At 42.5% G+C, this 576,716-nt stretch overlaps 3 protein-coding genes across 10 annotated transcripts; all 3 read left to right on the top strand.

Annotated features, from left to right (window-relative positions):
• Positions 1–63,206: 63,206 nt before the first annotated feature.
• DGKH (diacylglycerol kinase eta) lies at positions 63,207–330,847 on the top strand. 4 transcript variants are annotated; one of them, XM_075918953.2, is made up of 31 exons: positions 63,207–63,498; positions 76,046–76,213; positions 192,438–192,548; positions 194,096–194,176; positions 223,773–223,877; positions 224,200–224,332; positions 237,785–237,891; positions 238,614–238,739; positions 239,645–239,747; positions 242,871–243,033; positions 246,430–246,538; positions 246,805–246,944; positions 250,180–250,267; positions 252,604–252,689; positions 255,101–255,200; positions 257,040–257,316; positions 258,843–258,971; positions 267,370–267,504; positions 269,981–270,098; positions 270,866–270,976; positions 271,115–271,211; positions 275,202–275,309; positions 280,654–280,767; positions 281,062–281,196; positions 282,124–282,290; positions 290,429–290,534; positions 291,569–291,661; positions 296,153–296,272; positions 296,399–296,507; positions 297,953–298,083; positions 314,699–330,846. In XM_075918953.2, exons 1-31 carry the CDS (start codon positions 63,442–63,444, stop codon positions 314,786–314,788), a joined length of 3,717 nt encoding a protein of 1,238 aa, XP_075775068.1. In that variant the 5' UTR covers positions 63,207–63,441; the 3' UTR covers positions 314,789–330,846. The 4 variants fall into 4 exon arrangements, with proteins under 4 accessions (XP_075775068.1, XP_075775069.1, XP_075775070.1 ...); XM_075918954.2 differs by lacking the exon at positions 63,207–63,498 and adding an exon at positions 63,535–63,973 and having other exon boundaries at positions 314,699–330,847; XM_075918955.2 differs by lacking the exon at positions 63,207–63,498 and having other exon boundaries at positions 75,985–76,213; positions 314,699–330,847.
• A 15,821-nt stretch (positions 330,848–346,668) lies between these two features.
• AKAP11 (A-kinase anchoring protein 11) lies at positions 346,669–421,744 on the top strand. Of its 5 annotated transcripts, none has more exons than XM_075918957.2 (12): positions 346,669–346,851; positions 353,708–353,815; positions 369,642–369,758; positions 376,088–376,135; positions 378,733–378,867; positions 382,807–383,071; positions 383,677–388,330; positions 396,134–396,289; positions 403,626–403,709; positions 404,412–404,458; positions 412,482–412,642; positions 418,600–421,744. In XM_075918957.2, exons 2-12 carry the CDS (start codon positions 353,756–353,758, stop codon positions 418,744–418,746), a joined length of 5,874 nt encoding a protein of 1,957 aa, XP_075775072.2. In that variant the 5' UTR covers positions 346,669–346,851; positions 353,708–353,755; the 3' UTR covers positions 418,747–421,744. The 5 variants fall into 5 exon arrangements, with proteins under 5 accessions (XP_075775072.2, XP_075775074.2, XP_089631588.1 ...); XM_075918958.2 differs by lacking the exon at positions 346,669–346,851 and adding an exon at positions 363,813–363,876; XM_075918959.2 differs by lacking the exon at positions 403,626–403,709.
• Positions 421,745–516,765: 95,021 nt separating this feature from the next.
• TNFSF11 (TNF superfamily member 11) lies at positions 516,766–540,303 on the top strand. Its single transcript, XM_006124392.5, has 5 exons — positions 516,766–517,409; positions 522,770–522,937; positions 534,970–535,018; positions 535,101–535,199; positions 537,718–540,303. The coding sequence occupies exons 1-5, from the start codon at positions 517,164–517,166 to the stop codon at positions 538,137–538,139; spliced, it is 984 nt and encodes a 327-aa protein (XP_006124454.2). The 5' UTR covers positions 516,766–517,163; the 3' UTR covers positions 538,140–540,303.
• The last annotated feature ends 36,413 nt before the right edge of the window (positions 540,304–576,716 follow it).

Consider the following 576,716-nt stretch of genomic DNA (forward strand, 5'->3'; position numbering starts at 1 on the left):
TACACTCTGGGGGTTATCATCGCACTGGAAGGGATCTCGAGAGGTCATCTAGTCCAGTCCCCTGCACTCACAGCAGGACTAAGACTGGTTTTGATAGGTGTCTGTATGGTGGGTAGAGTGACTCCAGTCTGCTTATCTAGGGGAGGGGGGGGGGGGAGAGAGAGAGAGTGTTTCTGTGTGTGTGTGTGTGTGTGTGTGTGTTGTGTGTTTGTGTGTGTGTGTTCTTGTTTTTAGTTACAGATTTTTATATCTCTTGGGCACTTGTGGCCCACCTGCTGGTTTCCAGCCACCTATTTTCTTTCCCCTTACTGGTATTAAGTGAGGTGCATGCTCCTTGCACACAACATTGACTGGGAGAGCCATGTGCTCCCTCAGCATTCAAACAAAGCAATAGAACAGTTCAGTCAGCACATCCCACACAGTCCATCCACATATGCAAGCACGGTTAGCAAAACTACCCTAACCCGGGAGACCAGCTTGGTTATGACAATCTTGCTGCCCACTGAGACGAAGGAAGGCCACTCATGCAGCCCTCTCGCAAACCTGGGTTATCCATTGTTGGTCTTTCTGATTTGCTTTTCTATATTATTAGGAGTGTATATGTACAGTGATATGTTTCCCATTCTACTGCTGTTCAAAGAGCATTCAGAAAGTTTTGGGTGAGATTCCACTAAGCAGAAAAACTGATGTAGTACTGGGATGGGAAGACAGCTAGGGAGAAAGAGGAAATTCTGGAGGAAGCATAGAGACAGCAGTGAATGTCTTTAAGGAGCCAATAGAGACAGGTACCAGCAAGTGAGGAAAGATAGGGACCACAGTAAAGTATGTGAGGGGACTTGTCAAAGAAGGAAAAGTAGGGAGAAAAACACTTCTGAGGGAATTCTGTGGCACAAAATATTCTGTACATATTTTAAATTTCTGCAAATTTTATTTGTAGAAGGTTCAAGCAAAAGAATGGGGAGTAAAAGGACATTGTCTGCGCAGAGGTAGGACTCTGGGAGATCATCCTGTAGCTCCTGGGACACAAACTCAGTGGTGAGGCTGCACCTGACACTACGTGAGGATCAGGCTTGCCCTCACAAATACCCTAGGGCCCTGCCCCTCCACTCCTGGCACACCAAGTGTGGGTAAGCAGGCTCAGCCTGACAGTATCCATGAGGGGGATTGGGAGCACAGAGGTTCGTTGGAGAGTTCCAGCTGCAGAGACAATGGTACCTTCCTGGGGGAGGGGGTTCAAGTGAAAGTGGTTGAAGTTTGGAGAAGGCTAGGTATGGGGCAGGCAGGGGTATGAGTGCTAGGGGAGTGGTGCTTGGTGAGGTAGGTTAGGGCTCAATGGAAAGGAGATTTAGGTGTAGGGAGGATCAAAATGCAAAGGTGCCCATTGGGGGTTCCAGGTGCAGGGGCCATGTATATTTTCAAGGGAATTCAGGGGAAGGTGGTTGGGGCTCACAAGGGTGTGGGGAGCTTAGAGGAGTTGTGCATGTGCAGGGAGTGAGGAGCTCATTGAGGTGAGAGTTTGAGTGTGGGAGGTTCAATAGTAGGTGGTCTGGGTGCAGAGGAAAGGATGTGGATGCAGGGAGGTGGGGCTCTGCAGGGGTGGGTCCAGAGATAGGGTGGGTCAGGATGCAGGAGGGTGAGACTCAGCAGTGTGCAGTTGGGATGAAAGTGACTCAGTGGAGGATTTCTGGGTACAGGAGTAAGGTCAGCAGAGGGATCTGGGTATGGGACATACATTCACAGTGGGGCTGGATACAATGACCCCTCCCTCTGTGGCTGAGGAATAATGGGGACAGGAAATGGATGGGAGGGGATATGGAGTTCCTGCAGCCAGAGCAGGTGTCTGCGGGGAGTGAGTCTAAACCAGCTGTTCCTTTCCAGGAGAAGAACAAGACCTAGTTTCCACCCAGGACTAGTAGTTGAATCTAGTGCAAGGTGCATCACTAGCCCATCCTCCTCCTTCCCCCCCCCCCCCCAGACAGAGTGATTTACCTCTCCACCAGCTAGTCCAAGAGCTGAAGATTATTCAAGTTTTTTGCTGGGGATGGGAGAGCTCATAACCACTCTTGTGGGTCCAAACAGGCTCTGCAAAATGCGGAGGCCCAAATGAATAAAGTCATAAATAAATGAATGACTTATTTATGAGGAAACAGATAAATAAATATCTACATGGGTTCTTACAATGCTCCCACTTCCACAGTATCTTAATTTGACTTAAGTGATAGCTAAATATCTGAAGGACATAAAGACCTGAATGTTAGTATTGGGTTGAAATTTGTAGAATAGCAGATTAAAGTTTAACAAATTACAAAGACTTTTGAGTGTGAATTGAGAGTGGACTAGCCTTCAAAAGGAAATGGTTGAACCTCCATTTGGTAGGATGTAGCCAACACTTGCTATTTTCTCCTGGAGGCCCTGCAAGCTGTCTATGTCAGAGAAAAACAGCTAGTTTATACTTCCAAGAACTGCCTAGAGAGGGCATCTTGGATCAGGTGTTGGCAGAAATAAAGAATTGATTCTTAGCTGCTAAAAGCAGACAGACATCAATCATAGCCCAGCAGGTAAGATGATTGACTTGTAGGGTCCAGTTCTGGGTGGGACTGGGATAAAGGAGGAAGCATGTCCCCTGTCTTAAACCACTAGGCCTGGATTCATAATTGATCAGTAGCATTACAGTATTGTGTAATCTATCATTTTCTGAATGGCTCTTGATATTCATTTTTGTCTGCAACTGCACCATGAGAATCTGATTTCAACGTGTCTCCAAGAACTCTTGACTGGTAACAGCTAATTTAGATTCCATTTTGCAAGTATAGTTGGAATTACATCTACTTTACACTTAACAAAATGGCAGATAAAATTCAATGTTATCTAGTCACCCAACTTTGTAGAGATCCTTTTGTAACTCTTTATAGTCAACTTTAGATTTATGAGTAATTTTGTGTGATCTGCAAATTTGTCACCTCACTCTTCAACCCCTTTTACGAATATGTAGGTCCCATTCCAGGTCCTGGGGAACCCCACTATTTACCCATTCTATAGCGAAAATTAACCTTTAATTCCTACCATTTGTTCCTGTCTTTGAACCAATTATTGATCCAAGAGAGGACCATCCCTCTTATCCCATTATGTCCAACTTTGCTTCTGCACCTTTGGTAAGAGACCTCTTCAAAGGCTTTCTGCAAGTTCAAGTACATTATATCTAGTGGAACACATTTGTCTACATGCTTATTGACTCTATCAAAGAATTCCAATGGATAGGTGAGGTATGATTTCCCTTTACAAAAGCCATGTTCACTCTTCACCAACGTATCATTTGTCTGTGTGTGATAATTCTTTACTACAGTTTCAATCTGTTTGCCTAGTATTGAGTTAGACTTATCGTCCTGTAACTGTCAGGATTCCCTCTAGAGCTTTTTATAAAGATAAGCATTACATTGGCTATTGTCCAGTCATATGCTTCTGAGAGTGATATTACATACCACAGTTAGTAGTTCCGCAGTGTCTGAAGAAATTTCTTCAGAACTGTTGCATTAATACCACCAGTTGCTGATGACTTATTACTGTTTATCTATTGACACCTCAGGACTTGCAGCTGGTCATCTAAAAAGAATGGTTTAGGTCTGACTATTTCCCCTCGTCCTCTGCAGTGAAGACCAATGAAAAGAATTTGTTTTTCTTCTCATTAATGCCTTTTCTTTGAGTGCTCCTTTAGTACTTCTCTCGACCAGTGGCCCTAGTGCCTAATTGGCAGGTTTCCTAAACGCTTCTGATGTACTTAAAAAAGTTGCTGTTTAATTTTTGAGTCCTTAGCTAGTTGCTCTTCAAATTCTCTCTTGATCAGCCTTATACTTTTATGCTTGACTTGCTACAATTTATGTTTCCTTCTATTTTCCTCAGTTGTATTTTATTTTGACTTTTTCAAGGATGTCTTTTGGCCTCTAAGCACCTGTTTTATTCTGTTATGTAGATATTGTGACATTTTTTAGTCCTTTTCTTTATGCAAGCTATACATTTACTTTGAATCTCTACTATCATGTTTTAGATAATCTCCACGCAATTTGCAGGCATTTCACCCACATGTCCATTCCTTTTACAGGCCCGTACACAGGAAGGGTGTGAAGGGTGCAAAAGCACCTCCAATGGTCCCCCAATGTAAGCATGTTCCAGCCGGCCAAGGGAAGGCAAGAGTGGCATGCAGCCCGAGCCTACTTCCCCCATGGTCTGGCCAGCCGGGGAAAGGCTCTGGCTGATATCTCTGCTTATTTGGGGGACCATAGGAGTGCATTCACACCCTTGTTGTCCACATTTACAAAAAAAAGCACACATATCCCAGAAATTCATTCATGTTTTAATTTGTGTTTAACTAGCTTCCTTGTTTTTGTGCAATTCCCCTTTTTTAATTTAAATGCTACTGTGTTTTTCTTGGATATTTTTTGCTCTACAAGAATGTTAACTTATTGTTGCTGTTACTTAACAGTTCAGCCACATACATCTCTTGGACCACATTCTATGTTCTACTTAAGAATAACTCAAGAATTTCCTCTCCATTTGCTGGTTCCAAAAAGCAGTCATTTATGTTGTATATCTGTATTTTATGAAATTATAGGTAAACTTAAACAAATTTCCCCTTGAAAATGTGATTTGATGTGATCTTACCCCAAACCCCAACTTTAAACGTGTCAGTGCTGGAATTCTTTCTCTTTCTACAGAGAAAGAATTTACCCAAAATTTTAGATGACTCATCTGAGACATTTTGCACATACAGCAAAACCTCAAAGATTGGACTGCCAGGTCAACCAGACATCACATAAAACCAGAAGTAACCAATCAGTCAATAGAAAGGGGGGGGGGAATCACAAATACTGTATTCCCCTTCTTACCACCACCACTCCCCACATCAGGAAGGGGGTGGTATGTTTTTATATGTTGTTGTTATTTTAATCTCACCACCCCAAGGAAAAGATCCACTGTCTTCTCTCACACACTTACATCACCCCACCAGGAGGGGAAATGAGCTTGCAAACGCATGCCAGCACTGAATAGGAAGTTCAGCTGCTGCTGAAAACTGGCCCAGAGTGTCAGCTGCTGGAACTAGAGATAAAACTGTGTTTTGTTCTAGGGAAATTAAATATCTGTTAATTGAATAATCGATTAACCTCATGAATTCTTATCAGTTAGTTGACTATTCTATAGTCCCTGGGCAACCTCTGTCTGGGAGGGAGGGGTCTGAGCTCCCGGACCCGGCACAAGCCAGAACTGAGCCAGGCTACCTGTCTGCCTGGTTCCTAATGCACTTTAAATGCAGAGCCACAGTGGGGTAAGTCCAGGACCTAGTGCAAGCCGGGACTGAGCTGGGCTGCTGGCCAGATAAAAAATTTACTGGCAAGAGTGGGGGTGAGAAATGCACGTAGTCTATAGCATTAACCTATAAGCTTTTATTTATCGGGTAATAAACTATACTATTACAAACCTAGTTTGTTCAGAGTTATTAATATTTTAGAATTAGGGACAACCTTCATTCCCAAGATGTCTAACTCTCAGGTTTTGCTGAACTGGCATTTGCATCCTGACAGGATTTACACTTTGAAAAGAGTCTTAGGTTCTTGGAATGTTATATTTCAGAACTGGCTTGGTATAGAAAGTGCAAGTTCTGTTCAGCTTGCCTAATTTAAAACTCAGATCTTCCAAGTGCATTTAAATATAAGAGTTAATTTTAGGGAAATATACGAACCTCAGAAACCATCATCATGTCCTATTAGCTTCCCCAGAACCTGATTTTTTCCTGAAGTAGAATGTGCCATTATATACACACAGTTCAACTAGGGAGTGGTTGTGCCTGTGCATATCCCACCTGCATAGGACAGGCAACAAGGCACAGGCTGTGAGTGTTAATAAGGATATGGAGATGACTGGAAGGCTTGGTAGAATATACTAAACAGCCAAGATCAAAAGATATAAACATGAGTAATCCCATTAAAGTTTATCACACGTAAAAAAACAACCACATGCAGTAACAGAGATGTGATGATCACAGCTTCTGATAAGAGGTGGTCTCTACCATTTGTAATTTTTCAACATCTACCCCAACAAGGACCTGATCTTGATGAGAGGGGTCTGGGCATAATACAAATAATCCATCCTGTAGAGCAGTAAAAAAAATATATAAAGAATGGCACAGTTTCATACTGTGAATTTACAAGACCCATCGTTAGTTGTGTACGTGTGACTGTAAAATTTGAAGTTTAAAGTTCAGTCATCTCTGAGTTGTGTATATAAAGTCTAAGCACTGCAGTCAGGGCCATAACAAGGGTGGGGCAAGCACAATCGGGCGAAAAGACACAATAAGAAAAATAATAAGCTGAAAAAGTATAGTGTGCGACGTGCTAACCTAAGGACAGGGGGCACATAATTAATACCTAATTATGATGCTGATTGCAGCATTTTTGTGGGTTTTTTGGATCTTCAAACTGCTCAAATTTTAAAAAGCCATCTTTGGTCTAAAGTCAAAATGTAGAAAAAGTCAATGAAAAATATATATGTAAAAGCTGAATGCAACTACCATGAATACTAAGATACCACACTACTGTACAATGACCTTTGAGCAGGGGATAGCTTTACATTCATAGCCACAGTCTGTGTGTGTAATTACGAAGATTTATTTCTTTTATTGCTGTAGTATTCCTTGTGTTTCTTGACTAATCACAACTGACTCAGAGCTCCACACATGTATGGCTTACTATACATTGCACTCAGTCATCCTCTTTGGTTAGAAGAATGACTTTCAGTAGTTCTCTCCTGTGATGGAGTGGAAGAATGGAGCAGATGCTCATTGTGGGTTTTCCACAAATAATTTAAAGCCAGGAACAAACGTATTTCATAGTTTCATTTCCTAGACTTAACAGACTCATATATTTCTGTTTGGAACTTGACATTTCTTTTTTTTTTTTTTTTAAGTAAAGCATTTTGTTAAACAGCGAAGAGATATTCCAGAGAGCGAGAGATCAAACAGCATTGCTCTAACAGTTTCCAGATTGTTCTCTCTAGTAGCTCTCAGCTATTTTGCTGCCCAACTGTATATCCAGACTAAACTAATTAGATACAGGTGCAAGTTGTAAAAAACAATATATCATCTTTATCCTGTTCCCAGTTAATTCTAGCACCCGATAAAGAAAGCAGACACCTGGGATGAAATATCCTGGCTGCACTGAAGTCAATGGCAAAACTTTAATTTACGTTGATAAAACCAGGATTTCATGCCTGCTGTTCTGATTGTATATGTTGTAGATAGGTCAAAGATAAATAATCCCTTATTTCCTAGTAATCTTTTGTATAGAGGATTTTCTAATGCCATAACCAAAAGATGGAAAAGGAAACCCATTGTTATGTTTTTAAAGAGTTCTTTTATTCCATCATCCCATAATGCTGGTGATATTTAGGGCTTCTGTTTAATTTTTTTTATTCCCTTTGTCTAAATTGAAGAGTTAAATAACTAAGAACATTATTGCTTGAAGTTTGATAATAATATCTAGGTAATGAGTTCATTGGCAATTGATGGCTGACTAGAAGAACTTAGGTTTCGGTAGCCAATATCTGGTGGCTTGGAAATGTTGCCTTTGAAGATATTTATTGCAGACATAATTTCTGAGATTTTTAAGTGCACAAAGTAATAATGTACTTGTCCTCCCCACTCCCCCTTGTCTGTTCTGCTAATTGCAGAATAATGCTTTTGAGTTTTGTTCAGTTGGAGAAGTTTGGGTCATTAAAAGACTATTGATATGACAAACTATGTGTACAACTGAGGCCACATTCTCAACTTTGGCTGGTAGCCAGTTATGTTGCAGGTTCTCAGCACTTTTGAAGTGGACTTGAAATGGAATGAGTCTGCTCTGTGCTACTGCTTCCAGTTCAGCTTGACTGGATGAGCTAGCACAGATAAGACTCCCAATCAGCCAAGATGCATTTCTTAACCCAGCATTAAAACTGATTGATTATCAGAAAAAAATACCAGGAAAAAAACCTTCTCTCAGCCATACCTGATCCCACAACCATGGTTCGCAGACCTCCAGTACTCTCCTCCATATACATGTCAAACCCCATGCAAGCTGGCATAGCCTGGGCTAGTCTCTCTGGTATCTGACACTGGGCCAACCTCCTTATTGAGGGATCAGTGCACTTCACCACTTCCTGTCCGGTAACAGGCCAGGTCTGCCTTTCAGTCAGGAAATAGAGGGGACTGGGCATAAAGTGTCTGCCATCTGAGTAGTCTGCTTTCAAATGCCATGCATGGGATACAATCATACCTCAGTTTTGCCAGCTTCTAAAGGCATTTCATCAAGAGGATTTTCCACCTAGTGGCTCCTTTTGAAAGGGCTACTGTGTAGTGTTGTCCAACAGGCTCACAGTTAGTCTCCTGGTTCTGGAGAGCTGTTCAGATTCTTGCAGCTAGAATGCCTTACTTCTTCCCTATATCAGCCACAAACTAACAAACAGCTAGAACAGGTGAACCAGATCCTCCAGCAATACCTTCAGTACTTCCTGAATTATTATCAGGATGACTGGGTCTCCCTGCTCCCATATGTCAAGTTTGCTTATAACATGGCTTTAGTCATCTCTCAGCAGAACCCATCCTCACTGCCACACAGTGCTGCCTATGAGCTCACTCTTGCACCTATGGATCTGGTCATCCATCTGTGTTACATACAAGAGCACCTAGAAGCAGCTAAAAAGCTCTAGAAGCAGTATGCTGATAAGGGCCATCAAGCCTCACCTAAACTAGCTATTGGAGACAAAATCTGGGTGTCCACTCAAGATCTCTGGTCCCCTCCCAGCCTGTGGCCAAGTTACATCACCAATACACAGGACCATTAGAGATCACTGAATGAACAGGTCAATCCAGTAAAAACTATAAAACAACAAACAGTCTTTCAGCATCATAGGGTACGTCTAGACTACATGCCTCTGTCGCCAGAGGCATGTAGATGAAGCTACCAGGCATAGGAAAATGAAGCAGCGATTTAAATAATCGCCGCTTCATTTAAATTTACATGGCTGTCGCGCTGAGGCATGGCTGTCCATGAGGCATACCTGGGTGGTCGACAAATGCCTTTGATGTCGACACCCGTGCGTCCAGACTATCGCACTGAGCCTACAAACAGCTGATCGGCTCAGCGCGGCAGCCATGTAAATTTAAATGAAGCGGCGATTATTTAAATCGCCGCTTCATTTTCCTATGCCTGGTAGCCTCATCTACATGCCTCTGGCGACAGAAGCATGTAGTCTAGACGTACCCTTAGAGACTAACAAAAAATATAGATAGTATCGCGAGCTTTCATGGGCACAACCCACTTCTTCAGATTAATGGAGTTTAAGGGGTCTGTCCAGTTTTCAAAAAAATAGCACTAAGAGGGGATTGGGGGGGAAGAGGAGGAAAAAGAAGAAAAAAGGGAAAAGAAATTGTCAATTAGAGTGTCCATGCTGAAGCTGATAAGAATATTTAGTACCCACTTTAAGTACCCTTTGATTTTTTTATGTCATTAGGATATGGAATGTAGCCAGGCATCCAGCCAATGTCTTTGTTTAGATGTCTGTTGTAGGAATCAAATTTGTAAATAAAATTAAGTTCTGTAGCTTCCCTGTTGAGCTGGCTTTTGAAATTGGTTTGAAATAATAGAGTGACTTTGAGATCCATTAATGAGTGCCCAAGCAAGTTAAAATGTTCCCCCAACAGAGTTTTGTGTGTTGTCTTTTTGAATATCTGATTTGTGTCCATTAACTCTTTCTTGTAGAGACTGTCCTGAGTGGCCAATATACGTGGCAGAGGGGCATTGCTGGCACTTGAAAGCATAGATCACACTAGTGGATGTGCAGTTAAATGAGCCTCTAGTGAGGTGGCTTTTGTGGGTATATCCTGTGATGATATCACTTGTCTAGATGTGTGGACAGAGTTGGCACTGTGGTTGATTGCAGGGGTGGGTGCTTGGATAAGTATGATGGAGGTGTGCTGCATGGTTAGTTAAAAGAATTTGAAATTAGGGGGTTGTCTATAGATGAGGATTGGTATGTTCCCTAAGGCTTGTGAGAGTGAGGGGTCATTTTCCAGGATAGGTTGTAAATTGTTGATAATACATTGGAGGGGTTTAAGTTGTGTCCCGTAGGTGATGACAAGTGGTGTCCTGTTGTTTTCTTTGTAGGGCCTATCTTGAAGTAGCTGATGTCTGAGTACCCATCTGGCTCTGTCAATCTGTTTTTTCACTTCTCCAAGTGGGAATTTCAGTTTTAAGAATGCCTTGTAGGTGTTAGTCTCTGTCTGTGGGATTGGAGCAAATCCGGTTGTATGTTAGGGCCTGGCTGTAAAAGATTGGGAAATGTGTCTTGGATGGAAGCTGGAGGCATATAGGTAAGTGTAACAGTCAGTAGGTTTCCGGTATAAGGTGGTGGAAATGCGTCTGTCATGTAATTGTACTGTAGTGTCAAGGAAGTGGATCGCTTGTGTGGACTGGTCCAGGCTAAGGTTGATGGTGAAGTGGAAGTTGTTGAAATCCCTGTGAAATTCTTCAAGGGTCTCCTTCCCATTGGTCCATCTGATGAAAATGTCATCAATGTAGTGTAAGTAGAGTAACGATCTTAAAGCGTGAGAGGTGAGGAAATGTTGTTCAAGGTCAGCCATAAAGATGTTGGCATGTTGTGGTGCCAAGCAGGTGCCCATAGCTGTGCCACTGACTTGAAGATATAAATAGTCTCCACATTGGAAATAGTTGTGGGTGAAGACAAAGTCACAGAGTATTGTAACCAGGTGTGCAGTGGCATCATCGGGGATAGTGTTCCTGAGAGCTAGTAATCCATCTTTGTGTGGAATGTTAGTAAAGAGCTTCTACATCCAGGGTGGCCAGGTTGGTGTTTTCAGGAAGATTACTGATGTTCTGTAGTTTCCTCAGGAAGTCAGTGGTGTCTCAAAAATAGCTAGGAGTGCTGGCAACATAGGGTCTGAGAAGAGAGTCAGTATAACCTAACCAGATCATCCTGCTGTATATGTGCCAATGCTTGAGATGATGGGTTGTCCAAAATTTCCAGGTTTGTGTATCTTGGGTAGCAGATAGAAAACTCCTGGTCGGGGATTTGCAGGGGTGTTTGTGTAGATCTGGTCCTGAGTTGTAGCAGGGAGTTTCTTGAACAGTTGGTTTAGGGTTGGTTTTTTTCTTGTTTCTTTTTGGTGGGTTTTTTTTGTTTGGTTGGGGGGTTTTTGTATTCTTTAGTGGAATCAGAGGAGAGAATCCTATAGAATATGGTGCTGGTGAGTTGTCTGACAGCCTCCTGTTCATAATCTGTTATGTTCATGATGACTACAGCACCCCCTCTGTCAGCCTCTTTGATTATGATGTTAGAATTGTTTTTGAGGCAGTGTACGGCATTACATTCTGCATGACTGAGATTGTATGTTACATGTTGTTTGCTGACAATGTCAGTCTGTACGGCTGTGTCTACATTGGCATCCCTTTCCAGAAAAGGGATGCTAATGAGACACTTCGGAATTGCAAATCCACGGGGGATTTAAATATCCCCCGCGGCATTTGCATTTACATGGCTGCTGCTTTTTTCCGGCTCGGGTTTTTTGCCGGAGAAAAGCGCCAGTGTAGACGCGATTCTCCGGAAAATAAGCCCTTTTCCGGAAGATCCGGAACTTTCAAGTAGGAATAAGGGATCTTCCGGAAAAGGGCTTATTTTCCGGAGAATCGCGTCTACACTGGCGCTTTTCTTCGGCAAAAACCCCGAGCCGGAAAAAAGCGGCAGCCATGTAAATGCAAATGCCGCGGGGGATATTTAAATCCCCCGCGGATTTGCAATTCCGAAGTGTCTCATTAGCATCCCTTTTCCGGAAAGGGATGCCAATGTAGAGACAGCCTACATGTTTGCGGAAGCAATCAATCCAGTGACATTCAGGCTTTGTCTGCCTGAGTCAGTGGAAATCCACCTGATGTTACATGTTTCCCTTCTAAATGCCTATCTAAAGAATGTTTTCTCAGGTTGATTCAGCCTGCCAGCAAACACCCATCATAGGCCAGGGACAAGACCTTGTCCAACAGATTTTTTTTTACTCTAAATGAGTTCAGGACAAGTGCCAATATTGGTGGACTGGGGGAGCTATGACTGATGACCAGCAGAAAACATCTGTGCCCCTAAACTCCTACAAACATTCCAATGCGTTTATCCAAAGAAGCTGGATCCAGGTTCCCCTGCAGGGGAGTGGGTACTGTCAGGAATAATGTCGTACACCTGTGCCTGCCCAGTCTCAGAGGTCAGTCTTACACCTCTGACTACAAGCATAGCTGAGCCACAAAGGTGCCTATAAAGCACATTTGTGTAACAGATGTGCACTAGCTAGCAAAAGATTAAACTACTGTACTTGCAGCAGGTGAGGAAAGGGATTTAACAGCTTTCCTACTGTGAAAGCTTCTTAAAATAGAATTAAAACCACAAGAAAGCTGTTACCAGTCACGGAAAACAGATGCAGACTGGAAAGATGCTTCAACACAATGTAGTCAGTGACTATGGCATTTTTTAATAGGAGCTTAATCCTGTTCCCTTTGATACAGGATGAGATCCCACATGTAGCATGTACTAATTTAATGTGTCACACAGGTAATTTAACATGTTAAAAAAAAGTAGTGGATGAGCTAATATAGAAAAGCAATGTACAAAAAAACCCTTAGTTTTGCTTTATTCTTAGAATTTGTAACAAGACAGAAGAGTCTAAGAGCAATATGGAGATTATGCAAATCCAGAGGAAGAAAATATGTATTGTATTCTTCCTGGACACTTGAAAATGTGCCTCACTACAGGCAAGAGTTTCATTAACATTGTCCCCCCTTCTTGCTGGCTACAGGGTTAATCTGCTGGTGACACCTGGTAAAATAATTTAACTCAGAATTGAGGGTTAGATTAACATCCAACTTCTAATTAGGCAATATAATATCCTAAGCTCTTGCTTTAGGGAGTAGCTGATAAGAATCTCTTTAATTCTTGGGCTTCATTACAAAGTATAAGGGCATTCATACTCTGCTGCCTAACACTTCGACCCTGTCATGCCAAACACAAGAACCAAACGTGTGCATTTTGCTCTGTCACCTACAAGAAGAGCCATAACAGCTTATGACATAGCTACATGATCTTGAAATTTAAAATGTTCTATTGGGCATGCACAAAAGGGTAGAGTTATATTTCCACTGCATTTCCTGGTGTTTGAAATACTAAACTGTGTTGTCTTAATGTATTCTTTTACACTGAATTACAAACCAACATAAGTAGGGTCACTTGAAGTGTGGATGTGTATTTTTTCCAGGTATTTAAACTGAAACTTGAACCTACATTTACAAAATAGACTACGTGAGTATGTTTACACTGCGGAACTATTTCAAGATACTGGAAGTATCCCAGAACAGCTGTTCCACGTCTATTGAAGGAACCCGTTATTCATTTTGAAATATTGGACAGCTTATTTCGACATCCTGGTAACCCTTGTTCCACGAGGGTTAAGGGGAATTTCAACATAATTAATTATTTCAAAATTTGGCATTGTATAGATAGCGCCTAATTACAAAATAAGCTATTTCAAAATAGCATCAAAATAAGCTATGCAATTTGCTAAGGGTGCTGTATAGTTAATTATCTTTGAAAAAAATCTATGATACCATGCTAGGATTTGCTTCTGTCGAGAGACCTTGAACATATTTGAAATTCAGCTCTTGTAAAGTCCATCTCTGGAGTCAAGTGCAATCTGCACTCTGTCTGGATAAAGAGTATTTAACACAGCTCCTCAAGGAAAACTGAGTTGATTAATATTCCCTCACTATGTTGATGAATACAGCACTCTTCCATTATCTAACACAAACCATACTCACTTGTATTATTACCATAGGGTATGTCTACATTGCATTCCTCCTTTGAGAGAGCAATGCAAATGCAGACAAATGAAATTGCAAATGAAGTGCGGATTTGAATTTCCCATGCTTCATTTGCATAATCATGTTATGGCGCTCTTTCGAAAGTGAAACCGTGGTAAATGAGTACAGGATCTTTCGAAAAAGCATGCCGTTTTCGAAATAACCACGTCTAGACCGCGGTTTCACTTTTGAAAGAGCGCCATAAGGTGATTATGCAAATGAAGCACAGGAAATTCAAATCTGCACTTTTGCAATTTTGTTTGTCTGCATTTGCATTCCTTTCTCGAAGGAGGAATGCAATGTACACATACCCAGATGGGCTAGATCTCCCTCCTCCAGCACCTTCAGGACCTGACTGGTCCCGAATGAGGGGATTTGCCAGACCAGGGAGGTCCCTCCCAATATGGCTCATGCTGTCCTGCTGCCCCCAGCTAGGGCTCCAACCTAGCCCCGCTGCTGCTGTGCTGCCCAGCAGTGGCTGCCGCCAGGGCCAGAGCTCCCTGGCCGAGGATAGAGCTCCATGGCTGCCACTGCCATCCCGAGCTGCCACAGCTGGGCTCTGCTACCGCCTGGCCGCAGGAGCCAGAACTCCCTGCTGCGCCACCCACTCCTCTGTGCCCTGGCCCCTGGCTGAATCTCTGTGCCCCCTCTTCCCCGCCACTCCTGGCCCAGAGCTGGACCTTCCTATAGCAGGGCTCTGTGGTCTGGGAACATCCGTGGTCCTGCTTGACCATGGATGTTGCCTAGGGTTGCCAGATGGTTTCAACAAAAATACCGGACACACTTGACATTACATCACAATCTACATTACATCTTATTTAGAAAATACCGGACATTTATATTTTCTCATTTATATTTTCTCAGTTTGTTTCCCAAACAGAAAGCTCAAATATTGGACTTTCTGTCCAGTTTAAAACTAGACACCTGGCAATCCTAATGTTGCCATACCAAGAGTCCTGGTTAAGGGAGGTACACCCTGTAGTTATTTCCTCATTATATTCAGATGAAACAATGTGAACTGAAAGTTGAAATGTTACCTTAACTAATGGAGGGGGGCTTCTAAAAGAAGGGACATGGAATATAAAAAAGAATCCAAACAAACCGCTTTTTTGGTTTAGTCTGAATTTCAGGATCTTTGAGCGTGCAGTTTCTTTTCACCTGCTTTCTTGACTGTACTAGAGCTTACTACATACATTTTAATCAGATAATCCATCAATGGTCAATTTTATGACATGGGGAAGAATGTGAAAGTTTCTCTTATAAAGAAGGTTTGACTAAGGCAGCACATAGAAGGGTCAGCACAGATTATCTCTTGCATTCAGGGTTGGATTGGTTGTTTTGTTTTAGAATATTTAAACCAGAATTGGCTTGGAATAGGCATGAAACTTAAGGATTTCCTCAAATCAAGATTCCCTCCTGTAACAAGCTGCCACTTACAGCTTGGTAGAGGGTGCATGCCTGCCTTTCCTCTCCCTGTAGCCCTCCTTAGGCTTAGGTCCTTAAGTAATCCTGCATTTTATCAACGGTCTTAACCCTGGCATCAAGTGGTACTCCAGGGCTTGTCCCTGGAGGCAATGTCCTCGCTCTATCTTGGCCTTTCAGGCACCATCTCTTCAGTGGAACCACAAAGAGAATTCAGTTTCCCTTCTGGGGTGTATCAAGGTCTAGGCCACTTCCCCAGTGGCTAGCTGGGAGGTGGACCCAGGCCTGCCTACTTCTCAAGGTCCCAGACCAGGGATCTTGAAGGTAACAGCCATTGCCACATCACTAAAATGCATTGCAACTACACTTCCCAACAGCCTCACACATTTTTTTCACCCTTGCCTCAGAGCCCTGTTCTGGTTGAGGCTAGGGATGTCAACATGTAGACTACTACAAGCATTCCCTCGCAGCCTCTGTATCAGCAATTAGGTAAAAAATTACTGCAATAAAGACCATGTACATGGTTAGAGTAATGATACGGCCCTGTTTGACTCCTTTTCTACTTTGAAAGGTTCACTCTGGGAGCCAGTGCTACTCAGAACATCACTTCCATGTTGTCATGAAGCAACTTTAGGGAACTGATGTATTTATCAGGACATCCAATCTTCAGAAATACAGTCCAAAGGGCACAGCAATTCACTGAGTCAAAAGGTTTTAGTTAGAACAATAAAAGCCATGTACAGTGGTCACTTTGCTTGCAGCTGCCGTGCGATGAAGATCATATCTGTAGTTCTGTGACATGGTCGGAAGCCACTCTATGACTCAGGTAAAATTTCTTCTGACAGAGGCAGAAGACGGGTTGCAAGGACCTTTGCCAGAACTTTTTCCTGCAACAGCAAGGAGAGAGATACCACGATAGTTTCCACAGTCCGCTTTATCTCCTTTCTTAAAGAGGGTAACAAGCAAGGCGTCACTTATTTCACTGGGGATCTCCTCCTTTATCCAGATTTTAAGGATAAGCAGGTAAGTTGCCAAATCAACTCTGGTCCACTGTCTTTAAGGATTTCAGCAGGGATCCCATCTGGACCTGCTGCCTTGATTTCTTCATCTGTTTGATGGCAGAATACCTCATGCAAATTGGCGGGTCTCCAGGCTCATCCCTAGAAAGTCGTTGGGAGATTTGCTCAAGAACTCATCTTCAACCATGCAATTATGATTAAGAAGATCTTCAAAATGTTCTTTTCAGTGATAAGTAATGGTTTTGTTGCCCTTCAAAAGTGTGATTCCATCCTTAGAGCAAAGGGGGTTCATGCCATGACAAGCTGGCCCATAAACAGCCTTACTGGCACTAAAGAAATCACGTGTATTATGGGTATCCATGAAATGTTGGCGTTTCTGCGCTTTCTCAGTCCATCATTTGTTCTTGAGTTCTCTGGTTTTATGTTGGACTTCCACCCTCACCTTAGCATTGGCTTCTTTCTTTGAATTGCAATTTATATCATTCTGCCAAGCACAAAATTCCATTCTCTTCTCATTGATGATGTTGATTTCAACATTACTCTCATCAAACTAGTCTTGATGTTTTCTGGTTTGGTAGCCTATGGTTTCCTTACAGGTGTTGATCATAGAATCATAGAATAATAGGACTGGAAGGGACCTCGAGAGGTCATCGAGTCCAGCCCCCCGCCCTCAAGGCAGGACCAAGCTCCGTCTACACCATCCCTGACAGATGTCTATCTAACCTGTTCTTAAATATCTCCAGAGAGGGAGATTCCACCACCTCCCTTGGCAATTCATTCCAATATTTGACCACCCTGACAGTTAGGAATTTTTTCCTAATGTCCAATCTAAACCTCCCCTGCTGCACTTTAAGCCCATTACTCCTTGTCCTGTCCTCAGAAACCAAGAGGAACAAATTTTCTCCTTCCTCCTTGTGACACCCTTTTAGATATTTGAAAACCGCTATCATGTCCCCCCTTAATCTTCTTTTTTCCAAACTAAACAAGCCCAGTTCATGAAGCCTGGCTTCATAGGTAATGTTCTCTAAACCTTTAATCATTCTTGTCGCTCTTCTCTGTACCCTTTCCAATTTCTCCACATCTTTCTTGAAATGTGGCACCCAGAACTGGACCCAATACTCCAGCTGAGGCCTAAATAGTGCAGAGTAGAGCGGCAGAATGACTTCACAAGTTTTGCTTACAACACACCTGTTGATACAACCTAGAATCATATTTGCTTTTTTTGCAACAGCATCACACTGTTGACTCATATTCAACTTGTGGTCCACTATGACCCCTAGATCCCTTTCCGCCATGCTCCTTCCTAGACAGTCGCTTCCCATCTTGTATGTATGGAACTGATTGTTCCTTCCTAAGTGGAGCACTTTGCATTTCTCTTTATTAAACCTCATCCTGTTTACCTCTGACCATTTCTCTAACTTGCTAAGGTCCTTTTGAATTATGTCCCTATCCTCCAAAGAAGTTGCAACCCCCCCCCCAGTTTGGTATCATCTGCAAACTTAATAATCGTACTCTCTATCCCAATATCTACATCATTGATGAAGATATTGAACAGTATGGGTCCCAAAACAGACCCTTGAGGAACTCCACTTGTTATCCCTTTCCAGCAGGATTTAGCACCGTTAACAACAACTCTCTGACTACGGTTATCCAGCCAATTATGCACCCACCTTATCGTGGCCCCATCTAAGTTAATGATGATAACTGATTTCAGCTGGCTCGAAAATTCCTCAGTTTCTTCCAGAAACTCTGATGGAAACTTTTCGTCTAAGACTGCTTGGAAGTGATCACACTTAATGGAGTCCTTCAGATCACCTTGCACTTGATCTGCTTCTTTTGTAGCCTCCATTTGGGATAAATCTTAATTTTCATTGTAGATTGAATGAATCAGTCCAGCAGTCATCAGCACTTGTCATTGCTCTTGTGATCTTGGGTATGAAAGGTGACATAGTTAAGAAAATACTAGTGTTTTGAACATGCGTGTCTCCAAGATGTTTTGAACTTGTCCTTTTGTCAAAAAAGGGTGTTCATGATAATAAGTTCCTGTTCAGTACACTTAGTCAGAAGCAGGATTCCATTTAATTGCTTTTGCTAACTCCTTCTTTCCCAATAGACCTGTGGAAAGGAATTGAAACACGTATTGAAATCCCCCAGAAGAATGATTGAATCTTCTTTAGGGGGGTCTCCAATAAAAATGGTTTCCAGCTGAGAGTAGAAATCCTTCTTAACATCCTCATTGATGTCCATTGTTGGTGCACAGGTGCTCACAATAATTGTCTGTTGTTTTTTGGTGAGCCTCAATTGGAGTGTCATAAGCCACTCATTGATGCCAACAGGCACCTCAGAAAGGCACATTATGAGCTTGTTCTTTCTAGCAAAGCCTACTCCATACTATCGAGGTTCATCTAAAGATTTTCCCTTCCAGAAGTAGGTGTATCCTCTTTCCTTCTCCCCACGTGTCCTTCATCAGCTCTTTTCTAATTTCAAACAAGGAAGCAATATTGATGTTAAAACGATTCAATTCATGAGCAATGATAGCTGTATGTCACTCTGGTCAATCACTGTTTGAATTGTCCATCAGGGTATGTAGGTTCCAGGTTCCAAAGTTGAAAGGTTTCTTACATTTTCAACCACTGCGTTGGTGATCCTGCTGGATGCAGCTCTCCAGCCAAGAGGAAAAGACGCAAGGCTATTTTTAAGGCTCTTTTTCTAGTCCCCTCCCCATATAGGGTGAGCAAAGTGGATCCTAAAGAGGACTGCTCAGTTGTGGGTACAGCTGCCGAGATGCTCGACCTGCATCAGTCCTTGAGCAAGATGACTGAATCTCACATCCACCATCTGTGTATCAGTCTGTGACTAAGAACTTCTGGATCTCACTGTCCTGTTCATGTTGCCACTCGGTGATCACAACCAGACTTTTGACTTGTGCAAAAACCCCTAGCACAAAAATGGAACGAAAGAGACTATGCAAATGAAGCACAGGAAAATGCTTCATTTGCATAGGTTCTTGCTGCAAAACTCATAGTGTAGCCATAGCCACAATGTTTTACACCCATAGCAGCTGCGTCACAGGAGTGCTCTTCTCCTAGCAGTTCAGTGTCGTATTGCAATCTTTTTCCACTCCTGGCACCCCGTCTAGGTTGCCAGTCTCACTCAGTGGGATTCAGTGGTTCAGCCTTTTAGCCAAGTCACAAAGTCAGAAATGAACCTCTTCTGCAGTAGCAAAGAATTAACCAGGTTGTCTGCCCTCCAACAGGATCACCAGCCCTATCTCCAGGACATTTAAATCCAACCCTTTGCTTGGGCCTTATCCCCTTCTCAAGTATTAGACCACTTCGCTAGCAACCAGTGGGAGAACCCGGGCCCACCTACTACAGTAAATTTCCGATAATCCGGCACCTTTAGGACCCAGAGGGTGCCAGATTATCAGATATGCTGGACTATCAGAAGGGGGGGCTATGAGGGGTCTGGAGAGGGGTGGGAGGGGATGCCACCCCAGAGCCCTCATAGCCCCCCTTACGATAGTCCGGCTCTGCCCCAGGCATCCCTGATTCAGCTGCTGCTGGTCAGTTTCAGCAGCAGCTGAATCGGGGATGCCTGCAATAGAGCAGCTGGGATGCTGCCGGGTTGGTCCCACAGCGCTGAGGGGCGGCGCTACGGCACCAACCCAGCAGCACTCCAGCTGCTCTTGGGGACGCCTGGGACAGAGCAGCTGGAGTGCTGCCGGGTTGGTCCCGTAGCGCCAAAGGACGGCGCTGCGGGACCAACCCAGCAGGACCCCAGCTGCTCTGCCCCAGGGGTCCCCGATTCAGCCACTGCTGAAACAGATCAGCGGCTGATTCCAGGAAGCCCGGGGCAGAGCTGCTCTGCCCGGAGCATCCTGGAATCAGCCGCTGATCTGTTTCAGCAGCGGCTGACTTGGGGACCCCTGGGGCAGAGCAGCTGGGGTCCTGCCGGGTTGGTCCCGCAGCACCGAGGGGCGGCGCTACGAGACCAACCTGGCAGCATCCCAGCTGCTCTGCTCCCGGCTTCCCAGATTCAGCTGCTGGTCAGTTTCAGCAGCAGCTGAATGGGGGAAGCCTATCCAGCTGCCCCAGCACTTCCGGGTTCCTGATGGTGCCGGACCATCAGGAGTCCCGGAGCATCGGATGCCGGACTAATGGAGTTTTACTGTACTTTGGGTTCCAATCCAGGAAGCATATGAACAGCAGCCCTATGCTGATCCCTTCAGTTAATTATTGCTGCATTCCCAGGGCCTTTACTCAGCTGATCCCTTTACCTGTCATCTTATGATTTAAAGGTCTCAGGTTCTTTTGCCCAGAGCCAGTACATATAATGCATGGAGCTGATTTCATGAGAGGGCTGTGCCCATCTTCACCTATGGCCCTGTAGCTCATTTTAGCTTAAGAGCCTGCTGCGGTCTGATTGGCTACTTTTGTATAGCTTTTCTAGGCAGGCCCATTGGGCCTACATTCATTGCTTCTCTCCCAGGGTAAGGGGTGATCAATAGGACCACGAAACCTCCAGCATTGGGAAAACCTGTAACAGGCAATCTAAGAAGGGGAGTGCCAGAGTGTACATGGCTGCATTTGAATCACAAAGAATGAGGGAAAAAGAGACAGAAGGTTGCATAGGGACCAGTTTCTAGCCAGAACAAAACCTTAACGTCAGAAATACTGTTCTATTTACTACCGTAGTTTGCTTAGCATCTTCCCTGCTTGTCACTATTAGAAAGAAATATGCATTTCATTATAGCAAGTTTCTTGCTAAATGCATTCGTTCAGGCAGAAATAATTCAGCTCATATTTCAAAAAGCTGTTTCTCAGCACCAGTACACTTTCTGGTGATTATTAAGAAGTCCATGGGAAAAAGTCGTCATTTCAGCTCCCAATGTAGTAAGTGTTTTACTATCAAGAGAAAAATGCTGTGCAAAACATTTTATATATAGAAGAAAGAACTGCAGATTGTTGTTATGCCTATATGGAATTCCAAACAACTGGTTAGCAATCTTTTAATTCACTGGATACAAGATTAACCAGGCCATTGTTTTTTCAAAGAGCAGTTTCTGGCTTGTCTAAGTATAGATCATATAGAGGAGATTTTATTTCAAAAGTTTCCCAAGGGGTTCTCTCTCTGTCATCTTTCTGTACGTCTCACCTTAACTACCACTTTTTACTAATGATATTTAGCTGCACACATATTTTGACACATGGTGGCTTCAGAACAAACTGAGTTTCAACCCCAGTGCCTTCATCACAGGACTGTGCTTCCCCCATGCTTATAACTAAAGCCCATCAACCTTCAGATCCAACCAATCAATATTCTTCTGTGTTTTGGTGTGATTTGTAGTGAGATGTGCTCCTTAGCTAACCACCAGGTATTAATCAGATTAAATGTACTGTTTTATGCAGCAGAGTCACACAGACTAAATAGTTTGAGCAAATAAAAAATCCCAAAGCCCTTCAGTCATCTCCTGAGGTAAATCTTTGCACTTTGTTGATCATTTTCCTCCTTCAAATTTCCATGGCCCCTCACACGTTTACCTCAAGGTATTTGTAACCCTCTCTTCCATCACAGTGAAATGGTCTTTTGTAGTGATGGAAAAAGAGGGAAAGGCAGCCTTTCCCCCCATTTCTGGGGGCCTAAATAATATATTCAGAGTATGGGTGGGTGCTCTCCTGCCCTGCTAGGTGGAGTGAGACCACACTGGGTATTTATAAGGATTTCTACAGCGCCTATCCCCTTGCTTCTAGGCCTTTATGGCAGTTAATGCTTCTATATAATGGAACAAGTACAAGTACGTGGCAAGACAGCAAGATTGACTACTCTTTCCTGAATTCTAGAATAATTTTTGCTATCTCTTATATTCTGCAACCGCATTTTGTAGAAGACAGCCTAACTTTCCACTCCTCCACTTTTCCTCACAGCATTTTCAGCTTCTTCTGCAGGTCTTATGGACTGTATTTTGAATGTATCTAGAAATTGTCTCATAATTATACCTTGTAATGCATTGTGCTTAAGAAACACTAATACTAAATCTTCTGCACTTTGTTTTGATTTTGAGCTGTATTTCTCTCACTTTCCCCCCAAACTTTGTTCAGTTATGGACTGATCTTTCCATTGACTTCAGTGTGCTTGAAGCAAGACCTTTTCCTGGAGAGACATACAAGAGAGTCATAATTGGTGCAGCCGAAATATTAACATGAAAAGCAGGATGTTATTGGAAAACAAGAGTTCAATTCAGTCCCTTGTGAATAACACCCACTTGAATGAAGTTGCCATCTGTTGTTTTCTTGGATTGTGTCAAATATATGAAACAGAAGAAGGGCAAGAAGCAAAACTGGAAAGAAAAGTGAGCAGAAAATAACATTTGGAAATTTACTATTAAAACTCAAATCTGAGGCTCAGTGTTGTGAAACATTTTACATTGGGTGTCTGAGCACCAGTGGCATAAGGGAACTAAAATGGACAGTACCCACCACTTATGCATAATTCAGGCATAAGAGAGTGTTCTGGGTTCTGGCAATGAATGGGGAGTGGAAAATAGGGGCAGCGTAAAGGTAGCTTAATGCCATGATCATCCCCAATAATGCACCAATCAGAGGACAGCAGCTGTTAACCAGAGGACAGCTGTTATATAGGATCCAGGCTACAGTCTCTGTGCTGAAAGAAGTTACAATGTAAACAGTGACACAACAGGAAAAGAGAAGACCAAAAAGAAAAATTGAAAGAAGCTGGGATGATGAGAGTTACAAGTACAAAATTGATTTAGCTTAGTGATAGTGTACACATGTTAGAATCATAGAATCCTAGGGCTGGAAGAGACCTCAGGAGGTCATCGAATCCAGCCCCCTGCACAAAGCAGGACCAATCCCAACTACATCATCCCAGCCAGGGCTTTGTTAAGCTGGGACTTAAAAACCTCTAGGGATGGAGATTCCACCACCTCCCTGGGGGTACGTCTAGACTGCAGGGTTTTTCCAGGATACTGGAAGTATCTTTGAAAAACTCCACTGCATCTAGGGAACACATTTGCTCTTCCATTTTTTTTTTTTTTTTTTTTTTGTGGAAAACCAATCGCGCTCTTTCAGGGAGCCCTATATACCACGTTCTACAAGGTATAAGGGCTCCTCCGAAAGAGGAGGCTTTTCCACCATTTGGACCCATCTAGAGGTAATTATACATTACCATGAGGTAATATATATATTATTTGCTTCTCACTAGGTGATTTTTCTGTTGGTCAGTGGCTCCAACCCATAAAATATGTCTTTTCTTTTCTTGTTATTAAAAGTTAAATAAATGTAGAGCCTGTGAAAGTATCCAGACTTACATCCCAGAGAACTGCAGTCTCCCTTTTTTATGCAAGCAGAGGAAAATCCTGGGCAATGGCAATGTCAGCTCATTCACACCACTCTACCAATGGGTCTTGACCATCTTCTTCATGGATCACTTACAGTGATGGAAAGGTAGTTTTCTGATAATTTATTCCTTCCCAGTTCAAGACCATAATCCTGTTTAAAGGCTACTACTTAAAGGAGTAGATGTTAAATTCCTGTGTACAGGGGGTGCCAGAATTGCCATACCTCTGGGCAAGATTGGGGGCAGCTCCGTGCTCCTGAAAGAGGTGGGACCTTGGGCAAAAGGAGTCAGCCAGCACTCAGTGCAGCCCAGAGCATGCTATGCTACACACCCTTGCCACCAGCACTCAGAGCCCTTTGGAGTACGCCGTTTGGCTCTCCAGTAGCAATTTAAGGGGCCTGAAGCTCCAGCTGCCACTGTGGATGCAGTAGCACCACCAGGAGCCCCAGGTCCTTTTGAATTGACAAGGCCCAGGACACCTTGCTCCTTTACCCACCCACCCTCGTTGGTGGGCCTGCCTCTGTCTTATACCATGAAAGGTTCCCCACCCCTGCTATGAAGGTTTGAGAGTTGTCTGAAAGCTGTATTTTGATATTATTGTGCTTTTAAGAATTTTTGAGCATCACTGGTATAAAAGAGATTCTCTGTTGACTAAATAAGATTTCTTTTATTGCTTTTTAAGGGCATCAACTTCAACAGTGAGACACTTATTTACAAGAAATGTTAGGCAGAGATTGAAATTCTACTCTTTTTACATCCCATACAGCCTCACTGATATAAAGAAATGTCTGAAAAATTAACCTAAACTAGGTAGTGGTGTTCTTATTTAAGTGATAAAATTAAGCAAAATAAATGAGGAAAAACAACATCTAAAATTGTACATAAGCTGAAACCAATTAAAATATGTTATATCCATGCTCTGATGCTTGCTAAACTTCAGATCTAAGTGACCACCTAGGGAAGCAAATTCCTCAGAGAAAGCTCCTCTGATGAGCAACTTGTGCCATCAACCCTGCAGTGTTTAACCACCAAAACAAAAAGGCAGCAAAAAAACTCCCAACCGATCTTCAATAAAGAGATAAGTCTGGGTATCACACCATTCAAGGCTTTAAAAATTAAGGTCAGTCTTGAAACTGCATCTTGGATAGAACACGAAGTCAGTTTAAAGGTGTGGGTCTTGATCCAGGAAAGATTTATCCATGCACTTACTTTTAATCTCTGTGAGCAACTGAACTGTAGCTATGGTGCATAATGTTTAAATACCTGCACAAACTTCACAGAATTGGGTCTTACCTCTGATCTTGCAAGTACTTTCACAGATATTTAACTTTCTTTCTGTGATGAGATGGATGGTCAGAAAAGAAAAGTCGTACTCAGTTTAATGGATTGCCCCATGGTTCAGTGCTGTCTAAGGATGTTAAATATCGGTTAATTGAATAATCGAATAACCTCATGAAATTTTATCAGTTAATCAACTTTTCTACAGTCCCCAAGGGTGGGGCCGGCAGCCACTGTATCAGAGGCAGCAGCGCAGGGTACCAGGTAGGAGCTGGTCTGCGAGGGGAGCCAGTTTAAAAAACAGCTTACCTCGCGTACTGGCTGCCTATCACCCTGTGCTACTGCTTCTGAGAAAGAGACAGCAGCACGGGGTGGCAGCAGTCCCTGTCTAGGGGGTGTCTGAGCTCCTGAACCCAACATGAGCCAGAACTGAGCTGGGCTGCCCGCCCACCCAACTCTTAATAAACTTGAAATGCAGAGCTGAAACGGATAGATCCCAGACCCAGCATGAGCCAGGACTGAGCCAGGCTCCCTGCCCGCCTGGCTCCTAATACTCTTTATTTGCAGAGCCACTTTAGGGGTAGGTCACAGACCCATCACAAGCCAGGACTGAGCCAGGCTGCTGGCCAGCCTGCTAATAAATTTACTGGCGAGGAGAGGGAAATGCATGTAGTCTATAGCATTAACCTATAAGCTTTTGCTTATCAGTTAATTGGTTAATCAACTATACTATTACATCCCTAGTGCTGTCACCCTTGCTTTACAGATGATCAACCACAATTATGATCAACCATAATTCCCTGATGTGCAAAGATTCATTTGTACATGGACCCTTCTCTCTGGTCCAGTCTCGTCAGGATATTCCACAGAATTAGGACAAAGAAAGTCTAGGATCCCAGAAAATGGTGGGAGTGCTAGCTACGATAGGAAGGCTTGTTCCATTAGCCTTACTAGCGAAGTGTGTGTGGGGCCAGGCTGGCAGTTTAGGAAGGCTGTCCCTTCCCCCATCTATTATACTGGATGCCCATGCTGTCAGGACTCAGCCAGCCCTTACTTAGTTTTGTAGGCAACACAAAGTACATATTTGTTTCTGAATCCCTTCAAGAGCTTTGCTTGTAATATCCAGCCCCTGTTACCTGACACTCACAAAAATTACTACGAATTTTTCAACACCATAATTCTTGATATAGTGTTAATACAAGCACTATTTAATTATGTTAATGCTTTAATGATATTAGTGTGAAATTTTAATGTGATACTTAGGTGACATTCTTTATAGACAAATGACAACAATGTAATAGGTGTAGAGAGCTTGTCAGACCTGATAGGAGTTGCTGCAATATGACAGTGAACTCTTTGGCAGTAGGTACTGAGAGGTACTGAGTCATTACAGAGCTGACTAATATTTGAGACAATTATACATATGATAGATTAATTTTTAAAACTTTTTTCAAGTGAAACAAATGTAATGGAGGCAGATTGTTTTACATTTGTGAATTTTACCAGCACCAATGATGCTTTTAAAAAGCTTGATGAAAAGAAAAGTGACAATGCAAAATGAAATGTAATTAGATTGTACTATCTAAATTAAATCTTAACATTCAAAAGCTATTTTTGTATCACGTTGGTGCCATAATGGGTGGCAGAAAAAGCAGACTTGCAGTTTTACATAAATCTGTCAAATCTTGCAGAAAAGATATTAACAAATGCTGCTCTCATGCAGAATAAATGTATTGAGGACTGGTTGTTCTTTTATACTTATTGGGTAAAGCATCTCACCTCTTGAAAAGTATTCTCTTCAAAAGGTTTTTCACCTTTTAAACATGTTTTCTTGTTAAGTAATTATTAGGGATGTACTGAACTATTTGATATACCAAGCAAATTGAACATAGTTCAAATGGTCAACAGTTTAGGAGTACAGCTTGGGAAACATCATGGATACTTCAGCAATGAAGCTATTCCTATCAAACCAATACCTGAAAGCAGCAATTTGATTTTCCTAAGGTCATGTGAATAGGTATGAAAAAAACTAGAGAACTTGCAGGAACAATGTGTATGTCCTCAGATTCTATTTTTCACCATGGCCAACGTGCGGCGGTCTGATTTGCTAGCTGATTAGAACTCTGTTTGTTTTTTAATGGACAGGTCAATTTTTGTAAGTGGTACAAATATTTGAAATGAAAAATAAAATCAGGTGTGAGAGTATTTAATGTTAAAACTTGCTCCATGCAAAAAGCTTTGCTCAGACTCTCTTAATGGAAAAAGTCAATTAACATCTTAAAAGTTCTTTTCAGAAGAAGGGCTTGCTCAGACAAAGCACTGGATAATATAAAATAGTCTGTGGTATTCGGCTTTGCTGTGTAGTAACACAGGATTTAATTATGTTAGAGGGAATGACATACTGTCCCTCATGTTAATGAGCTATTACAAATGATAGCGTTGACAATGCAGTATTGTTGTAGCCATGGTGGTAAATGATGCAATGTCTTTTATTGGATCAACTTCTGTTAATGAGAGAGAGAAGATTTTGCACTTACACAGAGCTCTTTCAGGTTTGGAAAACTTAGGCCATGTCTACACTACAAAGTTAAGCCAACATAAGGCAGCTTACATTATTTTAACTCACAGTGAGAGTAAACATGAGAATTTACCAGGGTGCCTGGCATCCTTCACAGGCAGAGGGGTAAGAGTGGTTGTGGCTTTGGACTCCTAGCAGGGCAGGGTCTTTGGCAGAAGGAGCAGGGCTGAAGATAAAATTCCCAAGTTAGCCTTCATGGCCACCTATCGTGGTGGCCAGGAGTCCAAGGGCTGCAGTGGGGAAGCCAGGAGCCCAGGTTCTCCAGCAACAATTTGAAGGGCCCAAAGTCTTGGACCCTTTTATATCACCAGCCCTTGGGGCAGCTGTCCCTTTTGCTCCCTGCCATCAGCATCCCTAGTGGCAAACCCCAGAAATCACTGTACCCCTAATACATCTTTCAGAGCCATCCAGTAAAAAATGTCAGTAACCTTGCACAGATCCACAATTAGACCCTCTGGGGAAAACAGTATATCCAAGGAACTGGATTATGTACTGATCCAAATGTATATTTCTTGAGTATTTCATTGAAGGGATTATGGTGGAGCTTCACCAAGACGTGGCACATGTTGGAGAGCAAGGTTCTCAGAAAAAAATGAAGATATTGTCATGATAAGACAAAGAACTGATCCTACATGTCCCTAAAGATATCATTAATAGTGTTAGAATGTCACAGGAGTATTGCACAACCCAAAACATCTATTTTAAGTGTTCATTGAGTGCAAACTGCAGTTTTCCACTCATTCCCTTCCTGAAGCTAGATCAAGTAATAGATCCCACAGAGCTCCAGTTGAATTAAGACTTTGGTAGACCTAAGTGTCCCAAAGAATTCACTGATGAGTAGTAGGGAGTACTTATTCCAGGTAGCTTCAGAGGGGGTAGCTGAGTTAGTCTGGAACTGGGAAAACTTAAAACATAACAAATAGTCTTGCAGCACCTTAAAGACTAACAAAAATGTTGATTGTATCCTGAGCTTCTGTGGGCACAACCCGCTTCTTCAGATCAATGGAGTTATTAAAGGTCCAGTTTCTAAATAAATAGGGATTGGATGGGGTGGAGGGAAAAGGATAAAAAGGGGGAAAGAAATAGCCACCTCGTGTCCATGCTACATGAAGATGATAGAGAAGGTGCAAATTGTTCTTAAGTACCCATTGTTTGGTTTTTATTATCATTAGGATGTGGAATGTAGTGGGCTATCCAGCCAATGTCTTTATTCATACCTTTGTGATAGGAATCAAACCTGTAAATGAAGTTAAGTTCTAAGGCTTCGTGTGTAGTTGGCTTGTGGAATTGGCCTGAAACAATATTGTGACCTTGAGATCAATTAATGAGTGCCCGGGCACGTTAAAAAGTTCCCCAACAGAGTTTTGTGTATTTCCTTTTGGGATATCTGCTTTGTGTCCATTAATTCTTTCCCGTGGAGACTGTTCAGTTTGGCCAATATACAGGGCAGAGGGGCATTGCTGGCATTTGATAGCATAGATCACATTAGTGAATGTGCAGTTAAATGAGCCTCTGATGTGGTGGCTGATGTGGTTAGGTCCTGTGATGATCAAGAAAAAGCAGAAAGCATATAAGGAGTGGAAGATGAGAGAGATCAGCAAAGAAAGCTACCTTATTGAGGTTTGAGCATGTAGGGACAAAGTGAGAAAGGCTAAAAGTCATGTTGAGTTGGACCTTGCAAAGGGAATTAAAATCAATAGTAAAAGGTTTTATAGCCATATAAATAGGAAGAAAACAAAAAAAGAGGAAGTGGGACCGCTAATCACTGAGGATGGAGTGGAGGTTAGATATTGGGCCATGCCTAGATTATCCTTAAACAAATACTTTGCTTCAGTATTTAATCAGGCTAATGAAGAGCTTAGGGATAATGGCAACATAACAAATGGGAATAAGGATATGGAGGTAGATATTACCAAATCCGAGGTAGAAGCCAAACTCGAACATCTTAATGGGAGTAAATCGGGGAGCCCAGATAATCTTCATCCAAGAATAGTAAAGGAACTGGCACATGAAATTGCAAGTCCATTAGCAAAAATTTTTAATGAATCTCTAAACTCAGGGGTTGTACCATTTGACTGGAGAATTGCTAATATAGTTCCTATTTTTAAGAAAGGGAAAAAAAGTGACCCGGGTAACTACAGGCCTGTTAGTTTGACATCTGTAGTATGCAAGGTCTTGGAAAAAATTTTGAAGGAGAAAGTAGTTAGGGACATTAAGGTTAATGGCAATTGGGACACATTACAACATGGATTTACAAAAGGTAGATCGTGCCAAACTAACCTGATCTCCTTCTTTGAGAAAGTAACAGATTTTTTAGAGAAAGGAAATGCAGTGGATCTAATCTACCTCGATTTCAGTAAGGCATTTGATACAGTACCACATGGGGAATTATTGGTTAAATTGGAAAAGATGGGGATCAATATGAAAATTGAGAGGTGGATAAGGAACTGGTTAAAGGGGACTACAGCGAGTCATACTGAAAGGTGAACTGTCAGGCTGGAGAGAGGTTACTAGCGGAGTTCCTCAGGGATCAGTTCTGGAACCATTATTATTTAATCTTTTTATTACTGACCTCGGCACTAAAAGTGGGAGTGTGCATGTAAAGTTTGTGGATGACACAAACTTGGGAGGTATTGCCAATTCAGAAAAAAATCAGGAAATCATACAGGAAGATCTGGATGATCTTGTAAATTGGAGTAATAGTAATAGGATGAAATTTAATAGTGAGAAGTGTAAGGTTATGCATTTAGGGATTAATAACAAGAATTTTAGTTATAAGCTGGGGACACATCAGTTGGAAGAAACGGAAGAGAAGGACCTCGGAGTCCTGGTTGATCACAGGATGACTATGAGCCACCATTGTGACATGGCTGTGAAAAAGGCTAATACGGTCTTGGGATGCATTAGGCGAGGTATTTCCAGTAGGGATAAGGAGGTATTAGTGCCATTATACAAGGCATTGGTGAGACCCCATTTGGAATACTGTGTGCAGTTCTGGTATCCCATGTTTAAGAAGGATGAATTCAAACTGGAACAGGTACAAAGAAGGGCCACTAGGATGATCCGAGGAATGGAAAACCTGTCTTATGAAAGGAGACTCAAGGAATTTGGCTTGTTTACCTTAACCAAAAGAAGGCTATGAAGAGATATGATTGCTCTCTTTAAATATATTAGAGGGATAAATGCCAGGGAGGGAGAGCAATTATTTAAGCTCAATACCAATGTGGACACAAGAACACATGGATATAAGCTGGCTATTAGGAAGTTTAGACTCGAAATTAGGCGAAGGTTTCTAACCACCAGAGGAGTGAAGTTCTGGAACAGCTTTCCAAGGAAAGTAGAGGGGGCAAAAGACCTATCTGGCTTCAAGATAAAGCTAAATGGGTTTATGAAGGGGATGGTTTGATGAGATAACATGATCTTGGCAATTAATTGACCTTTCACTATCAGTGGTAAATAGGCCAATGGTGGGAAGATAGGAGTTGCTATAGAGAACTTTTTCTTGGGTGTCTGGCTTGTGAGTCTTGCCCACATGCTCAGGGTTCAGCTGATCACCATATTTGGGGTCGGGAAGGAATTTTCCTCCAGGGTAGATTGGCAGAGGCCCTGGAGGTTTTTTGCCTTCCTCTGTAGCATGGGGCCCGGGTCACTAGTGGGAGGATTCTCTGCATCTTGAGGTCTTTGAACCATCATTTCAAGGACTTCAATATCTGAGATATAGGTGAGAGGATTATTCTAGCAGTGGGTGGGTGAGATTCTGTGGCCTGCATTGTGCAGGGGGTCAGACTAGATGATCAAAATGGTCCCTTCTGACCTTAAAGTCTGAGTCTTTATAGATTTGTGGACAGAGTTGGCACCGGGGTTAATTGCAGGGGTGGGTTGCTGATGATTATGATGGAGGTGTGTTGTGTGGTTACTGGAAAAAAATTTGAGGTTAGGGGACTGTCTGTAGGTGAGGATTAGGCTGTCCTCCAAGGCCTGAGAATGAGGGGTCATTCTCTAGGATAGGTTGTAGATTTTGATAATGAGTTGGAAGGGTTTAAGTCGTGGGCTGTAGGTGATGACAAGTGGTGTCCTATCATTTTCTTTTCTTCACCTGTCTTAAAGTAGTTCATGTCTGGGTACTCTTCTGGCTCTAATAATCTGTTTTTTCACTTCTCCAGGTGGGTATTTCAGTTTTAAGAATGCTCGCTTACAGACAATCCCACAAGTGGGCACACCCTCATGCTGGACCAGGTTCAGATGAAAATAAAGTAACTGAGGCAGATCTACATCAAAGCCCATGAACAAAGTTCCCTTCTGGAGCAGCACCCCAGACCTGCCGCTATTATGAGCGGCTGGATGGCATCCTGGGAGGGGAGCTGGTCACCCTCCCCCGTCATGGACTCTGGCTGGGACACGCCCATCATCAGCCTCCAGGAGGGCAGGACTGTGGACCAGGATAATGAGGATGAGGAGGAGAAATAGGTCAGCCTGGACACCATGTCCACCAGTCAGGTGTCTGAAACTCTCCCTCAGGGCCTCTGGATGATCACAGCCCCTGATGGGCTTGCCGGATGGCAGTGGTGCATGGCTCCTCAGAAGCCTGGATGAGCTGGTCAGCCTCTGCCCCCAACCCTGGCAGAAAAATCTCCCCCTTGTTCTCACAAGGGTTGGAGCTCACAACAGGCTGCCATCACCAGGGGATATTCTGGTTGCCGAGGTCTAGACAGGTCATAGAATCATAGGGCTGAAAGACACCTCAGGAGGTCATTGAGTCCAGCCCCTTACCCAAAGCAGGGCCAATCCCAACTAAATCAACCCAGCCAGGGCTTTGTCAAGCCAAGACTTAAAAACCTCTAGGGATGGAGATTCCACCACCTCCCTAGGCAACCCATTCCAGTGCTTCACCACCCTCCTAGTGGAATAGTTTTTCCTAATATCCAACCTAGACCTCTCCCACTAACTTGAGACCATTGTTCTTCGTTCTGCCATCCGTCTGTCATGAAGCCGACTCACCATCATGGCGCCTTCAGCTGTTGCCTTGGGGAATTAGCTTGTTGTTTCATTGGGTGCTTTCCTCCAGCTGGGGTCTCTCCATACTCTTCTGTAACCACGGCATCCTCTTCAGGACACTACCCTCTGGCAGTGCCCACTCCAGTCTCTCTGCGCCCCCTTCTGGGGGGGGGGAGTGTTGTTTACTCCACTGTACACTCCAGGGTCCTCCCTTCTCCCAGGGACCCCCAGTTCTTCTATCTGGGAACACCCAGATCCCTTGTACCCACCTTGCCTCAGTGACCCACTGCCAGTCTTCACTTAGCCCCTGCCTTCGGGGAAGACTGCAGTCTGTAACGGTCACTCATCACTGGCAAATGGGTGTTGACCTGCTGCCCCTGCCTACCATGACTGCCTCCCACAGCCCTGCCTATCATGGCTTCGCAGCCTGGGGGCTTAGTTGGCCAGAGCTTCCCCAGCCCTGCCTTTCTTCCCCAGCACTGCTCTACCTCCAGCAAGCCTCCCGGTTCCCTGACAGTCAGGTCCCTACTGCTCTCCAGCCAGAGCAGAAGTCAGTTCTCCCCTCCCTCCAGGAGTCCTTCTTTATATAGCCCCCATCTGGGCCCTCATTAGCAGAGCTGCCTCAGCTGGGGCTTCAGTCTTAGCCCTCACTCAGGGCTGGGGTTTTGCCCTTAAAGGGGCCAGTGCACAGTAAACGCCTTGTCACACCATCACTACTGTGAACAGCCTTTCTCCATCCTCTTTGGAACCTCCCTTCAGGAAGTTGAAGGCTGCTATCAAATCCCCTCACTCTTCTCTTCTGTAGACTAAACAAACCCAAATCCTTCAGTCATTCCTCATAGGTCATGCGCTCCAACCCCCTAATCATTTTGGTCATCCTCCGCTGGACACTCTCCAGTGCGTCCACATCCTTCCTATAGTGGGGGGGGGGGGGGGCAGAACTGGACACAATACTCCAGGTGAGGAGACTCTGGAACCTCCCCTTAAGTGGCCAAAGACACTCTCCATCATGATGTGGCACCTGCTAAGCCTGTTGTTGAAGGTCTCTTTTGTGGGATCCAGGTCTTTCATTCAGGGCTTCATTAGCCAGGGAAGCAAAGGCAGACTGCATCACCCATAATGCAGATGGGCATGTCTACTTCCCTGACCCTAATGGCGCAGTCGGGGGAAAATGTGCCAGCATGCATCCTCTGGAAATGGCTGGAGTTCCTGAATACACAGGCATCATGCACCTTCCCCGACCACCCAACATACACATCCGTGAACCATCCCTGGTGGTCCATGAGGATCTGTAGTACCATGGAAAAGTACCCTTTTCTATTGATGAAGTCTGAGGCCTGGTGGTTGAGGGTTAGGATGGAGATGTGGGTGCCATCAATGCCTGCTCTCACCTCGCAGTTGGGGAAGCCCATGGCCGTGAAGACAGTGATGATGGAATCCACGTCACCCAGGATGATAACCCTGCACAACTGGAAGGCATGGATGGCCTTCACCACCTGTAGAATCATGGAAACAAAGAATCATAGGGTTGCTAGAGCTCTTGGAAGTTCCCTGAGTCCAAGACCCATCCCACACCAGGAGCAACCCCAACTAAATCATCCCAAGAAGGACTTTGTGAAGCCAGTACTGAAAAACCTCTGGGGATGGATATACCACTCCCCACCCTAGGGAACCCATTCCAGTAGATCTCTGCCCTTCTAGGATAATAGCAAGAGAGTCAAACTCGCATGAGGATGGCCCTGATGGTCAATCTCCCCATGCTGAACTGGTTCCCCACAGAGTGATAGCTGTCCGGCATTGTGAGCTTCCTAAGTGCGATGGTGACGTGCCTCTGGAAAGGGATGGCATGCCTCATGAGGCTGTCCTGTTGCTTGAAGCCACTTGCAGAGCTCCAGGAAGGGGACCTTCTTCATGTGGAAGTTCTGGAGCCACTGCTGGCCAACCCACCACTCCATGACGATGTGGTCCCACCCATTGGGACTGCTGTCCTGGCACCAGAAACAGCAGTGCATGGTGTGCAGAGGAGGATAGAAGGGAATATGGTGCATGAGGAGTGCTCAGGCCTGGGTGAGGAGGCCCCCCATTCCAGGTTGGTCATGGTCCTCCTGTAACACCACGTGGGCAATCTACATAAACTGTGCCAGGAGGTGCAGCAGGAGATCAAAGAGCCTGGCACTGCTTTGCTGTGGTGTCTGCAAGGACAACCAGTGCTCTCAGTGTGAGTTTGCTGTCGCACAAGGAGGTAGGCAATGAAGAAGAGTCTGAGACGCAGCTGTAGAGGGGAGCTTGTTTAAGCACAAGCCTTAGCCTCAGGAAGCAGCTACAGGAAATGACTGCTGTCCTGATGCCCTGCCTGGAGTGCTTTAGATGCAATTCAGGCTCCAATCAGTGTGGATGTGCTATTTCGATGGGGATTTGTAGTGTGGTCACACTATTTCATAATAATAACTCCAGAAGTAACTATTTTGAAATAAGTGCATAGTGTAGGCATGGCCCAAGAGAATGAGTATAGATCAGTGTTTCTCAACCGGTGGTATGCATACCCTTAGGGGTACGCGAGAGAAGTCTGGTGGGTACATCAACACAAGTGAAATTTGGCAAAAAATGTCTGGGATTTTGCCCTGCAAAGAGGATTGGGGAGGAGGCAGCAACACGTGCCTGTCACATTTAAAGTTTGGAGCTGTGTGCCTGGATGTTAACAGCCACTCTGTGCATACGCCCTAGCGCCTGGTGGGAAAAGGGCATGGCTGCAACAGCAGTGGCTCTGGTGAGACCCAGGGCAGTTCCAAGTCGGGAAGGGGGTGAAAAAAAATCACTTCCATGGCCACCTCTCCTCATTTGTTTCCTCTCTGGCAGCTTCTCCGGGGTACTCCAGCGGGGAGGGCGGTGAACCTGGAGATGTGCATTACCCCCCACCCCCACCAGCAGCTCAGTTCAATGCATCCCCATCATCCCTTTCCCATGGTGCTGTGGAGAGAAGCTAAAAGGTGGTGAAGTGGCACAATAAGCTTTGCTTCCCCACATCAGTGGTGTAGAAAGCGGCGGGGCAGTTGCCCCCAGGCGCCACGCTAGGGGGGCACCGCACTGAGATGGGAATGCACAGTGCCATGCGGCGAGCCCAGCACTGGCAGGCCACTTGCTCCCTTCAGACAAGCTGCTGAGGTAGGGCCAGGTGGCAGGAGTAGGCTCTTCAAAGATAGGGTTACCATATGTCTAGTGCAATGTTTCTTAAACTGTGTTCCAGGGTACACTAGTGTGCAGCAAAATAGTCGGAGGTGTGCCACAGAGAACAACAGAATTCAAAATGGCCACCCTTAAAGGGACGACTTATTTTTTCTCAATAACTTTCCCTCGAGCCCCCCTTTTTTTCTCAACAAAAAATCCTTGGTGTTCCTCATTAAAAAAAATGATTGTTTGGTGTTCCTTGGTCTTAAAAAGTTTAAGAAATATTGGTCTAATGCCTGGCTCTGGGGGAGGGGAGAGGCATTGGGTTAGAGTGTAGAGGCTTGGGGTGCCTGGCTTTGTGGGAGAGGGAGGGCATTGGGTTAGAGCGGCGGCAGGGGGAGGGTGCTGGGGTACTTTATAAAAAATGGTTGAGAAACATTGATCTAGGTCAGCGGTTCTCAAACTTTTTGGGCTCTGGAGCCCTATACATGCGTAAAAATTTATGCGGAGCCCCAGCAGTCCACTGATTGTATGTGTTGTACCTATCGATGTTTCCAGTCTGTCAACCTCACGGAGCCCCTGGAGATGTCTCGCTGAGCACAGTTTGAGAAACACTGGTCTAGGTGATGCCAAAATACCTGGGAAATGCAGATCAAACTCAGCTGAAGGGCCTCAGGATGGCCCTGCGTGGGCATGATCTCCAAAAGCAGAGTCTCTTACATCATTGGGCCTGATGAGAAGAGTGAGCCATTAGTGGACTCCATTACATCAGAGAAAGCCTTGCACTGTGTTGAGATCATCTGCACTTCAGTGAATTCCAAACTGATAAAATGACTGGAAGTGCCGGAATCCACCAGTGCTTCAAATGAACTCTGACAGGGAAGGGTGCTACAGGCAAAGCAGAACATGGATGTGTGTCAGGTGCTAGTTAGATGCTGTCATACTACCAGTGGTTAGGTGAGGGTCTGTAGGTGACAGCTAGGGAAGAAATGCCAATCCAGTCCAGACCTCCCCCTATCAGGGCTGGGGGTCTGGTGTTTCCTGACCAAGACACGGCTCAAGCCTTGGCAGGAGAGTTCAAGACAAAATGTCCAGATTCCCCTACAGGACATTAACTTAGGTCTGCAAGGCATCCTGTAACTGTGTTCCCCAGCAGTAAAATGGTCTCAGGGGAAGAGAAAAGAATTATATCTGTAACCCCCAAGGAGATTGCTTGGATTCCCGGGGCTTTGTCTGCTGGCAGCTCAGGGAGAGGCACTCTGAGTTTGCCTTGGCTCCCCCTCCCTACCAGGGCCAGAGTCTGCCCGGCAACCCACAGGGAGTGAGATGCCCCTCCCAGGGGGAAGGAGAGACCATTGTTGAGGGGAGTCTGGAGCCAGCCAGGAAAAGGGGAGGACTGAGTGTGTGGGAGCTAGTAAGCCCCAGGCCTGCATGCAGGGTTCCCCCTGAGAGCTAGCCTCTAGGGACCTGAAGGCAGGATCCCTCAGCTGGGTTTATGTCTCCACTGTTGATTCCCAGTTGTGGAGTTTGCTGGGAGGCTTCCCCAGCCAGGCTGAGTAGGCTCCAGCTCCCTGGGTGAGAGGGTCACTGCATGGTCAGCTGGGCTCTAGCAGCAAGTTCAGGGCTGCTGCCTGCTGTGTGGGTCTGGAGGCTGGCCTGGGAGGCTGTAGTTTTGAATTTTGGTGCAGTTGTGTGGTCTGCATCTTGAGCCCTGCACCCCTTCACGGTGAGGGGAAATTCTGGGACCAAAGCAGCCTGGTTCCTGCTTGAAGAGGACCCCTGTGAGAAGAGAGCAGCCCCTTTGCAGAGACTGAGTCATCTCTCAACCTGAGGCTCATTCATGGAGTGTGTGAGTGCACCAATTTTTAGTTAGTAAGTCAGGGAATTTGTTTGGGGATTTTATTACCTGCAGCCTATTAAACTGTGGAGGGATTTGCTGCCTTCTCCCATTTGTGAGTCCTTTGGGCTGTACTGGACCTAGTCAGCCCCACTGCTAAACCTCTGCAGAGAAGGATTGTCTGGTCAACAGTCATCAAGGGCCCCAACAAAGTACGCGTACCAACGGGACACTAACTTCACAGTTGCAGGGCACCGGTGACCCTAAAAATAATGTTTTACCCTGTTCTGTTATAATTGTCTCCTGTTTAATATAATTGTGTTTATTATAGTGTATGTGTTTGTGTTATTTTCTGGGAGTCTCCAACTATCTGGTGAATACGTGGGGATTATCCTGGGCTAGAATTTTCCTCCCAAGCTGCCCTGGCAACCCTGCTAGGAAGGAGTGAGGGGGGTGGAGGCACCGCCAAGTACATCAATCAGAAAGAATAAAATTGAGTAGGTGGCAGGATCCAGAAGAACCCAGACCCATCCATCCGAACCTGAAAGGAGATTGGCTCTAAAAGAAGGTAACCAGGTGGAGAGGGGGCGCTACATTGGAGGCACCGCTGGGATCCCGTCTTTTAAACTCATACCTTATATACACTCCTGCTGTCTTCCTGGGATATTAAGTAAATTCCCAGTATGGATTATCAGAAGAGGCTTATAGCTTGGTGTGAGCTGGAGGGAGCTGACCCTGAACGCCACTTTCTGCTCACTAATGTACCCACTGAATGGGAAATTAGACAAATTGAAGATGAGATTGCTAATGTCAGAGAATGGGGAACCTGTGTGGTTCGGAGTCAGATGAAAGCACAAGGGGAAGCTACTGTATCTCTTCTTGTAGAGAGCAAGATTATACTGTCTACTGTAGTGACTCCCCATGTAATTCTGCCAGATGGAGAGAAGGACGGATGGAAGGTGACCATTCAAACACAATCACGTTTTCCCTCCCCATCTGCCCCACCATCTGAAACTAATGGTTTTCAGTCCAAATTGGGGAACTTCCTTATGCAGGAAGGGAAGACCATGACTGAATTAAGGACTCTTTTGGGAAGTAGTCCTGTGCCTCCTTCCAGTTCTACAGACCAAATAATTTTTGCTATGGGAAAAGCAATAGGGGAGTCCATAAAGACAGCATATGAATCAGGTCCTTACAGAAAACTGAAGTTCTTTTCAGGCATTAAACCTGTGCCTGTAGGGGAAGATGACTATGACACTTGGAGGCATCAACTAAATCAGGTGATGCAGGAATGGCAATGTAGTGAGGCTGAAAAGAGGAAACGTGTGGCAGAAAGCCTGCGAGGACCTGCAGGGAATGTAATCTGTGCATTAAAAGCCAGCAAGCCTGCTGCCACTGTTGATGACTATCTCTCGGCGATGGAGGATGCCTTTGGGAGCCTAGAGACTGGGGAAGACCTCTACTTTCAGTTTCGATCCTGTTACCAACATTCAGGTGAAAAACTATCTTCCTATCTTCACAGATTGGAACCATCCCTTCAACTGTGCATCCGCCGTAAAGGCACTGAAAGGAGCAAGGAACACCGAGTACGACTAGAACAGGTCATACGAGGTGCCATTTATGATGATTTTCTAATTATGAAATTGAAACTTGCAGACCGATTGGACAGTCCTCCAGAATTCCACCAACTGCTGCGAGAAGTCCGGGAGGAGGAGGAAAAGAGAACGGTTAGAGAGAGGAATAAGATCTCAGTGAGCCAGACCATTGGTCCTCAGAAACTGAAGGATGACCTTTGTCTGCCTACCACTGAGGACCTCCATCAACAGCTCAAAACCCTGACAGCACAGCTCACTGAATTTATGACGAGTAAGATGCCTCAGGGGTCACCTAGCGATATTCTTTCACCAACTTTGACAGAAAGGAAGTACCCTCCTTTTCACCCAGGGAGAAGGGACCCCAACAGAGAACCTGTAAAGAAAACCTTGGTGACCCTCCCAAGGAACAAGAGATTCTGCTACCGATGTGGCGAGGATGGGCACATTTCCACCCAGTGTGACAACCCAAGGAATGAAGAGAAGGTAGCGCAACGAAAAAAGAAGCTACAGGGAAACTCCCAAGGATCCCAGTAATGGAGCATACTGGGAGCCATTACAGTCAGAGCTCCACTAAGTTGTGTTATGAACAGCCTTCCTGGAGCCCATTCCCAGAAGGATTGATAGGCCCAGCAGCGGTAGTTAATGTGATGGTAGAAGGGATTCCCTGTAGGGCCCTGCTGGACAGTGGATCTCAGGTCACCATCATTACTAGAGAATTCCATCGGCAATTCCTCCCTCAAGTGAAGATCCATCCTCTAGAAGGATTGGCAATATGGGGCCTTAGCAATGCTAGTTACCCATACGATGGATATGTACTAGTGACTTTACGTTTTCCTGCAGAACTGGCTGGATGTCTCCAGGATTGTGATACTCTGGCTTTGATTTGTCCTGAGACACAAAATTCTGATGGCATTCCCATATTGATTGGAACCAACAGCAACATGTTCCAATCTTTGGCCACACTTTGTGGTCGTTTGGGCCAGAAGACCCCAGATGTGGTTCGCCCTCCATGGAGAGAACTGACCCTGGGCTCATCCACAATGCCTTCTGACCATGATAGCTCTGACGATGAATCTCTAGGGAAAGTAGTAAGAGTATCCAAAGCTGTTCTGTCCATACCCCCACATGGTGAGATTGACTTGAGGGGAAAACTTGAGAAGCACAGTAGCAGCCTTCCTCATACAGTAATGATGGAGTCCTCTGATGGAGATAACCTCCCTAGTGGTCTGATGGTTCTGAGAGGTTTATTGTCCTTACCACAGCTGGAAGAAGCTGGCATTATGGTCAGAATACGAAATGAAACCAACCATCCCATAGCCATCAGGAGAGGAATGGTATTGGCACGATTGTATAGAGTAGAGAGTGTTATGAGCCCTGCAGCTGCAGCCAGAAAGCCCTGTAAGGCATTGGATCCTGATCTTTTTAATTTTGGTGATTCTCCTGTATCTCCCAGTTGGAAAGACCGGTTAAAAAAGCAGTTAAGCGAGAGACCTAATGTGTTCTCCACTGAAGAATGGGATGTGGGGTGTGCCCTTAACGTGGAACACACCATTCGTTTGGCAGATGACAGGCCTTTCAGGGAGAGGTCCCGAAGACTGGCACCTGCAGACATTGAGGATGTGAGAAAGCATATCCAAGAACTATTGGAAGCAGGAATAATTTCTGAATCCCGTAGCCCCTATGCATCCCCCATTGTGGTGGTGCGGAAGAAAAATGGGACTGTGCGCATGTGTGTGGACTATCGCACACTGAATAAAAGGACCATCCCAGATCAATACACTGTACCTAGGGTAGATGATGCCTTAGCTTGCCTAGCAGGAAGCAGATGGTTCTCTGTCTTAGATTTACGAAGCGGCTACTACCAGATCCCGATGAGCTCTGAAGACAAAGAGAAAACAGCTTTCATTTGTCCCTTGGGATTCTACCAGTTTGAGAGGATGCCCCAAGGCATCTCAGGAGCTCCTGCTACATTCCAGCGTTTGATGGAGAAGACAGTGGGGGATATGAATTTGTTAGAAGTGCTGGTGTATTTGGATGACTTAATTGTTTTTGGGAAAACTCTGGAAGAGCATGAAGCTCGACTAATGAAAGTGTTAGACCGCCTGGACGCTAGTGGGTTGAAACTGTCACTTGATAAATGTCAATTTTGTCAGACCCGAGTAAAATATGTAGGCCATATTGTGTCAGCAGAAGGTGTGGCGACTGATCCCGAGAAGATTGAGGCATTAACCACCTGGCCTGTACCCAAAGACCTGAAAGCTTTACAATCTTTCCTAGGCTTCTGTGGATATTACCGCCGATTTGTAAAAAATTACTCCTCCATTGTGAGACCGCTCACCAATTTGACAAGGGGATACCCCCCAACGTGGAAGAGATCACCCCAACATAAGCTTGCAAGTCCTAATGAGAGGTATTTCAAGGTGAATGAACCATTTGGAGACCGTTGGACAGAGGAATGCAACAGCGCTTTCCATGCCCTTATTGAGAAACTCACCACTGCACCAGTGTTAACCTTTGCAGACCCTACCAAGCCCTATGAACTACACGTAGATGCCAGTCTTGATGGATTAGGAGCAGTTCTCTATCAGAATTATGAGAATAAATGGAAACCTGTGGCGTTTGTCAGTCGAGGGTTGACTGCCTCTGAAAGACACTATCCCGTGCACAAACTTGAGTTTTTAGCTCTCAAATGGGCTGTTGTGGACAAACTTCATGATTATCTATACGGAGCGACCTTTGTAGTAAAAACAGATAATAACCCACTTACTTATGTGCAGACCACGGCTAAACTAGATGCTACTGGTCAGCGATGGATGGCTGCCTTGGCTGCTTATGACTTTAAGCTGCAGTACCGTTCGGGTCAAACCAATGCAGACGCAGATGCATTGTCCCGTCGCCCTCATAACCCACTCGAGGAAGAGTCTGAGTGGATGGAGATACCATCTCCTGCTATTCGTGCCACCTGCAAGGCTGTAATAGGAAAAGTGCAGTCCCCTTATGTAAATGAGGAAAGATATGCTGACACACTGGGGTTGTCTGAGAAGGCTATACCTACCATTTATGCAAACCTCGTTGGGCTAAAGACTTTTGAATTGCCCCAGTTAACTCCGACTGAATTGAGAAGAGCTCAGTGGAAAGATTCAAATATTGGACCTGTGCTGGAAGCTGTAGAAAAGGGTGAAAAACCCGTCTCTAAGGCTAACTTTTCCCCCGGCACAATTCTTCTCTTAAAAGAGTGGGATCGTTTAGTGATTAACAAAGGTTTGTTATTCCGGACCACCCAGACTGTAAGGGGCCATGTGCGGAAACAACTGGTCTTACCCCAAGAATACCAGGAGATGGTGTTGAAGTCTCTGCACGATGATCATGGTCACTTGGGGGTAGATAAGACTTTGGAACTGGTCAGAGATCGGTTTTATTGGCCCAAAATGACAGCATCTGTGGAAGACCACTGCAAATGGTGCTCTCGGTGTGTTAAGCGGAAGACTCTGCCAAAAAAGGCAGCGACTATGGTGAACATCGCTACAGATGCACCCATGCAATTGGTGTGCATTGACTTTTTGTCATTGGAGCCTGATAGAAAGAACCACTCCAGTATACTTGTAGTTACTGACCATTTTACAAGGTATTCCCAAGCATATCCCACAAAAGACCAAAAAGCCAGTACAGTGGCCAAAATTTTATGGGACAAATTCTTTGTACATTATGGTTTCCCGGCCCGAATCCATTCTGACCAGGGAAGAGATTTTGAAAGCAGACTAATTCGTGAACTTACAAAAACCCTGGGAATAAGGAAGTCCAGAACCACTCCTTACCATCCCCAGGGAGATCCACAACCGGAGAGATTCAACCGGACTTTGCTAAACATGTTGGGAACACTACATCCATCCCAAAAGACCAGATGGAGTGAGCATGTCAGTTACCTTGTGCATGCTTATAACTGCACTAAAAATGAGTCCACTGGGTTTTCGCCTTATTATTTAATGTTTGGCAGAGAAGCCAGGCTACCAATTGACTTATGTTTTGGGATATCCTCTGATGAAGCTAGCGAAACAACTTATCTCCAGTACATTCAGAGTCTCAGGCGTGACTTGCGGGAAGCTTACAGACTGGCCTCCCAAGCAGCCACAAAAAGCAACCTTGCTAACAAGCAGAGATATGATAGTCGGGTCCGTGAACAGGATCTGCAGGTAGGAGACAGAGTGTTAATCCGAAATCTAGGTCTCACTGGAAAACATAAATTAGCTGACCGGTGGAATGCAGACACCTACATAGTGGTTGATAAGCTACCAGACTTGCCTGTATATCGCCTTAGGATGGAAAATGGAAAAAATGTTTGTAAGACTATTCACCGAAACCACCTCTTGCCAGTGGGGCAGTTAATAGGTGAAGAGAAAAATAGTGAATGTGGTTCCTCCCGGCGACCCATTACTCGTTCAAGACTAAGGAAGAAAGTTCCTGCAGAAAGAACCCTTACTGCACAACTTGAATCTGCTGAGGAGGCAGACAGTGAGTCTTTAACCTCCTCTGGAGAAAATGATCCTCATTCACAGAGTAGCAGTGAAGAGGAATTCTTCCCCTATTATCCAATACCTCCTATGCTTCATGAGCAGCTATGTGAGGTAGAAACTGTTAGAGAGGGAGAATCTGAGCCTCCTCTAGCTCAAATACTTAACCCTGAAGCTGCACCCTTTGTACCCCCTCAGTCAACAATACAGCATGAAGAGGCAAGTGGTTTACCAGCTAGGATGGTTCCACCTGTAGAGGATGTGGGAGAAGCCATGCAACCTGCAGAGAGGGAAATCATTGATTGTCCTGCAGTCATTACTGCTGAGAACCCTGAGAATGAAGAAGCTCCTGTACTTCGACGTTCAGAACGAGAGCGAAAACCTGTACAGAAACTCACCTATGATGTCCCAGGGTCCTCCACCTCTGTCCCTCTGCATTTAGTAAATAGATGGGTGCGGGTGGCCTATTATTGTTTGTGTCTGATAGTTAACAATGGAGACTCCAAGGTTAAGTCATTTATTTAAATATAGTAAGAATGTTATTAATGTAAATTGAATAACAATTTAATGTTTAAATTAATATTGTATGTGGACACAGCAATACTTACTTATTGGCTAATGATATTTATTGTCAACTAAACAATGTATACTATTACCTGATGGAAAGGACCTTGCATGTTTGTGTTGTGGTTAAATGACCCTTGCCGAGGACGGCAAGAACTTTCGCACAGGGAGAGTGTAACCCCCAAGGAGATTGCTTGGATTCCCGGGGCTTTGTCTGCTGGCAGCTCAGGGAGAGGCACTCTGAGTTTGCCTTGGCTCCCCCTCCCTACCAGGGCCAGAGTCTGCCCGGCAACCCACAGGGAGTGAGATGCCCCTCCCAGGGGGAAGGAGAGACCATTGTTGAGGGGAGTCTGGAGCCAGCCAGGAAAAGGGGAGGACTGAGTGTGTGGGAGCTAGTAAGCCCCAGGCCTGCATGCAGGGTTCCCCCTGAGAGCTAGCCTCTAGGGACCTGAAGGCAGGATCCCTCAGCTGGGTTTATGTCTCCACTGTTGATTCCCAGTTGTGGAGTTTGCTGGGAGGCTTCCCCAGCCAGGCTGAGTAGGCTCCAGCTCCCTGGGTGAGAGGGTCACTGCATGGTCAGCTGGGCTCTAGCAGCAAGTTCAGGGCTGCTGCCTGCTGTGTGGGTCTGGAGGCTGGCCTGGGAGGCTGTAGTTTTGAATTTTGGTGCAGTTGTGTGGTCTGCATCTTGAGCCCTGCACCCCTTCACGGTGAGGGGAAATTCTGGGACCAAAGCAGCCTGGTTCCTGCTTGAAGAGGACCCCTGTGAGGAGAGAGCAGCCCCTTTGCAGAGACTGAGTCATCTCTCAACCTGAGGCTCATTCATGGAGTGTGTGAGTGCACCAATTTTTAGTTAGTAAGTCAGGGAATTTGTTTGGGGATTTTATTACCTGCAGCCTATTAAACTGTGGAGGGATTTGCTGCCTTCTCCCATTTGTGAGTCCTTTGGGCTGTACTGGACCTAGTCAGCCCCACTGCTAAACCTCTGCAGAGAAGGATTGTCTGGTCAACAGTCATCAAGGGCCCCAACAAAGTACGCGTACCAACGGGACACTAACTTCACAGTTGCAGGGCACCGGTGACCCTAAAAATAATGTTTTACCCTGTTCTGTTATAATTGTCTCCTGTTTAATATAATTGTGTTTATTATAGTGTATGTGTTTGTGTTATTTTCTGGGAGTCTCCAACTATCTGGTGAATACGTGGGGATTATCCTGGGCTAGAATTTTCCTCCCAAGCTGCCCTGGCAACCCTGCTAGGAAGGAGTGAGGGGGGTGGAGGCACCGCCAAGTACATCAATCAGAAAGAATAAAATTGAGTAGGTGGCGGGATCCAGAAGAACCCAGACCCATCCATCCGAACCTGAAAGGAGATTGGCTCTAAAAGAAGGTAACCAGGTGGAGAGGGGGCGCTACATATCTATTTAAAGGTATGGCTGCTATGTGGAGCCTGGGTGTGGTTAGGATGAACTGGAGGCAAAAACTAAAGGAGCAGGCTACTAAGGCTGCTGATTCTTCATAAAGAAGCTTTAATTTTCCCATTATTTACCCATCAGACATGCAAGCCTATTATGTTCTGCACAACTCTTTAATCTCCTCCAGTCTTACAAAAACAAAGCATACAAAATAACTTGTCTTGTTTACTTATGGCTCTCAGGCTCATTCACTTCAGATGTTGTTGCAATATTCTCAGCCATCCTCCCAGCTTTCTCCAACTGTTCATGCATTTTGCTTTTATAGCTATTGAATTGCACCTCTTTTTTTTTAAGTGAGCTTTCAGTTTCACTTAGACATTTTAGTAGTTTCAAAAGGCATTTTTAAAAACAGCCCTAATTGTTGTTCCTTATCTAATTAACTTGCTTTTAAATATTCGCACAAATGCATAGCATAATACCATAGTGTATTAATTAGTATATAAAGGACTAATTTCAACTGTTGACCTAAATTGAGTGACATTAATATTACATGTAATCCAGAGATTATGGCTTGCATTTTTACTTTTTTTTTCTACTTTGTATTCATTTGTATATTTGGCATGTAAATCTTGCAGCTGAGTCAATTATGTAAAGGGACTGTACTGAAAAAAAACCAGTATTTTCTTTATGATGAAGTTAAGATAATACAAAAATCAGCATCTATCACAATATGATTAGGAAAATGATTGATAGTAAATATTGCTCACTCTTCTCTCTTTAGTGCAGTGATGTTGGTGGAGGGCTCTCTTAAAACTAGTTCATCAAATAGAAGTAAAGAAAGAAATTTGTCCAGCTGTCAGCAAGAAAAAGGACGTCCCTTTCGCTCTCTTCAAGGGGAGGGGCAAAAGGGGGAGAAATTACATCAGAGATGGACAGAAAAGACAAGATGACTTTGGAATCAAGTTTTTGTACTATAGTAATTACAATGCATATTTTAGATAGGGGTAATCTTTGGAATAATTGATTTAAAAAGCAGTGTGGCTGAAGAGCCAAGCATTTAAGGCTAAAAGTTGAATGTACATTTAAAAAAAAATCTGTGCAAGGATTTTTAAAAGATGTGATTTTATAATCTTCATCAATAACCTAATGAAATATTTAAAGCAAGTTTCAATATTCAAGTTTTACTGACAAACAGTTGTGCATTACTGTAATGTGTAGACACATTACAGTAATGCACAACTCTTTGTCAAAAAAGTGTGTGTGTGTATGTGTGTGTGTGTGTGTATATACACACACATACCCCTTTGGGTTCACGCGTGCCTGTTAAATGGCTTAATTACCACTTAATGGCTCTTTCAGAGGTTCAATGCTATTCTAATAGGTCTGGAAAGCTGGAAGCCTTTTCACTTTTCAGTTGCTAGATCCCCTCTGCAAAGCCTGCTGTGGGAGCCCTCAGGAACAGTTCGCATAGGAATAAAAAGAGGGAAATGGTTGAGCACTAAGACCCAAGGCATTATTTCCTCTTGTATTCACTGCCCATGGAACCCAGGGCCACAGGCAAGGGGAAAACACCCAACTGCACCTAGAAGGCCCAGGCAGATGGTAGATTTCCTCAAGGTCTAAAGGGGTGAAGTGTTAGGGGCATACCTAGATCCTTGGGTTGTCCTCCATCTCCCCTGCATACACTGCAAGTAGTAATCCCAGCAACACCTCAGCATTGGACATATCTGGTAGCTCAGGCAATTTGGATGAGTTGTCAGAGTGAGGAACTGAGCACAGTCTAGGGCTTCAGACAAGGGAAGTGCTCAGCTTCAGCTACAGAGCAGAAACATGTCTCACCCCAGCTGAGCTACAGGACCTATTCTTTATATTTCCTGTTTCTGTCCTGCCCTTTTGCTTCCAACATGGTGGGTGGCACCACCCACCAGAGGGTATCTGGCTTTTCCTCACTGTCACTCTCTGAGGGTATGTCTACACTACCACCCTAGTTCGAACTCCTTGAGGAGTAACGGTTGTTCGGAATAGGAAGCCTAGTCCAAACTACCTAGTCCGTGCCGCGTGTAGCCGCGCGGCATGGAGTCTGCACTAGCGGACATTTAAAAATGGCGGCACCCGGCAAGATGCAAATGAAGCCCGGGAAATTCAAATCCCGGAATTCATTTGCAACTCCGGTTGCCTACATTACCACCCTAGTTCGAACTAGGGTGGTAGTGTAGACATACCCTGAGGGAGGCCACATCTCTCTGCTACGTGCAGCTTTTCATTTTTCCTTCACTATAACTAGCCTCATAAACCCTGATTTGTATTTTACTGCTGTAAAATGCCATTTCTTTTCCTAGTCAGTTTCATCACTCCATCCATTCTCATTGATGTCACTTTCCAAACACCAAGTAACAGACGAATCCAGTTCAAGATTTTCATGCACCAACCCAGCATCCTCTCAGCTATTCAAACACAGACTTAGTTGCTCTTGTGAATCCGAAATGACAGTCTACATGGAGGAAAAAAGAAACACAAAAAAGGCTAAATAGTACCTGACTATTGGGCAGTTGCAAAGGGGGGTGATAAAGTTGCAAGAAGCCCTCTTACCCTGCTATGCACAGCAGCTGGGTAGTCTCTGTGGCTACATCTACACTTCCAGTTTTTGTGGCAAAAATATGCTAATGAGGGACTCATTTGCATGATTTGTGATCTCATTTGCATATTTTCTGCCGTTCTGTTTTTCGCTACTGGTTTTTGTATGGACATTTCCTTTCTGTGAAAAAACCCCTTTTCCCACAAGATTGGTATATAAGGATATTGTAGAAAAAGGGTTTTTTGCGCAAAAAGAAAACATCCACACTGCTTGTTTTTGCACAAAAGCCCCAGCGCAAAAATGGATCGGCAGAAAATATGCAAATAAGATCGTAACTCGTGCAAATGAGTCCCAAATTAGCATATTTTTTGCCGAGAAAACTCGTAGTGTAGATGTAGCCTTTGTGATTTAGTCCTCCAGCCAGAGGCACTAAGACCATTGACAGAGGGAAAATGAAGTCTGCTCTACAGCCTTAGCTGGGAAGCAGCCTTTTAGCTCATTTGGTAGAGGCACATGGCTTTAGCCTGTAAGATAGCAGGTTTGACACCTCCTGCTGACTACCTGGCTTTAAACATGTTTGGAGAGCTTGTATCAGATGAAATGTATACCCTCTCTGATTCAAGCCAAGGTTGACAAAACTTCCCCTGCCTGCTCTGAGGAAACTCCTTCTATCTACAGCTTTGGTTTTAGGAAAGCCTGCTAGGACTTGTCTCCTTCTTCTAGGGTGGAGAGAGATTACTAAGGGGTTCTGAACTCTTCCAAAGGCCAAACAGGTGAATCAGAAGAATTTCTATAATGCTGTAGAATGCCTAAGGGCTGCTCTAAGGCATGGAGCTTCATTTCTCAAGTGAGTATGGCAGTTTTTATCTTTCCTAAAGAAAAATATCCATATCTAAAAGGAGGAGTATTGCATATCCTTAACCTGTTTATTCCCAACACTTTTTAAATCTATACAAAACAGACTACATTAGCGACTCTGAGGAATAAGCAGAATCCCATGGGTGCATTAGAAGTTCTTTGTATTTCGTTTGCTAGCAAAATGGAAAACTTTCTCGCTGTGTTAAGACACAATGATTAGTGAGTCTGTATCTTAATTTTAGCAATCGTTCTTCTGACTCTTCTAAACTTTAGATTTTGTGGATTCATGAAAAAGAGGTTTTAAAGATGTGAGATTATGTGAGTCCCCCAGCAACCGATCCCCTACCCAGGGCACACACACACCCCGCCTTCCTGCCCAGGGTTTAAACTCACCTCACTTGATGGGGTGGCGGGGTGACGTTGCTGTGTCCCTGCCGCCTCTTTCCATGGGGTCCTAAGACCTTCCGGTTTTGGCCACACATGCACGGCAAACCCAGCGCAGCGTCCGTTCCCCTGGGCCAGCTGCGCTGCAACCGATCATCCCCTCTTTCTCCCAGCCCCCCACTTCCCCCTGGCCAGTCCCTGCCCCCTCCCCCCTGTCCATGATCAAGTGTGTCCGTTTTTTTGGGGAGGGTCTACCTGGCAACCCTACGAGTTGGACCCGGTGCAGGCACCAAGTGATGGGGACTGCTGGAACTTTGGGAACCAGAGACTGCAGGGTGTGGGTCTGTGGCCCAAAAGGAGACTGAGAAGCTTAAGAAAGACAGAGTAGGGGGAGCACCAGAAGGGTGACAGCCAGGGTGACCCCAGAACTCTGTTACAGACTAGCTGGCAGCTGCTGGAAGAGGAGGGAATAATAGGGGGTAAGGATCAGAGAGGAAGGGGCTTGTGCTGAGGGGAGCGGTGCAAGTCAGGAGAAGAAAGGGGAAGGCACCAAGGGACAGGGTGTAGGAGAGAGACAAATGCCAGGGGGCCAAGTGGAGACAATGAGGAAAAGGGCAGGAGAGGAGGTGTCAGTGAGAGGGGGGAACAGGATGATGCTAGGAGAGGAGAGGGGAAGGGCTTTGGGGGCTAAAGGGGAGAAGGGGAGGTGCTGGGAGAAGGCTTGAAAGAAGGGGTGGGCATGAGAAAGGCAGGCATGAAGCAAGGCACGTGTGAGGGCACAGGGGCATGAGGGGGATGGGGGCAGAGAGTGGTGAGGGGGTGGGCATCAGGGAAAAAGAAGGCAAAGGGTGCAGGGGCAGTGAGGGAAGGGGGAGGCACCAGGAGGGTGCAGGGGTAAGGAAAGGTGCAGGTGCCAGGGGATTCTGGGGTGAAGCAGAAGGGCAGACACCTGCACGGGAGGGACCAGCACCAGAGGAGAGAGGCGAGGGAGGTGTTAGGAGAGGGGATGAGGAGGGGTAGCTCACATGATCAGAGTGGGGCTACTGGAGGAGTGGGCATGGGGGGAGAGAAAGGCTGGTGGAGGGGGGCAGGTCTCAGGAAGGCTGAGGGCAGTGAGAAGGGCAAGAGTTAGGACAGCAGAGGTGGGTGAGGGGTTGGAGGGGGGCGTGGAGCAGGCACCAGGGGAGCTGATGGAGCAAGCAGAGAAGACCAAGCAGCAGAGGGGAAAGGTAGAGGTTCATAAGATATTTATTAATAACTTGGGTGCCACAGTGGCACATCCAAACAAGCCACAAACTCAGTACTGGTGCACAACACAAAATGTATTGTGCTCATGGGAGGAAATTCTTAGAGGGGTCAGAGGATGTGGCTAATGGGGGTTAAAGAGTACATTTTAAATAAATTATTTGGGTGCACATCTTAATGAAATGTGCTGCGCACGCCTATGGTGCTAGCCATGCTAGCCATGTCCCAGCCTCAAGGCCCCCCTGGCCCTTCTCGGAACAGAGAGGAGGACCCACCCAGGGGCACCAAAAGGTAGGCACGAGCCTGGTCAGGGCCAGAAATAGAAAACCTGCTGGAGCTCTGGTCCCAGGAAGAAGCCCTGCAGACACGCCACAGGAATGCAGACATATATGAGAGCCTGGCCCAGGGACTGACCACCAAAGGGAATCACCCCCGCACAATGGCTCAAGTGAGAGCCAAGGTCAAAGAGCTGCAGCAGGGATATGCCAAGGCCCAGGACCAGAGCTCCCGCTCTGGGGCAGCCCCAGAGAGCTGCCCTTACTGCCAGGAGTTGGAGCAGATCCTGGGCAGTGGGGAAGCCCAGACTCCACTGCGTGTGGTGGAGTCTGGGTTACCCTGCCACATCGTGGACCGATCCCTGAGGGAAGAAGACGAGGCAGGAGAGGTGGGGGAGCTGCACCAGGAAGAGGAGAAGGAGGAGGAAGAGAAGACAGCAGGGACCCTCTCCCACGAGCCAGTCCTCCAGACCCCAGAGGCCTCCCAGGAGTCCTTTGACGTCGGGGAGGGAACATCCCGTGAGTGCTTTGAGGGGTCACCACACATGAATGGGTTGCAAGTGTGGGGAGCCATCTAGTCCCATTGCCACTGGGACTGTGGGTCCCTGTGAAGCTTTCAGGCCACTGCCCAACTCACATGCGGTGTCATATGTAATACCCCTGTGTCTCCTGTCCAAAGGAGAGCCCCTGACAGTGATGACATGCCCTCGGGGACAATAGGGGTGCACACAGACACTGATTGTCTCCTCCTCTTTTCCTCCACAGCTGGACCCTCTACCCAACAGGGGAGCACCACACTCACCCCACCATCATCCCGGACCCGTGGCACCCGCAGGCACTGGCGGGTGTACACAGACCTGCTGAGGGAGCATGTAGTGACCCTGCAGGACCTGAACAGGACCCTCCAGCAGAGGACGGAGGCAGAGGCCGAGTGGCGCACCAGGCTGCTGGAGGAGCTGGTCCAGCAGCGCACTGCCATCTGTGCCACAATGCGGGAGGTCCTTGGCTTGCCTGCCCGTCACGAGTACCGCTCCTCCTGCACACCAGGCCCATGCCCCCCTATTCCTCAGCCCCCCCTGCTCCTCCAGCCCTCCTTTCCCCCAGCCTCTCCTGCTCCCGAGCCCTCACAGGCCCAACAGTTGCCTCCCCCTCCTGCCCAGGCCAGGACTGGCTCTCACTCCACCCGATCCCAAGGCTATGGCTAAGGCAGGACACAGGAAGGTGGCAGGACCCTGTGATCAGGGAAGCAGCAGCCAACTTGAACCCGCCTCCAGGTTTTCAGTCCCCTACAACCCCAGTTAACATTTCAGTTACATTTCAGTTATGTAACAAAATCTTTATTTTTGACTGACAGATTTACTTTGTTTATAAACAGTTGAACAGTAAGAAGAGAAAGGTGTTTTATACACAGTCCGCACCTGTTCTGTACTGCTAGTGTTTCTAATAAAAAAAAATTCTGTTTACAAAGGAAACGGGTCTATGTCTTCTTAATGGGAAGAGGGTGAGGGTAGTGGAGGGAAAGGTAGGGGTGGGCCAGGCCAAAATCCCATGGGGAAGGCCCTGGGGAGAGTCAGTGGGCTCCTTCTGAGAATCTCTCCCCCTCAGGGCCTCTCGGATTTGGACACCAGCCTGGCGGATGGCAGCCGTCTGGGACTGCTGAAATTGCCTCCCCTTGCCATCAGGACCTGTCCCCCACCTGGCAGGAAGGCCTCCCCTTTCCTCTCCACCAGATTATGGAGGGCGCAACATGCAGCCACCGCTTCTGGGATGTTGCGTTTGCCCATCTCCAGGCGCATGAGGAGGCAACGGAACCTCCCTTTCAGCCGCCGAAGGCGCATTCCACCTGGATGTGAGCCTGGCTAAGATGCATGTTGAAAAGTTACTTGCTTGCATCCAGGTGGCCGGCGTAGGGCTTCATGAGCCACGACATTAGGGGGTCGGCCACTATGCACACCGGCATCTGCACGTCCCCGAGCGCAATATGCTGCTGGGAAAAAATGTTCCTGCCTCCAACCTGCGGAACAGATAGGAGTTATGGAATATGCGGGCATCATGTGCCCGTCCCGACCACCCGACACAAATGTCCATAAAGTGTCCCTGGTGGTTGATGAGGGCCTGCAGCACCATGGAATAGTAGCCCTTCTGGTTTATAAACTGGGCTGCTCGATGGGGCGGTGTGCGGATTGTGATGTGTGTCCCATTGAGGGCTCCTCTGCAGTTCGGGAAGCCAAGAGAACCAGTCAGTGTGTTTTGGAAGGATGCCTGCTGGTATGGTGGTGAGCACACCACTACTGGCAGGGCTAGGACTTGAAGGAGCAGGGAGGGCCGTAAGTGCTGATTCTGGCCATTATGCCTCACTGCCCTGAGTGGAAAGACTCTGGCCACTAGTCTGTAATGCCGTATTTTGTAGTTGGGATCACACACACAGTATCTAACTTGCAGCTATACAGGTTCCCTCCCCTCTGCCCCCTTCTCTTCATATGTGACCTGGCGCATGGGACAGACTGTATCTGCCCCACGACAGGATAACATGGCCAAATCTGAAGACTCCTTGTTTGTCAATGAAGATAATAATCATCCCTACCATACACTATGTTCCCAAAGGTTTCCTACTGTTTTCAGTACACAGCGGTACGAGAATGGGTTTGACAGCATTGAGACTCGCAGATGGGGATTAAGCCATGGAAGATTACTTTAGGGTGTCACTATTCTGGTCCTTAATCTGCTTTACTGATGCAAAATTCTGTTTAATTGGTTAACCAATCGAAGTGGGGACACGCAAGCCTGCTGTGGGTCTGGAGCAGCCCACTGACTGTGGCAGGCAGGGAGCTGCTCCAGCCCCCAATGGTTAACCTTAACCAGTTAAGCATTCACATCCCTATTCTGCGTAGCTTCTCATTATCCTGACAGATCCACAGCCCCCCTGACTGGAAAATTCAACTCCTTCACTTTGGCATTTCTTCTACTTTTATTAAAAAAAAACATCCTTGCCAAATGGAGTAATAACAGTAGAAACATTCCAGTGAAGCTCTAGAATTAATGGGATTCCGTCACTGAGCAGTGACTAACCCAGGCCATCTTTAAAACAACTTGACAGCCTGCCACTGTCTTGTTCGGAGGGAAACATTCAATCACTGTTTATATAGTGTCATGCTGAAGAAATCAAAATAAGGTACCTTAGCATGGGGCCTTCTACTGCTGTCAGTTCTCTGCACTACTCTGTAGGTGCTGTGAATGATAACTGAAGATTAATTCCTTTTTTTGTTAATGTATATTTATATATTTTCTGTTTCTGAAATAAAATGGCATTTTGCCTTTACCAAAGAGTCTTCTCAATCACACTGATGGTGAAATACAGTCAAAGTTCTAGCGATGTAATTATAACTTTTTGCACTTGATCTCTGTTGACAATAGCCAAAGTTCAGTGCTTTTAGATTTATTTTTCAAAGTCCTTCACCAGATTATTCTGAGCTAACTGAAGGACAGTTTTTTTCTCATCGATCATGACCTCCTTCAACATCATCTTTCAGTGAAATTGTTAGTCTCGAGAATCATCATTGTGCTCACAGAAAAGATCATACTTCCTTGGCAATTAGCCCATATCCATGACTTTGCTAACAAATACCTGAGAATCCCTGCAAACTTCACCACTGTCAAAATAAAATTTAAGATCCATTTTGAACATAACATCCCACAATAACAAAGCAGCTGAGTTGGGCAAGATATGGAGGAGATGTGGAATGAAGAAGAAGTTAAAGAATGTGCATTATGTTTACTTTCAGAATTTGTAAGGTGCTCAGATAGCACAGAGATAATATAAATGCCCATATACTTCTATATAGCAGCGGTGGGAAACCTTCATCTCCCTAGCTGCATGAGGTTCATCAGGGCTAGCTGCTGGTGGACCTCCAGTTGGTTTGTTTACCAAAGTGTCTGTAGGCATGGCAGCTTGTAGCTCCCAGTGGCTGTGGTTTGCCACTCCCACTCACTGGAAGTTGTGAGAAGCAGTGGCCTAGCTTGGTGGCTTTCAAGTTATGGAACCACTAGTAGCAGATCAAGTCAGATCTACATAGATAACAAGAACAGAGAAGTGTAGCAGAGCATGCCCTTGGCTTCTGCCTCTGCTAGGTTCACAGGTCACTCAGAGACTCTGGATTTAGTAACCACTGGTGCACTTTATCTCAGGCTTGTTTCCACAACGATTTTGCCATGTATAAGTAATACTTCCTGTGAGGAAAGGAACGTTACTTCCTTGCTTCCTCCCCCTGGCTATGTCTACACAATAATGATAGTTTTTTCGGAAGATGCTTTTCTACATGGGGCCAAATTTCAGAAAAGCCTCCTCTTTTAGAAGATCCCTTTTTCCTTGTGGGAGGAGGAAGACAGGCTTCTGAAAGAGCACATCCTCTCTTCTGCAAAAAAAAAAAAAAGCGGAAGAGCAGACATGTTCCTTGGTATCCCAGAAAAATCCCATAGTGTAGACATAGCCAGGGCCTTTTCACTTGTTTCCCTTGAGGTTTTTCTGCAGCCACAGGCTAATTAGGTAGAAACTGTCTCCACTTAGGCCCAGGTTATCTCCATCTCACTCTTAATTTGTTCCTTTAACAAGGTGTGGCCATGACAGAGGGCTGAATCTGCAACCTTTTGCCCAGCACCCTGTCAGAAGAAGTATTCTGCATTTAAGAAATGCACTTCTTGTTTCAATCACAAGTCCTCTGTAGACTAATATGATCAGTCTTTAAGATGTCATGACCCAGCTCACTGCAGCACTTAAGTAACATGCACAACTTGAAATACAAGCGTGATCCCACAGATTTCAGTGGGACCAGCTGAGTTTAAAGCAGTGTACATGCTTAAAACCTATACTGGACTAGGGCTTTCTCTCCCCCATGATTTTTTATCAACAGTGATTCTCTCAGGCATGGCCTTACTGAAGTTCTCCATTAAAAAAGGCTAAAAATATCCTAAAATAAGCTAAAGCCACTGGCTTAGCTCCTCAATTCATAAAAAACAGGACTATGTAGCACTTTAAAGACTAACAAGATGGGTTATTAGGTGATGAGCTTTCATGGGCCACAAAACAGATATTAGACAGGATCACAAAGAAAAAACAGTTTCTTGCCATTTCAACCAGAAAGCACATTGTCTCAATGACTTGATTACCTGCATCCTGCTTCAAAGGCCTTTTAAGACTACACTTGAAAGAGAATCCTCTGAACTGTCATTCATGCTTAAATTCGACACTTTACACCTAAGTTTGAATAAAGATGCTAATTATCTTACCCATTACAAAGATAGCTTCCCCAATTATCACCTCTAATATCATTACCTCACAGAGATTTACCTCCCCCCTATCCCCCTTCTGTTCTGATATTTGATTTGTCCTTTTCATATGTGTGCATTTTTTAATTGTATCCTTTGGTATATATGGTTGTGACAATTTTCTTCCACTATTTGATCTGAGGAAGTGGGTCTGGCCCACGAAAGCTCATCACCTAATAAACCATCATGTTAGTCTTTAAAGTGCTACATAGTCCTGTTTTTTGTTTCAGCTACACCAGACTAACACGGCTACATTTCTATCTCAATTCATAAATTGCATCTACCCTCTCACTGCAGAACTGAAATCTCCAATGAAATGAGTAAGCCTTTCCTCTCTTCTATAGGTGCTCATTTATCCAGGAAACAATACCATACGACTGGCCATCATAGTCACCTAGGGATAGCAACAAATAGCAAATACACACAGGTTGTGTCTAGACTGCATCCCTTTTCCATAAAAGGGATGCAAATTAGACACATCGCAATTGCAAATGAAGCGGGGATTTAAATCCCCCCGCTTCATTGGCATAAACATGGCTGCCGCTTTTTCCCGGCTTGGGGCTTTGCTGGAAAAAAGCGCCAGTCTAGACGGGAATCTTTCGGAAAATAAAGCCTTTTCTGAAAGATCCCTTATTCGGAATAAGGGATCTTTCAGAAAAGGCTTTATTTTCCGAAAGATCCCCGTCTAGACTGGCGCTTTCTTCCGGCAAAGCCCCGAGCCGGAAAAAAGCGGCAGCCATGTTTATGCCAATGAAGCGGGGGGGATTTAAATCCCTGCTTCATTTGCAATTGCGATGTGTCTAATTTGCATCCCTTTTATGGAAAAGGGATGCAGTCTAGATACAGCCACAATGAAGGCCATTTGTGAACAAAATCTCTAGGGTAATACTTGTTCACGAGAACCATTTGCTGAACAACCATGAATAGGAAACAAAGCAATAAAATCTGTTCTTTTTGTGAACTGGAGAGATGCAAAACTTGTCAGAACTGTTTACTTCTGAGGAAATTTTTACAAATTATTTGTAGCAATGACTTGGGAATTTTGAGGTAGCTGCCAACATTATGTACTGTGTATAATGGGACAACATACAATGGTTGCAAATTCTTTAAATTGCTTTTTCTAATCCACAGGAATTACTTCAGTTTTATCAGAATGTTTGCCAGATTGACATGTAGGACCAGCTTGCTCTGTTATTAATATTTGTCACATTTTAATGACATAATGCAAACTGCAACTACAAATCTGTCTGACAGGAAAATGTTGATTAAGCCCTATTTCAAAATGTTATGTAGAATTATTAACACAAATGAAACGCCATCTGGCATACATATAAATGAGAGATGAGCAGTAATGCCTCCTTTAAGAGAAATCTGAATATAAAGAATATTTGAACGGGCATATGTTACTATGTGTCAGATATGGTACCAAAAAGAAGGAAAAATATACCAGCATAGATTGAGTATATTATAGTGTTGGTATGTACTACTTTTCTTCAAAGTGGCATAGATGTTCTTAACAGGGAGACCCAAACCAATATAAAAATAAATATGTTATTTGACTATGTAGTCATCTGCACATAGGGCAACATCATAGAATCATAGAAATGTAGTCTTGAAAGGGACATTAGAAGGTTAATTACTCCAGTCACCTGTATTGTAGTGGGACTAGGTATACCTAGATTATCCCTGACAAGATTTTGTCTAATATGTTTTTAGAAACCTCCAGTGATGGAGATACCAATTCCCCCTCCCCTCCCCTGTCCCCGGGAAGCCTATTCCCATGCTTAACTATCCTTATGGTTAAAAAGTTATTACTACTATCTAATCTAAATTTCCCTGACTGCAGATTAAAATGATTGCATCTTGTTCTACCTTCAGTGACTATGGAGGACAATTGAGAGGTCTTCACGTACTTGAAGTAGCCATTCACATATTTGAAGACTACTGTTACATACTTCCTCAGTCCTTTGTTTAAGACTAAACATGCCCAGGTTGTTTAATCTTTCCTCGTGGGTCAGGTATTCAAAACCATTTCTCATTTTTGTTGCATCCCTCTGGATTCTGTCCAATGTGTTCACATCATTCCTAAAATAGAGCGCCCAAAGCTGAACACAATACTACAGCTGAGGCTTCACCAGTGATAAGCAGAGTGGGACATTACCATCTTTGTCTCACATGTAACACTCCTGTCAATACAGTCTAGAATTATATCAGCCTCTTTTTAAAACTGCATCACATTGTTGACTCATATTCAATTTGTGGTCCACTAGACACTCCCCTCAGATCCTTGTCTGAAGTATTATCACTTAACTAGTTATTCCCCATTTTGTATTTGCGCTTTTGATTTTTTTCATGAACAGTGAACAAGAGGACAAACAAGAAAATGGTGGATAAACTGCATATGGGACAAAGAAGTGCATATGGAATGAGTATTGACCAGCAAGCCTGGAAAGGACTGAGTCAGTGACTGACCTCTGCTACTGGGGAAAAGAGATTTTTTCCCCTTTCTAAATGTGTGTTATAAAACAGGGCCTGCAGCAGATCCAGTCTCTGAGTAAATTAACAAACACAATTGGCCTATAGTTGCCTAGTTGGTTACACTGCCTGATGAGTTGGAAAGGGTCAGCAGACCAGCTGTTAAGCCCAGTAGCATCTCAGTGGCTGCCCAAAGCCTTCAACTCTCGCTCTGATAGCTCATTCACCTGCTTATTCTCAGTCTTACTCCTGCTTTGTTCCAACCCTGTTTCTACCTTGGACCAAACACTGCTCTCGCTTTGACTCCAGCTTTGCTTCTCCCTTATATCAGTTCAGATAACCCAGTTCTGATGGTTAGTTCCAATTCTTGATTTCTGACTTCAGTTCTGACCCTAAGCTATGATTCCTGGTTATCAACTGCTCTGACCAGTAGGCCCGACTCCTGCTCCAACCACTAGGAATCAATGACTGTATAATAATCACTGACAGTAACAGTCCCATCACAAACAATAAATGGACTAGAGATGATACAGCACACATTGATTCAGAAGGCCAGTTTCTTTCTGACAGAGATAGTGGGAGTTACTCTAAACATAATAGGACCAATCATCTACCAATCATCGACTAGACAGCTCCTGTGTTCCCTCTAATCTTTTCCCCCGTGTGCTGATTTTTCCATCTAGGTGCAGAATAAATTGTTGTATGTGCACTGAGTAACTTGCGCTAGCTGTGGGTGCTCTTCTAATCAGATGGGCAGTAGCTGAATCTCTCCTAAGTGGCCACACAAATGCACAGCTTATAGGGAATCTTGGACAGCTTCCTCAGCTGTTAGTTGTAGTAGAGTTTTATGCTGTTTTGTCAATATGGCACTAGAGGGCAACAAAGACAAATGCTGTCCTAGTGTTGGTTACATCAGCAAAAAATGTTTGCCAAAATGTTCCCACTTTTTTTTTTGCTACTGATTGTAGTAACAATAAGTGTGAGGGTAAGCAGGTTTCCAGAGGGCCCACTGTGTCAGTCTGATCAAAACAGGCCTCCAAACTGGCAACTGGCAGTTTTTCTACAATAGCATGCCTTTTGTATTACTATTGGTAGCAATGGTTGCTATTATTAGTAGTAGCAATGGTATGGTATTTTTCTCATAAAAGCCTAATGCAAACAAGGGCAAAGAAGACCAGATGAAAAAGAATACAAACCACAGTCATGCCAAAACCTACTGTAGATCACCAATAAAGGATATGAGCTGAGTAATATCCTTGTAATGGTAGTATCTTAGTAAAGACCTCCTTCATATGATCACATATTCTAGCAGCACCTTGTGTACATGAGCTACAGGAGGGCCAAGATGGAAACTCCTCTGCCCTCACACACAAGACTCTTGGGAAATGATGAGCAATCATCTTTTGAGACCTCCCCTCCAACAAGAGGAACTACTAAAGAACAGTTTGCTGACAGCAGGGGTTACAGCTATAGTCTTACCACCACCACCTATCTACCAATGGATGGCTCAACTATTATGAAGAAGAATACCTCCCTTTATCCATTGTTAGAAGGCCATCCATTACTTTGAGCAGATTTGTCTCTATGCCAGGAAACAGACTGAAACCATACTAAAAGATGGTAAGATAGATCAGATATTGCAAGCATAGGATTCAACCTTTCACCGTTTTAGAGTTTTATACTGCTATCCATCAATATAGTATTTGAGTACCTTCCACACAACATAGTTAATAAAAGTTCATGGTGGACTTCATGGAGTCTCTGGGTTTAGTCTACATATGGATATTGCACTGATTTAACAAATCACTAAAAAAAAACAATTTCATTAAATGGGTGCAACCTACTGGAGAGGATGCAGTTATAGGCAGTTACCAAAACAAGCTATACCTCTATAAGTGCCTTTGTCCAGATATAACTGGTTGGCACTGGGAGACTGCATCAATTTAACTAAAATAAAAAAAAAACAGTATATAGACTAGTCCTCTCATTCTTTTCCCTTTTCAGAGTAGATTACATCTGTTTGGCTAGGATCTCTAACTTCTCAATACATTTGACAAAATGGGAAAACTAGAGATCAAGATAACAGTCTCCCAAAGTGTTAGTACCAAAGGAAAGTTTCTAAACATTATGATAATTAGTTTTACAAAAACTGTCTTTTAAAGTATCCTCATAAAGATAAATTCCCTTCCTGTGCCTTTTGAACTGACTATATTTTAGAAATAGGAAGTCCTCTTCTGACTGTTGGTGGTTTTTGAATAGGTAATATTGACATTACACAACATTATTATTGGAATATAAAAAGTTCCAATTGCTTATTTCAAATTCAAAAGGGCATGTCCTGGCATGCTGGGATGAAAAGGAAAAGGACAGGTAAGTGTAAGATGGTGATATTATTTTTAGCTGCCAACATTTTTTCCAGTTTCATTTGTTTAATCTTTCTGTAAATGTAGCCTTTCAAATGTGCCAAGCCTTCCCATCTGTCTTGTAGTTGGTATTTGCTAATTCTCCAGCAACTGGCAGAAGTAAGAGTACACATGTTGAGGCTTATAAAAGATACAACAACATGCATTTGAACCAGTTTTAGTACATTGGCTGTGGTTCAAGGGGGTTCCGGTAACTAGTAAACTGAAAAGAGTAAAGTAGACACAGCATATGTTAGTAACAAGCTTGATGGAGAGCAAATGTAACCCACACTTTTGTCCTTTGCGGTGGCACTTAGACCACTTAGAGAGAGAAAGAATGAATTTCCTCCAGCACCCTAGCTGAGAGCCAGCTGGCTTTTAGCTCAAGCAGTAGAGTCTCAGGAACTAAGCTCCAGAGGTCCCAGGTTGGGTTCTGATGCACAAACTCTATGGCTACGTCTAGACTGGCATGATTTTCCGCAAATGCTTTTAACGGAAAAGTTTTCCGTTAAAAGCATTTGCAGAAAAGAGCGTCTAGATTGGCATGGACGCTTTTCCGCAAAAGCACTTTTTGTGGAAAAGCCTTCGTGCCAATCTAGACGCGCTTTTGTGCAAAAAAGCCCCGATGGCCATTTTTGCGATCGGGTCTTTTTTGCGCAAAACAAATCTGAGCTGTCTACACTGGCCCTTTTGCGCAAAAGCTTTTGTGCAAAAGGACTTTTGCCTGAATGGGAGCAGCATAGTATTTCCTCAAGAAGCACTGATTTCTTACATGAGAGCGTCAGTGTTCTTGCGGAAATTCAAGCAGCCAGTGTAGACAGCTGGCAAGTTTTTCCGAATTTGCCAGTTTAGACACAGCCTACTAATTGCCACAAGGAAGGTTGCCTCAAAAAATGAAGGGCACACATGTCTAGGGGACTCTTTTGAAATCAAACCCTGTCAGACTTAGTCCTGCAGGGGGACCTCTGGGCCTAGTTAGCCTGTGCCCAGAGCCCCTGGAGATAGACTCTTGGCAGACTCTGGAGGAGGGAGGTTAGAGAGGTAAAGACAAAAGTCCTCCCCCCCTCAGGATCTTGGAGTCCAGCACCTGGAGCTCTTCACTGGCAGGCCCCGAATTAGCAAAGAGCCTGCAGATACTGGAGACAGGAGGAGCACGTGGTAGCGCCTTTTCTAGACAGGCACCAACCAGTGTGACTTGCTTGTGAAAGCGGGGTGATCGCGTGGTCTAGCTCCACTCCGGAAACGTGCTGCACCTTTGGGTCAGTGGGACAGCGGCTGGGGGGCGGGAGAAGGAGCAATGCTCGTCAGGCACCAGAAAATAAGAAGCCTAGCATGACTGCGGCGCGCTCTACAGCTACACTGAGTGGGATCCGTTCGGCATCCTCTAGTCTAGAAGGAAACAACCCGGCGGCTGGCCCAGCTGTCCTGTACGCAGGCTGCCCACATAGGAGGTGTAAGCCGGTTTGTGCCAGGTGCGATGGCGTGTAAGCCTCGCTGCACCATAGCCTAGCACTGCGCAGCGTGTGACGGCCCGCGACGGCCGATTAACCGGACCCTGCCACTGGGGGCTGGGCTGGACAATTGCCACCTGCTGGGCGCAGAAGAGGAGGGAGACAGGCCAAGCGCCGGAGCGGTGTAAAATCAGTAGCCGAGCCCCTCTGGACTCGGACGGCGGCAGGGGGCCAGGCTGCACGCTGGAACCAGGCGTCGTATTTAGGTCACCAGTTTAGCAGAAGGAAGGCGCCGTTTCCATTGCAGCCAGCTAGCGGCACTCTAGCCAGCCAGCGCCTTTCCCGGGGCGGGGGGTAGCTCAATGCCATAGCGGGCGAGCCCCTCCTGGTCTCGCGCCCTAGGGGGGAGCAGGGAAAGCCGCGCGCGCCGCAGCTCCCTCCGGCTGCGCTCCTGAGGCGGCAATGACGGCAAAAGCTGCACTTATTGGTTCAACACCATATATGGGATGACAGGAGGGTCATGTGGGCTGCGAGGCAGCTGCAGCCGCGGGTCCCTGGAGAGAGGGATCTGCGCTCCGCGTCCGTGGGAGGGAGGGCGAGAAACAAGCCGGGGGGAGGAGGAGGAGGCTGAGTGAAAAGAGACGGAGGAGGAAGGGAGCGCGGTGCAGGAGGGGAGAGAGAGCAGCCAAGCTAACTTGCCGCAAGCAGCAGCAGCAGCAGCAGCAGCCGGCGGTGCCCCGTCTTCCCAGCCCGCAGGGGGAGAGCCTGCCGGGGACAGGGGGCGTGATGGAGCAGCATGAGTACCCTTCCTACAGCAGCCGCAGCCCTGCCTGGGAGGAACTGGTAGGTACCCGCATGTTCTGCGCTGCGCGGGCATTTCCCACCCGGCTATTGTTCAGCCAAGGGTCGGTGTTGTCCTTGTTCCTCCTTATCAGTTTCCCGTTCACTTCTGCCCACTCCCAGAGCTTGTCTGCGGCCTCTTTCGCTTCCTCGCCGCTTCTATTAGTAATAGAAGTATTAGACACTTCCTCGAAGTGTCGGTCGGTTTGTTCCTGGTCTCGCCTTCTGTGGGAAGAGCAGTTATTTTGCATTTGTAGTTTCATTGGGTTGCTGTAAATCCTAAGGCTCCGCGCTCTGCAGGCTGGTGTACAACTTTCTCAAAGGAGGAAAGGGAAGGAAATAAGAGGATACCCCCAGCATTAAAGAGTTTTTCCCCGAGGAAAGGCGGAGGGGAGAGAGGCAGATTTCTGTTCTGGAGGATTATGTCCTGAAAACAATCGGAACCTCTCAACATATTGCAAAAGGAGATCGTAAGTGGGTAAGATCGAACTACTCCTGTTCATGTCGTTGGTTCAGCTAGTCTGTTAGCAAAACATTCAGCGGGATGGCCTTTCCTTCCTGGCGGCAAACTGGTTTGGTTACACGTGAAATGAGGCTTTTACCCAAACTTGCATGGAGGAAAGCTGCTGCGTGGGGGCTTGTCTGTGCAAGCAAATCCCTTCCGGAAAGCATGCCACCTCTATAGTCACTAGATTGTATCTATTTTCCCTCTTAAATGTTACCAGATTCCGTTTCGGAGCCTTACTGTATTGCGCAAATACACGCGCCCACAACGTGCAGTGAAAGATAAAAATAGCCTGTGGGTTTTACACTTGTGGGATTTAATACGCTCTAAGGCTGTTCTCTGTGACATATTGACCCGATACTGTACTTGAAATGGATGAAATACAAGGCTGTGATGTAGCTGATGATGAGTTTGTGTCTGACGGACTGTATGGTTTCTTTCCTAAGTGGAAGTGTCAGTCCAATGCTCTCGTCCCCCCAGTTTGCTGTCTCCACCATCCGCAATTTAGCTTCATCCCAGGTGCAAGTGCAAATTTCACTTGGTTTTATTGTCGGTTCTGCACAGGATAAGAGTATTTTGTCTGGCTGTTTCTAAATTTGCACTTTCAAGGATAGTGTTTGACAGTTCAGTGCCCTCCACCCAGTTCCTTACACAGAGCTCCCCAATCCTGCTTGAGAAGAAGCTTTGATAGCTAAAACAGCTGCACTCATTTTTTAATAGTGCTGACACCCAAATGATAAAGAAAAAGTGAAAGAAAACCCCTTATTTTTTACCTTCCCAAGAGACTACACAGTGTGGGAGGAAAATGGCGAATCTGACTCAAACCTAATGTGTTACTAGTATTTATATTGAAGGCCACCATCTAAAACTCAGCTGAAACTCTCAACACAAAGCAATTTCACTCCAACAGATTGGAAATCCTGGTGTAATTTCTGGTTCAAGGATTCAGGTATGTTTCCTTCTCACATGCAGTGGCTTGAATAGATAAGAAACAAATTTGCTTTCACTCACTCTCCTCATTATGGGTAAGATTTGCCCCCATAATCTCTAATTAACATTTAATTTCTACATTATCAGAGTAATCAATGAACAGTTTTAAAGCTACATGCGTTAGTGATGCACTTAGTAGAACAATTTTTGTAGCTATTAATACATCAATTACTTGTAGCTTTTAATTTAAGAAACAAAATAATTTTAGAGAGTACCTGTGGCATAGAAAATTAGTGCATGGACCCTGAAAAATAACAGAGGAACAAACACTGCCCCATGTACTGCAGTTTTCAGATCTGTGTATATTAACAATTCAGTTGACCACAGTTACATGGAATGACTACTTGATTACTCATATAGTACTTCTCCGTATTCACTAAAAATGGATGTAGAGTGGAAAGCATATGGTCAACTGCTTCTAAAAGCGGTGCTGTATGTGTACAATTTCAAAAATCTATGCAATTTTTTTATTTGGGGTGCACTTTTTACAAGGGCAAAACTCCCACTGACTTCCACCAGAGCTGGATCAGGCCCTTAGTAATTTCAAATGTGTAGAAGTAATACATAAGAGTATAAAGATCAGATCTGCAGTCCTCATACAAAGATTCAATAACTTTGTGCATGTGTTAGGTTTGAAAAATCAACCAATTTTTGTTAGCGTTCAAATTAGAAATGTATTCAATGTGTGTTACACATTGTTGGTAAAACTTGGAGTCTAAACTCCATTATTGACTTTTTATGCTGTCCATCAATGATGTATAGATGAGCTTTTATGCTTGAGGTTCATTCTCAAGGGATACAAGAGCTGGTAACTTTCAAAATAATCCCTTGTTTTAGCTAATATTGTCCTTTTCACAATAATCCATAGTTCTTCCTCTAGAAGCATGCTGATATGCTTTTGTAGCCTGTGGTTACAAAGCTACTTCAGTCACTTACCATTCAAATACAGCCACTATTGTGATAAAATTTTGGTTGCCATTCTGCTTAACAACCATATGAAGGTGTATTGTCACAATTTGCTTTTTTTTTTATTACTAAGGAGATCATGTGGAGAACAGAACTCAGGCAAGCAGTGAATAATCACCTGAGTTGAAATTCATTTGCTCAGGATACCAAGTCCAGTTAAACAATTGTACTTAGCACATAAACAAATAGCAAACTGGTTTAATACTACTTAAATAATAAGATGAACAATACTTTATTAATCTAACTGCATTATTAGAACAGCCTGTGAAGTGAATAAATAGATATTATCCCCGCTTTACAGATAGAAAACAACAGAAAGGTGAGGTGATTTGTCTAAAATCATGAGAATCAACATGAGAGCTGGAATTCTTTGCTCAAGTTTCTGTGATCAACTTTTATTTTCTCTCAGAGTAAATTATACTATCAAATGATGTTAGTGTATATTGGTTTCAGTCATGCTGTTCCCACTGACAATAATAAAGGCCGTGTAGCTAAAATCTCCCAGTGTTTAAAAAGTGAAGATGATCTGTCAAGCAATTTGGGTTCCCTGAATATGAAGGGGCCAAGTTCAGCTGATGAAAAGGGTCATAACTATAATGACTTCAATAGAATCATGCTAGATTTCACCATTTGAGACTCAGCACTGACATGCACACATTTTACTTTATTCTTTCCACCAGTCTTAAGCTGCTTTAGTTCTAATTAGAATGTTTACAATTATTAAAATAGTACGAAATGTCAAAACAAGTTAAACAGAATGCAAGAATAAAAACATATACAATATTATATAATAGTTGTGTATATAAGTGCATATAATTGTCTCACTTATGTGCACCATGAATCCACTTCAACTCACAGCAGTCTGTGGCCCCTCTAGTATTAACTTTATACTGTAGTTAACAGTCAAATTCCTTTTTGGCTGTAATCTGATGTATAAAACTCAGCTTGAAAGAGATTTTTAGTTTTACCAAGTCTGACTTAAAATCTGTTTAATTTGCTTAATAAGACACAGTGTACTAAAAAAAGTATCCATGAAGCAGTTTACCAAGATGAGTGGCTGAACCTGCTGTCCACAATGAGGCAAATATCACTAGCAATTTTGCCTTTCTACAGGAGAACTTGTAGAAACATTGACATTATATAATCTGACTTTGTCCAGGCACAATATGTATTTCCACAATAAGAATTTTTTACATTTATACACATTGAGGTGGGGAACCTTTTTTGGATGAGAGGCCACTGACCCACAGAAAAATCAGCAGGGGCTGCACACAACTGAGAAGCACAAAACCAAAACAAATTACTGATGTAGCCCCTGACTAAGAAGCAGAAAGACTCATCCCATGCTCCCAGAGTCTAGTGAAGGAGGGAAGGCAGGGCTAGTAGATTTTGTGTACTTCAGCCTCACAGGGGGACAGCAGAAGGGCTGGAGCACCAGCACAGGAAATGCTGGGAGGAGTTCCGAGCCTCAGGGGACCGGATCCAGGCAGGCTGTGGGCAACATCCAGCCCTTGGGGTTTAAGTTCCCCACCCCTGACATAAATGAACAATTCAGGGTGATTAACATTTGGCAGTTACACAACTTTCTTCACCTTCAAAGCACTTTACAAACCTTAACTGATTGCAGTATATAGAGCATATTATTACAAACTTCCATTAAAAACTCTGAAGAAACCATATTATGAATATGTAATTATGGGTCACGTTCAGCAACTTGGACATATCTAGACTGTATCTACTAAGAATCAAATAGTAACACAGAAGACACCCTTCCCTAACAATCATAGAATTATAAAACTGGAAGGTCCCTTGAGAGGTCATCAAATCTAGTCCCCTGCACTCATGGCAGGACTGACCAAGCACCATCTATAACATCCCTGGCTGGTATTTGTTTAACCTGATCTTAAAAATCTCCAGTGACAGAAATTCCACAAACTCCTTAGGCAATTTATTCCAGGGTTTAGCCACCGTGACAGGAAGTTTTTCCTAATGTCCAATCTAAATCTCCTTTGATGCAATTTAAGCCCATTGCTTCTTGTCATATAATCAAAGGTTAAGGAGAATATTTTTTTCTCTCTCCTCTTAGTAACAATCTCCTAATAACAACCTTTTAGATACTTGAAAACTGTTATGTCCCCTCCATCTTCTCTTTTCTAGACTAAACAATGCCTATTTTTCCAATCTTCCCTCATAGGTCATGTTTTCTAGACTTGTAATCATTTTTGTTTATCTTCTCTGGACCTTTTCCAATTTTTCCAAATATTCTCTGAAATATGTCACGCAGAACTGGACACAGTCCTCCAGCTGAGGCCTGATTAATGCAGAGTAGAGCAGAAAAAAAAAATACTTACCCATGTTTTGCTTACAACACTCTTGCAAATACATCCCTTAATGATTTTTGCTTTTTCTGCAACAGTATCACACTGTTCACTTATATTTAGCTTGTGGTCTACTGTGACCCCTAGAGCCTTTTCCACAGGACGCCTTCCTAGGTAGTCATTTCCCATTTTGTACCTGTGAAACTGATTGTTCCTTCCTATGTGGAGTATTTTGCATTTGTCCTTATTGAACTTAATCGTATTTACCTCAGACGATTTATCCAGATCTAGATCATTTAATTATATTCCTATCTGCCAAAGTGCTTGCAATCAGGCTTGCTGACAGGCGGTGGGGGAGGGGAAGAGGAGGGCAAAGGGGGGAACTGTCTCAGGGCAAGTGATTCTAAAGAGTGGGGCAGTGACTAGAGCCCCAGGCCCTTTAAATCACCGTTGGAGTGCTGCTCTGAGTACTCAGAGAGGCTCTAAGTGCAGTGGTGGTTTGGTAGCACTGTCAACTGGCTGCTCCAGCCCCACCCATTACACCTGAGGCTCTGCCCTTTCAAAAGCATGGAGTAAGCCCTCCCCACATTGCCTAGAAGCCTGGCATGGCTGTCCACTCCCCTGCTTGCAACCCCTCCCAGCATGGTGTCATCCACAAACTTTATAAGTGTGCTCTCTATTATCTAAATAATTGATGATGATATCGCACACTAGTGGTTCCAAAGCTGATCTCTGAGAAACCCCAGTTGTTATGCTCATCCAGCATGACTGTGAACCATTGATAACTACTCTGAGGCTATGTCTACACTGGCGGGTTGTTGTGCCAAAAGTATGCAAATGAGGCTAAGTGTGGAATATCGCCAAGTCTCATTTGCATACCTTATGAGCCACCATTTTTGCAGAAGAGGCTCTTGTGCTAGACGGAGCTGGCTACACCATCCCTTCTTGCGCAAGAAAAACCCTCTTGCGCAATGCCGTTATTCCTGAAAATATTGCGCAAGAGGGTTTTTCTTGTGCAAGAAGGGGCAATGTAGATAGCTCCTTCTAGTGCAAGAGCCTCTTCTGCAAAATGGCGACTCATTAGGTATGCAACTGAGGCTCAGCGATATTCCATGCTCAGCCTCATTTGCATACTTCTGGCGCAACAACCCGCCAGTGTAGACATAGCCTGAGAGTGGTTATCCAACCAGTTATGCATCCATCTTACAGTAGCTCCATCTAGGTTGTATATCCCTACTTTGTTAATGTGAGACTGTATCAAATGCCTTACTAACATATGGATATACCACATTTACTGTTTTCCCTCTTATCCACAAGGCTTGTTACCCTGTTAAAGAAAGCTATTAGGTTGATTTGACACAATTTGTTCTTTACCAGTTCAGGCTGTTACTTATCGCCCTATTATATATGGTTGAAAATGGATTTCTTAATTATATGACCCACTAGTACAGAAGTTAAGATGACTGGTCTGTAATTTCCTCGATTATCTTTATTTCCCTTTTTATAGATGGGCACCATATTTGCCTCTTTCCAGTTAAATTTCTTGTATAGTCCATGACTTTTTAAAGTTAATAGCTAATGGCTCATATCTCCTCAGTGAGGTCCTTGAATATTCAAGGATATATTTCATCAGGCCCTGGTGACCTGAAGACATCTACTATTTAAATAACTAACTTGTTATTTTCCTATTTTAGCTTCTAAAACCACCGCATTTTCACTGGCAATGTAGCTCTTTCCCCAGCATCCCAATTTTGTAAAGCTGAAATTTGCATTAGGAGATAAATCACTTTTTTGTGAAGGGCCATGGGCCTGCTCACTAAGGGCATGTCTACACAGCAACATTATTTTGAAATAACAGCCGTTATTTCAAAATAACTTTCCTAGCGTCTACACAGCCATTCCATTATTTCGAAATTAATTCAAAATAGTGGAGGGCTTATTTCAAAATTGGTAAACCTCATTCCACGAGGAATAGCGCCAATTTTGAAATTGCTATTTCAAAATAAGCGCTGTGTAGACGCTTATTTCAAAATAGGGGGCCTCTTGCTCTTCCCAGGCCAGGGCGGCCAGCAGGGTACTTCTGACCTGATGCCCTGCCGGAACTGGTTCCGACCAGCCTTAAATGTGATTCAGCGTCCACTCAGTGTGGACACGCTATTTTGAAATAGAAAAACGCTATTTCGAAATGCATTTTGTGTGTAGACGCATTATTTTGAAATATCTAATTTTGAAATAGTTAATTCAAAATAGCTTATTTCAAAATAATGCTGTAGTGAAGATATACCCTAATTAAGCCATTTAACTGCCAAGGCATTGGCACTGGAGAGTGAAAGATGACTATAGGGACAGCCCGCAGAAGGTATCATGGGATACATATTTAAACACATCTAGTAATTCCCCTACAGTACAAGGAACATCTAGGAATATTGCTTGAACTAAGAGGGTGGTATAGTGGCCACTAGGGAGCTACATTGCATTCCTGCCCACTGACTCTTTTCTTAGCCCTCCTGTATTTCACCCAGTTCCTTGGGGTTTCATAATTTTATAGCATTTTAAGACTGGGAGGGACCTTTTGTCCATTGAACTGGATCCTCTTTATTTCATAGGTCATTTCACCAGGTTACCCTGCACTGAACCAAATAATTTGTATTTGATTAAAGTGTAATTTCCAAGGTGTCCAATCTTGTTTTCAAGATATTAAGATGAACCACTTTTCTTGGTAGCTTTTTCTAGTGGTTAATTGCTCTCACTGTTAAAAATGTGCTTTATTTTTAATTTGAATTTCTCTGGCTACAGCTTCCTGCCATTGGTTCTTATTTCTTGAATGCATTAAAGACCCCTTGGGAATTTTCTCCCTATAAAGGTATTTACAAATTATAATTGAATCACCTCTGAAATCTCCTTTTTGATATGCTCAACAGAGTGAGCTCCTTAAGTGTCTCTCTAAAAACCCCACATCCTTTTTTTCTGCCCCCTGTCATTTTCCAATAACCTTTAAAATGTGGATACCAGATATGACTGCAATATTATTTTATCAGTCTCACCACTCACATAGAGAGCTAACACATTCCTGTTCCTCACTATGCTCCTGTTCACACATTCAACCCTTGAATTAGCCATTTTTGGCACAACATCACATTATGCTCTTATGTTCTGTTGCTTGTCCAGCCTGACTCCTAAATCCTTTTTAGAGCCACAGTTTTGCAGAGTACCATCGCCATTTTGTAGGAATGAATTGCATTCCTTGTTCCTAGATGTATAGCTTTTGGTTGGCTGCAAGAAGCTGTCAGTAGTCTAGTTAAATCTGTAGTTCCCTTGCACATGGTCTAGGGTCCACTAATGACAGGTTCTAGATATGACACTAAAGTGTGCGAGGGGTTAACTTAAATCTAATATTGTAAGTTTAATACAGAAAATATTGAACAAGTTCAATATGTATTTTTAAATTAGTCACCTACTGCCCAAAAAGTAAAATTGGTTTGAAAAAGAAAATCAGATTAGTATTCTGATCTGGAAAATACTGATGCTGTGCATTTAAAAATGTAATAATTCTTATGTGAGGTCTTGATTCTGGACCCCTATACATGCTTAACTTTAAGCATTTAAGTATTTGCAGCAGGATCAAGGCCTAAATTACATGCAATTAAATGCTGCTTTGGAAAAAAAATGACTTATTCACGTGAATAATGATGCCCAACTGTGTAGTCCTACCGAATACAACCTCAAAGTGGTACACTTAGTTAATATGGAACAATGTATCATGCTTGACATCTTATCTTTTTTCCTGTCATGTCTTACTTTGGTTTAGACACTAATGTTGCAGTGGTGCACCACATGGAAGCAGAAGTCCACTCTGTGTAGCAAGAAATTTAATGTATTATTGGTTCTGTATAGCACTCAGCACCATGAGGCCCCAAATCTTTAATATAAATAGTAAGTCAGATAAACAAATATTTCCTGGATCAGGCTCTGTACTCATAAACATGGGACAAAAGCCTGTCCACCTTACTCATATGTATTGTCCCAATAATTTCAGTGTAGTGCTTACTAATGTGAGATAACTTAAATTCAACAATTCAGACAGGTATGCAGTATTGAAGTAGCAAGTGTGTATAAGATCAGAATAATAGATGTATGTAATGTCACATTAGTATCTGAATATTAAATAAAACACACACCTAAATATTCAGATTCAATACATATTCCTAAATGATACTTAAGTATTTGTAAATGAGTCAGGTCTGTTGTCTTTAGATTCTTTTGTAACCCACTATCAAAGGCAATTAGCTTAGAATGAAGAGTGTTATATCATAACTAGGGTAGTGTGCTGCTAATGACAGGATTCGGCCCCTAACAATAATTGTTCCAATGAATGATACAGAAAATAAAGGTGCAAACTCCTTTAAAATTTTTCCAGTAGAGTAAGGTATTATTTAACAAGAGCAAAGGTGGTAGGATCTGAGTTTAAGTGCCTGACAAAACGTGGAACCAAGATGCTGCAAAGATTTATGCGGTACAGGCAGTCCCCGACTTACGCGGATCCGACTTATGTCGGATCCGCACTTACAAAAGGGGCTTTCTCGCCCCGGAGCTCGCAGGCAGCGATCCTGCCACCTCGACCTCCGGGGCGAGAAAAGCTGCTCCCGGTGCCCCTGGTCTGCTGGGGGGGGGGGGGGGGCGCAGCTAGTGTGCCCCCACCCCCCAGCAATCCAGGCTTTTGTTGTGGACCCTGGGGCAGAGCAGCTGGGGCGCTGTCGGTTGGTCCCGCAGCGCCGCTCTGGGCACTACTGAACCAACCCGGCAGCACCCCAGCTGCTCTGCCCCAGGTGTCCTGATTCAGCCGCTGCTGGTCAGTTTCAGCAGCGGCTGAATCAAGACGCCTGGGGAAGAGCAGCTGGGGTGCTGCTGGGTGGGTCCAGTAGTGCCGAGGAGCGGCGCTACTGGAGCAACCCAGCAGCACCCCAGCTGCTCTGCCCCAGGCGTCCCCAAGTCAGCCGCTGCTGAAACTGACCAGCGCTGACTACAGGAAGCCCGAGGCAGAGTTGCTCTGCCCCGGGCTTCCTGGAATCAGCCGCTGATCAGTTTCAGCAGCAGCTGACTTGGGGACGCTTGGGGTTCTTAAGTTGAATCTGTATGTAAGTCAGAACTGGCGGTCAGTTTCAGCAGCGGCTGAATCTGGACGCCAGTTCCGACTTACATACAGATTCAACTTAAGAACAAAGCTAGAGTCCCTATCTTGTACGTAACCCGGGGACTGCCTGTACTTAATTTCCCATACTGTGAATAGTCTTATTGACTCCTCACAGTGTCTAAACTAGGCTTTCCATTTTGTTCTTGTAACATATTAGAGATTTCTCACATTCCATTAGTGTTTTTAGAAAGGAATTATGAATGGCATATCAATTGTTGCTTTTGTTAAATACAAAAAGTAACAAAACGTCTTTTTGTTAAATGTTTCTGTGATTAAAATTCTTATCCTCATGCACTGATTATATTATATACCAACAGGCCACGAGGATTAAAAAAAGATTCTCACAGCTGAAACACTCTGGTGGTTTATCACAAAAAGTTTTAACTGTAGAACATGAGACTAAAGAGTGACAAATTAAACATGCAAATGCAGAAAACTTAGGTTCATTAGGGAGGTGGACAGACACTAGGACAGTGGTGAACAACCTGTGGTCTGCATGCAGCTCTGCACTTCCTCCTCCTTTCCCCCTCCCTCCCAGAGCTGGAATGCCACAAATCAGCTGTTCCAGCTCTGGGAGGAAGGGGGAAAAGTGGGGATGGAGCACAAGTCAGGTAATTAGTGGGGCTCCAGAAGTGCTGAGAGAAGGAAGGGGGTGTAGAAAATGTGGGGCTCCAGTGCCCCCATGTGCAAGAGGTAGTGAGGGAGGGGAGCAGAAAAGGGTACTACAGGGCTGTAGGTGGAACTCCAGTGGCCTGTGGGCTGCTGCGGTCCACTCAGGTGAAGGAGGGCCATTCATGATTTGTGGTTGCCCATTGCTGCTCTAGGAGAAAGTAACTCTCCTTGCAGATATATACAGTTTCAGAAATTGGGAGAAAAAACAAAAGATACTAGTGGTGCCCTATAATATATTGTTTGTATTGTGGCAATGCTTAGATGTTCTAATCTGGGCCAGGACCTCAGTGTGCCAGAAACTGAACAAAGAACAAAAAGTCTCTGTCTCAAACAGCTTACAAGCCAAGGTTTGAACTTTAAACTGAAACAATGCAACAAAAGTATCTCATCTACAGATAGTCTCTTACTTTTAAAGGATTTCTATATACATATGACCCAATCCCAAGCAATGTTTTTTATACCTCAAAAAAGGAGAAAACAGAAAACCTCCATGAAATCTACTAGTGACTTTACTATTGCTAACTGATATGACATTGACATGGTTTAGAGTCTAAAGACAGGTGATAGTATAAATCCTTAGAACATGTCTACATTACTCTAGAAATTGTATCAATATGACTTTTTTTTTAAAAAGAAACATTATCTGCCATTATAAACCTTACTGTGTATAGTTACACCAGTGTGCAGGTGACTTATGCTGTTAGATTATTCTGCTTCCAGAACCAGAACAAATGATACCTATGTAAAGCTATTTTATTCTGGTATACAAGAGAAATATGTGGCTTTAAAGTAGCAAAACTTTGTAATGTAGACATGTTTGCATATAGTGTTTATTCCACTAGGCATAATGGATTCCACTGCCACTCAGGTCACTAACTTTGTCTTTACACCAAAGTTGTGAATGGGTGTGTTTTAAATCTAGATATAGGATTTAACATAAAAATAGCTAGCAGAGACAAGGGGCATAGTTTTTTTTTTTTTAAAACATCATTGTAGCCAGTTGAGGTCAGCAGTACCCTTCCCAGTCGCATCTGAGGTCTACCTGTACTATATACATGGAGAACGAACCTATGTCTTGTCTGCCCTAGGATATAACATCCAGATTAACTGGTTTGCTGGTGCAATGAAAAGACAGGCATGACTTCTAGCGGATCAGTCTAGATCTCTTACCAGTAGTGGCGCTGGAACTAGGGGTGCTGCCCCATCCCCTGGCTTAAACTACAGTAGTAATAACAAAACACAAGGGCATGGTTCCGATCGTCAGTGAAAACAGTTCCAGAGCCCCTGCTTACCAGCAGCCCAGCATCCCCACTCAGCGGTCAGTGCGCGGCTACGAGAGGAAAGCCAGGGGAGGCTCCCGCAGCTAACCCTACAGCTTCTGCGCTTGCCCTAGCGGGACTAGCCGGGCGGGGACATGCACTCGTCCCGCACACCCCCAGCCTGCAGCGCTCAGGCGGCTGCCCCCCTTCGGCTATCGGAGGTCCCATTTTATAGCCCAAAAGCGCGGAGTTGAAGGGAAGGCTCAGCCCCTGGGCTCAGGAGCCAGCCGCAGGCGCGGGTCTGAGGGGACCGATGCGCCCCTGCTCCGGGCTGAGGCAGCGTCCTGGGCTGGCCCCCGCCCGCGGCGCATTATCCAGCCCGTGGCTCTGAGCGGCAGGGATCCGGTCCAGCCCAGGCGCGAGTGTCTCCCCTCAGGCGGCAGCGGTCGCCTCCCCTCAGGCGGGAGCCGGGAGCGCGGGGGGAGGTGGCGGAAGATGGCGGCCGGGCGGGCCGCTCCTCCAGCGCTGGCTGCGGGCTCCTCCTCGGCTTGTCCCCGCCGCTGCCGCCTCCTCCCCCGGCGCCGCCTCCTGCCCGGGGAGGGGAGCGGCAGCCCGGGCCGAGCCGAACTCGCGTGCTCTCTCTCGGCAGGAGTCCGGGAAGATGGCCGGGGCCGAGGCGGGGATGAGCGGAGCCGGGCTCCAGCAGCAGCCGCAGGCGGCGGCAGCGGGGGACGAGTCGTCGGACAGCGAAGGGGAGCACGAGGGCCCCCAGAAGCTCATCCGGAAAGTGTCCACTTCGGGCCAGATCCGCAGCAAGGTAAGCGCCGGTCCGGTCCCGGGGAAGCCTCTGGCTGTGGGAGCCCGGGCCAGAGCGGCTGCCGCATCTCCCGCAGCGCGCCGGTGCCCGGGGCTCTGCTGCTTCCCCGCCCAGCAGTGGCGGGAGCTCGCTCGCTGCTGCGCCCCGGGCGGAGAGGGGCAGCATCCGTCCAGCCAGCCCAAGCGCCTCTTCCTTGACCGGCGCCCAGCCAGCAGCTTTCTCCTTTCACTCCCCGCTGCCTGGCCCCAGCGCTGGCTCCGGTGTGTGTTCCCCGCTCGTGGGGACCTCCCCAGTCAGTGAGCAGCTCCCGTACCTTACGGGCAAGTGCCAGCTGGGGTTTAGAAGCCCCCAAGTGCACGAAGGGAAGGAGGAGAGCCATAAAGGAAACACGATTTCCGTTGGAAACGCGCGCTGCTGGAAGTAGGGGAGGAAACGTCTATTCCTCAGGTTATGCGAGAACGAGAATACTTAAAAATACCTGTCAAAAGTTAACGTTAACGCCTCTAAGGGAAAGTGTTTTTTGGATGGTTCAGAGAGGTTTGAAGTCACCCAGGTGGGAATAGCTTGCATTACTTAGGCATTCTGAAGAACTTCACGCCTTTCTTGTAAAACTAATGTAGATAAGATTGCTCTGTCTTGAGGCTCTAGAGAGTTCTAAATAATTTCCCACTTAGGAGGGTCTCACAACACTTTAGGGATGATGGATCTGATCCTGCAATTAGATCTGTGAAGAGAAACTGTGCCTGCCCAGTGTCCCATTGAAGTTAAAGTTTCTATTGATGTAGTCAAGTCAGTTAATACACTGTACTAAGCAATTATGGACTTAATTTTTAGGGTCTGTGGGACTCTGCAGGCCCACATGGGTCCCATTGCAGGTTTGCAGTCTATACAAGAGGTTGTTTTCTCTGAAGAACTCTTGTTGTTGGTAGCTCAGTGACAGAAGATAGCTTTAACTTAATCTTTTACTAAAGTGCACCAACTTCAGGTGAAAAACATAAACTATTTGGCAGCATAGAAAAACAGTTTACAACAGTGTAGTAGAAAGAAATCTTACTCTGAAATCCCCTGATAAGACACCATTCCTTTTAGTTACTAAATACCAGTTTTACTGTTAGGGCATGTCTACGCAGCAGGGCTAAAGCCAAAATAAGTTACACAACTTGAGCTATGTCCGTTACGTCGCTTAAGTCAAAATAGCTTATTTTGGCTTTTGGCGTTGTCTACCGACTTCCCTTACTCCTCGTAAAATTAGAGTTATAGAAGTCAGAGTAAGACGTCCTCTAGCTCGACATTATTTTGACATTCTGTCTAACTGCTTGTAGTGTGGACGCAAACTGCTTGTAGTGTAGACATTCCCTTACAGATCTGTACTTTCTCTGTTGCAGGAAATTCTTAATCAAAGATTACTCAATTTGTATTTTGGCAAATATTGCATATTTTTAAAACTTAAAGTCGTACCAAATTTTTCAGCCTTTACATGTCTTCAAAATATTTTAAAAGGCAGCGAAGTGTGATGCTTCGTATAGCAATGTGAAGTGTGTTAATTTTCAAACATCTCTGAAAAGGTTTATGATTAAGAAATGTTCCAGACTATATATATGTGATAGAAATAAGATCACTCAAGTCTCATATTGCTTTGCATGCTAAAGACACCTAATGAATTGATGCTTACTTTGCATCTTTTGTTCCTTTTTTGTGTAAATCAGATTTGTATAGGAAAAACTTTCCTGCTATAACTGTTGTGTAGTGTGTGTTCAGGAAATCGTAATTCTTGCTTTGTCACAATTCACAATGATAATATAACAATAACCAGAATATAAATAACTCTACCTAGTTAAGTGATATACCTTTGTTAGAGAAAAGAGATGTAATAAATACTTTGCTAGTACTTTATAACTTATCATGCATTATTTAAAAGTAGCTATATTTAGACATACAACTCCCATTTAGTTTATGGGTGTTGTATGTTTGCTATTGTAGAGGTTGATGATCAGTGGTTACTTGAAACCACTGGAGCAAAGAACACCAAGGAACTGCTCTTTGAGTCAGCTAGTCCCTTTCATTCAAATTAGATTTGTTCAGATTCACTTACTCAGTGAGTGAGTGTGTGTATATAGACTAAGGTTTTAATTAAACAGATTGGATTCCTCTGACAGCTAAGAATAGATTTTTGAAAGAAACCCTAAACAGGTATACTACATTTATTACTCAAATTTGACATTGTCCTTTTTTTCTCAAGTGATTGTTTACACAGTTAAATGAAACATTTCTGCAGTGTATATTGATTCCTTACCTCAGAATGCAAAAACTTCTGCTAGTAATTGCTTGTTTTAGTTTTAGTTTAGGACAACTTTATTTTTAGATGTTTTGGTACAGTTGATCATTGGTGAAAACCGCCATATGGTAGTTTTTCACAGTTGGAATAATTCAGTATTTTTTCAATGTCATTTATATCATAGCATTAATCAAATGTGTGCGTATGTTAATTACAGTATCTACCTTATTCCTTTCATAAACATATATTTTGTCATTTCTAAAACTGGAGGTGATCAAAGTGAGCTGCTAAACTTCAACTCTTTTCCTGAATTAAATGAAAAAAAGCTTTGTTACTTGACTAAAGAAAAATGACATGGAAAATGAATTAAAAGAAAGGAAACTATATTTGAAGACTTCATTGAACTGCTTCGCAACTAAGATTTCTGTTGCAGCATTATTTATTGAAGGTCCAGTTTTGCCCCACTTGTTGAGTTGTACTTTTCTCCACACATTTCAGTAGTACTTTTCTCCACACACTTTTACTGTATGTTATTACTTAGCATGTGTAAGAGTGGCAGGATCAGATCTTTAACTTTATTTAGGTGTGAACCTACTTCATTGCGGTGTGAATTTAGTAATGTGGTATCACATGTGGGTTCAGCTCCCATGGCTACAGTTCAAAGCTCAGCAACACAGACCACTTCTGTATGGTATAAATAGGATAAATTTGTCAGGAAATTTGAATGATTCTCTGTATTCTCCAGAAGACTGGAAAGTGAAGAAATTTGGGCTCAGATGAAGACTGACAATATATTTGGGGAAAGCATCCTTTTTTTTAAAAAAACTTGGGAGCTGTTAGTTCAAGCACCTTGCTGATTTTCACTGCCAGGGCATATGAGAGAGAGACTGATGATAAAATATCAAGAATCCAAATCATTTAGTGCTTTTGTAAGTTAAAAATCAGCATCTTTTAATCTAACCCTGGAAGCTGCTGCCTACTGTGGTACACAGGTAGGGATGTAAGCAACTAGTCGACTATTTGATAAGCATAAGCTGATTGGATAGTCGACTAGTGATGCAACTAGTTGCTTCCCCCCCCCCCACTTGCTGCCTCCATCAGAAAGAGGCAGCAAGGGGAGGAGCAGGAGCTGGCTTAAAACCTAGTTCCCCCCAGCACCATCGCTGCGGAGGTGCGAGCAGGGACTGAAGCAGTCTCCACTTGTGCCGGTTCTGCTGCAGTTCTGCTTTTGAAATGTAAAAGAACCCTTAGCAGGGCTCTTGCTACAGTTCAAAGGCAGAGGCACCCTTATAGACCAATCGAATAGTCAATGGAAATCCCATCAATTATTCAGTTAGTTAATTAATCTAAATTTTACATCCCTATACACAGGTGTAGTATTCTTAAGAAAATGAAATTAACCAGTTTGCTATATTCTGCATCATCTGAAGTTGTAGAATCTTTAGCTGCAGTCCCAAATAAAGGGCATTGCAATAAATCAGTAAGTGATCACTATGTGAGTTTTCCCACTTTTTTTTTTTTTTTTTTTACTCATGAGAAATGAGGAAGCACACATTTTAATATGTTACTTACTGGGATAATCTTATAAAATGAGCATCTCATTTTTGTGAGGTCTCTTGAGGAACAGCAGCTATACAATTTTATAGCTGCATGCTCAGTACTGTACGAACAATACTATATGTAAGACAACCTAAAATAGCAGAAAACACTGCAGTCCAAAGGCCAAAATCTGACCTTATTTGGATACATTTGGTTTATTATTTCAGTTATTTTCAAGATGATGCTAGTTCAAAAGTTTCTTCAAAGTTGACAGTGCCTTCTTACACAGAAAAAGTCTCTGGGTGTGTCTAGACTACAGGGCTTTGTCGACAAAAGTGCACTTTTGTCGACAAAACTATACCTGCGTCCACACTGCCTTTGAGTTATGTCGACATAATGTAGACAAAACTCAGCAGTTTTGTCGACGTATGTAAACGTCATTCTACGAGGAATAACGCCTTTTGTTGACAGAGTTCTGTCGATAGAAGGCATTATTGCATCTACACTGTCCTTTGCGTCCAAACTGTTATGTCGACAAAGTGGCTTGCTTTGTTGACAGAACTGGATGTCGTCTAGACGCTCTTTGTCGACAGAAGCTTTGTCGATAGTATCTGTCAACAAAACCCTGTAGTCTAGACATACCCTATTATTGCAGCTATTTGGGGCAGCAGTTTTAAAAGTCTGCCCTCATAATCAGTTTGGTTCTAGTAGTCACTTTTTTACAGTTGGGTTTAGGGAAGAACAAACTATAGTCTAAGAAAACTACAACCTGTCTTGTTTCAGCTCTTAAGAGTTGAAGCCTGTTTGATGAGAGGTAACAATTGAAAGCCGCCATATTTTAAAATTTGCTTGTTTCAGGGGAAGGGGCCCTGAACTCTTGAAAGCATATTAGGTAGCTGAGTGTTACAGATCCTGCTCCCCATTAACCAAGTGGATATCAAGAATTGCTCTTCCATAGTTGACTTTGCTGCCTACTTTAATTGATTCATAATCAGTCATGGGAATATTGTGTTGATTAGATGCTTGCTTGCTCCTCATATCTGTAGTTGTGTTTCCAGCCTATGGCTTACTGTGGAATGAAGCAGATGTGTTGCAGCAAAAATGCAGGCAACTCCAGAAATAAAAATTTAGTGGGATAAATAAAAACTTATAACTTGTCCTGTGAACATTATCTTCCTTTTCCTCTGGCATCAAATATTGCTGCTTCTACTTTTACACATGTACTGTTGTTGCTTACACAAATGGATGTTCTGAATTTTGGATTTGTTAAATTAGCGAAAATGATATGGCATTGTTATTTAGTTCAACAATAAAAATTATAATGATCATACTTTTAGCTCTTTCTTTACTTTTAATATGATTTAACCATTATAGGGCTATAAAAATAAAATTATATTGACACTATTTTTATTGTCTACTGTATGTAACACCAACCATTTATGAAACTGAACTTTTAGGAAGGTTTTAAACTCTACCACATATGTCATAGTGCTAATTCTTGTTAGTGACTTGCTGTTTGCTTCTGGTATATGTTTCTCTCTGGTAAGTGGCTAATTCCAGTATTGATATTAGACTTCAGTAAATATTTTCTCTTCTGTATGCTTTGTCTAGCATTTGTTAAATTTCAGACTTGGATACTAGCTGATCATTTGAAAGACCAATGACAATTTTGAGAAAATTACTTTATTTTCTGTACAAAAACTGTTGTGAGAATGGTAATATGGCAAATTTAACTTTAATTTAGTTCCTTCTGCATATGTATTATTATGGTTGTAAGCTACATGATCTTATATTCATGCTCAAATTCAAAGTAACTGACAATTTATTTTTCAATAATGTGTAGCATCTTTAAATTATACTATCATATATATATACAAGAGACAGATTTAAAGATAGAAAATGTGCAGAGATCCTCCTTACTTTGGCCTGACACTGTCTGCAGTTTCTACAGGGAATGAGACCTGGGGATGCTTTCCTCAACCCATATGTACTTGCACTGTTGTTTTCACTACACAGCTAAGTTATGCAGGCACGCACAGCTGAATGTTTCTCAAGCTTATTGAGAATGTAATTTTTAAAGTCTCAAACTCAGTTTTTAACTCAAAAACACATCTCATTGAGTGCTGTTCTGTAAATTCAATATCCGCTTTTCAGTTGAGGGTGTTTCAGGTGTAGTCTTGTTCAGAAACAAGTTGACTAATTATGTTGGAATAACGCACTTTTTCTCTACTCTGCTCATAATTAAATTGCTGAACCATATTACACAAATTATCCAGGAAAAAAAATCACTTTTGGAAAATTTTAGCCCCAAATGTGACAGTTTCAGAAAGTTATGAGCTATTGACCATTGAGTATAAGAAAGTGCTGTTAGAATGGAAAAGTTATGGTATTTTAAGAATAGTGGTCATTGCTGCTTCTATTTGTAATATGTTTATATAGATGAAATGAAATCTGTTGATATATTTTTGTCATATATATTGGCAAAACTTATGCAGCTCCTCGCTGCATATCAGAAGTGGGGGGAAGAAATAAGTTGCAAAATTGACATAGCACAATTTGCGTAGCTTATTTTGAGTTAGGGTGCGTCTATGCTGCAGGGCTTAAGATAATACTTGATACTTTCTGGTTTTTGTTCTACTTTATATTTTGGGGTGCTGTCTTTAAAAGATTGAGTGATATGATTCAAATTATCATAGTTCAGTATTCCTGTGTGCTGGTTTAAAAACACTTTACATGCTTTAGCCACTTTCCAAGCCAAGTTGTTTAAATCAGGATAATTTCAATTAGTTGAATGCCATTTGTAATGTTATTTATATGACCTAAATATCGGCAAACTCTGACCGTAATGGAGTTTGAAAGGGTTTGTATTTCTACAGAAAGAGCCCCCTCTAATACAATACATGTTGTCCCATTAAGTTTGTGTCCAATCCTAGCCCCCGATGACAAGGGACATATTGTAACTACCACTCCAAGGTAAAGGGAAGGAATGTTCTAGGAAACAGCTGAGAATAGGTTTAATTTGTTCACATCAGCCTGACACACATCATTATGCACTAGCTGGAAAAGCCAAGTGTTATTCAATAGTAGCCTGCAGTAGAATTCATAGCATGACAGTAGTCTGTCATGGAAGTAATTGAAGCATAAATTATTGTGACAAACTTGATGTAAGTAAGTCTAGGCTACTGGAGGATGATGGAAAGCACCCAAAAAAAGTCACTTGACTTATGAATGGTGATGTTTTCAATAAAAGCATTATGAGCTTCTGAAATGGAGGCTAAGCATAAATCCTCATTTGAGGGTTATCTTGCAGACACTGCCTATTCCTTATAGCTTCCATATCCATCGATTAGCATCACCTCCATTTTGTCTGGATTAAGCTTCATTCAATTAGAATTCTGGATGAAAGCTTTTGGCCTGGCATGTACGGCATGGAGACTGTAGAAATGTGCATTAGGCTCCTGCTGCCCTGCTAGCCTGCAGGACTCTCAGGTGCTAGCCTTTCACCAGGACTGTCAGATTCTGGAACATCTGTGTCCGGCACCAGAGCAGAGAGTCCTAGCTTGTTTCAAACTATCATTGTAGAATCAAAATTCTAGACTACCTCTCTGTGACTTTTCTTACTGTTTCTCATGCATACTTGGAGTGAGGATAGGCTGTGTAATGCATGCATATGTTGTTTGTGTTACTTAGTGGAATGTGAACATTCATGTCTTATTTGGTGTGCAATGAGGAGGACTTATTTAGGAATTATTAGCATGACCAAGTCTGATCGTTTTTTTAAATTTAATAATATGGTAATCTAACTAGCTCATTTATTTAAAACAAACAAACAAACAAACCTATCTTTCTATATCTTTGGAAAAGGGGAAAATTTTATCCTCACTTGTGCTCTTACACTCCTCCCCCAAAAAAGAAATTACAAAATCAAAAACTTCATTTAAAAACCAGTTATGGTTGCTAATTGACAACAATTTAGTTACCAAGTACGTTGTTATTAAACCCAGTGAACTAAGGGCAAGGGGTGACTAAGAGCAAGCAAACGTGTAGTCAGGGGAATGTATGTCATACACATAATAAACAAGAACATTATTATGTTGTAAAGCACGTCTTTCATTACAACATAGCAACCATAAGGGTGAACTAAAATACTGTTTCATTGGTAATCTCAAAATATAACACTACAAAAGATACTTAGAAAAGAAAACATAGGCCCTGATCCAGCAAACCACCTAAGGATATACTATAATTTAAGCATGTTAATAGTCCCATTAATGTTTATGGTATTTATCATATTCTTAGAGTAATGCATGTGCTTCAGTGCTTTTGCTGGATCAGGGCCATTAAACTGTTTACACATTAATGCTACATTAGTCAACAAGTCCACATACATATATACTTTCAGTACTTATGCTTTTCTTCTTTTTAATATTAATATGGGATATTTAGTTTGAATATTTTTCAAATAAGTTTACTGTCATTATAAATGTTACTGTTAGGAAGTATTCTTTTTAAAAGAAAGTATTTAGATAAATATTGAAGTCAAGATAACATACAAATCTCCAACAATCCCTATAAGAGAATTTGTTGTGTTGTGATGAAATAGGAATTAAGGAATTATTTCATATTCAATGAGAAAAATGTTTATTCTTTGTGTAGTGGCCTTTATAACATTAATGATTCATTTTCTTGTTTTTAAATATTTGGGTTTTGTATATGTCAGAAGTAGTTGCATTATTTGTCACTTAGTTTTAAATACTGGTGTAGCAAGGGGTTCCTTCGCCCCTGGCACGGGAACGGGTAGTCTGCCTCCGTTCCTCCCCAGGACTCCCCTTGCCTCTGTCCATTCCTTTAGCCGCCCCTGCGGTCCATGGTCCTTAGTCCACCTCCTCCAGGTCCAGGGCCTCCTGCCTTGCGAGGTCCCCTGCAACCTCGGGCTGGTGTGCAGCTGCCGGGCTCCCCGCTCAGGCGGCGTCCCTGGACTCCCCACACCTCTCCTGCCTCGGCCCCGGCGTCCTTCCCTGGTGGGCCCCCGCCGCGGGCTGCTCCAGGCTCGTTTCCCATGCCTTGGCCTGAAAGGGAGTTGTAAGCGCTGCGCCAGCTCCCGCTCCGCTCCCCTCTCTTTCCCTTCCTCCCTCCTTTTGACTCTCCTGCCCGGCGTCCTCAAGCGCTGCGCCTCTGTTGCCCCACCCTCCTCCCGAGACGTCCCCATCTAGATCCCTCCCTGGCTCACAGATACCACTTGTGGCTGCTTATTGTGCTTAGGAACAACAGGTGGGACAATGCTTACCTCACATCTCTGGCCTGGTCTATACTACAGAGCTGCCTCACACCAATCTAACTCTGTAAGGGTATGTCTACACTACCACCCTAGTTCGAACTAGGGTAGTAATGTAGTCAACTGGAGGCTACACGCGGCATGAACTAGGTAGTTCGGACTAGGCTTCCTATTCCGAACTACCGTTACTCCTCGTGGTCCGAACTACCTAGTTCGTGCTGCATGTAGCCGCGGGGCACGGAGTCCGAACTAGCGGACATTTAAAAATGGCGGCGCCCGGCAACATGCAAATGAAGCCCGGGAAATTCAAATCCCGGGCTTCATTTGCAACTCCGGTTGACTACATTACCACCCTAGTTCGAACTAGGGTGGTAGTGTAGACATACCCTCAGTGTGTACAATACAACATGACTCCCACCAATGTAAGTCATCCACTGATAACTCCACCTCTGTAAGAGGCGTAGTGCTTAGGTCAATGTAAGTAGGGCAAAGCAGTGTCTGTGTAGACACTGCATTGCTTACATCACCTGTTGGTAGTCAGCCTTGCATGGTGCTCACAGCCAGAGCCTCTCTGCCCTGAGCTGTTAATCCTTGGTAGTGGGGCTTCATCTTGGGCTGCCAGCTCCTCTACCTCCACTGCCCCCTCCATGACCACTGGCAGAAGGAGGGTAGTGTAGACATAAAAAATTGCAGTAATTACCCCAGGTCAACTTAATTTTGTAATGTAGACAGATCCTCAGTGGGGAGGATGGGATTTCTGGCTTAGTAACAGCTGAAGACGTCTGGATGGCTCATTGTGGCCAGTCATTAGTCCCAGCTGTCCATCAGGGAAAAATTCCTCCTTCCACTTAGGCACATAGCCAAACCTGTACTTATTTTGAATCTCTCTTAGAAACTTATGTATCCTGACATCCCTCCACTTTTTCCTGGCTGCTGCTTTGTAAGGTAACTTGCACGGGGAGAGAAGAAGACTGGGCTCAAGAAGGGCCTTTGAGGCTGTAGATATGGAAGAATTCTGGATATATGTGGTTGCTGGTTTCTGAGTGGTGCTGTACCCTGCTCTTGTGTGCTATGCACCTCTACTTTCTTCTGCATCATTGATGGTCGATCTGAAATAGGTCAGTATCAAGGAACTCTTATGCTGGAGGCTATACCCATTCCTTATTGCTACCAAAGAATTGCAATCATTTATTATTACTTGACTAAGCACAAAGCTTTATGTTTGTGCTTTATGGACAAACATGAACCTGTCTCCGTCCTAAGGAACTGATAAATTAGATAATTATGCAGCAAATGATGGCAAAAGGTAGTGGGATAGGAATGGAAGGCCAGGGTTGCATTCATGATAGATTAAGATATACCACTTATTACATACAATGTTAATTTCCTTTGTGGGTTTATCTTCAGTATTATGTATGAATACTGTTGGGTTGAAGGCTAACAAAGAAATGAGTCACTTGGTTCAGCAAAGAAGAGCAAACATTTCAGGTTAAATCAGAGCTTTTAAGGAAATAAAATGTATTTTTATAGTTAACACAGCTTCTCATTAAAGGCAAAATAAACAGAGGTAACCTTTTTAGTCATAAGACCTACTGCTCTTTACTATTGCTAAACATGATTTTTTCCCCAGGAGTGAATTTGTCTAAGCAGACACTGCATACAGTATAGAAATATCTTTGAAGGAAATAACTGAAGTTAAGAAGCTTGATTATTGCCTGTTTTTTTCTGTTTGTCATGAATTAACATTGGACTAAGGTTTTCTATAGCAAGACATTGTGTCCTGTTGATTTCAGGTGTTTTTTTTTTAAGATGCAGTGAAGGGATTTCTCCTGTACAGGATCTCTTGCTTAGAATTTTGTAGCCTTTTTACACAAACTAATGTTTTATTATTATGGAAGTTCCATCAACTACTTGATTAGTTGATTAATCAAAATTTAACATTCTTAAGTGTGATCATGCAAAATTTCAAAAACTATTAGGCAAAGTACTCTGGATGAGAGTCTTTTTGTGTATTGTCTGCTAGAAGGCACATTTCTCCTTTTAATATTATACTTTTAAAAGTGTTTTGAGTTCTTCTAGGTCTCTCAGAAGCCTATATTCCATGCTTGTGACTGCTATATCATAATGGTTTTTTTTTTGTTTTTTGCAATATCAGGATGTTATTCAACACTTTTGGTCCCAAGTGTATTTGATTTTTCTTTTATCTTTTTGTACTACTATTTCCCATTCCCTCTTATGCCACTCAAACTCTTTTCTCAAAAAGTTTGACATTCCTGTCTATTCATGTTGTTTTAAGTTAAGTTCATGCGGTTAAGTTGTCTATGGAGGTTTTTTAGGTTATAACACAGACCTTACAAGCATATGTTAATTTTGTTAAAATTCCTTGAAAATATTTCTGATTTCATCATTTTCTTTTACAAACCAAACTATTTGTCATAATTCTCTTCCCTGCTTATATCCTATTTTTTTCTTCTTTAAAAAGCCTACAAGTGATTTTAATGTAAACCAGGCCAGAACCTGATAAAACTGTCTGATCTGATGCTGCTTTGCTAAGAGGTTTCTGAGGTGATTTTAAACAGAGTTGTTCTCCCTCCTCTGCTCCTGCCCCCATAACTTTCAGTTTTCCCTAGTTTTTTCCTAGATCCGTTGTTCTTTTCATTGTCTAATACTTTCTTTTCTACCCTGTGCTGTTTTCTCCTATATATATAAATAACCACAGTGTATTCTAGCTGTTGTCACTGATAACGATTCATGACTTCAAAGTTATCTAAGCTACAGCCGCTCCCCGAGTTACGACCACCTCCACTTACGACCATTTGCACTTACAACCAAAGTGGTCATAAATGTAGACCTGAGTTACGAACGACGATCCGCGCTTACGAACAGCACGGTCGCCATATCACTCTATGGGATCCGAGTTACGAACACTTCGAGTTATGGACTAAGTGTTGGTCAGTAACTTGTTCGTAACTCGGGGAGCGGCTGTATTGTGTTCCAATGTACAACATATTGATTTGCCATTTGTCTTTTTATTTTTTTAATTTAAGTAACTATTAGTCATTTAGGCCCTAAACCTGCTAACACTTACACACACACACACACATTCTTAACTTTACACAGGTGAAGAGTCTTATTGAACTAACCCCCACCCAGGTAATTCATTATTGATCAAGAAATACGTGTTTTTATAAACTCTGATCAAATTTTTGGAATAACAATTTCATTCCACATGAATGAGTGTAGATTTGGTATTATCACACTTTGTGTATAAAGTAGATTATATTTTCATGTCTTTGGTGTGTATATGTAACAAAATGTAAAGAATAATTTATATCACGTTAAGAGGCAAACATGGGTGGATTCTTGAGGTAAATCTGTCACCAAGAGAAAAACTTGAAATAAAAAAAAAATATCATGGATTCTAATTCTTTTCCATCCTCTTTCAGCATAGTGATATATTGCCAATAATTTAATAAAGATCTCCTGCTTAAAATAAAATTATCTGCTTAGCCTGACATAACCCTTGTGTCCAAGTGAGTGCTTGGGGAATCTCTATTTTCCCATTAGAATTAAATACTTTTAATAACCATAGCCAGGGAAGGAGGCAGCTAACAACTCATATTATGTTGAGTTGTGCTAACAACAATACTTTATTATTGAAAGAATATATTGCATTATCCATGGAACAACACACAGTTTAATTAGAACTGTAATTTGAAGAAAAAGGAGTTGAGTTTATTAGAGAATAAAAATTTATAAGATGTGGGGAGATGTCCTTTCCTGGTAAATGTTATCTGTGTGTCTGTCACTTTTCTGAAAAACTGCTTATTTTTAGGAGAATACTTTGTTTTCTAGGTATAAATTATCCCTGATAGAGATGATGTAGCAGTAACCAAAGACTGAATTACTCCATCAGAGGGAACTTAATCACTTCAACATTCTATTCCATTTGGTGGCACAATTTTAATAGGCACCTGGAAGACCCCAGGAGAAACCTTTAGCGAATTAGTATCTCCACCCACACATTCATATAATACAGTACAATGACACAGAATGACCATTTATTATGTACCAGTGCACAGTTCCTACTTGATGGGGCAGGCGCTGGGGGTGTCACTGTTCTGACATAAGGTTTTGTTTATGCTGCAGATAAGACAGCAAACCAAAAGTCGTATTCTAATGTTATTCCAAACTCCAATAATGTTTTTTGTCAGATAGTTGCATGCTGTTAGTTAGACTTGTAAGTTGGGATTTTTAAATGGAGTCAAAGGAAGTTAGGTACTGAATTTCCTTATGCTCCCTTGAACATCACAGCCCTAGTGTAGATGGGATATTAAAAAGGTCTAGTTTTTTTAAATGTTCACTGTCCTTTACTGTCATCTTTATCTATCTTGAATCTTTTTATTCTGTGAAGAATAGAAGATAGAAGTCCTAAAACAAGCTAAATGGCGTTCAGAGTTCTTTTGGTAACGTGTTAAGCTTACAGAAAAGCATGGAGCCATGCAGCAGTGGGTAGGTGCATTTTTCCCCAGTCACACTTATCACTCTATTTCCTTAATACTTTTTTTCTTTTATGTGTTGTGTCTTTCATGTAGGCTGGACTAAAACATTTCTCAAACTGTTAAGTCTTGCATTTAAGTCTGTCTTCGCTCAGATCTTAAGCCCACTCTTCTATTTTACTTAGCCTTAAACCACCTTGTCTCTGGAGTTGTTGCCAATATCACTAATCCATTTTACTACAACATATGGCAGTGGAGAAATACATACTCTAGCTGTCAATCCTAAGGTGTGAATTAGTACCAAAAGCCTAGATTTTTGTGTGCAGAATTTTGTGGTTATGTTTAAAATGTGCCTTTTTAAAACAGGTGTATATGTGATGTAATTTATACATTATCTAGACTAGAATATAGACAAGAATATGCCTAAACTCTTCAGAGAAATACATAGATTTTGTTTCATTTAATTAAAAATAAATTCTGAGAATATATGTAAGGCTGTAATACTTAGAAAAATTTGCAGCAGAGCTTTTGTTCCCTAGCTAGCTGTGCAGTGTACAAATTCATCTCGGAGTTATAAATGAAGAAAAATGTTCTGACATGTTATATTTAATAATGGCTTTTGTTTTAATTGCAAAAATACTCTGTTTTAAGGTAGAAGGGCGGTAAGTCTCCAGTGCGATATTGTTAAGTGGCATATTAAGGCTGATTATGTTTTTTAAATAACCTCTTAAATCTGACTGAGTGCAGCACTTGAATTTTATCTTGGAGAATGGAGTTTGTAGTAGGATTTTCAGTGTGTGCTGTCATTTAGAGACTTGCTTGTTGTCATAACTCAGTCTATATATAGCTGTAGGGGTATTCTCATCCTCAGCAATGTTCCTTTTAATTTTAAGATTCAGGACCTAAGGCGAGGCCTGTAGTTCAGGCCGAATCTTGGCAGCACATCACTTTTTACAGCAGTACCATTTATGCTATTCAGTTTAAGACCATCGTAGCATGTTTATTGTAAACATCTAGGCTGCGTCTAGACTGGCAAGTTTTTCTGCAAAAGCAAGTGCTTTTGCGGAAAAACTTGTCAGCTGTCTACACTGGCCGCTTTGAATTTGTGCCTGTCATGGCTCCTTCCCCACTCTGACATGATAAATGCAGAAGTGGGGGCCAGCAAGTGTACCCCAAAGCCTTATCTACCAGGCTTTGGTATAAAACTTTCCCCCAAAATCTTAAAAACCTAGATCTTGGGAATAAAACTTCCGCTGCCACCATCCAAATGTTGATAAAGAAATCAGGGGAAAGATCATTTGGGAAATCTCACCCCTAAAATAAAAATCAGGGCACACAATTAACCAATGCCAGGTTAATAAAAAGAAAAGAAAGAACTTTTATTATTACAACAATATTCCTGTTGCAAGCATAATGACTATGAGGGGAAAGTAACAAAATATATGGAGAAACTCCATGGGCCTAGAACTTAGTTACAAAGAAAAGCCAAAACATCTTTTAAACAGTGCCAGATCTCAGATCCCAAACCCAACCCTTAAAACAATAAAGCCTAACGAAACTACCTAAACTTTACCCTACTTACAGAAAATGAAGAATGGTGTGTTGGAGAGAGAGAGACATGCTTGTCCCTTTCTGTAGCTGCAGAGGACACACCCTGAGAGACAAAAAGGAGAAAGGAAAAAAAACCGAATTCCTTTGTCCCAGTTTGAAAGTCCCACCTACATTCCTACTGGTCACTCCACCTGGCTAGGTGTAGTTAACCTCTTAATCCCCCGGCTGCTGGCTAACCCTCATAATCATGACAACCATCGTAGCATGTTTATTGTAAACATCTAGGCTGCTTCTAGATTGGCAAGCTTTTCAGCAAAAGCGGCTGCTTTTGCGGAAAAACTTGTCAGCTGCCTACACTGGCCGCTTTGAATTTGTGCAAGAGCACTGACGATCTAATGTAAGATTGTCAGTGTTCTTCCGCAAATACAATGACTCTCCCGTTTGGGGAAAAAGCCCTCTTGCACAAATGCTTTTGCGCAAGAGGGCCAGTGTAGACAGCTGAGAACTGTTTTGCGCAAAAAAGCCCCGATGGCAAAAATGGCGATTGGGGCATTCTTGCGCAAAACCGCGTTTAGATTGGCACAGACGCTTTTCCGCAAAAAGTGCTTTTGTGCAAAAGTGGCCGTGCCAATCTAGACGCTCTTTTCCACAAATGCTTTTAACAGAAAAACTTTTCCGTAAAAAGCATTTGCAGAATATCATGCCAGTCTAGACGCAGCCCTAGTGTTAGGGGTTTATATCTTGGCTATAAAAACTCATTCTGGATTGACCCAAGGACTTGTGTCTTTTGGCTCTAACGTTAGAGTCAAAACCCATTTCATAGCAGTCAAGAGTTAGTTTTGTTGACTGTTATAATCTCTCCTAATATGAAAAACGTAGTTATCTTCACTGAATCATAGTATATTCAGGCTACAGCTTGAGTACTTCAAGGGAGTATGCATACTGGTTTTGTCCTTTTTGTTAGATTCAGAGAAGGCATGGGATGCAGCCCAATATGAAGTATCAGTTAGGGATGTTAAAATGTGTATTTGTGTGAAGGTGTATCTGGCTGAAATTTTCAGAGGGTACATGTTTACATGGGGTGGGAGTGGAAACTGGCACATGTGGGGAGCTGGCTCCTACCTGCCCCGAGGAAGCGGGGGGGGGGGGGGGGAGAAAGAAAGGAGGGAGTGGAGGCAGGCAGCTCTGTGGAAATTGGCATGCATGGGGAGTTGGCTTAAAAGCTCGTTCCTTCCTCTCCCTACCCCGCCTCTGTATCAGAGACAGTGGGAGGGGAAGTGTTGTGTGTAACCGAGAGGGCTAACTGATGAGCCCAGGCTCATCAGGTAACCATATACTCAGCTACATGTTCACATCCTTAGTATCAATACCCTGGGAATAGGATATGGGATAGATGTGCTGATTATTCATTGAGAGAGAGATGGACTTAGTTTAAACATCACACTGACAGAAAGCTGCAGTAATACTGTCTATCCTGGTGCCAGCTCAGGATAGGTTTGCAGGCTAATTCAAGTCATATGCTAATAGAAATCAAAGGAGTGTTAAAGTGTTTTAGCATAATCAGGCCAATTAATGTGTCCTCAGTTCATAAGATATGTTCATGGTATAGTCTTCATTTATCTGTAACCTGTTGGTTGCTATTGCATTATATTATGTATACCGTTGTAATTAGATTAACCCTAAAACAAAAAGGTATATGCCATTGTTGATACAAGAATGTACCCCATATATAAAGATTATGAAAACTAAGGATTATTGTTTACTATCACATTTTTAATTTGTATATAGGCCTTGTAATTAAATTATCCATCAAATGCAACTGGAGCCTTGGAAATGTAAATGAAGAGTGCTAGCTTCAAAGCAAGTGTCATTGTTAATTGACATCGCCAAACACAGACTCAATCTTCATTTCCTACTCAGCAAATCAATGTGGGTGAAAGATACTGTTCAGATTGTTTTCTGGAGGAGAAGCTATAATTATTTTGGCTTATAATTTTTTACTCACCTGTTAAAGATAAAATTCATTAACCTCAAATAATTCTCATTTTTTGTTTTAGCTAATAAATCTTTAGTTCACTAGAGAATTGGCTGTCAGCATTATCTTTGGTATGAGGGCTAAAGTACCAATTGAACTGGGGTAAGAGACTGAGCTTTTTGGAGTGGGAGTAACTTGATGTGTTTTGTGACCATTATCAGTAGCTCAGTTTGTCTGAGTGGCAGTGTAGGCTGGCGTGCCTAAGGGAACTGTCTGTGATGCTATGGTAAGACTGATATAGTGATCCATTAATACACAGTTATGGCTGGCATAGAGAAATCTAATTATAGCATAAACAACCAGTCAGGGGTGTCTGCCCCGCATTCTGACAGTCTGAGCTGAGATTGGATTTACTCATAATTGAGAGTGCTAGAGTGTGACATAGGGCATAGATCAAAAGAATATTCCAGGGGTTACAACAGCTCATTTAAAACATAGGTTTAGTTAATAGGCAGGACTGTCTCCAACAGCAGTGTCACAGGGTTGATGCACTCCTCCTTCTCCCCAGGGGGGAGCTATCATGTCTCCAGGGGTTCTTGGAAACGTGCCCAACCCTGCATGTCCTGAAACTCAAATATGGTTCTACACTCTCACCCCTCTTGCTGGGGCTTAGCAGCTGAAGTCAGTATTAAGCAGGTGCAGGCCCCACAAGTTAGGGGATTGAGGAAGTAGTAGGAGACACCCAGGCTCTCCCTACTCCACCAGGTTCCAGCTCAGGGCCCTATTAGCAACATGCTGTGCTCCTCAGGATCCAGTCTCCTATCCTGAACGACTTCCTACCATACTCTGCTGGACTTCCTCCACGGTCCTTCCTCCCAATCCTCTGTAGCACAGTTGTTTTGCTGCACAGTTGTCCAGTTCCCCCTCGGGAGTTCCAGAAACTTCTCCTTCTTCCAGATCCCCTTCTGTAGTGCAGATGTCTCACTGGCTGGTTTCCAGGTCCAGTACCTCTGGTGGTTCAGCAGCAGGCACTCTAGCAATACCTCTTTCCTCCTCAGCAGCTAGCCCAGACTAGGCTTTTATAGCTGGGCTGCAGTCTGAGCATGCCTAGCAGGGCTGCAGGGGCAGAGCCTCAACAACAATCAAGCCAGGGGTGAGCCTGGTTAGGCCTAGCTTTCCCAGTGTGGGGCTTGTGCACCCCATCACAAGCAGTTATAGAGTTTAAGACCAGAAGGGACTGCTAGGTCATCTATGTCAGAGGCTATCAACACCATCTCACACAGTAAGTCCTCAGTGGAAGTGAGACCAAAGTAAATGAGATCCACAGAAGAACAGGTGTTTGGGCAGAGGTTCTGTAGGCTGACATATGGTGACTTGTGCTTAGTGAATTGTCATGCCATTAATTCCAGATAGTAACATCATGAATCAATATTTGACCTCATCATACTGGCGCAACATTTTGAAGGAACAGATATTTGCAACAGTGGAGGTGCCTTGATGTGCATTACAGCCAGTTGGAACCCAGAGAAAGTATAAAGGAAAGGGAATGTGTTCCAGTGCAGAGGCAAAGAAAACCTAGTGCAGGAGCTCACAGATAGAGATGGAGCAAGAACCAGCTTGCACACAAGAAGAGATGGTGCTGGGTGGTTGGGTAGAGAAAAGCACACATTGTAGCAGCAAGAGTGTGAGGTAAGGTTCCTACCTACTAGGATTAGTGGAGAGACTCATGCCATCTTCTACCAGTGCCCTGCCTGTACAGTGTTCAGGTTATACTACCTGAGGGTGGATCAATATTGTATGTGAATACTATTTCATCTATAAGCAACTGGCATATAAGCTACAGGTCAATATCACTGGTTTTCTGATACAACTAGATGATGCGTCATCTAAAGCTTTGTTTTGCCTTGGAACTATTTTCTTATGATGGCTTTGTCTCTCCATTGTGTCAATTGTTTGTGACTTGTTAGTTCTGGTCAGAGCTACATTACACAGTTATTTTCTGCAGGTTGTTTTTGTTGTAGATGTTGGTGTATAAATTGAAGTATGTATGTAACACTGTCTCCTCCCTGCCTTATCACTTAGTAGCTGGCTGTGCGCCTGCAGCCTGTGAGTGTTTCCAAAGATGCATATGAGAGTCTCTTCAATGCAGTCTCCTTTGTATGCCCAGAAGAGATTTGCAGTGCTCTGAACATTCATATGGGCACCTGGCCATATGAAGGATCTTATAAATGTTCCCCAATAAATGTTCCCCAACCTAGAAACTCAAAACCACTCCATTTTTTCTCTCGTGAATCCATACCCCAGAATTCATTCTCATATTTCAGCCAGAGACAAATACACAATTTAATTTTGCTCATTATACCAAAGTCAAAATAGACAGAATGGGCTTCATTTCTGGAAGCTGGATTTCAAAAAATTGTAGTTTTTCCTAAGTAAAATAATGAAGATATAAACTTCACACTTCAGGGCAAAAGGCAGCTGCTTATGGATTGGGATTAAGACGACATTTACCCTATGGCTAGTTATTCCATAAAGGTGTACCACAACCTTTATGGAATGTTTCTGGAACATTTCTCTGAAGTTGTCAAAGATGGGACATTGAATTACAAGACTGTTGTTCAATCTGCTTTGGCTTTTTTTTTGTGTTCCTAGGAATACTATATACATAATTTTCACTTTGCATATTATGAAATTTGTTTCTTACACCTCTCTTCAATAATCTGCTGTATGAGCAATATTTCTAATTACTGCAGCTATTTATATGCTAAAGGTTATCTTCTAAACCAGAAGGTCCAGAAGCCTTTTTTGTAAATGACTTAATAGATTCTGTAGAAAAAATGTTGTGACTGTGTGTGGGGGCGGGGACGGGAGATGGAGGGGGGGGGGATGCACTTGGGGAGCAGCCTGTGGCCCATTGCGGGTGGAGGGCTGCTCCAGTCTCACCAAATCCCCATGCAGGGTTGCTGGCTCTCTTAACATTTAACCATTTAATTAAACAGGATTTTACATCCCTAGTCTTTAGCATTGTTATCATCATTAACATAGCAAAATGTAAGGCAGAAAGGGACATTATAGAGAGTGGAGATGGTTTATTTCCTCCTATACCTAAGAATCAGGTTGTGGAGAAAAGACATTAAGAACAATCCCTCATGTTTGGATTTCAATTTTTTAAAATCTGTCTTTGCAGTGAGCACCATTGTGGAGAGGAAGGAAATGATTCAACTTACCCTAATTCTCCTCCAAATAAAAATGCCTACAGAACGGAAGTACATACACCTTAACACTTATTTGTATTATAGTAATGTCTATCAACTTCATCATGGTTAGGACATCAGAAGTCTACACATATTATAATGGGAGATGAAAAAAAAATCCACCACCACTCTATGAAGTAGAATTACAGTGTAGTTAATCATCACATTTGTACCAAAGACTGACAAAACCCAGACTACTCAAAGTTGGTTTAACCCTTGATCCTTCATTCATATGATTGTTCCATAATATTTTTTCTCCATTATATCATGAACTATGAAAATGCCAACTTTTTTTTAAACTGGCCAGCCTGTTCTTTTCATTCCACAACCTTTTTACTCAAAAATAACTTTTTGTGTTCAGTATATATGTAGAGAGGAAACTCATCTTTAATGTGAAAATGTTGAACATCTGTGGTTTACCCACAATATATTCAAAGCATTTGGCTCATGCATTTATCTGCGGGGGCACAATGACATTTTTCTTGGCAGTTGTAATAATGTCAACAACTGAGAATATCTGTGCCTCTAAAATTGTTTAGAATTCTTATCTTCCTAATGGAATGTTTGGTAGAAAAGTTTTTGCAAATTGCTAAAACACATTCGATTTCTTCAACCAGTAAATGCTGAGGTCCTGCCAAGTTTATACAGTGTTTCATTTTTAGTACCAAAAAGTTTTAAAAGTAGGAATAGAGTTTGAGTGAAACATTGAAAGTACATTGGAGTCTCAGCATGCACTTAAAAAAATGTTTGAGAGTATTAATCTATTTGAGAGGATTAAAGTACAAAAGTTTAGTCCTATTCCATAATTGTTTCAATTTAACAGATTTAAGTGTAAATACAAAGAAATTAGGATGTTAAAGAAGATGATTTTATCTTCATGTAGTAACTTCAGTGTTCACATGACATACTTCATACAGTTGTCAACATTTGTTCTACTAGGTCCTGAGATATTAAGGAGCAGTGTATAATTACGTTATTCACTTGACTTATATAACAGCATTAAAGTTTCTATGCATACGTAAAAAATACAGATTATTTCTTAGCAAAGTAATACTGTTTTTTCTCTGTATACATGTCTTGGTAGCATAAAATAGTCCTGGAAGACTAAGTTTTATAAGAAATTTCTATAGCATCTTTCATGAACTTTACTAACATCGTAAAATGTGGTACATAGTATGTGACATAGCAAATAATGGGTCAAATACATATCAGGCAGATTACCAGGACTGCTCAGAACCTAGCAACTCCAGTTTGGTGACATTTTGGAGCAATTTGTCTTCTTTTTCTTAAAAACTGACAAATTGTCCCATATTTTCTCTCTTCCCCTCCCTGTCAGTACTGACAGACCCTGCTGCCAGCTGGGATCCCTGCTTTTCCACCATCTGTCCACCAGTGGGGTGGGAGGGGGTCCAGTGGTCAGCAGTTGGGGTATGCAAGGCTGGTGCTGGAATGAAGATATAGCAAATGGGGCCAGCTGCTCCCCACTGCTGGTCCATCAGGGCTGCCTCTGTTGCAGGGCTTTTGGCCAGAAGAGCCTAGTGCCCCATCCCAGTTCAAGCCGACACTTGTTGCAAGCTGTGGTAACGTGAGTGTGGGGAAAACACCAGACAGCAGCCAGCTACATATTGCCACTACTGCCCATCCATTGGCCCTTTACGTGCTCCCTCTCTCATTGTCCTCTCCCTGCTTTGCCACTTTGCCCCTCCCAGACCTACTACTTCTCTATATCCTCCTCTGTGCGGCATGTCCTATTCCTAGCACTGTGCAGAGAACCAGCCCCTGGTTGGAACATGCAGCTCACCAAGAGCCTGGCCAGCAAGTCCCTTTTCCCCCCACTGCCTCTAGCTGGGCTGGCACCCCAGGAAAGCCCAAGACTCTCTCACCTGGAGCATTGTACAACAGGAACCAAGCTCTCTCTGTGTCAGAGCCACACACAGTTCTGATATGGGGAAGCCTCACTGTCCTTTAGCTAAGCTATGGGGTGGCAGAAGGAAGCAATTTCTAGCCTGCTCACAATCCAAAATTTCAGGCTCCACAGCAGCCCTCCCAGGCAGGAGCTTAGAAACCTCTTCACCCTCTTTCCCCACTTTAGGTCTTGCCCTGTTCCCTATATACTCTCTCCTCCTGAGCCACTTCTCTGGCTGGATTCACTGATGCTCCTGTAGTCAGATTACCTGGGTCCTGGCGCTCAATGTATACTGAGTCCTTTATTCCTTCCCTGCCTGCACTATAAGCAGCGGATAGGAGCTGGTTATGTTGGTGGCCTTTTGACAATGTGCAGGCAGGAAGGGAAAAGCTTCTTCTAGCCACATTGGGAGTTGAGGAAGGGGAGAGAGGAAAGATGTGCTTTGCAAAGACATGGGCCAGTTCATCCCTTCCCCTCTTCCTCTGGCCTCTGCAACTAGAAGTACTTCCCATCCTTTTCCTCTAGCACAGTGCCGAAGGCTGATGCTAGCCACATTCTGGTGTGAACCATGGCAGAAATCTGGGTAGGGAGGGCAAGTGACTCCGTGTGCCCTCTACTATCTGTTGACTTGGGTAGATGTTGCGCCAAATACAAGAAGAGGTGGGACAGTCACAGGGGTCCAGGCAGGCATGGAGTGTGGAGAGCCCTGGCCAGAGAAGGTGGGATTGGTCCGTGAGAGAGGTGTACAAGTGTGTATGTGTGTAAGAGAGTAGGAGAATGTTTCACTCCTTCCTGTGTGAACTCTAAAGTCTTACAAATAGAATAGTCTACACTGGCTCTTTGTCAACAATAAAGGGAGGAGAAAAGAAGTGTCTCGTAGGGGTAGAATATTTTTTGTTTCCGAAACTAAGCATTTTCCCCAACAAACGTTGCATTGCAGTGTGTACGCACTCACTGTTTTGTCATCAAAAGGCAGTTTTTGGCAACAAAACTTTATATTGTAGACAAATCCTAAGGATATTCAACCCTGGATCCAGCAGAGAATTTTCATTTCAGTAGTTCTTCACTATGGGCTGTATATTCCCTCAGTATTTTTGTAGTTTTACAGTATTCTTGGGGGAAGGAAGAGTGTCAGCCATCTTTCTGTTGTATCTCAAAAAATATTGTCTATGATTAAATTGCTACTAAGGATGTCATTGTGTAGACAATTATGCAATTAACTGATAAGCCTGGGCACATTTTTCCTCTCTCCCTTGCTGCCTCTGTATCAAAGGCAGCAAGGTATGGAGGGAGCGGAACCCTCTATTAGAGGCAGCAGTGCAGGAGGCAGTAAAGGGTGGGGTAGGGGACGCTGCTGTGAAGCAGCCTCTGTTCAGAGGGAGTCCAAGCTCCCCATGGACAGAGGCTGCTCTGCATCTCATGGAGCAGCCTCTGTCTGTGACAAGCCTGGTCCCTCCATGGACAGAGGCTGCTTTGTGACAGCCTTCCCCTCCCCTCCCCTCCCCTCTCCCCCATGCCTGCTGCCTTTACCTGATACAGAGGTAGCAGCATGGGGTAGCAAGCAGCTGGTCTGCACAAGGAACTGGTTTTTAAACTAGTTGCCTTCATGGACCAGCTTCCATCTGGCACCCCACACTGCTGCTTCTGATACAGAGACAGCAGCGCAGGGTGACATGGGGCTGGAACAGACAGCTGCTGGCCCCATCCCAGGAACTATTGAATAGTCATGTAACCGCTAAAATTTCATGTGGTTACATGATTATTCAGTTACACAATAGCTAACATCCCTAATTGCTACTCTGCTCCAAAACAGTCCGCAGATACTGTGTAAGTGCAAAACTTCCTGAGGTTTAACGTATTAACAAATTAGTTAGACAATATGTAGTGTATGCTACTTCCTAGGGTTTATCGTTAGGACTGCTCAGTCCCAGATTGAAGGATTTTCTGATCAGAAAGACCATTTCCACCTCCCTTGAGATGTACATGCCCCACATAACCTATTTCTAACACCTGTTAATCGTTTGGTTCAATAGAAGAATCCAGCTAGGGCTTTGTTGTGTCAAAAATAGTGAATCAAGAAATAATACTTTATATGTTTTGTATTTACTTCTGTATTTTGTGTTGTATACCAGAATTCTTGTCTTCTAATATTTCCATATTTTCATGTAATTTCTGTTTTTTATACAATACAAGTAATGAGTTTTGTTATATCATGTGACTTTAGCATAAAGCGGATACCAGCTAGTTACACAGTAATCTTCTATTCCATTTAACAATACACAGATTGTATGTAGATTTTTGAAAGGTACATGGCAACATGAACTGGGAGAGTATGGAACTAGGGATGTAAAATCCTGTTTAATTGGTTAAACATTATGTTTAATCAGTTATCTGATTTAAAGGGACTGCGGGCGGGTGGGCAGGGGCTCCAGCCCAGCACGACTGGAGTGGTCCCTTACTTGCTGAGGCCGAACTGAAGTGCCCCCTGCACCTGGTGCAGGCAGTGGCTTCTCCAGCCCATCTAGAACTGTCCCTGCCTATGGGGTACCTGGGCTCCCCGTGGTCAGAGGCTGCTCTGCTGGAGCAGCCCCTGCCAGCAGCAGATGGAGATGTTTCAGTCCACATTGGTTAAAGATTAACTGGGACTGGTAAGCATAACCAGTTAACTTTTCACTTCCCTAGATGGAATCCTAAAATTATAAAACCAGGTATGATTTTACAGTCTGTTTATTTCTTCAAATTCTGCTTTTTTAAGGTGGTGGTTGTTGAACAGAGTTTGAACAATTTGCCACGTAGCGGTTCTCAGAAGAATTGTGTATACACATAATTTAGTGATCCGTGGTAAGAGCAACATCAGTGAAATTAATTAATTTACTGGTAGAACAGACTATCTAACCTGAAAGATCTAAGAGAAGGATAATTAATTCTGACTGATTTTTGTCTCTGTCTTTTGTCTGACTGACTCTGGAAACAAATTAATGACATTTTAAATATTTGATTATCTATTAACAGAAACTGCTTTCCTCAATTGCATTAATTTTGTGTTCTGTAACACTGAGTTAGAGTATATTTTGTTCATAGCTGCTAATGAACATATCCCATTTACATTGTTACTTCTGGACCTGCCTAATGAAAACATACAAACTAATAAACTTCAGAAGAGAGATATACCAGATATATCTGGCCAAGTGTCTGGTAATAATTAGTCTTGGAAGGATTAGATTTTTATCAGTAAATGTCAGTAAATACCAATTTCACTTTACACAAACTGACGAAAAATATTCCTATGGCGTTAATCTATTTAAAGGCAGGCAAAATAAGAAAAATGCTGCTTGAGAATTTATTATAGTTTGATTTAAGGATATTTTCTTTGTATATTTTGATGTAACGTTGATCATTTATTTTCATGTGTATAAAGCTTTAACTTTTTGAATCTCAACATCTGCAGTCATTAAACAGTTATTGTCTGACCATCTTTCCAATTTCCCACAATTGTCAAAATGTCAGTACAAATAGGAAAAAAATGCTTAAAAATTATTGATTTGATCGATTAAAATTAAAAAGTACTGAATTCTGTTGAGAATAGTAATAATTGACAGGTAATTCATCTATTTCATTATAAAGAATATGGGGAAATATTTCAAGTTGCTTGTGAAGTGACTTTTTGCTTTTAAGTATCAAATGTATTTTCTCCAGGTTTCTCAGCACAAACTGCTACAACTGCTGTAGGTCAAATCAGTTTTAATTTCACCCCATATAACATTTCACTATGAATTAGTGGACAATTGTTTTTAAAACTTCAATGTTGTATTAAATATGGTGTGTTCTGACTGGTTCATAACAACTTTTATTTTTAAGTAAGCATTCATACTCTTGTTAAAGTTATACAATGTAAACGTTTTAAAAGTCCAGCTTCTGTGCTTTCAAGAAACCTCATATGATACAAGAAAATATATTAGATGTCGAGTCTGAGGCCTTTTTTAAAACCTTCATGCTGTGAATAGGAACATAATTCCTGTTTGAGTAAAATCAGAATAAGTCTGAAAAGTGTTCACTTTTTATATTAGTTACAGAATTACTTTGATTAACATAACCAATCACATTGCTGGAAATGTATGTGATCATGTCTGCATGTCACTGTGATATTGGGTGAAAAACTAGAATTATGTTGTGGAGTGGTGTAAGTTTTCTCCTAAGGGCACACTCTTGATTAATGTTCACAATTTTCCATTCCATTGTGTGTTTACTATTAATTTAAATTAATAGCAAAACATGAATCACAGCATAAAATTCCACCTGAGTTTGACTTAGAGTGTTGTGGATTTTCCTTGATGGTTTAGTTTAAGAATTTATTAAGTCCCTATCAAACTCCCTCTGATCTATTCTCTTTTGAACCTTGAACACTAAATACACTGTACTCTTTCCTGGCCTTCAAAATTATTCAGTTTCTTGAAGCTGTGAACTCCACACTCAATTACTTGACAAGTTTTTTTTCCCCCTTTTACATGGAAAGAAAACCTGGTGAAATAATTGAGTGTGGTGAGTATGGGAGTGTATATACTCCACACTTGAATGTCTGCCTACATAAAACTATGTGATAAAATTATATTAAAATTAAATTATGTATATATAATTTATCACAGTTTTATCTAGGCAGATCTCTGCTTCAGATACTTGACATTTAAGTGTGGATAACTTTCCCCTGACATAGCTCGATTCCATACTCCATGAGCAAGAAAAGCTCCCACTGAAGTTGATAAGGGAAGGGGGTTTTATCTGTGGCAAGGAGTACAGAGTTGATCTCTGCTGTTTTCTATAGGCACTAAACATGTCTGTAGCATTGCCACTTTGTTACCCTGTAGTTTAGCTAGCTTGAAATTCTGTGGCACATTATCCCATTCTTTATATATAATGTGGCAAAGCTGTGTTTGAATGGTCTGGGAGGTGCAGTTGCCTGTCATTTAAAAAAAAAGAAAATATGTACTGCTTGATTCTCTTCAATTGTTTCCTAATTTTTAGAATGATCTGATAATGTACTAGTCATTATAGAATATCAGATTGAATAAGAATCTGAGCAAGATAGCTATCTGGTTGAATTATAAGAAAACTATTCATCCACAAACACCTTTGTCCAATGTTCAAAAGATCAGGTTTCAGCCACTGTCCAAACCAGAGCTGATCTGCATTTTTCCCGGCCTCTCCCCTTGTAGATGCTAGTTTTCACCCTGTAAGAAACTGTTCATAATAGGGCAGCTTTTTACCAGTTTAAAAACTTGTCAGATTAAAGGATAAAATGTGTATGTTTTGTGATTTACTTAGTCAATGGCTTTATTGAAAGTATGGATCCAAATAACTTAAGGACATAGTACACTAATTTAATTCACTCAGAGCGTTGAGTTTACACAAGGCTTTAGTGTGGGGTAAACTTTCACATTAAGTCAAATATCTTTTATATATTGTTTAATAAGCAGTTTAATTTGAGGTCCCCAAATAGGGGAAGAGTTAACCTTCTTAATGTGATTTGATGCTTCAGATGTTTTAACTTTAATTTCTATTTGAAATAAATCAGAATAATTTTGTTAGAGCAAAGGCTGCTGCAGTTCCTTGACTAAATGCTGAAAAGAGATAATACAACAGATTATACTTTATTAGGAAATTTGTCACAAGATTTGTCTAAACTAGGAGAATTGGTTTGTTTTTTAAAATGCATTGGCAAAAACTTTTCGGTCTCTAGAGGAGACAAAGCCAGTTGCAATGTGTTAGCTGGCCTATGTGAACTCTTAAGCTCTCTCTGGGAGGCAGGGAACTTGGTTTCCTTTAGGGATCTGAGAATGTGAAGCAAAAGTCCAAATTGCCTCTTGTCTCAATTTGTATCTTCCAATTTCCTCCTGTGGTTTTCCCCACTTATTTCAATGCCTTCCCATTTTTGTATTCCCATATCACTGTGTTCACCCCCTTCTCTGTTCACCTGTTCCTCCATGTCTATGCCTGTTTCCTCCATGTCCCCATCCTGAAATGAACTACAGGAGAGAATTGGACAGCCCCAGGTACTCACTGCAGGCAGTCGTTAAGGGGGGGTACAGGCTAGTGTTATAGTGGGAGACAGGAGGCAGCGCTGGGTATTGTGTGCTGCACTTTCTTTATTCAGAGCCCCTACTTCTTCCAGAAATTGCTTGGTAGCATTTTCTGAGATGCTTCCAGTTTGTATAGAACCAGATAGACAAGTCAGAACTGCAGGGTCTCAATGCATGGATAAAACAATGGTGTAGGAAGGAGGACTTCAGATTTATTAGGAAAGGGGGAACCTATGCAGGAACAATGGGTTCCACCTAAACCAAAATGGAACCAGATTCACTGGTACTTAAAATTTAAAAGGTTGTAGAGCAGTTTTTAAACTAGAGGCTGAGCTATCCCTTTTCCCCAAGGAAAGTTGATAGGTTGCATTCTCAGGTTGCTAGGTCCCAAGGGTGCTGGACCAGGGAGGTCCATACTGTACTACTGTATTCGTAACCCTCCCTCTGGGGTGCGGTCCTTCGGGAAGGAGGTTGTAATATAACAATACCTGTAAGAAATGTAAGGGTATGTCTACACTACCCCGCTAGTTCGAACTAGCGGGGTAATGTATGCATACCGAACGTGCAAATGAAGCCCGGGATTTGAATTTCCCGGGCTTTATTTGCATAAGCCGGCCGGCGCCATTTTTAAATGCCGGCTTGTTCGAACCCCGTGCCGCGTGTGGCTAGATAGTTCAGACTAGCAAGCCATTCCGAACTATCTAGCCACACGCGGCACGGGGTTCGAACAAGCCGGCATTTAAAAATGGCGCCGGCCGGCTTATGCAAATAAAGCCCGGGAAATTCAAATCCCGGGCTTCATTTGCACGTTCGGTATGCATACATTACCCCGCTAGTTCGAACTAGCGGGGTAGTGTAGACATGCCCTCAGTGTGGGTTGGAGTGTGGGGCCCTCAAGGCAGGGGGTTGAGGAGTGTGGAATTGTGTATGTGGGGTTTCTGGACAGTCTTGGGATTGTGAGGGTCTCAAGATAAGGGGTTGGGGCTGTGGAGGGTGCAGGAGTCAGGGTTGGGAGGTGAGTAGGAGCCCAGGGTGGGAGGTGCAGGAGTCTGGGTTGGGGCTGAGAGAGGGGCTCAGGGTAGCAGACTTGGCATGTGAGGGTGCAAGAGTAAGGGTTGAGGTAAAGAGGGGCTCAGGGCAGGATGTGTATGCATGTGTGGAAGGGCGGGGGTGCAAAGCTCTCCCACCTCAGATTCATACCAGGGCTGCTTGTTTTTCCCTTTCCTGTCCCTGTCAGTGAGCAAGAGCAAAGTCTGTCCCCTATGCTTCCCAGCCAGAGGGAGAGGAATGTAACAAACTGCACTTTCCCCTTGTTCCCTGGCAGTGACAAAGGGGAAAAGCCAGCAATGTGCCTAAAGGAATCTGTGGGAGAGGAGAAGATTCACATCCCCTTGTCCCCTCCCTAAAGGGTGCCTAGAGGTGGGAGGCTTGGAGTTGGGGCAGTCTTGAGGTTGAGGGTGCCCCCAGCCAGCCCCTTTCACCTGCCTGGCGATTCTGTCTCTTTTCTGTCTGGTTTTATGAGAAGCAATCTCATTCCAGGCACATCCCATTTTCCCAGCACAACCAAACTCTTTCCTTGCGTTAAGTGATAAGAGGAAGCTGGAACAACCAAACCCTTACCTTGCTTTATGTCCCGTGGTGCAGTTTGGGTTTACATGGGGCTCAACACATGGCCTGCAGGTGGGGTCCTTTGAACATGGCCTCCACTGGGAACACACTCCACAATGGCAAGGCATCTCCCAGGCAGGGTGCACTTTGAAAGACAAAAACAGATGGGCTGGCTGGAACAGAGGGGTACAGGGTGTCAGTGTTTCTAGTCCCCAGGGAGGAGGTGCCAGAAGCGCCGGGGCATTGTGTGAAAGAAACTAGTTGCATATACATGCAACCACACTTAAGTTGCAGCCCTCTGCATGTGCTGTAAGTATTATTGTGGCCTCTGGAGCTTCCAAAGTTGAGTAGCTCTGCTTTAAGTTATAAGAGGAAGCTGTATACCGAATTTGGTGGTCCTGTCTCTTACCATTTAGGAGTCATTCTTGAACAAGTAGGCAAACATACAGACAAACTCTCTAAAATATATAGTAGATTTATTTTGCAAGCAAGAGTTCATACCTTCCAAAGTCTGAACACTTTTAAGATCTGCTGTGGAGAGTCTCAATGGCTTTTTGGTGTGAGCATTGGGTCTGTTAGGCTACATCTAGATTGCAGAGTTTTTGCACAAAAATGGCCGTTTTTGTGCAAAAACTCGTGGCGCATTCACACTTCAAGCACGTTTTTGCGCACGTCAATTGACAGAACGGAGGGGTTTTTGCGAAGAGTTATTCCTCTTTCTACGAGGAATAACTCCTTTTAGTGCAAGAGTTCTTGCACAAAAAGGTGTGTGTGGACAGGAAATAGGGGTTTTTGTGCAAGAAATGGCTTCCAGGAAAAAAAACAGGTGGCCCCTTGGCCACTCCATCCAAGGTAATCAGAACTTTATAGTTCCTGTCTGCTGACCCCTGTTAAAGCTGCAGGCACCCTGGACAAGCCTTGTGGCAGGAAGCTTGCAGAGAGCACCCCGCGGCTCTGTCTTGCGATTCCATAGTCACAGATGGCAGAGCAGCAAGCCCCCCGACACCCTGGCCCATCCAGGGAACAGCCCCAGGTGTCCCAGGAACCCCTCAGGGGGACAAAAAGGTGTGCCCCGACCTGGTCTGGCCCAGAGATAGTGACCCTCTTGGATTTGTGGGGCGAGGAGTCACTGCTCCAGGATCCCTTGGCCAAGAGGCGGAACACGGAGATTTTTAGCCACATGGCAGCATCCCTGGCAGAGCGAGGTCACGCTGCCCAGATCATGGAGCAGGTCCAGGCAAAGGTGAAGGAACTCCATCAGGGGTATGCCAGGGCCACTGAACACAGCATGTGCTCAGGGGCAGAACCCCAGACCTGCCCCTGCTTTCAGGAGCTCCACCGCATCTTGGGAGCAGGAGGGAACTCTTCCCCATGCATTGTGGTGGACTCTGGCCTCGACACCTCAGTTGTTATCCACTTGGAGGTCGCTCCTGAGGACGAGCTGGAGGGCCAGGGCCAGTGGCAGCCAGAGGAGGAGGAGCAGGAGCCAGGGACTGTCACCCTGTCTCTGGAGCCGGTGAGCGCCAGCTAGGACATCTCCTAGGATGCCTGGGAAGGATCTTCAGGTGAGTTGTGTGTGTGTCTCTCTCTCTCTCACACACACACACACACACACGGAGAGGGAGGCAGGCGCACAGGGAGGAGGGGCCGCTCGGGTTGCTTAGGTTGCACGTGGTGCTGTAGTCGGTGCACGTGCAACAGGAGAGTGTGGTATATGGACACAGCAGCCAGCCCCTGAACACACCCAAGCTAAGGGGAGCACACACACATCCTACCCCCTGGGGGATGGAGGCAGGGAAGGGACGGAGGGCCCATCCGGCTGGAAGCAGGCAGAGCTGGCCCAAGCTACGGGCTGACAGGGCTACTGCCCGGGGCGCCCCATTGTAGGGGGTGCCATGCAGGGCTGCCAGACTGGGCAGGGGTGGGGCGGGGCCGTGTATGCGCCGCACTCCCAGGGCCCGGGGCGCATGAATGGCTCGGGCAAGCTCTGGAAGCAGGTTAGCCACAAAGGTGCAGGCACGACCCCAAACACACCCAGGAGTGCTGCACACAGGTATGCCCGCATGTGCAAAGAAGCAGCCACTCCCACAGACAGTACAATGAGCCACATCTGTGTGTGCAGACCCTAGAGAGGGTCAGGCTGCTTCTACTGGCTCCTCTGCTGCCCATGAGGGGATCCCACTGTGACTGTACGTTTCCTGTGCCTGCCTGTCTGTGCTGTGGGGAGGGTGAGGAGGGGTGGAAGCGGGCAGCACGGTCCTCTGGGCACATTGTGGCCCCCTGTGAGACTGGGTGTGCTGTGCGGGACACACATGGCCTTGCACCTGGGACATCCCCCTCTTGTGGGGCGTGAACTGTTGTGGTTGTCACTCTCAGAGGAGGGCATAGCTGCAGGGAATGTGTGTGCAGGGATGACTGATGGCCTCTCCCTCTTGTGTGTTCTCCACAGCCAGAGCAGCCGGGACAGAGGGCCAAGCCACACAACCGCCGCACCCGCCTGCCAGAGTCCGGGGGACCTGCAGATGAGCCAAGGTGCAGAGAACCTGATGCGCCAGCATATCGGTGTCCTCCAGGACATATAGCAGACCCTGATGCACAGGGTCGATGCTGACCTGCAGTGGCAGGAGCGTGCCTGGGATGAACTGATGTCATGCTGTGACACCATGTGTGGCATCATGTCCTACATGGTGGCATACCCGTTTGATGCTGCTGCTCCTGGGTTCCACCTTCCTGTCCCCCCTCCTATGCCTCTGCTCCCTCCCTTAGCAATGTCCATGTGCCCTCTCCAAGTGATGCCTATAACCCCTCCTCCTGCCCCCCTGCCAACCCTGAACCCACTCCAGCACCCCCCCCCCACCCTCCAGCCCTTTGTGGCCCCCAGATCCACACAACTCTGACAAGGTCCCCGCACCCGAGGTGGGACTTCGAGCTGCCCTACTCCTCCTCCAAGTCCTGATCCCCCCCACCCCGTTCAGAGTCCCCTTCCCAGTTCAGAGTCCTTCCTCACCCTGCTCACCTTTGCTGAATGTTGAATAAAAAAAGGACTCATTTTGTTCTGAAACCAAACAAGTGTGTTTCTTGGGAGGTCAGGGAAGGGGCAAGGGGAGGAGTTGAGAGGGGGAAGGGATAGAGCAACAGGGCCCTGGGGAGAGTTACTGGTATGCTTCAGGGGCAAGGGGAGGGGTTGAAAGGGGGAAGGGATAGAGCAACAAGGCCTTGGGGAGAGTTACTGGTTTGCTTCAGAGAACCTCTCCCTCAAGGCCTCCAGGATGTGCATCCCCAACTGCTGGGCCTGGCGGGTGGCAGCTGTCTGGGGCTGCTCAAATGCATGGCCCTTGTGGCAGGCGTCTGCCCCCCACCCGAGGAAGAAGGCCGCCCCTTTGTGCTCTACAATATTATGGATCACACTGCATGACACCACCACCTCAGGGATATTCTGCTCCCCTATGTCCAGGCGGGTGAGGAGGCAGCAGAAGCGTGCCTTGAGGTGCCCGAAGGCACACTCAACCTGCATCCTTGTTCGGTTGAGGCGGGCATTGAACAGGTCCCTGCTGAGATCGAGGTGGCCAGTGTATGGCTTCATCAGCCAAGGCATAAGTGGGTATGTCACGTCCTACACTATGCACAGTGGCATGTGCACATTGCCCACCGCAAAGTCCTGGTGTGGGAAATAGGTGCCTGCTTTCAGCATAGGCTTAAGTTTCTAAAGACTTGGGCATCATGTGCCCTGCCCAACCACGCCACAAAAATGTCCGTGAATGGGCCCCGGTGGTGCAGCAGGCCTGCAGGACAACAGAAAAATAGCCCTTTCTATTAATAAACAGGGCCGCTTGATGATCCAGCGCTCTGATCGGGATGTGCGTCCCGATGATGGCTCCCCTGCAGGTCGGGAACCCCAGGGCAGCAAATCTGGCCACGGTCACATTCAGGTCCCCCAGACGGATGACTCTCTGCAGCAGCAGAGAGTTGATGGCCCTCTCCACCTGCAGAAGGAGATACACAAAACAGAGAATGAGAGAGGGGGTGACTGAGCCCATGGGAAGTGCCCATACCCATCCCCTCCTGTGGCCCCCCCCCGAAAATCCCCTATGATCCACCTCCTATGAGCACACTCCCTCCCCCCCACCAGTAGCAGGGCTGTTTGAGGGCAGAACGGTACAAGCCCCCCGGGGACAGGGCTTTTTCCCCACCCCCTACACTCCCCAGCCCCACTCTCCCGAGTGTCCCCCCTTATCCAACACTCTCCCCTGCCATGCAGGGACTGCAGCCCGAGAGCACCTTACTTCCATCAGGAGGGCCCTGACGGTGGACTTCTCCACCCCAAACTGGTTGCCCATTGACTGGTAGTTGTCTGGGGTGGCCAGCTTCCACAGGGTGATTGCATCCTTCTTCTTCAGGGGTATGGCGGGCCGCAGGTGGGTGTTGCATCTCTGGAGGGCAGGTGCCAGCCAGGCACAGAGTTCTAGGAAGGTGGCCTTGCGCATTCTAAAGTTCTGCACTCACTGCTGGTCGTCCCATCGCTCCAGGACCAAACTGCAGCATGGCCATGTGGGGCCATCGCCTGCCCAGGGGCAGCTCTGGCTCCATGGCACACAGGAGAAGAAAGCTGTGGCCTCCCCAAAAAGCACAGGGCAACCACAGCTGACACTGCTGTAGCTTTGCTGTCCTTCAAAAGAGGTCTGCAAGCAGGAAGCAGCAGCAGAGAAACGGCTGTCCAGGGAGGTCCCTTTAAGCACGTGCCTCTGCAAGGCTCAGGCGCCAGCCCTCGGAAGCAATCGGTGACATAAAGCTCTGCCTGAAGTGTTTCCCGGTAGACTTTTTAGCAAGAGCACATCCTAGGAGTCTGGATGCTCTCTTGCACAAAAGCGCATCACTATTGGACGCTGTGTTGCGCAAGAAGTTTTTGCGGAAGATCTCATCCACAAAAAGCTTCTTACAAAAGAAGCCTGTAGGCTAGACATAGACTTAGTGTTGTAAAGGATGCAGGGTAAATCTATGGAGGAATTGTATTTATGATCCTCTGTTGGTGATGGAGGTGCTTGGACATTATAGAGATGAGGGTTGAATAAGAACCTAATAGATAAAGAAAATAATGCAGTGGGTGAACACTGTGAAAAATGTGATGAAACCTGGCTGAGCAATTTGTATTGGCTTTTCTGTATGTCCTTTAAAAAAAAATGAGATTCTTTAATTTGGTCAGCTGATGAGAGCAGTTTACTCCTGAGATCTAAATCAAGTCAGAAATTATTGATTTCAAAGACTGAAAACTTGCCATTTTTCACACAAGAAAAATTCCGCTCTTTACCTGGATCAATTTTGACTCTAGTATTTTTTTATTTCAGTTGGAGAGGGACCAGAATAAGTTTTGTAGAAATTCAGTAGCAAGCTTAATTACACAGTGGCTTTTGTCATTTTGTAATTCTTAACAGCCTATCCTTAAAATTCAGTGAGCTTTGCAGTCAAAAATCAGCAAGAGCAGCAATCTTAATAAAAATAAAGATGCATGGTTCTGCTTTCTAAAGTTGTTTTTCAGTACTTCTAAACTATAGCTTATCCTATTTAAGGGGAATGCAGTTTTAAGATAGTCCATATGAAATGGAGAATATGCTTTGTTTTTATCAGTGATCCCTAAGATTGTAGTTATATGTAGATAAACATTCAGATTGCTATTTAAGGAAGCAAACTTTAAACTGTGGCAAAACAGATAAGGATAGTAACAAGTAACTCACACATTTTCATCCAAGTAAAGCTTACAAAAAACTTCCTTTGAGCATGCTACGGGTTTGTTTTATGAAGAGGTATTATTACGATAAATTGGAGAACAGATGCTGCTATCTAAAATACAGAGCACATGTGTAAATCAGGGACCACAGAACACTCCAACTCCAAAATTAGAAAGGATCTTGGGGAAGAAGTACAGGCATTCCCCGAGTTACGCTGATCCGACTTACGTCGGATCTGCAGATACGAACGGGGATTTTCTCGCCCCAGAGGACTGGAGCGGCGGGACGCCTGGTCCCGCTGCCCGCCTCCTCCGGGGCGAGAAAAGCTGCTCCCCGTCTCCCTGGTCTGCTGCGGGAGCCAGCAGACCAGGGAGACGGGGAGCAAAGCGGCGCAGGACCCGGGGCCGCTTCCAGATCAGCTGGAAGCGCCGCGGGTCCGGCCCCGGGTCCTGCGCGGCTTTGCTCAGCGTCTCCCTGGTCTGCAGATCAGGGAGACGCCTAGCAAAGTGGCGCAGGACCTGGGCCGGACCGCGGCACTTCCAGCTGATCTGGAAGCGCCGCGGGTCCGGCCCGGGTCCTCCGCCGCTTTGCTCCGAGTCTCTCTGGTCTGCTGGGGGGGACGCCCCACCTAGTGCCCCCCTCAGCAGACCAGGGAGATGTGGAGCAAAGCCCGGGGCCTGTGGTAGAGCAGGTGGGGCGCTGCCGGTTGGTCCCGCAGCACCGCTCCTTGGCGCTACTGGACCAACCCAGCAGCACCTCAGCTACTCTGCCCCAGGAGTCCTGATTCAGCCGCTGCTGATCAGTTTCAGCAGTGGCTGAATCAGGACGCCTGGGGCAGAGCAGCTGGGGTGCTGCTGGGTTGGTCCAGTAGCGCCGAGGAGCGGCCGCGCTACTGGACCAACCCAGCAGCACCCAGGCTGCTCTGCCCCAGGTGTCCCCAAGTTTGCCGCTGCTGAAACTGACCAGCGGCTGACTACAGGAAGCCCGAGGCAGAGTTGCTCTGCCCCGGGCTTCCTGGAATCAGCTGCTGATCAGATTCAGCAGCAGCTGACTTGGGGACACCTGGAGTTCTTAAGTTGAATCTGTATGTAAGTCAGAACTGGTATCCAGATTCAGTGGCTGAATCTGGATGCCAGTTCCGACTTACATACAGAGTCAGCTTAAGAACAAACCTACAGTCCCTATCTTGTACGTAACCCGGGGACTGCCTGTAGTAAGGAGAAAGGGGCATGTATAAAGTGCAGAATAACAGAGGTGATAGCACAAAAAGGAATTACATGCAGCCTGGAGCAGAACACTCCCTGGCTTTGTTGAGAAAATACACAAAAGTCACTTGATAGTTATTGGTAACATACAGGATTTGGGATTAGATGCAAGTAATAACATCATAGTTGGGCAATTTATTCTCTATGGTTCTCAAGTATCTTCCATGCCCTTTGAGAACAGCTTAATGCACTAATTAATCATTTTATGGACAAAGCCCGCTGAAGAGATATGGGCATATGTCTTCTGCCATCTGTGTGGAAGAAAGAGCAAATGTTACTTACATTATTTATTTTGATTTTATTATTTTCCTAAGTGCCTAATTTAAGATGTGCATGAAACAGGTGGTATTCTATCTTTGCTATTGTTTGGCATTACCTTAACTTGGATAAAGAAAGCCTATATTAGCAACACAAACACTGGTATAGTATGGCTTGATGGCAAATGCATGGACAATTGGACTTTGCCAGCACCTTGGCAAAAACAGTTAGCCATGCAGGGCTCCAAAACAATTATGTCAAAACAAGTATTCTTGAAACCCACACATCAAGGAATAACGTCGTATTAGAAGGCAAAAACATCAAGGATGTAGACCAATTAATTTATCTGGTAAGCACCATATTAGCCTACAGTGACCTCAAGGGAGAGGTGACATCAAAGGAGAGTAAAGGCATCCACAACATTCATTAAACTCAACAATGGGTGGAAATTAAAGGTACTCTGTACCAAAACAAAACTGAGAGTTTCCTCAAGAGCTGGATATCTGTAAAAATGTTAGAAAACAAGATACCTTTGAAAATAAGAGCCTATGAAAGACTTGGGACAGTGCTTGGAGAGAATTTATCACCGGCAAAAGAGATCTAAGTAATCATTAATCAGTAGTTTGTCTCAATTAGAATTAGATGGATGTGTTGGTTGTCTTTAGGGCATGTATGCGAGATGCTAGTGCACACACTTCCACATAAAACCCAACTGGTCTAGAATTTGGACCTGAAGAACCACAAATTTGCTGACGTCTCCATGGTGTCACTTAGGGACATCTGGAATAAGCTTGTGCTCCCCTGCCCACAACCTGTTGTGGACACACATCATGGGAAGTCCTGTCTCAAGTAGTCTGATGCGTAGCAGCCAATATGGGACCTAATTGGCTCCCCACATTATTAAATCTACAGGGCATTCCAGGAAGTGTGCAGGCAACAGCATGGATTTCCTACAGCTGTCACAACCATTCCTTGCTCTTGAACTCCTGGCTTTGGCTTGGCTTTATTTGCACTTCATTTTGTGATTTCCACCCTGCAACCTGATTCTGACCCTTGCTGTTGATCTTGGCCTTGAACCTGACAATGCTCTGCTGCACTACTCCCTGTCTCAGGCTTGTCCCACTCTAACTCTTGGGCCTAACTGCCTATGTTGGAATTCTGATACTACCAAGTGGAATCCAACTGATATGAGGCAATGAGGGCACTCAAGAGATAGCTTAAGAACTCATAAGAACCCTTAGTGGTGAAAGAAGAACAGTCGATCAACAGCACAGAGCAGATGGAAGCAGCAGCTAATGGCAGAAGGGGATGGAAGAGAGTGGTTTCTACTCTGTGTCTCAATGGTTGTATGAGAAGGATAGAATGACTAACTTAAGGTATAGATCTCTTTTCATATCTTAGATATTAATAATTCGTCACCACAAAAACAAAATAATTGTTGAGAAACACAGTAAAATCAAATCAATACTTCATTTCAAATATCATTGTTTATTGTGTCCTCATTTCCAAATGCTGGGGTCAGTAGACGGATCTTGCAGCATGTTCATAATATCAATGACTATGGGCTATAGCTGACCAAAGTGGTACAGTAGACTCTCAAAGATATGAACACCAGAGTTATGGACTTGCTGGCCAAATTGTGGAACCAGAAGTCCTCAATCAAGCAGCAGTGCCAGCCTCCCCCCTCCTTGAAAAAGCTAATACTGTACTGCATCAGGGCTAAAGCTCATGACCTTCAGCTGGGGGAAGTGGGGGTGGGGGGAGCTTCAACCACAGGGTTAGGAGCCTTGGGACTCAGGATTTCATCCTTGTGAGGGCTGCTGGGGTTCATGGCTTCAACCTTGTGGCTTCATAGTTAATATCAACCCAGTAGGGAACTCTGGGGTTAGGCTTTAGCTATGAGAGGATTGCCAGTTTCAGCTCCAGAATCCTCCTAGTGCTGAAGCTGGGAGCAAAGCATTGGGGAGCCTCAAGCCCCAGAGCCTTCTGTGAGGCTGCATATTTGAAGAGCTGAAGTGCTGAGCCACAGTGTGTTCCTCAGGTCCAAAGTGCTGAGCCCCCAGTGATTCTGCAGGGTGGAAACCCTGAATCTCCAACTGAGAGCCCTGTCCCAAGGGTCAGAAGCCCCAACTCTTTGCCTGGAGCACTGACCTCTCTTGCCTTGTGACTGCAGCCCCAACCCTCTATGTGACTGAAACTAACCCAGTAATGAGCAACCTAGACTAGTGAGTGGGCTGCTTGAGTGTCCCTCCTTTATCTCATTGGGCCACAAGATTATTGTAACCAAGATAGTTTCCTGGGTTAGGATAGTTTTGCTAACTCTGCTTGTGTACTTAGAATTTGTGGGGTGTGTCTACTGAACTGTAGCAGTGCTTTGACTGGATGCAGAGTGAGTTCATGGCTCTCACTGTCAGTGTTGTGTGCAGTCAGCCTGCAACTCACTTCACATGCTCTTCTTTTACATGCATGTCACTTTAGTAATACCAGTGTGACAGACTGTGCTGGCTAAGCCAGAGCTCTGCCACTATAGCCCGGCTGAAAAGGCCAATTACAGCCAGCTGAGCAAGCCCAGGCCTGAAGGACTAATGGAAGCAGCTGTGGGCCTCATTAGCCAGAGGGCTATACAAGGCAGCCAGCGGGGAAGTGAAAGGAGAGGAGCTAAGGTGTGGCTGAGTGTGTTCCCCCTCAGGCAGGAGGAGTGGCTGGCTAAGTTTGCTGTGAGCAAAAGCTCTGTAAATAGATGGTGATGAGAAATTAGCACTGACAATAAAAGACATGGGTGACTGCACCAGAAAGCATCTTCAGTTGATTTGTAACCCAAGAAGGGATCCCAAGGCAAGGAGCCTGGGCAAGGACCTTGCCACACCAGTAAGAAAAAAATGATGTGGATGTATACAAGTGGAATCGGGCAATCCTGCATGTTGGCAATGGTAAACAATGTTTCATGGGCCACACATTGAACTCAGGTGGGCTGCATGTGGCCTGCTGATCTCAGGTTGCCTATCACTGATGTAACCCCTACATCAGAGTTATGAATAGCCTCCAGATCTATTGTATTGAGGGGACTTGCTTCCAAAGTTGAAAGAAATGGTCTGCTCGTAGCTTCCTAGGGACTCAGTTTGAGGGCTTTTTATTATTATTGTTGTCAAACAAATGGTCCCAGAGAATCTAAGACATTAATGGTTCTGTTATTGTACAGTGTATTCAGGTTTTATAATACTGAGAGCGTAGCTGCTTTTTTCCCATGCAAACAACATAAAATCTGCTATTAAAGATACAGGAAAGGAGGTGAAACAGTTTAATGCATTTGAAGTCTATATATTTGAGAGTTTGTCTGTCTAAGAACTCTTAAGCGGTAAGAGACCGATCTACCAATTTTGGTATATAGCTGCCTCTTATCATAAATTACAGCAAGGTAAGGGTTTGGTTGTGCCAGGAAAGTGGGATGTACCTGGAATGGGATTGATTCTTATAAAATCATACAGAAAAGACAATCACCAGGCAAGTGAAAGAAGCTGGCTGGGGTGCCCCTGTGTCTTGGGACTCTCTGAGTCTCCCACCCTCTGCAATGCCTGTTAGAGGGAGCAGGGGTCAGGCTGAATCTTCTCTTCTCCCCAATTCCTACTAGGACATTGCTGGCTGTTTCCATTCATCAGGAAGTGAGGGGAAAGCGTACAGTTAGCTGAATTCCTTGCTCTGTCTAGGGAGCACAGGGGACAGATGAACCTGGGTCTGCTCCAGCCAGGGGACATGTACCCTTCCTCAACCTGTGCCTGTGGGAGCTGCAGTGGCCATGGAGATACACTTTTTACTTGGCCCCAATTTGCTGTGGTAAGAGAGGATTGAAGTAGTCCTCTCTCCCTGGGGCAGCCTGCATACTGAACTTCTTATCCCCAACCACGCCACAGAACAAGGATTTTAATGAAGCATTTTATTTTCCAAAAAACAAAAATTAATTTATATAAGGACTCAATCAATGCTGTGTGAATTTTCTAGCGTAAAATATTAAAGCTTTAATTTTAACAATATTCTTTATTTTCATTTATTGAAAGTTTTTGTAAAGAAACCCTCTGTTTGATTGTCTTGTAGGTGGCATTAAAGATAAGGATTGTTCTTTTTTGGGGGAAGAGGAAGTTGGCTGAAATGGTCTGCAGCTGTTGTTGATGCTAAGTCCATTCCATTTCCTAAAAGAGAACACGGGACAAACATATACAAAGGGAGAGAAATGAGCAACAAAGAGAGGAAATGTAGCTCCTGTCTCTGGTGCTGACTCTTCCCATGTCTCTTCAATATTGAGGCTGCAAGGAATAGGGTATGGTTTCATCAGCCACTCTGAGACCTGGCAAACTTGTAGCAGAGTGAGGTTGTTTAGGAGGTTGCTTTAAGTTGTCTTTCTGGTCACATGCTTATAGTGATGTTGCAGACAAGATGGCTCTGGCTAGCAAAGCCAGATTCTTATTAAACAGAAGACAAAAAGAGATAGATGAGAGAGAACTAGGGTGGGGAAAAAAACCCACTTGCTTCCAGGCACCCATGTCTTGCAACTTCGGTAATATCTGAGATTCATCCGCACCCACTAGAGGTGGTGATATCATCTATGTCTTTTTTCCTGTGATGTGGTTTGGTGACAACTATGGAAGCCCAATGGAGAGTCATAGTCTCAGGAGATAACGGTGTGGTGGTGATGGTGACATCTCTGAACCAGCCCTTTATTAACTGTCATGATTTCCACTTAAATTCTCTCTGTAGGGACCTCAAAATAAACTATCCTCTTATTATTTTGTCTACCAGTTGGTCTTCATTTCCAACATAGGGCCCTTGCTGGCTGCTTTTATTTATCAGGCATAGTCTAACTATAGTCCTGAAGTTACATAAGTAGGCCCTTCTTTGGGCTAATCCAGGGTCTCCCTTTTAATACGGAGATGTATCTACCTCATAGAGCTGTAAGGGACCTTGAGAGGTCATTGAGTCTAGTCTCCTGTCCTCATGGCAGGACCAAGTACCATCCCTGAAAAATTTGCCCTAGATGGCCCCCTCAAGGATTGCGCTCATAACCCTGGGTTTAGCAGGCCAACGCTCAAACCACTGAGCTATCCCTTTTCTCATTAGCATAGGTGATTGGATATATGTTTATAAAATGTTCCACTTTCCCTTTAGTTCAGCTCACAATTGGGATAGGCCTGTCAGGTGCCAGCTATTACAACAGTCCCTTCCATGATGGCAGATGTGGTGCTATTCTAGAGAAAAAGTCTCTCAGGCAAGCAGGTCCCAGCCTAACTAATACCTTGAATTTAAACTATCCAATTGCATGACTGAAATTTTTGTACACAGCTGTGGGAAAAGGGGGGATGTTCAGATTTAAAGATGGCTGTGCAAATACTGGGGGAAGCATGACTATTCTCTAGGGCTGCGTCTAGACTGGCATGATTTTGCGCAAATACTTTTAATGGAAAAGTTTTCCGTTAAAAGTATTTGCGCAAGAGAGCATCTACACTGGCACGGATGCTTTTGCGCAAAAGCATCCGTGCCAGTGTAGACGCTCTCTTGCGCAAGAAAGCTCCGATGGCCAAGAATACTTGCGCAAGAGGGCTTATCCCTGAGTGGGAGCGTCAAAGTATTTGTGCAAGAACCACTGATTTTGTACAGTACAAAGTCAGTGTTCTTGAGCAAATACTCGCGGCCAGTCTAGACAGGCAGCAAGATTTTGCGCAAAAGCCAGTCTAGACGCAGCCTAGTTGTCTAGGGGCATGAGGTACTAAAATCTCATTCTGTGGGTGAATTAGTGATAGAAAGATAAGGAAAGTGCCATTTGACTTGTAAAAATCTACAAAAGCATAATTTCTCTTAGGCAGGGCAGTGGGGAATTGTTGCCAGTGTTCCCTCTAGTCTCTTTATCCATGTGCAGAAGAATTTTTTTATGTGAATTGAGGCATGTGTGAATGTGCACCACCAGTAGAAAAAAACGCCTACCTGTGTATGCTCTGCCAATCAGCTAGGTGGCATTTGAATCTCTGGGCCCATGCTCTTAGCTAACAGGGAACACTGCTCGCTGCCCTCCAGCTCCAGATCGTCTTACAGGTTGAAGTTTTGTCTGCATTGATCTAGATATCATTTGAAAGCCTTTTTTTTTTTTTTTTTTTTTTTTTTTTTTTTTTTTTTACTATGAACCATTGGTACAAAACATGGCAAATATAGAACAATTATGTACGTGTATATTCAATAAAATGTTTTAAAAATCAACTTTTTAAAAATTATACTTTTAAATGACATTGATTTTTGGTAATCTCAGGGAAACTAGTCTTCATATGTAGGTCTGAAAACATTTTTCCAGCACGGTCCTCATCAGAGTTATCTCAATCAAGAGCAGCAGTGCTAGACATTTTCACACTGATCCTCACTCACAGGACACCTGGGTATCTCTGCACAAAGCAGACAGATGGCCAGACATTTGCAGGGTGGTGAGCATCTGATCTTTGCTTACATGCATTTGACTAGTTGAAGGATTGATTGACACATAACTTGGGCAATCAGTCCATCCTTCAAGACTCATCCATGCCTGATGGATGGAATGCAGTTTTGCATGCACTCGATCATACTCAAGCCGTTTCATTGCTGGATAATTTGCCCCTCTTGATAGCAGGTCTAATCTTGGTGGTGGTAATTTTTCTCCATTTGTCTGCTTGGAAAATGTGACTGCAGAAATTGTCTTACAAACCCTGTGCCCTTTGGAATATGACTTAAAACACGAGTGTGTTTTTCAAAGACAATATTTAAGGGAGGGTATGTCTACAAAGCAAAATTATTTTGAAATAACAGCCCTTATTTTGAAATAACTTTACTAGCGACTACACAGTAAAACCGCTATTTTGAAATAAATTCGAAATAGTGGAGCACTTATTTCGAATTTGGTAAACCTCATTCTATGAGGAATAACACAAAATTCGAAATAGCTATTTCAAAATAAGTGCTGTGTAGACACTTATTTCGAAATAGGGGGCCTCCAGACTTCCCAGGGGGCCCTGGTGGCCACTCCAGCCTCAACCAAGAACACTTTTCTCCCTCCCTCCCTCCCCGGAGCCCTTAAAGGGGTAGATTCTGGACACAGTGCCTGTGCCAGCTCCAAGCTTGCCTGCCCAGAGCCAGCAGTCACTGCCCCTGACTCAGTGGCCCCAAAACATGAGCCAGCAAGCTACAGGCATCCAGCCTTCCTCCACTCCCCAGGAGCGGTCAGTCAGCTCCCAGGAGTCTGCTAGGGCCCGGAGAAGGTGGGCGCCTTCCTGATCAAGGGTGGAGATCATGGATCTTATTCAAGTTTGGGGGAAATGCCCCCAACATCCATGATCTCTGCACTAGATGGAGGAATGCGGCCATCTATGGCAGTATAGCTGCCAGCCTGGCCACCAAAGGCCACATGCGAACCCAGGAGCAGGTTTGCATGACAATCAAGTTTATCTGGCATGATCCCCACCCCTGACCTTCCCCTTCCCCTTGCTTCCAGCTTCTTCCTCCCAGGTTTCCCCTTCCCCTCTCCCACCCTCTCTTCTCCCCTCTCCCGCCTCCTTTCCCCAGTCTCACCAGAGCTTCATTCTCTCTCCCCCCCAGTTTTGTTAAATAAAGAGAGTTTGTGTTCATGAAAATACGTGTATTTTATTTGACATCAGGAAGGGGGATTAGGGAGGGGTAAGTGGAAGGATGTGAGGGAGGAATGAGGCACAAGCCCCCAGTGGGGCAAACCAGGGAGGCTCTTAGTGCTCCTCAGGGTGGAAGCTCTCCCACAGGGCCTCCTGGATACTGGCAGCCCCCCTGATGGACCTCCCGGATGGCAACCTGCAGAAAGTGCAGCCAGGCTTGCAGCAACGTGTGCATGAGAAGCACCAGAGTGCCCAGGGGCAGCTCTGGCTCCATGTTGCAGAGTGCTGTGGTGTCCCGAGTGATGGCAACTAGAGCACGCAGAGACAAAATGCTTTGCTGTCCCTCATCGAGGTAGACAAGCAAGCAGGGAAGCCGGAGAACTGGCTGTCCAGGGGGGTCCCTTTAAGCACAGGCCTCAGATAGCCTCAGGCAGCAGCCCCACACAGTAAGTCCTGACCTGGTGCCCTGCTGGAACTGGTTCAAGCCAGCCTTAAATGAGATTCAGAGTCTGCTCAGTGTGGACCCGCTATTTCGAAATAGCAAAATGCTATTTCAAAATGCATTTTGTATGTAGACACGTTATTTTGAAATAACACTGTAGTGTACATATGCCCATAGTATTTTTGAAGGGCGATGAGTGTTTGAGTGTGTGCATTTAAAGCATGTCACAATATTTTCCTTGTAAGAATCTGGTTCATGGTACTGTCACTATACAGAATCCTCCAGATCTCAGGGATAACAGTGCCATGAACAAAAGAGTTGACTGCATGTTTTGCTGTGAAGAACATGTAGTTTGCCAGGACATAGACCAATGATGGGCAACCATGAGTTTTCAAGTTACCAGATGTTTTCAAGTTACCAGGGCCTGATGAAATACATCCTAGAATACTCTAGGAGCTAATTGAGGAAGTATCTGTGTCATTAGCTATTATCTTTGAAAAGTCACGGAAGATGGGAGATATTCCAGAAGACTGGAAAAGGGCAAATATAGTGCCTATCTAGAAAAAAGGGAAATAAGGACAACCGAGGAAACTACAGGCCAGTCAATTATCAGAGAAAATAGTGGAGCAAATAATTAAGGAATCCATCTGCAAACATCTGAAAGATACTAAGGTGATAAGTAACAGCCAGCATGGATTTGTAAAGAACAAATCAGGTCAAACCAATCTCATAGCTTTGTTTGATAGGATAATAAGCCTTGTGGATAAGGGGGAAGCAGTAGATGTGGTATATCTAGACATCAGTAAATCATTTGATACAATCTCACATGACCTTCCTATCAGTAAACTAGGGAAATACAAACTCGTGAGTGCATAACTGGTTGGATAACCGTTCTCAGAGAATAGTTATCAGTGGTTCACAATTATGCTGCAAGGGCATAGTAAGTGGGGTTCTGTAGGGATCAGTTTTGTGATCGATTCTGTTCAATATCTTCATCAATGATTTAGGTGATGGCATGGAGAGCACACGTATAAAGATTGCAGATGATACCAAGTTTGGAGTAGTTGAAAGTGCTTTTGGAAGTTAGGGTCATAATTCAAAATGATCTGGTCAAACTGGAGAAATGGACTGAGGTAAATAGGATGAAGTTTAATAAGGACAAATGAAAAGTACTCCACTTAGGAAGGAATAGTCAGTTTCACACCTACGAAATGGGAAAGGGCTCTCTAGGAATGAGTATTGCAGAAAGAGATCTAGGGGCCATAATGAACCACAAACTAAATACGAGTCGACAGTGTGACACTGTTGCAAAAAAAGCAAATATTCTGAGATGTATTATCAAGTGTATTGTAAGCAAGACATAAGGGCTACGTCTACACTGGCCCCTTTTCCGGAAGGGGCATGTAAATCAGAACTGGTATCCTACTTTGAAGTAGGAATAAGAGCCTCCGGAAAAGGGCGCTTTTTCCGGAGGATCGGGGCCAGTGTAGACGCTCTTTTCCGGCTTTTTTAAAAGCCGGAAAAAAGCGGCGGACATTTTTATTTAAATGCCGCGGGGGATATTTAAATCCCCCGCGCATTTCCCTACTACGACTCATGAAATTTACATGCCCCTTCCGGAAAAGGGGCCAGTGTAGACGAGCCCAAGAAGTATTTCATTCTACCCTGTACTGATTAGACCTCAACTGGAGTATGGTGTCCAATTCTGGGCACCACATTTCAGGAAAGCTGTGGAGAAATTGGAGAGAGCCCAGAGAAGGGCCACAAAAATGATTAAAGGTCTAGAAAATATGACCTATTAGGGAAAACTGAAAGAATTGGAGAGGTTTGTTTAGTTTGGGAAAGAGAAGACTGATAGGGGACATGATAGCGGTTTTCAAGTACCTAAAAGAAAGTTATAAGGAGGAGGGTGAAAAATTATTCTCCTTAACATCTGATGATAGGCGAAAAAGCAATAGGCTTAAATTGCAGCAAGGGAAGTTTAGGTTAGACATTAGGAAAAACTTTGTTATTCAAATATATTGCCTAGGGAGGTTGTGGAATTTCCATCATTAGAGATATTTAAGAGCTGGTTAGACAAACATCTATCAGGAGAGGTCTAGATGGTGTTCGTTCTTGCCATGAGGGCAGGGGAGTGGACTTGATGATCTCTCGAGATTCCTCCCAGTTCTATACTCTATAATTTCTGGTTTTAGCTGCTTGCCTTAATGGGTCACTACAGTTCTCAGTCTAGTCCCCTTTCTTCAGGGGCATGCAACAATCTGATTTAGCTACTCTCGTCATTGGCTAATGGGGATAAAGGAGAGGAGGAAATCTCTTAGACAAAGGTGGCTTCTCTAGTTGAGGATGTAATCAGATAGACTTTTCAGTTCATTCTCTCTCTTTCTTTCTCTCTCTCTCTCTCTGTGATGGAGGTTTATCTCTCTCAACCTTTTGGCCCAGAAGGCTGTATACTGGGCAGGATTCTCCCTGCCCTCAGCCTCTGTCCCTACAGGGTTCCCTCGTGGCAGCTGATGATGTTTGTGCTGTTCAGCTCTCATGCAGCATGTCCTCCTCACAGAGCTCCAGAGGCACTTCTTCACTGACTGAATGTGAGGCTTTAGTTTTAACCATAGCTAGCCATTCCTTAATTTGCTCCATCCAGGTAACTCAATCAACCTAACTGCCTGAAGTGAGTTTTAGGAGGTTCTTCATTGACCCCAGATGTCTGTTAACCAGGAGTAACTGCATTTGGGTTGCCATGGCAACAGGGATTAAGTCAGTCTAGTGTTCATATATCCGTCTTTTATTACATTCTGGTAGCCAGCTGGCTTTTACCTGTCTCAGTATGTAATTGTTCTAGGTTCATCACATTTGATACCATTGTGTTTGTGAGAGAAAGGGCTTTTGAATGGTATTGAATACAGCCCATTTCCAATAAAGTTGTATTATTCACCAACTGGAGTACTGGGAGCTGGAGGGACCAGTGAGTGTCCTCACCTCATCACATGAATCAAATGACACCACCCTTACCTTTCTATCATTGACTTAGTCTGGGAGTATGGGTAATACTATGGCCAAGTCATTTGCTTTCCATGGGTGCTCTTGAGAACAAAAACATTTTAGTTTTTGGTCCAAATGTTTGATCCTACATTTTGCTGTATTGACTCAGTTCTAATGAAGAGTTACTTTTTTGGATTTTACTTGAGCTTTTCTTAAGACAAAGTAAAATATTTGAACATTGGATCATAGAGAGAAAAAAGGTCAAAGTTTCCAGTAAAAATAAATAATAAAAAAATCCAGATCTATTTTTTAAAGGAGAGGAAAGGTGGTATGGGTGTGTGTGAGAGAATGGAGTGACTGACGCAACAATGTTGGTTGTTATAGCTGAACAAGTTCTGACAGATGCAGTATACCAGGAAGTTTAAAAATAAACAATCATTTGTAGAAGATTAATTGTGTGAGAGGGGGGGAAAAAGTACATTTTTCTGCTTTGTTGATTCCAAACATTGAAATCATTACAGAAAGCATGGTTTAACCTGCCCTCTTTTGTATTATTCAAGAAATAACAAGGTTAAAATCTCCACCCAAAATAATGTGGATATCTGGGGAGTGAAGTAACTTTAGCAATTACATAATTCAAAATATTGGAAGCATGTATGTTATATTTAAAAATACGTCTGAAATACGTTCCAGAATCTTGACAAGATAATCATTTAGTGCTTTTGGAGTCTGTATGAATCTTTTGTGGGAGTTTAACTGTTTTTCTGGGGTCTTTCATCAAATGTTAATGTTCACATCTGTTTCCTTCAGAAGCCTGTTTTGAGCAATGCTTGTATTCAGGGGAACCCACACTCCTGTTCTGTTGTAATGTTCTGCAAAGCACTTACAACTTGTATATAATTTAAAATATTTTGCAGAAGTGAACACCTATATTATAGAAAAACCCCAATAACCTAATGAAAGAATGTATATTGTATGAGATATGTTCATTGGTCTAAATTATATTTAAGAGGATACATTTAAAATTTAAACTGTAAGTACACAATAATCAAAACTATTTGTTTTTTAGTCAGAGCACCTCCTATAAATTCATACTGCATCCACATATTCTCTTGACTATGTTCTAAGAATAAGTAAAATGGATAAAAATAAAAAACCACTGAAAACCCCAAAACAACAGTTTATTCTTGTGACAGAATTGGGAGTGTTTAAAATTGTGCAATATCATAACGCTTTCAATAAACTGACTGTTCTGACAAACACTGTAACTTACAGGAAATAGGTCACATTGGGGGCAAGAAGTTGTTATTGTTTGCTCTAATTACTTTAATAACTATAATCACTTTAATATTTATTCGGGAAACAAATGTCAAAGTCATGATGAGAGATGGTCTGCCTAACTTAAGAGATCTGGGTTCAGTTTCTATTTGTGCCACAGATTTTTGTGTGTAACGTCTGGCAAATTGTTTAGGGCCTGATCCAAACACCAGTGAAATCAATGGGAACCTTTAAGTTGGCTTCTTGTTCCCATCTGTAAATCAAGATGACAACAACAACCTATCCTACAATGGTATGGTGAAAATAAGAACATTAATGCTTATCAACTGTTTTGACACCATTGTGCAGAGAGCTTTTCTTCCTTGATTTCTTCTCTCTTATTCCTAGATTTTCCTGAGCCCTGGTGAAGTTCCTGATGAAAAAATATAGGTGGATAGTATTGAGGCAGCTGAAGTAAAACCAGCATGCTTGTATGAGGTAGAGTTCTTTAAAGAAAAAAAAGGGGGATGTAAGGAAAATCTAGATAGAACCAGACAGCTTTGTTCTTGCAGTTCACAAGTGATTTTCAATTTGGATTTCCAGTTGTACAGTAAATACTTTTGTTCCTCCAGGTACATTTTGATATTTTTTCTTTCTAACTGCACATTAAAGAAATGGGATGCAGGAGTTTGGGGAAAATTTGGAATGGTGTAGAGTGACCAGTGAACAATGTGTAAAATTTAAAATATAGCACGTGACTTGAAATTCTTAAGCGAGATTGGGATTCCTGCTTGAGATTTAGTATTCTATATTGAAGTTCCTAAATTGTGATCTGTGAACCACTCATTGCTTCTTGGTGCTCTTATCAGTGGGAGGCAAAATATTGGGTGGTCTCATTTTTTCCAGAATCATCATTTCAGAGAAGGGGAATGTACAGAGAGGAGAAGGCATGATGTGTGTATTGGTTGGGGATTATAATGGCATGTGTCACTATTCATCTAGCAACAGGATTTGATTATTTTTTAATTGCTGCTATTCCAAACATGATGTGGAATGCACCATGGATATCTGGACTTCTAGGATTAGTATCTGTTAACAACGAACAAGTCTCCTTAAGTGATTAATACCAATTGTGGTGTTCTCAGCCGAAAGGACAGTGGATGTAATATTTTTCTTAGATAGTGTATGAAGTCTTAAAGGCACATACACTGATATAGACATAGATGGTTGCCTGGCAGGAGCACTAGCTGTGAGGCATATAAAATCCCATTTGTTGGTTAACCAGATTAACAATATGTTTAACCAGTTAACTGACTAAAGGGGATGCAGGCGGGGCGTGGGGAGAGGCAGCTCTCCTCTCCTGCAGTAGGCAGAGGTTGTTCCAGTCCAGCTGGAGCAGCTCCGGCCCTTGGGTTCCCCACAGACAAAGGTTATTCTGGATGCTGGAGCGGGCTCTGGATGCTGGAGCATCACCTGCCTGTAGGGTGCCTGTTTTTTGGACGCTGGAGCATCCCCTGCCTGTGACAGGCAGGGAGCTACTCCAACCATCACCAGTTAACTGGAACCTGTAATCTGTTAATCTTTCACATTCCTAGTAACTGTACACAGTGTTTTCCACCTGTTAGCTCAAAACCATTTTTTTAAATGTAGCATGATACATGTTTCAACTTTGAAAAAGGAAAAAATAACTCTGGCCTCAAATGTTACCTCTAACAGCCCTATCCACACTTGGGATGTAATAGGGTAGACGATAAATGATTAGCCAATAAGCAAAAGCTTATCGGTTAATGCTATCGACTACACGCATCTCCTCCCCTCCCCCCCCCAGTAAATTTTTTAGAGGGCTTGCCAGTAGCATGGCTCAGTCCTGGCTGGTGCCAGGTCCCCAGAGCTACGCCTGCTGTAGCTCTGCAGGGAAAGTAATTTAGGAGTTAAGCGAACAGGCAACTCTCACCTGAGCTCCCAAAGGCATCCTCCAGATTTCTGTGGGGATCACATGCCCCTCGGCCCCTCAAGGTTTCACCCCCACTCTGAAGTGTAACTCTGGTGACCATTACATCCCTCTGGCAGTGGCTTCTAGGTGAGGTGCACAGGTTTTCATTCATTGCTGCTTAGGCACCACCTCCACAGTTCCCATGGGTTGCAGTTTCTGGCCAATGGGAGCTGTGAAACTGTTGCTTGAGGTGGGACAGTGCTTGGAGATACCCTTCTCCCTGGAGTAACAAGAGTGGTGCCAGCTGCTTCTGGGAACAGCATTGAGTATGGTCAAGCAGGAAGACTGCTTTAGCCCATCTGTGCTGCCAGTGGCAGCTGGAGTCCCCGAAGCCCTTCTAAATCCCCACTTCAGATAAAATTCAACATGTTGTGAATGGGCCTTAATCGAGATGATAATTATCTTACACATTACAAAGACAGCCTGCCCACCTTTTGATATTCGTAGTGTGTCAGCCGACGGTCAGGGCAGTGTGTGTGTGTATGTTTCCGAGAAAAGGTTTAACGTCCGTGCCTTTACTGCTAGGACCGGGGTCCCATCGCAGAGGGTGGCCAGCAGGCCAACAGACGCCTCGTTATATAGGAAGAGCTTATTACACCTTAGATTTTAGCTGCTAGAACACAGGGGGTTCCTTCGCAGAGGGCAGCCTAGGAAAGGCTGAAAAGGTGCCCCAACGGATCTTGTCACCTGGGAGTGACACAGATCCAAACGCCCAAGCTCTCCCTATGTCTGTCCCTTTATGACCGGCTGAAGTTCTTTTAAATTGTGCTTGGTTCTGTTACAGCAACTGAAGGAGTCAGGTTAAAGCTTAAACAGTTACAGGTTTATTGAGGAAGCTTATAAATCATATGGTTGCAATGGCTATTGTTCTATTTCTTAACTATTAGCAAAATATAGGTCTTAAAAATGGTTACAAAGAAGATAAAGATAGAAAAATAGAAATAATGGTACCAAGTAACAACTTACTCTTTCTATGTGTACACTTAAGACAGAGGACCACATCCAGGTACCATTTTTACCCCCTTCTGTGCCTCTCGACTCCAGCATGTCAGGCCAGGGCCGGTCCCTCAATTCCTAGGAAAGACGAAAATACGAGGTGGGCGTCCCCATAGAACCTCGGGAGGTCAAACACCTAACCCGACCAGCAGGTAGAGGGTAGAATGACACTCAAAGTGAGTGTGTGCTGGGCCCATCTTTTATAATCATGGGGTCACGTATTTCTCTTTCTTATCTGTAATGCCAATTGATGCTGGTCTGTCTGCTGTGAGACAAGTTCTTACATGGGAGTTGTGAACTTAATTTACACTTGTAAGAGAGAATTGAGATGATTAAATTTTGAAGTACTGGACATTGTTTTCTCAGTGGGAAATTCCTCTTCCTGGGACTGTGTGTGTTCGAATCAACATAGGTGCCAGCCGCAGCCTCGAGGCCAGCTTATTGACTTAGCTGCTCTCTATCCACATATCTGTGTTTCAGCTTCTCAGGATCAGATGAGCCAGCATAGGCTATGCTGATTTTATTGCTCCTTCTCTGTCCTGTATGCTTCAGAGAGGCAAATAAGATGGATGATATGGGGTTAGTCTGTCTGGCCACATAGTGACCCCAGATTAGCCACTTAATTGATTCTTACAGTAAGCAATTTCCTCTTTCTTTGTCACCCTCCCTCGCCCCCACCTTCTGTTCTGTGTAGCTGATTTTGTCAGTTTGTAATTTTTTACTTTTTTCATAGTATCCCTCTGTTATATAATGGTCATGCCATTTCACTTTCAGAATATGATCTGAAGAAGTCTGTCTGCCCCATGAACGCTCATCACCTAATAAACTATCTTGTTAGTCTTTAAAGTGCTACATGACTGCTTTTTTTGTTTTACTAAGATGAGACTAACACGGCAACCTGTCTGTTTCTATTCTCCTGTGTTTGTCCCTGCTAGTGAGGAGCAAACATATTCACCTTCAGTTTTGGAAACTATGCATCTCCAAGGTATTCTGAGTACTTTGCCTAAATGTACGTGTACTGTGTACAAGATGATCCACAGAGAACCCAATGACAGCACAGCAGTGGTTTTCAAAGTGCAGTCTACGGACCACTAGTGTTCCATGGCTGCCTTGCAGGTGAGCCATGGCTCAAGGCTCAGCTTCCTCTCCTCCTGCAGTGGGGAAGCCTGTGCTGGTGTTCCAGCCCCCTGCCCCTACCCCCTGTGATTCCTGCTGTGGAGAGGCAGGGGATCCATACATGGGGGGAGCAAGTGGCTCCTCATGCTGCCATTCTGCCCCCCCACCCCCAGCTGGAGGAATAGCAATGCAGAGAAGCTTTCTTCACTGCTTCTACTGGCCAGAATCATGCTCAATGGGAGCAGCGGGAGGATGCGAAGACAGGTAAGTGCCAGGTAAGTGCCCCCCCATCCTCTCATGTCTGGATCCTGCACCTCTGCCAAGAATCCCCACCCTCACCCCATTCCTGCATCCTCCCTCCCACCAAGTACCCCCCACCCTAGCCAATTCCTGTGCCATAACTCCTGGCCAGACCTGCTACCCTCAGCCACTCCTGCTCCCAATGGGGCAGACAGCCTTCATGGGCCCCAGAGCATGGTGGGAGGGCTGGCACTACCAGAAGAGGCAGGGCTGAGTGGCAGTCAGTCCTTAGCACTGCCCGAACCGCTGCACTGGGTCCCACCCTAGCTCTTAAAGCCATGCAGAGTGGCACTCCAGCACTCCTGCAGCAGTTGAAAGTTGGGCCCCTTTGTATGGCTGGGCCTTAGGGCAATTTCCCCTCCCTCCCTCCCTGATCTGGGGGCCTACCTGCACTCTACTTCCCACCCAGATTACTTCCCGCGCCTCCATCCACGCCCATTTTATCATCATGGCTGGTTGACTGGAGGTCCACGGAAAGGTTTGCATTGAGTGGGGTGGGCCATGGCCAAAAAGTTTGAGAATCACTGCTGTACAGTAACACCAGCTAGTATACTCTACAATGAGAGCGGCCCCAATTCTGATACTTGACCTAATTAAGACAAGCCATCCTACTTCGCATATTCAGCAGCCCTAGCTATTTCACTTGGGCACCCACTGCATTGCTTCCCTTGACTCATGATTAGTGAGGCACTAGGCTTCTTCAGAAATGGTGAACGGAAAAAGCAAAGAGAAGTTACAGAGCTGTCTTAAGTGTGTGTTTATTGGATGCTGCAGGAAAAAATCCCTTTCTCTCCTTCATGCTAATATGCAAAGCCAGAACACCACCAAGCCATCTTAAAGCTTGTGAAAGCAACAGCTTAAGTGTGAGGGGTTCAAAAGGCAAAGCTGTTCTACTGGAACAGGTACCCATGCTGCAGCAAAGAAGTTGGGAACCTTCACCTTTGATAAATGAATTAGTTGAGGACAAGTTGAGGACAAGTGGGAGTCCTGTAGCGGCTGGAACCTGCATCTCTCACTGCCAACCCCAGCCTCTAGGTTGAAGAGCAAGCTGCGATTTTCCCCACCCTAGCATGGGAGATTTCCCTTCACAAATCTGCCCTCTCCTAAGAGACCAGCTCCACTTGTGACCCATCACTTGCTGCCAGGCAGGATGGGAAAGAGATAAGCAAGAACTATCCCTACAATCCCATTGCTTAATGCAGTGGTGCGCAATCTTTTTTGATCTGCGACCTCTGCCCCACGTGGGCTGCTAACTGCCAGGCCTAGCCACTGGCTGTCCAGATCTAGGCACCGCGCTGTGGGAGCTGCCAACAGCGGGGCCCAGCCCCCAGCTGGCCAGATCTAAGCACTGCAACCCCATGGGAAGACATCTGTGACCCCCTTGGGGATTGTGACCCACAGGTTGTGCATCACTGGCTTAATGTACTCAAGAGAAGTGCTTTTACCTGCACCCAGCAGGGCAGCATTTGAACCCCATGCCAGAGGAACCAGGGAGGGCTGAGAAGTGCTGGGCAAGCTGGTAGCTTGAAGGTGAAATACTGAAGTAATTTGCTATTGAAATGTGAGTTTCTGGTATACTTTAAGAACTAGCTACATAAAAAGGCCTTGAGAAGGCAGGCTGGGGGATCTGGCTCCAAGTCTGATATACTCCCTAGCTGTGTCTAGACTGCATGCCTTTTCCGTAAAAGGGATGCAAATTAGACACATCGCAATTGCAAATGAAGCGGGGATTTAAATCTCCCCTGCTTCATTTGCATAAAAATGGCTGCCGCTTTTTTCTAGCTCGGAGCTTTGCCGGAAAAAAGTGCCAGTCTAGACACGGATCTTTCGGAAAATAAAGCCTTTTCCGAAAGATCCCTTATCCCTCTTAAAATAAGGGATAAGGGATCTTTCGGAAAAGGCTTTATTTTCCGAAAGATCCGTGTCTAGACTGGCGCTTTTTTCCGGCAAAGCTCCGAGCCGGAAAAAAGCGGCAGCCATTTTTATGCAAATGAAGCAGGGGAGATTTAAATCTCTCCCTATATCTGTCCCTTAAGACCGGCTGAAGTTCTTTTAAATTGTGCCTGGTTCTGTTACAGCAACTGAAGGAGCCAGGTTAAAGCTTAAACAGTTACAGGTTTATTGAGGAAGCTTATAAATCATATGGTTGCAATGGCTATTGTTCTATTTCTTAACTGCTAGCAAAATATAGATCTTAAAAATGGTTACAAAGAAGATAAAGATAGGAAAACAGAAATAATAGTACCAAGTAACAGCTCAATCTTTAAAGAGCTCTAAATTTGTGTACACTTAAGACAAAGGACCACATCCAGGTACAATTTTTACCCCCTTCTGTGCCTCTCGACTCCAGCGTGTCAGGCCAGGGCCGGTCCCTCAATTCCTAGGAAAGACGAAAATACGAAGTTCCCCATAGAACCTCGGGAGGTCAAACACCTAACCCGACCAGCAGGTAGAGGGTAGATTGACACTCAAAAGTGAGTGTACTGCTGTACCCATCTTTATACCCATGGGGTCACGTATTTCTCTTTCTTATCTGTGATGCCAAATGGTGCTGGTCTGTCTTTTGTGAGACCAGTTCTTACAAGGGAGTTGTGAACTTAATTTTCTTTTCTCAGTGGGGGATTCCTCTCCCAGGGACGGCTGTGTGTTCGTATCAACATGGGTGCCAGCCGGGCAATTCTCGCAGCCTCGAGGCCAGCTTATTGCCTTAATCGTTCTCTCCTCATATCCATGTTTTCAGCTTACTCAGAGTCAAAGAAAACTCGCATATCCTGATCTCACATCAAAGCAGATCAAAGCTTAATGGCTATGCTGATTTTCCTTATTGTTCCTTCTCTGCCCTGTATACAGACATCTCAGAGGGCAAGCAAGATTGATGACATGGGGGGGGGGGGGGGGGAGGCTGTCAGGCTACATGGAGCAGCTGCTGCCTGCCACATGGTATGCCCTGACCACAGCTCTGCCCCTGGGGAAGGGCTGAAACTAGGGCTAGGGCCACATGGTGGCTGCCCCGCTGCTCCTAGGGTGGAGCAGCTGCCTGCCACAAATCCCCATTGGGGCTTATGCCCTGCTGAGGAGGTGAGCAGGCCTCAAATTCTTGGTGCACACCCACGCAGGCGCACACCTTATGGGGAACTATGGTTATCAGATTAATTCAGTATTGGGTATAATTTAATTATTTTGAAAACCAGTTTTCCATTCTCTACTGGGAGTCAAAACAGAATCTTATTTGCCATCTGTTGTATAGTTTCCCTTCCCTTGAAGTTGACACTGCTTAACATGCAATATAGTCTTACATACTTGTTAGTAAAAGCTGAGGCCAAAATTTTCAGAAGTGCCCACTATTTTGTGTACTTCAGTTTTTGGTGCTCCTCTTGAGGAAATTATTGCTTGATTATTTCCCCTCCCAGATATTGATTATGCCCACATTCTTTTAATCAGGGTTAGCTGGTGGCCGGCCAACAGATAGTTTGTTTGCCTGAGCATCTACAGGCATGGAGCCCCGCAGCTCCCAGTGGCTGTGGTTTGCATTACTCAGCCAATGGGAACTGCAAAAAGTTGCATGGGCCAGGCTACCACTTCCTGTACCACTTCCTGTAGCTAGACACTCAGATAAACAAACCACCTGGCAGCCTGCCAGCGGCTAACTCTGATGAACTGTATGCGGCCGGTGTGCCCAGGGTTCCCTAGCTGTGCCATAAATTGATGAAATATATGGGTATTCAGCACTCATGAAAATCAGGCTTGAATTACCTCAAATTGTGCACTCAAAAGCTGAAATGCCCAGTGTTAGGGATACTTCAGAAGACTCATTTCTGAAGGGGTACTCTGAATTCATTTCTGTTTCAAATTCAGATTTAGAAACTTACATGTATACTACATTAAAATGGCTTTGGTTTCTCCAAGCTGAATACTACCTATTGGGCACAATGCTTAATAAGTGTTCTGTTTCTTAGGATTCTATTACATAGTGTTTTATGTCTTGCTTCTTCTCTAGTGGACTGTTTGTATAGAGACAGATGCTGTTGCTTAGCAACCAGTAGCATAGTTGAAGAGGGTAATTAATGCAGTATAAATGTTAATTACTCTTAGGAAAAATATAACTTATATTGCCCAAAAAATCTATTAAAATAGTTTTTCTAGATCTTTCTCTTCCTGTCATTTCTGGTCAGTAGTGCTGACAGGTCATCTTATTTTTAGCTATGAACTGATATAGGTAATATAAAATAACAAATGATGTCATCATGTTTGGGTATAAAAGCTGCTTGTTTATAAGCACCGGGTGACATGAAAATGTAAATTTTACAATAATAAATATGACTATTTTTAAAGTTTTGTTTTAATGTTTCAATGATTAATGTGCAATCACTACATCTTAAGCATCCTGTTATATTTGACTTTCTCAAATTTTTTTTGCTGCCATATATATTTACAATCCATTTCACATTGAGCACCAAGATAGCTCATCTTTCTGTCATAACCATGTGTCCAGTATAGAGCTTGTGATGGTTATTTAAAGATTTTAGTATCTTATGGATATGCCTGCGGTGAACTGAACCACACGATTAAAGGCCATCTGTCTCTGGCAGAAGGAACATTAGTCTGAAGTGCACTACATTTATAACAGTAATAGTCTACTGTTTTGTAGTAGGTTCTAAATTGTAAGGATATCGTTTCACAGTTGACAGCTTAATTTTATAAGCCTTTTCACATCTTAAAAATATTGAAATAATTTAAATGTGTAAAAAGTGTGTAAAAAGATAGAACGCCTCTTTGAACATTCAGGTACAGTTCAGACCCCTTGAGAGCTATGCTCTGTATCTTGTGAACCCAGGATGAACCTTTGGCAACATGTAGCAATTAGTGGGCCAATGCAGCACTCTCTTGTTGGGGAGTTGTCAGGGGTGATCCCCAGTCTGACATTCCAAGTGCAGAAGGTGGGGGCCTGCAAAGACCTGAAATACCTTGGCCTCTAGGCTCTGCTTACAAAAAAACTCTCCAGAGTCAGATTTACTGACTTTGGGGGGTAGCTTCCACCATCAAGTGATTTCCCTGGTATAAAAAAGGCTGGGAACCACTACTGTAGTAGGCTGAATCATCACTCCATGATTTTTCACAGTGAGTCGTGGGAGAAGTTGTTAGTCCTTTTGGGTATATGAAGTAGGGATGTAAATTCCTGTTTAATCAGTTAACTGGTTAAACATTATGTTTAACTTGTTAAACGGGGGTGGGAGATTGCTTCAGCCTGCTGGGGCTGGGATGCCCTCCCCCGACCTGCTGCAGCCACGCTGAAGTGCCTTCCTGAGCCTGCCACAGGCGGAGGCTGCTCTGGCCAGGTTGGGCTCACTGTGGATGGGGGCTGCTTCATCTGGGATGGATCACCTCTTGCCCATGGTGGGCCCTGCTGGATTGGAGCAGCCCTACCCGTGTTGGGTGGGGAGGTACTCCAGCCCACTGGTAAACCCTAACTGGTAAACATCACCCAGTAAAGATGATGCTTATCGGTTAACCAGTTAACTATTCACATCCCTAATATAAGGGGAATTTGGTGAAGCCCAGGAGAAGATCAGCCCTCGAGGGTTTAGTCTACATCTTCCTTGAAAAGGGGTGAATGAAAGCAGCATGGGCTTCAGTTTATATGGACCAGCTAGCTTGGATTGAAAGCAACACCAGTCTTGGTTTGGAAGATTGTGTGCATGGAGGGGAGTCCCATTAGGGACATCATCTGAGTAAGAGCCAAAGTTCAGTGTCTTCAGTGAAAACATACCCCTATAGATTGGACTACTGTAGTATATTGTATTTGGGCTCAAAGATGGCTCCATCTTATGTAGAATCCAGCAGCCTGTCTTTTCAGCAGGACTAGCCAACAAGAACACATCATCACTATGCACCGTGTCCTGTGTGATTCTAGTTCATTTCTGGTAGCAATACAAGTGCCAGGTCATGATTTTCGAAACCATTAGTGGATTGAGACACAGCTATGTTAGGGACTGCCTTCTGTGAAAGATTTGCCAAGACAGTTGCAATTCTGTGGGATACATCTGGTGCTAATAACCAGGAAAGACTTGCATGAGAGTATAAACAAAGCTTTCTTGGTCAAGGGAATTGTTTTTTGGCATATGTTACAAGAGGACATTGGATTGAGCCAAGGTGCGAATGATTTTGAAGCAGCTGCTTGACTCACCTCTTTTGCTAACACAATTGCTGGAGTGCTTTTTTAAAAACAAAAGCAAACAGTGACTATTGTTCTAGGAGAGCTTTTTGAACCAGAAAAAGGTGCCTACACCAGCTCTCTCAGTGTGTGATCTGGTCAGTGCTTTTATCTACATTGATGGTTGTTACAGAAAAACCTATAAAGATTGTATTAAATTTTTACAGCAAGGTATAATGTATAGATTTAATCCTCTTCCCCTCAAAAAAACTCCCTATTACATGCATTAAATGCTAAATATTTTAGAAACTCTCAATCTGTTTGTAGCTATTTCATAAGTATTAAGAGGCTAATGTGACAAATGTATTATCTACTGAAATAGTTACTCATTTGAAGTAATTAGGCTTCCAAATAGTTCAAATTTGTTGACATCAGTTTGGGCAGGGATTGAAGATGGCTGAGGATTGTCCAGATTTAGGATTTTGAGGAGCTGCATGGGGACATTTGAGTGTTATAAACTGTGGGAAGAAATGTTTTTTGCAGGAGTCAGATTGTCCCTCTCCCCCTCACAGCATGTAACGTTGCATACAAGGACTTTCTCTCTGGAAGGCCTCACAAAGATTCCCTTACAAAGTTTATCTCTATTTACCATTGAGTGTAAAGGCAATTCTGTCTAGGAATAAAGGCGGTAGGAACCTGCCCCCCTAGCATCTCCCTCTTGTTTCTGAGCCATGGTTGCCTTGGGGAAGGATCCTGTGGGAAAAGTAATTCAGGTTTCACCATGTATTATCTTGATTGTATAGGACTGTGGAATTGGAGTGGGACAGATGTGGGTTGGATAGATGCTAGAGGGCCCAATTCACTGTGGATTGAGGTCTGCATATTTTCTGGTCTTTGCTGCTTCTGCTGCCTGCTGTTGACCTGCATTTTTTATTTGTCATTGGCACCAAGAGCCTTGGGTAGTTACAGGGGCAGCTAATAGCAACACTGATATTCAGTTTGCCTAACATTTTCAATTATAAAAGGTTCCTGTAAGATTTTTTTGAAAAGTTGTATTGACTCCATTGTTTGCAGTAGGCCTTTACAATTCAGCAGGGAGAAATGCGGGGCTCGAGAACTGCCTTTTCCTTGTTTCATGCAATTCCACTCAGTTTTAGCTGAGATATGAACCTTTGAAAATGGACATTTTCCTTCTTTCACTTGTGTTGTCAGCAACATTCTGGCAGCTTGCCAAGGTTTTGACTAAACATGAACATTCTAATCCAGTGGTTCTCGAACTGTGCCTCGCAACCCCTTTTTTAATGGGGTTGCGGAGCTGGCGTTAGATTTGCAGAGTCCCTGGGCAGTGGGGCTCAGGTTACAGGCACCCTGCCCAGGGCAGAAGCCTTTTACATTTGGCTTTGGACCTCTCCCCCTCATCCTGAGTAGCAGTGCTTGGGCAGACTCAGGCTTCGGTCTTTCCTCCTGGGGTTGTGTAATGATTTTTATTGTTTGAAGGGAGTTGTGGTGCAATGAAGTTTGAGACCCCAGTGCATGTTATAATCTAGGGCTGGGCCTGTGGAGCGTATACTGCAACACTGTAAACGCTGGAAGCCCAAAAGCCGGGAAGAAGAGGAATGAGGTGTGGCATGTCAGGCTGTGCTCTCTGCAATAACCATCCCTCTCAGACTTTCTAAATGCCCCCAGTGGACCTACAATACTCTAGGGCTATGTCTACACTGCAGAAAAAATGGGCAGGTTTTTTTAAACTGAGCAGAATGCTATTTAGTTTACCTAAGAATTATGTAAAGCAACATTTTTATGGTGAATCTTGTACCATATCGTATCTCTTTTAATCTAATGAAATAAGTTTTACCCACAAAAGCTCATGATCCCATATATTTGTTAGTCTCTAAGGTGCCACAAGACTACTGTTTTAATCAGTTTCACATTAAGCCTGACTAGAAGTAGAGTTCAGTGGAATGAGGCTTAGCTACTTGTTTCAGCTAAAACTATTTACAGTAAACTTCCGATAATCCGGCACCTTTAGGACCCAGGGGGTGCCGGATTATCAGATATGCCGGACTATCAGAAGGGGGGGCTATGAGGGGTCTGGAGTGGGGTGGGAGGGGATGCCACCCCAGACCCCTCATAGCCCCCCCCTTACGATAGTCCGGCTCTGCCCCAGGCGTCCCTGATTCAGCTGCTGCTGGTCAGTTTCAGTAGCAGCTGAATTGGGGATGCCTGCAGTAGAGCAGCTGGGGTGCTGCCAGGTTGGTCCCGCAGCGCTACGGCACCAACGCAGCAGCACTCCAGCTGCTCTTGGCGACGCCTGGGACAGAGCAGCTGGGGTACTGCCCGGTTGGTCCCATAGCGCTGCCCCTCGGGGCTGCGGGACCAACCCGGCAGAACCCCAGCTGCTCTGCTCCCGGCTTCCCCGATTCAGCTGCTGGTCAGTTTCAGCAGCAGCTGAATGGGGGAAGCCTGACCGGCTGCCCCAGCACTTCCGGGTTCCTGATGGTGTCAGACCATCAGGAGTCCTGGAGCATTGGATTCCGGACTAATGGAGTTTTACTGTACCAAGAAATCCTGGCAATAAGTCTAGTAAAAAAAACCCACCATATTTATAACTTTGCTCTCTCTGTGTGTATTTTTGTATTTCTGTTGTTATTTTTCCTAAAGAGCTATAGAAACAAAGGAAAGTCCATGTGCATCTATCACAGTATCCCTTATGCTCATTGATTTAACATGGCTATGTACAATATGGTCAATGTGTAATCATTTCTCTTATCTTCTGTTTGTTTGGAGAACAAAACATTGGCAGGCTAAGTCTACACTGGCTGCTTCTTGTGCAAGAACTCTTTTGCGGAAGAGTTCTTGTACAAAAACTCTTCCGCAAGAGAACGTCTACACTGGCATGTGCTTTTGCACAAGAGCATCCATGCCAGTGTAGACGCTCTCTTGTGCAAGAAAGCTCTGATGGCCATTTTAACCATAGGAGCTTCTTGTGTAAGAAATTCATGTTGCCTGTCTACACTGGCCTCTTCTGGAAGAGCTCTTACGCAAGAGGGCTTATTCCTCATGGGGAGAGGAATAACTCTTCCGGAAGAAGCCCTGTTTTACAACGCTGTACTGTAAATTTACTTCTGGAAGAATGCTCGTGCAGTGTAGCCAGCCGGCAAGGTATTGTGGAAGAATGGCTGTGTAGACATAGCCTACCAGTTTTAAGGAAGATGCACAACAGAAATAGCATAAAAGGCTTTTGCTAGCTGAGAATTTGAGTTGGGATGAGAATTCACAGAACAACTTGTGACCTGATTACTTTTATATTTGTTGAAATGTAATGTAATTATCATCATTATTATTTTCATCTCTTTAATAGAACACTATTTATTGTGGGAATCTCTATCATGCCTTTGGATGAAGGATTGTAATTGATCTAATTAGTTTTTTCTGTCTCAATAATTGGTTTCTAAAAACCCAAAGTATTGCAATTAGGAAAATGATGAATAATGTACCCCATTATTATAAATGTCATAATCTTTAATAAATTAAATATTAAAGCTCAATTTAAATTAGGCACTGATCCTGCAATCAGTTACTTGCATTTGGACCCCTGAATCTGTATGGAGCCCTATTGAAGTCAGTGGGGCTCTCCATGAATGCAGAGGTTTGCCTCTTGTGGCAAGGTCAGTTCTGCTCCTGGGTTCCAGACCCCTGTTCAGTTCACAATCTTGCAGTCTAGGTATTGCGGCATGGGTTCAGCCCTCCCTAGCCGGGATTTGGGCTTCTGTCCTTCTGCTAAAAAGGGTGTTGGGGCAAGTACCCCCTAGTCAGCCTGAGCTGGGTAAACAGTCCTTGCCAGCTACTGCCTATACTCTCAAGCTACCTGGGGGTGAGAGAGGAGGCAGCCCAAACACTCTGGCTACGTCTACATTGGCATGATCTTGTGCAAATACTCTTTAACGCAAGAGTTCTGCGCAAGAGCATCTATGGCATTTTAGCCATCGGGCTTTCTTGCGCAAGAAATTCATGTTGCCTGTCTACACTGGCCTCTTGCGCAAGAACAGTTGCACAAGAGGGCTTATTCCTGAGCGGGAGCATCATAGTTCTTGCGCAAGAAGCACTGATTTCACACATTAGAATGTCAATGTTCTTGCGCAAGAACTCCCCACCAGTGTAGACAGGTAGCATGTTTTTGCGCAAAAGCAGCCGCTTTGGCGCAAGATTGCGCCAATGTAGACACAGCCTCCTTGTTGAAGCTCTTCACCTCTTTTGCTATCTCTGGCAATGCTGTCTTTCCCTGTCTCAGTTTTCCACATTTTTTTTGTATCTGTTGTACTCTCTATTTCATTCCAACTTTCTCTCCTTTTTCCCAGCAGAGAAGGCTTTTTAAAAGGCCCCGTGTCAGCCTCAAGTGAGATCAGCTGTCCCTAATTGATTTATAGTAGCCTTGTCTCTGCTGCTCCCACTCTGCCCTAACTCCCAGATCAGCTGCTCCTGGCTGCCCTGAAGTAACCCTCTCCTAATTAGCCAGGGCAGTTGCTGCTTTTTAGAGCTGCCTGTCTCCCTTCCTCTCTCTCTCAACTAGCTCTTTGGCCTGACCCTGTCACACTCTACAGACCCAATTGCAGAATCAGGGCCCTTAAGTGAAACTTGACATCTTATTTTTATGATTAGTAAAACTAAAATTGTGGGTTTTTGTGAACGCAGTGGATTGATAATTATAATAAAGACCATCAGTATCCTTAAGTTGCATTGATAGAAGAATGCTCTCTTTGTGTCTCTGGGTTTCCTTGTTTTTGTTTGTATTTTTAAAAATCTTTTCCAAAACTTGAATACAACTTGATTAGGGCACTTGAATCAAACAACGTAATAGTTCCTCATTACAAGAGGAAGTAAGATAGCCTCTTCCCCCTGAAGTCTTTTTGCTGTCTTTCAGCTCTGTTCTCCCCCATCTTTGCTGCCTCTGACCTATTTTCCTTTTTCTGGTTGCTGTAATCCTTTCTTCCAGTGAAAATTTGAATATTAAAAGGGAGTATTGGCAAATTACAAGAATGTTGTGGGAAAGGAGACAGGAAGATAATTAAGAGCATAAAATAGTTCAAAATATTGCAGTTCAGTGACCAAATTAATATAAATTAATTCACAGTCAATGCGATTTATAATGGAATCCGTGCTAATGTACTACACACTTGAAGAAAAAAAATGTGTTACCAGAATACATATGCTCCACACATGTCAGGTTATGCCCTAGAGATTTACTTTATATCTTCATTTCCATTTCTTCCTCATTATTATCCTCATGTAATATACTGTCTCAGAAAAAATTAACCAGAAAAACTGGTTAAAGTGTTCTATTGACTTTCTTTTCAAACATGTGAAAGAATTCTTTTAATCATCGATAAGGACTATTGCAATCTTTTTTTTAAAATAATTAATGGAAACATTTCTTACAGATCATGTATTCTTCAAAGCTGGTTGATAAGACAAGCAGTATGTAATGGGAGACAAACTAAAGGCACGTGTCTTAGATGGAACATTTGCAGCACAATTTTACCACTCTGCCTAGAGCATCAGTTTTGTTTGGCAAAAGTATAGTAGTTAATGACTGTAGCAGCCTCTGCTCATGATAGTAGTGTCTCCTTGTATAAGAAATTGGCAATATACTGATCTGATACTCTAGCACTCCCTGTGGCTGCTTCTGCTGGTCTGCACCAGCTTGTCCTTTGCCTTCATGCTCTCCGAGTTAGTCCTTTGGCCAAGACACCTCCCTAGTTTTGTTTCCTTTCATGCTATCAAAAAGCCAACATAATAAGCTCCAAACAGTGGTAAGCAAGAAGGTCCTCTGCCCTTTCTGGGGCTACATCAGTCTCGCCAATTTTGCTTTCATTCTTCCCACGGGACTGCCCTCACAAGCGCCAGCCTTGCTCTCTGTGATTCTCTCCTTGCACAGGAATCCTGCATTCTCTCCTCTACTGAGTTGTCTCAGGGTCCTTATAAGCTTTAAGTATTACTAGGCCCCCCTCTGAATGGGATGTAATCAGTCAGTAATACCACAAGTCCAAAACATGACTTTAATAGTTTTTGTGGGGTTTTTTTTTGGTTCCTCTAGCAGGTGATGTGAGGAGGTAAGGGAGATTGCTTGAGCCCTTTCATATTACTTTCAGAAGAATTTTAAGAGCAGCTAATAATAGAATAAAAAAAGTCTAGGTCATTTAGTTCAGTTTGATTAGACTGACTTATTGCTGCAACTTGTGCTAAATACCCAAAATGTGATGATATGCCCTCTGTGATTGCATTGAGACCTTCATCTTCTTCCATTTGCCTTATTTAGAGCTGATGACTGATGTCTATATATTTTAATCTGCGAAGTTGTAGGCATTACACTAGCTAGGAAAATTTCAAGAGGTAGGGCTCCATTTTGCAGTTAGTGTCAGATCAAGGTGGTAAAACAAGTTTTATCAAAGTTCGCTGTCCTAAAATCAACTTTCTCTTCCACAGAGCAGAGGAAATCTTGGCTCACGTAGGAAAAATTATATCATACTGTCAGATATCATAAAGCATTAGAAGAGGTGTTTAAGTAGCTGGCTAAAATCCTGAATTTCAGAAATGTATCTAGTCATTGAGAACCCATGATCTATCACCTAGAGCACCGTAAGCATCAAAATAAGAAAAAAAATAGTGCTTCATTTCAAGTTGATCTGCATAGCTACTTGTTACAGCATCTACACCTTTGCTAACTGTTAGCTTATTGCAAGGATTCTCTGATGCAGCTGTTGTGATAAATGTCTTCCAGCCAACCTGTGGAGTCTCATTTAAAGTAAAAAAATACATAATTGCTTCTTTGAGTGATGTCCCCGTGGATGCTCCACTGTAGGTGTTGGGTGGTCCCGGTGCCGCAGATCAGAGTTTTCTTGAGCAGTGATCGGCCAGACTGCAAATGCATGGCACGCGTTCCATGCCATTCACGCCCTTTTGATGTCTCACGCGGTCCGGTTCCCGTCAGTTCCTTCTTTGCCGCCTGCGGACGCAGACGGAGCGAGTGTCTCTCTTCAGGGAAATCTTGACAGGAATATAGTATATAGTTGTTTATAGTTATTCACAGTTAGTTAGTCATAGCTCTTATAGTTAACAGTTAGTTAATATAGTTTAAAAAAAGGTTCTTGTTTCTTTAAGTAGTTTATAGTTAGCTATGCTGGGTTTCCCCGCTTTTAAGAAATGCACCACATGCCTTTATGCCATGCCTGCATCAGATGGACACACCGAGTGTTTAATGTGCCTCAGTGAGGCTCATGTGCCTCAAAAATATGCCCATTGTGCCAAGCTGATGGTCAGAGGACAGGGAGATGAGGCTAACGATGTTTCCTTTCGACAAGGCACTTTAACTGCTGGAACATTCTCCCGTTGTCTCCACTCCGCAGTCTCCGAGAATGGAGAAAAGAAAAGCCATTTCCCCGCAGTTAGCTCTGGCCTGAAAAAGAGCATCACCAGTTCGCTCTTTACTGTCAACTCGTGAAAGTGTCGGTGATAAGCCTGGCACATTTGGCACTGTGGCCCCCAAGCATAAGTCACGCATAACTCATTCTCAGAGCTGAAACCCCGACAAAAATCCACAACGACACCTCAAGGGTCTTAACAATCCATTGGTCGGCACTGCTGGTGAAAGCACCGATTACTTTGGTGCCGGCAACATTGACATCGGCACCACATGTGCTGATGACTTTGGCACTGACGACATTGTTACCCGCAACATTGGCACCAACTATTCATGTGTCTATGACATCGGCACCGCAGTCCTAGCACTGCGCACTTCAGCACCGGCCATTTATATGACCACCTCTCCGACAATGAGGGCTTCAAGACAGACAGCAAGTGTATCCTCGGCACTGTATATCTCATACAGCCCTCCAGCACTGAAGAAAGCACCTTATAAGTCTGCTTCAATACTACCAACAAGCCCGGAACTGCTGCCATTTTCACTGGAACCATCTTTGGCACCGCCGTAACCATATTCTACTCACCTGACAACAGGAGCCGTTCCCTTAGTGGGCAAACCAGATGTCACACATCGAGATAGCATTCATCACCGTCCCCCTACACAAGATACCCATATCATTCTCCTCCTCCTCCTTCAAGGGAATCACCACACTCACCATGGTCTCCACATCTTCCGGTACTTCACCAGATGCATCACAGGACTGGATATCCATCTTGTTATGCTTCTCTGGCAGGATCTTACCATAGGCGGCATAGCCCCACATACTACCGATACTACTCTAGACACAACCCACCTCACCATACTTAACGCTACCCGTCCTATGACTATTCTTGTTGTCACAGTCGCCAGGCTTCCCGTGCTCCCTCAGTTTGCCCTCAAGCCTCTCATAGCCACCGGGTCACGAGATCACCACTGAATGCCCCCTCTATGGCTCACTGTTCTGAACTGGAAGAAGGGCAACTATCAGAGACTGAGGTGGAGGAACACACACCAGACGTCTCACCAACTGAACAGTTATCATCCCCTGACAAAGCGGCCATCCCAGGTGACCAACCCCCTTCTGATGATCTTAGGCAATTTCAGGAGCTTTTTAAGAAAGTGGCTGTATCTCAGGACATCACCCTTACGGAAATACCAGAAAAGCAACACAAGTTGCTTAAGAATCTTCAACCATCACAAGGGGGAAAAATTGCAATACCAAGGCCATCATGGAAGCAGCTGATGAAATTTAGCGGACTCCAGCATCAGCACCTCCAACTAATAAAAGGGCGGACAAAAGATATTTTGTCCCTCTAAAGCAAGCTGACTTCTTATTCTTCCACCCTCAACCAAATTCATTGGTAGTATACATGGCCCACCACAGGTCCAAACTCCCTCAATACAAAAACATGACGGACAAGGATAATAAATGCATGGATCTCTTTGGCAGGAAACTGTATTCTACTTCGACCTTACTCCTGGTACCGCCAACTACGCAGCATTGCTTTCTAATCATAACTTCAATAATTACACCAAATTCACGTCCCTACTAGAGCACTTATCAGACTCTAAGAGACCCATTCTAAAGTCCATAGTTCAGGAGGGCTATGCTTCTTCTAGGACAGTTCTCCAAATAGCGCTTGACATAGCAGACACAGCATCCAGGGCTGCAGCGACCTCAGTAGTAATGAGAAGAGCCTCCTGACTACAACTGCAAGGTTCCTTGTAAGCTGCAGTCGAAGGTCAAAGATCTTCCTTTCGACAAGCAAAAATTATTTGCTGAAAAGACAGACAAGCCAGGACAACACTGTGAACACTGGGGATGTATACTACCCCGTACAGTCGAACGTGATATACGCCATATCAAAGGCAGTGGGAGTTCTCCTACTCCAGATACCAACATCACTCTTTTGACCAATCTAAGAGCAAGCAATTCCCGCAGTTGAGACGACCACAGGGTGCTCGTAATACCGGCAACCAGGTGAACAAGCAGCAAATTTGACCTGTTGGTCAAAGGTCTGCAGAATATTCCCATCTCTCATGGAGCACCACATTCTACCACGGTCTTTCATCACCGTTTAAAGCCTTTCAGCAATCACTGGGCTGCCATCACAAAGGACTGTTGGGTCCTCGAAATTATAACTTCAGGATATACCATCCCCTTTGCCACACATCCCCCCAATTCCCCTCCCTCCCCATCCCTCTTCAGAGACCCCTCTCACGAAGACCTACTAAAGCAGGAGGTGCAGCGACTGCTAAGCCTAGGAGGAGTGGAAATAGTACCCAAGGACTTCAGAGGAAAGGGATTTTATTCCCATTATTTTCTCACACCGAAAAAGACGAGAGGATGGAGGCCTATTTTAGACCTCCGCAGACTGAATCGATAGTTACAAAAGCAACTATTTAAGATGGTTACCCTAGCACCAATAATTCCAGCGTTAGCAAAGGAAGACTGGTTTGCAGCCCTCAACCTGCAGGATGCCTTTTTCCACATTACTATTCACCATGTGCACAGACGGTTCCTCCGTTTCGTGGTGGGCACAGATCATTATCAATTCTGGGTATTATCATTCAGCCTTTCTTCGGCTCCCAGAGTATTTTCAAAGACATTAGCTGTTGTCGCGGCTTACCTGCGCAGACAAGCCATGATCATTTTTCTCGACGATTGCTTAGTGAAAGGCACATCGGAACTAGATATGCACAGCATGGTCACAATGACCAAACAAGCATTCGACTGCTTGGGCCTTATACTCAACATACAAAAATCAATGCTGCAACCTACACAATCTCTAGAATTCATAGGTGTGCAGCTGGATTCAGTATCTGCAAGGGCATACCTCCCCATGAAGAGATTCCAAACAATCCAAGAGTTGGTTACTACAATTACCATCAGCCCTACAGTCCCCATACTCACCTGTCTCCAACTTATGGGTCACCTAGCTGCTACAACTTATGTGCTGAACCTTCAGGGGGTAGCAGAGTTAGTCTGTATAGGATAAACTTAAAAAAACAACAAATGGTCTGGTACACTTTTGGCACTTTATGGACTAACAAAACATGTAGATGGTAGACAAACAAAACATATAGATAATGAAGGTGCAAGCGGGCATAGTCGATCACATAAGTTGTAAACTTAAAAAGCCACAAATGGTCTGTTAGCACTTTATAGACTAACAAAACATGTAGATGGTATCACGAGCTTTCGTGGGCACAGCCCACTTCTTCATCTGAAGAAAGCTCACCTTCATTGTCTTCAGCGTTGGCTTGCAACGGTCTACGCTCATTGCAAGAAACAACTACACGTGCGGGTGTCTCCTCCACCTCATGTTTTACAATCTTTTGCAAGGTGGACCAATCCCCGCAATCTGGTAGCAGGTGTACCTTTTCATCGAGACCAACCATCTGTGCACATAACTACCAATGCATCCTCCTTGAATGGGGTGCCCATATGAGTACCATGTTAATACAAAGACGATGGCCTGCACAAGAGACCTCTTTGCATATCAATTTATTAGAACTCAGAGCTGTATTGACAGGTCATCAGAGTTTTAACCGACAATATGGCAACAATGTATTACATCAGCCACCAGGGAGGCACCCGATCCCACACTCTATGCATAGAAGCGGTCCGATTATAGAATTAGTGCATATGAAACAGCATCACCTTGTAGCCGCATATGTGCCAGGGGTAAACAATACAAGAGCGGACACCCACAGCAGGCACTTTGTCCTGGACCATGAATGGGAACTGCATCCTCGGGTCCTACAATCCATCTTCCAACACTGAAAATAGACCTCTTCGCTTCCTACAAAAACAAGAAGTGTTGCCATTTCTGCTCAAGAGCAGGCATCGGGCAAGGGTCTCTAGGGGATGCTTTTCTTCTCAATTGTAAGGCCCACTTTTATATGCTTTCTCTCCTATCCCACTAATTCTCAAGGTGCTCAAGAAGATCACCAAAGTGACAGTCATTCTTATAGTACCATTTTGGGCGTGTCAGATATTGTTTCCCTATGTTTATCTGATGTCTCCTCTGCTTCCTTACCACCTTACGATTCAGCACGATCTCCTGACTCAAAGCAGAGGAACTTTACTCTACCCACAGCCGCAACTCTGGCATCTCGCAGCACGGTTCATCGCTGATTCTACCAGGAGAAACTACAATGCTCTGACCAGGTGAAGGAAGTGCTTTTGCATAGCAGAAAACAATCTACCCGAACCACCTGTCTCCAGAAATGGCGTAGAGTCTCTATTTGGTGCGCTAACAAGAATCTAGTTTCATACAATGCACCATTACATGAAATTTTGGACTATATACTGTCCCTCAAAAGGGCTGGTCTAGCTCTGTCTTCCTTAAAGGTACATCTCTCAGCCATCACTGCATTTCACCAGCGAGTGGAGGGATGATCAATCTTTGCACATCCCATCACAAAGAGGTTCATAAAAGGCCTTTCCAATCTATACCCACTACACAGGCCGCCACCACCATCGTGAAACTTAGAAATGATGCTAGACACCCTTACTCGCCCACCGTTTGAACCCCTCACTACATGCCCACTGTCAATCATGACACTAAAGGTAGTCTTCTTACTGGCAACTACTTCTGCCCATCAAGTTAGCGAGCTAGCAGCCTTAATGGCGACTCCACCTTATACCATCTTTAACAGAGACAATGTGATACTACGTCCCCATCCTTCATTTATTCCCAAGGTCTGTTCAGACTTTCACATGAACGAACCTATCATACCCCCTTCGTTCTATCCTAAGCCATGCTCCACAGCAAAGGATGCAATATTTTACTTATTGGACATGAGAGCCCTGGCATTCTATATAGACAGGACTAAGTCTTTTCGCAAATTGGATCATTTGTTCATCTCTATAGTGGAATGCAATAAGGGATGTCCGCTATCATTACAATGCATTTCTAAGCTCATAGTGTCATGCATCACACAATATTACCTGCTGAGGACTAAACCATTACCTCAAACAATTAGAGCACACTCCACAAGAGCAACGGCAACTTCTATGGCTTTCCTCCATGGGGTTCCCCTCTGGGATGTCTGCAGAGTGGCTACATGGTCCACCAATGGTACATTTATGAAGCATTATGCACTTCTGCAGACTCAAACTACTAACACCACTGTAGCCTCCACATTTAGACAGTCTTGTCTACTGTTCTAAAGCCTTAATCCAAGACCCACCTACCAGTTAGACTGACTACTGCTACATAATCACCTACAGTGAAGCACCCTTGGGGACATAACTCGAAAAAGAAGAGGAAGTTACTCACCTTGTGCAGTAATGATGGTTCTTTGAGATGTGTGTCCCCGTGGGTGCTCCACTACCTGCCTTCCTCCCCACCTTGGATTTCTCCTTATATCTTACAGATACCAGGGTGGACTTGAGGAACTGATGGGAGCCGGACCACGCGAGACATCAAAAAGGTATGAATGGCGCAGAGCGTGTACTGTGTATGCGTGGTCCGCAGGTCACTGCTCAAGAAAACTCCGATCTGCGGCGCCGGATAACCCGACACCTATAGTGGAGCACCCGGGGGAAGGGGGAGACACATCTCGATGAACCGTCATTACTGCACCTAGGTGAATAACTTTCTCTTACCCATCTGCACTTTCTTTAAAAATACAGGTTTCTTTTTTTTTTTGGCTTTTCCTATTAATAACTCGTGGCTAATTTCATCCCTATTTTGAGGATTGACAGACATTCCAATAAACCTAAGAATGATGAACACTGGAGTTTCAAACCGACTGTTCAACTACAGCAAAATGCAGGACAATGTAGCACTTTAAAGACTAACAAGATGGTTTATTAGATGATGAGCTTTCGTGGGCCAGACCCACTTCCTCAGATCAAAAAGTAGGTCTGGCCCACGAAAGCTCATCATCTAATAAACCATCTTGTTAGTATTTAAAGTGCTACATTGTCCTGCATTTTGCTTCAGCTACCCCAGACTAACACGGCTACATTTCTATCACTGTTCAACTACACACATCATTTAGAGCCAGAAGTTTGTAATCAGGCAGCAGTAGAGTTGAGACAAATTAGTAATAATAAAAGCAAAAGCAAATACAGTACAGTATTGTGTTCAGTGTAAACTACTAAAAAGGAAAAAAGGGCATGTTTAAAAATAAAGAGATATGACAAGGTAAGGAAATTTTTCCTGTGCTTTTTTCATTTAAATTTAGATGGTTAAAAGCAGCATTTTTGGGGGGCAAGGTAAAATTGCAAAGCTGTAGGAAGTCAATGTTCAGTTGTAAACTTTTGAAAGAATGACCATAATGTTTTGTTCAGAGTTAGGATCTTTTCAGAGGTAAAAACAACTTCCATTCCAGAGATGTTCGTAATTCTGAGGTTTTGCCAAAACTGCTGATGGGGGCAGGAGTGAGGTGTGTGTGTGGTGGGGAGTGGGCAGGGACAGCTGCTCTGGGGACCAGTGATTAAAAGGGCCAGAGCCTTTTGCCCTTTAAATTGCTGCGAGAGCTTGGTGTGGTGTGGGCGGGGCAGCACTGAAGGGCTGGCCGTGGGGAGGCTAGCGCCAGCCTTGCCCCTTTGGGGGGCCTGGAGCCATCCCCTTCCAACTTTTCTGGTGGCCTGTCAATTCTGTGTGGTTTATACATTATGGCTACGTCTAGACTACATCCTTTTTTTGTAAAAGGGATGTAAATTAGACGTATCGCAATTGCTAATGAAGCGGGGATTTAAATCTCCCCCGCTTCATTAGCATAAAAATGGCTGCTGCTTTTTTTCGGCACGGAGCTTTGCCGGAAAAAAGCGCTAGTCTAGACGCTGATCTTGCGGAAAATAAAGCCTTTTCCGAAAGATCCCTTTTCCCTCAATGAAATAAGGGATACATCTAATTGCGATACGTCTAATTTACATCCCTTTTATGAAAAAGGGATGTAGTCTAGACGTAGCCTATGGGTATGTCTAGACTATATGCCTCTGCCAACAGAGGCATATAAACTAGGCTACCCGACATAGTCAAAGAAGCCGGGATTTAAATATCCCCGGCTTCATTAAAATAAACATGGCTGCCGCACTGTGCCTTCTCAGCTGATCATCGGCACAGCGTGCGAGTCAAGACGCAGATCGGTTGATAAGGGAAGCCTTTGTCGACTGCTCCATTATGCCTCGTGAAATGAGGTTTACAGGAGCGGTGGACAAAGGCTTCCCTTGTCGACCGATCCGCATCTTGACTCGCATGCTGTGCCAATGATCAGCTGAGCCGACACAGTGCAGCGGCCATGTTTATTTTAATGAAGCCGGGGATATTTAAATCCCGGCTTCTTTGACTTTGTCGGTAGCCTAGTTTACATGCCTCTGTAAGCAGAGGCATGTAGTCTAGACATACCCTATGGTATTAACTGTTTTTTTAAATAATTTACTGCAAGTGAAAAGATAGCACATATAAAGGTCTCCTATTCCCAGCATAGTTTATTAGTAGCAGTTATTGACATGGCAGAATAAATACAATCAGGCAGAAGATTAAAATCTTTGTTCTATAATGGTCAAACCATTTCAGAAATAATGTCATATTTCAGAACAATGACATCTTAATGATTCTGTGTGTATCTTAAAGTTATGAGCTGATGTGTCTGTGTCTTTATAGTCTGGAAATCAGTGTTTGTGGAGATTGCTTGTGAAAGACATAATTATTAGTTTGTAGCAGACTGTTCAGTGTGAAAATAATTTAGTGTCATTGAAGAGGTTAGATTAATTGTTAGAACTGACAAGGTATAATTGCTTGTCAACAGCTTTTCTTTAAATTCTTTTCTTTGAATTTTTTGTTACTAGAAGCTTTTTCTTTTTACTATAGTGTCTGGCTGGAGAACTGATTTTAATTAGAGGTTGAAATTGCTTGTTTATTTTTAGCTAGGACAAATATCACTAAAGTAATTTCACTCAGAAGTATATGTATAAAGGGCAAATGACAGCCAAATATTTGAAAATGTTGATTTTGGAAGTTTAATTGAATTTGAAACAAATGATTTCAAAAATATAGACTTGCCATGAAGTGCCAAACTCAGTTTTTTAATTGATTTCATCCAGGCACTGTTAAACATTTAATTGTTCATACTCCCTTAGCTGAAGTTTTTGAGCTGTGGCAAGCAGACCTCTCCAACAGTCTAGTCTTGAAAATTGCAAAGGCATGGAAGATTGTTAACAAGTTCTACTTCTACATGTAAAGGCCACAATTGTCTTGCCAGATAAAGATGGAAAAAATTATCTCAGAGATCCCAGGATGCTAGCAGGGCTTCTAAACTGTAACCTTGTAAATTGTAAATGACAGCTATACACCCTTAGCCAAGATTACCAAATAATTTCACTGGTTCTTTCGAGCTAAGATTTCAAGAGTAATTAGTGATTTTTGGATGCCTCAGCTTTTGAGTTCTTAAATGTGTATCACTGAAGGAGCCTAATTTTTAGAATGTTGAGAAGTCATCCTAGGAAAATTGAGCCCTTTTGAGATTAATCAAGCTGTGCATCCACAATCAGTAGTTGCTACTGAAATTGGTGGCCTCAGTTGCTTCCCACAAAGAATACTTGGATCTTACCTTGATTGAGCTTCATTCTTGTAGACATTTGGGCTTTGTCTACACTCGTGGCTTCTTGCGTGGGTAATATGCAAATGAGGCTAAGCGTGGAATATCGCCAAGCCCCATTTGCATACCTAATGAGCCACCATTTTTTTCAGAAGAGGCTCTTGCGCAAGAAGGAGCGTCTGCACTGCCTCTTCTTGTACAAGAAAAACCCTCTCGTGCAATGCCATTCTTCCTGAAAAGTAATAGGTGTAATGGCATTGCGCAAGAGGGTTTTTCTTGCGCAAGAAGGGGCAGTGTAGATGCTCCTACTTGCGCAAGAGCCTCTTCTGAAAAAAATGGTGGCTCATTAGGTGTGCAAATGAGGCTCAGCGACATTCCACGCTTAGCCTCATTTGCATATTATTCGTGCAAGAAGCCGCGAGTGTAGACATAGCCTTGCTGTTTTCTTCTGTACACCTTCAGAGTTAGATGAAATGGCTATGTAAAACTGAATATTCACAGCATTATATTAAAAAAATCATAGTCTCTATTTTCTTACTGACTCTCATAAGCCTTGTCTAGATAGGGAAATGGAGCAGCATCGCTAATCTGCAATAGCTATTCCAGAGTAGCACCCCATGTTGACACTATTCCACAATAAAAGCAACGTTAATTCTGGAAAAATTATTCTACTTTATGAGTGTAATAATAACCCATGAGTTCTTAAAGCACTCGCTGCAGGATACAGCCGTGTCACAGGACTCTCACAGTAACTATCAGTTAAACTGTCCTTCCAAGGAGAGAGTGTGTACACATTTTGACTGGTACAACTCAGGATCAGGTCCTTTAACATTTACGGCACTGAAATATATATAAAGCGAAAGCAATGGAAAGTTTATTTTCAAATGTTAAGATTCAAGAGATACTGAGAAGGTTAATGAATGGAAACAGATCTGGTTACAGATATAAAACAAAAAATGCAATTTCAGATCTACATTTCATTAACGGTTACCTTTCCTATTTTATAAAGTAGATTTTCTGCCGAGAATTCAGTTTTCGACAAAGCTGCTAAGCTACTGGTTTTCACTCACAACTAGGATTCAAGTTTTTATAAATATCCTTTTTCCTTATAAGGAGTTTCTTCAATAAGCTTTTAGAGTCTGTTTATATTTCCAAAAGTTGATTGTTTTGACCCCAGAATCAGAATCCACCTCCACTTTGTTCTTTGGTGCTGTGGCTCCAGATTGTCTTCACATCCTTGTGTTGACTTGAAATACAAGTTTAGGTCCCATTTTGGTTTGCTTACAATACTTAATCTATGTATGAACCTAGTCACATGTGAATATACATCCCTTTTTTCTGGCAAAATCAATTCTTTATTTCTGTTTGGGAGGGGAGCAACACCTTGATACAAACTATAAAAAACCCTATTTTGATTCTATAGATGTAACTTCAAAATATAATCAATAAGTACATTTCATAGTGATATTAACAAGCAGCATGATCCTCGCTTTCATTTAAGATGTCACATGATATCATTTACAATATGTTGCTGTCAAAGTATTTATATGAGTTTCTCAAACCTCATATAAATTGCTGTTGAAGAACAGCAAGCCACTTATCATCAAGGGAGTCCCGTGATTGAAATAACTGCAGATTTTGTATAATTCTCTGCTTTTCTTATGAGAACAAAAGTTAATGAAGGGTCACATGATGTGACATGTCCATCCCCAAATGAAAAGCAAAACACATTTTATCAACAAATTTTACTATGACCCTTAAAAGCCCGTCCTCAGCCCTCCTAAATCCCCAAGCCCCATATTCTCTTGCCCCATCCAGTTGTGGAACTAAGGTAAGGTTTGCAAATCTCCACTGTTCGCTCTGTGTTTTATGTTGAGTGATGTAGTGCTAAATTTTATAACATCAGGAGCCTTACGGAAATGATCTCAAGTTGGTAATTCTGTCATGTGAGTCTCCAAAAACCGTCTTGTGTGTGACATCACCATAAGATAAATCATCCATTTTCAAAACCTAAGTTAATATTTTACTAATTTTAATCTAATTCAAAATATATAGAACAGTTATCAGAGTTGACACATTGTATCAATGACGCTATGATTTTTGCCTCTTTTCTCCATTTCTAGCAGCTGTTCCTTGAACTGCTGTTGCAAGTGAATGGGGAACTTTGTTTGCAATCTGTTTCGTTGCCCCAGTTTTCCTTAGATCACGGTCACCATGACTAAGTACATTTGCATTGTCTGTACTGCTTGTACTTGTTCCCTCTTCAGTTTGGCTGCCATTTCAAATTGCACGTGCCAGTCACTCCACGCCTCTTCCTGGGTTGAATATGGGCTATGGTAATCTTCTTGTGCCAGGTGCTTCAGAGAGAGTGAACAGAACAAGTAAGCATCAGCCATCCCCCGTCACTCTTTCCCAGCTTTGGAAAAGAGGTTAGTGTTGGACCTGCAGTTTATGTGGGTGGGGAGGTCCCGAGATAGAATTCGGTTACACAGAGAGTTTGTAATCTTTTATACAAAAGCATATAAGGCAAAGGAATAAGTTCAGAACAGAGAGCTGAAATAGGGATGGGAAAGTTAGAAAGTCCAGTCACAACAGTGAACCAGTAGCACAGTTGCTTCCCTCACCTCCAGAGGTGCCCAAAACCTTGATCCCTCGATCTGAAGTCCTTATTTCCATCAGAGCTATACATAAAACAGAGCTATGCTAGCATAGTGAGGTGCACTGCTCCTCTGGTGGCTGCTCATTCTGGACCTGCAGCTTGGTGGGTTGGTGTTCCTCAGCTGTGTGGTTTTCACCTGACCTTTGGATACATGTGAGCCTCACACCAAAGTGCTCACTGCAAAGATGCAGTCTAGCAGTGTTCATCACAGTCCTTTTTCCTGGGCTCACACCTAGGGAAATAGTCTTTCTTCTTCCCACGGAAGAAAGCAACACGCACACGTACTTCAGCCCTGGCTCCTCTTGGCTTCATAGAATCCTCTGGCTTCTTGCCCCTGTAGGTTGATTCTCTAGGACTTGGCTGTTTGCATTTAGGTGTTCTCTGCTGGCTTTTTACAATATTTAAATCTTTTAAAAATACATTTTGGAAGGGAAATTGGCCTCCCTATTTTTAAAGTGAGAAATTATCATATCCTTAACTAAACTGTTTAATTACAGCTGGTTACCATACATAATTTACAATACCCCAGTGGTCTCCATTAAAGAGTAAATGTTGGGCTACAGAAATCAGACAGATAGTGTTTGAAACAGATGCCATATAAAATTATAAAATCATCTTATTAATACCATTTTTAGTTTAGAATACTTGAAAGTTTAATTGATGGTGGATATTGCTTAATTGAGATGTAAGGGCCACAATTTACTGAAAACTAGCAAAAAGTATTTTACTTAACTAGCAGACTAGACAATTCATAAGAAGAGGGGCCTGTAGTGCTAAGCTGCATCCGTATTAGTGTTGAGTGCTTCAGCAGTCTGTGGGAGTCTGCATGGGAGGTGGTTGGGTGGCAGGTGTGGTTGGTGGCGTCTGGGGTCAGGGTGGTGCCCAAATTGCATTGGCAGGGATGGGAAGGCGTATTGGAAAAAGTTTTGGGACACTGGCTGCGGGGGAGAGGAGAGGGTGGTTGTGCAGCTGCTCCATCTACAGTGATAGGGTGAGGGAATGTCAGCCTTCAAGGGTCAAATACCATATTTGCTTTGCCAGCTAATCTGAGGAGTGTAGCACAGCAGTTGGATGAAGCTTTTGATGAGCTCTGTGAGGCAGTTTACCAAGACATAAGAGATTGTATCAGCTGTCTGTTTGACCTCTGACCAACCCATTGCTCATGGCAGCATCACATAGAACCCAACTCCTCTCTGTAACCTTCCTCTCCTGGTAAGTTGCTTGTGTGCTTTCCAACCCACTTAACAGTGACATCATACACAGTCTCTGTGGGCTGTGAGTGGCTTGCCTCTTTAGTGGTACAAAATAGCTCCTGAATGCAAGCCTGTAAGAATGCTAAGTCCTGTTCTGGCTCTGGGTCCTTCTCTTCCGCAGTGCACTTGGCCAGAACTTCCTCCTTCTGTCTTGATCTGCTGCTGGATACTCCTGGAAGCTCTGAGGTATCCACAAAGATCTTTGGAGCAGAGGTGGGGATACCTCCAACTATATCATCCAGCTCTTTGGAGTAACTGCAGGTTGTGGGCGCACCAGAGCACTGTGCCTTATGGTAGGCATCCTGCAGCTTCTTCACTTTGATCCTACACTGCAGTGCATCCTAGTCAGGACCCGTTTCAGCCATGCATCTCGATATATGCCCATAGATATCATAATTCCTATGGCTTGTGCACTTTAAGGCTATGTCTACACTACCAGGTTACTTCAAAATAAATTATTTCAAAATAAAAACTTTTGAAATAATAAGGCCATTATTTTGAAATAACAGGCTTGGTAGTGTGGACACTCGCCTTGTTATTTCAAAATAAGGGGAGTTATTTTGAAATAACTCCCCAGTGTAGACATGCCCTAAGTGCCCTGCCAGTTTGGACACTTCAAAAGTTATAGCGCTGTAGGCTGATACTGCACAGTAACTTGCCAGTATAGATTTGGCCTCAGTCTGAGTTTTGGACAACATTAAATGGCTGTGTCTAGACTGCATCCCTTTTCCGTAAAAGGGATGCAAATTAGACACATCGCTATTGCAAATGAAGCGGGGATTTAAATACCCCCGCATCATTAGCATAAAAATGGCTGCCGCTTTTTTCCGGCTCGGAGCTTTGCCGGAAAAAAGCTCCAGTCTAGACACGGATCTTTCGGAAAATAAAGCCTTTTCCGAAAGATCCCTTATTCCTTATTTTAAGAGGAATAAGGGATCTTTCGGAAAAGGCTTTATTTTCCGAAAGATCCGTGTCTAGACTGGCGCTTTTTTCCAGCAAAGCTCCGAGCCGGAAAAAAGCGGCAGCCATTTTTATGCTAATAAAGCAGGGGGGATTTAAATCCCCGCTTCATTTGCAATTGAGATGTGTTTAATTTGCATCCCTTTTACGGAAAAGGGATGCAGTCTAGCCACAGCCAATATGTTTTAATATTGAAGGGAGAGGGCAAACATTGAAGATAAAATTTAAATTTAAAGTGGCAAAAGATAAGCAAAGTGCTCAGTACCTCTAGAAAGTGTTAAGAAGGAAGGTCCTTTCTTGGGATAAGAGGGAAGGTCCTTTCTTGGATTGAGAACTGGTTAAAAGACAGGAAACAAAGGGTAGGAATAAATGGTAAATTTTCAGATTGGAGAGGGGTTACCCCAAGGGTCAGTCCTGGGGCCAATCCTTTTCAACTTATTTATAAATGATCTGGAGAAAGGGGTAAGCAGTGAGGAAGTAAAGTTTGCAGATGATACCAAACTGTTTAGGATAGTCAAGACAGAAGCAGACTGTGAGGGACTCCAAGAAGATCTCACCAAACTGAGTGATTGGGCAACAAAATGGCAAATGAAATTTAATGTGGATAAGTGTAAAGTAATGCACATCGGGGAAAAATAACCCCAACTATATGTACAGTATGATGGGGGCTAATTTGGCTACGACAAATCAGGAAAGAGATCTTGGAGTTATCGTGGACAGTTCTCTGATTACTTCCACGCAGTGTGCAGCGGCGGTCAAAAAGGCAAATAGGATGCTAGGAATTATTAGGAAAGGGATAGAAAATAAGACCCAGAACATCTTACTGCCCCTGTATAAAACTATGGTACGCCCACATCTTGAATACTGTGTACAGATGTAGTCTCCTCACCTCAAAAAAGATATTTTGGCCTTGGAAAGGCTTCAGAAAAGGGCAACTAAAATGATTAGGGGTTTGGAACGGGTCCCATATGAGGAGAGGTTAAAGCGACTGGGACTTTTCAGTTTAGAAAAGAGGAGGGGAGATATGATAGAGGTATATAAAATCATGAGTGGGGTGGAGAGGGCCGATAAAGAAAAGTTATTTATTAGTTCCCTAAATAGAAGAACTAGATGACACCAAATGAAATTAATGGGTAGAAGGTTTAAAACTAATAAAAGAAAGTTCTTCTTCACACAGTGTGTAGTCAGCCTGTGGAACTCCTTGCCAGAGGAGGCTGTGAAGGCTAGGACTATAATAGAGTTTAAAGAGAAGCTAGATAATTTCATGGAGATTAGGTCCATAAAAGGCTATTAGCCAGGGGATAAAATGGTGTTGTTGGCCTCTGTTTGTCAGAGGCTGGAGAGGGATGGCAGGAGACAAATCGCTTGATCATTGTCTTTGGTCCACTCTCTCTGGGGCACCTGGTACTGGCCACTGTCGGCAGACAGGATACTGGGCTAGATGGACCTATGGTCTGACCCAGTATGGCCGTTCTTATGTTCTAAGTATCCTACTTCCATTTTCCTTAATAGCTGTAGAGGTAACCAGCATCTTTTAAGGTCAGGCCCTTAATGAGTTGGTGATTGGTTTTTGTTCATTAGTCTGTGGAAAAACCCAAAATATGATAGGCGTTTTTCAAACACAGTAGTGCCTAAATAAAGGGGGGGAGGGGATGAAAGGTGGGTTTTTAATATGTTAGATAATATATTTTAATGAACACGTACTTAAGCATCACTTATGGCTTATTTATGGTGTGCCCCATTGTGGGCTATGTAGATGTGAACTGTACCAAAGTGTTGTGAGCTAGCTGTCCTGTGTGTGGGTGCTCTTTGAAAGAACACTTACAAATGTTATTGGTTGCTATAATTTTTGTAGTCATGTTGGTCCCATAATGACAAAGTAGGTAAGACAATATCCCTCTGTGTACCAACTTCTACTGCTGAACAAGACAAGCTTTCAAGCTGCATAGAGCTCTTCTTCTGGTCATTGTAATTACTCAAATTTCTTATGTTGAGGTAGGTTGTGTGTGTGTGCACATGCTTTTATTTTTAAAAGGTACATTCCAGTCTTAGAGCCAGTTAGTCGACCAACTATGTGACCTATGATAAAGCAACAGCGATGTGTCCGTTGCTACTTTTCACCCTGCTACAGAGATGATATGAATGCATGTGAATGTGTGACCTAGTATGGTAATTCTGTAGAAAAAGAAAACTTGTTTTCATCATTAAATATTAGATTTTTTCCTATAGCTTACTCTTTTATATTGTACATCTGTATTATTGCTTTTAAAATCCATTTCCATCTTTGATCATTTATTTTTGGTTAAGGGGCTCTTCATACTGTTCTTTTTTAATACCCTGGATTTTTACTGATACAGTGTTTGGAGTTATTTTTATGAGACAGTTAGACCTCTGTTAAGGTCATCGGTAATGTATTTGAACAATAGGTTCTCTTTTAGCTAAATGTGTGAGTTTAGGCTCTGTGTATTTTCTTTCTCTAGAGGTATTTTGTGCATCAAAGGCCTGACTGCTCCATGTACAAATTCCATTTTTATACACGCAGAAACAGGAAAAAAAATCCACTATATGTTTAAGAGGGTTTGTGAGTGATTGACAGAATGTGTCTGTCTGTCCATCTGTTTGTTCAAGAACTCCTCCCAAATAGTAAGAGCTAGGACCACCAAATTTGGTAGGCAGTTTCTCTTATCATAACCTAAAGCAAGGTTAGGGATTGGTGCACCACGACAGTAGGATGTGCCTGGAATGCAATTTTTTTTCATGACCCAGAAAAGGAGAAGGCTGTTAGCAGGGACAGTTATACTGTGTAATGACCAAAGGGTGGCAGCAAGGTACCAGAGATGGGGACTGGCACAACTATAACACCATTGGGGCAGCAGGGGGGCAGGGATGGAGGTAAGCTTCCTGGCCAACACAGTCCTTGCTGTGTCCAGTCCTGGGAAGCTGCTGCCAAGTCAGTATGGCCAGCTGCAGATATAGGGCATGGCGAGTGGGTGGCTGCCCTGGGCCCCACGCTTCAATAGGCCCCAGTCACGTGCTACTACCTGTTGGCTATGGCCGTGGCACATGCGTGAAATTGTGCTGCCCTGGGCCCCGCGCTTCAGTAGGTCTCGCACCTTTTAAAACTCTCATCCACCCCGAGTGTGGCCCCTATTGGGGCCAGCCCTGGAGAGTTATTGCCTGGCTCCTCCCATAGCTAGGGTTGCCTTGTCCCTGCTCCTGAGTGCGTGGTGGAGCTGCAGCCGGACTCACTCCTGCTTCTCCGGACCGCACCGCGGGATCTGCATGTGCCTGGGTCAGTCCCGGCCTCCCTCCTTCCCCCAACCAGCTCCGCTGCCCCTGACCCCCTCCTGGCCACCCCTGCTTCCTGCTGGCCAGTTCTCCTCCTCCTGATCTTCCTAGACCAGCTGCGCTGCCCCAGACCCCCCCACCCGCCAGCCCTGCCCCCTGGCCTCCCCATCTCCCCCGGCCAGCCATGCTGCCCCCGACCCCCCTCCCAGCCATCCCCGCCCCCCTCCCGGCCGGTCCCGCCCCCACATCAACTGTGTCTGGTATTTTTTCTAAACGTACCTTGTAACCCTACCCATAGCCATCACCAGGGAAGGTGGAAGTCTACTGCCTGTCCAGCTTGGCCCCTACTACAGCCAGTTTCAGGGAGCCACCACCCAGCCAGTGCAGCCCCCACCAGCTCATGTACCCCTAGCTTCCTGCTCTGAGCCCCTCTTCATGCCCCCCCATCCCTTACCCTGAGCTCATCCTCACCCTCCAATCTTGACTTCAGCAACCCCCACACCCGTAGCCCACCTGTCCTGAAGGACCCGAGCAATTCCACATAAATCTAGTATAACATTAATTAATAAACTGCTTCCTCTTAATCACTTGGTGTTCCCTAACTTACCTATGTTTATGCTTAGGATTCATTTATTTATTTTTTACAACCAGTACAACCACTTCCCCATCCCATCCCCTTCTTTGCTGCTGCTGATAAAAATGCTGCATAACAGTTTAATCACCATAGTTTTGGGACCTATAAGTATTAGATGGGCTATCAGACACTTTTGTACTTTCTGATTGTCCATTTGTCATTAATAATAATATCCTTAATGTTATCTTGATTATCAGAATTTTGCTACTGAGGAGACTTATCTGCATTTTAGTTACAGGTTTTTATAGTGGATTATTTATAAATATAGCATACCCTTTGCAAAGGTAGCAACAACCTACTTATGATTCCCCCCCCCCCCCATACTGGGCCATGTTATTCATTCTTGTGGGAGTTACGTTCAGCACAGAAGTTGTGTTCATGAGGGGAGGAATGGTTTTATTGAAAAGGACAAGAAGTCATGAAACCTGGGTTCTGTTTCTGACTGCAAGACATCCTCCATGACCTAATAAATATTTGGAGCTATACCTATTTCATAGAGCTGGAAGGGACCTTGAAAGGTCATTGAGTCCAGTCCTCTGCCCTCATGGCAGAACCAAGTACCATCCCTGACAGATTTGAGCTCACAACCTTGGGTTTCGCAGGCAAATGCTCAAACCACTGAGCTATCCCTCCTACCCAAGACACACACTTGGCTTCACTATCCTCATTTATAAAATTCACTAGGGCTAATTGTTATCTGTTTTATAGTCTCATTGTAATTAATTCCATACATGCTCTATAGCACTTTCCGTTTTGCTGATAGAATGTGTATATTAGATATTATTTTTGCAGTTGTTATAAAACTCCTTCTGCCTATTGTCAGAAAGTGTTTTGGTGGCAATGAGAGAAATTTTGTTTCCAAAAAATCTACAGTAGCTCCTTCACTCATTCATTAATGGAATAAACAGTGTTTCCTTGATATTGTTTACAAGATGTTGTTGAGTAACAAAGTTTAATGGAGAACAGTTGTTCTGTCTTGCCACAGAGGGCAGGACAAGAGGCAAAAGATTCAAATTACAACATAGCTGATTTAGATTAAATCTCAAGAAAAATTTGGTCTAACAGTAGGGCAATGGAACAGATTGCCAAGGGAGGCCCTTAATGGAGGTTTTCAAAAGAGGGCTGGATAGCCTTCTGTCTTGGACTGTGACACAACAAATCTGCATCTTGGCAGGGGGTAGACTAGATCAGTGGTTTTCAACTTATGGTATGCATACCCCAAAAGGTATGCAGAGGTCTTAACTTATCTATGTATTTACCTACTTTTACTTTTTTATGCATTTGCCAACAGGCTACATAAAAAGTATTAGCCAAGTCAGTAGAAACTAATATTTCATACAGAGAATGAATTATTTATACTCCACTATATATTTTACATTGAAATGCAAATACAATATTTATATTCCAATTGATTTTTTGTATATATGGTAAAAATGATTAAGTGAGCAATTTTTCAGTAGTATTGTGCTGTGACGTTTACAAATTCATATGTAAAAATACAGAAGTAAGTTGTTTTAAGTGAGATGAAACTTTTGGGAACCTACAGCATATCAAAAGAGTAGAGACCCCATGCTGACCTGGCAATCATTAAATCACTACAGCAAATACCAGACAGTTCTGATTGTCAGCCTCATAGCAGTTGGGAGAATAGGAGAGATGAGAGGCACAGTGAGTAGCTGGCTGCCAGATGAGCAACCAACTGGCGAAGGAAAATCCTGTTAGCAAACTATTGAGAAACTGCCCAGAGACAACACCCAAGTAAGGAGATGACCAGATCCACAGGCTGGCGAAGTATCCAGAACCAAGGGATATAGGAAGGGGTTCAGAACATAACAGAGGCTTGATTCCACTGGCCCAAGCAGCCCTGAGATGTCACCCAGTCGAAATCACTTCACAAGGTCCCCCGACTGATGCCTCAAACTTAAGAACTAATTTCTGGGCTAACTGTGCTGAAAGGGAAAACCTATAAACCCCAGCAATACTGAAATGAACACCCTTTATAGTCCAGAATGGAGCTACTATACACACACAAGTAATAGGAGCTGACTGACTGCCTTACCAGGCCAACCAGGCTCTATGCAGTGCTCCATCTGGCCATAAGGGGTCATCTCACATTAGCACACTACCTCACAGGAACCAAATGTGAAACGATATGCCACTGTGCATGACTGGTGCATTCTAGTCTTTATTGTTGCTAGAATCCATAAATATAGTTTTGGGACCTCTCCCCCTGCCCTTTAAATTGGTTGTAGGTCCCGGTGACTTAAGGCTATTCTAGTATATACTTAAAAAATGCTGAGCATGGTGGAGTTGCCTACGCTTAAGGAAGTGATATACAGCTATGCTAATAAAGCAGTTTCTTGGATTTTTTGAGAATTTCCAGCAAAAACAGGGTGAGGAAAACTTGCTTCAGGTTGAACCAAAATGTTATGTTATGGATCAATCAAAAAGGTAAAATAAAAATATATTTCATTTTTGAGCATTTTAAATGTTTGGATTGTTAATAAAATGAAAGGAAATTTCTGAACAAAATATCACTTTGGACTGAAATTGAAGCATTTTTTTCAAAATGTTAAAATTAAATTGTTTGGGCTGTGAAACAAGATGGCAAAACTGACACGAATTAACACACTCTGGGATGCGTGTGCATTTTTTGCTCCTATCCCTCCAAACAAAAACATACCTTTCAGGAAGCTTTACAGGAGGGCTTGAAAGTAGGTAATGAAAGGTCCTCTTAAAGCCTTTGAGCAGAATAGGAGGATGCATAATAAAGAGAATAGGAGGATTTGTAACCAGTACTACTGCTACTAATCTAACATATTGGTCCAGCTGCCACGCGGCTCTGGCCCTGGACTCCGGAGGAGTAGCTGCCACAGCTATGCAGCCTTGGCCCCAGCTTCTGGAGCCATGCGACTCCAGCCCCAGCAGTCTGAGCAGCTATCACCGCTATGCGGCCCTGGCCACAGCTGCCAGAGGAGCAGCAGCCACCACAGCCACATGGACCTGGCCAAGGCCACTAAAGAAGGAGCCACTATGGCCACACGGCCCTGTCCCTGGTCACTGGAAGAGCAACTGCTGCTGCCGCCAAGGCCAGGCCTGCATAATTGGAGCAGCTGCTGTTGCCACACGGCTCTGGTCCCGGCAGTCAGAGCAGCTGCTGCTGCCACACGGCCCTGTCCCCAGTCGCTGCAGCAGCAGCCTCCGTGGTCATGCGGCTCTGGCTCTGGCCGCTGGAGGAGTAGCTACTGCTGCCACACAGTTCTGTCCCCAGCAGTCGGAGCAGATGCTGCCATCATGCAGTCCTGGCTGCTGGTTGAACAGCCACTGCAGCCCCTTGAATTGGAGGAGCAGCTGCCACCATGCAGCCCTGGCCCTGGGCCCAATCCCCAGAGCAGCTTGGGCTGTAACTACATGGCTCTGGCTGCAGCCCTGGGGAGTCGGGGACAGCAAAGAGCTGCCTGGCTAAGCTCCCACTCACATAGCAGCAGCAGCTCACCTTCTACCAGCACACTGCTGTGTGTCTCTGCAAAGGAGGTGGGCAGGCGGAGAATATTTTGTGTATGGCTGCACAGGTGTGCACCAGTGGCGGGGCTGCCCCGCCACTCTCGTGATCGGCGGCAGCATGAGGGTCCCCCAGGTTAGGAGGGACGACGGTAGCGCCCGGACGCGGGAGCGCCGGGGAGGACAGACACCCGCGCGGGGCTGTGCTGGGGGTGACGTCAGCAGCGCGCCCCGGGGGCGAGACGCGACCTGATGACGGAAGCCGTGACGTCATCGCTAGGCGCCCGGCGGGCGATTTAAAATGGGTCACAGAGGCGGCAGGGGGAGAGAGCCGGCAGAAGGACGGAGCAGCTCCGGGAGAGACGGGGCCGAGCGGGTACTGGCGGCCCTGGGTGCGGTTTAACCCAGGGGGCCGGGACTGAGGGGGAAAGAAGCGGCCCAGGGCGGGGCCGTGGAACCCGTGAGCGGGGGCGTTTAGGGTCCACAGACCCCCCCCCTCCCGTTGTGAGTGAGGACAAGTGTCCTGACTCTAGGGCCCTGGGTCGGGGTCCGGAGCGAGGGCGGGCCCGGACCCCCTTTCCCCCCCCCCCTGGTTATTCGCTGACGAAAGAGGCCATTGGGTGGAGGGAACCCCGAGCAGTGGGAAGGGCAAGGAGCCATTGTGGACCAAGGGAAAATAGGAGGAGCGCGTCGGAGTCAAGGCGGTATAAGGGGGGGCTCCCCCCCCTTTTGACGGCTCCGGGGCATTGTTACAGCACCTGAGAGGGAAATATGCTTCTAATCCTAGATAAAACCAGGACTCAGTTCTCACTGCTCTTGAAAGAATGTGTGAAAGAGATGCATACAGTGTTCATGTAAGTGTGGAGTGAGAAGAAAATACATGTGGTTATGTTTTGCTCACTAAGTATCATCTGACTCTCTTTATTAGCAATATATTTTTAAAAGACAAACTTATTCCACATAAAGCCTGAGATTAACCATGTACTCCAATAGCATGTCACATTTTAACCTTGGCCTCTATTTCCTCTGATTCTGGGGCTAAGAAATGTAAGGTTCTATCACTTTGACATAGCCCTGTATTACTGTCTGTTACCCAGAAATGTTAAGAAAACAACTCTCCCCCCCCAATAATCAGCTTTTAAGTTTGTTTTGTTTTTTTTTTTAATTTTTTTTTCACAGAAATGTGACAGCATAGTTCAACTCAGACTGGACTGTATCAGATTACTGAATAAATGGAACTCATATTATCTGTAACAGTATAACTGTTCTGTTGGGTTGTGAACTAAGTAGATTTCTTTGTGTTTATGTGTTAAAATTGTCTTATACATTTTTGGAAGGGACTCTTGATTGTCAAGCTTTTCATAATGTTAAAAATGTAAAGTTTAAGATTTAATCTTCAACTGAATGCTGTTAACCAACAATGACATTCACAAATTTTTTGATAAGCCCATTTAGAATTACTGAATGGTGCTCTTTAAACTGCCTATGTTTTTTCTACATAAGTTCATTTCCCACCACTGAGTATATTATGGAGTCTTGCCAGTCAGAAATCTTAAGGGAAAAACACTTTGTTCAGAAAATGCTGCTGAATTGAGAATACTAGAACTTGTTCTAAAAATAAACTTAATTAAAAAGGTTTATTTTTTTACTAGTGTGGTTTACCTCACTGTTTTATGATTTAAATAGCAGAATGTTTTAACCCAGAGTACAAGAATAAATTTTTGTATTCAGAACTCCCATCAGAATTTTGGAAATCTTACATGAAATATTATGATGTTTATTTTGCCACTGGCATTTTTTAAATTTAATGTTAGGAAAGAGGATGAAATTGTGCACTTACTCTAGAAATGAAAAACAGATAAGCGAGTTAAAAATTAATGAATTTTTCCATGTAGTTATGCTTAGTCAGGAATAATATTTTATTTGCAAAAGTTATTATTCATGAGACTCTCAATTAAAACAGTCTGTTAGGCAATATATTTTTGAAGTTTTGTTTTTCAGAAGCATGGTGTTAGCCTAGTTCATCTTTTTGTGCCTCTAGTTATGTCAACATAAATGATTGCATACATTGTTTTGCTCACATGTACTGGTAAAAAGGAAAGCTGGGTTTGAGGAATTTGTCCCTAAGTATATCCTATGTATATTCTTAAATTTTACATCAAGGCATGTTTTAATTTTGAATTAATAAATTATATTAGTTCTAAAAAAAAGAATACAATTGTATTATTTTCTGGTTAGGCTACAACAGCATCATCTTATAGCCCCGAAGCTGAAGTTATATAAATGTGTTAGCACCCCTCATAGGTCATTTTCCTGTGTAGACAGGATAGGAAGATAAAGATTTTCCATTGCAGGGTATCCTTTACATTTTTCTGTTTTTGAGGGAAGAAGGTTTGTATTTTTCTCTTCTTCCCTTCATAAACCCCCGTGAAGTGAAAGGGAATTTACCTTAAAGAACCCAGATTTTGCCTGAGATTCACAGGAAACCAAGGGAGTGACGTGATGTTGGTGTTTTAGCAACTAATATTCACAAAAACGTTTCCTGTCCTATGTACTTCCAGAGAGATGCTGAGGAGGGACTGTGGTTCCTATTAATTTGTTTTCCTATTTGAAAACAAATACTTTCTCATAAGTATAACCAGAGAAGGAGGTGATGCCACTTGTCAAACAAACTTACATGGGGTACAACCAGAAACTTGATCTTGATAATAAAACTGACAACTCAGTTACTTATTGTCTGATGAAACAGCTATGGATGTGCACTAAAAAATTTTGGGACATTGACTGAGCAACTTACTTGAAACATGTTTAAAACTGAACAAAAGCCTCCTTTCTTTGCGAATGCTACCAATTGGCATAAATAATGGCAACTTTTTTTTTTCAGTCTGCCACTCTACTGATTTTCATCTTTTTACATATGGAGAAGATGGATGGGACTAATTATGTGTTCAGTCTTTCCAAAGGCTTTAACTTCCATTTTGTGGTATTGGCAAAGAAACTGTAATGGAAAGCTGTGTTTTTTGTTTTTGTTTTTGTTTTAATTTTCAACCTCCATTTGGATTCACTAGTTAATCCATGCATCTAGGTGCTGACTCTGAGGAAGCCAGAGGTAGTATATTTTTTGTCAGACAACCTTGTTAAAATCAGTATTTCATTTTCTTTGGACAAGTTTTTTTTATATTTAAAAGATGAACAAAAGTCTCCAGTTGACCTTTAGTTAGGGAATATTGAATCAACCCTACTACCAGGATAGGAAAAAGTACTGACTATGGCTTGAGAGACAAGCTGAAATATATGTGAACACAGTTTATACGTTGATGTTATTCTACTAAATTTAGGTATAAGTTGCTTAGCTTTATATCTGTTTCCAAATGCCATAATTGTCCCTCTAAAGCACTTTTCCTTAGTTAGATTTGAAGTAGGCTTATTGGAGAGCTATATTGATTAGTATGCATTAATTTGTTCCAGAGAAAAAAATAATTTATATTAACTTAATATTTACATTGGCAACTGAAAGCTAAAGGCAGTCTGATTTTTTTCAATGACCCACTGTGCATGGGTGAATGTATATTGATTTTCTTTTCTTTTCTTTTCTTTTCTTTTCTTTTCTTTTCTTTTCTTTTCTTTTCTTTTCTTTTCTTTTCTTTTCTTTTCTTTTCTTTTCTTTTCTTTTCTTTTCTTTTCTTTTCCTTCAAGGCTGATCAAAGGCTGTGTTAATTATAGACATGTTTATGACAAAAATAGATTCTTTTTTAAAGAATGAAACGAATCAAGGTTTTATTTAACACATTCATGAATACCCATGCACTGAATAAGTTGGTAATTATGTATGTTTGATCCGGAAAAATGTGTGTGGACATGCTAAGCAACATGGATGCTGCCAGTGATTTCAGAATACTCGTTTTTTAGTGCTGTACTGACAGAGAAGCAGAAGAGGAGAAAGGATGGAAATATATTGGTTTTACTAATAACTGAACTTCATTGTTACCTATAAAGTTCCTCCTATTTGTTAATGAGCATCTGATAATTCAGAGTTAAAGATTAGAGATTTTCTTTTAAAGAATGTAATGTCTAAAGAATGTCTAAAGAATGATAAAAACAGTAAAATTAGCAAGGTAAAAATGGTTGATTAATACCAAAGGAAACAACATCCATCACAGGTTTAAAACTAAGTCATCAATAAATCTGATGAAATGATACATGTGGAAGCTCCATATATTTATTACAGTTTCAGGCATGAATTGTTGTCTGTTCTATTTAAAGTGATGTTGACTGTAGTTGTAAGGATGAAACTTCAATGGGTTGGTTTTCTCATCAGCCTTGTGCTGTAATTCTGTTCATGCCAGTGGAAATGGCATATGTTTACAGATGAAGAGACCAGATGTTTTTATAGTCCTGCCATTTTCTGATGCTAATGTTTCCAGCTGCTGAGAAGAAAAGAACCTCTTCTACATTTGCGGCGAAGAGTCCTGTGACACCCTTAATGACTCCTCGCCGCTTTTGCAAATTCAGACTAACACGGCTACCCCTCTGATACTCTTCTACATTTGTGACTTCATAGCATTTGAAGGGTTTAAATGAGTTAAAAAAATCTAATTTCTAGTTTTCCAGAAGCCATATATTTTATCATATAACATAGGTAATATGATCTACCAGCTGATGGAGACACAAAGCAAGCTAAAACTTTGTGAGGTCAATTTTCAGTGCATTTCCATTCTCAGACAACTGATGAAGGTTGCTGAACTAGGGTTTTAATTTGTCTCTTTTGTCAGATAATATATAAGCCTTTACTATGGTAAGATTACTTAGCTATCCACTATACTCTATTTTTCCAGTGTCTTTTTAAAAGAAAGTATTGGTTGTGCTGGAACTTTCTAGGTCCTCCCTTCCCCCATCCAAACATCCTTTCACTCCACTTCTGATAAACTGACAAAACTCTCTTTGGGCATGTCTACACTAGTGAGAAGATCCACTCCCAGAAGTCAGTCTTCTGACGTTTGATTTTACAGGTCTAACGTAGACCTGTAAATCAAATGCTGAGGCACCCAATATTCCTTGTTATGCTCCCATTGGCTTCCTGCTTTGTGGACAGCATTTTTAGGAATGTCAACTCCAGCTACATATTTAATGTAGCTGAAGTTGCATATCTTAGGTCGACCTTCTGCTCCAGTGTAGGCCAGTCCTTTGTGTGTGATCTATAGAACCCTATGTCCTACGTGGCTTGCTTGTATTTTGATTTAACAGCTGAAAACTTTCTGTTCAGAGCCTATTTCCTTATTTGGTTTTGATGTGAACATACTGATTCCATAAAAAGTTAGGTCTCATTGTAAGGAACTGGATCTTTGGCATGCTGTGCTGCCATTTTGTGGGTCAGATCTCATCCATAAAAGGAAGGTGCTGAAACTGATGCTATCCCAGGATTCCAAGATAGCATGTCCGGATATTCATGTCCGTTCTTCATACCAGGAACTGTGTTTTTCAATAATTAACTAATGGGAAGCGATTCCATCTGCTGTTCACTTTTGTATATAGGAGAGCCTGAATGTTTTTTTCATTTAGGTATAAATATTTAAAACAGCCAGGATTTCGGTAGGAAGTAATTCATAATATTCGCTTTAAAGGGGTTTACATTTCAAAAGTACTGTTGAGTTTTAATTAAAGCCAATAAAATGCATCTGTTGTATATAGATATTTTAAAAATGACATAGTTTGGAACCAACTTGTGACTGTTTTGGCTAAGTTAAAAAAATCTGCACTGAAAGATATGCCTAAAATTGTGAAAAACTTCTCTAGTATATCAGCTGACAACTCCACTTTTAGTATTTTGTTGATTTAATATAGTTCATATTTCAAAAGAAAATTCAGCAAAATATATACAGTAAAATATTTTTGTCAGAACTTGACTCCATAATTCTGATAGTATTAGAGCAATATTCTGAAAGTTCAGAATTTTTCAATATTGGTTTTCTTCTTAAATAACTGACAACGCAGCGGCAGATTATTTGTGGCATTGCCTCTTTTTAAGATACTTCATACTAGATTGATTGATTATGACCTGTTAAATCACATAAGATGTTATAGTTTTCTTCTGTGCAATGAAGACGCTTGGGAGAAGTTATTCTGACTATGAGAGAATGGCTGCAATTTGGGTATGCTCTGAACTAAAGAGAAGAAAAATTATTAGTAGCAGTGAGAGGTGGCTTTGTACTGCTCCATGTGGAGTTTGAAGGAGCAGACCTGCTTCTGTCAGTCCATCACCTACTCTCAAACACGATCTAAGAGTAGAGGGGCTATTGGCTCTGCATGGCACCCTCACACCTTTTGGCTAACAGACTGATTGGCTGAACTGAATTGTACTGGTTGGGGTTTAGTATTTGTACACAGCAGGACATCTACTTACTAGCTGTTTATTTTTTCTCTTTCCTAAACTTGAAAAGGGGAATAGATTTATGGACAGTTTATACAGGGGTGCGGAACCTCAGGCCCAGGGGCCGAATGTGGCCTCCAGCTTGACTGGATCTGACCCTCAAGGCTCAGTCTCTCCCCTCTCCTGGTCCAGCCCCCTCCCACTCCCAGTTGCCCCACTGCAGGGCTGGAGCACATAAAATCTACTAGGCTGGGCTCCCCTAGCCTCTGGTGTGGGAGAAGTGTCTTTTTCCTTCTCAGTCGGGGACTATATTAGTGGGGGTTTCCCCCCCTCACTTATGTGTGGCCCCAAACCAGTTTTTCTGTGGGTCAGTGGGCCCCCAACCCAAAAAAGGTTTCCCACCCCTGGTTTATAGGCATCCACAGTACAAGCTGATTGCCTATAATTGCATTTTAGAACTCTGAAATCAAACAAGCAAGAGAGAATATGCTGCAGAGAGATGATACACAGAGCTTCATATACAAGGACATATAGCTGTCAAGCGGTTGTGATTGCTTAGGTTATGGTTTAAACTTGCACATTGTTATGTGGTGGTGACTATATCCTTGGCTAAAGCTATGTAGAGGCCAAGGGAATTGCGATTATAACTGAGTTAGCACAGAGCATTTCCAAAAAGTTGGTATATTTCAATACGCTGTTCTTCCTTACTCTTTTTCTTGTCTCTGTCTTCATAACTACATCTCTCAGTCCTGTGTGCTTCTTACTCAGAATTATCTTCCATACCTACAAGTAAATTACTTGCTTAAAATAAATGAAAAGCTTCCCTTCTCTCCTTTTTTTCTTCTGAATGTGAACTGTTAGGGTACTACCTTTTCTCTTGTTCTTTAGCTGCTAGTCAATATTGCTCTTACTTACAATAAAGGAAGGAGAAGAGCTTTTAAAATAAACACAGATACTTATTAAAAATGACTCTGTAGAGGTGATTAAGCTTTCATGAAGATCAAGAAACACTACAAGTAGGTAAGGTTAAGAAGAACCAGAGTATATGAAGTGACAGTTTGAGGGAGGGAGATGAAAACTGATGCATCCTTATTTGTTCCGGACATCCGAGGGTAGTAAACAGCACTGTTAGAGAAGTGGCCATATGTCAGTGCAAATTGCTGTGCTGTGGGTAAGTGTCATTAGCATCTTTATTGGCATTATTGAGAGCTAATAGAACAAATAAATCTTCCTCAGTCAATCTGAGCACAGGGATTTTACGAGAGTTAGGTATTATGACACAGTAGAAAGTCATTGATGACTGTACTACATCTCTAAATTCTGCTGAGGATGTTGCACTTTTGAGTAAATAAATATAAAATGTTTTGTGATGTCATCAGAACTTCAGTGCTTCTATGCTTCTATTAGAGTATGTGACTTCCAGTGTGAACAATGTTTGCTTTTAGGACATTCATTCATTAGTGTCTTGCATTCAGAATGTCCACTGTGAGTGCTGTTGTAGTTGAAGATCTCAAGTGTGCAGTTAAAGAATAACCTGCTAAATGTTGAAACAAAATACAGAACTATGTAGCACTTTAAAGACTAACAAGATGGTTTATTAGATGATGAGCTTTCGTGGGCCAGTCTGGCCCATGAAAGCTCATCATCTAATAAACCATCTTGTTAGTCTTTCAAGTGCTACATAGTCCTGTATTTTGTTTCAGCTACTCCAGACTAACACGGCTACATTTCTATCACTATTCTGCTAAATGTTGTTTGTCAGAATACGCAGCATAGTTATATCTCTGTCATTCCCAGGGTATTAGACAGTCAAGGTGGATAAGGTAATGTTTGTTGGACCAACTTCTGTTGGTGAGAGAGAACATCATGTTAACCACTTTGCCTCTCTAGTTGTCAGAATAGAGTTATTTCAAGGGAATTATGTTTACGCTTGGATGTCAGCTCTTCTACACTGCTGTAATGTCAGGTTTTTATATTGGTTCCAATTAAGCAAAAAGTAACTCTTTTGGCAGAGTAAGGATTTGTGGACATCTGTTTATATCAGTTGATATACTTTATATGAAAAAACCTACATTAACCTTTAGGCTGTTTGGTTATACGTTGGATGTTATTTTTGCTGGATGGAGCTATAGTATTTGTACAGCCATAACACGTTCTGTCAGAAGATCTCAAAATGTTTGATGAACACTAGTAAATTTTATCCTCAGCTTTTTTGTGCTTGGGAAGTAGGTACACTGAGAAAATCTTTCCAAGGTTGTGCAGTAAATCAGAGGAAGAGGGTATGTGTTAAAATGGTATTGATGATTAGTCCTTTAGTTTAAGTAACAATCCTTTTTATTCCTGAGTGAAATACCTAGATATGTGAATTTTAAGACATGCATGATAGTCATACCACTTCTATCAGCCAATAACACACAGATCAACAGTCACATTAATACGCAAATGGCATTTTGTGTTTGCATTTAAAATTCAAACAAACTTCTACTTGTCAAAAAAGTAAAACACATTCAAAGTACCTTCAGTAAATCTACTAGCACTTGTGGGTTTTGTTTCTGTATGTTTTGATATCAACTCTGAGTGTGTTTTCCTGCAGTCTGTATGCCAGACGTCATGAAAAGATGAAGTCAGTGATACATTACTGAGTTGGTTTCCCTTCCTCAAATTAAACATATTGGATTTTTGAAAGCTGTGTGGAGAGTTTCTATTTGAACTGATATCTTGAAAATTAATTTTTAAGTTTAGCTGTTAACATGAACTAGTTAAAATGCATCAATCTGTCACGTTCAAAGGGTGTAGTAATTAGAAGAAATAATCAGAGTGTACCTTTCATACAGATAAAAGAAATTTCAGAGTTTAATAGATCCTCCTTCTTGGGTTTAGAAGACCCCATAGGATTATTATAGGTGGGAAATCTTGCAGAGTTCATTGAAGAAACTTTTGCATATGTGCTTGGAGGTTCAAGATAGGGATGTAAAAGAGTAGTTGATTAGTCAACTACCCAATAAGCCTAGGCTTACTGGTAGTCAAGTTGACTACTCACATTCCTCCTCCTCTCCCCACTGCTGTCTCTATATCGGAGGCAGCGGGAGGAGGGGAGCAGGAGCCAGCACTGGAGCGAGCTGGCTTAAAAGCCTGTTCCCCCCAGCACTGTTTCTGAGGTGCTGCTTGTCTTCTCTCCTCCTCTCCCAGTGCTGCTGGACATCAGTGCGGGAGGCCAGGGGCAGATACTCTGGCAGCAGCCTCCGTCTGTGGCCAGCCCTGGCTGCCGTGAATGGGGCTGCTGAACCCGGCATTAGCCAGGACTGAGCAAGCCCAGGTGAGTCCCGGCTTGTGCCAGGTCCAGGAGCTACCTCTGCTGTAGCTCTGCAGTTTAAATGTAGTAGGAGTTGGGCTATCTGCACACCTGGCTTTTACTACATTTAAACTGCAGAGCCACAGGGTACGTCTACACTACAGCGTTATTTTGAAATATCTTATTTCTTTCAAAATAGTTATTTTGAAATAACGTGTCTACACACAAAATGCATTTTAAAATAGCATTTTGCTATTTCAAAATAGCGTGTCCACACTGAGTGGATGCTGAATCGCATTTAAAGCTGGCCGGAACCAGGTCCGGCAGAGCATCAGGTCAGGAGTGTCTTTGTGTGGCTGCTGCCTGAGGCTATCTTAAAGGGACATCCCCACCCTCCCCCATCCGCCGGGCAGCCGGTTCTCAGGTTTCCCTGCTTGCTTGTCTACCTCGATGAGGGACAGCAAAGCATTTTGTCTCTGCGTGCTCTGGTTGCCCTCACTCGAGACACCACAGCACTCTGCAACATGGAGCCGGAACTGCCCCTGGGCACTCTGGTGCTTCTCTTGGACATGTTGCTGCGAGCCTGGCTGCACTTTCTGCAGGCTGCCATCTGGGAAGTCCATCGGTGGGCTGTCAGTATCCAGGAGGCCCTGCAGGAGAGCTTCCACCCTGAGGAGCACTAAGTCTCCCTGGTCTGCCCCACTGGGGGCTTGTGCCTCATTCCTCCTTCACATCCTTCCACTTACTCCTCCCTAATCCCCCTTCCTGATGTCAAATAAAATACACGTTTTTTCATAAACACAAACTGTCTTTATTTAACAAACTGGGGTGGGGGGGAATGAAACTCTGGTGAGACTGGGGAAAGGAGGTGGGCGGAGAGAGGGTAGGAGAGGGGAGAGGGAAACCTGGGAGGAGGGAGCTGGAAAGGGGAAGCAAGGGGAAGAAGGGGGAGGGGAAGCTCAGAACTCAGGGGTGGGGGTCTCGCCAGGCCAACTGTCTCCCAGCACCGCAGATGCAGGGGCCTCAGTGTCCCCAGGGGGATGGGGAGGGTGAGGAGGGTGTGGAGGGAGAAGCAGGAGAGGTAAAAGGAGTGAGAGGAGGAGCGGTAGCTAGGGAGGCAGCAGGCGCTGGAGCGGCAGGAGGCAACATGCTCTGCATCAGGGTCTGCAGGTGTTGGCAGATGACACGGCCCTGGGCAAGCTGCTCCCACTGGAGCTCCAGGTCTTCTTGCACCCAGTTCTGGAGGGTACGGTGCAGGGCTCGCAGTGCCCCCAGGTGCTGCTGTCAGTACACCTGCACTGCTCGGGTGGACCTGCGGAGCCCTCGAGTGCAAGAGCATGTCTCCGGTGGGGTGGTTCGCCCTGCATGTGCAGCTGGTGTGGCTGTGGAGAAACAAGAGAAGTGGTCCATTATCCCTGGGGACACAGTGGGTGAATCCCAGCCCGCCTCTGCAAGGTGAGGATGACCGTGCCCTGCACCATCAGAGCCGATGTGCTTGCACACAGGCCATGTTCAGAATGTCCTGCTATCCCCAGGAGTGGGAGCTGCCTCGAGACCACACCCATACCCGTGTCCTGTGTATAGTGTGCGTGAGGTGGGGGAGGGGGAGATGTCCCCTGCCTCTGTGTAGAATGGCCTTGTGGAGGGAGGGCATCCTGCTATGTCCCACCCCGGAGTCAGGAGCATGTCATGTCTCTTCACACACGCGTGTGGGTAACAGGCCAAGGCCCCTGTGTGGCAGCCAGCTGGGGCCATGTGCCCAGGGGTGGCATGGCACATGCGTGATCCGTGGTAAGCAAGATCCACGCGCGTGGTCCCTGGTCTCCCTTCCCGCCCTCCCAATAAGGGGACAGTGATGGCACTCACATGTTGTTGCCTCCCCGGATGACACTGGTGACGGGTCTGCTGGCATGGCTCGGGGGTCCTGGCTACGTGGCACGCTTCCTCTGGCTTCTGCAGCTCCTGGTGCTCCTCCTCCATGCCCTGGTCATGGCCCTCTGCTCCAGGATCGATGAGCCCCGGGGTGGCACGGACCGTCCCACCTCCTAGGATGTGGTCCAGGGTGTCAAAATAGGGACAGGTATCTGCCCCTGATTGGGAGCTGCCCCCGGTGGCCCTGGCATAGGTCTCCCGCAGCTCCTTAATTTTCATGCGCACCTGCTCCTGGGTGCACCTGTTGCTTTGGTGGCCTGGCTGTCAGCCATCCGCCTGTAGATGGTCATGTTCCTGTGTCTAGTGCGGAGATCGTGGACATTGGAGGCCTCCCCACAAACCTCAATGAGGTACACTATCTCTGCCCTAGACCAGGAAGGCGCCCGCCTTCTCCGGCCCCTCGCAAGCTCCTGGGAGCTGGGGGACTGGGCATGAGGAGCAGTGGAGGGCTGGCTGGCACTGGCTGCCTGGCTCACGGTGGGGCCACTGTTTCAGGGGCAGTGACTGCTGGCTCTGTGCTGGCAGGCCTGGAGCTGGCACAGGCACTGTGGCCAGAGTCTACCCTTTAAGGGCTCCGGGCCTGGGGGAGAGGAGAGGAAGTTTTCCTGGTTGTGCCCAGAGCGGCCACCGGGGCACCCAGGGAAGAGCTGGAGGCTCTCTATTTCGAAATAAGCATCTACACAGTGCTTATTTCAAATTAGCTATTTCGAATTTGGCGTTATTCCTCGTAGAATGAGGTTTACCAAATTCAAAATAAGCGCTCCGCTATTTCAAAATTGCATTTTGGCTGTATAGACGCTAGAAAAGTTATTTCGAAATAACGGCTGTTATTTTGAAATAACTTTGCTGTGTAGACATACCCACAGCGAGGGGTATGTCTGAGTGCCTTCCCTTATCAGCAATTTGTATCAACTACACGATTACCCAGTTACCTGCCTCTTAACAGCGTTTGTTCAGGATCAGATCTACACTAGAACCTTTTGCCAATATAATAAATGTCAAAGTTTTTTATGGCAGTTTTATAGTGGCAAGAGCCTGAGTACAGATTCGGTTGTATCGACAAAAGTACACTTTTGCTGATCGTAGCTGACACTATGCTAGAAGAGTTTGCTTGTATAGTTATACTGGAAAACAATTCTATGATATCTCAAATGGGAACATCCTTTGTAACCTTACTTTTAGTGTCTTGTGCGTATGTTAGTGATCGTCAGTTTCCTGTTTCTCCTCCCTTTGTTACCTCTGTTCCTTGTCCTCTGGGTGTTTCTGCATGCCAGGAGTCTATTCTTTCCAGATAAAACCTGAAATGGAGCTGACATAGTGCTTAGCAGCTGTATGCTCATACTATAACACTTTGAAGATGCAAAGTCTTTTGCAAATTATAACTCATAAAATCTATAACATTATGGTGAGGTAGGTAGTTTCAGCAGTTGTGTATCTTGGGTTGTGACCCCTAAGAGAGTTGACATGAGCATGTGTGACGGTGGGTTGGAAAGGTGAATGGAATGTTTTGTAACTAGTCATATTGCTCTGAGCTATTTCATTTAATTGGATTTTGATAGATCTTTCTCAGATAAACCTAGACTTTTCTCAGAAATAAACATTGTACCATAGTTGCAGCAGTTGGATCCAGGACAAGGGATACTGGGAAAACATTTGAGAAGACCCTACTTCAGGGCTACATTTGTTTGTGACCCATGGTGCAGTTTGGGTTGACACAGGGCTCAACCCGCAGCCCATAGGTAGGATCCTTTGAACAAGGCCTTCACTGGGAACACTCCATAATGGGAAATCAATATAATGGTCTTCTGTTGATATGCATTTTAATAGTTAAATTCCTGAACTGTCACTGCTCATTAAAAGTGCAAATCGGGTAGAAATTGGATTTTATTAATTAATATCAGCAGAACTGACTTAAATGGGGCATGCATGTTGTTTAGTCTTGCCTTAAACTTTGTATTAGTGCCTTTAAATGTGAAAGAAGCTATTTGCATATATATTTGCATGTACAGGCAGTCCCCGGGTTACGTACAAGATAGGGACTGTAGGTTTGTTCTTAAGTTGAATCTGTATGTAAGTCGGAACTGGCATCCAGATTCAGCCGCTGAATCTGGACACCAGTTCTGACTTACATACAGATTCAACTTAAGAACCCCAGGCGTCCCCAAGTCAGCTGCTGCTGAAACTGATCAGCAGCTGATTCCAGGAAGCCCGGGGCAGAGCAACTCTGCCTCGGGCTTCCTGTAGTCAGCTGCTGGTCAGTTTCAGCAGCGGCTAACTTGGGGACGCCTGGGGCAGAGCAGCTCGGGTGCTGCTGGGTTGGTCCAGTAGCGCGGCCACTCCTTGGCGCTACTGGACCAACCCAGCAGCACCCCAGCTGCTCTGCCCCAGGCGTCCTGATTCAGCCACTGCTGAAACTGATCAGCAGCGGCTGAATCAGGACTCCTGGGGCAGAGTAGCTGAGGTGCTGCCGGGTTGGTCCAGTAGCGCCAAGGAGTGGTGCTGCGGGACCAACCGGCAGCGCCCCACATGCTCTACCACAGGCCCCGGGCTTTGCTCCACATCTCCCTGGTCTGCTGGGGGGGGGGGGGCACTAGCTGCATCCCCCCCAGGAGACCAGGGAGACGCGGAGCAAAGCGGCGGAGGACCCGGGCCGGACCTGCGGCGCTTCCAGATCAGCTGGAAGCGCCGCGGGTCCGGCCCCGGGTCCTGCGCGGGTAGACCAGGGAGACGCTGAGCAAAGCGGGTCCTGGGTCCTGCGCCGCTTTGCTCCCCGTCTCCCTGGTCTGCTGGCTCCCGCAGCAGACCAGGGAGACGGGGAGCAGCTTTTCTCGCCCCGGAGGAGGCGGGCGGCGGGACCAGACGTCCCGCCGCTCCAGTCTTCTGGGGCGAGAAAATCCCTGTTCGTAACTGCGGATCCGACATAAGTCGGATCCGTGTAACTCGGGGACTGCCTGGATATGCAACCACACTTAAGTTGCAGCCCTCAGCATGTGCTGTGAGTATCACTGTGACCCTCGGGGCTTCCAGAGTTGAGTAACCCTGCCCTACTTGCTAGAGCCTAGAGGCCAAATTTAGTGTTTTGGAGAAAGTTGCCTTAGTTAAGGAAACCTAGAGCTCTCTTAGGAATTTGTTTTAAATACCCATGAAATATTTAAGGTGCTTATCTAAATTTTGAAGATTGAGATTGCATTTTTTTTATTTAATTGTATAAATATTGGTTATATCAGTTAACTAGTTAAATGGTTTGTTTAAAATTATATTGGTTAATTGGTTAACTGTTGGTAGTCCATTGCAGGGCAGTCAAGGCTAGGGTCCCATCATTGCTGCAGTCCCACTGCGTCTATCGGGAAGAGGCCAGCCTGCCCAATGTGGATGGGTTTGGGGCTGCTCTGGTGTGGCTGCGTGGCAGGTAGGTGGGTCCCACTGGCTGGCATGGCTGTTGCTGGAGTCATGCCTGCCTGCTGCGCAACTGGGACTCCACCTACCAGATGTAGATGTGAACCACATGCTGTCCCACTAGAATCAAAGCCCAGCCAGCCAGCCTGATGCTAGGGGTCAGGGTCCCGCTGGCTAGCCCAACGCTACTGAGGCTGCTCCAGGCTGGCACAGCTGGCTGTCCACTGGGGGTTGGACAAGATCTGGTTAACTGGTTATCCAGTAAGCATTCTGGTAAGCCTTAGGCTTACCAGGTAATTGGTTAACCTTTCATTGTTTTGTTTTCCAAAGCATCATCCAAGCTTTATGTGTCCATCTTTCACCACCATAATTTGTATTTATTATTTGTATTATCAAAGTGCTTAGGAGTACTAATTATGGACCAGAACCCACCATGTTAGACACTGTACAAACACATCAAAAAAGATGGTCCGTGCTCCAAGAGGCTTATAATCTAGGGATAAGACAAGAGACAATGGATGGGTACAGAGATAGAGGAATACAAGGAAACAATGAGACAATATTGGTCAGTATGGTAGGCAGCTATTTCGCACAGTGTACACTTAGCACAGAGCTCTTTTAGTCTTTTACTCATGTTCAGGCCTTATGCTTTGCATAGAGGAAATGATTATGCAGCTAATCTGAGTCACTGGAACTCTGGAACTTGGGTCCTGGAAATTTGAGGTGTCCTCTACAAAGTCTGCTTTGTATGTGCTTTGATAGCACTGTCGTGGCTTTGGTGTATGTTGTCAGTGAACCAATATCATGTGTAACTTGATCTCTGATGAAATGTGTAACCTCACTTGCATTAAGAAGACCTGTTTTGGATAACAACTTACCTCATGTATTGCAGGAAGGATAGCACAGATCTAATCAACGAACATGGGAAGGACTGGCAATATTGTTTTCATAGCCAGCTAATATTCAGGAAGATGTGCAAGTTGCTACTGAGTTATTTGACAGATAAGATCAAGTGTAACTCTTCCTTTGAAGTTGGAGAGATAGTCAGTGGTAGAGCTGAAAGTAGTCCAGCTAAGTTTAGGTTGGACTTTAAGCCACAGAAGCTTTGCCCACATATATATATATATATAATTATGGCCCATGCTTTTCATAGCAGTTGAAAACCAAGAAATAATAACTAGGACAATTGCTAACTGTCCCTTCAGACGGGGCATAATGTTAACAACCCTAAAGTATCTAGTGATCAGATCCCACTCAAAAAATTTCACCTGCTGCCCATTACTTGACAGTGTCCCCTACTTGGATAAAATAACTGGGGAGGTAGTAGAAAAGCAAGGCTTTTTTCCTCTGTTAGTTGAAAGAGGCGGTCCCGGGTGTGTCAGTGAAAAGGCTGATAGTCTAACTGAGACATTCAGAGACTGCGGGAAGTGTGAAAACTGTGTAGACTGTCCCAAAGAAGTTGGAATTTGGTGAATTAGGCATGGTTGGTACTCAGGTCTTAGCTTGAGAGTGAATGAACTATAGAATTCCACCATAGCAGAGGTAAAGGCTGGCAGTCAGGCATCCATGATGGGTGCCCTCAGAGAGACCCAGAGAAGGGATAGCCGTGGATCTGGTAATAGCACTAAAGAAAATTAGGTGATAGATTCTTGGCATCACTTACTGGTCCCTTGCAACTTTAAAGTGAATGAATAATTTTTGTATGGAAAAGACTTTGGTTACACTTTAATTTCCCCTAGCATAGAATAGTTGATCACTGAACAATATAGTGAAACCTGCCAAAAGTGGCCACTCACGGGAGTTAGCAGAAGTGGTCTCCTGGAAGAGGCAGTCTCTCTTCTAAGTTTCTTATGCCAGAGAGCAGTAGTGTTCTGCAGCCGTTGTAAGCAGTTGCTCATTACAGGTGGTCTGTCTTCAGAGGTGGTCTCTCTAAGGCAGGTTTTACTGTATTTTCTGCAGCTTGTAGATTTGGTGATTAAATAAAAAATTATTTTATCTAATGATCAGAGGTTCTAACAGAAGAACATATGGACATATTATTGTAAGAGGAGCATATATCAGTATGTCACTATGCCACGCTTAGGCCACATCTCCACTTGAGCACCCAAAGATCAATCTCCGGCATGGCAATTTAGTGGGTGTAATTGAATGCTGAGGGTAGCTCCATTTGGTGCTGATAGTCCTTGCAGTCATGAGGAATAAGGGAAGCTGATGGGAGCATTTGCTCCATCGTTGGCCTCCGTCTGTGAAGACTGTGCCAAGCTTGGTCTAAGGTAAGTCGACTCCAGCTACATATTTATGTATTTGACCTTAGGGCAGCCTCTTTATTTTGAAATAATCAAAGTGTAAACACAAGTACAATAAAATGAAATAGGCAATGAGGTCACAGAAGTTCATTAAAAACTGACAAAATATTTCCATCTACAAAATGAAGCCAGTAACATGGAATATTATATTAGCAAAGGTGACTTACTGGTTCAAGAGAGAAGTATTTTAATAAGTTACACAAAAGTTAAATTCCTGATTCAGATGAGAGAAGAGAATGCTGTCTAATGTTTAGAGCAGAGACTTTGTTCTATTAGTCCTTTTTGCCACTAAACCCTCATATTTAGGACCTTACCCTGCAGTTAACTGCATGTAGATGCATCTGTGGTAAAGTGTGTGATGCTATATTTACTACCAGACCCACAGGTGTTCCCCTGCACAGTCCACTGTAGAAATGGGGCATAGATGTTTTGTTAAACGACAGTGTATGCTAGCATTTGAGCATTACCATAACACCACTACCACCTTGTGGTAGTCTGTTGAATTTGTTCTTACTTGTATAAAATCAAATTATATCTATTTCATTTGAAGGATGATGTAGCTAGATCACATACATAAATATATTTTACAATTAAAAAGAAAGGAAATCATAGTTTCTCATAAAGAAGCTACAAATTTTGCATTTTTGTTAATATTTAGAATTTGGTTGAGACGTTATATATATAGTATTAAAAATCAGGCTTCTCTACCACATTTTGCCTGGTATACATAAGTCTCGGGTAATGTATATATTATTTGTATACTGAAATATATTATCTAGCAAGTAGGCTTGAGAACTGGCTATTGCCAACAACTTTTTTTCTGGGTTGTAAAGAAGAATGTCTGGGAACTTAGCCCCAAAATCTGGATTGTGTTTTACTAATATATAAATAAAATGTTTTAATAAAATTTAAAATAAATTTTTAGATTTACAGATTTAAATTATCCATATATTTTTTATCACTGGCATGTACAGTTAATTTAATTGATGGACTAACTTATAGCAATATACTATCTTCTGAGTCATAACAATTTTCAGTCTCCTTGGGTATGTCTACACACAATTTTTATTTTTGGAGAAGGATGCAAATAGCGCTGTGCATTTGCATACTTCCTCTGGGGGTTTTTCCGGAAGGCGCTTTTTCAGTATTTACCTGCGTCTGCGCACGGCTGAATTTCAAAATAAACCCCTATTTCGAAAGACTCCTGTAAACTTCATTGTAGGAAGAATAAGGGCTCTTTCAAAATAGGGAGTTATTTTGAAATTCGGTCGTGTGTAGACACGGGTAAATACTGGAAGAGCGTCTTCCAAAAAAACCCCGGGGGAAGTATGCAAATGCGCAGCACTATTTGCATCCTTCTCCCGAAATAAAAATTGTTTGTAGACATACCCATAGGCTGCGTCTAGACTGGCAAGTTTTTCTGCAAAAGCAGCTGCTTTTGCGGAAAAACTTCCCAGCTGTCTACACTGGCCGCTTGAATTTCCGCAAGAACACTGACGATCTCATGTAAGAGAATCATGGCCAATGGGAGCAGAGGGGAGCGGTGCCTGGAAGTGGCTGGAGGCATGGAACCAGGTAAGTGTCCCCATTCCCCTCATCACCAGACCCGTGCCTCCCTCCCACTGAGACCCCACACCTCCATCCTGCTCCTGTATATACCTCCCACCCAAACTCTCCTCCACCCTTAGCCTGCTTCTGCACCCAGTCTCCTGGGCAGACTCCCTAACCTCAACCCGATCCTGCACTCTTACCTCCCAGCCAGATCCTTCACTCCCACCCTCTCCTGCCTCTATTTTGTCATCATGGATGGTTGGCTGATGGTCTTCAGAAAGGCCTGCATTGAGTGGGGTGGGAGATGGGCCTACCTGTTTGAGAACCAATGCCATAGAGTTATGTCTTAATTGATGGAATTTGTTAGTATTCTTAAAAGGAGAAAACTAAGGGTATGTCTACACTTGCACCCTAGTTCGAACTAGGGATGCAAATTCAGGCATTTGAAATAGTCAGTGAAGCGGGGATTTAAATATCCTGCGCTTCATTTGAGGAGTAACGTTAGTTCGAACCAAGGGGTTTAGTTCGAACTAATGCGTCCCGGCACGCACTTCCTGGTTTGAATCAGCTGTGATTAGAACTAGCGTGCTGGCGAGATCTTGCTAATGAAGCGCGGGATACAGGCAGTCCCCGACTTACGCGGATCCGACTTATGTCGGATCCGCAGTTACAAACGGAGCTTTTCTCGCCCCGGAGGACGCGGGCGGTGGGACCGCCCAGGGGCGCCGCAGTCTCGCCGCCCGCGTCCTCTGGGGCGAGAAAAGCTGCTCCACGTCTCCCTGGTCTGCTGGGGGAGGAGGGGACGCAGATAGTGCACCCCTCCCCCCCAGCAGCCCAGGCTTTTCTTGCCGACGCCTGGGGTAGAGCAGCTGGGGTGCTGCTGGGTTGCTCTGCCCCGGGCTTCCTGGAATCAGCCACTGATCAGTTTCAGCAGCGGCTGACTTGGGGACACCTGGGGTAGAGCTGCTGGGGTGCTGCCGGGTTGGTCCCCGCAGCGCTGAGGTGCGGCGCTGCGGGGACGTACCCGACAGTGCCCCAGCTGCTCTGTCCCAGGCGTCCAGATTCAGCTGCTGTTGAAACTGATCAGCGGCTGATTCCAGGAAGCCCAGGGCAGAGCAACTCTGCCTTGGGCTTCCTGTAGTCAGCCGCTGGTCAGTTTCAGCAGCGGCTGAATCTGGACGCCAGTTCCGACTTACATACAGATTCAACTTAAGAACAAACCTACAGTCCCTATCTTGTACGTAACCCGGGGACTACCTGTATTTAAATCCCCGCTTCACTGATTATTTTGAATGCCTGCATTTGCATCCCTAGTTTGAACTGGGGTGCAAGTGTAGACATACCCTAATAGAGTAATATAAATGAAAAGCTGATTAATGGACCTAATTAATTTTTTTTTGTAATTTTTGTTTATATTTTCTTTCAGGAAGTGATTTAAATTAAAAGTGTGCAGCAGCGTTTATATATGCCTCTCTGCGGCAGTACTTCTGTTATATGTGTTAGTAAAGAATGATTACTGCTGTTTACATTCATACCATTACCCTAAAACCACAGAAGCTATTTACTTTTCCCTGTGGAACTGTAATGGGATTTTTGCATTTTGTTTGTGAGAGGCATATTCTGTTTAATAGTTTTAGTAGTTTGTGATATTTTTCCAGTTACACTTAACATGTACTAAATAAAACAACAAATGCTTTGAGTGCCTATCCTGCAGCAATTGAAGACAGTAGCCACACTCTTGTGGACTTCACTTGGTACAGGATCAAGGCCAGAATGATTTTATTAAAATTAGCTTAATCAGCAGTGCAATTTGATTTCTCTCTGGAAAAATTAACATACAATTGTGCAGTTTTGGTTTTCTGAGATACAGGCAGTCCCCGAGTTACGCGGATCCGACTTATGTTGGATCCGCAGTTACGAACGGGGTTTTTCTCACCCCGGAGTACGGGAGCGGCGGGACGCCCAGATGCACCGTGGTCCCGCCGCCTGCGTCCTCCGGGGTGAGAAAAGCTGCTCCGCGTCTCCTTGGTCTGCTGGGGGGGAAGCCCCCCCCAAAAGACCAGGGAGACGCTGAGCAAAGCCGCAGAGCACGCGGGCAGCGGGACAGCCCAGACGCGCCGCGGCTGTCTTTGCTCCCCGTCTCCCTGGTCTGCTGTCTCCAGCAGACCAGGGAGACGGGTAGAAAAGCCTCGGAGGACGCCGGCTGCGGGACAGCCGCGATGCGTCTGGGCTGTCCCGCTGCCCGCGTACTCCGCGGCTTTGTTCCCTGTCTCCCTGGTCTGCTGGTCTCCAGCAGACCAGCAGACCAGGGAGACGCAGAGCAAAGCCACGGAGGACCCGGGCGGCGGGACCGTGGTGCGTCTCGGTCTGCCACCCGCGTCTCCCTGGTCTGCTGCTCTGCCCCAGGTGTCCTGATTCAGCCGCTGCTGGTCAGTTTCAGCAGCGGCTGAATCAGGACGCCTGGGGAAGAGCTGCTTGGGTGCTGCTGGGTTGGTCCAGTAGTGCCGAGGAGCGGCGCTACTGGAGCAACCCAGCAGCACCCCAGCTGCTCTGCCCCTGGCATCCCCAAGTCAGCCGCTGCTGAAACTGACCAGCGCTGACTACAGGAAGCCCGAGGCAGAGTTGCTCTACCTCGGGCTTCCTGGAATCAGCCGCTGATCAGTTTCAGCAGCAGCTGACTTGGGGACGCCTGGGGTTCTTAAGTTGAATCTGTATGTAAGTCGGAACTGGCGTCCAGATTCAGCCTGTTGAAACTGATCAGCGGCTGATTCCAGGAAGCCCGGGGCAGAGCAACTGATCAGCGGCTGAATCTGGAAGCCAGTTCCGACTTACATACAGATTCAACTTAAGAACAAACCTACAGTCCCTATCTTGTATGTAACCCGGGGACTGCCTGTACTTGGTATTTACATTCCACTCTTTTGCACTGGGAACAAATGTGTCTTACCTATTTTAAACCTTTTTACTGAGAATTAATAGAAATAAAATTAACAGAGCTTGATATTCCAAGTAGTAGCTATAAAGTATTGTTCTAAGACAGAAGTTAGCTCAAGTGTGAATAATATCCAAGCCCTTAAGTCTTTGACACTAAATCGCAACTTTGTAAGTGATCTGTCCTTTGTGCAATATTTTGAAGCTGTTCTCTTCCCCTTATTAATAAGAACAGTCTGTTCTTTTAGTTAAACATCTTTCATTTATAGATAATTTTCCTTTTTCAGAACTTTACAAATATGAACTAATAAGATCAGTGTTTTGTAGATGGGGAAGCAGAAGCAGAAAGGATAAACACTCAGGGCTACAGAGAGTATGGGCTTCTTTCTAGGAACATTTCTTTCATGTTAAACTTGAGTGAGAATCTATCCCACGCTAGCCTGCTCCATGCTAACTGTTCATGCAGACCCTGCTGACATGTACTAACAGTTCCTTAGTGCACTTTGATCTAGTCCTGTTTGGAAGCAAGGTAGATCAAATCATACAAAGGAACTGTTGAAATTTTAGTTGTGGGCACAGGTGATTTACCAGCCAAACAAAGAGAGATATCTGTAGGAATACAGGCCAGACAAGTACAACTGGTTGTCATTCCACAAAAACTTGCTGCATAAAGATAATTTTTATCAGGTTTCTAGCTTTTGTTCATGTTTATATTTATCTTAAGCTACATATTGAAATGGTTATTTTTTATTACATTAAATTATTTATCCCTTTTCTATCAATTTTTCTGTTAATTTTTTAAAATGTGCCCATCCATAGCTCTGGCATAGCTTTTGTCTTTTTTGGTGTCACAAGAAACCGTCAGTAAAAATACAAAATGCAGGAATTTGTCAGATATGGGGCGGTCCCCTGTTACCCGCCCTCAAACTCACTGACCCTCCCATCTGCCAACTCTGCTTTCAGCACAGCTGGCCCCCCTGCCTCTGGCCCAACAGGGCGGCTGGTCCTAGCCTGCCTTGGCCCTCCTATCACTAGCCCCAGCCTGGCCAGAGCTGCTGCAGGCTCCCTGGCCTGTCTGGGGCTGCCAGATACTACCCGCTGCCACTGGACTCCTAGCCCAGGGCTCTCTGGTGCAGGGACATTCATGGACCACGGTATTGCCATAACAGAGAGGCTCAGTTTAGGGAGGTACAGCTTGGACTTTGTACATCATTGGTTTCAATATTTCCCCTCAATAGGTTTCTTCTATTGTTTCTATTGTTTTTTCTGACTTAAAAAAAAAATCTTTTCCCTTTTATTTTTCTAGGAAAATGTGATTGTAAAAGTACAAAAATTGACTCATGGGCTTGTGTGGTATCTCAAACCACTTTTAACTCATTTTTTACATTGACTATTTACATACAACTCACTTTAAGAGGAACAAGTTGGTTAATCTTTGAACTTTGAATGATATCTGAATATCTAAGAATCTATCTTTATAAAGGAAGGTACTTTTAATTTTTCCTGGGGAGGCATCGCTGTGGCTCTGCTTTATACCCAGTGCCCTATGGGGCATTGCTTTACATCCCAGCCACCGCTGCACCATCTTCAATGGCTTCTATGCCACACACTGTCTCCTTGGTCTGCGGGAATGCAGCCATAGCTGTGGATGAAAAACTAACATGTCACGAATGGCAGCTGAATTATTTCGGAAGCTCCAAAGTGATGATGAGGCATTCCAGCAGTGTTTCTATGCCACAAGATTTCTTGTGGCATTCACGGAGGTGCTGACAACAGTAGGGATGTAAGCGAGTAGTCCAGTTGACTACTTGACTTCGTGAATTTTCTCCCTCCTTTGCTGCCTCTGTGTCAGAGGCAGCAAGGGGAAGGGAAGCAGGAGCTGGTCCTGGGGGGATCCAGCTTAGAAGCCGGCTCCCCCCAGCACCATCTCAGCAGTGCTGCCTGCCCCTCCCCTCTGCACTGCTGCCTCTTACAGAGGCAGCAGAACGGGATGCGGGGGAGGGGAGGCTGCTGCAAAGCAGCCTCTGCCTGTGGCAGGCCGAGGTTTGCTATGAGCAGAAACTGTTCCATATTCCATGGAGCAGCCTCTTTCTGTGGGGGGTCCCAGCAGGGAGCTGGGACCTCCTGCACACATGGACTGATGCAGGAGCAACCTGCATTCATGGCCAGTCCAGGCCATCGTGGACAGATTCTGTCCATGGCAGCTGAGGCTGACTGCAAAGATAGGCTGCTCTGGCAGGAGCTCCTGTACGCGGGGGGTCCCAGCTTCCCACTGGGACCCCCTGCAGACAGGCTGCTGGACCTGGCATGAGCCAGGACTGAGCAAGCTCACACCAGGTCCGGGAGCTCTCTCTGCTGCAGCTCTGAATTTTAAATGTAGTAAGAGCCAGGGTAGCTCTTACTACATTTGAAATGTACTACTGCAGTGGTCCCAGACCCAGTGTGAGCTGGGACTGAGCTGGGCTTGCTCACTCACGGCTTGCACCAAATCGGGGACCTACCTCTCCTGCTGCTCTGCAGTTTAAATGCAGCAGGAGCCTGGCTCCTACTGCATTTAAACTGCAGAGTTGCAGCAGGGTTAGCTCCTGGACCCAGAGCGAGCAGGCACAGAGTGCCTTCTCTTATTGACTAATCATGTAGTTGATAGAAATTGTATCGACTACATGATTAGCCAGTTACTCGCCTCTTAACATCCTTTGACCATAGTTGAACATCACTTTTGGGCTTGGGAAACAAGTACTCGGTGATGGGATCACATTGTCATGCAAGTCTGGGATGATGAGCAGTGGTTGCAGAACTTTCAGATGAGAAAAGCCACTTTCATGGTTCTGTGTGCTGAGCTTGCCTCTGACCTTGTAGTGCAAGTACCCGCGAATGAGAGTTGCCTTACCTGTGGAGAAGTACGTAATGGTCACACTGTGGAAGCTGGCTACTCCAGACAGCTTTCGCTCAATTGCCAATACATTTGGAGTAGGAAAATTGACCATTGGACTCATGTTGATGGAAGTGTACAGGGCCATCAGTTGCATCCTGCTCTGAAAGACTGTGTCTCTGGGCAACCTGCATGAAATTGTGGATGACTATGCATGTATAACCTTCCCAAACTGCAGTAGGGTGATAAGTAGCACACACATTGCAATTCTGGCATCAGATCATCTAGCCTCTGAATACATTCACTGCAAGACCTATTTCTCCATGGTTCTGCAGGTACTAGAGGATTATGGTGGGTGGTTCACGGACACCAATGCAGGCTACTCCGGAAATGTGCATGACACATGGTCTTTTGGACACTCGTTCAGGAAAGATGCAAGCAGGGATTTTCTTCCCAGGCCAGAAGATTACAGTGGGGAAAGTGGAAATGCCCATTGTGATTCCTGGATACCCCGCATACCTAATAATGCCATGGCTCATGAAACCATACACGGAGAGCCTTGACACCAGCAGGGAGCAGTTCAGTAACTGGTTGAGCAGGTGCAGAATGACTGTGGAGTCTCTGGCCATTTGAAGGTGTGCTGGCGATGTTTGTACAGGAAGCTGAACTTGGTTGATGATAATATCCCTATGGTTATTACCACGTGCTGTATCCTCCATAATATTTGTGAAGGAAAGGGTGAAAGCTTCACTCAGGGTTGGGCCCCTGAGTCGAGTTTGAACAGCCCGAGACCAGGGCTATTAAAGGAGTACAGAGAGGAGCCATAAGGATCATGGATGACTTGATGCAGCAATTTGATGGTGAAAGTCAGTAAAACTTGCTGCCATGCATGGGAGGACAGTGGCTGTGTTGCTAATGGGTTACTCTGATTAGCACTAAGTGCAGCACATGGACCACAGTAATGGTAGGTGTGATGGGGTACGCTAGCTTGATTTCATGTAATGCAGTAAACATTTCTTGAAACACATTAATTTCATTTATTAAACATAGTAAATGTAGGACACGTGAAACCTGAGACATCTGCACTGTGGGAGACAGGGAGGCAGGAGGAGAGGTGTAATCCAAGCATTTCACAGATTTGTATATGTCCAAGGTCCATATGCAGCCCCACCGTCTGATGTGCTCGGCAAAGGGGGCTAGAGTTAATCAGAGCTAAACTGAATGCAGATGGGCATTGAGTGCATTGGAAGCCTGCAGGAGCCTGCATGGGCAGAGGTTGGGTGGGCAGGCATGGCAGGTGGTACCCAGGGGCAGGGTCGTGCCCGAATTTAGTTGGTCATGATGGGAAGGGTGTATTGGATAAAGTTTTGGGACACTGGCTATGGGAGAGGGGAGGAGGAGAGGCTGATCATGCAGGTGCTTTGTCTGCAGTGCTAGCAGGACATCCAATGTGTCCCCTTGCTGCTCCATAATGTTTAGGAGCTGCTCTGTGGTCTCGTTATGCTCTCTCCTGTTACTGTCCATCCATTCCTTCAATTCTTAAAGTTTGTTGACAACTTGACTCAGGACATCTCACAAAAAAAAATTTCTAGTCTTTCTTGGGCACTTCCGTGCCCTTTTCAGATGATCTGCAAGAGTTAGGACCTTAGACTGGCATTCCAAAGCTGGCTCTATCAAGCCATAATTGCAAAATGTTACAGAGTGTCCACACGAGACACGCTACTGACCCAATCACTTTCAAACACTTGCACTGTTCACATACCTAGCACTGCCTCACTGTCCTGGAGTGAGCGTACCTAACATACAGGATCCCCCCAATGGTTCACCATCTGACTGACCCTCTGCAGGTAGCAGTATCACACAGAACTAAAAAGCCTCCTTTTTGTAATCCTCCCACTCTTGGCAAGTCACTTGAGTACTTTCTGAGACCCAATTCACTTACCAGGCTTATCATCCACAGCCTCTGAGGGCTGTGAGTTGTTAGCCTCATTGGGGTTACAAAACAACTCCTGCATGTAATCCTCTATGGATTCTGAGTTCTCCTCTGGCTCTGGGTCTCTCTACCCCTCAGCACACTCGACCACAACTTCCTCCTTCTGTTTCAATCCACTGTTGGATGGCTACTGAGCGCCGAGGTATCCACAGGGGTCTTCAACATGGAGGTGGGGTCACCTCCAAGTATATCATCCAGCTCTTTGTAGAATCTGCAGGTCATGAGTGTAGCACCCAGAGCTGTCATTTCCTTCCCATGCCTTGTAGTAGGCATTTCATAGCTCCTTCACTTTGACCCTGAATTTCACTGCGTCCCGGTCATGGCCCTTTTAGTCATGCATCTGGAGATGTGCCTGTGGCTGGAGCACAGCTGGGACTGGATTGCCTCCTCTCCTTAAATGCCGATGAAGTGTAGCACCTTGGCAGGCTCCAAGCAGGAGATCTCCTGGTTCATGGAGCAGGCACACTACGCATCGCTGAGCAAAGAGGAAGAGGACTTTCAGATTAAAAAAGAATGCAAAGTGTGTGTCTGAGGGTTGGTCACCTAAGAGCAGAGCAGTAGAGTTGAAACAGATGACCCGAGAAGCTAGAACAGACATTGTGGGAAAGGTTCAGGAGGCCAGTTAAGATGCAGTGTGATGCCATGATGTCCACACTGGCACCCTGTTGTTCTACATATCTTGTAGAGGCAGTTCACCTAGAGCTCACTGAACTATGGAGCTAGTGCACAATAAATGACTTGCCAGTGTGGACACTGTGCACAAGTTACAGTACTGGGGACTGATTTATTGCACAATAACTTGCCAGTGATGTTCCCTAATTTTTTTTCAGAATTGTGCCACTGCCAATCATTGCTCACTACAATATTGTGGTTTTGCTATTATAGAAGTAAACACAATTAAATAGCAATTTAATCTGCAGAACAATTATTTGATTTTCAGTATCTCTCTCCAGTGCCTTTTAAATATGGACATAAATTAACATTTTGCCAGCATTCATATTGTTAAAATAATTATGCATAGTTTGATTGTCTAAGGATAGAATCAGTCATTATCTCATGATTAATCAAAAGCAATTAATACCTTTATACAGAGCGGAAAAATGTTTACAAAGGTCTAAGAAGTTTTTTATATAGTATATTTAGATATTTGGTTATTTTTATCAGGTATAAGGAATTTAAATATATCTATATTTGTTTTCAGACAAGTATAAAGGAAGGACTACTATTGAAGCAAACAAGTTCTTTTCAGAGGTGGAAAAAACGTTATTTCAAACTTCGAGGCCGTACCCTTTACTATGCCAAGGATTCAAAGGTAAGGATATATAAAACTAGGGACTAATGCCTTATGCTTGGAGCTCCAATTGTTTATTTGGTTTATTGAAATCAGAACAAGAATTTAAATTAAGTGAATGTTTTCTGATACAGAGGCAACAACAGGAGGAGGGAAGGGGTAGGCAGCTCCTGCAGAGCCGCCCTCCTCCCCACCACATATAAACATGTAACCACTGAAAATTTCAGCTGTTCCACCTTTACCAAAATCCCCCACATTTTAACATCCTGAATTTATAAAAATTAATATACAAAAATAATTTGAAAAAAGATAATTTACATACACCTATGAGTTTTCTGTAGAGTGGTTTGTTTCTGTTTTTTACCTTTTAAAAAAAATTAGTCAAATGTTAATAAGCTCATTTCTGTTTTTAATTGGGAAACTACATTTTAAAAAGGAAGAAAACATTGGTGGGATATTGTTCAAATATTAAACCTCAAGGTTGAAATTATTGTTATCTGAAGAGTGTTGTCCTGAAAGAGACTTGAATGAACTTACATAAATTATTATATTTAATAATTCTAGTAAGGAATTATCCCTTGAAATGAATTTTTAATAGAAAATGAAGTTCTGAAAAATTGAAATTTTCAGTGAGAAAATTTTAGCTTAAAAAATTATTCTCCTTTCTGTGATGGAAAAATGTAAATGAATTAGTTTGTTTCAGGTCAAAGTTTGACCCAAATGAAAATGCTTCAGTTTGTTGAAATGACTGAAACATTTTATTTCAAGCCAGTTTATTATTAAGTTGCTTCTGCCTGAGCCCCCATGGTGTCTTCTGGGAATGAGAGTTTAGGTGCTTCAGAATTTCATTTGTTCCAATCAATTGGACTTCTTGACCCCACTACAAACTTCTCTGAGATTGAGCTTCATGGTGTGTAAAAGGAGTTACAATAGGTAAGAACATCAAGAGCCGTCCAGTCTGGGCACTCTTGTACATTTGCTGTTCAAAGAACTGACTATCTTAAGTAACAAGGCAGGCAAAAGGTGGGAGAATGACTGGATTATTCACATATTACAGAAGGGAAACTGAATTGAATCCAGATTCTCTGCCATCCCAGTCATAAGTGCCTCAACTGCAGGACTATGCTTAGTTAAGATTCCACAGCAGAAGAAGGGAGGATTTGACTTATGTCTGGAATTGTTTTCTACTTTGTTTTACTTGTCATCAGTGAGCCGGCAGAAGCCATGTGATCCTACACTCTGCCAGTATCTCTCTTCTTTGACACTATTATCACATAGTAAGTCCCCTCACTCTCCAAGGCTGAATATATTTTAAATTTTCTTGAAGGTGTTTTAAAATGAAGATTACTTTTTTGAGTGTTTAAAATTTATTTTCAGACGACTTAAGTTTTTTAAATTTTTCTACTGGATACCTTTGAAAGGTGAAATTAGAAAGATTTATCTCTTATTAATTTTTCTACTTTTTTTTTCATTTGATTCCCAAAACAATTATGTGGAACTGAAAGTTCAGTAGGGTAAGTGTGGTTAAAAGTGATATTTAATGTATGTGTGTTATTTTCCATTCACAGTCTCTAATATTTGATGAAGTTGACCTGTCAGATGCCAGTGTAGCTGAATCAAGCACAAAAAATGTCAACAACAGCTTCACGGTATGGTACTATTATGATAACTGTAGCCTTGAAAGTTGTAGGCAGACCATAACTAAGACAATCAAGAATGCTTTCAATGAAGATGTTTTCCATTTTCCTTTATTTGAAAGTGTAATAATGAAATAGTCAGTAGTGGCATGACAATATTAGATTAACTGTTGATAATTCAGCTCTTAGTTTTATGCTAATCTTTTATCAGCTTTTAGTATATTTAACATTTATTTCAGAAAATGATGATACAGAACATTAAAAAATAGTGATGGTGAATATCAATTGTCCTTATTTTCAATCATCTTTATTTTATGTCGTAGTTTGTTTAATGTATCATATTTTTTTAAGTTAAACTTTCTGGATGCTTATTAACGAGTGTGTTTTTAAATCCCTGTTTTTAAATTGAAAGAATAATAATTCTGATCCTTCATTGTCTTAAAATAATTATTTTTTTGCTGATATATTCTTTGTTAGTTGTTTTCAACCTCGCTGTCTTTGTTACTTATACCTTATTTATATAGAGTTGTATGAGTGAGGCCATTACAAGTTTATATAAATCCATATATGAGTTTTACCCAAAGACCTAGAATTTTGTCTTTTTATACTTCCAAGAAAAGGCTGAATATTTGGTAATTTTTGTAATTATTTCTTTATAGGAAATAAATTATATAGATGAATCTGGTTTTTTTCCTCAAAGTGGTGAGGTTTTGTGAAGATTCTTAACTGTCATAGAAATATGTTTAATAGCCAAGTACTTCAGTCAAGAAGACAGGGTGAAATCCTGCTCCATAAAATCAATGAAAATTCTGCCACTGACTTCAGTGGTATTAGGATTTTAACTTCTTATCTGCAACTCTTATCACTTTCAATCTAATTGTTAACTTTTTCATTTTCCCTGAGGATTTTAGCTATCCCAGGTAATGGTGGTCACACAGTTTCTGAGGAAGTCCAGTGCCAGCCTTTTGAAAGCTTTGCAGATGAAGAGTTCAGAGGCCCATTCATTCTGGTATTTGAAGAGTAGTTAAAATGAGCTGCACAATTGTGCTGTCATCAATCTTGACTGGAGATCAGATTATTGCACTCACTAAAGTTTCTTTAGCATTTATAATTTTCTTCCCAGATACAGATATTTTCAATAAGAAAGTCTGAAGATCCAAATCTGCATCTGACAGAAATGAAGATAGAAAAAGGACTTTTTGGGGTGCTTTTGCTGATTGGGTGCCTTTTGTCAGTGAAGAGGCCACAAAATCCTGTAGGCTGCATACCAGTTTGATGATAGTGGGCAGAGGCCCTCTACTGAGGGTGATGGAATGTTAGCTATTTTTTCATATTGTTTTTCATTACATGTTTGACATTCTACTTCCATCTTCCCTCGTTTTAGCTTTAGACAAGAACTATTTATCATTCTAGTACAGGGATAATTGAAAAATGATGAAGTGTTGTGTACCTGTGTAAGCAGAGGATCCAAGGTTTTTTGGCTATCTTTCATCGGTAGAGGAAGGGCATGGATATATGTTGTAGTTAGTGGCCCAGATTTCTTTCAGCGTCTCTAAGAATTCCTATTAGATGAATAGAGAGGGTTTTTTTTAAGGATGTCATACTACTTGTTCTTGTTCTATTCTTGGGCCATCATATCTTGAACTCTAGACAGTTTATCTTTGATGTGAGTGGTCTTCTATGTGAGAAAAAAGTTGTGTGTTTTTTTTTGTTCTGTTTTGCTTTTCTTTTAGATTGTTTTACAGAGGTTGATGCTGAATTCTGAAATAGGTTGGAGACTTCTGAAGGATATTTAGTTTTTTAATTTAATTTTTCATAGCTTTTTGGAGAACCATGGTGATTAGTGAGAGGACACTCTGAAAGCCTGTGTCTACACTACCACAGACCTAAAGCACGCCAACTCCTTTTACATGAATAATGTACCTAGAGTCAATGTACCTTTGGTTAAGTTATTGTGAGGTCTGCAGCCTGGGGGGTAGACAGAGGAAACTCTACTGTTGACTAACTCTACCCCAGACAAGCATAAGTTAACAGCGTCAAGTGAAGAGTCATCTGCAGTCTATTTGGTGTGCCCCACTAGACCAGCTAAATCAGTTGCCAGTGGATTGATTTCAGAGCACCGATTCCCACTGTATGTAGCTGTAGCCATAGTGTTGACAGCTGTGGATAGTGTTATTTTAATATTTTTCTAGGCTTTCCAGACTGGGAAGAGCTTTCTATAAGAAGTTTTATGTGTTTTCTTTACTGGGTCAGTAATTCTTCTGGAGTAGATTATATATTGGCCCTTGCCATGTGTTACCAACTGTTATCTCTTTCTTGGTCTTTTGTCTTCTCCCCTTAAACTGATGTGACATAGCTTAATGGCAACGCAACTCGATGGCATAGGACATCTTTTTCCATGTCTCTTGACCAATTCTGAGGGTAGAGGTTCCAGAAATTCTTTACCTTTTATCACCTTTCATTGGGAAGTACTGACTGTTCTCTTCTCTCTTCTTCATTTAAGAAATAATGTATACCAAACCAGTTTTAATAAAAGTCTGCCACAAAAGAAATAGATGATATGGTCCACCTATGTTGTTGATCCTCTGTGTGACTCCTATAATAACATAGGTTTATTTTGGATGGAATAAACTCTGTTCTAGTGGGTGTCACTGTGCTGCTGTCCAGTAATGCTTTGGTTGGGATAACTATTTCTTGCCTTCTAGGAGAGGGAAATGTACCTTCATGAATACTTAGTAGTTTCATTGAAATGGTAATTTAGTTTTATTTTAAAAATCTATTCTTATTTAAATTTCACACTTGCCTTTTTCACTTATTAAAAAAATCAGCTTTCTATGGAAACCTTATTCTCAACTCTTCACCCCTTTTAGTCTTGCATCTTTTTGGCACTAGAAAAGTGCATATTGAGATTTTCAGTACACTGCTAGCACTGTCCTTTGAAGAACCCAAATACAAAATATGATATAACACAGCATTAAGGGTTGATTTATCTATAAATGTGCAATATATGCACATTGCAGTATGTTTTATGTGACTAAATGGTATGCTTATTCACCAGAAATACTTTTCCTTCCTCACTGAAATTACATGGGAAGAAAGGGAAGAGATTTCAAAGAAAATAAAAATAATTCTGCCAAATAAGCATGTAACATAAAAAGGTCCTGATCTTCTGCTCTATTTTATATTTGTGTTATTCTGTCCTACAAACAAAAATGACCAGAATGTGGATATCTATAATTGTGCTGAAATGGTTTGATTAGTAGGGTAATGAATACACAAACTGGACTCATTTCTCAATTGTCTTGCATAGTATGTAGTCATTTGGGCCAGAACAAAGTGTGGGCAAAACACTTCCATATCAGAATGCTGTTTCACACTTGCTTTGAACTGTTATGAATGCCTATGTGAGGGAAAGGACAAAAGAAAACTAGTCTGCGCTCACCTGCCCACCTCTCTCTGGCCGCTTTTGCTTCGCTCAGAGAGCCTGTTGACTCTAATGAAATGATGACATCATTCTGTCGCCTTGCAGGAACATTCTGTTGTCCATCAGGAAAAATTTTTATATAGAGAGATTTTCACAGTTTCCCTTTTCCTTATCCATCTGTCTAATGTTAGTAAAGGCAGTGAAATGAAGGGTAAAAACTCCCGTGCTCTCCCCATGGTGGAATGGAACACTCAATAAGGCATTACTCTTTATTGGGTAAAGAGGTATCTCTATTTATCATTTCAATACAAGCTGAGGAATATAATCAAATTTTAAGATAGCAATTTAGGAGAAAGATTGGATGGCTAACAGCAACTAGCTTGAATCATATTTAGCCATCTAATCTTTCTCCTAAATTGCTAGCTTAAAACTTTATTTTTAGTCTTTTGGTGCACTTTTAGAAAGATTGTCTTTTTATAAAGATTTTTTATATATTTTTTTATATTTGTCTTTTTGGTCTTAAATCTAATCTGTTTCAAGTAGTAAAAACTCCAAGGTTCATTTTGATATGCTTATATATTTTGAGCTAGACTGCTCCCAGGGTGGCTCAACTTGAATCCACCACCATGCTCTCCCCAGGCACATGCCCTATTCCTAAGCCACTCCAGAACTTTATAGAGCCCCTTTCAACCCTTGCAATACAAATACAATGCACAACCATATGTTTGTATATGTATATACATGTGTGTGTGAAAGTTGAAAATCCCATGACAGACAGATGGACAAGAACGGTGGCCGTTTAATAGAAAGATTGTCTAATAAAAACACAAGCTGTTCTTTTTGTGGGGAAGGCATTAGGATGTATCAGACTCCTATACTCATAGCCAAACAGGAAATGGAGTAGTGTCCAATTTAGCCTTTCTTTTCTTTTGGTCCTAACTCTACTCGGATTTTTGAACCGGGAAAATGGAAGCTGCCTCATTAATATCATATCTCTATTCAGGAAAATTACGTCATCATTCTGCAAATGGCTCTCAATTCTGTTAGACACTGAGTCGTTTTCTCCAAGAGGTAACAGTGGGACTCTAGTCAATTGCAACACTTGAGGGCTGTGTCTACATTGGCCCCTATTCCGTAATAGGGATGCAAATGTAGCACTTTGGAATAGGCAAATCCGCGGGGGATTTAAATATCCCCCACGGCATTTGCATTAACATGGCTGCCGCTTTTTTCCGGCTTGTAGATAAGCCAGAGAAAAGCGCCAGTCTGGACGCGATCCTCCGGAAAATAAGCTCTTTTCCGGAGGATCTCTTATTTCAAGTAGTGATCTTTTCCAAGTTTTGACAATATAACTTTTGTCTTCAGTGTCTACCACAGCCTTGCTTCTGTATTTAAAAAAGTACATTAAATAATTTCAAAGCATTTTAAAATGCATATAAATATTAACCATATGTATTTTCAGTCATTGATCTACAGGTGTATGTAAAATGCTATGGTTACTGCAAATCCACCTAGCTTAGTACATTATGTGAAATGCTCAGGCACCATGTACTATAGCACCTATTTTTAGACCTAATTGATGTTTGGAAAATTTTTAGTTCTGATATAACCTGCCAAAACAGGTGTGACTGAAAGATAGTTAGCAGTAGGGTATGAGTTTTAGCTGTGAGCTGTAAAGTTGTACTTCTAACCCTTCTGGCACATACCCACAAAACCATAAATGTTCACTTCCTTTATCTCTTCTAAATCATCAAGTAATGTGAAAAACTTGAGTAGCTTAGTTCTGCTGTCTAGTCACTTCTGAGGGTAATAAAGGAAATAATTAAACCATATTTTGTACTGCTATCTCTACTAAAGACATATGAATTGCCATACTAGATCAGACATACAGTCCAGTATTCTGCCTCTGACAGTGTCCGCCATCAGATGCTTCCAAGGAAGGTGCAAGAAACTTTAAAGTAGGTAGATGTGGGGTAATCTGTGAAGTATTGTCTGTATCCTACAAAGTTAGAAATGCCTTGACGGAAGAGTTTTTATATCCCGTACAATGTTTTTGTTATTTAGTATTCTGGATATTCTCATTATCCCAACAGATGTCTTATTTCTTAGAATTTTGATTTTTTTTTTAATGACATTCTGTGGCAAGGTGTTCTAGAGTCTTAATACTGTGTGAAAAATTATTTCTTTTTATCAGTTTTAAATTTGCTGGTTTTCAGTTATTGATCAGTCCCATCTTCCAGTGTTACAAAACATGGAAAACAGAATCACCCATCAGTTTTCTATAGCTGTACTACTTATTATTTTCTGTATTTCTATCACCTCCTTTCTCATTTACCTGCTTTCTAAACATTCCCAGATTTCTCTGAATCTTTTCAAATTATGCACTATAATTTTTGAGTCAGAATAACCGCTACTGCACATAGTACTCCAGATAAAGGGAAATTATTGGTTTGTATAATTGGGTCATAATATTTTCCATATTATTTTATTTCCCATTCTTTATACATCTTTGTTTTCTTTTGTCTTTTCTTTTTTTGACAGCACTTGCACATTATGTAGAGGTCGTCTCTGAACTGTTTCACTGATGCCACAGTTAATTTAGAATAGTTTAAAAATGTATGAATAGTTTAAAAAATTTTCTCCAGTGTGCATTGTTTTGCTTTTATCTACAAAGTACTCTATCTGTTATCATGTTGCCCATTCACCTAGCTTGTTTGTCCCTCTGAAGTTCCTCATTTTTCTCTTCAGCTTGAATACATAAAATAATTTGTCATCTGAAAATGTTGCCACCTTACTTCCTGAGCTACTTTTCAAATTGTTAGTAATGATATTAAACAACATCAGCACTTGTACAGAACTAGTACAGGGGCACCCAGCTGTTAACTTTCTGCTGTGATGAAAGCTCACCATTTATTCCCAGTCCTTTGTTTTCTGCCCCTTAGCCAGGTTTTGATCTTTGACAATACATTGTTTTTCATCTCATGACTAATTAGTTACTGTAGTAGCTTCTTCTGGAAGACTTTGCCAAAGGCCTTTTGAAAGCTATTAAAATTATAGAATCATAGAAGTGTAGGACTGGAAGGGACCTTAATAGGTCATCTAGTTAAGTCTCCTGCACTCCAGACAAGGACTATGTAATAACTAGCGCATTTGTTAAGAGGGGTTTGTCTAACTTATTTTTTAAAGCCTCCAATGATGCAGATTACAGCAGAAATTTGTTCCAGTGCTTAACTACTCTGATGGTGAGCAAGTTTTTCCTAATGTCACTTGTTGAAATTTAAGCCCTTTGCTAAGGGGTTAAGGAGAATAATTTTCACCCTCCTCCTTGTAACAGCTTTTTATGTACAGGCAGTCCCCGGGTTACGTACAAGATAGGGGCTGTAGGTTTGTTCTTAAGTTGAATTTGTATGTAAGTCGGAACTGGTACATATTGTAGGGGAAACTCTAGCCAAACATTTCTCCAGAGCTCAATTTTATTCTCCCACACCTCACTTCCCTCAGTCCTTTATTCTCAAGCTGAGGTGTCTGCTGAGAGAAGCCGCTCCGCGTCTCCTTGGTCTGCTGGGGGGAGCGCTAGCTTCGCGTCTCCCTGGTTTGCTGGGGGGAAGCAGCTAGTGCGGGGTTGCCTCACCCCGTTTGTAAGTAGGGATCCGATGTAAGTCGGATCCATGTAACCCGGGGACTGCCTGTACTTTAAACTGTTATCATGCCTTCTTACCCCGTCTTCTCTTCTTCTGACTAAACAAATCCACTTTTTCAATTTTTTTCTCATCAGCAGAGGCGTAGCGAAGGTGTTATGCGCCCGGGGGCAAAGGAAAAATTTGTGCCTCCCCCGCCCCCGCCGCCATGTGGCACGGCTCCGAACCCGGTGCACAGCTGAGGGGAACTTGTACTGCATCTTCCCCCACCCCCTACAGTTTGCGGCTGGTCTCCTGCATGCACTAACCCATCAGTGGAGATGGAGGAGGGTCAGGCTTGGAGCAGAGAGGCAGGGAGGAGGCTCCAGCTGCTGGTGGCAGGCGGAGTAGGAGCAGTGAGCTGAAGGGATAACGGGGAGCAGAATAGGATTAAATTGGAGCCTCCCTAGCATGGTGCCCAGGGGCAACTGACCTCTCTGGGTCGCTTGCTACGCCACTGCCCCCCCTCCTGCAGATCTATCATCTTATGCATGTGCAAGATCTGTGAGAGCTGTCCCATGAATCTGCAGTTAGTGTCTGTGGCGCCTGCTTCTGGTGGTGTCTCAATGCTGCCACATTCACCTCCAAAGAGGAGGCTTCCCAAAGCAGGCCCTTGTGTGCTGACCCCCAAAGCATCCACAGGTCAAGTCTCCTTTCAATGGGCCCACTTCCCAGGACTCATTGATCTTGGATCTGGCTTCCATCCCCCTCTCCAACCTTTGCAACTGCCCAGAGGTGCTTACCTTCCACCTTATACATTCCCACCTCATTCACCCCACAGGGACAGTCTCTGCCTCACTTGTCCTAGGGACTATCTACCAAGACTTAATACAAAGTTTCCATGTAAAAGGACTCACTACAAAGCTAAAAACTTCAATGAGAGAATGATTAATACAGAGACATGTCTACATCTGCTGCAGGGAGACAACTCTGCCTGCCTCCACCCCTCTCCCCCCAGAGTCTACAGCCCCATTGCAAAGCGGGGGTGGGGAAGAAAAGAGGCTGAGGCCCATCTAATGGGACTGACGCAGTCATGAGCAAGCCATGCCCGGGAGCCATTCTCTTGTCCATTGCTGGTGCTGTGTTGCTTCAGGCACGCTGAAATGCAGTCACCTCTAGGATGGGCTGGACAGTTGTTTAATGCCTACACAAGGTTTCAGGCAGGGAGCAGTGTGGGCAGCCTTCCTGCAGAGCCCCCATCAGAACTACGGTGCCCTCCTGGCTTAGGAAAAGAATAAACGGGAGGATTGGAAATTAATGTCCCCTAGGCAGGGACTGAGCCATCTACATTAGGCCCCAGCTGGAGTATCATGTTCAGTTCTGGGCGCCACATTTCAGGAAACATGGAGAAACTGGAGAAAGTCTAGAGAAGGTCAACACAAATGATGAAAGTTCTAGAGAATATGAGATATGAAGCAAGGCTGAAGGAATTGGCCTTGTTTACCTTGGAAAAGAGAAGACCAAAAAGGGGCATGAGAGCAGCTTTCAAGTATCTAAAAGAGTATCATAAGGAGGAGGAAGAAAAATTGTTCTCCTTGGCCTCTGAGGTTAGGATGAGAAGCAATGGGCTTAAATTGCAACCAGCCCTTCTCTCCCTCCTGTGCCCACTCTTCCAGTAGCCCCACTCTGATCAGGTGAGCTACTCCCCTCATCTCCTCTTCTAACACCTCCGTCTACATACCTGCCCTGCCTCTCTCCTCTGGTACGGGTCCCTCCCCTGCAGGTGTCTGCCCTTCTGCTTCACCCCCAGACTCCCCTGGCACCTGCACCTTCCCTTTGCCCTGCACCCTCCTGGTGCCTCCCCCTTCCTCACTGCCTCTGCCCCCTTTTCCCTCTTTTTCTCTGTTGCCCACCCCCTCACCACTCTCTGCCCCCATTCCCCTCATGCCTCTGTGCCCTCACACATGACTTGGTCCATCCCCACCTTTCTCATACTCACTCCTTCTTTCAAGCCTTCTCTCAGCATCTCCCCCTCTCCCCTCCAGACCCTAATGCCCTTCCCCTCTCCTCTCCCAGCATCACCCTGTCCCCCCTCCCACTGACACCTCCCCTCCTGCCCTTTTCCTTATTGTCTCCACTTGGCCCTCTGCCATTTGTATCTTCCCTCTCCCTTCTACCTCCCCACAAGCTCCTCCCCTCCCCTCCACACAAGCCCCTTCCTCTCCCACACTTTCCCTCTAGTTTTCCCCCTGCCCTGCCATACCTTCTGCCTTTCACTTGCGGGGCTGGAGGCTGCACTCGGGCCCCAAAACTCCCCGGACTCTGAACCGGAAGCTAGGCCGGCACCACGCGGCACTGAACACTTTTAAAGACCCGGGCCGTGATGTCACGTCACGCCCGGGCATCTCCCCGGTCACCTGCAAATGCTGCACAGCGTGCATGGGCAAGGGGGAGCCGACTGAACGCTGTGCACGGTATGGATGGTCCGGGGCCGGGGGGAGAGGCGGCCATAGAACTCGCCGCCCATGCCAGGTGAGCCTGCGCAGCATGCGTTCGCTCTAACCCCGGCCCAGTGCCCCCCTTGTGTGGCGCCTGGGGGGCAATTGCCCCCCTGCACCCTCTTCGCTACGCCTCTGCTCATCAGTCATGATTTCTAGATCTTTCATCATTTTTTTTGGAGAAAGCCTCTGGACTTTCTCCAGTTTGTCCACATCTTTCCTGAAATGTGGTGCCCAGAACTGGACACATTATTCCAGTTGAGGCCTTATAAGCATGGGGAAGAATGGAACAGTAACTTCACATGTCTGGTTTATAATACTCTGGTAATACATCCCAGAATGATTGGTCTTTTTGCAACAGTGTTACACTCTTGATTCATATTTAGCTTGTGATCCATTCTGACTCCCAGATCCGTTTCTGCGGTATGCATTCCTAGGCAGTCATTTTCATTTTGTAGCTATACAATTGATTATTCATTTTTAAATTGAGTACTTTGCATTTGTCCTTATTGAATTTCATCATGTTTAGATCAGATCATTTCTCCAGTTTGTCTGGGATAATTTTGAACTTTAATCCTATTCTCCAAAGGACTTGCAGTCCCTCCCAGCTTGGTATCATCTATAAACTTTACAAGTGTGTTTCCTATGCTGTTAACTAAATCATTTTAGAAAATACTCAACAGAACTCTGGGACCAATTCCTGCAGGATCCCACTAGATATGCAATTCCAGGTTGATTGTGAACCATTGATAACTACCCTCTGTGAACTGTTTTCCAACTAGTTATGCACCTAGATATAACTCCATCTAGGGTGTATTACCCTAGTTTGTTTAATTAGAAGGTCATGCAAAAGTGTATCAAAAGCCTTATTTAAGTAAAGATATTACATCTGCCAGTTCGCCTTCTAATCTCAAGTCTTGTTATCCTGTCAAATTAAGCTATTAAATTGGTTCACATAATTTGTTCATGACAAATCCATGTGACTTAATTATCACATTATTTTTTAGGCGTTGGCAAACTGATTACTTTATTATTTGTTAAACTGTTTTTCCAGGTAGTTTCCAGAATGCTTATCGGCTAGGCAACATACTAGTCAACTCGTCGCTTTTCCCTCCCCACTTGCTACTGCTATCAGAAAGAGGCAGAAGTGGAGGAGTAAGATGCGGGGTGCTTCAAAGCAGCAGTGCCGCATGGAGCCCAGGGTCTTCTGCTTAGAAACACCACGTGCAGCCGGGGGCCAGCTGGGGACTCCAGATTGCACACGGCATTTCAAAGTGGCAGCACCGAGTGGATCCTAGGGTGAGCTAGGCTCTCCCCTACTGACCCTGTACTCCCTGCAGGGCTTTCGCTTTTGAGGTGTAGAAACAGCCCTGGCACTGTTGCTACACTTCAAAGACAGAGGCACCTTTATTGACTAATCGAGTGGTTGATGCCAAATTGCATCGACTACTTGATTAGCCAATTAATCTAAATTTAACATCCCTACTTGGGACTTGTAAGCAGGAAATACAAAAGGAACAAAAGTATCATTACATGCTTTCTGAATGCTTGTCTAAAATGGATCGGAAATCTCTCCCTGATGATCTGTGTTAAATATAAATACTTTCCTTTAGCTTTCTGAAAGGGAAAGACCCTTAGATGTCTAAAAAAGTGTTACTTCAGAGGTGTGCAATAATTTTTAATCAGGGAGGGGCACACTAAGATTTTGGAAAGTGGTCAAGGGCCTCACTCTTCCGTGATATTAATGGAGGAGATGTGAGGTCTGGGATGGAGGTTGGGTGCAGGGACTGGGGTGCAGGAGAGAGACTGGAGTCTGGAAGGGAGTTTTATGAAGGAGGCAGTTATGGCGTAGGGCAGGGGACTGGAGTGCAGGGGTTTGGGATGTGACCTAAGGTAAGAGGGGATTGTGATCTGGGGCAGGAAATTGTGGTACCAAATCTTGAAGGGGATATTGGTACAAGAGGGGGGCAGAGGGTTTGGGTATTCAACAAACCTTGAGGCTCATATTTAGCCTATGTTAAATCAGAATTGTGAATTTAATATAGTTTAATTTTGCAGCTACATGGAAGATTTTTAATAAATGATTTATTTTAGAGTAACTTAAAGAAATTTAACAAAAATCTCTCTGCCAACCATCAGCATGCCAGTTTTTCTAGAGTCAAATGGATTATATTGCTTGCAATATTCATTGAAAAGACTAATTTAAGAATTTGAATTTCTGTTGGCTTTCCCCACCTGTGAACTTTTGAATTCTGTCCTGTGCCATTATGAAAAGGGTCGATGAGTGAGTGCCTCTTTAAAATTTAAAACCAAAACATCTAAACACTTCCATATTACATTACAGTATGTTTTGTTTTTGGTCCCAGGGTAACTGTCTGCAGACTGAAACCCTTTCTTTATCAAAACAAGGTAAAACATAGCTGGGAACAATTCAAGCTTCAACAGCATGACTCACCCCTGAGTGGATAGTTCACTCTCCATGTTCATTTAGTTCTTGGCCTTTCTGCAGAGACTGCTGTAAAGGGTGTCACTTAATGTCTTTTGTGATTGTAGGCCACTAGTAACTGAGACCTGACTGTAGTCTACTAGTAATTTAGGTTGCCTGCTCTTTGAGAGATTATTAAATAGCCCCTGGATAATAGCGGGTTTTGATTGCTGTTGATCTGAGCTACAGTCCCACTAACCTATGAAGTCTTTCCTATATTCATGCTGTTTTGAAAACAAACCAATGAAATAGCAAATTAATTATGTTGCAGCAAAGAATGGACGCTATAGAAGGAATTAGTATAAGCTTCTGATGATGTGTTTGCATGTTTTACTCCATTTAATATTTATGTTTTTCCCAATAATGATTAAAAATGTTATCAAACTGGAAGCTCGTCAGAGTAATGCACCCGTTTATACAATCTATAGATGCTTTGATGGGTTTGGATGTGACTCAAGATTATGCATTTTTAGGTCAGACATGGCATGCTGACTGTCTCCTTCCCTAGTGTGCCTGGAGACAGTGAAGCTCTAAGTTTCATTATGAAAAAGCAATAAAGCATTTGAGCAGTGAAGCTAAAATCCATGGACAAACTCCATGGGAATAGGGCTATTACAATGAAAGCTTAGTACTTTGGAAGAGAAAAAATAATTAGCAGATTTTTGAGACACTGGCTACCCGAATAGCCTCATTTAGTAATATTTTCATGGATCTTGTTTTCTACAATTATTCTCTTAAGCAGGTCACAGGCAACTTAATAACTTTATGGGCAAAAAGACTTTGCAGAATTAAAAAAAATGTTAAAAAAGACATAAAGATAATTACATCAGTAAAGAGATTAATATAGATTTATATACATTTTATTTCCTTCCTTGTATCATTTTATCTTACTCTGTAAAGGCAGTCAATACAATTGTGAGTCACAAGTGTTTTACACATTAATGCACCACAACTACTGAATTTCATTCTTTGGAAATTTTTTATTTTAAATTGTCCTACTCATCCTTCTTCAGATCCATATACTAAGATGGAGTAAAACAAAGAACAAAAGCATTGTGATAAAATACCAGTAAAAATATTGGAAAAAATATCGAAACTTCTAGAACAGTTTCTGCATGAAAAATAGTTTTTGTTAAGTATGTCTTGATATAAAGGATGAATATATACTTGAACCTCTTTAATCTGGCAACTCTGGGAAACAGTGAATGTTGGATTAAAGATTTTGTCAAGCCAGGATGGTTGCTGCAGGGTTTGGGCATGAGGGGAAGGAAGACTTACCTGCTGTCCCACTCCTGGAGGCCCACATGGCTCCATGCACCGCTGGACCACCCTCTACCTCTATAGGAGCTGAAGGGGAAAGCCTCAGGAGAAATGGCTCTGCCTGCTGTTGTTCCTGGGGCTAGGAGTGGTGGCTCTACAACAGGTGTTCCTGGATTAGGAATACCCGGAGTATGGAGGTTTAAGTGTATTTACTGTTTGATAAACAGTGATCTCTAAATACAGGCAAATGTTATTCTTATGAAGATACATTACTGTTTCAAAAAGTAAAATGGTTGGTGCTTGATTTCATACTGTGTGTTGATTTGCACACAGATTCAACAACATATGGAAGAGTGTGCAAATATTCCGATGCATCAGTTTGGGTACACCTATAGTGAAGCCGGATATGTGAATGGGAACTCATGTACTCTGGTTAGCGCTCTAAAAATAGCAGAGATTATGCCACAGCATGGGGCACAAACCCATTGCTGTGAACTCACTTATACAGCCAGTGCTGAAGCTCACTTTGTGACTAATAGAGTACAGCCAGTACAGATGCATCTATACAAGCTGCCATTCATATCACCAGGCACAGTGTAAGACACACCTTTTGACATATGCTTAAATATGTCACTGAATTAGAATCTCAGAGCATAGCAATGTACAGCAACTACCTTCTCTATGTTTCACATAGTTGTGACAAATATGGTAATTGCCTGATATAACCTTGGAAGGTGTTATTGTGTAAAGTTTATATATTAAGGTGGACTGGAATTGCATACAGCTTTCTTAATGGGGATATGTGCCACCTATGAGACCTCAGAAGTGTGTGGGAGTTTGAAAGACTATTGAAAATGTGACAGACAAATATGGACTTTTGGATAATAGGTGTTAAGTGGATTTTCTGGACAGTCTGTAGGGATAGGTTATTACAAATTTCCCTACTCGGGTTATGCAAAACCTTGTCTTTTGAAGCAACCCTCTCGATTGCATGCTACAGAAGATCAAAGGCCTGAGCTATATAAGTCCTCGGACTTAAGATACAATTGGTTCCTGAAAATTGCATAATAAATTAAAACATTTTAGCTTGGAAGTGCAGTCCACTCCATTGTGGGACTGAGAATTGTAAAGTCAAAACCAGTGTCTTAAGTCGAATCAGGATGTCAGTTCAGATAACTCATAATTGCCATTTGTCATAAGTTGAATGTCATAAAGTCAAGAACTGCCTGTACAAAAAACCAGCTGATCTGCCCAGCCTTTGTCCTGGTTGTGAATCTAAGACAGATGAACTTGTAACCATGGAAGGTTGGGGGGACCTAGTTGTGGGGTTTGAAAGATTAAAATCTACCAGAGCCTTAGACTGGAGTTGCGGGTAACCTCTGGTAAGCTGTTTAGTATGTATTTAGGTTCTTTTATTGTTTTAATGTATTTTCTCTGTAATGATTTACCTTCAGAATAAATATGCTTGTTTAGAAGGACCGGTATGGGAACTTATAACTCTAGATAATATACTGATCATAACCCTCAGAGAGAAAACAAAGCAAAGAATCTGGCCTTTTTTAGGCTGCCTTTCTCCACTGGGAGAAATCCAGGAAGCTATCTAGCCTTAAAGTCTTATGTGACAAGGTGAGAGATGTGGGTTTTCACCCAAGAGAGCTAAGAGAAGACACCTGTAATTCTGTAACAACTGCATCACTTTTAAAAATATAGGCAAAAATAAGAGCTGAAATAGCAGTTTTAGACCTGAACAGAGTAGATATTCATGGAATAAGATGATATGCAGAAAATTGCTGGTTTGTGACAGATGTAAATAGTGGCTTGGGGTAAATCTCCTTTTTTAGTAGTTGGGCATTACTAGAGACAAGATATTGGATTAGATGGTCTATTCTGTTTGTAAATTTTAGCATGGCAATTCCTATGTCAATTTTAAGACCAACTGCTTGTTCTTGACTGTAAATAAGGCCCAGACCCTGCAAAGGGATTAACTAAAGCCAACCCTTATAGTACTACATGGATCCTCTTGCAGAATGTCAAATAACACAACAATATCAGAAAGTTGACCTTGCTGCATGATTTCTTGTACTACATAGTCAAGTCACATAAAAATCTGACATAGTCACAAAATTGCATGAATTCTTTTATAAATCAACAATTATTACAAACCACATTCTTCATCTCAAATAAAATAGACTAGAAATCATACTTCTACAATGAACAGATCTGTTTAATGATCTACAGAATTTCTTTAAAGAGTCAGATTCCTCTCTGTTCAATACATTTATAACTTACTTTATAGCCAAAAAGCTGAATAAATATCAGACATACATCATGACATTATCAAAATAATTATAGCTTAAATGCAATATACAGTCAAACTCCAGTTGTCCGGCATCCAGTGGTCCAGCACTCCTGCTAGTCCGGCACCACCTGGAACCCGGAAGTGCTCCATGCAGCTGGACAATTGGAGCTGCTCTGTCCCGGGCTTCCCCGAGTCAGCCGCTGGTCAATTTCAGCAGTGGCTGACTTGGGGAAGTCTGGGGCAGAGCAGCTGGGGTGCTGCAGGGTTGGTCCCGCAGCGCCGTCCCCCCATTCTCCCCACCCCACCCTACCCCAGACCCCTCATAGCCCCCCCTTCCAATAGTCCGGTATATCTGATAATCCGGCACCCCCTGGGTTCTAAAGGTGCCAGATTATCGGAAGTTTACTGTAGTATGTTTTATAACATTTAATAGGTGTATAACACATAAGAAAAAAATAAATATTTATAGGAAGCAGCTTTTCCTGCCTGTATTTACTGAACACACTTTTATATCTGTTTCAAAAAGTGCCTTTTTATAAGACATTCTATTGAGATACTTTTTGGTGACTGGTAAAATTCTGTTATCAAGGAAATACATGTGCTCCAACTGTCAAATGAGTCTGATAGAACTACATGATTTTGCATAATCATTCTGCTAAATACAGGAGACATGATCTTGTGAGGAGTTACGTTTCTCTTAAAGTGATGCTAAGTAGATTCCACTTTCATTGATTTCACTGGGGATTGAGAAGATTCAGTACCTTACATCTTCTTACCCAGTATCCTGAAATATTTTGTTTTTGTTTATTAGCTAAGCTGCTGCCACATCAGAGACAACTTGTATCTCAAATACTAATAAGATGAAAGGTTATGCTCATATTTTGTTTAATTCATGACCTGAGGATACTTAACAAAAGATGGGGAGAAATACGTCTTTTTTTTCCTGTTTGCACTTTTTTTACCATGAATAAATAGGTCATTGAATTAAAGTACATATGAGTCATTTGAAGTTGTTGCTTGGTGCAGCAGTTCTGCAAACATTAAAGCTGAATTATTATTACACTGCAGTATTACTGTTTTCAACATCATATGTTTTGTGCCATACATTTATGTGATTTGTTATAAACCTACATGAGCTTCTTTGACCTGAAGAGTTCACAGGCAAAGGTTGTGTTACCCTGCTCTCTTTGAGAGATTTTTGATCACCTTTACTGACTTCAGTGGAAGACAAAGAGCTCAAGCTATGGACCACCTGGAAGGCATCCTCAGACGACTAGTGGACTGCAGACCACAGTTTGACAACCACTGGCATATACTTTTACTTCTCCATTTATTTTACTTCCTTTTTATTAAAACAATTCTTTATATTAAGTTACAGTTGCCAGTTACCCTTTAAAGTAAAGTAATTGTTCTCTCTCCAGGGGAAAAACACTTCTTTAAGGGACATGTCTAGCTCTCTGAGTTTTAAACTCTGGCTTAGCTGCAGGCTTTCTATTCCAATCTCTAATGGGTACTCCCACTATGTCTGCTGCCTTGGCAAGTCATACATCCCACAGAGGTGTTTACATTGCCCACAACTTGAAAGCCCACACCAGGAAGGCAAGAGATTTGCAAATGAAACTCTTTATGATAGAGAAGTCTTGTTACTTGATTTGAAACCAATTATACTATGGCACTTTATTTACCTAAAAATACAATTTTTCAATTAACTCCTTCTCCACACCTTTATTATTCTATTTCTTTATTCCAGTATTAAAGGTTGTGGCCCACACTATGAAATTTCCAGGGAAAATCCACTAAGGCAGGGATCTCAAACTCACGGCCTGTGGGCCATTTATGCTGTGCAGTCATCTAAAGTGGAGCACCCACAAGTACACTCTTCGAAGAAGAAGAGGTTATTCTCCCTGTCAAGTAACTGAGGTTCTTAGCATGGCTTTTTTTAGCTGTAGATTCTTTAAAAGGGACCTGCTTCTGAACGCTTTTTGTGTGTGTGATTTTATGTTGTTTGTGCATATAACCAGTTAATACAATAGGTATGCTTTTATTGGGAGCTGTACATTGTAGAGACATTGCAGAACTTTTTCTCTATGCTTTTATAAAGGCAAAACTATTTAAAGAAGTGGATGGCAACCTGTTGCCCATAGGCCACATTTGGCCTATCAAGGTAATCAGTTTAAGTTTCCTGAGACATTTTGCTGACATAGACCATTTGCAGGCACCGCCCCCGACAGCTTTCAGTGGCTACGGTTCACTATTCCTGGCTAATCACAACTATGGGAAGAGTCAAATGCAGGCAAAGGGGGCCACAGGGAGATGCTGGCCACTGCTTCCTGAAGCTCCCATTGGCTGGGAACAGTGACCACAATCAGTGGGAGCAGTGGGAGGTTGTGCCTTCAGTCAATCAATGCCAATAAAATGTCTCGTGATACATTGATGGGCCACCACTGACTTAAAGACATCCTCCAGATCATATAACACCCCTTTCTTTCTTCTTAAAAATCATCCCTGTATTTATCAACATAACCAAAAGTGAAATGTTTATAGAATTGCCAGATGATCACTTACAAAATCTAGCAACAAGGGCTCCAGTAAAACAAGGTACTTAACCAAGAATGCAACTTAAAGCATGCAGCTTCATGGAATTAATGTTCATATATGTGCTTAAGTACCTTGCTGAATCAGAGCCAGAATCCTTTAATAGTAATATAGATAGTAATAGTAAAGTATAGATTTATCTCTCTCCAGATATCCAACCTCCTTCTGTCATGCTGGAGGCAGATTCCCATTCTAGCTGAAGGCTGGGTTGTTCCAGCTTTTAGTTCATGTTGCATATGGGCTGCTCATGTGCCTCTCTATTGTTAGTTGCTATCTGTTTGTTTGTTACCGATAATATCTGTGCCTCGAAGCAACACTCTGCAACTCCATATTCATCACTGTCATATTTTGTACAAAGTATACCTTGTGAGGTATAATTTTAAAATCTTGATCTGTTGTACATTAATATGCTGTTGAATTGTAGGTGCTTGTATGTGAAACTATGAAGTTTTGCTATGTGTGTGTTACTGAAATACATTGCGTGGTTGAGAACATCCACAACCAACCTTTCAGGAACAACAGTGGAGTAGCCAGATGCACTAATGGCCTAGTAAAGGAAATTGTGACTCCCTATGACTAGCCCAGCATCTGTATGCAGTGGGAAAGTCTCAGAAACAGTACATATACAATGGAGAATGTTTGACCAATGGGCTCATGAGCATAGATCTTTCCAGCAACCTGGAAGAAGCTATAAAAAAGGAAAAGTGACATCACTTTGTCTCACTCCCCCTATCTCGCACTAGTCAGAAGTGTGACTAGTGTAAGTTCATTAAGTTTGCCACTTCTACAAAGGAAAAGTGGACATACCCCAGCTCTAATAATCAGAGCAGATTTCATAAACACTTCAACCACAGCGCACTGTTTAGATAAAACATAAAATAGATATATTAACTATACAAAGATAGATTTTAAGTAATTATGAGTAATAAGCATAGAGATCAACATTGGTTACCTAAGAAATAAAATAAATGTGCAGTCCACGTTCTATAGACTAACTGGGATTTGAATCAAGCAGTGTTCCTCCCTGATAGATAGTACAAGCGGGTTACACATGTTCAGTACACAGGATTCTTGCTTCTAGGTGTTGAGTTGTGGGGGAAGTGAGACAAAGTGATGTCACTTCTCTTTTATAGCATCTTTGCTAGTTTTGATCGGGCCAGCTGAGAGTCATTTCTCAGCTAGACCTCTACTAAAGCTGAGAGGGAAAGGGGTTTCTTCCCTGTGAGAATTTTCAAGATTTAAATTTTTTTCCCATTCCACATTGGTCAAAAAAATTACACACAGATTTTGCAAAATGCTTGGTTTTCAATGTGATCTTTTACATTTAAAAAAATGAAAATCTTTAATAAACTTAAATTTCAAAATGTCGTTTTGAAATGAGAAGGAAACTTTTTTGGTGAGATCATTTCAAAACAAGACATTTTAACAATCTCAACATTTTTTCAATATTTTTTGGAAATGCAAAATGAATTGAAACCAACCATTGTTCTCAAATAGTTTGTTTTGATAAATCATTGTTTTCCAATGGAAAAAAGTTTTGTCAAAAAATTCACAAAAAGTCGCAGCACCAAGATAACTATTTGTTGGTCACCAGAGTAGAATCTGTCTGTACAATCATGCAGAGGATATAACAGTTAGCCTATAGTAACTGTAGTTCTTTGAGAGGTGTTGTCCACACAGATTCTACTACTTGCCTTTCTTCCCCACTAAGCAGTGTCCTGCTCCTCTGGAATTCTTACCGGTGAAGGAACTGAATGTGAGTTGTGGCCTCTTTATGTCTTTGACATGGAAAGTAAGGATACTTTCCAATAACTGTGGTTTACATTTTTTAAAAGCACATTTTTACAAAACCAGAGGTCAGTCTAAATATAGCTGTGATTTTTAAAAAATCTTATGCAACCTTTTTTAAAACTAATAAATACCTTCCCTACATTTTGCACCCTAGTATTATGCTGATATCTGAGGGTATGTCTACACTACAGCACTAATTCAAACTAACTTAGTTCGAATTAGTTAATTCGAACTAAGCTAATTCGAACTAGTGCATCTAGACTTAAAAACTAGTTTGAATTAGCGTTTTGCTAATTCGAACTAGCATGTCCACACTGAGTGGACCCTGAACTGAGGTTAAGGATGGCTGGAAGCAGTGCCGGCAGGGCATCAGATTAGGACTTAGAGCGTGGAGCTGCTGCCTCAGGCTAGCCAAGGGCTGTGCTTAAAGGGACCCGACCCCCACCCCGGACAGACAGTTCTCAGGGGTTCCCCGCTGCAAAGCAGTTCTGGCTTGGAGTGCCCTGAGTGCCCACACTCAGCACATCACAGCACTCGGCCATCAGCCCGGCTGCACTTGCTGCAGGCTGCCATCCGGAGCGGGGGTCAATCATGTGGCTTCAGGAGAGCTTCCACCCCGAGAAGCCCACAGAGCCACCCCAGTCCTCCCCATCGGGGGCTCATACCCCATTCCTCCCTCACCTCCTTCCACTTACCACTCCCTAGCCCCCCTTCCTGATGTACAAAATAAAGGACATGTGTGTTCAAAAATAGAAACTCTCTTTATTGAATAAAACTCAGGGAAACTGGGAAAAGGAGGTGGGAGAGGGGAAGAGAGAGGGTGGGAGAGGGGAGGGCAACTAAAATGATCAGGGGTTTGGAACAGGTCCCATATGAAGAGAGGCTAAAGAGACTCGGACTTCTCAGCTTAGAAAAGAGGAGACTGAGGGGGGATATGATAGAGGTCTATAAAAGCATGAGTGGTGTGGAGAGGGTGCATAAAGAAAATTTCTTCATTACTTCCCATAATAGAAAGACTAGAGGACCCCAAATGAAATGAATGGGTAGCAGGCTTCAAACTAATAACAGAAAGTTCTTCTTCACAAAGCAAATAATCAATCTGTGGAACTCCTTGCTGCAGGAGGCTGTGAAGGCTAGAACTAGAACAGAGTTTAAAGAGAAGTTAGATAAAGTCATGGAGGTTGGGTCCATGGAGTGCTATTAGCCAGGGGGTAGAAATGGTGTCCCTGGCCTCTGTTTGTGGAAGGCTGGAGATGGATGGCATGAGACAAATGGCTTGGTCATTGTTTCGGTCCATCCCCTCCAGGGTCCCTAGTGTTGGCCACTGTCGGCAGATAGGCTACTGGGCTAGATCGACCTTTGGTCTGACCCAGTACGGCCATTCTAAGCTCAGGGCTCAGGGTCGGGGGTCTCAGTGGACCACCTTGATTTTCATGCAAACCTGCTCCCGGGTGGCCAGGCTGGCAGCTATCCTTCCCTAGACAGCCACTTTCCTGGGCCTAGTGCGGAGGTCGTGGATGAGGTCCACGATCTCCGCACTAGACTAGGCGGACGCCCGCCTTTTGCGGACTCGGGCAGGCTCCCGGGAGCTGCCAGCCTGGTCCCGGGAAGAGGCGGAGGGCTGGGTGGCAGTGTGTGGCTGGCTCGAGCCGTGCCAGGTGCAGGGTCTGCTGGCTGTGTGCTGGCAGGTTTGCACCTGGCACAGGCACCGTAGCCAGCCCGTGCCCCTTTAAGGGCTCCGGGGCCGGGAGAGGGGCAGACGAGTTTCCCTGGTGGTGCCCAGAGTGGCCACCAGGGAAAGCTGGGGAGGGCTAGCCTCCCACTAGTTCGAATTAAGTGGCTACACAGCCCTTAATTCGAACTAGCTAGTTCGAACTAGGCGTTAGTCCTCATGGAATGAGGTTTACCTAGTTCGAATTAAGCGCACCGCTAGTTCGAATTAAGTTCAAACTAGCGGAGCGCTAGTGTAGCACCTATCAAAGTTAATTCGAACTGACGTCTGTTAGTTCGAATTAACTTTGTAGTGTAGACATACCTTGAGAGACTGAAAGAAAATGTATTAAACTATTTAAAAAAAATGAAACTCTCTAATCTGTTTTCCTTTAGTCAGCTGAGAGAAATGAGCTGTAAGTAATATAGATAAGGAAAATTACTCATTTAAGGGATATTTTTATACTTATACAATGACTCAGTTTTTAAGGTCATTCAGTAGGTTAGTGGCAGACTCTTAAGAAGAATGCAAGAATCATTTTCAGATCTCCTGCTCTAACCATTAGGCTTCCTGCTTCTCACTTAAGCCTCCTAAGCTACTTGAGGCTAGTCTTTTCAGAACGTAGAGAAACTTTATACTGGAGCGGAGAAACAGAGATATGGTTTATTGTAGTAGCATTTTTAGAGCTTACTTTTGATATTTGCCGATTATTTTTCCCTGAACGATTGCACCCTAATACAATGAAAAAATCAGTGGGATATTTCTGTGTTTTGTATGGCTAGAATGGATACAATCATTGCTTTTATCTATCCAATGCTATATTCAGACTCTGTATGGTGGTTTACCTTTACAAATCCACATGGGCCGTGACACTAACTGGAAAAATGTCTGTATTACTTTTTTTAATCTGTTTCCTCCTTTAATTCGATATTGTTATTTGCCTGGCTTCATAGGCTTAACACCCTTCTATAGCCTCCTTTTATTTATCTCATCAAGAAACCCAGGAAAAGAAAAATGAATGGCCTAGATAAGAATCTTTCCCTTAAACTATAGCAAGGTTTATAACTGTGAAGAGGAGCTCCTCAGCCCAGATTGTGGCAATGGGGCTGTTTGCTGGTGCTGAGAATCTGGAGATCAAAACCACATGATATGTTAAAGATTGGGGGAGAGGGGGGAATTTAGTCAGAGGTTAGCCAGAAAGTGTCAGTGAAAAGGCTAACAGAGTGGCTGATAGAGGCGGTAGCAGATTAGTCACTGCCCCAGCCAATTGGAGGGCTCCCAGAAGCACCCATGTCCTGACCTCGCTTCTTAGCAGCAGCCACAGGATGGGGGAAGACTCCTCACCTCCCAGCAGCTGCTGTCCCCATCAGCAGCAGGGGGAAAAGTGAAGCACTTCTGTCCCCAGTAGCCCCCAATCCCAGGATGGTGATAGCCCCACCCCCAATTCCAGGATGGGGAAAGCCTCCTGATGCCTGGGGCCCTGCCCCTTTACCATCCATGACACTTACCATCCTTCGCAGTGGTGTGGGGAGTGGCAGGGGAAGCCCCAGCACCCAGACCTCTGTTGTGGCCCTGGGAGTGGAGAAACTCTCAGTCCTTGGGGCTGTGTCATAGTGACAGCTCCTCTGGATTTGGGCTGCAGTGAGGAGGGGGAAGAGAGGTGGAAAAGGGTCTGCGGGAGAGGGGCAGGTTGGAACAGGTGAGGGCCCAGGAAAAGGGGCAGAACAGGCAGTGGGAGTGGAGGGCTCCCTCACTCATTCTGGCCTAAGACCCAAGGAAACCTTAATCTGTCTCTGCACATAGGGACTAGTCTGACCAATGTATGCTGTTTCTCCCCACTCAAAGATGGGAATAAGCCAGATCCTCCTGAGCTATAGGTGAAAAGGCTCAGCTTAGCTAAGGAAATATGTGTGTAGGACTCTTAGTTATTTTAAGTCTACATTTCTAAGTGCTGCATACCTTCTGGGCAAAATAAATCATGCTTTGTTTTGAAGAAGCCATTTTTATATTGCTGCAAACATATTCTATCACAGCCTCCCAAACTGGAATCCTGGCAAAGTCCAGTCCCTGTTGGACCTGCTAACTAAGTTATAGTTAGTTAGCAGGGGGCTATAATTGAGGTTCTGATCTGAGGATAGATGAATTATGTAATGTCATCCCAGGATAATTCCAGAATATGTTAAGGCCTCAGGCCTGTAGGAGATGTACTCAGAGAGACTCCCGAGACAGAACAGTGTGCAGCTAGCCCACTAACTGTGACAGCCTGTGCCAAGGGAATGAATGATGAATGTGTTTTCTCCCTCTTCCTAGTACAAATAGAGAATATTAAATATAATAGTAACACTTTAAGCATCAATTTAATAATGAACTACTGCTAAATTAGAATAATTATGACAACCATATAAGGAACAAACAGGCTGCTTGTGATCAGTGTTGTTATAGTGAATATTAAATAAATAAGATTGGCCATGTTAAGTGATATTAGTGTAATGTGCCTACTAATAGTAATGTAAAGCATTGTAAAGCTTTTCAATATAAATATCGTGTTCCCAGAAGTTTAATATTTTGCCATCACTATTGTAATCCCCTCTGAGCTATACACAGCTAATTTCTTCATTAGCATATGCCATGTTTGTGCTTTCTGAATTGGTTTTTAATTTTACTACTTAATCAGTCAGCATTCCTGATATACCAAGTTTCAAAACTATGATGGCAGTAGTTTTATGGTATTACGATCACTCTTAAGACAGGATAGGCTAAGACAATAAAAATTAAGCTGTGAGTATGATCACACCAAGGTGGGAAACTGCAAATCATATTCAGAATTCCAGAAGACCTGCAAAGAGTTAGCATTCTTACTACTGTATTGACAGTATAATTACAATATCATATTATGTTGTATTTTGTGGAAGTGTGTAAATATGCTAGACATCATTTTATATAAACTCAGTCTGAAATATGTAGTGATAATATCTAGTGCTTCCACCCCATCTCAGAGGCCAAATGAACCAGTTAATCTACATACATTGACATGGGTTACAGTCTATGAATTATAAATTATCTACCTTATAAAGGCCTTTGACTTAAGATGAACAATGACCATTGGAAAATGGATTAAAGTCTGTGTTTGTATATAAGCACGACGTTGTAATGATAACCTCACTCCACTGTGGCATTGTGAAACTGAGTCATACATAAGGCCTTTGGGAATCTTATGTAACAAGTTCCTTGAAGAATTGTGCAATATGCTATTTTAAAAAATTAAATTAAATTGATAATCTCTATTACATTTTACAATTCTTAGCTTATCTTTTATAATATAAACACTTTGGATTGAGGAATGTACAGAATCCAATGGCTGGATTTAGCCCAGGTAGAAGCAGGTGCAATTCAAACTGAATTTAATGGACACTTCACCTCCTTACATGTGGGATGAATTTGATCCCGGTACTTTTAGGTGAAAAATCAGACTGGCAGAATAAAAGATGACTCTCCAATTTCCAAGGAATTGGACACAGTATATATATTGCTTGGGGTATGTGTTTAGGTGCGTGCTTTAGAAAACTTCAAAAATCCCAATATCAGCCTGTGTGAAAATCCTCTTTTCTTGAAACCCTTGCAGAAGGGGAGAACACTTACTCTTTCGTCTCCTATTATTGTTTTTTAATCCTTTATTTGCAGCTTCTAACATTTCCTTTTCCTCATCCGCAACCACTCTTTGCCCCATGTGGTGCCTCACAACTGCTTTAAGAGCCTATTATGATACCACCTCCTTCTCCAATTACTGCCCCATCTGGGCATGTTTGCACTAGGAAATTATTTTGAAATAACTTACTTCAAAATAATAACTCCTGAAATAACTATTCTGCCTTTTCTGGGATTGTCTGAGCCCTGGGAGACATCTGGGGGGGTAAGGGATGAAACCAGCTCCAGACTGAGGATCAGCTCCTGGCTGGCAGGCATGATGTCTTGGTTGGCCTGCTCCTCCTCGTCCTCCACAACCCCACCCTCGTGGAGGGTGACAACGAGCATGTCCTGTCTGGAGTCAAAGGCGATGGGGAGGTAGAGAGGTGACTGGCTCCCCTCCCAGGACGGCATCCAGCTGCTCATAAAAGTGGCAGGTGTGTGGTGCCACCCCAGAATGACCATTTTCCTCCCTTGCTTTAGTGTAGGTCTGTTGGAGTTCTTTTATTTTCATTCAGACTTGGTCCAGTATCCACGTGTCCTTTCTTCATGTCGGTATTCCTCCTCTTGGTGCAGAGATATTGGATGTTGGTCTTTTCCCTCTAGACCTCAGTGAGGTCCAGGATCTCTGCACTAATCCAGGCCGGTGCCATCTTTTGTCCCTGGCCAATGGCATCAGAGGGTGCTGCGGGAGTGCTGGCAGCCATGGGAGGCACAGAAGGAGTCCTGGGGTCTGACATGGCTCCAGTGAAGGGTGCTGTGTGGCACGGAGCTAGCATTGCTGTCCTGGTGCCACAAGCCCTTCTGCCTGAAGCTTTAAACTCTGAAGAAGAATGGGAGCATTGGAGTTGTCAACAAGTAAAGCTGTGAGAGGCCTCTGGAGACCAATTATTTTGAAACAACAGCAGCTGAGCGTCCACACTAATGCTATTTCAAATTAACAGTTTCAGAATAAGTGTTATTCCTCATGAAAAGCAGGAGTTATTTTGAAATAATGGGCTTGGTTATATGGACCCTCTGCTTGTTATTTTGAAATAATTCCCTTGCGTAGCCTAGGGCTCTGAGATTTAGGCTTTTCAGTCAGTGAGACATTGCAACTCTGGGGCACTGAAGGGGGCTACGTCTACATTGGCTCCTTCTCCGGAAGAGGCATGTCAATTTCAAACTTCAGAATAGGGAAATCCGCAGGGGATTTAAATATCCCCCGCGGGATTTAAATAAACATGGCCGCCGCTTTTTTTCCGGCTTGGGGAAAAGCCGGAAAAAAGCGTCTAGACTGGCGCAATCCTCCGGAATAAAGCCCTTTTCCGGAGGATCTCTTATTCCTACTTCAAAGTACTATTTCTTCACACAGCAGCCCCTCTCCTGTGGAGCTACTTGCCAGAATTTGTTGTGAACGCCAAGATTATATCAAGGCTCAAAAAAAGAACTAGATCATGGAAGATAAAGTGAACTAAGACTACTATATTTCTCAATTAAAACATCCACACAGAGTGTTAATGCACTTTGAATTTAATTAAATGTAGTTGTTTCAACTTACTTTTTGTGAGTGTTTCTGTATAGAAGTGCCTTCAATGTAAATGGAAAAGAGTGGGGATGGGGTATTTGTAAGATCATTGTCATCTCAGGAGAATCCCTTAAAAATGGAAAGAACCTGAACTCATGTCTTCATTGCTTCTCTAGGTTTGAGGTCAGAAGCTCAATGTTATTCTAGAATGGGTATTTTTATTTCATATAGAAATGTGAATGTGTTACCGGTTAACCAGTGGGTGCTGGAGCAGCTCCCTGCCTGCTGGGGGCAGAGGGCTGCTCCAGCACTGCAGGGTGCCTGCCACAGACAGGGGTTGCTCCAGACACTCCTTCCCCCTCCCCCCTTTCCCTTTAATCAGTTAACCAGTTAAACAATATGTTTAACCAAATAACCAATTAAACGAGATTTTTCATCCCTAATCTCATATTACATCAGGTTGTTTTCTTTTTGTTTTGTATGTCTGGCCCTTACAATAACCAGACTGAAACTTGAAGCTGCTTGTTGGATGTTTGTGAAGCAGAAAAAATACAAGTAGATTAGTCTTCATAGCCATATACGTCCTGTACCTACAAATATGTGGGGCTCTTCCAACTTTCCAGTTTATTTTAGTAGCTCTAATAATAATTTATCTAACAGTCATATGTAGTCATCAGTTGTATAACTTAATGACTCTGCTACTACCTCCTAGAACTGATTTGAACAAATATTAAATAAAATCCACATTGTTATAGGAATATCTGGTATGGTTATACATATTAGTTATTTGGCAAAGAGAATTTTTGACTCTTTCAATTACAGGATTTTATGTAAATGATATTACTAAAGATAAGAAATCAGTAATACATGCATTTGATCTATATTTTTTTGAAAGATGATCAAGGCTTTCCTAAGAAGAACTTTAAGGAGCAAAGGTAGTTCAATGTATTTGCAGATTAAATGTGTTTCACTATTGTCTGTTAGTAGTCAAAAGGCAGAAATTGACATGAAATGCTCTGACCTAGCTGTGTGATCCAAACAGGCTTGTCCTTATTTTAAACCTATAAAAGAGTATTTGTATTATGATGTCATACAGTATAGTGGGAAATAAAGGCTGCGGGAAGTATTTGTACAAACTAGGAGTTTAATGAAGCCTGGCACTTGTTGTTGGAGTCAGGATCATATTATGGTTTAATGGCTTCTTTGAGCTTCATTTGATGAGCTGTCATAGAGAAACATTTTGAAGTAATAAAACATCCATTTGGCTCTTAATTAATGAGAGAAGCATTGCTCTTTGCATTAACTATTATTGAGGAAAGAAGTAGATAGTTTGGTTTTTATCAAAAAACAAAGACTGAAAGAAATAGAAAACAGAGTGGAATCCTTCAGTTTCATGTGTAGCTTGTACATTAAAAAAAAAAAAAAGCTCAAAGGTTCGTGCTGCCCTTCCATGTGACTTGTAGTCTGCTGTATTTCAGTTAGGTTGCTTGTCAGATATATTAAAAGAGCAGTTCAGTTTAATGAAGAACTGTGTAGCACAAACCAGGAACAGAAGATATCTGGTGGTGACCGTGTGAGTAAAAACAGTTGCAAATGATTACTTATTAATAATGTATGTATTGTAAATGTTACAAGAATGTTATAACACCAAGTGAGAGAAAATTAGCAGTTTTCCTGTGGTTTATGCTTTTACTTAGATAATTTGCAAATGTAGGCGGTGGACAATGAAATCTATCTCCAGACTGAACACTGTTTTAGTTGGGTTTTTTTATTTTGGCAGAAGAAACAAATGACTCTTCCTGTTAGTACTTCGATTTTTATTTTAAATTCCTTCATTGTTCTCAAAGCAACTACAATATCTATTTTAGTGCAGTGCTCAAAATAATATCTGTGGGAGTTAGCTGATAGTTTTTGGTTCCTTGCTGTTATTTTTAATTATTTATCTACTAGTGGGGGAAGAAAAAATGCCTTTACTTTGAATCTACAAGATTCAGCAGTCTTCAGATTTCAAGATGAACACAGTGCCTTGAGATCTAAATCCAGACTACTGAACCCTGCACAACATCAACCTGTTCCAGGAGTGCACTGAAGCACTGCATAGGCACCATTGCATAGGGTTTGAGCTATTTGTTTTTTGCTTGGTACCTTTTGATTGTACAGCTTGTGTAGGCATATTCCTATATTAACTCATAAATCAATTTTTTATATTTGGTTACCACAGTTATGTAAATACAATGTCATCACCATGTAGGAGTGAGAAATGCGGGAATGTTTATGAATCTCTGTCTTTTGTTTATCAATATGATTTGTCTTTGTCTACAGTAATTATAGATTTTGCAGTTGCTATAATGTTGTTATGAAATAGAACTGACATCTGTTTAAAATAATTTATAGAAAGATTTATTAGCAATTTTAGAGCTTCACAGGGAGTTTTACATTTACTTATGAATAAAGAGCTGAAAAAGAGACATCAATGTATATATTTTAAAAGGTTTATATGAAATCCTGATATAAATCCAGAGAATTTAAAATGGGAAAAGTTCATGTTGCCATTTTAAGATAGTGATTTAAAAAACACAGCTCATCGATATTCTAGGTTTTCATAATCATACAGATTTTGGGTGTGCATTTCACTCGCATCATCACAGAGAAAAATTGGCTTGTCAGATGTTGCATTCTGTAATGATATCTCCTATTTATGAAATTCAGAATCATTAAATTGAGGAGTCTCTTTCAGATAATAACTCCATTCCGGAGGCTAATATTGTGTGCTGAGAACAGAAAAGAGATGGAGGACTGGATCAGCTCACTGAAGTCTGTACAGTCCAGAGAACATTATGAGGTAAGATAATATCCCTTTCAATATATGTTGTTGTTCTTTCAGGATAAATATTGATTTAACATACTAAGCTCTACAGTACACAGAAACCAAGACATACAGTCTTGTGGAGTGTGAAAAACCTGTTAGGTTAATCAGTTTTGAACCTTTATTTTTCTAGTTCAGTTTGTGGTACTATGCTCTTGTTCTGAGGTAGCTTTTAGTCTCCTTTCAATATACTTGTCCACATTGAATTTTCCAGCATAAATATGGAGCTCCTAAGTACTTTCAGTTTCTGTAGCTGTGTTCTGTACTTGCAAATTTGTCTTAACTTCTCCTTTACTAGACCGCACAGTTTAATGTGGAACATTTCTCAGGGATGCATAACTGGTACGCCTGCTCCCATGCCCGACCTACCTTCTGTAATGTGTGCAGAGAGAGCCTCTCTGGAGTCACTTCTCATGGCCTGTCTTGTGAAGGTAAAGTCAACATATTTTTCCTTACAATGTCCCCATAAGCTAATACAAAAATAGAAGTCCATAGGCAGGTAACAATGCTGAAAATGCTATGGAGTGAGAAGAAACTCACTCGCAGCTGTAGAAAGGACATTTCTGTTGGTTAGAATAAAGGCTAACAATATTAATATTACATGTTAGTCATAGACTGGATACTGTTTTCTAGTTCAACTCATTATAAAATGTTTCTCATGCTACAAATATCAGGAATATTTTTCCTTTTGGTTTTGTTTTTTTTATATGTGCTTGCCTGAGTGTAAGGTTTTTGGGAGAAGATGAAATTACAGTACTTTGATTTGAACTTGAAAAATGATTTGGAGCCCAAATGCAACATTTTCTTTCCTCTGGTTTCAGAGTTAATACAGCATTCCTTTAACAGAGAAGAGGAAAAAATAGAATTAAGTTAGTCTCTCATTGGCAAAAATCTGGAACAACAATTAACTCCTTATTTGGCCCATGACCACTTTCCTCCCAGTTTTTGCCTGATTTTGCTGCTTTCTTGCTGCTGACTGATACTGCAGTACAGGCAGGGAGGGTAAAATGTGCTTTTTCACTGATCCATATAATGCATAAAAAATCATTTATATCTTTTTCCTAATTTGATAATTAAAGAACTAATATCCAACATAAATGAAAAAATGGGATGCTCCTAAAGGTTCAGTGTTAAACTAGAAATGATACAGTACAGGCAAATTTCTGTAATAATCTTGAAAATATTCAGTTTTATTTTATCCTGTATTGGCTTTTTTCCACTGTAACTTTTGTGAAAGGTGGTGATATGTCTACTTTGTTTCCTGGAAGATAGTAATAAGTGAAGCATCGTATGTGTTCTTATGGAATGTATATGACACTCATAAGTTTTGGTATTGCTTTCTCACTGGGAAGAAAAATACATTGTAAACACTTTTTATAATGATGGCTAGACCTTTAATTATAAAATAGTTAACTGCCCAGTAAACTCTTGTTGCTGTGAAATAATGTAAATATATGTTATTTCACAATTGATTATTCAGAAATAGATTTTAAGTTGTATGTTAACTACCTGTGGAATTCTGATCCTGTTATCTGTATGCAGTGCTTTCTAACTGGCAACTGTGCTAAAGCTGTGTTAGGTCCTGCCCTTCAGTGCTCACCATCTGAAGGCATCAAGTAAGGGAAAACTGTTCCTCGACATTGATATGAATATATGTGTAAACCTCAAGGAGATTACCTAGGTTCTTGGGGTTCTGTGCGCTGGTAGTTTAGGGAGAGACACACTGTCCCTGAAAGATATTGGGAGCAAGAACAGACTCAGAGTCTCCTTGGCAACCAATAAAGAGTGAGACACCCTTCCCGGGGAGCTCAGCAGAGAGGAGAAGCCATTTTTGGAACAGTTTAGGCCTGGGAAAGGGCAGGACTGGCTGGGGGTGGGTAAGTCTCAGGCCTGCTTGCAGGGTTCCCCATTTTCTGACATGAGCAATGTCATCTTCAATTTTTCTACCTTCCTATTCATGCTCACTAATGTACTTGCTAAAGTGTTGTTCTGGGTCTGCTTAGGCTTCTTCTGGTAATCCATTTTGGGAATTTACTCAGTTTCCCTGAGAAATCAGCAGGTGTAAATTTAAGGTCTGTGTTTAAAAGATGGGATCCCAACAAGTATCAGAGGAGTAGCTCTATTAGTATTTTCACTTCTTACAGGACAAGCCCAACAAGGAAAATAACAGAACACCTCCGGTCATCACCGACAGCCCCCAGCTAAAATCTCTCCAGGTTATCATCAATGATCTATAACCTATTCTGGAAAATGATCCCTCACTTTTACAGATGCAGGATAGTCCTCACTTACAAACAGCCCCCAACCTGAATAAATACTCACTAGCAACTACAGGCAGTCCCCGGGTTACGTACAAGATAGGGACTGTAGGTTTGTTCTTAAGTTGAATCTGTATGTAAGTCGGAACTGGCATCCAGATTCAGCCGCTGCTGAAACTGATCAGTTTCAACAGCGGCTGAATCTGGACACAAGTTCTGACTTACTTACAGATTCAACTTAAGAACCCCAGGCGTCCCCAAGTCCGCTGCTGCTGAAACTGATCACTTCCTGTAGTCAGCCGCTGGTCAGTTTCAGCAGCGGCTAACTTGGGGTCGCCTGGGGCAGAGCAGCTCGGGTGCTGCTGGGTTGGTCCAGTAATGTGGCCGCTCCTCGGCGCTACTGGACCAACCCAGCAGCACCCCAGCTGCTCTGCCCCAGGCGTCCTGATGCAGCCACTGCTGAAACTGATCAGCAGCGGCTGAATCAGGACGCCTGGGGCAGAGCAGCTGGGGTGCTGCCGGGTTGGTCCAGTAGCGCCAAGGAGCGGTGCTGCGGGACCAACCGGCAGCGCCCCACCTGCTCCACCACAGGCCCCGGGCTTTGCTCCACGTCTCCCTGGTCTGCTGGGGGGGGGGGGGGGTGGACTAGCTGCGTTCCCCCCCCCAGCAGACAAGGGAGACGCGGAGCAAAGCGGCGGAGGACCCGGGCCGGACCGTGGCGCTTCCAGATCAGCGCCGCGGGTCCGGCCCGGGTCTTCCGCGGCTTTGCTCAGCGTCTCCCTGGTCTGCAGACCAGGGAGACGCTGAGCAAAGCGGCGGAGGACTCAGAGCCGGACCCGCAGCCGTTTCCAGATCAGCTGGAAGCGCTGCGGGTCCGGACCCGGGTCCTCCGCGGCTTTGCTCAGCGTCCAGATCAGCTGGAAGCGCCGCGGGTCCGGACCCGGGTCCTCTGCGGCTTTGCTCAGCGTCTCCCTGGTCTGCAGAGCAGGGAGACGCTGAGCAAAGCCGCAGAGGACCCGGAGCCGGACCCGCGGCCGCTTCCAGATCAGCTGGAAGCGCTGCGGGTCCGGCCCCGGGTCCTCCGCCGCTTTGCTCCCCGTCTCCCTGGTCTGCTGGCTCCCCCAGCAGACCAGGGAGACGGGGAGCAGCTTTTCTCGCCCTGGAGGAGGCGGGCGGTGGGAGCAGGCGTCCCGCCGCTCCAGTCCTCCGGGGCGAGAAAATCCCCGTTCGTAACTGCGGATCCGACATAAGTCGGATCCGCGTAACTCGGGGACTGCCTGTATACACCACACCACGGAAACACTAATCTAGCAATCAATCCCTGCAACAAGCCCTGTTGCCAACGCTACTCGCATACCTACTCAAGCGACACCATCATAAGACCTAATCACATCAGTTACACTGACAGAGGTTTGTTCACTGGTGATGTATGCCTTTATGTGCCAGCAATGCCCCTCTGCCAGGTACATTGGCCAAACTGAACAGTTTCCAAATAATAAATGGATACAAAATCAGACATCAAGAATGGTAATATACAAAAACCAGCAGGAGAACACTTCATTTGCCTTGGACACTCAGTGAGAGATTTAAAAGGGCCATCTTTCAAAAAACAAAACAAAAAAACCCCCCAAAAACAGATTTCAAAGAGAAACTGCAGAGCTGCTATTCAGTTGTAAACTTGACAGTACTAATCTGGATTTGAATAAGGACTGGGAAGGCTGGCTCTCTACAAAAAGAATTTTCCCTCTCTGTATTTACATCTCATCAACTGTTGAGAGTGGGTCACATCCGTTCTGATTGAACTGGCCTTGTTAGCACTGGTCTTCCACTTGATAAGATAATTCCCTTCTTTTCATGTGCTAGTGTATTTATGGTGGCCTTTCCACTCCTTGCAACTAACAAAGTGGGTTACAATATCTCCTATGTAGAAATCTCCAGTTATATTATTTAGTGCCAGACTCTTTATGGATTTTGATGGGCAGGCCTAGGTTCTTCAGCATCCTGCTGAGTGGACAACTTCTTTTTTTTCCCCATATGAATTTATTTGGCAGTGCCTCCACTCTACTTGCTTCTTCCTGGCAGGGTCAGCAGTGCAGCTTGGGAATCTGCACCAGCACAGAGCCTCAGGAATCTATGTAATCTCATTGGGGATCATATATATCACAGAAGTTAGAGATGGTGTAGCTGACTTCCACTTCCACTGCCACAGCTGTTTCTCATTTCCCTTTTAATTTCCCTAGTCATTCAGACAGTTTTCAGTCATTCATTATCTTTTTGAAGTACGATCTAGTGCTTAAGCATAATTCAAATGTATTGCATCTACTGTGTTCCTTCAAGAGCTAATATTGTACTTATTTAATAAAAAGGGTTAAGTTTTGTCTAGCAAGAGTTTTGCTAAACTTGTGTATTTGTTCTATCCACTCTGATTCTGTTATTTGAATGCTTGTAGTCCATTGTCCTCTAGCTTTTCAGTTCTTTTTTTTTGTTGCTTCTTAATGATCTGTTACGTTTACATGATGGTAATTATCAGGATCACTTTTTCCCTTTTGTAAAACTAATATTACATTATTTTAATTTTCTGTTACGTTTCAATTTCTCCATGATTTTAGTGGTAGAGTAATTTGTTTCCTAATATCCTTTGGAATCTAGAATGCATGTAATCTGGACTGGTTTATGTATATTCAAATTTTCTTTCACCTGTTCTTAATTTATGTTTACAGGGTCTTCCTTTCTAATCTAATCTAATCTAATCTAATCTAATCTAATCTAATCTAATCTAATCTAATCTAATCTAATCTAATCTAATCTTGAAGGCAAATTTCAGAAAAGTATCTCAACTAATCATTAAATTAATCTTCTTATTGTATCTTTGGATTGCCTCTCTTCTTTAGTTTTACAGTAGTCTCTCCTCACCCCCTGAAACTGTGTACCAGTAAAAGCCACAGTTAATCCCTTTAATTTATTTGGCTAACAAGCTCTTTTTCGTTTTTTGCCTACCCATGCTTTCTTTTGCAAGTCCTACATGACAAAGTCCTTGCTTTGTTGTCTCCTTTGTTTGTTTGTGTTTCCAGAACATTTAAAAAATGTCATATTGCTTTACCTGCTCTTGAAATACCATGTACTTCTCTCTTTTTTTTTTTTTACCAGAGATAATGTAGAGTATATATGTCTTAAAAGTAACCTAGACTTCTTCGAAGCCACTTCTTCTCATTACATCTTATTCATTTTTTTAAATTTGCTACAATGGTCATGCCTGAAATGTGATACCCATTTACAGTACTTCTGTAATCTGTGAATCCATTTATTTTTATGCTAAATTAGTGCATGGTTACTGGTTACAGGCTTTCCTGTTATTTACATCTACTCAGGTTTTTTTATTTTTCTCCTTATCAGTAGATCCAGGTTGTCTTCCTTCTTATTGATGTTCCTGCTTTCTGGCACAAGAATTGTCTTCTGCGTAACTTAGATTGTTTGTATTTTTTGATTTATGATTAGCTGTATATGTTACCTTGTAGATAAACACAATTGTCTCAGTATCTTGCAGCTTAAAGACCTTTGAGAAATGGTTCAGTAATATTTCATTCCCTCCAGTCCTGCTGGTCTGAAGCAGATGTCCACAGGTGTTTTTCCTCTTTAGTTGTAGCTCAAAAATACTTCTGAGATACAGTGCTACGTATACAGTTTTTTCCTTTTTATCTCTTCTGCATATACTATCTCCAATTATCAGCATTGTTCCACTAAATATGTGATGCCTGCAAGTCAAGATTTGCATCTAGCTAGTATAAATAATATACTGATGCCTATTGCAAAATTGTGCACAGACATTAGTAATAAAGACAAATTACATGATATGTCTTGCTTTGGAATTCTGTGGAGAATAATTTGAATTCAGTGAAAGTTCTCATTCCCCATCCTTCAGAACTTCTTTCCCTTAAAGTTGTAGAGTCTGCCTTACTTAGGAATTTTGAATTTAGAAGGTTGATTAAGTGGAGGGACATTTTCAGACAAAGACTCATAATAACCCACAGAACCTAAGAATGCTTCTTAGCCTCAGTCACTCCCCACTAATAAGTTTAGGCACGTTTATACTCCTGTCCATATCAGTCTTTAAGGAATATTGCTCTTATGCGTATGCTAAATAGAAATAAACTCAGCAAAGATTTAGTTCAGAATGTAGCATTGCAGAGAGAATTCATATATTTTTCATAACAGAGCTGACATTGATAATTCAATGTTAGACATATCTGGTAAATTAAAAGCTTCCATGCAAATGAAACACTTTCAACCTTTATTTTTCTTACACACAAAAAAATGAGATGAATAACTGTTCATTATTTGTACACTATCCATCTTGCACACTGAATAAGACCAGGGACCTTCTGGGGAAAAATAGTATATGATTTTATAGTTAGACTGTTTTGTAATACATATGGACAAGGGAATCAAATTAAGGTTGCAGAGGCAACCTTAATTGTGGCATTTGAGGGCCTGACAATTCAACCTTAATGTTTTTAGCATGGTTTTTGTGTGTGTGATATATAAGTATTTTGTTGTTGGCTGACTAAATTTACATGACAATGAGAAAACTAACAAGGGATCTTTGAATTATTTTCCTGAACAAGTTTACCTCATACAGACTGCAATTGGAATGCTTTGAATGTCATTGTTTTCATGTCAGTGTTTGACACTATTTTCAGTGTGGATTTTTAAGCCCTGTATTCTTGAAAACAAAATAACAGGTTCCGTGGACTCTCACAGGACAACTGTTTGTTTCTTGACAACATAAACTATGGGTACTAGAACAGCGATCTCCTTGTCAGTTTCAAAAGTTTGGCTTTAGCTTTTGAAATCAGGAAAACATTCCAAGTAAGCAGATGTTCTTTGAAAACTACCAAAAAGAAACCTTGCAAGATGATAGAGAGAGGCTTGGCAGGGCATGCAAATTTTTTCAATGCAGTATAATTAATAAATCGGTCAAGAAAATGAAACATCTTTAACGCAAACCCATGTTATAACAAAGATGGTTATTTTCAAAATAAAAGATCCCACGACAATGGTCTATTCCATTAACTTTATTTCTACTATACCTAATAATTGCTATAGATTTTATTTATTGTATCTGGCAACAGATGTTGGTGCAACTGTGATAAGTTGACTACTTGATTGCTTTTGCTTTTAAGGGGGAAATGTTGTATATTACAGTTAATCAGAGCACTTTACCAGACAGTTTATACTTTTACAAATTATACTGTATATTTTTTAATAGCCTGGTTTCTTACTGGCTGCATTTTTCCTTTCCTTTTAAGTTTTATCATAAAATTGTCACTGACATCCAGAAATATAACTGGATGCTATGGATGGTTTTTGGTATCATACCTCATTTATTTATCAGCCCTAGTATCATTTGAGATAGGAGTGCTTAAAATGTCACATTTGCAAATCTCTCTGTTAGTTCTGGTTGAATTCTACTTTTCTTTATAAATCTTACCTTTAAAATGGTGGGACTAACAAAAGGGACACTATAAACTAATTAATAATTTTAAAAAAAATCTATTTGTAAAGGCTTCTGACATTGCAAGTTTTCTTCACCATTATGCATTTGTTCTTTTACAGAGGTCCTTGTTCCCACCAAACTCATTTTGGACAGTGCTTAGTGTACAGAATGGCAAGCATTGTTGCATGCTGCTGGATGGGTTTATATTTGTAACTCTCTTTAGGCAGTCTTATATGAAGATGGATAAGAGGCAAGGTATTCAGAGTGCACTTGAGAGCTGCCACTTACCAGGGTATTTTCTCTTGGTCCTTGCCTTTTTACTGGAATGCTAGGGATAGGTAGGTTTGAGTTACTTTTTGGTTGGCCTTGAGTCTGAATTTGCAAGTCCTAATTGGCACCCATAGCTATAGCCAATTAGGCAGTGAGCTATCCAGGTTGACAAGACATTGGTTCTAGAGTCATACTATCTGATTGGATGGTTGCTCTTCCACCGAACTGTAATGAAATGAGGACATATTCTCTGCCTATGTCATTCACATCACTAAAGTATCTAAGTTCTTCCCAGGTGGAATGGATCTGCATATCAAGTTCCTAATGGACTTTGTGACATCTTCATTCCTTTTCTTTTGAAGGTTCTAGGAAATTCTGCTTAGATATACACATATAAACATATGTTTAAAATTATTCCAAGTATGCTGAGAAATGCTTTCCTTGCAGCATACTGTAGAGGTGATCATATTTTGGATTAGTCTCATCTCTTCTGGAAAGTCATTCTACAAACAGAGCTTTCTCTGCCTCCCAGAGCTTTCTCTGCCTCTTAGATGTTTGTCAAGGCTTCCATACTCTGCATTGTTCCAGGGTACAACTGTCTAACTAGTAATGTTGATGTAAGATACAGCTTGGTCTTGAGTTGCTGATGATTTTGTAGGTCAGGGCCAAGGCCTTGAACAGGTAATAGAAGCAGACTGTCAGTCAGTGGAGGGATCAGACTGCAGTATGATATCCTCTCAAGAGCTTGTCCACTAGAGAAGGTTTGTTGCTGCATTCTGCCTGACCAGGAGCCTTTGCATTGATTCCATTTTCAAACTTAGATACTGGGCTCAGCTGGATTTTCCTTTTCATGCTTACAAAGGAGTAACGGGGCACAAGGAATCCATTTACTTTCCTGTATGGCAGGGGTGGGCAAAAGGGTCTCCGTGGGCTGGATCCAGCTGGCCAAGCAGGTTGATCTGGCCTGCGGAAGCCCTACTGCTCCCCCACCCCCAGACTAATTAGAGTCTAGGGGCAGGGGAATGTGCAAAACTTCCTCCTGCCCTGGCAGGACCATGCAGCACTCCGAAGCGCCATGTGCTCCTTGCAGGGCAGGAGGAGACATCATGTGCTCCCCCTCCCTCAAGCTCTGATTGGCCTGGGGGTGAGAGGAGCGCGTGAAGTTTCCTCCACCATGTTCCCCCCCCCCCCATCCTGTGAGGAGTGCGTGGCACTTCAAAGTGCTGTATGCTCACGCAGGGCGGGAGCAGGGTGAAAGAAGCTTTGTGCAGCTCCCCTGTCTCCAAGCCCTAACTGGGCACTTTGAAGTGATGCATGCTCCTGGTAGGGCAGGAGGAGGCTTTGTGTGCTCTCTTCTCCCAGACCAATCAAGGCCTGAGGGTGGGGAAGCTGCGAAGCTTCCTTCTCTCTGCCCTGGCCCTGTGAGGAGCATGCAGCTCTTCAAAGTGCCACGTGCTCCTCACAGGGCAGGAAGAGACTTTGCGCGCTCCCCCACCCCCAGGTCCTGATTGGTCTGGGAGTGGGGGAGCGTGCGAAGCCTCCTCTTGCCCTGCCAGCGACATAGGTGCCTCGTAGGAAGGGGGGGGCGGCAAAGAGGCTCCCCCACTCGCAGACCAATCATGGTCTGTGGGTGGGGTACCCCAGATACATCCTGGCCCCACCCCTTCCCACTTATGCCCCTCCCTTTCGGGGGCAGCCCGAGGCCACTTCAAAAATTGGTGGGCAATAATTTTTGGCCAGGGGCCACTTCAAAAATTTTTAAAGTGGCCCCTGGCCAAAAATTATTGTCCACTCCTACTGCATTGGCTACCCCTAATACAGGTCTATATATAGACATGAGAGTCGCCTCTGTGGCTCCTGCATTGAAGGATGGGGAGATGTGGTAAAAAGCCTCTCATCCCTACCCATGTGCCAGCCATCACAGCTGAGCTGATGTACAGGGGAAACGAAACTGTGGTATGCTTACATATAGCACAGCTTATGCCCCCTGGAGCAAGGGTGAAGAAGGCTCCAGATTTTGATTGAGTTAATTTTATTTCTGGTCTGCTTCTGAAGCAACACAACTGTATATTGGTTCTTATTTAGGGCTTATGGTTGACTCTACAATCTAGTCCTCAGTGATTTTGCAGTACACCAGCCTGCAGGTGACAAAAGTGTGAACCACGGTGTCTAGTGATGCTTTTGTTTTCATGATCCCACATGTATGCGCGGAATCTTCAAAAGTGTTCAGCACTCACTGTCAAGGCTGTTTTCAGAAGTGCTTAGCTCCCGTTCAGTCACCTGATTAAGTGGTAAATTTTCAAGAGAGCTGAGCACATGGGGTACACTTAGTTCTGCCCCAGGCTGAACTAAGGTCTGGAGTGTCTGCCCCAGGCTGGTCCAGTGGAAGCTGCTAAATGCTAAGCACTTTGAGAATCTAGCCCTTATTTCTGTGTCTCAAGGGGAGCTTTTAAAAATCTCTCACCTGTTGTGGGTACTGAGTACTTTTGAAAATCTGTCCCTATTCCAAGGCGCGAACATAGATACCGCTAGATTCCATGAATGCTGTTTTTGAAGTAGCCATGGGGACTGCTAGAGAGCAACTGGAATACTCTTTCTGTTCTTCTGCCCTTTACTATGTCTTTCTGTTCTCTCAGCCCAAAGGCAGGATTAAAAGCAATGTTCATTTTTTAAAAGTAATCTGGCAATGGTTCAATGGTATTAAAAATAAAAATGAGCATAAGGAATTTCCTTTAGTGCCAGGACATAGCAATTTTTAAGGTTGGACAAATGTTGGTCCAAAATATTTGGTAGTTATATTTATTTGCAAAACCACTACTGCCATGGCGGTCATATTTTATGATTATTGCAGGTAATGTATATAAAATTCTATAGATGGAATCAACTTATATGCTTCAATTAAAATTAAAATTCAGCTGTCACCCATCAGTCTGTTTGGTACAATATGATTACATAGTATGCTAATGACATCAAGCAAAATAAAATTTGTACTTTTAAAATCTCTAACCACATGCAAGAGGCATATATATAATACATTAAAACAACTAAGGATTTTCCAAATACAGGCAGTCCCCGGGTTACGTACAAGATAGGGACTGTAGGTTTGTTCTTAAGTTGAATCTGTATGTAAGTCGGAACTGGCGTCCAGATTCAACCGCTGCTGAAACTGACCGCCAGTTCCGACTTACATACAGAATCAACTTAAGAACCCCAAGCGTCCCCAAGTCAGCAGCTGCTGAAACTGATCAGCAGCTGATTCCAGTAATCCCGGGGCAGAGCAACTCTGCCTCGGGCTTCCTGTAGTCAGCGCTGGTCAGTTTCAGCAGCAGCTGACTTGGGGACGCCTGGGGCAGAGCACCTGGAGTGCTGCTGGGTTGCTCCAGTAGTGCCGATCCGGCGCAACTGGACCAACCCAGCAGCACCTCAGCTGCTCTGCCCCAGGCGTCCTGATTCAGCCGCTACTGAAACTGACCAGCACCGGCTGAATCAGGACGCCTGGGGCAGAGCAGCTGGGATGCTGCCGGGTTGGTCCAGTAGCGCCCAGAGCGGCACTGTGGGACAAACCGGCAGCGCCCCAGCTGCTCTGCCACAGGCGACGGAGAAAAACCTAGTCTGCTGGGGAGGGCGGGGCGTACTAGCTGCGCACCCCCCCCAGCAGACCAGGAAGATGCAGGCGGCGGATCGAGACGCACCGCGGTCCCGCCGCCCGGGTCCTCCGGGCTTTGCTCCCAGTCTCCCTAGTCTGCTGGAGACCAGCAGACCAGGGAGACAGGGAGCAAAGCCTCTGAGGACGCCAGCAGCGGGACAGCCGCAGCACGCCTGGGCTGCCCCCCTGCCAGCTTCCCTCGCGGCTTTGGAAAGCCGTGGGGGGGGGAGGAGGGAAGGCTCGCGCAGCGGAGGAAGCCGCGGGGGAAGCCGCTTTGTAAAGCCGCGGGGGAAGCCGGCAGCCCAGGCGCGCCCCTTTGCTCCGCGTCTTCCTGGTCTGCAGACCAGGGAGATGCGGAGCAGCTTTTCTTGCCGGGGAGTACATGGGCAGCGGGACCGCGCGGTCCCGCAGTCCGTGTTCGTAACTGCGGATCCGACATAAGTCGGATCCGCATAAGTCAGGGACTGCCTGTAAATCTATAAAAATTAGGCTTGTCCTTATTCTGGTAACCCATGAGAAACAACAGTAACCCCCCAGTCTATTGAATAGACAAATGCCCTTCTAATCCTCTACCTGTAGGCCTTACATTGCACCTTAAGGGTACGTCTAAACTACATGGCTCCGTCGACAGAGCCATGTAGATTAGTGTACTTGAAAAAGGGAAATGAAGCGACAATTTAAATAATCGCTGCTTCATTTAAATCAAAATGGCCACCGCGCTGCGCCAATTAGCTGATTGTCGGCACAGTGTGGCAGTCTAGACGGGGATCTGCCGACCCCAGAACCCTTCATTGGCAGATCCTATAAACCTTGTTTCATGAGGCATAAAGGATCTGCCGACGAAGGGTTCTGGGGTCGGCAGATCCCTGTCTAGACTGCTGCTCTGTGCCGACAATCAGCTGATTTGTGCAGCGCAGTGGCCATTTTGATTTAAATGAAGCGGCGATTATTTAAATAGCAGCTTAATTTCCATTTGCCGTCCTGCCTAATCTACATGGCTCTGTAGACAGAGCCATGTAGTTTAGACACACCCTAAAAGACTATACAGGCAGTCCCCAGGTTACATGGATCCAACTTACATCGGATCCCTACTTACAAACGGGGTGAGGCAATCCCGCACTAGCTGCTTACCCCCCAGCAGACCAGGGAGACGCGGAGCGGCTTTTCTCAGCAGACACCTCAGCTTGAGAATAAAGGACTGAGGGAAGTGAGGTGTGGGAGAATAAAACTGAGCTCTGGAGAAATGTTTGGCTAGAGTTTCCCCTACAATATATACCAGTTCCGACTTACATACAAATTCAACTTAAGAACAAACCTACAGTCCCTATCTTGTACGTAACCCGGGGACTGCCTGTATTAGACAAACAGGAAAGGTTGCTCCATGTAAAGTTCCTTTTCTGGAAATGCCTGGCAAGAACTTTCTTCATATTTAAATCATAACTCTAGCTACTCAAATGCCTCAGGTGATTTCAGCTATTTCTGTGTCACACAAGAGACAGACAATTTCTCAGGTAGCCAACCCCAAACAATTACTTTGTTATAGGTCAAAATAAGTACATTAAATTGCACTTGAAAATTAACTAGGGACCCATGTATATCTCAGAGGACAGACATAATATGCTCCTTCCAGAAATAACTAAGCAAACTGACTACTGTATTCTGCATCTACTAAAGTTTCCAAATGGTCTCCAAATATAACCCTATCCAGAGTATTCCAATTCAAGTAATTCAGTTTCAAGGTGACAAAGCCATGGATAACTGTAATGAGGAATGCACTCAAAATATATTGAGCAAGAGATTTATATTGACTCTTATTATGTCAATGGGAGATTTTTTAAAGCTACAGGATAAAATAATTGCATTTAAAAAGTCATTAGTATTACTAAAGTTTACCTATAAATAAATTGACAAGAGCAAGAAGAATTAAGATGGCCATTCCATAGTTTAATGTCTAATCTTGCAGTCAGCAAACAGCAGTATGTAATACACATTTAACTGCATTGAGGTAAAAGGTAGAATGAGAGTTTTACTCTGAATTTTTATTATTTTATCTGCTTTGTGTTTTGTCTGAATTGTACATGAACATGTATTCCTTTGTTTTATAAAGTGATTTACATCTGACTGAATGTCTGATAATGTAACTGTTAATGTAATGTTTTACAGAGACTGCAGTCAGGTAGAAGCTAATATAAGTACATTTGTGTCTATCTTTTAGTGTGTAAATTTAAAGCACATAAAAGGTGTGCAGTCAGGGCAACAAATAATTGCAAGTGGACTACATTAGCCTCCATTGGGAAGGATATCATTGAGGATGAAGATGGTGTAAGTATTATTCAGGCTTTCAATACTTCACAACAGTTAATTATTTGTTAGGTGCTTCATTTTATTTTTAATTGGTAAGTGTAGAAATGTTATGTTGCCCATTAAAGTTAATGGTAGTTGGCTGTATTGCTATAGATTTTTTGTTAAAAGCTTGGTCCCAGGTTATATTTTAGGGGACATGTTTACCATCAGTGGGCTCTAGAAGGACAAATTCCATGGTACACAATTCTGTGAGCAGTATGGAGAGAGTCTCTGAGCTTTGAGAATTGCTATGAGAAGCCCCTCTCGATCCTACTTCAAACTTGAGCGAAGAAGGTGTATTTATGTTAGACTAATTGATGTGCTGTTTTTTTCTGTCTGTTTTGTCTTTTTGTAACTGACTCCGAATTTCCAGGAGATCTGTTTAGAATTCATTGATGTATATATATTACTATATATTGATACATATGTTCTATTGATACATTCAAGAGTTAAAATGTAACAACAGTTTTTTCCTGAGGTGTGTCAAAGTAGATGAGTTAATTTTACTGCCACCGGCATGAAATTTGTCTCTAGGAGGTTAGTGCTAGAATTGCCAAAAACTTGCAGGCATACAGAAATTTACATACTTATATATAGGTGCAAAGAGTAAATCAGAGCAAAGCTTCAGGAGGATGCTAAATTGCTGATCTTTTTTTAGTTTTACTGCTATGCTATTTAACTTTATAATAACTTCCTCACAGATAGCTATGCCTCACCAATGGTTAGAAGGTAATTTGCCTGTCAGTGCCAAATGTGCAGTCTGTGACAAGACCTGTGGCAGTGTTTTACGTCTCCAAGATTGGAAGTGCCTTTGGTGTAAAGCTATGGTAGGTACCGTATGGCTTGTGAAAATGTCTTGGATTCTGACAGGATGATTATTTATCCATTATTCTTATTTTTTGTTACTTACTTTTGGAAGGGAAGGAGACAAGGCAGCTTATAAAGATCTGTCCAAGTCACACATTAACATTTATAATTTAGAATCTGTCCAACTTGTCTGTTTTAATATATCCATAAATACAGTTTTTTTCTAGTTTCCGTCCTTGCCATGTATCATACATCCTTCACATTTTTCCAAATTCCATGAGGCCATGGTCTAAAGCTCACTGAAATCAATGGCGAGCCTTTATGCTTTTACTTCAGTGAGCTTTGAATTAGATCCTTTATACTTCATCCTATACTAGAGTTGCTTGTGTTTTGAGGTCTTCTGCTTGAATAGGTGGTGGCATACTCTGTGCTCTTTATATTTTTATATGTGTCTATCATGTTGGTTCTTCATTTTGTCTAATAAATATAAATCTAATTATCCTAATCTATCCTGAAATATATAATCGCTGAGCCTTCATTACCCCTGTTCCTATATTCTGTACTATTCCTTATGTGGTATACATTTAAATTCTCCATCATTCTATTACTGTCTTCTCATCAATATATAATTGCATTTCTTCTCTTGATGCCTTTATCTCTTGATAGCTTCTCTTCTGTAATTTGGTGCCTTTCCTAGAAGTGGGAAATCTGCAGGACTTTTAACTACAGTATAATAGTGCAGTATGAATATTTTATTTAAAAATAGATATGCAACATTAAACCATAGATTATTCAGTTATATTTGAATATACTGCAGTACAATCTGTTATGTATTACCCCATCTCTGAATAATACCTAGCTACCAATTTTATTATAAAATCGTACATATTGGGAAACAATTATTCATTTAATATTTTTTCCTTAGGTTCACACTGCCTGTAAAGATCTGTTTCCTCGTAAGTGTCCGCTTGGACAATGTAAAGTATCCATCATACCTCCAACAGCACTCAACAGCATAGATTCTGATGGTACGTAGTATAATGGGTCACTAGTATTTATACTACTGTTACTTTTTCACTGAGATTTCTACCTAAAGCAGGGCTAAAAACAATTTTCATAGATAAGTTAGTCTCCAGATTTAGCACACCACCACTTTGGATGATGACTGAATTTTCCATGTAATTATTTTTGAACACTATATACTAGCTTGTAGAGGAAATATTTTAAATGCTCCCCTTTTAAAATTTTTCTGTTCTCATATTTCACTGGGATCTCCCAGCTAAACAGAATAATTTCTTTAGCTCCAAATCTCTGTTTTGTGTTATGCAAAGATCAGCTTCCTGAACTCTGTAAATGCACCATTGTAACAGTTCATGACTCACTGCCTCGGTGCCTCCTGTTGTTCTCCTTGGGAATTAGCTCTTCAGCCTTGGAACATCTTCTTCTGGCTGGTGTCTCTCCCTCAGTTACTGCCTTCTGCAGTGGTTCAGGTCCCATGTTTCTCCCAGTTCACAAATACCTTTCCTCACAGTACTATCCTACAGCAGTGCTCCACACTCTGGGGTCCTCCCCTGCCAAGGAACTCCAATCCCTTATACACACCTTCCCTCATTGACCCACTGCGAGTTATCATCTAGCTCAGTGGTCCCCAACCTGTGGAGGTTGCCGGGCGCCAGGGGGCATGGCCGTTCGCCCACTGGGCTCCAGGGGACGGGGGCGGGGCCCCCCCATAGCCGCGCGCCCGGGGCCAGCGCCCCCCACCCCTCCTCCAAGTGCCCGGGGCCACCTCCAAGGGCCACGTGCCCAGGGTCAGCGCCCCCTCCCCCCCCAAGCTCCGTGTGCCCGGGGCCGGCGCCCCCCCTCCTCCAAGCACTGGGGGCCGGGGCCAGTGCCCCCCCCCAAGCGCTGGGGGCCGGTGCCCCCCCCAAGCGCCGCACACCCGGGGCCAGCGCCCCCTCCCCTCCAAGCGCCGTGCACCCGGGGCCGGCGCCCGCCCCCCCTCCAAGCGCCTGGGGCCGGCGCCCCCCCCCAAGCGCCGCGCACCCGGGGCCGGCGCACCCTCCCCTCCAAGCGCCGTGCGCCCGGGGCCGGCACCCCCCCTCCTCCAAGGGGCCGGGGCTGGCACCCCCCCCAAGCGCCGCGCGCCCGGGGCCGGCGCCCCCCCGGGGCCGGCGCTCACCATGCGCCTGGAGCCGGCTCCGGCACTGTGCATGCGCCACGTGCCCAGGGCCAGGCCAGCCCCGAGCATGTGGCGGGCGCACACGAATGCCCCCGCGGGTGCCATGGCGTCCGCGGGCACCGTGTTGGGGACCACGGATCTAGCTCCTGCCCTAGGGGCAAACTGCAGACTGAAATGGCCACTCATCGTTGGCAAGGGGGTGTGGACCTGCTGCCTTCTTCTGCCCTGGCTGCCTCCCTATAGTCCTATTACTGTCAGGCCTTGAGAGCAAGGCCTCAGCCTGGGAGTTTGCCTGGCCAGAGCTCTCCAGCTCTGCCTGCCTTTCCCCAGCACATTTCTGACTCAGGTACACCTTCAAGCAGCCAGGTGCTTCTTGCCCCACCACTGGAGCAAGAATGCACTCATCCTTTCCCGGAGCCCCTATTTTTACTATCCCAGCTGGGCCCTAATTGGCTGCTATCTGCCGCAGCTGCTTGCTCCGCAGCCCCAGCCCTCTCTCAGGGCTAGATTTAACAATTATTTCACTTGAAGTGGGGTGACCGTCCCACTACAACCATCTTATGATGTTTTTAAGGGCAAAAAATACCATTTCCAATTTCTATTCACATTTTATTTTAAGCAGGAACACTCTTGTTGACATTTGAAAAAAATACCAATAAACATAGTGAAAATTGAAAGGTGCCGTCTGTTAAGGATGGCAACAAGTTTGATATTAGTGGCAGGACAGAAGGTTTAGTGAAGGTTGGGAAGATCAATTGTTGAGTGAAATGTTGACAAACACATTTTTTTATTTCACTTTTTTATAGTTTGTGCTGGTGTCGTAGGCAACCCCATTACCTTTAAATTAGGATTTTTTTTGTGATGGTCTGGGATTAATATAAATCTCTGTGAATGCTGCAGATATTCACTGTGTGAACTTACTGTCTAATGTCTTTGGCTGAAGCAGTGAAATTGCTACTATTCATTATTCATGCTAAGAAGATTGCTGTCATTATAAGTGCAATTAGATTGCTTACTAGTGAAAAATATTTTAAATTATGCATTAATAGAAAATGGAATTATATTAAACTTCTTACACTTTCAAAGTCCATTTTTAATTAATCGGAACTGATATGATTTTTAGCTTTCTTATTTGTTTTTAGACAATTAAAAAGATATTCTTACCCAAAATAGAGTTCAAACCTGGTCACATATGGCCTGAGCAAAGTGGTGCTGATGCTGACCATCCATAACTCCCATTGGGCCCTGAGTAAATGTGATTTTCATGACAGCATTGTACATTAGCATTATTTACTAAAGGTCTGACCCAAAGCCCATTGAAGACAATTGAAAGACTTGCAAAGACTTCAGTTAGCTTTGAATCAGACCATAAGGGTGTGTTGTTCTGTCTTTCCATTATAACTCAGCTGTATGAATTCAGTTTGAAATAAAAGTTTTCATGTAAAGTCTCCATTGGGAGTAATTTAACAACATCACTTTTTTTTTTTTTTTGAAATGTATGTGGGTTCTTAGAGTCAGTGGGATTGGTAGGTTTTATAGATTGAAGGTCTCAGTTCAATACTCATACAGCATGGTGCAACCTGACAGAAGCTTTAAAAAACAAGTCAAAAAAGCTATGGAAAAATTATTTTATGTTGTGGTGATGAGTGCTGGAAGAACATTAAATATTCCATCAGCCCACCTTTTTGCTGTGAAAAATAAAAGCCGTTTTCTTCGGTTTTGCTAAATATACACAAAAAATCAGATACAAATATGATAGACAAAAAAGCAAAGTGGTAAATTTGAAGTAGATTTAATAATGCAGTGCTGTTCTCCTTGAAGCTAATATTCAATTCAGTTTTTTGCATTATGTATTGCATGATTGCATCCCTTTGTCCTTTCATTCATACTCCTCTCCTTTCTTGTGATTTTTCTTGAATGTATTCATATATAAAGGCCTTACTTGTTTAATTCTTTCTAACTTTGTTGACAGGATTCTGGAAAGCCACCTGCCCACCATCCTGTGCCAGTCCTCTTTTAGTTTTTGTTAACTCAAAGAGCGGAGACAATCAGGGAGTAAAGTTTCTTCGTCGATTCAAACAGTCGCTAAATCCAGCTCAGGTGTTTGATCTAATGAATGGAGGACCTCATTTAGGGTAATTAACTTCGACATTTTGAGCAATCCTTTTCAAAAGGAATGGAGTACAGAGTGACTCAGTTGTCCCTTGATTGTAGTACTTTTTAAAAACAATGTTTATATTTGGTTTCCTATTGACATCTGTAACAGATAAAAATAAAGTGTAAAACACTGGTCACTTGTAACTGCATTAGCAAGTCTGAGGGTGTAAAGGATTTTTTTTTAAAGATTCACTTGACATTAAACATTCATATTTTTATGGACTTTTGTCTAGCTTCAGACTGGTCTCTACAAATGCATCCTGCAGCAGTGACAGAATGGGGCTTGTGGAGTTTGCACTAATGCTCTAAAACTAGCCGTACAGATAGTGCTTTGAAGTTGTGGCTGAGGCTGGCAGTCAGACTCTGAAGCTAGGGAGGGGGCAGGATTACCACAGGTTGTGTAGACAATACCCCCTCAGGCCCTGATTTGGAAGAGCTAAGCATATGCATAAGTGCTTTCCTGAATCACAGCATTATACACAGTCGAAAGAAATTTGTGTTTTAATGCATTTTTTAACATACAGTTCAGCTATAAGTGGCAGCTCCCTATGAATATCTGTATGCAGAAACATATCTGTATGTGTAAATATTTCTGTAATCTCTTAAAATACCTTTAAAATAATATTCTAAAAAGGCTTTGAGGCAGGTATACACTACCAGTTAAATGGATTTAACTTACATTGTGAAAATGCCCCCTACCAAAGTGACACAGGTTTTGTGCTGTCCATATCCACAGTGTGTTGGCAGGAGACACTCTCTTGCAATATAGCTTCCACTTCTCAATGAGGCAGAATAATTATGCCGAGAGGAGAGAGTTTTCCAGTCAGTATAGGGCATCCTCATCAGATGTGCTACAGTGGTGCCACAGATTTGCTCTTACAATTTTGGACACAAATAGCACTTTGAAAATGCTGCAGTAAATTATGTGCTTGGTTAAGTGTATTAGCTTAACCAACCATTAGACCTAAATTCAGTTACAGTTAAGGTCACCAATGCAAATGAGCTATTATTTGAACTTTATACAGAATTTATCATATATTTGTTGGAGACAAAGCCAGGACTAAAATAACACAGGTAATGCAAGACAAGATTTAAATTAATTAGTAGAGTTTAAGGAGGGAAATTTGCACAGTGAGTGCCATACATTATTTCAATGCTTTCATAAAATATTAAATTTATATACAAATATTTGTGATCTAAGCCTATTCCACTCAGATATTGCTTTGTGATTAAATGTCTTATTCGTGATAGGTAATACCAAGTAAATATGTTTATTTTACATTTTTAAGATGGCAGATCTATGTTTGTATGATTAAAAATTTAAGAAGCCCCTCAAATAAAAAATGAATCTATTTGCATTTATATTTTCTATATCTATAACTTACTTTCCAGCATAACTTTAATTTAGATCCAGACATTTTAAAAAATCCTTTAACCAAATATTCCACTTGCCAAGGGAAATGAGAAGACACAGTTGAATTGGGCTACCCATTTTTGAGATATGAAAGTTTAACAATTGTATCTTTTTTAAAATTATGGTTTTTTTGTCAAGTTGTATCTCAAAGCATTTTGGTTTAGAAACTTCACTCAGTGCAAGTTGGGAGCTAATTCACTATACAGGCAGTCCCCGACTTATGCGGATCCGACTTATGTCGGATCCGCAGTTACGAACGGGGCTTTTCTCGCCCCGGAGGACACGGACTGCGGGACCTCGCGGTCCTGCCGCCCGTGTGCTCCTGGGCGAGAAAAGCTGCTCCGCGTCTCCCTGGTCTGCAGCTAGTGCGCCCCCCCAGCAGACCAGGCTTTTCTCGCCTGGGGTAGAGCAGCTGGGGCTGCTCGGTTGGTCCTGCAGCGCCGCTCCTCAGTGCTACTGGACCAACAGGGCAGCACCCCAGCTGCTCTTCCCCAGGTGTCCCCAAGTCAGCCGCTGATCAGTTTCAGCAGCAGCTGACTTGGGTTCTACCTGGCAGTGCCCCAGCTGCTCTGTCCTAGGCGTCCAGATTCAGCTGCTGTTGAAACTGATCAGCGGCTGATTCCAGGCAGCCCAGGGCAGAGCAACTCTGCCTCGGGCTTCCTGTAGTCAGCCGCTGGTCAGTTTCAGCAGCGGCTGAATCTGGAATCCAGTTCCGACTTACATACAAATTCAACTTAAGAACAAACCTACAGTCCCTATCTTGTACGTAACCCAGGGACTGCCAGTAGTACTGGTTCCCAAACCTGGGGTATGTGGTGTCTTGTCTATCAGGTGATACTGATAACTTCTTGATTTCAGCCACATAATTCTCTGTATGTTGTATTTCTAGAGGATTTATTTCTATTCCTGGGGTGGCAAATGTCATTTTGGCATCATCTTTGTGATTTCAAACACTGTTTGAGATGAGAAATATTGTGTCTTTGAATTTACATCTGTCTGTTATACAAGATAGATTATTTTCATTAAGAAATATCACGAGCTGTTCAAAATGCTGACATTCATGTTATGTTCTTCTTTTAGAAATATTGCTAAGATTATCCATGCACTGAAAAATAATATTCATAACAAATATACAGACCTATTTTTATCATTTAAAGAAACAGTATTTTTTAGTAATTCTTCCCTTATTTTTTCTTAGTTTTCTGTTCAGGTACTCTCTCCTCTTAGATCTGTATATCTTCATGTCTCATTCTCCTTTCCTCTTAGTTTCACCTTTCCATTTGTTCTTTGCCTCCTCTGCCCTCCTTTTCTTTACTACCTAAACAGAGTATTGTATTGTTTATCTTGGCAGAATTTGGAGAACAGAAGGAACTGGATGCATGTCTCTTCTGGCCTTAAAGTCTATGAGTAGTAACAGGATACTGTTTAAAGCTGCAATATGAAATGTAATCGCTCTGATTGCCTTATATTCCCATGATCACCATGTCATGCATCGTGATTAATTTTCCTTTGGTTTAGAAAAATCACAGTTTGACGGGGACTGGACTGCTCACCCCATCCATATTGCGGACCACACTCTACAGTCAATACTTAATCTTTACTGGTGCAAAACTGCCATTGACTGCCATGGTGCCTCAAACATCTGACTTTCAATGCCATTCTTAAAGCATGGACTTTGGGACAATATTCTCATAAACCTCATATTTAAAAAAAAAAAAAAACCTGAAAACTACACATTATATTTTAAAGTAAAAATGTTCATTAAATTAATGCATGTTATTTTCCAGAAAATGCAGTAGGTAGAACATATAATAAAATAAAAGTTTCATATGTTGTAGTAGATGGACTTATCTACATTGCTATTATCATAAAAAAAAGCAGGCACCTATGTAAACATATGTGCTTTCATTGAATATCCATTCATGGGCATGCATTCTAACCAGTTGCATTTTCCCTTCAGTTTACGGTTATTTCAGAAGTTTGACAATTTCCGGATTCTTGTATGTGGTGGAGATGGAAGCGTTGGTTGGGTTTTGTCAGAAATTGATAAACTCAGCTTGCACAAACAGGCAAGTGTGTGTACTTATTTTTTTTCCTTTGCCCACAGATAGGTAGGTAGATAGACCTGTAGACCTTACTTAAATCAACACTGCCATTGAAGTCACTAGGAAATTTGAACTAAATAAGGACCATATGATTAAACCTACAGGTTTTAATTAGTAATCAGCTATATAATTAACATTTGATTCTTGAAAGGGTAAATATTTATGTTGGTTCATGCTTCCATTTCTTTTACATGGAAATAAAAGATTTGATTTTTTTTGCTGTATTTCAGTGTCAGCTGGGAGTGCTTCCCCTTGGTACTGGAAATGATCTTGCCCGAGTCCTTGGATGGGGAGGGTCATGTGATGATGACACACAACTTCCTCAAATTTTGGAAAAGCTAGAACGAGCCAGCACTAAAATGCTGGACAGGTAAAAAAAAATGTGTATGTATGTATTTGTGACAGATTTTAGAAGTACCTGTGGAGGTTTCTAATGGCCTAAAAGTTTTTCTCAAAGGCTTCTTTTATTGTCGTTTTTGTTGTTTAAACAGCTTAAAAGGTAGCACATTAACAAAACCCATCACCAGTCAAGTTCATTTTCTCAGTTTTGTGAAGACTAGTCTCCCTCCTTGTTTTGCATGAGAGCTGTATTCATCCATGTAGCAAAGGAAGATCTTTGAGTTTCAAAAACAAATTGGCTGTGTTGATAATCCAATGAAGACATCATACTGTGTTGTTTATTGGTGTGTGTATGTGCATATTATACAATAATTATATACTACCCCATCCCCCTGTCTCAAAATCAAGTTCTCTTTTAATGTGAACTCGGCATTTGATCATTTCAAAAAAGGCTTCAGAGGTAATCCTTGCAATTACAGACCAAGAAGCCTATATCAATACCGGGTAAATTGGTTGGGGAAACCTAGCAATCCACAGAATGATTAGGCACACAGATAAACATGATATGTTGGGAGAGAGTCATCAAGGCTTCTATAAAAAGAAATCACGTCTCACCAGTCTCTTAGAATTCTGTAAGTAGGGGTTGTGGTCAACAAAAATTTGGATCAGTGTGATCTAGTGGATATAATGAATTAATACTTTCAGAGAGCCTTTGACAAGGCTCTCACTACAGATTGTTAAGCAAAATTAGGAGTCAGGATAAAAGAGGTCTTCTCAAGGATCAGTAACTGGTTAAAAGAAAAGGAAAAACTATGTAGCACTTTAAAGACTAACAAGATGGTTTAATAGGTGATGAGCTTTCGTGGGCCAGACCCACTTCCTCAGATCATATTCTGGAAGAGAATTGGCATGACCATATATATCAAAGGAATAGAATGAAAAAAATGAACACATTATTTAACTGTCAGTTTAATAAAGTTCCTCTGAACTGTCATTCATGTTAAAATTCGACACTTATCACCAAGGACTTAACAAGACTTTGAACTTTCTCACCCATTACCAAGACAGTTTCCCCAATTATCACCTGTAATACCATTAACTCACAAACATCCCACTCTCCCTACCTTTAATATCAGCAATTCACAGACACTTACCTTCCTTCCTCCCCCTTCCCACCCCCCCGCATCCCCCTTCTGTTCTGCATTGTGATTTGTCCTTTTCATATTTGTTCATTTTTTTTAATTGTATCCTTTGGTATATATGGTTGTGACTACTTTCTTCCACTATTTGATCTGAGGAAGTGGGTCTGGCCCACGAAAGCTCATCATCTAATAAACCATCTTGTTAGTCTTTAAAGTGCTACATTGTCCTGCATTTTGCTTCAACTACCCCAGACTAACACGGCTACATTTCTATCACTATTTAATAAAGTGTTCACTTTTTTCAATGTATTTCTTTGGTATATATAGTCATGCCAATTCTCTTCCAGAATATGATCTGAGGAAGTGGGTCTGGCCCACGAAAGCTCATCACTTATTAAACCATCTTGTTACTTGTTAAAGTGCTACATAATTTTTCCTTTTGTTTTACCAAGATCAGACTAACTCGGCTCTCTATTACTGGTTAAAAGAAAATAAAGATAAAGAAAAGTGGTCAGTTTCCTTGCAGAGAGAGTTAAATAGCAGATTTCCCCAAAGATTTATCCTGGGACTAGAGCTGCTCAACATATATTGGTAAATGATGTGGGAAAAGGGGTAAGCATTGAAGTTGCAAAGTTTTCAGGCTATACAAAATTACTTAAGACTCTGGGCTAGGTGGACTGTTGGTCTGACCCAGTATGGCATTTTTATATTCTTACTTTAGAAAGGAAGATATGTATCATTATTCTGCTTTTATGATGTGGATACTATAGGGTGAACTGATACTATACTGTGAACTGACTTTCCCAAGGTTACCTGGTAGGTCAGCAGTAGAATTTGGGAGTACTACCAAGGTGTCATGTCTTTCACTTCAGTGTCATATTCAGTGCACCTCACTACAGTAAAACTCCAATTGTCCGGCATCCAGTGGTCCGACACTCCTGACAGTCTGGCACCAACTGGAACCCAGAAGTGCTCCGGCCAACCGGACAGTTGGAGCTGCTCTGCCCCTGGCTTCCTCACCTGAGCGGTGCTGCGGGACAAACCCGGCAGCACTTCAGCTACTCTGCCCCCAGCTTCCCCAAGTCCGCCACTGCTGAAACTGACCAGTGGCTGACTTGGGGAAGCCGGGGGCAGAGCAGCTGGGGTGCTGCCAGGTTGATCCCGTGGCGCTGACCCTCACCTGAGCGGCGCAGTTCCCCGCCGACCCCCTCCGACCTCTCATGCCCCCCCTTCCGGTACTCCGGCATATCTGATAATCCAGCACCCCCTGGGGGTATGTCTACACTACCCTCCTAATTCGAAATAGGAGGGTAATGTAGGCATACCGCAATTGCAAATGAAGCCCGGGATTTGAATTTCCCGGGCTTCATTTGCATAAAGCCGGCCGGCGCCATTTTTAAATGGCGGCAGTTCGAGCCCCGTGCCGCGCGGCTACACGCGGCATGGAGTAGCTAGTTCGGATTAGGCTTCCTAATCCGAACTAGCTGTACTCCTCATTCCACGAAGCCTAATCCAAACTAGCTACTCCGTGCCGCGTGTAGCCGCGCGGCACGGGGTTCGAACTGCCGGCATTTAAAAATGGCGCCGGCCGGCTTTATGCAAATGAAGCCCGGGAAATTCAAATCCCGGGCTTCATTTGCAATTGCGGTATGCCTACATTACCCTCCTATTTCGAATTAAGAGGGTAGTGTAGACATACCCTGGGTCCTAAAGGTGCCGGATTATCGGAAGTTTACTGTACCTGCTATAAGTAGCTGTTGTATAATAAAAGTTGATGAGACTTTTATACAGGAAGTAATTTGGATATCATAGGCAAAGACAAGACATGTTCAACAACTAAACAGCGAAAGGTGAGATGACAACAAATTCTCGAAACTCAGTGACTTAACATCAAGAAATGCTGATATTTCACAACTCCCACTTACTTTCTAATTATAAGAGTTTTTATTGTTCATCCTACTCAGGGTGAAAACCCCAGGAAAGACCCCATATGTATGTGATTATTTTTATTTTGTCACTAAATTTTTATTCTGTTGACAAGCCGAAGTGTCTGTTGTGTGGATGTTCTTAGAATAATCTGATAATTTGGAAAATTTTAAAAGCTGGTACTTTTATTTCTTTCAGATGGAGTATAATGTCATATGAACTAAAATTACCATCAAAGCCTTCTCTTCTTCCAGTTACTCCAGAAGAGGAATCTGAGGAATGTCAGGTAAGGCTTTATTTTGCATACACCTAGCTGTTTGAGTGACAACATGAAAAAGATAATGAAAATAGTTAAGAGAAAAAGTGCTACAGGAATAAGAAGTCATTAAATCAGATCTAGTTCATGTCATAAACATATCATAAGGTTTTCAGTCCTTGATTAAAATATTTCATTTTTTTTCTAAAAAAGGAGCGAGGAGAGTAGGTGATCCTCATCCTCATCAGAGCAATCAGAAAGAATTCACACCACCGATGAAATAATTTTCTTGTAAAAGTAAAACATTTACTAGTATATCTTGAATTTAGGAAAAAATGAACTGTGAGGGTTTTTTTTGGAAGGAATCTGCTTTCTTGAGAAGAATAAAGGCATCTTGTACCTGATGAAAGTGCCTTACAGGACTGCATGATTTCCTTTCCCCTTTTTGTCCATTCAGAAATCAGCAAATAATTGCTGGACTGGTAGACTATCATAATACAGCTTTCAGACTAGATGCCTACCTCATTCCCATTGTAGCATCACTCTGGGGGTGGGATGAAGTGTTGTGATTAAATTCACGTGGTATAAGATGTTGTAATGGCTGGAAATGGCAAAATGTCACCCTCCTGCAAGATTTCATGCAGCTATCAATCCTAACTTGAGAATACTCGAGAAGCAGAAATTAATTAGTAGGTTCCTGATTAAGAATTCAATCATTAGCAAATCTGTTTGGATAGTTCAGAGTCAGTAAACTCTGGGAGTTCACTAAATAACTGAGATTCAGAGAGCTTCGGGTCCCAACTCTACTGTCCTTTGCAGTGGCATTAGAACATTTTTACAGTGTGGGTGGTGAAAGCCAGTGGTCCCCAAACTTTTTATGTCATCCCTCCAGATCTGGGGCTAGGCATGAGGTTATGGCTCCAGGAGGGGGGCAAAGACAGGGATACGGGGGCCAAGGGTGTGGCCACAGCTGGAGGCAGGAGCAGAGTCCTGAATGTGAGTCCAGCAGCAGAAAAATGCTGGTTTTGAGCCAGAGGGAGTTGGGGGACCCTAGGTGTGGGACCAGGAGTAGAGCTCTGGCCACCAGGTGGGGGTGCTGCCTCCTCCCCCCAACACCCTTATTTTCTACATCTATGATCTTTTGCCATGCAGCTCTATCCCCAGTGGATAGATTGTGTACTTTTCTACCATTTTGTAGAACTATCCATGCTTTCAAATATGTCTTCCACTTCTACAGTTAGAAAATATAATGCATATTCCAGTTAAATATTGCTATGAAATTGTTCAAGTTAGTACCAATTAAAGCTAAAGAAACGATGTACAATACTTATAACCATAATATTTAGAAAATAAGTACCATAGGCCATTTTCCTAATTGTAATTATTCGGAATGATAAACAATCATTTTCTTTTGGGAATCTTGAACTCACCCCTCCCCCACATATTAATATATTCTGCATAGTTTAGTTTGGTTTTAACTGAAATTAAAGTATTTGAAAGACTAGAGACTAATTGACTAATCTTACTTTGTGTTATAACAATTTAAAATGGTAAATATCTACACACTTTCATTTTCATCATAATCATTTCACTTGGGCCACACTGGGACCTCAGACATCAGTGTTTGTTCTCTGATGCAACATTTTATTTATTTTTCCTTTAATATCTTTAATGCTTTAATATCAGAGCTCTGGAGCTAAGGTGAATGGTTAAAACAATGGAATAAATTATATTTCTACTTATTCTGTGTCACAAATAGAAACTCAGATAACTAATGGATTTTTAGATGTCTTCAATAGAAGCATAAAGTACCTTGTTTAAATCTCACAAGCACAAAATCATTGTGAAGCAGGATTTAGTTTTTAAATTATGGGTTAAATATGGAGTAGGTGATAATTTTTGATGGGGGAGCCACTCCAGGATTTTGGTAAGTGGTCAAGAACCATGCTTTTCCATGATTTATTTCCAACCCATTGTTTTTGATGCAGGATATCTTTCACTTTTTTTTCTCAGAAAGAACATTCTGTTTTAGATCTAAAATCTCTTCAGACCATCATCTGGGAAAATATGATGGTATTGTTGGCTTTGGAGGATGATAACTTCAAGGAAACCTTTAATTGGATTTTAGCACAGAAATAACTATCACTCATTCTTTATCCAGAAAAGAGAGAATTCTAATTCAATGTTTCATAGTCACTGTGATTTTGAATATTTAAGTGTAGTGAAGGGAGGTCTCTGACCTTCCTACACTAAGTGTAGATCTCATATGTTGGAAGTAATCCCATTTATCTGGGAAGATAATTACCGCTTTGTGTTAAATACTAACACAGGTGGAATATGAAGATTCATTTTTGCTGCATTTTCAGATATCTGCTTATGAGGATTCAGTTGCTGCTCATCTCACAAAAATCCTTAATTCTGATCAGCACTCAGTTGTCATATCATCTGCCAAGTGAGTTGATGATTTTGATGTATAATGTGTAGGATAACCGCTGCGTTCCATCTTCATATTATAACCCTTCCAATAAGCTCAAATTTCTTCTGACTTTTCATCAGTTGGTTTGACCTAACAGTATCCTGATTTATATGTTACAATGTACAGTTGGTTTATTTGTATAGTTATGTTGTATTATATGTGTTAATGTAATTAAAACAAGCCAATCACACAAAAATCTTAAAGCTCATGTAATGCAAAAAAATCATTCAGTTAATTAAGACATTAGTATATTAAGTTAAAACATAAGCCATATTTTTACTTTTGCATAAAGGAGATCCAGTTTACTTACAGTTTGTTTGTTGTTCATATTCAGTCTGTTAGAAGCACTCATATATCTAATGTGGAAATAGAAGTCTGCAGCTGTATGGCAGAATTCTATATAAAATAATTAAATATTGGCTCAAGCTACTGAATTTTTATCCCAAATTTGAACACCTCTCTATGTGCGGGCTCATTTCTCCAGAAATCATGGCTCCTATATGAAATCACAATATTCCATTTTACTTTACTGAGGAAAAGGGGGCCTTGCCAGTTGACTGACAGAGTCAAGACTGCATGCAACTGTCATTACAGATTACAATGCAGTTTATATCAGCACAGTCTACGTACTACACCTTTAAAATGTGTGTGCACCAGATAATCAGAATTCTGGATTTTAATTATTGACTCCCTTTTTAAGATCCACCATTTAATCACTGAGAATTGAAAAGTGATAGAAATGTAGCCGTGTTAGTCTGGGGTAGTTGAAGCAAAATGCAGGACAATGTAGCACTTTAAAGACTAACAAGATGGTTTATTAGATGATGAGCTTTCGTGGGCCAGACCCACTTCCTCAGATCTGAGGAAGTGGGTCTGGCCCACGAAAGCTCATCAAATAAACCATCTTGTTAGTCTTTAAAGTGCTACATTGTCCTGCATTTTGCTGAGAATTGAAATTACACACAATTAATATTAAGTATTTATTCAAGCCCCAACACATAAATTTGCTCTGGATCTTCAGAACAGGCAAATTCTGCTCTCAAATATAGTAATGAAAGCTCACGGACATCATTATCATTTGGACAGGTATATCTCAGGGCAGAATATGGCTCAATGGCCTTGATCCTGCATTGAGAACTCTATAAATGGACCCTGTGAGGAGGTGGGCTAGTCTCAGAAGCCCACTGCTTGGAGGCCTCAAGGTCCAGCCATACTCTATCCGAGGCAGAATCTGAAAAGAAGTCCTCCAAGTGGCCTACATTTTTGCAGGGAAGCCAAAAATGAGAGAGGCTGCAGGATGTAGATAATGTAAAGCCCAATAGGGAATTAAAAGAGGAGCTACAGAACATAGCAGCAGTCAGTTGCTGCTTGGAACTGGAGAAGAGAGAAGTGTGCTTCTTGCTGTATAAAGGAGCATCAGTACCATGGACATCTCAGTATGGGCAAGGACTGAGGGAGCACCAGAAGAGTTTGTGGCTGGTTGCTGGGACTGAGTAAGAGCAGAGTGCAGGGCTGGCTCACAAGAAGGTGGTATCTCCAGAAAGGAAGCGCTGGAGATATAACCCCATAGTTGGGTCAACACTACTTAAAATCTGAGCCCAAGTAGGGTTAGAGATGCATGAGCTGAGGGATACTGAGACCAGGCTCCTTGTGGGCAGTATAACCTGGAAGTGGTCTGTTCCGATTCACATACAGTTGGAGGGCTGAAAAACCATCTGGGAACCACTGTCAGGGGTCATCAGAACTGAAAGACACACCCAACCAGAAGGGCACACTTTTGAGAGGTGGGAACTGCCCCAGTGCAGACCAGGGGACCCACATAGACTCTCACTGAAGGCTGCATGAATGTAAGAGTCTGCCCACATGGATTTGCAGGTTGGGGCTAAGTCCATAGAGGGAACAACTCTGCTGGTATGGTTGGTGATACTGTTAACAAAAGGTATTCAAACAAGACAACAAATTAAAATGGCCCCATTAATGGCATCTCAGTTAGAAACAGAAGAGTAAACAGAAGAAAGGAATAGGGTACCAATGTGCACCAAAGGGCACTGGAGACTTACAAAGAAAAAATATATAACTACTTAAAAAAGTTATTTTATGGTGTTCTCTTTGCAACCAGAATGGTCTACAATTGTGCCCTGGAGAGAAATGGCTATAATTGTATTGGAATGTCTACTTAAACATGTGAAGTGTATGATTTTAAACCTCTTGCTATAACTTTTCTTAATGTCCTCAAGCAAAAGAAGCATGGGAGTTTGGTGGAATTTTAGTAAGAAAACCAAAGATATGTTAGCAATTAAAACAAAATACATCCAATAATTAATATTAAAAGATCCAGCCAGTTTATTTATTTATTTATTTATTTTACTCCTCTTTTTTATCCAAAGGGTACTATGTGAAACTGTAAAAGACTTTGTAGCCAAAATAGGGAAGACCTATGAAAAAACAATGGAAAATGCAGAAGAAGCTGATGTCATGGCCATTAAAGTAAGAACTTTTTTTTACATATTTCAGCTACAATTAGGTTTTTAAAATACGATGAAAATTAAATTAATTCAGGATACTTGGTATTTTAATTCAAAAGTAATTCAGGATAGGGATGTAAGCAAATGGTCAACTACCTGATAAGTCCAGGCTACCCGTAGTCAAGTCGACTACTCAACTACTTGCATTTCACTATACCCCACTTTGCTGCCTCTCTATCAGAGGCAGCAAGGTGGGGGGGCAGGAGCTGGTGATAGGAGGAGCTGGCTTAAAAGCTGGTTCCCCCCAGCACCCTCTCCATGGTGCCACCTGCTCCCTTGCTCCCTAAATTGTATTGACTGCATGATTAGACAGTTACCTGCCTCTTAACATCCTTAGTTCAAGAGACCTGACACTGTTCTCAGTGAGGTCAGAGGCTATAAGTTGTTTTTCTTTCCAATAAAGGGACCAACTTTACATTATAAAACTTCTGATTAAATTTACCAAAGATGCCTTATATTCTTTTCCATTCCACAAAATAAAAAACAAGACTCATAGACTGTAAGGTCAGAAGGGACCTACATGATCATATAGTCTTACTTCTTGCACATTGCAAGCCACAGAACCTCACCCTCTCATACCTAAAATATATCCCTAACCTTCTGGCTGAGTTAGTGAAATCCTTCTGGCTGAGTTAATTTAAAGACTCCAGGTTACAGAGAGTCCACCATTTACACTATTTTAAACCTGCACGGAACCTTTGCTCCATACTGCAGTTTCTCTGTCAGTCTGACCTATGAGAAAAATCTCTTCCCCAGCCCAAATATAGTGATAATTTTGACTCTGAGCTCTTGGGCAATACTCACCAGCCAGACACCTGGGAAAGAATTCTCTTTAGTGACTCACAGCCCTCCTTATCTAGTTTTCCATCATCAGCCATTGGAGATATTTGCTGTTAGCTGTTGCAGATTGGCTACGTGCCATTGTAGGCAATCTCATTTTACCATTCTCTCCATAAACGTATCAAGTTCAGTCTAGAAGCCAGTTTGATTTTGGGCTCCTGCTGCTCCCTTGGAAGGTTGTTCTAGAACTTCACTCCTCTCAGGGCTAAAATCCTTCACCTAATTTCAAGCCTAAACTTGCTGATGTCTAGTTAATAGCCATTTGTTCTTACATCCACATAGGCACTTAACTTAAATAACTCCTCTCCCTCCCTGGTATTTAACATAGCAATCGTATCTCATCTGTCTTCTTTTGGGTAAGCTAAATAATAGAGACTTGATATTATTGAAAAACATATCAATTGAAACAGTATTTATTTACTTTTCAGTTAATAATCAGTATGTATTCTAGGCATATATTGGGGGGAGCAGGTAAAATGCATGGTTACAACCACAGGCATTCACAGAAATATACTGTTGTAAGAATTTGACTTTTCTGTAAAAGGGATACAATTAACTGCAGTAAAGCAATGGGACTGCAAAGAGAAAATAAATGGATGAGGGGGAACAGTAGTACATATAGTGGGCCAGGCTGAGATCACAGACCCTTGATCTAGACTGGGTTAGAAAGAAAAAATTACTTAAGCAAAAAGTACTTATTCTGTTGACCTTGTGATTGTACAGTTATGTCTTTGTGTTTCAGTCCCTGATGTTGTTTCTTCACCATACGCTTAAGCAAAATAGAAAGCTATTAAAATAGTGTTTAGTGAAGAATTAAAAAAAAAAAAAATCCTGCACCAAACAAGTTACTAACCTGGCATAGACTTTTAGGTTCTCACACTACAATCTGATAGTTAACTTTTGAACTGACACTCACTTAAGTGATTTTTTTTCTTTTTGTTTGTATGTGTAACTTTGTTAGTGTTCAGAATTAAATGAGAAGCTAGACCTATTGCTCCAGGCTCTTCACACCGAAGCCCAAGCTACACCCATTCTACCACGGATCACTCCCCCAATTGTAGAGGAAGAAGTTGAGGAGTTTTCAAGTGAAGAATCTTTGTCTGAAAACAAGGAACAGTTAACAGAGAGCATTGCAAAGTCTTCCACTCCAAAAATCTTCAAACCAAGAGAACAGTTAATGCTGCGGGCAAACAGTTTAAAGAAGGCAGTGAGGCAAATCATTGAACAAGCAGAAAAAGGTGCACATCAGGAAGAGTTTGCTTGTTAACCACAGAATGTCACTGTTTCTGCTAGAATAAAGTTCCATTATTAAAACTTGATTCCCATATGCTTACGTAAATTCAGTATATGGTTGTTATAAGCCATTTGCCACATGTTAGAATACCACCTTTCATATATATCTAGAGAGAGGCAGTATATATATCTGTTTGTCTGTATCTTTATACCATATTCATTTCTGTGCCACCTGATGGACAAGATGGAGTCCTTATAATTCCATTTGTCTGCTGTCAAAGGGAGTGGCTATTGAAGATCTACTCAACAATGTATGAAATCCCTACCAAGTACTACTTTCTTTGCTCCTTTTGTCATGTTGATCTGGATTCCTGAGAAGATTACAAGTGCATATGCTTGGGTGCTGGGCTTGTTTTTTTTAAGTTTGCAGAAAAAAATGGCATTCTTATTTTTCTTAATCTTGCACTAAAACTACTTTTTAAATTTCCAGTTACTGAAATTATTTTCTTATTGAAAAGTATTGTGGTGTAATTTAGCTTGCAGGATTATTTTTCTTAAAAAATGAAGAAATTCAATGCCAAAATTGGTTCAAAGTAGCCGTAAGATGGTATAAATGATCACCAGAACTCAGGGACCCTTTTCCAGGTTCTACATCTGTGCAGTTTCCACAGGTTTCAGTGGGACTGGCTTGCATGCAGCAGCCAAAAAATCAAGGTCTTGACAGCTAATTTTTAATTTCAAAAGTTGTGTTAATTTACCTGTGTTGCATATGGGGTTTTTTGCTCCTATTTTTTCTGATTAAATGTGTGGCTTCATATGTTGTATATCACTATATGTTTACTACAAAAGGGACAGGATGTCACACTGTCCAAGTGTTATCTTCAGGTTCATAGCATAGGTAGGCTACATCATTGAAATGTAATTCAGAGTTTCTCAAGTAAAAGAGAAAACTCCTGTTTTTAAAAGTAGTTAGATTTACAAAAATGTACTTGTAGCTATGTACATATTTTGCACTGTCTCACAATTTACTGTGAGTATTTGTGAATGCAGGTGACCAGTTGTACACTGTACCTGATTGCGTGCACAAATTGGATTTTGAAAATTAGATAAAAATATTCTCAGACAATACAGTGATATTAGGAAATTTGACTCAACTAAATAGCATATAACTGAACAAGATGAGATTTTTGATGCAATATGTTTTACTTACTTTTGTAACTCTTCTCCTTCAAAAAGAAAAGTACTGAAAATTATCAGCAGGAAGCTTTGCCAAACCACCATAGAGTTCCATTTTTGAAGTATTATTATTGATATGGTGGTGAATGAATCACCTCTCAATTTAATTTTTCCATTATCAGAAGCAGAGGATTGTTAAACTGCTCTTGAATTAATTAGGCAGAACAGTCCTTTTCTTAATATCTGTGTGCCCTAAATTAGCACGACGGAAGTAGGATGTTAATTTTCTATAGAAACTTTACACATGCATATTTTCTCTGAAGAAATGTTAACTATTTTTCCTCCTGCTATTCAGTTGTGGATGAACAGAATGCTCATACTGAAGAACAAGCAAATCAATCCTCTGTAGACTATAGTAAGGAATTGGATGAATCCAAAGAAGAAGAAAAAGAGGAAGATACAAAGGAATATGAATCTCAGACAAGTAAGTAAATCCAGAGTAAATTTTTTTAAAACTGCTAGAATTTTATGAAGTCAAAGTAGTGACTTTACTAAAGACATAGATAAACTGGTTACACAGCTTCCATTATTAGCCTGATTTTGATGCACGTATACAACCTTTGCTTTTTGAGAAAAAAGTATTCTATCTGAGTGAACTATTCTATACATCTCTTAATAGTAACCACCTTGAACTTCGCTTATTATAGTAGTGGCTGTTGAAACAGGTGTGAAGCCTGAATGTGGGGTTCTGTGCTGTAAGCTTTGATTGTTGTTTTTGCAAAACTTTTAACTTTTTGGAGGCATCCTGTGCGTCTGTCCTATTGTTTTGACACCTTCCTGATAAACAGCTATGAAGCCTTCCTGGGTCTGATATAGGTTGAAAAGATCAATGCAGGTTAATATGAGAAAATTCAAGATCATTTGTTAGAATTCATGTTCTTGACAAGACAGATTTTAGTTTCAAATGTAAGCTGCTGATAGTCTTTAATTCATAGGTGGGATGCAGGTGAATTTAATATGATATTGGAATCTTAATTGTTAAAATATCTTGAATGTTTGTCTTTTTTTAAATATAGCATTCTGTTAATGCTACTTACTGGGTGAAATATTCACAATCCAAACTTAATTTTTTTGCTATATGTGTATCTTTCCAAACCTTTGTTTCTCTATGGGGTATTGTGCTGATGATGTGCTAAGAATCCAGAACTTGCCTTTTGGAATCTGGGCCGTATTACAGTAAAACTCCAGTAGTCCGACATCCAATTGTACGGCACTCCTTATAGTCCGGCATCAAAATGGCAAGAGCCTACTGAGTGAGCTTCGGCAAAAAACAAGTCACAAGGCAGCAGCGGCAGCAGCTGAACCAAGCAAAACCGGACGGGACCGAGTCAGTTTGCCACTGGCATTGTGTGATGCTGGACAGTGCTTGTGCTACTATAAAAAGGGTTAAAAACATTGTATATACATTTTTATACCTAGGTGGTGCCGGATTATCGGATATGCCGGACTATCAGGAGGTACTTTACTGAGATTGGCACTAACAGCAATAAGTATACACCTACCAGAGAGGCTAGAGTTTTGAAGGATTGAATGGATATCGAGATTAAATTTGTTCCCTGTAGGCGGTTCATTTTAAATCAGGATTAGTGCACGAAGAGAGGCTCATGCCTCTTTTGAGAGATTTCAGACTCTAAGGCTGGAAATTTTTATGACCATTACATTTAAACTTTAAATATAATAAAGAACTAAAGTTAGAATTTTGTATTCTTTGTATTATTAGTTAATTGATTATTTGGGATTAGGAATTACTTTTAGAATGGGGTTGTACCATGTTGTGGTATTCCCCGTTGCCTTACATGAACAGAAATGGGCTGAATTTAGGTATTTGGAGATGTGCAACTCAGAGTCCATTATGTTAGAAAAAATATCGTTTTGTTTAATTTTGCTAGGTCTCTTCTTTCATTTAAAAAAAAACTTGTCCTGAATTTGTATTTCCACTAATGCGTCTCGTAAAATAATGGAGAGCTACATATCAAAACTACAGCATTTAAAAATGTACAGACCTTTATTTAAAATAGCATGTACAGACTTGAACATTCTCATTATTTCGGTTTTCATAACAAACAGAGAGAGGAAGCTTAACTGAACTTTGTGGTAGTTAGCGTTTGCTGATTTATTGGTCAATAAACATTCTTGTCAGTTAGGAATGGCTAACAATATTGAACTTGTTTGTTCATCAAACAACCATTGCTTCCTTGAATAATACTACGGTAATTCTTGGGAAGTGGTATTGGTATTCATATATTTGAAGTGTGTGAGTGGAATACATGTTAATATTGTCAGTGGGAGATGTGTGTTTCAGGAGAAACCATGAAACATTAATTCAATTACCTGCAATGAAACATCACTTTTACCCATGGGAGCTGCGTTAGTTTTTATCAGAACATGAACAGCAAAAGTTTATTTTTATTGTAGCTTATCTCCAGGGGTCTCATCTGTCAAATAAAGAGCAGCTCTTCTGCTGATTATTCTTTTAATGCATCTCTCTTGTTCCTGAGTTCAGAGAGAATGGGTTGTAAGAATAGCACTGTGAATTTTTAAGTAGCATTATGCAAAGTGAAAGATAATTGTGTTCTGAATATTATTTGTTAATCCTCTGAGGTTCTCAGTCACTTGATGAAAGTAATATTTTCCATGCATTAATTACCTTAGTCTAAATAGATAATAATGTTTAATTCGATAAAATTTGGATATCGTTTTCCACCTCTATTTCTGTTAGCTCTGTAGCACTTAAGGATAGTGTTTTGTCATACATATCTGAGAATCATGTTTTTGTGTTGATATTATGTCCTCCGACATCATTATCTTATAATTGTTGTAGTTAATGAATTATTAGAATTTAGAGCCAGAAAGGACAATTAGATGATATAATCTGACTTCCTGTATATCACAGGCTATTGGCCCTCCCCCAGTTACTCCTGTGTTGGACCTAATGTCTTGAAATTGACTCAAATAGGTATTCAAGCTTAATTTTGGAGGATTCTGGAGAATCTATCACTTAATTGGTAGTTTGTTCTAATGGTTAATCACCTTCGTGGTGCTTTATTTCTAATCTGAATTTATCTGACTTGCACTTCTAACCATTGGTTCTAGTTCTGACATTCTCTTCTAGATTTGATACTCTGTGCTTTCTTTATGTGAAGGTATTTATATACCATAATAAACTTACCTCTTGGTCTTTGTTTCATGAGCTCTTTGCATCTCTCACAAAAAGACATTTTTTCCAGCCCTCGAATAATTTGTATGGCTTTTTTTTGTGCTCTCTTCAGTTGATCCGCATAATAATTCACCCTTATGAAATGCTGTACATTTTCACACGGTTCTGTGTGTAATGTGTAGGATTATATTAACTGTTGGTTTCTTATAGTATATATATTCTATGAATTTTTTGAAACCGTGATAGTACAAATGATGAGAGAAAATATTAAGATCAGCTGATTTCTTTGTTTTGTTTTTTTTTCCTTTTCCATGTTCCTGGAGTTCAGCCTGGCTTAGGCTATGAAAAAGTAGAAGTAGTTTGAGCATGTACAATAGGGATGGGCAAAAGGGTCTCTGCAGGCCAGATCTTGTCTGCCAAGTGAGTTGATCTGCCTTGCGGAAGCCCTTCTGTTTCCCCCACCCCCAGACCAATCAGGGTCTGTGTGTGGGGCAGCACATAAGTGTCCTGTCTCCACCCTGCCTGAGGCCCTTCCCCTTCCAGGGAAGCCCAGGACCACTTCAAACATTTCTGAAGTGGCCCCAGTCAAAAATTATTGCCCACCCCTGATATACAATAACTCTGTCATCTCCTCTCCAGTTCATCAGGAGTGTGATCATTTTCAGTACAAGAGCTATGCAGGCACACAGAAGTGCTATGTTACAAGCCAATAGGTGCTACAAAATTGCTCTTTCCATGATCACTAGTTGATCTCTTCCTGATCGTGGCTAAGTGTCTCTCTTCCATCCTTTCATCTTTGCTATATCCACTGTTTTTTAACACTGACAGTTTGATAGACTGTGTAGTTCTTCTGCATGGTGTGACATCTTATTGATCCATTCTCTTGCATTCTGTTAGCAGTTACTTCTGCTGATCACTTCCATGGCTTTGTGATCTTTAAGAAATGGTCAGCTCTTAACTGTTTCCCTTACAAAGCTTTTTGATGTCAAGAGAAAAGGGACCTCAAAAGGTTTTTCTCTCCTCTGTTGAGTTCAGTTTGGATTTGCAAGAGGAAGGTCAATATTTTCTTGAATTTACAAAAACCCAACAACTGGAAACTCTTTTGCCTCATTCCTCTTTCCCCCATCTGAGTTTCTTGATGTCACTGTTGACAGTCACTGTCAATTACTAGCTTAAGAAGTCTCAGAGGGGTACAGAGTTAGTCTGTAACTTTAAAAACGAGTAATCTTGTGGCACCTTAGAGACCAACAAAAATATATAGAGTATCATGAAGTTGCACCAGTATACAGCAAGTATGAATTGAAACTGTTAGTTTTACTGGTATAACTCTCTAAGAGGACACTTTTATTCTGTAAGGGTATGTCTCCACTGCAAAGTTAATTTGGAATAACAGCTGTTTGGAATAACAGCTATTCTTCCGAATTAACTTCCATAGTGTCTACACAAGCAAACCGCTATTTCGAATTAAATTCGAAATAGCGGGGCGCTTAATTCGAGTTAGGTAAACCTCATTCTACGAGAAGTAATGCCAAACTTGAATTAGCTATTTCGGAATAAGCGCTGTGTAGATGCTTAGTCCGAATTACCTGGCCTCCAGCCTTTCCCAGTTGCCCCTGGTGGCCACTTTGGGCCAAACCAGGAAAATTCTTTTCCCTCTCCCCAGCCCCAGAGCCCTTAAAGGGGCAGACTTTGGCCACAGTGCCTGCGCCAGCTCCAAACCTGCCGGCCCAGGTCCAGCAGTCACTGCCCCAACCCAGTTGCCCCAAAACATGAGCCAGCAAACCACTGGCAGCCAGCCCTCCACTGCACCCCAGGAGCAGTCAGCCAGCTCCCAGGAGTCTGCCAGGGCCCGGAGAAGGCGGTCGCCTTCCTGGTCCAGGGCGGAGAACAGGGAGGACCGTATTCAGGTTTGGGGGGATGCCCCCAACATCCATGATCTCCGCAGCAGACAGAGGAACGCAGCCATCTATGGCAGGATAGCTGCCAGCCTGGCCACCAAATGCCACATGCGAACCCAGGAGCAGGTTTGCATGAAAATCAAGTTGGATTGGCAAGACCCCCAACCCTGAGCTTCTCCTCTCCCTTCCTCCCCTTGCCTCCCCCTTCCAGCTCCCTCCTCCCAGGTTTCCCCCTCCCTTCTCCCACTCTCATTCCCACCCCAGTTTTGGTCAATAGAGGGGTTTTGGGCAAGAAATGTGTTTTTATTTGACATCAGGAAGGGGGGTTAGGGAGGGTAGGTGGAAGGCGGGAGGAATGAGGCACAAGCCCCCAGTGGAACACACCAGGGAGGTTCTTAGTGCTCCTCAGGGAGGAAGCTCTCTTGCAGGGCCTCCTGGATGCTGACAGCCCCCCCGATGGACCTCCGGGATGGCAGCCTGCAGAAAGTGCAGTGAGGCTCGCAGCAACACTTCCACGAGAATCACCAGAGTGCCCAGGGGCAGCTCCGGCTCCATGTTGCAAAGTGCTATGGTGTCCCAAGTGAGGGCAACCAGAGCATACAGAGACACAAATGCTTTGCTGTCCCTCATCGAGGTAGACAAGCAAGCAGGGAAACTTGAGAACCGGCTGCCCAGGAGGTGGGGGGTGGGTCCCTTTAAGTAGAGGCATCACATAGCCTCAGGCAGTAGCCACACACAGACACTCCTGACCTGATGCCCTGCCTGACCTGGTTCTGGCTGGCCTTAAATCCGATTCTGTGTCCAGTCAGTGTGGATGCAGTATTTCAAATTAACAAAATGCTAATTCGAACTGCATTTTGTGTGTAGACGCGTTAATTCGAATTAACTATTTTGAATTAAGATAGCTCGAATTAACGCTGTAGTGTAGACATACCCTAAAAGTGTGTCTTTTTCCTTTTTATGTTGATTTAGAAGCAGTTTAAGCTAAAATGGGAAAAGTCACTCTTATTTTGGAATAAGAGTGTCTTCATGGGGAGTTGCAGTAGTTTAACTGTATCTCTTCATTTATACAGGTTGGACCTCCTTGGTCCGGCACCCTTGGGACCTGAGCTGTCCCAAACCAAGAAGTTTGCCGGACCAGGGGAGGTCAGTGCTCCCCTGCTGGCTGCCCCAATCCCAGACTCCTCTCCTTGCAACTCCCTGCCTTGTCGCTGACTTTGCTAATGCTTCCCCGGGTTTCCCAGCTGGTATAGCTTGGCCACTGCTGGCCCCGCTGCCATTGGGGATTCCCCGGCAGGGACCGCCCAGACATCCTGCCCTGCTGCTGGGGCTGGTCCTACTGCCACTGAGGATTCCCTGAGGTTCCTCGGATGGGGCTGCCCACCTGTGCCAATCCCACTCCTCGGCGCTACTGGACCAACCCGGCAGCACCCCCGCTGCTCTGCCCCAGGTGTCCTGATTCAGCCGCTGCTGGTCAGTTTCAGCAGCGGCTGAATCAGGACGCCTGGGGCAGAGCAGCTGGGGTGCTGCTGGGTTGCTCCAGTAGTGCCGAGGAGTGGCGCTACTGGAGCAACCCAGCAGCACCCCAGCTGCTCTGCCCCAGGTGTCCCCAAGTCAGCCGCTGCTGAAACTGACCAGCGGCTGACTACAGTAAGCCCGAGGCAGAGTTGCTCTGTCCCCGGCTTCCTGGAATCAGCCGCTGATCAGTTTCAGCAGCAGCTGACTTGGGGATGCCTGGGGTTCTTAAGTTGAATCTGTATGTAAGTCAGAACTGGCATCCAGATTCAGCCGCTGTTGAAACTGATCAGTTTCAGCAGCGACTGAATCTGGATGCCAGTTCCGACTTACATACAGATTCAACTTAAGAACAAACCTACAGTCCCTATCTTGTACGTAACCCGGGGACTGCCTGTACTAAATTCCAGCAATATAGTCAGACCTGTGTAATTCAATTGACATGAAGGATATTGCCCAAGTGTCACTGAAATCATACTCTGAAGACAGTGGGATTATGCTGGTGATGATCTTAGATTTCAGATCCCATATTGATTTTGCAAAGCTAGTAATTAGAAAGCACCTTCTCCCATCTCTTAGGTCCAGTTAAGTTTGACCTCCTCTTTGAGCCTGCACCTAGAACTGATATCATGATTATGTGTTAGACCTAAGTTCAGAACATCATTGCATTTCAGGAAAACCCTTTACTTTTAAGCCCATGCTTCAGTTCCATTGAAGTTAATGGATATAAACCCATATTTACATTTGCTTCCATGCGCTTTCCCGAATCAGGGCCTTATGTTGGCAGGTAATCTATCTGAACTGTAGCAAGTAGTATGGTATTTCCTCTTTAAATTTGCCAGAGCTCCTCCACTCTCTTCCTTTAAACTGCAAGTAAAAACTAGTGTTTATTCCCAAAGTTTTTAAAAATTTCCCCTAATTATAGATTACTTATTACCACAACTGTTAGAATATTTTCCTTTTATCTCAATTATTTTAGTTTTATTAGAACAGTTTTTATTTGTTTATAATTTATTCTGAATTTTTACATAGCACTCTAAGAACTTCTGGTGTGGGTTAGTGGCCTTTTACATAAATAAATAATTTATTATAATTCCTATTATAGCAAATCTTTTAAATTTAATATTATTTTTTTATTTTTCCCTTTTTAATTCTGCTTTTTTTTTTCAATGGTCAAATTAGCCTGTACCCTAATGAATTGAAATGGGGATTGGGAATTCCAGAGTTCTTGTTCTATATATCTCTGAGGATTTTCATTTGGGCTAATCACTTGAACTTCCTGAATATGAGTTTCACCATGAGTAAAATCAATGAAATAAATACAGAAATGGGGATATTTCTGGTTATAGGTTTTCCCTACTTAGGTTTTCCCCTTTGAGATCCTTTCCCATTTTCTGTAATGCACATTTTTGTGGCATGAGTGAGTGTTCACTTCTCTTTGGGGTGGATACCATGATCCAGCTATCTCTTGTCTTGACTGGGTTTCTGGGTTATAACTCCTGATTGCCAGTTGGGATACCTAGCATTGTGTGGGCAGTATTAATATGTAGTGACACAGAAGAAGTTTCTTTAAAATAAATGATGATTTGTTTACCAAAAGCGCATAGTGCTCTAATAAGTGGATTTAAAATAACAACCCTGTATGCTTACTGTCAAAATTATGCCTAGTATTTTTCTTAGCCCCTTAGTAGATGTGACTTAGTCAAGGTGTCCAAATTACATTGTGCTCTCAGCAGACCTGGACACTCTGTCAGTCTGTGTCAGCCTGCAGCAGCTGACAGCCTTTTCTCTCCACTCTCTTTCTTTTAACAGGTCTTTTAACAGAGGTGTTTCTTTTGATCTCTAAAAAACAGCTACATCACCAAGTTGGGACCACTTCTTCACAGCTACATTTCTGGCTATGGTGTATGAGTATCTCCTGGGATGCTTCTTATCTAGGGCATTATTTCATTTTTCCTGCTTGATTTCTTTAACTATCCTTTCTGATTTAACTCCATAGCATGTAATTCATCCCTCGCAAACATACAGAGTGACCACCAATATTAATACAAAATAATATAGATATTTTTGGTTCTCCAGAGATCTCAGAGAGGATTAATAGGTTAGATTAATAGCTCATGCTTGTACAATATGTTGAGGCACAGAATCTTAGATAAGGACATATGGATTTGTATCTACAGTTTGTGTGTGTGTATTTAGTTCTAACTTTATTTCTTCTTTTTCTTTTTCTTTTTCTTTTTCTTTTGGCATAGTTAAAACTGCACCAAGGTCTCCAGATCGACATACAAGTCGGGGCATTTCCTCTCATCCTGGCTCTTTCTCTGTCCCAGCTGTGGCAGCCAACAAAGAAAACCTCCCTGTACTTAACACCAGGATAATCTGCCCAGGTAATTCTGAATTGCACTAGTACTTTCAACATCTTGCTATAGCCACAATTAGTTGTTAAGTAATACATTATATTTACATGGTAGGGATATGAGCATATAACCATATAAATGGTTAAACAATAAGGGCTGGCTTATCCGTTAACATTCACAGTTACATGCAGGTTCCCGCCCTGCTCCTGGGGATCCGGCTGCTAAGACACACTGCTACCCCTGTATCAGAGGCAGCAGCGTGTGGGGAAAGCAGCCAGCTCCCCAAGAGTGGGACTGCAGGCGGGAGCTGGTGTGAGCCAGAATCTGACTTAAAAGCTGTGTGTCAGTGTGCACTGAGTCCTAGGGAGTGGCTTGCTGTCCCCAGCTCCTACCTGCAGTCCCGCTCCTGGGGAACTGGCTGCCACCTCCACACTGCTGCCTACAGGTTACACGTATTCAAAATTACCTGCCTTTTAACATCCCTATTATATAGTGCCTTTCACCCAGAGATTCAAAGAATGTTACAAATAGAGAATGTATGTGAATTGAAAATGCTTCTGGTCACTGTCCTAAGCACCGTATACATTGCAAAAGCTTTGCATTTGGTTTTGGGGAATGAGGAGCAGAAATGGGAGGAGGGCTCTGTTAATGCCCTCCATTACTAACTGAGTCAAAGGAACCTTGCTACCCTACTGGATGAAGGCTGTGTTAGCTTAGTGAGAGGCTAAGGGTTAGAGTCAGGTGAGAAATTATCTTTTGGCTGAATAAAATCTTAGTGGGCATTCCTATAAATAAAAATATCATACATTAAACTGTGAAAAGGTACTTTGCAACAGTTGCAGTTAGGAAATCTGTACACATCCCAAAGTAAAAATGTATACAAAAAATAATTGCTAAAACACTGGCTTAATGAACTTTCATTCTAAGTGTTAATAAATATTGAAACTAATTATGTATTGTTTGTAGATCAATTTAATTAAAAGCTTTTGAAAGCAAATTTCTATCTTCATTAGTTTAACACAGTTGTGCATGTTACTTTGACATTAGTTCTGCACTGACATGCCCATATAAGCTAATCAATCTGTGACCCTTCCCATAGTAGAAAAAAGAATTGTTCTTTAGTTCAATAGTTAAGTTCTCTCTGCCAGTGTCTCTTCTATGGTCTTCCTTACTTATTTTTATTTAACTTGTATTTCTGTTTTCTTACACCTGTCTGTCTGTCTCTCTTTTCCACCCATCCCATCTGACTTCTTATGTTTCCTCTCCTTTCCAGCACTGCTTTTTTGTTCTCTAGACCACTTATCCTCATTTTTCCAGTCATACTTGTTTGTTTTTTCGCTTTATCTTTCTCTCACTTCCCTTCAGTCCCTTCCTCTCTGTCTAAGGGTATGTCTACACTACAGCGTTATTTCAAAATATCTTATTTCGAAATAGTTAATTTGAAATAAGATATTTCGAAATAACGCATCTACACACAAAATGCATTTCGAAATAGCATTTTGCTATTTCAAAATAGCGCGTCCACACTCTGAATCGCATTTAAGGCTGGCTGGAATCGGTTCCGGCAGGGCACCAGGTCAAGACTTACTGTGTGGGGTTGCTGCCTGAGGCTAACTGAGGTCTATGCTTAAAGCCCCGCCCCCCCAGACAGCCGGTTCTCAGGCTTTCCTGCTTGCTTATCTACCTCGATGAGGGACAGCAAAGCATTTTTGTCTCGGCATGCTCTGGCTGCCCACACTTGGAACATCACAGCACTCTGCAACATGCAGCTGGAGCTATCCCTGGGCTCTCTGGTGCTTCTCTTGGACGCGTTGCTGCAAGCCTGGCTGCACTTTCTGCAGGCTGCCATCTGGGAGGTCCATCAGGGGGCTGTCAGTATCCAGGAGGCCCTGCGGGAGACCTTCCACCCTGAAAGTTATTTTGAAATAACTTTGCTGTGTAGACATACCCTAAGAGATCAAAGCGGAAACACATTTTATAGGGAAGCTCTCTTATGTAAAAAGGTATCAAAGGAAGACTTCCTGGTTGATCTTACATTTATCAAATTGAATGAAGAAAGTCAACATATCTCAAAGATTCTAAGTGAGCTGACAGACTGCATGTACAATGGTCTTACTACTGTTGCCTGCCCCTACAATTCCTCCCAAAACAATGAAACAGTTTGGAGACTTGGGCAAGTGGACAAAGAGCTGAAAAATGTGGTAACTTCAGTAGCTTTAGGTGGGCCATTTAATTACCATGCAACCTGTCACCTCAGTACTCTTGGATTGAAATCCTGAATTTTTTCTCCAATGGTGGACAGTGAACCACCACAAAATTAAACTCAACAGGCTTTCTGCTCAAGAAAGTGGAAAAGAGAGGTGATGTATGTAGCTATCCGAGAAAGTGCACTTTCTGTCTATCCTGGGCTTGGCTATCAACAATATTAATTCTCGAAATTGCATGGGTTACACTGAAGTTATGATGACTCTGTTTTTTAGTGTTTTGTTTGTGTTTTCTCCTTCAGGTTTAAGGGCTGGATTAGCTGCCTCTATTGCAGGGAGTTCTATTATCAGCAAAATGTTACTTGCAAACATTGATCCCTTTGGTGCTACCCCGTTTATTGACCCTGATCCAGATTCACTGTAAGAAAATCTCCTTGTTTTCTCAAATTGACTGGGTTGGGGTTCAGTCTCTTTTTTCTTAACCATTTCTCTAGGTAATTGTACTTTGTAATCACTGGAATGAATAACACGAACCTTAAAGCTGAATTTTTATACATGATAATAGTCAGTAAATTCAAAGAGCAAGGTGGTGTCTTTTAGACAGAGGCCCTAAGTTAGACAGTGGAGAGTTCCATTGCTACAGCAGGACCATTGGAAGGCATTGGGCCATATAGAGCTATCTGACACACACACACACACACACAGAGCATGCCCTCCGTAGAAGCACACAACCTCCACCACCATCAGCGAGCTGCCCTCAGTGGGGGTGTGGAGGTAAGGTCCCTGTCTCTTCTCTGTCCCTTTTAAGGTGACTTAAACCCCATAGACTTTGTGACTGCTGTAGAACAGGACGACAGTCCATTGGATATGGCACCAGTCAAGGACAGGCTCAGTTTATTGTTCTGTCACAGACTTCTTGTGTGCCTTAGTTTCCCATCTGTAAAATAGGGATAGTGGTACTTCCCTGTCTTCCAGGGATGTTGTGAATTTAAAAAACATTACAGTCTGTGAGGTGTACTGCAGTGATGAAGGCCATATAAGTATCTAGGATCAATCAGAATATGCTTTGTACCCTGCCTTAGTCATATGCTTATGGTAGGGCCAGCCACAATCTAGCTCAAAGCCCTAAAGTAATTGATCAGATGAGTTCATAACTGGATACTTAAATATTTGTATTCTTTTCACAGGGAAGGATATTCAGAAAAATGTGTCATGAACAACTATTTCGGAATTGGATTAGATGCAAAAATTTCATTAGAATTTAATAATAAACGAGAGGAACACCCTGAAAAGTGCCGGTAATGGAGTTTTGCATTAATTTTTTTTGTTATTTTGCTTGCTTGATTTTATGTCCATAACTTTTGACTCTTTCCACAGCTACAATATATAACAAATTGCATGCATCAGTATATGAACTTTTATTTACTTGTTTCTAGAAGTCGGACAAAGAACATGATGTGGTATGGAGTGCTTGGTACCAAAGAGCTACTGCAAAGGACTTATAAGAACTTAGAGCAAAAAGTTCAGCTGGAGGTAATATTTATTTTCTTTACAATTTGGATGAGTTTTCGCCACTAAAATGTATAGTTCAGTATCTGGGGATTAACTAAGTATGGTGTTAATTTCTGAAATTTTTTTGTCACTGTCATTATTTTTTGTATTATTAAAGAGACGGTGGATTCTAAGGGATCTGTTTTCTCAAAATACATCTCCCACTGATACTAATAAGAGGTTTTAGAAGGCTTTTTGGGTACAATGAATGGAGAGTAGATCTCAACAACAACAACAATAAAACATATATGTTATTAGGAAAACCGTTATGAGGAAGGAAAGAACATGCATTGTCTTTTTCTTTGTGCTAAATATTTTATATGGAAGTTCATGTTATATGAAGATACCTGTTAAGCCGAGGGAGTAATTTTAATTTATTGTAACTCTCTTTCTCTTGAGTGTCTTTAGAATGGTTTAGTATAATAGAAGCAAATTTCCATTATCTAAGGATTTAGCAATTATCTAGAAATTGTGCTTTATTTGGTGAAGATGATGATAGGAAAGAACATTATGTGTGCTCTGGGTGGATTTCTAATTTAAGAACCTACAAATGTAACATTTCTTTTGAATAAGATATATTTTAGCTTTCAAATCTGACCTTTTCATAATTATTTCTGAATATTTTTGGAAGTAAAAAAGTCAGTGGAAGTTTGATATTTAGTATTGTCTTACATAATGATCAGTCTTATGTGCTGTGATAAAATATATATAATTGAAGAGTGAGATAAAATTATTCATTTTCAATAGTTAGAACCAGTCATATACTATAATTCGCAAGTGGCATAGCCACATGTATTAATCTTATACCATACTTCAGATAGTCTCATGTTTCAAGTTTTTATATTTTGATTTGCTGGTAGGGTGAAATAATATAAAATTGGAGATCACAAATGCTACTGCATATACTTCTAATACATTTTAAGCCACATTTTTAGATGTGGGTTCAATATGTTGTATCTTTGTTCTCACTAGGGATCTAAAAGGTTAACCGTTTAACTGGTTACTTGGCAAGCATTAGTCTTTACATCATGCTTACTGGGATAACTGATTATTTGGAGGGGCAGGCCCAACTGTCAGGACCCTGGCTTCAGGGGCCCTGGCCTGGAGCAGCCCTGCTTCAGGATCTTGGTTGCTCTACACGAGCCCTCAATTAACTGGTTAAAAAACTAAAATTATATCATTTCACTTTGGCTGTGTCCAGGCTCATGGGTTTTTTCGGGAAAAGTAGCTTTTTCCCGAAAAAACTTCCCCTGCGTCCAGACTCAAGCCGCGTTCTTTCGAAATTAGTTCGAAAGAACGCGGCTTTTCTTTCGATGGCGGTAAACCTCGTTTCACGAGGAAGAACGCCTTCTTTCGAAAGTTCCTCTTTCGAAAGAAGGCGTTCTTCAATGTAAATAGGGCTTCCTCGAAAGAGAGCATCCAGACTCGCTGGGTGCTCTCTTTCGAAAAAGCGGATTGCTCTTTCGAAAGATCCGCCTGCAGTCTAGACGCGATCTTTCGAAAGAGGCTCTCTCGAAAGATGCTTTCGAAAGACCCTCTTTCGAAAGAAGCCTGCAGTCTAGACATAGCCTTAGTGACAAGGAGTCCTGTAGCACCATATAGACTAACAGATGTATTGGAGCGTAAGCTTTCGTGGGCAAAGACCCACTTTGATCATTTCACTTGTTAACTTTTGTAATGGGTATTTACATCCTTAGTTCTCATCCACTAACTCAAGGATTATTTTTTAGAAGCAGCCAGAGTTGTTTAAGTATTTCAGGAGTTAAGGGATATAGAAAGAGGGACTGCTGCGGAGACTTTGCACATTTGGAATTTCACGAGTAACATCTGTCTGTTTTTGTGGTAAATTGGAATAAGTGGACAATGCGACATACCAGGGAAATGGTGAAAGAAGCCTTTTCATTTTGGGATAGCAATTGGTCACGAATGGTTCTGAGCACTGAGGCAGATATAAAAATGAATTGAAGCATATCTAAAGTATCTAAAAGGGTGTCACAATGAGGAGGGAGAAAAATTGTTCTTCTTGGCCTCTGAGGATAAGACAAGAAGCAATGTGTTTAAACCGCAGCAAGGAATGTTTAGGTTGGACATTAGGAAAAACTTCCTAACTGTCAGGGTGGTTAAACACTGGAATAAATTGCCTAGGGAGGTTGTGTAATCTCCATCTCTGGAGATATTTAAGAGCATGTTAGATAGATATCTATCAGGGATGATTTAGATGATACTTGGTCCTGCCCTGAGGGCAGGGGACTGGACTTTATGACCTCTGAAGGTCCCTTCCAGTTCTAATGTTCTATGATTCTATGATATGTGCTAACAATATTTTGCTTAACTCCACCTCTTTTATTTATATAGTAAATTCTTTCCCTCCATCTTTCATTGTCTGATTATATCATACGCACTTCAGGGTAAGAAATGTTCATCTTGTATATTGAGCAAAGGTTATAGCGTATTTGGATGCTACCTAAATAATAATAGTTTAGCAGGACTATGAATACATTTGCAGGGAGGGATTCTAATGGTGACTGAGGCCTTTTGTGAAAAAATGAGAGCTGAATTTGGCAGCATCCACTGGAGTCTCAAGTTTAAAGTGAATTTGCACTTTGAACTTTTTCTTGTTTTTCACTGTAATTTTTTCTAAGTATTATCCCAGAGCTAGCAAGAAGATACGCTGCAATGGGTTCTTGTCATTATGTGGCTGACAAATGGAGTGCGCTCCAGATAGTATAAGAAAGTAGTAATCATCTTTTTACCTATTTTTTACATACCGTTTACACTTTATTAATATTTATACAGTGTTCAAACATAAATTTATTTTATATTATATTTATTTATAATATTTTTCATGTTCATTTGACCTCTTTTCACTTCAGTAGGATAGTTATTTTTCTAGTGGTGTTGCATAAATTGCAAGGTTTCGTCCCCTTGGAGGCTAGTCTGATTTACCCCAAGAAGAGAGTCACACTTTCAGGCTGGGTCCAACTCAAGTTTATTGGTTGCAACCAAGGTACGGCTAAGGAACTCAATGTTCAAATCAGAGCCGACCCCCAACATCTCATAGGCAGGGGTTTTTATAGGGTTCACATCTTTCCTGGTTTAGGTGCCTTAACATGATAGGTTACTTCATCTTTGACATTTAGCATTCCTATAGGTCAGGTTAATTTTCCAAATGAGGTTAAATACAGTGCCTACTTGCTGAACAATGGGCAAGCCATACTTCCCTTTTTCCTTTCCTGCTTGAGCCGGTCACAAGTTTAAAGGATGTGGAATCTATCCATATCTCTACTTAACAGAAGACTGGTTTCACTTCCCCTCGCCTCCTTATTATAAGTTATTACCTGTGACAGGCCTTGACCTTTGTCATGTCTTACTCCTATACAAATAGCAAATATATCTAAGCATTAGCAATGTATATATATTGTACATGCCCCTCATAGGGGAATCAATGGCTCCGGGGGATTTGACTTCCCTTTTACACATCAGTGGTGAGATCCAAATTGCAACTAAAAGATGCTATCTACTGTTGGTAGCATTTCTTGTTAAAAAAGAATAGATATTCTGGACTGTATTAACCCATATCAGTCCTGCTAGCCCAGTATCCTGTCATTGCCAGTGGCCAACCCCATATGCTTCCGGTGAAAGTACAAGAAGCCTCTGGATTTCTAATAGTTACAGATTGTCATAGTTTGCTGCTGAGAACTTGAGCAAATGTCTACAAAGGGACAGAGAGAGCTACCTTTTGACACTATTGCAAACATTTCTAGCTCAAATATTTTGTAGTTGAAGGGAAAAAAATCCTGATTGGTGTGTGAAGAGTAAATTCATATAGAGCTATTCCACAGCATAAGAAAAACAGACTAATATTTAGCTTCCGTTGCTGGCTTTGTTAAAATGCTTTGTGTATTAGAAATGGTTGATTATTTTATCAGGTCATTTGTCTTACATTCTCACATAGGTTTTTATGCATTACAGTGTGATGGACAATATATCCCCCTGCCCAGTCTTCAAGGCATAGCTGTGCTAAACATTCCAAGCTATGCTGGTGGCACTAATTTCTGGGGTGGAACCAAAGAGGATGATGTAAGTAATACTAAATAAAAGTAACATTTGGAGCAAAAATTACAAAAAGCTCTTTGCACTATTATTCTCATGTAATTATAATGATACTGGTATATAGCTTGGATACCTACCAGGAAACTGTTGTTCTATAATGCAGTTTCATTTTTTAAATGTGTGCTCTCTTGCATTAAATGTTTCCATTTTACTGAAAATATATCACTTTGATTTTCATTTAATTTTTTTATTTCCTTTCCCTCCCATTAAAGTCACCAAAATTTTCATATAGAGTTCAATACTTAAAGAATATATGGCTGTAAAGTAGAATTTTAGGCAATCACTCATTTTCAAACAATGATGAAGGTTAATAGCAATTCCTCTCCTCTTTTATGGCTCATGATCTGCAATAATCCAGGTTTCCCAATAAACAAACTTTTCTGTTTGCTATATCAAATAAAAAGGTAGAGGGTGAGGGGAGCTGGACAACAGTATCATTCCCAGAGCTCGTATCAACATTTTGCTCCCATTCTTTAAAAAGCTGACGGTGGCCTGGTGAATCTGAAAAAAGGAATTGAAAGAACAACTTGAGAAAGGATTAAATATGGTAGAATTTTATAGTTATAATTTTCCATGTCCATATGTTGTACAGGTTTGCCAGGCGTCCGGTATTGACCCGGACAGTCCAGTATTTTTGCCTCCTGTCTGGTAAAAAATTCAGAAAATACCGGTCACCTAAAATGTTGGGTATTTTCTGGGTATTTTTCCCTACCAGGAGGCGAAAATACCGGACACCTGGCAACCCTACGACACACTCAGCAACTGGGCCCAGGTCCCGGCTCCCTCCCGCCCCCCCGGGCCCTCTGCTTACTTGGTTCTGCAGGGAAGCTCCCTTCTGGCTCGACCAAAAAAACAAGCTGGCCTCCGGCAAAAAGCCTAAAGGCCTGAGCAAGGGGAAGCAATGCCTTCTCTGGGTTTTAGTGCTCAACGTCTCATCTTCCTATCCCTATTCTGACTCTGCACGCACTTAAAGGGGTCATGCTGTTTTAATTCTGTTTTATTTCATTTCTTTATTTCTTTATTTGTTTATTGCTTAATAACTCTTGGGGTCCCTTTTTTTTGCTCAACAACTTTGGTCTCCCCCCCTTCCCCCTCCCCAACAGAATTTTTTCCCTGGTGTTTTTTTGGGGGGGGCAGGGAGGCATTCCGTATTTTTGGTTAAACCATCTGGCAACCCTAATGTTGTATATATTGTTGCCAGCAAGCTTATGAACTGATCCAGACTGGTCCTTTTTTTTTCTTGACAGATTTTATACTGCACAGACACTTTACTACATACACTACTGTTTCACTGCTTTGAGGGTATGCCAAATGGGATTCTTACTGTTGAAGTGTACGTTATGCACGAAAGATCTAGTATGATTGCTGTGGGATTACCATAATTTTAAATTTCCTTATTTAGTGTATGTGAAGTCTTAATCACAGCATTGCTTTGACATGGTTTTGTACATTTAATTGTCATTTAAAATTAGACTTATTAATAAGACTGTGTTTTAATGTAGACTTCCCCTAATATTTTACCTGAAGTGCTTAACCTTACTGTTCACAATCCCAACACCCTTTCTCCTCTTCTTCATCAAAACCTTTATTTCATATTCTTTGAAATCTTTTTCCTATTCATAATACATGTCCTTTGAGCATGGCAGTCAGCCCCAGCTGCATTTGAGTAAAGGTATCTAGCATTTTTGTGGACATGGCATTCATGTTTGCAGCATGGAAATTTTCCTAACATCCATCCAGGTTATGTTCAGAGATTTTTTTCTTTTTTTTTACAGAGGGTCAAGAAAGAGAGGAAACTGTTCTAGCAATCATATTTGTATGCAGCACACATGTATCTCTGGGTGCAACCTTACTGCTACTCATAACCAGATGTGTCACAAAGGTGACACATTTATTCTGTGAGAGGTTAGGTTTACAACTCACTGCTCTTAGTGCTGTCTCAGGTGACTGATCAAGAGAGCAATACCAATGGCAGTCTTTGAGAGATTGCTGGTTCTGCTCATCTGAACTGAAGAAAGTCATTGTTTTGACAGCAATGTTTATTCCTAAAATATTGCTCAGTGAGCCTAGACAGGTTTGCCACAACAGTCTTACTGAATTATGTATATGGGGAGTTATCCTAGGAGTGTTTGTTAGTTGGGAAAAAATAGGGGGGATTAGAAACAGCCTGTGGGGAAAAGGGATGATGCTAATCTAACATTTAAATTCTTAGGAGTCTCCTTTTCTTTTCTTTTTTCTCTTTTCTTTGCTTTTCTTTTGTTTTCTTTAAAAAAGCATGCTACAGAAATGTTATGCAAGTGAATTATACATGCAAAGAAATCAGAATGTAACCATATCCATCCCTATACTAAAGTTTAAACACAAGCTAAATGGACTTTTAAACCAAGCAGCGAGGGAGTGGGGATGGGAAATTGAATTCATCACAACTTGTGAGCAGGATGAATTCCTACTGCTGGGAAGATGGAAAAGTGATAATCTGGAGTGATGGTGATCCACTGATTACAAGCAAAGGGCAAACTGAGTGCCTTCCAAATGCAGAGTATGCCATCTGTGTTATGCCAGGCAGGCACTGTATGCCTTGGAATTAAAAAGTGGTTCAAAAAGGCATCCTCTGCAGGTCATATTGCATAGAGGATGCAATGTTGTGGAGCATCACTAAAAAGATAGGGGGCATGGATCAGCATTCACGTTGCATTTCCCAGGAAGATCCAACCCAAGTCAGGGAAGCTGATGATCCAACTAGTAGACCACATTCATATGATCCAACTCGTAGACCACATTCAGTGATGAATCCTGATCACATGCCAACTAAGGCACATTGTGCACTTGCTAAAAAGGAGATTAAAAAGGCATGCAAGCATGGAATTGAATACACAAGATTTTAATGATCACTTGCTATTCTCTGTGGGAGGAAAGAAGGGAACATGTCTTGTGGAATAAGGCAGGATATAACCTAAACAACCAATATAATGCCTACAGACGTCACAAAACTAGCAGGCAACACTTAGCAGCCAGTATTTAATAAAGAACTTTTGCATCAGTTTGCATTGATTTAGATGAGCAATTGAGAATTTATCTGTCATATAAAAAGTTGTTTTATGTCACCATACATCACTGCCCGAATGACCCATTGTTTGTAGGCCAAATCAGACCAAGCTAATGTAAAAAAGAGATGACTCACTGGCCTGTTTATTGCAGGTGCTCATGGATCACATAGGTAGAGCCCTACTTGGATAGAAAATTTGTATCTGTATCTGCATCCATATCCATAATAATTACCTGCAGATATCTGCGTCCACATCTGAGGATGTGGATTCTCACTGATATAAAGCCAATATCTGCACCCTTGCAAGGTTCTAGATACAAAATGTGTATCCACCTCCTCATCTGTATCTGCAAAAATGAGCCATGGATACCTGCGGATATAAATAGGATATCTGCAGATTTGCAGAGCTCTACACATGGGATGCAAAGGTCTTATTGCATGACTCTTCTGTCCAGGATACTCTTGTTTCCCTGCTCAGGTCCTTGCATGAGCCCTTATTGTAGAAGTTAATTACACTTTTTAAAATGTAAAGATTTTTATACACACTTATAAGAACAGCTTTCACTGATTTTAAAATGAGCATTACAGCATACATCTCACCACAAAGAAATTGAAATACGGGCAGTCCCCGGGTTACATACAAGATAGGGACTGTAGGTTTGTTCTTAAGTTGAATTTGTATGTAAGTCGGAACTGGTACATATTGTAGGGGAAACTCTAGCCAAACATTTCTCCAGAGCTCAGTTTTATTCTCCCACACCTCACTTCCCTCAGTCCTTTATTCTCAAGCTGAGGTGTCTGCTGAGAAAAGCCACTCCGCGTCTCCCTCGTCTGCTGGGGGGGGGGGGGGAGGGAGGCGCTAGCTTCGCATCTCCCTGGTCTGCTGGGGGGAAGAAGCTAGTGCGGGGTTGCCTCACCCTGTTTGTAAGTAGGGATCCGATGTAAGTCGGATCCATGTAACCCGGGGACTGCCTGTACACTAAAGTAGACAAAGAACATTTCATATTTAGACAGCACAGTCTAGTCACAACCTATCAATTTAGAAAACACAGAAATAAGACACTCATCCAGTTACAGAGGACTCCAAAAGTTTCACTAAATTAATAAGTGTAAAAAACTAAAGTTTCACATTAAATTACTTGATATCTCTAAGGGATATTTCTTCAGTTAATTCATCCTATGTAGTATTTTGATTTTTCTTTTACAAGGTAGTAGTCTGGTCTGTATCCTAGAGCAGAAAAGTCAAACCATTATAGATTATTGTGTTATGCTCTGAAGCAGGCATAATAATGTCATCTCTGCTTATTAAAAAATAATTTCAGAAGTGAAAGAAATGCTTTATTTTTTTCTTAAATCCAGGTTCAGCTTTTTTACCTTTATCAAAAGTTGCTAAAAACAGAAAAAGAAAGAGAAGCACATGGCAAAGAATAACCTTTTTGTTCTATTTTTGTGTAAGGCCATTTGCATGCCGTTGATGATGAGGGTAATATAATATCCTAAAGAGAGAAAAAAAATAATTTAGGGCACTTCCACACTAACTTACAAAATCTGCTTTCAGTGTTAGGTCCTGGTCTTTTTATGCTTCTGATTAGTTCTGTTGAAGTCAACAGATAAGTACTTACATCTTTGCCAGATTGGGCTACTAGTTGGATTCAAAAACAAAATGTTTAAGTAAAGTTATCATTATTACAAGAAGTGAATTTTATGTTTTAAAATGAGATTCTTTAGCATTAAATGAAGAAGTGTTGACACTTCATTTACCAATGTAGATTTTGAAGATAGCCTAAACAGAATTCTGGACAAAGGAGGAGAAGAACTTCTGAGCTGTGTTAAAACAAATCAATTATAATGCCATCTTCCTTCATTTCAAGGCCCTATTGGACTTTAGGAATATTGACCAGTTGAAGATTAACATAATTATGTTTGTCACGTTAATCTTAAATTGACTAACACTTCTTACTATGTGCATTTATACCTGCCATCCACACTATCTATAGATAATACACTATAGCTTTCAGTTACTTTAATTGCCATTATGATCACCCTTGTTATGGCAATCTTTTCCTGTGTTAAAGTTAGCATGTAATTTACATACACTCTAATCTAGAATTTTATTTTTTAAATACATTAGTTCTACTATTTAAATACCTAAAGTGTGTTTGGAATTGCACCAGACATAAAATGAGACAGGATCCTTTCTCTCTGTAAATTGCAATCTAGATAAGATCTTAGAGTCCAATATTGATATTTTATTTTTCCTTTCAGATATTTGGGGCACCATCATTTGATGACAAAATACTAGAAGTTGTTGCGGTATTTGGCAGCATGCAGATGGCAGTTTCAAGAGTCATCAAATTGCAGCACCACAGAATAGCACAGGTATATATCTTGTTTGGGAAGCAACTAATGTAGTTGGCATGGCATACTAGGAAGCTACAGAGAAAAGAAATAGTCTACACAGCCACTGCATTATACATAATAAAATGTTGACTTTGTTTTAATTCGAATGGGTAACAAGTCATCAATATAAATGATGAATTGAGTACAATAGTGTTTTACTCTTAAGACAAGCCTGGATAGAAGCCATAGCTGCTAACAACCAGTTTAGTGCAGGTGGACTGTCAGTTTAATTAATATATTACTCTGTGAAATAACATGTTTACTCTTTTTCAGTGTCGGTCAGTAAAGATCACCATACTTGGAGATGAAGGTGTTCCAGTGCAAGTAGATGGAGAGGCATGGATCCAGCCCCCAGGGGTTATTAAAATTGTACATAAAAACAGAGCTCAAATGCTAACACGAGACAGAGTAAGTTACAGAAAGCATTTTAACATTTCTGTGGGACACTTCATTGGTGCCATTATTACAACAATTTGATTCAGTTATAATAAGAGAAAATAGCTTATGAAATAATAAATACAAGGGTGGTATCGATATGGTCTTTCACACAAATAGTTTAACTCAGATTTTTATCACCTGCTAGAATGTCTGACTTTTTTTATAAGATGAAATCATTAAGTTTCCAGGAGAAAATAGTCTATCTATCTTTACCTGGAATTATATGTATATTTTTGTATAAAGAGTACTAGTGTTTGTAATATACTTTCTCTTTCAGGTGCTAACTTTATACTTTATCATAAATTGGACATTTAACTGTAATTATATAGATAATTAGGTATATAGTGTGCCTCTCCATGACTGCCATGGCAAGATTGCATCTCCTACCTTATTGTAACAGAACCCATTTCAAACCAGTTAGTCTCTGGATGTGTGTGCACTGTTCTGGCATTCTATTTCCTCAAATTTCTTCTGTCCACTGAACAAGTAGATGCTGAACTCTGTTCTGTCCCTGCATGCTGACTTGTGTTATACAGACACTTCACTGTTTAAAGCAAATTTGTTAGGACTTCCCCCCCACCCAATTGAACTCTGCATGACTGTTAGATTCTCACTGCACTCATCTGACTATCTTGTCCTGAAAGAGCATGCCTACATTCATGTAATTGTAATGTATCTTTCTCAGCATATTTTACTGAGGACAGGGGAGAGAGATTACTCACAGAAGTAACAGTTCTCTAAATTTAATTTTAAAGAGTAATTTTAAACACTATTTATTGTATAGACCAGAGTATTTGTAATATTTATCTAAAATGATGCATCAGTCTGTGTGACTAATAAATTTAAATAAAAAATTGCAGGTACTGTCAGCTAACATATTAATATCATTTTCATCAGGCTTTTGAAAATACTCTGAAGTCTTGGGAAGACAAACAGAAGTATGATTCCTGCAAACCTGTCCTCCGATCTCACTTGTATCCTCAGCATGCTGTTGAGTTGGCTATGGAAGATGAGGTTGCACAGATCCAGCTCTGTTCACAAGCTGCAGAAGAACTTATTACCAGGTGCAGTAGAATAGTGGGTTTAATGGGATAGTTGCATACTGCCTAAGTTAGATTTATTTATAGAGCTCAGTATGCTTCTGTATTTTTACTAAAACTTTTTGTGATCACTGTATCAGTATTTTGAAGATGCATTTTATGTGTTACAGTGGATCAGCAAATGTTTTCTTCCAGAATTTTTTTTGACATTTTCAGAGTTTTTTTCCAGACAGTTTTTTATGGAAATTTAGCACTTTCTGCAGAAAGTAGAGACTTTGTTCACAGAAATACTTTAGTCAAAAATAGAATTTTCTGTTGAAAAACAAGTTTGACAAAAAATTTTCAACTGGCCTTGTTATATACATATAATACACATTCTGCTGTTTTATTTTCTGATAATCAAAGTAGGTTTAGCCATAAACTTCTTTTTTTTAAGTATCACTGTTTTAAACTCATAGATGTACCATTTTTCAGAGAGGCACAGTACAATAAAATAGTGATACTCATCTCTTTTCTTTGTTTGGACTAGAAGAGACCATAATTAATGGGTTTGTATGTTAAACTGTCTAGTGGTAGCTGTGTTAAAATTAATGGGAGAGAGAGAGAGATAGCAAGTGATACATTAAAGCTAAAAATATATAGTTGATAATGGATTGAGTTTTTGGAGGTCAACAAAACATTACATTTAAATCAAAAAGACTTTATGTGACAAATGTATGAAAATGCACGCATTCACACATATGTGGAGGTGACATTCATGTATAAACTGCACGGTATATTAAATGCGTGCTGTTAACCACCTCATCTGCCTGCTAATCCTTCTCATCAGGATTTATTTTAACCTCTTCAAACAGCCACCATTTAAAAGAATATCCACTACCCATAGAAAAGTTTCTTATTTCTCCTCTTAGATGTAGAAATGCCCCCTTCTTCCTCTTCCCAAACTTACACCTGTCCCAGGCTCAGAAAGGGAAGCATTCAGTCCTGGAGAGTAACACTCTCTTGGTATTATCTTTGAGTCTGTGAACCACTATACCTAAATTGAAAAGGGTTTTAATCTCTGATATCCTCTTTCCTCAGGACTGGAAATTGGTATTCAAAAACCTTGGCATTTTTTTCTGAGGCTTATGAAATATTTTCCCATCCCTTCATTCTCCTAGCGGCCACACCTTTTTTTCTGTAAAGACTCTGATTCTGTATCCCAACACACAAATTGTATCCCCCTAATTGCCCAGTTATTAGCAGCACAGTTTCTGGTTTCATAAACCATTTCTATTTTTGAACATAAAAACAGTCTGAACACTTAAACTACTGGACAAATAAATATTTGCAAGAACAAAGTCTAAGCAAACCGAATTGTTAGATAGATCCTTCTTACCTTTTTGTGTACATATTCATTGTTATCATAGATTGCAAGGCAAGATTGCATCTCCTGCCTTATTGTAACAAAATCCATTTCAAACCAGTTAGTCTCTGGATGTGCGTGCAGTGTTCTGGCATTCTGTTTCCCCAAAGTTCTTCTGTACATAATCTGTTGTTATATTTGGCTCAATACTTATGATCAGCAAATGAGAATGTTATGAGAATTCACATTCTGCTGCAAGTCCTGAGGGTCTCTTGACTGTTGATCAGTTGAAGTGTTGTTCTTCAGGGGTTCATGAGGCACTGAATCTGCTCAAGGTTTTTCTTCATAGGAACAATAATGAATTTCAGTGATTTATGTCAGTTCAGCTTTGCTGCTCCTTCCTCAGTTTCAAATCAGCCCCATATTCTAAAGCATTTATAAATTGCAAGGTTTATTTTGGCTATTAATTTGAAAACTCTCAACTTTAAGAAACCAGTTTTGTATCCAGTGATGTACTGAAGAAATCCACATTCAGTTTAGATTTTGGCTCATACATTTTCCCATCCTCCCATTCATAGTCAAATGCAAACTAATCCCATCCAACTCTCCTGCTTGCTCAGGGCTCATCTACATAGGAACACTGAGGAAAATTAATCCAAATTAACTGACAATATGAATAAAGTAGATTAGTTAAACTGTATCAAAATATTGTGTGGATGTTCTTATGCAAAATTAAAGTGTCTTTAATTCAGTTCAGTTTTTATTCACTTTGGAAGTGAATCAAACTAACCTGAATTAAGGACACTTTAATTCTGAGTAAAAGCATCTATGTAAGTTTAATGTGGTTTAACTAATCCACATTAAAAATTAACTTAGATTAATCTTCTGTGTCCCCAGAAGACAAGCCCTCAGTGTCATGCTGAAAATCATTTCCTCTAAATATCAGAGTAATTCCATCCATTGAATCATTCTGCATTAACATGCAGCCAAGGCTCACTTTAACAAGGACACCTTACCAAGGCACACAAGGATCCCACTATATTTAGAACTGTGGTAATGTCAGTTTGGAGCTTAAATTCTGTTGGTTTCAATGTTTTCTAAATCTTGAGCAATGCTTCCAAAGACTATTTTTGGCTGATAGCGGTAAGCCTACATCAAACTGCTTCTGCTCTCCCATTCAGTTCTAGAAACCATTTTCCCCCTAAAATGCAAGGTTTTCTTTTAAGAAAGGGAAAATTCAAAGAAAAGCACATTTGTATTGAGTCACAAACATTTTTAAAAGCTTCCAGAAGTGCTTATTATAAGATATTTTAGTCTCCAAAGTCACCACTCATTTTTTTCCCAAGAAATTTACATAGCTCTTTTATTTTTATGTGAGAGACCCCTGAAAAATAAAGAAAAGGCCCACTATGTAGTCCTTATTTTGAAAGCCATATGTTTTCAAAGAAGCAAATATTTTCATGTATGAAAATGTTTGTTTTGAATGTACAGAAAATAAAGTCACTCATTTTTAAGTCACTTCACTGCATGTTTCAGAAGAACACAGGACACAGATTGGAAGGGTTCTCATGAGTAGTTGAGTTCAGCTCATTCTATCAAAGGTAAGCTGTCATACAATCTCATTCATAAATTTAGCAAACTGCATCTTAAAGCTAGTTAGATTATTTGCTCCACTGCTATTATTGGGAGACTGTTACAGAAGCAATCTTCTTTGATGATTAGAAACCTTCTAATTTCCAAACAAATTTATTCATGGCCCATTTGTTGTTGTGCCAGGAGTGTCTTTTAGTTTAAATAGCTCTTCTTCTCCCTGCTGCTTATCCTATTGTATTTAAAAAGAATGAGGTTCCTCCTATAGCCTTCATTTTGCTAGACTAAACAAACTAAGCTCTTTTAGTTTGTTCTCCTAATTAGGCTCTCAGTAACCTTGATCTACCAAGTAGCTCAGTGTTGCACCTGTTCCAGTTTGGATTCATCTTTCTTGAACATGGATGACTAGAATTTTTCACCATATTCCAAATAAAGTTTTAGAAGTGCCTCATACAATAGCATGAATACTTCCCTATCATTCCTAGAAATTCCTCATCAGATATATCCTAGGATTACATTTGCCTTCTTTATGACTACTTCATTGTTGGTTCCTAGTCACATCTGATTGACAGATATACCTAGGTCTTTCTCTTCTTTCATTTCCCATTTCTGAGCCACTAGCTTATAGCAGAAATTCTTGTTGTTAGTCCATAGGTGTATTACCTGTCACTTTGTACTCTTTAATTGTATCCCATTTCTATTACTCCAGTCCCCTACATCATCCAGTTTTTTCTGTATTTAAGGCCCTACTACATTCACAATCCATTTTGGTCAATTTCACAGTCAGAGGATTTTTTAAATGTCAATTTTCATGATTTCAGCAATTTAGATCTAAAATGTCACAGTGTTGTAGTTTTAGGGGTCTTGGCCTAAAAAGGAGCTGTGTGGGTGTGGTCTCACACAGTTATTATGGCTACCCTTATTTCTACAATACTACTGGCAGCACCTCGGCCTTCAGAGCTGAGCAGCTAGAAAGTGGTGGCTGCTGGTCGAGAGACCAGCTTTGAAGGCTGAGCCACTGCCAGCAGCAGCGCTTAAGTAATGGCAGCAGGATATGGTATGCTGCCCAGCTCTGATGTCAGCACAGAAGTAAGGGTGGCAATGCTGTGATCCCCTAAAATAGCCTCACATCTCTCCAGCAACTCCCTTTTGGGTCAGGACCCCAATTTGGAAAACCCTTGTCTACCCCTTATGAAATCTGTATACTACAGGGTAAAAGAACACAAAAGACCAGACTTAATTGTGGGGAGACCAGATTTCACATTCCGTGATATGTTTTTCATGGTCATGAATTTGGTAAAATCTTATGTATAGTCTGATTCTCCTCTGCATTGACAATGCCTCTCATAGTAATAAACAAATTTCATTAGCACACTACTCCTTTTTGTGCCCGCATCACTGAAAAAAATTAAGTAAGAATGGTGCTAAGAGAGACTCCACTAGTAACCTCTCTCCAGTCTGATAACTCTCCTTTCAGAACAAATTTTTGTTGCCTCCACTTTAGTCAGTTCCTTATCCAGTTTACAATTCCAATATTAATCCTTATTTTAGTTAATAATAGCATTGTGTCAAATGCTTTATTGAAGTCAAGGCAGATTAGATCTCGTGTTTTAAAAATCAGTTATCAGATAAACATATTGGTTTAGTCTAACATGATCTACCATCAGCAATCTCATGTTGCATTTTATTCCATTTTCTGTTTCAAATGGTATCTTTCAACAGAAACTGGATAATATAAATACCCTTAGGGTATGTCTACACTGCAGAGTTTTTCCAGAAAAACGGCTATTTTTCTAGAAAAACAATACTTACGTCCACATTGCTATTGCATTCTTTCAACAGAAAGTCGAAAGAACGTAGGGATTTTTCCGATGGCAGTAAACCTCATTCTACAAGGAAAAAGCCTTTTTCCAAAAAAGCTCTTTTGGAAAAAGGCGTGTGTGGTTGTGGAAGAGGGAGTTTTTTCGAAAGAAAAGGCTTCCAGGAAAAAACACAGGTGCCCCGGTGGCCACTCTGTCCACAGTAATCACAACTTAAATGTGAGATAGTGTCCAATCAATGTGGACATTATCTTTTGAAAAAGCAGATCGCTTTTTTGTTGTGCTTTTGCTGTGTGTTGGCTGCTCTCTTTCGAAAGACATTTTTCTGGAAGATCTCTTCCGGAAATGCTTCTTCCGAAAGAAGTTTTCAGTCCAGACATAGCCCCGATCTTGCTACAAAGTTGCCATAAGTGATGATGCTGAAAGAGGAATACTTTATGTCTGAGATGATAGATGTGCTTGGGGGGGGGGGGGTCTCAATATCTAGTGGCAAGTTTCTGTTCATTGCTTTCATTCTGCCTATCTTTTGAGGTACTGTCTAGTCTTGATTCCAGCTGTGTTTTACTGACTGCTTTCATTGTTCCAGCCTTCTTGTTCCCCTCCTGTGTTTTCACTGGCTTTCTGTGTTATTGGATGAACTCTTGTCTGGGAAAGTGAAGAGAATATCTCTGAGTTCAGCACATAACTTCTTGCAGATAGGCCCCTCGCGTTCTACTGCCTTCTTCATACTCCCCTCTGTTCCTCATAATGTTCACTGGGTATAGCTGCCGGGAATGTCCTTGAAGCTTCACCCCATTGTTCCTTCCCTTGCATGCAGTGCGATGATGGTGGCCTTACTTTTCTTTGCATTTGCTGAGGGCTAGGCTGCTGCTTGGAGAAACAGTCTGAAGTCTGCCATCCTCTTGATCTTAAAGCTGCCCTTCTGTTGCTGTTGGTAGGGACCACTAAATAACTTAATGAAAATATGTCATAGTGGAAGAGTACTGTTCATCTGTAGATCACCAAATCCTTTACAAACGTGAACAGCATCCTCTCCATTTTACAGATGGGAAACAGGTGCAGAAAAATAAGTGGCTTGCACAAGGGCACACACTGAGTCAAGTGATAGAGCTAGAAATAGAATTTTTGTCCTCCTGACTCTGTTTGCTGTACCATGCTACCTTCAGTCAGAGCTTTGGTCCTAAGTCATGCAGCCTCCAGCAGTTTAAGGACACTTATGTTAAAATATTTCAGACCACCCTCTAAATACTAACACAAATCAACTTTGAGGTGCTCTTCTACTTTAAACAAAAAATGTTTTATCACACACACACACACACACACACACACACACACACACACACAGTTTTCAGACCTTCATAATTTTAAAACAAGGATTGTCTTCAAACTTGGATTGCTTTTCCTAGCTTAGCAATGTCTAAGATAGCACCACATTAGACATTTCTAAGTAGAGCCATCTGAGTTGTGCAAGTGCAAAATTTCAATTGCAACATATAACTGTGGAATATTTTTCTTTTCCTCCAGTCAACTTATCAGTCTCAAGCTGAAAAATTGCAGAACCAGATGTTGTTCTGTAGGTGTTTTCTAAAGCACTTACCTTTGGAAAGAGACTAACATAGATCATTTCAGCTTAAAAATATTTGAGAGACATTTATGAACAAGTGAAAATACCCATTTAACAGTGGACTGTGTTATGGTGCTTGCAGACAGAAGTGCTATAATACAGAAATCGCGTCATGCACCAGTCACTGCTAGAACAGCTGTTTAACTACATAAGTTTAGAACCAGAATTGTAGTATATTCAGTTTAAACTAGGGATGTTAAATATCAATTAATTGAATAGTTGAGTAACCTCATGAATTCTTATTAGTTAGTCCACTATTCTAGAGTTCCCAGGGGCAGGGCTGGTAGCCATTGCACTTCAGCCTCACCTCCCAGGAGTCTCCTGCTGCTCCGTGCTGCTGCCTCTGTATCAGAGGCAGCACTGTGGGGTTCCAGCCGCGAGGGGAGCCAATTTAAAAACCAGCTCCCCTTGCGGGCGGCTGGCTGTTGTCTCTGATAAAGAAGTAGTAGTGTGGGGGGGCAGCAGCTTCTATCTATGAAGGGGTCTAAGCTCCGACACCTGGTGCGAGCCAGAACTGAGCCAGACTGCCTGCCCACCCGGCTCTTAGTACACTTTAAATATTGAGCCACAACATGGGTAGTTCCTGGACCCAGCATGAGCTTGTACTGAGCCAGGCTGCTGGACAGCCTGCTAAAAAATTTACTGTCAAGGAGAGGGGAGGAAAATGCATGTAGTCTGTAGCATTAACCTATAAGCTTTTTGCTTATCTGTTGATCAGTTAATCGACTACACTATTACATCCCTAGTTTAAACTGAATATAGGTAGGCAGAAAGGGAGACTTTATCTAGGCATAATAAAATATAATTATCCTAACTGAAACTTAGCCAGGATACATAAAGTAATATCTTTATGGTTATAAAAAGTGTATTTAGATTGTAAGTGCTATTGGAATTTTAATGATCACAAGTGGTCACATTCAGTTTTATGCATTTGCATTTGAAGAGGATTGTCCTCTGATTATTAAGTTTCATGAACAGGATATACTGATTTTCACATGACACCAACATAAGACTTCTCTTAAGAATGTGTTTTCTGTATGAATTATCTGAATGAATATTAATGGTTTGATCAGTAAGGGTATGTCTACACTAGCCCCCTAGTTCGAACTTGGGAGGCTAATGTAAGCATTCAAAGTTGCAAATGAAGCCCGGGATTTAAATATCCCGGGCTTCATTTGCATCTTCCCAGGCACCGCCATTTTTAAATGTCCCTTAGTCCGCACTCCGTGCCCACGGCTACACGCAGCACGGAGTAGGTGGTTCGAATTAGGATCTCTAATTTGAACTACCGTTACTTCTTGTGGAACTGATGGGACAATTAAGGTAATAAACATGCTTTCATCTTTCATATCAGAGAAGACCATCTGTATTAAGGTCTTGTCAGTTAGACAAGAGAGCAAAGTGCTTGTTGTCTAAGGTGATACTTGTACGTAAGCTTTGGATACTAAGACTATGTCTACACTACCAGGTTATTTCAAAATAAATTCTTTTGAAATAATAACTCCCAAAATAAACTATTTTGAAATAAGCTTATTCCTCTTCACAAGCAGGAGTTAGTATTTTGAAATAACAGGCTTGGTAGTGTGGACACTTGCCTTGTTATTTTGAAATAACTCCCCAGTGTACACATGCTCTTAGAGACATAGGACTCTAGAGCAGTTAGTGTAAATATTCTCTGAAATATTTATTTTCCATCTACCAAAGTTTTTTAATTTAAATCACATTTTAACTATTGGTCAAAGAAACTGACAAACTATCTTTCCTGTTTTTCTTATCTTTGTAGAATCTGTGAAGCAGCAAAAATACACAGCCTGTTGGAACAGGAGCTGGCTCATGCTGTCAATGCATGTTCACATGCATTAAATAAAGCCAATCCAAGGTTTCCTGAGGTAAAGGAACAACAGAACCTTCTTTCATAGTAAATCAACTGTAGCCCATATGTGAGAAGTGTCTCTGGAGACACTGGAGTAGTTCCATAGTCTCAATCACCATTTTCTAATGGCTAGCATGTTAACTAGCAAGATTATTGATATCCCAGACTTCTGTCTGGTGAACATGCTTAACTTGAAGAGTATGACATAGACACAACCACCAAATGGGATGAGGAAGAAAACAGCAATGCCTTTTCTCCTGCCCTTGCAGCAGCAGTGTCTGCACTTCTTATGCTTATTTGATAGCTGATGGGCTCTGTTGAGACTCTATTTCAGTGGGTCTGAAAGTCAAAGTGAGTATCAGCAAGGGCAACCAGAGGGAAGAGGAAGCGGGAGAAAGACTCCCCTCCCCACAGACCTGGAGCACATTGGAGGAAGCAGAAGATACCCTACAGTTCTCGTCTCACCCTCCCCACTGATGGGAAGAGGGAGGGTCGAGAAATGTTGCCTTTTCTGGAAACTGGACCTAAGAGGGAGTGGGACATGAAACATATTGAAAATAGATGGGCTGGGGCAAAGAAAGATACCAGGGGACAGTAGGTCATAGCATCAAGGGCATGATGCAGAGTGCTGGGAGATGGACACAGAATTATACCTAGCTATGCCAGGCATGCAGACAAACTCACACAGATGCACACACACTTTAGTGGTGGCTATGGAGGACATAGTGCTCCTGCAATAATTTCAGGAGGAGCAGAACTGAGCTCCTTATTTCAGTCCAACCCCCACAGTTTGAGCTTTTGTAGGATTTGTGCATTAACATGATTTCAGGAGCAGGAGTGGGCTCTGTTGAACCAACCGATTCCCACAAGCTTTGGTGGCAGTTGCAGAGATGCATCTGAGATCAGATTTTGGCTTGTGTACATTGATTTCTTCCCTTTGGTTTGATAGAATAAACTTCTTAAGCAGAACTGAATCAACCAAGTTGCTTTAGAAAAAGCTCACATTTTAAATAATTGTCCTTCACTTGACTGTTCTGCTATTGTTCCCAGAGTCTTACCAGAAACACTGCCATTGAAATAGCTGTCAATGTGAAGGCACTACATAATGAAACTGAATCTCTACTAGTCGGAAGGATTCCTTTGGTAAGTAGATAAAAATAAATGTTTGATTTATTTACTCATAAACATCTTATGTAACTTGTCCCGGTGTATATCATGCTTTAAAGGTGCACCATAGCATTATAATGCAATGAAATACAGTCTCTATACAGCTTATACAAGGCTTAATCAGATGTTATATACTTCACTTGTCACTGGAATTGCAATGGAATATGAATTGCTCTTCTACTTGCACCATAATAGAAATTAGTTTTTCTTCTTAAGCCATTGTTAATCAATGAGTGTCTGGTAAAACTTTGTTGGTATTGAAAGTTAGTGCATCTCTTCCCTTGGTTGCTTCTGTGTGGATCTGTAAGTACTTAATTGCTTCAGTAATAACATATTGTGCTCTGGATTTACAGTTAGAAATTGATACATTTAATATGGTGAGGGAGGAGGAAAGAAATGGGGTTCCGCATGATACACTATGTAGAACTGTCTCAGAGGGGTAGCCATGTTAGTCTGTAACTTTAAAAATAACGAGTAGTCCTGTGACACCTTAGAGATTAGTAAAAATATATCTATAGTATCATGAGCTTTCGTGGGCAAAACCCACTTCCTTCATAAGACCAACCACAGTTTGGGCTTACAGAAAAAAAAAAATTCACAGGTCCATGACTCGATCATCTAGCCATTATGTTCCTAAAGTATCACTAGTGGCTTTTATTAGAATACCTGGACTAATAAACAGGTTCCTGCTTAATATTTCTAACTTCACATATAATAAAGATACATGAACAGGGCATCCCCACTATAAGTAATCCCAGTATAATCCATTCCACACTAAAGTTGTTGATGCCTGTCGGAACTCATACGTTATAAGTCCTCCCATTTCCTGCTCTTTAGTTGTGCCAAAAAAAATAATGTGTGCAAATGGAAGTCAGCCATGGGAAAAACATTCCCTGCTTTAAGTTGTTTTACTATAAGTTCAAGTTTTTTGGAACATATTTTGGACTTATAGTGAGGATGGCCTGTACATAAATGGGATATACAGATTCAGCAGATTACAACTTTTTAAATGACATGTAATATCATCTGTTTTGCATAAAGCATCTTTGAATTATGCATATTCATAAACCAATTTTCAAAAAGCAGGGGGGGCATGACAAATACTTTTGCATAATCTCCAACCTAGTATTCCCCCATTACAATTTGAGACCATTGCTTTTTGTTCTGTCCTCTGCGACCACTGAGAATACCCTGGCTCCACCTTATTTGAAATTCCTCTCAGATGGTTGAAGGCTGATATCAAATCCACTCTCATTCTTCTGCAGACTAGATAAACCCAGTTCCCTGAGCCTCTCCTCATAAGCCTTAATCAATTTCATTGCCCTGTGCTATACCCATTTGTCCACATTCTTTCTTTAGAGGAAAGTCCAAAATTGTATGCAGTTCTCTAGATGTGGCCTCAGAAGTGACAAATAAAGGGGAATAATCACTTTTCTCAATCTTCAGGCAGTGCTCTTATTAATGCAGCCCAATACACAGTTAGCCTTCTTGGCAACAAGGGCACATTGTTGATTCATATCTAGCTTCTTATCCACTGTAATCTCCAGGTACTTTTTTTCAGAATTGCCAGCCACTCAGTCTCCAGCCTGTAACAGTACATAGGATTCTTCTGTTCTACTCAACCTGTCAGTGGAGGTACTGATAGCCCTTCCCCTGTACCCAGACCGACTAACTCAACATCAGGAGCATCTCAGACACCCAGACTTATGCTCTCTCCATATCATGCCAAGGAAGCTAGATGGTTCAATCCATTAGGGCTTCAGTGCTTTTCCCTGGTGCAGGAGGTTCTACTGGGAAACAGGAAGCCCTCCATTAGGGCAGCATACATAGCCAAGTGGAAGAGGTTTTTTACCTGGTGTGCAGAATGGAATCTCTCCCCCAGGAGAGCACCTCTCATCCCAGTGGTATTAAATTACCTGTTACATTTAGGAAAGCAGAGCCTAGCACCCTCTTCTATACAGGTTCACCTAGCGGCTGTGTCCGCTTTTTACCAAGGGTTCTCCTAAAGGTTCCTGTTTGGTCATCCAATGGTAACCCACTTTAGGAAGGGGTTAGACAGGTTGTATCTATATTATTCCTTACCTATACCTACTTGGGACATTAACTTGGTGTTCAATAAACTCATGGGACAACCCCATTAAACCAATGGCTGAGTGTTCATTGCTTCATCTTTCTATGAAGGTGGTCTTCCTGGTGGCCATCACCTCGGTGAGGAGAGTGTCTGAGCTGAGAGCTCTTTCCTCAGAATGCCCGTATACATTTTTCCATACGGACAAGGTGCAGCTCAGGCCACATCCCACCTTTTTGCCCAAGGTGGTGTCTCCACCCCACCTGGGTAAAGATATCTTCCTACCAGTCTTTTTTAATCTGAAACCACACTATAGCACTAGACAAAGGGTGCTGCACACACTAGACATGAGAAGGGCATTAGCTTTCTACACTGATTGCATGAAACCATTCAGGAAATCCACACAACTGTTTGTGGCGGGAGCACAAGCTCTGGCATTCTGCTGGGATGGCAGAGAGGAGAGGCATGCATGTCCCTGGCTCTGCTTCCTGCTTCAGGAGAGGGTGGGGCAGAGACTGCTCCGCAGAACTGGGGCTGGGTGGCCAGCATGCTGGCCATGCTGCTCCCCAAAGGCTGGAGGCGGGGAAGGGGCAGCGAGTCCCTTCCCCAGCGCCCCACTGCACCTGGCCAAGCAGGATCCAACCCTAAGCAGCCCTGGGCTCTGCCTGTCCCAGCCCTGGAGCTGCAGGCAAAGGGCTGGGCCAGACAGGGAAGAGACTCCGCCTCTCTCCCCCCCACCTCTCCTCACCCCAGCACTGCTCCTGAGGGGCTGCAAGTGCCAGCACTGCTGCCCTTCCGGAGAGTGTGCTGGGGGCACAGCTTTGTGGGAGTGAAGGAGAATGTGGGGGCAGGATGGGAGGGAGCAGAGAGCTAGGATTAGAATTTGGGATTTATTAGCTCCTAGTTCTTCGCTTAGTCGTCTGTTAAAGGGATGCTGAAATCTTGGAAAGGCCTTCATGGAAGAATCCTAATTACTCCACTCGTTCTATTTTGCTTCCTAACCAGAGAAAAGCTGTACATCACATGAAAATGTTTGAAGAATGCCAACCTTGAACTTCCTAATACTATAATCAACACTTGTTTTCTCTTACTCTGTTTTTTCTCTAAGTTTTCTTCGTGCCATTGGCCTTTATTAAATTTCTGGCTCGCTCTTGTTTTGTGACATGAGCTTATAGCCGAAATGGGAAATGTGCAAAATGGGAAATATGCAAAATATTAATATTTCTACATTTGGTACTTTGCTGATTACCAGTTCTGCTTCTGGATTGATGGGGGCACAAGGCCACAATTTCTTACTGGAAATTTGATTTCTCTGGATTTGGACATCCATTAATTTGGGAATAGTGATAGAAATGTAGCCGTGTTAGTCTGGGGTAGTTGAAGCAAAATGCAGGGCAATGTAGCACTTTAAAGACTAACAAGATGGTTTATTAGATGATGAGCTTTCGTGGGCCAGACCCACTTCCTCAGATCAAATAGTGGAAGAAAGTAGTCACAACCATATATACCAAAGGATACAATTTAAAAAAATGAACAAATATGAAAAGGACAAATCACATTGCAGAACAGGAGGGGGATGCGGGGGGGGGGGGGAAGGAAGGAAGGTAAGTGTCTGTGAATTGATGATATTAGAGGTGGGGAGAGTGGGATGTTTGTGAGTTAATGGTATTAGAGGTGATAATTGGGGAAACTGTCTTGGTAATGGGTGAGATAGTTCAAATGTTTGTTAAGTCCTTGTTGGCAAGTGTCGAATTTTAAAATTCGACACTTGTCAACAAGGACTTAACAAACATTTGAACTATCTCACCCATTACCAAGACAGTTTTCCCCATTATCACCTCTAATACCATTAACTCACAAACATCCCACTCTCCCTACCTCTAATATCATCAATTCACAGACACTTACCTTCCTTCCTTCCCCCCCCCCCCGCATCCCCCTCCTGTTCTGCAATGTGATTTGTCCTTTTCATATTTGTTCATTTTTTTTAATTGTATCCTTTGGTATATATGGTTGTGACTACTTTCTTCCACTATTTGATCTGAGGAAGTGGGTCTGGCCCACGAAAGCTCATCATCTAATAAACCATCTTGTTAGTCTTTAAAGTGCTACATTGTCCTGCATTTTGCATTAATTTGGGAGATTCTCCTTTGTGCTGTAAATCTCCATGTATATTTCTGGAGTGTTATGAGTGATGGCAGATGCTGATAGGTAGGCACACACCAAAGTTTTAACTGTTTCAGTCATTCTTGTACTGTAAATAGAATTGACCCAAATACAGTCTCTGGACTGGTGAAATTCATGCACAGGGAAATTAAATTTGGTAAGAATTCCCCATTTGTTTACTTTCTGTATAAGGCTATCAGTAAACATTATTTTTCTGGTTTATTCATAAATAGCAATTGGATCCCCCGCATGAAGAGCTGCTGTCTGATGCGTTACACAATGTGGAGGTTGAATTGCGAAAACTTGCTGAGATTCCGTGGCTTTATTATGTTTTCCAGCCAAATGATGATGAGGTCAGGTTAATACTCCTAAGTGAACATAATTTTATTTCACTAAACAAGAGTAAATCAGAATTCCCCATCATAAAACAAGGCAGTTTTAAGGTTTGATGGTTGTTTCCCTCTTTTTTCCCCATACAGGATCCCCCTCTGGATTATGTTAAAAGAAACAATAGAAGTACAGTATTTCGCATCGTGCCAAAGTTTAAAAAGGAAAAAGTCCAAAAGTACAAGAGCAGCCCTCAGCCTGGTACGTGTTTTGGCATTGCAAGAAAGATCATAACTTGTATGAGAAAACATGATTTCATATTTTTCATAACAGCTAAAATAATGTGCTACACCCAGAAGATAAAATCCTAGCCCCAGTGAAGTCCGAGGGAGTTTTGCTGGTGACTTTAATGGGATGAGGATTTCATGTCATATACTTAGCAGGCGTATATCAATAGGATCCTCAAATGACTAGGTGAATAGAAGAAACACTTTACAAATATTTAAGTAGCTTTGTTTTCTACTTTTGGGATGGAAAGTCTCTTGTGTCTGGGTGTTTTTATTTAACTAACTCCATGCCAACAGAAGTCGTAAATAAACCAGCTCTGTTTCAGTATAAAACATTGATTCCAGTTTTTCAAGGGTAGTCTAAGATGCTGCACAAAGGCTTTCATTAACACTTTTTAAATTAATACTTCAAACAGTTGTCCCTTAAAATTCCAAGTAAGTTTTTACCACAGTTAATTATGTGCATAAAAAATCCATTTCTCTTAATTAGTTAGAAGAAGTTGAACAAACTCCACTCTCCTCTCTCCCCACTGTTATCTGTGAACATACTACCTTAACGTTATGCCCTGAAAATAACTGGTGTCACAAGAAACTAAAACTGCTCCTACACTTTGGTATTTCAGTAGTCAATATGCTATACTACCTTAAATGCAAAACAAACTCACTATAGTTGTTAATCTGAATTTAGCTTTTCACTTCACTAATACGTTAAAATATAAACCATATTAGAGTACCTCAGTCTAAAGCTAATCAGCATTGAATGAAAGGTAAACCAAAATGCAAAAGACTACTTGTCAATAACACAAACCTATTTTCTTTTAATAAACTTGGCCTATTAAGACTAATGTGGGCAACTAACCTTAGAGAACAATCTTGACATAGAGATTTTTAATGGCCTGTGGAACAGGTATGGTCAATAGAATATTTGTTGCATTAATTAACAGCACTAGAGAAATTTATAAAGTTGGACCTGCATGCTGCGATCACCTTATATAAGAGTACAGTATATATGTTGATGTTACATTTTAATTAATATTTGAAGGGGTTTTTTTCTGACTGCTCTGTAACCAGTAAAGAGTCATTAATATATAGTGGAACAACCCGGGGCCTTGCACCACTGATCCTTAGATGAGTGAAAGGGAATTTGTTGAAGTGTATGAGGTTTGATGGCTTTATTGAGGAAACTAGAGTAAAGTTGAAAGCACGGCTGCAAAGCAAATAACCCCATCTTCTCATGTGTATTGCTAACCTCTAACCTGCATGTAAAAAGAAACTCAGTTTTTGTGGAAATTACACTTTTAACCTTTCCCTTTGCTAGCACGGCGGTTCTACTCTGTTTTCCACTCTTTGGCCTAACCTTTGCTTGTAATGCATTTGAGCATGTAGAAATTAAGGGGGTTTTGCTCTTAACTTTGGTAGTTCAAAAATGGGGCACAGATGAAGTTGCTGCTTGGCTGGATCTGCTCAGTTTGGGAGAGTACAAAGAAATCTTCATCAGCCATGACATCCGAGGCTCTGAGCTTTTACACCTGGAAAGGCGAGATCTTAAGGTATTTCCTTTGTGCTACTTTTCTGCTCTTGAGAATTTTCTTTGACAAAAAACAAACCAAACCTTTCTTCTGTCCTTGCTTCTGTTATGTGCTTGTAGCTTGGCTTACACTGTGCAAATATGCAGTAAATTACTACACACTGCTGTGGCCTGAATTCCTTATATGTTGATCTGTATTTTCAAGCCAAGGATATTAGCAATATTGGAGATTTCCTTTTCTTATGCTTCATATAGTATGTGTATTTCATCAGGTTCAGTGAAAGCACTGTCATTTTCTTACCTACATCAGTGTATTATACTGTCAACTTTAAAAATATCTCAGTTTTATCTAGATGTATTAAGGAGGATCAGTGTGGAAGATGATTTGTTCATAATCAATTTCTTAGGCTAGTGATAGTGTAAGGTCAGCAAATAAAAGTTAAGTTAAAATTATGAATACAGTACTTTAGTAGTTTGTGTGTAGAAGATGAACAGTTTGATAGTAGTCTTCAGCACTGGCCATTTGCAGGCTTCTGAGTTTGTTTGTGAGTTGTCCAAATATATCCTTCACAGCAGCTTTTTCTTTTGTTTTGGGTCAGTTTTTAATAGTCTAAGAAAATCAAGCCTTTTATCTATTTGGGATTACTTATTTTAAAAAATTAAAAATCATTCCTCCCTGTTCAGTTCAAATAAATAAGAATTATGTTTTGGAAGAAATGTTTGTGTGTTGAAAAATATTAGCCTGGCAGATGATAGTTACTTTGCACTTTGAATGGTGTTATCTGAGATTGCTGGTCTTTTTCAGGATTTACTTAAGTGCCATTATATATAATACAGACAACGTCTTTGCGGAGTCATTAAATTACTTTTTCCTGAAACAAAAATAATGACCTTTTAATAATGTGTTTGCGAAATACTCATGAAACAAAGTGTAACTTCTCATATTCCAAAAAACAATGTGGAGTCCTGTGGCAAGTTAGGGCATATCTACACTGGGGAGTTATTTTGAAATAACTTATTTTGAAATAATAACTCCCGAAATAACTGTTTCAAAATAAGCTTTTTCCTCTTCACAATCAGAAGTTATTATTTCAAAATAAGAAGCCAGTTATGTCAATATAACGGGCTTGGTAGTGTGGATGCTCACCTTGGTATTTCAAAATAAGGGGAGTGGAAGGAGGCTCCTCAGGACTGGGGCTGGAGTGCACTGGCTGCTGGCCCCAGCCCCGTGGACTATAGAATAGTCGAGTAACCAATAAGAATTCATGAGATTAATTGATTATTCAGTTAACTGATATTTAACATCCCTAAAAAGCAGTGGAAATGTTGGTAATGCTGCTAGAAAATATTGACCTTCCAGGGTTCAACAGATTCTCTGTTTCAGCACAAGTCAGGTCCCAAGGGTGCCAGACTAGAAAGGTTCAACCTTTAGCTGTGTTCTTGTAAAGTACTCAGACTTTCATGATAAACATCACGAATCCTTCTGTTTTATCCTGCATCAGTAATACTCTGAGCCTCTCTGTAACTGCATTAAATGCTTCCGTTGAGGCCTCACAGAGCCCAGACTTACAAGAACCACGAAACGGAAAATTATCCAGTCTCTGATATAATTGCCCATTGTCCAAATGTATTGAAAGGAGACCCTTCATAGAGATTAATCAGCCCGCAGCTTTATTTTTAAATTGGACTATCCAGCAAATGAAAGTGCACAGTGCCAGCAATTCCATGAAGCTTCATTTTCTTGCCTTGGATCTTAGCATCCAGCTCTCCCCCTGATAGAGGATGGTTAATGTAGTCTATAAGAGAGAGGTGTTGGCTCTCTGCTACATGAACCATAGAAGCCCCGAACATGCCCAGTCTCTTCCCCTATATCTCCCATTCTGTTCTTTTAACCATCACCTCGTTTTTAAATCCTTTACCAGCCCATTAATTTTGTTACTAGATGCCCTCTCTATGGAGTACTTGCACTGAACATCTTCTCCCACACTCACAGAAGAGTTTGCGATAGATAGCCTAATAATCCTTCCTCCTCACCATAACAGGTTGTCTCTGACACCCATTGTGGGGAAGGCGAACCTCCCCCCTCCCCCCCACACACTCTACTGAAACCAATTTGGTGGTGAGGGAACAATTCCTTCCCAGCCCCCTTTAAAAGGAGCAACTATCAAAATGCCCACTGCAGCTCCTATCCCAACCTGATATTTGCACCTTGAGAGGGGGGAGGGTGGGTGTTGTCTTGCTAGCTGTATGGCAAAAGGGTTTCTAACAGCTGAATTTGCCCATTTGAGAGCCTTCCTCCCTTAGGTTCCTGGGGATGTCAGCATTTCCATGCTGACCCCCCATTTTTTTACTGCAATTTCTGACTTTGTTGCTTCCCACACACACATACACACCTAAAAAGCACTGCTACCTTCCTTCAGAAAGCCCTAACAATGTCCCCACTCCTCCTGGCAGTGCAGTGTGGTCATACAGAACAGGGACTTGACAATTTCAGTGCTAGACAGGAAACTGAGTCACAGCTTTGGGAAGCCTTCTCAAAATAATAACAGTTGAAAGGAAAAATCCAAGGGTATGTCTACACTACAGCACTAATTCGAATTAGTTAATTCAAACTAAGCTAATTCAAACTAGTGCATCCAGACCTAAAAACTCATTCGAATTAGCGTTTTGCTAATTCGAACTAGCATGTCCACATTGAGTGGACTCTGAACCGAAGTTAAGGATGGCCGGAACAGGTGCCGGCAGGGCATCAGGTTAGGACTTTGAGCGTGGAGCTGCTGCCTCAGGCTAGCCGAGGGCAGTGCTTAAAAGGACCTGACCCCCACCCCGGACAGACAGTTCTCAGGGTTCCCCACTTGCTTGTCTACTTCGATGAGGGACAGCAAAGCAGTCCTGTCTTGGAGTGCCCTGAGTGCTCGCACTCGGCACATCACAGCACTCGGCCATCAGCCCGGCTGCACTTGCCGCAGGCTGCCATCTGGGTGGGTCAATCGGGGGGCTGTTAGGATCCAGGAGACCCTGCAGGAGAGCTTCCACCCTGAGGAGCCCGCAGAGCCACCCCAGTCCTCCCCATCGGGGGCTCGTGCCCCATTCCTCCCACACCTCCTTCCACTTACCCCTCCCTAGCCCCCCTTCCTGATGTAAAAAATAAAGGACACATGTGTTCAAAAATAGAAACTCTTTATTTAACAAAACTGGGGGAGAGGGGGATTAACCTCTGGGGAGACTGGGAAAAGGAGGTGGGAGAGGGGAAGAGAGAGGGTGGAAGAGGGGAGGGGGAAACCTGGGAGGAGGGAGCTGGAAGGGGGAAGCCAGGGGAAGAAGGAGGGGGGAAGTATAAAACTATGGTACGCCATATCTTCAGTACTGTGTACAGATGTGGTTTCCTCACCTCAAAAGATATGTTTTGGCCTTGGAAAGGGTTCAGAAAAGGACAGCTAAAATGATCAGGGGTTTGGAACAGGTCCCATATGAAGAGAGGCTAAAGAGACTGGGACTTTTCAGCTTAGAAAAAAGGAGACTGAGGGGGGATATGATAGAGGTCTATAAAATCATGAGTGGTATGTAGAGGGTGCATAAAGAAAAGTTCTTCATTAGTTCCCATAATAGAAGGACTAGAGGACCTCAAATGAAATGAATGTGTAGCAGGCTTCAAACTAATGAAAGAAAGATCTTCTTCACAAACCAAATAGTCAACCTGTGGAACTCCTTGCCACAGGAGGCTGTGAAGGCTAGAACTATAACAGAGTTTAAAGAGAAGTTAGATAAAGTCATGGAGGTTGGGTCCATGGAGTGCTATTAGCCAGGGGGTAAGAACGGTGTCCCTGGCCTCTGTTTGTGGAAGGCTGGAGATGGATGGCATGAGACAAATGGCTTGGTCATTGTTTTCGGTCCATCCCTTCCGGGGTAGCTGGTGTTGGCTGCTGTCGGCATACAGGCTACTGGGCTAGATGGACCTTTGGTCTGACCCAGTATGGCCGTTCTTATGTCCTTATGTTCTAAGCTTAGGGCTCAGGGTCGGGGGTCTTATTGGACCACCTTGATTTTCATGCAAACCTGCTCCTGGATTCCAGGCTGGCAGCTATCCTGCCCTAGACGGCCACTTTCTTGTGACTAGTATGGAGGTCATGGACGTTGGAGGCCTCCCTCCAAACCTGGATGAGGTCCATGATCTCTGCACTAGACCAGGCGGACGCCCGCCTCTTGCGGGCCCGGGCAGGCTCCAGCCTCTTGCGGTCCAGCATTGCAGCCTGGTCCTGGGAAGAGGCGGAGGGCTGGGTGGCAGCGGGTGGCTGGCTCATGCCATGCCAGGTGCAGGGTCTGCTGGCTGGGTGCTGGCAGGCTTGCACCTGGCACAAGCACTGTAGCCAGACCGTGCCCCTTTAAGGGCTCCGGGGTTGGGGGGGTGCAGAAGAGTTTCCCTCGTTTGGCCCAGAGTGGCCACCAGGGCAAGCTGGGAAGGGCTAGCCTCCCACTAGTTCAAATTAAGTGGCTAAACAGCCCTTTATTTGAACTACTTAATTCGAACTAGGCGTTAGTCCTCGTAGAATGAGGTTTACCTAGTTCGAATTAAGCGGTTTGTATGTGTAGCGCCTATGAACTAACGGCTGTTAGTTCGAATTAACTTTGTACTGTAGACATACCCCAAGAGATCAAAATGGTCGGAGTGCCCTGTAGTAAACAGCATTGCAGTGCACCAGGATCATTCTGATTGTGCGATCAAACAACAAAATGTAACCAAGTAGCTTTCTGTAATATGGTCATTAACTGACTCTCCTCGAAGCTAGAGATGTAAAAGGTTAACCAGTTATCTCATAAGCATTGACCTTACCATCATGCTTACATGGTAACTGGTTAACTGGAGGACCAGTTGCAGGTGGGAGGGCTGTGGCCCTGCTAGCAAGCCTCGGCCAACCGAAGCAGTGCCGTACCCACCGCACGGCGAGAGCTGAATCCTGGCCAGCCAGAGCAATCTCCTGCCATGGGCATTGTGTGGCGCGGTGGGATGCCAGCTGGCTGCAGAAGTCTCCTGACTGTGGAAGGCTGAGCTGGAGGACCCCCCTGCCTGTGGCTGGCTAGCCAGACCCTAACCACCCTTTTAACCAATTAAATAAATACAATTATATCGTTTAACAGGTTAACTAGGAAATGGATATTTACATCCCTCCTCAAATCTAGGGCATGAACTACAAAGAGGATAGGTCATGTGCAGCATTCATATTTTTGCCAGAGTATCTATGGAACTTTCCAGCAAAGTGCTCATTAAAACCCTGCAGATCCTTTGGCCAAATGCTTGTATTTTTGTGTTACAGCAGCATAGAAGATTTACCTGGCATTGCTCAGGTCTTTAACTCAATCATTGCTCTGGGGTGGGGACAGGAGATGAGGGTTTCACTATACAGGCTGCCCTGGGGAGACAGCAGGGCTGGATTACCCAATAGGCAGACTAAGCACGTACTTAGGGCACCAGCAAAGCAGGAGCTCCAAAAAAAAAGAGAAGAGATTTGACGGTATACAGGCAGTTCCCGGGTTACGTACAAAATAGGGACTGTAGGTTTGTTCTTAAGTTGAATCTGTATGTAAGTCAGAACTGGCATCAGCCGCTGCTGAAACTGATCAGTTTCAACAGCCGCTGAATCTGGACACCAGTTCCACTTACATACAGATTCAAGATAAGAACACCAGGCGTCCCCAAGTCAGCTGCTGCTGAAACTGATCAGCAGCTGATTCCAGGAAGCCCAGGGCAGAGCAACTCTGCCTTGGGCTTCCTGTAGTCAACTGCTGGTCAGTTTCAGCAGCGGCTGACTTTGGGACGCCTGGGGCAGAGCAGCTCGGGTGCTGCTGGCTTGGTCCAGTAGCGTGGCTGCTCCTCAGAGCTACTGGACCAACCCAGCAGCACCCCAGCTGCTCTGCCCCAGGCATCCTGATTCAGCCGCTGCTGAAACTGATCAGCAGCTGAATCAGGACGCCTGGGGCAGAGCAGCTGGGGTGCTGCCGGGTTGGTCCAGTAGCGCCAAGAAGCGGTGCTGCGGGACCAACCGGCAGTGCCCCACCTGCTCTACCACAGGCCCCCGGCTTTGCTCCACGTCTCCCTGGTCTGCTGGGGGGGGGGGGCACTAGCTGCGTCCCCCCCAGCAGACCAGGGAGACATGGAGCAAAGCTGCGGAGGACCCGGGCCAAACAGTGGCGCTTCCAGATCAGCGCCGCGGTCCGGCCCGGGTCCTCCGGGGCTCTGCGCAGCGTCTCCCTGGTCTGCAGACCAGGGAGACGCTGAACAGAGCGGCGGAGCACCGGGGGCCGGACCCTCGCCGCTTCCAAGCTGATCTGGAAGCGGCGCGGATCCAGCCGGGTGCTCCGCCGCTCTGCGCAGCGTCTCCCTGGTCTGCAGACCAGGGAGACGCTGCACAGAGCGGCGGAGCACCGGGGGCCGGACCCTCGCCGCTTCCAAGCTGATCTGGAAGCGGCGCAGATCCAGCCGGGTGCTCCGCCGCTCTGCGCAGCGTCTCCCTGGTCTGCAGACCAGGGAGACGCTGCACAGAGCGGCGGAGCACCGGGGGCCGGACCCGCGCTGCTTTCAGATCAGCTGGAAGCGGCGCGGGTCCGGCCCCCGGTGCTCCGCCGCTCTGTGCAGCGTCTCCCTGGGCTGCAGACCAGGGAGACGCTGCGCAGAGCGGCGGAGCACCCGGCTGGACCCGCGCCGCTTCCAGATCAGCTGGAAGCGGCGAGGGTCCGGCCCCCGGTGCTCCGCCGCTCTGTTCAGCGTCTCCCTGGTCTGCAGACCAGGGAGACGCTGCGCAGAGCGGTGGAGCACCCGGCAGGACCCTCGCCGCTTCCAGCTGATCTAGAAGCGGCCGCGGGTCCAGCCACCGGTGCTCCGCCACTTTGCTCCCGTCTCCCTGGGCTGCTGGCGGAGCCAGCAGCCCAGGGAGACTTGGAGCAGCTTTTCTCGCCCCGGAGAAGGCGGGCGGCGGGCGGCGGGACCAGGCGTCCCGCTGCTCTAGTTCTCCGGGGCGAGAATCCCCGTTCGTAACTACGGATCCAACGTAAGTCGGATCCGCGTAACTCGGGGACTGCCTGTAGTATTGTTTTAATTTTGAATTACATATGGGGGGGCACCATCATCTTTTCAAGGCTTAGGGCCTCTAAAGGTCTTAATCCAGCCCTGGGAGAGAGGGCTCCCCAGAGAGACTGAAGAATGGAGAAAACTGATCTCCCTCTTGACAAGGGGGAACAGGCAGCAATGTTCCTGTATGAATGGATGGGAGAGCTGCAGCCCCCACCCCCACCTTCTTTGAATGGCACCTGGGAGTGGGAGGCGGGAGGCTGGACACTGGGGCAGTCCCAGACATGATGGGGGCAACCTCAGCCAGCTCCTTTCACCTACCTGGTGATTCTGTTTCTTTTCTGTATGGTTTTATGCATCCCCATTGTTGCCGGCAAGAGTGAGTCTCAGGTCCAGAACTGGGTTTTCAAAGTACAAAAAATGCTACACAGGTATCTGTCAAACACAGGCAGTTTATTTCCTGACAGCTATCAGCTGTGCCCCTTAATTAAAAGAACAACATGATAGGAAAAGCGGCATTTCTTACATCCCTTTGGTTAGCCGGGAACCCCATTTCGTCTGCGGGAGACTGTCTCAGCTTCCGAGGCACCGGTACCCAAATCCCATCGGTGAGATCCAAATTGCTGTGCTCTGGTGCAGCTTTAAACACTGTCTCTCTACTTTGTGGCAGTTTGGAGATTTCCAGGGGTTACTCATTGCTTGTTATAGTATGGCTCAGCTGTACTGCTTGTCCTTTTACTTTGTTTACATGATCAGTACATTTAGGTAAACAAGATTGTTATGTTCCTGCCCTTATCTACAATTTGTTCTTGCTACAATGGCGTATGTTCCTAGAGGCTTGCTTCTGGCTCATCAGTAGTAGGGAAAGGGGAGAAGGATGGGAAGGAGGGGGAAATGCAGGCCTCATCACACATACAGAGTTCTTCTGCAATTGACCCATACATTCCACCCCTCAGTGGTAGGGCACTGCACCTCACCCTGGTATGCCCCTTAATTACGGTGTCAGCCGTTCGAGGATGACCTGATGTTTTATTAAGGATGTGGATCTGATCCCACACTGTTTGTCATTTTGGCCCAAGGGAAAGAGTCCAATTTGGGGGAAACATTTTAGCCAAAACCTCAGATGCTGATACACTAGCTTGGCATAAACGTGGCTGACAGCTTCTTATGGCAGAGGCATTGAACTTGCATTCACGGACGGGGGGCAAACTGGGTGTCTGGTCACTCCAGGTAACAGGTGTAGTAGATACCACACATAAGCACCCCACATAATTAGTGAGTACCACAGTGATATGATTGAATATACCACCCATAACACACTCACCCACTGTATCAATTTCTATTCTACAAGGATCCAGAATATGGTGTTTAAGGGACACATCCATTCATTTCGGGGCATTTATACAAGCATGCCTCTCTTTGGATGTCAGTCTCCAGCTTCCGATTTAGCTTACAAGCTTGGATCCCGGGACGAGCCCCCATATTCCGATTGGGATGCATAGGAGTGGTAATGATGTCTTCCTGACAGGGGATAAGTGTGGTCCATAGGTGCTTGTCTGGGGGTATAAAGCAGCAAAAACAAAATGAAGAAAGATACACAGCAGCAATTGCTTAGGATATGTCTTTGGTAAATTAGCAAGTTGGGCTTGTGAAAGGGCGGGGGTGCTATTTCTAGTTCCTTAGCAACAATTCGTGTTTGGCCTTAAGAGGGCAGCTGGGTGTCTCTTTCTCATGCAGACTGTGGGGCACCTCGCAGGGCTGTAAACTTGAGTGTATTATGTGAAATTCCTAATAGTGGTATCCAGTTATGGCTTTCCATTTGATATCGTGCTGCCTAGCTTATAAACAGACAGGGCTGCTTTTTTGTATCCATCCTGTTTTCTCCAAGCTTCCTGTTAGCTGTTTTGGTTTCAGCTAGGCCTGCTAGGCCTTGTCTCTTTGCTCCAACTGAACAGCAGGTTTCTGGGGGGACAGCTTAGCCATAGACCATAGTTTAAGGTTTTACCTATATATCAAAGGGCTGCTGGCTACAGTGGGTTAAAAACCTGTTCCTACTCTTCCCTTCTCTTAACCTAGGGTTCTTTAACCCAACAGGTTAAATACAGCAATTTAAACATTTTTAGCTTACTTTGGAGCTGTCGGTAGAGCACTTGTACCAGTAGGAATGTTATAATAGATACACCCCACATAATTTTGCAAAACAACACCCAAATTCATTCCCATGGTATTCCATCCCCTGAGATAGCACTGCCCGTGACTATAGCTTTAACCTCCACTGCCTGGTTTATGGCCTTGGAATATTTGGTATTAGCCATGGTATGCCCTATCTGAGTGTATGCATTGGTGGGAGGGGCACTTCAGGTACTCCCTCACACACACAACAAAACCCCTCAACTAGCTGTAAGTTATGTTAAGAGGTAGCTGCATCCCAAATTTGGTGGTCTAGCTCTTACCATTTAGAAGGTGCTTTTCAACAGACAGACGGACAGACTTGCTTGCTCACAAACTTTCTCTGAAATATACAGTGGATACTTGAACAGCTGAGTGGAGCACTCACCTGTCTGTTGCAAATCATACTGGCTGAATTATGAGTGCTGGTAGCTAATTAGAGACAGTGATCAGCATTTATAGTTTTCTGGCTGTTGACTGGATCAAAGCTGTATCGTTATGCTACAAGGACATTGGAAAGCACGTCCACAAATTTCCCCTGCTATATTTTTCTCCGGTATGATTACTGAGATGTGAAAACTGAATAGGTCTTCAATACACATGGAAGTTAGGATCCACCTACATCTTCTTCTTCTTGTGTTCCACACATGTACAAGGGCCTGTATTTATACTATATGGTGTGGTCTTTGATCCCCCAACTGTATGTAACTGCCCTGTTCCTTTGACTGTCTGAAGTGGATTTACTTCTCACCTTACCTGAGCTTTCAGAAATAGTTGCCCTTTTTAACTGAGCCTTCTGAGCCACCTCTCTCCTCTACTATCAGAAGGTTGCTACAAAAGTGTAGCATCAGTAAAGTCCTTTCATGAACCAGATCCCTAGTGCTGGAATGTCACCACTTCTCTTCACCTCAGCATCCAGGTGTGTTGAAAGTAACTCAACAAGTTTAGGAACCCCTGATGGTAGGTTTTTCTCTGCCATAGTTGGAGTGTCCTGGACTTGGTTTGTGCCTTTCTATAGCATTTGCTCAAAATGGAGAACATCCTCAAGCAGTTCCAGATATCCCTCAAGCAGTTTCATATAGCCCTCTGCCTCTTTTGCTCCTTCATAATGCCTCTTCTCTGACCCCAAGTGCCTGATCTTAACATGGACCTTTCATATACAAGATCTCTCCCTTCCTTTGGTGGTGGTATAGAGAATGATACATTGAATGTCATTGCCACAGGAGCTGCAGAGGGAAGGACTGACTTTGTCTGCTCTGTAAGCAGACTCCCTCAGCATGTCCCTAGATGATTCCCAAATAATCTGTGCACCTACATGGGGAATACACCGAGATAATACAATCTGGCATCCCAGAGAAACCCTGCAATTTGGAGGGAGTGGGTGAGGAACAAGGACAAGGTTGGATTATTGAATTATTATAAGGTTACATCCAGCATTTATTACAAGTCCTTCACTTCACCTTTCTCAGAACATTTTAGAAATATCTGTGTTAGTGTCTTCTGCTCTCTCAAGCTTCTCTGTCACTCAAGAGACTTAAACCTGTTTTTCTCCTGAGTGACAGGAGAAACACCAAAGTATAGCATTGATTCTGGCCCTTTAATTGTATATTGTAAGTGCATTTAAGATGCTTATTTGCACATGCATTTCTCAAAAATAGGAAAAACTGTAGGTGAGTACTTCTCCCTGAGAATTAACCTCTACTAATTTACAGAAAGAAATATTAACAGTTCTTAGCATTTTAAAACTGCTCTTGTGAATGACAGCAGTTGCTCATATTCATAGTTGCAAGTATCTACTGGGCTAAGGTAGCACTGTAGTTCTAGGCTGTGTCTACATTGGCAAGATTTTACACAAAAGCGACTGCTTTTGCACAAAATCTTGCCGCCTGTCTACACTGGCCGTGAGTATTTGTGCAAGAACACTGATGTTCTACTGTATGAAATCAGTGCTTCTTGTGCAAATACTCTGACGCTCCCGCTCAGGGATAAGTCCTCTTGCGGAAGTGTTCTTGCGCAAGAGGCCAGTGTAGACAGGTAACATCAATTTCTTGCGCAAGAAAGCCTGATGGCTAAAATGGCCATCGGAGCTTTCTTGAGCAAGAGAGCATCTACACCTGCACGGATGCTTTTGCGCAAAAGTAAATCTTTTGCGCAAAGGCACATGCCAGTATAGACGCTCTCTTGTGCAAATACTTTTAATGGAAAAACTTTTCCGTTAAAAGTATTTGCGCAAAATCATGCCAGTGTAGACGCAGTCCTAGTGTCTCCAAAGAAAGATTTCAGTGCAGAAGTGTGTTGTATATCTGAAGTTGCAGGATCTGGATGTTGTATAGTGAGAGTCAAACTGAAATTTATGGTGAGAGTTGTGTATTGTTTTCATCTTTAATTTCTGTTAACTGAATAATAGGAATTAAGTGTTATTGCGGCTGTATTGAGCCCAGATATTAGAGACATATGGTAGGTGAAATAGTATCCTTTATTGGACCAGTTTCCACTGGAGAGAGAGACAGGCTTTCATTCTTATGCAGGACACTTCTTCAGGTCCGAGAAATGTTCTTTAAGAGTGTCACATTTAAATGGAGCAGATTGTTTAACGTAATTAGTTAACATATATTTCAATGAACCACTCAAGATGAAGAGGCTCTTTATTACCCTTCAGTAAAGGGGGAAAGGAAGAAGGTGCAGGGAGGCAGCTTGGGAGAGGGGCTGTTAGTGGGTTATACATTGTAATAAGCTATTACCTCACCCATCTTGTCTCTCTAATCGAATTAGCATTTTCAAAAGAGCTCCTTCAGAGAATTTTTAAAAATCTTGAGATTTGTTACATGTTGGAATCACTGCATATCTTTGTTAAATGAATAATGTAGCTACAAGCAATATCTAATCTTAAACATGGTAATACAGAATGTTGTATGTATCAATTGTTTGGATGTATTAGCACAGAACCATTTTTGGCCTAAGATGAATGGCAAGCCTTTGGGTGAGGGAGGAAACTGGCTAGCGTGCCTGCCCTCTCTATCCTTATTTCCAGAGTATAGAACAGATGAACATTCCCTGACAGCTGTTCTAAAATAAAAATTGTTGCAAGAACTTTCAGGTTCCTCTTCTCCACTTTTTTTCCAACAATCTCTTGGGTACTTACTTGCAGCAGTAAAGTGGAGTGGCAACACAGCTTCACAGTGTGGCATGAAAAAACTGGGGGGGAAAGGTCCTGCTCTGCAGCTAGATTTGAAATTGCACCACAGATCCCCCTTCCAACCTACGTTAGCTTGCTGTCTTTGAAAACCCAGAGGGTAGAACAAATGTTGTTCAAATTGAAGTTCATTAAGCAGGTGTCAGTTAAATAGTGATATCACATGTAAGGTAAGTAATGTATGCTTTCAGTGGGGTGGGATGGAGTGCACTTAGTGAATAATCTGCATTGGGTTACTATTCCAAATCCTAACCTTTATGGACAAAGTCAGAACAAAAGAGCTGCTGGTATTCTGGCAATTTCATAACACAATCTTATTGTCCGTCTAATCCCTGAAGTCTAACAAAACCCTGTTCCCATACACACCTACCAAAAATCCTATGAATTAAATCCCTGAAAAAGCCTCATCAAATTCATGTCTATGGTTGGTGGTGATGGTGAAAGATATATATTGTATTTTAATTCTGTTTTGAAGTAACTGTAATTTAGATGGAAACAGTAAACCCTCAGACAAATACATGTTGGACCTCCCTGGTCCAGCACCCTTGGGATCTGAACGGTCCCGAATGAGGGAATTTGCTGGATCCAGGAGTTCCTCAGCCACCGGCTTCCCAGGATACTGCCCCTTCCCTCTGGCTGTCTCCACTCTAGCCCGCTGCCACTGGGCTCCAGCCCTGCTGCTCTAGGGCTTGGGCTCGGCATGCTGCCACCAGCTGGCTGGGGCTGTCTGGGAACGTAGATCCCCATCTTCTGTGGCCCAATTCTGCATCACCCGGCCGAGGCTACTTGGGGACAGGGCTCTGCGGCTGCCCTGCTGCCGCGTCCCACCAGGGCTCCCCTGGGACAGAGCTCCATGGCTGCCCCGCTGCTGCCATGCTGGGACGGAGCTCCATGGAGATGGGACTTGCTAGTCCCACTGCTTCACTGCCCAGCCGGAGCGTCCCAGGGACATTGGCTCTGCCACAGCTGCCCTGCTATAGCTGCACCCAGACGGGGCTCCGCAGGGACAGGGCTTGAGGGGGATGGGGTTCACCAGTCTGATGGTAGGGCTCCCCTCTGCTGGATTCCCTGACTAGCATTCCCAGTGCCAGGGCTCGCTGGTCCAGCAACATCTGTGATCCTGTGGGACCATGGATGTTGCCGGACCAGAGAGTCCTGGGTTCAAGAGGTTCAATCTGTAGTTACACAGAGGCTTACGAGTAGCTGATTTGAATTTTTTTCTTCATTGGAGAATTAGAGAATATTAGATTCATTAGAGAATTTTATTAGGCAATGAATAAAATGTTCTCCAACGTTTTATATATAACCGTATGCCAGTTTGTTCTTAGGAAAAAAAATTCAGTCATTGTAATGTGCATTTAATAATTGTTGCATATGTTAATTATATTTATATTGGGTTTTTTGATCAAATACTCAAGAGAGAGTTTGATAGAAGATAGAGCCAAGTGCAGTACAACAAATGAGCCACAGTTTTCTTCACATAAGTCTGTCATTCCAACTACAGGCAGTCCCCGAGTTACGCGGATCCGACTTATGTCAGACCCGCGGTTACGAATGGGGCTTTTCTCACCCCGGAGGACGGGAGCGGCGAGACGTCCAGATGCGCCGCGGTCCCTCCGCCCGCGCCCTCCGGGGCGAGAAAAGCTGCTCCGCGTCTTCCTGGTCTGCTGGGGGGGGGGGGGGGCTCGCGGCATGTCTGGGCTGTCCCGCTGCCTGCGTGCTCCACGGCTTTGCTCCGCATCTCCCTGGTCTGCTGGGGGGGCGTCTCCCCAGCAGACCAGGGAGACGCAGAGCAAAGCCGCGGAGGATGCGGGCGGGACCGCGGCGCATCTCAGCGGTCCCGCCACCCGCGTCTCCCTCGTCTGCTGGGGGGGGGGGGCAGCTAGTGCGCCCCCCCCCCCCCCCCGCCCCAGCAGACCAGGCTTTTCTTGCCGACGACACCTGGGGTAGAGCAGTTGGGGCGCTGCCGGGTTGGTCCCGCAGCTCCGCTCCTCGGCGCTACTGGACCAACCCGGCAGCACTCCAGCTACTCTGCCCCAGACGTCCCCAAGTCAGCCGCTGCTGAAACTGACCAGCGGCTGACTACAGGAAGCCCGAGGCAGAGTTGCTCTGCCCCGGGGTTCCTGGAATCAGCCGCTGATCAGTTTCAGCAGCGGCTGACTTGGGGACACCTGGGATAGAGCAGCTGTGGTGCTGCCGGGTTGGTCCCCGCAGCGCTGAGGTGCGGCGCTGCGGGGACCTACCCGGCAGCGCCCCAGCTGCTCTGTCCCAGGCATCCAAATTCAGCCGCTGTTGAAACTGATCAGCGGCTGATTCCAGGAAGCCCGGGGCAGAGCAACTCTGCCTCGGGCTTCCTGTAGTCAGCCGCTGGTCAGTTTCAGCAGCGGCTGAATCTGGATGCCAGTTCCGACTTACATACAAATTCAACTTAAGAACAAACCTACAATCCCTATCTTGTACGTAATCCAGGGACTGCCTGGAGATGTGCACAACCCTTGCTTTTTTACTCTTGGGTCCATCTGAGCAGGTCCTTCTAATTGTGCTATATCACTATACATGACAGCCCTGAGCTGTAGTGTATTTCCATTAGGAAATAGGACCAATTTCTTTCCATTTCCAACCTCACAGAGTTTGAACTCGCGTCTCCACAGGTGGACAGAGGGTAATGTGTTTAATTAGTACCCACTTACATTTTATGTAAACAAAGGGATTTGTTTCAATTTTATATCACTCTCTCCTTGTCTCAGGCTGGTAAATGGAAATAAAATTGCATAGTAACTTAAGTATCAAACCATACTTCCAGAGTTTTTAATGATTTCAGAAAATTTATATATGAACTCTTTGTGAAAAGTGTTTGCACAATAATATATGTTGTTACCAAGCTTTTACAATACATTAAATAATATTTAATGTTGCCTTTCTCTTCCTTATCCTTGCTATGGAAAATGTATCCTATGAAAGTAGAAGATTTTATATTTTAGAAATATTTTATATGATCATAAGTTTTCAAATAACTTTAATAATATTTATACATTGGACTTACCTAGTAACATTTATCCAAGGATTCCAAAGTGTTTCACAAAGATGGGTTTTGTATATGAGGAAACTGAGGATCAGAAAGCTTATGTAAATTGCTTGAAGTTATGCAGTCAGTAGCACAATCAGGAATCCCAATACAAATTAAAGATGATACTCATTTTTTATTTCAACTGGAAACATTTTACAAAAAATAAACAGAAATTGCATAAGGTATCCATAGTGGGTTGTATTAAATAAGTATGATGATTCCTGCAAAAAAAAATAGACAAATTGATTAAGTGAATGAAAATGAATCAGTTGAAACAAATAAACAACTCTTGGACAATACCCTTGAAATTCTGCAAATTCACTAACAATGGGAATGAGTTTCAAAGGTGTGAGTGGAAGTGAGAAGGGAAACCTCTTCTGAAGTGGGCCTTGCTGCTTCCAGAACTGAAGAATTGGGTCCCAGAAACCAATACTGAGAACATTTCCGCTGATCTTAACTGCCACATTGGTTTACATGTCCATACACTATATTCCGACTTATTTCTTGCATATTTTCCTTCAGGATGTCATTGTTACGTTTGCCAGAAATTTTCCTCTGGCTCTCAAATCACCAAACATATCCATGTTAAGATACTTACCTTTCTGTCTGAGAAATCCACTCTAAACTTAGCTATTGTTCTCTGAAGGAAAGTTGTCCTACATACCTGTAGCTCTACATCCACTTTCCCATGGGAGACTGGGGATGTGTGTTTTTGCTGATTAAGATAGGAATGTTAGGGCCACAGATAAAATAAAAATAGATGGATAGAAATTATGACCTGTCATATCCCTTGAAGCTGACAACTACTATATTAGAGAGGAGAGGGAGATTGAGCAATTTCTGGGCATTTAAAAAACCTAATGGCTGTGCACAGAAGTCAGGAGAACACAAAATGGGGGTTTGAGTGAGTTACAGCATTTCAGGTAAGTAATTTCCTCTGTGCTGAATTGAAAGATGTTCATGTATATAAAGATATATATATTTTGCAACATTAGGTAGCAATTTTTTATTTCCATATTTAGAAATGTGTTTGCTGTTGCAAATCACTTAAAATTAACTGTAAAGGTTCTGTATCTGGTGCATGGCTTAATTGTATTGGATTTTTTCTCTTGTAAATAAAATCTTCCTTTCCTTCTCTTTTGTAGGACCTGGGGATAACGAAAGTGGGTCATATGAAGCGAATTCTCCAGGGAATTAAAGAGCTTGGCAAGAACGCTCCCTTGTCTGAAGTGTAACTATAGTGGTGCTATCCTTGAAAGGCAGGAGAATTGCTAGTTATGCAAAGTGGAGGCACTTTGCTGTCTTTATAGTTTACTGTATGGTTGAATAAGCACTGGTGCACCATGCAGGTTACTATATCTTCATTCTTGTGTGGTGATAGTTTGGTCTGAGAATCTTAATGGTTTTGTGCCAAAAAAAAAGGGAAGGGGAGTTGTCTGTTCTGTGAAGATATTTTCTTAGTGTGCAAACTTGGCAAATTCAAGAAAGCACAATTTGATAAAAAAGTTGGTATATAGTGAACTGCATTTCCTGGAAAATGTAGTTAAGTAATGATTTAATGATTGCTATTCCTTAGATATGGCCCAGTACAGCGCTCTTACAATGCAGCAAAGTATCACTGTAGAGCCTGAGGTTATCTGGTTAACTTTCTGAGGCACAGCTTGTCTAAAATATTTTGTATAGAAGAATGAGAAACGGAATGTTACTGGTTTTGCTTCCAAGACTGACAATGCCTCAGGTACTTAGCGTTCACTGGCCAAGGAGCATGGTTGCAGACACCATGAATGCAAACTATGATGCATGGTGCGCCTGTCTGAATCGCCTCTCTTTCTGTTGCATGACACATCTGCTACTTTAAACACTTGAACAATTTTATATCAATTTTAATGAGATTTAATTTATTATTACTTGTGTGTCTTTTATTTTGTTACAGGCACTTTTCTATTCTTCAGTGTTGTATTTTACCTAAACATGTTATGTGGCAAAGGACTTGTGGATGTGAACACTTAGCATCTGTGCCATATACAGCAAATGATGTGCATTATATATAAATGACACGTTCTATAGTTAGGTTTTGAAATTATCCATGTAGAATAGGTATGTCAGGTAATTAACTCCTGAGTGTTTTGGAGAGACCAAGTACCTCACAAAATTATCAATCAACTTCCCAATCAGAGAGCTTTTTTTATGGTGCATTTTAATGTAGCTAGTCAGTTTTGAATATCTGTAGCATATCTGAACTTTAAGCATTATTTGTTTTATTTAATTTATTATGCAAAAAGAGGGTTAAAAATGTTAGTGAAACATTTTTTAAAAGCCAGAAATAATTTAATGTAATTAAGAATTTAAAATTTGTTAATATTACAGCTGATTTGATTTTGTGAGGTAAACTTACTCGGTTTGATATAAGAATTTAGCCATGTGCACTATTTTAATATTGTTTTTAAAGTTCATTAAATACCAAAACAATGTGTGTATCTACTTCACATATCTATATTCAATCTGTTTCTTACCAGTACTACTACATTGGTAGAGCATACAGATTTTGTAAAAATTGTAATAGTTTCCCAAATATTGTACCCTATGCATGCTTAGGTAAATCATGTGCAAAACCATTATGCAGAGTGTAAACAGGTTCATTTAGAATTACTCTGATATTAAACATTTCATTAAAACAGGATTTATAAAATTTAGTTAGAACGCATCAAACAAAACACAATTTTATAATTAATTGAGTTCCCAGATAATTTTTCACCAAATATTGTATCTAATGAGGAAAGAATTTAAATATCTCTCTAAGTAAAAGCTACAGTAAAACTACTTATATATTTAAGGATTTCTTGATGATTCACAGCTTGGGTGTAGTTACACAGTAAGATCTGATATTAGCATAGCTAAGTCCCTCAGGGTACGTCTACACTTAATGGGAGATTGATGCTCCAGAGGTCAATCGTCTAGCATTTGTTTTAGCAGCTCTAGTATAGACCTGTAAATTGAACATGGAAGACAGCCCGCACCAGCGTCCAGTACTCCTCCTTTTGCGAGGAGTAAGGAAAGCTGACGAGAGTGTTGGCTCATGTCGGCCGCCTACTGGTTGGATGCCGCTAAGGCTTGGCTTAAGGCTAAACTGACTTCAGGTACCCATTTTGCATCGCTGGAGTTGTGTACCTTAAGCCGACCTTCTTGGTCTAGTATAGACCAGGCCTCAGGGATGTGAAAAATCCACACCCCTTAGAGACTTAGCTATGCTGACCTAACTCCCAGTGTAGACAGTGCTAGTCTAATGGAAGAATTCATATGTCGACCTGGCTACTGCCTCTCAGGGAGGTGGATTAACTATATTGATGGAAGAACCCCTTCTGTGATTGTAGGCAGTGTCTACACTGAAGTTTTACAGGAACACTGATTACCTTTTAAGTGTAGATATGCCCTAACTGAACTTGTATAAAATGGATATCTCCTTGCTATTTGCAGGAATGCAGTATTGTCGGCAAAAAAAAGTATGGCTTTTACTCATCATATAGCCTCCCTTTCAACAACAGAGGTTTAGTCAACTCTTGGCTAAAGAGTAGATTAATATGTGATTCTTTTCTGATATTTGAGCAGACTTCCATTTCATTTAAAAAAGTTTTCCACATTTTTAAGGGGAACAGTGCTAAGTATTAGGTCCCAACTTTAACCTAGCTCTCTTACTTGATATGCATTGACCCATGGAAGGCAAATGTCTCATTACATTTTTTTCTAACATCCTTCACCACTCTGTTGCCAGGAAATTTTAATTAAAAAAAAATAGCCCAAATCTCTCAGACAGAAGCACTCAGTGCTCTTCACTGTAGAATAAATAGAATGAAACAGTTCCAAGAACTGTGCTGACATAACTGATTATGCTGGTAAATAAACAAAAGAAAGAAACTGTGTTCCATTAGGTTTCCAGCAAAAACCAAATCAAAATAAAAACTGTTTGCCAAGTGCATCATTTTCAAGCAGTTGTACTAAAAGGGTATACAAACAACAGAGAGTTTCAAAAATGTACTTGACATTGACCCCTTTAATTACATTTACATGACATCTGTTGTGTCTCCATAAACTATCTTTCCTTTCTCTTCCAGCTTCACTGTAAGCTACAGTGGTACAATTTAGAAAACTAATTTGTTGGTGTTCTGATAGACTATATCATGAATCTTGCTGGTAAACTCAAGATTATAATTCATTAACAGGTTTTCTTTGGTTTCCTCTTCACTGTACAATGCATAGAATTGGGCATATGTGGCAGGATTTCTTAAAAGTATACAGAAAATGAGAAAGAGAACTAAAGTGATTGCCTCTGAAAAGGATGAACTTCTTTAGAACAGGAAAATGTATTAATAATAATTCCTGTTTGTTAAAATACTCCAAAGATTACCTCAGGATAGGACAACTTTTCAGCTGTTGTCTTTTCTTCCAATAGTCCAGGCTTTTTGAATGACTGCCAAATAATTTAACTTTAGTTATGTAAGTGGATTTTTTTTATGTACAAGTAGATTAAGTACTTAAAACTCTGTTATACTGTGCTTGACAGAAGCCCAGGAAAGTAAATTTTATAGGAAACTCTGACTTAAAAACGTATAGCATATCAGTTACAAATGCATTGACGAGTAGAACCAAGATAATTAAGGAATCTCTTTACTAGAGACATAAGACTCTAATGTTGTTTACCTATGTGGATTTTCTACAGAAAGCACTTTTTAAACATGGTGTTACTAACTCGTGATTTTATAGCAGGTCTTGAAATATTTAGTAATTTTTTTGTTTAAGCCCCAACTCTTGGAGGTTATTTTTTTAAAGGTGAATTTGAAGTCCTCATGTCTATGGAGAAAAGGTTAACATGTGAATCTGAAGGGCTCAGAAAGGGGAAGTCAAATTAAGAGAACCCCAAAATTATTATTTTTAAAAATCTCATATGATTTTAGGGACTCTGACTCATGACAATTGAAAGCTTGCAGCAGGTAATATTATAATGGAAAATAAAGCAGAGGGAGGGCTTATGGTTTAATATACTTAAGATGACTCTTCCGCTCCATTGCAAACACGTGCAAGGCAAAACAGGGCAGGCAGCATTATTAATGAAAAGGAATTAGTACTGTTTGTTCAGATAACTTGTCATTACATCTTAGAAGAATGAAAGAAGACATGCATATTAAAATGGCAGCAGATTGTGACAGAAAGATACATTATCTTTCAACCAGGGTTGGGTATTTTCTTACAACATTTTCTACTTTCTTGCATTCAATTATTTTAGCAACCAGTTTTTTAGATGGTACATGGCAGGGATGTGAATAGGTAACCAGTTACCTGGTACCCAGGAGCAGCCTGCAGCCTGCCATGGGTGGAGAACTGTTCCAGTCTCACAAAGGTCTGGAGCTCCCTTCCTCTCATGCAGGGGGGCCAGAGTAGAAGCCACCTTGTGCACTGGGTTGCCAGCTCCTGCTGCCAGTCCCTACAGGGGCGGGGCGGGGTGGGATCAGGATCCTGCTTATTCCATCAACTGGTTAAAACTAAGGTTTATATTTTACGTCCCTAATACATATGATGTCATTACAATACACAATGCTTTCCTTAAAAAAAGTCTGTTCAAAACCAAAATGCAGTTTTTACAGCATTGTGAAGAGAGACATATGTACAAAAATTTGAAATAGTTATTTTTCTTTTCAGTATATTTTTGTGCATTTTTCCCTTTCTACTTTTTCCTGTAAACAGCGCACACATGTGTGTGTACACCCAACTACACCTGTTTAAAAGAAAAAGATTTTACATGTAAGGGGGAAGAGAAAATAAGTAACAAAAAACTGCAGCTGAACTTGTCTATTTCAACATAATAGTTCTCTCTTAGGACATGTCAATACCACAACATTGGGTAGATGTTATTTAATTCAACTTTGAGCATCTAAATTAACAAATGCAGTTTTGCAGGTCCCCACTAGGTAGCTGTATTTGACAGAGCACATCCTCTCTGCCAGGAGCTGCATCAACTCAAGGGGTGCGTCTAGATTGGCAATATTTAAACTTGCCAACTGTTTATACTGGCCGCTTGAATTTGCGCAATAGCACTGACTTTGTAATGTACAAAATCAGTGCTTCTTGCGGAAATACTTTCCCGCTCCCACTCAGGGATAAGCCCTCTTACGCAAGAATACTTGCACAAGAGAGCCAGTGTAGACAAGCACCTTAATTTTTTGTGCAAGAAAGCCCAATGGCTAAAATGGCCATCAGAGCTTTCTGGTGCAAAATTGCGTCTATACTGGCCACGGATGCTTTTGTGCAAAAGCACTTTTTGTGCAAAAGTATCCCTGCCAATCTAGATGCTCTTTTGCGGAAATACTTTTAATGGAAAAACTTTTCCGTTAAAAGTATTTCCGCAAAATCATGCCAGTCTAGACGCAGCCAAGGAGTGATGCACTTCTTGGTAGCTATCCCACAGTTCCTACAGTAGATTGGAAGTCTGGGCTATGGTCTCAACACCTCAGAGGATGAAAACATTGTTGCAAGTGATTATAGGTGCATGTCATCTGCCTCCCATGTTTGTGGCTCAGAGCCAGCCTTGTCCTGTGGTACAAATGTCTAAGCTCCTTTATTTTCACATGGCATTGCTGTGTGTCCTTGGTATAGGGCTTATCCACAGGCCCGCCGACCAGGAGGGAACAAAGGAGGCAATTGCCCCAGAGCTCAGTGATTCAAAGGGGCCCGGGGCTCTGGCTGCTGTGGCAGTGGCAACATCCAGAGCCCTGAGACCTTTATATTGCTGCCAGAGTGTCACTACAGTGCTCGGGGCAGCTCTTAGGGCTGTCTGAGGAGGTGGGGCAACCCCGACCCTTCTGCCTGAGGCCCCTGCCCTTCTAGGAGCATGGAGCCAGGTTCCCCTCACCTTGCCCAGGGGTCTGGCATGGCTATCAGCTACACACTTTTGGCACACATATCGGCATTTCTTTTTCTGGTTCGGAGCTCTCCCTGCATAGACTTTCCCTTCCCTCCATGCTGGAGGAATTTGTGACCCTGAGCATGCAGCTGTTAGTAAACTCTCCATGCTGCTCCAAGGGAAATGAACATTCAAAAGTTAATGGGGCTTTTCCTGCTCACCTGGCTGAAGAGCACTGAAGTTCAAAGTCCTCACCAGAGCAATCACAACGGCTAACTCCAAATAAGCATATACCGTGTTTACAGTGCCCTTAATTTGAGGCATGAATGTCACCTCAGGCTTTACTTCACTCATTAAGGTGGAGTAGAGGGGCTGATTTTAAAAGCCCTTTAGGTCAACAGGAGGGACTGGGCAGTGTAGATACACTCGACCGACTGCTGAATATGTTGACCTAAGCTAGTAGTGTAGACAAGCCCTTAAACTTGTCTGCTCTGGGAAAGAAGTAACAATTATGGCTAGTGTGCACTAAAACATATCATTTTAATGCAAGTAAAAATTATTATTTTCCTACATAATGCCCATATTCTATTTTAATGGATTTCTCTAGATTCTCTGATATTTTGTCTATACAAATATGTAATCTGACAGTTTATACTTTTTAATTGGGGTAACTGATGCCAATTCACCCTATGAAAACTGCACAATGCCCTCATGAAACACATAATTTTTTCCACTAGGTATCCTAATAAAGATTGTTAATGTTCTGTCATTGTATCATCGCTTTCCCTTCTGGCTGGGTGGTAGAAAACCTGTTTCACACTGATATATTAATATATAAATCAAGACTTAAAGTACGGTAGTGTTACTTTTAAAAATGTTATTTAAGAATAGTTAAAATATATTGTATATAGATAATGCCAATTGGACATGAAAGATAGACAGAGAATCTATTTTGCTTGATTCCTAATGTTTATGATTGCACTATTAATGTTTACCACTGTTGATAGCTATATCTAGACCTCTGAGTATTAGGCTTCTTCATTAGTTTGACAGTTCTGGTAACTAGTAATTAGTAGTGTAAAAGTGTTGATATTTGAAAAAGTGTCAGTAATGTGAGATATATATTGTTGAAGATAAATGATTTGGAGTAATATATTTATCTTATAACCAAGTAATTAGCTGATAAGTCATGGGTGAGTAATTCAAAGCCACAGAGAGTAACATGGAGTTTTTCTCCTTTCTCCCAAGTAGGATAAATATCTCACTACTACATTTAGTCTGTTACATTTATACAACAAGAGCCTCCTTTTGCTGAATCTTTAGTAACAGGTTATACATTTTGGGGGTATGATTTTTATATCAAAATGCTGCTCATTACAGCTGCAAAGATGTTAATGTTTTCAGGAATTGTACATGACTATGTTGTTGGCATGACTTTTTGGTGACTTGAGATAGTTGAGGAGTTTGGGCAGAAATTAAAATTTGGCCGATACAGTTTTAGAGACAAAAATCTGATACTGCTATCAGCAGTGTTAATAATATAAAGTATCACTTGATAATCATCAATAGAAGCTCTTCACTTGTATAAATCTGTATTTATCTATATATGGGATATAGTGTGGAATTTGATTATTTTATACAAAAATGCATTTTCTAGTTCTTTTTCTACTGCTGTTGTGTTATATTTAATAGCTCTGTTAATGGTTTGCTTATGTACTTGAAGTGCTCGTTTCTGCCATACAGAAGCCCAGTTTATTTCTCAAAAAATATATTGCATTTGAAAAGTGTAGGATTTTAATATTTCCAGCATTCACAGGCAGGGTTCACTAGGTCTTAAACTTTCATGTGTATTGCTATGCTAAATTTTACAACAAAAGAAGATTTTCATCCACTCAGAGCCCAAAAAAAGAAAAAATCTTATCACCTTCATCAGTGACATTCAGACACTTACATCCTTGGATACATTTGCAAAAATGTTGACATTTGTGCATCCAAGTGAGCATGCAGTTGTGTATTAACATTTCCAGCAGTTGGCACTTAAACACAAAGGGCCAAATTTTCAAAAGACCTGAGCTTCCATTGGGGAAGCTAAGTGAAGCAGACAGATTTTGCCTCTCAGTTCCCATTGAGGAGAATAATTTTCTAATTTAATCAACAGATTAATTCCTGATCTCATTGAAGCCAGTGGGATTGAGACTTAGATTCTATCCTAAGTGTATAAGTAGCAGTTGAGCACTTTTAAAAATCTGGCCACTTATTTCGGTGCTTAAAAATGAGCTGTTTGATGAAAATCTGACACCACCTAAATGAGAGCAGGGCCTTGGGAAGCTAGGTAATCACACAAGTGCACTTTCATTAAAACCAGTATTGCCTGTATGTGACAGCAGCCGAGTTAATGGGCTGTGCTGTGTATTACGTCTTTGTACACAAATCATATTTCCCAGAGTATATATTTGATTTGAAATTAGTTTACCATTAAATTTTTATAAATCTTAAAATAACATACAATCCAAAGTGACACACATTTTTAAATAATTAACATTTGTATAAAACAATACACAGTAGAATAATGTAAATCTGATCTTAAATTGGACCTGATCTTGATGTGAGGAATTTTGTGAATTTCTAGAAGACTGTTCATGTGAGTATTTCACAAATAGGAAGGGCTGCAGGAGTTGGTCTATGCTTATAACAATACAGTTATATTGTTTGTCCAAATTCTGCCCTTAGTTATAATTGAACAGACCCAACTTAGGCAACATTTGACCTACTGCTCCTTAAAGGCTTTTTTTAAGCCTCAGTGATCACCCACAGTTATTTTAAAAGTACTCAAAACAATTATACATAATTTTACATTTCAAATTGGTGAAGAATATAAAGGTTAGTCTATTACGGTATGTCTGCACTGGCACCCTAGTTCCAACTAGGGTGGCTAATGTAGGCATTCGAACTTGCAAATGAAGCCTGGGATTTAAATATCCCGGGCTTTATTTGCATGTTCCCGGGCGCCGCCATTTTTAAATGCCCCATAGTTCGAACTCCCTGCCCACGGCTACACGCGGCACGGACTAGGTAGTTCGAATTAAAGCTCCTGATTCGAACTACCGTTACTCCTCCTGCAATGAGGAAGGATATTTAAATCCCGGGCTTCATTTGCAAGTTGGAATGCCTACATTAGCCACCCTAGTTCGAACTAGGATGGCAGTGTAGACATACCTGTAGTTCATTCTGTGGAACAAATATTTCAGAGGTTAAAAACAAGTATCTGTAAGAAATTGGAATGGGCTCACTCAGGTTCAATTATATATGATAAAATAAAATTAAAACAATATTTTACGTAATATAGGACAGTTAGAAAAGTTTTAGACTTTCTTTTCAATTCTGGTGGAAAGAAATCCTTATTCAGAAGTAATGTTTGCAACCCAACATTGCAGCATTGAGCTAGAGTAGCAATGAGCAATCTAGGCTGGTAAGCAGGCTGCGTGGGTGGCCCTCCTTCATCTCAGCAGGCAGTAAGACTGTTGTACCTAAGAGGGTCTCTCTCAGGATAGGGTAATTTTGCTAACTGCACTTGCGTACCTAGAATTGGTGGGGGTGTGCTTATTGACCCATAACAGCGCTTTGTTTGGATGCAGAGGGAGTACACGGCTCTCACACTCAACGTTGTGTGCAATCATCACACACCTCACTTCTCGTGCCCTTAACATGCTAAAAAAAAACCTATGTGGACAGAAGCCAGTGGAATCTGGCAACCCTGCACATGTGGGCAAGGATAAACAAAATGTGTCACAAGCCACACACAGAATCCTGATGGGTTGCAGGTTGCCCACCACTTGGCTAGAGCATGAGAACAGGAAAATGATCCTGCCATGAAATGTACTAAAAAAGCAAAAGTGAAACTGATGAGTCTCTTTTTACTGTGAAAGCTGAGAGAAACATGGAAATAATTCATAAATCTGAGTAATAAGAAATATTTCAGAATGTTTAACTCATTGTCATAATCTAAGGAAAAATCCTTTTTAGTATGATTATTATTCTACAGAATCCTTTTAATAGAAATTCAGAGGAGACAAAATAAAATTGTAAGATAATTAACATTTTTTCTCAACATCTGTTGAAGTAGGATTTGCTTGGGACTAATTTTCTTTTTTGGTTATGGAAGCAACTGTTTGTGTTAATGAGATGGTTCAGGAAAGCTCTTCATCATGGTTCAGATGAAGGCACAAACTAAAGTGGATGTGAATGTTGATCAGTAGGCGATTGTGAGAATATATGTTTTCTTTGGACATCTTGAAGAAAGTGATATTTAGCATGTGTGACGACGTGTATGCGGGTTCAAATGCTTCTAGTTGAATTAGAGATTGGAAGTACGACCTGAATTACTCAACTCCCTCCACCTCATTTGTATATTAATTGAAAAGTAGAACTATCCAACATTCTTTATGCTATTTTTTCCACCTATATATTATGAATATCCTGGACACATATATCTGTTGAATCAAAGCTTTTTCGGTTATCTTATTGGAGTGAATATGATATATGAAAATTTAATATCTTTGGAAACATCTTGCAAACTGACACCCTGACTCTACAAAGACCTATCCATGTACTTAGCTTTAAACTGAGACTGTTCATATAAAACTAAGCATTTGTACAAGTCTTCACAGGATCAGAGTGTACCAGCTCAATGAAGATAGAAATTAATCCTTACCTAAAAATGGATATCAAATTGGTGAACACTGGAATCCACAAACTTAAATTACATAGACATTACATTGTCCATGGTATGCATATACATATGGGAGATATGTATAGTGTAAGCAAGGTATATGTTTATATACATGCTCTGTGTATGCTTAATGATTTTAACTCATGCAGAAAAACTTTAAAATATATATAATACTAAAGATGGATTTTTCATAAAAGTATTTTATGTCAGATGCGTTCTAGAAACTAGTTTATATTTGTTCAGGGTGTTTACAAATACAAATTCATATTTTAAATATTTATAATGTATCTGATGAAATAGCAAGATTTTCTATTGTTGCTGTCTAAAGAATTCTTAAAGATTCTGGGTGAAATCCTGGACCCTTTGAAGTTAATGGGATTTTGCTATTGACTTAAATGAAGTGAGGATTTGGTTCCTTTCTGAAAGCATTTCTTACTAGTAGTGTTTTTAAAGTGATTTTTTTGAATAAGCGAAATATTTTTTTCCCATTATGAAATCTACAGTTACAGAACTTGCAAAATGCAGCACAGGTAGGATTGTATGCATTGTAAAGCATTCAGGGGATTTTGTTTGGTTGGTTGGTTGTTTTTTTTTTTTTTTTTTACTGTTCTGTTCATTTGATTAAGAAAATTAACAATGAATTCTAAGATATTTTCTGAATTTTTAAACATGAATGTAGAATTAGCATTTAAAAAGATCACTTTTCTTCTTCCTTCCCCTCCTCCCCCGAAGATGGCCTACAGTATGGTGAGGGACACAGAAAATTATTTTGTCTCATTTAGTTTTCACACACTCAAATTTCATATAGTTTACTTTGTTTCTTAGCTTTTGTATATTTTCAGCTAGACACATTAAAAAACTTTCCTTTGGAATAAAAAAATACAGTAATTTAAAATTATAAACAAGACATATGGCATGTTGACAGATTAGTCCTAACGTGCTTTTCTTCAGATAAGTAAAAATATATTACGTAAGTATGCAGTGGTAGGGCACAATGCGGCATTCAAAGTGAATGGAACATAATGATTGAAGTATCAGTCCCTTGATACGCAGCAGTAGAAGAGAAATACAATAATATAATGCTTCTTGAATCCTTTCTAAGAGGATATATGAACCTGTGTATACTTTAGATGGATGCCTCATGCTACTTGCAGTGAAAAGATGATATATTGTGAAACCTCCAAATAACATACCTTGATATATTTAATACCTTAATCTAGATCTTAAATATATTATATTTAGATAAGAACCACTATGCACTTTGGCACATGCACATCTAAAACAGATCAATGTGTGTCTGTCACAGACAGTCACTGGAAAAGAACCTCCAAGGAATATAATAGGGTTCTTAAAATGATGACTGTACCAACGTTATCAAAAGCTGAAGAACTGAGAAGCTAAACATTTTCCTTTGGCAAGGATGTTATAAAGGCATCTATGCAGAATGTCACCTATTTCCTGATGTTTCTTTTAGAAGGGAAAATAACTTCAGTTCATGCTTTTTAAGGCTTTTTGTTTGTTCCCCTCTACCCCCTTCATAATAATGATACTGGAAATAGCCTGATCTGCCACTCTGGTTGAACATGCGGAGAGTTTTGTCTGATTGCTATATGCAGGATCAGACCCCAAAGGTTAAATGTAAAGGCCCAGATTCTGCAATCAGACTTGCAAAGGCTGACCACTGGGCTAGTGCAAAGACTTGCTGAGGATTTGCATGCGCCTAAATTAGCAAATTCTGGGCTAAGTGAGCAGATTTCTCTCCTACACATTTGTTTATCTTTCTGTAATTATACTTTGGAATTGTGAGTGCAGAACTCCATAGTCATTGTCCTAAAGGACATGATAAATCAAATCTCAAACAAGGAATACACAGGGAATGAGGAAGTATAGTCTAATAGATAGAGCACTGGACGGGTAGCGGGAGCCCTGAATTATATTCCCATCTTTCTGCCATTGACTTCCTTTGTGATCTTGGGCAAGTTACCTGACTGCTGTGTGCCTCAGATTCCCCTTCAGTAAAATGGGGATATGAATGCTATATGGGTGGCTAAGATTCACTGACACTATCTTATTTAATATAATTCAGTTACCTTTGTCTATAACACTGCAAAACCTGCTTTTCTTACATTTCAGTTCTGACAATCTTGTTAATATTTAAGGATCCAATACATTTCAGGTGGTCAGTTTCAAAGCATAGTAATACTATAATGCTTATTTTTAAGAATAAGACACACAGTGGGCTCTGTTTGCTGCAGAAAAGAGTACAACTTTAAACTGCCTGACAAAACTTGCCAATGAAATATATCTAACAGAGCAGGGTTGTAACTTTTGGCTTTCTTTACTTTTAATAATGGTAAGGAACAGTGAGTTTGTTTACATACTGTTTACAGTGGCACAATTTTATTTTTAATATATAAAACAATTAAGGTATTTATTGCATATACTATTTTAAAGATAGTTTATGTGTTTTCACCTTTGGAATATATTGTTACATTTCCTTGTACAGATAATTTGGGTGGCTTTGTTACTATAGTTAGTAATTTTTATGACTACTAAGTGACCAGTTTTTGTGCCTTTTTATTGTCGAATGCATGGTTACATATTTATTATTGTATGGAAGTCACTGAGATGTGTATTTTTGTATTCTGCTGGAAGCAATGGTTGATTTTATTGTACATTACAAGAGATGCCTGCTGTAATGGGCACTCACTTGAGATCTTCCTTCTTAAATAAACAGAATGCATTCAGTGTATGTAATAAGTCTTTGGGTTTTTTGTATGTGGAGGATGTTGAGTGAAGTCCTGGACAAAATCATAATTTCCTGAGTTTTAAATGTCAGTGGAGGTGCATTTTTAGTTACTGAACTGTGGAAATGAGAATTTAGGACCTTATTAGTGCCATCAGTTTTAAAGCAAAATTCCCCATTTAAATCAATAGGACATTCTGCTTCAATTTGTTAGCACAATTGAGCCTTTGTAGTTTGAAAGAAAACTCTGTAAACTGAAATGGAATAAAATTTGCATGTGTGGCTATCATGTATCACTTTGGGCAGTATGTTACCCAAAGCCTTAAAGTTGTTGTAAATTATAGCCTTTAATGTGACTTACAAAAAACTTTCTTTATGCCTACGTGCAAGCTCACACATAATTTCTAAGTAGGTCACTGTGTGTGTAGGTGTTTACATTTGCAGGGATCGTGTGCTAGATGTTGCTGACATATTGCAAGTTAAATGTACAAAAAAAAGAATACAAGTGTAAATCTAAAGTACTTTAAATTCAAATATACAGCAGTGCCTATTTTTTTCAAGGTAAGTAATAATAGTACAGGTTGGTCCTCCCTGGGCACCTTCAGACCTGAGCTGTCCTGAACCAGGGAGTTTGCCGTTCCAGGGGAGGTCAGTGCTACCCTGCTGGCTGCACTGCTCTCAGGCTCCTTTTTCTGGGCTCCCTGCCCTGGCTCCTCTAATGCTGTCCCGGTAGGGGTGCCTCACGCTGCTGCCCACAGGCTGCCTCAGTATCCCCCAAGACTGGGGGACTACCTAGCTGCTGCAGCCCTGCTGCCGCAGGGTGTTTCCCGAGTAAATCTAAACGTTCCCCCATTCTTGTTTATGCTGTTTAGTGCAAAGGATGCTAAGGTATCTGATCTGAATAAGTTTAAACCAAATGAGGATGGTGAGGGTAGGGTACAAAAATATAGAAGGAAAAGCAAAACTAATGGCACTGCATACATCTGTCATCTCACATTAATGGTATGAGTGGGTGTAGTGCAAAAAATGAAAAACCAAATTATATTAAAATGACGCCATTTGAACCACTGAAACAGTCTGCCTGTGGATCACTTAGAAATCTGCCACTCTTCTGGAAATAGATGTGGGAGTATTGTCTAGCTATGCATTTAACTAGTTTCCTTTGGCGCTATTACAGGCCATTTTAATTACATAATTGCCACTTTTGAATATGATATATAAATACATTCTTAGAAACTAAAAACATTTAAGAAATAAACGAATGGACTCACCTGCCATGGCCATCTGATGGCAGTGCAGTGCCATGGCTCAGCATTTGTTTTCTGAGCACACCACAGTATAAGGGGTTTGGAATCTGTAAAGTCAGAATGCACAACACTGGTGGGAAGGCAGCATATCGTGGGAATCTTAAGCTATAGACAGAACATTTCTTGATTTTAGGAAAGCTATTGACACAGTTCCACATGACATTTCTTTAGAACAAACTATGGACGTGTGTTCTAGATGAAATTAGTATCAAGTGGATGCAAAACTGGATGTGCATTCAGAGTTACCAATGTCAAATTGGGAGGAAGTATCTTGAGTCCATGGAGAAGGAAGATATTTATAAAATTTGAAGGTAACACCAAACTGGGAAGTGTTGGCATTTTGGAGGACATTAAAAAGAAAAAGAAAATTAAAAATAATCTTAGTAAACTCAAGAATTGCTATGAAATTAATAAGGTAAAATTCAATAAAGGTAAATCCAAAGTACTGCACTTACGGAGGAAAAATCATATGCACAACTACAAAATCAGAAATAACTGGCTAGTCAGTAGTACTGCTGAAAAGGACTGAGGGTTATATTGGATCACAAATTGTGTATTGAGCCAACAGTGTGATGAATTTGCAAATAAAAAGGGTAATTTCATTCTGGGGTGTGTTAAAAGGAGCAGACCCACCGACCGGGAAGGGGAGCCAAGGGGGCAATTGCCCTGGGACCTGGCAATTCAAAGGGAAGCAGCCACAGGACTAGCCAGAGCCCTGGGCCATTTAAATCGCTGCCAAAGCTCTGAGCCATGTGGTCTGGGCAGCACTAAAAGCTGGGCAGGTGGGGATGCACCATACTGCAAGCCTCCTTCCACTGTCAGCCCTTCCGCCCCTTGTAGGAGCATGGAGTTCCCACACACGTACCTTGCCAGTGGTCTGTGAAGGCTGTCGGCTCCGCTGAGAAGGAGAGCTGTATGTAAGACATGGGAGGTGATTAATCTGTTCTGCTTGGCACTTCTGAAGCATCAGCTAGATTATTGTGTCCAGTTTTTGGGTGCCACACTTTACAAAAGATGTGGATAAATTGGCAAGAGTCTGGAGGGAAGCAAGACAAGCAATAAAAGAGTTAGAAAGCCTGACCTAAGAGGAAAGGTTAAAAAAACTGGATATGTTTAAGCTTGAAAAAAGACTACTGAGGGGGGCCTGATAGCCATTAACCTATTAAGATTTGTTTTAAAGAGGACAGTGATCAATTGTTCTCCATATTCTCTGAAGGCAGTTCAAGAAGCAATTGACCATACTCCACAGCAAGGAAGGTCTGAATTTCTTTATTGTTAATATTTTGAATTTAATCACATCTCCCTGTGGCTGCTGTTCCATAAAAACAATTACTTTGCAATGCCCAGAATCTTGAGTCTATTAAAATACAGATAGGAATACTAAGTGGGTCTCTTAAAACTACTGAAATAGGTAGCCCAGCCAAATGAAACTAAATTCCTGACAATCCAATAGTCATTAACTGTATTTGGCGGTTCAATAGTCAATTCTGAGTCAAGAACTATATTTAAAAACTCATTAAGTCAAACTAAGGTTTAATAAAATGTTTTTAAATGGAAGTTAAATTATTAACCTTATTTGTTGACTAAGAAATCATCAATATGCCATAGATATCTGATCCATTTGAATCCCTTCTGAAAATACATAAACTTCAATTAATTGTCTCCACATTTTATTAGTGAGTCAATTCATCTAACAATTTAATCAGTATTTTCCTGTTGGTGGATTAATGGGAAACGGAAGAATTAAACTCTTTGTTTCCTTTTTGTCTAAATATAACCTGGGTTTGTGGTTTTTGCCATACACAAAAATTCATATGCAAAACAAACCTAAAGATGACTGCCTGGGTGAGCGGAAAGACACAGCTGTTGGATTCTCAACTAGGAGAGAGTCTCAATAAAACTACACTGGCTTGTGCAAACTGTGAGTTTCTGGGCTGGGAGAAGGAATTTATTTGGGAAGGGACATCAGAACATGTACGGGAGAGATGAGGATTTCCACTCTCCCAGCATTTTACTAATCTATTGGGCTACAGCTACACTACGCGCTTTGTCGGAAGAGGCACTGCAAATGAAGTGTGGATTAGCATTTTCTCGCACTTCATTTCCATAGTCTCTTCCGGTTCATTTTTGTGCAAGAGGTTTTTGCACAAAAACAAGCAGTGTGGACGTTTCCTTTTTGCGCAAAAACCCCTTTTTTCTTTTTGCACAAGATCCTTATGCGTCGTGGGTGAAAATGTTAATCCACACTTAATTTGCATTGTCTCTTCCAGCAAAGGGCATAGTGTAGACGTAGCCTTGATGTCCTGGCTGTGTGACTCAGTCATGTTCACTCCCAGCAACCCATGTAAATATGAAAAAGTGTGTCATAAGGCCCCACTATTTTTGTTGGCCCCAAATAACTTTAATCCTGGGATGGCCAACCGTTAGAGACTAAGAGCCAAAATAGCTGTGGATGGTAGTGCAAAGGGCGATGTATTATATATTTATTTCTATATATCTATAAGGCATGTATTATATATTTTTATATCTCTATAACCCTAAGGCACCCCCCCCCCCACCTCCCTGCTATAACCTAATGCCCTCCCCCGGAGCCAGGCACCCTCAGCCCCTTCCCCGTTCCCAGCTCTAACCCAATGCACCCACCCCTCCCCGAGAGCCAGGCAGCACCAGCTCCCTCCCCCTCTATCCCAATGCCTCTCCTCTCCCCCAGAGCCCCAGATTCTTTTATTCTTTTATTAACACCCTGGGACTCACTGGAGCCATCGCCACAGCCATGCGCTTTTCCCTCCAGGCGCTGGAGCACGTGCAGAGAGCAGCTGTGAACTGTCCAGGCACGCAGCTCCAAAAGACAAGTCAAATGTTCCCTTGAAGGCAGGTGCCACCACCCCCTCCCCGAATTCCTGACATTTTTTGTGTTTTGAAAAAGCCAGCTGGATGGCAATTTAACATGGGAAAACGAGGATCTATAGTAACCCTAATAAGAGCCGCATTTCTATGAGCAAAGAGCCACAGGTTGGCCACCCTGCTTTAGTCCATCCTTGAGCACCGTAAGCAGTCACACCACTAGAAAATCACTTTTGACCTGAGGTTACGTGTAACAAAGCTGTTACAATCACCTGCATTCAAACTGCTTAATATTTCATCAAAGGCTGGGTATCTTTCAGTATGTAATGAATAGGCTCTATCTAGCTGTTCTATGCACTTTCACTATACTCACCACTGTGGTAGCTAAGTCATTCTTTAGTGTATAGTCCCTAAAATGAGTTTGCATAGAATAAAAGTAATTTTTTTCAGAGCTATATGAATGACATCTGCCAGGAATAACTACCAGGACTGCTCTGAAAGACATCCAAATTCTCTTCCAATATGATGCTCTTCATGCCCTTCTTTTCTATCTCCCTCTCCGTGCCAATCCCCCTTCCCATGGCTAAATATGGACCACCGCGAAAATGATGTGAATAATGAGTCTAATGAATAAACCAGTGGAAGTGTTGAAAGCACCATCCACTTCCTCAATAATCTTAACATCATCATGTGATGCATAAAGTCATTATTTTGGTACTTTTGTATATTTGTATACAGGAATAGATGAGCTTTCTAGATTCTTATGAAAATGGGCCACCTAGTGGATGCACAATTGTAGCACAATGAAAATAAAAAACTACTGTGAAGTTTTCTTTACTCGTGTGCATCATAGAAATACATACTTCTGATTACTTCAGAAATTATAGCTACTGTGACTTGTATTACAACTACATATAAAGAATATAACAAGAATTTCCAAAATGGATGCCAAAAATAGGATCCTAATTCTGTATATAAGCACCTGAATTAAGAGCCCTGTTTTCAGAGAAGCTGATCTAGGAGCTCCTACTGACATGTGTGACTTTAAGTATCCTGTGTGTGTAAATCAGGGTACAGTATTGAGGCTTTAAATGACAAAAGCAGCTGAAGAGCAAGGGAAGCAATGTAATCAGGGTGATGACAGGAATGTGTCTTTCATTTCATGGTTGTGTCCTTTTAAGTTATGGACAGGAAGTTCCGTTCCTCTCATCCTCTTTCCGTTGAGGGATGCCTAACTACCACCTCCAAGCATGCCAAACAATGTCTGACTTCATATCCAGCTTCTTTATGGCCTTTCCTTTCAACATTGGTTCCTGGCAGCGGTAAACAAATTGAAAAATTATGTAAATTGGATGCTCCATTTACCCTTTTTCAAAATAAACAAACTGAAATTGATTAAAATTTAAAACTGGCAAATTGGCATTGCTTTGCCAATATCTAGCATGTGAAATTCATGAGCACAAGAGATTTAAATTAGTCACTTAGGGCTTGGTCCACTGTTTATTTAAGTCAATGAGACTTACTGGATCAAGAGATAGCAAGAACATTTATCATTACATTAGCAAGGATATCTTTTTCAAAGAAAAGAGATGTGCTCGTGCTTTGGGACATAAGATGATTGTGAAACATCAGAGAAATGAAATTTGCAATGGTGGTGCAGTCATGTTGGTCCCAAGATACTAAAGAAGGAAGGTGGGTGAAGTTATTTTTTTTAATTGGACCAACCTCTGCTGGTGAGAGAGACAGACACTTTCAAGCTACATGGAGCTTTTTCTCAGATCTGTATAGTTTGAAAGCTTGTCTCCCTCACAACAGAAGTTGTTCCAATAAAAGACATTACCTTTCCCACCTTATCTCTAGAAATTATAAAAAAAAACTTTCCCTATGTTCTGATCATTTTGTTAGATTTCTTGCACTGTTGTAAGCCTTCCACCAGGTGTAGCCAGCAGCAACCAGAGTCAGGTTGCTAAATATTTAGGGGTTCCTCTCCATCCATCCAACATAGAACCGGCTGGAGCCCCCACCCAATAACCTGGGAAATTCACATACCACCCCAACGCCTCTGAGAGGCAATGCTTCCCTACTTGCAAGCATAAAAAATAAACATCTAATAAAAGGGAGGGAAGTAACTTGACATTAATGTAGAGAAACACCACAGAGTTCATAAACAAAAGCCTTGAGTAAAATTCCTACCTCAAGTACAGCAATGTCCTTTTCCTTTCAGGTTCTTAAGTCCAGAAATGTAAATGTTCCCTTCAGGGCTGGCCTTAGGCCGATTCCCCCGAATTCGCCCGATTTCCCTGCCCTGAAGCCGGAAGTGTGTCGGGCACGCTGAGAGAGGGGCCGTTGGCCCAGGACGGGGAGTGCAGCGGCTGCCTGCGACACAGGAGGTGTGAGTTGAGCGCAGGGTTTCCCTGCGCCATGTGGGTGGTGGTGGTGTTAGCTACCTCCGGGGTTTGGCGGGGGAGGTAGCTGGGGATTTTGTGCTGTTTTTTTTTCTTTTTGCTCAACCAAAATTACTGTCTGCTGCGGGGCCCCGTCGAAATTGTTCCCTTCACGTGTCCAACCCTTCTCTGCACCCCACTCACAGTTGCTGCCCTTCGTCAGGGGAGATCCAGAGTTCAGAGGTACATGTGCAGAGTTCACTTCTCGTCTTTGGGTGGGAAGGCAAAGAAGCATCGTACTCTGCTGGTCACTCGCCAGCCACCTGCTCTCTGCTACCATCCCGCTGGCCATTCATCATGCTGCCACCACTCTGCTGGACACTTGGTGCATCTGTCTGCTGCGGCCCTGTTGGCCATTCAGTACATGTCTCTCAATCACCATCCACTGCTATCCACTTTTGGCTGTGACTTCTCCCTGTAAGTCAAATGATTTCAGCTCTTAGCAAGCAGGGTAGAAGAAACACAGTTCCAACACGATTAATTTTAAGAAAAGCGGCCCCTAATAATGCCTATTTAGCTCTGTTTTTTTAACAGTGGAGAAGCAGGGGAAGGAGAGAAGAAAAGGTCAAACGAGTCCAGGCAGGGGAAGCCATGTAGGCTCCTGACCAGAATAACATTCCCTCACCCCTCATAGAGCTCAGAAAGTTGAGCCTCTGCATTAGCAAGATTCTTTCTGCTATCTGTGAGCCTTTTCATTTGGAACAATTTAGCACAGTCCTACTTTTCTGTATTCCAATACAATTACAAACATTGGTAACCAAATTTTAACTATCCGTGCATTTACTACAAACATAGCTGGTGTTGGCTCACAAATTAAGTTGATTACCATCAGCAAATACCACTCCATCTGCTGAATAACAAATCTAAGCAAAGCAGGAGTAAACTGTATTTATATAGATGCACCCAAGGTCTCTCCCCGCTGTATGAGATGCATTCCTTCTGATCCTGTTTGCACTTTTCTCTGTAGCAACTATAAATGGCCCCTGGGACATGTTACAGGATTATATAGATAGATCCAATATAGCAATTTCTATGTTTCCTATGATGAGGCAAATGAAGGGAAAAGGAATGGAATGAGACTCCTTCATAATAATTTTCCTGGGCTCCTCGAGATATTAAAGTCAGCCTTGCACTATGCAACAATAAATTGGCAAACTGCATTCCAATGTAAAGGATTTCATGCTGCTTTGCATATCATCTTAGTTATCAGGGAGCTATTTCACTAGGGATATTTTATGAAAATTTTATTAAATCTTTTGTTATTTCTAATAAAGTGGTAATTGCATCCATCCTGTAAAAACTCCAGTTCTTTAATCTAAAGTGACAAAGGCATGCTCATACTCATCCCATTCCATCATCTCTCTCCCTCATCTCTTATTTTATAAAGTGTTAGGATACAATATATATTCAGTTTATCTGTATAATGAGCCAAAACACATCTTAGAAATAGCAGTGTAGCAGTGTTTTGGGAATGCTTTGCAGTAGTGTATAGTAGAGAGATTATTTAATTATTTTTATATCTCCACCCCCAGTATTAGTTGCAAGGCTGTGAAGACAGCAACAGGTGGAGCATCATCAAATGGCAGGCAAGTGATTATCTGCAAGCTGTTGGAGCTTAAATTTGGAATTTAATTAGGATTCTGGGACAAAACAGATTCTGGAGAAACTGAGGATAGTAGTACTGATAAACTTCATGGTTTAAATTGACTCACAGTAAAATTTCATGGTCAGGAAAATGGCAAACTGACTTGGTTAGTCACCAGTTACCATGTGCAACAACCTTAATTACCGTATCAGGGCTCAGATTACATACTGCAGGCTATGATGGCTTTTAAGCACCTTTGAGTGCTCTTGATCCTGGGTTGCTCTGCAGGCGGGAGAGATCTCTAATGTAACTTAGCCTAAGCCAAGGGCTTGTCTAAATTGCCTCAGTCTCTTTGGGCTGCCATACAGACAATAGGCCTACTGTCTCAATGCTGTAGACTGTACTAGATGCCCTCTCTAGGCCACTTTCCTGTCTTAATTTGCTGTGATTTGATAGCATTGTTCAGAATCTCTACAGTGCTACTGCGGTGCTTCCCCTGATGTGCTCCCCAAACTACCCCAGCACAAACTCTACCCAAGGGTATCCTTAGGATACAGGATATGGCCTTCTTCTACAGTGCTTGCACTGGGAAAACTCTTCCCATGATCTGATACGGGGCTTTCAGGTTGTCCACCCAAATAAAATGAAACTAGGGTTGCCAGGTGTCCAGTTTTAAAGCAGTCTGGTATTTGAGCTTTCTGTCCGGGAAACAAATTGAGAAAATACCGGACATATAAATGTCTGGTATTTTCTAATTAAGTAAGTTTTATTATTATCATGAGTATCAGTACGTAGCTGCGTACTGCCTGCCTGGTAGACATGCTCACATTGCAAGAGGGGTGGGGGACAGGGGCAGGATGGAATCCCCAGGGCTGGACTCGCCCATGTGCCCCACCGGGACCGTGCACGGGACGGGCAGCACCCCGGGATCTGACCAGACCAGCCCTGCTCTCGACCGGCCGGTTCCCCCTCGGCCAGTCCTGCCCCCCCGATCCTCTCCCAGTCTGAGATCAAATGTGTCTGGCACTTTTTTGAAACCATCTGGTAACCCTAAATGAAACAGGGATGAGGATCTCAACCCAGGATTTTGTAGATAGTTCAACTTTTCATACCTCTGGTATCTTTGGAGGGAAATCAAGGAAGATTGTGATGATCCATCAGTGTGAGTGATCTTCCTGTCATTGAAAAAGGTATCAGGAAACATTAGTGTAGAGCAGGGGTGGGCACAGTCAGGCCTGCAGGCTGGATGCAGCCTGTCCAGCTCATTAGTAGACCATGCACATACTTTCAGCTGGCAGTGTGTGTTCAGCTGCTACTCCTCCTATCTTGCTCTGTCCTGCAGCAGAGCTGCATGGAAGATTTTAGAATATAAATAAAATTACCAACTTCTGAATTTTTAGTCATTTTCAATCAATAAGTTTTCTTTTTCTCTTAATGCATACATGAAAAATAAAACTATATTTGTGCTACAGAATATTCACTTTCAGGAGACCCAAAATTATTGCTGTGAGATGCTCTTTTCAGAAGCAATATAGGATACGTCTATACTTGCTCCCTAGTTCAAGCTAAAAATGAGGAGTAACGTTAGTTCGAACCAAGGGGTTTGGTTCGAACTAACGCATCCTGGTGCGCACTTCCTGGTTCGAATCAGCTGTTGTGCACAGTAACATGCTGGCAAGATCATGCTAATGAAGCGTGGGATACTTAAATCCCTGCTTCGTTAGCAATTTCAGTCGCCTACATTTGTATCCCTAGCTCAAACTAGGAGCAAGTGTAGACATACCCATTACAAAGACAGCTTCCCCAATTATCACCTCTAACATCATTAGCTCACAGACATTTACCTCCCCCCCCCCATCCCCGTTCTGTTCTGAAATTTGATTAGTCCTTTTCATATGTGTTCATTTTTTTAAATTGTATCCTTTGGTATACATGGTTGTGACAATTTAGGAGGTGTGCCTAACGTAGTGAATACAAGCAGAGAGAGGGTAAGTTTAGAAGATAGGATACACAAAGAACAAGTTAAAAATCACTTAGGAAAGTTAGATGTCAGCAAGTCACCAGGTCCTGATGAAATGCATCCCAGGATAATCAAGGAGCTGATAGAGGAGGTATCTGAGCCTTTAGCTATGATCATGGAAGACAGGGGAGATTCCAGAAGACTGGAAAAGGGCAAATATTGTGCCCATCTATAAAAAGGGGAATAAGAACAACCCAGGAAACTACAGACCGGTCAGTTTAACGTCTGTCCCAGGGAAGATAATGGAGCAGGTAATTAAGGAAATCATATGCAAACACTTGGAAGGTAATAAAGTGGTAGGGAATAGCCAGCATGGGTTTGTGAAGAACAAGTCATGCCAAACTAATCTGATAGCTTTCTTTGATAGGATAACGAGCCTTGTGGATAAGGGAAAAGCGGTGGATGTCATGTACCTAGACTTTAGTAAGGCATTTGATATGGTCTCGCATGATATTCTTATTGATAAACTAGGCAAATATAACTTATATAGGGCCACGATAAGGTGGGTGCATAATTGGCTGGATAACCGTAGTCAGAGAGTTGTTGTTAACGGTGCTAAATCTTGCTGGAAAGGGATAACAAGTGGAGTTCCGCAAGGGTCTGTTTTGGGACCCGTACTGTTCAATATCTTCATCAATGATGTAGATATTGGGATAGAGAGTACGCTTATTAAGTTTGCAGATGATACCAAACTGGGTGGGGTTGCAACTTCTTTGGAGGATAGGGACATAATTCAAAATGACCTTAGCAAGTTAGAGAAATGGTCAGAGATGGGAAGCAATACAAGATGGGAAGCGACTGTCTAGGAAGGAGCATGGCGGAAAGAGATCTAGGGGTCATAGTGGACCACAAGTTGAATATGAGTCAACAGTGTGATGCTGTTGCCAAAAAAGCAAATATGATTCTAGGTTGTATCAACAGGTGTGTTGTAAGCAAAACTCGTGAAGTCATTCTGCCGCTCTACTCTGCACTAGTTAGGCCTCAGCTGGAGTACTGTGTCCAGTTCTGGGCGCCACATTTCAAGAAAGATGTGGAGAAATTGGAAAGCGTACAAAGAAGAGCGACAAGAATGATTAAAGGTTTAGAGAACATGACCTATGAAGCCAGGCTTCATGAACTGGGCTTGTTTAGTTTGGAAAAAAGAAGATTAAGGGGGGACATGATAGCGGTTTTCAAATATCTAAAAGGGTGTCACAAGGAGGAAGGAGAAAATTTGTTCCTCTTGGTTTCTGAGGACAGGACAAGGAGTAATGGGCTTAAAGTGCAGCAAGGGAGGTTTAGATTGGACATTAGGAAAAAAGATTTAAAGTTTCTCCTAACTCACTGTGCCCATAAACAAAGTTTTTAAATTGTTGCCTCAACTTTTTTGTGAACTTTGAAAATATTAATTTTAATGCCTTGTAAAATCAGACTTAAGTCATTTAAAAGACAAAATCACATAAGCCACCATTATGTCACATAAGCCACCATTGTTAACCAATGAAATTCATTAAACCTCTTTAAATGTAAATATAACATCTTTTGCCGATGGTGGGTGTCGCTCCAAGAACAATAAAATTTCATCTTTCATTTCAAAGAGTTGTTTCAAAATGTTTCCTTTCGACAGCCATCGAACCTCACAGTGTAGTAAGAGATGCTCATGTTCACTTCCTAATTTGTTGCACAAAGCAGTAAAGATTCTGGAATTCATAGGACAAGCTTTTATAGAATTTATAAACTTCACACATTCTTGAAGAGTGGAACTGAAAAGTTTTCACAGCTAGTGCTTCCCTGTGAATACTACAGTATTCACAGTCTGGCGCTACAGCTCGAATCCGTGGGACAAGCCCAGTGCAAGACCCTGCCATTGCTCAAGCCCCATCACTGCTCAGTCCAACACCTTTTTCCCAGTCAATATCACTTTGAATAATAAAATAACCGATTAGCTTAAAAATGTCGGCAGCCATTGTTCTTGTAGGAAGTTATTTACAAAATAAGAGATCTTCCTGAATGGAGCTTTCGTAATCATATCTAACAAAACACATCAAATTGGCAGCATCTGCTATCTCAGTGCTTTCATCCACTTATAATGCAAAAAACTGACTATTCTGTACTCGACGTACGAGAGTTTCTTCAATATTTTTGCCATATCTTCAATTCTATGTTTCACTGTCTTGTTGGATAAAGACAGAGAACCCAACTGATTTCCCTTTTTTCCTCCATAAATACAGGATGTAATAATATTCAATGCAGGAAGTACTAACTTTTCACCACCAGTATATGGATAACCTGTCTTGGCTATTAGTTTTGAAACTTCATATGAAGCCAACACAAAGTTTTCATTTGAAGAGCACATAGAAAGTGCACTCTTCATGCTTTTTTTAGCAAAAGATAATTCATTTCTCTTATTTATGAAAAAATCTATGGGCTTACTTGCGTATTCTGGATGTTTGCATTCCAAATGGCGTTTCAGTTTTGATGGTTTCATGCACTCATTGGATAGTTCTGCGTGACAGATTATACATAATGGCAAGTGATTATCACTACCAACACTTAGAAAACCAAATTTCAAGTACTCATCGGAATAATTGCGGGTCCAAGGAGTTTTCATTTTCTTATTCTCACTTGTATTAGGCTGCACATCTTTCAAACATTTGTTAGTTGTATTTACAGTCACATTCTTCAGCCATTTATCCATACTGAAGATAAAAACAAGAGGGTATTTAATTGAAAATAAACAAAGAAAATTTAAGCAGTTAACCTAAGAAGACATGCACATTATCACACTGTGCAGAAACAAGCCGAGGCTGCTGTGTCACGCGACGGGAAAACCAATGACACAGGCTTGGCCGCATGAATACGTGCGTGCATCAGGGAGACAAAAGCCCTTTCCCCGGGGCCTACCACCGCCCTGGCCAAGTGGCCTGCACTCCTCCGGCAGTGCCCATGCACTGTGCTGTCCATGCAGAGAGCCCGCCCCCAGGCACGGGCTGGCAGCTCTCAGCTCCTGCCCCCTTCGCTCTGAAGGAGCCAGCGGGCAGCAGGGCATTAGGACCGGGCAAAATTCACTCACCCACTCACCGAGGAAGTAAGTACTGCCTGGGATCCTGCTCGTTATTCCGAGCCCCGGTGGGGAGATGCACAGTGCCTGCTGCCACCCAGCAACCCCGGCTGCATCCTCCACCCAGCCCCGGCCCGGGGCTTGGGGGACCCGGCACCACACGGGCAATCTGGGAGCCCGGAACACCCTGGCAGCCACACTGAGGCCCGGTATTTTTTTTCCATGGACTGGTATTGGGCCGCGGACCACAGTTTGGGAAACGCTGGTCTAAAGGGAGTTGTCAAACAAAGCAAAAAAGATGTTAACCGTTTATTTTTAAAGCTTCTCTTCACATATTTATTTCCTGTTTTGTTCTGAAATGTTTTTACATTGAGTAAGTGGTGACATTCAGAAAAAATATCTTCAACACTGAAAGGTATTTTAAATCAGGTGTTGAAACAATGGGGTATTTTCCTTCATAAGCTCATTAACAAAAGAGCCTTTGAAGCTTATCTACTGTACAGATTACAAGTTTACAAAATATGTAAATGCACTTTCGGAGCATTTCCTAATAGGCAATGTCGGGTCAAACTGGACTATATGTGCATTTAACTTTCTCCTTATTCTCAAGAGTAATGGAGCTTGTTTGTTCCCCCCAACTCCATGGTCCAATGAGCTCCTTAGAACCAATGGGCTCCTAGTTCCTTATGCTCCAAGCCCCAGCAAATGCCCAGATTGTGGCCCCTAACTTGCTTGATTTCCTGGACTATACAGGCTAAGATGCAAGTGGTAGTAGTAGGGTAAATATATGCATGTGTTGCCTCTCGAGTGGTAATTACGGTGTGTCTGAGAAGTAGCAAATGATGAAGGACTAAACAACAGTAAGGTGAAACCAACAGTTTGTAAAGGGCTAAGATAGTGAAATTAGAAGGTGTATTGGTGGAAACCATGGATGAAAAGAGAAAGTATGGAAATCAAGCACTAGTAAGTATAGTGAAACAATAATGTACCCCAAAACAGCAAACTGTCCTTCAAATTGTTCTAATCTCAAAATGAGTACAAAAACAATGCAGGTGAAACTCTTGGCTCCCCACAAGGCTCAGTGTGTTGAAGCTTGGTAGGAAAGCAGGGTATCATTGTGAAATGGACAGGTCACTGATGGGTTTAACCTAAGGGGGTCCTTTTAAGTCTGTTACCCGGTGTGCTGGTCATGTCACTGAGTCCCCACCTACCTGCCCCTGTGGGACACAGCACCATCCTGTCCTGCTGGGCCAGAAGCTCTGGTGTCCCCCAGTCAAGGCAGAGTAGGGATAACAGCCCCCAAAAAGATGCTGAACCAGCTCAGCTATATGACCATTGACAGCACCTACAAACACAGTCCCAAAGAGTAACAAAACCCCAATAAATCCATATTACGCTGTATAAAAGTTTTACACGGTGAAAGCTCACAAAGGTCAGTCCCCTTTATCAATGAAAAAGAAATATGCAGAATCGTTGCTCCCCCCTCCAGCTAACAATTATTTACATTTGGCTTGATTATAAACAAAAGTATTTTTTATTAAGTGTAAAAAGTAGGATTTAAGTGATTGCAAGTGAAAACAGACAGATCAAAGTACTAAGACAAAATAAAAAGAACCCACCAGCTAATTCTAATACACTAAGAAACTTGTTATATGCAAATTCTGACCTTAACAGCTATTCTAATGATCTTCCACAAACTCGACAGCCTTCTTGAACCTCTCCGCTGTTCAGTATTAGATTTTTCCAGCAGGCAACTTGCATAGTAAGTGGGGACAGGAGGTCTCCTGGTGTCTGGCCACTCCCCCTGTTGCTTTGATGTCTCACTTTAATAACCTCATTGCCCAAGGTGGGAATTTTGTGATCTCTTCAAACTTTTCTCACCTCAAGTGGCAAAGTACAAGATTCCAAATGGTTTCCAGCATCAGGTGGTCTGGCCACATGTCCTTATAGGACCAACCACAGTTTGGGCTTACAACAAAACCAAAACCATTCACAGGTTGTTAACTTATGCACCAAACCATTATGTCTCTGGAATATTACTAATGGCCCTCGTTAGGCCATCTAGAATTTTAAACAGATCCACAATTCATATATTTCTAACTAGCCATACAAGAATGATACATGACACAGAATTAGAATATAAACATTCAGCGAATTGTAACTTTAAAAATGTCAGAATGCATTTTGCCAAAAGCATCTTTAGGTTATGGATATTCATAAGCCAATTTGCATAAAGTATGGGGGGCACGACAGTCACTCTTTTAGGGTACCTTGGTATAAGGGAAGACACATGACTGAGTAGTTGGTTCTTTCCTGGATAGCAGAACCACAAGGTATCATCTTTGTTGCTGAAAGCAACTGAGAAGTTGTCTCTTCTTTCTGTCAACCCAAGCTCTGTGGGTATGTTTGGGTGGCCCCAGCCACACGGACTGTAGCTGTTTCTGTAGGTCTTCACTTGCCAGGCTGGCTTTGTCTCAGGAATGTGGATTAAGCCAACCTTTGGGGATCTTGGGGGGAGTCCTTCATTTCAGTGTATTCTCAGAGAATCCCTGCTCAGAGCGCTTAAACAAACAATTCTACTTCCTGTCATTTCTTCCTACTAGTGCTTGTGTTGTGTTCTGGGGGAGAGTTCCTGCTCATAGGCTGCTTACATGATAGGGGAGTCTCTGTAAACTCTGCATTAAATCAGTATGTCCATAAAATGAAAAATAAATCCAATTGGAACACTATTTTTAATACACATAAAAAAGAAAATAGAGCAAGAGTCCTTGCACTATATACAAATCTATTATATATTTTGAAATGTTTGTTTGTAGATTTGTTTGTGCAAAATAAAGTCATACTTCATGTCAAGACTGTTTCCCACTCTGGCACTCCAAATGCAGAAGGTGGGGTCCCGCAAGAGAGCTTCAAAAACCTTGCTTCTACAGGCACTGGTTACAAAACTTTCCCCCAGAATTCTAGCACACAGATTTTGGGGAATTTGCTGCCATCATCAAGTGCTTTTTGAGCCTTAAAAAACAGTGGTGAACACCTGAAACTACAGTTCTTTTGCCCCAAAAGAGCTTGAAAAAGAAGAGAGAAGAATAAGCTGTAGTCTCTGGTAGCTGACTCCTCAGTCAGAGACATGCAGAAACACACAGACAGACCTTCCAGGACACAAGAATAAAATAATCACCTTAAAAGAAGTGATTTTTATTACAAAATAAAAGATAAACGTGACAAACCACACTTGGTTGCTAGATGTTATAGAGCAACTGTGGAAACTGAATTAAAACAGAGAGAAAAAAAACTCTGGCACAATGCTTAGATGGTAGTAAATGGGGAAGGGAGGCACAGATTCACACAGAACCGTTCAAACCAAACCACACAATAAAGAAAAATTACCCTGAACACGACTGGACTCACATTTCCCTGGTACTCACTTCTAATTTGCTCTTTGTTCAGTCCGCTCCTATGCCCTGAATTTGGGGGGGGGGAGGGAGCAGAACACAAATACACACAAAAAAGCAGGCCAGGGGTCCTAGATCCAATTAAAATTTCAACTCTATCCCCAATAGCTCTCTTGGCCCCCTGGCTGACACCTTCCCTAGGTTCCTGAGTTAACACCTTAGTCACTGGGTGCTGGTCAGCACTCCTGTTCATGTCACTTTGTGATTACCTACAGATACCAAATTTTGCATAAACAGTCCTGCCATTTAAATGAGCTGAATGCACTACTTTTTACACAGGAATATGCTGGGTGAAAGTTTTAAATAATTATTTTCGGTTTTCATTGGAAAAAGGTCATGACTTTTATTATTTGAGTTCATAAAAATATTTGCTAACAAAATTAAAATCAAGTTGCCCATTCAACTGTCATTTTTAGAACACTGAAAATGTTTATTGTAACAAATCACAAAGTAATCCAAATTAGTTATGGAAAGAGTAATGGAAGCAGGCCTCACCTGCTAGTATTGTATAACAGTGCATGAGAACCTGAAAGTGATATTGACTGTAATCTATAATAGGGTCAATATGTCATTAGGCTTGGAGTAAGTACAGTAACTCCTCATTTAACACTATAGATATGTTTCAGAAAATGATCATGTTAAGTGAAAACGTGTTATGCGGGATCAATTTTCCCATTGAAAATAATGGAAAAGGTGGGAATTGCGTTTCAAGCGGTGGTGTCTGTTGGGACCGGGACATAAGATTGGGGGAGAAAGGGGACTGGGTTACAGCAGGGAGGGGAGGTGTTTGGCTCTGGGGAAGGGAAGAGGAGGAGAGGAGAGGGGGATTGGGTTGGAAGTATGCCCCTGTGATGGGTCTGTTGGGACTCGCACTGCGTCCAGCGAGGGGGGGGGCACCGGGGAACAGTGCAGCGAGCGGCAAACTCTCCGCCGCTTTGCAGGGAGGCAGGGGAAGCCCCGCGCAACCACCAGCAACGAGCCGTCTGGGGAAATCTTCTTATTCTGGGGATGGTCATGTAATTCAAAAAACGTTCCAAAAAAAATCGTGCTATCGTGAAAACGTATTACGCGGGCACGTGTTAAATGAGGAATTACTGTACAGCACTGACTTTAAACATTGTCAGAGAGAAATAAAGAGACGAGTTCTCAGGGCCTGACTTTGGGAACATGGATTGAGACTGTGCAGTCATTGCCTCAGTTTGAGCATCCCTGGAAATATACCTCCCAAGAGCTCAATCTTCTGTTTCCTATTGTCATTGTAGGAGGGGCAAGATACAACTTTCACTGACATCATTAAGCCTCTTTCTATTGAGTCAGGGCAGGCCCTAGTAGAATATGGAAAAGACGTTGGGCTTTTTACATTTCGTGCTTACCAATCAGGATACCTCAATTCAGGGGCAGGAGCAGCTGAACGCAGAAATCAAAAGCCTGGCTAGGGCTAAAGGGAGCGTTTGTGTGCGAGACATTTAGACTCTGCTGATTGGCACACAACAGGTTCGCTCTTCTGAATGCTCCGTTGTTTGTGAAGCCTCTCGGGGTCTCGGCGTTCCCTGTGTACAGGCTCGGCGGGCTTTGATGGGACTTGTTTTTGCCGCCGCCTTCCCATTAATTTAATTGGGAGCAAGAGCTAGTGACCAACTTCTACCTGCCTGAAAAGTGGGGCTGAGACAGCTAACCCGCCTGGGGGGGGGGGGGGGTTAACTCTTGCCAGGGGCACTTTGGCCCCCGAGCCAGATGCACCAGACCCGGCTGCAGCCTGCCCGGCTCCAACGAAAGAAGCTCCTGGAGCCATCGGGAACCAGCAGCGGAGCAGCCGCCTAGCACTAGCGCGCCCCTTCTCTGCCCAGGCTGCAGGGCGTGGCTGCCCAACCCGCGCGTGGGGGGGGCCCGTCTGCACAGCGGCGCCTTGAACCCGCCGCGGCTACCAGGAGCGCCTGACTTGGGCGGCGCGCGCGCGCAGCTCCCTCCCCAACCCGGGGCCGCGTTCGCTAGCTCCACATCGGCTCGCTCGCCCAATAGGAACCGAGGCCGTCCGTCACGTGACCCGGCCGCCCTCCTAGTTGCGCACGGGGGCTGTGCGCGAGATTGCAGCCCGTCGGCCCCGCCGGCGAGCCTCGCGAGGGTTGGGTGGGCATCGCGCGAGCGCGGCGGAGGCAGGGCGCTGCGGCGGCTGGAGCGGGAGCGGCCGGGCGCTGAGGGGGTGTGACATGGCTGCGGGCGCAGGACGCTGCGGACCCAGGTACGCCCCTCCCCCTCCGGCCCGTGACAGGCCCGGGCGGCGCAGGCTCTTGGGGGGGGGGAACGACCGGGGGGCGCCCCCAGTTCCCTGCGGGACGGGAGCCGGGGCCGCTTCGCATCCCCTTCGCCTCACGAGGAGCATCGTTCCCGCTTCCCCGCCTGGAGCGCTCCGCAGCCGCCTCCCCCCTTCCGCTCGGGGGACACGCTCCCTCGCGCTGGCCCTGGTGCGTGGCCGGGACCCAGTCCGGCTACTGGCCCGTGCGAGGCTGCTGGGCGTCTGCAGCCCCCCCCCCCCCCCCCCCCGCCGCCCCGGTCCAGCGGGCTCAGCACTGCGGTCTCTTCCCGGTGGGGAGCTGAAACCCATTTATTTGGTTAACGGGTGGTGGTCGGGGGGGCTCTGCTGGCCCGCTGGGCTGGCGCCGTGGGTGGAGCGCTGCTCCCAGGGACCGGTTAATTGTTGCCCAATAAGCATCACATCATTAAGGCTGATGCTTACCGTGTAACCAATTGCCCGTTCGCCTCCCTGCTTCCAACCCCCCAAATTTGGCTGCAGTTCTCTTTTATTGTGGGCTGATCCCTCTTAGTGCTAGTGGCTGCTTCATGGCTTCACCCTAACTTTCCCAAGCAGCCAATTTCACTTCTGCCTAAAGGATCCAACACTAGGCTCCTGACTGGAGTTCTTGAGTATTCTTGTAATAAAATGGGAGCATCATAAAAATGACAATAGTCTTCTTAATTTCACTATGCTGCTTCTTGGGAAAGATACCAGTGGTGGTAGAGGCAATGGAGCTGTCCATCTCAGACTCAGGAGGACAGCACTGTGTCTCTTCACATTTGAAAGGTTCTTTCATAACTTTAAGGATAGCCCTTAGATATGCTAATAGACATAATACAAATGGAAATAGAAGCTTGTTTTTGAGATCCTAAATGATAGGCAAATTGGTGGATTTGGACCCATTTCTCAGGTCAGCATCTCAAGGCAGTATGAATGAATTGGCAAGTGGATTTTCATGTCTTGCTTTTAGGCCTTATGCTGCTAACTATTCATGCTGTATCAGCTTTGTACATCTCTCCTGAAATTTCACTGCCCTAAATTAAATTTAGAAGACCATTCACTTGATGAAAAAACTAGTGATGTTACTTACTCCTATTGTGGATGGACAGCAAAGAAAATAGAATGTTTCTTCCCAATTTGATTTACTTGTGATGGCACAATCCTTTTATCTTCTGAATTCTATGCATCCCTGGCAAATAACTTTTAATCTTGAGCATAATTTTTGTGGCCTTATTGTTGCAGCTACCCTGTCATATTCTGCTGTATAATTTTCCTTAATTTAATGAAGACAAATTAAGCTAGTGGACCATTTCTTTGCCACTGAATAATGTTTTCAGAAATATTTTATTTGATAATCTGAAGTTCCATATCCAGAAGCTATCCTACTCCCAACATTTTGGATGGTAATTCTGAAGTTTTGACAGATTAATCAACAAAAGTCTGTTGGTTTAAGAAAACATTTGCCTTTCCTTAAAATTGCTTAAAAATGTGTGTATTAGGGTAGGAAAATATTTATTTTTGCTTACCTTTATTGATTCATTTCAGAAAAACTGCAAAATAATAAGTATTTTTTGGGGTTCTTTTGCTGATACTCCATAAGAACTTGATAGCCATACTTGGTCACATCAATGGATCTTGCCTGGTATCCTGTCTTTTGACAGCGGCCAGTACCAGATGCTTCAGAGGGAATGAACAGATCAGGGCAATAACCAAGTGAGCCATCCCCTGTTATCCTGTTCTATCTTGTGGTACTCAGAGGTTTAGGGACACCCAGAGCATGGGGTTCCATCTCTGACCATCGTGGCTAATAGTTATTGATGGTCTTTCAGAAACTTAACTAGCACTTAGCTAGCCCTATCTTTCAGGAATTTAACTAGCTCCTTTTCTAAAGCAGCTATATTTGTGGCCTTCTCAGCAGCCCATGGTCATGAGTTACATAGGTTGATAGTCCATTGTGAGAGGAAGTACAATGTATACTTTGTTCATTAGCCTGTTTGTTTATAAGCCAACTCTCCTCCTCCTCCCCCCGCCCGCATTCCCACAATGGATAGTTTAAAAATGGCAAAACCCTATGGACTCTTTCATAAGCCAATCTTATATTGAAGAGGGTGGCTTTGGCTCCCAATCTGTCAGGGATGACTTGCTGGTGCACTGGGGCATTTTGTTTACATGGAGCATCTGTAGGCAAGAAGCCTTGCAGCTCCAAGTGGCTGTGATTTATCTTATGGGAAGTGGTGTGGGTGAAGGGATGTGCTGACTGCCATTTCCAGCTACTACCATTGGAAGTGGCAATACTCAGTGTCTGTGGATGCTCCAGGTAAACAAAATGCCCCAGTGCACCAGCAAGTTATCCCTGACGGGCCGGGAGTCAAAGTTTGCTGACTCAGAATCTGCAATGACAACAGTGACCTATTGATAAGCCAACCTCTGCTCTTTGATGATTCACATTTTTACCAGAAAAATTCAGCTTATGGACAAGAATATATAGTACTTCTTCTTTTTGTTTTAAATCTGATGCCTGTTAATTCCTTTGGGTGACCCCTCATTCTTGGGTTATGAGAAGAGGTAATAACATTTCCCTATTTTTTCCCACACTATTTATGGTTTTATCAACCTGTATTATAATTGCATTAGTCATTTGTTTTCTAAATTGAATAGTCCTATTCTTTTTAATCTTTCCTCATATGAAAGCTGATCCATTACCCATATCATTTGTGTTACCCTTCTGAGTACCCTTTTCAAATCTCATGTGCCTTTTTTTGAGAAGGGGTTAAGTGCCCGCAGTTATCAAGGTTGATTTGTATAGTGGCATCGTGATATTTTGTCTTATTGTCTGTTCCCTTTCTAATGGTTCCTAGCATTGTAAGCTTTGTAAAATACAACTAAAGAAGCTTTATGGATAAAGAATACTGGACTATTTTTATGACTGTTATGCTGTCATCTATGTTGCTGATACACTACCAGGAAATAAACAAAAATAGCCATGTTAATTGTTACTGTGTTGTTAACATGGGAAAAAGATGACTTGGTGTTTACAATGGTGAAAGATTATTTTTAAAAGTCTAAGAAGACAGAAGAAGAGTAACTAAAATTTAACACTTCCTCAGGTAATTTTGCAACTAGAACTTGGTCTAAAATATTATGTTTTGTGATTAAAGCATAAAAAAAAAAAAGATTGCAATTGCAGTGGAGACAGTTTTCTGACTTAATTTTGATAATTTTCTGAAATAGCAAAGTTGTCAAGAACAAATTATAGACTAAAGATTAAGTGCTAAATGTATTATCCTCCTGTTTTAACGTACTATGAGTATGTATATGCTCTTTCTAAGATATGTGCTGCTTATTTGTAGTGTTGTTAGTAGGGATGTATATGAGTAGTCGATTAGATGATTAACTGATAAGCCTAGGCTTATCGGTTAATATTGTTGACTACTTGCATTTCTCCCCCACAGCTCCGGCTGCCTTTATACCAGTGGCAGCAAGGGAGAAGGGGGAAACAGGAGCTGGTGCTGTAGGGAGCTGGCTTAAAAGCTGGTTCCCTCCAGCACCGGCTTCATAGTACTGCCTGATAAGAGGCAGCAGTGCAAGATAGCTGGGGGCTCCCTGGGAGTGGGGCCCAGAGTGTACTGACTGCTGGCCCTGCCCCATGGGACTCTCGAATAGTGTAACTGCAAAGTTTTCATGTGTTTACGCAACTATTCAGTTACTGATAGCTAACATCCCTAGTTGTCCGACTGGATCAGTGCAATTTGAAAATAGCAATTTGTGTGTTTAAATTCTAAAGGCTGGGAGAGTCAGTGTTTTTGACAATTCTATATTAGTAGTGCAATCAGCAAATAAAGGGAAGATAGAAAATAGTTTGTTCATTTAGGTTTATTTTGTTGGGGTTTTTTAGAAATTCCTGTTGAAAGTCTTAGATCCTAAATTTTAAGGCAAACCTTTGCACAAGGCAGTGATCTGGAAACTGATAACCAGAACTTCATCTCTTTTTCTAAATATTGTAAACATGGTATTTAAGCATATATTTCTACAAAGTACATTGTAGGTTTTCTTTCTACAAATAAGCAAACATACAATTGCTGAATTAAAAAATCACCATATAATTTGAAGGTGTTGAGCTCATTTATATTAATAACTTAAATTGTTTATTTTTATTGTGTAATGGTGACACATTTGGGTTTTTTTTCTTAGCTTGTGTCATGGAAAATAGTGTCACGTTGAAGCCACAGTAGACATTAAATGTGGTTTCTGTTTCTGTTTGTACTTAAGGTCTGATGATGTGTATGTAAATATTACAAAATTAAAATGTAGCTTTCTGAAATTGTCATGAAAATATACCAGTCCATGGACAAAATGTATTCACCCATTCTTTACCATGATTGTGATTATAATGGAGGCAGTTTACAGACACATCAACAAAATTACCATGAGTGATAAGCAGAATTTTTCTAGGGTGCCAGCTCTGTTATTTAAAATGATAGAGGTCACATTAGACATTATAAAATCATTAGAAATTGGAGATGGAAAAGACCTTCTAGACTTACTAGTCTACCCATTGCTAATTCAGGATTGTTAAATGTGGTGTTACAGCAGGTGCTTGATATACTAGTTAAGGTTGCCAAAGAGTTTATATCTTGTCCCTCTATCAACTTTCCAAACAGCTCAATAATCAGATGGAAGTTTTTCATGCTTTGTCCATGCCTAAATGCAATTATTTTCAATAACTTTGAGCAAAATTCTTTTAGTTTCTGAGTTGAAGAAAAATCTTCAATTTTTAATTCAAAATTTGTGTATATCTCTTCAGGCAATGATATAGTAAAAAAGATGGGTTTGAAACTTGACATGGTCATGTTTTTGCACTGAAGGCCACCAAATCGTTTAGTCTGATCTCTCTCTATATCATAGTCCTTAGACGCTCTTCCATACTGGCACATAAAACCCAACAACCAAAATGAAACCAGTATACTACAGCCCACATTATACTTGACTTTTATGTGTCATGGACGAAAAACAGGATGGATGAAGTACGCTAGTGCCAGAAGCCCAGTCATGGCAGGGAAATGAGTAAGTGAGAGAGGCCCAAATAATTCAGACAAATGATGTTCAACCATATGCTGCTGAGGAAGGCAAACCCTCCCACCCTCCACTCGGGCTCACTGCTAATCTGACCTGGGGGAAAACTCCTTCTTGATTCTACCTGTGGCAAGGAGACACTGAGTGCGTGAGCAACAACCAGCCAGCCAGGCATTTGAGAGAGAATGCTTTGTGACACCTCAAAACTCTGGTCCTTTCTGTTCAATGATCTATTTCCAGCTGTGGCTAACCCTGATGCTTCAGAGGAAGGAGATTAAAAATAAAAAAATCCTCTAGAAAAGGGATGTGAAAGACTAGTTGACTATCCAATAAGCTAATGCTTATCAGATAATCAACAGGCTAGTCGACTAGTCACTTCCCCTCTCCCTCGGAGAGAGGGATGGGGAAGGGGAACTTCAACGCGTCAGCACCACTTGAAACCTGGAGCCCAATCCCAGGCTCCACATGGCATTGCTGCTTTCAAACACTGTGCAGCACTGGGCCAGCTGGGGTGTCTTCAGCATGCACACGGTATTTCAGTGCAGCAGTGCTGCGTGGAGCCCAGGATCAGCTGGGAACTCCAATGCTGATCACAGGCTGCATGCGGTGCTGCTGCTTTAAAAGGCCATGGGGAGTCCGATGTTGGGTTCCTCCCAGTGTTTCAAAGCGGCAGTGCTACATGGAGCCCAGGGTCAACAGGGAAGTCCCCAGCTGACCCTGGGCTCCCTGTGGTGCTGCTGCTTTGAAACGTTGCGGGGAGCCCAGCATCCTGGAAGGAGTGGGTCCTCGGGCACAAGGGTTGGGGCCAGGACACTTCCATACCCCTCTGCCCCCAGACCCTGATTGGCCTGGGGTGGAGAGAGCGTGTGAAGTCTTTCTTCCCACCCCTTGCTGGTGCCTAGAGAGAACCGCCAGATGTTCCAAACAGCTGGCGGTTCACTCTAGGCCCTGTGTGCCCCCCAGGGGAGGGAGGAGATTTCACATGCTCCTCCGTCCCCAGGTCTTGATTGGCCTAGGACGGGGGAGCGGCAGGACATCCGTGTGCTGGATCAACCTGCTTGGTGGGCTGGATCCGGCCCACAGAGGATCTCTTGCCCACTCCTGCCCTATCATCACAGTCAACCCCATCATACAATCATACTCATAAATTTGTCCAGCTTTTTCTCAAAACTAGGTTGTTTGTCCCACTGTTCTTACCGGCAGGCTGCTCCAAAACCTCATTAGTCTCATGGTTGAGGACTTAAGTTGTTGCTTAGTTTGGAATAAATAGTTTTAATTTAACAAAGATGTGTGCAGAATGCACAATTTAAGATTTCCTTGTGTTCCAGCATGCATTTGAATATAGATATGTTGAGTATGTATGCACAGCTAGTAAAATTGTAATTATTATTATGCATCAGTACTGACAGTGACAGAATTCTGGTAAATTTAATTGCTGTTCGGGGCAACAAAGTGAAATGTTCAAAAATAAAGTATATTTCATTTTCACTAGGCTATGCGCACCAAAGGATCCTATGTGTCACTCATAGTCAACTTACTTGTTGACTAGAGGGAAGTATATTGGTTTTAATGATAAGATTTTCAACCATTTTACTTAAAATAAATAAATAAATAAATAAATAAAAAACACCTACATGTAAACTTTAATGTATAGTATATTTTCTAAAAGGCAACATCTGCGTGGGAGTAGGAAGCATAAAATAATAATGTGATAAATATTTTTCTGTAGGTATTTTTGAGCTGACATTCTTCTATGACTACTAAGATCAAGTAAACCATGGATACTTATACCAGGGCCCGAAGCAGCCAAATGAAACCTAGAGTGTCAGTGAAAAAGGTAAACTTTTTTTTTATCTGAATGTTGAGGCATATGTTGAAGCAAATCAGCTGGCAGGTCCAGTAAATTTATGTGTTTGTTTTTAGTAGGCTGAAGATTTAATGAGGCAAGTAGTTTCTAAATTGCTTTCGATTTCATACATTTGTGATCAGCTGAAACACTATTATGTGACTAAATCTGGGAAACTGAGTAACTTAAAGGAGGTAGCAGACTTGCCTCTTGTTTCATGTTTCTATAATACTTATGAAATTAAAAAGATTTTCAGAAAACTGGTGGGAAAAATTGTAGCTGTTAGATGATCCTACCTTATTTAGTAACACTAAATATTTTTTATGGTAGAATAGTTATTCATACTAATATACCATTTCTACTACAAAAGAAAGCATAACTGTGTTTCCAATCTAGCCATACTTTGTGAGATTTGTGTTAAGGGATGTTATAAGACATACCTAAAAAAAATTAATTCTGCCCCAGTTTCTTGACTCGTTTATGCTCAAGTTCACATGAACTTCGGCTAGGTAGTGCTTTTGGTAAAACAATAAAATCTGTCATGCATTTGTTATGGAGGGTATTTATAACAATTTTGTTGTTGGTTCATTTAGGATAATGTTTAGCATTTTTAATAATATTACATGCCTTTTCAACATGCTTCATAAGATATCTTTTCTCAATGATTTTCTAAGTACTCTAAAATCCAAACAGTTACTTAGCCTTGAAATTTACTATGCCTTGTAGTGGTGCAGGGTTTGAACAATAAATATATTTGAGATGACCCCAGAAAAAACAGCTTTTCTTAAAGTTTACAGTACCCTGTTTTTTGCTCACAGAGCTCAACCCCAGTCTCAGATTATACCCCCACCAAAGTGCAAATCATTCACCAGCCTTTTGGGGAAGTCCTGTTAAAAAGTTGGCAAACAGTTTTGCGTGCCTGCTGGATTACACTGAGCATGTGAGGGCAGAAGAGTTAACAGAATTTTTGTCTTCCAAAGTTGAGCATGAGCTGGATGTTCAATGGGGGATATACAACACAGGTTGTACCTCCCTTAACTGGGAGACTCTGGTCTGGTAGCATCCGTGTTCCAGCAGATGTAAGAAGCTTGGAACACAGGGTGGAACTGGAAGGGGAAGATTGGCGACTCAGCCAGGAGCCCTGTGTTGAAGGAGGGGTGGTTGGCACAGAAGCGTGTTCTGGCCCATGTTGCTGAGCAGTACCAGGGGGCCAGCAGTGGCAGCTGCAGAGCTTGGACGCTGGCAGCTGCAAGTTTCAGCCCCAGCCCAAGCTGCAGAGCTTGAGGGCTGGTTGCGGCAGTCACGGAGCTCCGGCCTGGGGAACCACGGCCAGGTAGGCAGCAGCAGGGCTGGCTGGAGCCATACCCAAGGGCAGCACTGGCCATGGTGGGAGGGACCTTCCCTCGTTCTGCAAATCCCCTTGTTCGGGACCAGTCACGGATGAGGGAGGCTAACCTGACAACCCCAGGCAATGTCAGTTCTAATCACACCTTGGGCAGGAGTGTTGAAAAGATTGGGTGGCATATTGCTAATCGCTGCCTCAGTTACAGTTTCGTTTATTATTTTATAAATAAATAGTAGAAGATTTACCCAGAGTTGCCTAGGTCTGTGAGCCACACTGCCGGCCTGCCGGCTTCTCCCCAGGCCAGTGGGGGAAGAGTGCAGCCTGGTCAGTGGCTGCTCCCCATGCTCAGCCTGGCGTGGTGGGGGCTGCGTAGCCTGGGGGCAGTGGAGTCTGTGTGGTGATAGGCAACTGCTACCCAAAGCAGGCAGCAGTGGTGGGGGCCATGCTGCTCCCTAGGTTATTCTTGAGTATAATTGTCCCTCCTATCACATCCCTCCCTTTCTGTTTGATGCAAAACAATTTTACTCTACACACACATATCTCATAGTCCTGGCATAAACCCTGACTTTGCTTTTAAGTTATGGTAAGAGGAAGCTGCATACCAAAGTTGGTGGTCTTAGCTCTTGCTACTTAGGGGTTCTTCACCAAATGGACTCATGGATGGACAGACAGTCAAATGCACAAACTCTCTAAAAATATATAGCAAATAATCAAAATATTTTTATAAAATACATATGTGAATGCTTATTGATAAGGTAAAGGCACTTTTATGGGGTAGAGTAGTGACGTGCAGGATTTGAGGCTATGTCAGGACAAAGTGGTTAATGAGGATAGGTTGCAGGGCACATGAACGGTTGGGAAGGCTGTCAGCCCCACATTCTCCCCTTCTCTCTGTACACGTCAATATCTGGCAGGGTGTTGAAATCTTCACCTTCACTTGCCCATGTGAGCTGAGATCTAGGATTCCTTCTTCCAGGAGTATCTGAGCTCAGAGCTCCACTCCCTGCCCCACTGGGCCTGTGCCGTGATTTTGGGGGTCATTTTACATCTGGGGTGAAGGGATCTAGGCCCCTCTCATGAGACCTAGGATATGTGGGAGGTCTTGCTTCTTTTGGGGCATGTGAGTCCCCTTCTGGTCTAAGTATGTTATGGACTAGTTAACTATCCGATAAGCATTTGCTTATCCGATAATCTGTTGTGACTAGTCAATTCCCCCCCTTGTAGCAAAATGAGGGGAGGGGTACTTCAAAGTGGCAGTGCCACATAGCTGAGCCGGGGAATCAGCTGTGCAGCTCTTCTGCTTTGAAACCCCAAGGCAGCATTTCAGAGGGGCAACTGTGGCACAGCTGATCAGCGGCTTTGCTGTGTGGTGCTGCCCCTTAAAATGCCTAGTCAATTAACCACAATTTAACATCCTTACTCTGGTCCCCTTGGCATGATCTGGAGGATCCCTTGCCTATTTATGTGAGGTTTGACCTTCTTTCCTTGTTCCTCTCCCATGTGAGCCAAGTCCTGGATGCCTTGTCTTTGTGTCTGGCTCTTAGTCCCTCTCCTTTCCCCACCTCATGTAAGCTGGGATCTGGGGGGGGAGGGGTCCAGGTCCCCTGCTCACATAGGGTGTATGAGCCCCATTCACTGCCTCCTTGTGTGTCTGTGTCTGTGTCTGTCTGTCTGTCAGGATATGGGGTAAGCCCTGTGCCACTGGGTAGAAAGCTGTTGTATTGATATTGACCTCAAAGGCTTAAAGAATTTAAAGTTGTTTATAAATTCTGACAGTCAACATTAAACAGATTAGAAGTTTAGGTTTATTTTAAATGGAAGCCTTGGTTTTATGCCATTATTTGGCAAACACTAATAAGCATTTGTTCAAATCAAAAGTTTATTGATTAAATATAAGAGAGAACAAAAAATTAGAACAGGCATTTATGTTGAAACTGTGGTTGAGTTAGTCAAAACCTTTTAAGTCTATCTTTTTTGGAGGCAAAATATGGGCTTCTTACTTTCAGAGTATCATTTCTTTGATGAAAAGAAAAAGTTAATTTTATTCTGTCCTGATATGTAGAATACATTTATTTGTTCTGTTCTTGACAGACAGACACATGATAGACAGGATAGAATAGATGTATGAAATATGGCTTTTGTATTTGGAACACTGATCGCTGGTTAGTTACAAGCTAGTGCTTTGGATGGCAGGTCAGCTACTACACTTACTGCTTGGATCTTGATTTACAGTCTGGTCAGGGATGTCATCTGATTTTATCTTTTCTTAGACAAGGCAGGCTTGGATGAATACAGCATAGTTGACTTCAGGACTGGATGAAAAGCCAAGAGAGTGAGAGGATAGGAGGAAAGTAAGTGGGGATAAAATTAACACAAGAAAAGAGAAAACAGTACATGATCTTATGTGCATTTGCAGTGCAGTCAATTAGTTATCTTGCTGATAGGCTGAGTACTGGCTAATATGAATGGCAATGTTATAGCTTTGCTGGTCTCAAGCTATTCAGAGACAAGGTGAGAGATCTTTTATTGGACCATTTTGGTTGTCGAGGGAGTCTTTGAGATACACAGCTCTTATGTTGCTTGTTGAAAGCTTTTCTGAAGTTCAAAAGTTTCTCTGTCACCAACAAATTTTTATCCAATAAAAGATATTACCTCACCACTTTGTCTCTGTGATAATGAGATGACTTTCAGTACTCACAGGTGACGCCAAAGTTCATTGAACAAGATCAAAGCTGCCAGACAGACTTCCTTTCAGGAAGATGGTCCATTTAGATGAGTAATGATGAGCCGAGATGAGTGGCAGTGTTGGCGTTTTGGTGGATGAGCTGGGGATGCAGAATGGGATGGGAACTAAGAGGGAAAACTGAACTGATCTTTTCTCCAAGTTCCTTTTCAGGAAATCTCAAAAGGGAAAAGAGGAGCAGCATAATACATCTCTTTCCCCCCCCCCCCCCACCATTTTGCCCAATTAGATTTCATATCTAGCATGCCAATTTTAGTCTATTCATTTACTGTTCTGTATCTTCTGATTTGACAAAGTTTACAATCCCAAAATGGTTGAAAGTATCAGCATTGGTTTAGGCTTTTTGGTTTAGGCTAATCCAACTTCATTGTCCTGTTCTCTTGCATTTGTTACAACTTTCAAATTCATAATCCAGTTGACATGTTTTTCATAGTTATATAACACCTTATGGTCTTTCACATACTTTTTTCTTTTGAGCTCACAAGAGAGGAGCAGTTCAGAGGTTCAGTAGCTTACAAGGGGCAAGGTCAGAGCATGCACAAAACACATTGATTATAGCTATCCCACAATTAAAAACACATGTCTGTTCTGTGCTAGCTGATTTGAGATTGCAGGGCTTGTACTAAGTGGCTGTTGAATTGTGGTGTAGACATTTGGGCTGGAGCCTGAGCTCTGGGACCATCCTGCCTCACAGGGCTAAGCTCAGATGTCTAACTGCAATTAAACATAAAAAACAACAAATAGCATGGTAGCACTTTAAAAACTAGCAAAACATGTAGATGGTATCATGAGCTTTCGCCCACTTCTTCAGATGACCGGAGTGTTGTATATTCAGCACCAAAATAAATGGGGGGAGGGGAACAAAATGAGGAAGTGGGTATTTAAATATCAAAGGGAAAACCGAGCAGGTGTGTAACAGGCAAAACTGGTAGTTGCATTTTGCATCGACCATTTGACTAATCAATTGGGCGATTCTGCCTTTGAAGTGTCGCAACAAGGTGAAAGTGCTATGTGTAGCCTGGTATCAGCTGGGGACTCCAGCTGATCCTGGGCATTTGAAATGCTGTGTGCAGCCTGACGCTGGGCTCCCCGTGGTATTTCAAAGTGGCAGCGCTTCCTGGGATCAGTGGGGGAGTTCCTAGCTGATCCCAGGCTCCATGAGGTGCTGTCACTTGGAAACACCATGAGGAAACTGGAGACACCCCAGTTGGCCCTGGGCTGCACACAGCATTTCAAAGCAGCAGCACTGCGTGGAGCCTAGGGACTGGCCCCAGGCTTCAAGCAGCACTGACACTTTGAAGTACCTCCTCCTCTCCTCCACCCCCTTTGCTGTCTTTTTCTGATAGAGACAGCAAGGGGTGAGAAGCGACTATTTGACTAGCATGTCGACTATCCGATAAGCATTTGCTTATTGAATAGTCGACTAGTCCTTCACATCCTAATTCATGTCTGACACTGGGATGAGGAGCTAAGTATGCTTGATGTATGTCAAACTCTCCAGCACCACAAGGAGGGATGAGAGCACCCACTGACATGATTGAAGCACTTCAATGTCTCTGGGAGCTGACATACACGTGAAGGCAGCTCCTGGTGTGGACTGGCTCCCGTCTCTCCCAGACGTAACAGTGTGGAGGACGTTTGGGGAAAGGGGAGGTGGCTGCTTCCTGCACCTCCTCCTCCTGCTGCCTCAGTGGGAGGCAGCAAGCGGGGGCAGGCTGCTCCACATAGGCAGCACACACGGAGAGCTATCTTAAAAGCTGGCTCCCCGCGCATTTCAACTCCTGCCTGCCCCTCCCCTGTGCTTCTGCCTCCTGCTGTACAGGAACTGATATGCATGGAGAGGTGGCTCGAAAGCCAGCTTCCTGCATATACTGACTCCTGCCTGCTCCCTTCACCCTCCATGCTCTTGCCTCCCTATTAGAGGCAACAGTGCACGGGGGAGGCGGTGACTCTGTGGGATCTGGTGCTCATGGGCAGCCAATTCCCATCGCTCCCCATGCTGCTGCCTCTGGGAGGTAGCTGAGGGGGGAGGCAGCTCCATGGGAACCAGACCCTGCCTCCCCCCACCCTTGCTGCCTCTTATAAAGAGGCAGCAAGGGGGACTGCGTGTAGTCATTAGGATTAACCAATAAGCCCAGGCTTACTGGTTAGTTATTTAAATGAGATGTTAGGATAATAGTCTACTATGGACCCTTGGCCATTTGCAAAGAGTTGTCAGATCACATGATGTTGGCTTTTCTTGTTTCTAGCTGCTTCTTTAGTTGTCCTTATTGACCAGATAATGTAGAAAGACTGTTTTATTTATTTATTTATTGATAATGGCTACTAGCCACCACCAAAATTTTAGGACACAATCTATAAGTTGTTGTTGGGACTGGAGCTAACCATAGGTGAAGATGTCCAGGGAAACCAGGCAGTATGCACATGGAAATAGCAGAAATGAAAAGACCAAGAAAGTGGACAGGATGTAGAGGAAAACTTCAACTGAAAAACATGCAGGAGAGTAGGATGGAGTAGAAATATTAAATGGGAGTAGGAATAGTAAATGAATAGCAAAATAAGACACTAATTTATATCAGATGGACAAAACACTGCATTAATTTAATTTTAAAATATGAGGGCAAGTCAAAAAGTATCCGCAAAGTGTTCATATCTTTTTTTTTGTTGCTCTTTTTTTTTTTTTTTTTTTGCGATTGGCCCAACTGCTGAATTCACGCACAACCATAAGCACAGAACCTCCCTACATTGTAGTGACATATTTGGCATTGACTGTTCAGATGTCTTTCACCACTAGAGGAGTCAACATGGCCGCTCTGCTTACAACATGCACCGAGGAAGAGCAGCATGTAGTGATTCGATTTTTGTGGGCTGAAGTTGTAAGAGGTGTGGAAATTCATTAAAGACTATCAGCATAGTATGGTGACAGTGTTTTGCCGCAGTGAAGTATGTACGAATGGATTGACATGTTAAAGAATGGCCCAACAAGTGTCACTGATGAACGATCAGGGCGCCCATCCACATCGAGTACTGAAAGGAATGTTGAACAAGTCCGTACACTGATTCTCAAAAACAGGAGGATGACTGTTGATGAAGTGGCAAACCAACTGCAGATTAGTCACAGTTCTGCCTATGAAATCATCCACCACAAACTTCGCTTCAGTAAAGTTTGTGCAAGGTGGGTTGCCAAACGACTCACAGAACAGCACAGGCGTAACTGTTTGGACATCTGTAACCACCTTTTGAACCAGTATCGTGAGGAAGGTGATGCTTTTTTGAGTCGCATTGTCACTGGTAATAAAACATGGATCCACCACTATGAGCCGGAGAGCAAACATCAGAGAGACCCCCTCAAAGGTGCTTTAAGAAGCCATCATTTTGCCAGTGACCATGATTTGAAGGAGGCGATGCATACATGGTTTGCCGCCTGGCCGAAAACATTTTTTTTCTGAAGGCATACAAAAGCTTGTGCGACGCTGAACCAAGTGTGATGAAAAGCAGGGGAACTATGTTGAAAAATGATACACTTATGAGTTCTGTATTGTTTGTTTTTATGTTAATTTTAATAAATATATTGTGGATACTTTTGATTTACCCTTGTATTTTGCTTGCTTACTATTATCTTTCTATGTAAATAATAATTTTAGTTGTACAATATTCTGAGAGAGCGCAAATGATCCAGGAGAAAATCACCGCATCAACATGGGTAGCATAACTTGTACAGTGTTAAGCATCTTCATTCTCAGCTAGGGATGTGAAAATGTAAACAGTTAAACAATGAGCCAATTAACCTTCATGGTTACAGAGGGCAAGTGGGAGACCATGTGCTTTTAAGCTGGCTGCCCGTGCATATGAGCTCCCTCCTGCTCCTCTCCTTCCTTCTGCATGTAAATGTGTAACTGTTGAAATTTTCAGCCGTTACACGTTTAGGAATGTTGAAATGCATTTATTTAGATAATCGATGCTTATATTTTCCTTTTGTCTGACAGCTTTGAAGATGCTACCTCAGGGTACACCTACGCAGCTGGGCTAAAGCCAAAATAAGCTACGCAACTTGAGCTGCGTCAGTTGTGTACCTTAAGTCGAAATAGCTTATTTTGGCTTTCGACACTGTCTACACCACAGGGAGTTGGAGGAAGAGCACTTTCTCTGACTTCCCTTACTCCTTGTAAAATGAGGGTCGTTGGAGTAAGAAGTCCTCTAGCTTGACATTATTTTGACATTATGTTGAAAACAGTTTGTAGTGCAGATGTAGACTGTTATTTCAGAATAACAGTGCTCTGTAGACGTACTGTCAGTCTCCAATCGCAAGGAATACAAAGTTGTCAGTGCTGCCCACACTGGAATTATTCGGTATCTTATGAAGAGGCACATTATACCATTTTTCTGCAGCAGTGTTTAAGATTCAGTTGTAAGTCATAAGACAAAACTTTAATTTAAAGTGGTGATTTTTTTCCTGATGGTATGTTGGCAGCTCAAACATTCCTGGATTAAATTTGTTTATTTGCTACTTTGGCTGTTCTTTCAGAAGTTATTCAAAATTTAGGTAACTTTATTGTTAAGTTTGTACTGTTGGTCCCCGAGATGTAACCGCCCAAGTTCCGACCCCCCGCACTTACAACCATTTTTGTAAGTGTAGAGGGGCTGGAAACCCCTGACTTACATCCTCGGCCTCCATTTACAACGGTGCACAGCGCCTACTGTAAATGCAGGTTCGAGTTAAGACACCCCTGACTTGCAATGCTTCCTCCGGAACCAATCGTGTCGCAAGTTGGGAGCCTCCTGTACTTTAATATTCAGTAGGTTGCACTAATTTTTCATTTACTTAATTTTTTGCATAAAATTTAGCTCCGGTTGGTTAGTTTTGTAGGTGTATTTTCCAGTTAAACTGCAGTTCTCTGTTTCAGGAATTACCTTAGCACTGCTTACAAAAATAAAGGAGATCTAGATTTTTTTTATAAACTGGTGGCCTCTGAAGTATTACTCTCTTGTGATAATACGATATGATACCAAGTTTTTTTTCCTGACCTTGTCAGCCACACAATTTTGTTTATTTCTTTGTCTTCTCTGGCCAACCTTTATTTCCTATAGATTTTAAATTCTGGATATATTAAACAAGTCTGAATCTTTTTTTCTTTATCTTCATTAAATAATTGTCATATTCTACTGGCTTTCAGGTACCTGTCTTATAAACATTTGTAGTGATCTTCTGTTCATGAGTGTCTCCAGGTAAACATAAACATTGAACCCTATTCTTTCATTTTTCAGTAGCTGCGTGGGAGATTGAATATATTCTTCTTAAGTCTCCTCACTTTTTGTTTTCCTAAGAACATAACGTCCATACTGGGTCATACCAAAGGTCCATCTAGCCCAGTATCCTGTCTGCCGACAGTGGCCAATATCAGATGCCTCGGAGGGAGGGATCACAACAGGTAATCCTCATGTGATTCCTCCTGTCACCCATCTCCAGAGAAACAGAGGTTAGGGATTCCGTTTCTACCTTTCCTGGTTAATAGCCATTGATGGACCTAACCTCCATGAATCTATCAAGCTGTTTTTTGAACCCTGTTAAACTCCTCTGGCAAGGAGTTCCACAGGTTGACTGAGCTGAGTGAAGAAAAACTTCCTTTTGTTTGTTTTAAACCTGCTGCCTATTAATTTCATTTGGTGACCTCTAGTTCTTTTATTGTGAGACTAAATACATAACTTTTCCTTATTCACTTTTTCCATACTAGTCATGATTTTATAAACTTCTATCAAATCCCCCCTTAGTCTCTTCTTTTCTAAACTGAAAAGTCTAAGTCTTTTAATCTCTCTCTCATATGGGACCTGTTCCAAACCCCTAATAATTTTTGTTGCCCTTTTCTGAACCTTTTCCAATGCCAATATATCTTTTTTTTCAGATGAGACAACCACATCTGTATACGGTATTCAAGATGTGGGCATACTATGGTTTTTTTTATAGAGGTAATAAGATATTTTCTGTCTTATTCTCTATTCCTTTTTTAATGACTCCTAACATTCTATTTGCTTTTTTTGACCACCGCTGCACAGCGAGTGGATGTTTTCAGAGAACTATCCACAATGACTCCTGAGATCTCTCTTGAGTAGTTGTAGCCAAATTAGTCCCCATCGTATTGTGTGTGTATATATAGTTGGGATTATTTGTTCCAATGTGCATTACTTTTAAATTCCATTTGCCATTTTGTTGCCCAATCACTTAGTTTAGTGAGATCTTTCTGAAACTCTTTCAGTCTTTTTTGGTCTTAACTATTTTGAGCAGTTTGGTATCATCTGCAAATGTTGCCACCTCAGTGCTTACCCCTTTCTCTAGATCATTTATACATAAGTTGAATAGGATGGGTCCCAGGACAGACCCATAGGGGGCCCTTCTAGTTACCTCTCTCCACTAGGAAAATTTACCATTTATTCCTACCCTTTGTTTCCTGTCTTTTAACCAGTTATCAATCCATGACATGACCTTCCCTCTTATGCCATGACAGCTTAATTTACTTAAGAGCCTTCGGTGAGGGACCTTGTCAAAGGCTTTCTGGAAATCTAAGTATACTATATCCACTGGATCCCTGTTGTGCACATATTTGTTGACCCTCTCAAAGAACTCTAGCAAATTAGTAAGGCATGATTTCCCTTTACAGAAACCATATTGACTTTCCCCAAACAAATTATATTCATCCATGTGTCTGACAATTTTATTTTTTACTATAGTTTCAACTAATTTTCCTGGTACTGATTTTAGACTTACTGCTCTGTAATTGCCAGGATCACCTCTAGAGCCTTTTTAAATATTGGTGTCACGTTCACTATCTTCCAGTCATTAGGTATGGAAGTTAATTTGAAGGATAGGTTACAAGCCACAATTAATAGTTCTGAAAGAACTCAAATGGGAAATTGCAGAACTCTAGGGTGAATGCCATCCGGTCCCAGAGACTTGTTACTGTTAAGTTTATCAATTTATTCCAAAACCTCTTCTAATGACATCTCGATCTGGGACAATTCCTCAGATGTATCACTTAAAAAGAATGGCTCAGGTTTGGGAATCTCCCCAATATCCTCAGCCTTGAAGAATAAAGCAAAGAATTTGTTTAGCTTCTCTGCTGTGACTTTATCATCTTTGAGGGCTCCTTTAGCATCTCAATTGTCCAAGGGCCCCACTGGTTGTTTAGATGGCTTCCTGCTTCTGATGTACTTAAAAAACATTTTACTATTACTCTTTTGAGTTTTTTGCTAGCTGTTCTTCAAACTCCTTTTTGGCTTTTCTTATTATATTTTTACATTTAATTTGACAAAGTTTATGGTCCTTTCTATTTTCCTCACTGGGATTTGACTTCCACTTTTTAAAAGAGATATTTTTATCTATCACTGCTTCTTTTACGTGATTGCTATGCCACGGTGGCACTTATTTGGTTCTCTTATTGTATTTTTTTAATTTGGGGTATTCATTTAAGTTGGCCCTCTATTATGGTGTCTTTGAAAAGATTCCATGCATCTTTCAGAGATTTTACTTTTGTCACTGTACCTTTTAATTTCTGTTTAACTAATTTCCTCCCTTTTGTGTAGTTCCCCTTTCTGAAATTAAATGCCAGTGTTGGGCTGCTGAGGGTTTTTTTCCCACCACAGGGATGTTAAATGTTATTACATTATGGTCACTATTTTGAAGTGGTCCAGTTATATTTACCTCTTAAACCAAATCCTGTGTTCCACTTAGGACTAAATCAAGAATGGTCTCTCCCCTTATGGGTTCCAGAACCAGTTGCTCCAAGAAGCAATCATTTAAGGTATCAAGAAACTTTATCTCTGCATCCTGTCCTGAGGTGACTTATACCCAGTCAATATGGGAATAGTTCAAATCCCCCACTGTTATTGCGATGGGGAGTCCTGTGGCACCTTGTAGACTAAACACATTTATTGGCGCATAAGCTTTCATGGGCACGAAAGCTTATGCTCCAATAAATCTGTTTAGTCTACAAGGTGCCACAGGACTCCCCGTCGCTTTTGCATATTCAGACTAAAATGGCTACTACTCTGATACTTCTCACTATTATTGAGTTTTTTAATTTGATAGCCTCTGTGATCTGCCTTAGCATTTCATAGTCACTATCACTGTCCTGATCAGGTGGTCGATAATATATCCCTACAGCTATATTCTTATTGTTGGAGCATGGAATTACTATCCATAGAGTTTGTATGGAACATTTTGGCTCATTTAAGATTTTTACTTCACTTGATTCTACATTTTCTTTACGTATAGTGCCACTCCCCCATCAGCACATATATTTTGTACCCTGGTATGACTGTGTCCCATTGATTGTCCTCATTCCACCAAGTTTCCGTGGTGCCTTTTATATCAGTATCCTCCTTTAAAACTAGGCACTCGAGTTCACCCATTTTACAATTTAAACTTCTAGTATTTGTGTATAAGCACTTTAATTTGTCACTATTTATTTGTCTGGCATTTCCTGATGTTAGACTCTTTTTCATTTGATTGTCTCATTTGATCTGATGCATACTTCCATCCTCTCCTCCTGACTAGAACATAGAGCATCTCTGTTAATAGAACTTCCCCTAATAGATGTCTCTGTCTCATCCTGTCGGCTTTCCCCCAGGCCTTAGTTTAAAAACTGCTCTACAACCTTTTTATTTTAAGTGCCAGCAGTCTGATTCCATTTTGGTTGAGGTTGAATCTATCCTTCCTGTATAGGCTCCTCCTATCCCAAAAGTTTCCCCAGTTCTAAATAAATATAAATCCCTCCTCTTACACAATCGTCTCATCCACACATTGAGATTTTGAAGCTCTGCCTTCTTACGTGGCCCTGCTCATGGAACTGTAAGCTTTTCAGAGAACGCTACCATAGAGGTTCTGGATTTCAGTCTTTTTCTTAGCAGCCTAAATTTGGTCTCCAGAACCTCTCTACCCTTCCCTATGTCATTGGTACCTACATGTACCACGACTACCGGCTCTTCCCCAGCACTACACATAACATTATTTGGATGTCTTGAGAGATCTGCAACCTTTGCACCAGGCAGGCAAGGCACCATACGGTTCTCCTGGTCATCACAAACCCAACTATCTATATTTCTAATGATTGAATCCCCCATTACTAACACTTGCTTTTTCCTAACTACTGAAGTTCTCTGCCCCGGAGACGTATCCTCAGTGCAAGCCTTTCATCCTCCTTAACAGCACAGGGGCTATGTGACCGCAGGTGGAACAGTTTTACAGTGTCCTGCAAAGTCTCATCTGTGTACCTCTCAGCCTCCCTTAGCTCCTCCAATTCAGCCACTCTGGCCTCCAAAGCCCATACGCAGTCTCTGAGGTCCAGGAGCTCCTTGCACTGAATGCACACATATGCCACCTGTTCATAGGGCAGGTAATCATTCATGCTACACTGAGTGCAATAAACAGGATAGCCCCCACTCTGCAGCTGGGCTTCTGCCTGCATTCACTCTTACAGCTACAATAGACTTCCGATAATCCAGCACCTTTGGGACCTACGAGGTGCTGGATTATCAAATATGCTGGAGTATCAGGAGGTACTGCATACTCCCAACCCAATCCTGCTCCCCCATCCCAACCTTAAGCTTGGGTCCCAGAGCTGGTACAGTCTCACATCTATCTCCAAGCTCAGGCACATGCGCTGACCAGCCGGCTTTTCAATGAGCTGGTCAGGACGCCATGCTCCCTGCTGTAACCTATGTGGGAGCAGCTGACCTGAGCAGTTCTGGGTTCCATCCCGGTTCCGTCAGGAGCACTTGCCATTTTGATGCCGGACTATCGGGAGTGCCGGACAATTGGGTGCTGGACTATAAGAGTTTTACTGTATTTAGGTTATTGACAGGGTTTTTATTTAAATCAGGAAGTTTTGTTTTTAGTTTAGGTTAAAAGTTTTAAAGAATGGTGAGTATTCCTCACCTCCTGCCGAGCTCTCCCTCGAAGTTCCCTGGTAGCTGCTCCACGTTACTCACGGGCTTTATAAAGCCCTGGCCTTCCTGATAATCCTGCCCCTGGCTAAAGCTAGACCAATGAATAGAGGGTTCTAGATTTCAGCTCCTCGTTAAGAAGCTCACAGCTTCCAACTGCCAGCCACGTCACATGGCCCTTCAAACAAACAGCTCAGCACTTGAATCTCCAAACAAAGAGACAAACGCAAGCTTGGCACACAATTTCTTTCAGGCAACTAGCAAGTAATCCCCAAACACACACTACAGATGAACACGGATCCCTTGAGATAAGTGGCTGTTTCTCCTTCACCTGGAGAACTCCTCCTCAAAACTCCTTGTTAGCTGCCTCTGTTCGCAAAGGAAGAAGAATTTTTAAATTAACTTTATTTCCAAGGGGAAAGGTGTACGGGTTCAATTTGTAAGAGCAAAGGCAGGGTCCTACCAAATTCATGGCCATGAAAAACATATCTCAGGCCATGAAATCTGATCTTCCCTGTGTTTAACCCTAACTATATTGATTTCACAGGAGAGACCAGTGTTTCAAAATGGGAAATCCTGACCCAAAAGGGAGTTGTGGGGTGTGTCAGGGTTGCAGCATTACCATCTTACTTCTGCACTGCTTTCAGAGCTGGTTGGTTGGAGAGCAGTGGCCCAGAGCACACCCACTGTGGCCAACAGCCCCAAAGTGCTGGGAGATTGGGCTAAGTGGCCCAGGTCTGAAGGACCAAGAGGGCAAGTGGCATGAGGGTGCAGTGGGGATCTGGGGGAAGAACATGGGAGAGGCCTTGCCTGAGTATTTGAGGAGGCACAGCCTTTCCTAGCCTATGATACTTGTCATGAATGCCCTGCCACCCTTAACTCTGAAGACAGCATCAGCACAGAAGTGAGTAGCCAGGGGCTACATCTAGACTGCAGCCTTTTTCCGCAAAAGCTTATGCAAATGAAGCATGGAGTAGAACATTGCCACACTTCATTTGCATAATTAATTAGGGCTATTTTTGTGCAAGAGGTTTTTGCGCAAAAAGGAGCCGTCTACACAGCTCCTTTTTGTGCAAAAGCCTCTTGCGCAAAAATGGCTGCTAATTAATTATGCAAATAAAGCACGGCAGTATTCTTCTCCGCACTTCATTTGCATAAGCTTTTAAGGAAAAAGGCTGCAGTCTAGCTGTAGCCTGAGAGTGGTGGCTGCTGACCAAGGGTCCTGCTCTGCAGGTAGCAGCACAGCAGTAAGCCGGTAGTACCATACCATGCCATCTTTACTTTTTTGTTGATGCTGGTGGCAATTCTGCCTTCAGACTTGGGCTTCAGACTTGAGCCAGTCGCAACTCTTCACCTGCCCAGCTATGAGGGCAATATATTTCACTACTGTCGTCAGCAGTGCAGAAGTAAAGGTAAGCCCCCCCCCCTCCCCACACACACACTCTCTCTCTCTTTCTCTCTCTCTCTCTCTCTCTCTCTCTAACTTTGTGACTCCCCAGCAACTTCTTTTTGGGTCACCTACAATTGCACCACTGTGAGATTTCAGATTTAAACACCCGAAATAATTACATTTATGATTTTTTTTTAAACTCTCATGACCATGAAATTTACCAATATGGACTATGATTTTGGTAGGGCCCTAGGTATAGGGGGATTTTGTTGTATCTGTCTGGTTCTTTGAAACGGTGCTCAGAAAAAGAGTTGTATGTTCGTGGAAAAAATACCCCACTTTTAAAATTCTACTCCAGTTTTTAATTTGCTGTAGTGTTATGTATTTTTCCATTGCCTTTCAGGATTTTACTGATGGTGTACTGCGTTCTGTGAAATCATTGTTGCAGAGCAGAAAAGAATTATGCAACGTGTCTGCTGAAGAATATTTAAGGCAGGATGAGCAAGACAATTGTATTGAGGTTTGTCATGGCATGACTACTTACCCCTCTTGTACAAATATGAAAGATGTTTTAGTTTACAACAGACTCAGAAGCTGCAGGATTGTGTAACGTGCATTAGAACATGAGTGTGAATTGCAAATAAACTCTACCATCATCCCTTAATTAGTTTTGAGTCCACTTGAAGAGTGAAGAATGGTGGATTTGATCAAAAGAGTAAATGTTTCTACTTCTTGGGAGACATTACGTTATCTAAAGTTTAAGACAAGAAAGATGCTTTAACTAAATGAATTGAAGGTTCTTGTGATGTCCTCGCTTTGTTTTAGGGATGTAAAAGTGTACTCTATTAAACGATTAACCTGTAAGTGCATGCTTACCAGTTAACATTATTGACTACATGCAGCACTTCCCTTCTCTGCCCCAGAAGTAAATTTTTGAGCTGGCTTAGTCCTGGCTCATGCATGTAATGCAGAGCCAAAGTGGGGGATAGTTGCTGGAGCCAGTATTAAGTGGTAGCAGTGCTACCCCTTATCAACTTATCATGTAGTTGACTTTGTTTGCGTATAACTTAATGAGGACCGATAATTAAATACTTAAAAATTATAATGCAGCTTTCCACAGATTAACCTCTTCTTATAAGAGCAAAAATTTGCTCTCAAAACAGTTTTTAAACTGGCCTGGTTAACTTAAATTATACTGTTTCCTTCTTTAGCGAAGACAGCTAAATTATATTATTTAGAAATAATAAGATTTTTTTTACATTAAAAAGTATTTCAGACTGCATTCTGCCAAGGTTAATATAGTATATAAAGAATTAAATGGCGTAATTAAAGCTTGTACCATGAATGTATTTGAACAGGTTGTGTTTTGTGACACTGTGATTGGCCATTGAAGGTGGTAGATACTCCTTACAATATACTTTGAAGGACTTAGTTCAGTTTTGTTTTAAATTTCTCAGGGTATAAATTATGGGATTTCAGATTATCTAACAAGAACCAAGAGAGTAACCTAATTGTCAAAATCTTGTAGGACATAATTAGAGATAACCGCGTTCATGACATTAATTTTGCTGTACTCAAAACGAGAGCGGATTCATCATAGAGATCAGTTTTCATCTGAAAAGCAACTTTGTGAAAATGGCATATTCTTCTTCAGGGATGTCCCCGCGGGTGCTCCACTATGGGTGCTGGGCTTGCCCCGGTGCCGCAGACGGAGACTTGTCATTAGCAGTGTCTAGCAGGACCACGCATGTGCCGCAGGCTCACGGCTTTCGCGCTCTTTCTGTCGCGCGGTCCGGCCCTCCCGCCAGTTCCTCTTCACCGCCTCAGGCTGCAGACGCCTGTAACCGCGCTCCTCACTCCACAGAACTAGACTGCTTCTAGTTCTCCCTTTGTATATAAAATTTCCTTTTCCTTCCTCTTCCCTCTCTTCCCCATAAAGTAAAACAAACAAAAAAAGTTTCTTTCAAGAGAGGAAGGACAAAGAAAGAAAGAACTATCGGGAGTGAAAGCAGAGACGGCTCTTACCTCCCGCCTCTCAGCTGTTCTCCTGTCAGCTTCTCCCTATATATAGCTCCATTCACCTTTTTAAAAAAAAAAAAAAAAAAAAAGAGAAGACAGACTGTTAAGATACAAAGAACAAAAGATAGCTGGGCAGAGCCATTACCAGGCTATCAGCCTTAACAGCCACCTACTGTTCAAAAACAAAAGATAACAAGCAGCGGACTGCCGGCAAATGTCAGGGACCCGCTTTAAAAAATGCGGCTCCTGCCTGGAGGCAATGCCAGCCTTGGATGGCCACACCCAGTGTATCCGTTGCCTGGGGGAGTCTCACATCCCCCAGAAGTGTCACCATTGCTCAAGGCTCACCTCCAGAGCCAGGAAAGACAGGGAGAGGCACCTTCGTATGCTCCTCTTCGATACAGCCCTACAACCGCAGCAGGCTGACTTGAATCAGCAGCCTCCTAAGCGCAGGGCTTCCTCCCCTACTGCGGGACTTCAAAGGAAAAGGACCTTGTCCCCAGCAAGATCCCTGCCAGCTGCCTTTAATGGCAGGGACAGCCAGGCAGACACACCTGGGACCTCTGGCATTCCAAAGCCATGTCCCCCTGCCTCAGCGGCTTCAAACCATAAGCGGCTGCAGGAGTCTGCAAAGACACCGGCTCCCCAGCCAGCATCAGTTCAGCCGCTTCTCCCTCCTCCGGCGCCGAGCGCTAAGCCGGCGCCGGGAGCAGCCTCGGACCCGACCGCAGCACCGGCCCCGGTACCGCCCCCGAGTCACCGCACGGTGCCGGACTGCACGGCGCCGACCCGTTCCGCGGGCGGCGCGGTGCCGATCGCTCCTGCCCCGCCGCACCAGGAGCCGATCAATTCAGTGGCTAGCGCTTCAGCGCATGCCACAATTCAGACACCTCGGAGCCCTGCTGCTCTCCGTTCCCCACGCCGCCGCAGCTGCTCCCGCTCCCGCTTCTTCTCCCCGGCACCGTCCTCTTCTCTGCCGGCACTGAGATCCCCATGCCAGTCTTCTCATCGGTGCCGCTCTCCTCGCGGCTCGTCTAGACTGCCCTCCCCGTTTCTGGCTGCTGCATCTCCCCATCACAGGCACCAGTATAGACGTCCCTCTGCCTCTCCTGCCTCATCCAGGGCATCACACCTCCGCTCCTGCTCGCCATGCTCCCTGTACCATTATCGGTACGGCAGCCGCTCCAGCTTCCATGATGATTGTTCGCCGCGCTATGGCGCCTACCATCGCTACGACCGTGACTTTCGACATTCCCATAGCCGGTATTCTTACCGACCACGATCCGTCTCCGACTACTCTGCACTCAGGTGCTCTCCAACCCCAGCTCCTCTTACTCCTCCACATCATGCGCCGTCACCATCTCACCACTCTTCAGAGCCGGAACATACTCCCTTCACGGACCACATCTCGGGGTCTTCCATTCCGGTTTCATCTCCTCTGGAGGATGCAGTGAACCCCAACGACAGCTCTCCTCCAGACGACCTCCGTCAATTCCAAGAATTATTTAAGCGGGTAGCTATTACACAGGAGATTCTGTTACAAGAGCTCAAAGAAAAGTAGTATAAGCTTTTCAGGAATCTCCAACCGCGACATAGTTCACGCCTCGCCATCCCTCTCGACGAAGGCATCCTGGAACTGGCTGATGAGGTGTGGCATGCTCCAGCGTCAGCCCTTCCCACCAACAAAAGAGCTGACTAGAAATATTTCGTGCCACCAAAGGGATTGGAATTCCTCTTTGCCCATCCACGGGCTAACTCTTTAGTAGTCGACGCAGCTCAACAGAGATCTAGAGCCCCTCACCTCAAACACCAGGGCTCTGATAAAGACGTAAAGAGGCTCGACATCCTGGGCAGGAAGGTATACACCTCAGCGACTTTACTCCGCAGAATCGCCAATTACTCGGTGCATCTCTCCAATCATACCTTCGATACATTTTCACGCCTCACTCCTCTCATGGATCATCTCCCCGATTCAAAAAGATCGATCCTGAGATCAGTCATCCAAGAGGGCTACACATCAGCGAGAACGTCCCTCCAGATGGCCATGGACGTAGCTGTTACTTCTGCTCGTTCTGCCGCTACGGCTATTGTTATGCGTAGAGCTTCTTTCCTTCAAGCGGCAGGAGTTCCAAAGGAACTACAGATAAAAGTCGAGGACTTACCCTTCGACAAAGATAGGCTCTTTGCAGAGACCACGGACACAATCCTGCACTCCTCTAAGGACTCTAGGACAACCCTGCGAACTTTGGGGATGTATACGCCCCCCTTTAAGAGACGTCGCTACTCACCTTAGCGCAGATATGATTACCCCTACATTAGACACCAGTGGCAAGAGCAGAACCAACAACAGAGGCCTTTTGACAACCAGCGTTGTCGCCAGAGGCCTCAGTGACGCAGAAACCCTACCGGCAGACCGAACATGCCTTCCCAACAGCAAGCAACAGATTTGATGTGTTGGTCGAGGGCGAGCACACAGCCACAGGCAGCACTGTGAATCGTTCAACCCAACTATTCCACTACTGTCTAAGACCCTTTCTACATCAATGGGCAAAAATCACCACGGACAAATGGGTCCTCGAGATTGTTCAGTTCGGCTATCCTATCCCTCTCATAGCCATCCCACCAACCACCCCTCCCACTCCGCCCTCTTCAGGGACCCCTCTCACGAAACCCTCCTCAGACTAGAGGTCGACCACCTTCTCTTTCTGGGTGCCATAGAGCCAGTTCCGAAGGACTTCAGGAACAGGGGCTTTTACTCTCACTATTTCCTCACCCAGAAAAGGTACGTACTAAATCGTTCAGGCTTACGGACCATTTATTCGTCTCTGGCACACAGGTCAAAGGGTCAACGTCTATCTTCCCAAAGAATTTCCAATCTCGTGACCGCATGCATAGTGCAATCGTACGCAACGAGAGGGTACCCCTTGCGTCCCAACCACATGCTCATTCCACTAGAGCCATGGCCACATCTACAGCGTTCCACAGAGGCGTATCTCTGAAGGACATTTGCAGGATGGCGACCTGGTCCTCTCATGGGACCTTCGCTAAGCATTATTCTCTCTCTCTCTCACTCACTCAGATGGGGCTGTGGCGATTGCGGTGCTCTCCACGGCGGATAAATAGGGTCTCCTTGCCCTCCTTCCGTTTTTGGCGACTACCGCTACGCAGTCACCCATAGTGGAGCACCCGCGGGGACATCCCCAAAGAAGAAAGCGAAGTTACTGCACTGGAGGTGAGTAACTATCGTTCTTCGAGGTGGTGTCCCCGCGGGTGCTCCACTACCCGCCCTCCTCCCTGCTTCGGAGTTCTCTCTCTCTTTCTGCTCTTGTCTCTTACAGACTCCGAGGCAGTTCCAAGGAACTGGCGGGGGGGCCGGACTGCGTGACAGAGCGCGAAAGCCGCGAGCCTGCGGCACATGCATGGTCCGGTCTGACACTGCTAATGACAAGTCTCTGTCTGTGGTGCCGGGGCAAGCCCAGCACCCATAGTGGAGCACCCGTGGGGACACCATCTTGAAGAACGACAGTTACTGCACCGCAGGTGAGTAACTTCGCTTTCTTGTTCAGTAGGTCTATTCTCCCATTTGTGTTCATAGTCTTATCTGCTGTCTTAACTGACCATATACTCCTATTTCTGTAGGAGTAATACAGTGATGAGACTTGGAGCTGGATTCTCTTCTGGCTCATATATAATCAAGAGTTGTTGAAGTTTTAATTGAAGGACTACATTAATTGAAGTACCGCATTTTTGCCTGTATTATGCAATCTTGGTTAAGTCTAACACAAATATTCCACAGATTTTAAATGAGGGTGTAATATGAATAATGGAGTTGTAACTAGGGATGTAAATGACCAGTGAGTCACTGCTCGACTACTCACTTCCCCCCTTCTCCCTGGGTGCCTCTGTTAGAAGCAGCAAACACTGGGGGAAGCAGGAATCAGTGCTGGGGGGTGAAGTCATCTTAAAAGCCGGCTCCCCCCCCCGCACTGTCTCCATGGTGTGGGGAGAAGGGGCAAGGGAGGCAGAGGCACAGTGGACCAGGACCTGGCAGAAGCCAGAACCAGGACCTATCCCCCACCGCAGCTCTAGATTTTAAATGTAGTAGGAGCTGGGCTGTCTTCATGCCCAGCTCCTACTACAGTTTAAACTGCAAAGCTGCAGGGGGTCCCTTATTGACTTAATCATGTAGTCAATGCAATTTGTATGAAAACAAAATATGCAGCTTGATTTTCAAATCCCCAGTATGAGTTTGCCTTCTGGGGTATGGGGCTGGAGCACTGGGGCATGGGGCCAGATTCCTGTGGCAGGAACCAGACCGCTGGGGCATGGGGCCAGATTCCCGTGGCAGGAACCAGAGCCTGTGCTGCCCAGGGAGCCAGCAGCAGCTGGACAAGCAGCCCAGCCAGGTTGGTTGGGATGGGAGGGCAAGGTAGGGTGCTTGCTAGGACAGCCTGCCAGCGGCAGGTGATGAGGCTTGTGCCAGTGGCAGGAAACCATTCCTGGTCTGACAAGTTCTCATTTGGGACTGGTCAGGTCCCGATGGTGCTGAACCAGGGAATTCTAGCCTGTATTAGATGACTCGTTTTCTCTGCACTTATGCTTGTTAGGTAGGATTTCCTCTTAAATTATTGCCGCAAACTAGAACCAATGTATACTCTTCTAGTAAGGCTGTTTCTAATGGCATAATGGATTTTAATAATTGCAGTATGAAACTTCACTTCAAACAGATTCATTAAACTTTTCAGTTCTAAGTGGCTTTCTCTAAGTAGAAAACCAGGAGATTATTTCTGGATCCTCTTTTTCAAAAATATTTGTATGCTTTTTTTACAGATCACATTTCTAGGTTTTGCTGGTGATACAGATGCTGCTCGTATGCAGGTAATGTATTTGTATTTCATGACTGCAGCACATGAGTCCTGGTTTGTTATAACTGAAATATTATATTTTTGGTATGGAAACTCTAATTCTTATATTACTTCAACAATTTGTCTCAAACATTTTTTTTTAATAAATGGCATGTTTTAGACATTGTAATTAACAGTTTAAATTAAAAAAAAACATTTTAGACCTCTAGTGTTTTGTATTCATTTGTAATTTAGAACCCTGGAAAAGCTTAAACTTCCAATGTCTCTTGAAAAGGTGTAATTTTTTTGTTAACCTGAGTGCCAGCTTTGGGGTTTGTGTGTTTGGAAATACCTTTGGCCAGATCTTCAGATATTTTTAAGAGAGTTAAATAAGTGGTCACTGTTTTTTAAACAAAAGGTGTAACAAAAGTATGATTTATTTCATGGTAACCATAAAGAATATTAGGGATTTAATACTTTTTCATATGTATTTAGTCTCAGGCCTGGTTGAATTCTAGAAGTGATGACATGTGAACACTCTTGTTAATTATCATTGCAAATCTAAGCCAAGTGTAAAGCCACATCACAGTCTATGCATAAAATTCTACTAGTTCAATCAAATCTTTTTAACTTACCATTTGAGCGTGTGCAAGTTCTTTGTTGGCAAGCCCTTAAACTATTTTGTTTTTCTCTCTTCTACTTCTCCAAGATGCTATAGGTCATGTATTAAATCACTTCACAATTTGCTCTTTCCTCCTTTCCTGGTATATAGAGGTTATATCAAAGTAGAGCTTTTGGCTGTTGTACAGTTAGACTTTTACAAATAAATGACAAATACGACTTTCTTGAAATTTGAAGTAGTGTAGTAAAATAAATATTAATTACTAAGCAGTTAATTTTATTAATAAATTGTAGTTTAATTTTTAAATTGTTTTGGTTTCAGGGTGTCAGTATTTGCATTTAAGTATGTGCAATGAAGTGTAAAAAAATCTGGAGCCATAAACCTTATCTTGTACCTGTTAGATATTAAATTGTTTTTTGCATCAACATATAAGCTTAACTGTGTTCTTGTCAGGTCATGAACCTCAAAGTGTTTTATGTGCTTCATAGCTAATATAAAGCACAAGGTGTTTGGTAGAAGGTATTAGTCATTAAATATAGAGACTTTCACAATAATAAACAAAAAGATAAATATTGTGAGTCAAGTTGTCCTCAGACTTGCATTCAGAGTCAAGTACACTAAAGGTGATGTAAAAATAATCGCTTTACAGTTATTGTTCTGGGCACACTGTTTCGAACTTTGGGTTCTGTACATGACGTTGCACAAAATTGTTGAGAGAGGAGGGCCCACTGTGCTTAATTTATATTAGATTAAGCATAATTTTAAACATTTCCCAATGTTTTGCTGTATAAAGAGAAAGTAATATAATATTAAATGCTCTCATTTTTTGGGAATACTTATTTTAAATAAACCTAATTCCATTTTGACGAAGATCCCAGTTAAACATAAGCTTCAACTGTTTGATTACTTTAAAAATTCTGCTCCAATGCAAACCTAGTAATGGTGAAGCTACAGCGTGTGGAGATTACCAGATGGAAACTTTTGCACTCAAATGTTCCTTCTGTGTGTTTACATCCCTGCTGTGCTGTTGCTCTTTACTATTCCCAAGTCTCTTCTTTTTGCTTTTACAAACCTCTCTGAGTCATGAGAGGCAGTGATAATTCCCATAAAATCATGAGTATAATGCGCACTTTTCCCCCCCGTTTTTTTAGGCTCAGAGCCAGGGTGCACATTATACATAGGAGCAATTTTTTAAAGTTTTAAACTCCCCCTCCCCTCCGCACAGAAACTTCCCCCTACAGCGCAGCGCGGAGGCCACTGCCCCTCCAGGCTCCTGGACAAGGTGAGGAGCCGGCGGTGCCACGAGGCTGCAGCGCCCTGGCTCGCTGCCTGCCTGGTGCTCCTTCAGGCTGTGCCTGGGGATTTCCGGGGGTCCCCGCAGTAGGTGCGAACTCGGCGCGGTGTGCGGGCAGCTGTCAGCTGCACGTGCATTTCTCGGGCGAGCATGCAGGTAGGAGCAGCACACCTATGTCCTTCCCTCCCACTCTCCTGCAGCCCAGGGCTGCCTCCAGGAAGCGGGCAAGGCTGGGCTTGGTGCTGATGGGTCAGCTCCTGGCTCCTGGTGCAGTGGGGCAGGCCGTGTTGCCGCCCACAGCACCCAGGCAGAGACCAAGAAATTCTGGACTTCAGAAACAGGTTACCTCCCGTTCTCCTGTACAGTGAGGTGCACATTGTACATAGGAATTCAGTTTTTTTCATTATGCTAAGATTCTAAAGTCAGGGTGCTCATTATACATAGGTGTGCATTATACTCGCGATTTTAAAGTATCTCTCTTCTGGTAGACGTATGAGTTTTGAATTAGAACTCTGCTATGAACTAGCCATTTAGGCAGGATTGCAGTTTGGTGTGGGAATATAATTGAAAAAACGAAGAAGGGAAAAAGAGTGGTGATTTTGACAAACTTATTGGCAGGTAATATTTATTTAACTTTTTGGTCCTCCAGATCAGAGATGTCTTTATCATACCTTATTAGCTTTGTGCTTAGTGTGTGAATTTGTTTTTGAACTAGGAGTTAGCTGCTGTTTCTGTAGAGCTCCCAGATGTTCTGAAATCACTCCACTTCTGCAGTTTAAATGAAAATGAAGTTATTTTCCTGAAGGACATAAATAAACCCATGGAAACCATTGATGTCCCTAAACATCAGGTAAAATCCTTAATCATTTTAATATGTTATATGGAATATTAATATCTTTTATGCAGTTTCTTCACCTTCAAATATGTGTTACCAAGTAGTCCTTGCAATAAGCTTGCCATATAGTGCTGCTTTATTGTGTGTTTTGAAGCTATCTGTTATAAAAACGGCATGATGATTTTAGTGTTATAGCTGTATTAGTGCCAGGATATCAGAGACACAAGGTAAGTAAAGCAATGTGCCTTTTGTTGGACCAACTTCTGTTGGTGAAAGACACACACCTTGGAGTTATACAGTTTACACAGAGTTCATCCACCTTGTCTGATATTTTTAATATTAATAGTGGTATAAATATTCTGTCTAAAGGCATTCATGCTGCAATTGTATAAAATATTAGGAAATAGGTACTTTCCTCTCTCTCCTTTGTTAAAGAAACAGCCTCTGCTGTGCAAGCTATAAATGCTGAAGTAGGCAGCAGCAAATTGCACAGGAAAGTGCTCCAAAAGGTGCTGCGGTACACCTAAATATGTTAGAAACTAGGAACGTTAATGGTTACCCGGATAACCAGTTAAGCAGTCACTTATCGTTTATCAGTTAATGGTCCCAATTAACTGCTCTCCTCCCCCCACCTCCACTCCCAATGTGCTCTGCATTTAAAACTTGGACTGGCAGGCTGGCTTAGTCCCAGCCCACCAGGCCAAGTTTTAAATGAAGAGTTCATAAGGGAGCCACCTGCCACCCTGCACTGCTTCCTCTGTTACAGAGGTTTTTAAACCGGCTCCTGCCTGCTGCTCCATGCTGTTGCCCCATGCTGCTGCCTCTGTATCAGGCCTGAGCCAGGTCTTTGGGGATCTGCGCTCCCCATGGAGAGAGGCTGCTACAGCATTACATGGAACAGCCTTTGTCTATGGGGAGCTCAGGTCCACCATTCCCAGGAAGACCCCTGCCATTCCGTGCTGCTATCTCTGTATCGGAGGCAACAGTGCGGAGCGGTAGGGGGTCTCCCTGGGAGTGGGGCCAGGAGTGCACTGTTTGCTTGACCCCACACTGCGGGTGGAACTGAATAACTGTAACTGCTAAGAATTTTAGCAGTTACATGGTTATTAAAATACCCAATTTCTAGCATCCCTGTTAGGAACAAGTTTCTGGGTGGTCCTTTCTCCCTCCCTCAACATTTAAAAGTTTGAGTCTTTGATTACCAAATTAAAAAAAAAGTTGAAGCCATGCCTGAAATGAACCACAGTTGGCTGTGTTGAATATGTCTGAGGTTCAGCAGACTGGCCTGGCAGTGACCATGCAGTGAAACCAGCTGGACTGCATTCTCAGCTGCCCTTTGCAAAATGTGTTTGTGCTCATCCAGTGATCTACATGACTTTATTCCCCTCAACGTAGTACCTTTGGAAGGAAAATGAAACTTGGGCTAGGCCTAGTCTGCACTGCAGAGTTAAGTCATTGTAAGACAGCTTATGCCAATCTAACTCTGTAAGCTTCTATACTAAAATGTTGCTCCTCCCAATGTAAATTGCTTACTATGGTGGGATGGGCAAGCTTTTTGGTCTGAGGGCCACATTAGGGTATGGAATTTGTATGGAGGGTCAGGAATGTTCATGAACTTGGGCTTGGAATGTATGAGAGGCTGAGGTTTCTGCTTGGGTGTGTGGACTCTGGGGTAGGGCTAAAAATGAGGAGTTTAGGATGTGGGATGGGGCTGAAGGCTGGGGCAGATGGTTGGCGTGCTGGGTTAGGGCCTCCTGCTGGAGTGCAGATCTGGGGTTCAACTGTGGATGAGGGTGTTCTAGGCTGGGACCAAAGAGTTTGGAAAATGGAAGGGCTTTGGGCTGGAGCAGAGGGTTGGAGTTAGGCGGGGTATGAGGGCTTTGGCTTGGGGTTTGGGCTCTGGGATGGAGATGAGGTGTTTGGGGTGCTGTTGGCTGGGACCAAGGGATTCAGAGCCTAGGAGGAAGATCAGGGTTGGGACGCATGGCGGGGGGATACTCAAACATGCAGGCTGTGCTTACGCAAAAGCAGTTCCCAGCAACAGCATGTTTCCCTTCCATACTGGCTGGCTCGTATGTGGAGACATAGCCAGGTGCTGGGGGCTTAGTGCACTGAACCTTCTCCCCCCATCCTCAGTTCCTATTGGTCTTGTGGGTGTGTGTGGGTAGGGGCAATGCACAGAGTTCTCTGCCTGCTCCTATGTAACCCTCACACCTTCTGGGTGTGGTTCCCTGTCCCATGTAGTGACACTTAGACCACCTACAGAGAAAAAGAATGAGTTTCCTCCACAGCTTTAGCTGAGAGCCCAGCTGGCTTTTAGCTCAAGTGGTAGAAGCTCATGCACTAAGTTACAGAGGTCCGAAGTTCAGTTCTGCCTGTCGACATTATATCTACACAGAGGAGGGAGATATGCGGCTGCTTCTTAGAGCCGTGTGGAGAAGGGCACTCTCCAGACCCCACTCCCTAGCAGGGGCTGAAGGAATGGATTAAAATAGCTGATGGGCCAGATGCAGCCCATGGGCTCTAGTCTGCCTCCCCTACACTACGCTCACTTAATAACTTCACCTGTGAGGAGCATAGCTCTTAAGTTGATGTAATTAGGTCAACACAGTGACAGCTCCTGGTGAGGATGTGCATTGCTGACAGAAGGAGCATAGGGAAGATATTAAAATTGAGTTAATTACTATGGTGGCTATATGTCAACTTAAGCTGACTGAATTTTGTAGTGTGAACATGCACTTAGTCTTCTCAGATACAGTGCTATTCCTCTGTCACATGGGAGAGAAGTTATAGGATAAGTTAAGTCATAGGGAGGCAAAATATGGTCCACAGGCCACATTTGCCCCTCCCCTCAGCCTTTTAATCTGGCCCTCAAGCTCTCAATGTGGGAGTGGGATCTGGGGCTCACCCTGCTTCACAGCACTCCCAGAAGCAGCAGCATGTCCGGCTAGCTTCTATGTGTAGGGCAGCCAAAGGGATCCGTGCTCTAACCCACCTCAAGCATCATCCCTACAGCTCCCATTGGCTGAGAACTGCGGCCAATGGGAGCTTCAGGGAGGTACCTGTGGATGGGGCAGCACACAGAGCGGGCAGTTGTGCCTCTGTGTGGGACCCAGCTGGAAGGGGGGACAGGACAGTGCTTCTGGGAGCTGCTTGAGGGGATGAACTCAGCCCAAAGCCTGCACCCTTGAGCCTCAGCTCTTCCTCAACCCAGATCCCCCTTCTGTCCCCAACAAACCCCTTTGTTGGGACCCAGAGCCCATCTCCTGCGCCCTAAAATCCTCAATCCCAGACCCATCCCAAAGCCTGCACCCCCAGCTGGAGCCCTCACCCTCTCCTACATGCCAGCCCCAATTTCATGACCACTCATGGTCCTCAATACCATTTCCATACCCTGATGTGAGAGAGTTTATCCATAACTGGGTTAGGTGTTTCTACCACTTGATACTTTCCACTTCTTCTTCAAATGTTAGTGAAGATAGAATTTTTTACAACTATTTATATTAATTATGTATTGAATAATTGTGTTACTTGTAGGAGTAAAAGTTCCTAGCACTAACCAATGGGATTTTCTTTGTTTCTGTTTGTTTAGAGTAGTGATTTATTAATTTTAAAAAACTTGTCTATTCAGAATGTATTTAAAAGATAAGAGTGGCCTTTGAACCCTCTCAGAACTTGGTTCTGGTGATCATGGGTAAATCACTTAATCTCTTTACCTCAGTTTCCTCATCTGTAAAATGGAGTTTTATTTGTGGTGTGTGGTGATGACCTAAAGTATTGTAATAATTTAAAATTACAGTAGTACTAACAAAAGTACTTACATGTAATTTCAGTTCACTTTGTCTTTGATCTCTACTCTTATTCTTGCCATTTTAAAAATTATTCCAAGATTATATTCTAGGAAAAAAACATGTTATTGAGAAATGTCTTGTTTTCTTGTTTTTCTTTTTCAAGACTCACATTTCTGGACTATTTTGTGTGATGAGATTATCTCCTTCATTCCCAAGGATCAAAGTTGATTCTGTATTTTCTTTACTGAGCAAATACACTATGGGTGTAAGATATACAATGGAAGTATACTCATTACAGAAACATGAAGCAGAGATGTCCCATGCAGAAGATGATGACACTAATCAGTCAGTGTCTTCAATTGAGGATGATTTTGTCACTGCTTTTGAGCACTTAGATGAAGAAGAGCCTTCAAAGATACAACATTCTGGTTAGTTTTCATTCTCTGTTGAAATATATTGCAGAGCTCATTTGTTATAATTTAGACTAATGAGGGATTTTCATGCAGTGGTAAATTTTGTGAAAGTTACATAAAATTATTTTTTTCTTCAAATTATCTGGGTTTTTTTTTAAAGGCGACTTATATAATGGTAAATTTGAAATTTCACCATTTTTTCCCTAGTAGCAGACTGTGACATAACCAAAGATTCTGACTTCAGTGTCAGATCCAGAACAAGTAGAATCTAATATGAAAGCAAGAGCTTTTAATCCTATTCATAAGATACTCCTCATCAGTATCCCACATGGACAGGGAAGCTAACAATTCAAGCACTGGACCAAATTTCATGATGAATCGTGGTCATGGACCACCTGAGGCACATGGCACATACACTAAGAAAACCTGCAGTAGTAAGGGAACCGTCACTGACAAAGTCAAGTGCTTATGAAATACTTGATTCTTTAAAATTTTCTCTAGTCTCAAAAAACCCTCTATCCTATTGCACTAATTACAAATCCAGTTATTGCTGTCAAAATCAATTACCCAGTTTGCTGTTTTGGTGTCTTCTTTGCTTTTAAAGTATTTTCTTCTTTTAGGCACAACCTATACTATTCGGAACCACCGGGATGCTGCTTCACAGACCATCTCTGCTCATTGTTTAGAAGCTATTGACTCAAAGATCATTAACAACTCGGGACATAGAAAATTATCTGCCAAATCTGCTTCTCTGATAAATATCTTGGGACTTAAAGAACTATCCTCATCTGTAAAAAATTCAGTCACAACCTCTATTTCTGATCCTTGGATACAGAGGAGTTTTTACAAGCCATGTAATTCCTCTGATCAACGTGGTAATATTTTGCATAAAACACTGGTTTCTTCCTCTCCTGCTGAATCATCTGAGTCAGATTGCTCCAGCCCTAGCCCTATTATCTTCTTAGATGAAGAAGGGTATCAAAAAAGTTTGAAAGCAAAACTTCAGCTACCAAAAATTCCAGTAGTAAAAGATGGTGTAGAGGACTCAGACTCAGAAATAAGTGAATTTTTTGATAGTTTTGATCAGTTTGATGAATTGGAACAGACTCTGGAAAATACTTGTCAACTAATAAGGGATCCCGTCCTTGGTAATCCACCCCAGAAAAGAAGGCTTGCCCTTGAGCAGTTGTGTTCTAAAACTACTACTATGAATCCTCAAAAATTCAAGTTTGATCGTCCCACTCTTCCAGCCAATGTAAGGAAACCAACTCCTCGTAAACCAGAATCCCCATATAGCAGCCTCTTTGATGTTCCAGACTCCCCTCGGCCAGTGAAAACAGGAGAAGACAGTGGCAAATTCTTCAGCCCTATTAGATCATCAGCTTTCAGTCCACTAGAGAGTTGTGCGTCCACTGAATGTCTTTGTCGGATGGATATCAATGGAGATGGGATTACTCAAAATCATGATGAACTTTATAGTGCATATTCAGATTATGCAAACAATGTTTCATTTGAAATACTGGGCTCTGTTTTTCATTGTCAGTCTTTGTCGGTACAGAAACATGCTGAAAACATTTCCAGCCATAATAGGATTGTCTCAAAAGAGGAAAAATGTCAAATTGCAGAACTCCAGAGGAAAACGTCTGTCAAGGAGCCAGATAAAAAAGTTAAATCTAAACACAAATCACTAAAGATTAAAGACAGCATTCAAAAACTTGCAACAGAACTGGTTGAAAGAAGTTTTGGTAGTGCATTTAAAGATTTACAAAAAGGAGTTTCTTCCTGCACCAATGCACTGTGTCACTTGGCTGCTAGATTAACATCTTCAGTCTTTCAAATGGCTTTTTATGAGATAGGAAGGCGGCGAGCCTTGTCACTGAAGGAACGTGCCATTAATGGGTTAGCAAGCTTTTTGGTTGGTGAAGCTATAACAGGTGCTTTAAAAGAACTGCGATATGTAAAGAAACAAATATTTACCAACACAGTTGCAAGATTTGCAGCTGACCTCACTGAGGAACTTATTTTTGAGGGAATCATGGAAGTCTGCCAATTTTCACATCCACCAACACCTGTAACTACACAAGATTGGGTCTTTGATTTTGAAGACAAAGTAGTGAGGTCATATGCCAAAGATTTATCTGAATCTGTCATTCAGGAAGCTTTCATTGAATTATCCCAGGTTGATGTGACTTTCACAACGCAGGCAGCAATTAGTGTTTCCATGGACAACATAAAGTATGTAAGTGCTGAAAGTATGTTGCAGTCAACACAGACTACCACTGCTTTCCCTAATTCTCATGATACTGCACTTTTAGCATTGAATCCAATACAAAAAACTGGGAAAGAATATACTGTACAGCAAGCCTTATTTTGTACTTCTGGTGTTGTAAGTTCAATACCAGTACCTTTAGCTGGAAGGGCACTTCGTAAACGTCAGACTTCATCTGATATTTATAAGGCAAAAGTATGGACTTGTGCAAGAGCAGGTGACAGCCTGAAAATGTACAAAGACTCTACACAGTCATATTTTACATCAAAAAAAAGAAAAGAGAAAGTGGCTTCTCTTAGAAATATTTACCTGACTGCAGATCACAGTGAAAGTAGTGTGCAGTGTTTTTGTAACCAGAATGATTTCAAACAAGCAAGCAAAAATCCTGGAGTGAATAATATTTCAGAATTAACAACTGGGCCAACAAGCATCAACAGTTTCTCTGGAACAATGGTAGATATGATAGTAAATGAGGCTTATGAAGCAATAACCTCATCAAGGGTTACCAAAACGGTGGAGGAATATACAGATTTTGTAACTAGAAAAACAGCTCGTTGGCAATGTGGTGATGAAAATATCCCTAAAAATGCTTTTGCTGATCATTTGTCCAAGTGTATTGTAAAACAATCCGTAGATGAAACTAAATCTATATTATCCCATACAAGTGAAACTGTAGCATGTAATGGAGGCTTACAGAAGAACACCAATCATTGTAAAAAAGAAATGCGTGGTGCAGTAAAGAAACAAGAATTTGAGAAACACAAACTTGTTCCTTTAATTGTTGAACCACAACAGCTGCCTCTGAACAACCCACCTAAATTTCTTGTTAATTCAGTTGATGCTGCTCAGTGTTTTCTTTCAGCACCTAAAGATTGGGTTCAGGAACAAAAAGGACATGAAGTACATAGGTGGTATTCAAGCACTCCATTTCCTTGTCCTACTGTGACTCTTACTAGGGGTAATGTAGAAGAGTTTGATTCAGGAAGCTGTTCAATAAGATCCCAAACTAAGCCACTGAAGAAACATGATATGCAAAAAACAACATCAGATCCTTCAGCTTTTGGGCAGGAAAACTGTTTTCTGCATGCAAGTAACCTTTCAATGGTGATGTTTGGCTATGAAGATGCTTTGCAGATGGAAGATAAATCAAGCATCAGAGATGGAAATGTCTGTGTAATACCTGATACACCACCACCAACTCCTTTATTACCATCTCAGACTAATTCTGAACGGAACCTAAGAAAATTAACCAAGAAACTCAAGGGAGAATTAGCAAAGGAGTTTGCACCTGCAACACCACCTTCTACCCCTTATAACCCATCTGCTGCTGCCTTGTCTGCATCTGAACCCGACTCCTTGGAAAAGGAAGAGTTTATGCTGAAACTCATGCGATCACTTTCTGAAGAAGTTGAAAGCAGTGAAGATGAACACTCTGAAATGTTTGTGGAGAACACTGAACATTCAGAGAAAACAGTACAATATGCTGATCGTTTAGCTAGCCATATCATTTCTATGGCAACTGAAATGGCTGCTTCCTATTTAGATGATAAAACAATTAAAAGAGAAGCTGACAGACACTGCCAATTAAATGCGCACAACAAAATATGTGGGTATACGGCATTTATAAATATCCCAGAAGAAACTTTACATTCATTGTGGAATTACGCAGGTGATATGGCTGGAAAAGTTATTAATGAGGCTAAGAAGATGATAAAATCAAGGCATTGTCAGCTTTTGAGGTTGAAGCGGGTAAACTGTCATGTAGATTGTCTTTCTCTCAGAAAAGATGATAGAGACTGTAGGTCAAAAGAGAAGTTGTGTCCAGTAGTTAACCAGTGGTCCAGAGAGGTAGACTCATCTGTACTTTCTTTACAGAGTTTAGGAACAACAGGCCTGACTTCCAGGTATCCAAGCTGTGAGAGTGTGACTGATGAATATGCAGATCACATCATTAGAGTTCTGAAAAAGGAAGGTGGCAACAGTGAGTTGTTAATGGATCAGTATGCTAGTAGACTTGCTTACAGATCTATAAAATCAGGCCTCCAACAAGCTGCGAGGAAAATCAAATTGACATATAACAGAAGACTATTTCCTGTACAGAACACACATGTAAATGGTGGACATGAGCTGTTCAAGATATTGAACAAAGAGATGGATACAAAATGGCAAATGAAAAGTAGAGTTCATAGGGGTGATGGTCAAGCTTGTGAAGTAAACAATGTGCACAGAACTGAAGGTACAGAGTTGTTACATTTTTCTGAATCCCTTGCTCATAGTATAACTTGTGATGTCCAAAGAAAACTGAAAATGTCAGCAGTTTGCTTGCCAAAATCCTTAACAGATTCCTGTCTGTATAAAAAATCTAAATTTGATGAAACCACAGGGAATATCATTAAAACGACATTCTCTAAAACAGTTGTTCCTTTCTCACAAAAACACAAACTGTATCATAGTACAGGCAGTTTAAGTGACTATAGCTACCAAGAAGGCACCATTCACGCTATAGAAGAGTATGCCAGAAAAGTAGTGGATGACACTTTAGGAATGAGTTTAGAGTCTGCTCTTCTCCAAGGTGCTGAAAGCAGGAAAAATGGGGAAAGATGCACTTACACAGAGAAGTTGTCTCCATTTTCTGGAATAGCCTGCGGTTACTGTAGTATGAAGGAGTATCAGTATTGTACTGGAAGTTCATCTCCACATGTGCCTGGACAGGAACCCCCCTATAGAATAAGACAGATCCCCAATTCAGGGTTGGGTGGTGTCTGTCAAAAATCAAGAATTTTTCACCTTGATATTCCCAAAATTCATATTGATGTGGAACAGAAGACCGCATTTTCTGAGAAGATGGTTGGTGTAGCCATTGAAAGAGCAGAGAGAGAGAGGAGTAATACAAGTCTGGCAGCTGATAGTGGTATTGGACATGATGGAGTCAGCTTTGCTGAAAGCCTTACTACAGAAATAATGACTTCAGCTATGAATAATATTGGTCAGGCTGTTAACATAAGGTAACATTCTATTCTCTCCCTCTTATTCTCTTGCTATTCTTAAGCAAAGTGTGTGCTGTTTTCTGTTAATTTATTATTCTGAACATTTATATGCTCAGAAGCACTGTTTGTCAGAGTTACAATCCTGAAACATAATTTTAAATTATAATATGTATTTTTGCACCTCCTGCTGGTGGCTTCTAGGCTGCTCAGAATTTTTTTTTAGAATAATCTTGTCAGTTACAGGAGCTCAGTGTATCAGAGCAAACCAGTTTCTATCCTACTTGAGAATGTACCTGTGCTTGGAGAGCTGACTCTGGTAATTTTCTCTGATGTTCTGATCAGATTGTTTTATCAGTGATGTAAATTACTGGAATTTAATTGATAATTTAGTTGATGAGTCATGGTATAGTCCAGTTCTCTCCATAGCTACATCATCTCTATAGTACTCATTGCACCCTAAAATCAAACATGTTATGTTAAGTAAGTATTGTCTTTTATATAGCCTCCTCTGATTATAATTGTACTTTAACGCTGTCTTAATTTCTGGAAGAAAAATTGTGTATATATGCAAATAGGAATAAAAAATATATTTATTTTATTTTCTACATTATTTTAGTTGATAAAGGATTATTTAAAGAAGACTAGAAACTGGTTTGCAGGCTCTTGTAACATTTTTTTTTATAAGGACTAATGTATTATAAATCTTTATACCATGTTTTGTAGGTGAGTTGAAAGAAATTAATGTCTACAGATCTTGATAGAAGGTGTCAGTGTGGTTGAATTAGTAAATGAGAAGGTAGATTCAAATCTAGTTCTTAATTAAAATAGACCTTACAAAGATCAGAGTGTCTTCAAATAAAACTATTTTCATGTCCAGGTGCACAACCTATCTCTTCAGCCTAGTTTTTCAAATAACAATGTATTTCTGTCATCATGGCCTTTAGAGTGGGATCCACTTGGCAGTAAACAGTTTTATTTGCTTGGGTCTGAGATTGTGTGGTGATATACGAGGTAATGTAAATACCTGGATGTCTTAACAAACTATGGTGGTGCCTAATGGCGCCAACCATGATACTCCCAGTTTTTAAAGGCATAATTATTATGTGTATAATCACATAATAAATTATGATTTTTGCCATGAAGAGCTGATATGCTAAAAGATTTTTCATTTTCTTACAGAACTGCTACAAAAATTCACTTTACCTCTCCTTTTTTTGATGGTCTTCTAGTATAGACATTCCACTTAAAATTCCCAGTAGCATATAAAGATAGATGACTGAGAATTCATATTACTTGGCCTTTATACTTACATTATTTGGAATCCTCATTCAGAGTACACGTAATATTTAAATGAGGCTATACCTTATAAATGAAGTGCTGTTGAGTTCTTATAATGTTGATGTTCCTTTTCAGCAAGAGGTTCAGAAATGCAGCTTTTTAATCAAAGCTTCGTGTAAAGTTTCAAGCTTAATTGTGGCACCAAGAGCCCAAGAGACGGTGGTTTAGGGGAGCAGCTGTGCACCATTTCAGTAGTGTCTGAGGGAGACATTCTAACTCTAAGATACGTGGACTCCAAAGGCTGCTGTGGGGAGCATATTCATTATTTGTACTTATTCCCTCTTCCTTCCACTCCTAGCACTCACCTGCTGGTGATAGCTAATGTTGTGGAAAAGGACATTTGCCACACTTCAGAATCACAAATTCCATTTAAAATATGTGCTACAGGTAACACTTCAGCCCATGGTCATCTTTGTACTTGGTAAACACAACAGCTGTGTTACAACTGATTACTTTGAAGGCATGGTGAACAGAAATGATTTCTTGTATCCCTAGCCATCGCACAGCTTCACACGGGCTCCTGCGGAGTGTCCCTAAAAGACAAGTTTATATACATTTGCCAGGAAAATTTTCAGACTGAACACTTTGTAATATGACCACAGAGTTTGGGGGAGAGGAGGTTGAGTTATTAGAATTGATCTGATAAAGGTTGTAGAAATATCTTTAATGTAAATTAAGGTTGCTCACTTAATTCATTTCTGGGTGTTAAAAGTCTAGATTCTTCTTGGAGTGATTGCTCATGTGCATACAAATTTAGTATGTGCGTGTGCCACATGTACAGTTGCCGGGAAACTTTTTCCCTAGCAGGTCAGCAAGGAAGATCCCTAGAGGGAGCCAATATGGCTAGGTATATAGCACCCTGCTGATTGCTCCCTCCCTCACTTCCTTCTTACTGCCACGTACGGTTGTTGGAGCTAGCATCTCTTGCCTCAAGCAAACATGCTTTCCCTGGCTTGTGTTGTAGTTAGTTCTCTCAAGTGGTAAGTAGATGTTGGTTAAGAATTAAGTTTGCAGCGATGGACTCCTGGTGTTTTTCCTTACTCGGGAGCCAGGGCATGCCTTGATTTCCCAGCTTCAAGCAGTGTAGATAGTGCAAAAAGTTTGTCAATGGGTGATCCACCCAACTCCTCCCTTAAGTGTTTGGGAGTGGACCATTTAGCGAATAAGTGCAAGATCTGCAAGTCCTTTACTTGAAGAACGTGAAGGACCAGAGTTTTACCTCTTAATGGAGGCCCCATCCAGCACAGCAGGCCATGGGCCCAGAGTCAGTGTCTTTCGTGCAGAGTACACTAAGGTGGTTAAATATCAATTAATTGAATAGTTGATTAACCTCATGAATTCCTATCAATTATTTCTCAATTGTTTTATAGTCCCCAGTGCTCTCTGGCCCCACTCCCAAAGAGCCCCCTGCTACTCCATTCTCCTGCCTCTGTATCAGAGGCAGCAGCTTGAGGTGCCAGGCAGGAACTGGTCTGCGAGGGGAGCCAGTTTAAAAACCAGCTCCCCTTGCGGACTGGCTGCCTGTCACCTTGCACTGCTACTTCTGATGCAGAGATAGCAGCGCAGGGTGGCAGCAGCTCCTGCCTGGCAGGGGGCTGAACTCCCAGACCTTGCGCGAGCCAGAACTGAGCCAGGCTGCCTGCCCGCCTGGCTCCTAATACACTTTAAATGCAGAGCTGCAGTGGGGGTAGGTCCCATCACAAACCAGGACTGAGCCGGGCTGCTGACCAGCTTGCTAAAAAATTTACTGGCAAATGGGGCGGAGGGAGGGAGGAAGGGATAGGAATGCCGGTAGTCTATAGCATTAACTTGTAAGCATTTGCTTATTAGTTAATCAGTTAATTGACTACACTATTACATCCCTGGAGAGCACCATTGTCAGTGCAGAGTGCACCAGCTCCGAGTAAAGGGTCGGATAAGGCACCCTGTCACCAACATTCGCTGAAGACAGGTTCCCAACACCGATCCCATTCTCTGGTGCAGAAGACAGAGGCGGGTGGGGGACAGTCCCCCATTTCAAAAGCTAAGAAGCTTAAAGGGTCGCGTCCACAGTTGGAGCATCCTTCGAAACATCCCACCTGCACAGTGCTGTTGACTCTAGCAGCACTGCCTGACCTGTTGATTACAGGGTAGGTGGACTCCCCATCCTGGAGAGTCAAATGGGAGTAGATGGCATGTCCACAGCTCTCAAGAAATCATTGAGTTAACATCAGGCCGATCAACACCTCCAATATAGTCTCCTCTGGCACTATCGCCGATACCGGGCACGGTGCAGTCAAGGGGGACAACCTCCCCATGTTAAGGAGGTCGCTTTTGCCTCAGCACCATTCATCAAGTTGAGACCATTCACCTTGGCACTGATCTGGTGAAGGTTCCTGTACAAAGCAGAGCCCTCCCAGGCAGCACCGTTCTCTTAGTGGAGACCGTTCACTTCGGCACAGGGCCCAAGAGGGTTCCTGTAAAAGGTGGAGAACTCCTGGTAACTTAATACCTTCTCAGTCACTGCTGGTGCAGCATGGTACTGTTCCCCCTTGGTCTCTGCATTCCACATCCATGTCGGAGTCAGAACCGGAGGGTTGCCAGTCCAAGAGGTGGCACTACTCAATGTGGTGTCAGCTGGAGATGAGGCAGGAGCTGGCATTCCAGTGGCCTCTTCAGTGGCAGGCCCTTTCTCAGTGGCCTTTCTGGACTCCTTGGGCCTATCTCCAGACGTAGACAGGCGGTTCCAGGTCCGTGGCCTCTGTCAGCAGGGGCACTCCTTGAGCAGCCTTAGGGAGAGATCCTGCTGTATGGGTACAGTCATTCCAGCAAACAACATCGGGGTTGCAGATGCTTGCCTTTCAGGGCACCGGTGGAGTCCCATTTGGCACCAGCCCCACAGTAGTGGCAGGTGATGGCTTCCTGTTTCTGAGAGGATCAGCAGCAACAGGTTCAAGGTGTGTCTGTGTCTGTCTGTGCCTGGTGCTGCCCCCAGTTCAGCATTCCAGTGCTGGTGACCACAAACATGTGCTTTTGGTCTGGGTCCTGGTACCAGATGCTGAACCGAAAGAAGAGGAGCTGCGGGATCTGTCATCCTCATTGTTACCCGAAGAGGTTGTAGTGAGGTCGGCAGTGTCACTACCCCCCCCCCCCCCCCATGGACAGTAGAGCTCACTTAAGAGCTGTTGAAGTGCATGACTCAGCCTTTGAATCTGCAAATAGAAGAGGTGGAGGATGCAGATCCTATGGTGAACATTTTGTCATTTGGGGAGCAGTCCAGCATCATTCTCCCTTTTTTTATCAAGACAATCTCCTCCACCATGAAAACCCTCTGGCAAACCCTGGCTTCTATCCACCCGACTGCTAAAGGAGGAGTGTGGTATTTTGCCCATCCAAAGGATATGAGTACTTATATACACACCTACAAGTGGGCAACCTGGTGGTGGATATGGCTAATTCTAAGGAGCTCCAGGATCACTAGGGCCCTACTTCTACGTCCAAAGACTCTCAGGATATGTCTAAACAGCAGCGTTACTTTGGAATACCTGAAGTATTTATTTTGAGATAATATTGAGCTAGAGGACTTCTTATTCCATCTCATGGTAACGCTCATTTCACAAGGAATAAGGGAAAGTCAAAGGAAGAGTGTTCAACTTCCTGCTGGGTAGACAGCGCCAAAAGCTGACTTAAACTATTTCGATTTAACTGACTTAGCTGAAGTTGCATAGTTTATTCAACTTTAGCCTTGCTGTGTAGATATACCCTAAAAGGCTGGTTCTTTTGGGGATGAAGGTTTGCTCATCAGATAGCCTCCGATTAAAAGTTGCTAACCAGCAAGTGGTGCTAGCTTTCTACAGCTACAATAGATTGGCGGCCATGGACAAGTTTAAGGAACATCTCCCACCCAGACTGTAGGCCCCATTTGGACCTCTTTGCCACGAGGGAGAGCAGGAAGTATTGGTTCTTCTGTTCCTACTTGGGCAGCAGCAAGGATTCTCTTGGCAGCACCTTTCAAATTCACTGGGGGAGGGGTCTCCCACATGCATTTCCCCCCGTTCTCTTGAAATCACAGGGGTGATTAGCACCGGCCAGACCCAGGCAACATTGGTATATGAGGCTCCATCAACAGTCGGTGGTGCCTCTGATCTCCTCCTTCCCCTTACTCCTGGACCTGCTGTTCCAGGATCGCATCACGCTGCTGCATCCCAACCTACAGGCTTTACACTTGACTACCTGGAAGCTTCATGGTTGAGCACAATAAAGCGACAGTGCTCAAAGGGAATGAGGGCAGTGTTGTTGGGTAGTAGGAAGCCCTTCACGCAGGCCCCGTATGCTTCCAAATGAAAGAGGTTTGCCTTGGTGCCCCACTGTAAGGTCTCGCCAGTCATTATACGCTTCAGTTGCCCTTATTCTGGACTACCCTGTAAGTTTTAAACAGGGCCTGGTCACTTCCTCCATTAAAGTTCATCTGGTTCATTAAGGTTCATCCGGGTACAATATTGGTGTTCCACCGAGGCTGGTTCAGTATTTGTGGACCACTTGGTGGGTCGGTTCCTTAAAGGGTTAGGTAGGTTATAGCCTCATGTGACGGACCCGGTTCCCCAATGGGACCTAAACTTAGTATTATCAAAGTAATGGCTCTGCCATTCAAGCCGTTAGCTACTTGCTCTTTGTTGTATTTGTCTATGAAGTTTGTATTTTTGGTGACCATTACTTCAGCCAGCCAAGTTTCTGAACTAAAAGTATTACGGTTGGAACCCCTTTATACTGTTTCTTTAAAGATAAGGTTCAATAGAGACCCCATCCTTTGTTCCTTCCAAAAGTAGTTTCCCATTTTCATATATCTCTAGACATTTTCCTGTTGGTGTTCTACCTTAAACCTCACCTTACCCTTTGGGACAGATCCCTACATTCCATGGATATTAGGCATGCCTTAGTCTTTTACCTTGAGCATACTAACCCATTCAATTGTTTGCTGCAGTGGCAGATAGAATGAAGGGGCTATTTGTCCCCACCCAGAGGATAACTTCCTGGATCACTATGTGTACTCATACTTGTTACAACTTAACGAAAGTGCCACTCCCTCAATTGTCTGCCCATTTGACCCGGGTGCAGGCCTCATCAATGGCCTTTCTTGCACGTGTTCCTGTCCAAGACATTTGTTGACTGGCCATGTGGTCCTCGGTCCACACGTTTACATCCTGCTATGCCCTCCAACATCAGACTAGAGAGGGTTCTGCATTTGAAAGGGCAGTGTTGCAGAGTGCAGAGCCCCCTCCGCCAGATACCAGCTTGGGAATCCCCTAAAGTGGAATGCTCATGAGCAATTCCTAGAAGAAGAAGAAGAAAAGATAATATATGGAGATATACCTATCTCACAGAGCTGTAAGTGACCTTGAGAGATCATTGAGTCGAGTCCCCTGCCCTCATGGCAGGACCAAGTACCATCCCTGACAGATTTGCCCCAGATCCCTAAATGGCCCCCTCAAGGATTGAGCTCACAACCCTGGGTTTAAGCAGGCCAATGCTCAAACCACCGAGCTATCCTTCAACACTCCAGTCATCTGAAGAAGTGGGCTGTGCCCATGAAAGCTCATGATACCATCTACATGCTTTGTTAGTCTTTAAAATGCTACCAGACTATTTGTTGTTTCATAACTGTTCTTCAAGATGTCGCTCATGTCCATTCCTTAACCCTCCTACCTCCCCTCTTTTCGGAGTCACTTCTAGCAAGAAGAAACTTTAGGAGGGAGAGGTCGGCAGGGTGCTATATTCCTAGTTAACTGGTGCCACTATTGGGGTCTCCCCTGCCGACCTATGGTATCCTGCTAAGGAAAAAGGACTGGACATGAGCAACACATTTCAAAGAACAGCAGTTACAAAAGGTAACCATCTCTTTTCTGAAATAAGGATACTAGCCCTATGTCTACACAAGACAGCTTTTCTAAGCAAAAGAGGATTATAGGTAGTCACCAGCATTTTAAGTATCATCTTGCCTACCCTTGTGCAGTTTTGTATGACGGTATAAATAAGCTAGTGCTTATTTCCCAGCGACTGTTAGCTTTGTGTCTTTACTAGTGCTGACACAGATGGCGTTGACTTGGTCAGAGCAATACTGGGAAATTTTTGTTTAAAATTTTGTATTGTAGACAAGTCCAAAGATGCTCTGTCCTCCGTGAATAGATGTAGTCACTGTAGTAAATATGATGTCTACAGGATACAGCTGCCCAGGCACCAGGGCTGTTTCAGCGCTAGAATGCGATAAACTAATTTTTTCAAATTAGGATTTGTGTCCATGCCACTGCCTAACCTCCCCAGTAAAAGATGCCCTAAGTGGTGCTCCCAGACTTGAATCTCTTTGCATAAATGTAATATGTAGCCTCTGAGAATTGTAAATCAGTTACAGCTGACAGATCAGTTGACATCATTAAATTAGGCTAAGTGATTTTGTAGAACAGTGTGAAATATGTCATCAGTAATGTTGCTGTCTTAATTTTTGTTTAGTTCTGTGGGAAGAGAAGGATTTCACTCAGCTGAATCTCTAGTTAGCCAGCAGATGAGTCTCAGTATTGGTGAGGATAGCACTGGCAGCTGGTCCAATCTCAGTTTCGAAGATGAACATCCTGATGAGAGCAGCAGTTTCCTTCACCTCAGTGACAGGTAACTTTAACACATTTTAGTTACACAATTATCTTTCTCTCTTCCATCAGAAAACTATTTCAGCATTACTATGTCTAAATCAGTGTCACCATTCAGGAGGGGACTTTTCTGATATGAATTCATATTCACACATACATACATTCTTATATTAACAGGATATAAATTTAATCTCCTGTGGCAAAAAATCAAATTACAGTTTTTATAGTAATGTTTGACACATCATGAGTAAAATCTGAATATCTATATGGTTAATGACAATATATTAATATACACATTTTGAAAGCAATGTAGGAGCGGTGTAATTTATATGTAACATGGCAAGGCTAACATGAATACAGTAATTTTCATTTCCTTAATTTTTAATGCTTCAATTCTTAATCATTTAAACTTTTTTTTAACAAAATAAAAAACCCAACTCTCAAAATGGAACAAAGGAAACAAAACAAGAAAAGTTCAAAAAGACTTGAAGGGTTTATACATTTACTGGATATTTTGATTGAATTTGTAAACTTGCAGTGGAAATTATTGAGCTTGGACAGTTTATAAGCTCCTGTACACTGATTTATAAACTCTGCAGGCCAGGGACTTCCTCTTGTTGAGCTCATTTGCTTCACAGTAGAATTAAAATTTGAGTACAGAATCCATTTTTACATTGAACGTGTGGTTGAGACAAAGTTTTCTGGGTTGTAAACATTCTGTAAAGACATTAATTAACAAGTATGTTTAAAGTAGAGTTTGTTAGTATAGTTACTCCAACATTAATAAACATTTCCACTGTACATGTTTATTATAAACTTATTTTTTCAAAGGACATAAGGATTTCACTCTTCCTACTCAACATGAACATTTTAAATCATAGGCTTATCTGGTTTTTACTTGTTGGAGCAAAAGTATATCTCGGGTTACTTACATTTGAGAATAGAATGTGGGGGATTTTTTTCCATCTTTCATAACTCATTGGCAATGGAGCAGGGTTTTTTCAGTCTTTCTTTAGGAATCCATTTGTAGATTGGGTCTAAAATTTGTCAGAAATATTTTCCAGAAAGTTATGAGCTTCTGAAAGCTGGTCATAATTTAAAATCATTATGTAAATTTAACCATAGCTTTTTGCTCTGGCAAAATCTACTTTTTTTTTTTAATAAAGTTCCTTGTACAGTCAACTTTCCTGATGTTGTTCAATGACTTTTTTAGACAATGTCTTAAAATAAAAAAATACATACATTAGGAGCACTAAACTCATAATTGTCTTTAGGGAGGATTTGATCATTTAATTTACTTGCAAATTTAGTTCCTCCTCTGTTATATATTTGAGAGAGTTTGTGTGTCTGTCTGTCCATCTGTGAATCCATTTGTTCAAGAATGCCTTCTAAATGGTAACTAGGATCACCAAATTTAGTTTGTAGCTTCCTCTTATAACTTAAAGGCCAAGCGACAGTTATACTCACAAATGACCACAATGGGGCAGCAAGCACAGGGGTCAGTTACACCCCAGAAGGACACAGGAAGACAGCAAGAGCCACAGACCCAGGGGAGCAATTTTTCAGCTGGCAGCACTGCTCCCCCCATCCTAGCCATTCCTTGGAGAGCAGCTGCTGATGGGGCCATGCAGCCCTTGAGAGCAGGTGTAGTGAGTCATGCAAACCCCCCCCCCCCACACACACACACCCTTGTCCTCCCCCTGAAGGACCTGAGCAACTCCTGGTAAGTCTTCTAGTATTTAATATTTTGGAAAGATTCCTCTATTCATGTTCATTTGGGGTATGCATGTTGCTGACTGTGAATCTTAGCTATAGTTAAGTGGAAATAGGCTAAAAAATATTATTTTTTTCCCTGTCTTTGAAGATTGTGTTGAGATTTGCTTTATTTGGCAGTAGGCTGAAGAATGGGGAGATAGATCTGTCAATCGTATAGAATGACTTCAGTACTATGTTCCTTGCTGTTACAGGTAGAGAGATGTTCTGGAAACATATCCTTGCAATTTATACTTAAAATGTAATGAAGAATAGAGTTCAGTTATTTTATAAATTGTTTCAAATGGCATACAACTAATACACTTTCTACTAAGAAAATGTTATAATTGCCATGTTTGTGCTAAATTGAAACTTCTCACAAGTTTTTGACGGTGGCTTTTTTTTTTGTTTTGCATTTTCTTTACATTATGCTGCCAGATTTATGATAGTGTTATTTCAGTAATAAAGTCTACCCTCAGTTATAGTTAAGCAGCACCATGTTGTTCACTGGGAGTGCAGAGGGAACTAAAAGCAGAATTTGGACTGTTAAGTGTGTGAAGTCAAAATACAAAGCAATAGATTTTCAGGGAGTTGGAAATAGAGTAAACCACATTTTAAGGAATTTGGTTTTCTAGTACAGAATAGACCTCCCTGATCTGGCACTTTTGGGACCTGAGCGGTCCAAACCAAGGAATTTTCCAGACCAGAGAAGGTCATTACTCCCCTGCTGGCTGCCCCACTCCCGGATTCCCTCCGTGGGGCCCCCCAGGGTTGGGGTGCTTACCCCTGCTGCTCACCCATTTCACAGGGTTCTGGCTGATCTGGCTGCTACTGGCCCCACTGCCGCTGGGGATTCCACTGGGGTCCCCTACCAGGCTGCCCAGCAGCTGCCAGCCCCACTCATAGCATAGAATAGACTAAACTTTATTTTTGAAGAGTAGAATGTTTGGTCACAATTATAATATTTAAATTTATTAATGCACTTTCATAGTATATTTGCACTTTTATATAAAAGACACATTTGAGGTATTATTTTGCAGGAAATTCTACAGCTTGTGTCATTCAGAAGGTCTGATTATATTATCACTATGGTCCTTCCTGGCTTCAGTATCATGAATCTAGGAATCCACAAGTTACTGGAAGTCTGTTCAAAACAACATTATTGACAGTCTGTATGAGCTGGTAGCGGCTGCAGTATGTCATTTTTCTCATCTTTCAACCTTTAGCAGGCTAGCCCTTCTTTGCCGCCTGTTTTGTTTTTGTTTTTTAAATCTCCTGCCTGAATTTTGATCTGAATTTGTCTTTTTTGGTTTCCCTTCGAAACTGGGTAATGAATAAATAATAAACATCTTAATGCCAAAAACTGTAATAGGAAAAATACTTCATTGACCTACATAATGGCAAAATATATACAACACTGATTTTTTGTGTAAACTAATTAGCCTGAGGCACATAGCACAAAAGTAATTTCTGCATATTTACATATTTGTTGTGCATCATCAAGTAATATCTGTATCTTTGTGTTGAAACAGAAAGATGACTTTGAACAGTAGAGGGTGCTTTAATCACTTTTAATAGTCTTTGCTGCACCAGGTTTTTGTAAAGTTTTACTGAACAGGTTACATTGGATTTCATATCCTCTATCTTGCTTCTGAGGTTTCCTGAAGTGGTAAGATGAACTGCCTGAGCCCCTTTTAGTTATATTTGACTTTCATACATTCTCTTTTAAAAGTACCCTTAAATTAAAACGCTTTTGTGGCAGTAGCATCCTGTAGCCCCTCTCTTCTAGACCTCTAAATTCTTCACCCTTTCACTGAAAGGACTCAACAGTTGTGTAGCTCACGAGATCTACTTTACTGACACAGTAGTTCACTCCTTTTTCAGTTTCATCATTGAAGGTGTCTGTTTAAAAACGTCTGTATTGGTCATGTTTAGCCCACCACATCACTTCAGAATGTTCAGGCTTAGCAATAAACAACTTTGTTTTTTTGTGTTTATGGTAGTTTTGCTTGCACCATAGGCATTGTAGATACTTGTAGAACTGATTTCTGTCCATAGTGATGATACAGCACCGTTCAGTAGCACTGTGAACAGTTATCACTATCACTAATATATTTATCTAAATTTAAAAGGACCCGAGTACGTAACTTTTATTATTCATCTTCTGAAGACGCAATAGACCTATTTTTATCAGCAGTTTCAAAAGGTAAAAGCTATAAATAGAGGCTACCTTATTTAAAATATATTTTCCTTTTGGTGTTTCTAAATTGTCTCTTACTGCCAGGAGTTTTTATCCAATGAAGTTTTGCTTAGTGATTTGAGATTACAATTCTTATATAAACATTCACTCAGTTCTGAAACTGAATTGCAGGTAGCCATTAATCTTCTGTGTGAGAGATATGGATGGATGTCAGACCGTCTCCAAAACTGAGTACATCCTATCTGTGTACAGGTTATATTTACTTAGACATGACAGAACTCAGGGGTTTTTTATGCCCTTTCAAGAAGTTATGTCAATTTTATTTTTTTACTAGTTTTGACTATTTGTATTTACAATGGGAAGTTATGATGGTAGTGTTGGGGCTAGGGCAGGGGCGACAGCAATACTGGGCAAGCCCAGCGCTGAAAATAGGGATTCAGGGAACTCCTTGTACAGCTGAAGGGCTCAAGACACTAATGTGCAAAGTGCAGAGGTGACTGTGTCCTGTCCCAGTTCAGCAGACACCACTGCCACTCCCTCCTCCCCCAAGCTCTGCAAGGATGAGCTGAGCAGAGTACTGCTGAATAGTTCCTACTTAGAAGCAATACCACATGCCTTCCTAAGGAGGGGGCAAGCAGAGCTATGACTATGGAGATGCAGGGCTGGTGATTCTCAGTTCTTGGGGTGGCTGAATTCATTCTGACTGGAGTGTTACCAGCGGATATTTTTTGTCAATTTCAGTGTTTCAGCTGAAATTGAGGTTTACAATTCTTACATAAACATTGTGAATCCTGCCAAGCCTATATTTAGTTACCTTCATAATGATAAGAGCTAGACCCATTATTTGTATTGGTTTAGGTACCTTACGCACAGGATGAATTCCTGAGTAAAGCATCTGTACCTCAAGCTGTTGCAGTCCTGTTCAGCATGTCTTATTTTCCTCTTATGTTCCATGAAAAGAGTACATTCTCTGTAATGACTCTTAAACAATCTTTTGACAGTATATACACTTATTGTAATGGGATTTAGAGAGATTTGTTCTGCTTTTGGGTAGAAGACAGATGGGAATAATGCAGATTCTTTGAAGATGCAAGAATGGGTATTCTGCTTAGGGGACAGAATGCCTTGGAAGAATGGTATTAGGTTACAAAGCCTTATTTCCAGTTTACTGTGGTAAATGTGACCTAGGATTCTTCTAATCCAATAGCAATTTAATGGCCTTTCTAAAGGTAGTTGGTAGTTTTTAGTTCAGTGTCTAGTCTAGTGAATACATGTACATAATACAAAAGACACCTACTTGACAGGCCAGTAAGTTTTACTTTTTCCACTAGTTTTTCTCTATCACTCATGGATGAGGGCAATGTAAAGAAGCTTTGTAATAACCCTGTTCATTGCATGTTCTGTGGATAAAGGACTTCCTTCGCCAGAGCTCTTAATCTAGCAACAGCACAAAATTCACTTTACAAAAAAACATGCTTTGTTACTCTGCAGTGTAGTCATGTGGGTGAGTATCTAGTTTAATTCAAACATTAGTGTGGCTTATTGAAAATGTATAAAGCTGCTCCATAATCAGAGTAGGGATGTAAAATCCTGGTTAATCAGTTAACCAGTTTAACCGATTAAATGTTGGGTTGACTGAACTGAACGTTAACCTAGTAAAGCAGGATCCAGGCTGGAACAGCCCCCAGCTTACAGGACTCTTTTTCCAACCCCATGTTGGGCTGGTTCTCACAGCTCCTAGGGTCCAAACAGGGGCTAGAGCTGCTGCTGGCTCCCGGCTCCCGTGCCCTGCTGGAGCAGCCCCTACCTGAGGGATGCCTGGGCTCACTGTGGACATGGACTGCTCCAGACAAGAGCAGCTCTTATCAGTGACAGGCCCCCTGCAGGGCTGGAGCAGCTCCCCACCTGCAGGTTGGGAGCTGCTCCAGCCCGCATTGGTTACTGGTTATCCAGAATAGGTAAGCATCACCCTTTAGAGTGATGTTTGCAGGCTAACATATCCTTAAACCAGAGTAGCATTATGTATAAAGTAATTCTGTTCGAGTCCAGGCATCATACTTTTACAATCTGACTGAGAAATCTGCTCACTTTTTACTGATCTTTTCTAGTTTTAGTGTCTTTCTTTTAGTTATGCTTCAGAATTTCTAGATGAAAGGTGCTGTATGTACTGGTAAAGCAGTCATCTAAATATACTATAATTAATGTTTGTGCTGTGAAATGCTTTAATGGTAATTCAGAACTAAACTTCATCTTTTTTTGTATGTATATATAAAAATGTTCATAGCGTATAGACACTGTTGCTTGAGAAATATTTTCACAACAGCCTATATAAAATAATTAGCTTGTGTAGCATTGTAATTATTCATGTTATTGTTGTACTTGCATGTTCAATACTTCTGTGAATGTGAGAAATGGTTTAACTTTTTTTAAAGCTGTGCCATTTTAGTTGGTTTGCTGCAATTTTAGAACTTAGTTTGCTTTTTTTTTTTTTTTTTTTTTTTTTTTTTGAGACTCTAGAAATTGCTGCTTTTATTTTTCTTTATTTGGAAATAGTGAACAGACGTACTAAAACACAGCATGTTCTTAGTTAAATGCACCAAACTGGTTGAATTCGAGGTGTGCAACATATAAATATATTTTGGAAGACTCCACAGATTCTAGTTTAATTAGCATTCACTTCTTTGTTTTAGAGTGGTGTTTTACCCAGTTTAACTTTGTCCTGCACAGAAACATAAAAATGAATGCAATCTGTCTGTGGAATGGATCTCCAACTACTAGTGAAATGAAATCTTGTAGCAAAATAAAAAGTCTTGCTTTAGAAGTCTTCTGAACAATAAAGAACAATTTTTAAAAGTCACTTGTAGTTCTGGTGAAGTAAAATATATTCTGCATAGTAATCCATTTTTCAATTCTAAACTTTTCCTGCTAATCAGACCTGTTGTAGATCACTGCTGGGTTTTTGGAATGAGACTTACAGAAAGATTTTTCATTGGGAAGCCTTCTTCACAGTATATACTTGTACAAGCTCTTTCCTTATATTTTATATCAATATGCTTACCTTCGTGAACAGTCCTGTTGAAATCAGTGAGACTATATGTACAAATAAAGATCTGTAGATTTGGACCCGAGGACAGAATCACTGTAAGCAGTGACTTGGAAAATGAGTGAGAGTACTGATTAATCCTGTCACCACTTTAGAGCCCTCATCAGATTTCATGATTGTGCAACTTGCTGTTGTGAACAGCACTAATGCTCAGGCTTATATTCTGTTTGAGCAAACTTGTTTAGGAAGTTGCAATGCTTACACATCAAATACCTTGACAAAGCAGCTTTGAAGAAAATAAAGGTTCTACTTTGAGCTATTGTATTTTTCTAGTTCAGCTCTGTTCTCTTCTTCCCCTGGCAGTAATGGTAACAGCAGTAGCTGGAGCAGTCTTGGTTTAGAAGGAGATATGTATGAGGAGAATTTATCCTTTCCAACATCAGACAGGTTGGTCGAGTCCAGAAATTTAAACAGAAAGGTTCCTCATAATTAATGCATGAAATCATCACTTTTGAAAGTGAGGGATACAATTAATGTGTTCATCTGATACATATCAGAATGCTTTTTCACTTAATCATGATATGGTTTTCCTTAATTCATGCTGAATGGATAAATTCTGCTGTGCTAAAATGTGAATGTCTAATTGCAAAATGAAAAATAACTTTTGTGCATGTTCTGCTTGCTAGTCATAATTCTTTCATTTACTTTGTCATGCAAACAAGAGCTTGCTTCCTACAGGATTTCTGTTTCGTTTTTTCTTTTGCTTCAGCTTATGAAAACTTCTAATTTGTTTTATTGTGGGGGTCTTTAATATGAATAGTATAAACTGAAAGAATGCAGTGAACTATTTTTGTCTTTTGTAATGAAGCTACTCTAAAGTAACAACATGGGGGGTTTTTTTTAAATCCCTTAGAATTTTTTTCATATTATGTTAGGATTTCTTTAATTGTTAAAAAATAAAATAAAAAAATCTTGGGAACTTGTTAAACTCCGTTACATTATGAAATGGTGTAAGAAGCAAAGATACTTTTTCATGATCATGTTCCTTTTCTCTTTAACACTCATCACTGATTCTTAGGGTTGGCGCCATCCATTTTGAATGTATTGGGTATCTGTTAATTCTTCAATATTTTATTTTTAAAAATCCAGTGATGGAACAGAAGATAAAGATGAAGATCCCAAGAATACCGTGGAAGGTAATGATGATTTCAGCACAAGTTGCTGCATAGGGATGTTAAGTATCGGTTAATTGAATAGTTGATTAACCTCATGAATTTCTGTTGGTTACTTGACTAGTCTATAGTTCCTGGGGGTGGGGCTGGTAGCCCACTCCTGAGGAGCTCCCTGCCATTCCGCTACTAGGAGGATCAGCGCATGGTAGCAGCAGTCCCTGTCTAGGGGAGATGGGAAGGGAGAGGATCTGACCTCCTGGACCCAGCACGAGCTGAAACTAAGCCAGGCTGCCTGCCCACCTGGCTCCTAATACACTTTAAATGAAGAGCCACAGCAGGGGTAGGTCCCGGATGCAGCGTGAGCCAGGACTGAGCTGGGCTGCTGTCCAACCTGCTAAAAAATGTACTGGCAGTGGGAAGGAGGGGAATGCGTGTAGTCTATAGCTAATAGTTAATAGATTAATTGACTATACTATTACATCCCTATTCCTGCAACTGACGTTTGTGATTTACATGGATTATTTTTAATAGCACTTTTACTTTGATAGTATGCACGTGGCAATGTAACAATCTTGTAATACAAATATGTTTCCAAATTAAGTAAGTATGGAGGGATATTGTTAATCAAGAACATTTAGGGTATGTGTGCCCTGCATTTCAGAGAGGGCCTCCCAGTCTGGCTCCACAGACTTGCAATAGCAGGGCTTAGCATGCTGAAATAACTGTAGAAACATTGCTTTGATGTTACTGCTTAGGCTTAATTTGGGAAGGAGAGGGACTTTAGAGCATGAATGGCTGTCTGAGTTGCAACATCAAACCGTATCTACTCAGCTGTTTTTGCCTTGTAGTATAAGCCCTGCTAGTGTGAGGGTAGACATGCAGGTGTAGGGTAGCCATAACCACTAACACTCTTTAAACTTTGGTATATGGAAAATGTATATTGTAGTGCTGTTCCAATACCACATGCTTCTATTAACATAAGCCATTGAATACTGTGTCTAGCTCACTGGAAGTATAAATTCATGTGCAGCACAGAATAAGGCCCATCAAGGAATCTGTTACAGTTCATTGATTCTGAGGGTAACTCTATAGATGCTGAGCTGCCAAAGGATTTTACTCCAGCAGATAGCCAGCATACAGTGCCCTCTGGGCATGCTCCTGCACTGCGCCTCAAAAGGGTGATCAGACGAATGGAAAACACATTTTGAGAGGAGACTTGTGGAGCTTGATTGGTTGAGCCTAACCAAACTAAGGCTGAGAGGATACTTCAGAGGGATAAATACCATGGAGGGAGGGGAGTTAAGTTAAGCATCAATGTTGAGATAAGATCAAATGGATATAAACTGCCTATCAACAAGTTTAAGCTTGAAATTAAATGAAGGGCTCTAATAATCAGAGGAGTGAAGTTCAGAAACATTCTTCGAAGGAGAGCAATGGGGCCAAATAGCCCAATTTTCAAGATTCAGCTTGTTAAGTTTATAGAGGGGGTGTTATGGTGAGACTGCCTACAATGGCATTTGGCCCATTTGTGACTACTAGCAACAAATATCAACAGTGGTCAGAGATGGGATAGTAGATGGAGAGGGCTATGAGTTAATACAGAGAATTTTTTCCTGTGTATCTGGCTGGTAGGTTTTGCCAACATGCTCAGGATCCAGCTGATGGGGAGAAATTTTTCCCATGGTCAGATGGGTAGGGACTGATGCCCTTTCTCTACAGCAGAGGTATAAGTCTCTTGCCAGTTTAAGCTAGAGAGGCCTCGTCTACACTATGAGATAAGTAAAATTTAAGATTGATTTCTTACCACCTGATTTGGTAAAGTCCCAGGTCCATGTCCCCATTGTGCACAAGAATTCAATGTAGTTCAAACTAGCACGTTGCCAGTAGGGAAACTGCCACCGACTTTGAGAGCGATGCAGAGTTGGTAGCTATCCCACAGTGCCTTTGCTGCTTTGTATTTTAGGTTCTACTCCCAGTGCACTTTGGGACCAAAACTGCAGCAGGCGGTTCTGGATTCATGCTGTCAGTGTCCCAAAATATGCTTGTCTACTCCCTCACCCCTTGCTTGAGATGAACAGAAAACAGTTTTTTCGCACCCTTTTCAACCCAGGTTACCCGCTTAGACACCATAGCAGCACAAGCATGTGAATCTTGTGCATCAAAGCATTGTGATGTTGCCTACCTTGGTGCGCCTAATGGTGTAGTATGTTAAGAGCGTATGCATGTCACTCCAGGAAGAGGATGAGGAGGAATCTTTAGGTGCCATGGACATGCTGTTTAAGCAAGCCTTTGCACTTTCAAGCAAATTAGAAATGCAGCCAGTATTTGATCCTGTGGAGACCGTGGAATGTCAGTTCTGGTGCTGTGAGGCAAGCACAGACTAGTGCAGAGGTCCCCAACCTTTAGAGGCTGCCGGGCGCCAGGGGGTGTGGCCGTTCGCCTGCCGAGTGCTCGGGGCGGGGCCCACCCCATGCACTGCGCGCCCAAGGCCGGCGCCCCCCCCAAGTGCCGTGCGACCAGCGCCGGTGCCCCCCCTCCCCAAGCGCCGCGCAGGCGGCGGCGCTCCCGGGGCCAGTGCTTACCGTGCGCCATGCGCCCGGGGCCGGCTCCGGTACCATGCATCGCCACATGCCCGGGGCCAGGCCAGACCCGAGCACTTGGTGGGCGCACACAAATGCCCCTGCAGGTGCCATGGCGCCCGTGGGCACTGTGTTGGGGACCACTGGACTAGTGGGACTGAATAGTGATGCAAGTTATGAGGTAATCAACAGTGGCCACTGTCTTTGGACTTTGTGAATGGCTTTACCCCACTCTGAAATGCAGGCACAGCTGAACGAGACCTGCTCTGACAGTGGAGAAGTCCGTGGCAATTGCTCTGTGGCAGCTTGCAATACCAGACAGCTACCAATCAGTTGGTAATCAGTTTGGAGTGGGGAGATCTACAGTGGGAACTGCAGTTATGCAAGTAGACAAAGCAATCGATACCATTCTGCTATAGAGGATAGTGACTCTGGGAAATATGGATACCATGGTAGAGGCCTTTGCCACAATGCGGTTCCCTAAATGTGGTGGGGCAATAGATGGAATACCCATCTTAGCCCCCAACCACCCTGCCAATGAGTGCATAAACCTCAAATGGTCGTACTTAATGGTACTGTAGGCGCTGGTGGATCACGAGAGCATTTTCACTGACATCAAAGTGGGATGGCCAAGAAAGGTGCACAATGCACGCAACTTTAGGAACTTGTGCCTCCTCAGAAAGCTGCAAACTGGAACTTTTCCCCCTGACTGAAAAATTAGAATGGGAGAGATGGAAATGCCAGTAGTGATCCGTGGCAACCCAGGAGTAGGCTGGGCTCCCGAGGCTCATGAAGCCATATGTGGGCAGCCTAGACCACAGTAAGGACTAGTTCAACTACAGGCTGAGCAAGTGCAGAATGGTGGTATAATGTGTTTTTGGGGTATTTAAAAAGGTTTAGGCATCTACTAACTGGGTTAGATCTCTGTGAATGCAACGTTCCCTTTGTGGTGGCAGCCTGCTGTGTGCTCCATAATATTTGTGAGAGCAAGGGGGAAAGGGGTGGTGGATGGAGGCAGAGTGTCTAGCCAGAGATTTTGAGCAGCCAGACTCTAGGGTGATAAGGAGAACACAGCACAGGGCAGTGCAAATCAGAGAGGCTTTGAAAGAAAGTTTTATGAATGGCCAGTTCTGAGATTCATGGATGACTCTGAGGTGCCCCCCTGTATTCAGTGTGTTTGCCTGTAATCCTCCTCTCCACCCCTGTAATACAAGCAATAAAGAGACTTTTTTTTCCCCAGAGATCATGCTTTTTTTTGTAATTTAGGAACCACCGCAGGGACAGAAAAGGAGTTCATGGAGGGACCCTTGGTGGGGGGATATAAGTACCAGAAATGCGAGAACGGCAGCCTTTTTCTTTGTGACACTTCCCTGGAAGTGCAGTGTATGGCTGTCCTTGAGGTATCTCCCTCTCCTTTCTACTCCCCCATGGAGTCCCCTTGGAAATGGAGGCTATGGAACTGAGTCAGAAGGGAAAGTTGTTCTGCAAGGGATAGGAAGGGGATCCTCTCCAGGCATGCCGTCATGCTGCTCCAACAAAGCTGTCAGGGATGAAAAGACAGTATGGTGCTTCGCTTGCAGTTCCTTGCACACTGTCCTTTCCTGCTGCTCTTTAAACATTCCTTCTCTGGTCCATTTTTCACCTGTGAATTTGTGCGAGCTGGACAGCTGCTGGATCCTGGGGAGTATACAGTAAGCTTCTTGCTGTTCCTGCTATAATGAAAAGTTACAAGTGTACACTGTACAGCAGTGGTTCTTCACCTTTTTGGCTCTGTTACCCCTTAAGCTTAATCAATAAACCAAAATTACCCCTCCTCCTTTTTTAAATGGCAAGAGGCAAAAAGAAAATTACAATTAATAATTCTTATGTATTCTCATACAGTATTCTCATACAGTATGTTGAACAAAATTGTACACCTGTTGTATTTTAAACTTATTACCCTCTGGAAATATGCCTAATTACCCCCAGGTGAAGAACCTCTGCATTACAGGAAACACGTTATGGAGTCTAAAACCTAATCTGTTAACATACAGTGAAGGTGTCTCTGAAGACAATGGAGATGTGTTCTGTGCAAGGCCAAAGTTATGCTTTAAAGCAGCCACTCTATAGCAGATACACTACAGAGTTCTCAAGGGACCATCTGGACTCAATGTGGTTTGGAGGCAGGCATGGTAAGGGGCCTGTCAGGTCATTATCCTGTAGGCAGGAGGTGGTTGGTGGGGGCAAGGCAGTAGCTCACATTACTTCCCTCCTCTGTGTCCACCATACCCTGCTTCCCAGGAGAGTGCTATTTTCCCATCCTGCAGAAGCCTTCAGGTGGGAGGGATGATAGGCCCTGGTCATGCTGGCAGGACAGGATAGTGGCTCACATGGCTTCCCTTATCTGTGTCCACCACACCCCACTTCCTGAGAGAGTGCTGCTTTCCAAGGAGCCTGCGGGAGGAAGGGAGGGGGAACCAAGAGGCTGAAACCATGCTAGCAGCAGATGCAGGAGCTAATAGTTTCACCACCTCCTTCATGCAGGTTGCCATGTGAGATGCCAGTATTCTCCAAATCACATGGAGTGATAGGGAGAGGATGCTGACTGAACGTGGCCAGAAACCTGGGTCTTATCCTGCAATGCTTGGGATGCAGCAATGATGCCACACCACTTGCTGTCTTGATGTGGGAAGGTGTCCTCCTCTGGAAGAGGACAGAATAAAGTTGGCCTTCCCAGAAACCTTCTGGAAGAATCAAAGAGTTCCTATAAGAGAGGTTCATGAAGCTATGCAGGGAGGGATCCTGCTCCAGATGACTAGTTAACAAGATGTTCCAGGCCCCTCTCACTGTGTAGGCACAGAGTGCACTATACATCACACCCAATTGCCTTAAACTGCTTATTGCAAGAAAAAAAAGGGAACTCACCAGTAGTGCTCTCCCTAGGACCAGTGCCCAACTGTGAGATGTCCTGGAAGGAGGAGTTAGTCTCCAAGGTTATAAAAAGTTCTTGGCTCTTGCTGCTCATCAGCTGATCATTCTCCTCAATCACTTCCTCCTCCGTCACCATGCTGTTCTCAAGCTGCTGCCCTCAGTGTCTTGGGAGGATTCCACAGTCTGGCTTGGAAAGCTGGTCAGGTCCCCCTCTAGAATTGCATGCAGCTGATCATAGAACTGGCATGTTTTCAGTGATGCACTAGACTATCTGATTGCCTTGTTTGTCTTGTAATAGGACTACCTCGGCTCCTTTGTTTTAACACAGCACTGCTGTAAGTCCCTGAGGTATCCTTTCTCCACCATGCACTTTGCTATCTTTGCATAGATGTTAGTTTCTTTCACTGTTTAGGAGATCCAAGGGAATGGATTTCTCTCCCCATACTTCAATGAGGTCCAAGATCTCCTGCACACTCCATGCTGGCACCCTTCTGTGCCTCTGATTCCTGGAGCTCATGGAACTTCAACTCATGGCCACATGTGCTTCTCAGGTGTGCTGCCTCCTCTGAGGCATGCTCACTGGCCACATGGGAAATGAAAAAATGAAATTAAAATTTTATCCTGGCTTTTCCTGTCCTGTTGGAAAGCAATAGAGTCACAAGTTCTGGCCAGAGCAATCACAGAGGAGCACTGTGGGATGCCTTCCACAGGCCAAGCACTTTGATTTTCACAACGCTGGGTCTACACTACCATAAAATGCTACCAAGCAAGTTTGAATTTTGCATTATCCTTGTTAAAAACAGAAATACTAAAATCAGCTTCAGTGGCCCTTAAAGTCAATGGAACTGCCTTGATAGTGTAGACTCATTTAGAAAATTGATCTTCCACTGCTAAATTAGACCTGAATTCTGTGGCCTGTGATTTACAGATTAGGCTAGTTAATCATGATGGTCTTTTCTAGCCTAAGTCCATAGGTCTGTGAGCCCAGGGCTAGATAAAAGTGGAGAGCCTGTATTATTGATGGTTATGACACTTTTGTTCTAGCTGACACTCCCATATATTGGGAAGATGTTCTAGGTCGGACCAGAAAAAGTTTGCTCGCTGGTGAAGCCTGTAAAGTATAAAAGATGAAACTTCAAGTTAACTCTTTCCACTATGAAGTGAATTTTGCTGCACAAGATGAAAGGGATTTGATGTGGGGAAAACATGCTTTCTGATGCTGAATACAGCTATGTTCTTTTTTGGGGGAAAATTAACAGATGTTAAGGGAAAATAAAGAAAATTTGGCTTGCCACTTAGCATCTGCAAGTATCTGAGGAAGATAATGGACTAAATTATTAATGCTTTTCTTGTCTTTATACACACAGTTATCTTTTAAGTGGCTAATACCATTTGTGTAATAATGTAATGAAATTGTATTCTCCTGTGAAGGCAGAGATGAAAGTAACTTAAATTTCTTACAGGTACTCTTGTATTGGTGGGGGCTCAGGGCAGTAGGTTAGAGGGGTGTGATAAACAGTACCAGTAAGAAATTTAAGTATGGGATTGTTGTGGGTGTGTGGTGGAGCTCAGGGCAGGGGGGCTGTGTGTGGGGATGGTGAAGGAGTCCGGGTTGGGGTGTGTGAGAATGGACTCAGGGCAGAGGGTTGATGTAGCGTGTGTGCAGGAGTTACGGTGGGGATGTGTGAGGAGAGGCTCAGGACAGGGGCCTGGGGTATATGTGTGTGTGGGAAGGGCAGGGGGCAAGGAGCTATTTAGCCATGGGGGGAGGGCTGTAGGCCCTCCCCCCAAGGAGGCTGCTAATTGTTCCCCTTCATTACTCTCAGGGAGTGAGATACGTTCATAGCATGGCTCAGTCTAGCAGTTGAGGGTTAAACAAGTACACCTAGTAGTTGGAAGTCGAAATTAGTGGATTTCAAGCTGACTAGGGGGCTGCGCCCCCTGCTTGCTGCACTCACCAATCCTCCTGTCACGGGGGTAGGCAACCCCGTCTCTCACCCAGCCACCGGGGAGGGCTGGGCTGCGGCAACACCAGCTAGGGCTCCTTCTCCCTCTCCAGTTCTGCTAGCCAGTGCCACTTCTCCCTTCTGCCAGCCTGGACCACTCTCCCCCAACCTGGGCCCCTTCTCCCTCCCTCTCCCCCTCTAGCCAGGGCCTCTTTGCCCTCTCAGTCCTTTCCCTCCTTCCCCACCCCCACATCTCGCTTTTAACAATGCGGGTAATAATCATTCAAATATATTACCAAGGAATGTGATAAATATTCTATGATTTGGACTCTTTAAATCAAGATTAGATTTCTTTCTCTCTTCAGGTATGCTTTAGTTTAGCCATAAGTTGTTGAGCTAGTGGTGCTTTCTTTTCTCCCTCCCAGCCTATATAGGAAGATAGGCCAGTGTGTTTTCCAATCGGTGCTACTTTATCAAAACGTTTGTTAAAATCAGAGTTAAGAATAAGAACTGTAATATATACAGTCTCATTAAATACCTAGGTCAGCTACCTCATAAGAGTCTGAAGTTGGCTTACGGATTTGATCATTTGCATATTATTTTTAATAATAGGTGTGGGGCAGGTGGGAAAGACACTGCTAATAGTGAATGTTGACATGGAACCACATATGGTGGACCCTCAGCTGAGAACAACCCTGCAGTGGCTGGCAGCTTCTGAAACAGAGGTGTCAGAGCTTCGTTTTCATGACACTGCTTCAAAGGAATTCATTCTCGTGAGTACTTCAGTGTTACCATGTGATTATAAAGTGTGATTAGATTTGTTATGATATTTGTCTGTTTCTACTGCATTTGCCAATGAAATATGAGGTATTCAGAAAGAAATACTTATTTTATCCCCTAGAGAGCAACGAGAGTCTGCTAGTTTCTGTATATACAGAATTGTATTAAGTGGTCAGATGATCGTATAGTTTAATGACTTTTGTAAACAGGGTTCAAAAAAGAACTAGATAAATGCATGGAAGTTGGGTCCCTCAATGGTTATTAGCCAAGATAGGTAGGAATGGTGTCCCTAGCCTCTGTTTGTCAGAGGCTGGAGATGGATGGCAGGAGAGGGATCACTTCATGGTTACCTGCTCTATTCACTCCTTCTTGGACATATGGCATTGGCCACTGTTGGAAGACAGGTTATTGGGCTAGATGGTCTGACCCAGCATGGCCATTTTTATGATCTTATGACTTAGTTCACCTGCTGTTTTCATAAACGTAATCAAGAGGCAGCAAGCGGGAGTGGGGGGGGGAGGAGGAACCAATAAACATGGGAAGCTGCCTCCCTCTGCCTCCCCCACTGCTTCCCACAGAGCCGTCTCTCTGTGGAACTGCCTCTTCCTACCCCCTCCTCTCACAGAAACAGCAGTGAGGCGGCAGGAGGGAGCCGATGTTCAGGGAGCTCCCCATGACGATTGGTTCCCCTGGAGCTGTCTGCCTCACCTGCGCTGCTGCCTCTGATAGAAAGGCAGCAGTGCAAGTTGTGGAGGGCAGGTGTGAGCTGGTACATGCGGGAATCCCATAGCTCCCACACATTGGCTCCTGCAGAGCTACCTACCTTCTACGTGGCTACCTCTTTATCAGAGGGAGTGGGGTGAGCGGGCAGAAGCTGGTCCTCGCGGTACTTCTGCCTGATCTCCATCCCTGTGTGTAAACACGTAACCACTAAAATTTCCAGCAATTACACGTTTACACAAAAACCTGATAGCTAACATCCCTAGACAGGGTGCAGGTAGAACTAATCCTGGTATGCCATTATGAGTACTACATAGGGTTTGGGGGGAGTAGTGGTCACCCAGTCCAGAAAAAGCCTTAGAATATGAACTAATGAAATTAGATATTGTACACTGTTTAAGCTTTCCCAGTATATTGTGAAATATTTTAATTACCAAAAGTAAAAAATTGTTTGTTGAAATCAAATGGGATAACAACAGGGAGATGGGGTATATTGGGGAAATACAGATCCATGAAAGGCACTCTAACCTTTTCATGCACTGTATGGGTGCATCTACACTGCACCCGTAGCTCGATATAAGCTACACAGTTTGAGCTATGCAAATTGTGTAGCTAATTTTGAGTTTATCAAAATAAACTATTTAGAAATTGAGTGCTATTCCAAAGTGTCCGTTACTCCTCATGGAACGAGGTTTACAGGGACATCAGAATAGCGAGCCTGTTATATTTTGAAATAATGGGCTTGCTCAAAAGATGCAAAATAGTTATTTCAGGATACTTCTGGTATTCCGAAATAGCTCTGCAATGTTAGATGTAGCTTATGAGATTTGTGCTTCAACTTCATCAGCAAATCTCTACCAGGTCAGTTTGACCCAGTGACTCTCATCATTTTCCTGTGGTTAAAAGCAAGATAGCTTCCTTTTCAGAGTACTTCATTTCATTGTGAAAAATGTGGTAGACAAAAGATAAGAATGTACTCCAGAGCCATTTCTGAATAACTCAGAAAACTGTCACCAGAGGATTGAAAGTTTGAAGCATGGAAGATTTTTCTAAAGTGATTCTTAAAATTATATTTGTTCCTATTCATTTAAGCTTCATTCTTGTTATAATTTCTGTGCAGTTTTCCAGAGCCTCACTGCAGAATCAGGCCATTACTCTTAATTTCCAAGTTTCCTAAGCCCCCCCCAAAAAAACCTTTATTCCTTTGCACAATTTCTTCAACTATAAAATGAGAAAATGCTGCTTGTCTAACTTCTCAGAGCACTTATATAGTACTGTAGAAAATCTAATTGTTTGTTAACATTTATTAACATTGTTTCTTCCAGATGTGAATGTTTGTTGGGAATGTTAAAATATTTTTATGGAAATAATCAATGTGATGATGATGATGATGATAATAATAATCAACCAGTAAACACACCAGGCATATTGGTCCTAAAATTAGGATCTAGAATAAGTCCTTTAATTTCACAGAATGGCTGATGAAAATTCTAACCACATAAGCCACAACATCTGGGGCTCAGACACCTGCACATCCACTAATGTAATATATGTCCTCAAGTGCCAGCAATACCCTCTGTCACGTATATTGGTCAAACCGGGCAGTCTTGACACCAAAAGGATAAATGGACATAAATCAGACATCAGGAATGTTAACACACACAAACCCATAAGTGAACATTTTAATGATCCTGGATATTCAATAATGGATTTAAACGTAGCCATTTTTCAACAAAAGAATTTTATCACCCAATTACAGAGGGAAAGAGCTGAACTGGAGTTCATTTACGAGTTCAGTGCTAACAACTTAGGCATGAATAAAGATCATAACTGGTTAACATACTACATAGGCAGCTTCCTTGCCTTTGATATTCACATCTCCACATCACATATTATGAATGAGGCACACGCACCCTGGCTTAATTAGCTTCATTAACACTGGTTCTACAATTGACCAGTAACTACTTTTGCTGTTCTATATACCCTGAATTGTGTAATTTCCACTCCAACACATCTGATGAAGTGGGCCATGACCTAATAAATTTGTTAGTCTCTGAGGTGTCACAGGACTACTTGTTCCTTTAATTTCAGTTGTTGCAGTGAATTAAAAACATCATACTTCCAAAGTTGGTGTTTCCGTTCTTTATTATTTATTTATTCTGTTTGCTGCTTTTGTGCATATGGATATATGTACAGTAGGTTCTGTAGAGTAGTATTGTGCAATGTAGTAGACTCATGTTATAATATAGATATTATAAATTAAGGTATTATAAATAAGGTTTAAAAGTAAACAGAACAGTGTTTTAAACCCACAAGGTCTTTATAAAAATACTAGCCAATTAGCCCATCAGAAGACAGGATTTTCAGGTCTCTTCTCCGCGTCAGTCTTCTCTCCTGAGCCTCCGGTCTCTCACTCCGTCTCTCTCTCTCTCCTCTTCCTCCTGCCTCTCTCTTTGTCTCTCTTTCTCTTCTCCTCTCCCTCCTGCCTCTCACTCGGGGGACCACGGTGCCCAAACGGCCGCTTGCGCTGCTTGCTCCCCTGCGGCAGCCCGGCTAAGTGGCGCAGAAGTCAGCCGAGTGCCATGGCGGGAGGCAGCAGTGCCGCCCAGAGGGGACAGCCAGCATTTCAGCGTTAGAGTCACAGACATTGGGCTACTATATATATGATTTGTATTGTTTAAATACAGTGTTGCATAGGCATACAAGCTGATTTTCAAAAATGGGTGCCTAAATTTTTGTATCTCGTCATCCTTATTTAGATACTTAATATTCAGAAATACACAGCACCACCCTAACTGGCCATCACTTGAATTTCAGTGTACATGTATAAAAGTACGTCTGAATGAAGTGCCACTAAATTGGAATTGATAATCCTTAACACCAAGAAAACAGAACAACTTCTACTAGAAGGCTGGGCTGAGAGGTCTCATAAAATCTGAACATATGACCTATACTCTTCCCCTTTTCGACTTAACTGTCCTGGAGCCTGTCTCATTGAATTTAATATTCATTAGATCAGGCGCTTTAAAAGGGGGGGGGGGGGAATTCCCTAAAGGAACAGCCAGCTTTGTAACCAAATGATAACTCACTTATTAAATACAACTCTTATATCTGTATCATGCACACTTAATATAGTTGCCATATTCCTTTTCTGTAAAGCCAACGAAGAATCCACTGTTCTTAACATATGCTATCACTCATCAAATGCAGTAACAGGAAGCTCAAGAGGATACTAAAAAGTGGATGATTTTTTCTTTTAAAAGATAGTGACCAATATAAGTAGTTTTTAAAAAGATGACAATCATTTATAAAGGAAAAATAATTACAACTAGTAACTCAAAGGAATAAACCTGGACTTGCTACTGTAGGAGTCATGGCCTCCATCCACCCATTTAAAAATTCCCCATTTCTACTTGAGTAAACTGAAATACACAGCTGTTTTGATAGCAGTAGAAAACAGACCAGTCTCTTGAAGGAAGTATGGGCTTGATCTTTGAACCCTGAGATTTAAGAACCAGATGCCATCTTTGCATCTTTATTGTTTTGACTTTACCAGTTTTTGTAAGTTATATACTGGGGAAGACTTTATATTTACTTAGCTAGTAGAAAAAAACCCTTGTTTAAGGATATCTGCCAAATTTATGTTTGGATTATGACAAATGAGTAGTCTTGCTTCGGGAATCTTCATGAAGTAATTCTGCTGTATAATAGAAAACTTGATTTGGTCACTCGGCGTTATTTTAAATCTGATGTCCAGATATTTTTAGTTAGTTTAGTCAACTTTTGCACATGTACATGAATCAGAGTTTTGTCCTTGTGATGGAATTCTATAGGATATAATAAACAACTATAATATTGGATTCTAGAGATTTAAACACCTAATTTTTGTAGAACCCTTATAGAGTGAGGTTTTTCCTGTTGAATTCTATAGGGATTTCACATGAGGCATTTCACTCCGATTAGTGCATTAAACAGGGCACTCCCTGCTATAGCTAGTAGTTGTTGTTTTGGGAGCTGAAATGGAAAAATTAGTTGGATGTACACCGGAGGGGGATGTGTGTGTATGTGTGGTGTTTTTTTCCCTTCAGTTTTCTTGCCAAAATTAAGAACTGATTTGGGGGGGGGGGGGGGTTAAAATTAACTCTTTTGTTTTGATTTCTGTATCAGGCTGTTTTTAATGTGCTTTTTGCTCTTTTTGATGGTTTTTGTTTTAAACAAGATAACACTCTAAATGCTTAAAAGCAAAAAGTAATAAAATGTTGCTGTGACTTTTTTTAACTCCTCCCCCCCTTTCTTTCATTGTTGGCCATAACTTTTTGACATAATTTGCTAATAATTTCAGTGAATCAAAAATTAAATTGGTATTTGCCTGTTTTTTAAAATTGGCCACATTCTACTCTCCTCCCTTAGACAAGAGTGGTAAGTGTGTTACAAATCTGTTTCTTTCATATTCAACTTGCTTTTGATGTGGAATATTTGTTAGAGGGGATTCAAACTGGAATAACACCTTCAGTCACTCAAAACAAGCATGAAGCTCAATGTAAAGAAAAACAATAGGTGCAATGGTAGAAGACACTTTAGCCCAGAATAAACGTAATGAAACTTGAGGCTGGCAAAACACATTAATTAATTAATCAATCACTTTCTCTCAATGTTTATTATATATCTAATATATGAAGATTCTTGTTCAGACTTCTGAGGAAAAAAAGTTGTTTCCTATTCCAATAGCTCTGTTTGCAAATGGAAGTTTAACTTACACTTTTGTGGTTTTTTGAGACATAGGAAATTTCCTAAGTGAAGACTCTTTCCGTTGAGGGCAGAGTGTGTATATGCCAACCAAACCACACTAATATGTTGTGAAAAGAAAATCCACATCCTTTTATTAATCCTTATTTTTGTCTTTTACTGTATTACATTATGTATTAGTGGAGGTGGTGGCAAATGCTATAATCCTGTGTTTAGAATTTCCTGTTTTTCTGCAACCCCCATGAACCACAGACCACATATCACTTGAAAATGTCACTTCCTTGAGAAGAATTTTTTGTGGAAATTAACTTAAATATGTTTGGTCCTTGAGAACGTTTTGTTTGTATAGCTGTGGAATAACATTTAACTCTTCACAGTGGGTCTTCTAATAGAATAGTACCTCATGTTTCAAGGAGAATTTTTATAACTGTCAGTCATTTAGTTTATTTATTTCTCTGGGTTAAATATTTTGTTCTATTTCTAGCTTTCGAAAAGATTGAGAGAGAAAGACTGGAAGGTTGGAGACCTCTTGCAAGCAGTACTGAAATACTGCGAAATGATGGAAAAGACTTCTGATGGGGATAGACATCTGAATAAACCTTTATTTGGCTGGCTTCTGGAAAACGTCTGAAAAAATCCAAAGATCCGATATTCTTTCCTTTATTCCTCCTTTAGTAGAAGACATGAAGGGCAGAGTTGTAGAGCATTTAAAAATTAATTGACAAATGTTCTATTAATTGTCAGCTTTTTAAGAGACTTTGGGGTGAAAGGAAATATAGCTGTTCTGTAAGTATTTTGTGACACTGTATACGTTATGTTTATCCAGTGCATATCTTCATAAATAATATCAGGGTATTGTGTCCATCCACGCATATTTATATATACTTCTGTGTTCGGACTATATAATGTTATGAAAAAGGATCTCCTCCGTGGATAGTAGTTGATCGGTGATACAGTAGGGTGTACAGGATTCCCACTATATTGGTATAGTTGTTTATAATTGGAGGCACAGTATATTCAGCAATCAATAGCATAATAGCATTATGTTTGAATTGCTAAAGAAACTTGTTTCAATTTTATATGCAACCACTCTTATTACACATTCTGTGTTTTGAAATGTTATGATACGTTGTATGACTTGTCAATATGTTGATATAGTAAATACTTGTTGGAAGTTTTCCTCTTGGACTTTTGCTATCTTTTCAGAAAAACAGTTCCTTATCCCTACGCTTATATATCTAAATGATCTTTGTGTCACAAACTGAACTTCTGAGTAAGAAACACTTTTAAATAGTAAATCATCTTAAAATATAGAAAGACAGAAGTTTTACAAATTAGTTGCCATTTTTCTTAAATACCTTTGCTATAATTATTATTTTAAAGGAAGCCATTCAATCAAGTCTTTTAACAAATGAAACTGAGAGGTTGGATACTAATGCTTCTACTTGTCCTGTGGTTGAAAGGTGTCTGTCTCTTTAAATGTTTGTTGATTAATAAGTGCTAATAGTTCATTATCTTGTTTTGCTTTACAGACCCTTTAGGGGAAAAAGTGCTCATTGCTGAATATCAGGGTGCCATCTCAAAAGTAGTGTCACTTCAAGAGAGTCATCTATTTTGAGAGGCTATAGGAATTTAAACAGCCATCTGACTCTAAAGGACTGTAGCTGTTTAAATCACCAAATTTAGAACAAGATCCCAGTTCTAAATCTCTCCGTTGACCTCAGTGGATATTACATATGCTCAGCAACTCTCATGATTTCATCTTTGATTACAGAGAAGGTTCCATGCATAGAGCTGGTGAGCCCAGCAACACTTTCTTTGCAGTGACAGTGTGCTTTGGAAGTGTATGTGAGTGCTCATCAAAAAGTTATTATCTTTTTTAGCATTAAGAATAATCTGGATTTAAAAATACATGCTTCATTGGAATATAGTGAATATACAGATTATTCTTCAAACATATACTGTAGCATAATTTTCAAATCTATGTGTGTAGTAGGTTTTTGATGGAAAATACTTAATTTTTACTGTATATAATATTTTTACAGATCTTCTTTAAGCTTACTCTAAAGCACTATCATCTGGCGTCAGGACTCTCTTGAATTAGAGTTGGATATTAAAAATAGGGGAGAAGTTAACTGATAATTTAACATTGATACAGTTGTCAAACAAAACTATATCATTCAGTGGGAATCCTTATCCTGAAGATATCTAATTTGAGGAAAACTGTTTTCTCGACTGAATCAAAGGTTTATTCCACACACTAGTTTATTTACACCATTCCTTCAAAGTATAAAGGTAATGAGATGAAAATTCAGTGAATGAGACAGTGAATGAGATCACAGTCAAATGTTGATCTCTCAAACCAGGGTAAATCTGAAGTGTCTCCAGGATTTGGACCAGTTTCCCAGAGCAGAATTTATCCCATTATGTATGTTGTGTGTATGTATTGTCATACTAAAATTAGGGAAACCTCTTTTGGTTATTCTTTAATTTTAGATTGATAGAAATATATACAATGGCTACGCTGTTCCAGAACACCATATATTAACTAAATTTTAAACTTATCTTTGGTATTTTGAAAATGGGTAACATTTTGATATATTTTGTAAGATTCTTAGATAAAGCATGTTAAGAAAGGTCCCTCTATAAAACACAAGTGAAAATAACGATGTTGAAACATATATTTTCTCTTCAAATTTGTAAAACAAAATACAAACAAAAGCCTTAATCTTAGGATTTTTTTTAAAACATTTCTAACCAGCCAATATGGTAAAAGGCCATTAGAAGAACAAGTGTTTCTCTTCCAAAATGAGAATGTGAAATAACTCAAACCTAGGCACTTATTTAAAAGTGATATTAATAGTATATCTATCTTTCGCGCTGTTTGAGTTTAAAAAAAAAAAGTCACCATTCCAGGACGAATGATGTGTCTCAAACATGCATCAGATTTTGAATGTTACATTTTTCTAGTGTAACTGTTTATATGGGGCCTTTTCTATAAAGAGATGCTCAGACTAGGGAAGATGGGAAAGTAGTAATCAGTAAACACTGTCACCAGCACAAGAGGGAGCTAATGTTTGCATTGAAGGAATAAAATATTGGTTTCAGAAATTTATGGATTTATTTTAGTTTAAGAATTTCAGCTTTTTAGTAAGATCCACTATTGTCAATCTTATGCTGTACTTGAGCTTTGAAGAGGCAGGTACAGTGCCTAGCCACTGTAGTCACTTTATTTTGTACATTCCTGTTGTATAGCAGGAGTAGTAGTTCTAGAGAGTCATTGTTCTGTTGTAATGTCTGAATAGTATTTAATACCAAACTTCATTGTTGTTAGCTGTAACTGCTACTTATTTGGTTACTTGTGCATTCTTATGATAATTCACAACCTAATTTAGTGACTCAATTGTATACCAAAAGCAGATTGAGTAACTTTAAGTGTTTATATAACTATATTAAATTAATACAATATGAAGGTCTTGTACTGTAAAAATGTGACATTTTTCTTTTGCCATTTTAGTAATTTGATAATGTATTCAGTTACCAGATTATGAACTTCAGGTTGCACTAAATTTTTCTTTGTTTTAGCAGTGGCTTCAAATAAAACAAACACATCTTGTGTGTTGAATTGCCTTCAAGAGAACTGTCATTTGTTGTAAAGCCTTAAAACTTTTTTCTTTTCAGCTCTCTCACACACTAAGTAAAATTGGTCCTGGTCATGTGAAAGAAAGGATGGGACTGTTAATAGTGCTAATACTGGAATAGATGACTTTCTGACTGAGTTAACACTAAACCAGTTTTCCAAGAGGCTGTTTAAAAAGTATTGTGGTCCTCTCCTTCAGATGAGAGACAAAAACCAAGCTCCTGAACACAAGAAGTCAAGAGCTCATTGCCCTTTTTATGAAAATTAGTGAAATCAATCCTACTCTTCTTGCCAAATTCCAAGTTAGAATTGCATCCTGCCTACGTAAGTCTCCCTTATACTTTCAGATCAGTACAATATTCTTCACTTCTAGTTCTAAACAGTGATGTTGTGTTGGGTGATTAGCAGCTCCCTAAGGTATTGACAGTTCAGTGATGGGTGAAGTGATTTCTGCATAGATTGTGCAGTGTTTATGAAATCCTTCAGAATGGAAGATCCCTATGGAGTCTTCAAGATAAATGCAAGAAAATAGCGTGGTAAAGAAAATATATGCTTATGTTTTTTTATTGATTACAAATACTTAATCTAATCCTGGTTTGTTTACTTTGTCAAACAAAAAGGAATTGTTTTATTGTGTATCATCAAAGTGACTAGACTGTGCTAAGTCCAAAGATTCACAATGTGAAAATGAGTCAACTACTCAAGGAAGAAATAAATTGCATTAATGTTTTTGTTACTATTTTAATACATTGAAAACAGTTGTTTTGAGAAGCAGGGGGATGGGACGCTGTTAAATAGGAAGGATTGGATTTCAGTTTTAAAAATGTATAACTTTAGCGGGAAAAAACCCTAAATGATTTTATAGATATTGAATAGGATATTTTTGTGGTATGCTTGATTGTTTCATCTGGTAACATTCTTTGCTTCATTAAGAAATCCATTAGGAGAGAGACTTTTATGTTTTTGATTCAAGTCTCCCATTCAACTGAATGGAAATCTCTACTGAGCAGCTTGAAAATATATTGTATACACTTTTGCTACATCACATGGTAAAATATAATCACAATAAAAAGGAAGTTTGGTGGGGATGGGTAGGGAGAATACATTCATGATTTGTCTCAGAGGGGTAGCCGGGTTAGACTGTATCTGCAAAAACAATGAGGAGTCTTGTTGCACCTTAAAGACTAACAGATTTTTTGGGGCATAAGCTTTTGTGGGTAAAAACCACATTATCAGATGCATCTGACAAAGTGGATTTTACCCACAAAAGCTTATGCCCAAAGAAATCTACTAGTCTTTAAGATGCCACTGGTCTCCTTGTTCATGATTTGGCAATTTTTTTTTTCTTGCCTTTAGGAACTTTTTTGTAACAGGTTCTGGTTCTCCCTGACTTCTGCTCAGCTATTTAACTGTATTAATTGACTCTGGCATTTTCTTTAATCCAGATTTGCTAATACTCCCTACCATTGCCCTAGCACACAGCCTGCTCCCGCTCCTTACACTTCCTTTGTTCGCTTGCTGTCTTCCCATTCCATAGCTTGAGCTCTCAGTGTTACTGCCGTCCATGCTGATACCATCCAGAGGATTAGATTGAGAAGTAGCCGGAGAAGTGTCATGCTAGGATTGCAACCTGATCTTGAAGAAGGATGCTCTAATTGCTAACTTGGGTAGCTATCAAATGCCTGGTAGCCTGTTTCTCCTTTCTTCATCCCCAGATCAAGGCAAAGTGCAGAATCTGTGATCCTCAGAAACAAGGGAACTATCTGTGACACATGTGAGAGCAGTGTGAGTGGCGGCAAGAGCATTCTCAGTGACTGGCCCATAATCCAGCAGCTCCTTTCCAAAACAGTTTAGAACCTCCATGAATTAGAGTCTTTACGATAAACTATCCAATTCTTCTCTTCAGGTTTGTTTTCAAGAAAAATAATAAAGAGCTTTGTTCCTGCTTGTGGACAAGGTGGCAGAGATTGGATATGTTTAATCCATGTTTTGGATAAATATAGTCGTATAACTACCAAAATGGATTAGACTTCTGATGACAAGATATACTTCCTCTACCTACAACCTCACCTCCCAGTCTCACCCTCCAAACACTCTGTGGCCAGAACACCTCACTTGTCCACAAGAGTACAGGCAGTCCCCGGGTTACATACAAGATAGGGACTGTAGGTTTGATCTTAAGTTGAATTGTATGTAAGTCGGAACTGGTACATATTGTAGGGGAAACTCTAGCCAAACATTTCTCCAGAGCTCAGTTTTATTCTCCCACACCTCACTTCCCTCAATCATTTATTCTCAAGCTGAGGTGTCTGCTGAGAAAAGCCGCTCCGCGTCTCCCTGGTCTGCTGGGGGGAAGCAGCTAGTGCGGGGTTGCCTCACCCCGTTTGTAAGTAGGGATCCGATGTAAGTCGGATCCATGTAACCCGGGGACTGCCTGTACCTCCTTGTTCACATCTACTTTCTTTGTTTTGTTGTCCCCATCTTATCAATACTGCTGTCTTCACACTGATTTTTTTTCCCTGACTCCCAGCCTGTTGTCCTGATGTGACTCCCACTCTGCTGATTCTTGGCCAGTGGGAGTAGCTAAAAACAAACAACTGGGGACACTGCTCAGTTGGGAAGCTAAGCCATGGAAGGAGGTCACCTCACAGAAACTGGCAGGAAGCAAAGCGAAGATCCAATCTCAATTTCAGCTCTCTCCAGCCCTCACTTAGATTTCTGGTTGTTTAGGTTCAGGAAATGTTTCATCAACATTTGTTTTATCTGTTTCAACTGACATTTTATGCTGACCAGCAAGAATGGCTAAGTAGCTATAGAAATATAATGCATATTTGCTGTAACGTATGGCCACAGTTACCCTGCATAGATGTAAAACCAAACTCAGACCCTGCTAAGCACAATTCCAGCAAAATCAGTAGAGTTGTCTTTCATCATCTGTTTGGGCCATAATGTTTAATAACAAATTAGATATGGTTTTTTAGATATGTCATTGAAAAAGGGTATGTTTTCACGATTTTCACCTCTTCACCTTGTGCTGTCAGCAGACATTACAGCCAGCTTGGTTAACCACATAAAATCAGTCATGCTTTTCCTTCTCCTCCAACGATGTTAGTGTAATATGAATAGAAATACAGTAGAAGGCTAACTGACCATCTTGTCACCATGGAAACACTAGTTTCACAGGAGATAAATAATGTATCCTTTGAAGAGTGGAATATAAAAGAAATGACCAAGCAGGAAACCTTCCATGGAAAATAAACTGAGGAAAAAGCTAATCATAACTTAATTGCCTGGGGAAATCACTTCCAGAGACACAGTAACATTTATTAACTGCTATGTTAAACTGAACTCTTTAAATTTAAATATTCTATAATGTAATATACCTATTAATTAATAAAACTGTAGTTACTTTGAATTAACATGTAATAAATTCATTTGAGTTTTAAAGAAACTATGTTCTAGCACCTCCATAGCAACACAAGGCTAAACATTTCAAGCACCAGTGATTTAGGTGCTAACATCTTAATTAACATCTTAACTTAAAGTTGGAATCTAGAGAGCAGAAAGTATTTTGGTTATTCTCACACTTGGGTGGTTGTAGTACTGAAAGGGTTAAGCTGGAACATTGTGACTGGCTTAATAAATGTTGGCATCTTCAGTAAAACCTCTCTTCCTGTGACTGCCTGAGAAGTTTAAGAGGTGGGTGTTGGAAATTCCCCAAAGAATCTGGAGGGCCTCCTTAAAGTGATCAGAGTGTTTTTTGAGAAGCTCTTTGTAAGGCATCTTATAGACCTAGCTTTAGAGAACAAATTATTGGTTTTGATTTAAATATCCTTTTTGAATATTTTTTCCTGTCCTTACATAGTCTTCGAGTTCACTGTTTAGTGTAAATGCTTACCTTGTAGTTATGATATGCTTAGGATTAAATTTGTTTTATATTTTCCCCTCAGTGTAACAGCTTTCCATAATTATAGGGAACAAAAATTTTAGTAAAGGAAGCAGTCCTATGTTATCTACCCACAAAATGTGCTGCCTTAATATAGATAAATTGGCAGATAACCATCTGTACTCTTGTAAGCCAAATAAGGGCTGTTTGGTAGCATTCGTTTTTAAAACTGAAAATTAAGAAAACCTACCAGATTCTCTAATTAACATGATGCTTCAATAATCCTACAAAAATGCATGTATTACCTATTTAATTTAGAGAGCCAGGGCTTTACTCTAATGATCCAGGCATCTCAGTTAATTTAAAGGTAGGTTAAATTCCCCACAAGCATCCCATGTTTACAATTATGTACTAGCAGAGAGTCATGCAATAAATTCAGTGTCTGTGGCAGAACTGGTAATCTCCTGGCAATCAAGGGGCTGGGTGTTTGTGTCTCAAGCCTTTTGCCATGTCTGCCATCATGATGTGCCAAAAAGAACGGAAAAGCCGAAGTTTTCTTCATGGTTACCTTGCTACTCTTGCACTGCATGGCTGAGCATCTCTGTCATTGAAAGATACAAAAATCCAAAATAACTTTTAATAGTATTGTAATGTGTTTCCTTTAGCTAGGTTACAGGATGTTTGGTTAGAGGTTGGAGGGGGGTGGGGTGAGGTGGGGGGTGGAGGGGAGCACGCACACATCAAATCAGAATTATATGTTCCATACTACAAAATGATTTAAGATTGCTAGGTCAAATGAGTGAGACGTCAGAGACTGAATGAGGGTTAGAGAGCTGCTTAATTTTCATTGCCTGAAGAACAAGAAGCATTGTGAGCTCTTGCAAGTCCTACAATGTGTTATTTTTCTTTCTCTACAACTTTTGTAAACAAATATATAACTTCACTTTTTTTAAAAAATGAAATTTTTAGCCATCATGATTGTGGGGGAAAAGCTTGAAAATGCAAACCGAGTGCACATAGAAACCAAAAGTGCAACGAAAACACCAAATTTATTATTTAAAAATCTCATAGCTTTAATATCAGTCTCATGATTTTTTTGTGTCCCAATTCATAATTTTTGAACACACAGCAATAATCAGCAGATCTCTTCCTCCTGGACTTTATTCAATGTCACTTTTATTGATGTTTCTCCAAAAGCTGCTACATTATTAAAAGTCTGGAGATTTTTCACAGTAGTCTTAAGAAGTGTCCTGAAAGTCTGAGATCCCATATGACTTTCACAGCATGCACCTTTCTCCCAAAGAAATAATATCTGTGATATAGCCGAAGCATAATTTTGATTTGATATCTAAAACACATGGCTGGTCCCTGTATGAGACCAGTCATGTGCAGTATAGGCTTGAGACCAGAAAGTACTGCATATAGTGTAATTGGTCCATACCTAGGGCCCGAATCTCTTCCTGCTCTGCATCAAAGGTAGAAAGGAAGTATGGACTGACCACCTCTCCAGTTCTTCCTTTCCATTGCATGCCCTGAGTCAGAAGCCTCTGTAGCTAGAGCTATCCTTGCATTGTCTTCATCTCAGTACCGTAACTGTAATTGTATATAGCTTGTTAATGTTTTATATTATTCTATAATATTCTATAGTTGACAGTGATTAGTTTTCCCCCCCAGCCTGGGGACCCATTCCTCCCCACCCCAGTTTCTTCTCCTTGCTTAGTGGTTAGCATGATTAGTGCTTTTACTACCTTGGGCTATGTCTAGACTGCAGGCTTCTTTCGAAAGAGGCTCTTTCGAAAGCATCTTTCGAAAGAGCCTCTTTCAAAAGATCGCGTCTAGACTGCAGGCGGATCTTTCGAAAGAGAAATCCGCTTTTTCAAAAGAGAGCACCCAGCGAGTCTGGATGCTCTCTTTCGAAGACGGCCTCTTTACATTGAAGAACGCCTTCTTTCGAAAGAGGAACTTTCGAAAGAAGGCGTTCTTCCTCGTGAAACGAGGTTTACCGCCATCGAAAGAAAAGCCGCGTTCTTTCGAAATAATTTCGAAAGAACGTGGCTTGAGTCTGGACGCAGGGGAAGTTTTTTCCGGAAAAGGCTACTTTTCCTGAAAAAACCCCTGAGTCTGGACACGGCCTCGGAGAGGTGCATAGTTCTGTCAAGTGCAGTATCTTTTGCTTCTTGTCACCCTGACCTGAGAGGGACAAAAGCTTTAACTAAGGAAGTTTTTGACAGAGGGAAGCTTTCATTACCTTGTGAAAAATAGGCTATGATGTCTGAGTCAGATCCATACCCCCGTATATTAGCCCCTGCCACTGAGCATAAGCTCTGTAGAAGAAGGCAGAGCAGAAAATCTTGAGTTTCTCATAAGAGTAAGGGACAGTCTTACAGACCTAAAACCAGATCTCTCTGCCAGTCTGCTTCCAGGAGAAGGGATCCTTCTCTGACTTCTTTCAAGTTGGGTGAATCTTCATGCACAGGTACCAAAGATCTGGTCTAACTCTCCTAACTGTGAAAGAAAACTATGCTGAAGTAAAGCTCTTATAGCACTAACTTCACTACCAGCTCTGATGGCAGCCTGGACCTATATCAACATACACTGGTACTGACCAAAATCTCCATAGTGGACTCTTTCCAACAGTACTGGCCTGGCCCCCTACGGATCCACTAAGCACTAAGTCTGCTAAGATTGGCAGAACCAACAAACAGACTCCCTTGTAGATGGGGACAAACAGATGTTTAGTACCACAGAGGATGCCTTTACCTTCGTGGACTCAAGAAAAGAAAGTTCTGTTCTTCTTTCAGTCTTGTTTGAGAGACATTTTAATCCAAGAGGAGGATACTACTTCAAGGAGAGGGAGCTATTCATCTAGTTGAGCCCGAGCTTCCCTCCACTGGTGTCAATACTGCCAATGGCATCTGATTTGACCTTGTCATCTGAATCCAATGTCTAGGATGAACAACCATCTCCCAGGGACGTTAGCCCAGACAAGGTTTTTGAGAGTTTCCTTGATTCATCTACTGTCCAAGCAGGAGTATTCTATAAGGAATTGTTAATGTGCAACTCCTAGCCAGTATTTGACACTTTGTACTGGCCTGTTAGGAACTGTGGAATCCTTTATGCATGGTACCCATATCTATACATGCTACTGGAGTGACATTGACCTACTACTAGGTAACAGCAACTGGCTCTACAGGAGATGTGGAGGAGGATGATCATAACCTGTATCTCCTGGGTAAATCATCTTCCTCACGTGGTGAGGTAATATCCCCATCTTCACCACCCACAACTGATGACCATAGGCAATATCAACAACTCTATTGCAGAAGGAAGCAGTAGAACTTCAAAGTCCACTCAAAGAAGTGAAATATACACCACAGACTCTTAGTTGCCTTTCCACCCATAGGACCTAGTTGTATAGGTCTCCTGATGAATAAAGCCATTATGGAACTAGATTATGGCATACAATGTATGCCACGTGTACTTTTATCTATCTCTATGGTAGTAAAGCATTAAGTTGTGCCTACAAAAGAGGCAGAATTCTTGTTGACTCACTCTTCCCCCCCAATTCCCTCATAGTACAATCAACTGTGGAAAGGTCCATGCAGCAACAACCTAAAACCACCCTGCAGACAGAAGATTCAATACCGGGACCTTCTGAGGAGAAACATGTTTGCACCCATCATCCTACTCTTCAAAATCTGTAACTACCAGGCCCTGTTAGCAAAATATGGTTTTATAAACTACTTTAAGTTCCCAGAGTTCTAAACAAAATCCTTGAAGAGGACATGGCACAGTTCCAAACCCTTATTGAGGAAGCTACTATGCTCATGGCTAAAACCTCACTTAGCTGCAGTGGATGTGGCTTACATTGCATCAAGTTTCATAGTGACTGCACTAGAAATGTGATGAGTCATGGCTTCACTGTGAGGTCCCCAGGAAGGTTCAGAACTCCACTAAGTACTTGCCCTTGGTGAAATGTATTACTTTTACAAGAAAACAGATGAGTCTTTGTGCTGTACAAAAGTTCACAACAACTCTCCATTCTATTGACATTTATGCCCTGGCCCCGAAGAGAGAGCCTCAGAAACAAGCTGTGGAAGAGGCCTTGACTTTTACACCTTACTACCTACTGGCCACATCCACCATTGATGGCCTCACACCGGCCCATTCATGTGTAAAACCAAGTAAGCTCAGGCGGAGGCTTTTTTATGCAACAAAAGTCATGCCACCACCCCTGTTTTATGGCATCTTCCTGTTGCAATGATTAGCGTAGCATGGATTGCACCTGTTGGATAGTCTGTTTTGTTAACATATTTTAAACAGAGTGATTTTATTCACATTGCACAGAGCCCTTTCAAAGTCTTCAACAACACAATGACAGACTTCAAACTCTGGTTTCCGCAGAAATTGCTCTGGTTGGCCAAAATTCATCCAGGTGCTGACAGTCAGAATTCTTTCCTCTAGCTGAAATGTACACAGTTGTGGTCATAACTTAGCAAACAATTTGAGTTTGTCAGTATATGCCAGCACATTACATTAATATATAATAGCTGAGGCAGAGAGTGCTTTTTGCCTAATTAGTCAAGAGTTTATTAGCTTAGAAATGCACCATGTGCAGATTTTGTGGACTGCCTGTTTCCATAATAATAGTGAAGACAAGTGATTAATCATTTATTGTGTAGTGATGAGTCAGCACACATGGGGCAGTTTTTATCTAGCAGGAATTTTCATATTTCATTTTTCTAGAATTTTGTGTAGTTTTACACTAGTTCTAGTACATCTTCAAGATTGTTGGCAATTTCAAGCTATATTTGAGGGCTTCATAGGAGCTTCAAAATGCTATCATAAAAGCTGCAAATGTGCCCAATGCTCCCATTCCTCTTCCAAGGCACACCCAAGAGAAGTTTAGGATATTTTGCATGTACTTTATTTGCCTGGATACAATAACAAAGAACCATGATTATGATACAAATCAAAGATCTGATTCTTCTGTATCGTAAGAAGCAAACATTTCCTATTTAAATCCTTACACTGAACTGTATTTTTTAAGGAAGAGCCTGTTAAATTTCTCTGAGGAGTTTTAGTGATAATTCTTTTCATGTACTTCAATCACCAACATGTATGGCAAATGACCTTTTCTTTTAAGAGACATCTCAATCGCTGGAAGTATCTGAAATAATCCTTATCTTATGAACAGTGATTAGGGATCAAATGGTTTGGTTTTGATGTACAAATGAGTCATATGCTTTATTTTTTGACTATTTACGTATTTATTGCTTCATTTTACTATCTTCTTGTCAGAGATGACAGTAAAACTTGGTTTCTCACTCAATTTAAAGCCTATCTTTGAAATCCCTACTTCATCTTTAAAACAAAATCCCCTCCATGCCAATAGGAGCAGTAGTTCCTGATTATAGCAGGATATTGGTTTGATAAGCTTTATGACTAAGAGTATGATTTCTATGCCATATGCAGAAGAAAACACATTTATCCAGACACATAAAGGACAGAGAATAAAACTCTGACAAGGGCAAAACTATGTGTGGGATACTTCTTCCTTCTGTTTAATGCTGCAGAAGAGAGTGGGAAGAGAACACATGAAATGCAGGCAAGATCATGATCTTATCTACTGACCCAAACACCACATGCAATGCTGTAAAATTGCTGAAATGTAGGGACTTTCGCACACACAAAAAGGCATAAACATTCTAAAGATACATTAGAATGTAAGAGGAAGATCAAGGATTAGGTAAGCGCACTACTCAATGAAGGGGGAAAATATCAGGAAATATACAAGGTGTACTTAATGACTTCTATGTTTCAATTTTCACCCAGAAGTAGGATGGCGATTGGACATCAAACATAGTGAATGTCAGTGAAAATGAAGCAGGATCCAAGGCTTAAGTGGGAAAAGAACAAGTTAGGAGTTAGACAAATTAGGTGTCTTCAAGTAACCAGGGCCTGACGAAATGCATCCTAGAATACTCGAGCTGCTGACAGAGGAGATGTCAGAGCTAGTAGTGATTATCTTTGAAAAGTCATGTAATACTGGAGAGATTCCAAAAAACTGGAAAAGGACAAATTATGGTGCTAATCTATAAAAAGAGAAATAAGGACAACTTGCTGAATTACAGACCCGTCATCTTAACTTCTATACCCGGAAAGATAATGGAGCAAATAATTAAGCAATCATTTTGCAAACATCTAGAAGATACTAAGTAACAATAGATTTGTCTAGAACAAAACATGTCAAAACAATCTGATAGCTTTCTTTGACAAGGTAACAAGCCTTGTGGAAGGGGCGAAGTGGTAAATCTGGTTTATTTTGACTTTAGTAAAGCTTTTGATTCTGTCTTGCATGACTTTTTCATAAACAAACTAAGGAGATACAACCAAGATGGTTCTGGTATAAGATGGGTACAAAACTGGTTGGAGAACCATTCTCAGAGAGTAGTTTTCAGTGGTACACAATCATACTGGAAGAGCATAGCAGGTGGGGTCTAGTAGTGATCAGTTCTGGGTCTGGTACTGTTCAATATCTCTACCAGTGGCATAGAGAGTACACTTGTAAAGTTTATTAAAGATACCAAGAATGGCAGGGTTGCAAATGCCTTGAAATAAAGGATTAAAATTCAAATGATCTGAGCAAACTGGAGAAATGGTCTGAAGTAAATAGGATGAAATTCAATAAGGACAAATTCAAAGTACTCTTCTTTGGAAGGAACAATCAAGAAACAAGCAACAATTAAACACATGCAAAATGGGAAATAACTACCTGGGAAGATGTACTATGGAAAGGGATCTGGAACAGTCATAGTGGACCACAAGTGAAATACAAGTCAATAGTTTAACACTGATGCAAAAAAAGTGAATATTTGACTGATGTATTAGCAGGAATGTCATGTACAAGTTCAAGTAATTTTTCCACTCTGTGCGCTCGCTGATTAGGCCTCAATTAGAGTACTGTGTCGAGTTCTCAGTGCCATATTGCATGGAAAAATTAGGGAAACTCCAAACAAAAGCAACAAAAATGAAAACCTGACCTATGAGGCAAAATTGAAAGAATTGGGTTTGTTTAGTCTGGAAAAGAGAAGACCAAGAGGGGACATAACAGCTTTCAAGTACCTAAAAGGTTGTTATGAGGAGAAGGGAGGAGAATTCTTAACCTCTGATGACAGGACAAGAAGCAATGGGCTTACATTGCAGCAAGGGAGGTTTAGGTTGGACATTAGAAAAAACTTCTTGTGAGTGTGGTTAAGCACTGGAATAAATTGGCTAAAAGATTGTGGAATCTCCATCATAGGAGATGTTTAACAGCAGGTTAGACAAACACCTGCTAGATATGGTCTAGATAACACTTAGTCGTGCAATAGTGTGGGAGACTAGGACTGGAAGGGTCCTGAAGAACTTGTTTAATCTATGATTTTATGCACATAGAGAGTTTGTCTGAGTCAGAGTTAGGTATGAATCCAACTTTGCATGTCTTATTTTAGCCCTTTTTTATATTAGTGTCAACTTACAAGTCTTCCATTTGAAAGTAGAGTCCATTGTTTTCAGAAGCCACTTACTTGGTATTTTGTTGTCAGTTTAAGGTGGAGAGGGTAAAGCCTGATGATATGGCCAATTAAGGCTTTTGACTTGTTCAAGAAAACCAGTTTGAATAGATATCAAATATTATACAGTCAAAGTGGAGTAGAACTTGTAGTTGCACTAAAATGAACCTGCTGAAAATCCACTTCCCAGTCAAAATTTACTATTACTAATAATAAACTAGCACTTTTCACTACATACATACATGATCATTTGTGTCCCAAATATGCTAACTACCTTCACTTGTGTGTTTTATATGGAGGCAACTGTTGAAGAGGGATAGGAAAAACTTGCAAGGACACTCCCCCTGTGCTTTGCCTCTGTTCCACCCCTCGCTGCCTCCCTGCTCTACCTGCTCCCCACCTCTTCCACCAGCTGTGTCAACATAGCGGGACTGGGGGCTGGCCGCTCTCCACACTCACCGACAATGGCAGGAAAAGCAGAGCAAAATGGCACTAGCTTGCTCTACTGCCCCAGCTGCATTTATCTGTTTCCCAGTAGTGAGTGTGGGGTGGCCTTGTCCTTCCCCTAAATGACATGGTTGGGGGAGTGCAGTGAGCTTAGGCTACCTTTCTCTGCTTTCCTTGTTGCTGCTGGTGATTACAAGGGGATGGGGAATATATTCCTATTGTGGGCATTGGTCTCCCACACCCACTAATTAGCCTGCTGGCCAGCCCCTTTTATGCCCCGCCCACAGCGTTGTGGGCACACGCTCCCTCATGCCCCCTATGATTTTATGAATAGCTGTATCTCTCCATGGTATTATTTTCTGGGACACAGTGGAATGCCCAAAATATTTCCAATGTTTATTTACAAAAGGTGATCTTTTGGTAAATAGAGTATTTCCTGTTTGAGAGCGTACTGTAAATATCCATGCATCATCTTTATTGCTAGACTCAGTGGCTTTCCTAAAATTAGATGCAAGATAGCTTGATGGAGACTACTTATCAAACCATAAAATCATCATTTTATACTGCCACTGGGAACATAGTGCATGTATGACCACCACTAGGCAGATTTGAACGTGGTACTTCTAGAGCTTACTATAGGAAACTCTACAGCTTGAGCTATAAAGCCAGCTGCTTTTTAGCTTAGGCTGTAGAGCTCCCTTGTTCTTATCTCTCGTTGTAAGTGTTCTAAATATTACTACATAGGCCAGTGAATCACACTAGGGCTACGTCTACACTGCAGGCTTCTTGCGCAAGAACGTGCAAAGTGTCTACACTGCACGCGTGTTCTTGTGCAAGTAAATTTACAGTAAAGCGTCGGAACAGAGGGCTTCTTGCGCAAGAGTTATTCCTCTCCCCACGAGGAATAAGCCCTCTTACACAAGAGCTCTTGCACAATAAGGCAGTGTGGACGGGAAACAAGGGTTTCTTGCGCAAGAAACCTCTATGGCTAAAATGGCCACCAGAGCTTTTTTGCTCAAGAGAGCATTCACACTGCCATGGACACTCTTGCACAAAAGCACATGGAAGTGTGGGCGCGCTCTTGTGCCAGACCTTTTCTTACACAAAACAGTTCTTGCGCAAGAAGCCTGCAGTGTAGATGTAGCTTAGGTGTGTGAGTTACATATGGTTTGTAGTTAACACCAATCAATAACAAAATTCCCCTTTTAATCAGCATTCTGGTTTTATACGAAGACTCTCTGTTATACAAACTTTTTCTTATTTTATCATCCAGGAGAGTTAGCAGCCAGAAATGACATCATTGTTTAATTCATTGTCAGGTAAAAGATACTACCCAAAATTTCAAGCTTTTTTTTACCAAAATTAGGCTTCTAGCTCCATATAGCGATCATAGATAGAATTTATCTGTAAGAGAATATTTAAAATAGTGAGTGGTTTACTACTTAAATTTCAATGCCATCTGGTATGAGGGACAAGCTGATTTTTTCTGAAGATAATATAAGACCTCCTTCTGGTGGAAAAATACACTTGCTAGTCCTGGGTATAGCCCAAATGACTCTTTGGATCTAGAACTTTCTGCAGATGTGGCACAGCTGTTTGACTTGTGTTAGGGACAAACTCATAAGGTAAATTTCAGAAACAGACAGGAACCCACTTGAATGGTTTTGTAGGTGCCAGATTTGTTTGGACAAGTCCTGATTGAGAGTGACAAGAAAACACTTGTTCTGGGAGATTTTTTTCTCTTACAACATCCCTCTTTCCATCGCTTTGTTATACTTTTGGCTATTATGAGATAACAAAGTTCTTCCAAACTTCCTTCTCCCAGCCAATATTTTTTGGCTACGAAATATGAGGTAACATTTTCAAAAGTGCCTAACTGACAGGGAAGTCTGCATTCCATTTTCAAAAGTGACTTGAGCACTTAGGCCCAGCTTCTCAAAGGTACTTAGGTGCCTAAATGCCAAACTACATTCCAGTTTTGTTCCACTGCAGTCCACAAACGTCCAGCCAAACACTGTAGGCATCTAAATTCATTTTATGTCTAAGTTTTCAGGATAAAAGTTCCCTGAGTGCCTTCATTTTTACCTCTAGGTTTGCACACTGCGGTCTCAGTTTAAACACCAGATGTAAATATCCTACCTAAGCCCCAGACTGGTTCCTGGAGACTGACAATTAGCTCCTTAACTTGTGGGTGGGGCATGCTCAGAAGCTGTCTGAGTTGGATCCCATTCCTGCTCCAGGAAGAGAAGAGTATGATGTGGATGGAGTCCATTTTATAACATTTAGCCCAGTAGATAGGGCCTCACTTGGGATTTGGGAGACCTGGATTCAATACCCTCTCTCTGCCAGAGGGGCAAAAATATTTGAAAGGTGGGCCACCATTCAAGATACTGAGCTATTGGGTATGCTGGTGTGGGGCCTCTTCATTCTCTTCTGATATAGCTTATTTGTCTATTGAGGATAAATAATGGAAAAGTGACTAGCATTAGGGGGCTAGACCAAGCTCCCTCACATGCTAGGTGTGTGCTCTAACTACTGGGCTAAAAGTAGTGAGGCTGGCAGCAGCTGCTGCTGACACAGCGGTTTGGTGTAGAATGAAGTAGGCACTTACCTCATTCCCACCAGAACTGCCATGTGAAGCACCGGCGATCGACAGGTGCATTGGTGCGGTGACAGCACTGATGCAGGTGCTGTACCAAACTGTGGTGGTGAAGCTGGCGCTGAGTTCTCAAATGAATTTCTGTTTACAAGTTGATCAACAGCTCCATCCACAGCTATGGTTATGAATTTTGGGTAAGGACTGACAGGACAAGCTCACTGGTAGAAGTGGCGGAAAGGAGATTTCTTAGCAGCGTAGCTGGGCTTACTCTCTGAGACAGGGTGAGGGGTTTGGCTGTACTGGAGAGCCTGAAAGTATAGCCACTACTCTGGACTAATAGTGGACTCAAAAGGTTTGGGCACCTGATAAGGATGCTCACTAGGAGATCTCCTTTGTAGGCACGTTGCACTGGGAAGAGGCTTGGAAGCAGGCCCAAAGCACGCTGGAGGGATTATATCTCCCACTGGCTCGGGAACACTGGGGATTCCCTTAGGAGGAGCTGGAAGCTGTTGTCAAATTGAAATGTTTTGTTTTGGATCAATTCAATGTTAATCTGCATCTGCCTTTGACACTACAGTACCTCATGGGTGTTTTATTTTGGTTGCTGAATGGCCAAAGTTCCCTGTGGGGCTTGCTAGCTGGCTTATATGTCCCATGATGCAGTGTGATGTCTCCTCCAGCTGAGCATCATGTGATTATAGTTCATTTCTGAAGAGGTCAACTGGCCTGGAAGCACCTGAGCAACAACTCTCATGAAGTACCGAGGCAGCTGAGGCAGACCTAGAGTGTCAACACGCTCTGGAAGAAAATGTTTTGACATCTCAGAATAAACTTTTTAGAACTTTTCAATTATATGTTTATTCTGAAGCTCTGTCCCAATTTGAAATATAAACAAATGTTAAAATCTCAGGATTTCCTGCAAAATAGAAATTATTTGTTTGGAGCAGTGGTACTCATAAGTAAGGTTACAATGGAAACATGAGTATGTTTAGTAAAAGTTAAGGACAGGTCATGAGCAACAAACAAAAAATCACAGTCCTGTGACCAGTCCACGACTTAGAGCTCATTGAATCTTAAGAGGAGGAAGGTTGCCAGGGGAGATGAGAGGCAGAGGAAGCCCATAGACCAGCTGCCAGGAAGGGGGAATGTTGCAGGGGATGAGGAGGAAGAAGCACGAGCTGCTGGAGGAGCCCCAGGGGCCTTGTGGCCCCTCTGCTGCTGTGAGAGGAGGGGCTGTGGCCACTCTGGCCACTGCTGGGCTCACTTACGGGAGCTGCCAAACTTTGGCTGCTCCCACTCAGTGCCCCCAGGACTATTGCTCAGGCAGTGTCCAGAGCCAGCTGCTTAGAGCTGCCAGAACAGTCACTGGTGCAGCTGACCCTAGCATAAGCGACTAGTGCCTGCAATGGAGGGGGTACAAGAAGGGCCACTCAGAGGAACGGGGTGGAGGCACAGGGGGATTGTGTAACCCTGAGTGTTACTAGGAGTTACTTATGGACCCTGGAGCTTGGGCCGGTCCGGCAGTGACCAGGGTATGTGGTGGTGGGGCTGCCCCAGAAGCAGGCTGCAGTCGCTTATGCTAGGGTCTGCCTGGGAGTCAGCTGCACTGACCACTGCAGAAGTCATGGAGGTTGTAGGAAGTCATGGAATCTGTGATCACCACAACCTCCATGACAATCACAGAGCTCTATTCATAAGTATTTGCCAAACAGTATATGTGAATAAATGTCACCTCGTAGATAGTTAAAAAAATATTTAACTTGCCTATTTAAGGTATGTAATTGGTCACCTAAAGCCTATTTTTTTCCGATTAGAGTGAATTTAAGATGACAAATAATGCTCTTCCAGTACATATTTTTAGATGAAAAAATCATTTGTGCTAAAATGCTTGAAACTTCCCTGTCTCCTCAACCCCCAACTCAGGGAGGACCCCTACCTTCCCCTCCCCACACCAGTCCAAACAAAGCCCTCCTTTTACCTTTTGAGGTTTCAGGGGTTGCACTCTGTAAAAGGGACACAGTACAGTTCACTTCCTCTCATTCAAGTGTGTTGTCACAAACAGTAGGTTGGAGGAGGGGGGTTGTTTGTTTGTTTTTTGAAACCATTCAGTTCCTGGCTTACATCTTGCATCAAAAATGTACTAGCTGTGTCCTGACCGGTGCCTATGATATAACATACATCCACAATGTGCTGTACTCGATGGACACTGACAGTGAATAACAAACCAGAAATAGGATAATGGATTTCCTCAGTACACTACCATTATTCATAAACAAAACCTCAGTGTTTTGAGGTTCTTTTTGGTTTCTCTGAATTTCCTCATGGATATGGCTTTCAGTGGTCTTTACGAGTCATATTGTACTAAGAGTTGACGACAGAGGTGTGCATTTGCTGTCATCTTAACCACAAAAAACTCAGTGCCCTGTCTGCGGTACATCACATCCTCCCTGTGTCTCCTATTACCATTTTCTGCCCTATGATGGCCAGTCATTTGGCATTCTGTCAGAAGACAATGTTGCAGCTTGCCTCCTCTCACCCTGGCATGTTGTTCCAGGCAGTGGGTTGGGTCTTTCTTGAGACCGTTCATTTCACAGCTTACATCTGTCAATAAATAAATAAGGGATAAGATCTCCCACTCTCTTCCTCTTTTAAAAGGATTTAACTATACCAGGAAGTTGTGAAAACACAAAGAAATGCTGTTGTTAGGTGCTAGTTAGGATGGTGTTAATAATTTATATTTTTACTCTGATAGATGAATCCTTGATGTAAGCAGCATCTACTTACCACTGAATATAGCAGTGTCCCCGCATCCCAACGCAAAAGACTTTTGCTCTCTAAGCCCTCTAAGGGCTTTGTTTACACTGCAGGGTTTTTGTGCAAGAAGCCTTTTGTGGAAGAGTTCTTGTGCAAAAACTTCTAGCACAAAAGCATGTCCACATCGCAAAAGTGATGTACTTTTGCACAAGAGAGAATCCACACTGCATGGACGCTCTTGTGCATCGAAGTTCTGATTGCCATTTGCAGAATGGCCATCAGAGCACCTGTGCTTTTTGTGATATGCTCTTTTTGCATAAGAAATCTCTTTTGTGGAGCGCCACACACACCTTTTTGCCTCGTAGAAGGAGGTATATTTACATCACAAAAATCCCTCTGTTCTATTGATTGCACATTTTCTTGCACAATAACACGCTTGAGGTATGGATGCTTCGTGGGTTTTTGCTCAAAAACAGCTCAATTTTTGGATTTTTGTAAAATTGAGAGTTACTAAGTTGAATTTAGTTATTTCAAAATAGTTTTCTAGTGTAGACATGGCCTAAAGGACCAATTTTCAAAACTGCTTAGCACCTGCAATGGGAGCTGTTATGAGTGGAGTTCTATCAGAAACTGACTATAAATTTACTTTAGGTTAGGCAAATGGAATTATATGACACTGTCAGCCTTGGTGCGAAGAAATTTGTTTATTTGTTAATGTGTATTTACAAGTGAGGACATGGTGATTGTGGTAATCCAGATCAAGTGCCAGGCAATAAAACACCTACTGAATTGTAGCTGATTGGAGGGTTTTTTGAGTGAGAGAAAACTGAACCAAAATGCCTCAAACCTCAGCACAGTTGACACTCAGGCTAGGCCCCTTGTGGTCTGTTGTCAGTGCCTCCACCAGCTGCTGAGAGAAGCTGAGTGAGAGACTGTTTTTTTTCCCTCATGTAATTGAGGTGCTGCCAGAGATCAAGCGACGCCCTCGCCCTGACCATATGTGTCACTTTTAGTGCCTGGGTGTTGGCTGGCAGAGAGAAACTGTTTTCCAACTATTTTTATTTTCCTTTCATGTTGCCTTGGTTTGTCTTTATTTACTCAGGAGATGGGACTTCACAGATAATCTTTTAGGATTTAACAATATTCAGGCCAGAATATATTATTAAATGAAGCAAACAGCTGTCTAATAAGGTATTTTAAATCCTTTATAGCCAATCGTGGCCCCCAAACAATACATTAGTGAAGTGGAAGCGTGGTTCTTATCTTCTGCTTTTTTGTTTAAACCAAATTGGTGTACCATATGTAGCATACACAATAACTTTGGGCTAAATAACATATTAAGCTTCCCTATGTTTTTCATTAGTGCAGTTAATGGGAAGACTAACTTCTATGTGTTTTTGTCATTATTTTTTACTACAGAAAAACAAAAGGACAGGTTAGTAGGCCCTCAAATCTTCCCGCCCACCAGCTCCCAGCCTCTCTCTCATCAGTGCAACTAGCACATTCTTTGTTTCATGTGCACCTGGCAAAATTGTCCAGAGTCTTTACCTCAGTTTCTGAGCACATCACAAGATGATCAGGAGCCCATGTCATGGCCCTGGTTTACCTTACAATGCTGGCAGAAGCACTTGCCTCAGCCCGTGCCCCAGATGACTACAGTTCAGTAATGTAGCTGTGCCTGCATGCATTGTTCCTTCTTTCTTTGGTACACATTTAGGACCTGATGCAAAGCCAACAGAAGTCTAACATCAGTGGGCTTTAGACCAGGCCTTCATCTGACTTCATAAAATGTACATATACCCTTTTATGCTTATCAAATGCAGATCACTTAGTCAAATTCTCACAGTTTTTTCAAACTTCTCTGTAATGAATTCTAAAACCAAGGCAGCTTTCCACCTTAAATCATTTCAATTACAGTGCTTTTCCTTCCCCCCAAAACAACCCAAAACCACACACGCTTTTTAAAAGAATGGTCTCACCACCTCCTTCATTCCTTTCTTACACAAAAAAAGGGCTGATCTATTTTTTCACTAACTTTCAAAAGCAAGTTAATCTTTGGCCAGAGAAAAAGCATGAAAAATTCCAGCCCCAGAGCTGAAACAAGAAATTTATCAGCAGGTGAATAAAAGAAGTCAAAATGGAAACAATGTATGTGGCTTTAAAGTATAATGGATTATAACCAACATCTTGCTAGAACACACCCTACTGGTCTCTAAGGCTATGTCTACATTGTACTTCCTTGCGCAAGAACGTATGCAAATGAGGCACAGCAATGACTATCACTGTGCCTCATTTGCATACTTAATGAGCCACCATTTTTGCGCAAGGGGTTTTTGCGCAAGAAGGAGCAGTGTGGACTGCTCCTTCTTGGGCTTTTGCACAAGAAAATGTTGACTGTAAGTTAGAATATTAAGATCAAGGACATTACAACCAAAAGGACACGGAAATCAAAATGGAATGTTGAGTTTTACACAGAAATCAAAATGGAACCCAAAGGACTACAAGACTTTTGCTGCCAAAATCCATCGTTTGCACATAGCACATGGCTGTGCACACAACACTGTTGCTCTGCACACGGCACTAAAGTGTGCACCAGGAACGTTAATCTGCACCCAACACTACACCTTGTGCACTAGAGATGCTCCTGCTGTTTTCCCGCCTTGGGATCTTTATAAGCTCAGACCCCTGAAGGGATCAGGTTTTTCCTACTCCTCTTGCTCCTGCTTCCTTCTCCTCTTCTTGTAGCTGGCAGTTCAGATCACTGTTGAAGAAGACCATGGTGAAGGCTGAGACCTGCTTTCCAACAGACCAGACCAGACACAATTCCACTGCTACCTATAGGGTGCATTAGCTCACTAGTGTGGCAATTGCCCAGTGTCGTGGGTTATAGCTACCTGTAGCTCCGAACTGAGAGCAGCTGCCTATCACCCAGTTCCACTCTGACCATTGTGGCGAAGGCCCTATTCTGGAGCCGAGAACTGATTACCATCAGGTGCCTGTGTAACATACCTACCATTATACAACCAACAGTTGGACTCCTCAGTGTTCCTCCCCATAGGCTGCCTATGTCAACGGGTTGAAGGTCCTGAGCCTCGGCTGTCATCTGACTTTAGAACAGACTGAGTATAGTGCTTTTCAGTCTAGTTATACTGTGCTATCTTCTATTACTTCTGGGGTGAGGGGCTGATTTATGCAGTGTTGTATTCTGGGGTTATTCTTTGTGTTGTTACCTGTTGTATTCAATATACCTTTTAAATTGGACATTTGTGTCTGTGCTTATTTCGGACTGGAGAAATCCGCCGGTGATAGATACAGTGGTTTCCAGGTCGGACTACCTTCTGAGACAAAGGCATTTTCCATCTATTTACATTGGCCCCACACTAAATTTAGATTACTAGTGTGCCTTTGCTAGAAACAAAAGCATTGAGTAATTCAGCTTTTCCCACATCATTTGTCACTAGGTTACCTTCCTTACTTAGTAAGGGCCCCACACCATCTCTGATCACTCTCTTATTGGTTGTGTGAGGGCGGGAAGGCACAACCCCCAGGGACATGGCTTTTCCTCACCCCCACTCCACCCCCCCACAGCCTCCGGAGCCCCCAACCCCCCGTTCCCTAGGGTCTCCCTTTTCCAGGACTCCCCCCTTGCAGGACTGCAGCCTGAGAGTGCCTTACCGCCACGAGGAGGGCCCCGACAGTGGACTACCCCACTCCAAACTGGTTGCCCAGCAACCAGTAGGTGTCGGGGGTAGCGAGCTTCCAGAGGGCAGTTGTGACCCACTTTTCCAGGGGGATGGTGGGCCGCAGTTGGGTGCCACGTCTCTGCAGGGCTGGGCAAACCAGGCACACAGCTCCAAAAAGGTGGCCTTCTGCATACAGAAGTTTTGGAGCCACTGCTGGTCATCCCACTGCTCCATGACCAGCCAGTCCCACCAGTCCAGATTGGTGCTGAGCCTCCAGAATGACCCCTCCACTGTGGGTTGCAGTTGCCAGAGTGGAGCAGCTGCACCCAGGGAGGGGGTCCCCAGAATGAGCTTGAGGTCGAGCTCGGTCAGGACCTGGACCAGGGAGCTGGCACAAAGTGCTGGAAAACCTGCAAGCATGGCCATGTGGGGCCATCGCATGCCCAGGGTCAGCTCCAACTCCATGGCACCAAGAGAAAAGCTGCGGCATCCAAAAAAGCAGATCAACCACAGCAGGCACTGGAAGAGCTTTGCTGTCCCACGAGCCCCAAACATGGGGTAGGCAAGCACACAGCAGAAGTAGAGGAACAGCTATCTAGGGGCATCCCTTTAAGCATGTGTCTCTGCAAGGCTTTGGCACCAGCACTTGGGAGCAACTGGTGACCTAAAGCCCTGGTTGAAGTGGTTCCCGGTGGCCTTTTATGCGAGAGAGCGTCCAATTCATCTGGACACTCTCTTTTGAAAAACTGCATCACTTTTTTTATGCACTTTTGCATGTGGACGTGCTTTCGGAAGCAGTGTTTTTGGAAGATCTCTTCCAAAAAAAAGCTGCTTCTGAAAGAACCCTGCAGTCTAGACATAGCCTAACACAGGGAAACATATGACAAGCGATCACTATATAATATAATCTCAAGTGATAGAATGTGGGATCCTACTGGAGTTAATTATGTATATATCCACTGACTACCTAAAACTTAGGTTTAGCAAAAAATACACTTTGTTGCAGACATACTGGACAATCAGCGAGATGTGAAAGGCAAAGATGCTGATGAATGAAGAAAGCCAGGAAAAGGTTTGCCTGGACTTTTTCCAATTACATGTGATGATATATTGAGTTCGTGGGTTTTGATGTCTCTTGTTTTAAAAAATCCTCATTATGAGCAGGATTGTTGCCAGATGAATAATCCCAATTGACCAGAAATCCCCTAGTCGTGGTTTTCATTAGCCTTCCTGAATTTGACCTGACCTTGAATTGTATAATTCTCATTAATAAACTGAAATTAATTATGACTCAGGATATACTATATTATATGGCTTCTGGGAAATTTTTTAGTCATGAGCCAATAACAGTTGACTTTCTCATGCTGTGCAAAACCATTTATTGTGTGGGAATGTTTACTGTCTAATTATAGTAGCAGTTACATTAGCATTACTATTGATTATTTGTAATAACTAGCAGCCACAATCAGGATCTGCTAACAGTCTTTTTCAATACAAGAAAAAAATAAGTGTGTAGAGTCTACAAACATGGCTTGCGTATACTAGCTGTGTGTGGATCTGCTAATCATCCTACCTATCATCCTGTGCTAATCACAGCAGGAGTAAGGGTTAAGGTAGGACCTGTGTTGTACTAAATATATTTGGCAGAGCTGCTGAGGTAAAGAACCTGACCTTGAATTGGTCAGGTTTTTTATTCTTTTAAAAAAAACCATGAAACTATAATTTTGGATTGTGGATATATGAATGAATGAATGAATGAATGAATGAATGAATGAATGGAAGTGTCCTCTGACGTGTTTGGAATTTGGGGGGCAGGCCTTATACCAAAAGTAATTTACCTTAGGTTTGCAATGAAATCTATAATTAAGAATCACAATTATCCAGCTAAAAATCTCAGAGGGGTAACCGTGTTAGTCTGTGTAACTAAAAATACTTAACAACCAGCAGTGGCACCTTCGAGAATAACACAAATATATATGTAAGCAGGGTCTGAACCATTGCTTGCAATGCAGCCAGCTTCAGGCCTTCCAGATTGTGAGCTGTAAGACTGGTTCAGCCCTACAAGATAATCAATTGTTGATATGTAAATACAGCTCATGCCAGAATGGGGAAGAAATCTAGTAGTGTGGTTATGTAAATCCAATTCAGCCAGGGCTGATGGAGGGTAAATTGTTGGAATGGAATGTGGTGTATTGTAACTAATATGGCTATTGTGGGGTCACAAACCATGCTATCCCTAAATGTAGGAACTGTAAAATATGACACCAGTGCTTGCAGGAGAGACACCATCGTTGTACAGGGTCTCAGATGAACAAGCCTCCCCCTTCCAGATTTGAGTGGATGAGTTTTGGGGGTGGGAGAAGGGGCTTGAGCCAGCCAGCTTCATGCCTATCAGATGTGAGCTGTAAGACTGGTTCAACCTGTCTCCTTCCCTCCCCCTGCTCTGTTGTAAGGATAGACCTAAAGCAGACTCCATAAGGAGTCTCTTTGTTATTCCAGTGGAAGCTGGAATCTTTTGGCCAGCATAGGAGGTGGCTTAGAGTTGAAAACACTAAGAGCTGAAGTCACTGGTTTAGCCTGGAGCCAGACCCATTGTAACTGGTGGCTGCCTGGTAGGAGGAATGGCAGATGTCCAGCAGGGCAGATGGCAGAAGTGACCGGTGAGCTGCCAGAAGGACAGCTGGTGGGAGCGACCAGCAGGGCAGCTGGTAGGAACAGTGGCAGGTGGCCAGCAAGGCGGCTGGCGGGAGTGACCGGTGGTCGGTCGGTAGGAGAAGCAGCGAGTGGCTGGCAGGAGCAAGCGGACCGCAGGAGCAGCACAAAGGTGGCATGGCCACAGGCTCAATGAGTGGAGTCATCAGGGTGATGTGTCTGGGTCTGCACTGACTGGACAGAGCTGTAAGTGGGGCATTTGAAGTGGGGTACGGAGAAAGTTTGGGTAGGTGAATGGTACCCTTATATTGTTGGACTAGTGAGCCAGAGAGGCAAAGGACATTGCTCAATCCATTTGAGCTGGGACAGTTACTCATGGGTTGGTTATGAACTCTGGTTGTGGTATTTTCCCAAGTTAATGCCATGTGGCTTCTCTCTCTCTTTCATTAAACGTTTCTTTTCTACACTCAGACTCTGTGCTTGCGAGTGGGGAAGCATTGCCTCTCAGAGATGCCCAGGGGTGTATGAATTTCCCAGGCTACTGGGTGGGAGCTTGAACCGGTTCTGTGTGAGATGGACGAAAAGGAACCCCTAGATATTGAACCCAGCCCTAGCTGCTGCCAAAGCTACTTGGTAGAAGGGTTACATATAAATAGTGTCATGAGCTTTTGTGGGCACAACCCACTTCTTCCAATGATAAATATCAGATGACAAATTATCCAGCTAGTTATTCAGGAACACAAATCCTACTGCAAGTCAGTGGGCCTTTTGGTCCTAAATTACTGAGGTGCTTTTGAAAATCCCATTCGAAACCTACAACACTGAGGAGCCATGTAGATTAGGCTGATTGGCAAAGGGAAATGAAGCTGTGATTTAAATAATCGCGGCTTCATTTAAATTTAAATGGCTGCCGCTCTGAGCTGACAAACAGCTGATCAGCTGTTTGTCGGCTCAGCGCGCTAGTCTGGACGCTCCCGCGCCGTCCTGAAAGCCCTTTATCGACCTCCCCATTATGCCTCATAGGATGAGGTTTACCGGGGAGGTCGATAAAGGGCTTTGATGTCAGCAGGGGAGCGTCCAGACTAGCGCGCTGAGCCAACAAACAGCTGATCAGCTGTTTGTCAGCTCAGCATGGCAGCCATTTAAATTTAAATGAAGCCGCGATTATTTAAATTGCGGCTTCATTTCCCTTTGCCGAACAAACAAATATACATGGCTCTGTCGACGGAGCCATGTAGTTTAGATGTACCCTGAGAGATGACCACTGTACCTGGGTCCATTGTAAGTCCTGTCTATTACTCAGAAACACGCCTCTCAGAGGAAGTAAGTTTGGGGGTAAGTTCAAATGATGAACAGGGTCACCATATTTGAACTTTCAAAAAAGAGGACACTCCTGAGAGGATCTGTATCAGTATCGAACAACTCACATTGTACCATTTCCCCCCCTACCTGGGGGATTGGTAGTGCAGGAAACCACTCACCTGGGCTATGTCTACACTCACTGCGTCTTGCGTCAGAAGTATGCAAATGAGGCTAAGCGTGGAATATGGCAGAGCCCCATTTGCATACCTAATGAGCTGCCATTTTTGCAGAAGAGCTTCTTGCACCAGAAGGAGCTGTCTACACTGCCCCTTCTTGCGCTAGAAAACCCATTATGCACAATGCCATTATTCCTGAAAATAACTGGCGTAAGGGCATTGCGCAAGAGGGGTTTTCTTGAGCAAGAAGGGGCCGTGCCTTCTGGCACAAGAACCTCTTCTGCAAAAATGGTGGCTCATTAGGTATGCAAATGAGGCTCGGCCATATTCCACGCTTAGCCTCATTTGCATACTTCTGACAAAAGAAGCCACGAGTGAAGACCTAGCCCTAGAGGCTTTCCCCACTGTTCCCATTGGCTGGAATCCACAGGCAATGGAAGCAGCAGGGGGCAGTGCTTGGGAGTAGCAGGAGCCACGGAGCCAGGTAAGTGCCCCCATCCCTCTCATGCCCAAATCCTGTACCCCCATCCTCCTCCTCCCAGACCCCTGTACCTTCAGCCCGCTCCTGCACTCAGCCTCCCACCCAGACCTTGCATCCTTACCTCCTCCAATCACCATTTTATCATAGGTGGTTAGCTGGTGGTCCACAAAAAAGTCTGTTGAACTGGTGGGCCACAGGCCAAAAAGCTTGGGAACCATTGCTGTAATAGAAAAGCACATGCTGATACATGAAGGATTTACCATTCACTCATGATCTACTTGTGACTCTCTTTTGAATGCTTTTGAGAACTTTTCAACTACAATTTAGAAGTTACGTTAGATAAAAATCTCTTGCTTAAAATTGTTTTTGGTTGCTCACTTGCTGAAATAGCCTCTATTGTAAACATGGATAGAAAGTCTCAAGAGATATTCGTTTGTTGCATATTAAAAGTTATATGCCAGATTTTGATACTTTTAACTCAGCGATTCCCAACGGACAGGCCACAGCCTGCAGCCGGGCCGTGACCTGCTCAGTTCTGGCAGCTGTGGTGACTGAGGCACAGCAGGAGGAGGCAGAGCAGGAGGCACCTCCCTCTCTTCTCCATGTTTGGAGGGGGAAGGGGCACAGAGGAGGAAGCGCACTCACCACCAACAGCTGCTCCCCCTGCCTGCATGGCCACTTTTGCTGGTGGCGATGGTAGGGCTGAGGCAGAGATAGGAGGAGGAGGAGGCGTTCCCTCCCATCTCGGTAATGGTAGCAGCTGGGGCTCCGAGCTCTGTCTGTGCGGCTGTTTTTGTCACCAGCAGCAGGAGGAGGTGGAGCAGGAGCTGCCTCCCTCCCTCCGTCCTCGGTAATGGTGACCTGTCCAGGGCTCCACGCTCCTCTCTACCCATGGGGGTGCAAGACGGGCTTGAAGTGGGAGGGGGTGTGAAGGAGGAGGGAACACATGTGCTGCCAACAGCTACTCCCCCTTTCCATGCAGCAGTAACAGCCACGCTCCCTGGGGGCAGCCTTGCTCTGGCGAGTGTGGGGTGAGGGCACGGTGAGGTCAACATTGTATTAGCATCTTCATTATTTACATAATGAATATGCAAATAAAATCTTAGCAGTCTGCCATAGGTTTGTGAATGGGTTTGCTGTCCCCGGCATAAAAAAGGTTGGGAATCACTGCTTTAATTCATATTAAGTAGCAGCTTACTCTAAGTGTATCCAATTGAAGTAAAGGGGACTGCTTGTAAGGTGTAAAGTATCAGAGGGGTAGCCGTGTTAGTCTGAATCTGCAAAAGCGACGAGGAGTCCTGTGGCACCTTATAGACTAACTGAAGTGTAGGAGCATAAGCTTTCGTGGGCAAAGACCCACTTCGTCAGATGCATGTAGTGGAAATTTCCACTACATGCATCTGACGAAGTGGGTCTTTGCCCACGAAAGCTTATGCTCCTACACTTCAGTTAGTCTATAAGGTGCCACAGGACTCCTCGTCGCTTTTGTAAGGTGTAGTATTACTCAATATGAATTAAAGTGATCCGAATCTGGTCCTATTTATCATTGTACCTCAAGTTCTGCCAATGCTATGGAAATATTGCTCATGATATCCTCTTCTGAGTAATGTTAAGTAAACAAGTCAATGTTTTTTCAAAACTCTGAATGGAGAAAGCTACCATGTATGTCCATCCAGTGTGGTACAAATGTAATGTACAGTAGGGTTACACAATTCAGGGTTTTTCAGGATATACTGACACCTTGGTATGAGTGGTGTTTTCTGATGCAAGGAAAGGAAATATTGTGGCTTTGCTATAATCTTCTCCGAAGACTAAGAGTTGTGAAAAGTTATTCTAAAGTAGCCTCAATAGTAACCCTATATTTTTTGGAAATTCTCAGTGAAAACACTGCAGATGGCTGGTTGCTTCTTATGAGCATCACTATTTAGTAACCACCAAACTAATGTATTTACCTCATTTATAGTTTCAATGAGAAGGAATGGCACTCATCAATATAAAAGTGTGCATGCGAATATACACAAAAATCTATAAATTATCCTTTTAAGATTTGTACTCCAAAATACAATATATCTCAGATGTTTGTCAGCCTGTACTTTTCAAAACATTATAAAGACTTGATTTTTCTCTTCTTACATGTGCATTTCTAATTCTTGTTTAATATGGCCCTGATTTACGAAAATATTACTTTTCAGAACACTTAAATATTTTCTTGAAATGGGGCCTGCATATGGATATTTCAAATATGTCTAAGTTCCCCAATTAGGAATCTCAAGACCTTTTATCACAGTATTTCCCCCCGCAAATACTCTTCAAAAGTAGTGTCAGATCCAAAATTCATGATTAGATTAGTTTAAATCATAATAATAAAAAAATAAACAAATATATCCCATTGTTCTTCAATATGCCGTCAGATATGTAAGCTTTGAGTGGAAATCTTCTTTATGTGTGTGATCATTTCAGGTTAGAAATTCAGCCTTAGTGTACACCAACTGCCCATCTACCCATATGGATATACAAAAATACAAATGTAACCACTCATGCGAGTCTCTTGCACTTACATTATCCTGTTCTCACCCAAATATTCTACTCAGCATGTTTCCCTTGCTCCCACTCACCCTCACTTCTCACACGTATTTCCCTCTAGTTTGGTTTGCTCGATAGTCTCTCTTCTTGCTTTTCCACAAGTTTCCATCCTACACCCACACATTCCCATGTCCCTATTAGTTTCCCTCTCTGCCCCTACATATTACCTGTCCTCCATTCTGTCTGCCAATCACTCCATATTCCTGAGTCTCCCTGGTCTGCCTTCTTCTCTGAGGGGAGCCCACTTTCCCATGAAAATAATAGAAGATGGCAGCCACTTTCCCAAGTAGCACCTACAGCTTTACCTGCCAAGCTTTTTGTGACTGGGCAGCCATCTTTAGTATGTGTAGCCAAACTTCATTCCCATTAAAAGTAATGGGAAATGATGGCTATTCTAAACAAGAGTAAATGTGCACACACGTGTTGTTGGATTTGAAGAGCTCCTTAGAACTTTTAAAACACTTTTATATAATAGTGTGAATCTCAGAGCTATCAAAATAGTTGGCTAATCTATACGTAAGAATCAAGTGTATGATTATTTACTACCAATAAAGACAGGATAACTTTTAAAAACAATTTCCGGAAATACTGAGAGTTGGGAGAAAACTTATTTTGATTCTTGTGATTTTAATGGAAGTCTTGCAAGCGTTATGTTTTTTTCTTAAAGCCTTCGAATCTTGAGTCAAATTAATGCACCAAACTCTCAACTTACTTTTAAAATCTTTTTAGCCTTCAGTGTTGCAAAGATAAACTAGAAATTATGAACCCTAAATGTTTTAAAGCCAAAAGGGTAATAAAAAGAAGCCAAATGTAATGGTTTTCAAATCTCATTTTTTCTAGATCACTCATTTTGGACTTAACATTTTTGAATGCCTGAGATTAACAATGCTATTAAACAAAAATATCTCAAATACAATGTAGTTTAAACTAAGAGGGCAGCATGATTAGGACTGTGATTACCACATATGAATCCTGGAAGAATGTAAATAACAAAGGGGGGGAGGAATGATTTGGGATTGTTCCTCTAGGCATAAGTAATGGAATGAAATTCAGAAATATTTTGGAAGATTACTAAGAGAAACTTTTTGGCAATGAGAGCTTTGATTCTATGGAATAGCAGTAATGGAAGCACCATAATCTGGAATATTTACATCCAACTGGACAAAACTGTCTGGTGCTGGCAGAGGGATGGACTAGATGATCTATGGTTTCCTTGCCATTTCTTTTAGGATTCAGTTATCCACAGTGTCACTCAAATAGAATTTAAGGGCTAGTTTTTCAAAACACTCATCCAAAATATGTTATAGAGACAGGTAATTACAAATATAAAATATGCATTTACACATATAAAATGAGCCTTAGTTTGCATAAGTACACATTTGTGTGCACAATCATTAATTTTGTATGATCAATTTTTTTGGCATGTGCATACTGTGCAAATGCTTTTTAGGCATTTTTGATATGTCCTTTAACGTACCCTTTGATATTTGAAAACTGTGTTGCTTTCCAGAAATTGTAAAAATTTGCAGAAAATAAGATAATTGCTCAGTATTCGAGTTTGCACAGATACATTTAACTCAAATAATATACTGTTGTTTGCTTTGCTAGTTATAAGTACTGGAAATGTATGCATAGACAGTATTATTATACAATTATGTTTCTTCATTGCTGTCAGTAACAGTTTTGCACCAATCTTAGACTGGCTCACTCAGCTCAAGTGATAGTGATGGAGTTTACCTGTTTGCAAAATTCTACTTGAAGTTGGTTAACCATGTTGACTGTTGATATTTCATATTTTTAGCCCTGTATCTGATAAATATTTTTAACATGAATGAACATTATTTTGCAGTTAAAATTTTGCTAATTCTTTAATCTAGTGTTGTATGCTATTCATCAAAATAACTAGCTCACCATACAATTTTCAAATATATTTTATTTTGAGATTTAGTTTGATAATAGGGACAGCCTTATTGATACAGTATAATGAATCCACTGCAGATTTTTAGACCAGCTACATTAACACAACATTATACACATTTTTGGTCTGGAAGAAACCTTTAATAGATTAATTAGAAAAACTTAAAAAACAACGAATAGTCTAGTAGCACCTTAAAGACTAACAAAACATGGAGATAGTACCATGAGCTTTCGTGGGCACATCCCACTTCTTCAGATGACCGGAGTGTTGGAAGTCCAGACTAACTTGGCTACCCCCCGAAGCTTATAGATTAATTACTTCATCCTCATGTGATTTGGCAAGACTTTGTAGCATTTAAAAACCATGTCCAACAGCTCTCAAATTTCTCAAATATCCAGCCATCAAAATTTCAAGTGATGGCAATTCCATCCTTTCCCTGCCTTTCTTACTATTTTTATTGCTGAAGATTTAGTTATTTCTCGTTTTCTTTTCTTTGATTAAGATAAGCAGATTCTTGCTTTCTCTCATAAAATTTGTTGTGTATCTATACCGAGCCAAGGTAGGTGAGATAGTATCTTTTGTTGATGAGAGACACAAACTTATGTATTTGTAATCTTTTATCATGTTCTATTGAAGATGTTATCATTACATGTTTTGATCTTTGTTTTCTTAAGGTTTTTACTTACCCCGTCATTTTGGTCCTGGTAGGTCTTTTTCCAGTTTATTAGTACCTTTAATTTAAGATAGTGCCAACTGAGTACATAATTTGAGGTGTAAACTTACTAGTGCTCAAAGTCAGGGATCACTTCTAAATTAATAAGCAAAAATGGGTTATTCATTGTTCTTCTAAGCTGCAAATGTACTTTTTATTCCGTATGTTCAGGAGAAGATGAGGTTTGCAGATTATTCACAGTATTTACTTTTCTAATGTATTGACCAGACACTCCCCCTTTGTTACCCACAAAGTGCTTTATACATGTGGAAAACACTGTTAGGAAACAACCCTGTGGATAAGCCATCTATCATTTGCAGTGGCAAATGTACTCAGAAACATATGGGTTGGAATAATTACCATCTTTAAAGCTGTAGGCAACCAAGATGGACACAGACAAAATTTGTGTGAGACACTGGACAACGTACTAACTACAAATGTACTGCAGGAAAGAGGCTTTAAAAATATATATGTAAAGTATGTAATTTCATGTAGAGAAGGATGGGTGCAGTTGTGTCACTAAGGTGTGTCCCATAACAGTGATTATCTGCACAAGTTGACTGCCTGTACACACAACCAGCTAGTTCTGGTATTTTGCACATGCAATTACCTGATTCACATGTGCAAAGAATAATTACTTGCACAAATTAGGCATACACTTGCATGTGTATTCTTGTACACAAAATTGCAAGCCTAACATTTTTTGAAAACTTGGTCCCAAATGCGGCCACATAGCTGTTTGGTGAGTATCAAATGCATAAACAATCTAACACTGTCTTTTTCAAGTTCTTTCTGAAAACTCCTGTAGCCCACTGTAGTATGTTGTGTATATTTACCTCGGAACATAGTAGACAGTGCAGAACATAAAATCTCTAGAACTGTCCACTATTTTTCTGATGTTCTTCTCTGTATCTTTCTGGTCTGCACAAGATATTTTTGAGTAACAGTCATGTCACTGATTTGTAAGTCTAACTGCTCTTTGGGGTCATGAATATTACTGATCACTTAGTCTACGGTTCAGAATAACCTCATTCCTCACCACTAATAGAGGTTATACTACCAAAATTACAAAAAGGACTGTTGAAATATAAGGGCTTCCATTTTAACAATAATAATAATTAATAATAACAACAACAACCCCTTCACCTTTAAGAGAGATCTAGATTATTTTCCTGAAGACTGTTTCAGAAGTCCCTTGCATTTGCTGCCAGAAGTATCTTTCTACAACAGGAATAAAAGCCATCCCAATTTAGGATGATTCAGCACAGTCCAGCAAGAGAGTGATCTCTCCACAGATGCTTCTCTGATGGATGCTGAAATTAAGAAAAAAGAATCTCACATAGCTGCTTTCTATGTGGATATGGATGGGGAATAATGAGGACAGAAATGAATTACCTCACAGAGATCTACACGCTGACTGTTAATTAGGAATAGAAAATGCTATTTTCTATCAGTAGTCAAGATCCAAAGTGATCTTGGGCAAATCACTGAACCTCTCAGTGCCTCAATTTTCCCATCAGCAAAATGGGATTATTACCGATATTTCCTCTAAACTTTTCCAGCAATGTGTGGATTTTTCCAGCCATTTGCAGAATACATTTTATGTGCACTGGCATGTGTGAATGTGCACTATCAATAGAAACACAAAGCTGTGGGCACTTTGCTAAACAGCTGGGTGACATTTGGATTTTTCTGAATGGCCGCACAAGCGCACAGCTTACAGGAAACGCCAATTAGTGTCTACTTTAAACAGCAGGTCACAGTAATTAATATGAGTAAAGCACTTTGAGATCCTCAGACAAAAATAACTGAAACAGAGCAAGTATCATTATTCATTAAAGAGCTACATAATAGTAACAGTAATAAGAGTATTACTTAAGGCTCTGTGCATGAAATAGTATTTAATGCTTCTTTACAAGTACAAAAATCCCAGTTCTAGTGGGATTGATTTGTTCAATGCTGCCAAATCCAGTTCTTAACAGGTAGAGAAACAGTGAATGGATTTTATCATTGACTGCCAATCCCCACCCTAGTTCTGGAGAAATTATGTGTTTGATACCATCTTCCCACAGTTCTGAATAACCCTAGTTGTTGTGGCAAAGGAGTCTGGGGCAGGTAGGGGAGAGATGGTCATGCGCTAAATCATAGGCATTGGAAACTGATGGTCCCAACTGACTGGCTGTGGTTGGCTTAATGTTACTACGTTACTTGCATTCAAAGGGTTGAATTCTCTGATGTAAAATGGTACAGGTGGCATTGAAATCAATGGAGCGGTGCCAGTTTGTACGATGTTTCAGTGTGAGGTATTTTACTTACCTCAGCTAGATACCACGGCACGTACAGATGTAACTCCCCTGGCTGCACATACAGGGTTGTGCAAATTGTTGTTTTGTTCCCATGGCAACTGTTGCTTCATTTTTAGGACTCAGACCCAGGTGGAAAGCTGTATGCGATACTGTAGCTTCAGTATCACTGATTTAAAGGGCTTTGGAATAGGCTGCTAGTGCTCTCATCTGGGAGCAACATAAAAACCATATTTGGGCAGTGCTAAAAGATCATAGGATTCCGATAAATGGTACTAATTCTACTTAGTCACATTTTTCACACCCACTTAATTGTCTACACCAAACCAAAATCTGGACACCTGACAAAAGAGTATATAATCTGAATCATTACTGCAGGGGCGTAACAAGGGCGGGGCAAACAGGGCACTCGCCCTGGGCACATCATAATCTGGGGTGCAAAGATGCAATAAGTAAAAATAATCAGCAAAAATAAAGAATGTGATGCATGCTAACCTAAGGAGAGGGGGCACATAATGAATTTTTTGCCCTGGGCGCAAAATACCTAGTTACGGTATTGCATTACTGTCACAAAGAGAGCAAAGGAATATTTTCCTGAGATACTGAAAATCTGACAAATAGCAAATAAGAAACAGATTGTATTAATAGGGGCTTCCTAGTTTATTTATAATATGCAATATGATATTTGAAAATAGACAACAATTCTCCTATGTGCCTAATCTTGCAAACCTTGCGCATGTGCATAGATCCACAGAAGTCAGTTGGAGTACTCATGTGAGCAAAGATTTATTTACATGAACGTTTTCAAAAATGAAGTCTATTTTTGCTCTCATATCCTGAAGGATGGAGATAATATTTGTTCCATGATTTGTAAATGCTTTCTTGCTAGATTGTACAAATTAAACTTCATTTAAAAAATCAGAGTTTAGAAAAGGAACAGGGTTGACTGCAGAACAGAGTTTTGAGAACATCTGTTTTCTTTGATATATGAATAATTTTTCAAGGAAAAGTAATATTCATTTACATACATAATTCTCTGTCATAAAGATTAAAAATAGATGTAATGAGATAATTTAGTTTTCTTTTCAAATGAAAGATACACAGAATGAGGCAGGAAAATTGTGTGTGGGTTGATGTTTTATATTGTAGCTACTTATTACTCAGTGAGTCATTGTAAGTTTCCAGATTCTACCATACTGGGAAAAAAATAAGGCCCCAGGAAGAATGGCCTCAGTAATTTATTAATTAACCATGATTGTTTATTTGGTTTCTTTTTTAAATAACAAATTTCTGATATGTATCCTGCATCACATCGGTATCAGTAGTGGCACAGGTTTCGGGAAGCCGACTGCTCATTGCTTAAGTGGTTTGAGAAAGATCTCATTGCCGCTGACAGTTCTGAACAAGTTGAACAAATAAACATATGTGTAGTTTATCCCCTGAGTGGCTTTTCATACGAGTCCCCTGCAGCTGATGTTGGAGTTAATGTTTAATGTGGCAACTACTCTATGCTTTCTTCTTTGCAGCATGCCTGAACCTCACCATGTATGACTTTCTACAACATAGTGAGAGGATAAGGGAAAACAGACAGGGTTCAGCCTGATAATCTGTGGTCACTTCAGACATTCCATGAGTGCTTGAAAAAGAACTGTCAGAGTTGTGGAAAAGGAAGGAACAATTACACCACAGAAACACCTACAACTGTCTTGCTTCACTGTGGAAAGTTACAGATTTGGCATGATTTAAAAACTTTGCTTGGAAGGGAACAGCAAACTGCAGCATTCAAAAGTTTTAGAAGGAAAGCAGGTCCTTCTGCTTAAGGACCTCACCCAATTTCTACTGATGTCAATGGAAAGATTCCCAATTTCTTCAATGAGAATAGAATCGGGGCCCAAGTCATTGGGAGCAGTGTGTGGGTATGGTAGAGGTGGGGTAGGTTTTTGCCTGCTTTTTTGAGCATGATGCAACATAGGTGGTGCCTCCTGCTCTACTAGTAGGTTGGCTCAAATCATACTCAGTTTTTCCAGCCCACTTTCAGATGTCACACTTGCCCGTAGGGGCTAAATTTCTGTTCACAAAAAAGATCAGCAATAGTCAGAGACCCAGATTTCCATTGGTTTGTTTTTCTATCTTTTCTGATTGTTTTAAAGGTAAAATTAGAATTGTAGAATAGAGACAAGTGAAACATGGTTTCAATAATTACAACAGATTTTTTTTAAAAAAATTGAAAATGAAAACTATATATTAATAGAGCCAGTGCACTTGGGTCAGGTCTATGCTAGAGAAGAAAGTTGATCCAAGATACAATCTTCAGCTACATTACTATCATAGCTGGAGTCGACATGCCTTAGATCAGATTTCCATGGCATCCCCACTGCGAGAGGTTGACAGGAGAAACTGTCCCGTAAACTTCCCTTACTCCTCATGACCCAGTGGAGTACCAGAGTCAATGGAGGGTGTCATCAGTGGTCAATGTAGCGGATCCTTACTAGACCCACTAAAACAAAGTCTGGGAGATTGATCTCGGCAGTGTTGATCTCCTGGTAAGTGGAGACAAGCCTTTATTAGTGACTTGCAATTTCTTCTGGACTGTGTTTTCATTTTCAAACTCTCAAATTGAGGCATAGGGCATTAGAATGCTTATTTCATTGAGATTTCAGATTTAGACAGAAAACTTAAGATTTGTGCCGTAGATTAATATGGTGCATTCATGTTGAATATATATCTCTGGATGACAAGCCAATAATTATCCAGGTAAAATTCTTTACATTTAGGTTCCTGATTCTGCAACTAATCCTATATGGGTGGACCTTTGTATGCATATGCACATACACACACACTATATTTTCCAGTAGGCTCAACAGACAATAGTTACACATACAAAATGCATTCTGATTATCCTCATTTTGAAACTTAATATAAAATATTTCTATCAATATATTTTTCAAGTATAAAGTAAAATGTTCTTATATGTTTGGGTACTATGAAGAAATCATTAGTTATTTTCAAGGTTCGAAGAAAATACAGGTAATTTACTAAGATAATGAAGATGAAATAGGGGTGGTGATTGGGAAGCTGAAGAGTACCACAGCCACTGAAAAATTAGCACACACACAGTAGCCATCCCTCTCAGCTCAAAGGTGAAACATTATGCAGAAGTGGAGGCATGATATGGTATTGCCAGCCGTACTTCTTTGGTACTACTGGAAGTAATGCTACCGCCAGTGCCGGGTGGCTAGATTGTGGCAACTTTTGGGTGGGCACCCAGCTCTGAAGGCAGCACAGCCAGCATCAGGAATGAAGAAGTAAGGGTGGCCTGTGCCTGTCAAGATGTGTGGCACAGCCCACTCAACTTTCTGTTAATTCCATCTCCGCCATCCCACACCAGGAAGAGGCAGACGCTGCCCCTGTGATGAAACCTAAGATTCTAGTACATTCAGAAAGGTCAGATTGAATGAATAGGTCCATATACATGCCAGGCACTGTAGATTTTGGGCAATACTACTGGAGGAGTAATTTATATAAGTCTGGTTTTGTGAACAACCTAAGTGACAATGACCATGGTAACTGTCTTAAACATAGATGATCTATTTAGCTCACTGCAGAATTGTGAAGTCATGGTCATGTTAACATTGAATGTCTCTTGTCATTCCTTTAACTGAAAATTCCCTGAAATCAAGGGCCCAGTTCTCAGATCTAGCCAACCTCATTTGCTCAACATAGGTCCTGGGGAGAAGGGTGGCAAAGCTGGATGTATCATATATTTCCTCTGTCCTGTCTCTTTCTCATTCTAGCATTTCTCATCTACCATTTTGGCAGTTGATAAAGTAATATTCTGCCAATCTTTTCTCCAGAATTGCACCATGCCTAGGTCTGAAGTAGATATAAAGGAGTACTGACATTCAACAGCAGCCTTAGGCCCAACGTGTCAGGAAATCCATGTCCTCTTACAAAAACAGAGTTTGAAATGGATTTTTCCACCTTTCCACTCACCTCACTGTTTGAAGGCAGTGCAAAGGTTTGTGGTGCACCTAAGAATCAAACCAATCATGTGTAAATTCTGATCCCTAACAGAGCATTAACAATGTACATTTGGACACTTGCTGCTGTAGGAGAAGGATCAGTCCCTTCGAATTTTTCCCTTGACCAGGCGTTTGACAATAACGACAGGATGTTGATAATGGCTGTTCTTGGTTTAGCTTGTGTGACTTTTCTATCGTGTCCTGACCAAAAGCTCTTTGTTAGTCTGCTCTTTTTTGTTCTTTATTTATTGGTCTCTTCCTCAGCTGTGTGTATTTAAAATAGCCATTAGTCAAGAATGCAGTAATCCCCTTTCCTGTGATGCCTTGATTACCAAGGCATTAAATATAACTGATAAATGGTAAGAGACAGAACATATCCTCATACTGCATACTAGCATCAAGTTGCTTTACTTTCCCAGAACTATAGCTATGGATTATATATAAGACATTGTCCGGAAACATTCTTTGGAGGATCTGTCCAAGTTCACAGTAAGTTCACAAGGGTCTGGATATCACTAACCAAGAGTCATGGATCTATTGTAACATTCATAAGCATCTTATTTCTATAGATAAATTGCTACTTTTTTCATCTCTTTTGAACATTCAAATGGTAGCTTCAAACAAGAACTGTCCCTGTTATTGCCACAAAATTTTGGTGATCTAAATTTGCAATATGAAGCTATTATACACGAATACTTATATGCATTAATAATCAGTCGTCTCTTTGACATGCAGCTGTATACAATATGGTGAAGATTCAGTTTAAAGAAGTTGATTTACAGCTTGGAATGTGGACTTTGTGTCCCACTTAGATCACATGGGTGATTAGCCTGCAGTCTTTGGTGAGTTCTTATCGAGACAAAACTCAGCATTGCTTAGAAAATATATCAGGATGTGGCACCATGATTCTAACATAACATCTTACAAATATAAAAAGCAAAGGACAAAGTTTCCCCAGTGGTATATTTTAAAAGAAATATTGCTGTTAACATCTCATGGTTTTCATATTAAGCCAACAAGTGAACCAGGTAGAGTTTTCCCTCCATTTGGTTCACAAGCCAAAGGGGAGTTGTTATAAAATGGCAAAAGTCTCCAGAAAAAGTGGCACCCTAATTTTTCCTTGTCAGAAAGGTTTATATAATAGGAACGTGACCATGCTGCTAAAATTTGCCAGGGAAGCCGAGCTATGTGAGAATCATAGTTGCAGTGAGGCAGAGCCCCCACCTCACTCAGGAAAGGGTTAAAGAGCTCCTCTGGGCACAATCAGACCCAGCCCACACCTGTGAGGCTTATGGGGCCTGGAGGCACAAGGAGTACATCCTTAAAGGGGCGGTCCCTGCTTAGTGCAGAATGGCTATCAGAAGAAACAGGGCTATAACTCAGTGTCCCCTCCTCTGCAAGTGGTGATTAACATCTGGGAAACCTGCTTGAGATCCTTGACTGCCCCCAATCCTCTCCCAAAGGAGAATGGCTGGTTCTTCTTTTCTCTTATTTCCTCCTTGGCTTTTTGGAGGCTCTGGACTCTGACATTAGTGGGCACAGAGGCATCCTGACATTTTCTTTTGCTTTATTTTGGCCCCCTTTCAGCCTGCTGTATGGGGCGGGGGTCAGCTGCCTTAAGTAGCCCTGCTGGAGGGCTGGGCTGTGGGCTCTGAGACAGGAGTGGTGCTGACTCTCGCTCCAAGGAGGTGCCAGAAAGATGTAACTTTCTATGTTGTTTTTGTCACAACATTGGAAGAAGGTTTTGTCCATGCACACAATTATATTTTGATTTTTCCATATAAAAATATCAAAGAACCTTAGAAGAATGTTAAGTGGACTTTTTATATTCCTATGTTGTAGTAAGAGGTTAGGACACTTGCCTAAGAGGTGGGAGATCCTGTTTCAATCCTGTCTCCTCCCCTTAGGAGGAGAAGGGATTGGAACTTGCAGTCTTCCGCATCCTGAGTGAGTACTCTAGGCTAAAGGTCACAAGAGAGTCCTCCTTCTTCTCTGCCATTTTGTTTGAACTTGCCAGAGTGGCCTAGTCCAGTGGGTGACCTCTGAGCATGCCTACTAGATTAGGCCCCTGGTACCAATTTAGGTACCCACATGCCTATCCTGTCCCAGTGTGTCAGTAGCTCCATGACTCATGTGGGGGAGGGGCAGATACCTATCACAAGAAAGCATTATGCACTGGCATCCAGGAGCTTAGGGTGAGTCTGAAGTCACATGCTCAGATGCTGAACCATAGTCACCAAATGACTATAGGCACCTACAGAGTTAGGCGGCTCCTGTGCAGGAGTTCTGTGGATTGCAGTGGTGCTTAAAAAACGGGTGTTAGGTGCCTATCTATCTTCGTGGATTACATCCTGAGTGAGGATCTGAAAAGTAGTTCCTATTATGACAGTGTCTGCTCCATCTTTTTTGAACAATGATGGAAAGTAAGTAACAAAGGAGGCAGTCTTGTCACATCTGTTGATGGGACACTAGTGTTGAGGATGACTCATATGCAGCAGACAAGCGTGAAAGCATGTTATACCACAGGGAGTATACTTATTGCAACTGATTAGTCACCTATGAGATGAGCTAAGTTCAGTTGCAAGTTTTTAATACAGTGTCACGGTAACTCATGTCTCATTGTCGAATTGTTGGTTTTACTGTTTAACCTGTCTTTTTTTTTTAAGATGAGGAAGATCAAAATGTTGAAAAATTTGTTTATAAACACTATATCATCTAGAGCTGGGTAGAATGGCAAGCCATTTCAATTATGTTCAGCATTTCCAATGGCTCATGACATAAACTGGCAACATGCTGTTTCAAAATATCACATCAAATGCTTTGCTAATGTCAGGGGATAAGGAACCATGACATTAAAAACACCAATTCATAGGGTTACTTAACACAGCAATTACTTTGTCTGTTGATTTTGGTACTATTTGCAACTGCTAGATCTGAATAACAAGACCAATATCTTCACAGCTATCTAGCTACCTAGCTCCTGCTGAAATCAAAAGTGCCTATATAGCTTTGAGGACTTGTGACTTGTTATTCAGATGTAATAGCTGAAGTCTTTTATCTTAGGGTTTCATAATGCAAGCCAGTGCTGCAACATCTGACTGCATACCCTCCAAACCGGATGCTGTTGCAGATCTTCCCAGATTTAAAACCCTCTATTTAGCCATTTCATCTTAGCATTCTGGGCTGTGCACAGCCAAGCTGGCTTCTTAAATAGCTCTACATTTTAAAATCTATTCTGCCAAATTTACAAACTCCTTCCCTCGGTCAGGTAGATTTAATATACTAGCGATATAGGCATGTAGATTAGACTACCCGGCATAGGAAAATGAAGCAGCGATTTAAATAATCGCTGCTTCATTTAAATTTACATGGCTGCTGCGCTGAGCCGATCAGCTGTTTGTCGGCTCAGCACGGTAGTCTGGACATTCCGCGGTCGACATCAAAGGCATTTGTCGACCTCCCAGGTATGCCTCCTGGGATGAGGCATCATGTCACCAGAGGCATGTAGTCTAGACGTACCCATACTGTATTTCACATTCTATGGTTCTGCAGTCTCCCAGGGTAAGCCTCAGGACTAGAAAGGGCTATCAGATGCCTATAGAATTTTTCTTATGTGAACTCTACAACTCCAGGACTTTGGCAGATGTTTTTGTCATTAGACCAATGGGAGTATTTCTCTATCTTCTCTTATACAGGAAATGAAGCCAGCATGGTTATGTCTGGCACCCTGATTATCATGGTCAGGAATGTAGCACTGGCCCAATGAAGTTTTCCAAAATGTGCCAACCAGATTGTACTCAGGGGCAAAAGGTCCATACTAGATAAGCTCATTAGTGTTTCTACCAGGGTTCCTGAGTCCACATTGTACCCTCTTTGATTGTGGGATTTAAATATATCATGTATTTTAAGATATAGTGTTTATGCATGTTTGCATTATTGTGCAATTGTGGCACTGCGAAGGCACTGCTGGAAAGCAACCTTTGGGTTAGTGGCCTGTCCTGTAGAAAAATATTAGTACTATAGAAATATGCTGCTCTACATGAAAATTGATTTAAACATAAATGGAAGGAACCACTAACATAGTTATTTTTAAAGTTGATAACATTTAAAAGCTATTAATTAAAAATCAGATTTTTTATAGTTTGCCTTTTCTTCTTCTACAGTTTCAGCTTTCTTTTTTGCTCATTTAAAAAAGCAATTCAAGTCTAAGTTCTGCTGACACACATAAATTAATAGTGTAAAGGAAGTTTTATTTCAGATTATGTCCTGCTATTGATTTTGATGTTTAGAATTTTAAAATTCCTTAGAAATCAATATACTGTAACATGTACTGCATTTTGTTCTGAATTATACTGTTGTAACTGCATTGACCTTAGCTGAGTTACCCAGGCATAGTTCATGACCGAATTTTAGCAAATATGTGTATATATCTTTCTAAACCGCCTCTTTAAGGGCTGTGCACATTTATCAGCTTTGATTTTGATTTGAGCTTGTGGAAAAATGATATTTTCTTGAAATTCTGTGGGTTTGACAAAAAGCAGTATCACCATGCTCAGAAGCAAACCCAAGTTTCTGTAACTAAAAAAGGGAAGTTTAATTTCCAGCTCAGCACAAAATTGTGACTTTTCCTTATGCTGAATTAATCACTTTTGTAATGAAATGATAGTTATGAAAATCAAAAAGGTGAGAATAGAAAAAAGGTTTCTCTTTATAGTGAAAAATGTCATTTTAAAAAGTTGGTTTCAATTTTTTTATATATTTGAAAGGTTCCATGAAGCACCATGATCTTATGGTTTGAGTATAGGACTGAGAGCTAATTCATTATTCCTAGTTGTACCATTGACGCTGTGTGATATTGACAACTCCCTTTATCTGTTTGGGCCTTGTATTTCTTATCTGTAAAATGGGTATAATTCTACTTGTCAACTTCATAGGAATGTTATGACTTAATCAGTAAGCTCTTGTAATATGATTTGAGACTCTCAGATGAAAGGTTCAATTAAATGTATTCTTCTGTCATATTACAGATGTAAGGAAGCAACTGGTATTGTTGGATCCACTGCTTCTTCTTCAAGTAGTGGCCCTGCGGGTGCTCCACTGTTGGTGTTGGGCTTGTCCCGGTGCCGCAGATCAGAGATCTTTTAGCAGTTGTCTGCTGGACCGCGCATGTGCGTTGGCCATCTCGTGGCTTTTCGTGCCGTTTCTGGTCCCGCCAGTTGCTCCTAACTGTCTTTGGGAACACATGGAGAGAGCTCCCTCTCATGTTAATCCTATCAGGAATTGAGAGAGAGAAAAAGTTGTATATAGTTAGCTGTTTTCACCTACTTTTTAGTTAGTTAATAGTTATATTCAATAGTTCAGCGCGTTCGCTTTAAAAAAAGAATTATATATATATATATATATATATATATATATATATATATATATATATATATAAGACTTCTGCCATGCTGGGATCACCAGGATTCAAGAAATGTGGCACATGCCGCGAGCCGATGCCCGCATCTGACGGGCATGCTTTGTGCATAAGGTGCCTGGGTGAGGGACATATCCCGCAAAAGTGCCCCCACTGCTCGAAGCTGACCGCTTGAGTGCGGTGGACCGGGAGATGTGACTCAAAATGCTGCTGTTTGACAAAGCACTCCAGCCGCAAACGGACTCCCCGACCCTTCACGATTGCTACCAGCATCCAAGCGTCGACCTTCTCCAAAGGCGACACATATTAAAAGAAGGGCTTCTCCATCTCGCTCCCTGCCACCAATCCACGTGAGCATGGGAGACAAACCAGGCACTTCGGGCACAACCACAGTCCGCCGATCAGACAAAAAGAAACAAGTCTGCAGTACATCGGCACCGAGCCCAGCATTGACACTAAAGGCAGCACTGGCAATGGTCTCACAGACCAGATGGGAGCTGAGTCTGGCACCGGCACCAGAACATCATTTGGTGCCGACAGCGCTGCGCATATTGGTGCCAACTCATGTGGCACTGGCTGCCTCGGCACCGACAAAACAGCTGGCACTGGTGCACCATTCCACCGCGGCACCACCATCGTGTATAGCTCTGCAGACGGCACCGACTCCCATGTTGACACTGCAAACATCCCCATAACACTCCCCGGTACAGACCAAAGCACGCCGGAAATCACGCAAACTACCAACCCCACTGCCAAGTCTGGAACAGGCTGTGTTCTCTCCTGAACCACCTTCACTGTAGCTGGTTCCATCAATCCATTCAGGCCACTTTCCATCCAGAGCACACCACCACTCATCAAATGCATCTCCATCTCTGAGATATCACCTTCGGCACCGGTATCCGTCACCCTCTCCGGTACAATCACGGGGTAGATCCAGATCTCCCAGGTCCCCCTCACTCTCCACTAGTTCCAGGTAAAGAGGTATCTACAGAAGCAGGTATCACCACAGATACTCCCTGCACTACTACGACCAATGACATAAGCTCAGCCATCATGACAGATGTTATTTGCACTCACCAGACCATTCTTCACACAAGTCACCACTATGTGGCTGGTCACATGCAACCCATGATAAAACTATCTCTCCCTCTCCTTCTACGGTAAGGCCGCCCACACCCATGGGGAACCAGCCAGCCATAACAGATCAGCCTGAACTAGAAGAGTGACAGCTGTCAGACAGAGACGAACCATGAGACCTTTCTCCTGCAGATATATCTTCCTCTTCACCTGATGATGCTGTCTTCCGGGAGACTCTTCACCCACAGAGGACTTATGTCAATTTCAGGAGCTGTTTAGGAGTCCAGCAGAAGCAGCACCACCTCCTAAGAAACCTACAGCCCTCACAAACATCAAAGGTGGCTTTACCATTTGATGAGGCAATCCTAGAAGTGGCCAATAACATATGGCAAATACCCACTTCTGCTCCAGCTACAAATAAAAAGGCCGACAAAAAGTAGTTCATACCGGCAAAAGGGATGGAGTTTTTATTTAACCAACAAAATTTAAACTCAGATCCTGTAGACTCACACAGTAAATTCAAAATGAACAATACATAATTGGCAAATGTCTGTTAAATGGCTTCATTACCACTTGAATGACTCTTTTACAGGTTGAATGTTCTGTAATACTAATAGATCTGGCAGGCTTTTTCACTTTTAAGTTAACTAAATCCTCTCTGGAGAAAGCAGAGCCGCAGAACAGGGACAAGAAGAGGCAAATGGGTGGACATTCAGACACAGTAGTGCCCCATATTTTTGGGTGCCCCACACAACTACATATTCTGTGTTTAGGTAAGGATGGCCCTGAAAAGCAGATGTGGTTTTATTCTGATTGTGCAACTGCATTTTAATGTATATTAAAAATGCTCTGTGACTTGGCTACATACTGCTTTCCTCTTGTATCATCATTACTTTCAGGTGTTCATTTTATTTTTATTTATAATCCGAGAAGTTACATATGAGTGATCAGAGGTGCCTATACAGTCCTGGCAATCCTTTTTTAGTTGGATATGGATTATTTGCTGTAAACTGTTGCTATCTGATAGCTGTACTGAAACTCAGACTCTTCCTCCATGTGACCGCAAAAGTAATCCCCCGAGTCATATTTAATTCCACACTCTTATATATCATTGGTCTAGAAGTCAGTTTATGTCCCATGTTTTGGATGTCCTTCTGAATTGTCTTTAATGCCTCCATTCTGCTTTATGAAAGAACCCAGGAAAAAAGAGGCATGTGTAAGTATTAAAACAATACAACAAAAAAGCCAGAACAAAGCCCTTAATGTTTTCTGAATAAAATGTAATCAGTTACCATAATACTGAAATGTTTGTTGGACTATTTTCTTTCATTGTGGTTACTGTTACTTCATCCTTGGAATGTTTCCAAGAGAAATGAGGGATTGCCCACAAGATAATCACCAGTAAGTCTGACTCGTCTGTGTGTAGTGTTATGTGCCATTGAAACTTAAGTAATTTCTATATGCGGTGGGTGAGCAAACGTCAAGTTTTTAGAATCCCTCACGCTATGATTTCTTCAACGAACTTTTCCTGATGTAAGATTGCGGTAAAAATGGTGTTACTGTACTTTTTTAGATGGAGAAACATCAGCTTTTGATGTTACCTATTATTTAGAGAACAGCAGTATATATACCAAGCCCTTTCTAAACACAGGAAGTTGCAGTCTCTGGCCTCACAGTATACTTTTCATCAAAGAAGAAATAATGCTATTGACTCCTGCACTGTAACAGGGATAAGGTGTGCAATGGCTGAGCTGAGCTTAGAGGCCTCCAAAGAGAACTTTATGCCCTTCCCAGAGTATGTGGCTGCTGTGTGTAGTCCCTGGTGCAAGCTTGAGTTGCCACAAGGCTGATCTAGTTTCTACCACAACTGCAATGATCAACCCGGAACCATCCAACAGCCCAGAAAAAAATGGAATACCAGAGCTAGCTCTCTGATCACCCTGTCTCTTTTTCTAATATACATCATTCTCCCCAGAAGGCCCTGCACTGTGAGAATGCTATAGGGATGTAGCTGTAGGGCTATTTAAGGAATTAAGGGTATGTCTACATTACCAAGTTTTGTTGACAAAACTTATGTCAACACCCAAAAGTTGACAGAACAAAAATCGCAAGGGGATGTTCACACTTGCTGTTTCTGTCAATAGATCACATTCACACTGGGGGCACCATCATTGACAATGTGAGCAATGGACTATGGGTCTGTATTTCATAGTGCAATGTTGTGGGAAGGTAGAGCTGATCCCTGAGCTTCTTGGTATTCCCTCCGGGTTCTTCCTCAGCCTCCTCAGCTGCTGGGAACAGTATCAGGAGTATCAGGAGTAGCTCTGTGGGTGCTCCATGCTGGGGAATGTCAAAGCAGCGCAGCAGTCTCTTCAGCCCTCCCCCTGCAGCAGCTGTCTGCCTGCTGCTCTGTTTCTAGCAGGGCAGAACAGAAGCATTCCAATGATTTGTTTTTTGTCCCCAAATGGGACAGCTCATTCAACTGTCAAATATTTCCTGGAAGCTTAAAAGGGGAAGGGGGCATGCCTGCAGGGCAGCAGAGATCACAAAACACTGAGCACAGCCATCAGGTCAGGCACTGTGGGATACTGGTGGAAGCCAGTTTTGCTGACAAAATAAACAGCAGAGTCTGCATTGACTCTTTGTTAAGTTAGTGAGTTAGCAGAAGTGTATAGAGAGAACAATGAACGTGAAAGTTCTTTATTAGATCATGCCTGAACATGTTGGAGCACTCCAGGATGAGATGGTTTTCCCTAGCTCTGGCCTATTGGTAACTATACTTATCCCATGGTCATGAAAAATGCATCATGGACTGTGAAATCTGGTCCTTTTGAATGCTTTTACCTAATACTATTCAGATTTCAACTTGGGAAACCTTATCCAAAAGAAATTTGCAAGGGGTTGCAGCATTGCCACCCTTACTTCTGTGCTGACTTCAGAGCTGGGTGGCCAGAGAGTGGTGGCTGTTGGCCTGATGTCCAACTCTGAAGACAGCAGCACATAAGTAAAGGTGTCAATACCATACCATGCCATCCTTACTGTTGCTCTGCTGCTGGCAACAGCACTGCCTTCGGAACTGGGACCCCAGACAGCAGTCGCCACACTTCAGCTAAGGCCAGAGCTGCTGCCAGCAGCAATATAGAAGGAAGGGTAGGAGTACCTGCAATAAACTCACAACCCTCTCATCACTCCCTTTTGGGACAGATGACCTACAATTACACCACCATAAAATTTCAATTTCAAATAGCTGAAATCATGACATTTTTGGTTTTTAAAACGCAGTGACAGTGAAATTGACAAAAATGGACCACAAATATGGCAGGGCCCTACTTATCACATGCTTGTAAATGCTTTGTTACTTTGTTGTGAGTAGTGACTATTTTTAGGCCATTAGGCAATTTTAGAGCAATTGTATAAGATACCATTTGGTCTTAAAGAAATTGATGGTTAAATTACTGTCTGGTAGTTTCCCATATTAATAATTTCAAATAATATTAATGATTCCAACAGTAGCTGAAAAGACTCTTCCAGCTGCATGTCACTGGCAAATCCCCTTCATGTCAGGAGTATTTCCTGATGGGAAAACCCATCTGGTTTCTGAGTAGAGCCAGGACACTGCTTAAAACTGAGTCCTAAAAGTCCAATCTTATAAAGTGCCACATGCCTTCAACTCCCATTTATTTCAATGTATCAGGGATCTCCCAAGAACTGTTCGTCATAATGCTGCACTGGATCTGAAAGTGCACATTTTTAAATATGTGCCTTTTGTGTCTGAACACAAATGCATATTCACAATGGGTAACTTACTATCAGTAATACACAGGAAATAGATTGAACACCTCGGGAATGGAGGTTATTCATCACTCCGAAATGTTGGTAACTGAACACAATGTTATGGTTGTTTTTTCAAAAGATTACAACTGAACATTGACATAATACAGCTTTGAAACTTTACTAGGTGGGAGAAAAATGCGGCTCTCCCTTTATTTTTTAGTAGTTTACATTTAACACTATACTATACTGTATTTCTTTTTTTGTTTGTTTCTGCTGCTGCCTGATTGCTTACTTCGGATTCCAAATGAGGTGTGTGGTTGACTGGTCAGTTTGTAACTGATGTTCATAACTCTGAGGTTCTACTGTACTGATGTAACTTTTTTTTGGCTAGCCAAAGACCAGATCCTGATACCTCTATTCAAATTGAGCTGTACTTTACTCACAAGTGTCTCACTGAATGAATGGGACTATTCATGGAGTGAAGCTCTGCTTACTGTGAATAAACGTATCTGGATTTAAGTCAAAGGACAAGTTTTTAATTAGTGATTTCTGTCCCTCATTATTTTGAATCTGAAGCCAGTTGGTTATGATCAGAAAAGTCATGATCTAAATGGACACTGAAGTGAGGTGATCATCTTAGTCCAAAATTCTTAGTAGGAGTCCATGTCACAAAAGCCAATACTCCAACTGGCAATCACAACAGAGATCGAGGGGTAAATGAGCAGGCCTGCCAACAAGGCAGGGGGAAGGCAAAGGAAGCAGTTGCTCTGGGCCCAGTGATTCAAAAGGATCCATGGTTCCCAGTTGCTACTACTGTGGAAGCAGCAATGGCTGGAGCCCTGCATGGCATGTTCCAGGAGGCTTTGCGGTCTGGTTGAGAGGGAAGATGGTTCAGCATGGTGCAGGTGATATTGGCGGCTGGCTGCCCCATCCCCTGCCCCTTTCACCCAAGGCCACAGACCTTCCAGAATCTGCTCCCCCAACCTTGCTAGGAGCCCAGTAAGTCTAAGAATGAACTACCCTCTTACCTTGAAAGAGGATGACCATTAGATCCAGGTTGAGACATATTGTTGAGAGGCTGTTGAGTTAAATTGCAATGCTACTTCCCTGCACTGGTCAGCGATTAAGACAACTATAACAATGTGTCTCTTTTACTAAGCTGACATATTTTGTGCATTTACCTTTTAGACCAGATGCAAAAATGAGTGTTTTGTCCAGACACTTTTTATATATTTTCATGAGAGGGAAAAACTTGCCATTTGACTTAGGTCCAGATACTCTTATTCACAGTGAACAGCTCCTCACCCCACTTCACTCATTTACTCCAGTGGGACAACTTGAAGAGTAAAGTTCTACTCAGATGAGTAAAGGTATCAGAACCTGGTGAAAGCAGAAGCAGGCCTTGTTACAGATTAAGTTAACTCCCTCTTGAGACTAGTAGGTTTGTATTCAACCTTCAGTTAACACAGTGATAAGCATAAGCCCCTCCCCCATGACAAAAGGCATGTGTGTACGAGCTTCTGGCTGAGCATTGTTTGGGGTAGGTGTGTGCATGTCTTTCGGTGTGTCTCTTAGAGAGAGTCAAGAGAGATCACAAAGAAACTAAGGTTAGCCAAGAACAGACTGAGAGGAGCAGTCTAAGGGCACATCTACACAGCAGGGCTAAACTCAAAATAAGCTACGCAATTTGAGCTATGCTAATTGAGTAGCTTCAGTCAAAATAGCTTATTTCGGCTTATGGTGCTCTCTACACAGCAGTTATTTTGAAATAGAGCACTCTCCCCTGACTTCCTTTGCTGCTCGTACAATGAGGGTTACAGGAGTCAGAGTAAGAAGCCCGTTATTTCAAATTGATTCAAAATAACGGGCTTGCTGTGTAGACACTCGCTACGTTATTTTGGAATAACTGACGTTATTCTGACTTAGCCTAAAGAAGCAGCCAAATGATGTAGCTGGTCTTGTAAGAAAGCTACAGAGAGGCTTTTGGGTCAAGGTGAAGGCTGACAAGCAAGCTCTTGGTGCTGCCTAAGAGCAAAGAAAAAAAAAAAAAAAAACCTGTTGCGTCCTGCTGTATTCGGAGATGCAGGCTTTTGTATGCTCTTGTAAGTAAACACAATGGCATCAAAGAAATATCTGATTACCACCGATTTCTACTCCCAACTCAGTCACACACAGGACCCCAAACTTTGACTAGCCACTCTGTCCCAAAGGGGCAACAATAGGTTTGCAAAGTACTAACAGTCAGATATAGGAGAAAAATAAATTGCCTTATTAGCTGGGTAACCTAGGGAAAATGCCCAAGAAAACATGTGGGTAGAAATGTTATTTAGAGATAATGCCCTAAGTGTGTGTGTGTGTGTTTGTCTCATGACCTACAACAGAAATTATTGCTCCTACATTGATGGGAAAAGTTGAAAGATGCACTTTCCGCTAAGAAAAAATAACATACAAAATGATGTTATTGTATGTGTAAAACAAAAGGGATTTTTTCCCATAAGTCATATTCCATGTGTTGTAGATGGCCACAAGATCAGCTTCTGCTTACTTCGGCGGGTATTTGCGCCCACGTGGTCACATAATCTAAACACAGAAGAAACACAATAGAATACTGTTTTGAATCTCCCAATGCTTTTCATAAACCCCTACACGTTATGCACCAAGATCACACTGTATCAGCTTAGCTTAAAAAGACAGTCTAGCAAAAACAAGCTTCATGCATTATGACTTGTGAAACTTAACTACTTCACGGTTGAGGAAGCATAATTATCTGTGCTAAATATCTATCTTTAGAAACCATGTAAACAAGATGCGACATTTTGACAGGCGATTGGCCGTCAGGGAGATGAATAATTTTTTGGTATTTTGACAAATACTAATTGCATCATTAAACTTGTTAAAGTGGAGTAGTTCTCTGAAAATTGATTATGAAAAGATGGCACCTTCTTCCACAACAGATTTGCTTCTTGTGTGCATGGAGACATTTATGCTGACATGAGTAACTCAAATAAATGTTTAATGCTCAATTTGAGATTTACAGATGAACAGCACTGAGTAAGAGCTGGAATGATAATAAACCTCATGGTGTCTCTGGTTAGCAATCTGGTAAGTGCAAATAGTTACCTCATAGTTTGCCCTGTTGAAACAACAGAGGTTGGGGAGAAAGAAGTGGGTTCTTTTCTGTTTATAAGTTAGCTGTAGGACTATTTAATAATGTTCAATCAAAGGCCCACCAGCACAACTCCATTGTTTTCAAGTTGTGTTTACACATACCCATGTGAAACTATTGAAGGAATACATTGCAGAGGTGCAACAGAAAAGAGCATTTGACTTGCAGAATCTGTTACTTGTGGCAATGAACAAGACAGAAAAAACAGAGTTTGGCTTGCAAAGCTGAGGATGAGTTTGCAGTTAGTAAAAGCCCACCCTTTTACTTGTGAACATCAATCATTGAGGGCCAGGTCTACACTCATAGGGAACGTTGAAGGAAGATACACAACTCCAGCTACATTAATTATGTAGCTGGAGTCGACATACCTTGTTTCGTGTTTCTCTGCCATCTTCACAGTGGGAGGCTGACAGGAGCAAATGCTCCCATTGGCTTCCTTTACTCCTTGCACAAGCAGGAGTACCAGCCCCCAACAAGGGTGCCCCCTCTGAGTTTGATTTAGTGATTCTTAACTAGACTAGCTAAATTGAACTCTGGAAGATCAACATTGATCTTCCATCTAGTGAAGACATGGCCATAGTCACAGTAACTGTGGAAAGCATCCCCATATCATATCCTGGAGTGAAACTATCCTTTAAATTACTATATCTTCATACTGTCATGGTCTCCACTTATACATGCTTTACAAACACTAATGAATAAAATGTTTCAACATACCCTGTCAGGTAGGCAATTATTCCCATTTTACAGTGTGTTAACCAGAGACACTGTGAGGTTTATAATAATTCCTAACTTTAGCATAATGTTTTTCATCTGTAGATCTCAAAGTACTTTATGAAGCAATAAGAATGGAGAAACTGAGGCACTAAGCAGTGAAGTGACTTTGTTATGGTCAAATGGTAAATCAGTGACAGATCTGGGAGTAGAAATCAAGTCTCCTTACGTTGAGGCCTATGCATTAACCACTAGATGATGCTCCATCAAAAGACTGAGTCCTTAGCTGCATATATCATATTACACAATTACATTCTGCAACGACATAGTAAAAATGCCATGCAATTAAATATGAGCAGAGTAGGTACAAGTTGTACCTGCCAGAAGAAATTATTGTCTCTAAAACTACAATATTGAGTGGATTCCTATGTCTGGGTCTCAACTTCTTAGCATGAGACTGGCCGAAGACCCCCAGCTCACAAAAAATTTTGGTCCCCTTGGATGGAGGCAGGCCAACCTCATTTTGAGATCAATTCAGCACCATTTTGTTTCTTTTCAAATGGTGATCAGTGAAGGAGCTCCCTGGCAGAGCCAGAGATATTTAAGGTATCCAGCTCTGAGCTGCTCTTAAAATTTCGAGCATATCTTTATTTTTTCCCTTTTCTTCTTTAATTTCAGAATCCACAGTGCCACAAAATCTCATAGTGCCATTTTCCATTAATGCTTTTGGTTGCATAGTTGAAGTCAGCTTTGAATTGTCAGTGCATCTTTGAGGAGATCAATGAGTTCATTTGCATCTGTTTTAGTGGACTCTGGGTGACTGGCTTCTTAGTTTCTTTCAGGTGTCGATACTCCTTTTGTGCTAGGCACATGGACACGGTCGGTGTTTCACTATTAGCACTGATCTTTCAGCATGCTTTGCAACTATGACCCAAAACTTCAACTTACTTTGCTACAATAGAGACAACTTTCTTGTTTTCTTCCTTTCTCTCTTCCTTTTTATATTTGACTCAAGTGATCTTCAGAAGTGAAGAGTTTTTTTAAGGCTGTATTAGGGTCTTCCCCAGAATTGGAGATACTATCAGAAACTCTCTGGGAAGAACTGAGCACCTCCTATTTCCTGAGATCTCCAAATGTATGTCTGGCCTGTTCTCAGCTTGGAGGGCTTTAAAGGCAGCTGTCTCAAAACTGCTGCCTAGCACAACATCCAAAGTGAAGCCTTTGAACCATTGCCTGCTAGAGTGAGGTTTTGAAACAGGAAGGCTTTGAGGTTTGGGATATCTGCAGAGAACTACCCTTAAAACACCAAGTCCCTGAATTGAAACATTAAAAAAATGACTAGGTTTTAAGTTCACAAGTCTCTTTAAATATGTTTAGAGTAGCTTACAGGCAACGGCTTGCATGTTGTGAGCTTTGGGACAGTGCTATTAATTCACCAGCAGTCATGAACCTCCAAAACTGCAGGCCAAAAGATCCAAATCTAAATTCATAACCAAGCTTAAAACAGTAGCTTTCTATTTCATATTACCGTACTTGCCATTTAACTCTTTTTACTCTCTTTTTTAGTGGGAAGTCTCAAATACGCACTCAAGAACTGCCGGGCTCGCATACCAAGGGAGGCTTTTACTGTCCACCAACTAATCTGCCTTTGTGATTTTTCTTCACTGGCACATTTTACTCGAGAGCACTGAGGTTCTCATTTATGAAATAATAAATGTACTTGCTCAAAGAAACACAAGATGGCAGTGCTCAAATTCATTAGCAAACTGTAACAGGAGAGAGTAACTACTCATTCCTCTGTACAGTGAAAATAAACACGCAAAAGGCTATTAGACACAGTGACAGTTTTTAACCCATTTTTAGTGTGAGGTGGACAAAATATTTCTCTCTAAAGTGTGCAAGAATATGTGTAGAATCCAGTGAAAATGTCGCAGTTCTGATAACAGGCTAAATTCCACACTGTTACTCTGAGAAATATTTTGCTTAGCCAACTTATCTTCAGGCTGCTGAGACATATCACTAAGCCCCAAATTTGGCCTAATTTGTAGTGTAGATGTATTTTTGCATTACAATGCCTGGGTGCCCACAAAACACACATACATATATACTAAACCAGAATGTTTTCCCACAGAAATGCAAAGTGCACTCAATATATTTGTTTGACCTTCTGTGCATTCTTCTTCTGTGTTTGGCTAGCAAAACAGTGAATTTGATGACCATGTGTGTCAGTGCTGCTGTATAGTAATTGAAATGCTTTTAACACCTTTTGGAACCTGTTTTATCCCCAAAACCTGACTTCCTTATTTGTTCATTTTTGGGTATGCTTTTGAAGGTGTGATAAATTGCATGGAGAAATTAGGCCATGAAGGCACCCAACAATTAGGCAATGTCAACATGTCCTCCTTTGAGACCGCAGTTAATTGTGTTCACAAATACAAACTGATGGCGCAGAAAGAGAAGCTGTGAAGAATGAATTTTAGAGGAAGGTCCTTGGATTTGAGGTGTCTAAGGCTACCATCTTTATCATGCCTGTAATGCTACAGCATTTCAGTATGGTTCATGATATTAAGGTGCAACACATGTAGCTGTACAAACCCTGAGTTTAACATGTAAGGATCTGTCTGGTTTTAATTTATTGACATAGGCGAGAGTAGAGTCACAGTATCCATACAATTAAGATACTAAGATTGTCACACTCAAGCCTATTATGTCTATAGAGTCAGCTTGAGGCAATGTGAAATAGCCACAGACATGGTTGAGGACTCTTTTTGTACAAAATATCACCAGGTTGAATCGTCACTGGGTTTCATGGTCTCAAACCATCCAACTTTTAAGTTCTCTGCCCTGTTGGCTTTATTAATTACACCAGTGCAGTAGTAAGGCATATACTTATGCCATGCCAAGAGTTCAAGGCTATTGTGATATCAGAGGTAACTCCAACCAACGACCTCCCTTGCTTTACAGCTAATTTGCATGAAATAATCTCTTTGGTTTTAGCATCGATTACTTGGCCCTAGTGTCACAGGGGTGCATCCAATGGCCACCCACACAAATTAACACATCTTCTAGCACCCCCAACAGAAATCAACACAACCACCCACACAACAAGAAGACAATAAGCATGCACAATAACCCCAAACATCACTCTAACGTGTAGAATGTCTGTTTTGATGGGAATAGCTACAAGTAGGCGAGAGCTCTTTATGTTTTGAATATCACCAGGTTCAATCATCACTGGTATTCTCAATTTGTTGCCTCCCAGTTTTTTTAAGTTCTGAGCCATTTTAGGCTTTTTTAAAAAAATGTATTTTGCTTTATGAATTATACCCATCCAAGAGCTACTAGTTTGTTTTAACCCCTTGCAGTTCACAGAATAAAAACATTCTGGGAAGAACATTCCAAAAATGTTCTATACATTAAACTTATTGATTGTTAAGCACCAATTGTAATATTGAGGACTGTGCCCAGAACACTGTGAAGCCAATTTGAACCAAACACAATAAAGTAGGTATTTTGCACAAGTACACCATGCTTGGTGCTAATTGGACAAAGGAAGACATAGTTGCTATCTATGGAGATTACAGTCTAATGGCCTGCTCTTACATTAAAGTCAATTAAGTTTTGCCATTAACTTTAAAGGGAGCTAAATTGGGCACTGGGTCCTTGATGCTTTTAACAGTTGCCCACGTGTTTGATTCCTAAGCATAAGCTTAATCTCCTTGACTGCAATTTGTTAGTATTTCGGGACCATGCTGGAGCCTATGGGACTGATATCATGACTTTAAGTCCTAAATCAGGTATGTTAATTTAATTCTTCTTTTTCTCTGAACCATGTTTAATTTTGTTGCGAATTCAAGGCAGGGCATCATAAGATGTTTATATTTTTACGGACTTTAAAATTCTCCCCAGTTGCTGCTGTTGCAGAATGGCATTTAATGACAATTATAAAACTTTATGTATCCTAAAAGGGTGTTTTCTTGCATGTCATAACTAATGTTCCCTCTCATTTTTCTGCCCATGTACGGATTACATTCTGTTTATGTGCACCACCAGTAGAAACAAATGCTGCCAGCTGTGAGTGCTGTGGTTACTCTGCTAATCGGCTGCTCAGCATTTGACTCTCTCCTGGAACATTAGCAGAACCTTGAAATATTGGCAGAACCTGCTTGCTTTTTATGAGCAGATGAAGTTGAGGAGTTAACTATTGAGTTAAGAGAATATAACATAGAACAGAAGTGGGAAGAATAGTGACAGCACTTGATTGGTTGTAGTCTTTGGTTCTTTTGAATTTAAGTCAACTGTAAGTTTATTAATTACTGGTTAAACACAATCTGAGAGGGGTAGCTGTGTTAGTCTTCCTCTGCAAAAACAATGACGAATCCTGTGGCACCTTAAAGATTAACAGATTTAGTTGGGCATAATCTTAGCACGCACCTGAAAAAAAATGGTTTTTACTCATGAAAGCTTATGCCCAAATAAATCTGTTAGTCTTTAATGTGTCACAGGACTCCTTGTGGTTAAAACTGAGGCTACGTCTACACCGGCAGGTTCTTGCACAAGAACATCTTGCACAAGAACACGTCCACATGGCCATGTGCTTTTGCGCAAGAGCATCCATGGCAGTGTGGATGCTCTCTTGCACAAGAAAGCTCTGATGGCCATTTTAGGGCTTTTTTGTGCAAGAAACCCCTGTCCACATTGCAAGAGGTCTTGTGCAAGAGGGCTTACACTTGTTAGAAAAGAGCGTAGCTCTTGTGCAAGAAGCCTTCTCTTCTGATGCTGTACTGTAAATCTTCTTGCACAAGAGCGGGCGGGCCGTGTGGGCGCTCTGTGGGTTCTTGCACAAGAACCCGGCAGTGTAGACATAACCTGGGTGCAGCTGCGTGAGAGACAGAACACTAAGGCTACATCTAGACTGCAAGCCTCTTTCGAAAGAGGCTTTTTCGAAAGATACTTTCGAAAAAGCCTCTTTCGAAAAAGAGCATCTAGACTGTACTTTCGAAAGAAGGCGTTCTTCCTCGTAAAATGAGGTTTTCCGCCGTCGAAAGAAAAGCCGTGTTCTTTCAATTTAATTTAGAAAGAACGTGGCTGCAGTCTAGACGCAGGTGAAGTTTTTTTCGAAAAAAGGCTACTTTTTTCGAAAAAAAACCCCTGAGTCTGGACACAGCCTAAGGCAGAAGCAGCAGGACAGACGGTCATGAAATGGGTAGGAAGGATATGGTTAAAGTAGTTATGATCATTGCCAAGATCATATGACACCCAACATTGTGCCCTCCCTTCTGCAGAAGTCGAATTAGCTCCCTGAATATGTAACGTACAAGACTTGTCTGTGGAGTAGAATGTAAGCAGATTCTGCTTCATGTGGGACTGATTCATAGGAGGCGACCTTTTTAAATTTTAAATGATCCTTCCTTTTTATTACTATTACTTGTACTGATCTGAATTGATAAACTATTATGGTTTAGAAAGCACTTTAGGAATTTGGTAGGGATATCCCAGAGGCAAAATGCATTTTATATTACATTTCAGATTCAGTAGGCAAATTGCTTATACTAGGTACTCTTTGCCTGCATTATAACTATTACTCATTTAATTACCTTAAATACCACGTAATAAAAAGGCATTTGTAAGGTAAATTCCATGAAAGTAAAAGATAAAATTCCTTTCCTGTACAATAGAGTGACTAAATAATCTGCAGGTGTGTATGTCACCCACCCACGTAGTGTGGTTCACTGTCCCATGCAGTCACCTAGAGCACAGCAACAGATAAGAACAAGAGACTGCTATAGCATGGGCTGAGCGTCAGCAGGCTTTTAGCTCAAAGGGTAGAGGCTCCTATATTAAGCTTCCTAGGTTCAAATCAGCAGGTGGCAGTTATATGTACACACACAGGGTATGTCTAGACTACAGGATTTTGTTGACAAAAGTGGACTTTTGTTGACAAAACTATACCTGCGTCTATACTACAGTTGAGTTCAGTTGACATACCATTGACAGAACTCGTCAGTTTTGTTGACGGCGGTAAACCTCATTCTATGAGGAATAATGCCTTTTATCGACAGAGTTCTGGCGACAGAAAGCATTATTGCATCTACACTGTCCTTTGTGTCTACACTCTCATGTCGACAAAGCAGCTTGCTTTGTTGACAGAACTGGATGTAGTCTAGATGCTTTGGATGTTGTCAATGCTACTGAACTTTGGGGAAATTTAGATCTATATGGGTAATGTCCTCCTCTAATTATGGCATTCAAAATCATCTGGAATTATAGAAACATAGGGTTAGCAGGGACTGCAAGGGTCATACAGTCTAACTATTTGTTAAGATGCAAGATTTTTTGTGTCTAAACCATCCAAGACACGTGACTGTCCAGTTGCCTTTTTAAAACCTCCAGTAAAGGAGCATCCACAACCTCTCTAGGCATCTGTCCCATTATCCGACTGTTCTTACAGTTAGGAAGTTTTCCCTGAGCATCAATCTAAATCTGGTATGCTGTAGTTTGAACCCATTGCCTCTCACTATGACAAGAGAGAACAATTTTTCTCCATCTTTTTACACCTTTCTTTCCAGTATTTGAAGATCACTATCATGTCCCCCTTATTCTCCTGTCTTCCAAACTAACCAATACTCAATTCCTTCAGCCTGTGCTCAGAGGGCATGCTTTCTATTCCTTTGAGCATCTTTGTCACTCGCCTCCGGATCCTTTCCAGTTTTTCCACGTAGTGTCTTTACAGCGATGACCAAACTTGGCCAGAGTTTGGCCAGCTGAGGCCTAGCCAGTGCCTGCAGAAGCAAAGCATGGGGTGTATGCAAACTGTCATAGGCCCCCAAATGCTGTTGGGGGGAGGGGCAAGGGGCCAGAGGTTGTTGACTAGCAGAGGGCTGGCACTGGCAGTAAAGGTTAGGCCTGCCAGTGCACTCACAGGCAGCAGTGGGAAGCAGAGAGACCCGGGCCCAACCTGCTCTGCTGCCCCAGATCCCAACCATGCCAACTGGAGGAGAGGGCTTGTTGAAAGGGGTGGGACCAGCCCCCCACTTACCCATGGGAGGAAGCGGAGCGATAAATAAATAAATGGAGTTTGCCTATCTCCTAGAACTGGAAGGGACCAGTGAAAGGCCATTGAGTCCAGTCCCCTGCCTTCACAGCAGGACTAAGTACCATCCCTGACAAATTTTTGCCCCAAATGGCCTCTGTAAGGACTGAACTCACAACCTTGGGTTTAGCAGGCCGGTGCTCAAACCACTGAGTTATCCCTCCCCTGCAGCTGGAAGAGCAGAGCAGGCTGGGGCCGGGTCACTCTGCTTCCCACCACCAATGGTAAATGCAGGAGGCCTGACACCTGCTGCCAATGCCAAGCATCCCACTAGTCCTCTGGGTCTGGGGAGGTGGCCTGGAGGAAGAGGTGGAGTGGGAGGTTGGGAGGGGTCAGAGCAGGGATTGAGAGGTGGTGGGAAGAGGCAGAGCCTGGAGTAGAGGGGGTTGGCTTTGTGGGGAAGAGTCACGCCGGGGAGCAGTCACATGGCCAATGCCCCCCTTGTCTCTCTCCCCAGTAGTCACTGCTGCTCACCTGCTTGCCCGGTCTCATAGTTTGTGGAAGAAGGAAATGTGCTAAACCGTGCCACAAAATGCAGGAGACTATTATGTGTGGGGGGCACAGCTGGGGCCTGGACCAATTCCCAGGGAGCACCACCCAGCTCCACTCCCAGCCTCTTCCCCCCCCCCCCTCCAGTTAGGGCTCTGCTTCCAGACTCATCCCTGCTCCCAGCTGTGTCTAGCCTCTGTCCTTACCCTGTCCAGGTCCTCCCCCTCAGCCCCTCCTGGCCCTGGCTTGGGGGAAGCAATGGTGTGTGGACAGAGTAAAGGGGACTGTGACCCTGAAAAGCTTGGGGACCATTGTTCTAAAGGCTGGGAATACCTCTCCTACAGCTCTGCTGGTCCAGGCACTCCAGTGCTTAACACCGAACTGTAGGGTATGTCTACATTATGGATATCCTCTTTTATTCAGGGCCACCCAAATAATTTGCAAAATGTACCCCTTTACTATTCAGCTTGTCCTCCTGGCTATGCCCCAGATATGACACTGATAGAAAGTTTAAGACAGAGGGAACATCTTACTCTCAATCTGCCATGAGGGAAAGAAGCCTCATCATTCCCTGTATTTATGCATTACTAATTCAAACTTCCATTTACTTCAGTGGAAGTTTTGCTTGACTAATAAACTAAAACTGGACTCAGACTGTAAGAGGATACAATGAGGATGTGCTTGATTCAAGTGAATGTTATAGAAACTAAGAACTTCATTATGATGCATGCTCAATAATTACTGTAATAACTCAAAATGTCAAAAGGTTTAAGTGAACATTAGAGCTACACCTTAGAAAGTCATATCATTTACTTCCATGGGCCCAGGATTGACTTCCCAAACCTTCAACACTTTAGTAATTAAAATAATCTATTTTATGCTGGAGAATGGAAAAGAAGAGTCTGGAATAATAGCAAAATGTTTGTTTGGCCTTTTTATTTTTGCTGCGCTCAGTAAAAATGCCTAAAAAAATAATGTCTTGTAGTACAACAAAAATATTTTGAACAAAAATATTTTGTACAAAAATGCTACCAGAACTCTGTCTAAAGTTGTAAGAAGCAGATTGAGCAGATGTTCTTATGCTATTCACTTGCACTTAAAAATTAATTGTTTGCTTCCAAAACAATCAACTTATTATGCATATAAAGTATAAGAAATATAGAAACATTTACTGTGTGGAAACTAAAAATACAATTGTTGTAAAATCTGCATCTACTTCTCGGGGTTTTTTTTAAATGTACATATTTTTCTTTAGCAATAGTTACATTTCTCATAGCTTACTGTATCCGATATTATTGCATGGGAATATCCATAGCTAACCATAACACTGTAATTAAAAACAGGATTGTTCACTTTACATTCCCCACTCTATGTAATATTTACCACTTTTATACAAAATATAGTATGCACAGGATTTGGGCAGCTGAGTCATCCCCCAACCTGTCAAAATCTAAAAGCTTATGACATAGTTATGGCAAATTTCCTCATTAAAAAAAATGCAATGACTGATTAGTAATTCACTTATTCAGATCTGAAACCAGACATCCAGATTCCCACACAACATCAGAATATTTTATTTTTAAATCACAGGCAAAATTGTACAGTCAGTAGGTAATACAGCTGCCTCCTATGAGCTTTTAGTCTGTATTTGCAGGACAAAAGTTGTACTACAATGTCTCAGTCTATTGTACCTATCTGTTTCATATTGTGAGAGAATACTGCTCATTTTTACATAGCTATACCAAGTTTACCTGTCAGATTAGTCATATTTGGAACACTGTTTTATTGTTTTGAAATAAAATACAAAATATAATTTAACCAGTGCTTAGACAAATAAACTATATGAGTGGCTCTACTGAAGTAGAGGTTGGACCTCCCTTGTCCGGCACCCTCAAGACTTGACCAGTCCTGAATGAGGGAATTTACCAGACCAGGGGAGGTCCCCTGCCACCATCCCCACAGCCTGCCTTCCCTCCCTGCTGCTTGCTCTGTTTCCATCCCAGCCAACCCCCCTGCCTCCAGCTCAGCTAGGCTGTCAGATGCCAGCCCTCTTACCTCTAGTCCTAGTTGGCACCCCTACTACCAGCTTGGTTGGGCCACTGGCTCCAGTCCCACTGCCACTGGCCCCAGCCTCACTGCTGACAGCCCTAGCTCTGGCTGGGCTGCTGGCAGCTCCTTGCTGGAGCCCAGCCCAGCTCTGGATGCTGGCCCTGACCACGCTGCCAGATCCTGGCCCTGGCCCTGCTGATGCCAGTTCTAGCCCTCGCCAGGCTGCCAAATGCCAGACCAGGCCCTGCTGCCACTGGCTAAGGAGAGAATCACTAGCAGAGATAGGCACCTCCCTGCAGCCTAGATTTAGGTTCCTATTTCCACGAGGGGGCAGGGCTTAGAACACACCCGCCTCGTCATCCTTACCAGAAAAAAAAACCCTTGGTAGTGTAGACATAGCCTGAGATGAGAATCTGAAACCTTGTTCTGACCAAAGTTTGTAAGTGCTGTATGGGACTTGAACAGAAGCTAATTAGAGTGATCTTAGCATTAATACACTTCATCACCCCCCCCCCCCCCGATAATGCCGTACACATGGATAGATCCATAGTACCTTTTGTGTCATAATGCAGAGGGGTTCTACAATGAAGCCACAACAGCTGGTTTTGCTAAACATGATGCAGTACTGACTGGCCCGATGCTTGAGAACCAAAAGATAAAATCTATGGAAGGGAAAAATCTCAGTCACCCAAGAGTCAGCCTTGTTATGGGAGGAAACTTCTTTGGCAGATGGGTGACAACTATCATTTTTACTGAAGTCTGAAAAAAACCGTATCTAAATGTGAAAGGACAGGAATTCCCTCCCTCCAGTGTAGGATGTAAGGAAGGGGAAAAAAATTAAACTGCCATTTAAGTTTACTGTGATGTAGTATAAAATAGACTCAAAGCAACTAATATCCTCACAATTTTGCAGAGTAAGGTATTTTAACACAGTTTTTCTCATGTAAAGAAAACCAAGAAAAATAAAGCCATTACAACTTTACCCACCTACTGACAAAGCCTGAGAAGATCTTATTTCTCAGACCTTTGTCAAATTACCAGTCTATGTAGTGGTAATTCCCTTCCTTCCTTGCAAGATAAATATGTGAAATAGTCTCAAAGGATAATAGCTTTTCATATGTGAAAACAAATTTTGATCACTCTCTCTCCTGGAACTCCACTCTTTAGTCTTCTCCTTCTGGCCACAGGAATAAAGTCTTCTCTTGGTCTTTTACATAATTTAGGAGGCAGAATATATGCTGAGCCAACAAATGCATTATTAATAGATTGTTTTGGGGATTGTTTTGTATAGTAGCACCTATCTTTTAAGTTTGCAGTGGTGTGGTAGCTGTGTTGCTTGAAGGATATTAGAGAGTCAAGGGCTATGTCTAGACTACGCTGTATTTTGAAAGAGGGAGTTCGATCTCACTTTCAAAAGTGGGTCTTTCGAAAGTGAAAGTAGTCTGAACGTGGGTTTTTTTAAAATCCCCCTCCCTTTTTCGAAAAATCGCATAAACCTCATTTTTTAAGGAAAAGCGGTTTTTCAAAAAGGGAAGAGAGGTTCCAAAAAAACCACATCCAAACTACTTTCACTTTTGAAAGACCCGATTTTGAAAGTGAAATCGGAAGAAGATATGCAAATTCCCACTGAATTTGCATTTCTTCTTTCGAAAGTACAGCGTAGTCTAGATGTACCCAAGGTTAATAAGGCAGTATCTTCTACTGAACCAACTTCTGTTGATGAAAGAGGTAAGTGTTCATGCTACTCGTATTCTGCTTTACGGTGCTTTCATGCTTCAGAGCTAAAGAGGAGCTCTGCCTAGCTTGAAAGTGTATTTCTTTCATCAACAGAAGTTAGTCCAGTAAAAGATATTACCACCCTCATCTTGCCTCTCTCTCATATAGTTTTAAATTGATTTTAATAGGGCTGATAATAGCAAAATGTACAGAGAGAATTGCAAGGTGATTAAAAGAAATGAAAAAGAAACCCATTTGATGATGAAGACAGAGAAATACAATACCTACCTAATCAAGGGAACATTTATGCCAGAGGGCTGTGGATTCAGCAGCTATCTGCTCCTGTTACCAAGTTGCTCTCTACATTTAAGCATTCTTTGTGAAAAAATGAGCACACACAACTTGCCCTGTGGGATCAATACTTTGTTACTTGTTCATCACCTCTGGCTTGTTTAGTTCTGTGCAAAAAACAGAGGAAAAAACGACTATTTTATAAGGCTAAGATTTCTAACAAGAAATAGATTACAACGTAACAAAATGTTGGCAGAAGCTTTGGGATACACTACAGACCAGTGAGGGATGGTGTCATCATTGACCCTGCACCTTGGGGGCTCTACAATACTTTGCTGATGTAGCACTCAGCCTGGGATGCTCACAATCAGCCAACCAGCATGCAGGTAACATGAAGTGCCTGTGTGTGAAACAACCCTTTTTCAACAGCTTGGATCACAAAAGCCTGGCAATAGCTTCACAGGCTGACCCAGGTGACAACCTACAAGGTGACCCCAATACACTCCCAGTCCTGATTCTTCCCCACCCCCACAAACTATCCGCTTTTGCAGATTCAGACTAACACGGCTTCCCCTCTGATACTTGACACCATGCAAGGCACTGCATTTAGCGACATGCATCTGACGAAGTGGGTCTTTGCCCACGAAAGCTTATGCTCCAACACTTCAGTTAGTCTATAAGGTGCCACAGGACTCCTCGCGGCTTTTGCAGATCAGACTAACACAGCTACCCCTCTGATATTTGAGAGACATAAAAGCACATCACAATTTATTAACTTCACTGGTGGAAATACACCCTTCCATTTAAACACAGTACTGAGTTGGTTCATAGTAAAAATAACACAGATTTAATATAAATAAGACATAGATTAAGTGATGCCAAGCAAAAGGAATAAAGTTATAAAGGTAAAAGTGAAGACACATTTAATAGTCTCAAACTTAATCTAGCAAGGTACAGTCATTCTTCTTCCCAGCCATTCCCCGGATGCTTATCTTGCAAATGTTGTGCAGCGAATAAGTGAAAACAGCATGTGGAAATTGCTCAAACCCAGTTTTCTGTTTTTACTTATCCCTCAGACCTCTGAAAGTCATCTTACATTGGAAAAATGGCTTAGAAGATTTCTGTGGCCACCTCAACGACATTCTAAAGTATTTTAAAATGTCTGACATTTCCCTAAGTTATTTTTACATGAATGCAATGGTTTGTCAGAATTGGGCAAAATACAAAACAAGGTACTGGCCATTTGTACCAGCAGCTGAAACATTGGAACCAATTAGTGTCATTGCTGCATTTCTTCACGCAAAAAAAAAAAAAAAAAAAAAAAAGTGTCCATATTTTACTGTATTTGGCTGATTGTTATAGCCATACCCTCATCTTAATAGGTCTGCTCATTTTCAGTTCTCAGGTATGTGAATAGAATGGTTATTTCCATGCAAAACTTAGGTTGGGCTGATATCAAAGGAAAGTTACTATTATTTATTTATTATATAGCAACATAGACGTGCATGAGACTTTACAGAACAAGTAAAAAATGGATTCCATGACCAATCTAAAGTTATTTGGAGTGTTCGCTGAGATCAGATCTTTTATTGATAAGAACAATGGATGACTGATAACAACACAGAGAAGAGAAGGGTAAGATGAAGATGATTCCATTATTTGGTCACTCCAGAGGGTAGTGCGTGTCTGCTGTAATCAACAATTAAAACCTAGTGAAGTCAATGGAAATAATAGGCACTCTAGCCTCTGAAAATCACTTTAGCTATTTTTGAATTGAGCAGCTTAGATTCAGGTGCCCAAGTGTGAAAACAGTGACTTATGCCAATTTCAGATCTCATTAATTTCAGAAAGTGTCGAGAAAAGTCCCTTCTTGGCTTTTAAAATCTAAACAACAGTTTTTATCTGATGGTTCTCTCTGCAGTAATATAGTCAAAGGTACCATTTATTCAACTTCATCAGTTTTATATACACCACATGGATTCTGGTTGAGCTGGATTTTATTTTGGCTCACGCATTATTATCCACATTGTAAATAGGTATTATAGGGATGCACTGGGGTCAAGATTGCAGAATCTCTTTCTAGATCTTCTCATGAATTCCTCTGTGATTTTGAGCTGGTTATTAAAACTTTTCCCAGTTTCTGGCTGAGCACTGGTAAAGTGGATAAAATAAAGACTAATTCAAAGGGATGCAGTAAGGCTTAAGGAGCTGATATTTGTAAAGATTTTTGAGATCTGTGAGAGCCATGTGCTATATAACTGCAAATTATTACTGTAATGTGGTGTTGAGGTAGGTTCTCTCCCTACATAAAACTAAATCAATGCTTCCTGGTGCTTTGTTATTGATTAACAACTGATATCAAAATCCTAACGCACTTCCATTTCCTCTTAAGTGTTTTGAACTACATGCAGTTATGGGATAAAGAACAATGGTTTAAACTGTTTAGCTAATAATTAAACTGCCTATTTAAATTCCATAAAGAGATAGTATTTCCAGCTTCAAATGGAACTCCATCAAAAATATTTTGCTTTGTTTTTCAAGAATATGGGAGAAATTTTCCAAAATGTTAGAAATATATATTTATTTCATATGTAACTTTTTTGTTGTCGTTTCCTGGTTTTCTTCCAAGATATTTTACCATTTATCTTGCCAGGACAGAGTTTGTTGTCTGACCACTTCCCCACGGCAATTAAGGACTGAAACCACTTGCTTACGCACAACCGAGACCATCATACCTAACCCCAGAGGAGGCCAGAAACTCCCAACACACTGCTTTTCCCAGGCCAGCCAAGGGGCCCAGAGCATGGAAGGATAACCTGCTGTATGTTAGGGGGCTGTCAGGTTGTGACAATCCAAATGGTGGAAATTTTTACCAAAGAGAAGGATAAGATTTGAAGTGTCCGTCTCTAAAATATATTGCAAAAACTTACATCATAAAAGAGAGGTTTAGTATTTCCAAACTCTGCATTAAAAATTCAATAAGTAGGAATCTGTCCCAATTAAGTGAGGTTTAGTTGGAAGCCTTGCTATAACCCTCTAGCATATGTTCAGCAATGAGTGTCATAGAACCACAGGCTTGCAATGAGCTAATTTAAAAACAGAGTATATATTAAAATGGCACAGTCTCCTTCATGAGTCTTGCTCCAAGCATTGAGCTTTTTCTTTCCTCAATCTCCACCTCAGTGCGTTAAGAGGAGGAGTCTAGCTCAGGTCTCTAGAACTGGGGACAGGACATAAAAGGCAACACATGAGCAGCATTTCATATCTCCCTATTTATGGAATGGGAATCTTTTCATTGAGTTCAGTGGGCTTTGGATCAGGCCCTGAGTACTTGACTAACTTTTAAAACAGCCCCCATAATATGAAATACGATTCAAAATCATGTTTTCAAAATGCAAAGGACTGTTAATTCTGGATTATGATTTTGGTGTGCTTGGGGGTTATAGATCACGAATATCAAACCAGTAAGAATGACTACTAGTTTTCCTTGATAGCAATCATGCACCATTACATCTATACTGTTGTCTTCTGTGTGACTTTGGTAAAGTGGATTAATTAGTAGTTATTATGCTATCCACTTTTTAAGGGCAACATTGGGAGACTTTACAATAACAATCCATCTGGTATTCCACATCACCAAACAGTACATGAGGACTAAGCAGGATTGAGTCGTATTGGATATACAAGTCCACGTGGCAACATTTTTAAAATACTGTTACACTGTCATAATTTGAGGACTGGGTGTTTTCTTAGGATAAGTCAACAGTGGGAGGGAAAGATGACTGTCAAATGACACATTCACATGCACAGAGCTTTTAGGTGTGGGGACTGTACTGTCTACCGGCGTATTTAGTTTGAAAGCCCCTCTGTCCAACAGATCCAGTTCTGAGTAGTTAAGAGGAAAGAAATGACCACAGTGGTTTTTTAGTTTTTACTTTTAAGTTAGTCTGAAATGACCCATAGTTTGAAACTATGAAGCTGTCCAGATTTATTGTGTTCTGGAGCCGTTAATTACAGTGTGTCCCATTTCTGTTTATTTATCCTATGTTCTTCTCGGTGTTGAAAGACTGACCATCATGGACCTAAAAAAAAAAAAAACTATCTAGCTTCATCTGTCTCACCATCTTCTGTGGCTCAAGCCCTTGTGGTGGGGCACTTCCCCAGACTAGTGGAAAAAGCCAGAGGCAGTAGTGGTATATCAAGTTAAGAAACAGGAGTCATTTAACATGTCAATATCACAAAACAGAGTATATTAGTGTATTACAATGTATGCCAGATTCCAGAGCAACTAAAACTGAGTATCTATGGGCTGTGCTGGAGGTTTGCATGATTTGGCAGTTTGCATTTGGAAAAAAAACTCACTTAGTTTCCTTTGTCCCTGCCCTGAGACTGTGGTAAGGAGCACAGAGACCAACTGGCCAACCTTATTTTTCTAAACTATTGACTAATCACTGAGTTCATGTTCAAGATAACTGTGGTGAACCAGTTCATGAACTTCTCGAACTTTTACTATCCCCTCACACTAGCTTATATGGCCAGGAAACTGCCATTTAATAAGCGAGGAGTCTTGTAGCTAAAAATTAATGTTGGTTGAAATGATTCTTTCCACACAGAGATGTGTGGAAGGGAAAAAATAAGTAGAAAATGAAGCTCTCTTTTTGACTCATTTCCCCACTCAGAGGGAAAGACTTCATGCTGGCACAGAGGAAAAAAGGGCATAGACTCTCACCTGCACAGAGTCCAAGGAGCTGTGGCACCTTCTGTCCCTGACCAAGAATTTCAGATTGTGTGTGTGGAGTAGAAGTCTGTGTTCCTCTTTGGTTCAACTCCCAATTGGCGACGTGGCTAGCTTAGTGGTCTTGCTGCCCACAGTCCCTGTTCCTTGCTTGTGCTTGGTGACCTCCCTTACTCTTAGCAGTATTCAACTCTGAGGCATTTACCGTCAGAAAATGGGTTGGATCTGGAGGAAAGCAAATTATGTGCAATGGTTGCTGGCAGCTCTGCCCCTACAGTATCCGCATCAGAGCTCATCCCTGCAGCGTGCACACACAGAGGGCTTTCTGCAGGCTCAGGGAAAGGGTGGCACATGCCTTAGTCAGTGATTCTACTCTCCCTTTCATCTGTCCCAGGCAGATATGGTCAATATTCAATACTCACATTTTACTCCATATAATGATAGTAGCATTTAGGCCCCTGCATTGATAGTTTGATACCACAATTAGTTTATCTGTTGCCAAGTGTGCTCTAGTCACTGCTGTGGCACCTCCTTGTGATTCATCTGGGAATTAGCTCAGGACCAATCTGGTGCTTCATCCTTTGTTTTTTCGGGCCATGTCTTCACTGCCCGGAAGATCGATGCTGCAGTAGTCAATCTTCTGGAGTTCGATTTAGCAGGTCTAGTAAAGACCTGCTAAATCAAATGCTGAGGGTTCCCCTGTCAATACTCCTGTTGACCTCCCACTGTGGAGACAGTGTAAAAGTTCAAATTTAGGTACGTTGTCTCTAGCTAAACAATAAATGTAGCTGGAATTGTGTGTCTTATCTTGAACATATGCATAAATATTAACATGGCCTCACCCTGCGGTCTCACTAATCTGTTTACTCCCCTGTTATCATTCAGGGTGCTGCCTTTTTGTGGCTTGACCCTCCAGCCAGGTCACTATTGTCTTCCCCTTCTGGGGTCTCAAAGTCCTATTGGACAATAATCTCAGGTAGTCTTCTTGTTCACTGCTCAGTCTATGCCACTTCTCCAGTGGCTGGTAAGGAAATTCAGGCATTCCTAATACGTAGGCTCCAGCTCAGGGCTCTTTCAATCAGCAGCCAGTTCCATGGCAGCACTTTAATGTTTTAAGTGTAGACTTAGCCTTAGTCTCTCTCAGTCTTCTTCTCCCCGCCCTTCCTTTCATGCCAGACTCCCTTTTATTCTTCCCCTGGTTTTCACCCTTCCCTTTGTAAGCCCAGCAAGTGACAACAGACCTTTTACACTCCTGCCTTCTTGTTCTATGTGATATTCTTGTTTTTATAGCAGTTCAGTCTTCCCTTGCCCAGCTGGGCTTCATCAGCAATTAAAAGTCAGATAGTTCTACAGGCTGTCACAATTGGCCCCTTCTCTGCACAGGCCTTGTGAGGGATTGTCATCCTCATCACACTGACTTTTACCCCAGGTGGGCGTCTCTTCTTTCTAGCTTTTATTGTTTTTCAGTATATTACTAAAAAAAATCAAATTATTTTTTAAAACCTCAAAATAACTGGGACTTTTCATCTTGGAAAAGAGATGACTAAGGAGGGATATGACAGAGGTCTATAAAATCTGACTGGTGTGGAAAAAAATGAATAAGGAAGAGTTATTTATTCCTTCCTATAACTCAAGAACTAGGGGTTACCAAATGAAATAAATAGTTAGCAGGTTTAAAACAAATAAAAGGAAGTACTTTTTCACACAATGCGCAGTCAACCTGTGGAACTCCTTGCCAGAGGAAGTTGTGAAGTCCAAGACCATAACAGGGTTTAAAAAAGAACTATATTCATGGAGGATAGGTCCATCAATGGCTATAGCCAGGATGGGCAAGAAATAGTGTCTCTAGCCTCTGTTTGTCAAAAGATGGGAATGGACCACAGGTGGTGGATCACTTAATGATTACCTGCTCTGTTCATTCCCTCTGGGACACCTGGCATTGACCACTGTTGGAAGACAGGATACCAACATAGATGGAACTTTGGTCTGACCGAAAATGCCCATTGTTATATGCTTATGTACAAATAATGGATCTGGTATGTGGGTTCTATGTGGCTAAAAAAGCTCTGACTACTTTTACAGACACATTCTTAGCATCTCAACACCATTTTCAAGCATTCTCTTAGTACCACCAATGACCCTTTTCTGGTTTGATCTGATTTTGAATCAATTACTACTCTTGTGTAAACCGTATGCCCATTTATTCAGTTTCCTTTGTACAACTTTTATTATATTTTTATATTTTGATGCACTCTATGGTCTGATTACTATGCAGGTGTTTGATTATGAGCATCCTATAGTATTGCTGTATTTTGTTTGTGCTGAAAGGCACTTAAACAGGTAAGTCTGTAGTCTCTGGAAGTATTGCTGACTATCTGTGTACTTACAGTTATTACTAATAAAAACGTATATTACCTGTGTTGTAAACAAAGGTGTCTGTCTGTTCTCTTTGTTCCTGCTTGTAACACGATATGACACAGTTTTGGGACCTTATTCTACAGACCCTACCTCTGGTATATGTTGCCCTATGGGGGTCTTTTGGGCAGTTGCATGGAAGTTTTCATGATGGTATTTATTTTAACTAGATACTGGCTTTTGCTGGAGCACAGAACATGGGCAGAGGCCATTAAAGACTCATTAAAGTAGCTTCTCTGACTCTACAAGATCAGCATTCAAGACAGTGCAGAAGAATGAACTTGACCTGAAGTTGGGAACAGATCACTAGAAAGAGCTGCCTAAGGGGACATCTATACTTGGAACTGGAGGTGAACATTCTAGCTTGAGTGGATGACATACTGATGGCAGTGGCAACTGAACTACCAGCTAATACCAGAGTGTAGCTGCGGGTGTGGGAGGAACTAGTTGCACCAAGCACAATCCTATCCAAGATCCTAGATACACATTCAGAAAGGCTTAGCACCTAGTCATCCCTAATTGTGCTCCCATGGCTACCCTCCCATTTCAGCATGCTAGTTCAATGAGAACTATCATGGGAGGTCTCCTCAAGCTGGAATTTACCTTACCGGCCTTAAGATTTAGACCAGGGATGGGCAATAATTTTTGACCAGAGCCACTTCAGACATTTTTGAAGTGGCTTCAGGCTGACCCGGAAGGAGTGGAGCCTCAGGCGGAAGGGATGAGGCCAGGACACATCTGTGCTTCCCCACCCACAGACCCTGATTGGTCTGGGGTTGCGGCAGTGTGGAAAGTCTCTACCCACTCAGACAGAACTGCCAGCTGTTCTGAACAGCTGGCAGTTCCCTCTAGGTACCCGTGTCCCTGGTGGTGGGAGGAGACTTCACGTACTCCCCCCTGCTGCCTCCAGGTCAATCAGGGCCTGGGGAGGAGGAGCACATGAAGTCTCTCACTTCCTGCCCCTGCCCTGCAAGGGAGTACCACACTTAGTCACCCACAAGCTGAGCAACAGCTAGTGGTTGACTTTAAGTGCTGAGCCCCTCACTAGGGTTACCAGATGTGTTTCAAAAAAATACCGGACACTTGATCTCAGAACGGGATGGGGTGGGGACCGGCTGGGAGGGGAGCGGGGCTGGCTGGGAGCAGGTCAGGGGGATGGGGGCTGACTAGGGGAGATCAGGTGTGGGGTGGAATCAGCCAGTGGGGAGCGGAGCTGGCCAGGGGAGATCGGGGTAGTGGGACCAGCTAGCGGGAAGCTGGGCTGGCCGGGAGAGGATCGGGGGGAGTGGGGCTGGCTGGGGGAAATAAGGGAGGGGGGAACTGGCAAGTGGAGAACGGGACTGGCTGCGAGGGGATTGGGGGGAATGGGGTTGGCTGGAGGGGGGACCGGCCTGGAATGGGTCTAGTCTGGTTGCATGCACATCCCAGGGTGCTGCCTATCCCTGCACAGTCCTTGCGGGGCGCACAGGTGAGTCTGGCCCTGGGGTTTCCATCCTGCCACTGCCTCTGCCCTGGCCCCCCTCCTCTCTACTGTGTAGTTGCGTACTGCCTGGCTGGTAGACATGCTCACACAGTGTGAGCATGTCTACCAGCCAGGCAGTACGCAACTACGTACTGACACTCATGATAATAATAAAACGTACTTAATTAGAAAATATCGGACATTTATTTGTCTGGTATTTTCTCAAATTGTTTCCCAGACAGAAAACTCAAATACTGGACTGTCTGGTTCAAAACTGGACACCTGGCAACCCTACCCCTCCCTGGTGGGAGGAGACTTTGCGTGCTCACTGTCCCCCACCCCCAAGGCTAATCAGGGCTTGGGGGGAGGGGGAGTGCATGAAGTCTCCTCCCACCCTGCCAGGAATGTGTGGCTCTTCTAAGCATCCCACACTTCTTGCAGGATGGGGACAGGGTGGGAGGAGACTTTACACACTTCCCCTGCCCCCAGGCTCTGATTGGCCTGGGGGTGGGAGGAGCATCAGGTCTTCTGCGGGCCGGATTCACTTGCTTGGTGTGATGAATCCAGCCCTCAGAGGCCCTTTTGCCCACCCCTGGTTTAGCCTTACCCCAAGTGACTTCAGCATTTGCACTCAGTATTCTCAGGGTATCAGGTAAGATTCTGGGGGGTGGGGGGAAGCGGGTATCAACAGCAGTTGCTGGCATTAGACCTATGGTCTATTCTACAGTGCCCGACCAGGTAAAACTGCCTAGGAAACTTAGGAAAGGGAAAGAATATAGGGCTGTATTAACCACCATGTCCAATGAGGCCCAGGTCTATGGCACAATAATGTTGGGAAAGTTGATTTATTTGTTTTTAGGCCATGAGAGAAAGAAAGAAAAAGAAAGTTAAGCATCCTGTATGTGGGTGGGATTTTTTTGTTTCTGTATCAGGAAACTTCTTTGTTATGTTTTGCATAACCATGCACTTCAAAAGACCTCTTTGTATGCCCACCTACCCCTTGTTGTTTTATATATGTTTTAGTATTTTTTAATTTTATGTTTTCCTGCCCTTTTATCTGTAGGTTAAGCTAGTACTCTTTTGTGACATGTGTAGCCGGGGGTCAAAGTGGAGCGGCAATAACACCAAATACATTTTCTTGTTCTGTTTGGTGAAATAATTCTGCTTATGACAGACAATGTTCTGACCATTTAAATGTATCAACTTTGCCAAGTTACAAGTTACCTGCCCGTAGGACTGTTGGAGCACTATGCCCGATCCTCTAACCATTACTACAATAGGAGCAGACTGAGCTATTATAATCTAACTTGAAAAAGACTATATATGTAGCACATGTGACCAGGTTAATACTTGATGTAATGCTACTGACTTCAGTCAGTTAGATAAGGGATGTAGTGGGCTTATTAATTTTTCAGAATTATTTTATAACATCAAACCTGTTTTCACCTTGAACATTTTGATGAACATTTTATTTTCACAGTAAATTATTTCCCCATGTTACTCTGTTCTTTTCTTAAATAAAGTTAGGACTTTTTAGTTTTTTTTACATTTTACTAATTCAAATGTATCAGTAGTCCTACTTATATTAATATTAGTATTCAAATATTAGCTATAATATGCCAAATCTTTTAGTCCTTACTTATAGGGGCACGTTAGTTAAATAACATATTAAATGAATAATCCATCAGTTCAACAGCTTATATATAACACTCACTAGTACTAGAGGCTTTTATAATTGTTTTTAAATGTGTTGCTCTTAATTCATTGGGTGTTTCCTTGCACTTTTATTATGAAAAAAGCCATCAGCTCAACTAAATTCTTTGTTACTATATATAATAATCACCAGATTTGGTATTTTAAAATAAAAAATTATGCTGCAAAGCCAAGTGCTTAAAAATAAGGATATATCAGAATTAAGGTAACTTGTGGAACTTTAATTCTTCTGCTCTGTGCATTTGCATTATGACACATTCTTTAATTACATAATAACATATTATTCTGTCCACAGAGAGTGGATAAACATTGAGGGTTTTTTTTTTTTCAAAAAATTAAAAAATAATCAGATTTTGTTTAAATTGAAATCTGACTTGAATGCAAAATATATTCAGGCCCAAAGTTATAATATAGTGGTAAATATGGAATATTTTGATAAGAAATGTTTATGTATCCAAATATTTAAGATTATTTTAAAATTTCATATGTTGTTTTGTCTGTTTAATTATATTCCATTTACCATCCAAATGCAGGTTGACACAAATCATGAGCAATAAATTAATTATCTAATAAATAAACAACATACCAATCACAATGTTCTAGCACACTAAAAAGATACAGTAATAAGAATTTGAAAATGCTGAAAGAAAAGTTTATAGATATAATGTATAGTCCTAGGTAGCAAAAAGATGTACCAAAATCTAGTGTAAAGTCTTTATTTAGTTGCAAATCAACATACCAACTAATGAATATGCACTATTTTTTAGAAAATAACTAATGCACAAATGGAGAATTTGATTACAACAGATGATTATGGCTTTCCACTTGGGTGGAATTAAATCACCTTGAGACCCCTGTCTCATTAAGCATGCACCATGGATAGTGCTCAGAGATTGAATCACAGCTGCACGGTGAATGAGACTATTGGGTGTATCTCCTAAGCCTCGAATGCTATAGAAGTTGGAAGGTGGGCAGAGAATAAGGCTGGGGAACAACAGGAAACAATTAAGGCAATTTTGCCCAGGGAGAACTGGATTTTTTTCTCTGCCTCTGTCACAGTGTTCCTATGTTATGCTAAGAAAGTCACTTCAGTCATTTTTTCTGTCTCCCACTAATTGAGTGTTCCCTTGTTTTCTGAGGGCCCAGTTTGATACACCTGGGAGATAATGTTCAAAGATGTCCTACCCTAACCAAAGTCAATAGGTCCTATAGCTATAAAAGCAATATAGTTTGGAGAAACCAGCACATTAGTAGGAGGTGGGGGGAGGAGAGGGAGCTAAGTTCTAAGCATGTCTCTGTCATTGTCTCAGTATGTGGCCATGGGGAAGTCACTTTGCTTTTCTCTCTGGTTCTCCATTTTACAAATGAAGAAAGTAATATTTATTGACTCTGATGTTTAAAAAGCAGAAGATAGGCAAAAAGCCTACCATGAGGCTATTAACAATAAAATACAATAAAGGCTTTGCATGGAGTTTAGTAAATAAGGCAAGAGCCACACATTGAAGATAAAAAGTAACGTTGCCTTATTTCCTGAGAATCTTTAATCCTGATCACTGAATGAGGCAATAGAGTTTTGTGTAAAAACAAAAAGTGCTCATGTAATTAAAGTTTTTTTCATAGTGCTTAAGAATAGTCATACAGGGTCAGACCCTGAGTCTATCCAGCCTAGTACCCAGTCTTCCAACAGGAGCCAGTGCCAGATGCTTTTGAGGAAATGAACATAATAGGACAATTATTGATTGATGGGCCACTCATCTTCCAACTGCCAGAGACTTAGGAATTCCATAGCAAAGCAATGCATCCCTGCCCATCGTGGTTAATAGCCAGTGATGGGTCTATCCTCCATGAACTCATCAAAGTCTTATTTGAACCAGCTTTACTTTTGGCTTGCACAACATCCCCTGGCAATGAGTTCCACAGGTTGATAGTGCAGTGTATGGAAAAATACTTCTTCGTGTTTGTTTTAAATTGGCTGCCTGTCAGCATCTGACCCCCTGATCTTGTGAAGGAGTGAATAACCCTTCCTTATTCACTTTCTCCACACCAGTCATGATTTTATAGACTTCTCCAAGTCATTTCTTTTCTAAGCATGCATATAAGAGGACAGAATTAAGGTCTCTTTACTGTTACATACTTAGCTTTGCAACTGAAATAAAATAACCATCTTTTAACATAGTGTATATAGTCATTCATAAGCCGACTTTTTTTTGAAAACATCCCGCTGTGAAGAGTGGGAGTCAGCTTATGAATGAGTTCTCCCTGAGCTGCAGGAAGCAATACAGGCTGAAGGATGTGCTGGTTGCAGGCAAGGAGCCTCCCAGCTCCCAGCCATGGGATGGCAGCCAGCATGTCCTTCAGCCCACGTGGCTTCCCATGTCAAATATTTTCCATTGTTAAACTTTTGTGAGTGGAAACTTGTCATTTGATTTTACAAATTCATGGTCTTGGAAAGGAAGCCATCTGACATTTGCTATTTTACAAATGCCAGTTTTTGCCTACCACAGATAGAATGGGAAGCAACTCAGGCTGAGGGACATGCAGGCTGCAGACACAGAGCCTCTCATTCCCATTGGCTGGGAACAGCGAACAGCAGCCAATGGGAGCTGAGAGGCTTTGTGCCTGCAGCCCTCATGTCCCTCAGCCCACGATGATGCTGATGAGCTGGGACTGGAAGTCTGTCCTCTGGAGTTGGCTTATAAATGGGTCAGTGACCTTTTTACCATTATTTCTCTGTAAGTTTGGGGGGTCGGCTTATAAATGAACGGGCTTATATTCAAGTATGTATGGTAGTTTTTTAATACATAACTTTGTAAGTATTTTCAAAAAAGAGAAGTAAAATCAAGCCTGATTTGGTCAACTGTACCAATCTTCCCTCATGCATCACCATCAGAATTTGAACCCTGAACCTGCTGCACTTAACTGAAAGAAAATTAGCTGATAATAATCCAACAGAGCTAGTCACTGTGAACCAGACATTAGTGTAGGATATGTTACACTGACCTAGCTGGTTACATACACAGGCATAGTCCCATTTTACAAAAATAGACAAGCAGAGATACTCAGTAAACTCTGTGTGTAAGGGTCATACTGCCTGTTCTTTATGGCTATGTCTACACTACAATGATCTACTAGAAAAAGGTATGCAAATTGCACTCCACGGTTTGCGTACCTTTTTCCGATAGATTTTTCGGAAGAGGCTTTTCCAAAACTTGGCCTGTCAACACTGGACCAAATTATGGAAAAGCCTCCTCTTTGTGAAGAGCCCTTTTTCCTCATGGGAGAAGGAAGACAAGGCTTTCGAAAGAGCGCGTCTGCTCTTCCACAAAAAAAAAAAAAAAAAAAAAAGCAGAAGAGCAGACGCATTCCCTGGACACAGCGGAGTTTTTCCAGGATACCTCCCAATTATACACTGGGGTAGGGCGCATGCATAGACAATCAGAATCTTTATGGGGTTGGCAGGAAAATTAATCAGGAAATGAGGGTTTTCAACTGTTTATAACTCAGCCAAATATGAGCAGATTTATATGGTACCAGCAAAAAGCACAGCTCTGGCTTCAAGTCAATCCCTCGACTAAATTTCAAAGGTCTTCTGCCAACAACGGAAGAGCTATTTTTAAGACAAAGGTCATAAGAATGTAAATATATATTGTACTGGTTGGTTTGTAAATCTAAAACTTGAGGTTTTACAAGAGTTCCTTAATAAAATATTTGGTGCTATAAATTTTGTCAGTGGAAATACCTGTGGAACAGCCCATTAGACTAGAGCTAGTCAGGAATTTTCTGTCAAAATGATTTTTCAAATAAAATGCATTTTCTGAAAGTTTCAATGTTGTTAATTTATTTTTTGTATTTTTCACTGGGAAAATCAAAATGAAGTACATTGTTTTAGTTTGGTTTGACACAAACTGAAACATTTCAACTTGAAGCATTTTGTTTCAACCCAGTTCAATGTTAAATTGTATCTGCCTAAGTTGTAGTTTGGATAATTCATGACTCATTTTCTCTTACTAGCGGTGCTACTTGGCTAGACTACAACTGTCATGGTGCCACACAACCTTCCCTCTGACTGAGCACCATGGTGCAGCATGGGAGTCAAACAACTGTGGTTATGCTTATGTGCTATATAGTCCAGCCAGAGAACTTGACCAATAAGGGAATATGGGAAGAAGAGATACCTCCTATGAGGTGTCATGAGCAGATGCAGTTTATGCTGACGCGGCTCAAAACAAACTATTCTAACTTGGTACAACAAACGTATATTTCTGACATTTCCAAATAAAACAATTTGTAGTTTTTCACTGAATAAATTCCATATTTTTGACTTTTTGTCTCTAATTGAAAATAATGTTGAAATATAAAAATTTCCTGTCAGACGAAAATTCCAATTTTCACTCAGTTCTGAAATAAATGGGGAATTCTCTATGAAGGTCAATAGCTGTAAAAAGTGTGGGGGCAGATCTGGAATAGCCAGCTGCAGCCCTTCCCATTCACCCAGGTATGACATTAGCATAGACTGTATCAGTGTTGCTTGCGGTAATGCGCGGTATGTTCACACTACAGAAGAGTTGAATTAAATCATGCGTCTTCAGCTACGTTAATTGTGTAGTTGAAGACGAAATAGCTTAACTCGGCTTTTGGAGCTGTCTCCACTGCAGGAAGTTGAAGGAAGAACACTCTCCCTTCCACTTACCTTACTCCGCATGGAAGCAGGGTCACCAGCATCGACTGGAGCGCCCCTCTCACTTTGAATTAGCCGGGTTAACTACTAAACCACTAATTTGAACCCTGGAAGATCGAGAGTGGCAGCTTTGATCTTCTGTAGTGTAGACGTACCCTATAGAGTTTTGCTCTGAGGTGAATTATTACCATGTATGGTGCTTTGAGCTGATGCAAGCCCATGTTTAGTGTCCAAAGCAAAGGTAAACTTTGTGTGTTGACATAAGATGATTTTGAGTCTTTGCAGGCAATGGGGAGCCTGATCCAATACCCACTGACATCAATGAAAAGAATGCCATTGATTTCAATAGATTTTGGATCAATCATTGCAACTACTGACTGTGACACTACTTTTTCACCTGTGTAGATGGATTCCAACTGCACACCATCAATTCATTTTTCAGATAGAAAAAGACAGGAGAGCTATAATATCACTGCCTTGATTCAATTATTTAAAAGGAGCAATAAAGAGTTGGTGAACTAACTATGTTTGATGACATTTCAGAATCAGTGATAGCTTTATGGTCAATGCTATGCCCATTGGACTAGAAAGCTGTCATAAAACAGAAATATAAAAGCAATTTACTGACACCATGAAACACTGCCATCTGATATGCTGGAAAATGTCACTGAAATTTTAATTTGTTTTTTCTACTGTCATTGAAATAAAACAAATATTTTTACAGTATTTAAAATGCTACTCCCCTGACTTTTTCTAGAAAACCATCCTTCCTCAAATCAAAGCAAAAGTGTTTGCAAAGCTTCCTGTTCTGCTGCCCAGATTCTGCTAACCTCATTCATGTTGACTAGGAGCTTACTTTATGTGTAGTATACAGATCTGCCTGGAGAAGGACAATTCCACTTCAGTATAGCGTTCAAGGCTTCAAACCTTTTTGTTTGTTTGTTTTTTTTGCACTGTAATGAAAACAAAACCTTCAGAATGGTTTTATGGAACATGATTGTGTTGAAACATCTGTTTTTAGATCAGAAAGGTCAGGTTTTCAATATGAATCTTTCACCAGAGAGCCCACCTTTGACCTCAAAACACTTATCATCAGAAACTTCATCAGAATCGATAAATTTCTGCAAATGTTTTGGCTTCAAGACAACAGAAAACCAATTGGTAGAAAATGTTCCAACCGTTGCTAGGAACACAGCTGATGTTATTTACATCTTGCTACAGAATAACTTGATGCCTGTGCTAGAAAACTGCACTGGTTCAACTACATTGATTTAGAAAGTGATGTAGTTCAACCAACACAAACACCTAAGGTGGATGTTCTAAAATAGAGGTAAACCTTGCTTATTCCAGTTTATCTTAATCCAATAATGGTTTGATTCAGCTGTGACATGGGATTTTATGGATCTTAATGAAGGCTGCACCATTAAATGCTAGATGGTGCTTGGTTCTTCCATGAGTGCAAGGGACTGAAATTGATGATATCTCAAGCTCCCTTCCAATCCTGTGATTCTAGAAATAAGTGTGAAGGCTGGATAGTGAGGTAGAAATGAGGACGCGTCTTTAAATTTATTTGGATCTTCTACTGGTTAATATAAGTTAAGTTGGAAAATAAAAAGTAATGGTTCTTTGTAAAGCTTCACCCTCAGGAGATGCAGGTAATCCAAACTTCACCATTTTCAAACTTTTGAGAACTCCACTTTATAACTAGAACTTTCTTCTAATGAAGATTTTATGTCCATTTCTTTTTTTCCTGTCAAACTGTGCCTTGTGTCCCCTACGGTCACCAACCCCCCTCTCTCTTTCTGCTTTTGTGACCGAAGATCCTGATGATGTCATTCTGTTGTGCACCAGGAAAACGTTTTATATATATGAAAAGGGAATAAGAACAACCCAGGAAACTATAGACCAGTCAGTTTAACTTCTGTGCCAGGAAAGATAATGGAGCAAGTAATTAAGGAAATCATCTGCAACCACCAGGAAGATAATAAGGTGATAGGGAACAGCCAGCATGGATTTATAAAGAACGAATCATGTCAAACCAATCTGATAGCTTTCTTTGAGAGGATAACAAGTCTTGTGGATAAGGGAGAAGTGGTGGACATGGTATACCTAGATTTTAGCAAGGCATTTGATACAGTCTTGCATAGTATTCTTATCAATAAACGAGGCAAATACAATTTAGATGGTGCTACTATAAGGTGGGTGCATAACTGGCTGGAAAACCATTCTCAGAAAGTAGTTATTAATGGTTCACAATCCTGCTGGAAAGGTATAACAAGTGGGGTTCCGCAGAGGTCTGTTTTGGGACTGGTCTGTTCAATATCTTCATCAACAATTTAGATATTGGCATAGAGAGTACACTTATTAAGTTTGCAGACGATACCAAGCTGGGAGGGGTTGCAACTGCTTGGGAGGATAGGGTCATCATTCAAAATGATCTGGACAAATTGGAGAAATGGTCTCAGGTAAACAGGATAAGGACAAATGCAAAGTGCTCCACTTAAGAAGGAACAATCAGTTTCACACATAAAGAATGGGAAGCGACTGTCTTAGAAGGAGTACGGCAGAAAGGGATCTAGGGGTTATAGTGGACCACAAGCTAAATATGAGTCAATAGTGTGATGCTGTTGCAAAAAAAGCAAACATGATGCATTAACGTGTGTGGTGAGCAAGACACGAGAAGTCATTCTTCCACTCTACTCTGCACTGATTAGGCCTCAGATGGAGTATTATGTTCAGTTCTGACTACCACATTTCAAGAAAGATTTGGAGAAATTGGAGAAGATCCAGAGAAGAGCAACAAGAATGATTAAAGGTCTAGAGAACAGGACCTATGAAAAACTGAAAGAATTGGGCTTGTTTAATTTGGAGAAGAGAAGATTGAGAGGAGACATGATAGTGGTTTTCAGGTATCTAAAAGGGTGTCACAAGGAGGATGGAGAAAAACTGTTCTTCCTGGCCTCTGAGGATAGAACAAGAAGCAATGGGCTTAAATTGCAGCAAGGGAGGTTTAGGGTGGACATTAGGAAAAACTTCCTAACTGTCAGGGTGGTTAAACACTGGAATAAATTGCCTAGGGAGGTTGTTGAATCTCCATCTCTGGAGATATTTAAGAGCAGGTTAGATAAATGTCTATCAGGGATGGTCTAGACAGTACTGGGTCCTGCCATGAGGGCAGGGGACTGGACTCGATGTCCTCTCGAGGTCCCTTCCAGTCCTAGTATTCTATGATTATATATATATGAGAAATGCTGACAAAATGTGCAGCTATAGAAGGCTATTTCCTCCAAGGCTTTGACCATTTCTGCTCTCACATAAACTGTTACATACTATTTATTTCATAAGCTTTTACATCGTGGTAGGGAACCTCTGGCACACCAGCTGTACATGATCATCAGTGTTAGTCTCTGGGGGGCTATGGGGTGCTTTGTTTATCTGAATGCCCTCAGGCACACTCACAGCACCAAATGGCTGTGGTTCACCATTCCTGGTTAATGGGCGCCATGGGAAGTGACGCAAGCCATGCCACTGCTTCCTGCAGTTCCCATTGGCTGGGAACAGTGAACCGCAGTCACTGAGAGCTCTGTGACTCCTTGCATGTGGATGCTTAGGCAAACAAAACATCTGGTGGCCTGCCAGCACTGACCCTCACAAACCATTTTCAGCCCGCAAGCCAAAGATTTCCCACCCCTGTGTTACACAACACAGCTGAATTCCACTTATTCTTATTATGTACAGATTAATTTCTGAAAGATTTGCTGTACAACATGCAGTGTCAATGGAATGTTGTCACTTGTATAGCTGTAGAAGTATATTCAATGCACAAGCATAAAACACATTGTAAAAAGTCTTGTAAGATGGCCAAATAAAAACTGATATTCACTGGACTTCCAGCATGCAAGGGTTATAAGCTAAGGACTATGTCTGTGAAATATCATGTCTCACTGAAATACTCAAGTTATTAAACATTTTTGTAACTGAAAACCTGTACATTTTCTCTTTCTCTGCTTGAAAATGCCTGAACCATTTTTGTTTAAACTTTGCCTTGACAAATTTTTCTGAATGTTCCAATTTTCAGCTAAAAACGTAAACTTTGAAGAAAGTTATGAGAAATTAAATGGGGACATTTAAAATAAAAATACTTGCATTTAAAATAAAAATACTTGAGCAACCCTAGTTATAAATATAGCTACAGATTCTGGGCAAATGTTTTTCTTTTGAAAGCAATTGATTTACTCCAGCTGAAGATCTGACCCTCTGCTTATAATACAGGGGCCACAATTTTGCTAGCTTTTGGAGCACTGTTCCTAACACTTTATTTCAGCTAGTAAAACAGGAGGGGATATAATGGCTGTTGTTTTTGGTGCTGGTTTTATTTTTTAAACGGGATTATCCTTGTGGGAAAAAAACTGATTTAAATTATAGGGAGAAAAAAGTTCAGAAACTCAGACTAGTTTTACAAACCCCAAAATACAGTTCAACAAGACTGCAAAAACCTCATAAAATTTAGCTTGTACATCCTTTGTTCCATATATTCTCTCTTGCAAAGTTCACAGTAAGTGAACACTATGGCTACATCTAGATTGCATCCCTTTTTCGTAAAAGGGATGCAAATTAGACGTATCGCAATTCCTAATGAAGCGGGGATTTAAATCTCCCCCGCTTCATTAGCATAAAAATGGCTGCCGCTTTTTTTCAGCACGGAGCTTTGCCGGAAAAAAGCACCAGTCTAGACGCGGATCTTTCGGAAAATAAAGCCTTTTCTGAAAGATCCCTTATCCCTCTTAAAATAAGGGATAAGGGATCTTTCGGAAAAGGCTTTATTTTCCGAAAGATCCGCATCTAGACTGGTGCTTTTTTCCGGCAAAGCTCCATGCCGAAAAAAAGCGGCAGCCATTTTTATGCTAATGAAGCGGGGGAGATTTAAATCCCTGCTTCATTAGCAATTGCGATACGTCTAATTTGCATCCCTTTTACGAAAAAGGGATACAATCTAGATGTAGCCTATAGTTACATTTGAGAAGGAAGAACTTTCCGTTCTAACTTCTATTTTCAGTTTTTTGTAAGTTCTTACATCTTTTGGGCTGAAAATGTCCACGTTTGGGTGTAAGTTTGTGCATGCACTCAAGCCCCAATTTGGCAAAGGTATTATGCACATGCTTAAATTCATACCTCTTCAGCAATGTGCTTAATTAAGCGCAGTGCTTTTTTTGTGACAGTGCAGCACGGGACGGTGTACCAGCACCTATTTTCCGATCATATCTTAATTGAATGGGATTCCCCTCTGGTGTACCAGCACCTATTTCCTTAGGTGGCTTGGCTCCCAATGGAAGCCTGCAGCTCTTAAAGGGGCTGCATTTTGGCACCCGGCACGACTTTTTTTTTTTCTCAACAACTTTGAGTCTGGAGTAGTGGCACCTTTTTTTGCACACAAAAAAATCCCACTGCTTAAGCATTTGCTTAAATTCATCCATGTGGCTATGGGACTGAAACAAGTGCCTACAGTTAAGTATGTCCTTAAGTAAATTGCTAAACAGAGATGGACTTAAGCATATATGTCAGGGATGGTGTAGACGGAGCTTGGTCCTGCCTTGAGGGCGGGGGGCTGGACTTGATGACCTCTTGAGGTCCCTTCCACTCCTATTATTCTATGATTCTATGATATTCTTAAAGTTAAGCAAATACTTAAATGTTTTGTCTTTCACAATATGAAAAATCAATGACACTTGCACACTTGACTCAGCCACTTTGTGAGGAGGGCATTAAGCTAGATTTAAACTGGACAGGTGATAAAAGCCCTCAGATCAGCATAAAAAAGGCAATCTTAACAGAGAAACATGCTCTGGACCCTAAATGTCTATATATAAATGCAAGGAGTATGAAGAATAAAAGGAAGAACAGCACATATCTCTCTATATAGAGAAAAAAAATTTCCTGACAGGCAACAGAATGACCTCGTGTCCTCACTCTGGCTATGTCTAGGCATCAGGCTTCTTTTGGAAGAAGCTTTTCCGGAAGAGAGCATCCACACAGCAAAAGCACATCAAAAAAGTTATCTGATTTTTCAAAAGAGAGCATCCACACTGTTTGGACGCTGTCTCGCATATAAGGCCACCCAGAACCACTTCAGGCAAGGCTTTAGGTCACCAGTTGCTTCTGAGCTCTGTTGCTGAAGCCTTGCTGAGAGATGTGCTTAAAGGGACCTTCCTGGACAGCCATTTCTCCATCCCTGGGGGTTGTGTGGTCCTGCACTCACACAGCCCTGCTGCTGGGGAGGCAGCCTCATAGGGGGTGGCTCCTGGGGTGTTTGGGGGGAGGGAAGGTAGCGTAGGGGATGGCCACCTCCCAAGGGCTCAGGCACTCCCCCTCATTCTGTTTTGTGTGTTTGATTCCTTCTTCAGGTTGTGAGGGCCATCAACTCCATCCTGCTGCACAGGGTCATCCGCCTGGGAGACCTGGACCTGATCGTGGCTGGATTTGCTGCCCTGAGGTTCCCAAACTGCGTTGGAGCCATAGATGGGACTCACATCCCGATCCATGCACCTGAAGATCCAGCGGCCCAGTATATCAACCACAAGGGCTGTTTTTCTATGGTGCTGCAGGCTCTGGTCAACCTCTGTGGACATTTCACAGACATTTTTGTTGGGTGGTTGGGCAGGGCACACGACGCCTGCGTATTTAGGAACTCGAGCCTGTACGGCAAGCTGGAGGTGGGCACATTCTTCCCCCACTGTGACTTTGCAATTGGGGATGTGCAGATTTCACTGTGCAACGTGGGGGACACCGCCAACCCCCTGATGCTGTGGCTAATGAAGCCTTATACCGGCCACCTGGACTCCAGCAGGGACCAATTTAACGCCAACCTCAACCGGGCTAGGATTCAGGTCAAGTGCATCTTTGGGTGACTCAAAGCGTGCTTCAAGTGCCTCCTGACCCGACAAGACATGGGGGAACACAACATCCCTGAGGTGGTCACAGCATGTTGTGTTCTCCACAGCATAGTGGAGAGGAAGAGGGAGGCCTTCCTCCGGGATGGGGGACAGAAGCCGGCCGCGAGGGGAGGCCCTTTCAGCAGCTGCGGACAGCTGCCATCTGCCAGGCTCATCAGGCCGGGGTGCGCATCCGGGAGGCCCTGAGGAAGAGTTTCTCTCAAGGACTCTCAGTAACTCTCCCCAGGACCTCCCCACTAGGGGCCTTTGCCTTGCTCAATTTCCCTTTCCCACCACAACCCCTCCCTTTGCCCCTTCCCTGACATCTCAGTGAAGACACCTGTTTGGTTTTGAACAATATGAACTCTGTATTGCTCTTTCATTAAAAAAGCTGCGGAGGGGCAGAGGGGGTCATAACCTGGAGGGGAAGGGGAGCTCATAACCGGGAGGGAGGCTCAGGGCTGGGAAGGGCGTGGGGAGCAGCTGGCTGTCCCACCTTGGGTGCAGGGACCTTATCACACTTGGGATTGGGTGGGTCTGGGGACCACAGAGGGTGGGCAGCGGGGGGGCGGGGGCATTGCTTAGTGAGGTCAGGGATGGCAGAGGGTGGGCAGCGGGGGAAGGGGGCATTGCTTAGTGAGGTCAGAGATGGCAGAGGGAGCAGGGGGAGGGGGCACGGGCATTGCTTGGGGGCTGGGGTAGGGGGAATAGGCATAACAGGGGGTGCTGGAGGGTGGTAGGCTGGAGCAGCAACAGCAGCCAGGTGTGCCATTATTGCCCTTATCATTTCCCTTAAAAGAGAACTAGATAAATTAATGGAGGTTGAGTCCATTAATGGCTACTACCCAGGATGGGTAAGGAATGATGTCATTGTTTTATCATTGCCTGTTCGGTTCCCTCCCTCTGGGGCACCTGGCATTGGCCACTGTCGGCAGACAGGATACTGGGCTGGATGGACCTTTGGTCTGACCCAGTATGGCCCTTCTTATGTTTTTATGGCTCATGTTACCACCTTGCCACACGAGCTGGTCTCACATGCAGGTCCGCCAGTCCTCCCAGACCTTCTGCCCCAGGGTCTGCTGCATGTCATGCAGGACACCCACATGCTGCCTCATCAGCTCCTCCTGCACCGTGGAGTGCTTTCGGGTCCCCCGGGTTGGACGGCTGGCTTGGGTGTGGTGTCTTGCCCTTCAATCCTGACTGGTCTGGCTGTGGAGAATACGAAGAGTGAGAGATGGTCAGTCATCCCTGCAGACTCTGTCCCTGAGACCGTGCCTTCCTCTGTGAGCAGTGACCAACAGTCCTCGGGCAAGAGGACATTGGATGTCCCAGGACCAAGGCCATGTATGGCCTGTATAGCAGGAACTGCCTCACAGGGGCCCCGAGGTGTCCAGGGACCCATGCTGCCCGCTCCTCGCCCTCCCGCCCCCATAGACAAGCAGACAAGGGAAGTGTTCGGCCACAGTGGGATCCCATGAGCAGCAGAGGAGCCTGGCCCTCCCTGGGGCATGCCCGTGTGCTGTGTGCGGCACTCCTCGATGTGTATGGGGCCATGCCTGCACCCTTGGGACTAGCCTTGTTCCAGCTGTAGGAGGTGGTTGGACGGCATCCCCCTCCCCTGTGGCTGCCTGGGTGGGCTCAGGGGCTGCCTGCTGAGTTTGCGTGGCACACAATGACGCTGCACGTGGTTCCACATGCACGAGCTGCAGCAAGATGTCCAGCCTGAGCCGGCCAAGCGACACAAGCACCCTACTCCCTCTGTGCCCGCCTCTCCCGCCCTGTGTGTGTGATAAACTAGGAGAACACACCTGAAAATCCCTCCCTAGTGTCAGACGATGCCTGCAGTGCTTTTTTTGTAATGGTACTGCCTGGTACACAGTACCGGCACCTACAGATGCAGTACCAGCACCTCCAATCAGAGCTCAACAACTTTTTACCCTGGAGTACCTGCACCTTTTTTTTAACAAAAAAAGCACTGCCTGGGAGGCATCCTGGATTATAGCTTCCAGCTCCAACAACAGCATGATGGTGGCCACGTCGTCATCCTCCTCCTGCTGTCCCTCCTCCTCCTCCACCGTGACCTCCAGCCGGGCGAGGATGGGAGTGTCAAGGCCAGAGTCCACCATGATGGGTGGGGAAATGGTTTCCCATCTTCCAGGATCTGGTGGGGCTCTGCATCATTGGAGCAGGTATGGTGTCCTGCCCTGGAGTGTCAGCTGCGTTTCTGGCCCTCACATGTCCCTGGCTGAGCTCTTTCACCTGTTCTAAGGTCCAGCGTGGATGCTCGCACTCCGCCAGGGACTCGGCCATGTGCCCATAAATGTCGGCATTCCAGCGCTTGGAGCGGAGATCCTGCAGTGTCTCCTCCTTGCCCCACAACTCGAGGAGGGACAGGATCTCTGCTCCAGACCACAAGCATGCTCGCCACTTGGTCCCACTTGGAGGTTCCTGGGAGCCATGCTCATGCTCCCTGCAAGGGCCATAGAGGTCTTGGGAGGCTTGTGGCTCAGTCATTGCTCAGAATGCCTGTGGCAGGGAGAGCCGCGCAGTCAGGGTACTGCTCCAAGGCCAGCTTCCTGCCACAAGGCTTGTCCAGGGTGCCTGCAGCTTTAAGAGGGGCCAGGAGACACGAACTATAGCGTTGTGATTACTTTGGATGGAGTGGCCACCAGGGCATCTGTGTTATTTCCTGGAGGCCTCTTCTTTCGAAAGAAAACCCTCTTCCCTGTCTACACATGGCTTTTTCCAAAACAGCTCTTTCGGAAAAGGCGTTCTTCTTCATAGAAAGAGGATTACCGCTCTCAGAAAACCCCTGTGATTTTTTTCTGAAAGAACACGATTGCAGTGTGGATGTAAATGAAGTTTTGTTGGAAAAACAACTGTTAGTGTAGACATGGCCTCTCTCACACCAGAATGATGTTGTCATACTCTCATGCTCTCTGGCCATGAAAGTGAAAGTGGCCGGGGGGGGGGGGGGTGAGGAGGGGTATGAGAAAGGGTGAGGTTGAGGGCTCTGGCTGGGGCTGTGGGCTCTGGGGTCAGGCCCAGGATGAGGGGCTTGGGGTGCAGGAAGGGTCTCCAGGCTGGGGCCCAGGAGATTGATTATGGGAGGGGGCTCAGGGTGCAGCTGACAACTAGAATGCTCCTGGAATGAAGGGATTGGGAAATCTGCATCATGTGAAACCGTATCTGGTCCATGAGGCATTGCAAGCCCTTCCCAAAGCACCCTGCAGCCAGCTGCACAGTGGGATAGCTAGCACAGTGCACTGCTGTCTGTGTCAGTGCAAAAGCTGCTAGAGTGGATACACTCTGCTGACACAGGCGTATAGTGCAGACATGCAACAGCAGTTTTAATTAAAGCACTTTAATTAAAGCAGCATAACTTTTGCTGAAAAAACTTTGTAGCTTAGACAAGGCTTTAGAGAACTCGTGGAAGATGGGCAAAGTCACAGAGGAATGGAAAAGGCAAACATAGACCTATCTTTTAAAAAGGAACAAGGCTGAAGTTTAATAAGGACAAATGCAAAGTACTCAACTTAAGAAGGAACAATCAGTTTCACACACACAGACTGGGAAGTGACTGTCTAGGAAGGGGTACTGTGAAAAGAGGTCTAGAGGTCACAATACAAGATAAATAAGATTCAACAGTATAATGCTGTGGCAAAAAAAGCAAACATGATTCTGAGATGCATTAACAGGTTGTGGTGAGCAAGACACGAGAAGTCATTCTTCCACTCTACTCTGTGCTGATTAGGCCTCAGTTGGAATATTGTGTCCAGTTCTGGGCACCACATTTCAAGAAAGATGTAGAGAAATTGGAGAAGGTCCAGAGAAGAGCAACAAGAATGATTAAAGGTCTAGAGAACATGAGCTATGAGGGAAGACTGAAAGAATAGGGCTTGTTTAGTTTAGAAAAGAGAAGACTGAGAGGGGACATTATAACAGTTTTCAAGTATCTAAAAGAGTGTTAAAAGAAAGAGGGAGAAAAAATTGTTCTCCCTGGCCTCTGAGGATAAGACAAGAAGCAATGGGCTTACACTGCAGCAAGGGAGGTTTAGGTTGGACATTAGAAAAAACTTTCTAACTGTCAGGGTGGTTAAACACTGGAATAAATTGCCTAGGGAGGTTGTGGAATCTCCATATCTGGAGATATTTAAGAGCAGGTTAGATAGACATCTATCAGGGATGGTTTAGAACAGGGCTACTCAACTTTGGAAGCCCTGGGGGCCACAATGATATTTACACACATGCTGAGAGCTGCAACTTAAGTGTGGTTGCATATATATGCCAATAGCTTCTTTCACACTGACAGACATGAATACAAAGCACTTCCCACAATATCTTCTGGTACCTCCTCTCTGGGGGTAAGAAACACCAACACCCTGTACCCATCTGTTCCCATCTGCTGATGTCTTTCAATGCTCACCCCTTCTGGGAGATGCCTCGCCATTGTGGAGCATGTTCCCAGGGGAGGCCATGTCCAAAAGATCTCACTCGTGGGCCGCATGCTGAGCCCCACATCAACCCACACTGCATCTAGGGCCACAAACAAACAGGCTGCAGGCGGCCCATGGGCCATGTGTCAAGTAGCCCTGGTCTAGATGATGCTTGGTCCTGCTGTGAGGACAGGGGGGTGGACTCGATGACCTCTTGAGGTTCCTTCCAGTTCTAGTATTCTATCATTCTAAGGATATGTGCAATAGCCAGCATGGATTTGTCATGCCAAACCAGCCTCATTTCCTTCTTTGGCAGGGTTACTGGCCTAGTGGACGTGTGGAAGTTGTAACTGTGCAGTGTCGTGATTTTAGTTAGGTTTTTGATCCAGTCCCACATGCCATTTTCATAAAGAAATTAAGGAAATATGCTCTAGATGAAATTACTCTAGGATGGGTGCACAAGTACTTGAAAAACCATACTCGAAGTATAGTTATCAATGGTTTACAGTCAAACAGGAAGAATGTGTCTTGTACAACAGAAGAATATAAGACTGGCTATACTGGGTCAGATCAATGTCCTGGCTTCCAACACAACAGTGGCTCCAGAAGGAACGAATAAACCAGTTTATTGAGTGATCCATCTCTGTTGTCCAATCTCTGCTTTTGGCAGGAGGAGGTATAGGGATACCCGGAGCATTGAGTTGTGTCCCTGGCCATATTGGTAGGGCTCTACCAAATTCCCGGCCATGACAAACACATCATGGACCATGAAATCTGGTTTCCCCACATGACAACTGATCTATTGTATACTTTTACCCTATATTATACTGATTTCACAGGGACACCAGAATTTCTCTAACAGGGGGTCCCAACCCAAAAGGAAGTTTTAGGTAGATCACAAAGTCTTTTTTAAGGGGGTTGCAGTATTGCTATACTTACTTCTTCACTGCCTTCAGAGCTAGGCATCCAAAGAGTGGCAGCTTTTGGCCAGGTGCCCAACTCTCAGGGCAGCACTCAGCCAGCAGCAGCACCAAAATAGGGGTGACAATACTGTACCTTGCCATCCTTGCTTCTGCATTGCTGCCTTCACAGCTTGGTGACCAGATAGTGGCAGCTGCTGACTGAGGGCCCAGCAATTCCATACCATGTCATCCTTACTACTGTGCTGCTTCTGGTGGCAACTCTGTCTTCAGAACTGGGCTCTCAAGACAGCAGCTGCTGCTCTCCAGCTGCTCAGCTCTGATCGCAGTGCATTGCCAGCAGCAGCACAGAAGTAAGGATAATAGTATTACAACCTCCCCTACAGTAAATTGGCAACCTCCCCACAACTCCTGTTTGATTCAGGGCTCCTACAATTGTAAATGGCTGAAATAATCAAATTTACAAAATCCTTACAATCCTTTGAACATAAAATTGACCAAAATGGATTGTGAATTTGGTGGTACTATCCTCCACGAACATATTTAATTCTGTTTTGAACCCAGTTATACTTTTGACCTTCCCAGTATGCTATGCTATGGTAATGAGTTCCACAGCTTGGCTGTGCATTTTGTGAAGAAACACTTCCTTATTTTTTTAAAGCCAGCTGCCTATTAATTTATTTGGATGGTTTTTATTTAGTTCTTGTGTTTCAGAGGGTTAGCCGTGTTAGTATGTAACTAAAAAAAAATTTTTTTAAACCAAATTGTCTTGCAGCACCTTAGAGATTATCAGAAAAAGTAGATAGTATCATGAGCTTTCATCATCATCAACCTTAGCCTGTACCAGTCCACACAAAAGATCTACTTCCTTGACACTACTGTACTGTTATATGATGGACACATTTCCACCACCTTATACCGGAAACCTACTGACCGTTACACTCACCTACATGCCTCCAGCTTGCATCCAAGACACATTTCCCCATCAACTGTTTGCAGCCAGGCCCTAAAATACAACCAGATTTGTTCCAATCCCACAGACAGAGACAAATACCTACAGGACCTATATAAAACATTCTGAAAACTAAAATAGCCACCTGGAGAAGTGAAAAAACAGATCAACAGAGCCAGATGAGTACCCAGATATCAGCTTCTTCAAGATAGGCCCAACAAAGAAAACAACAGAACTCCACTTGTCATCACCTACAGCCCCCAACTTAAAATCCTCCAATGCAATATCAGTAATCTACAGCCTATCCTAGAAAATGACCTCTCCCTGTCACAGGCCTTGGGAGACAGGCTAATCCTCGCCTACCGACAATCCCTTAACCTCAAACAAATTCTTTCCAGTAACCATGCAGCACACCTCCATCATACTCATCCAGGAACGCACCCCTGCAGTCAAGTCTGGTGCCAACTCTGTTCACACATCTTGTCATGGCTCCTTCCCCACTCTGGCATGATAAATGCAGAAGTGGGGGCCAGCAAGTGTACCCCAAAGCCTTATCTACCAGGCTTTGGTATCAAACTCCCCCCAAAATCGTAAAAACCTAGATCTTGGGAATAAAACTTCCGCTGCCACCACCCAAATGTTGATAAATAAATCAGGGGAAAGATCATTTGGGAAATCTTACCCCTAAAATAAAAATCAAGGCACACAATTAACCACTGCCAGGTTAATAAAAAGAAAAGAAAGAACTTTTATTATTACAACAATATTCCTGTTGCAAGCATAATGACTAGATAGGGAGGTAACAAAATATACTCATGGAGAAACTCCATAGGCCTAGAACTTAGTTACAAAGAAAAGCCAAAACATCTTTTAAGCAGTGCCAGATCTCAGATCCCATACCCAATCCATAAAACAATAAAACCTAACGAAACTACCTAAACTTTACCCTACTTACAGAAAATGAAGAATGGTGTCTTGGAGAGAGAGAGACATGCTTATCCCTCTCTGTAGCTGCAGAGAACTCTCTCAGAGAGAAAAGGGAGAAAAGAAAAAAAAAACAAATTCCTTTGTCCCAGTTTGAAAAGTCCCACCTACATTCCTATTGGTCACTCCACCTGGCTAGGTGTAGTTAACCCCTTAATCCCCAGGCTTCTGGCTAACCCTCATAATCATGACACATCTACACAAGCAACTTCATCACATGACCTAACGACATAAACCACCATATCAAAGTCTCATATAAAACTGCACATCCACCAACGTGATCTATGCCATCAAGTGCCAGCAATGCCCCTCTGCCATGTATATTGGCCAAACTGGACAGTCTCTACAAGTAAAGATTAATGGACACAAATCAGATATTTGAAAAAGTAACACACAGAAACCTGCTGGGGAATATTTTGGACACTCATTAATGGATCTCAAATCCATTAACACTCATTAATGGACCCTATTATTGCAAGTCAATTAAAAAAACAGCCTGGAAGGGAAGCTGCAAAGCTTAATTTCATTTACAAGTTTGATACTTACAATAAAGGTTAAAACAAAGATCTTAAGTGGATTATCTGCTATATTCCACATCCTAATGACATAAAACGCAAAATGCCAGGTACTTAAGAACACTTAGAACCCTCTCTGTCAGCTTCATTTAGCATGGAAACTCTAATTGCCTGTTCTTTTCCCATTTTTTACTCCTCTTCTTTCCCTCTCCATCCCCTCTCGCTGGGTATGTCTACACTACCCCGCTAGTTCGAACTAGCGGGGTAATGTAGGCATACCGCAATTGCAAATGAAGCCCGGGATTTGAATTTCCTGGGCTTCATTTGCATAAGGCGGGGCGCCGCCATTTTTAAATCCCCACTCGTTCGAACCCCGTGCCATGTGGCTACACGCGGCACGTACTACCGTTACTCCTCGTGGAATGAGGAGTAACGGTAGTTCGAACTAGGAAGCCTAGTTCGAACTACCTAGTTCGTGCCGCGTGTAGCCGCGTGGCACGGGGTTCGAATGAGCGGGGATTTAAAAATGGCGGCGCCCCGCTTATGCAAATGAAGCCCGGGAAATTCAAATCCCGGGCTTCATTTGCAATTGTGGTATGCCTACATTACCCTGCTAGTTCGAACTAGCGGGGTAGTGTAGACATACCCTCAGTTATTTATTTGGAACTTGTAACCCTTAAACTCCATTAATCTGAAATGGGTGTCCCCATAAAAATTCATGATACCATCTACATTTTTTGTGAGTCTTTAAGGTGCTGCAAGATTATTTGTTATTTTTATTAAGATTTTTTTTAGTTCTTGTGTTATGTGAAAATTCAAGTAACACTTCCTTATTCACTTTCTCTAGATTATTTATGATTTTATACACCCCTAGCCTCTCTGTCCTTAGTTGTTTCTTTCCTAAGCCTCTGGAACAGAGGCTGAGCTATGTGATAGGTTATATATCACACTTAGTAGTAAGTAGTTCTGCAGTTTCATATTTGAGTTCCTTCAGAACTCTTGGGTGAATACCATCTGCTCCTGTTTAATTTATTACTGTTTAATTTCTCTATTTGTTCAAAAACCTCTTCTACCTACAACTCTGTCCGGGATAGTTACTTACATTTGTCATCTAAAAGAATGGTTCAGATGTGAGAATCTCCTTCATATCAGCTACAGAAAAGACCAATTTAAAGAATTAATTTAACTTCTCCACCAAGTTCTTGTCTTCTTTAAGTGCTTATTTAACACAATGAACAGCCAGTGGCCCCACTGAATGTTAGGCAGATTTCATGCTTAATTATACTTTTACACTTGACTTGCCAGTTTATGTTCCTATTTTCCTCAATAAGATTTGACTCTGAATTTTTAAAAGACGTCTTTTTATTTTGAAGTTTCTCTTCTACTCTGCTGTTTAGCCAGGGTGGTTATGGAATCCCCATATCTGGAGGGTTTTTAAGAACACGTTCGACTAACATCTTTCCAGGAAGTTGTATGTTTACTCCATCCTCCTGCTTCAATGCAGGGGCTGGACTTGATGACTTGCTGAGGTCCCTTTCACCCCTATATTCCTGTAATTATATAATTTTAACATCGGGATTTAGAGCTACAAAAGCAAGTAAATTCTTAACTTGGACAGGCACAACCTTTTCCAAGTGCAGAACATTAAGCTCTCCAGTAACACCAAAGGTAAAACTTTCTTTTGTTGCTTGTCTTTCTCAAAGTGGCTTTGTCCACAAGACACTGTTTCCTGTCATTCTTGCTTTGTTTCTCAGATTGTCCCTGTCATTCCTCTCTCTCTCTGCAGCATCCCGAAACTTACTTTTACAGCATAACAGACCTTAGACACCTGCCTCTTCTCAAAAATTTCATAGTGCTTTAAGCCTCTCTATGTATCAGTTACCTTCTCCATTAATAATAATGTGTAACAACCTAATAAGCCTTTTGCAATGTTCAGGAAATCAAAAGCTGCTATAAATTGTTTTTATTTGATCATTCTTGTTTTGTTATGCTAATGGAATGCTCTTTAAATGTCTGGGCTTTTTTAGAGAGGTGTTTATAAATTTGAACAATGAATTAGCTGATAGATTCAAGGCTATTTAAGGAATCCTTGGTCAGCAGCACAAATTAGGATTTCCATCCTTTGCAGTACTGCAAATGGACTAAAAGGGACTTGGCTATGTGTTAAATTTAGATGGCAAAATAGGGCTTGAAAATTAGCCATATCTAGCGGGACCCAGTCACAATGTGAGACGTTTGGGAATTTTCTGGTAAGCGGATGCACAGACTGATGTGTCTGGTGGCAAAGACAGCTATTTTAATGGCATGATTTCTGGACTTGCGGTCAAAGTTTCACAAGGGCTGTTGCGCTTGAGGGGTGTGACTAACTTTTTGAAACATCTTTCCTGTTTCGAGAGGGGAGCAGAAACAAGCCTGTCCCCGCCACTGGAAGGCCCGGGCAGAATCTCGGGGCTGGATCCGGGCTTCGGGGGCTCCTGGCTGTATCTGCCTGAGGATTTGGTTGGCTGGGCTGAACACCTCTCCTCCTTAAGCAGCGGAGGATGCGTGGGGCAGAGGTGCTGCTGATCCCGAGCGCGCCCGGGCTAGCAGCCAGCCTCGCCCTACCTGCAGCCGGCTAGTGCCAGGCGCCTAGACGCGGCTATAGGGTCCAATCCCCCCCGGCGCTGAGAGAGGTGGGCGGGGCCGAGCAAGGGCCGGAGCAATCCGATTGGCTGTCGAGAGCTGCCCCAGTTGATAAGAGCGTCAGCCCGCGGGCGCTGGGCGCTGTTGAGCGTGGGAGCCTGCCCGCGCCGCCTGGAGCCTGCCCGAGCGCCATGCGGCGCGCCAGCCGAGACTACACCAAGTACCTGCGCGGCTCCGAGGAGCTGGGCGGCGCCGCCCACGAGGGCTCCCAGCAGCCGCCGCCCTGCGCGCCGCCTCCGCCGCCGCCCTGCGCGCCGCCAGCCCACCCGTACTTGCCGCCTCCCGCCTCCCTCCGGACCCTGCTGCTCCCGCTGGTGCTTCTCGGGCTGGGGCAGGTGGTCTGCAGCGTGACGCTGTTCTTCTGCTTCAGAGCCCAGGTAGCGCCCTGAGGAGGTGGGATGAGGGTGCCGCTGGCTGCCTCTGAGGCTGGGCAGAGGAATCGGGGGAGGCTTTATGGGGACCTACCCAGCCAGGGGGTGGCTGTTTTTAGAGCTGTGGGTTGAATAATCTCCAGCAACACCCGTAATGTCCTAGTTTGAAAACCAATGTTAAGCTTTGGTCCTGTAGCCAGACACAGTAAGTTGAGAACCTCAAAGTCTATGGCTGGGGTTGGCAAATGCTCGTTACGTGGCTTCACGACCACTTGAATGGCTCTTCCACAAAGTTTGCTGTTCAGACCTTTTCACTTGTAAGTTAACTACATCCTCTGGGGAGAAAGCAGAGCCACAGGCAGGGATCGGGTGAGGCAGGTATTTGGACATTAAGACCCAATGGTACCCCACATTTTTGGGTGTCTTATGCAACTGGGTATCCTGCCTATGGGTAAGGACAGCTCTGTCTTCTGGGGCTCTGCTCCCTGCAAGTATTGGGTTATGCTGACACAGGCTGCTGCTTTACATTTCTTGCTCTCCATGTGCCCTTGATCTGGGAGCTGGGGTGGAGGAAGGTGGGCTCCAATAAATGCAGGAGTCAGTGGCCTGGAGTGTGACCTAGGCCAGCTGAGTTAATTCATTTCTCGCTTGGGAAATAGGCTAGTTCAGGGCAAGTTAGCTTGCCCACTTCTGTTTCTTACCATTGACATGCTGAATAAGGGGCACCCTGCCGTTGGGTGTCCATGTGCGCTGCACTTAAGTCCCAGCAGGGTGTGAAAGTTTGAAAATAGGCATCATAATGTGAAGATGGCTCTTTTCAGGTTACCCAAAACATACAGATAAATAGGAATTCAGAAAGTAAGGGGAATAAATTGAACAAATCTAAGGTAGGCTGGTATATCAGGCTCATCATTGTGCATTTATTGGGTATTAGAGAGCAGGTAGGTGAGTGGCTTTTATTGGACCAATTTCTGTAGGCAAGGGAAACACAAGTTGGTTCAGACAAATATTACCTTACCCACCTTAGTGTCTAATATCAGTGGGCCATCACAGTTGCAACAACAGTGTATACCATAATGGAATATTTGGCATGTAATTCATAATGGGGCACCAGAGCTAACTTTGGCTATTACGGGTTCTTGTGCTCGTTAATATGACCCTAACATACAGTATTTTTCTTGTTGCACAGAAAAAACAGGGCCCCGAGGCTGAAGACTGCATTTTATTTAAGCCAACTTTGAGTCCTCTTTGGAAAATAACTATTTGCATACTGGTACAAGAATTGTCCCAGGATTCTCTTTAGGGACTACTTTCTTTTGAATTTTCTGCTGCTGCTCTTTAATGTGGAACTTGGTGTGTAATGGCTGGCAGAGGGCAAAGATACCTTCTGTAACTGCTTAGCTCATTTCCCAGGCGAGAACAACTAGACTGCCCTACCAGGCCACAAAAATATGGCAAATTAATGTTTTAGATTGGGCATGCTATGCATGTTACAACTGAGCTGCAGGGTGATAGGATGGGAGGGGTTGGGCTACAAAGTTATGCTTTCTAGTGGTTTAAGCTTTTAGAAAAAAAATGATTTTTTTTCTTGGAAATTACACTGCATTGGTCGGATTCTTTTACATATTTTTTTGCCTGATACTGTGAACTTTCTCAAAGGAAGTGGGGGGGAGGGGGCTGACGTTTGCTCTTTCTCGGGGTGAAACTAAAGATCAGGCTCTTTCAAGTTTGCAAAAAAGAGATTACTATTTCAGAGTAGGTGGACTAAAGATGCTGTAGAATCTGTTTATGTAAGTTGTACCGTCCAAAAGCTGAAGAGAAGTTTCAATTAGGATATTAAGTAGTTATATGTATAGTATGAATACTAGCTTGTCTTCATAGAAATAGTGCTTTTTTTCTCCATTTGAAGTCAGTGAAGTAGACATCTTTTTTTAGGTCAAACTTTAGGTAGATATACTTGCTCTTGGGCTAATACAATATAGAGCCACCTACAGATTAGATGCATTACAGATGCATAAACTTTTAAACAAGTAATTAAAATAAAACCAATGACTGTTCAAAATTTATTGTAATATTATTTGTTTTTTGTTACTTGCACCTACTTATTCATTCCTTTCTATTTTCAATTATTGGCAAATGCTTTGCATTTGTTAGATACCTTTAAAAGATATGTATGACCTGTTGCAAGCTTGTACATACATAATTGACTATACTTTAGTTGTGTGATGGTTCGTTGTTATACCCATTCTAAAATAGGTTCAAGATACTTGTTTCTTGACCGTGAAATAGACTAATGTATACAGTAAATCATTACTACTTCATGCAGGGCCCAACAAAACTCCCATCAATGAAAATACTTCTATAGACTTCATTGTGAAATTGAAGCATGACTTTTGACAAGTATAGCTTTAATTTGATATACTTCATACTATACACATGTACTTTTTAATCTATTTTAAGGTTATGTCGGATTAATAGTAGGAAGTCTTCAGAATACTTTTCTCAAAGATGCTGAACTACTCAGCCAATAGTAGTGTGAATTACCCAAGTCTGAATTAGAAAGTATTACTGAACACTTGGCAAATACACCTTTAACACAAGACTTTTGTTTCCCTGTACACATTTTTCAGGTTTCTGCTACTATTCTGGGAGTAAGCTAACCAACTAGTGGATAAATGAGAACTGGCTTCTGTAATTTGTTTGAACTTTCACAAAGCCTTTGTTAAAGGAGTGTCATAGAAGAGGCTCTTAAGGAAATCAAATAGTCATGGGGCGAGAGGTGAAGTTCTTTGAAAACCAACCATTTATTCCTGCTGTTCTGCCTTTTAGCCCGTTTCCATTTATCAATGTGAGGTAACAATAGCTAATGTCCTGTACTAGGTCAGATGTTCAATTTAAAAAAGTTGGAAATATTTTATTTAAATACCTTTGGAAGTAAAGGTTTTTTAAAGACAAGTTTTTTAGTGATAAAACTAAAACTTTTTCCAATTACCATGGACAATGTTTTGGACTTTGTGTCCTCCCTTTCTCTGCCTTTTGCCCTTTTTCTTTTGGCCACTAGAAGAGGGATAGAGAAGGAGGAAAAATGAAGCTTTCATTTTTTTCAGAAAACTTGAAATTTGTAATAAAACATACTTAACCATTTTTCACCATCTGTATAAATAAATGTATAACTTTGGGTCAGGTGTGTGTGGAGCAGTAAGGTGACAAACTTCAGTGTGATATGTAGGTTAATCAGTCACTTCAGCGGAGTATAATGTGCTAGAATGACGGACATGTGTTGGCAGGGGACATTTACTCTTGACAAATGCATGGGGATGTATATTGGAAGGAAAAATGTGAATATTTGTACATGTTGCTTGATTCTGTTGAGTGTTACCACTCACAAAAAAGTCCACGTCATTTTGTGAAGAGATCAGTGGAAAAACTCAACTTGTTGTGCAGTGGTAGTCAAAAAAGCAAGCTGTTAAAATTTCTAACAGGATAGAAAATAATACTGAAAATATAGGAATGATATTCTTTTGAACTGAAAATCAATGATTTTTGATATTTTATTGTGATTAATTCCCAGTGCTTTTTCTTTGTTCTCCCTGAAGTTTTACAACTTCACCAGAATAAGTTAAACTAATCCTGTACTTGCTTTCAGAGCTATCAGTAATCCTATACATTTCTCAGGATATCCCCATAACCTTTCCAACTACAGTTGCAAAGATATTCTCCAGGGTATTGTCCAATAGTATCTAGTAAATAAATTAGGATAATCCAGATTCCTCCTTTAATACAATTTGCTCTTTATTTGTTCAAGCAAAATTCCATTTGACACATGATTTATTGCCTATTGATGTCTATGAAGCCATGCTGGAGATGAACATGACTTCCTATGTACTGGACCTGGTCCCCTACAAAGTTTGATCTCCTGCATTTGTTATAACACCTATGTTAACTTTTTTCAGAAGCTTTTTTGTTTTTGATTACATTAAAAACTGCAGGAGTAACCTCTTGGCAGTAGAGATTACTTACTGGAAAGTAAATACATATTTGCAGGAGCCCAAAGGACTAATAAATAAAAAATAAGTTACTATATTGTATACAAGAATTTGAAGGGAGGGCTACATAAATTAGAAACCCAACCTCCGATAATACCTTGGGCCCCTTCGATAATCCCAGTCTATATTTATTTACTGATGTTTGGCAACTATTGGTAAATGTTAATTTGTTAAAATTAATTAAAATAATGGTAAAATGTTAATCACAAAATCAAACTTTTGTTCAGTTTTTTTATTCTAGGTTAGCATGAATCGTTTGTTTTCATTATGCATTCTAAAGCAATTGTCCTGCTAACCTTACCTCTGGTAGTCTGTTAAACAAGTTAAAAGTACGAAACTTTCTATTGATCACACATTAAATTTGTATGATTCTGTGTTCACTCCTGAGTATGAATGAAACATTTTTTGTTTAGGCTGCTGAAAGAAGGCTGCTTTATTTTCTTCAGTAAGTAAAATAAATAGTTTTAATTCGACTAAAATATGGTGCTCACAATAAGTTCCAGTTACGCTTTTAAATAATGTAGAAAAAGAACTGCTCAAAATTTGATGGCAATACATTCTAAGTGTATGTTTCAGTATCCTAACACATTCCATTAAGTTAATTCAATCATATAAATTAAAACCAAAAATACTCTTTAATCTTTCATCCTTCTGGTAATATAGGAGTGTTCTGCTTGCCATGTTTTACTGAGTTTGAAAGTACAATGTATTGTCGTGAACTGCTTCAGTTCATCAAACAGATAAAATTCACATACCAAACAGATAAAATTGACTTTACCACTTCGAAAATGTTATTCATTTTTTTAAAGCCGTTTAATGTAAAGATACTGATCCACAAGCTTGATTAATCCATTTTGTTTGTAATTGCCCAGTAATTACTCTTGGCACAAGATCATTCTCTGTTATCAGATTCCAAATTTACTGATCATTTGTCTGATTCATTCCAAACTTATTAATTTTTATGGTCTCTGTTCCCTTTGCTGCACAGGCAAAATATTCCCCCTTCAATATTTCATAGACACCTGTCCTATAATCTTGTTATCTTAATGTGTATCCCTAGCACAGCATGCTCCTACTATATCTGAAAAAACATTGAGTTTATCTGGTTTGATTTATTTTAATATAAGGTATCTGTGGTTTTGCTTACCATTACTTATATTGTGTGAATAGAAGTTGTATGTTGAGAATGTATTTTAGAGCAGTAAGTGGTAAGATTAGTATGAAATACACTGAGTGGCATACAAGTATACCTTTTGGTTATACTGAATTCATGTCTATGGATAAACTTTTCAATTATGGCTGTTCTTAAATCTATTTCAGATGGATCCTAACAGAATTACAGAAGAAGACACTCACTGTCTGAGAACACTCTTTAACCTTCAAGAGAGCACAGATTTACAAGAGGCAGCAGTGGAAAATCAGGAAGCAAAATTAATGTCCGAATCATGCAGGAGAATGAAGCAGGTTATTCAAGGAGCTATGCAAAAGGTATGTGCACCCTGAGATTCAAACTAATATTAAAACTTGAGTGAGGTTCTCAAATCCTGTGAGAAAAGAGGTAAGTGTTTTTGGCTTGGTTTTCTTGGAGAGGAAGGAGGTAACTTTATTATCTATTTCACAAAATTAGTGGTTGCATTTAAATTTTAACGTCTCTAGTATTTTGTTGCCTTTGTTCATGAACTCCTTGGCAGTGGGTCTGCATTTCAGTACGCAGACTAATGGTGCTTCGACTAGCTTTTTTTTTTAAGAGAAAGAGAGGGAAGTTTGGATTTCCCCAAGAGGAAGAACAATTGTGGTTAGTTGATTTGCCAATTTGTAACTAAGGATAGTCCAGATGGTAGTATTTTATTCTACTATTTTTATAGATTTCCCAGCATTTTGGTTTTGAGAAAGTTAGGGTATCTCTTATAACTTTAGTCTGACTGTGTCCCTGGTAACTTGGATGTGATTACTTTCTTTTGCCAAATAAGATCACCAAGCAGAGGGTAGGTGGGCATGCAAAATACTAGATGGAAGCATGTCCTCTCATTTCCTTCTGGAGGGAATGGCACATCTTCCAACAACCTCCTTGCCCTTTGTGTGTGGAGTGGGATTTGAAGAATTGGACTCCCCATGTGTGAGAACAGCTCCTGTTCTCTGTACAGAGAATTCAGTCTCCTAATGCCATTTCTCATGTACAGAGAATTCAGTCTTCTTAATGCCAGTTCTCGTGTGGGGACCATTCTTACTGAAGTATAATGGGCACCTTATAGATCCAGTGAGTGAGCTGACAGCATTGAGCCGAGTGCAGAATAATTTAAGAGCAGTGGGGAAAATGAGGACAAATACAAGAGAATTATCCACTGTGCCCCTGGAGGAGTCCCCCAGTCTCCATACCTTCAGGGCCCCCCTTACCCTTCCTATATTCTAAGGGTGCCAGCTCCATCCCTTGGGAATCTGGACGTGGCTGTTCCCAGGGTGGAACAGCTCTTGAAGTACGGCAAGATACATAGCAGTCCTCTTGTCAGTCACTGAGGATATGTATCTGGTAGGAAGAGGTTAAGCCTAGCACATCTTTGCTATAATTTCTCAATGTGAAATTGCATGAAATTACATGTGACGTTGCACACATGCCTATGAGCACAACCTTGTGTTAATGAGTCTGAACAATGTAATAAGGAAGTCTTGATTGGCATGATAACTAGGCAGCTTTTGTTTGTCTTTTCAAGAGTTACAGCTAGCTCCCAAATACTGATATGGCTAATGTCTTTTAATTTCCATAATGAGTTTGAGAGGATTGTCAGAAAAAATTGGACTCAACTGTATTATGTTGTTTTTCTTCTAATATTTGCTGAAATCGTGTGTGTGTGTGTGTACACTTTAGAGGAAAAATAATTTAATGGCACGAGTTTGTTCGCACACAATATATATAGTTCATTGCTCTTTCAGAGAGCTCTGAATGGGATGTATATTCAGTAAGTGAATGAGAAGTCCTGTTCACTGCTGGCTAATCAACAAAGGCATTGGCTTTAGTGGAAGCTGTATGCACCTTCATCCTGATGAGGTAGAATGAGTCTGGCTGATTATTTTGGCAAAAGAAATTTTATTGTTCTCTTAAACCAATGACTTGACCAAAATGATCAGATTTTTATTTTATTTGAACACCATAAAGGAGAATATGTATATGACACTGGGTAACCAGGTCTGTATTTTGGTTCAGTTTGGCCCTATATTTTTGATACCGAGGGAGGCAAGTCAAAATAAGAAAAATAAATGCTACCTTAGCCTCAGGTGCATCTCTTCAGCTGAACAAGCATATACCCCAGATATTAAAGGGCCCATGTTAAGGTAAAAAGCATGGGTTGGATTCTGTGGCCTCATCCATTTCCATCTGTGCTGCTCTGGTAATGCTAAGTGGCTGGAAATTGCGTGGATCTTTCTTGATTGTTTCTAGTCTCTGGTGTAAGATGCTTACGGGAGGCATGGATGGAGAGCATTGCTTTCCTATCAGAGAATTTTGCCCCATGGATGTTTTTAAAAACCACACTTCCTTATTTGCAATACTAATTATACCATAGGTTGCTGAAAGGCGACATAGTAAAATCTGTGTTCTTGTCATTTATGGTATTTTACTTTTTGCACTTAACTTAGTTTGGCCAATGAAAATAGACTGGTCAGTTTCATTTTGCATGCAAACAGTTGGTATTCTAGTTTTGTGTGTGTACTCGAATGTATCTACATATGTTCCTTGCATATGCATAGGTTTCGTGTTTACATTTACTACAAGGCCTAGCCTGACTGTATTTTAGTGCACCGACTAAAGTCATTGGGAGTTCAATTGCAGGGTAGAGCCCAAAACATTTTCCCCTTAAATATTAAAGCATTTTCTAGCTAATTGTTGTTTATGCCTGAATTACTTGACACATTCTTAGGTGATAGAACTTTTGCTTAGAGCAGCATGTTCAGTAGTGGTGTACTAGTATTCTTTTACAAACCTCAATAATATACTGCTAGTCCTTAGTGTAGTGTTTCCTCATAACAGATCAGATTTTGATCGTGAGTACTTGTGCACATCTGGAGTAACTTTATCATCAGTGGACTTATTTTAGATTTACGTTGTTGCAGCTGAGATCAGAATGTGGTCACACAGCTTTAGGTAGACAAGTAATATAATTTTCTTGTTTGTGGTTTCATGGTTTGGTTTGGCTTTATTTTTTTTTTTTCATGTAACCCTAAAAGCCCTTTGGCTGTCCAAATACACTGACCACACTTTCTATAAAGACTACCCTAAGTCTGGCAGTAGAGAGATTGACAAACATGTAGCTGGGGTCAATCCGTGAAGTAACACTTTTTTGGCAGTGCTCCCAGACCTGGCAGCTTGGAGTTCAGGCCTAAACTCGTCTCCCGCATACAACAAAACACTTCGCTGCTAGGACCTCCAGGATAGTCCTTGTGAAGACCTTTTTATGCTTCGCAAACATTGTGAGCACACAAGGTTAACAACAAAGTGCTGGAGAGGCCAGGTTTCAGAGTTACAAGTTGTCTAATATTTGTGATCCTGATCCTGCAACCTCTTCCATTTCAGGTACTAGGAATGCTAATACTAAGTTACAGGTCTGGAATATTTACTGTAACTTCTGGAGAATATTGGTACGTGTTAGGGATGTAAACGAGGAGTTGAGTACACAATTAATTGATAAGCCTAGGCTTACTGGTTAATCTTCTCTACTACACTCATTTCCCCTGATTTGCTGCCTCTGTATCAGAGGCAGCAGGTAGGGCGGGGCAGAGGAGAATGCCATAAAGCAGCCTCTGCCCGTGGCAGGCCTGGGCTTGCTGCAAAGAGAGGCTGCTTCATGGGAGGTGGAGCAGCCTCTGTATGTGTGAATCATAGAATCATAGGACTGGAAGGGACCTCGAGAGGTCATCGAGTCCAGCCCCCCGCCCTCAAGGCAGGACCAAGCTCTGTCTACACCATCCCTGACAGATGTCTATCTAACCTGTTCTTAAATATCTCCAGAGAGGGAGATTCCACCACCTCCCTTGGCAATTTATTCCAATATTTGACCACCCTGACAGTTAGGAATTTTTTCCTAATGTCCAATCTAAACCTCCCCTGCTGCACTTTAAGCCCATTACTCCTTGTCCTGTCCTCAGAAACCAAGAGGAACAAATTTTCTCCTTCCTCCTTGTGACACCCTTTTAGATATTTGAAAACCGCTATCATGTCCCCCTTTAATCTTCTTTTTTTCCAAACTAAACAAGCCCAGTTCATGAAGCCTGGCTTCATAGGTCATGTTCTCTAAACCTTTAATCATTCTTGTCGCTCTTCTCTGTACCCTTTCTAATTTCTCCACATCTTTCTTGAAATGTGGCACCCAGAACTGGACACAGTACTCCAGCTGAGGCCTAACTAGTGCAGAGGAGAGCGGCAGAATGACTTCATGAGTTTTGCTTACAACATACCTGTTGATACAACCTAGAATCATATTTGCTTTTTTTGCAACAGCATCACACTGTTGACTCATATTCAACTTGTGGTCCACTATGACCCCTAGATCCCTTTCTGCCATGCTCCTTCCTAGACAGTCGCTTCCCATCTTGTATGTATGGAACTGATTGTTCCTTCCTAAGTGGAGCACTTTGCATTTCTCTTTATTAAACCTCATCCTGTTGACCTCTGACCATTTCTCTAACTTGCTAAGGTCATTTTGAATTATGTCCCTATCCTCCAAGAAGTTGCAACCCCACCCAGTTTGGTATCCTCTGCAAACTTAATAAGCGTACTCTCTATCCCAATATCTACATCATTGATGAAGATATTGAACAGTACGGGTCCCAAAACAGACCCTTGCGGAACTCCACTTGTTATCCCTTTCCAGCAGGATTTAGCACCGTTAACAACAACTCTCTGACTACGGTTATCCAGCCAATTATGCACCCACCTTATCGTGGCCCTATCTAAGTTATATTTGCCTAGTTTATCAATAAGAATATCATTCGAGACCGTATCAAATGCCTTACTAAAGTCTAGGTATATGACATCCACCGCTTCTCCCTTATCCACAAGGCTCGTTATCCTATCAAAGAAAGCTATCAGATTAGTTTGGCATGACTTGTTCTTCACAAACCCATGCTGGCTATTCCCTATCACTTTATTACCTTCCAAGTGTTTGCATATGATTTCCTTAATTACCTGCTCCATTATCTTCCCTGGGACAGACGTTAAACTGACTGGTCTGTAGTTTTCTGGGTTGTTCTTATTCCCCTTTTTATAGATGGGCACAATATTTGCCCTTTTCCAGTCTTCTGGAATCTCCCCTGTCTGCCATGATTTTTCAAAGATCATAGCTAAAGGCTCAGATACCTCCTCTATCAGCTCCTTGAGTATCCTGGGATGCATTTCATCAGGACCTGGTGACTTCCTGACATCTAACTTTCCTAAGTGATTTTTAACTTGTTCTTTGTGTATCCTGTCTTCTAAACTTACCCTCTCTCTGCTTGTATTCACTACGTAAGGCACACCTCCAGACTTCTCGGTGAAGACCGAAACAAAGAAGTCATTGAGCATCTCCGCCATTTCCAAGTTTCCTGTTACTGCTTCTCCCTCCTCACTGAGCAGTGGGGCTACCCTGTCCTTGGTCGTCTTCTTGCTTTTAATGTATTTATAAAAGGTCGTCTTGTTTCCCTTTATTCCTGTAGCTAGTTTGATCTCATTTTGTGCCTTTGCCTTTCTAATCTTGCCCCTGCATTCCCGTGTTGCTTGCCTATATTCATCCTTTGTTAGTTGTCCTAGTTTCCATTTTTTATGACTCCTTTTTTATTTTGAGATCATGCAAGATCTCCTTGTTAAGCCAAGCTGGTCTTTTGCCATATTTTCTATCTTTCCTACACAGCGGAATTGTTTGCTTTTGGGCCCTTAACAACGTCCCTTTGAAATACTTCCAACTCTCCTCAGTTGTTTTTCCCTTCAGTCTTGCTTCCCATGGGACCTTACCTACAAGTTCTCTGAGCTTATCAAAATCTGCCTTCCTGAAATCCATTACCTCAATTGTGCTGGTCTCCCTTCTACCTTTCCTTAAGATCATGAACTCTATTATTTCGTGATCACTGTCCCCCATACTGTCTTCCACTTTCAAGTTCTCAACTAGTTCCTCCCTATTTGTTAAAACCAAATCCAGAACAGCTTCTCCTCTGGTAGCTTTTTCAACCTTCTGAAACAGAAAGTTGTCTCCAATGCAGTCCAGAAACTTATTGGATATCCTGTGCCCCGCTGTGTTAGTTTCCCAACATATGTCTGGATAGTTGAAGTCCCCCATCACCACCAAATCTTGGGCTTTGGATAGTTTTGTTAATTGTTTAAAAAAGGCCTCATCTACCTCTTCCACCTGGCTAGGTGGCCTGTAGTAGACTCCTAGCATGACAGAGTGAAGTTAAGACAGAGCTGTATCACAGGCAGCAGTGTGGGGCAGCAGGCAGCAGGCAGCTGGTGGAGGTGGGGAACGGGCTTTTAAACTGGCTCACCTTGTGGACCAGCTCCTGTCTGACACTCTGCAGTGTTGCCTCTGATAGAGACAGCAGCACAGGGTGGCAGGGGACTCCTTGGGAGTGAGGCCAGAGCACACTGCTGCCAGCCCTGCCCCTGGGGACTCTAATTTCCATCAGTTACTCAGTTATCCTAATGTGGGTACTTGACTATTCAATTAACAAATATCTAACAACCCTAGTTCATGTACTTTCTATTTTGCTTGCTTCCTATCAAACGAGTTCTTGAAACTTGTGAATTTCCTGCAAGATTATCAGAATCTCTTCCTGGTATCTGTTTGTTCTTAAACAGCAGTAGTAGCATTAAAGATAGCACCATAAGGGATTACTGTTTATATATATATATGGATGGATGAATGTCAAAAGGGTCCACTTGGCTTTTAAAAGCCTGGTTGTTTTTTCCAACATTTACATCTTTGTTCCGGATTCTGGGAACTGAAATTGCACAAAGCCTCAGAATATTATACTGAAATAACACATTTTTTAGAAAAGCTATAACATTTTCATAAACATAATTAGACTTCAATTCATACATCAGGTGCTTTTGAAAAGTTTACTCATTGTAATAGGTGTAATACTTAGCTATTTAGTTCCAGTAAAGTGGAATTAATTCCCAACTCTCCAGGAATATAAAGCAACCTACCTCTTGACTTGTGAAATGTTAACCCCTGGAATAAATTGCCTAGAAATGTTGTGGAAACTCCATCATTGTTAGACATTGTTAGATATCATTGTTAGATTATGCTTGGTCCTGCCATGAGTGCAGGGGACTGGATTTGATGAACTTACAAGGTTCTTTACAGTCCCTATGATTGTTAGTTTAGAAATCTGGCATAAACCCCTTAACAGCCTGCTTTTATGAATGCTAAAATTTCTGTTCTGTGATGTTTTTCTTTTGGGCAGTGTGAAAACTCAATGTTTGATTCATTTTGGCTTTTAAATCTTCCCTGGTTAGTACTGAAAACTTGGGGCAATTTAATAGTTGCTGTAGAGCAAACTAAGTTTAATTTCTGGATAGTCATTGTGGTGGTTGCTATGTTTATAATAAGCCCAGTCATACAAATAGTCATGTTTAACTTTACTACTGTGAGTAGGCCCATTGAAAATGTAAACACATGAAAGCATTTCATGGGCTGGGGAGTTAAGTTTGAGTAGGTGAATGACTACAAAAGTAAAAAAAAAAAAAAATTACTATTTTAAAAGGAAATGGTATATCTTAAAGGATATTATAATAAACTGTTAAGGTCTGGTACATTGTTTATACCCAAGTTTAAGTTTATAGCATTAGACTGACTTCAAAAATAATCTAAGAGTGGGAGTAATTTGGGGGGTTGCTGAGTTCTATTCCTGCTTTGTGCAAATTCTCATTGTATTGAGTTTGCTGTAAACATTAGAAGTAGAATTGTGAAGTGAATAAATCTGACAGGATCCCTTAGTGATACTCGGATCTCAGTGGTGCAGGAGCCAAATTGTAAATCAACATTAATAACAAGAGCTACAGTAGTGTGAATTGTTTCATTTACTGTAATCTAGTATATATTTTAGAAATGTGCATCTGACTCTATCCATCTATGAATGTTTGTTCAAGAACTCTTCCTCACTGGTAAGAAAGCTAGGACCACCAAATTGGTATGCAGCTTTCTCTTATCATAACTTAAAGCAAAGTCAGGGTTCAGTTATGCAGGAATCATGGGATGTGCATGGAATTTGATGGCTTCTCTTAAAATGGAAAGGGGGAGGGACCGTTATACTGCAGAAGGAATGCAGGGAAGGGCCAGAGATGGGGACTGGGAGTGCATTGGTTTGGGCATTTGGCCAGCAGGGGGCAGGAGTAGAGAAAGGGACAGCTATCTACTGCAGTATTTCTCAACCTTTTTTAACAAAGTACCCCTTCAAAAAAAAAGTACCCCCAGTACCTACAGTTTTCAGTCACACAATTTTTTTCTACCATTGCAACACATTTATTTAAATAACTTAATTCATCGCCCGCCTGGCTACAATTTTTGGATGTAAAGTACAAAAACAAAGCGCTGTAAAACTTAAAACAAGCATTCCATTTTCTCCAAATGTTAGTTGTGTTGACATGCCCCCCAGATTTCTCTAGTACCCTTAAGAGTACTCATACCATTGGTTGAACCTCTCTAGTCCAGCACCTTTGGGACCTGATGGTGCCGAACCAGAGAATTTGTCGAACCACAGGAGGTCAATATTGTCTAGCTGCATTACTAACACTTCCTTTTCTTACTGAGCTCTTAGAAGACATTTGGGACAAATAACAGCTAAATAACAGCACAGAAAACTGAGCCAGAATTGTTGGCTGTAAAACTTTATGGGACCATGGGAAATTTGGCCACTCCCATGAGAAGTGGCCATCCGGCTAATTGAAAACATGTTTGACTGCAGATGTTCCTGGACAAGGGTGCTGGACTAGAGGGGCTCAAAATGTACATTTCAGAGTGTGTGTGTGTGTGTGTGTCTGTCCACTAGCTGGGGGGGACTGACCCCTTCCCCAGCTGTGCTTGCTGTAACATTGAGGGGGCTGGGATAGTCCTCTCTTCCTACATACTGAACCCCTCATCCTCATCCCTACCCCAGAGCAATGACTTAAATGAAGAAAAACAAAAATTAAGGACTCAAGCAATGCCAGGTAAATATAATACTAGCTATTTGTATTGAATAGCATAATGAGAAATACTTAAAAATGAGAAGTCCTGTGGCACTTTAGACTACATATGATCATGAGCTTTTGTGGGCAAGATCCACTTCATCAGATGAGTTGGAGTAGAAATAACAGAATCCAAGATCTATCGAACAGACAGATAAGTACTTGTAAATTGTAGGACCTATGTTAATGAAGCTAATTAAAGGGGCTGACATCCCAATCATAGCTTTATGAATATTTACTGTGTTTGTATAATGATTCACAAAGCAAAATGAGTGACCAAGTGTTATCAATTACAGTTGGCTAAATTCATAGGAGAAGCATTCTTCTTAGTTGTGAATGTGGAATAGTAATTAAATCACAGTGTTAATACCATGTGCAGCAAAGAGGTGCAGGAGACATGTTAGAGCCCCTTGTGACTAGCAAGGCTGTCTGAGTACCACTGGGGTAGATGATACCTGCTTGGCATAGGGCCAAAAGGATTTGTCTCCTGTGTTGGGTATCCTCTAAAATCCTAGCAGTGATTTCAGGGAGTGCAACTTCATGAGTGTTTTACTATAGCTTACTGTACAAGGAAAGGCACTAGTTTTTGGTGTGGTCTCTGAAGAAACATGCAATTTGCAGTAAGTATACTTCCTAATCAACTGAACAGTTACTAATCCCCTCAGACAAATGAATGCAGGACCCCAGATTATATAGAAGGGGAAAATTACAAAGTAAATACTTCCATGCCTCTGAAGCAACACAAAGGGTTTATCCCCCTCTAGGGAAGGAGGGTTGGAATTGGGGTGCTGGAGCCAAAGGGCATCTCCTATATTTGTATTGTCGTATTATCTCATGGATTCTCTGAAGTAAAGGCATCTTAGGACATCCACAGGAGGGTCTTCATTGTGCCCTGTGGTGGCATGCTCCCTTCAGGAGCCATGTAGCTGTTGGCACAGGTAAATATTTGATGCATTGTCATTCTTACCCCTTCAAGTGAGGTAAAAGGGGGAAGGGGGGATGACTAGGAGGTCAGTGCAGTAGTTCTTGTCACAATAGGTCTTTGCTTGTGTCTGGTCTTGACACCAGCTTATGCAGATCCACATTTTCTAATAACTGGCATGAAAGCAGAAAAAAGTGTGGGGTAGGTGGCTGAATTACAATTTTCCTATCAACGTTGGGGAGGGAATGCTTTGCAACTTTAACAAATAAAATTAATCCGCTTCTTTTCTCAGCTATACAGCAAAAGTGTCTTATCTATAAACTCATCAGCCTTTCAGCATAGCTACTTAACTTTGATAGTCATACGATGACTTTCATGCTGCTGTGGCTTTCCATTTTGGTTTAGCGTTTATACACCTACTGAATTATCTGCTGAAAGGGGAAAGTGAGCATATCTATACACAGAGTACCTTCATTTAATTGTGGTTGCAAGGTTACTTAAGTGACTTCCCTGATATATAGAATTAGTGTTACATCACAAACTCCACAAGATGGCAGTAAGTCAAATACAATAGAATATTGCTAATTGGGATTAATATCTAGGAGATCTGTTGCAAATGTTGAGAATGGCAAGAGAACAAACATTAAAAAATAATTATGCATTATGAAATGCACTTGGTTACTTTGGTAGCCTCTGTCCCAAAGAATTTAGACTAAAGGATAAACATACAGAAAACAGGGACACATTGAAGAATCTGAGTTGAGGAATTGATTAGGATGTCCATGTCATAAAACCTCAGATTTTCATGTATTTGGTGTCCAGTTAGTACAATAATACAACTAAGGTTGGAGTTCCTATGTGCTAGGCACTGTACAAAACCAGTCCTGACGGTCTCTGCTCCAAAGAGCATGCCATCTAATTACATGAAACATGAGGCTGGAGAAGGAAAATTTTACTCCTGTCTTAGTTCCCCACCTAAGGCACTGAGTTTGACTTGCCCAAGCTTGCAAAGTTTGGGCCAGAGCTTGGACCTGTACTGTGACTCCGTTTTGTGACTTACCCACTTGTTAACAATTTCAGCGTCTACTCGTGCAGATGTTCAGGGATGGAATGTTGGAGAATGACTCTTCAGGAGCATAAGTGGCAGCTTAAATACCTCTTGGCTGTGCTATGCCTGGCTCTGGTCAATACGTAGCTTGTTTTCATTAATATTGAAATTTGCTGAGTTTATTTAACATTCTTTCACTGCATCCACACTGTAGCCTTCTTCTGCAAAAGCTTATGCAAATGAAGCATGGAGTGGAATATTGCCATGCTTTATTTGCATAATTAATTAGCAGCTGCTTTTGTGCAAGGGGCTATTGCGCAAAAAGGAGCTGTGTAGATGGCTCCTTTTTGCGCAAAACCCCCCTTTTGCGCAAGAGCCATTCTTCCTCTTTTTTTTTTTTTTTTCAGGAAGAACAGCTCTCGAGCAAGAGGGGTTTTTGTGCCAGAGCCATCTACACAGCTCCTTTTTGCTCAAAAGCCTCTTGCACAAAAGCAGCTGCTAATTATGCAAATGAAGCACAATGATAGTCTACTTGGCACTTCATTTGCATAAGTTTTTGCCGAAGAAGGCTACAGAGTAGACGTTGCCTTCCAGGCTGTTTTTGGGTCTTGAATAGCTGTGCAAGTTGTCTTACCCATCACATTCCTGCATGCTCTGCAAAGGGCCAGAAGCACTTGCAATCCCTTCACTCATTTGTGTGCAGGGACAGCTGCCTGCTAACTGTCCGTAGGGCATAAGTCATCCTGAAGGAAGCAAGATCAAGCAAGATCATTGTCTTTCTGCAGCAGCTCATATAAATGGCCAGTTGTGAAGGAGAGAATGCTCTGCTAATCGCCAATAAAGGCTGGTTTAGCCAGCATACTCAACCTCTCTGAAGTCTTCTGAGCATGACTACATGATGCCCCGAATGGCACTGACCCCAGCTATCTGTTGCTCTGTATTGCACAATATTCTGTGACAAATTTACTTTACTTTGCCATTCTGATCATTTATACTTACAGAAAAGCATTAACTCTAACCATGGTAGCAATAAAAGGCTGTAGTCATCCTTTCAGCATGATCTTCAGTTTTTTGACTGTACCACTAATTGTATAGACTTAAGCTCTTGTGAAGCAAATATAAGCACTATCATTCCTATTTTCCGTTTTCAGAAGTATTGGCCATAGTGCCCCCATTATAGAAAGAAGCTGTAAGTTGACCCCTGTGTTCACATGTGTCCTGGAAGCTTGAAACCATATATTCCAGACACTGGAATACCCAGTGATGAAGAATTATTTCAAGACTCTGTAGTTTAATAACTTTTCTGTGATAAGGTTTATCATTGGGAACATGACTATCATAATAGCTGTTTTTCATTTTAGGAGGCACAGCGCATTATTACTGAAAGAGAGCCTCCAAGATCAGGAAAAGGTAATGACTGGCTTATAATAAATATTTGAAATCCTACTAAATTTTTTTTTCTTAAGTAACAATTCCTTTTTTTCCCCTCTAGCTATAATGGGAACATCATGGTTTGATCTGTCCAATAGAAACAAACCTGAGAAACAGCCCTTTGCACATCTCATTATTGATGATAAAAATATTCCAGCTGGTAAGTTCAGTCTCATCAAATATTTCTGCAAGACATGTTGGCTGCTTTACAGTTTTAAACAATACATAAAGCCCTGGGATGAAGACTTTTAAAAATGGCTAGTGATCAGGTCTAGCAGCAGAATGAAATACAAAGGGATAGATTTTTAAATTGGAAGGCTGTAATTTTGTTAACTGTAATGGAGGTCCTATTCCCTCCCTCCCCGAAACAACAGACATCTGAGTTCAGCGCAATGCAAAATGGCTGCTGTACCAAATAACCAATATCCAGGCATTTTTTTGTCCATCTTAGCAATGTTAGGAGCCATGTCTCTAGGAAAATAAATAACTGGCAATGGGTCTTTAGTGAATGGTGCTAGCTCCCCAAATGCATACAACGGTCAATACTGCAAACATGTTGTTGTTTGCTGAAAAATATTCTAATGTTTAATACAACACTGATATGGCTTTTGCAAGGTTGCCATGGACAATGCAGCTAAACTTTGTGAGGTGGATTACAGCCAGGCTGTCTCACCAAAAGTGAACCGATTTGTTACTAAATTCTTTACCCCAGGGTGACAGTCCCCAATACAGAGAGGCCAAAAAGAGATCTTACTGTACCACTTCATAATATTTCTTCAGGCCATCTCTGGACATATGTTCTAATTCCACCTACATCTGGCACATCTCGTTGTACTCATAATGGTGAATCTAGTGTCCAATAGGGTCTCCAAAATGACACCCCTAAATCTTTTCCAAAAAATCCTTCCATACTATTCAGTATTTCCTCTTTTTTTTAATCATGGTGACAAAGCATTGTGGTTCCTTAACTTTTAATTTGGCAACTTCCAGGTACGTACAAAAGCCATACCCAGTTTACACATAATTTAGCTGACTTGTATTTACCTATAACTACTTTGAAATAATGTGTGGCCCTTGATTACTTGTAAGAATACCCTTAACCATACAGTTTAACCATACAGTTTACACTTCACACTTTTTGAACAAGGCATTTTAAGTTGTTCTCTCGTGGCACTGCTCTGCCACCTACCCCAATAAAGGAGGAGTAGAACAGAAAAGGCAGAATTGAGACCTTTCAAAGTTTTGGCCCAAGCAAGGTGGTATGGGGGCATCATTTGAATTCCCTGCCTCAGGTGCCAAAATGTTGTGGGCCAGTCCTGACTTCACATGAAAACAATTTATGTACAAGTGGCTAATATACCTTGTCTCCTACCTCCATTCCCCAACGTTAGGATGTACTAATGAGGAAGAAGAGTAATCCAAATAAGAAAATGGATAAACCAGGAAAAAGAGGTGCCTCTTGCACAACTTTAAGAATATGCCCAATCCTAGGGTTACATGTATTTCCGGGAATAATTAATTCCATTGGCAAAATCAAGTATCGCTCCCTCTGGTTTGATGCACATTAGTTAAGTTAGGCAGGTTTACAGGTAATCCATGTAAATACATGTTTGCTTCTTTTCCTCTCCCTTCAACCTGCACCCATTTTTTTTCATATACTAGTTGCATTAAATTAATGAAGATTATAAACTTTTCTGGTCAGGGATGGTCTTTTTAACTGTGGGCTAGGTACTTTGAAAACTGAGCCTTACTGTGGCTTCCTGGTGCTACCACAGTACCACTCAAAGGGGTCTGGTTCAAAGAATACCTTGCCTCTGGGTCTTGTGAATCTTACCTATGGGACAGTTGCTTGTGTTCATATGGAATGCTGCTGGCTCAGAGGAAGAGAATCTGATACAACTGGTTGGCAAGGCAGTAGGGCTTTGAGCAGTAACCTTTTATATTCATCGCCATAGGTGTGCATGGCTCTTTGCAATCCACCAAGAAGCTAACCATTGTTGAATTGCACACACTGGAGGTGGAATCTATATCAGGGAGAGATGAAGCGGAGTCTTATAGAAGGGCTGAGTGAGTCATGCAATGAGTACATGGTTGGGTTAGTGCTGAGTAATAGTGAAACATGTTGTGGTGGTGGAGCGCAGTACTTGGTAATGTCCTGATGAGAGGTCATAACAATGGTTGCCTTGATTCTATCAAATGACTGTGTTAATACAAACCAAAGCATTTAAGACTTTAAATAAAAAGGAACAAGTATTCTTCCTTGGCCAGTGCAAAATCCACTTTATTTAACAAACATGTTTTTTAGTTGGGACAGTTTAGCAACTGATGTTGCTGCAGGATTTGTCAGATCTCCTTATTGGTGAAAGCCCTGATGTCCTTATTCATGCTAATAGAAGATACTCCAGCAATGGTGGGCAGGAGCTGCTAGTTATGTAGTAGTAGTCACCATGGGAGAAGAAACTTCTTCCTGTCTGTGGTGACTGGCTTATTCTGAAGCCAGAGGGTTTTTGCCCTTTTGGCTACAGAGTTTTTTCTCTCCTTCACTTTCTGCCCTTTACTACCTTCTAAACCTTTGTTACTGATACTAACAATCCAGCCATAGTATCTATAGTATCTCTCAACTTGGTAGAAAAAGTTTGTGAACATAAAGTAACTGTGCTAAACTTTCTTTCCCCCAGGAACACGCAAAGTGAACCTTACATCCTGGCATCATGACAAAGGCCAGGCAATCTTATCGAATATGACCTTCCGTGATGGAAAACTAATAGTCAACCAAGATGGGTTTTACTACTTGTATGCCAACATTTGTTTTAGACACCATGAAACTTCAGGAAACCCAATTAAAAGAGGACTTCAGCTGATGGTGTACATGATTAAAACAAACCTTAAAATCAAACGCTCTGATGTCCTGATGAAGGGAGGAAGCACCAAATATTGGTCAGAAAATTTGGAATTTCATTTTTATTCTGTAAACATAGGAGGATTTTTTAAACTGAAGTCTGGAGAAGTAATAAGTATCCAGGTATCAAATCCATCATTACTGGATTCATCTCAAGAAGCAACTTACTTTGGGGCATTTAAAGTAAGGGATCTAGATTGAGTCTCAATATTTTTCAATTGACATGTATTTTTAAGGACTTTTTTAAAGTTTAGCAGTTTATATAGCTGGATCAGAGACCACTAGGAGAGATGAGTGAAGACATTTTGGGGCCCAGTTGCATCTGTATAACTAAGAATATCACTCTTCAGGGTGAATTTTGCCCTAGACTTCATAGGGAGTCTCTCAGAAATATGAAGGCAGAATGACATAATGGGCCTAGTTCTGATCTTACATCAGTTTCATACCTGTGTAACTCCACTGGCACCACTGACTTTTACACTGACATAATTGAAATCCAAATTGAAATCCAAATCTAGCCTGATGTTCTTATGTCTTTGAACTGCTAGTTCTAAATTCAGTTCTGATATGCCGTTACCCTATTGACTTCAGTGTAAATATAGGCCACATTCTGCCTGTCCTATATAATTCCTTTGGGGCCCAGTCTTGCAAGTTGCTGAATGCTGACCCTGATCTAGCAAAGTAACTGTTTGTAGTAAACTTAAGTATTTGCATAGCCCCACTTACTTAAATGGGTCTAGTTACATACTTAAGTGAAGCATGTGCTTGCTTATTTTGCTGAATTGAGGCGAGAGTGGTCAGTCTTTGCAGAAGTGACCCCTAGTTCAGAAGGGCTTTTAGGGGATCTGATCTGACTTACAATTAGTTTACTTGCTGTTATAGAAGACCAAGTCTGATTATCATTGCACCTCCAGTTACATATGAAGAAATCTGAAGAGTTAAATTCCTTTGACCTGTTACATTGTGCCAGAGCCTGCAAATACTTTTTAAGAGGCAAAATATGTATGTTTAAAGTCTGTGTAATATTTAAAGTTATATTTCAGATGTAATGTTTTGAGCAAAAAATTGTAAATTGTTTTATAGTATTTGATACAAAATATTTAAAACCTCTTGCTGTGTATATATTTAATGGTTTTTAGCTGTTTTTAATGTACAGTCATGTTTAACTGGTGCACTTTGTTAATCCCAATGGGAAAAATTGCAGCTAAAATTATTTGCAATTAGCAAATATAATATATTATTTCTTTGTAATTTAATACATTTTTGTTAAACTTGTCAGTATTATAGAAGCATCAAACTGTCCTAATTAGACCAGAATGATGATCACCAGCTCTTTCAAACCTGCAAGCTAACTGACATTACAAAGCTGACATTACTAAAAAGAGTACATAGTGGGAGACAGAAATCTGCCAAGTGTATTTATGTAATTACCAAAGTCATCTTTTCCTACAGCAAATTGTAAATCCTGAAGTAGAATTTTTTTTGTAAAATACCAAACACAATGTTACACTTCCTCAGAGGCTAATTTACCAAAGAAACCAAACTGAATTCAGGAGCATTTATTTTACACTGTACAGTAAACATTTTCTTTGTTAATATTTTGTTACAAAATACATTTCTAAAGAAAAATGGTGTGGCTTCTTTTTTGGCATTTTGGTGCATCTCTGACAATCTGCCAGGATGATTTGAAGTTTGAACCTGGCCAAGTATTAGTGGCAGGAGTAGAGGAATTCAACCCTCCCCTGCTCCACGGGGTTTCAGTTGAGGGCTCTGAGTAACAGTTGAATTGTGCACTTGCCTGCTCCCTGGGTCACTTTTTATTCCAGCTTCAGTTCCTCCCCTGGTCTGCATTAGGATTACCTGGGCCATCCCTTCTAACAGCTCTCCAGAGGGCTTTCCTCCATCAGTAGTGGTCCATCACATGTGTCTCCTTGGGTGAAAGGCCTGTGGCTGCTGGTGGTGGGACCTGGTCCTGACCATGTTTAGCTCCAGCAGTGAGTGTCTGTGTTGGAGCTTTTTAGCACATGATTCTTGCCCTACCCTGACTGCCTAGAGACTGATCTGATCTGATGCCTTTTCTGAGCGGCACAGCTAGGCCAGTCCTTCAGGACTGAGAGCTGCTTATTCACCCTTACGCAGTTCACCAGTCTGGGGCTTGTGCACCTGGCCACATGCCTTTCCTCAGGTGGAAGGGAATATATTTGTGCTTTTTCCCAGATGGTGGCATTCAGGCTACAGTGCATGGTGCTCTCATGATCTGGTTGTCCGTGTCCTCAGTTGGCTAAACTATGGAGCAGGGTGTGATCCATAATGAATAAGGAGTTTTCTAGTAAGTATTAGTGTAGGGCAGAGGCAGGTAATAAGCAGGCCCTAGGTAATCTAAATTATCCAGATAATTTTTAGTGGACTGCATGGGCTGAAGCCAAGCCAGGGTTAGAACTGAGCAGAGCTGTGCTGTTCCCTAGTGCAGGGCTACTGCAGCAGGAGTTGGTAACTGGGCCAGATTGCAGGTCACAATCAAATCCCACCAACAGCAGTGCAGCCTCTAATGTGTCCACTATTCCCTGCCCCTCAGGAGAATATAAGCCATTGACTGGGTACAATTGCTGCAAATATAGCATCTACACAAGCAAACTGCTATTTCTAATTTAATTCAAAATAGCAGGATGCTTAATTTGAGTTTGGCATTACTCCTTGTAGAATGAGGTTTACCAAACTCGAATTAGCTAGTTTGGAATAAGCACTGTATAGACGCTTAGTCCAAACTAGCTGGCCTCCAGCCTTTCCAGTTTCCCTTGGTGGCCACTCTGGGCCCATACCAGGAAAACTCTTCTCCATCTCCAGCCCCGGAGCCCTTAAAGGTGTAGGCTCTGTCCACAGTGTCTGCCAGCTCTAAGCCTGCCAGCCCAGAGCCAGCAGTCACTGTCCCCAACCCCATGGCTCCAAAACATGAGCCAGTAAACCACTGGCAGCCAGCCCTCCACTGCATCCCAGGAGCCTGCCAGGGCCCATAGAAGGCGGGCACCTTCCTGGTCCAGGGTGGAGATCAGGGTGAACCGTATTCAGGTTTGGGGGTATGTCCCCAAAGTTCCTGATCACTGCAGTAGACAGAGGAATGCAGCCCTCTATGGCAGGATAGCTGCCAGCCTGGCCACCAAAGGCCACATGAAAACCCACGAGCAAGTCTGCATGCCAATCAAGTTGGTCCAGCAAGACCCCCAACCTTGAGCTTCTCCTCCCTCTGCCTTCCCTTGCTGCTCTCTTCTCCCAGGTTTCCCCCTCCCCTCTCCCACCCCAGTTTTGATCAATAAAGAGAGTTTGTTTTTGGCAAGATGTGTTTTTATTGGACATCAGGAAGGGGGGTTAGGGAGGTGTAAGTGGAAGGAGGGAGGAATGAGGCACAAGCCCCCAGTGGGACACACCAGGGAGGCTCTTAGTTCTCCTTAGGGTGGAAGCTCTTCTGCAGGGCCTTCTGGATTCTGTCTCTAGTCAGTGTGGATGCAGTATTTTGAAATAGCAAAATGCTAATTCAAGCTGTGTTTTGTGTGTAGATGCGTTAATTTGAATTAGCTTAATTTGAAATACTTAATTTGAATTAAGCTAATTCAAATTAATGCTGTAGTGTAGACATACCCTTTTTCTACTTACGATACACTACTTTTGTAAATTGTTTGCTTCTTCGTGACTAATGATTTTAGGGCTGCCAGGTTGCATCTTGTACTTCTGCTTATCTTTTGGAATGTTCTGATCTAGTTCATTGTATCTGCTCATTGTGGTCACGCTCTGCCCAACTCCCTTGAGCACAGGAAGCCATATTCTCACATGCTTGCTTCAGGCCTTGCTTGCATGCATGTATTGCACCAGACTTTATCCAGGCCTAAGCTTGCATGATCACATGACTGTACTTTGGTTAAGACAGGGCTGTGCAGATTTCGCCACAGATACTTACACCCACTTGACATAGCTGTGAGTAGAATTGGGTCTAATGGAGAGTAGAGGGAACACCAACTTAAGTTTGGCCTTTATGGACAAAATACTGTTTGACTAAGATATTACAGTGATGAGTATTAAAAATATCTGCCATTGAATGATAGTACTCATGATGGGGGGCAGATTAGCTTAGTAAATTAACTTTAAAAAACATTGACAGCAGTAGTAAAGGTTGCTATGATTTCCTTACTTCTTTGTGTCCCCTCCCACCATCTCAGAAAATAGATTTCTTGTTGGAGGAGGGAGGCATTTCCCACATCTCAAAACTCAATGAGATTTTAGGAAGCCACGCAGATAACTGTATGAGTAACTTCAGAAAGCATTTTATTCCTCAACATAAAATTACAACAGTTGAGTCCTCGTGCAACTCATTGGTCTATCACTCTTTTGGGGCTCTCTTTAGACACCATTAGACTTTTACAACCTCCCCCTCCCCTCAGCAGTTCCTAGACTAATAGAAATTTCAACAAAACCTGTTTAAATGTGTTTAATGCATGTGCTATTTCTGCTGAGATGGCTTGATAGGAGTACAGATATTTTTTAAAACATAATATTTTGAGGTTAACATTCCATGATTTTACTTCCACAGTTTTGATCTAACATATTGACGGAGTCTTCACAAACAAAGAAGGGGAGAAATATGGGTCTTCAAACTTCATATGCTTGAAGGAAAAGGAGCTAACTTAGTATTATACCCTCCCTACCATTTTTCAGGCTCTTCTTCCCATTCTAGCCTCAATTTAAGTCCTTTGTATTTGGGTCAGTCATGGAGGAAGTGATGAAAAGAGTTAATAGTTTAGCTTCTCTTCTGAATCCATTTCAGTGATCCCATTTCTTTGTTAAGACTGCAGGTTAGGTTGTCAACCTGAAATCTGTCAAATTCATCTGAAAAATCATTTTCTTTTATAAATTTAGTACTTCTTTGTAGACGTTCATGTGCAACATCAGTGTATTGATCAGTCATCTCCCTGCTTAGTGCACACTGCCAGCCTATGGTGGTTGGATACGAATACAGACACACAATACAATGAGAGCAACTGAATGTCATTCGTTTTTAAATAGTTCTGTAATTTATTGTTTCATAAGTCTACCAGGAACCTCAATGATCTAATCACTTCTCTGTCAAGTCGTCTTTTGAATAAAGTAGTTGGTTTCCCTTTAGAGATTGAAATTGGAACCTAATATTCATAATTGTTTTGCTGTTAATTTCAGAATGACTTTCATGCTTGACAAATGAGGGTGGGGGATGCCCATAAATCTTGAAGAGGGGCAGAGACATGTGAGCTGAGATCTCTTTAGAGAACAAAACAAGAGCAAGTTTTCCCCCAGCTCTGGCAGTAGTCCCCATGTAATCCATACACCGTCTGTGTGTGGTTCACTGTCCCAAATAGTAGTGGTTAGACCACTTACAGGCTGAGAGAATGAGTCTGCTCTGCAGCTTTTGTTGCATGCCACCTAACAGTTGCCTCAAACTGTAGAGGCTCATGCACTACGCTCTAGAGGTCCCAGGTTTGGGTCTGCCTGCCGGTATTGCAACTGCATTACCAAGAGGTTGTGCCTCAAATGTGTTCTGAAGGATGGTCTTTAGTTATATAAGTAGACCTCTGAGAGTGCCAACCCTGAGGCCAATTTTTGGTGATGATTTTTGTCTAAAAGATATTAGCTGTTCAAAATTATGTCTAAAACACAAATATCAGTGGGCTTAATGCTTTTTCTTCACTGCCAACCTGAGCTAGAATTGAACTATAGGTTGGACTTCCCTAGTCTGGCACCCTTGGGATCTGACTGGTCCTGGATGAGGGATTTTGTGGGATCAGGAGAGCTCATTTTTGCATCCCTGCCACTGGCCCCTCTGACCTGGCTGCTGGCCTCCCACCTCCTGCTGGCCCAGCAGGCCTACTGCTCTACTGAACTGCTGGGCAGCCATTGCTGCTGTGGCTCTGCTGGGCAGCCAGTTCATGCAGGCTCCAGGCAACTGTATGAACTATACACTGGGGTTCTGTACAGCCAGGCACTCTGGGGCTTCCTGAGCACCTGCAGGCACCTGGGCTCTCTAGACAGCCGCACGTGTGCCAGAGCAGCACTGGGCAGCCCACCATCAGCTCCCTGTGGGCTGCCCACTGCCCTGCCAACACCGCAGGGATCCTTACTGCTGGCCTTCTACCAGGACTCTCTGGTCCTGCAAAATCCATGCTGGATTATGGATGTTGCCGGACCAGAGAATCCCAGTTAAGAGAGTGTCAACCTGCAGCAACAGAAATGAAAGGTCTCAAGTCCCAGTTCTGAGTATCACAATCCTCAAAAGTCAGAGACAAGGAATTTGTTAATTACTCAGATCTTTGGGGTTTTTTCTTGCTTGGTAGAATTGAAAAAGGATAGGTTAGGGGAACTTCTAACTGTAGTCTTAACACCACATTTCTCAGATCTGTAATACATGTCGGCTGTGTCTGCATTGGCACCCTTTTCCGTAAAAGGGATGCTAATGAGACACTTCGGAATTGCAAATTCCACGGGGGATTTAAATATCCCCCATGGCATTTGCATGAACATGGCTGCCACTTTTTTCCAGCTCGGGGTTTTGCCGGAGAAAAGCGCCAGTCTAGATGGGATCTTGCGGAAAGTAAGCCCTTTTCTGGAAGATCCCTTATTCCTACTTGAAAGGAAGGAATAAGGGATCTTCCGGAAAAGGGCTTATTTTCCGCAAGATCCCGTCTAGACTGGCGCTTTTCTCCGGCAAAACCCCGAGCCGGAAAAAAGCGGCAGCCATGTTCATGCAAATGCCGCGGGGGATATTTAAATCCCCCGCGGAATTTGCAATTCCGAAGTGTCTCATTAGCATCCCTTTTACAGAAAAGGGTGCCAGTGTAGACACAGACATTCAGAAGCTACAAAGGTAGAGTAATGGTTTAGATTTGTTTTAATCCTAGAATTATTTATATGTACTCACAGCCTTAACTTCGTTTTAAAGAAGATTTTTGATGGGCAATGTTCGCATGTTAAGGCATTGCATTCCAACTACCGGACTAGTCACTTCCTGACATCTTCTTTAGATTGTATTAGGCACAGCTCTTTAGTTCAGATACTGTACAAAAAATATAGTATCACAAAACTTGGATCTGCTTACATGTGGGTTGACTAACTGAAATAATCCCAATTACATTCAATGCATATGTGCTGAAAGATTAAAAAAAAATCAAAGAATGCTGTTGCATATTTACTATTCTAATTTTTCTGCTGTTGATTTAGTGGCTGCATCTAGACTGGCATGATTTTGCGGAAATACTTTTAATGGAAAAGTTTTTCCATTAAAAGTATTTCCACAAAAGCGCATCTAGATTGGCACAGATGCTTTTGCGCAAAAAGTGCTTTTGCGCAAAAGCATCCGTGGCCAGTCTAGACTCGATTTTGTGCAAGAAAGCCCTGATCGCCATTTTAGCCATAAGGGCTTTTTTGCGCAAAACAGTTCTTCCCTGTCTACACTGGCCATCTTGCGCAACCATTCTTGTACAAGAGGGCTTTTTCCTGAGCGGGAGCATGAAAGCATTTGTGCAAGAAGCACTGATTTTGTACATTACAAAGTTAGTGCTCTTGCGTAAATTCAAGCGGCCAGTGTAGACAGCTAGCAAGTTTTTGCACAAAAGCGGTTGCTTTTGAGCAAAATCTTGCCAGTCTAGATGAACCCAGTGTGTTCAGATTCTCTTTTGGTTTTGGCTATTTGATTCTCTACCTTTCCTAGTCTGCACTTCTCTTTGTTACTTCTGGAGCTCCAGCTGAAAGCAAATGTAGTAAACGGTATAAATTGTGTATCCAAATTTCTAGATTTCAGATTCTTTTGGAGCTATACAGAACCTGTTTTCCTTAGATTTAGATTCGTTGTTGTTATAATTCCACTAAAAGTGACACTAGTCAGCAACTGTATGTAGACATTCTGATATTTTTGGACTAACATCACATTTATTACACGTTCTGTATTATTCAGAACAATTTCACAGCCAGTTTGACTAATTCATAAGTCATGGCACATTTTACAAATTTAACACTACTAAAAACTTTTCTTTTGTGTAACATTAATATTAGGAAGATAGGAATTGCCATAATTAATCAGAAGAGTGATCTGTCTAGTGCACTACCAAAGGGTACTAATACTTTAGAAGAAGATGCAAAAAATTTGAAAGTGGGCAAGTCTGGAATAGCCTATGTAGAAAGGAAATTTTTAATTAGCCCACCATTTGGAATGTGCTTGTCTGCCTTATGATCAGGTTCATGTTTATGGTCCAACTTGCTGTTTACATGATCAGGATGAGCACCATTTTTTCAATGCACATTAATCAGCTCTTCTGTTTCATCACTGCAAATTTGAAAAAAAAAATCCTGTGATTTTACTTGTAACTAATAATTATGGATCTGTATTATTAGAAGCAGAGGTGAAAGTAAGCTGGTGCATCCTGGTGTGCTGTTCAGCAGGAAAGAGCTGGTGGACTGGGGCACTTGATTGCAGGAGGAGGTGAAGTGTGCTCCCAGCTGGGCTCCCGGGACTCTCCCACAGGCTGCTGCACTCCTGCATACTCCATCCCCTACCCTGAGCCCCATCTCATGCCCTAACCATGACTCCTCCATCCCCATACCCCAAACCTCTTCCCTGAGCTCCTACTTACACACTTCAACCCTGACTCATGTACTTCCTCACACCCTCTACCCTGAGCCCTCCCAGTTACTACCCAGACTTCTGCACCCTCACCTCTCCACTCCTGCCCTGAGTTCCCTGCACTCCAGCCCCTTGACATGAGCCCCACCACAATCCACCTCACACTTAAATTTCTTACAAATACTATCATATTGCAACCCCCTGCCCTGAGTCCTCCCCAGGAGGGGTGTGATATGACAGTACCTGTAAGAAATGTAGGTTACATTGTCTCCCTTTTGACCCAACAAATAGCCAAGTTTGGAGACCTGTAGGTTGCTTCCATTAAAAGAGAAAATTGAGGTTGAAGTTGAGGTATCTTGGATACAATCCTGTTTATGCACAAAGCATGACAAAGACCTGTTTCCCTGAACACAGGAAGAGATCCAATAAGACATAGGTTATTTGCTCACAGCTCCAAAGTTCCTTTAAGCCATTACTTGGCACAAAAGCTCACTTCCCAGACTTCCCTCAGGGCCTCACTCCACTTGTTCAGGTCTTGTCTGGCTTTCTGCTATCTTACCCTTGCTTTTCCCTGGCATTTTCCCCTTCTTTTTCATGCATACAGACACATACACCACTCTAAGAATGATACCCAGCAAAAAACCCTCCATGGGCAAGGAGACTCATATGTGCCTGTTTTAGGCAGCATCTGTGTTTTGGTTTGAGGCCCCTACTGTTTCCTATATTTATCCTGAGTGAAGGTGGGTGCTATACCTTCCAGGTTCAGTGACATTGGTCATACCCACAAAATATGAAAAACAAGCAGTTTTAGCTAACCTTCTAATTAAAGCATCACAGCCTTTGGATTAATAGCACTTTTTATTATGAGTCATAAAGTCAGATTTGGTTCAAATTCAAGAGTGCAGAATAACAAAACCTTAATAAATGCAAAAAATTCAATTGGGCTTAGGTTTCAAAAAAATCCAAAGAGCGGTTTTTAAATAAAAATTTCCTTTGCCGTGTTTACAATCTGGACATTGCAAAATTTTGCTGATGTATGAGAACCTGCCTTCATTTGACTAGAAAAGAACAACTATAATAAGACATGTAATCCATTGGCTCAGCTGCAAGACTTGCTAAATGTTAAAAAAGAAAACTCTGAAAAATACACATACTGGTGATTTAAAAAATCAATTGTAATAATTAAGGGTATTACTTGTAAGAACGGGCCTGAGTCTTTGCCACTGAAATCAAAGTCAGTTCTTCTACTGATATCAATAGGAATATAGATGAGATTTCTTCTTTTTTTAATGACAGTTTCTCTGAAAGCATCGTTATTAATTGTTGATCTGTATAGTTTATGCTACTACAGATTGAACCTTTCTAGTCCCGCACCCTCAGGACCTGACTGGTGCCAAACTAGAGAATTTGCTGATCCAGGGGAGATAAATATTGTCTAGCAGCATTACCAATATTTCCACAGCTTCCTGGGCTCTTAGAAGACATTGAGGGGTAAATTAACGCTAAATAACAGCACAGAACACCAAGAGCCGGGACTGGTGGCTATAAGCAAACTTTATCGGACCATGGGAAACCTGGTTACATCCATGATAGGTGGACATCTGGTAAACTAAAATCATGCTGGACCATGGATGTTGACCAGAAAATGCCAGACTAGAGAGGTTCTTCCTGTACCTGTTTACTCTGTATTGCATTAAACTGATTTTTTAAAATAACAAATGATATTGTTGTTCTATATGAGCTACTCTACTTGCCTCATATAAAATTTACATGGGGTAAAATGTGATTGACGGAAGTATAGGTCATACATGTTCTACAATGTTTGCTAAAAGTTAACATATTATCTATCATGCTCTCACAATTTCTTTCACAAGGCAAGTTTCTAAAAATACACCCATTCAAATTGTATTTGGGCTCCTATGCCAATTTTATAAAGACCAATGCAAAATTAATCACCTAGCATCAACTGAAATAAAACAGACTGAATGGGAAATATAAGGACTATTATGCTTTGCTGCTGTATATCTTGTATGCAATACCTATGCAAAGGGGATGCAAAACATGATCAAACCATTTTGTGTCTGGTGTAATTGACCATAAAAGGTGCTAGCCAGAGGAAAGGCACGCCCACCATCCCTTGTCTCCATTCCTTCAGACGAAAGTCTGAACACAGAAGGGCTTTATGACCATTATGGGTTACAGACACATTAAATTAAGAGCAATTTAAGTTCTCTCAGCAAAAGTATATGAATGTGGGTTGGCTACCAAGATGAGACAGCCTGAATCAACAATGGGAATGGGCCAGCAACCAAAGAGTCTGCTGGAGAAAGTCATTCCTGCCAGTGCAGGATCTCCCCATCCCTCTTGACCATTAGAGGGAGGAAAAAACAACAAATGCTAAGAGCCACTAAAGTGAGAACCAACTCCAAAGAATGTACCATCGGTTTAATACCAGCTTCTTCTCTTGATCTCATGATAGCCGGTGCTACCCAACTATTGCAAATGAACTATTTTGAATTGAACTTTGTCCTTTTGTGCCTCGGGCTGAATCTTAGAACTAGCACGCACCAACCGGATCCTCAAAGACACAGCAAAATGGAAATGAAGGTGATAGGAAGTAGAGCGCTGCTTTAGCCGTGATAAAAGGCAGTAAAATTAGGCTACAGTAAAACCCCGAGCATTTATTTGCTTCCTACTTATGACCGTTACCTGAAAGTTCACCACAGTGCTAACTACAGAGTGAGAGAAGGTTACACGGCATTAAATGCTGCCATTTCTCGCATTTATGTGACTACCACATGCTCGGAAACATTGTGCTTGTTAAAAATTTATCAGCAAACTCAGAAGTTTTCTCTGAAATTCTTAATGTGACCTAGATTTGAATGGTTCAATGAATTCACTCCTTTGTATGCGGAAATCACTAGTACCACACATTTCTGTTACCCTCATGCTCTTAATCAATTGTTTTGTATTAGTGAGATTAATAGCCTGGCTGGTTTCACTTATTAATGCAGATCTCCAGGATCAAGTTCTGTATTGCTCTGAAAAGTGTTTTTTTTTTCCTTTTCTGAATTACAAACTGGTACATTTCAGTGTTTTGAGTACTGAGCTGTTCACTAGATGCATGCGTCATTAGACCAGAGCCGTTGTTATAAACATGATTTTTGTTAGTCTTCAGCTTGGGGTAAGGAAGAACCTCCAAATTAATCCCACCAATGTTTAATTTGGCTGAGTGAAGTGAGGCCCTCCTCTGAACTTGATGGCATTTCACTGCTTGGCTGGTTGTCTGTTTGTCTGGGTGTAAACTGATAACTTTTGAACACCACATCTGATCAGGAAACTGGAAGGGGGATATGAGGGTCACACTGGGCTAGAGTCACAAAGAGGCACCTACAGAGGCAGTTAGGTACAAGTCCTGCGTTTAGACACCACTGGCATTCATGAAACCCTTGCTCAGCCACCGACTAGCCCTGTAAGAACCTACATTCTCTAAGTGCCTACTTGTACACCAGCCAAATTCCCCAAGCCACATTTATGCTGCTGAGTATATGCCAAGCCACCCAAGGTAAAACATCACTGAGCTGTTTTGTGCTTAATTTTTTGTGGGATCCACAAATGAGGCATTCCCCAGCCTATCTGACTTGGTAGGTGCACTAGGAGCGTGCCTACTGAATTGGGGTCCACACAGAATACGGCCACGATGTTGGCACTGCCTGATTTGAAGGAAGGATCTGAGTCCAGTTGTCCCACCTGGAAGAGGATGGAGAACTGGACCACAGGTGAGTGCTACATGTGCTGGGCATAGGAGGGTTTTTCTGTGGTTGGGCTTTCAGTGTCTCCTGTTAAAGCTGTTCCACTTTGTATAAATATTTAGTCATCAAAGCAGGGACTGAAAGCTGGCTGTTCCAGCTGATCACTCGACAGCCCAAACCGCTTAACTGTAGAGTAATTTTCTACATGCTCTTTCTGGTCCAATGAATATTTAAATATTTCATACATGATGAAATAACTCCATCACCGACTCTCCCTTGTTTTTTGTGAGGAAGCGCTGACCTAACTTGGACACCTGAATGTAAGGATAGATTGATGGCTATGAAACCTGAGAGAAGAGACTTGTCTCCTTCCATCTCAAAATTAGGCACGTACCTTCCATGGTGGGTGGGGCTTGGGTTATATTCCTCTCTTTAACATTTCCTGATGATCTGTTTTAGGCAGGTCCCTTATTGGCTTTTATAAATCCCCATCTTGGGCCTGGTCTAAATAGCAACCTCACTCATGTCTGTGAAAAAAAATGTGCGCCCTTTATAATGCAGCTAGGTTCACCTGATCCTCATAGAAGACTATAGAATTCTCTGTGGACCTAAATATCAACACATGGAGTGGTGGATTGACTACATCAGAAGAAAACCACTGCCACTTGAGAGTAATGGCAGCACAGTTGCAGTGCCTTAGCTGTGCTGATGTAATAACTCTCCCTATGCACTGTATAAAAAGTCTGGGCACCTAACTGAAGGCTACAGATTCCAGTAAGTGTCAAGGTACCAAAAAATATTGCACCACTGAGGCAAAGTCCCTTTGTTGATCTAACCCTAAGCTTCCAGACAATCAAACAGTGGCATAGATGGGTTCTAAAAAGCAAGTCTATCCAGAATTCCTCTGCTAGAATTGTGGTGAGAGCAATATGAGATTTCTGGGATATAGGAACTGCAATCCAAGAAAATTTTCCTCTATGGCTGCAAAACTTCTATGAGAAAAACCATAGCATGTTCAACATGTCCATTTTTCTTTCATATTTCTTTCATGCTGCTTGCTTGGTTTTAGCACCTCTGAATACACCAGAGCTTCTGAATTTGTCAATTTTTCACCTGTGTCTTCAGGATTGAAGTAGTATTGCCAGTAATTCCCAAAAGGCTTTCCTCTTATTAGTCACAGACAGAAGGTGCATCAGGGCTTTTTGGAAATGTCTTAGTCTCTTTTCAGGTATGCAGGCATCAAGACAAACAGGATCAAGATCAGTGGTGCCATAAGTCAGAGATGCATAGTTTGAGGGAAAGGGGACAACACAGCTCACATTTTAAAATAGTCCACTGAATAAAATGGGCACAGGTTTCTTTTTTAAACTAGGTCACATCTTCATACTGTAACTTAAACTAGGTCATGTTTACTGACTAGTAGAGGGAGTATATGTTTCAAAATCTGGTAAATGTTCATTTCCTGGAAAAGCCTCAACAATGATAAAGTGCTATCCAAAAACTCCACAAAGCCAACTAGACATATTAGAGGAAACTGACAAAACATCACTTTATCTTCCTGTGTCTCATGAAAATGGAAATGTATTTCCCTTTCAAAATACGTTGATGGTGCAAACTTTTATTTATATTGTTTGTGGTTTAAACTGCCATCAAGTTATTTAACATTATGTGACCAGGAAAATTAATGCAGCCTTTTCTGTGTCCATTCATATAAAACACACAATACAGAGACGTGCTTTTCTGGGCAAGATTCCACAGTCAGTTGGGTTTGCATGGACGGGAGAGGAATTTATACCTTCATTTTCTAATAATGCTAACAAATGCTGAGAAAAAAGCCTGTGAAGTATGTACGGTGCCAGCTATAGGCTATTATTCAAGAGAAATTAGGATATGCAAGAAAATCTTTTGATGCTCTAATGGAAAAAAATAGTGTCAGCTGCACACCACACCCATGGAGTCAAATGACTAAAACTCAATGATCTGGCACTTTAACATCTCCCTGCTGATACCTGGGAACATTGATACATGTGAGTATGGATTTTGTAGAAGAAACTATTGATATTTCAGGGCAGCTAAAATTTTGGAAAAGTTTTGTCTATATGCTTGTGCAAACAGTAGCCTTATTTATGATTGTTAATAATGTGTCTGGCCAGAAGTTCAGCATATGAAATATTAATAATGATGATAATGAATAAGAGGGCTGAGAATTTAAGAAGTCAGCGAGAGGATTTAATTAAACAACTTCCAATCATTTCAATGGGAGCTGTGTGGTGAAATTCTCTAACTGGTTTGGAAAAGCCCAAACTATGCCATTATCCTTAGATCTTAGAGCACTTTATACAGCACCAGAGGTATCAACTCCATTTTACAGATGGAAAAGCTCAGGAACATAGGGGTTAAGTGAATTGCCCAAGATCAGACAACAGGTCAGCAGAAGAGACAGTAGTAGACCTCCTGGCTCCCAGCCCAGGGCCCTGCCTGATGAGAAAATATTCTATCCCCACAGATACAAAGTATGAAATTCCTATACATATCACTCTGCTGATGCCTGTGAGTTATTGAGGCTGGAGAAGGAAAGAGCCAAAATGGAGATGTTTCTAGCACTCTTTATAACTTCTGCCATGGGGAGGGAAATCCATTGTTTCAAACAAAGCCCTCAGCATAGCTAGTGGAAAATTTTCTGGTAAAGATAGAGTATGGAGTCATATGGACAAGTCACATGGCCATGCATAATTTTTCTCAGTCACAGCAGCAACCATTACCCATATCTCAGATAAAATGTTCACAGGGAAGTCCATTGAGTGTAGATGGGCATCTTTCACTGTGAGCTAGGTGTTCTTTGGATAGGCCACTTAACTTGAATAGTCTCTTTAGAATGTGCAGTGGGCATTACCATAACAGCAAACATATTTGAAATATGGGTATAGAGCCAATACTCATAACTTCACACACAAAAATGGTACATTCATACAAATAGCATAATCTATTCAGCAAAGCATAACCTTTCCATAGACACCTTACATGCCACATCTTAGAATAGTTGCATATATATAAAAAATGGGTGTAACAATTGTCATAACATCACAGCCCCATGAGCTGGTGACCAAGGTGTTGTAGAGAGTTCATGTCATGTACAAAAAAGGGGATTGATATCTAGAGCATTTTAGTTGTCCAAAATTGCTGTCATATCACCAAGGAACTGAAGAAGTCTCCAGGTTAGCCAGGGTACAAACTATACATGACATCATAGTTCCAAATCAACAGTATTAAACTGCACCTGGCACTCAGTTGGCATCCACTGAAGATCTCAGACAGCAGTAATATAGCACAGTGTAATGTGTAATTGTTAATGCATTGCACTGCATTACCTACAATTTGTTTTAAGAAGCATACACTATGAAAGAAACAGGGAACTGGGTGTCTGGCAAAGTATCACGTTATGCTGATATTGGGAGTAAAAGCTGCACATTTAGCTGCTAAAGTTTTAATTGTCCAAAATAATTAAATCAGCCCTAATAATTAACCTGTGTTTAATTTTAAAAAGTCCTATAAAAGTAGTATAGACTTTAAAAGAGTCTGCTAAATCTTAGAGTCGTTTTGTTCCAAAATGCCACTCTCAAATCTAAAATGGCATCTGAAATTATCAAGAGCCAACATGAATATAAGTACTCCACCTATGTTACCTCTTCCCCGCCCCCCAACATTTGATACTTTCTCACTAACCTTTCGTCCCCCACAACCACACCAATGTAGGTATAACTGATAAAGTGCTGGCTGGTTACAATCAAGGTCTCCTTTTCTCTGGTAAGATACAAGACCAAAATTAATGTTTAGATACTACAGCAGTAGGTACTACAGAAAATCCTAAACTAGATTAGGTAGATAAAACAGGCATGGATATATTTTGCTCTGACTTATGTCATGACTGTGTATCTCTGGGCTTCCCATGTTGTCCTGTGATTTTCAAATGTGTGTGAAATACACTTATAATAGGGATCAAAAGGTCTTATCCTGATTCTCTGCAGAAAGGTGAATTTTACCTGATAGGCTTCTGGTTAACGAATGCTACATGATGTGACAGATCTGAATGATAAAATGTTTCCATACAGGAATAGCTTATATTATGTGGCTGGGGAGCTACAGTTTGTAGAAATGTTTGCTGCTACTATGTGGCTACGTCTAGACTGGCATGATTTTCCGCAAATGCTTTTAACGGAAAGTTTTTTCGTTAAAAGCATTTGCAGAAAAGAGTGTCTAGATTGGCACGGACGCTTTTGCGCAAAAGCACTTTTTGCGGAAAAGCGTCTGGCCAATCTAGACATGGTTTTGCGCAAGAAAGCCCCGATCGCCATTTTTGCCATTGGGGCTTTTTTGCGCAAAACAGTTTTTAGCTGTCTACACTGGCCCTCTTGCGCAAAAGCATTTGCGCAAGAGGGCTTTTTCCCAAGCGGGAGCAGCATAGTATTTGCACAATAACACTGACAATCTTATATTAGGGTATGTCTACACTACAAAGTTAATTTGAACTAACAGACATTAGTTCGAATTAACTTTGATAGGCACTACACTAGCGCTCCGTTAGTTCAAACTTAATTCGAACTAGCGGAGCACTTAATTCGAACTAGGTAAACCTCATTCTACGAGGACTAACGCCTAGTTCGAATTAGCTAGTTCGAATTAAGGGCTGTGTAGCCACTTAATTCGAACTAGTGGGAGGCTAACCCTTCCCAGCTTGCCCTGGTGGCCACTCTGGCCAACACCAGGGAAACTTGTCTGCCCCCTTCCCGGCCCCGGAGCCCTTAAAGGGGCATGGGCTGGCTACACAGTTTGTGCCAGTTGCAAGGCTGCCAGCACCCAGCCAGCAGACCCTGCACCTGCCACGCCATGAGCCAGCCACCCGATGCCACCCAGCCCTCCCCCTCTTCCCGGGACGAGCCTGGCGGCTCCCAGGAGCCTGCCCGGGGCCGCAAGAGGCGGGCTCCCGCTTGGTCTAGTGCGGAGATCGTGGACCTCATCGAGGTTTGGGGGGAAGCCTCCACGATCTCCGCACTAGCCACAGGAACACGGCTGTCTACGGCCACATGGCTGACAGCCTGACCGCCAGAGGCCACCAGCGGACCCGGGAGTAGGTCCGCTGCAAAATAAAGGACCTGCGGCAGTCCTACTCCCGGGCCTGCCTGCCAGGAGCCGACCCGGAGGCCTGCTCCCACTTTCAGGCCCTGGACCGCATCCTGGGGGCTCACGCCGTCCATGCCCCCCGGGTGGTCATCGACCCCGGGGCAGAGGGACCGGTCCTGGACTCCAAGGAGGAGGAGCCAGAGGACGCCGCGAGCCAGGAGCCTGTCAGGAGCCTGCCCAGGACCCAGGACACCCGAGGAACCCCACAGACAACATCTCCTGTGTCGTCCGAGGCCGGGGAGGCCTCCACCTGTGAGTACCATCATGGTCCCCTTATGTGTATGGGGGGGTGGGGAGAAGAGGGAGCCCAGGGACCGTGCGCCTGGGCCTTGCCCACCATGGAGCAGCAGCTGGGTGTCATGCAGGGGCCTTGGCCTTGCAGAGGGGGGCTGGGTTTCACCCACCTTGTCCCCAGGGAGAACTGACTGCTGCTCTTGTTTCACCACAGCCGCAGCACCTGGGACTGCAGGGCGCACCACCCCGCCTGCAACAGCCACCCGCGCCCGGGCCAGCCAGCATGCCAGAAACCAGGAGGAGTACCAGTGGCGGCACCTCCGGTTCATGGAGCAGCTGCTCCGCAACCAGAAGCACTGGGTCCGGGAGGACCTTCGGCTGCGCAAGCGGAGTGTGGATGTGCTGGAGGAGCAGGGCCGTGGCCTCAAAGGCCACCTCCAGACCCTGGTGGACCGGTTCCTGCCTCCTGCGGCTGCCGCAGCTCTCGCTCTTCCTCCCACCCCTGCTGCCCCTGCTCCCTCTGCTGTCCCTGCTCCCTCTCCTGCTTCCTCCACACCCCCCCGTCCCTCCTGCCCCACCCTCCACACCAGCTCCCCCCCAGAGGTCCCTGCACCCGCAGTGTTGCGAGACAGGAGAGCCAGCTGGACCCCCAAGCCTGAGCTTTCCCTTCCCTTCCTCCCCTTCCACCCCCTTCCAGCTCCCTCCTCCCAGGTTTCCCCCTCAACCCAGTTATGTAAAATAAAGAGAGGTTTTTTTTGCCAAAACAGGTGTCTTTATTTGACATTAGGAAGGGAGGTTAGGGAGGGGAAAGGGGAAGGGGGAGGGTGGAAGAAGGCCCCAGTGGGGCATGCAGGGAGAGTTCAGTCCTCCTCCTCCACCTGGAAGCTCTCCCGCAGGGCTACCCGGATCTGGACGGCCCCCCGCTGGGCTTCCCGGACGGGGGCGGTGCGGGGCTGACCGTACTGGCCAGCCATGCGGTCAGCCTCAGCCATCCAGGCTGGCAGGAAAGCCTCCCCCTTCCTCTCGCACAAATTGTGCAGCACAGAACATGCTGCCACCATGGGAGGGATGTTGTGCTCGGCGAGGTCGAGGCGGGTGAGGAGGCACCTAAATCGGGCTTTCAGTCACCCGAAGGCCCCCTCAATGATGATGTGGGCCCTGGTCAGCCTCGCATTGAAGGCCTGGTGGAAGGGGTTGAGTTGCCCCGTGTAGGGCTTCATGAGCCAGGGCTGTAGGGGGTAGGCCGCATCCCCCACCAGGCAAACGGGCATGTCCACGTCCCCGACCCTGATGTGGTGGTCGGGGAAGAAGGTCCCGGCGTGCAGCCTCTGGCACATGGAGGAGTTCCGGTACACCCTGGCGTCGTGTGCCTTGCCGGACCAGCCCACATTAATGTCCGTGAAATGTCCCCGGTGGTCACACACGGCCTGCAGGAGGACGGAGAAGTACCCCTTGCAGTTCACGTACTGGGAGGCCTGGTGTTCTGGGGCATGGATGGGGATGTGTGTCCCATCAATGGCCCCCCCGCAGTTGGGGAAGCCGAGGGCGCCGAACCCCCGGATGATGGCGTCTGGGTCGGCGAGGCGGACCACCCTGCGGAGCAGCACCCGGTTGATGGCCTTGACCACCTGCGGAGAGACACAGCAAAGCGCGAATCAGTGGGGCGCCTGGGTGGCTGGGAGTGCTCGTGCCCTGGCAGTGCCCCGCGCCCCACTCCCGGGAGCAACCCCCCCAGGCAGCGTGTAGTACGGCTGGGAGAGACCAGTCCCTCTGGTGCGGGGCACGTTTGCCTCCTCCCCCCCCGACCCCCCGTTTTCCCTGGGGCGGCCCATCCCCTCCTTGCAGCCCCCCTCGCCCCCGGCCCAGTGGCCGGCGAGTGCCGTACCTGAATGAGCACCGCTCCGACAGTGGATCTCCTGACGCCGAACTGGTTCCTGACGGATCGGTAGCTGTCCGGCGTGGAGAGCTTCCAGAGGGCGATGGCCACACGCTTCTGGAGGGGGATGGCGGGCCTCATGCGAGTGTCCCTTCTGTGCAGAGCAGGGGCGAGCCACTCGCAGAGCTCCAGGAAGGTGTCCCTCTTCATCCTGAAGTTCTGGGTCCACTTTTGGTCTCCCCAGCGCTCCAGGACGATGCGGTCCCACCAGTCGCTGCTGGTGTCCAGACGCCAGATGCGGCGGGGCACGCTGGCGCCCGAGCACTGCCGCAGCTGCTCCATGGCCCCCAGGGTGGCCAGGCGGAGAGGCAGGGGGCTGACGTGCACCATGTGGAACCAGGCAGCCTCCAGCCATTGCTGGCAGGCTTGCAGCAGCAAGTCCATAAACTGCACCAGAAAGTGCAGGGCGAGCTCTGGCTCCATGTTGCCACCTGCGGCGGCGTCCCCGAAGGGAACCACCGACACAGACGGGCGCAGAGAAAAACGCTTTGCTGTCCCTCAGCGAGGTAGGCAAGCAAGCGGAAAAACTGAGAACCGGCTGTCCAGGGGGGGTCCCTTTAAGCACGAGCCTCAGATAGCCTCAGACAGCAGCCACACAAAGCAACTACTGACCTGATGCCCTGTCGGAACCAGTTTCAGCCGCCCTTAAATGCCCCCCTGCATCCAATCAGTGTGGACGTGCTAGTTCGAATTAGCAAAATGCTAATGCAAACTAGTTTTTAGTTCTAGATGCGCTAGTTCGAATTAGCTTAGTTTGAATTAACTAATTCGAACTAAGTTAGTTCGAATTAGCGCTGTAGTCTAGACATACCCTTAGATCGTCAGTTGTTTTGCGCAAATTCAAGCAGCCAGTGTAGACAGCTTGCCAGTTTAGATGCAGCCTGTATGTCTATATCCAGGGCTTGACAAACGGCGGCGAAAGCTGCTTACCAGCCCTGCACGGCGCATGCGCAAGAGCTGCATTGAGCATGCACGCGCTGCCGGTAAATGAGGCGCGCCACTGAAATCTACTCGCCATGGGCGAGTAGATGCTATAGTTTGTCAAGCCCTGTCTATATCTATATAGATAGAGTGAATGTTACCATCTCAAGGACTTGTATTCGCTTGGCTACTGCCTGTTGTGTGCAATCTCATATTCACACCTAGCATGGTTCACCTGGAACATTCTCTGGCCTAGATGCTGGGCTGCAGGGAAGCTAATTTGTACCACATCACCACTGCAAACAGCCATGGGAGGACCATGCCAGCACAGGGGATCTTCCAGTGGCACAGAGCTCTGACTCAGAGAGTCATGATTAGTCAGGCAGTCTCTGTTATTGCTGCTATTGTGGGCCTTGAAGATCAAGATCTGCAGCTTGAATCAACACCAGAAGGAAATTAGAGCCAATGGAGGGGGTGGAGAGTAGAAGTAATGTGCTTTAGGCTAGGTATGTGAATGACTAGTTGACGATCTGATAAGCAAATCCTTATTGTATAGTCGGCAGGCTAGTCGACTAGTCGCTTCCCCCCACTTGTTGCCTCTATCAGAAAGAGGCAGCGGGGGAGAGGGGAGGAAGAGGGGGGAAGGTAAAGAGATGGGGTCCTTCAAGCGGCAGTGCTACATAGAGCTCGGGGTCAACTGGGGACTCTGAGTCCCAAGCTGATCCTGGGCTCCATGTGGTGCTGCCACTTTGAAATGCTGCGGGGAGCAAGGGGCCAGTGGGGGACTGCTTGAGTCCCCCATGGTCCCCACAGCACTTTTTCCTGGGGCTGTTGCTACATTTCAAAGGCAGAAGTGCCCTTATCGATTAATTGAATACTCAATGCAAATAGCATCGACTATTCAATTAGCCAAATCATCAAAATTTTACATCCCTACTTTTGGCTAGTTTCCCAGTAAGGAGGGAGAGCCCTGTGCAAGCTAGAATTTTGGGGATCTGGACTCAGGACATTTTTGTAATGTCAATGGTGTTGATCGCATCTGTTGCTGCAAAAAAAAGGGAATTTTGAACCTCCTCAGTGTTGCTGGCAGAGTGCCAGCACTGCCTCACAATTCCTAGAGGCCCCATTGAAAGAGAGGAAAGATGGTGCTGACCCTGGATTACAAGGGCTCTCCTTAGGCTGAGGAGAGAGTTGCTCATCAAAATATTCTGAGTCCTGTATTCTCAACAATGCCAAAGGACAGAGCAATCTGCAAGCCCAGCTAAGCAGCACGTGTGGAACCAATGGTGATTGGAAAACAACACAAGGTGTTTTCTTCAGGGATCTTAAGGTATCAGATCTGTCAGTATATGGCAGCAGTGGGGAACCTCTGCACACCAGCTAAACACAGTTTGTCAAGGTTAGCTGCTGACAGGCCGCCACATGGTTTGTTCATGTGAATATTTAGAGGCACGGAGCCCCACAGCCTCTTGTGGCTGCAGTTCCCCATTTCCAGCCAATGGAAACTATGGGAAGTGATGATCTAGCCTGTGATGCTTCCTGCAGCTTCCGTTGGCCAGGAACAGTAAACTGAGGCCACAGGGAGCTACCAGGCTCCATGCCTGTGGTTGCTCAGGTAAACAAACCATCTGTTGGCCTGTAAGCAGCTAACCTGGTGAAGCATGTGAGGCCCATGGTCTGGAGGTTCCCCATTCCTGGTATCTGGCATCCAAGGAGTCTCCTGATGGAACGAATACTGATATATTTACAAAATATATACTGTACTTTGGGCTAGATTCATAAAAGGACTTAAGCACCTAACTGACATTTCAAGCACCTATGCTCCACAATCAGGCCCTTCTGGGACTCACAAAGCTTCTCTCCAGCTGTCTCCAAATTTGCTCTGAACTGAACCTTAAGTTGCTCAGGGCCTAAATTTTTGGACTAAAAGCTCCCTCATGCCTATATTTCTGTCTATGAGCATGCAGTGCTGCAGCGAGATAACCAGGCCCCCAAGTGATGCACCCGCTAGGAGAAGATTGGTATTTCTCCACTTGCCTCACTTGTGGGGCCTAATCTAGTAAGCATGCTCAGGCATCACTGACTGAAGGAGCTCTTTTAGCTCACTTGTTAGCATACTCACCTGAGGGATGGAAAAGTTACCAGTTCAAGTCCCCCTTCCAACTTGGGGGGGACAGGGATTTGAACTCAGGCCAACTCTCTCACATGTGAATGTGCCTGCCTCTGGCTATGGGATATGCTGATGTCGGGACTTTCCTGTTGAAGCTGTCCAACTTTGTTTTAAATAGTAATTGGAGCAGGGCAATTGCTCCCACCACCAGGGCGAGCACATGAAGCACTGGCAAAAAGTCTTTCTCAGGCTCGCTCTCCTTTCTTGCTGTCTCTCTGTTCCACAATTGACTCTGTTCTGCTGTGGATAAATAATGAAAGAATCATTAGGTCAAAGTCAGCGATATGGGGACACCGAGCATCACCATTTAGTGCCACCAGCAACCCTTTAATGGAGACTTGAATCAAATGGCTTGAGCTCAAAGTAGAGGTGGCAGATACACTGCATATAAATCCTTCAAACCTTCTAATTGTTTACAAAGCATCAAGTGATATGCTGAGTAAGGTCAAGAAAGTTTGCTGTATTCTGGTGTGCAGATCTCTATGCTGCTGCCAAATTACTCTAATTAAAGGAACAGGGCACATCAATTCATAAAAATAAGATTTGGCACACTTCACATTTTAATGGATTCTTATGGAGCTATATAAAATCCAACCACTAGGGACTGCTACAGAAAAGGCAGGGGAAGGGACAGGGAAAGAGGTGGAGGCTGAATGGTATTACCTGGAGAAGGCTAGGTAACCATAATGTTCTGCAAGAAGTTCTTAGAATATGGTAACATGGAAAAAGGCATCAAGGCTTGTTGAATGACTCAGGCGCTGTATGATTTATATCAGTGTTTATCATTCGAGGAGGTTGATCCAGTTCACAGTATTTGCTCCAGTGAAAATTCTGCATTGTAGGGTGATTTTCTCTTACCCAGTGTCACAGTTTCAGGGTTAATTGGAGCTTTAACACTTCTGCCCCTGCACTCTTGAGGGCACCCACTTAAGATTTCAGCCTTCCAGCCATCATCTCTCCTGGGAAGAAGTCTGGACCTCTCTCCTAGGTTACGCCTAGACAGCGGGGCTATTTCAGGAAGTATCCCAACATAGCTATTCCGCGTCTTTTGAACACACATTCAATGAGCATTAGGGATGTTTTGGAATAGCACTTTATTTCAAATTTATCTTGAAATAAGCTACACAATTAGTGTAGCGCAAACTATGTAACTTATTTTGAGGTAAGGGTGCTGTGTAGGTGCACCCATAGTGATTTAGGCTTGCCATCCTTCTTCACCTCAATGTTATTTCCTCAGCAAGTATGACACAGTCCGGTAGCTGTGGCTACAGAAATGTAAACTACTGACTGGCCTTCACAAAGCAAAATACATTTATCTGCAGAGTGAAAACATTACAGAGGAAATATGTACAAACAATAAATGTTCCTATAGACAAGCTAAAGGCTTACCGGAGATTATCCACTAGTCTCAGGAGACCCTAGGTAAGCCAAAGTCTCCCCACCCTTCCACAAGGGTTGTGGTCCTCCCTTGAACAGAGTGCTGGAGCAGATAAAAGGCCCTCAGTCACTTCAAACTCAACCTTTTCAATATTTAACCCCACTCCCTTTTATGTTGTTGTTGTGCATCCTTCTCCAGGGAGAGGTACCTCTTTGAGTGGTTTAGCCTTTATCAGCTCTTATTGGTTTGAATGTGTGGAGGAGCTGGGATAATTTTTTCCCATGGCATAGAGCACATCATACACAAACCACTAATAAATGTAATAAATATCCTCCAAAGATGGGATTGCAATAGCTGTCATATCTGGGACAAGGTCTATTTACTTGCTCACCAGTAGAGACAGTCTGGGTCTGAAAAGACACAATGCATCCTGGCGTCTCTGGCCAGTTCAGTTATATAGAATAAAAGAGAAAGTGAGACAATGTTCATAATGCATTGAACGATCCAATGGACAAGAAGTCTATGTCTATGTCTACACTACAAAGATAAATCGGAAAAAGAAATTCAATTTGCGAAACGCAAATTGCATTTCTTTTTCTGATTTACTTCTGAAAGGATTTTCTGAAATTTGGCCCATCTACATGGGCCCAAATTTTGGAAAAAACCCCTCATTCAGAACATCCCTTCTTCCTCATAAAACGAGGTTTACAGGGATGCCAAAAAAACGAGTCTGCTTTTCTGACATTTTATATATAAAATAGACACATGCATTATTTTACAGACATATGGCTGTTTTTTCTGCTAGAATGCTCAGTGCTCTGTGGCCACTCTCCCTTACCTTCAGTTTTCCACCTCTAGGCTTTTCTTTCTTTCTTTCTTTCTTTCTTTCTTTCTTTCTTTCTTTCTTTCTTTCTTTCTTTCTTTCTTTCTTTCTTTCTTTCTTTCTTTCTTTCTTTCTTTCTTTCTTCATATACTGTTTGTCCAAGTCTAATGCCTACTCTCACACTGTTTTCTTAGGGAATGTCTACACTGCAGCGTTATTTCAAAATAACAAACAGCTATGTCTACAGTACGGGGTTTTTCTGGGATACTCTGCCACATCCACCTCTAGCTCTTTTTTGAACTCTGTTATAGTGCTAGCCTTCACAGCCTCCTCTGTGTTCCACAGGTTGACTGTGCACTGTGTGAAGAAGAACTTTCTTTTATTAGTTTTAAACCAGCTACCCACTAATTTCATTTGGAGTCCTTTAGTTCTTATATTATAGGAACAAGTAAATAACTTTTCTTTGTTCACCCTCTCTACACCACTCATGATTTTATACACCTCTATCATATCCCCCCTCAGTCTCCTCTTTTCTAAACTGAAAAGCCCCAGTCTCTTTAGCTTTTCCTCATATGGGACCCGTTCCAAACCCCTTATCATTTTAGTTTCTCTTTTCTGAACCTTTTCTAATGCCAAAATATCTTTTTTGAGGTGAGGAGACCACATCTGTATGCAGTATTTAAGATGTGAGCGTTCTATAGTTTTATATAGGGGCAGTAAGATATTCTTTGTCTTATTTTCTATCCCTTTTTAAATAATTCCTAGCATCCTATTTGCTTTTTTGACTGCCACTGCACATTGCGTGGATGTTTTCAGAGAACTATCCATGGTAACGCCAAGATCTCTTTCCTGATTAGTTGTAGCTAAATTAGCCCCCATCATATTATATGTATAGTTAGGGTTATTTTTTCCAATATGCATTACTTTACACTTATCCACATTAAATTTCATTTGCCATTTTGTTGCCCAATCACTCAGTTTGGTGAGAGCTTTTTGAAGTTCTTCACAGTCTGCTTTAGTCTTCACTGTCTTGAACAGTTTAGTATCATCCACAAACTTTGCCAACTCACTGCTTACCCCTTTCTCTAGATCATTTATGAATAAGTTAAATAGGATTGATCCTAGGACTGACCCTTGGGGAACACCACTAGTTACACTCTCCATTCTGAAAATTTACCATTTATTCCTACCCTTTGTTTCCTGTCTTTTAACCAGTTCTCAATCCGTGAAAGGATCTACTCTACTCTACTCTGTCTGGTTTGTGTTCCTCAAGTCTGGCTTTGATTGCTTTCATGTAGTCCTTAATGTACTTCTTGTTTGTTAACCCCTTCAGATAACTCTAATAGATTAGTAAGATATGATTTCCCTTTACAGAAACCATTTTGACGTTTGCCCAACAAATTATGTTCTTCTATGTAGAATAGTAATAGAGGTGTAGCCGTGTTAGTCTGGTCTTGCTGAAACAAAAGATAGGACTATGCAGCACTTTAAAGACTAACAAGATGGTTTATAGGTGATGAGCTTTCGTGGATGGGTCTGGCCCATGAAAGCTCACCACCTATAAACCATCTTGTTAGTCTTTAAAGTGCTGCATAGTCCTGTCTTTTGTTCTTCTACGTGTCTGACAATTTTATTCTTTACTATTGTTTCAACTAATTTGCCCGGAACTGACGTTAGACTTACTGGTCTGTAATTGCCAGGGTCGCCTCTAGAGCCCTTTTTAAATATTGGCATTATGTTAGCTATCTTCCAGTCCTTGGGTACAGAAGCTGATTTAAAGGATAGGTTACAAACCACAGATAATAGTTCCGCAATTTCACATTTGAGTTTTTTCAGAACCCTTGGGTGAATGCCATCTAGTCCCAGTGATTTGTTACTGTTAAGTTTTTCAACTTGTACCAAAACCTCCTCTAATGACACTTCAGTCTGGGACAGTTCCTCAGATTCATCACCCGCAAAGAACGGTGCAGGTTTGGGAATCTCCCTAACATCCTCAGCTGTGAAGACTGAAGCCGAGAAATCATTTAGTCTCTCTGCAATGGCTTTATCGTCCTTGATTGCTCCTATTGTAGCTCGATCGTCCAGGGGCCTCACTGATTTTTTAGCAGGCTTCCTGCTTCTAATAACTTAAAAAACATTTTGCTATTACTTCTTGAGTTTTTGGCTAGCTGTTCATCAAAATCTTTTTTGGCTTTTCTCATTATGTTTTTACACTTAATTTGGCAGTGTTTGTGTTCCTTTCTATTAACCTCATTAGGACTGGACTTCCACTTTTTAAAGGATGCCTTTTTATCTCTCACTGCTTCTTTTACATGGTTGTTAAGCCACGGTGGCTCTTTTTTAGGTCTCTTACTATGTTTTTTAATTTGGGGTATACATTTAAGTTGAGCCTCTATTATGGTGTCTTTGAAAAGTTTCCATGTAGCTTGCAGGGATTTTACTCTAGTCACTGTGCCTTTCAATTTCTGTTTAACTGACCTCCTCATTTTTGCAGAATTCCCCTTTTTGAAATTAAATGCCAGAGTGTTGGACTGCTGAGGTGTTCTTCCCACTACAGGAATGTTAAATGTTATTATAGTATAGTCACTATTCCCAAGCGGTCCTGTAATAGTTACCTCCTGGACCAGATCCTGTGCTCCACTCAGTACTAAATTGAGAATTGTCTCTCCCCTTGTGGGTTCCTGTACCAGCTGCTCCAAGAAGCAGTCATTTAAGGCATCGAGAAATTTTATCTCTGCGTCTCAACCTGAGGTGACATGTACTCAGTCAAAATGGGGATAATTGAAATCCCCCATTATTATTGAGTTTTTTATTTTGATAGCCTCTCTAATCTCCCTTAGCATTTCAACATCACTATCACTGTCCTGGTCAGGTGGTCAATAATATATCCCTACTGCTATATTCTTATTAGAGCATGGAGTTCACTGGTGTTTTAATGTATCTTTTTGTAAAATGATGCAAATATTGAAACAAGTTGATGTACCCCCTGGAAGGCCTTTGTGTGCCCCCAGTGGTACACCTACCTCTGGTTAAAAACCATTGCGCTAATACAATCCGTGATATAAATAGGTATATATTAAAATCTGGAGTTTGAGCATTGGCCAAAAGATGGCACTGTTTATTTGTACTTCTGTCATTCTTAATTGAACACACTGTATTTCGCTGGCATGCTAGCTAGCAATATAATTAAGACAGGACCAGAATACAGTACTTAGCAATGTCACATATCAAAATGTTGCCACAGTGTGGTCTTTTTCATAATCTTTAATTCATAATAGGTTTTGAAAAGCTTAACATGACATCCTTTAATGTTATAACCAGAATGCAGTTGCCCCTATATTATCAACACAATTTTTCCCCTTAGAAGAGCTGAACTCATTGTGTTCACCTGTTAACTGATAATTGAATAATATGAATAATTTATATGTAGGCAGGAAGAATTACTAGAGGCTAGCAGATTTATCCGGCGTTGCTCAGGTTCTAAACTCAATTAAGGTGTGGGATGTTTTTTTTAATAAAATGAAAATGTACATGTTCTATTTATTTTTCAAAATGAAGGAAAAAAGAAGTTAGTGTTAATAAAACAATTAAAGCGGTTCAGATATTAGAGCTTGTTGGTAGACAATATTTGCAGTTTTTCTGTCTTTGGCTAGAACATACAGGTTTTTTCCACTTCCCTCTCTCCATGTAGCAATGTATAGTTGCCCATATCCAAAGCAATCTCCTCTCATACACTCACACACCAGTGGCAGGGGACAGCCTGGCTAAGTTTGGTTTCACTTTTGTGGCTTATGAGTTTGGGAGGGGAGAGCATAGGTGAAAAACTCAGGGAATCTCTTCCAATTTCCACAAAACTGCCAAGGGCTCCAGCTCAGGTAGCTCCAGCTCTGAAGACACTAATGGTCTGAGAGCCACAAGACCAATCTGGTGCCATCTACCCAAAGGGCAATGCCTCCAAGAGAGCCCCTTGTGTGTGTTTTTTCCAAGCCAAAACATGTCTGCAATGTTGCTATACCCATCTCCAGACTCCTCCTATGCAAACCACCTTCCTGGGAAGGTTCCAGAAAGCAAACTGGGATCAGGGGTATACTTGTGAATAGAGGGAAGTGGGGAACTTGTTATTTTGTTGATGTTGGAGCTTTTTTTATTACACTTCACCTTTTCCTTCTCTAGAACCTTTTCTTTTTCCTGCGTCCAGTAAATTCACCATTTGTACACTCTTGTATTTGTTGTGGCATTTCATGGGTTGGAGTTTGTACTTTTGTATTTCATTTCTTGATTACAGGGTTATATTCCTTGTATTATTTTATTTGGATTTATTTTGTTGAGTAATAAAGAAAAAGGGACTATAGTTAATTTGATTTCCAATAACTTTTTCTACTAGTTTTGAAGACTTAAGCATTGATTTAGCTGTGTCAAAACTGAACACTACTCCAAATTTCTCCATTTTATCTCTTTTCTGTCAGGTTTATTGAGAGGAAATCCTATTTCAGGTCGATCCTATTTTTCTGGCTCATGTTGGTTCAGTCTCTTCCAACATTTACTCAGTTATGTCAGTTTTAAGGACTGTACTTGATTTGATGATTCTGTCTCTTTTCTGTTTGGTTTTATGAGAAACAATCCAATTCCAGGCGCATCCCACTTTCATGGTGCAACTAAACACTTACATTACTTTAAGTTCTGATAAGAGGAAGCTGTGTACTGAATTTGGTGGTCCCAGCTCTTACCGTTTAGGAGGAATAAATAAACAAACTCTCTAAAAGATATAGCAAATTGATCAGAACTGGAACCTTAAATGGTAATCCCCTGACATATTGGAAACATTGTTTTCTGACTCTAAACTCCACTTCTTTGGCCCATCACTAATAACAGTATTGAAGTGGTGGAAAAATCACGCAACATACCATATTGGACAAATGACAATGAATCAGCCAGTCACTTGTGTATTTGTTTTCACATCCAGTATGTGAAATCCTACTACATAGCATTTTATAGCCATAGAGCAACTGAGACTGTGGTAATGTGGTTTACCTCTCGGCAATGAATTTAATGCAATGTTTGCTGGTAACCATAGCAAATGACAGTGTTAATCCACATGTCAATGGTCATGTTTTTCCAAGTCTGTGAAACTGAATGCATGCAGAATAATAAATAACATCCTACAATATTATCCTGATGTTCTTCTCAAAACTCATTCAGGAGTCATTTCACCCAGCACCGAGACATATCCAGCCTTGGGGCAGAATGTGTCACCTGTTTACCAGAGCTAAGAATAATGAGGAGGTGTGGAACTCAGAATGGTTAGCTAGCATTGATTTCTGTTTCTGGAATATATACCGCATTGGTAATGTGTGAACTAACAGGCTGTTCATACACTGATTCCCACCCACGCCCTTCATTTCTAGCCACAACTCTCCATCCTCCTCTCTATCCTTCCCCCTTTCTTCTTGCCCCTGAATGGCCATGGCCCTTTCTTTGTCTTTCCTGTTAACCAAAACCCTCCTGCTTTTCCTCTTCATGCCACCTCTGCCCTATTGGGAAATGCTGAATGCTCATTGCTTGGGAAAACAGGTTACACTTGTATGTGCCTAAATATGAATTTAGGAGGCTAGCTACAGACAAATATTTCTGAATAACTGATTTTTTAAAACAGGCGTCAACAAGCCCACACCACTCTAGCCCATATTGGTCACACAATCAGTACCCATAATTACATGTATAGATACAGCTATGGAGATAACCATTTGTATTTTCAACTCTACACACACACATACAGAGAAGAGGCTTAACAAGCTGATTAGTAGGCTCCTTGAAGAAGCTGGGCATCTAACTGCCTGGAATAACAATTGCCAATTTTTGTGCCCCCTATATAGGGGTATGTCTACACTACCCCGCTAGTTCGAACTAGCAGGGGTAATGTAGTCACCCGCAGTTGCAAATGAAGCCCGGGATTTGAATTTCCTGGGCTTCATTTGCATGAAGCCGGCCGACGCCATTTTTAAATGCAGGCTAGTTTGAACCCCGTGCGGCGCGGCTACACGCGGCACGGAGTAGCTAGTTCAGATTAGCTTCCTCGTGGAGTACAGCTAGTTCAGAACTAGCCGGCATTTAAAATTTAAAAATGGCGCCGGCCGGCTTCATGCAAATGAAACCCGGGAAATTCAAATCCCGGGCTTCATTTGCAACTGCGGATGACTACATTACCCCCGCTAGTTCGAACTAGGGGGGTAGTGTAGACATACCCTAGGAGACTATTTTTGATAATTCAGACCAACGTGCAGTTAGGATAAAAAAACAAAATGGCACCAAAATGCTCAATGTTTAATCAATGACTTTTGGATCCAAATCTGCTCAATGTATAGGTGAGAAAATATGATTTTTTTTAAATGACAGAATTACAAGACCTGGATGGGATCTGGAAATCAAACTTCCTTTTGGCTCCATCCCTTTGTCTTGCTGATAATGAGAGAGTCTGAAATCAGAATTTAGCTAGCATTTTGATACTGCTGCAAAAGGTATATTAGAGTTCAGCTTGCTGTTGAGCAGCTCTGTGGCCTCTGCCATGCTGGAAGCAGTAAACATTTGATTGGGTCAGTAAACTGAGGTGCCATGTCTTGGACTCTACATGACAGTAAATGTTCAGTGTAATATGAAGAGACATAGCCATAAGATTCTTCAGTAACGCATGACTACGCAGGACTATGTTTTGTACAGACAACTTATTCCACAGGCAATAGATCCGGACAATAATATAAACCCAGAACCATAATTTAAACAGCATTTTCCCCTCAGAATTACTCTTAAAGAGTAAAGAGGTTGTATCCCTGGTTTGTTGCATTCTGGCTATATAATTAATAGCATTGGCTGATTTGTTCCCGCTGCCCCTTCCATGGCTCAGATATTTCTTTCTAGGAGATTTTCAAAGGCATCTGTCCCCACCTCCCACTAGCTTTCAGTGGGAGCTGTTTTGCCTTTGAAAATCACCTCTATGATCTCCAGCGGTAGGTGATTTAGGGTGGGATTTATGGAGAGACTTTGTGAAATCAATGGGAGTTAGACATCTAAATACTTTGTGGAGCCCACCCTTCATAGATCCCACCATAGTTCTCCTCTGTGTCTTGAAAATCTCCTAAGGTAGCCTGTTTAGTATGGCATTCCTGGGGCCTTATTCCATTCATGGTCAATTTTGGTCAATTTCATGGTCATAGGATTTTAAAAATAATACATTTCATGATTTTAGATTTGAAGTCTGAAATTTCATGGTGGTGTAATTGTGAGGAAACTGATACATAAAGGAGTTGTGGGGGGAGGGGCGAGGTTATTGTAGCATTGCTACCCTTACTTCTGTGCTGCTGCTGGCAAGAGCACTGTCTTCAGAGCTACAGAATTGCTGCTGGCAGGGATCTCAGCTCGGAAGGCAGAGCTACTGCCTGCAGTGCTGGGCCTCAGGCAGCAGCTGCCACTCTCTGGCTGCTCTGCTCTGAAGGCAGTAGTATAGAAGTAAGGGTTGCAGGGGGTGGTATTGCCATCCTCACTTCTGCATTGTTGCTGGCAGGGCACTGCTTTCAGAGCTGGGTGCTTGACCAATGCTGCTGCTCTCTAGCTTCCCAGGTCTGAAGGCTGTGTAGAAGTAAGGGCAGAAATGCTGTGACTCTCCGAAAATAACCTTGCAACCTCCTGTAGCTCCCCTTTGGGTGAGGATACCCAATCTGAGAAACACGGGTGTCCCCTGTGATATCTGTGTAGTATAGTTAATAGCACACAGAAGGCCAGATTTCATGGTCTGTGATATATTTTTCAGGACCATGAATTTGGTAGGGCCAAATACATACCTGCCTATGCTGTGCTGGAACTAGGGGTATGCTTCCCCCCCTGCCCTGACATGGATCCCATTATATACAGTAGCACTTTAAAGACTAACAAAACATGTAGCTGATATCATGAGCTTTCATGGGCACAGCCCACTTCTTCAGATGACTGGAGTGTTGGATATCTAGAAAGCTCATGATACCATCTACATGTTTTGTTAGTCTTTAAAGTACTACCATACCATTTGTTGTTTTCTAAGTTTATCTTGTACAGACTAACTCAGCTACCCCTCTGAAGCAACTGTATACAGTGTTTACAGTTTGATTTAATGACGCTCACCACTCTGACTATACAAATTATTCCAGAGCCCACTGTATTTAGGTATTGATTCTGGCAGGCTACGTGTTAAGATTTGATACAAAGCAGAATTTGATGCTGTCCTTGAGAAATTAAAACTCTTCATGTTGGCATATGCCTGTCTCTGCTCCCGCAGCAAGGCTACCTCAGTTCAACACAGCTGCAGGCTTTTTCTGAGGCTTCCTTGTCACAGCAGGGTCCGTAATGGAACTGCATCCAGTGTTTAGACAGTGGGAGGTAATCTCTGACCTTGCAGCTTTACCACAAGCCACTTTATTCCCTTTTAAACACCCCCAGTTGAGGCGCACTCTTGCTTGACAGGCTAAATTACATTAAATGACATAGACTCTCAGCTGGTCCCTTTTCCTCTCTCAGCTGAGTGCAAATGGCTTGATATATATTATTTGAATCTATGTTAAAATATTGTCAATGATATTACCACTCCTGGGAGAACTGATGGCTGTTTGTGGGATAGACACTGTGCACAGACTGTAAACACGATTATTGCATGAGCTGATGAATGTGAGATAGTGCTGGTGTGTGGTTTGCCACATATAGCCACTCTTTACTGGGCACTTCCTGCCTCAGTGGCTCACCTGAGAAATCAGAAACTGCTTTCTTGTGACAGTCATCCATTCTTTTCAGGATCTAAGGTACCACTATATAGGTCTCCTAAGGCCAGGTCTATACTAGACCCAGAAGCTCAGCGTAAGGTACGCAACTCCAGCTACGTGGAAAACGTAGCTCCAGTCGGTTTACCTGAAGCCAAACTTGGTGGTGTCCCCACAGTGGGAGGGCAATGGGAGTAAGCACTTCCATCAGCTTTCCTTACGCTTCACAAAAGGAGGAGTACTAGATGCTGGCAGGGTTGCCCTCAGAATTTGATTTAGCAAGTCTTAACTAGATTCACTAAATTGAACTCTAGAATTTAGATCCCAGCAGTGGTGATCTTCCTCTTAGTGTAGACAAGGCCTAAGAGCCTTATTAACTCCATGGTTCAATTTTAGCCAACTCTTCCCTATTGCATTTGTTGTGGTTACTTCCCCCTGTGACACCAGACATCTGCATATGGGTATGACTCACTTGCTTATGCCATATCCCTCCCCTGGAATAAGTGGCGCTACTTATAGTGCTACCCAATCTGAATACAGGTGGCAAATGTCACCCCTTGATTCCAGACTTTTGCAGTATCCCTGTTGAGGTCCTATCCTCTTGTTGGGGAGTAAGACCTGTACCAAGACCACTGTGACTGGTGATCTAGCAGCTGATTGACTGACAATACACTCATATTAAGCTGGTATGAACCATTCCCTTCAATGATATAATACATCTCCTAGAAAGTGCCATCTTGAAATTGATGGTAAATCTGGATTACTATCTGGATTACTTCACCATCCCCTACCAACTCCCCCCCGCAAAAACAAACAAACAAACAAAAAACCCCTTTAGAATTTTGGTTGCTTTCTCTCAGTTACTTAAACAATATTCATGCACACAAGATGCTTTTATATGAAAATCTGTTAATATATTCTGCATTGTTTTTAATTATTTTCCTTCCTCATAATATTAGGTTTCAATTAAGCTACTTTCTTTACCTTAATTATTTGGCTCTCTTTAATCTATGCAGAATGACAGAAGTTAGGACAAAGTCCTATGAGTAAGCCATCTAGCAGAAAGGATGCTCCATATAATCGATTTTCTAGTGTTTCATTCTGCAGTCTCTAGTGGGACTGTTCCGTGATAAAAAATCCTGAAAGATTCATTTACTATTAACTGGCACTCACTGCCTCCAGCTTGCTCTTCACACCTTCCTTGACCTTGGTGTATTTCCAATCTCTGCCAAGAATTTGTGTGTCCGTGGTGAGCTGTCCCTTACTTAAGCAATCTATGGACAACAAATCATGTACCAAGCTGCCTTCTACTAGCTGACCTTTATTGGAACTATAGTTAAAACTTTAAAAGTTTTGCTCCAGGATGTGCTACAATCTGTTTCTTTGCTGGCATGTTTTTGCTTTTAAATGTGTGGCTAGATTCTTCAGAGGAGTTTCAAAGGCTGGCCTCATTTGTTCCAAAGTCCTGGGTAGGAGTAGGAGTATGCCAGGCTTCCCTCTAAAAACATTACAAGACAGAAACTGATAACCACAAAATGTGTATTGGAATAACAGGCTCACCAAAGCTTTAGATTCAGGGTCAGATTTTCAGTAATGTCAAAAACACGACTTTTCTACAATGTTCACCACGTCTGTTTGTGCTCAGAGTGATTCAGAACCAGCTGAAGGACAAACTAGGTAATGTATGCCCTTCAAAGTCAGTCTTGGCTCATTCAGTACAACTGGTTTACTCCCAAGCCTTCTGCCTTACCCAATTAACTATGTAACCTATTTATTGGATTCCTACCTCCCTGGTGTGTTCCTTTATTGCTCTTTTGGTACTCATAGAATGAACCTTAGAGACACTACAGTTTGGGTGTGTCTAGACTATAGGGTTTTGTCAACGAAAGTGGACTTTTGTCGACAAAACTATACCTGGGTCTATATTACCTCCACGTTCTTTCGACAGCAAGTTGACAGAACGCGGCAGTTTTGTCGATGGCGGTAAACCTCATTCTACGAGGAATAATGCTTTGTCGACAGAGTTCTGTTGACAAAAGGTAAGTGTGGATGCGGGGAAGAATTTATGTCAACAATAAAGGCCTCCAGGAAGAAGCCCTGGTGGACACTCCTGCCACAGCTTTCAACTCTATTGTTCCTGCCTGTAGCCATCTTTAAAAGGCACAAGCACCCAGGATTAGCATTCTGGCAGCAAGCCAGCTCCAGCCAGGATCCTGAGACTGCGCTGCTCTTTCTGGTCAGGCAACTCGGAGCCATGTCCAGGGACAAGCCCCCCCAAGAACCTCCTGGCCCTTCCAGGGACACATCCCCACAGGAAACCAGGGCACCAAACATGAGGCACCCTCCTGATCTGGGCCTGAGATAAAAGCCCTGTTGGAGCTCTGGTCTGAGGAGGAGGCTCTTCAGGCCCCACAGTCCAGGCAGAGGAACGCTGACATCTACAACAGAATGGTTGATGGCCTGGCAAGGAAAGGCCACCCTCCCCCCACCTTAGGGTCAAGGAGCTGTGGCAGGGGTACACCAGGGCCTGTGAGCACAGCTCCTGCTCCGGGGAAACGGCACACTACTGTGCCTATTACGAGGACCTGTACCAGATCCTGGGGAACCCCTGCCTCTCTAGAGGGTTGTGGAGTCTGGCCTGGAGACCCCTGTGCAGCAGGGGCTGAAACTCCAGGGTGAGACCCCAGCAGACAGCCAGGAGCTCCAAGAGGAGGAGGAGGAGGAGGAGGAGGAAGACAGCATCAGGAGCACCCAGGACCCAGACGCCCACACTCAGGAAGCCTCCCAGATAACTTTGGACACGGGGGAGGGAACATCAGGTGAGTGCTGTGAGGGTCCAACACACACAGGGCAGGGCAGGCAGGAGCAAAGTGGATGGTGCAGTGCTCTGACATGTCATGCTGATCACAGCCTGGGAGGGGGCACACCCATGGCTGACCTCAGGGAGGGCCATCCTATCCCTGCACCCGTATGGCTGTGAGGCACCACCTGCTCCTGCAGGCAGTGATGCCAGGTGCAGGCATGGGTTGGGGATGCTGGGATTGCCACACAGCTTCAGGCCTCTCAGCAACCTGTGGGAACCCCAACTGTGGCCTGACACTTGTCTGTGCTGCTTGGCCATGGGGTGTGTGTGAGGGGGGGCAGGTGGTGGCCTGCACACCTTCTGGTCTCTAGGATGCCGTGGCTGCTGGCCAGGCCACACCATGCCTTCCTGAGACCCACATGAGCATCCTCTGACCCTAGGACAGGCACTGACTGCTGAGAAGAAGGAGGGCATGCCCTCTCAGGGAAAGTGTGAGCATGAATGACTGATGACGTTTCCCTCTTGTCCTCCACAGCCGGACCAGCTGACCAGGAGGGGGGCGCCAGACCTGCCTCACCACTCAGATGGCTGCAGGGAACCTGTCGGCACTGGTGCATGTATTTGGACCTGGTGCGCCAGCACATCTCGGTCCTGCAAGGGATGCAGGACACAGTGAACCGGAGGATGGAGGCAGAGGCAGAGTGGCACAGGCGCTTGCTGAACGAGTTTGTCCAGCAGCGCACTGAGATTCGTGCTGCTATCTGGGAGGCCATGGCCTGCCCTGGTCCTATGCCTGGTCCTGCTCCTCCTTCTCAGCCTGCCCCTCCCAACCACTTCCCCCTCCTCAGCCCCTACCCCCCCGCTCAGCCCCTGCCATCCCAGACCCAGGTACAGCCCCCACCTCCTGCCCAGCCCCCTACAATCCCAGCCTGCATGTGCAGCCCTGTGCGAGAAGGCCTCTGCAGCCAAAGTGCCAGGGGATCTTCATCAAGGCAGTACCCTCAGCCCTGAGCCTCCCTCCCCCCTTCCAGGTTGACATTCCCCCTTCCCACCTGTGAGAGTCACTGAGGGAAGCACTTTACTTTATTTTTCTGAACAAAAGAACATTTTAGTTTTTCAAAAAATCAACAGTGAAATAAACTGCAAACATTTTTTCACCAACATCTGTCTCTGTTCTCAGTGTGTGATGAATGAGTACAATGTGTGAATGTGGGGCCGGGAGGGGTTTTGGGGAGGAAGGCACTGGGGGCATGGGGTAATCCCACATTTGAAAGGCCCTGGGAACAATCATCTGCATCCTTGGGAGAATTGCTCCCTCAGGGCTTCTCGAATGCACAAGCCCAGCTGGAGGGCTTGCCGGATGGCAACTGTCTGGGGCTGCTCAAAGTGTCCCCCCTCCACATCAGTCCATGTCCTCCTCCCCTTTCCTCTCCACTCGGCTGTGCAGCATACAGCATGCTGCAACCACATCGGGAATGTTGTGTTCCCTCATGTCCAGCTGAATGAGCAGGCATCTAAATCTGCCCTTCAGACAGCCAAAGGCTGAAGCAAGCCTGATTCAGGAGGGAGTTAAATAGTTCCCTGCTCGCATCCAGGTGGCTGGTGTAGGGCTTCATGAGCCAGGGCATAAGGGGGTACACCGCGTCGGCCATGATACATGTAGACATCTGCACAACCCCGACTGCATAGTTCCTCTCCAGAAAGAATGGCCAGGCCCGCAGCCTGCGGTACAGGTAGAAGTTCTGGAATACACGGGCATTGTCGGAATACATGGGCATTGTGTGCCTGGCCTGGCCACTCGACACAAATGTCTGAATTGTCCCCGGTGGTCAACCAGGGCCTGCAACACCATGGAAAAGTAGCCCTTTCTATTAATAAACTGTGCTACTCGATGGGGTGGTGCACGGATCGGGATGTGAGTCCCATCGAGTGCTTCACCACAGTTCGGAAAACCCAGTCCAGCAAATCCAGCCAAGATGGTATGCAGGTCTCCGAGGCAGACAGTCCTGTGAAGCAGCTCTGAGTTGATGGCCATCACCACCTGCAGAAAGGAATAAATACAAACACACATAACAGGACATTAGAAGTGTTGTGTGAGCTGATGAGAGGTGCCTCCCCCCACTCCTCCCCTCCCAGACCCCGAGAGCCCCCCCGCACCACCACAGGGTGAG

The sequence above is a fragment of the Pelodiscus sinensis genome, chromosome 1, assembly GCF_052426305.1.
Source record: "Pelodiscus sinensis isolate ZL-2025 chromosome 1, ASM5242630v1, whole genome shotgun sequence".
Lineage (NCBI taxonomy): Eukaryota > Metazoa > Chordata > Testudines > Trionychidae > Pelodiscus > Pelodiscus sinensis.

Bases quoted from the DNA above. Each gene is read 5' to 3' on its own strand.
- DGKH (XM_075918953.2), top strand. From the start codon at position 63,442: ATGGAGCAGCATGAGTACCCTTCCTACAGCAGCCGCAGCCCTGCCTGG. The intron at 246,539-246,804 runs GCAAGTGTGTGT...GCTGTATTTCAG, and splicing joins AACTCAGCTTGCACAAACAG to TGTCAGCTGGGAGTGCTTCC. The intron at 257,317-258,842 runs GTGCACATCAGG...CCTGCTATTCAG, and splicing joins CATTGAACAAGCAGAAAAAG to TTGTGGATGAACAGAATGCT.
- AKAP11 (XM_075918957.2), top strand. From the start codon at position 353,756: ATGGATACTTATACCAGGGCCCGAAGCAGCCAAATGAAACCTAGAGTG. The intron at 396,290-403,625 runs GTAACTTTAACA...TTCCCCTGGCAG, and splicing joins TTCCTTCACCTCAGTGACAG to TAATGGTAACAGCAGTAGCT. The intron at 412,643-418,599 runs GTGAGTACTTCA...TTCTATTTCTAG, and splicing joins CTTCAAAGGAATTCATTCTC to CTTTCGAAAAGATTGAGAGA.
- TNFSF11 (XM_006124392.5), top strand. From the start codon at position 517,164: ATGCGGCGCGCCAGCCGAGACTACACCAAGTACCTGCGCGGCTCCGAG. The intron at 517,410-522,769 runs GTAGCGCCCTGA...AATCTATTTCAG, and splicing joins TCTTCTGCTTCAGAGCCCAG to ATGGATCCTAACAGAATTAC. The intron at 535,019-535,100 runs GTAATGACTGGC...TTTCCCCTCTAG, and splicing joins GCCTCCAAGATCAGGAAAAG to CTATAATGGGAACATCATGG.